We start from the raw sequence: 576,716 nt of genomic DNA on the forward strand, positions 1-576,716 counted from the left end.
TCAAGTCGGGGTGGGTGCAGCTCCTGGAGCACAGGTCCTCTCCATCTGTAGACCCACAAAAACGAGTTACATCCTGACATACAGGGATGGATCAGGCATAGGATAACCATCCTAAGACACTCCTGTTCACCAAGGGAGAACAGGGAAATGCAAAGGAATCTACATGCAGCCCACACTCAGACGGAGGGATTAGACGGGGGTCTACAGACCAGGAGGCGTCTCAGAGGCTACCTAACTCTACCTGACTACCACTCTAGTGGTAGAGGCTAGTCAGGTAGTAGAGGCTATTGGTAGAGGCCACCACTCTACCTGACTGACCCTAAAAATAAAGGACATGAAATTTTAGAGAAATATTTTATGAAGCTTGCAGTATAGCTGACTTTTCGATATATATTGTATCGCTGTGAGTTTGTATTACAATTATTTTCTTTGACTTAGGGTAAAAATTCTTTCAGATTTTTAAGAATTTTGGAGGAAATAGTTAAAACCATTCTCTCTCCCTCTATCATGACTATAGATCTGACCACTGACTCTTAGGTTGTTTAATTTTTCCAAACTTTTCAAGATGTTTTCCTAAAATTTAATGTAACATGTTATAGCTCCATTCTGACTATTCTAGCTATATTCTGCATTTCTTCTTCAATTTATCAATATATTTTGCATTTCAAGTTATATTCCTTGATATGACATGTCTTTGAGTATGAGAATTATTCTAGTTTCTTTCTGGCACTATTGACTGAAATAGAGAAGTAGTTTTTCCACTTCTTTATGCTATTTAAAATGAAAAAGTATGAAAGGGCAAGTTGCTCAGTTATGTACGACTTTTTGTGACCTCATGGACTATACAGTCCATGGAATTCTCCAGGCCAGAATACTGGAGTGGGTAGCCTTTCCCTTCTCCAGGGGATCTTCCCAACCCAGGGATTGAATCTAGGTTTCCCGCATTGCAAGCAGATTCCTTATCAGCTGAGCCACAAGGGAAGCCAGAAAATACTGGGGTGGGTAGTTTATCTCTTCTCCAGGGGATCTTCCTGACCCAGGAATCAAACCAGGGTCTCTTGCATTGCAGAAAGATTCTTTACCAACTGAGCTATCAGGGAAGTTACTATATATAAAGTCTATTTTTTTTCTTGATTACACATTTCCTCAGAATAACAGAAATGAAGAACAGTAATACAAACTAGCAATTGCAGGTAGAGCAGCTTCTACATCAATTACCCAATTACTGAATGATACAGTCTCAGATAAAGAACCTGAAAATTCTACAGAATGTGCAGTTTGAACACTTCTTTTGAATGAACAATCTGTATTGGATGCTTTGTGATACTTTGGAATCTAGCTTTATAAACATATGTAATTAATACTAAATAAAAATATCTATAAAAGTATATCCAAGAAAGAACATAGACTAGGATGTTTTAAAATTTCTGTATACTCTTAGAATGACGTCAAAATAACGAGAACAGAAACTTATTACAATCTACAGCAGTATCTATGAACTCACTGACAGAATTACCATAGTTTCAATAATGCTTCATATTTTTATTATTCTATAGTATTTCTATTCAAGAATCAATTCTTTTTTCCTTAAATAAGTAAATCTATGATTTTATGAATCATCAATCTCACTATGGAGAACAGGCCTTTCAGAGAGAACATATAAACTCAATACTAGTTTTTCTTTTTGTAAGATAACATTATATCAGTTTGTATCTTCAATGACACATGAAAGATCCAAAATCAAACTAGCAGTCTCCACAGCCACCTGCAGGCCACTAAGCTTCGCGGTAAAGCAGTCCAAGGTCAGGGTGCTGGCCGAGCCTGTGGCTTCATGGGAAAGGCAGGTTTGCGGTGGGAAGGGATGACGAGCGCTTCTTAGGAAGGACCAGCTGAGCTCCTCCTGGCTGCTGTAGAGTCCACAGCCACATCTGGAAAGCAGATCTGGCCAGTTCACAGCAGAAGGCAAATCGGCCTGAACTGACCAGAAGTGTCCATATTTGCTATCGGTAAGAATTTCACCTCCGTCGTGCTCTAAAGAGCCAGCGAGAGATTCAAGCGCAGTGCAGAATGCATCAGTGATCAGCTGGAGTTCTGTCTGAGAGCATCCCTCATCTTGAAGAACGCTTTCTGGCTCATTACGGGTCTAGAGAGTAACAAAACCATTGAAGATACAGAACAGAGCAATTAGGATGACAAAAATGTTTCTGAAAAATACTTGATCAAACGCTTAGTCATACAGTACTTGGGGTTTGGCACAAGGCTAATGGGCAGGGATGGGCCAGCTGGCCATGCTAATCCATTAACCTGGTTGTTACAGTAAAAGCACCCACTACTAGTCATTTTATCAGAATGAATGACTCAGAATTAACCCCGCCATCAATTTGTTCTGAAGGATTGCCAGTAGTGGCTTTGTACAACATGAAGGACAAGGCATAATAAGTGAATCACAGGTTTCTATACACCCAGAAGGAAGCTCGTGAAGACTAATGAAGTCACAAACCAAGAACTTATTTATACTCAGTAAATGTTTGAGATTTGTTTAAAATGCAAATACGTGTGTTATAACTAAGACAAAAACCATTTAGGGACATGTATCATTTTAACCTTAATGTTTAAAAAGTAACTATTCTTCTCTTTAATTAATGACAAGGTTATATAATTTTGAATTGCTTTTGTTCCACCGTTCTAAAAAGTCTACCCTAGAAATTTCATGATAGGAAAAGTAACACATTAACAAACTCATCACTGAATGATCATTAAAAATCCATATCCTAATTACTCAAAAACAATGACCATTTTTTCCTTTCGCCCAGGAGACTGGAACCAGATATCATCTCTACTGCACATTCCCTCCCCACATTTTCAGTGCTATATTGCTTCTTCAAAAATCCTACTCAAGATACTGTCCTTCTCCAAAAGACTTTTTCCAGTTTACTCAGTTCCATTTGCAGACTATAATATTGTCTCTTCAGCATCAATAGATTGGCAATGGTTTTGTTTTTCATAATGTGCATTCTGATAACTTTTCATGAAGAAGCTTTATATTCATACAGATTTTAAGTTATTTGGGGAAGCAAGGCAGGGCATGTCTATGGAAAACATTTACACACTCGTCAATCCCAGGCATCCCAGAGACTCTGCACTCCTGACTGACCAAAGAAACAACTGCAAGCACTTGGAAAACACACAAATACCTTTTTGTAGCTACTTTCAAAGAAAGTAGGTCAGTGTTAATGAAATAATTAATAAGAAATATGATGTGTGACACTTATCTACTATTAGGATATGGAGTCTCATAGATTAATAAAAACAATTCTATTTAATAGAATTAACATTTATCATAAATGAATACCATTTAAAATTATAACAGAATCTAATAATTAGATGCTTTAATAAATGAAACTTTTTTTTCTGGAATATCCAGAATGTACTGAAGTTTTTTTGTAGAATCTCAACACTGTCATCATGAACATCAATTATTACTGTATCTTAGCAGTGGAGATCTCTAGGATGACAACTCCCATCAACAGAATACTCATTTCAATACAAATAAACGTACTTAGAAAACAGAAACAGACTCATTGATTTTGAGAAAGAGCTTATAGTTGCTGGTGGTAGTGGTAGGAAGGGATAGTTAGGGAGTTTGAGATGGACATATACACACTGCTATATTTAAAATGGATAACCAACCACCAAGGACCTGCTGTATAGCACATCGAACTCTACTAAATGTTATGTGGCAGCCTGGACGGGAAAGGAGTCTGGGGGAGAGAATAGATACATGAATATTATGGCTGAGTCCCTTCGTTGTTCTCCTGAAACTATGTCAATGTTGTATGTTAATTGGCTATACCCCAATACAAAATTAAAAAAAAAAAAAAAAAACTAGGAAAAAACCCAGAATGCTCATTTCAACAGGCAGTATATTTAGACAGTCCTCAAAGAATATGATCATCTATCTGGATTAATAATCACTGTGATAAAGATATGAGCTTATATTTTCGAGTATTATTTTCCTGAAGTGTTTTTAAATACAATATTGATTTTTCAAGACTACTGAGCAATTAAGCATTAAAGGCTCCAGAGTATTATTATCTCATAAAATGCATGTTGCTGAGAATTCAGATAATTTAGGAGGGACTATCTAACCTACCTTGTGTCTGATATATGCCACCAAATGAGTTTCAGTACAGCCACCTCCCAACAAAACGTACGGGTCCTTGATTGTTAACTGCAAAGCATGCAGTGCTGTTTGGCACGTGAGCTAAAAGAGAAACAATCACCAGAATCTGATGTTGACATCAGAAACACAAAGAAATAGAGCCATGTTTTCAAGGCGACTTAGACAGGGGGCTCAAGGAGCCCAAAAGAACAAAACTAGTGTCACCGAGGCTGTCATGTGATGAACACGTTTTTGGAATAACAAAAATTAGAAATGAAAGAATACTTTGGCCAGATGTTTGTTTTCATGGACTGGATTAATATCCTCCTTCATATACATTTAGCTCTTCAAATTGAGATTCACAAACACAACTGGATCAGCAGAGTGCTAATATTTCTATTAAAAAAAAAAACTGTATCTAAGTAAATTAGCTGTATAAATGCTATATAGAATTTATTTCAAGTTGCTATGGAAATGATCCAACCCAGCAGCAATAAAAACACACAGACCTTGAATATTTACCAGGCTACAGCCTTGAGTATCTATTCTTCCAGTCTGTGACCAGTACCACTGGGTGTCACTTTCATTGTATGAAAACTGCATGTGTTATTGCTGTTTGTGAACATCTCTGTTAAGAAGTGGATGATGGGTATAACTGGGGAACCTGTTTCTAAGTGAATTACTCATACACATTAGCATCAAGTACACAATTCAAATTAATTTCTTAAGAAAATTTCCCATCAAGGGCTTTTACATTGCTTGTAAATTACTTGAAATAATAAGAGGCAGCATATGCCAAGTTTCTATATCACAGGAAAATAAATCAGCTTACTTATAACTGTAATTCTCATATTTTGGTTGTTTTTGCTTTCTACACCACCTAGGAAAATTGTGAAGGAAAAAAGCACAGCTGACTGATGTGAAAAAAATTATAGTACCTATCTGATTCTTTAATCCCTGCCCCAGTCCCTAGATAAGGAATTCAACATTTATTACCTACCTTCAGCTCATCCCAGGCTGTGTCATTTCTGTTGCAGAGAAGCAGGCTACAGATAGTTGTTTTGTTAGGAATAAGATGAAAAAAATGTTTGCAGCCAAACTTTGCAATGCACAAATCTTTTATACTTCCATAACTACTGGGAGAGATTGAGCCCAAGGAACCAATAGGCCAAGCTCCTATTTTTTAAAAAAGTTTAGAAAACACAAAATAGATGAATAAACATGGAGTTTGCAATCATTTAAAATTACAATATCCACTCCTAGTTAATATAAAAGTCTCAAAAGCATAGCATTTAAAATATGAAATATAGGATAAAGAAATAATAAGATGCATCTTCTTAAACCTATAAATAGTATATTCTATTATTCAAATGATGTGCAAATAAAGCAGCGGTTCTTTTGATTTACAGACTTCTTTGAACATTTGTTAGAAGCAATTCTGCACTCTCCAGAAAAAGGCATGCATAATTTTGCACACATTTTCAGGAAGTCCAGGAATCCTGGAAGCCCATTCAGGGATCAGAGACCCCAAATTAACAACCACACTAATCTGAAATAAGGATGAAATGAGGAGACAGGCTATTTTTAAAGGGTGTTATTATTTTTACCTTAAAACTCACAAACTAAGCTATGCAGATAGCTGTATGGCTGAATTCCTTTGGGGCTCCGTTTAGTGAACATACAGGAATTTTTTTCTTTGCCAAACAATTGTTTGTATGTAAACAACTACCTAAAGCATGCCAAAATAAAGTATGTGAACTTATTTCATTTTGTTATTCTTTGATTATATTTTGCCCTCCCTCTTGCATAGGTAAAATAATAAAATTTTATAAAACACAAATAAATAAAAATATGAATGAAGGAGAAGTCAGGATGACTTAAAGTTTTCTAAAATCTCTAAATGTAGTAAAGTTATATAAGAAATGGCAACAAGCTTTTAAGAAGTAACAGCACTGGTTTAAAGTCTTAAGATTAAAACTGTAATTCAGCAATGCACCTCCTTGGGCCAGTTTCTTCTCGAACAAATGGAATTAAAACAATGTCTAAATATTCTTGCACCTCATGAACAATTTCACTTCTTTGAATATCCTTTCTTCTTTACTTCTGAAGTCTCAAAGAACAAGGAATACTTGAGGGATCTAAAATTTAAGAAAAAGAAACAAACCCTACATCTTGTACAACTTCAAGGGTGGAACCAACAGAAAATTTGTAAGGAAAGGCTCAGCTTTCCTGCTGCCCAGCCTCTGATGTGGAGCAAAGCACTGAACTCTTCTCGGTGGGCTTCCCCACAGGACAGTAAAGTGGGGGTGATCATGTCTATTTCACAAATCAATCAAACCAAGTCAAAAGTTAAAAATGTTTTGTAAGCCATGACAAGCTTCATAGCCACCAGTCCACCAAGTACAATAACCCCATTACTTATCCTAAATTATCCAAAAAGAGGAGTTAGGTTTGAATCAGGAGGGAGAGGTAATTTCAACCTAGATAAAATGGATTAGGCCCAAACATACTTCACCTATTGTTTAATGGAGCCACAGGGGCCTGATAAGAGTTTTTCTCCCCCCTTTCTGTCTAGAAAAAGTTTCTGCCCCCAAGATTTAGGACTACAACTCCGGCTTTATGTAAAAGTGTTGGTTGCTCAGTCGTGTCCAAGTCTTTGCAACCCCATGGACTATAGCCTGTCAGGCTCCTCTGTCCATGGAATTCTCCAGGCAAGAATACTGGAGTCGGTAGCCATTCCCGACTCCAAGGAACCTTTCCAACTCAGGGATCAAACCTGAAATTATGTGGGGGAACAGAGCACACCATGTCTATAAAAGTTTGCACTCTCCCCAATCCCAGGTACCCACTGGTAGTGCTGTAGTCTCTTGACGACACTCCTAAGCAACCAACCAATCAGCAAATATCTGGAGAATGCTTAACTTTTTGTATCTATTTGCAAGTAAAATAGGTCAGCTCATGTTCTACCACCCTCTAGTTATCAGTGGAATAAAAATCAGTTGTGGGCTGGTATGGAAACCAAGTGCCCACTTACATTGTTTCTACAGAAAAATTCCTCAGTTTAAAAACTGACATCATAATATTTAATACTCAATATTCATTACTTGAAATCACCTGCTCATGAAAAGCCAGTAAATACTTAGGGATGTGGGTCTGACCCACAGCATCACTAATGAGTTCCAAAGAATGATTGCCATTATTTCTTAACAATTTCCAGGGGTTTGATACTGGCACTCACACTTCTTCTCTGATAACTTACAAAAATAGTTAACTTTAACAGTTTTACCAAAATTTATTAAACTCTTAAGTCTAACCACTTATAAACTGAAATTTATTCAAATGAAATGATTCTGATAGGTTATCAATGCAGTTAAGAGATATTGACAAGTGGCTCAAATCAGGAACTCTCTAACTTGTCATTTCTCTTTGACTCTATTAGGTGACTACCAACCTGTTTGCAATTTGCCAGGTTTGTAAAATACAGTGAAATTCTTGCCTGTTATAATTTTATATGTTAATAAATATATTATTGTTAATTCAACATTTTAGAACCCCTACTATGGACCAGGCTTGTTTTAAGCACTAAAAGTAAAAGGCAACCCTAGCTCTCAAGGAGACTAGCTGGAAATATCTGGGATATTTAATCACGTACTAGCTTTAAACAAACATACACCCTAATAATACACACATACTGTAATTAGAAACCACTGTTTAGGCAGAAGTACAGTTGATTGTTGGAGTTAGATAATACAAAGTGACTTAAGAGCTTTGTAAAACTCAAGTAGAAGAATTCTGTTTAAATTATGAGACTTTATATGACTGTAAGAATGTTAGCTTTCTCAATAATCTGTTGAATGTTTGAGGGTTAATAGCTGTAAATTATGACAGACTCTGCAGTACATTTGGGGCTGGAAAATAGCTACAAAATAGTCAACATCACTCAATTTTTAATGAGTGAACAATACAGGATCTTTTTCAGAAACAACCTTTGCTGCCAGAAATGATACTCACACACTGTGAGGTTGGCAGCTTTTCAAATTGTTCAATATGTTAACACAACGCACACCAAGAATATCTTTGCTCAAGGGAAGTGTGATTTATTAACCATAAAGGGCAAAAACTGAGAGTGCTTTTTACCTGTCACTTTACTCAGGGGTTCCATCAGAGACACTCCAATTCTGTCTACAGCAATAACATGATGAGTTCTGAGAAACTGTTTCAAAGATGGGTGTATAACTTTTTGACACAAGACAAGATCTACACGGTCACTAACTAGTTGTTTTCCTAGGTTAAACAACTGGTCTAGAGCTGCATTTTCAAGAGAAACTCCGTAACTGACCAACAGTGTTCCTTCTCCAGTATCAGAAAGGTCTCCGGATAAAGACACACCAAAGAGTGCCACCTTGAAGGAATCTGATTTTTTGATAGGTAGTATCTTCATCAATTGAACTTCTGATACTTCAATTAGTATTCCAGGTAACACAGCAGAATCTATAACCCTTTGCCCTTTTAAAGGCACAATTATACTCTTTCCTAAAATGATGTGCTCTTGGGCATTCTCTGGAATTGTAAGCAGAAAGGCTCTCAGAATCAGAGTACTGATATGGTCAACTTCCTTTGCGATGAGCATGCAGGCAGGTTTACTTGTTAATATGCTGCGTACCAAACTCAGGAGGATCTGGGTACTACTAAAGTCGACTGGGATTCGGCAAGCACAGACCTCAGATTTCAAGTAACTGGTGCAGAGGCTCAAAAGATGCTTATTTAACTTAATAACCGTGGTGGGTGTCAAGCCTAGTCTCTGAACATTTTCGACAAGGTTGCAGCAAAGAATGGCTGTGAATAAGCCGCCATCGCTGAAGCAGGCCACGTGATTGCGCACGGCGGCCGTCAGGACCTTTAACACGGGGTGGCTGACGGGCAGGCCGGCGAGGAGGGCGGCCGACTGGGACGTGGTGACCACGGAGCCGCCCCGGCCGTTGTGCAGCTGCTTCAGCCTGCCCGCCGGGCCGTAGCACGACGTGACGAGGCCCCTCAAGGCCGCCAGGCTGGCCCTGGTGCGCTCGCCTGTCAGGGGCTCACTTCTGCAGATCGAGGGCTTTTTAGCTTCTAAACGAGACATGTTACTGCAAGGTAATTTGTGAAGAAAGTTTTTATTTTGTTAACCAGAGTTTTCTATTCATTGTATTGTCGTGGGTTTTTAACATTTAACAAGATTATTTTTCAGGAATCAAGAGTTCGGATTTACAGCATTGTGGCTATAAAATTAAATACTGAGCTCCATGCTTATGAAGCTAATCGGCACATAATGATTGATATAATGACATTTTAGTAATTCCAAATATTTATTTTACTTCATTATTCAAATTCCTTTGTTTGCCTTCAGGCTGAGACTTTACAGACTGTTTTGCAGCCCTCTGTATGAAATACGTTCCAAGATGGACACCTAAGAAGGAAACCACAGCTACAAGAAGCCAGTTCTTTCTGATCCAACTGCTATTTTTCATCTCTTCTTTCTAGCTCAAGCTCTGACTCAGAGCTGCTTCTTTCTACAAGAAATAAAAATAAAAAATATTTTAGAGAAGTAACCTGCAAACATTTTATAATTGAAGCTTAGTAATTAAATTTAATTCTTTAATTTTTATTTTTACTTTATTTTACTTTACAATACTGTATTGGTTTTGCCATACATTGACATGAATCCACCTTAGTAATTAATTTTAATGCTCCGCTCCTTCTTCAGAAAAAGGAACTACCCACAGGTACAAATCTCCAGAAAATGAGAAACATAAATTAAGACTAAAAACATCCATTTCTTTATTCTTCAGTGAATCTCTACAAGGAAAAGTACTGGTATTTTAATAATTCTGGAATGCACAACAGTCAGGAAGCTTATAGTACACAGTTTTTTAATATGATATGCTTATAGAAAATGGTATATATATATATAGTAAAACTCATAGAATCTGGTCTCGAGGTCTCAAATGTTTTTATTCTCTTGCATCAAGATCTAGTGATATTTTTTTCTCTAACTTGGAAAATAACTCTAACTTTTCTCTTGCTTAGGTCTGAATATAACTGCATTTATATCAAATCCTGTTTGTAAATAATTACGAAAATGAGATAGCTATCAGGATTCCTAATATCAAATACAGTCTACATCTAGCTGGACAAATGTGTACAACAAATTTACCAAAGAAAAAACCATGTTTAAAATATCTGGCTAAAGTCAGAGCAATCTTCTGTAGTTTTACCCTATCAGTTAATGATACTCAGTGTTGATGTCTTACAGCTAATCCACTCCCAAACTATGGCTTATGTCAATAAATACAAAAGCCAGGGAATGTGCTGGATGAGACTGGATTGGCAATCTGGCCCCAGAGAGGGTAAATAATGTAAAATGCTGCCATTTACCAAGTGTGCCAGCACTCGTACTAGTTTCCTTAATGAGGCTGGAAGAAGTGAGTGGAGGCGTAAACTTCTGATACTATAATAATGTGTGGAGATCTGTTGAGGTTTGGTGCTTTGAAGGTAAAGGTTCAACCAATTATTGGTTATTTTCAGGAATATACTAACCATGCTAACCACACAGACCGTGTTTAGCATAAATAGAACTAACTGAACTACTCAGACTATAGTCCTGCCCAGAGTAGACTATGGCACAGTACAATGCAGACTAGGAAGGTGATCTGAAGACGTGCAAAGATGTGAAGAGAACAAAGGAATGTTATGCAAAGTGTTATTTTGGTTATCACACCTCCCAATTTAGTTACAGGGCTGTAACCATGGCAACTGGGCCCAAATAAAGTGAAAGCAAGGATAGCCAGCTTTCTCATTGCAATGATAAAGCTATAGTTATCTCTTTTTACAGCACAAGGAAAAAAGTTTCTGTTCATCTCATATGAGAAAGAACCAAATAACTTAAATATTATTTCAAAGCTTATTTTAGATGCAGCAAAATCTGTGAAATACATTTAAATGCAAGCTTAGTGAAGTGACTTCCATATGTAAATTTGCATATTACAACACCTACACAAACCACAAATCTTAACAGACTGTGACCAATAAAGTGATTTACCTGGTTACTTTTCAATATATAATAGTGACATGCAACTTTTCAAAAGGGGCTAAATTGGCCCCTCTAAAAGTCTTGTGGTAGTTAGAGCAGTAACCACATCTTTTGGCTAGTATCTTTATGAGAAAGGAACAAAGTGATGGTGACTGCCAGATCATTTTCAGGATGTCAAAACTGCTAACTCATGGTCCTATGGCTTTCTCTAGACAAAATAAGGTTCAACTGAGAAAACAGGGGACATTAACACATGGCTGGCTTATAGAATAGGTTTGGAAGTGCCAATTCAGCTATTTCTTTCTTCCTAACAATGTGACCCATTATTCCTAAAGTTAACATCACATGAATGGCCCTGACTATTCCTGGACGCACTGGCCTGGCAGATGGTCTTTTTGCAGTGATGGATAACAATTAAATATTAATAATACTAACACTTCCATGACTATATTCTCAATTCAGAGCTATAAAATATGATCTAAAGAAATATAAACAGGTAAAATTTTTTCCTAAAAGGAATCAGGGTTCTTTGGAGAAATGGCTGAGGCAAGAAATAAATGAGACGAGCTAGAGACTTTTCCTGTAAAAAAGTAATAGTCATTAAAAAATGACACAGTAAACAAGTGACAAAGGATTAATCCCCAAAATATACAACAGCTCATGCAGCTCAACACCAGAAAAACAAACAACCCAATCAAAAGGTGGGCAGAAGACCAAAACAGACATTTCTCCAAAGAGGACATAAAGATGGCCGACAAACAATGAAGAGATGAACACTGCTCAATACTAGAGAAATGCAAATCCAAGCTATACAGGGTATCACCTCACATTGGTCAGAATACAAACAATAAATGCTGGAGAGAATGTGGAGCAAAGGGACCCCTCTTGCACTGTTGGAGGGAATGTAACTTGACACAGCCACTACGGAGATCAGTATGGAGATGTCTTAAAAAACTAGGAATTGTAACTGGAAGAGATATGTGTACCCCATGTCCGTTGCAGCACTTTTTACAACAGCTAGGACATGGAAGCAGCTTAGGTGTCCATTGACAGATGAATGGATAAAGAAGTTATGGTGCATATACACAATGGGATATTACTCAGCTATAAAACATAACACATTTGAGTTAGTCTTAATGAGGTGGATGAACCTAGAGCCTGTTGTACTGAGTGAAGTTAGCTGGAAAGAGAAAGACAAATATTGTACATTAATGCATGTGTAGGGAATCTAGAAAGATGGTATTAACGAACCTATTTACAGCACAGCAATGGAGATGGACACATAGAGAACAGACTTTGGACACAGCAGGGGAAGGAGAGGGCGCAACAAATTGAGAGAAGAGCATGGAAACATATACATCACCATATATAAAACAGATAGCCAGGGGCAATTGGAAGGGAATCTAAGATGGGACAATTTAAGCATTAAAAAGAATACTGATGACAATGACTCTGATAATTCAAATTTATGCAAACTTCTGAATTCATCAAGAACAAAAACTCTCATTGCTACTAGAGCGTTAACTTGTTATTATAAAAACTGATGAAGGGAAATGGCTTCCCTGGTGGCTCAGTGGTAAAGAATCAGCCTGCAACGCAGGAGATGCAGGTTTGATCTTTGGGTTGGGAAGATCCCCTGGAGAAGGAAATGGCAATCCACTCCAGTATTCTTGCATGGAAAATTCCATGGTCAGAGGAGCCTAGTGGGCAACAGCCCATGGAGGGTTGCAAAGAGTTAGACACGACTTAGCTGCTAAACAACAACAAAGGAAAACAAAGCATATATTTGGCTTTTCCTATATAAATGCATTTTGAGGGGGTAAATCAAACTCACCTGAAATTTGCCAGCCTGCTACTTCCCTGGGAGGTGGTTCTTCTTAGGACTTGTAAGAGCCAGACTGCCTGGTTCAGAGAGGTTGTCCTTACTAGGAATTTGGAAAACAGGGCTGCTTTTGATCCTGTGCCACCCCAAATGTATGAACCCAATCAGAGGTACCATAACAACCAGAACTTTGTAGTCTTTCCAGAAGTTCTGAAAGCTCATAGTACTTCAGCGTCAGTGTACCTAAGAAAAGGTCGACAGTTAAAAACAAAACAAAACAAATCCCTCTAAAATTATACCTCTAAAGCACAAACAGAATACTGCCCTCTAATAAAAGCTGCCTGTTAAAAAGTTTCTAGGTACAATACATTGCAATGTTATTTAACAAAAAGAGGTAAGTTGCAGACTTACAGGGATGGCAGAAGATCAGGCTTGGAAACATACAGGGTAACACTAAAAGTTTAGTCAGCAATTATGAATGAGCAACATCACCTGCTGGGAAAGCTGCTGGAAACTTTGGGAATACTCATGCATCAATATCATTGTCTTTATATAATTAATTTCTCTGAACCACAACAAAGTTAAATTATTCTTTAAAAAAATCTACTTGGTCACAATTTTAACAGAAGAACCAAATGGCAATCATTAAACATGCAGTGAGAATTCAGATTCTGCATTCTGATAGGATGTGAGTGATGATGTTTTCACTGAAATGTTGTCAAGCATTGGTCCCAACTATAGCAGAAGAGTTTTGGTTTGAACTCTGAATGCCATCTCCACATTTCTGTGCTGAGCTTCTGCATTTAGAGTGTTTACCCTTATCACTAATTAACTATACCCTGTAAGGGTTATTTCTGCTTTATTGACTATGCCAAAGCCTTTGACTGTGTGGATCACAACAAACTGTGGAAAATTCTTAAAGAGATGGGAATACCAGACCACCTGACCTGCCTCTTGAGAAATCTGTATGCAGGTCAGGAAGTAATGGTTAGAGCTGGACATGGAACAACAGACTGGCTCCAAATCGGGAAAGGAGTACGTCAAGGCTGTTTATTGTTACTCTGCTTATTTAACTTACATGCAGAGTACTTCATGAGAAATGCTGGGCTGAATGAAACACAAGCTGGAATCAAGATTGCCAGGAGAAATATCAATAATCTCAGATATGCAGATGACACCACCCTTATGGCAGAAAGTGAAGAACTAAAGAGCCTCTTGATGAAAGTGAAAGAGGAGAGTGAAAAAGTTGGCTTAAAACTCAATATTCAGAAAACAAAGATCATAGCATCTGGTCCCATCACTTCATGGCAAATAGACGGGGAAACAGTGGAAACAGTGGCTGACATTATTTTGGGGGGCTCCAAAATCTCTGCAGATGGTGACTGCAGCCATAAAATTAAAAGACGCTTACTCCTTAGAAGAAAAGTTATGACCGAATTAGACAGCATATTAAAAAGCAGAGACATTACTTTGCCAACAAAGGTCCGTCTAGTCAAAGCTATGGTTTTTCCAGTAGTCATGTATGGATGTGAGAGTTGGACTATAAAGAAAGCTGAGTGCTGAAGAATGGATGCTTTTGAACTGTGGTGTTGGAGAAGACTCTTGAGAGTCCCTCCCAAAGGAAACCAGTCCTGAATATTCATTGGAAGGACTGATGTTGAAGCTGAAACTCCAATACTTCGGCCACCTGATGCGAAGACTGACTCACTGGAAAAGACCCTGGGGCTGGGAAAGATTGAAGGCAGGAGAAGGGGACGACAGAGGATGAGATGGTTGGATGGCATAACCAACTCACTGAACATGAGTTTGAGTAAACTCCGGGAGATGGACAGGGAGGTCTGGCGTGCTGCAGTCCATGGGGTCACAAAGGGTCAGACACGCCTGAGTGACTGAACTGAACTGAACTGATAAGGGTTATTGTCAACAAAGTTTACTTGAAGAAACTAGGGCTAGGAACTTGCCTGCAGTTTCAAAGCTCGACAGTATTAAGAACAGTTTTTTGCTCTGTCTGATTTGGAAAGCATGGAGTATGGCCCACAAGTCTGTTTCTGATGATCTGTTGGGTTTGGGGTTTTAAGTCTAGATGACCTGTAAAGACTTCTTACACTTTTTTACTCAAGGGAGTTCACTAGGCTTCAGTGATGAGCTTATACACTCATAATGCTCTGAATGGACCTGCTCTCCAAGCTCCCCTCTGGGCAATGAAGGACAATAAGGACTGTTAAGAATTAGGTTCAGTGGCATATATGTGAGTTCCATTATGAAATCGCTTATGGTAATTTTGTGTGAATGTGTTTAGAAAAATGTCTGAACATAATTTTTACTTATACCTTCCCTTTTAAGGCAAGATTAAAATATAGGACTAATGAGCTACATATCTGAACTGTGTTCTGTATGTACATATTGAAAATAAATAAGGCTTAGAGTTATGCCTATGTACATATATTATTCCCAGCATTAGAAACGATTTCTCCACAGGGTACAAATTCACATTTCGTAAGGACTTTTTTCCTAACTTAAACAAACTGCTAGGGAAATCATGGCCTGCTTTGTAACTGCGAGCATTTTTGGCCCTCTCCCTGCCCTCAAGGGCTTTGGCATTCCATATGCTTTTTTGCAACCTTTAGGGCCATGCCTTTTACTGTCATACTCATGTTCTAATCTTTGGAGAAAGTAAATCACAAATAAACTGTATCATGATTACATTTCCTTGTGGAGCCCACTGTCCCAAAGCCTTTGGGGCATTTGAGATTTGAGGAACAATAACACCTCTGAGGGAGGCCCTGGGTGACCAGGAATAATGAGGGAAGAGCTTGAATAAGACTTACTTCTGAGATGGAAGGAGGGACTTGAGGCTGTGCCAAAGTCAATGGTCTGTGTTGACAGCTGGCATTTTTATTCACAAAATACCTTGAATTAAAAGGATCAGGATATACTGTCCTTTCACATCCAGTCTCAATACTTAAGGTGACTTTAAGCATCTCCAACTCTGTCCCTTCTGACATGAGCTTGTCAAGTCACAGCTCTTTTCGTAGACAGCACCTCTGCCCCTGTTTACTTCTCAGGATCATTAACATATCATCATATTTGTCACTTTTTCCTGAGTTTTGAACTTTTAGGAAAACAGCTTATAGAAAAGACTCATTTGGAACGGTGGTGGTGGTGGTTTAGTTGCTAAGTCATGTCTGACTCTTGCAACCCCATGAACTGTAGCCCACCAGGCTCCTTTGTCCATGGGATTTTCCAGGCAAAAATACTGGAGTGGGCTGCCATTCCCTTCTCCATGTTTGGAATGAAAGAATATAACAAAAAAGCTGAGATGAATAACTCAATAACCAAAATTCAGAATAAATCAAGGTCCAAACTATAACAGCAATGTATGTGGACTGTGGTTCTATTCCCTCCATGTACAATAGATCACAGTATGAAATGTGATGTGCTAGGAACCCTCCTCAGATTAGGATCAAGGTGGCTCCCTGTACTCAACGTCTCTTTGGGTCTTCCCTGGGTTAGGGACAAGGTGCCCCATTCTGTTTATATTGCGTTTAACAGGCGAGTATCCTCTTCCACTAGAATCAGTGCATCTTTTTCTAGATTTAGGTTTAGTTCAGCCTTGGAATTAGTATCTATTTTGGCTGAAATATCATTATTTGCCAAATGATCACTGAGGCCCAGTAACAGCACTTCCTGATTTAATAATTAATGCTTTAATATTTGCTCAACACCTACATGCAGCCATTTCCTCATATTCTCTGCGTCTCATATATTGGTTTGGCTAATGGAGGTGAAAAAGCAGGTAACTGACTTCCAGTGATTATTCTGTTGTCCTTTGTGAGGCTTGGGAGATGATAAGGATCAGAATGACAGGGCATTTTACTTTACAAAGTACTTTTAGAGTCTTCACATTTAATCCACATAAACATGCTGAGTATCACACCATCTCCAGCAAGTAAGATAGACTCACAATGGCACAGCAATCTTCACCTACTTCATTTCTTTTACTTAGCATCTTTCCAGCATTTTATATATATTGTTGCTTGAATAAATCACATACCAGGGCAGACACGTTAGACTTTACTAAATAAGGTTGCTTGCTAGTTGTAAGAAAAAGACAACAAAGTAGTTACTGAAGTAATGTGTCCCTTATTGTTCTCATATCTTCTTGTGGGGCTTTTATTTATTTATTTTTTGCTTGTCTTTTTTTATTTTACTTTACAATACTGTTGTTTCTTTCTTTTTTTTTTATTTACTTATTTTTAGTTTTTTATTTTTTAAATTTGTGGGGCTTTTAAATACAATCAAATATACTAGGAGTATACAATTTTGATTTAATCCATTTTTTTCTTCTAAAGTCTTTTTATGGAATATTTTCAAAATGAAACTTAGTATCACTGCCCTTTTCTAAAAACTATAACACAGGCTTACTTTTTAAAGTTAGAAAATGCAGTAATAAGAAAGCTAAAAAAATCTGTCATCTTTTTGGTTTTAACAAAAATGTGATTGCAATATACACTCTTTTTGTAATCTCTTCTCCCTGCAATAATATAAATCTTCATTATGATTTTTAGTAGTTATATAGCTTTTATGGCGATATCCTAATTTAACAGATCACTGATTGATAGAAATCTGAGATTTTTTTCAGTGTTTTATTGCTAAACATGCTAAGTACCCTTGTAAATCCTCCAGAGTCCATGCTATAGCCTCTCTATGCTGCTTCTCAGGATAATACAAAGTCTTACTAGAATTCCTAACAATTAACTCATTTTTCAAATGAATTTAACAAGAAGGTTTTTAAAACTTTCACTTTGGTTCACAGTGCTGAGCAGCAGGGAGACAGGGAGTTCCAACTTGGGGATGGAAAATGAAGCTGGATACAGCTTTTCTTGAGATGGCCCTTCCCTCAAAACATTTGGCAACGAGTTATTCCAAGTGGTGTGGAACTATTTTATGGACAGAAGAGATTCCTAAGTCTGAAGCAAGATTTTCTCAAGAATATGCTCAAAATGATCACATTTGCTGGGCAAAAACAGGCTGGCTTCTAAAATGAGTTAGTACGTCTTCATTCACAGAGTGTTTCAAGTCTGCCTGGATTAAAGCAGCGACACAAACCACAGCAAGAAGACGTCTTCCCTCTCCTTACCCTCCTCCAGTCTACCTGCCACTGCCCGTATCTTTCCTGGGTCCTCTCTAAACACGCTCCTAAGAAAAACAAATGAAAACAGAAGGTGTGGGGCTAGTTTACAAAGATGGAGGAAACGAAGAAAAGGAAAAGAGATTAGTAAATTTTACATGAGTAAACAGAAAGTAGATATTTATGGTTTTATCCATTGAAATGCCTCTCTTAAGTACAGAAAATGTTTATAGGCCATTGACACAGATGCTTTCTTATATCCTTCTTTCCAAAACAAATACTTTTCATTATTCAAAGTTTCCTGTTTTTTCTTTTTGTTTCCATAGCAATTTTATGAGACCAGTTTATATATGAGGAAACACTAAATGATTCTAAAATTATTGGCAGTTAATTGTGGCACTCATCTTGCAGTTTGGAGTCCTAAAGTCTAGGCTGGTATTCTTAATGGCAATTTTCGAAAGTTGAGTATTAGTATCTCAGCTTTGGCAAGAGTCAATCAGAATTGCCAGTGCATAATGATGTGTGCCGAGAACATTCTGGGTGCATGCTGCATAGTTGTGTGGGTGGCTGAGGTCAGGCTCCCCAGTGCATTACACCTGGCATGTCTTTATTCTCACGGCAGGGTACACTATAGGCTAACAGGTCTTGTGCCACTCGGTCCAAAAGGAGAGGGCAAACAAGCCCATATCCTCCAAACACACACCCATGATCTACTAATGCATGAGTGGAGCTAATTTTAGCTCCTTTTTTTTTTTTAAGCTCAGTTCTTAGTGCAGAATAAATAGAGATTAATGAGCAGAATGCAGAAAAGCTGGTTACATCTCTGCCCCACTAAAATATCATAATCTTTTTTACTGCATAGAACTGATCAGTAAGGGCAAAAAAAGCACTTAATCCTAAACAACCTGGCTCTGGCTATCAGATTACTCTTTGTATGCACGCAGTTAAAACCACAGTGCTTCGCTATCCATTAGGCCTACAATAACCCGGATGCAGGCAATGCGGGGAAGGCTCTCAATCTGCCCACTGGGCTTGCGGGGTGCCATCTGCTGGCCTCTTGAACACAGTGTAAGATAGATTTTTAACGTCTTCATCTGGCTCCATTTAAAGTATTTGGAAAAAAAAAAAAAACGTTTAAAACATTTTAAAAAATTACTGAATGTAATTTAAACATGAATAGAACACTAAATGGAAAGTTGAACAATTAATTAACCCAACTCTTGTGGCTGTGATATTTCATTAAATTTACTGGAATTGTATAATGCCTTTTCTTCTGGCGTGACAAATGTTGATTTTAAGTATCTGTGAATTCCTCATTCCTGAAATCTAATTACTGACCCTGAAAGTAGTTCTTTTTATCCTCAATTTTAATACAACAGTTCACATTTTGGCAATTTTGTGTACACGTTAGAAAGGACTGCATGGTGTCTTCAGGCCTATTGAACTGACTGACTGGTATGCCAAACAGAACAAGAGTTTCTTTTTTTCCCCCCTTTTCTAACTACATCACCTAAAATAACAGTTTTGCTGAACTTTTCCAGTCTTGTCAAAACACAGACAACAAAAAAATTACTGTCAATTCTTGATTAACTGAGTGGACCATGTGTGTTAGTCACTTGGTCCTGTCCTGACTATTTGTGACCCCATGGATTGTAGCCCGCCAGGGTCTTCTGTCCATGGAATTCTCCAGGCAAGAACAGAGGAGTGGGTTGCCATTCCCTTCTCCAGGGGATCTTCTCAACCTGACCCAGGGATCAAACCCAAGTCTCCTTCATTGCAGGCAGATTCTTTACTGTCTGAGCCACCAGGAAGCTTACAAAAAAATAATGGAATGCTTCATGAATTTGCCTATCATCCTTGCACAGGGGCCATGCTAATCTTCTCTGTATCGTTCCAATTTTAGTATATGTACTGCCGAACCTGAGCTCTAAGTTTCCTTTCTGCAAAATCTTACCCCTACTTTGACCAGCAGGCAGTAACTGGGCAGAATCAGCTGACCAGCACAGCCTGGTCTGGAGCGGGTCACGAGCAGGCACAGAGCGTGGTGAAGGCGTAAGCATTTTACAATCTCTGATATCCTCTACTCCATTACTGTGAATTCAGTGTCTTTATAAATAAGTAGTATTCTGGAAGCCTCGCAAGTTTTATATGGGAGCTTTAACTGTCCACAAACTAAAATTTGAACAGCAAGTGAATAATTAGCAACTAACAAGGAAAAGCCGATCAGCTCTCTGGCAGGCCATGGCTTATCAAAAAGGTGTGGAGAGCCGTTATAAAATTTAGAGTTGTCTGAGAATCTTTCCAGCCCCTTTCCCATCTTTACACCTGCCATTTGACATGGAAGCTGGTGGGGAGTTACTGAAGACAGTGGACTGGGCTCTTAGTGCTGCAGCAATGCCTTTATGTTCCCCTGGCCAGCTCTGAATCTCAAAAGGGTTGGTTTCTGTCCTCACCATTTCTGAGATTTCTATTTCACTCTCCACCTTGGTTTCTGCAGATAAACTACTGGCCAGAGGACACTGTGGCTACTGGGTCTGAGCCCCTCTGCTTCCCGCTCCCATGTGGTAAAACGTCCGTCTCAGCTCCCATTTTCACGTCCTTCCTCTCTGAGGACCAGACACTTCTGGTCAGTCAGTCCCACCTGCCACGTGTCTTCAGGGTCCCAACTCCATCACCCCCCCACCCCAACTTTTACTTTCCATCTCCCACTTGGAATTGGTCTTCCTCCTTGGCAAAACTGTTTTTCTCCACTGAAAAAAACCAAAAGCAAATTCCCTAAAGCCACTGCCCTTTACCGGCCCTTCCTTCCAGTTACTAGACACTGATTCCTTTCAAATAACACATTTCTAGACCCAATCTCCACTTCCACCTTCACACCCAAGTAATTTGCTTTTGTTCCACTCTCCATGGAAACCATCTGACTATAAAGATCACGAATCTCTCCCTATAATCTCTCTGCAGCACTTTTGATGAGTTCTTGAAACTCTTTACCTGAGGCTCATCTGATCCTTCTCGGTCTCCTTTAATGGTCCCTTGGTTTCCATCCACCTGTTCACTCTTCTCAAAGCTCTGTCCTTGGCTGTCTTCTCCCTCTGTTCATTTCCTGGGTGTCCTCATTCACACCCAAAGCTTCTACTTTAGCACATCCATCAGTGACTCCCATGCCTTCATTTCCAGCTTAGTCCCACATATCTCATGCTGCTGTTCCCCACAAGTGTCTAAACTCATCTCATATAAAAATGAATCCTCTTTCCTTCCCAAATTGCTGTTTCTCCTCTACCACACTGTTCGATTAAAAAATCTGAATACAGTGGATTCTGCTGTTTCTTAAACTCCCCATCAAGTCAGTCACCCAATTCTCCATTTGACCTGACATTTCTTTTGCAATTTCTCCCCACTGCCATAGTCCAGACCCTCATTACCTCACTTGCTTCTAGTCCAATGGTTCTCACTGTGGTTCCTTCGCCACTGGCAGTAGCATTACCTGGGAATTTATCAGCAATGTAAACTCTTGGGCTGCCCCGGACCTACTGAATCAGAACTCTACACTGGGATCCAGTAATCTGTGTTTCAACAAATTCCTTAGGTAATTCTGAAGCTTAAGTCTGAAAACCACTATTCCATTCTCTAACCTCTTAACACTGCCATCGTGGTGAAAACAACAACAGATACAGTTCTGTTGCTCAGAAGCCTTCAATGACATTTTTGACTAAAAGGTGTAGGTTTCACCTTTGTACTGCACAAAAGATGGGATCTAGTTCCTGCCTATCAGTTTCCAGAAGGTAAAGTATAACACATCATCTTAGTAAGAATGCACTGTTGTATAGTGACTAAGTGGACAAGTTGTGGAATCCTACTGCCTGGGCTTTCCTCTGCCTTATTACAGTACAGCTGTCTGTGACCCTGGATGATTCCTTAACCTCACAATGCTTCAGGGACATCATCCATAAAATGAGAATAACACTGACAGCCATATCACAGGGTGGTTGTGCAGTTATCACATACCTGGCACTCAGGCTGGACTGTTACTAGATTCCAGGATGTTACAGAAAAGGTTAACAGGCTCCAAAAGTGAGGGCCAGGAAAGTTCATCATGAAGGAAACTCAAGGACGAAGCAAAACAGCAAAGACAGGGTGATACATTCATATTTGTTTCTCTGACAACAATTAATGAAGTTAATGGTGCTAAGTGATTAAATATGAGGGTCCCAATATAATGATGCTTTGAGTAATGATGGAAATAAAATTCTAACCTCCCCAACTAGGTATGATCTTAGGCAAAAAGACTTTATTTCTTGCCTCAGTTTCATAGTCTGTAACATGGTGCTATATGAGAATTCCTATGTATTTACCTATGTAAATATTTACTGTTTATCCAGTATCTGATATGTGAGCATTCAATACAGGGCAGCAATTATTCTTATTGTATGTACAATATCTTCAATATAAATCAGATATAAAAACAGGCACTTCTGGAGACTCCTGTTTGATCCAAGCTCCTGGGAGTGTGGAGACAGATCTAAGTCTCAGGACTGACTGGGGGAAGAGTTGAAGTTATGCCCTTTTTCGGGAACAGTGGTTATCCAGTGACTGATCACTGCAGGGATATAGTCTTGACCCTTCCCTCCAACTTGGGACAACTCTCAGAGTTACGGTGAGACTTGGCAGACACTCTCCTTGGGACCATTCTGCAGCTCAACTTTTTCTACCCACCATTCTACCTCCTTTCTTCCTTGGTAAGATCCAAAAAGTACTAATAAATGTCCTGGTCATAAATCTCCTTAGGTCTACTTCCCAGGGAACCCCATCAAGGACAATCTGGAAACATCTTGTTCGTTTATCAATTTACTTGTTGACTGTTGCCCCTCCCATCATTAAATAGTCAATGTGGTCAGGGCCATGCTCGTTTTGGCCACTTCTGTATCTGCTAACTAGGCAGTGTGACAAATACGAATATGAACTGCCGGTGTTAATGAATGCATCAATGAAACTGAGGGTATAGCAAGCCTCTGAAACACCAACAGGATGTGAGCCTGATCTGACCTCAGGAGGCCTCCATCTCAATAGGGTTTCTCCATGCCCAGAATGTCCAAAGCGCCAAGTCCTGCTTCTGCCGTCCAAGCTGGTACTGCCACATGGTGTGTAGTGCTCCCATCAGAGGGCGGCTCTCCAGGCAGACACAGGTCTCAGAGCCAGGGCATTCGGAGCCTTCCCTCGGGCGCCTTCTCCGTCTACGTTCTGGTGCAGCCGCTTGGATCCGAGGGAGGATAGTGCATGTTATACTCTGAGCCCATATCTCCAAACCGACCGAGAGAACAAGTCCACCACAGTAATGCAAAGGCAAGAAGGGAGTTTATTTCTAGCGCGCTAGGGCCCAAGTCTCAACCAGCACAGTGGAATCCAACAAGAGCCCTGAACAAAGGATTATGGCGGCTTATATACAGGCAGCTCTTTGTCTCAGTTACAGGGGTAGCTGGTGTTACACGATCGCCTAGGCAGGATGAGCACACGCCCTGTCTCTTTCTGGTTGGTGTGTGTAGGAAGTCTTCCTAATTTGGTCAAGGAATGTTGTTAAGGAAACGTAAGTCAGGTCCTGGGCTTAGTGTACCTCACTGAGCTTGTCATAGCCAGGGTTTGGCCCCTAACATTCCCCCGTCCTTACATCATATAGAGGAATCTTCCTCTTGGTTTTGAGACACAGCTTGATATTGTTGCCGAAGCACAAATAGCTGTACTGTGTTTATACGTTCTTTTACAAAGGCTATAAGTCTATTGATAATACAGGGACCAAAAGCAAGCATCAGTAGAAGCACTAGCAGGGGCCCCAGCAACGTGGAGATTAGAGTGGTCAACCAAGGGGACTGCTGAAACCAGGACTCGAACCACCCCTGTTGGGCCTCACGTTCTCGTTTGCGTTGGGCTAGTACCTCTCTCACTTTGGCCATAGATTCTCTGACTATTCCTGTGTGATCAGCATAGAAACAACATTCTTCTCCTAGGGCAGCACAGAGTCCCCCTTGTTGTAGAAAAAGCAGATCTAATCCTCTTCTATTTTGCAGAACTACTTCAGATAGGGAAGTCAAAGACGATTCTAAATGACTGATGGATTGCTCTATACGGGTGATGTCCTCATCTATGGCCGCTCTCAGGGAGTTAAATCCCTGGCTTTGCAGGGACAGGGCTGTTATTCCTGTTCCAGCCCTGGCTATTTCAAGACCGAACATAGTTGCTATAGTTATGGTAGTAATAGGTTCTCTCTTAACTCTGTAAGTTCTTTCTTGAGAACTTAAGGTCAACCTTTGGGCCCAGTAATCATATATTGTTTCTTTTGGTCGGTACAGAATTTTTGGCACGACTGCTACCATAACACAGAATTCTTCTTTGGGGTCAAAGATTGAGCTGTGTACGCATGGAGTCAGCCCCGTGTGTGAACAGACCCACCATCCTCCCATCTGTGGTATTAGCCACCTGGCTATGGGCAAGTCCGTAGGCTCAACGACATGCGCACACAGTGGAGACCTCCCTGATATCATCTTGCCCATACATAACCCTTTTCCCCATACCTCTCTCATTGTAAGGCCTACTTTTCGTTCTCCCCATCGACATTGGGGAGGATCGGTGCCGTTGGCCAGGTCGTAAGAGGCATTGAGGCCTATTGCCTCATAATAAGGGGGAATTAAGTTGTAACATAACCAACAGGATTTAGTTGCCTCAGGATGGGTCTGATTTAAGGTAGCATAAGCTGCCTTTACCAATTTCCATAGTGGATCTGTATGTCTGAGTTTAACAAGGAGGCCTGCCTCTGGGTCTTCTGTTGGTCTCTGTGATATAGGTAGGGAGGTTGTCAGGTAGGGAGTTACATCAATTTTTTCCATTGGGTTGGGACCTATACTGTGTATCTGCGTTGGCTCTAGAATCTGGCTTATAACTATAATTCCCCCGTAAATGTATGCGCCTCCCACCGTTCTTGTCTGTATTCCCCAGGAGAGGCCAGAAATCCAAGCCCCCTCTTTTTTTGCTTTTTCCTGATTGAACCTTATCTTAACCTGTGCATAGTTACAACTCTCTTCACATTCAAAAGTTGGGTCCCCAAGGGCTTTGGGGGTGGGCTTTGCGAACGAGAAGTTAAGTAGGTCCTGATTTCTTACCTCCCAGCGCCGAGGCCCATCATTAGAAGTAACACAATCCCATGATTTACAAAAATAATCTTGCGCCCCCCCACAAGTCTGCCAGTTGGTCCTCTGGTGGCCCGGGCATGCCCAGAACCCCTGTATCCGGAGGAAACCCCTAGCCCAAGGCACATTTACCACTGGCTTTAAGTCAAAATATAGGTCTGGCCACCAGGTGTTCGGAGGATGTACTTCTGTAGTTAAGTTGAGCACCTCTCGTGTTTGTCCGTCTTGAAGCTTCCAGGTGATTTTGGCCAGCTGGTGCGGGTTGCTATGGGTGGCTCCAGGGCCGAGGAGGATGGTCACTAACAGGACAGTCAGGATGACTTGTCTGGATCCCGTCAGCGGATGAGCTTCATCTTGAAGAGGTTTGAAGGGTGCGGCGTTACTTCCCATTCTTTTTGGGCCCTTTCTTGCTCCTCTGGAGTGGCTTGGTGTACGTGGTTGCAGTGCACCCACGGCCCAATACCGTCGACCTTTAGGGCAGTTGGGGTGGTAAGAACAACAACATAAGGACCCTTCCATCTGGGTTCTAGTGCCTTGGTTTGGTGCCTTTTGACCCATACCCAATCTCCAGGGCCAATGTTATGCGAGGGGACAGTTCCCTTATTCTGACCTACATGTAGTTCCCGGAGCAGTTTCCAAACACGGGAATGCACCTTACTTAAGGCCATCAAGGCCTCTTGGAATTGTCCCAACGTGGGAGGTGGTAGTTTCTTCCTTTCAAAGATTGGACATACAGGGGGAGGTCTCCCATATAGAATTTCGAATGGGGTCAGATTAAGTTGATAAGGAGTATTACGCTCATGGAAGAGGGCGAAGGGAAGGAGGGTCACCCAGTCCCCGCCAGTCTCTATAGCCAATTTAGTTACAGTTTCTTTTAGGGTCCGATTCATTCTTTCAACTTGCCCTGAGCTCTGTGGACTGTATTCACAATGTAATTTCCATTTCGTCCCCAGGGCTAGGGCAAGGCTCTGAACTATTTGACTCACGAAAGCAGGTCCATTATCAGAGCCAATGGTCACCGGCAGGCCAAACCTGGGAACTATTTCTTCTAAAATCTTTTTCGCCACTATCATCGCGGTTTCTCCCTTTGTAGGAAAAGCCTCTACCCACCCTGAGAAGGTATCTACCAAGACTAACAAGTACCGGTAACCATACTTGCCTGGCCTTACCTCAGTGAAATCTATTTCCCAGTGTTGCCCTGGTCCTTCTCCCTGATACCTCAGTCCTGCGTGTTGTCCTTTCCCTGGTCTCATTTGTTGATATGCCTTACAAGCATGTACTATGTTCCTCATAGTTGTTTGGTGCCGGGGGAATCGCAGGTGCGCAGTTTGAAAGAGCATCAGAGTCTTTTTTTCTCCCAGATGAGTAGTCAAGTGTAAATGTTCACATAGTTGCCGTCCCAACTGAGTGGGGAGTATCAAGTAGTCATCTGAGTCTCGGTACCATCCATCTTCACCTTTTTGGAGGTTGGTGTTTTCTTGAATCCAAGTAAGGTCTGAGGATGAATACTCAGGGGTCGGGGGCAAAGTTCCCATACCTGGAGGTGGAAGTTCGATAGTCAACACAGGGGTGATGTAATCTTCATCAGCTACCCTTCGAGCTGCCAGGTCTGCGGCCTGATTCCCTCGTGCCGTGGGGCTGTCACCCTTCTGGTGTCCAGGTACGTGTACTATTGACACAGCCCGAGGCATCTGCACAGCCTCCAAAAGTCTACGGATTTCAGGCAAATTTTTAATTTCTTTCCCTTCAGCTGTCAAAAACCCCTGTTCCCGATATATTGGGCCCTGGATGTGTACCATGCCAAAGGCATAGCGACTGTCAGTGAGAATGGTTATTCTCTTTCCTTCGGCTCTCTCTAGTGCTTGAATTAAGGCAATTAATTCTGCCTTTTGTGCAGAGGTATCTGGGGGAAGGGCCTCAGCCCATATGGTCTGTCCAGAGTCATCTACTACTGTGGCTCCCGCCCGTCTCTGTCCATCTTTTACATAACTGCTTCCATCTGTAAACCATATTAGCTCACTGTTATCCAGTGGCGTATCTGTTAAGTCTTTTCATATTGCTGTTACCCCGGCCAGTATTTCATCACAATTGTGGAGGGGGCTATCTCCCTCCGGATTGGGCAAAAGAGTAGCCGGATTAAGAGCACAGGGCGTTTGGAAATGTATCCGTGGGGTGTCAAGCAGCACAGCCTGATAGTGCATCAGGCAGGCATTAGAAATCCATTTACCTGGGGGTTGCTTTAAAACTTTATGGCATGAGGAGTGTAGACCAAGAGTCTCTGTCCATAAGTCAGTTTATCACCATTGCAGACTAAGAGAGCAGTGGCCACGATGATACGGAGGCAAGGTGGCCATCCGGCTGCCACTGGGTCCAGCCTCTTGGAAAGGTAAGCTACAGGTCGCTTCCATGGTCCCCATTTCTGTGTTAGTACCCCTTTCCCTATCCCCCGCTTTTCATCTGCAAATAATTGGAAAGGCTTAGATGGATCAGGGAGGGCAAGGGCAGGAGCTTCCAGTAAGGCTCGCCTGAGCTCTTGGAAGGCCTTCTTCATTGGCTCAGTCCATTTCCAATCCTTGTTTTCTTTGCTCCCTTCATATAGGGGCCTAGCCTTTTCTGCAAACCCCAAGACCCACAACCGGCAATATCCCACAGTTCCAAGAAATTCTCTCACTTGCCTAGGGTTAGCTGGCTCAGGGATCTGGAGGATGGTTTCTTTCATGGCCTGTGTTAGCCACCTCTGGCCCTGTTTTACCTTATAACCGAGGTATGTAACCTCTTGCTTGGCAATCTGGGCCTTTTTGGCACTGGCCCTGTAACCCAAAGTCCCCAAAGTTTTGAGATCACCACCTGTTGCCTCTTGGCAATCTTTCTCTGTAGCCGCTGCCAGCATGAGGTCATCAACATACTGTAATAAAACAATGGTAGGGTGCTCAACCCGATACTCATGGAGGTCTTCGTCCAGAGCCTCATTAAATAACGTGGGCGAATTTTTGAAACCCTGTGGTAAGCGAGTCCATGTCAGCTGTACAGGGGTCTGGCCACCGTCTTCTTGCCATTCGAAGGCAAAGATCTCTTGGCTCGTGGGGGCAAGAGGCAAACTGAAAAAGGCATCTTTTAAATCTAAAACAGTATACCAAATGTAGTTTGGAGGCAAGTTGCTTAGCAGAGTATAAGGGTTAGGAACCGAAGGATGAATGTCACTCAGCCGTTTGTTGACTTCTTGTAGATCTTGAACCGGTCTAAAATCACTCCCCCTAGGCTTTTTCACAGGCAACAGAGGAGTGTTCCATGGGGACTGGCGCCTTTTTAGGACCCCTGCTTCTATGAGGCGTTGTATATGAGGTGTGATTCCTTGTTGAGCCTCTTGACTCATGGGATACTGCCGTACCCTCACCAGGAAAGCATTGGCCTTTAGTTCCACAACGATAGGGGGCCTCTGTTTGGCTAGTCCCATTCCTGCCGTTTCAGCCCAGGCCTGAGGGTATCTTTGAACCCATGGTTGTACTTCGGGGCTTATTGTCACTGGGGCCTCTGGCAAATATAGCTTGTATTCATCTTTCAATGCCAGAGACAGGACCTGAAGAGGATGTCCGGTCCCATCTAAGACCGACACTTGTCCGTGGTTGAAATGAATTTGGGCATTCACTTTAGACAGTAAATCTCTTCCTAGCAAGGGTGCAGGACACTCGGGTATCACCAAAAAAGAGTGGGTTACCTGGTGGGCCCCCAAGTTCACATGCCGTTTTGTAGTCCATCCATATCGTTTAATCCCGGTTGCTCCCTGTACCCAGCTACTTTTTTTAGACATAGGTCCATCGTTTTGGTTTAAGACTGAGTATTGGGCTCCCGTGTCTACCATGAAGCCAACAGGTTTCCCCTCCACATTTATGGTTACCCAGGACTCGGGGAGGGGCGTCGAGCCCTGACCCCCCCTAGTCACTATCCTCTCCCGCGTAGAGGATATGACTTTCTGGAGAAGGGGTCTCGTTCTTGGGGGTTCTGGGCCTCTCTTTCAGATTTTTCTTGGGGCATTTATGTTTCCAATGTCCAAACTCTTTACAAAATGCACATTGGTTTTTCTCAAGCTTACGCCTTGTTGTTTTTTCTTCAATTTTTGAGTCCATCTTTTTTCCTTTTTGGAACCTGTTTTTGTTTTCAATCCCAGCAAAAAATATCTGGGCCAGTTCCTTTTGATTTTTACAGTTTTCTTCAGCTCTAAATTCTCTTTCTTCTCATCTAATACGGTCTTCTCTCTCCTCTGGGGTCTCTTTATGATTAAAAATTCTCTCAGCTGCCCTCACTAGATCCTGCAGGGATTGTTCACTTAACCTCTTCATCTTTTGCAACTTTCTTCTAATATCGGGGACTGCTTGATTTACAAACACTAACATAACTGCTGCTCATGACTCATCTGCCTGTGGGTCCATAGGGGTATACTGTCTAAAAGCTTCCATTATCCTTTCAAGGAAGGCTGCTGGACTCTCATTTGGCTCCTGCCTCACTGAATTTTGGCCAAATTTGTTGGCTTCCTGGTGGCCGCTCTAAGGCCAGCCATGAGTCTGGCGGTACACCTGGAGACACTCCCTACCTTCAGCGCGTTCAAAGTCCCAGCTGGGTTGCACCAAAGGGAACCCTTCCTCAATAAGGTTAGGCTGTATTGTGGGCCTCCCATCCACCCCTGGCACATTCTTCCAAGCTTCTGACAGGACCCGTTCGCGTTCCTCCGTAGTAAAAAGCACCTATAACAGTTGCTGACAATCATCCCAAGTGGGATTGTGAGTGAAAAGGATAGACTCTAAAAGATCAATAAGACCCTGCAGTTGGGTTTTCCAACTGTACAGATCACTAGTGGAGAAGGGCCAATACTGATGTGTCTGCTCTCCACCCTCTCTGGCTGGCCCTGCCCAGACTGGAAACGCATGAACTTCTGGGGAGGAGGGAACTTCTGGGTCTTCTTCCTCCGCCACGCTGGCCATTCCCCTTGTCCTTCCCCGAGTTCCCCAGGCAGGGCCTCCTTGTCGGGGAGGAGCTGAAGGCTCGGTTCCCCCCAGGCTTCTCCCGATGAAACCTGTGGAACCTGTGGAAGCAAGGGCGGATGTGGATCCGCATACGGAGGTGGGGACAATTCGGTCTTCAGGTCTATCAGATTAGGATACAGAGAAGATTACTGGAATACCAGTTTCGGTCGATTCTCGTCCTTTTTTCCTTCCTTCTCTTTGGAAGCCTTCATGACTAGCACCTGTGGGCTTGGCGAGGTTAGAGTTGGGGAAGAGGGACGGGGAGGTTTAGGAGGAGCGAGAACAAACGGTTTAAGCCATTCTGGCGGGTTTCTCAGTAGATCCTGCCAGGCCAGAATATAGGGAGTCTGGTCTGGGTGCCCAGCATGGACCAGGAGAGAGCACCCTCTCTTTAACTGCCTGGATAATTTGTGGATTGAAGGTTCCCTCTCGTGGCCACCCGACATCAAAGGTAGGCCACTTGGCGGAACAGAAAATCACCAGTTGGCTCTTCTTCACCAGTAACGATAGAGTCTGAGCTCTAGACTTGAAATCAGAGAAGTGGTCAGTCATCAGAGACAACGGAGTAGAAGTAGTTTGCCCCATAGGTACAAAGAACACGAATAACAATGAGACTCATGACAACAGTGCCGGCACACAGAGACACAGGAATGACACAATAGGTACCAAATCTCCGTACGCTTTTGGTCCTCTTTATACCGCTAGAAACCCCTTTCTACTTGCAAGTGTCTTACCGTCAGGACGTCCTCAGTGCCAGCTGCCCTCCCGGTACTACCGGGGACTCAGCCTCACACTGGACTTGCCTCTGCACCTATACCCAGATGCCTCCCCAGTACGATACTGGGCCCCGGACTTAGTCTGGGCCTTTACAGCGTTAACACCGGTGCTCAAAGCTCATACCTCCTAACGAGGTTACCCCCTTCTACCAGGAGAGTTGTTCTCCCCAGCTGGAAGGAGATCCCCAACGAGCCCCCAAATGTTATACTCCGAGCCTGGATCTCCGAACCCACCAAGAGAACAAGTCCACCACAGTAATGCAAAGGCAAGAAGGGAATTTATTTCTAGCGCGCTACAGCCCAAGTCTCATCCAGCACAATGGAATCCGACAAGAGCCCCAAACAAAGGATTATGGCGGCTTATATACAGGCAGCTCTTTGTCTCAGTTACAGGGGTAGCTGGCGTTACATGATCGGCTAGGCAGGATGAGCGCACGTCCTGTCTCTTTCTGGTTGGTGTGTGTAGGAAGTCTTCCTAATTTGATCAAGGAATGTTTTGTTACGGAAACATAACTCAGGTCCTGGGCTTAGTGTACCTCACTAAGCTTGTCGTAGCCAGGGTTTGGCCCCTAACACTGCACACTCGGCGCTGTGCGCACAGCTACAGAGCACCCCGGCTCCTCCGCGTCCCTCCCGGCAGCCAAGAACCCAGCGCCGAGGCTGCAGGTTAAACGCAGTCTCTAAGGAGCCGGCCCCCCAGCCCCGCCCCCGGTCTCCTTCAGTGACCTTTCCGAGCGAGGACGAGGCACCGACGAGCCCCGGCCCCCATGCAGCCGGGCAGAGAGCCGGCTCCCCGCGGCGGCTCTGGCCTTCTCACCTGTCCGTCGGCCGCCGCCTGCAGCCCCCAAGGCCGCACCTCGCGCCGCCGCAGCTCCAGGAGATAGGCCCGCGCTGGGGACCGAGCATGCGCAGCCCGCGGCTTCTCCGTGCGTTGGTGACGCTCTAGGCCGGCGAAGCGGTGGCGGCGACCGGAAGACCGGGAGGCCCGCTGGGGACCGAGCATGCGCAGCCCGCGGCTTCTCCGGGCGTTGGTGACGCTCTCGGCCGGGGACGCGGTGGCGGCGACCGGAAGACCGGGGGCGGGCCTCGTCTGGTGTCAGTCTAGGCACGCGATCGGAAGTGGAAACGTTAAATGACGGGTCACACGGACTTGCTGAAGCACAGTGTCTGCCTTTCTGCCGGCGCTTAAGAGGCGCTCGTGGAATGGAAACGTGAGCAACCGCTCTCGGCGGGTGCCGGGCCTTCCGGCCTTGACCGATGGCGACGCGCCGGATCCCGCGGCCGCTCACCAGCCCCGGTCTCCCGGAGCGACCGCCCAGAAGACCCGGAGAGGAGGCGCCGCTGCGGCCGCTCCTGTGGAGCGGGGCGCGCGGGAGGCCCTCAGCGGCGCGGCGTCCGCCCCCTGTCCCCGCGGGGCCTTACGGGGTCGGAGGCCCCTGAGTGCGCTCGCCGGCCAGCTTATGTCCGTGCCGTCTCCCCTCCCGCTGATGCGTTCGAGGGCCAAGACGGCATTCTTCCTTTCAAAGAACTGTGAGAGAAGTTATGCTCATGGATGACGGTCTCGCAATGCACCCGCCATTGAGAAAGCCACCTTCATCTGCCAGCCCGTGTTTTCTATACTCGTTCCCCATCAAACACTCAGGAGACTTTTCCCCTTTTTGTGCTAGTAATTTTTAAGAAACATTCTGTGCCACAGAAATGCTGCGTTTTATTTTTCCCTCTCGATCGCCCTTCTCCCTAGCACAGCGGGAAACTGGCTTGTCACCGGCCAATCGAGCTCGCTGTGTTCGCGGTGTAGATAGAGGCCCTTCGCCGCCATGATTGTTTGGGCCCTCGTTGGAAGCCGCGAGACCTTGCACGGAGGACATTTTTGTTTTTGGAAGATCCCGCGCGCTCTTCCGGCCGTTAGCTGAGAGTTCGCCGCCATCTTAAGTCCTGGTTGTGGCTTCAAGCGGGCAGCGAAGCAACCCAGGCCATCTTGTGTTTGGGCGGCAGCAGGGATTCTCTGCGCGCCCGGGAAGCGGGAAGGAGGTCGGCACCCGAACACCCGAGCTTCCAAAGGCTGGCTTGTGAGCCTCTGGCCGCCTTTCTAGTCTGAGTTTGCACAGCCAGGTACCCTGGACAGTAACTAAACAAAAGCCCGACCCTAAACCCTGCCACCATCGTAGGTAAGAACTTGGAAATGCTGGGAACCTAAAGATGTTCCTTTCCTTGAACTCAGCTGTGAGCCTAGCTGTTTTCCCGCTTCGGTTATTTCCTTTGATTAGTGAACCTTTGTTAAATCCTTATGCCTGTGCTTCCTCCTCTCTGTTGTTTTAAACAGAAGGGTGCCGAAGCCTGGGCTTGACAGTGGAAGTTTTGGTCTGGGAAATTGTGATTATTTGGACGAAATGGAGTACATTGAATGGGCCAGCTGTTTATATCAAACATCTACATGTATGGAGAAGCCGATGGCACCCTACTCCAGTACTGTTGCCTGGAAAATCCCATGGATGGAGGAGCCTGGTGGGCTGCAGTCCATGGGGTCACGAAGAGTCGGACACGACTGAGCGTCTTCACTTTCACTTTTCACTTTCATGCATTGGAGAAGGCAGTGGCAACCCACTCCAGTGTTCTTGCCTGGAGAATCCCAGGGACGGAGGAGACTGGTGGTCTGCCGTCTATGGGGTCTCACAGAGTCGGACACGACTGAAGCGACTTAACAGCAGCAGCAGCAGATTCCCCTTCCCAGTTTTTGGTTTGTGACATAAATATACATTGTGTTTGTATATATATTCATTCATTTATTCAGTACATTTGTTGAGTACCTGGTACATTTGTTGAGTACTAGGTTGTAAGGATTCTGTTGTAAATGAAGACCACTATTTCATGGAGTTTCCATTCTGTCACTTTGAGAGCTACTAGGTTGGGCAAGTAACAGTGTTTTCTGGTTTTTAGACCTGCTATAATATACAAACAAGTATTCATTTGCTCCTTCGCCTATCTTCCCCCGCTCCTTTTTCCTCCTGGCCTAGGAATAAATCATACTGACACTTTATTTCTTGGACCCTGGATTTGTAGACGAACTGGTTAATTTTACAACCAATATTCAAGGTAATTAAGGCCTTGCTGCTCCAGTTGTGAACTGTGTATCAGCCGCTTGAGCATCACCTGGGAGCTTGTTGGAAACGCCGTTGACTCCACCCACAGGCCACTGAGTCAGAATCTGCCCTGAGAAGCTCACCTTAAGTTCATACAGCACTAACTGAGGGCCCGGACTAAAGACAAAGACTTTCTCTTTACAACTTGTGCTTCTGAAACAATATATGGTCAGTATAGTCCACGCTTTAAATGCAGTGGACATGTGGTTTTATATCCATCAGTTTAATGTCAAGATGCCAATTTAGCATTCTAAAAAGTTGAGAATTTGTCAGCCCCATATATTGCTACGTAACATTTGCTATGCAACACCTTTTGTCCTATGTGCATATTTTATTTTTAATTTGTTTGAAGTTGAACTGAAAATTCTGTATGTTTTCAGTAGTTCAATATCTACTTGGAAAACCTTGGAGCATAGTTTACCTTTTTTTGGCACCTTGCATTCTGTCATTTTAAAATAACAAATCTAAATCTAATGTATTCAGGGGTTCTCAGCTTTGGCTGTTTATGAAAAAAATCACTTGGGGTGGTTAAAAGTAAACAACAACCCAGATCAGTATCAGTAGAGTCTTGAGATCCTGTGGATGGAATTTAAGGAAGTTAAGGTATTTGAGAAATAACAAATGAGTTTTATATTTTTTGTGTTGCTGTTTGTTAGATTTTTCTCCTTCGTAGATTTACGTAAAATAATGATGAAGAGAGTTGGACTGGAAATGTGGTGAACTAGCTGCTTAGTAACCCATCAGCTTGCTGTTTATTGTGTGTCCTAAGCAAGTTATCCAGTCTTTCTGTTTTCCCTCCGTCCATCTAAATATTGATTGGGAAAAGAATGAAGGTCTTGCTATGTTCTATTCAGTCCCTTGTATGTGCTCCCAAATGCAGCGGATATTTATATTCCGTGCCTGTGAGGAAGAGAAGTATTTTGCAAGTGCGGCATTCACTGCTTCTGATCTTCCTACGCTGTATCTTGTGTAAGCTGGCAAGCAGAATGGGTCTGGAAATGAACTCCAGAGCCAGACTCTCTGGGTTCAAATCCCAGCTCCTCCGCTGCCAGCTTAAACTGATTACTTAACCCTTTCGTGCTTCAGTCTGTTGTTTAGGCGCTAAGGGGTGTCTGGCTCTTGCTTACCACATGGACGGTAGCCTGCAAGGTTGTCCATGGGGTTTCCCAGCAAGAATACTGGAGCAGGTTGCCATTTCCTTCTTTAGGGGATCTTCCCGACTCAGGGATCAAACCTGAGTCTCCTAAATTGGCAAGCAGATTCTTTACCACTGTGCCACTTGGGAAGCCCTATACCTTAGTTGCTTCATCTCAAAAATAGGGTTACTAGGAGGGTCAGATAAGTTAATACAAGAAAAGTGCTGAAAACAGTGCTTGGCACATGGTCATAGCTATGTAAATGTTAATTAGGTATTATTCAAATCTTAGGATTATTAAAGTTTTGTTCACACATTCAAATTACTAACGGGGAAAGGTATTGTAGTTTCATGACTTTTTAGGCCACATATCCATTTGGGAAAGAGGGTGACTTATTTTTTTATTTTTTTTTCTTATTGATTTTATTTTTTTTATTTTTTAAATTTTTATTTTTACTTTATTTTACTTTACAATACTGTATTGGTTTTGCCATACATTGACATGAATCCACCACGGGTGTACATGCGCTCCCAAACACGAACCCCCCTCCCACCTCCCTCCCCACAACATCTCTCCAGGTCATCCCCGTACACCAGCCCCAAGCATGCTGCATCCTGCATCAGACATAGACTGGCGATTCATTTCTTACATGTTAGTATACATGTTTCAATGCCATTCTCCCAAATCATCCCACCCTCTCCCTCTCCCTCTGAGTCCAAAAGTCCGCTCTACACAATTGGCTCCAGCCTCATCCATCTCATTAGAACTGATTCAAATGCATTCTTTTTAATGGCTGAGTAATACTCCATTGTGTATATGTACCACAGCTTATTCATTCGTCTGATGATGGACATCTAGGTTGTTTCCATGTCCTGGCTATTATAAACAGTGCTGCGATGAACACTGGGGTACATGTGTCTCTTTCAATTCTGGTTTCCTTGCTGTGTATGCCCAGCAGTGGGATTGCTGGGTCATAAGGCAGTTCTATTTGCAATTTTTTAAGGAATCTCCACACTGTTCTCCATAGTGGCTGTACTAATTTGCATAAGAGGGTGATTTAAATACAATATGCCGAGCCAGGAAGATGTGTGAGTGAGAGGTTTTTTTAATGATCTTTTTCTTTTCTCTGAATAGCTTTATGGAGGTATGATTGTCCTACAGTAAACAGCACAAACTTCAAGTATACTGTTTGATGGTGACTTACATGCATAGACCAATGAAATCAACACTTGAGTCAAGATAGTGAATGTACTCATCACCTCCCGAAAGTTTTCTCTTGTCCTTTTGTAAACCCTCTGGGCTTCTAGACAACTGCTGATCTGTTTTCTGTCACTCTTGCATTTCCCAGGATTCTATCTAAATGGAATCTCCATGTATGTGCTGTCTTGGGGGGTGGGGTAGCCTGGTTTTTTTTCACTCACTGTAATTGAGAGCCATCCTTGGCGCAAGTATCAGTGCTTCATTCCTTTGTGATTGCTATATTCAGCAACTGGTTAGGCTAATTTGTTTGCACATTTGCTAACTGAAGGGCATTTGGGTGGTTTTTATTTTCATAGTGGTCATTTTCACATTAGAAAAAAAAAAAAAAGTAATTATTTGGTGGGCAGGCCTTCCACATACAGAGAACCTAGGAGGTGCCAGTGGTAGACTGCGTTTGTTTGGGACTTTGTCTTTGACATTGTTTAGTTTATGCATTCACGTTTTCTGAATGAAACGTTATAGTTTTTTAAATGCCAAACATGTCACATATATCTCTTTTATTGAGATATAATTTATATATAACATAATAAATAGTTTCATATGTACAACACAATTGTTTGATATACGTATATATAGTTAAACAACTCAGGGGGTTAGGGGTGCTGACCCTCTGTGCTGTTGAAAACCTGCATACAACTTTACAGTGACAAGCGCCCAACTCAGCCCCCATCTGAGATTCCACATCTTTGAATTCAACCAACTGTGGATCATGTGATACTGTAGTATGTATTTATTGAGAGAAATCCAAGTGAAGTGGATTCTCATAGTTCAGACCTTGTTGTTCAAGGGTTATCTGTGTAATACAGTTTTATTAACTGGTCACCATGTGGTACATTCCCAGGGCTTACTTATTTCATAACTGGAAGCTTGTACCTTTTGACTCCCTTTACCCATTTCACCATCCCCTACCATCCCTTCCTCAACACCCCGCCCCCCGCCCCTGCCCCACCAATGACCACCACTATTTTCTCTGTGTCTGAGTTTGGTGTTTGTTTTGTTTTAGATTTCACAGAAAAGTGGATCATATTATATTTGTCTTTCACTGTCTTATTAGAAGAATGCCCATTCATGTTGTCGCAAAGAGCAGGATTTCCTTTCTTCATGACTGAATAGCATTCCATTATATAATGCACACACCGTAATTTCTTTCTCTATTCATCTATCATGGACACTTAGGATGTCTCCCCTGTCTCAACTATTGTGGTTAATGCTTCAGTGAACATGGAGGTGCAGGTTACCTTTTCAAGTTTGTGTTTTTCTTTTCTTCACATGAATATTGTGAAGTGGAATTGCCACATCACATGGTAGTTATATTTTTAATTATTTGAGGAACCTCCATACTGTTTTCTATGGTGGCTAACCAATTTAAATCCCCATCTACAGGACATAAGGGCTCCCCTTTTTTCACATCCTCACCAATACTCCAGTTCAGGTGCTCAGTCGTGTACGACTCTGCGACCCCTTTGACTGCAGCACACCAGGCTTCCCTGTCTGTCACCAACTCCCGGAGCTTGCTCAAACTCATGTCCATCGAGTCAGTGTGTTGTCCCCTTCTCTTCCTGCCTTCAGTCTTTCCCAGCATCAGGGTCTTTTCCAGTGAGTCAGTTCTTCACATCAGGTGGCCATCACCAACACTTATTTATTGTCTTTTTGATGATAGCTATTCTGACAAGTGTGAGATGACATCTCATTGTGATTTTGAGTTGCTTTTCTCTGGAGATTTGGAGGTGCTGAGTAGGCTGTCTGCGGTCATGTAAAAAGGTAGGATTTGAACGCATGTCAGTTTTACTAGAACTCGAGACCATGACTGCCTTGTGGGTCAGTGCCTGTTTCTGACAAAGTATTAAATAAAAATTAGATGCTGTTTTTTAGTGAAGCAACCACACAGGGCCAGGTGGGGTTTTCTGTGGGCCCCACAGGAAAGGGAGGCCCAGAACTTGGGTTAGATGACCACGTTAAGGGTATAGAGTGAACTGTGGACTTAATCTTGGTGGGCGATTTCAGTATATGACCTACATTTAAAGAAAAAGAAAAGGAAAAAAAAATTTTTTTTTTTGGTCACGTGCTTTATTTTCCTGTTGTTTCCGTTTGTTTTTTGTTTTTGTTTTCAAGTTCACGTTGGCATTCAGAATTATCATATGAATAATAGGAAAAGCTGGTTCACTACTTTTTTACATTGTAGTTACCTTTTCAAATTTTATCAAAGTTGTTGTCAGCAAGATCTTTACTCATCATTTTTCCTTGGTATTTTGTTAAAGTTTGTGATTCCTTCTTCATATTGTCCTTTTATGTGTGTGTGATAAAATGAGATTGGGGGAGTAGGGGCAACAGGTTACGAAATGATTTCTCATTCCTGAATTACAGTTGCTCCTTCATAAATTCTAGGGCCTTTGTTACTTTAAGACAATAGGAGAGAGCTTATTCTTGGTAGAGTTTGAATTCTGGAGATTAGAAGCCTAAAGCTAATTTCTGGTCTTTTAAATCTGGAGTAGGTGCTTTGGCTTGTGATGCAGACCAGCAATGCTCGATGGAAGACAAATGTGAATTTCAGAGTGCCTTGGATTTTCCCACAGAATAATCTAGAAGGTCACAAACTTTATTAGAGTTTATCTCTGCTTTGTATTTAAATGACAGGACAATTGTGATATTGTTTCATCTACTTCCATTCCCTCCCCAAATTAATTTTCTTAAGGATTTTAGGATCTTTCCCTCTCCACTAAAAACGCAGATGTTTACATATTTTTGGTGAGGTCAGATGCTATTGAAGACTTTTTGTGAAAGAATGCCTGTTTTCAGGTCAGAGAAAATGGGCTCAAGAATGCAGGGTAGAGGATGAGATGCTGTTTGTAAGACATATACTTTAACTTCTCAGTATGTTTATAAAAATTATATGCTTTGAGGTATTTGGAAAATTGATCTTTTTGGAGCTTGTTCTGAACTTCTTAAAAACAGCATGTAAAGGAAAAATTCCACTGTATGTAGACTCGAATGGGCAGCTCTGATAAAGCTTTTTAACATTTATGCTTTAAGCCCCAGGCCCTGAGCTTGCTGTTCCCTCCTGAAAGTAATGCTAGGAGCCTAGGAAGTAATTTTTTAAGGTGCGTGTTTGCTTTTTAACTGTGTGTGTGCACATTTATCTTTTAATGATCAGTAAAACAAGTCCAGAAAAACCTAAAGATATTTGCGGATTAATTAATGTAGAGGCTAATAATACCTTTTTCATTCAGATGAATGCAAGGATGTCAGTATTTTAAGGACAAAAACAGAAGTCACTGAAAACCTCACATTTATGACCTAAACTTCAACCAGGTATCTCCCTTAATGTTCAATACAAAACACTTCCATCTTTTCTTTACATTTATACGCATCTCAGCTCTCTCAACTTTGGCTGCATGATATATGTAACTTACGTGTTATTTGTGTATTGAGATAGGGCCAGAGTACCTTGACCTCGTGTTTAGAGGGTTTAATATGGAATTTGGGATTTGGAGACAGTAAAGATGTATTAGATTAATAGGTATAAATCTGAAACAGTAACACAGTCTTGTAGCCACTGATCTCAGTAACATCAGCAGACTCCAGTTAGCAGGCTTGACGCTTACCTTTGCCCTGCTCCAGGTTATCAGAGGGAATAAGAATGGCCCCTGTCCTCAGGAAGCTCTGGTCACCGGGAGGGGAGGGACTGAGGAGTGCCGGGGTCCAGCCCCGGTGGATCCAGGGAATTCGAAGGGTGGACGGCGTCAGCGTGGAAAGACTTGTTTATTTATTAAAGTAAGATTAGATTAAGAAACTATAGTGTAGTAAGAAGATTAAGTGGAGGAAGAGGGCTGAATAGCTTGGTTTACACGGAAGGCCAATAAAATTCCAGACAAGGAATTTGCACCATCTACGTTGGGCCACCGGCGCCCGCTTGAATATCTAAGGGTGCCTCGCCTTAAGCTCCCTTTCTCGCGGGTCTTAACAGCCGGGGCAAGTAAGTAGACCTGGCGAGCCTCCGCGCTCCAGGTGGAGATTCAGCCTGAAGTTAAAGAGCAGAGAGAGGGAAAGAGAGAGAAGAAGAAAGAGAGAGAGAGACACGGGGGGGAGCCAGAGCCCCAAGAAACCAGGCCGGGAGACTAGTTACAGTAGCTGGTCCAAGAAGCTGGCCCCATCCTTTATTGTTCAGAAGGCCTTTTATACTTTTTGATAAAACAGAGATCAATGGGAAACACAAGATTATGTAGCGTTGGCAGCTCAGGCTCTTTCTATACATCATTTTGTATACAAAAGGTCTCAGGTGATTCACATTATCTTCTGGCCAAGAGGCTTGTTAACACTTTTTGGCTCTTTTCCTTAATGAATGTTAATCTTGTTTCCCCTGAAGTGTTTTTCTTTAATCTACATCTCCTTAAAGCATTAACATTAAAGTTACATCTCTATAGAACAAAGGTGCAGTGGGATATAACAAAGAAGGTACTTAACTCAAAGATCTAATGTTGCTAACACAAGGTCTACTACTTGTTTTTCTAACTATATCTACAACTAAAGGATGTGAAAATTTGGCAGCAAATATTGACTCAACAAATGAAACCTTTAATCAGTCCTATTCTAAAGATTTTGACTCCTCGGAAGCTCCTACATTCCTAGGATGTTTTAAGCTTCCTGTGCCTCCTGCAGTCAGGAGGCCTCAAACAATCACATGCGCAGCTGTAGGAGTCCTGCAGGCAGGCTAGAAAGCCATCAGAGGGTTTTTTGGATTGAAACACTCTTTCAAATGCAGAAGACTAAAGCCCTGAATTGACTTTTTCCAGAAAATGTCAGAAGAGTGGAAAAGCAGAGCACAAAAGCCGGCAGATTTTTGTTGGGGTACATGCTTAGGAATTTCCAGAGAGGTCCCTGAAGTCTGAGCACGCCTTGCGTATGTCAGCTTCCTTCCTCATGACCTTGTCACGGGCGGGATTCCTCACACTGGCTTCCGGCAGAGGAGCAGAGTTAAGTGAGTGGAGGGGGTGTGGAAGGGGGAGCCCTAAAGGGCTCCCGGGGAGCAGGCGGCAGCTCCGTTGGGTTTCCGAGGATAACGCGATCTTAGGAAGAGAGGACCTTCTCTAGTGTGACAGGCATATGCACGTATATGTGCCGCCGGGATGTGCAGGCCCTGCGTGTTCAAGGTCACATGCCCGAGTTGGCTGTGGAGGCCTCGGAGCTGTGCGGGGGTGGTGGGGCTCATACCTGCTCCGGTTCCTGGCGTGACGGTTTCGAGGCTGGAGAGTGCCAGGATGGAGACCGGAGCTTCTTGGAGGGAGACCGGAGCTTCTTGGAGAGGCCCCGGCCCTTCAGGACGACCAGCTCTTCGGGGTCTGAGACCGCCTGGCATCCCGCCTGTGGTTTTCCCTCCCTGGGGAGGCAGACGGCCGTCTGCGGTGTCCTCGGTCCTGTCCCGGAAGACAGGCGCCGAGAGGAGAGAGCCCTGGCAAATGGCCTTTCTGTGTTTAGACTTCAGCCTCCTGGGGTTTCATAAAAGGGCAGTGACGGCCTTGCCCCGCACCGCCCCAGGGTGGTTGTCGAGGCAGCAGTAACGCCAGGGGTCAGTCAGAGACGCCCACCGGCGCCGCCACCCCGCCCGACTCGGGGAGGCTCGGCGGGGAGGCCGCTGGGCGCCCGGGCGCCTGCGTGTGGGCCTGCGCCTGCACCGGGACGAGTAGGCCGCCCTTGCTTTCTGCGCGTCTGACACACCCCTTCTCTGTTTGTGGTTCCACCACGCCCCCCTCCCCAACTGAAGTTTAATTTTTTCAACCTTTTTGTTTTGAACTAATTATAGATTTGCCCAAAATTGGCATAAAAGTACACGGAGTCCCCCGTACCCATCACCCAGCTTCCTTCAGTGGTGACATCTTTTGTGACTAGAGTGCAGCTGTTAAAACCAGAAAGCTGACATTGGTACAACCTCCAGAGCTTATGAGATGGAACCAGTTTAGATGCATTGTGTAGTTGTTTTTTCACGCGGTTCTGTTCCTATAACCAGCACCGCCAGCACGGTGTAGAAGTCCATTGCCAGAGCTTCCTTCTGCTACTTCCCCGTTCCTGACCCCAAGGGTGGCCTTCACGTCTATAATTTTGTTGTCTGAAGAATGTTATATGAGTGGGATCATGCATTCTATAACCTTTTCAGATTGTCTTTTTTCCCGCTGAGGATCATCCCCCTGAGATGATCCAGCCAAGCTGTGGCATGTGTCAGCGCTTCAGTTACGGTTGCTGAGTGATGTCCCATGGCACAGATAGGCAGGGTCTGTTTAACCACTCACCCACTGAAGGTCACCTGGGCTGTTTCCAGTTTTTGGCTGTTATGAATAAAGTCACTATGAACATTTGGCTACAAATTTTTATGTGAGCCTAGGTTTTCATTTTTCTGGGGTGAATTACCAGGAGTGCAAAGTTTAGATTATGTGGTAAGTACATGGTTAGTGTTGTAAGAAGCCGTCACCAATCTCTTTTCTAGAGTGGCTCTATGATCTTTACAGTCCTACCAGTGGTGTAGGAGAGATGCCTGTTCTCGGCATCTCCACCAGCATTTGGTATTATCTATTTTTTTTAAAAAATTTATGTTATCTCTTTTTTATTAGCCATTCTGGTAGGTATGTAGTGATGGCTCATGAAGTTGAGTGTCTTTTTTTTTTTTTATTGAAATATAGTCAGTGTATATGTATAGTCACTGTTATGTATAGTCAAGCCAACAAAGGTCTGTATAGTCAAGGCTACGGTCTTGCCAGTGGTCATGTACAGTTGTGAGAGCTGGACGATAAAAAAGGCAAGGTGCCAAAGAATTGATGCCTTCAAACTGTGGTGCTGGAGAAGACTCCTGAAAGTCCGTTGGACAGCAAGGAGATCAAACCAGTCAATCTTAAGGGAAATCAACCCTGAATCCATGTTGGAAGGACTGATGCTGAAGCTCCAGTACAGTTGGCACATTGGAAAAGTCCCTGATGCTGGGAAAGATTGAAGGCAAAGGAGAAGAGGGTGTCAGAGGATGAGATGGCTGGATGGCACAATGGATGTGAACTTGGGCAAATTTCAGGAGATGGTGAAGGACAGGGAGGCCTGGCGTGCTGAAGTCCATGGGGTCGGAAAGAGTTGGACACGACTGGATGACTGAACAACTGCTTTGTTAGTTTCAGGTGTACTATATAAACGATTCCTCATTTGCATACAGCATGAACTGATTCGAGCATCTTCCATGCTTGTTTACCATGTCTGTCCTCTACTGAGAGTTCTTTATATGTTCTAGTTTATAAGTTGTTTACTGGTTATGTGGATTGCAAATATTTTATTCCAGTCTGTAGAGAAGTTTTAATCTTAATACTGCCAAATCTAGCATTCTTTTTCTTTTTGGGTTATACTTCTTGTGTCTAGTTTAAAAATACCCTCCTTTCTCAGAGCTCATGAAAAACATTTTCTGAAAGCTGCGAACTTTTCACATTTGAGTTTGTAGCTCATCTGTAGTTGATTTTTATGTACTGTGTGAAGTAATGGTCCAGCTTTCTTTTTTTCCAAGTAGACAAACAGTTGTTGGACCACAGTTTGTCAAATGAATAGTCTCCTTATCTCCCACTGATGTGCAGCACTGCTGCCATCACCCTTTCCCTGAGCCCAGGGCTTGTTTCTGGTCTGTGGAATCTGTTCCTTCAGCCTTTCCCCTTTGCTTTCCCCTTTGATTGTTTCCCCTTTGCCAGCACATTATTTGATTTACTCTGGCACTGTGGTGGTTTTGCAGTATCTGGTAAGACCGACTCCCTTCATTGTTTTTCTTTTTTTTTTTGTTTTCCTTCTCTCATGTATCTTAGTCCTTTTTGTTCTTCTTCAGATTCCCTGTTCAGGATTGTGGCTAGGTGCATTAAGTTTGAAAAACAATGTGATGAGGTCTGGCACATGTCTTATTAAATTCATCTCTAGATATTTTAAATCTGTGGAATTCTAGTATGATGATATTTTCAGAAATCTACATCTTCTGCTTGTTTCAAAGAAATTGCTTTTAAGATTCATCAGTAAGCATGTTTGCTCCTTTTTTTTTTTGTAGGTGCTTTTCTTAACTTGTTTCTGTTCTGAGATTTCTAGTGTTTTCCTTTTTTTTTTCTTCTATTAAAATGATCATGTGCTTTTATTCTGCTTTAGTTTTTAAGTATAGTAATTGTTCTAGTATTAAACTGACCTTGCACTCCTTGGATAAACCTCACTTGATTCTGAAGTATTTTTTTTAATATATTGCTTCTGTTTGTTTAGGATTTTCGCGTCTAAGTTCAGGCATAGAACTGGCTGTGATTTTCCCTTTCATAGCCTGCCCTTGCCCAGTTTCACTCTCCGGGCTTCATAGGGTGAGTTGCATGGTGGGAGGGACTCCCTTTCACCCTCTTCTCTGGAATCATATGTACATTTTGGCAGTATTTGTTCCTGGAAGAGCTGCTGGATTTTGGATCACAGAGGTTTAGAGAAGGAAGAGACCTTAGAGGTCAGCCTGTCCAACAGCATTGTTCTCCTGAAGCAGAAAGAATTAAATGCTGAGGCTCTAGCCCAGAAGGCCTGGTCCACTGTCTCAGGACTCAGCAGCCTCCTCATTGTAGAAGCCCTAATCCTGACGTAAAGGTAACAGCCATTTTATTACCTGAGACGGAGGGCACAAAGCCTTCACATCAGAGTCCACACAAATTCATAGGGGAACTTGAGAATCATCCCATCACTATGGCAAACTGGTCCCCTAGGTTTCTAGCATCATCGGATTAAGTCAAAGAACCGAGAGGGGAAAGGGAGCCTTGGGCAGCACTCGTGGAGAGCTGTGGGGAACAGGCAGAGGCTTCCCTGGCTCCACTGTGAGCAGCTCTGTAGGAACAACTCAGCAGCCCTTTGTGATGACAGGTGATAATTTTCACCTGGAATAGCAAAGAAATATTCACTGTATGGTGCTTTTTATGGAAGTCAATGAAGATTCAGTGTATTTGGGGGAAATTTCCCAGAAACAGCAAACATAAAATATTGTCAGCTCCTGTTTCAGGAATATTTCTTCCTCCAGCAGACTTTGTTGAGCACCTTCTAACTTTGATAACCTGCTCTTTCCAGGATGGGTAAGTGTGCTTTCATCCATGTTTGAAGTTAGCACATTGGTTGGGTTCGATTCATGCCTCAGCTGCTCCTGTAGTTCATTTCTAGCCCCTCTGCATAGTGCTGTGGTGAGGCAGAGGATGTGTGCCTTATCTAAAGGACCTCAGCAGGTGTGCAGGCTCAAGGTCTACACAGCTGCTGTCCAGATGCGTTATGCGCTTTATCTTGGTGCCCTGTCACATACCATGATGGTAATTAAATCGATTCAGACAACATTTGCCTTAGCTATGCAGTCCTTTCCTCCCTTCCCCGCACCCCCCACCTCTTCTGTCTCTTACCTTTCCCTCTATTTCTCTTTCTTTGATGAGCAGGAGAGAACCACCCTCCTGCAGCCTTGTTTGAAGCTGTGCTCTGTGTTGGGAACGTCTGCCTTGGCCACGGGAGCGAGGACACACTTGCCTTGGCAGCCCACTTAGCCTTTGACCTCGCAGTTCTGCAGGGGGCAGATGATGCTCGATAGCTCTCAGTGAGATGACCTGACTCTTCTGCCCTTGATCTTCAGCTGTGAGACCCTGGCCTGATCCCCCAAGTTCTTGTTCAGGGAATAGATGTCAGGCGTGGGAATAGATGGTCTGTAAGGGTGTCTTGTAGTCCTAAAATTGTTAGTTTTTTGAGATTGCAAACACCGTAGGAACAAGTGAAAAAAAAAATTGCATTGAGAGGCAGAATGCCACATGGTATTAAAAATGGGTTAAAAATAAAATTAAATTATACAGTTGCTTTTTATTTATTTATTTTTTTGCATGCAGTCTGTTTTATACTAGGGATCATATTATTTCATATAAAAATATGCTTTTCAGCTCTGGATTCAGAGTCAGCTGGAACCTTATTGTGAATTGAAAATATAACCTTCACTGTAATATGGCTCTTAATCTATCTAACAGCAGATATATGGTCTAAAGCCTTGTAGTAGTCTTCTGTGTGGGCCACCTGTCCTTCTGGAAAAGGAAGACATACTGGAAAACCAGTGTGTAATTAAAAATAATTAGGTCGCACGTGCTTCAGATTTGGTTGGATACTTGTTGGCAGTACTGTTTTCCCTGTTCCTCTGTCTAGCTGAACTACTGGTATCCTCTAAATATCCCCAGAGAGGGACTCCCTAAATTCTTAGCAGAAGTTACTCAAACCTGATTTAATATATTTAAAGGAGCTGACTGTGTGTTTATCTGGCTCAGATAATACAATGTAATTTTAAAGATTTAACTTGTTTTCAGAATAACCATTATGAATGTTGTTTTCAAGCAGATGTTCTTGACTTTCTAAAAAGTTATTTTTTCCGTTTATACCTCTGTAGAAATGGGCTTGCTAAGATGAACATCATTAAAAAACATTCTAAAGCATATGCATTGCATTGTTCAGGGAACAGAAGTGAATAGATTAAAATGAAATTAAAATGATTTAGGTTTGGATAAAGAAAGATGTTTTTGTCTATTAAAAAATAGAATCAAAGGTTATCAGATATTTTAAAAAATTTCCCATCCAACCAGTCCGTTCTAAAGGAGATCAGCCCTGGGTATTCTTTGGAAGGAATGATGCTAAAGCTGAAACTCCAGTACTTTGGCCACCTCACACGAAGAGTTGACTCATTGGAAAAGACTCTGATGCTGGGAGGGGTTGGGGGCAGGAGGAGAAGGGGACGACAGAGGATGAGATGGCTGGACGGCATCACTGAGTAAATGGACGTGAGTCTGAGTGAACTCCGGGAGTTGGTGATGGACAGGGAGGCCTGGCGTGCTGCGATTCATGGGGTCACAAAGAGTTGGACACGACTGAGTGACTGAACTGAACTGAAGGAAAAATAACTGTTAACACTCATCCGGGGCCTACTGTTTATAAATGATGAGACTGTTTTCATGTACTTAAGTCTTTTCAGTAATTTTAAGTTAGGTATTGCTACCCCTATTTTATAAATCAGGAATCTGGGCTTCAGAAATAAGTGCTTTTCTTCTTTCCCACTGTGATTTACTGCAGGGTATTGACTGTAGTTCTCTGCTGCGCAGTATCATCTTGGTGTTTCTCCACTCCAGGTGTGCTGGTTCGCACCTGCTAATCGCAGAGTCCGAGTCGGCCCCTCCCCAGCCCGTCCTCCCCCTTGGCAGCCCCCACTCTGCCCCCTGTCTGAGCGTCCGTTTCTGTTTTGTGGATAAGCTCACTCGTGTTGCATAGTAGATTCCCCACGGAAGTGTTTGTCTTTCTCCTTCTGACGTCCTTCACTTCGTGTGATAACCTCGAGGTCCTCACTTCGTATGATAATGTCTAGGTCCATCCAAGTTTTGGAGAAGGCATTATTTCTGTCTTTCTCACGGCTGAGTAGTAGTCTGTTGGTTTGTGTGTACCGCGTCTTTATTCACTCATCTGTCAGCGATCATCTAGGTTGCTTCCATGTCTTGGCTGTTGTAAATAGTGTTGCTGTGAACATAGAGGTGTGTGTCTGTTTGAATTATAGGTTTGTCTGGATATATGTATCCAAAAATGGGATTGCTGAATCATGTGGTAGTTCTATTTTTAAAGTTTTTAAGGAACCTCAGTACTGTTTTCCGTAGTGGCTGCACCTGTTTACCTTCCTACCAGTAGTGTAGGAGGGCCCCCTTTTCTCCACACACTCTCCAGCATTTGTTATATGACTTTTTAATGATAGCCATTTTGACAGGTGTGAGGTGGTACCTCATGGTAGTTTTGATTTGCATTTCTCTAATAATTGGCGATATTTAGCATCTTTTCATGTGCATATTGGCCATCTGTATGTTTTCTTTGGAGAAATATCTGTTTAGGTTTTCTGCCTATTTTTTGATTTTTTCTTTAAAAAATATTGAGCCACATGAGCTGTTTGTAAAATAAGTGCTTTTCTTATAATAAAACCAAAATCCCTTAAACTGTACTCTCCATTATGGTCACCACTAACTGCAAGAACCTGTTGAGCCCTTGGCACGTAGCCAGTCCAAATTGAGGTTCTGGTAAACAAAATACATACCTGATTTGAAAGCTTAGTTAAAACACCAGGAATGTAAACATTTTTATATTGATTATATGCTGAAGTGATAATGGGATGGGTTTATTGGGTTAAATAAGACACATCATTAAAATTAATTTAACCATTTCTGTTTAACTTTTTATTAAATGTAGCTGTTAGGAATTTTAAGATTATATCTGTGCCTTGCATTATATTTCTTTTGGACAGTGCTGCTCCAAAAGTATCTGTGCAGATGATCTAAAGTGAAGTGAAGTGAAGTCAGTCAGTCGTGTCTGACTCTTTGCGACCCCGTGGACTGTAGCCCACCAGGCTGCTTGCTCCATGGGATTCTCCAGGCAAGAATACCAGAGTGGGTTGCCATTTCCTTCCCCAGGGGATCTTCCCCACCCAGGGATCGAACCCAGGTCTCCCGCATTGCAGGCAGACACTTTAACCTCTGAGCCACCTGATCTAAACAGTCAGATAATTCCACGCAAAAGACTCATGAGTTAATGCATCCTTCCCACCCCATCCCTTCCTCCATAGCAGCTCTCTCCAGCTTGCTGTGCAGGTTGGAGCATATTTAGCATTTAAGAATTAGATCCGTATCCATAGAGAAGGTGGGTAGGGATGGGGAAGGAATGAAGGTGGGCTTTGGGGTTACCATATGCAAACTGTATATATAAAATAGGTAAATAACAAGGTCCTGCTCTGTAGCGCAGAGACCTATATTCAGTATTCTGTGCTAAGCCGTAATGGAAAAGCATATAAAAAAGAATGTATATATATGTATAAATGAATCCCTGTGCTGTACAGCAGAAACTGATCCAACATTGTAAATCAACTATATACTTAGAAAAGAAATTGAGTCCTTATCACTGAATTCCATGCTGTGTTGCTGCTTTATGATTCCTGTTGTGGCTGTGTGGATTGTTGTTATTATTGGTTTTAGGCTTTGTTTCTAAAACATTCCATTAAGATTAAAGGGAGATCCCTTCAGCCTCTGTGTCGCTACCACGTACATACACAGACGTTTCCCCTCCTTTAAACATTGTTGATTCACTGTTTATTATCACGATTATAGATGCTGGTCGTACCTGAACTGTGTGTGTGTGAAGTACTCTGCTTTTTATTTTCTGCATGCTTTTTGTTTATCCTGGGATCAGCAGTCGCTTTGTGTTACTCAGTTGCTTTGCTTTCCACATACCTGTCCTAATTCAGTCTCGTGTTCTGTACTGGTTGTCTGACATTCATCTGCATGTGCCCAGACGCTTCCTGAAGAGGCCTCTCCTGCACTGTGGCTCTCTGCTTGTCTAGCCCGTGGGTCCCCGGCAGGAATCTGCTTTCACCAGATCCAGGGATTTCCTCTGCCTTTTGCCTATCTCAGCCTTCCTTTTTCCTGTGTCTTCCCTTTTTTGGGGTCAATTTCCTCATTTTGGTGAAACACATCTTCAGTAGCTTACTGAGAAAGGATGCACAGAATATACATTTTTTAAGACCTTGCACATCTAAAAATGTTTTCAGCCACACCCCCTTGTGTTTAAATGTAGTTGGAGTTTGAATACAATTTTCTTCAGATTTTGGGGGATAGTTTTCCATTACCTTAGCTTCCAGAGTTGCTTTGGGTAATTTGGAGCCAAATATTCTCTTCCCATCCCCCTCCTCCCAACTCACCCACTCCCTCAACTCACCCTCCTGTACAGTTCAGTTCAGTTCAGTTCAGTTGCTCAGTCGTGTCTGACTTTTTGCGACCCCATGAATCGCAGCGCACCAAGCTTCCCTGTCCATCACCAACTCCCGGAGTTCACTCAGACTCACGTCCATCAAGTCGGTGATGCCATCCAGCCATCTCATCCTCTGTCACCCCCTTTTCCTCCTGCCCCAATCCCTCCCAGCATCAGAGTCTCTTCCAATGAGTGAACTCTTCGCATGAGGTGGCCAAAGTACTGCAGTTTCAGCTTCAGCATCAGTCCTTCCAAAGAACACTCAGGACTGATCTCCTTTAGGATGGACTGGTTGGATCTCCTTGCAGTCCAGGGGACTCTCAAGTCTTCTCCAACACCACAGTTCAAAAGCATCAATTCTTCGGCACTCACCTTTCTTTATAGTCCAACTCTCACATCCATACATGACCACTGGAAAAACCATAGCCTTGACTAGACAGACCTCAGTCAGCAAAGTAATGTCTCTGGTTTTTAATATGCTATCTAGGTTGGTCATGACTTTCCTTCCAAGGAGTAAGCGTCTTTTAATTTCATGGCTGCAATCACCATCTGCAGTGATTGTGGAGCCCAGAAAAATAAAGTCTGACACTGTTTCCACTGTTCACCATGTATTTGCCATGAAGTGATGGGACCAGATGCCATGATCTTCATTTTCTGAATGTTGAGCTTTAAGCCAACTTTTTCACTTTCCTCTTTCACTTTCATGAAGAGGCTTTTTAGTTCCTCTTCACTTTCTGCCATAAGGGTGGTGTCATCTGCATATCTGAGGTTATTGATATTTCTCCCGGCAATCTTGATTCCAGCTTGTATTTCTTCCAGTCCAGCGTTTCTCATGATGTATTCTGCATGTAAGTTAAATAAGCAGGGTGACAATATACAGCCTTGACATACTCCTTTTCCTGTGTGGAACCAGTCTGTTGTTCCATGTCCAGTTCTAACTGTTGCTTCCTGACCTGCATATAGGTTTCTCAAGAGGCAAGTGTACCCTCTTGTACACATACTTTAAAATCCTTTTTTCAACAATGTCTGAAATTTTCCTATGATATATGCGCTGATATGTGTCTGTTTCAATCCTAATTTTTACAGGTTGGTACTTCTATACTAATCCTTTTATTTTTTCATTTATCCTCTCTTATTTTTCATCTTTATTATTTCTGAAGTTCCTGAATCACTTAGTCAACTTGATCCTTTGGACCTTCTATTAAGTTTTTAAATTTTATTTATCATAGTTTTAGTTGCTTTCCAGAAGCTCCTTTTTATTTATTTATTTATGTTTTTAATTTATTTTTTTATTGAAGGATAATTGCTTTACGGAATTTTGTTGTTCTCTGTCAAACCTCAACATGAATCAGACATAGGTATACACATATCCCCTCCCTTTTGAACCTTCCTCCCATCTCCCTCCCCATCCCACCCCTCTAGGTTGATACAGGGCCCCTGCTTGAGTTTCTTAAGCCATACAGCAAATTCCTGTTGGCTATCTATTTTACATATTGTAATGTAAGTTTCCATGTTACTGTTTCCATACATCTCGCCCTCTCCTTCCCTTTCCCCATGTCCATAAGTCTGTTCTCTGTGTCTGTTTCTTCATTGCTGCCCTGTAAATTAATTATTCAGTGCCGTTTTTCTAGATTCCATTTATATGCATTAGTATATGATACTCATCCTTCTCAGAAGTTCCTTTAAAAAATATTTATTGATGTAATATCTTCTATCCTGCTGATATCAGTGAAAGTGTCTTTCTCCTTGCATAGTCTGTGTTTCAGCTAAGTAGTTTTTTTTCTGTTTTACTTTCTTTCATAATAGAGTTTTTCTTTACATGGTAGACGATTGTCGTTGTTTATGTGTGTGTATTTGGGTGTGGGACCCTAGGAGATGGAAGTTAGTTCTGCACACAGATGTGGGTTTGTGGGTGCGGCCTTCACTTTAGAGCCATCTGTCTTGGCTGTTTGCTTGGGGAACCCCTGATGTCAGTACTTTTAGATCCAGTTTCCTGAGAGAGAGGCTTCGGTCTTCTGCTTGGAGACTAAGGCAGGATAGGGGGGTGTGTTAATCAAGCTTCTCCAGAATGAATAGAAGATATAAATGCACACACACATGTATGTATATATACATGTGTTTATTAAAGGAGTTGCCTCATGGAATTTTGGAGGCTGAGAAGTCCTAAATACACTGTTTATAAGCGGGAGACCCAGAAAAACCAGTGGTATGATTCAGTCCAAGTCCAAAGGCTCAAGAACCAGGAGTGCTAATGTCCAAGGGCAGAAGATGCATGTCCCAAATTAGATCTTGAATTCATTTTTTCCTCTACCTTTTCATTCTGTTTTGACCTTCAGTGGATTGAATGATGCCCACCCACATGGGGGAGGGTCATCTGCTTTACTCAGTTCATAAATTCACATGCTGATCTCTTCCAGAAGCACCCTCACAGACAACGTCTGTCAGTTATCTGGGCATCCCTTAGCCCAAACTGGTTGATAGTTAACTATCACAAGGGGCATGTAAACTGCCCATGAATTTCTCTTTTTTCAGTAGGATACTCCCCACTATATGCTGCACCTGGTATTTTTCAGACCAGAGATCCTCTGTCTTACTTTCTCCAGAAAATAATTCTCTAGGCTTCTGCGGGGGTGAAAAGAGCAGTTGCCTGGCTGTAAAAGGTATAAGAATTTGATTCCTTTTTATAGCCAAATAATATTCCATTGTATGTATATATCATATTTTGTTAAGCATATAGCGATATAAGCTTACCTTAAAAAACAAGAAAGATCTCAATTATTCCGTTATGTTTACCCATTCATCATTTGATGGGCATTTGGGTTCTTTCCACTTTCTTGGTTATTATGAATAATGCTGCTATGAACATTCCTATATAAGTGTTTGTGTGGACATATGTTTTTATTTCCTATGCACATATATAGGAGTGGAAGTGCTGAATCATGTGACAACTCCATGTTTACCTTTTTGAAGAACTGCCAAATGATTTTCCAAAGTGGCTCTAACATCTTATATTTCTCACCAACTATGTATGAGAGTTCCAGTCAATCCATATCTTTGTCAGCACTGGTCTGTTTTTTGTATTTTAGCCATCTTAGTGGGTGAAAAGTGGTGTATCATTATGGTTTTGATTTGTATTTCCTCAACAACTAGTAATTTTGAGCTTATTATTTGCGCTTATAAGGCCATTTGTATATCTTCTTTGGAGAAATGTCTGTTCAGATATTTGGTCCGTTTAAAAATCAGGTTATTCATCTTTTTTGTGTTGTTCTAAGTGTTCTTCGTGTTTTCTGGACGTGAGTCCCTTACTGGAGATGTGGCTTGCAAATATTCTCTCCCACTCTGTGAGTTGTCTTCTCAAGTTCTGGATAGGGTCCTTTAAAGCACTCAAGTTTTAAATTTTCATGAACTCTGATTTAACTTTTTTTTTTTTCTTTCATGACTTGTGCCTTTGGTGTGTATCTAAAAAAATTACTGCCTTATGCAAGACCAGTGATGCAGTGGTAAAGAGCCTGCCTGGCAATGCAGGAGGTGCAGGAGACAGCGGTTTAATCCTGGGTTGGGAAAGCCCCATGGAGGAGGAAATGGCAGCTCACTCCAGTATTCTTTCCTATGAAATTCCATGGACAGAGGGGCCTGGCAGGCTGTAGTCCATAGAGTCACAAAGAGTTGGACGCGACTGAGAATGCACATATGTAAGGTCATAAAAACTTATGCCTATGCTTTCTTCTAAGAGTTTATAGTTTTAACTCTTCCATTTAGCCCTTTTATCCCTTTAGAGTCCATTCTTTATATAGTAGAACATAGGGGTCCAACCTTATTCTTTTGCATGTGGATACTCAGTTGTGGCAGAACCATTTGTAGTAAGGACTGTTTCCCCATTAAATTGTCATGGTAAAAATCAACTCAAGATAAATGTAAGGATCTGTTTTTGAACTTTCAGTTTTAGTCCATTGATTTATGTGAGTTTTATGCCAGTACAGTACCACACTATTTCAATTACTTTGTAGTAAGTTTTCAAATGGGAAAGTATAAATTCTTCAGTTTTGTTCTTTTTAAAGATTATTTTGCCTACTGCAGAGGTCTTATATTTTTTATGAATTTTACGATGAGATAATCATTTTCTATAAAGATCAGCTGAGATTTTGATGGAAATTATGTTATAGATTGATTTTTGGGGTGTATGGCCATGTTAACAAAATTATTAAATGTTCCAATCTATGAATATAGGATATCTGTCCATTTATGTAAGTTTTAAATTTCTTTCAATAATATTTTATGGGTTTTGTTGTATAAATTTTATTGTTTTTTTTTGTTAAACTTTTTGTAAGTATGCTGTCTGACATTATTTTAAACATACTTCTTTTCTTAATTTCCTTTCAGGATTATTCATTGCCAGAATATAGAAATGTAGTTAATTGTTTAATATATTTACATCTTATAACCTTAGTTCATATGCTTTGTAATCTAGTAATTAAAAAAAAAATCTTTAGGATTTTCTACATATAAGAACATGTTATTTGTGATCAGAGATAGTTTTATCTCTTCCTTCCCAGTCTGGATGACTTTTATTTCTTTTTCCTGCCTAATTGCCCTGGCTGCTGCTGCTGCTGCTAAGTCACGTCAGTCGTGTCCGACTCTGTGCGACCCCATAGACGGCAGCCCACCAGGCTTCTCGATCCCTGGGATTCTCCAGGCAAGAACACTGGAGTGGGTAGCCATTTCCTTCTCCAATGCATGAAAACACTGGAGTGGGTTGCCATTTCCTTCTCCAATGCATGAAAGTGAAAAGTGAACGTGAAGTCACTCGGTCGTGTCTGACTCTTAGCGACCCCGTGGAGTGCAGGCAGGAGCACTGGAGTGGGGTGCCACTGCCTTCTCCAGTCGCCCTGGCTAGCACCTCTGATGCAGTGCGGTGTGGAAGTAGCAGGAGCAGACATCACTGCTTCTCCTCCGAAAGGGGAAAGCATTCAGTTGTTCATGGTTTAGTAGGGCTTTAACCGTGGGTTTTTAGTGATGGATTTTCTTTTTTTTCTTTTGGATGCACTGCATGGCTTGCAGGATTGGAGCTCCTTGACCAGTGATTGAATCCCAGCCCTCGGCAGTGAAAGCAGAGTGTTCTAACTACTGGGCCTTCAGGGAGTTCCCTAGGTGTGAGTTTTTTATAGATGTTCTTTACAGGTTGATAACACTTCTTTCTATATTCCTAGTGTGTTGGATTTTTTTGACTAAAAACTGTTGGGTTTTGTTATTTATTTCTAAATTTGAGATAATGGTATGCTTTTTCTTTTATTCTATTAATATAGTAAAGGTTGCTTGCTCTTCCTTCAGATTTATATATAGTAAAGAATGTAACCATTTGGGGTTCCTGGGTGGCGCAGTGGTAAAGAATCCACCTGCAATGCAAGATAAGGGTTCCATCCCTGCGTTGGGGAGATCCTCTGGAGTAGGAAATGGCAACTCACTCTGGTATTCTTGCCTGGAAAATTCCATGGACAGAAGAGCCTGGTGGGATATAGTCCATAGGGTTGCAAAGAGTCGCACACGACTGCACACCATGACGATGATAGCATATTATACAGGTTAGTTTTCAGATGTTAGACCAATCTTATATTCCTGAGATAAATGTATTGTGGTCATGATATTTAACCCTTTTTTTTCCTTTTTTTTTGGAATTTATTTTATTTTATTTTATTTATTTTATTTATTATTTATTTATTTATTTATTTATTTAGTTAGTTTTTTATTTTTTAAATTTTAAAATCTTTAATTCTTACATGCGTTGCCAAACATGTACCCCCCTCCCACCTCCCTCCCCATAACATCTCTCTGGGTCATCCCCATGCACCAGCCCCAAGCATGCTGCATCCTGCATCAGACATAGACTGGCGATTCAATTCTTACATGATAGTATACATGTTAGAATGTCATTCTCCCAAATCATCCCACCCTCTCCCTCTCCCTCTGAGTCCAAAAGTCCGTTATACACATCTGTGTCTCTTTCCCTGTCTTGCATACAGGGTCGTCATTGCCATCTTCCTAAATTTCATATATATGTGTTAGTATACTGTATTGGTGTTTTTCTTTCTGGCTTACTTCACTCTGTATAATCGGCTCCAGTTTCATCCATCTCATCAGAACTCATTCAAATGAATTCTTTTTAACGGCTGAGTAATACTCCATTGTGTATATGTACCACAGCTTTCTTATCCATTCATCTGCTGATGGACATCTAGGTTGTTTCCATGTCCTGGCTATTATAAACAGTGCTGCAATGAACATTGGGGTACATGTGTCTCTTTCAATTCTGGTTTTCTCAGTGTGTATGCCCAGAAGTGGGATTGCTGGGTCATAAGGCAGTTCTATTTGCAATTTTTTAAGGAATCTCCACACTGTTCTCCATAGTGGCTGTACTAGTTTGCATTCCCACCAACAGTGTAGGAGGGTTCCCTTTTCTCCACACCCTCTCCAGCATTTATTGCTTGCAGATTTTTGGATCGCAGCCATTCTGACTGGTGTGAAGTGGTACCTCATTGTGGTTTTGATTTGCATTTCTCTAATAATGAGTGATGTTGAGCATCTTTTCATGTGTTTGTTAGCCATCCGTATGTCTTCTTTGGAGAAATGTCTATTTAGTTCTTTGGCCCATTTTTTGATTGGGTCATTTATTTTTCTGGAATTGAGCTGTATAAGTTGCTTGTATATTTTTGAGATTAGTTGTTTGTCAGTTGCTTCATTTGCTATTATTTTCTCCCACTCAGAAGGCTGTCTTTTCACCTTGCTTATAGTTTCCTTTGTTGTGCAGAAGCTTTTAATTTTAATTAGATGCCATTTGTTTATTTTTGCTTTTATTTCCAGAATTCTGGGAGGTGGATCATAGAGGATCCTGCTGTGATTTATGTCTGAGAGTGTTTATATGTTGCTGGCTTTGGTTTGTAGTATTTTGTTGAATACTGGTGTGTAGTTTTCCTTTCTTCTGATACTTCTTTTTGGTATTGGTGCGTGTGTGCATGCCAAGTCGCTTCAGTCGTGTCTGACACTCTACAACCCCATGGACTGTAGCCCTCCAGGCTCCTCTGTCCATGGGATTCTCCAGGCAAGAATACTGGAGTGGGTTGCCATGCCTTCCTCCAGGGAATCTTGCTGACCCAGGGATTGAACCCACATCTCCTACATTGGCAGATGGATTCTTTACCACTGAGCCACCTGGGAAGCCCCTTGGTATTGGTATCAGGATGTAACTGGCCTCTTAGAATAATTTGAGAATTTTTCTTATTCTTCTTTTAAAGGGTCTTTGAAGGACTGATATTAATTCTTTAAACATTTGGTACAATACATCTGGGCCTCTGCCTTTCTTTGTCAGCAGATTTTAAACTGCTAATTCAATATAATATTTTTGTTAAGACCAGTTATAAGTGAGCATTCATCTTGTAAAAATACATATTGATATTTGATTCTTTAGCCAACCTTTCTCTGATATAATATCCAAATAGAAATTTTAATATACCTACTTATAGCTTTCTTTTTTCTTTTATTACAGGTCTGTAATTATTCTGGAATCAGTAAACCATGGCATCAAAGAAATTTGCTGTTAAAGTAAGTGTTGCTTAATAGCTTTCTTTAGAATGATTAATCACTTTCTAAAATAACCAAGCCCTGTATTAATTGAAGATAGAAGCCCTGAACTTTCCTTCTGCTTTTTAAATTTGAGAGACTGCTGAAAACTTGAAGTTGGTGATTGAAAATTGAAACTGAGAAAATGAATAGTTCATATGGTCGTGGCAGTTTCTTGATTAAAGTCTTTTATAAATGCCTTTGGGGCTAACTTGGTCCTTAAGGTTAAAAACTATGGTTCACATTGCATGTCCATGACATGATTTTTGATTATGACAGAGCAGGCAAAAGAAAAGAGGCAGGCAGCCCGTGCTGCACCCGAGTGAACAGCCGGAGCTAGTTCTCCAGCCTCATGGCCTGCCTTTGTTTTTCCCTCATAAGCATCTCTTCTTTATCTGTTGATGACTGGGTCTGACCTTTGCCTGTGAGGGAAGGGTCACCTGAGAGGGGAAAGAGAGGAGAAGAATTGATAAATAGTGACTATGATTGACCCTGCAGGTTGTGCAGCCAGGGGTCCTGCCTCCCAGCAACTATAGATTCAGTCTCCCGAGAGGGACCACTGCATGAAGGATGCTTTCACGTATGCGTGCTCTTTAGGGCATGTTCTCTTTGCTAGTGTTTCGTTAAGCAGAAATTGAAAACATCAAATCACACGAATTCAAGTGGTTGTTAACCAGATCAGATACTATATAATATTGTAGTCGTGTCTTACCTTTATGAAGTCAGTGTTCATTAGATTTACAACCTATTTATAAATTCCATCACTTAGAATTATTTCTAGTATTTGTATATTCTGCATGTAGTGTTTCTTTCTGTGAGAGATTATAAGGTGAACTTTCACTATTTGTCTGTCTAGAAATGTATTTGGTTTTCCTCTAGAGAGTAAAGTTTGTTTAGAATTTCAGGTTACACATCATTTCTCCTTAGCACTTTAAGGTATCTTCCCTTGTCTTCTGAAATCTCTTACTGCAACTGAGAAATGTTTCAATTATCAATAGATAGTAAAAAAACACATTAAAATATAGTGACTTGAAACACAAGCCGTTTTATTCTCAGGATTCTGGAGGTCGCCAGAAAAAAAACGGGTTGGTTTTCCCGTTTGTGGTTGACTGGGGCTGCAGTCATCGGGGGCCTCAGGGCAGCTGGCGCGTCGAAGCTGACGGTTCTAATGGCTGACTGTGCTGCAGTCTCACCCGGGGCTGTTAGTGCGGCCCTTCAGTTCCCATTCAGGTGGCTGCTCAGTACTGCTTGGGCTTCTCCTAGCTTGGTGGCTGAGTTTTGAGGGATGGGCTCTGAGGGCAAGAGTTGCTGGAAGAAGGAAGTGTGTAATTCGTCCAACCCTTGAAGACCTGGGCTCAGAAGTCTCAGATGCATTTCCTCCACATTCAGTTGGTCAGAGCACTCAGAGGTCAACTCCAGGGAAGAGGCAGCTCTTGATGTGAAAAGCAGCTTGTGCTCACAAGGAGGGGAGCCTCTGAGGGTACATCTATGGAGTCCAGTCAGCTCAGAAATCTACTTGTGATTCCTTTCTCTGTTACCTTGCTTACCAAGCTATCTTGGTTCTCTTTGGTTACTTTTAAGGTTTTATCTTTGTCTTTGATAATCTACAGTTTCCCTGTGAAATCTTGAGATATAGACTTATTTTTATTTATCTGGCTCAGGATGCAATGTACATCTTCCTTTGGAAAAGTCAAGTCTTTCATCAGTTTTGGGAAATTTTGGCTTTTTTCTCTTCAAGTACTGCTCGTCTCTGTTCTCTCTGTTTCATTCTAAAAAAACCAAGATCATGGCATCTGGTCCCATCACTTCATGGCAAATAGATGGGGGAAACAATGCAAATAGTGACAGACTTTATTTATACAAAATCACCGTGAATGGTGACTGCAGCCTTGAAATTAAAAGACATTTGCTCCTTGGAAGAAAAGCTATGACATACCTAGACAGTGTATTAAAAAGCAGAGACATTTCTTTTCCGATAAAGGACCGTCTAGTCAAAGCTATGGTTTTTCCAGTAGTCATGTATGGATGTGAGAGCTGGACCATAAAGAAGGCTGAGTGCCAAAGAATTGATCGTTTTGAACTGTGGTGTTGGAGAAGACTCTTGAGAGTCCCTTGGACAACAAGGAGATCAAACAAGTCAATCCTAAAGGAAATCAACTGTGAATATTTATTGGAAGGACTGATGCTGAAGCTGAAGCTCCAATACTTTGGCCAACTGATGCGAAGAGCTGACTCATTAGAAAAGACCCTGATGCTGGGAAAGATTGAAGGCAGGAGAAGGGGACGACAGAGGATGAGATGGCTGGATGGCATCATCAACTCAATGCACATGAATTTGCGCACACTCCTGGAGATGGTGAAGGACAGGGAATCCTGGTGTGCTGCAGTCCTTGCAAAGAATCAGACATGACTGAACCTCTGAAAGACAGCAATTCTTCTGGAACTCGTAAAACTTGTTGGATAGTCCTGTATAATTGTTTCTTATGTGCTGGAGGGTGGTATTAACTCATCCAAGACTGAGCCCTTGCAGGCTTTCTACTCAGAAAAGGACGGGGCCTCTTGCAAAGCTTTGCCCAAACTGATTGTGATCCATTTGGGCAGACAGTCTTCATCAGGTGCAAAGCTTGGGCCCCAGGCACCTGATTATGTCAGAGTTGGTCTATTGATTTCCAAAGCATACACACTGCTGTGACAAATTCTGCTACCAGATTGCTCAACCCCACAGCTGCACCAGGTGGCGCTAGTGGTAAAGAACTGGCCTGCTTGATCTGGGTGGGGAGGATCCTCTGCAGAAGGAAATGGCTACCCACTCCAGTATTCTTGCCTGGGAAATCCCATGGACAGAGGAGCCTGGCGGGCTGCAGTCCATGGGGTCGCAGAGAGTCACAACTTAGAGACTGAACAACAGCAACAACAAAATATTTTCAGAATCTTAAAAAAAACAAAAACAAAAACATAGAGACATAGACGTATTTCCACTGTTCCTTAATGTTTGAAATACATGGTAGGAAGACCTACAAGCCCGGTCCTGCAGAGCTGTGGAGCGGTTTCAAGTTTACTTCTGCTGGAGCCATTGGCACTTTGGTGGTTTTGGACCAGGTTTATGTCCATTTCAGGGCTTGGGATTCCACCCGCTGTGGGCAGTCTGACTTTGTAGCCCACAACCAAGTGAGGCACAAGCTTCGTGCTTCCAGTCTTTTCCACCCTTGTTCTCGCTCTTCTCCTTCCCCATCCCCTTTCTCAGAACTCTGGGGTCGGGGCAGGCTTCTAAGCTGCCTCCTTTGGTCTGGGAGCAGAGAGGTTTTTGCATTTTCATGAAGGCCACAGTTTCTCAAGAGAAAGAAGGAAAAGCTCTCTTAAATAGCTTTTATTCCAAGAAATTGTGGACACACTTATCCACATGAACCAGAGTATCTTATATGAGATATCTCCAAATTGAGTATTTATTTCTATATTTCTGTTTCAAGCTTTGTATTATGTCTTAGGCTGTTATGAAGAGCTGAAAGTTTTCTCCACGACTCCTGACTTAACTGGAATCAGTTTATTCCCAACTCCTCTCTCTCCTTTTCCTACCCTCTTTGGGCATTAGGATGCCAGCTCTCAGCTATCCTGGCTTTCAGATACTCTGACAACCAGGCTTGAACCTTTCAAAGGCATGATTGTTTTTTGTTTTGTTTTGTTTTTTCCAGCTTGATTGCATTATTGACATAAAACCCTGTGTAAGTTTAAGGTGTGTTGGTTTGAGAAACATATAAATTGCAAAATGTTTATTTACCATAATGTTTAGTTAGCAAACATACCTTCACTTAATTACTGTTTTCTTATTATGGTGACAACATTAGAGCTTTACTCTCAAGTATACGGTACAGTGTTGTTAACTATAGTCACCAGGTTGTGTATTAGATCCTGGAACTTTGTTGTTTTTGAGTCACTAAGTCATGTCCTAGTCTATTGCGACCCCATGCACTGTAGGCTGCCAGGCTTCTCTGCATGGGATTTCCCAGGCAAGCTTATCTTATAACTGAAAGTTTATACCCTTAACCCAGTATCACCTCATTTACCCCACCCCCTCAATCCCTTGCAACCACCGCTCGACTCTGTTTCTGTGAATTCAAAGTTTAAAGATGCCACATATAAGTGAAATCATATAGTATTTCTCTTTCTCTAAGTTACTGCACTTGGCATAATGTCCTCAGAGTCTCTGTTGTTGCAAATGGCAGAATTTTCTTCTTTGCTGTGGCCGAATGATATTCCACTGTATGCATATACATTTTCTTCTTTCGTTCCTCCGTGAATGGACATGTAGGCTGCTTCCATGTCTCCCCTGTTGTGAATAATGCTGCAGTGAACACAGGAGGGCGAATATCTCTTCAAGACAGTGATTTCACCAACACTGTTAATAGGCGATACCCCAACACAAAATAAAAAGTTAAAAGTAGCAGTGATTAAAAAAAAAAGATAGCAATTCCATATTTCATATCCTTCAGATATAATCCCAGGAGTGGGATTGCTGGATCATGTGGTAGTTGTATTTTAAAATTTTTGAGGAACCTCTATTTTCTGTAGTTGTGTCACCAATTCACATTCCCACCACCCATTCCCGCCAGGGCTCCCTTTTCTCAACATTCTCACCAGCATTTGTCTTTTCTCATGGTAGCTACAATAGCTTGTGTGGTTATAATTCATTGTGGTTTTTAGTTGCCTTTCCAAAGGAAGGATATCAACTAATACTGTTAGGGATTTATTAATTTTATTATTCTTTTCGGAGAACCAACCTTTGGCTTTGATTTTTTTTTTTCCTGTAGGGTACTTGTTTTCTGTTTTATTGATTATTATTTTCTTCCTTCTATATTCATTAAGTAAATTTGTCCTTTTTCTAGCTTCTTAAGTTGGAAGTTTAAACCATTGATTTTGAACATTTTTTTTTCTGATATATACACTTAAAACTATAAATTCCTAAGCATCTACTTCATTTCAGTGGTTCAGTCTTGTCCAACTCTTTGCGACCCATGGACTGCAGCATGCCAGGCTTCCCTGTCTATCACCAACTCCCAGAGCTTGCTTAAACTCGTGTCCATCGAGTCAGTGATGCCATCGAACCATCTCATCCTCTGTTGTCCCCTTCTCCTCCCACCTTCAATCTTTCCCAGCATCAGGGTCTTTTCCAATGAGTCAGTTCTTTGCATCAGGTGGCCAAAATATTGCCGTTTCAGCTTCAGCATCCGTCTTTCCAATGAATATTCAGAACTGATTTCCTTGAGGGTGGACTGGTTAGATCTCCTTGCAGTCCAAAGGACTCTCAAGAGTCTTCCTCAACACCACAGTTCAAAAGCATCAATTCTTTGGTGCTCACCTTTCTTTATAGTCCAACTCTCACATCCATACATGACTACTGGAAAAACCATAGCTTTAACTAGATGGACCTTTGTCAGCAAAGTAGTGTCTCTGCTTTTTAATATGCTGTGTAGGTTGGTCATAGCTTTTCTTCCAAGGAGCAAGCGTCCTTTAATTTCACAGCTACAGTCACCATCTGTAGTGATTTAAGAGCTTCCCCAAATAAAGTCTGTCACTGTTTCCATTCTTTTCCCATCTATTTGCCATGAAGTGATGAGATCAGATGCCATGATCTTTGTTTTTTGAATGTTGAATTTTAAGCCAACTTTTGCACTCTCCTCTTTCACTTTCATCAAGAGGCTCTTTAGCTCTTAAACTTTGCCTTCTGCTATAAGGGTGGTGTCATCTGCCTATCGAGGTTATTGATATTTCTCCCAGCAATCTGGATTCCAGCTTGTGCTTGATCCAGCCCAGCATTTGGCATTATGTACTCTGCATATAAGTTGAATAAGCAGGGTGACAATATACAGCCTTGACATAACTCTTTTCCCGATTTGGAACCAGTCTGTTGTTCCTGTCCAGTTTATTAACTGTTGCGCCTTGACCTGCATACAGATTTCTCAGAGGGCAGGTCACGTGGTTTGGTATTCCCATCTCTTTCAGAATTTTCCACAGTTCATTGTGATCCACACAGTCAGAGGCTTTGGCATAGCCAATAAAGCAGAAATAGATGTTTTTCTGGAAGTCTCTTGGTTTTTCGACGATCCAGCAGATGTTGGCCTTCTGATCTCTGGTTCCTCTGTTTTTTCTAAATCCAGCTTGCACATCTGGAAGTTCATGGTTCATGTACTATTGAAGCCTGGCTTGGAGAATTTTGAGCATTAGGTTACTAGCCTGTGAGATGAGTACAGTACTGTGGTATTTAGAACATTCTTTGGTACTGCCTTTCTTTGGGATTGGAATGAAAACTGACCTTTTCCAGTCCTGTGGCCACTGCTGAGTTTTACAGATTTGCTGGCATATTGAGTGCAGTACTTTCACAGCATCATTAGGATTTGAAATAGCTCAACTGGAATTCCATCACCTCCACTAGCTTTGTTCGTAGTGATGGTTCCTAACGCCCGCTTGACTTCGCACTTCAGGATGTCTGGCTCTAGCTGATTGATCACACCTTTGTGATCTGGGTCATGAAGATCTTTTTTGTACAGTTCTGTGTGTTCTTGCCACCTCTTCTTAATATCTCCTGCTTCTGTTAGTTCCATACCATTTCTGTTCTTTATTGTGCTCATCTTTGCATGAAATGTTCCCTTGGTATTTGTAATTTTCTTGAAGAGATCTCTAGTCTCTTCCATTCTATTGTTTTCCTCTATTTCTTTGTATTGATCACTGAGGAAGACTTTCTTTCTCTCCTTGCTGTTCTTTGGAACTCTGCATTCAAATGGGTATATCTTTCCTTTTCTCCTTTGCCTTTCGCTTCTTTTCTTTTCTCAGCTATTTGTAAGGCCTCCTCAGAAAACTGTTTTGCCTTTTTTCATTTCTTTTTCTTGGGGTGGTCTTCATCCCTGCCTCCTGTACAATGTCATGAAGCTCTGTCCATAGTTTTCAGGGACTCAGTCTGTCAGGTCTAACCCCTTAAATCTGTTTGACACTTCCATTTGTTAAGCACCTGCTTCCATCTGTTTGTCAAGCATGTACTTATTTGTATCCTTTTGCTTTCATAAAGATGTAGTTCAAGTAGTAATTTTGCTTTGATTCATATAAAAATATTTTCTAATTTTCATATTGTTTCATTTTTGATTACTGGGTTATTCATGTGTTTACCTTCTAAGTATTTGGAAATTTTTCAAAAATCATTTTGTTATAGGTGTTTTGTATAATTCCTCTATTTTGGTTAATATTTTATAAACACTTGAATAATCTGATGGTTGTTATGTACATTAAACTATGTATCTGACTCATGTCAAGTTTGTTAAATGTGTTGGATAAATTTGCTATGTTTACTATATTTTGTCTACTTGTTTAATCAGTTGAGAGTGCTGTGTTAAAATTTCCAATTATGATTTTAGATTTGTATGTTTGTCCTTTTGTTGATATTTGCTTTGTATATCTTGAGGGCTTCCCTAGTGACTCAGTGGTAAAGAATCCACCTGCCAGTGTAGGAGATGAGGGTTTGATCCCTGGGTGAGGAATATCCCCTGGAGAAGGGAATGGCAACCCACTCCAGTATTCTTGCCTGGAGAATCCCATGGACAGAGGAGCCTGGTGGGTTGCAGTCCAGGGGGCCACAAAGAGTGAGACACAACTTAGCAACTAAACAACAACATTATCTTGAGGCTGTGTTAATAGATATATACAACTTTATCATTGCTTTTTCTGTTGAATAGAATCTTTAATCAATATGAAATATCTCTTTTTTATTTCCAGTCATAGTTACCCGAAAGTCTACTTGTCTGATAGTAGGGCCTGCATTTGGCATTCTCCAACCAAATAGAAGGGACCCCAATGGATTCCTGAAGTAGTCATTGAGTGCCAACCATGTAAGGAAAGTTTTTAATCAGCATTTCCTTGTCTGTTCTTAATTACGAATGGACAAAAGATACCACCATAGATGTAAGGATGACTTGATAAACAGAGTTCCAAAGAATAGCAAGGAGAGATAAGAAAGCCGTCCTCAGCGATCAGTGCAAAGAAATAGACAAAAACAATAGAACGGGAAACACTAGAGATCTTGTCAAGAAAATTACAAATACCAAGGGAACATTTCATTCAAAGATGGGCTCAATAAAGGACAGAAATGGTATGGACCTAACAGAAGCAGAAGATATTAAGAAGAGGTGGCAAGAATATACAGAAGAACTGAACAAAAAAGATCTTCACGACCCAGATAATCACGAAGGTGTGATCACTCACACTCACCTAGAGCCAGACATCCTAGAATGTGAAGTCAGGTGGGCCTTAGGAAGTATCACCACGAACAAAGCTAGTGGAGGTGATGGAATTCCAGTTGAGCACTTTCAAATCCTAAAAGATGATGCTGTGAAAGTGCTGCACTCGCTATGTCAGCAAATTTGGAAAACTCAGCAGTGGCCACAGGATGGGAAAAGGTCAGTTTTCATTCCAATCCCAAAGAAAAGGCAATCCCAAAGAATGCTCAAACTACCGCACAATTGCAGTCATCTCACATGCTAGTAAAGTAATGCTCAAAATTCTCCAAGCCAGGCTTCAGCAATACGTGAACCATGAACTTCCAGATGTTCAAGCTGCTTTAGAAAAGGCAGAAGAACCAGAGAACAAGTTGCCAACATCTGCTGGATTGTCAAAAAAGCAAGAGAGTTCCAGAAAAACATCTATTTCTGCTTTATTGACTATGCCAAAGCCTTTGATTGTGTGGATCACAATAAGCTGTGGAAAATTCTGAAAGAGATGGGAATACCAGACCACCTGACCTGTCTCTCAAGAAACCTATATGCAGCTCAGGAAGCAACAGTTAAAACTGGACATGGAACAACAGACTGGTTCCAAATAGAGAAAGGAGTATGTCAAGGCCGTATATTGTCACCCTGTTTATTTAACTTCTATGCAGGGTACATCATGAGAAATGCAGGACTGGATGAAGCACAAGCTGGAATCAAGATTTCCGGGAGAAATATCAATAACCTCAGATATGCAGGTGACACCACCCTTATGGCAGAAAGTGAAGAAGAACTAAAGAGCCTCTTGATGTGAAAGAGGAGAGTGCAAAAGTTTTCTTACAGTTCAACATTCAGAAAACTAAGATCATGGCATCCGGTCCCATCACTTCATGGCAAATAGATGGGGAAACAGTTGAAACAGTGGCTGACTATTTTTCTGGGCTCCAAAATGAATGCAGATGGTGATTGCAGCCATGAAACTAAAAGACACTCCTTGGAAGGCAAGTTATGACCAACCTAGATAGCATATTCAAAAGCAGGGACATGACTTTGCCAACAAAGGTCCGTCTAGTCAAGGCTATGGTTTTTCCAGTAGTCATGTACGGATGTGAAAGTTGGACTATAAAGAAAGCTGAGTGCTGAAGTATTGATGCTTTTGAACTGTGGTGTTGGAGAAGGCTCTTGAGAGTCCCTTGGACTGCAAGGAGCTCCAACCAGTCCATTCTGAAGGAGATCAGCCCTGGATATTCATTGGAGGGACTGATGTTGAAGCTGAAACTCCAATACTTTGGCCTCCTGATATGAAGAGCTGACTCATTGAAAAGACCCTGATGCTGGGAAAGATTGAGGGCAGGAGGAGAAGGTGGCAAGAGAGGATGAGATGGTTGGATGGCATCACCGACTCAATGGACATGAGTTTGGGTAAACTCCAGGAGTTGGTGATGGACAGGGAGGCCTGGTGTGCTGTGGCTATGGGGTCGCAAAGATGATTGAGTGACTAAACTTAACTGAACTGAGAAACAAAACTGATAAAGAGGGGAAAAAAGCAAATCAACCAACTTGGAGGGGAAGGGTGATTCTAGTGAGTAAGAAAAGACTTTGAAAAACTTTGATATTAGTATCTTCCTAGCAAAAAAAGAGACTGTTATAACTACCTAACAAGTTCTAACAATAAGCATGTTATGAATAAGGGAAATTCGCCAGAAAATGTAAGAGCTCCTGTAAATTAAAAATATAATAGAAATAAAAATTTAATAGCATACAGGATAGTAGATAAATATCTGCCCAAATAGTAGAACAGAAAGATAATAGATAAAAATTAGGAATATACCATGCGGACTTTTTTGGTGGTCCAGAAGAAACTGAAGTTAAACGGTTTTATGAAGACCTACAAGACCTTTTAGAACTAACACCACAAAAAGATGTCCTTCTCATTATAGGGGACTGGAATACAAAAGTAGGAAGTGAAGTAAAACTCTCACTGTTTGCAGATGACATGATCCTCTACATGGAAAACCCTAAAGACTCCACCAGAAAATTACTAGAGCTAATCAGTGAATATAGTAAAGTTGCAGGATATAAAATCAACACACAGAAATCCCTTGCATTCCTATACACGAATAATGAGAAAGTAGAAAAAGAAATTAAGGAAACAATTCCATTCACCATTGCAACGAAAAGAATAAAATACTTAGGAATATATCTACCTAAAGAAACTAAAGACCTATATATAGAAAACTATAAAACACTGATGAAAGAAATCAAAGAGGACACTAATAGATGGAGAAATATACCATGTTCATGGATTGGAAGAATCAATATAGTGAAAATGAGTATACTACCCAAAGCAATTTACAAATTCAATGCAATCCCTATCAAGCTACCAGCCACATTTTTCACAGAACTAGAACAAATAATTTCAAGATTTGTATGGAAATACAAAAAACCTCGAATAGCCAAAGCAATCTTGAGAAAGAAGAATGGAACTGGAGGAATCAACTTGCCTGACTTCAGGCTCTACTACAAAGCCACAGTCATCAAGACAGTATGGTACTGGCACAAAGACAGACATATAGATCAATGGAACAAAATAGAAAGCCCAGAGATAAATCCACACACATATGGACACCTTATCTTTGACAAAGGAGGCAAGAATATACAATGGAGTAAAGACAATCTCTTTAACAAGTGGTGCTGGGAAAACTGGTCAACCACTTGTAAAAGAATGAAACTAGATCACTTTCTAACACCGCACACAAAAATAAACTCAAAATGGATTAAAGATCTAAATGTAAGATCAGAAACTATAAAACTCCTAGAGGAGAACATAGGCAAAACACTCTCAGACATAAATCACAGCAGGATCCTCTATGATCCACCTCCCAGAATTCTGGAAATAAAAGCAAAAATAAACAAATGGCATCTAATTAAAATTAAAAGCTTCTGCACAACAAAGGAAACTATAAGCAAGGTGAAAAGACAGCCTTCTGAATGGGAGAAAATAATAGCAAATGAAGCAACTGACAAACAACTAATCTCAAAAATATACAAGCAGCTTATGCAGCTCAACTCCAGAAAAATAAACGACCCAATCAAAAAATGGGCCAAAGAACTAAATAGACATTTCTCCAAAGAAGACATACGGATGGCTAACAAACACATGAAAAGATGCTCAACATCACTCATTATTAGAGAAATGCAAATCAAAACCACAATGAGGTACCACTTCACACCAGTCAGAATGGCTGCGATCCAAAAATCTGCAAGCAATAAATGCTGGAGAGGGTGTGGAGAAAAGGGAACCCTCCTACACTGTTGGTGGGAATGCAAACTAGTATAGCCACTATGGAGAACAGTGTGGAGATTCCTTAAAAAATTGCAAATAGAACTACCTTATGACCCAGCAATCCCTCTGCTGGGCATACACACCGAGGAAACCAGAATTGAAAGAGACACATGCACCCCAATGTTCATCGCAGCACTGTTTATAATAGCCAGGACATGGAAACAACCTAGATGTCCATCAGCAGATGAATGGATAAGAAAGCTGTGGTACATACACACAATGGAGTATTACTCAGCCATTAAAAAGAATTCATTTGAATGAGTTCTGATGAGATGGATGAAACTGGAGCCGATTATACAGAGTGAAGTAAGCCAGAAAGAAAAACACCAATACAGTATACTAACACATATATATGGAATTTAGGAAGAAGGCAATGACGACCCTGTATGCAAGACAGGGAAAGAGACACAGATGTGTATAACAGACTTTTGGACTCAGAGGGAGAGGGAGAGGGTGGGATGATTTGGGAGAATGGCATTCTAACATGTATACTATCATGTTAAGAATCGAATCGCCAGTCTATGTCTGACGCAGGATGCAGCATGCTTGGGGCTGGTGCATGGGGATGACCCAGAAAGATGTTATGGGGAGGGAGGTGGGAGGGGGGTTCATGTTTGGGAATGCATGTAAGAATTAAAGATTTTAAAATTTAAAAAATAAAAAACTAAAAAAATAAAAAATAAATAAAAAAAAAAAAAAAGAAAGAAATACCTGGAGTAACAGGCAAATTTGGCCTTGGAATGCGCAATGAAGCAGGGCAAAGACTAATAGAGTTTTGCCAAGAAAATGCACTGGTCATAGCAAACACCCTCTTCCAACAACACAAGAGAAGACTCTGCACATGGACATCACCAGATGGTCAACACTGAAATCAGATTGATTATATTCTTTGCAGCCAAAGATGGGGAAGCTCTATACAGTCAACAAAAACAAGACCAGGAGCTGACTGTGGCTCAGGTCATGAACACCTTATTACCAAATTCAGACTCAAATTGAAGAAAGTAGGGAAAACCGCTAGACCATTCAGGTATGACCTCAATCAAATCCCTTATGATTATACAGTGGAAGTGAGAAATAGATTTAAGGGCCTAGATCTGATAGATAGAGTGCCTGATGAACTATGGATGGAGGTTCGTGACATTGTACAGGAGACAGGGATCAGGACCATCCCCATGGAAAAGAAATGCAAAAAAGCAAAATGGCTGTCTGGGAAGGCCTTGCAAATAGCTGTGCAAAGAAGAGAGGTGAAAAGCAAAGGAGAAAAGGAAAGATATAAGCATCTGAATGCAGAGTTCCAAAGAATAGCAAGAAGAGATAAGAAAGCCTTCTTCAGTGATCAATGCAAAGAAATAGACGAAAACAACAGAATGGAAAATACTAGAGATCTCTTTAAGAAAATTAGAGATACCAAGGGAACATTTCATGCAAAGATGAGCTCGATAAAGGACAGAAATGGTATGGACCTAACAAGCAGAAGATATTAAGAAGAGGTGGCAAGAATACACGGAAGGACTGTACAAAAAAGATCTTCATGACCCAGATAATCATGATGGTGTGATCACTCATCTAGAGCAAGACATCTTGGAATGTGAAGTCAAGTGGGCCTTAGAAAGCATCACTACAAACAAAGCTAGTGGAGGTGATGGAATTCCAGTTGAGCTCTTTCAAATCCTGAAAGATGATGCTGTGAAAGTGCTGCACTCAATATGCCAGCAAATTTGGAAAACTCAGCAGTGGCCACAGGACTGGAAAAGATCAGTTTTCATTTCAATTCCAAAGAAAGGCAATGCCAAAGAATGCTCAAACTACCGCACAATTGCACTCATCTCAAATGCTAGTAAAGTAATGCTCAAAATTCTCCAAGCCAGGCTTCAGCAATACGTGAACTGTGAACTCCGTGATGTTCAAGCTGGTTTTAGAAAAGGCAGAGGAACCAGAGATCAGATGCCCAACATCTGCTGGATTGTCAAAAAAGCAAGAGAGAGTTCCAGAAAAACATCTATTTCTGCTTTATTGACTATGCCAAAGCCTTTGACTGTTTGGATCACAATAAACTGTGGACAATTCTGAAAGAGATGGGAATACCAGACCACCTGACCTGCCTCTTGAGAAATCGGTATGCAGGTTAGAAAGCAACAGTTAGACCTGGACATGGAACAACAGACTGTTTCCAAATAGGAAAAGGAGTACGTCAAGGCTGTATATTGTCACCCTGCTTATTTAACTTCTATGCAGAGTACATCATGAGAAATGCTGGGCTGGAAGAAGCACAAGCTGGAATCAAGATTGCCGGGAGAAATATCAATAACCTCAGGTATGCAGATGAAAAGCCTCTTGATGAAAGTGAAAGAGGAGAGTGAAAAAGTTGGCTTAAAGCTCAACATTCAGAAAACGAAGTTCATGGCATCCGGTCCCATCACTTCATGGGAAATAGATGGGGAATCAGTGGAAACAGTGTCAGACTTTATTTTTCTGGGCTCCAAAATCACTGCAGATGGTGACTGCAGCCATGAAATTAAAAGACACTTACTCCTTGGAAGAAAAGTTATGACCAACCTAGATAGCATATTCAAAAGCAGAGACATTACTTGCCGACTAAGGTCCGTCTAGTCAAGGCTATGGTTTTTCCATTGGTCATGTATGGATGTGAGAGTTGGATTGTGAAGAAGGCTGATCACCGAAGAATTGATGCTTTTGAACTGTGGTGTTGGAAAAGACTCTTGAGAGTCCCTTGGAGTGCAAGGAGATCCAACCAGTCCATTCTGAAGGAGATCAGCCCTGGGTGTTCTTTGGAAGGAATGATGCTGAAGCTGAAACTCCAGTACTTTGGCCACCTCATGTGAAGAGTTGACTCATTGGAAAAGACTCTGATGCTGGGAGGGATTGGGGGCAGGAGAAGAAGGGGATGACCGAGGATGAGATGGCTGGATGACATCACGGACTCGATGGACGTGAGTCTGAGTGAACTCTGGGAGATGGTGATGGACAGGGAGGCCTGGCATGCTGCGATTCATGGGGTCGCAACGGGTCGGACACGACTGAGCGACTGAACTGAACTGAACTGAGTGATTAAAACTCTGAGTTTCCACTGCATGGAGCATGGTTCGATTCTTGGTCAGGAAACTAAGATCCCACATGCCATGTGGAAAAAAAAAAAAAAAGGATGGGGAGGATAGCACAAAAACATTAAAAATTAGAATGAGGTACAGACTTAGAATGAAAAATTGGCATTCTGGAAAGGAAGACAAAAATGATGGAGAAGAAAATTATGAAGAAATAATAAAATTACTAGAAATGATAGCACAAAGTTACTATTTGAAAATTTCTGTGAGTGGATACCTAAAAAAGGCAATGAAAACAAGTAGTACTTAGGCATATTTTGCCAAGATTTCCTAACACTGGGAACTCAGAGGAGATCCTGAAAGAAAAATAGGTCACATGCCAAAGATCGGATTCAGAGCAGCCGCCTCAGCAGCTAGAGCTGGACAGGGGAGCAGGGGCTTTGATATTCTAAAGATGACGGATCCCAACCCTGAATTCTTCCCTCAGCCCAGCTTTAGATCACATGGTCAGCTGGAATAGAAGTTTCTTCAGACTTGCAAAGACTGAAAAAAAGTTGTTCTAATGCACTCTGTTTCAGGAAGGATGTGATTTTTCCCAAATGCACATGTGAACAGAGAAAGGGTAAAATACGGGATTTAGGAAATTGGGAGTCTAACAGGTGGGGTCTCAGCAAATCCTATGATGATCAGCTGTGTCTTATGCTTGGAAAGTAATGTTTGGAACAGGACAGATGGTTCCATGGACAATATCCCCAACAAAAAATGAAATGAATAAATTACCACATGTATTTAAATGTATCGAGAGGAGTTTTTGTAGGCCTGTCAGAGAGTGTGGGAATGGTTTAGTGCTAGAAATACGGGAAACTAAACAGAAAGTGACGTAAGCCTTCATTCTAAGCAAGCGAAAGACTATGCAAGATGGAAAAGTAAGCATGGTATACTGCACTCCTCAGCTTTGAACATTTCCTATGTGTGGTCTCCAAATTTTGGAAGGCTGGCAAAGGGGATGTGTGAGAGGGTGAGTTGTAAGCATTGTATTTTCATTTTCCACAGATAGTGTTTACATTTGAAATAGTAAAAGGTTATAGTATAAACAAAATATCGAGAACTGTTTAGTAAATACCAGGTGAAATGTCTAGAAGTTTTCAGTGTGTTTGCTCCTAGTGAGTGAGAGTTGGGGTGGGGGTGGAGGCAGGATGGGGCAGAAGAGGCCTGTTTTTTATATTTCATTTTAATCTGTGTATATAAATTGCTATGATAAAAAATCAAATGAATAAATGTAAGTTAAAAAGAATTAACCTATGCAGATTTTCATATTGATGCATTTACTTTTGACCCTTAGGTTGAAAAATACCTGGATAGAACATTATTTCCAAAGTAACAGAAAACCAGATGAACCACCAGTTTGCCGCTTGCACCTCAGGTGTTTATTCTTACTCCAAATAGTATTAATTATCCATGCAGACAGATTATTCTTATTCAAATGAAGAAAGGTCTTCTGACTTTGCTTTGAGGAAGAGGACTTTTTTTTTTAAACTGCTGTGACCCTGGCCTTGAGCTTTCTTATGACTGCTACCTAGGCTAGAATTCCAGGAAATGGCAGCAGTGTATGAGATGAAAAAGTCCTTGGAAGCCCAGCTTTCAGGGTCTCAGGGCAGGAAGACGTCCGGGCTACAGCGAAGGCCTTCTGAGCTGAGAGCGGTAGTAGTGTCAGCAGACGCATGTCTTCCTGGGGCTCGTCAGTGATCCTAATTCTAGCCCTGCAGCCTCCCCATTGATTTAGAACTTCCATAATTGTGAGTTCTTTAGAGAACCAGGGGTCAGCAGATTACATCTGACACAGAAGAGCTGCCTGTTTTTGTAAATAAAGTTTTACTGAAACACGGACACTCCCATAAAAGCACCCTTGCTGATTTTATACTATAATGGCAGAATTGAATAATTGCAACAAGAGCCTTATTGGTGCAGAGTCTGAAACCTTTATGTATTACGTAAGCTGTTTTAAGTGTATAAATGTATCTCTCAAAGCACGTCTCAGTTCCTGCCAGCCAGGTTTTAGAAGCTCAGTATTCACACATGGATAGTAGTAGCAGCTGAGTTGGACCACGCGGATCTGAATCAGTGCTTCCTTCTGTACTCCTGCTTTCTTGTATCTTGTCAGAGTAGGCTTTCAGTGAAGATACCTTGGGTTAAACTGGCTGCAAGGGCTGGGTAAGTTAGGAAGTCAGGGCAACGCCATTTCCTTTGCAAGTGGAAGCAAAAAATAGACATGGACATATAACGTATTCAGAGTTTATTAAGAAAATAAATTTAAATAATAAATTGCCATTGAAAGTGTCAAATCAGAATTCATGGTATCTGCCTCTGAAAAGTTTATGGATCCATTCCCTCCAGGTGTTTAAAAAAACTATGTGGTGTCATCAGGTCTAATTCCCATGCAGTTATAATTACAATCTTATTTAAAGTTTTCATCTTTGGTTCCAGCAGAGCAGTACTGTGAAAGGTTCCTACTTCATTGTCTGTCTCTGTTTGTAGATCATTTCCTCTGCTTCCTGCATCTGTTTTCTTGGATTAGCTAGGTATTACACCAAAGTCTAGAATTCTTTGGCTACAAAGCTTGCTCTGCTGTTTCCCCTCCCCACAGCCCACTTTATTGTGGGTGGGAAAATTTTTGTTGGGAGGGTTTGATTAATTAGAAGGGATTCCTGGCTTCCCTAGCATCGGCAGCCTGGGAAGATTAGAGCCTGGCTTAGTGACAGGCCAATCTGTATTTAAGGAAAAACTCAGACCAGCCAGATTTCCCTGGAATGTGGATCTGGCTTTGTCTTCTTCCACATGGAGTGTGTAATGACCGCCTCCTCCTCCTTCCCACCCACTCCAGGAGACCTGACGCTTTTACTTTTGTTGATAGTTGTCTACTTTTTATTTGGCGGAGGGGATTGGGGAGAGCAGGGGTGTGGTATGTTAGACTTACGGTTTAGGAAGGCTGAGTTATTTTCTAAATCTAAAATAACAGATTTAAGATTTTATTAATGTTAGCGTGGAGAGGAGAGATTTTTTACATTAAAAAAAATCTCCTTGCATCTTTACTATCAATGTTTTTCTTTCCACTCCTTTGTAGCAATTATAGTTTTATATTCCCCTCTAAATTTCAATTAACCTTAATCTCTGCATTCCTAAGAAAAACTACCAAAAGAGAAATATGTCCAAGAATTGACAGTAGTTTTCCCTTTATAGTTAAAGTGAAGAGCAACTCTTTGAACTTCCAAAGAGAGAAAGTTTATGAATAGCAAATCGCAAATGGGCTTTTGTCTTGCTGGTTTGCCTCAATGAATAACTTAAATTCTGTGTCCTAGGTTTTTCAGTTACCTAAAGGGGAGTGCAGTACTTTGTCATCAGTACTCAATTTAGAAAAAGTTATACTGATTTTATGCCTTGAAAAAAGATTTATGCAAATATTTTCATACTGCTTGAGTTCTAGTTAATGACTGTTAAGTTTTAAGAAAGAATAAAACTGATGTGTTGTAACAAAATAAATCACAGACGTTTTCAATGGTTACTTTTTTTCCCCCCAGTATTTATTTATCTATTTGACTGGACTAGATCTTAGTTGTATTGTGTGGGATCTAATTCCCTGACTAGGGATCGAACCTGGGCCCCCTGCAGTGAGAGCTGAATCTTAGCCACTGGACCTTTAGATGGTTCCGTGTGTGTGTGCTCAGTCACTCAGTCATATCCGGCTCTTTGTGGCCCCATGCACTGTAGTCTACCAGGCTCCATGTAATTTTCCAGGCAAGAATACTGGACTGATTTGGAGTTGCCATTTCCTACTCCACAGGATCTTCCCTACCCAGGGATCCAACCCACATCTTGCATTGCAGGCGGATTCTTTACTACTGTGCCACTTGGGAAGCCCAAATGGTTACATTCTTTACTAGAAATAAGTCTGAAGGAAGAGAATGCAATCTTTATCCTTGAGAATGTTTTTCCAAAGGGATTTGTCTTTATGAAACTTTTCAAGGTGAAAGAAGTACGTCTGTACTTCTCCCAGTACTTAAACTCTTCATCTTCCAGTTCCTTCTTAATTCTGCCTATTCTTTGGGCAAGCTTGAAGTTTTAAAGACATGCAAGATCCCTATGAGTTTGCCTGGTGGAGGATGACACACACACCAAGTTGGCTGCTCTTCCTTCCCCACCGCACAGTAACTTGTTCTGTTTCATTGCTCCTGGTGGGAACTCATTGTGTGCTGAGTACTTGATAGATCTGGAATAAAATTCATAGACGTTTACCAGCTATCACCCAGTTAAATTCTGCCTCAGGCTTAAAGCTTTCAGGGACCATCACATTCCAGTGAGAGCCTTTGTTCTGCGTGTTGATGACTTTGAAACCAAGTTCTTGTTGGATCTGAAATGAAACTTCCAAGTGTTATCTCTGCCTCTGGCCAGACACCCAGTTTTCTGGGCTTTATTTCCCCCATTCCTTTCCACGTGTGTCAGCGCATCTTTTTTTTTGGGCGGGGGTGGGGGGCGGTGATTAGAAAGTGTTTAAATACAATCCTGGCTTCTCAAACCCTCTTTTCAGTTTCAACTTTCCACCTGCCTGCTGAAGTCTATGCCTAAATTGATCCCTGAAACTGCACACTAAAAATTCAGTTTATCCTGTTTTCTTCTAAATTGGCTTTTGCTTTGGATGTCCCTGGACTTACCAGCCTGTGCTGTCTCCTTGTCCTTCCCTCACCGTTGTGTGTAATGCATCCATCCTCAACAAAGTGTCCTGGACTTGCTGCTTCTCTCTCCTTTTCTTATAATTCAGCCTTTGTCATCCTTGCTGTTTCTATTTCTGCACTGGTCTCAGCATGACCTCCATGCCTTTCTTGTGCTGCCATTCCAGTGCCTCTAGAGAAGTGCCAGGGTAATGTTTTCTTAACACCATTTTTACCATGTTATTTCCTTGCCTAAGCGATCAGAAGTAATTCTGTTAAATGAGATCTAATCTAAACTTGCCAGCTGACTTCAAGGCACTCTGATAACCCTTTTCCCCTTCCTCTTTAACTCTGACCTATATTTTCATCTTGAAACTTGGGAACGTGTCCACCTGTTTCTATGAAACTGATGAATTTGCATTTCCTGCAGAGATCTGGCCTGTGGTTTTCTCTCTTCCTGTGCCCTCTCACCTTTTCTTGCATAGTCTGTACGCATCAACTTTTCCCAGGCTTGACCAAAGGCTTGCTTTTATTTTCACACAAGATCTAAACTTTTCCTGCATTGATTACCCTCTCACGTTGTTCCTTTGACTGTGCGCAGGTACACACTGCCGTGTGTTATATACACACCCTCTCACAGCATATTGCTCTTAGCAACATTTCCCAAGATGAAGGACCTGTGCTGTGCTTCTTGTGTATCTGCCTTGAGTAATTTGGAACCTTTCTGAGGCGCCCAGTATCCCTCATTTTCCTTATTACAAAAATGAGAAATTTCTTTCCTCATGTCTTACGGAGAACAGGGAAGTCACTCAAGCTTAGAGTTATTTCATACTGGTCTTTTTTTCAGTCCCAGACAGGAAATGTTATAATCTCCAATTTGTGGTTTATTTCTTTTCTTTCAAAAAAAATTCATCTCAACCTGTTTCTCCTTTTAGGAGTTCCACTTTGAAAATATTTTAAGTGATTCTTTTGAAAATAGTCTTTGTTAATAGCCAAAATGACGTTGTATAGAATTTGCTTCTATGAGGCCTTTAGGAAAGTAAATTGTTTCAGTATAGTGATGTTAATTCTTTGGACATCATTTTGTTTTATTTTAATTAGGACCTTACTGTTAGACTGTGTAGACTATGGTACTTGAATTTTTTTCCAACATGCATACAAACAAATGTATATTATTAACTTATGCTAGTGTAAAAAAAAAATCTTAGTAGAAAAGCAGATTCAGGATCTCTCACAGATACAAGAGCTCATTCTGTCCCTTGAATTCTCCCTGAGGGCTGTAGAGGGCATCATTGTTCCACGAGCAGCTCAGCAGACATGGCGATCCAAGAAAGCACAGCAGCCCAAGTGCTTCTAAAATTGCTGGCCCGTTCCTACAGGATCGTGACATCCTAAATGCCGATGTTTGTTAGCCTGGGAGTTGTGTGTTTACCCCCACCGATAGCCTGCTAGCCCGTGGATGTGTAGATCGCTGTCTCATAGACCTCCTGACCAGGAAACACAACCGTTAACCACAGCAGTAGGAAGCAGTCGATCCAAACTATCCCCAGAGGCCGCGGAGAAAGCCTTCTCAGTGACGCAAGACTGCCTCTGGCGTGCCGCCCTTCCAGGTTCTGGAAGCGGAGCGAGGGGCTGAGGGTGAGCGTCCCTTTGGTCCTTGGAAGGCTTTGGGACCCCAGCCCAGCCCTGGTCCTGGCAGTAAAGACGGGAAGGATTCGGCTGGGACAAAGTCCTTGGAGTCACAGTGTTATTATAGTACTGTACTCCCTACTCACCTTTCCTTATTGTTATTGTAGCTGTGAACTTTGGAGAGGCGAAGTTGAAGAAGTGAGCTGAGGGGTGGGGACTCACAGAGGGTCGTTGCATTCCAGAACCCCTGGGAATGGAGATGACACTTCCCTGAATGGCCCACGTGTGCAGCAGTCCAGTCATTAGCCAAATGATGTAAAGATACACAGTGTCCATCTATTTTTAGTGTCCTTTTCAGGGCTACTCTGGTTGTGACCTCTTGGAATACCCATGATTAGGTAATATAGGAAACTAGGCCACTGGATACGTCCCTTTTTTGCATGTGAGCAGCATGTGACAATAACATTCTGATTTTCGGACTACGAGAAACACCAAAGAAAGAATGAGTTTGTAATAGTCACTCTACACAGCAATAGGCACATGCTGTGTTTTGCGAGTGTGATCTGAGGTAAGGCAGAGTGTTACGCCATTTGTTTCACAGAGATTTGGTGTCATAGAGGTTCTGGCAAGGCCTGTGCCGAGTAGGACATCCTAGTTATCATGACCTGAAAAAGGCACTGTCTCTTATGGGTCAGTATTGAGATCGTGTCTTATAAATTTCTGTGATTCTTTGTATCCTTTTCATGTGACTCTAGGTTCTTTTACAGTACTTCTTGAAATTTAGATCCTCAGATTTTTGAGGAAGGTATCCTAGAAGATGAAATTAGCCTCAGACTTTTGATCAGGGTTCCTGCTATCATGTCATGACCTCACTTGTGAAACATGGATGACTGGCTGAATTGTGTTTACCCCTCTGAGCATCCATTTCTTCAGCTGTGTGATAGTGCTGTTATTCCTGTCTGTTTAACAGAGTTTCTTATGGGTATCAAAGTAATAATTAAAGACAGTGCTGTCAGAGTGTTTGGGAAAAGAACACTTTAGGCGGTGATTATTTTACAGTGACATTCTGTACAGTGTTAGAGGGACTTGGCCTGGGTGTCTTACTTGTTCTTGCTCTCATAATTCTTTGCAGTGAGGACTAGTCTAATTCTTTTCATATGTGAGGTGTCAGTTAGCAGATCTTCCTTTATCCCTAGTGTGCAAGGCCCTGGGTTAGGCACTAGAGACACAGACAAGGGTGATGATTGCCTGCTCCACTCCTCAAGGTGGTTTGTCATGAGAAAACGTGTCCCAGTTTAAACAGCAGCAGGTTAGGTAACGCAGACTCCGCCCTGCAGAGCTGAGCTGTGAGTGAATGAGTGCGGTGATTTTGTTCCGGTCTCTCTCTTTATGGGATATTGTGGCAAAACCACAGGTCACTCAGGTTTTGGGGTGCGTCTTTGTGTGTCAGTTTCCCTGGTGGTGGGTAGCCAGGGCCAGAAACCAGAGGGCTTAGATTTAAATCCTTGTTGTTGGTTCTTGACTATGGGCAAGTCAGTTAACCTTTTGTTTCAGTTAGCCACAGCTGTGTAACCAAGCAGCCCCGAACTTTTCATAATTCCATGCGTCAGAAAATCTAGGTAGGCAGTCTCTCTGCTTTACATGGCATTGACTAGGTCACTCATTTGGAATGCATTCAGATACCCACTAGGCTGGAAACCTCAAGAGGACTTCACGCCCGTGTTAGTTCCTTCTCCCCAGTGCCTTTCTCTTCCCAAGGTGTCTCGTCATTCAGTTGTTTAGCGTGAACTCTCTTACAGCAAGGTGCTGGCCCTCCAGAGGCCATGACGCTGGCAGCTGCTCGGCTTCCTAAGGGCTGCGCTGGAGCTGGCAGACTCTTCCTTCTGCCATTCTCTAGCCATATGCATGCGTGCGCAGTCAGATCCAACTTTCTGCAACCGCATAGACTGTATAAATAGCACTGTTCATGGAATTTTCCAGGCAAGAATACTGAGGTGGGTTGTCTTGCCCTCCTCCAGAGGATCTTGCCAACCCAGGGCTCAAACCTGTATTTCTTGCATCTCCTGCATTGGCAGGCAGATTCTTTATCACTGGCACCACCATATTCTGTTGGTCAGCAAATCACTGGGTCTAGAGAGAAAAAATAGCCTCGTCCTCTTGGTGGGATGAACAGCGTGCTTGTGCAAAGGGGGGAGGATTGTTGGTGGCCATCTTTGGAGACCGTTTACCTTGTTTCCTCGTGTCTCTTGGACCTTATCTGTTCGGTGAGGTATTGAATTACTGAGTCTCCAAGGCCCTGTCTGGCCTTATATTCTTATAATTCCATAAATTCTTACTGGAGGAATATTTTGTGTATGATGCAGTGGAAAGAATTTGGGCTTTGGCTGCAGGAAGGCCTGGGTTTGAACCTGGGCCTCACCACTGACCTGCTCTTTGGAAAGTGATTTAAGTCTTTGTTCCCATCTGTTAAAAAGGGTTAATTAAATAGTGTTAATATAAACTCCCTTCTGGGTTAATTGTCCGTCTCAGCACAGAGTCATCACTTAGAAATAGTTAGCGTTGTTTCACCTTTCACTTCCTCCTTACCTGATAGGGGCCTTTTCAAAGCCAATGTTAGTTGAAGACTTTAATTGCCATTCATTTTGCTTAATTTTGATATAAAGATGATTAAGTATTTAATCTTGTTTTGCTAGTACAAGGGAATTTTTCTAGTTCAAATAAGACTGTTCAGTTTATCTGTGGCGGTTTTATATATTATTCCTAGAACACTGTTGCTCCTTAGAAAGCACATTTAAAAATAGGTATTTTGAAAACTCTGGTCTGTGAACAGCTGACTTACTTGGCATTTCTAGTCTCTTTTGTCTAGAAGAAACATAAAGCCGTGTGCAGTGGCCGGCATTCAGCCTGGCTCTTCGGACCGTTGCGGTGCCTGGCCTATGGGCCGGCACTGGTGTGTGAGGCTGGGACGTGCAGTCCTGTCATCCTGCCTGGGCCCAAAATGAAGCTCAGAGACAAAGGACAAGAAGAGAGAAGACAGAGTCTGGTTTTCAAAATATGTTCCTTGGGCCCAGCATGAGCATTTCTAGTGCTGATTGCACTATTTTTATATCAGTGTTATTGTGAGGGTTAAATGAACTGATGTGTATTAAGTGTTTAGCAGAGGTAACCATATTAATAAAAGTTAGGCACTATTCAGTAGTAATCATCATCATAACAAAAAATATGCGTTACTGTGATTAACTTTTTTCTTCCAGAGTGTTTCATGAAGCAGCTTGCTGGGTTTTCTTTTGCCCACTCCAGTACTCTTGCCTGGAAAATCCCATGGACGGAGGAGCCTGGTAGGCTGCAGTCCATGGGGTCGCTGAGAGTTGGACATGACTCATGGCTTCACTTTCACTTTTCACTTTCATGCATTGGAGAAGGAAATGGCAACCCACTCCAGTGTTCTTGCCTGGAGAATCCCAGGGATGGGGGAGCCTGGTGGGCTGCCGTCTGTGGCGTCGCACAGAGGTGGACATGACTGGAGCAACTTAGCAAAGTTCTTATTTATCATTAAAAAATTTTTTTATATAAATTTATTTATTTTAATTGGAGGCCAATTACAATATTGTATTGGTTTTTTGCAGCTGATCTCAGTCTAAGAACATTTCATGTTGTCAAGTAAATAAAGTCTTCTTTAAGCAATGTCTGAAGGTACTTAATAATTCTGAAGATAGTCTTCCATTTAAAGTGATGTTGAGAGATCATATAACATACCTATGCAAATATATTCAAAACCTTAATGTTTGTGTGAGTAATTAATGCTATTGAATGAGTCCTCAGGCAGTGTCTGAACTCTGGTTGTTGTTTTCTTTTTTAAAAAAGCTGTTCTTTCTCTAGACCTCCTTTCTTCATTTAGATAATCTGTATCCTTAAACAAAAGTCCACGTGGAGTTGTTTTCCTTTCCTTTCCTTCCTTTTCTCTTCCTTTCTCTCTTTCTCTCTCTTGCTTCTTTGATTTGTGGTCAAGTAAGGATCATGGTTAACCCCAGAAGGAAGGCCAATGGGGCCGGGGGACCTGGACCCAGCAGGACCTGGGCCTGGGGGCCCGGAGCCGCTGTGCTCATCAGCCTGCTCCCTCGGTCGCTTCCTCTTTCTCTCGCCCGTAACCACTGTGTGTAAGCCAAATCCCCAAATGAAAGCAGTGTGCTGGTCTTTGCGGCCTGGTGATTCAGAGGCATGGGTGCTCTCAGGGTGTCAGTGTCTGACCGCGGAGCTGTCGCTGTAACTTACCTTGGCCCCCTCTGGCGCCCCCGCCCAGCGGGCGCTCTCATGGAGGGAGCCTTGGGCTCAGGGCAGCCGTGGCAGCCGTCTCGCCTGCGCTTCCTTGGCTCTGCTTGAGGCTGGCCTCATCCTCTCGTCTGTCTCCTCTGGGCCAGCATGTGGAGAGGTGAATGGAAAGCTGCTCTTCCCTTGGCAGGTGGGATTCTGGACAGAGCCAAGCGCCCCCGAGAGTGCTCCGCTCTGGCGTTTGTACACTGCTCTCGGGAGCGTGGCCTTCCAGGGGACTGAGCCAGGCCCTTGCCCCAGCCCCATCCGAGTGGCTCAGCAGCCCTGGCTTTGCTCATTGGGCCAGGCACAGAATTTAACTGGGAGCGGGGCCAGGGAGGGAGAGACGACATAGAACACACTGAAAAGCATGATGTAGTCCAGCTCCTTCACAGACAAGGTGAGCATCCTCGTGGGGCAGAAGATGAGGCTCTGGAAACTTACTCAGGAGAACTTCAGTTCAGTTCAGTCGCTCAGTCGTGTCGGACTCTGCGACCCCATGAATCACAGCACGCCAGGCCTCCCTGTCCATCACCAACTCCCGGAGTTCACTCAAACTCACGTCCATCGAGTCAGTGATGCTATCCAGCCATCTCACCCTCTGTCGTCCCCTTCTTCTCCTGCCCCCAATCCCTCCCAGCATCAGAGTCTTTTCCAATGAGTCACCTCTTCACATGAGGTGGCCAAAGTATTGGAGTTTCAGCTTTAGCATCATTCCTTCCAAAGAACACCCAGGGCTGATCTCCTTTAGAATGGACTGGTTGGATTTCCTTGCAGTCCAAGGGACTCTCAAGAGTCTACTCCAACACCACAGTTTAAAAGCATCAGTTCTTCAGTGCTCAACTTTCTTCACAGTCCAACTCTCACATCCATACATGACCACAGGAAAAACCATAGCCTTGATTAGATGGACCTTTGTTGGCAAAGTAATGTCTCTGCTTTTTAATATGCTATCTAGGTTGTCCTTCCAAGGAGTAAGCGTCTTTTAATTTCATGGCTGCAATCACCATCTGCAGTGATTGTGGAGCCCAGAAAAATAAAGTCTGACACTGTTTCCACTGTTCACCATGTATTTGCCATGAAGTGATGGGACCAGATGCCATGATCTTCGTTTTCTGAATGTTGAGCTTTAAGCCAGCTTTTTCACTCTCCTCTTTCACTTTTATCAAGAGGCTTTTTAGTTCCTCTTCACTTTCTGCCATAATGGTGGTGTCATCTGCATATCTGAGGTTATTGATATTTCTCCTGGCAATCTTGATTCCAGCTTGTGCTTCTTCCAGCCCAGTGTTTCTCATGATGTACTCTGCATATAAGTTAAATAAGCAGGGTGACAATATACAGCCTTGACGTACTCCTTTTCCTGTGTGGAACCAGTCTGTTGTTCTGTGTCCAGTTTTAACTGTTGCTTCCTGACCTGCATATAGGTTTCTCAAGAGGCAGGTTGGGTGGTCTGGTATTCCCATCTCTTTCAGAATTGTCCACAGTTTATTGTGATCCACACAGTCAAAAGCTTTGGCATAGTTAATAAAGCAGAAATAGATGTTTTCCTGGAACTCTCTTGCTTTTTCCACGATCCAGCAGATGTTGACAATTTGATCTCTGGTTCCTCTGCACTTTCTAAAAGCAGCTTGAACATCTGGAAATTCATGGTTCACCTATTGCTGAAGCCTGGCTTAGAGAATTTTGAGCATTACTTCACTAGTGTGTGAGATGAATGCAATTGTGCGCCTTATTTAAAGGGTAAGGACCGTATATGTTAGTCACTCAGTTGTGGCTCACTCTGTGACCCTTTGGACTGCAGCCCGCCAGGCTCCTCTGTCCTTGGGATTCTCCGGGCAGGAATACTGGAGTGGGTTGCCGTGCCCTCCTCCAGGGGGTCTTCCCAGCCCAGGGGTTGAGCCCGCACCTCTGACATCTCCTGCATCGGCAGGTGGATTCTTCACCACTAGTGCCACCTGGGAAGCCCCTAAGGGCCACATAGGGCTGGTGCTAATCAAGGCTTTCGGAGGAAGAAACAAGCGTGCAAACTACCGGAACTGGAAAGGGTGCTTTATGATAGGGAGGTGGAATGTCTCAGAACCCCGGCCCGGGCTCTCTGGTTGAGCCCGGGAAGGTGTGAAGACAGCCTCAGGCTGCCCGTGGCAGCTCCCTGTGGGCCTCTCTTTGAGGAGTGGAGCCCTGTTCTCTGTCTCTGCTTGTTACCCACGCTTTGCTCTCCTCTGCATGCTGTGCACCATCGTGATGGTGCCTCACCTCCCCAGGGATGTCTTTTATAAGCCTGCAGTGCATTCCAGCCCAGCGCAGCCTTCTGGAGGTGAATTTGGGGAGGCGTCCGCCTTTACTCCAGTGCCTGTGGCACAGGGGCAGGGCCACTTGGTGCGCCATGACTGTCCGTGCCCCCACTGCCCTTGGGCCTGGCAGTTGTCGGGATTAAAGGCACAGATGACCCTGAAAGTTACACAGCAATATTTTACAGTTTAGAGACTTCACTATAAAATTCCCCTTGGCAGTTCCATAGAAGGCCTTCTTACAGAACATAACAAGTACTTCAAGTATGTAGTGAGGCCTCTGGGGCATCCAAGAGGTAACTGGAATAATCTGACCCTTGAGAAATTTCTCTTGGTTACTGAGGATGAGGACGACCATAATTACTGCATTGGCTCAGACAATAAAGACAATAAAGTATTGTCAGCAATACTAGAGACCTGGGTTTGATCTTTGAGTCGAGAAGATCCCCTGGAGAAGGAAATGGTTACCCACTCCAGTATAACTGCCTGGAGAGTTCTGTGGACAGAGGAGCCTGGCTGGCTGCAGTTCATAGGGTTGCAGAGAGGCAGTCGTGACTGAGTGACTAAGGATATTCACACTTTGCAACTTGCTTCATTGTTGATGTGCCTGTTGAAGCATTTTATGATCTTCACATCCTCAGTGTGTATATGTTATGACAGTTAAAATATTGCAATAATCAATCAAGTACCAAAGAGGGTGTCATTCTACCAAAATTTTTGAGTATCTGCTCTGTGGTTGTCATTCTGAATCAGGACCCTCAGTAGGATGCATCTGGCCTTAAATCTTGAGTTCTGAAGCACTGAGTGCATTCCAACAAACCCCTAGTCAGCCATGAGTCTGCATATTTGTCTCTGACTCAGCATTCGATTGTACTTCCCCCTGAGTGCAAAACTATAGAAACTGCATTGTTTCTTCATTTTTAATTGTCATCAAGCAGTGCCGCATGCCTCTGTGCAGGCTCCCCAACAGCTGATGAAGTGCTTACTCTTTTAAAGATGGCCCGATGGAATCAGATGGCGCCGCGTCATTTCCGATGCTGCTGCGGTCTGTTTCACTTCCTACAATGACTGATCCTCCATCTGCCATGACAGGGCATTCCTGGGCTGCTGCCCCTCACTGGGTTGGTGGCTGGACTGTTTATTTTCAGGAAAAGTTAAAATTGTCCAGAGAAGGATGTCTTCTGTAAAATTTACATGAATCAGCCTCTCCCTGCAGGGATCTTGGGAGGGGTGTGTATGTGTATAGACTAAAAAAAACATTTTCTGGAAAATTTTAAAACTATTAAAGGGGAAGGAGTATAGTGAACATAGAACCCATCTTCAAAATTGTGGACAGTTTTAAGTAATATTTAAGCTAAAGGCTGGTTTAAGAATAGCAAGTGCTACCATGTGACTCCAACACTCGTGTGTTTAAGCTGAGTTTTCCAAATTTCAGCACTGTTTGTAATTCTTCTCTACAAAACCAGAAGAGCCTTAGTTCTACCTCCAGTCTTTGGTTTAAACAGTATGAGAAGCATGAGATCTTACTGGGGCATTGGTGTGAGTTTTCTCATGACAAAAGCAGCCACCCAAACATTTTGGTGACCTTGGTTCTGAAGATGCTAATATTCCTTAGATTTCTGAGTTTACTGTGAAGGGAATTCTTGTTGAGATATCAGTGCATGGTGGTTAGGTGGGCTCACCTCTTTTCCCACCTATGGGATCCTGATTCCTCCTCTCCAGGGTTGGGATGGCTTACCCCATGGCTCAGCAGGTAAAGAATCTGCCTGTAGTGCAGGAGACACTGGAGACACGGGTTTGATCCCTGGGTTGGGAAGATCCCTGGAGGAGAAAATGGCACCCCGCTCCAGTATTCTTGCTTGAAAAATCCCATGGGTGGAGGAGCCTGGCAGGCTGCAGTCCATGGGGTCACACAGAGTCAGACATGACTGAGGGACTAAGCACACAGGGTGGGGATAATAAGTGCCAACCTTCACACTGTTGTTACGTAGAAAGTGTCTAATCCGGTGCCTGGCATTTGTTAACATTCACTGAATTGAGCTCTTAGCAATCAAGTTAAAGATACCAGCTGGGAGAGATTCTTACATTGTCTCGTATCTTGGGATCCGTTGCCTATTCCAGTTCTTAAGTTGTCTTCCTCAAGGATGTATCTTCCTATTAAGTAATTTTTATTTGCTTTCCATGTTTATTAGGTTTTCTCTAATTGTTTTAATTTCCTTGTTTCTTATATTTTTCATTCTGAAAACTGAGTATAAAAACCATACCACAGTAAACAACATGGTCCTAATGTACAGCACAGGGAACTATATTCAGTATCTTGTAATAAACTATAATGGGAAAGAATATACACACATATACAGTTAACTGAACACTTTGCTGTACGCTAACACAACATTGTAAATTAACTATACTTAAAAAAAAATTCACCGTGACTATTGAAACCTTTTTACTGTCAGTTCATCGATATTCAGGGTTGTCAATTTCTTGACTGTCTTATCTTCACTTCTTTATTAATTCTGTAATAATACTGATTTTGATCCTCAATTTGTTTCCGTGTTTTCCCCCTTGATAGTAACCTGCTATTCTTTACCGGATTACCCCAAAATTTAGACTTTAAGACAACAAACACTTGCTGACCCAGTTAGGTAACTTTTCTTCAGTATCTCTCACAAGGATGCAGTCAAGATGTCAACTGGGGCAGCGGTTATTATCAAGGCTTGATTGGTGGAGCCTTATCAGTACTTCCAGGCTCCCTCATGTGATACTGACAGGAGATCTCAGGTACTTACTTGCTGTTGACTGGAGACGTCTATACATGGGCGTCTCCATGATGCAGCTCACAACCTGACAGCTGACTTTCCTCAGAGAGAGCAAGAGAGGGTGCCCAAGAGGGAAGCCGCCGTCATTTCGTGAGCTTCCGTCAGAGTGACATCACACCATCACCCCTGCCGTGTTGTTTGCTAGAAGCAGATTGTTGAGCCTGGTCCACACTGAAGAGAAGGGGATCATACAGTGTGCGCCTGGCCCACACTGAAGGAGAGTGTGAAAACCGAGAGATGAGGACGACTGGAGGCCGCCTGAGAGGCTGCCTACCACACCCTCTTTCTCATGTTGTTGTGTTGTGTCTGTCTTTGGGCTCTTGAGTTAGTGAGTTTAGCTCCTAACTGCTATTTCTCACATTGTGCTTTCTTTTATTTTTTAAATTTTTACTGGTGTGTAATTGATTTACAGAAGGCAATGGCAACCCACTCCAATACTCTTGCCTGGAAAATCCCATGGATGGAGGAGCCTGGTAGGCTTCAGTCCATGGGGTTGCTAGGAGTCAGGTATGAGTAAGCGACTTCACTTTCCCTTTTCACTTTCATGTGCTGAAGAAGGAAATGGCAACCCACTCCACTGTTCTTGCCTGGAGAATCCCAGGGACGGCGGAGCCTGGTGGGCTGCCGTGTATGGAGTTGCACAGAGTCAGACATGACTGAAGCGACTTAGCAGCAGCAGCAATTGATTTACAGTGTTGTGTTAGCTTCAGGCGTGTAGCAAAGTGATTCAGCGATACATATCCAATATCCAGTTATACGTATGCATTCTTTTTTAGATTCTGTTCCCACATAGGTCATTACATAGTACTGAAGAGTTTCCCATGCTATACCATAGATCCTTATTATCTATTTTGTGTGTAGTAGTTTGTGTATGTCAATCCCAATCTCCCAGTTTATCTCTCCCTCCATTTTCCGCCTGGTAACCGTAAGATTGTTTTCTACATCTGTGACTCTATTTCTGTTTTGTAGGTAAGTTCATTTGAACCATTTTTTTATATTCCACTTATAAGTGGTATCATATGAGATTTATCATTCTCTAGGGACAAATAAGTGACAAGTGAGTGACTTACTTCACTTAGTATGACAACCGCTAGGTCCACCCATGTTGCTGAAATCACACCGTGTTGCCTTTTAGGTTGGCCTTGTGCCTTTTGTTCTCCTCTCGTGTTATGTTTTTGATGGAAACGCACTTAAAACCGTGCCATTTATTCCAGTCTTGGTCTCTGGTGGTCCTACTCAGACATTCTCTTTGCTTTGGTGTAGTATGAGTGACTGTTTTATATTTTTCCCTTTGTATCTAAAGCCAGTTTCATTTCCTTTCAAGCTGTAGTTTGACAACTAGGTATTTTGGCCAGCCTACTTTTATGTAGCTCTTAAGGATGGCCTCTAGAGGAAGGAAACAGTTGAGGTGAGGAGGTTAAACACCAGAATACCTGGATTCCTCCTCTCTTCTGAGGCCTTGTTAGCCACCCTGTGTTAGAGTTCACCTCTAGTCGGGGAGGGCTTGGGTAGCGCTGGATCCTCTTCCGTTGGGACATCCTGTTGTTAACTCTGCCTCCCAAATGCTCATTTACCATACTTCAGAGCAGGAAGTTCAGCTCAGTGCAGTCACTTAGTCGTGTCTGACTGTTCGTGACCCCATGGACTGCACCATGCCAAGCTTCCCTGTCCATCACCAACTCCTGTCCATTGAGTTGGTGATGCCACCCAACCCTCTCATCCTCTGTCATCCCCTTCTCTTCCTGCCTTCAATCTTTCCCAGCATCAGGGTCTTTTCTAATGAGTCAGTTCTTCACATCAGGTGGCCAAAGTATTGGAGTTTCAGCTTCAGCATCAGTGCTTCCAATGAATATTCAGGACTGATTTCCTTTAGGATTGACTGGTTGGATATCCTTGCAGTCCAAGGGACTCTCAAGAGTCTTCTCCAACACCACAGTTCAAAAGCCTCTGTACTTTGGCGCTCAACTTTGTTTATAGTCCAACTTTCACATCCATACATGACTACTGGAAAAACCATAGCTTTGACTAGATGGAACTTGGCTGGTAAAGTAATGTCTCTGCTTTTTAATATGCTGTGTAGGTTGGTCATAGCTTTTCTTTCAAGGAGCAAGTGTCTTTTAATTTCATGACTGCAGTCACCATCTGCAGTGATTTTGGAGCCCGCCAAAATAAAGTCTTGTCACTGCTTCCATTGTTTCCTCATCTATTTACCATGAAGTGATGGAACTGGATGCCATGATCTTAGTTTTCTGAATGTAGACAGGCTTATTTCCTGGAGTAGGTAAGTGGGCTGGGGAACTTTGGGGGTAATGATAGAATTACTCTAAAACTGAATTATGATGACAATAGAACAAATCTGCAAATTTACTGAAACTCATCAAAGGGGGAACTTAAAACAGATGGTTTGCTACTACTGATTGGAAGATATGTGAATGAGAAAGTCCTACCTAAAAATGCAAATTAGATTTTAATTACTTTCTAACTATAAAAGAAACCAGTAGGAAAAAGGTGGGGAAAATGAAAGTAATGCCTTCCTAAAAGTATTCTGTGATGAGATAGCCTTTTATTTATTTTATCCTAATAGTAAAACATGGAGTCTAGTAGAGTCAAATCTTGATGGGCTTTAGATAACAAAAATAGAAATAGTGTGGCTGTAGGAATTAAAAAATAACCCCCACTTTCTTTAGCAGCAGCTTCATTAATATAGCTAAGGAATATTTATTAGAGGCTTGTTACTCTGGTGATCAATTAGAAAGATACACAAAGAAATATGGCAAGCTTCCCATCAGCCAGCCTTCCAGTAAACAGATGGGCAAAGACTTCTGTGTGCTTCTTGCTGTGTGCAGCACCATGGGATGTACAGAAATTGGGAGGTCCTTAGGGGGAGGGCTGTAGCTTATGAATTCCTTCTTTCTTCCTGCTGCACCCCATGGCATGTGGGATATGAATTCATTTCTATGGCTGTGACTCTTCATATATAACAGGTGCTCCATGGATAATTAGTGCATAAGTAAATGAAAGAATAAGTAAGATAGAGTCCTTATCCTCTGGAAAAGTGTGTTCTGCTTAGCAGACTAAGCCCTGCAAGGGGGAACGGCCCCATGTCAACCCCAAGTGCTCACGTTGTCCACACTGGGTCTGAGGAGGAGGAGCTGGCGGCCAGGACTGCTCAGCAGAGCTTGTGCAGTGAGTGGTACCCAAGTGGGTCCACCTGAATCCCTGACAGAGAATATATTTGACTGCTGCGCACGCACAGGCTACAGGGTAGAAAAGAAGCTGGCTTGCGGGACACTTTGAAGAAGAAGTGCTGACTCTGGTTGTAGAGGGAAGAACTGGAAATTGAGTTGAGTGGCGAGAGGCTGCAGACTGCCTAGTGCCCAGGATTTGAAACCCAAAATGAGATTGGGTTTGTTTCATGGGGCATAAGGGAATTGGTGGTTCTTGAGCCAAAAAGAGATTAGATTAAAAATTAGAAACTTGCTGTTAAAGTTATTGATGGACCAAGTGGGCAGTTTGGCTAATTTCATATCTCTTTTACCCAAGATGCTTATGTATTTAGGAAAGTTTGCATATTTGTTATGGCATGTTCTTTTTTTTTTTTTCCCCTGGCAGCTTAAGCAAAATAATAATCAATGCTTCACTGTAGTTTCTTTAATTTTGCTAGATTGAAATTCTGACACTGTCTTGTAAGAACAAAAATGTTTTATCTGAAACATTCAAGCAGAAATTCATTTAGGGCATGTCGTATATAGGAAACCAAGTGCTGCCTGGAGGGTTAAAATGGAACTATGGCACACACAGGTGGAGCAGACAGTTAGAAAAGTAGCTATGTGGTGTCACTAGGGTTGAGAGGAAGGAGGAGCCGGGAAGGAGAGGTTTGCCCCATGTGTATGCAAGACACTTTCCCATGTCTTGTTTTAATCCTCATAACGTCTCAGTAACATTTTTAATTCCTACATAACAGAGAAGAAATGAGGGCCACTGTTTATGGACATGAGCATTTCAGGTATCAGGTATATGCTTGGGTGAATTTTCTGATAGAATTATTTTTTTTCTTTTTTAAAATGAATTTTTATTGGGTATAGCAGCTTTGGGCTTCCCAGGTGGCACAGCGGTATAGAATCCACCTGCCAAGCAGGAGACATGGGTTCAATCCGTAGGTTGGGAAGATCCCTGGAGAAGGAAATAGCGTCCCACTCCAGTATTCTTACCTGGGAAATCCCATGGACAGAGGAGCCTGGCGGGCTACAGGCCATGGGGTCGCACAGAGTAGGACATAACTTAGTGACCAAATGGCGGCAGCAGTTGCTTTCCAGTGTTGTGATAGTTTCTACTGTACAGCAAAGCGAATCAGCTATGCATATATATCCACACATACACACATACATGCGTATACGTCCCCTGTGTTTCGGGTTTCCTTCCAGGTTAGGCCACCGCAGAGCACTGGGTAGAGCCCCCTGTCTTACACAGTAGCTGCTCATTCGTCATCTGTCCCATACGCGTATCAATGGCGTGTGCGTCAGTCCCGCCTCCCAGTCCCTTCCCCCTCGCCCCTTCCCTTGGTGTACATACATGTGTTCTCTACATCTGTCTCTCTACTTCTGCTTTGCAAATGAAGTCATCTATACCATTTCTATAGATTCCACATTTATGTGTTAATATATGGCTGATAGAATTTGGGTAGGAAGGGCAGTCCGGTCTTTGAGTCATGTAAGTCAGCATTGTTACATCTTTCCTGGGGTGGATGATCAGGCAGACAGTATAACCAGGGCAGCTGTATGTCCCTGTTTACAAAATGTTAGACTCTCAGATAATAGTCCTTCAAATGTTGCTTAGCATCGAATTCGTTGCACTAAACATTCAACCCTAGCATTTTTGGAAGGTTTAAAGATTGAACACTTTGAAAAGATTTTAGTCTGAAAAAAATTTCTCCTGTTGGGACAAACTAATGCTTGAATTTCAGCATTCAAACTTGGTTTCTTTTGAATCATCAAATGAAGGGTACAATTAAGTGTTAATTTAGTTCGCTTGATCACTGACTTTGATCCACTTAGCGTGGGCCTTAGTTCCTACTCGTAAACAGAGTTTTTGGATTAGAGCAGCCCTCACACCCTTGCAGCTCTGAACTTTCTGTCCTGTACTGTAGAAAACTATTTATTCCTTAAGATAGTAGCTCTTTGAGGGTTAAAAACGAAAACAACAACAAGGAAAGCCACATCCAGTCTAATCCTGCTCTGCTCTTATTTACTCAGACATTTTTGGGAACTGTAATAACTTGTTAGATCTTGTGCAGTAAAACATGATTCCAAATTTTCCAAGCCCAGCTGTAGATCAGGATTCTAAAGGCCTAAATGGAAAAGGGCGGGTGTGTGTTTGTCAAGAGTCCACTTAGGGAAATCAGTTCCATGTACTTTTTAATACAGTTCTTTGGATAGACTTTTTTATGACTCAGTGTTACAGATGTCATTAATTTATAATGGAAAATAGTGAGACAATATGAAAATTATCTTCAGTCTCAAGAACACTTAGGCAGCAGGGTGAGTGATGGTTGAGCAGTTTGAACAGAGGTTGCTATGAAATACCACTGCTAGGCACCAGGCTGAAGGGTCAGCCTGGTTTCTGGCCTCTGACCCTGCTGGGTTGGCAGCCAGTCCCTGGGTAGCTAGGGCAGCAGAAAGAACAGTCCTGTTGGAAATGCAAGGCTCTCAAGGTTTCTTCTCACCAGAGGAGATTCTACATGCATTTCTGCTCTGGGCAAGCTGAGAAAGGTAGTCTCAGATAAAATAGGAGAGTGGGTTTAATTTGTCTTCCTTCAAAGGCTTGTTTCCACACACTCACCTCCTCTGAGCAGTAGACACTTTAGAGATGAGTACTGCAGAAATATTTCAGGCATCTTTGTGAGGGAGGAAATTAAACTATCTTGGTGAACATCGATCAAAGGGTAAGATGTGTTCCTTTCCTGGTTTTGAAGGTTTCATTGGCTTTTGCAAAATATCAACATATTGTGGGTGACTTCGTAAGTAGGGACTCCATAGCCTGAGCTAGAAACAGAGAGGATCTTGTGAACAAGAAAGGCTGCTGGTGTGAAATTGTGAGACCTGGGTGCAGCTCATATCACGATCAGCGTTCCTCCTGCTTAGTCCTTGTTCTGGGTTGAATTGCGTCTGCTCCCCACCCACCAGAAGATTTGTTGAAGTTCTAAGCTCTGGTGCCCCAGAAGGTGACCTTATTTAGAAACAGTGTCAGTAAAGAGGTAATCAAGTTTTAGTGATGTCATTAGGGTGGGCCCTAATCCAGTAATACCGGTGCCCTTATAAAAAAGGGAAATTTGGATACAGTCACAGGCAGAAAGAAGGCCATCTTGCAAGCCCAGGAAGGACTGAGGCCACCAGAAACCCGGGTGAGGCCTGGAACAGCTTCTCATCACAGCCTTTGGGAAGAAACCACCCTGTGACAACCACCTTTGCAGACTCCCAGGCCAGAAACTGTGAGACAATATATTCCTATTGTTTTAAGCCACCCAGGTTTTGGTACTTTGCTACGGCAGCTCCAGGAAATGAATACAGTTCTGATCCCCTAAAAGGCACAGAACTGTGAGCGAGAATCTCAGTGTCCTGGGCGTCAGCTTCCCTATTTGTAAAGTAGCAGACTGAGAGTGGATGATGTCAGGACCTTTGTGCTCTGACACTTGGTGATTAATTCTTCAAAAAGTACACTCGATTTCCAGCAAAGTCACTGCTGTTGTATTTCCTAATGTAGCTTTAAATACGCAACAAATACATGGGTTTGTTTTTTTTTTTCAGTTCCCACTTTTGTTCACTCAGGAGTCATTGATGATACTTCCCTTAAGCTAGATATTGGGCAAGGCTGTCCTTCCAAGTTAACCCACTAGACAAATGACAGCATGTCTAGTCTGTATAGAATGTGTAACCAAGAAATCTCTCACTTAAAAGCATTTACCATCGACTGCCTGGAGGTGAGAGTATTTTGAATGTCAGTTCTTTTAACTTTTCATCCCTAGATTTGTGGCTTGATTTCTTGTAGACATCCACAGACATATTCTAGGTTTCCCAGAGGAGCCTGCCACATAGATACAGGACACTTCTCAGCTCCGTAATCAGTAGTGTAGGCAGCGTAAAGATAGTAAAATAAAGGGAAAATAGTGTTACCTTTGAACCTTCTTTTTTCCTTTTCTTTTCCTTAATCCCTGTATTACTGTGGGTAATTTTTTAAAATGTGCCTTAAACTTTCTAAGGAGAGATAAGTAATATAAAATTTTCTTCTCATTCTAAAAGCCATCATTGTGTGTTAGGGTCAGAGTACAGAAAGGACGGATCATGCAATGACGGATACCACTTGCCCTCCTGAGGTTCTCTCATGGTTCCTGTTTCCCTCAGAACCTTTTAGAGCTTCTTCCTCTGGAATATTCGCTGCCCTCAGTCTGCCAGGACTGAGAGACCGAGGGGTCAGGGGAGGCCTAGGGAGGGAATTCTAAACGGGGAGAGAAAGGGCCTTGGTGGGCTGCGGCTGGATGGGCCTTGGCGGCCCTGTTCTCTCTGCGCCCCTCAGTGAGAGGGGTAGGAAATGGCTCCTGAGGACAGTTTCACTGTTTTCAGCCAAATTGAAGGTAATGATTTTATTCCCATGGTTAATGACACCTGTCTGGTTCTTCAAGAATTGCTATGCCAGCTTCCGAAGTGTTTTATTTAACACATGCCTTGTTTTCATGCCTTATGTCTCCCTCCAGTCTGACTTAAATTTTCTTCTTCATATAATTCTACTCCACGCCAAAGATAAATAATCTTTCATAGGTTAAAACGCCGGGAAGGGCCTAACACTAAGGTCCTTCGTGTTAGTGTCTATTCTAACGAGGCTCCAGTGAATCACCTGTATGGGTTATAAAGAATGACACTCCTTAGAAAAATATTGTCACCATGAGAGGCCTCAAGAAACAACTTTGCCACCTGAACCTAAAGACTTGTGTTTTAAAAGGAGATATTTTTAATATTTAAAGTAATGAAACTCTGTTTTTTAAAAGATTACAACAATCTTTGTTAAAGTTCTATGCACAGATTATTTATGACTGTTTTTAATTTCATTTTGTGCCTGAACAAATTATAATAATTAAAATATTCCCCTTCCGGCTGTCTCTTCATGTGGTTCTAAGCCTCTGCCCTGGGCTGGCTTTAGCAGGTCAGTGGAAACAAAGGAGTTGTTCAGCTAAATTGTGCATGTGGTTTCCTGCAACATTTTCTTCTTATGGTGTTAAGTGTATATTAAAGATAAACAAATCTCCCCTTTTTAGATTAAGATTCATGGTATCATAGATTCTTCTGACATCGCATTGTTGGGTCTAGTCATTCATTAAAATTTTGTGAATTTTACCAGCTCTTTGATTCCAGTGCCCTTTTTTTTTTCCTGGAGAATAGTGTTTTGGCATATTATTTCTTCTTCTGTGCCTTTTCTGAAAGACTCAGTGAAATAAAGGATGGATTTGAGACTCAACCAATCTTTGTTGCTACTAGTTAATAGAAGCTGAAAAGATGTAATGGGTTTTCTGCAGCTTAACGTTACTAACCAAAATAGTGAGTTAGATTTTTTTTTTTTCATTGATGTTTGGTCATTTATCTTAGAGTCTCTGTCAATTTCCCTTCTCCCTCTGAACATCGCTTCTCCTGGTAAGAGTCCAGTTTGCATTCATTATTTGATTTGAATGCTCTGATTCAGTGGGTCCCAGCTTGTTGCTTTCTGCTGCCACACAGATGGCTTTCACGTGCCTCACACACTCACAGGGGTGTATCCAGGGCTGTGCAGAATGCCAAGCCAGCTCCTTGTGATTCCGCCCCCTCTTTCCCATTCAGGATGGCACAGAAGGAAGCAAGTGGAAAAGAGCTGCTTTGTCACATAGCCGTCAGTTGTTCCACTTTTTAATAAAGCAAATTATTATAAATTCTGGTGCTTGGGATTACTGTCTTGCCTTATTCATTTGTAGGTTCAATGGTTTCTTAAAAATAGTTCTATTTGAAATACCAAATAAAGTGAATAACAACAGAAGGAAGCACCTCTGTACTCATTCGCCAGGTTGAACATTTCATGACACTTTCCCAAACATAGTATCTGCCACTTTGTTTTTTAGATAAGAAAGGAATTAATCCTTTTTCATTCCCGCTCCTTCTCCCTTGGGTTCCCTGTTTTTATGTTATTTTCTTTCTTTTTAATTTATATTTTTATTGAAGAGTAATTGCTTTACAGAATTTTGTTTTTTTCTGTCAAACCTCAACATGCATCAGCCATAAGTATACATATGTCCCCTCCCTTTTGAACCTCCTCCCATCTTCCTTCCTATCCCTCCCATCTAGGTTGATTCAGAGGCCCGTCAAGTTTCCTGAGGCATACAGCAAATTCCTGTTGGCTATCTATTTTACATATGGTAATGAAAGTTTCCCTGTTACTCTCTCCATACATCTCACCCTCTCCTCCCCTCTCCCCATGTCCATAAGTCTATTCTCTATGTCTGTTTCTCCATTGCTGCCCTGTAGATAAATTCTTCAGTACCATTTTTCTAGATTCCGTATATATGCATTAGAATGCAATATTTATCTTTCTCTTTCTGACTCACTTCACTCTGTATAATAGGTTCTAAGCTGATCCACCTCATCGGAACTGACTCAAACGCGTTCCTTTTTATGGCTGAGTAATTTCCCCTTGTGTACATGCACCACAGCTTCTTTATCCATCTGTCAGTGGACATCTAGGTTGCTCCCATGTTCTGGCGTTCTTTCCTCGGCAATTTTTTGAAAGAGTTTTAGAAGGATAGGCATTAGCTCTTCTCTGAATGTTTGATGGAATTCTTCTGTGAAGCCATCTGGTCCTGGGCTTTTGTTTTTGGGGGGAGATTTTTGATCACAGCTTTAATTTCAGTGCTTGTAATTAGGTTGTTCATAATTTTTATTTCTTCCTGGTTCAGTCTTGGAAGATTGAACTTCTCTAACAATGTGTCCATTTTTTCTAGGTTATCCATTGTATTGCTGTGTAGTTGTTCATAATAGTCTTTTACGATCCTTGGTATTTCGGCATTGTCTGTTTTAACCTCTCCTTTGTCATTTCTAATTTTGTTGATTTGATTCTTCTCTCTCTGTCTTTTTTTTTTTTTTCCTTGATGAATCTGGCTAAAGGTTTGTCAATTTTTTTTTATTTTCCAAAGAACCAGCTTTTAGTTTTATTTTTCTCTACTATTATTTCTTTCATTTCTTTTTCATTTCTTTCTGCTCAGATCTTTATGATTTCTTTCCTTGTACTAATTTTGGGGGATTTTTTTGTTCTTTTTCCAGTTGTTTCAGGTTTAAAGTTAGGTCATCTATTTGATTTTTTTTTTTTTCTTGTTTCTTGAGGTAGGATTGTATTGCTATAAATTTCCCTCTTAGAACTGCTTTTGCTGCATCCCATAGGCTTTGAGTTGTTGGGTTTTCATTGTCATTTGTTTCTAGAAATTTTTTGATTTCCCTTTTGATTTCTTTAGCAATTTGTTTGTTATTTAGAAACATGTTGTTTAATCTCCATGTGTTTGTGTTTCTTACAGTCTTTTTCTTGTAATTGATATGTAGTCTCATAGCATTGTGGTCAGAGAAGATGCTTGATATTATTTCAATTTTCTTAAATTTACCGAGGTTTGATTTGTGACCCAAGACATGGTCTAACCTGGAGAATGTTCCATATGCACTTGAGAAGAAGGTGTATTCTTCTGCATTTGGATGGAATGTCCTGAAGATATCAATGAAATCCATCTCATCTAATATAACATTTAAGACTTGTGTTTCATTATTAATTTTCTGTTTTGATGATCTGTCCATTGGTGTGAGTGGGGTGTTAAAGTCTCCTACTATTATTGTGTTATGTCAGTTTCTCCTTTTAAGTCTGTTAGTGTTTGTTTTATGTATTGAGGTCTTCTGTGTTGGGTGCATGGATATTTACAATTGTTTTGTCTTCCTCTTGGATTGATCCCTTGATCATTATGTAGTGTCCTTCCTTATCTCTTGTAATCTTCTTTATTTTAAGGTCTATTTTGTCTGATATGAGGATTGCTACTCCAGCTTTCTTTTGCTTTCCCTTTGCATGCAATATATTTTCCCATCCTCTCTCTTTCAGTTTTTATGTGTCTTGAGGTCTGAAGTGGGTTTCTTGTAGACAGCATATATATGGATCTTGTTTTTACATCCATTCAGCCAGTCTGTGTCTTTTGGTTGGAGCATTTAATCCATTCACATTTAAAGTAATTATTGATATATATGTTCCTATTGCCATTTTCTTAATTGTTTGGGGTTGATTTTGTAGATCTTTATTCTTCTCTTGTATTTCCATATAAGTCCCTTTAGCATTTGTTATAAAGCTGGTTTGGTGGTACTGAATTCTCTTAACTTTTGCTTGTCTGAAAAGCTTTTTATTTCTCCATCGATTTTGAATGAGATCCTTGCCAGGTACAATGATCTTGGTTGTAGATTTTTCCCTTCCATTGCCTTTAATATTTCCTGCCATTCCCTCCTGGCCTGCAGAGTTTCTGCTGAAAGATCAGCTGTTAATCTTATGAGGTTTCCCTTGTATGTTACTTGTTGCTTCTCCCTGGCTACTTTTACTGTTCTTTCTTTGTGTTTAGTCTTAGTTCATTTCATTAGTGTGTGTCTTGGCATGTTTCTCCTTGGGTTTATCCTGTGTGGGACTCTTTGTTCCTCTTGGACTTGATTGACTATTCCCTTTTCCATGTTGAGGGAATTTTCAAGTATAATCTCTTCAAAAGTTTTCTCATACCCTTTCTTTTTCTCTTCTTCTAGGACCCCTATAATTTGAATGTTGGTGTGTTTGATATTGTCCCAGAGGTCTCTGAGACTATCCTCAGTTCTCCTCGTTCTTTTTACTTTATTCTGCTCTTCAGAAGTTATTTCCACCATTTTATCTTCCAGCTCACTTATTCATTCTTCTGCTTCAGATATTCTGCTATTGATTCCTTCTAGAGTATTTTTAACTTCAGTAACTGTGTTGTTTGTCTCTGCATGTTTATTCTTTAATTCTTCTAGGTCTTTTAAAATTGATTGTTGCATTTATTCCCTTTTGTTTTCAGGGTTTTTGATCATCTTTACTATCATTATTCTGAATTCTTTTTCAGTTAGTTTGCCTATTTCCTCTTCATTTATTTGGACTTCTGTGTTTCTAGTTTGTTCCTTCATTTGTGCAATATTTCTCTGCCTTTTCATTATTATTTTTTTTAACTTAACTGTGTTTGAGGTCTCCTTTTCCCAGGCTTCAAGGTTGAATTCTTTCTTTTGGTTTCTGCCCTCCTAAGATTGGCCCAGGGGTTTGTGTAAGCTTTGTATAGTGTGAGATGAGTTTTTGTTTGTTTGTTTTTCCTCTGATGGGCAAGGCTGAGTGAGGTGGTCTGCTGTTTGCTGATGATTGGGTTTGTCTTTTTGTTTTGTTTGTTGTTTAGATGAGGCATCCTGCACAGGGTGCTACTGGTGGTTGGGTGATGCTGGGGTCTTGTATTCAAGTGGTTTCCTTTGTGTGAGTTCTCACTGTCTGATACTCCCTAGGGTTAGTTCTCTGGTGGTCTAGGGTCGTGGAGTCAGTGCTCCCAAGTGGTTTGTTATGGCATTAAGTGAGATTAAAACAAATATCCTACAACGAGAAACCAAAGATGAACCACAGACAAATGGCAGTTACAGAATCAGGCAAATAATAATTAAAACAATGGAACATACACATACTCTCAAGAGCAAAGTCAAAACAGTCCAACAAAAATAAAGTAGAATAGATTGACCTGGCAAAAAAGGAAATCAGAAATTGTATTTACCAGTTAAGAACAAAACTAACTAAAGCACAAACTGGAAAACAAAACTAAAGCAAGGTGCCAAGTGGGAAATCAAGCAATGAAAACAAAGCTAACAAGTATATTGAGAGGACAGGAAAGAAAGAAAACAAATAAAGAATAGATGTACAAAGTTACATAGAGGTAGATGAAGAAGATTTATGTACATTAAGGATTAACTGCAAGGGGAAAAGACCAGTAGGAAAGGCAAACAAAGGTATAAATGTAGAAAAAATATAATAGAGTTTTAAAAATTAAAATTGCAAAAAAGAGGAGAGAGAGAGAAACAAAAAAGGAAGATGAAAGAAAAAGGGAAAACTCCCCAGCACTGCAAAAGCCCAGTGTAGACGCAGAGGTTTATAACAACAATAAAAGTGTGACTGAATATACTCATATATACCCATAAGCAAAACTGAACAGTCCAACAAAAATAAAGTACAATAGACTGACCCAGTGAACAAGAGAAACCAATAATAATGTCTACCAGAACAAAACTAACTAAAGCATGAACTGGAAAACAAAACTGAAGCAAGGTGCCAACTGAGGAATGAAGCAATGAAAATAGCAGATATGTTGAGAGGAAAGAAAGAAAGAATGGATATGCAAAGTTAAATAGAGGTAGATAAAGAAGATTTATACACATTAAAGATTAACTGCAAGGGGAAAAGACCAGTAGGAAAAGCAAAGGAATAAATGTAGAAAAATAATAATAGGTTTTAAGAACTAAAATTTTAAAAAGAGAAAAAGAAAAAGAAAAAAAAGGAAAACTCTCCAGAACTGCAAAAGCCCAGTGTAGAGGCAGAGGTTTATAACAACAGTAAAAAATGTGACTGGGAAATATAAGAAGAAAAAAACAGCTCAAAAGCTTAATTAGATTTCATCAGTTCAGTTCAGTTCAGTTCAGTCGCTCAGTCGTGTCCGACTCTGCGACCCCATGAATCACAGCACGCCAGGCCTCCCTGTCCATCACCAACTCTCGGAGTTCACTCAGACTCAAGTCCATTGAGTCAGTGATGCCATCTAGCCATCTCATCCTCTGTCGTCCCCTTCTCCTCCTGTCCCCAATCCCTCCCAGCATAAGAGTCTTTTCCAGTGAGTCAGCTCTTCACATGAGGTGGCCAAAGTATTGGAATTTCAGCTTTAGCATCAGTCCTTCCAAAGAAATCCCAGGGTTGATCTCCTTCAGAATGGACTGGTTGGAGATCCTTGCAGTCCAAGGGACTCTCAAGAGTCTTCTCCAACACCACAATTTAAAAGCATCAATTCTTTGGTGCTCAGCTTTCTTCACAGTCCAATTCTCACATCCATACATGACCACTGGAAAAACCATAGCCTTGTCTAGACGGACCTTTGTTGGCAAAGTAATGTCTCTGCTTTTGAATATACTATCTAGCTTGGTCATAACTTTTCTTCCAAGGAGTAAGCGTCTTTTAATTTCACGACTGCAGTCACCATCTGCAGTGATTTTGGAGCCCAGAAAAATAAAGTCTGACACTGATTCCCCGTCTATTTCCCATGAAGTGATGGGACCAGATGCCATGATCTTCGTTTTTTGAATGTTGAGCTTTAAGCCAACCTTTTCACTCTCCACTTTCACTTTCATCAAGAGGCTTTTTAGTTCCTCTTCACTTTCTGCCCTAAGGGTGGTGTGATCTGCCTATCTGAGGTTATTGATATTTCTCCTGGCAATCTTGATTCCAGCTTGTGCTTCTTCCAGCCCAGCATTTCTCATGATGTATTCTGCATATAAGTTAAATAAGCAGGTTGACAATATACAGCCTTGACATACTCCTTTTCCTATCTGGAACCAGCCTGTTGTTCCCTGACCTGTATATAGGTTTCTCAAGAGGCAGGTCAGGTGGTCTGGTATGCCCATTAGATTTCATAGTGCCTATAAAATTGACAAGTACAACTGAGCGGGTGGGGGGAAGAAAAAACATCGAAAGGAATCTACAGAACAAGTCAAAACATAAGAATAATAAATGTTTTTCTTGAGTCACTGCTGTCGGAGTCCTTTCCCTTGCTGGAAGTCACAGTCCACCTCACCTCCCTAGGATGCCCTCCAACACTGTGCTGATCTCTGGACCTGCTCTGAGGGCAGCTCAGATTCTAATCTGGTCCTACTCCTCTCTGTTCTTGCCTCCAATGTCCACAGCTATCAGAACTAGTGAGTTTTCTTTTGTGGGAGCTCTCAGTGGCTTTTATGTATTCCATAGACACAGAGTCTGCCTAGTTGATCATGTGGATTTAATCTGCAGCTTGTGCAGCTGGTGGTGAGGTTTTAGGTCTTCTTCCTTAGCCACACTGCCCCCAGGTTAAAGTTGTGGTTTTATTTCCACCTCTGCCTGTGGGTCATCCACTGGGGTTCGCTCCCGAGGCTGCCCTGGAGGACTTGGGTTGCCCCTGTGAGGGTCAGGTGTGGAGGTGGTGCGGCTGCTTGGGTCACAGGGGTTCTGGCAGCACCAGATATTCAGGGGAGTTGGTGGCTAGGGCAGCAGGAAATACAGTGCTCTAGAAGGGTATGGCAACCAGTATTGGCCAATACACTCCAGTATTCTTGCCTGGAGAACCCCCACCCTGACAGAGAATCCTGACAGGCCACAGTCTACAGGGTAGCAAAGAGTCAGATACGACTGAGGCGACCCTGTGCGCATAGATGCAAGACATTTTTCGCCTGTGGCAGCTCTGCCCCAGTGAGGGTTGAGTGTGAAGGTGGCGCAGCTGCTGGGTTTGTGGGGACCCTGGCGGCACCAAGTGTGCAAGGACACGGACTGCCTCAACCCCAGGAGTTGTGGCCCTATCAGAGTCTGTTTTGGAGCCTCTCGTAGCTGGCAATCAGAAGGCCTCTTTGGCCAGTCTTTCTCCATAGCTCTGCCAGTTCAGACACTTAGAGGCCTTGCCTGGGGTCCATCTCTGTTGTTCAGTGCATCAGGCATATAGAGGCCTGCCCCCTGGCTGGGGTCCTACTCTGTAGATTGGCACGTCAGGCACTTAGAGGGGCACCCTGAGTGGGGTCCTGCTCTGTGGTTCAGTGCCTCAGGCGTTTGATGGGCCAGCCCCTCTGTTGTTCAGCTCCTGACGCTGGTGTGTGGGGAGAGAGCGAGAGGCTATGGTGATGGCTCCACCCCTGCATGTGACTCAGCAGTATCGCCTTGCTTCCATGGCTGCCTGGCTTTCCTCCACAGGCATTTCCCACCACAGTCTCCTCCCTCACATCCCCTTGATCCGTCTCTCCACAGTCAACAGCAGCCCTCGCCCTGAGACTGCTCCACAATCCCCAAACTCCAGCTCCCAGCCGCTGTGCCTTCTAGGGGACCAGCGTCCTATCTGGGGTATGTAGGGCTGCAGCAAGGTCTGTCTGATTCTCATTCCGTTTAGGCTGCCACAGATCAGCTGTTTGCCCCAGCGTGGGGATAGGACCCCTGCTTCAGTTCCCCCGCCCGCCAAGGGAAGTCCAGTCCTACCAACACTCCTGTTTTTCCCCCTGGTTCCGTTGTCCTACTGAGTTTTGCGTGGGTCTATATATTCTTTTCTGCTGGTCAGGTCCTCCCGTCTGCTCTCAACTGGTGTTCTGCATACACTTCTGTGTCTGAAGGTGTGTTCCTGATGTATCCGTGGAGATGCACTCCACGTCCTCCTCCTCCTCCACCATCTTGTTCCTACATTATTTTATGCAACTAGATTTTTTATGTTTATTCTCTGTAATCCTTTTTATGACATTGTTTGCTCTTGTTTCTTTGTGTAAATGGGTTTCATGTTTCCCTCTAGGCCCTTCTCCCTCTCTGCTTACCTCTCAATGGGCTGGGGTTCTTCGAATTAGGGAATCTTCAAGAAGGGCTCCTGGATATTATCTTCTCTGTGGTTTTTGTGTTTTATTCCTTCTTGACATATGTCTTCTTGTTGGGTATGTTGGGACCAGTGACTTGGATGGATGGATGTTCTTGGGTTTAACTTTCTTTTCTTCAGAGCTCTTAGACTTTGTACCATTGTCTTTTCCAGTAAATGATGTGGAGAAACCCTTATGACTGGATTTTCTGTGTGTACAGCTGACAAATTCCTGAGGCTATAATATAAACAGCTTTTTAGTGATTATGCTCTACCAGTTTTCCCCAAAACTTGATATCTCTTTTAGATAACAATAGTTTTTTTTTTCCTTAACTTCATATATAGGTGGTTTCTTCTATTACATCTGTAAACTTTTGTATTATGTGATAATGTGATACACACAAAAAAAGAATACAGGGATACCTTGTTTTATTACAGTTTGCAGATACTGCTTTTTTTTTTTTTTTAACAAATTAAAGGTTTGTGGCAATTCTGTGTTGAACAAGTCCATAGATGACATTTTTCCAACAGCATTTGGTTACTTTGTGTCTCTGTTTCACATTTTGGTAATTCGTAGACTATTTCAAACTTTTCATTATTATTATTTTTCTTATGGTGATCAGCTATCTGTGATGCTACTATTGCAAAAAATTACAACTCACTGAAGAGTCATGATGGTTAATATTTTAGCAATAGAATATTTTAAATTAAGGTATGTACATTGTTTTTTATACACAATGGTATTGCACACTTAATAAACTACAGTATAGTCTAAACATACCTTTCACATACTCTGAGAAACCAAAAAATTCATGTGACACCTCTTATTGCAGTGGTTAGAACCGAAGCCCCAGTGTCTTCAAGGTCTGACTGTGTGTGTAAACGATGAAGCACTAACTTAACAAAACCCCATGAACTCGTGATCCAGCAAAATAGCTAGTATAGTGCCAGTGTCTTTGGGTTAAAAAATCATCTAGACGCATTTGAATCCCCATGTGTACTTCTCACTCACCCAGAAATAATGTTCCCAAATTGGTATTTATTTCTCTGTATGTTTTTATACCTTTTTGTTTTTTTTTTACAAGTGATTATGTCCATAAATGATGTATAGAATTGATCTGCGTGTTTTCGAACTTAATATGAATGGTCTCCTGCCATGAGTAGTTTCATATAGTTGGTTCTACCGTTCTGTCTCCTGTGGGTAATCCAGCTGCACTGGGACATGGGCTCTAGGGATGGATCTACTCTGCCCTTTTCTCTTTCTTATCCGTTTACTTACTGATTTCTCTGTTGAACGTTTCAGTGTTTTCTCAGTTCTGTGCTATTCCTAAGAGCTTGTGATGAACATCCTTGTGGGTTGGTGGGGTTGGGGGTTGTACACATGTGCTGGTGGCTCTGAGGAATGTGCCTGGTGATGGGAAGGGGAGAATTGCTGGGCTTCAGAGAACCAGTCAGACTCAACCACACTGCAAATATCTCTCCACACCCAAGGGCCAGTTTCCCTTCCCACCAGCAGTAGGGTTCTTGGTATTGCCTGTATTACTTTTCCCAATCTTATGGGCATTAAATTTCTTAGAGCTCGTTTTTATTTCTTCTGCAGATAGCTAGTTTGTATCCTTTACTCATGCTTCTGTAGAATTGTTTGTATTGATCGTTTGATCTGATTCTTATCCTCTATACTGATCTTGGCTGGTTTGTGTGTGTGACGGATACTAATCTGTGCCTTGTCCTTTTTGTCTCTTGTCTTTTGTTGAACAGGCGTTTTTAATTCTAACTCAGTCAGGTTTACCAGTCTTTTTATGTTTTGCATGGTTTTTTAAACAGCTTTTTTTTCCACCCCGGGTGATTTCTTAAAGCAAGATCTTTTTTCCAACTGTTGGGCTGCACCCCACAGGCCTGCAGGACCTGTCCTCACCCAGCTTCAAGACCAAAGAAAGAGGCAGGGGCAGCAGCAGAGACATCAGTGGTCTAATGGATGGGGGGAGCTTACAGGTCTCAAGCAGGGTCCTGGAGTGGCCTCTCACTGTGTGTGGCAGCTGGTGGGTAGGACATGGTGGCAGTCTTCACTGCCTATACACATATACAGATGAAGAGGTGAAGGGGTGGTTACCAGGGAAACCAGCAGAGGGGCACTACTCTCAACTCCCCTTTGATAAGAACAGTCACTGGCCGGGGCCTTGGGCAAGTATGTGGGAAGATCAGTCTGCTGAGCAGAGTGTAAGTGAAGCAGGCGCTCACTGGGGGAGCAGGGGGTTACTGAGAGCGAGAGAATAGCACCTGGAGAGGATGGGCAGCACCTGGACCATGCCCCATCCAAAATGTGGTTTTCCAAAATTTCAGAGTTTTGGTTTCTGTGCTTACATCTTTAATCACCTGATATTTAATGGCATCAGGTAAGTATCGACTTTTATTTTATCCTTTCCAAATGGGTAACCAGTTGTCCAAGACCAGCTTATCTTTTCCTCACAAATCTGTAATGCTCATTTGGAGAAGGAAATAAATGGCAACCCACTCCAGTATTCTTGCCTGGAGAATCCTGTGGACAGAGGAACCCGATGGGCTGCTGTCCATGGAGTCACACAGAGTTGGACACGACTGAAGTGACTTAGCATGCATGCATGCATTGGACAAGGAAATGGCAACCCACTCCTGGATTCTTGCCTGGAGAATCCCAGGGACAGAGGAGCCTGGTGGGCTGCTGTCTATGGGGTCACACAGAGTCGGAGACGACTGAAGCGACTCAGCAGCATTTGTCGTATATTATGAAACTTCTCTGGTGGCACAGTATTAAAGAATCCTTGTGCAATGCAGGAGACCCAGGAAGATCCCCTGGAGAAGTAAATGGCCACTCATTCCAGTATTCTTGTCTGGGAAATCCTATGAGCAGAGTGGCCTGGTGGACTGTGGGCTACAGTCTGTGGGGTCACAAAAGAGTTGGATAAGGCTGATTGACAAACGTAACAACAATGTGATTCCAAATATTCACAGATGTATTTTTGACCCAGATGTTATCTTTCTCTTTTCCGTCTCGTGCTGTGCGGTGCCAGTTGTTCTGATTACTGTAGTGCTCTAAGTCTTGCGTCTGACAGAGGAGACCCTGCCACCTCTTTCATTTTCGAAGCTCTCTTGGCTGCTTTGGGTCTTCTGATCTTCCTTAAAATTTTGAGATTTTCATTCAAGTGAGATTGAGTTTATACATCGGTGGGAGAACGTTGTTATCTTTATGCTTCTGAGTCTTCGAAGGCCTTAAGCAGGATTTGTTGTTAAGTTGAGTTGTAGACATTTTGTTTTTCTTGCTTCTGTAAATAGGATCTTTAATTCTCTTATGTTTTGAAATAGATTATCACAGGGTTTAGGAGAAACCACCAACCTTAACTAAACTCCTTATTTTAATAGTTTATTTTAAATAGTTTTATATTTAATAGTTTCCGTAAGATGCTCTTGATTTTTCTAAATGTATTCAGTCATTATCCACAAATAACATCAATTTTGTCTCTTGTATTCACTTCTTATATTTCCCCTTTCTATTTCTTGAGTCATTGCATTGGGTAGGGCCCCTAAATCAGCAGGAATGTAGTGAATGCTTGTCTTATGCCTAATTTTAATGGAAAGAATCTTTAGGTCTCACTGTTAAGAACAGTTCTTGCTTTAGGCTTCGATAGGTACCGCTTTTCAGATCAAAAAAGTTCCCTAACTGATCTGGTTTTTGACCAATTGTGTCATGAATCAATGTTATATTTTATTGAAGATTTTAAAAAAATTTTATTGAACTGATTATATTTTTCCTTTAATCTCTTGTTATGGTACATTCCATTAGTATATGTATATGGGTATATAGTGTATGTATATAGTGTAATATGTGTTCTGCTTTTGTCAATAATAAATGAGCTTTATCTTTAATTTTCTTTCTTTTTTTGGACTTTTTTACTGATCTTACTAAGTGAATTGAGTAGCCCACTTTAAAAAAAATTTTTGTAGTTTAAATAAGATTGAGGTTATCTATTTCTTGAAGACTTGGTAAAACTCTTCTGAAACTGCCTGGGTCTGAGTTTTTGGGGTGGAGGATATTGATTTTTTTATTATTGGTTCATTTTCTTTAACACTTATTGATTTGTACATATTTTAGTATTTATTTTAGGTTTGCTTTAGTGATTAATATTTGTTAGAGAAGCAGGCATTTCATCCATGTTTTCAAAAATATTGATACATTGAATTGAGTTATAGTTTTCTGTTTTTATTGTTTTAAAAACATTACTCTTAAGATTATGTCATCCTTTTCATATAGGATTATTTACTTGTACAAGAGGTTTACCTGCTTAATTTGTTTTTCTAGTAAACCAGAATTAGGTTTTGTTAATGTTTGCTATTTTTTAATTTTCTATTTAATTTCTACTGTATTGTTTTCTAACTTTCTCTTTCTACTGCTCTCCCACCACCATCCCACCATTTAATTCTGTCTGTCCCTTTCTTTGATTTATTTTTTTTTAAACTGAATTTATTTTAATTCCTTCTTGTGTTTTAGAAAATCCAAAAAATGCTGTAAAATTGCATCCAAGTATCACCTTCACTTTAACTGCATGTTATACATTTAGATGTTAATTTCTAAATATTTTGTGATTTTCATGTTTGTTTTTTAATTGGTTTTTATTTAGGATTACATCTTAGATTTTGCAAATAAGTACTTAAAAGAACATTTTGTGTACTCTGAAGGAGAGCAACTGTTGGAAATTTGAGACTTCCTTTTAGACCTCCGTCAGCTTCTGTAAATGTTCCACGTATAATTGAAAAGAGTTGGCATTCTTCATTTATTAAATACAGGATTCTATTTAAATAGCAGATCAGGCTTACTAATTTTATTTCTCAAATATTCTACCTGATTTCTCAGTTTCTGATACTATCTCTCACTGTTGTTAATGGATTTATTATTTTCTCCTTATAATTTTGTTAATTTTTGTTTTATATATTTTCAAACTGGTGCTACTAAGCACAAACAAATGTATGATTTTCTATTATCCTTACATATTTTTCTATTTTATTATTAAATATTAATCTTTAGTCATATTAATGGTTTTTTTGCTGAAATAATATTTTGTTTGGTATCAATATTTTTTTAACCAGTTTATATTTTGGTTGAACATGAGACCTTTGTTTTTCCAGCTCTTTGCAGCTTCTTTTTTGTAAGCATCAAATAGCAGACTTTTGTTTGGTTTGTTTGCCCAGTATTATAATCTATACCTCTGTGTCAGTTACATTTATTGCAAATATTGTGATATATTTAGATGTATTTCAACTGCAGTCTATTTTGCTTACCATTTATTTTCTTTAGATCTTTCCCTTTCCTGCCTTCTGCCAAATTAATCAAAACCTTTTCTCCTTCCTGCCCATGTGAAGTCACTCTTGTGGTTTGAAATACATATATAGTAATTCTTTTCTTATAGAACTTTATCTAGGTAAAATAATGTCCACTGCAGGTAGCAGAAACCACATAGAGAAGCACAGACGAGTAGATGTTATTCTTCTTGCACATCACAGAAGCTGGAGGTGGACCTGCCATCAGGGGCCTGGCTCTGGTCCACATCCATGACTCTGGTCCATCATCATCAGCCCTTCCCCTGTAAGGGTTTTCCCTTGGTTCTGCTGCTTCATGGCTGTGAGCTGGTTGGTGCACTTCGGGCATCAGTTTCCTGCGTGCCATGAGCCTCCCATAACCGGAAGGAGGCTGAAGAGAAATTGAGAATGGGGTTTGAGGTCAGACCACCTGCAGTGTCTCCCACATATATTTCATTCTAAAATTTTCTAATCAATTCTGTGGTTGTTCAATATTTTTATCCTTTTTGCATATTTCACTATAACTTAGTGTATTTTATTAAAACAATTGAGCAGCTTCCACAGTGTTTTCTTAATACAAAATAAATTGGTTATTGACTTTTTTTTCAATCATAAGTTTACGTGTAAATGTATGTGTGTGTCTCTTTAAAAATTAGTATCTAGACTGATTATTGCTTCCTTTATACCTTGCTTTTCCTTCAAGACTCCTTAAGTGAGAGATTGTGGGGGTCTGTGGGGGATAGACTGTGTTAGTTGTTTGATGTCAGATATGTTTCTGCAGAATCTCGGATGGTAGTTTACATGGATACAGATTTTTAGGTCAACAGTGGTTTTCCCTGAGCAGTTTAAAGGTATTACTGTTCCACTGCCTGCTAATTAGAAGTATTCTATAAGATTTTATGATAACTTTTAAGCTTCACAACTTTCTTTTAATCTCTGGTATTTGTGGTTTCGCTCTAGTGTATCTAGGTGTGGATTTGTTTTATGCTTTGTACCCAAAAGCGTTTTTATCTGAGGAATCATTTCCTCAATTTTAGAACATTTTTCACTATACTCTCCTGAAATATTGTTTTCCACCATTATGTCCAATTTCCTTTCCTGAACCCTTATTCTGGAGAAGGCAATGGCACCCCACTCCAGTACTCTTGCCTGGAAAATCCCATGGATGGAGGAGCCTGGTGGGCTGCCGTCCATGGGGTCTCTAAGAGTCGGACGCGACTGAGCGACTTCACTTTCGCTTTTCGCTTTCATGCATTGGAGAGGGCAGTGGCAACCCACTCCAGTGTTCTTGCCTGGAGAATCCCAGGGACAGGAGAGCCTGGCGGGCTGCCGTCTATGGGGTCGCACAGAGTCGGACACGACTGAGGCGACTTAGCAGCAGCACCCTTATTCGAGCTTTATTGCAGCCTTTCACTTGTCTTCTGTGATATATGTGTTCTCTCATATGCATGTATTCCTCTGTTTGTTTTTTTCTCTATTCTGTTTGGGGAAGTTCCCCAGTAGTATCTGCCAGCTTACTAAAATTTTTTTCTCAGTCAACTTACTTTAGTCTAGACCTTATGCTGTTTAAATTTTTTTCAAAATATGTTCTAAGATTTCTTATTTTTTCTTTTACTATTTTTCTTATCAGTTATTTTGTCTCTCTTATAATTTCTTTATATTTTAAATGAAAACTGTTTTCATGTATCTCTTTAAAGTTCTCAAATATATTTATTTATAAGTCTACTAGAATTTTCCAAAAAATTAATTTTTTTCTTTTTTCTTTTTCTGGGTGGATGGATGTGCCTTGCAACACGCAGGATCTTAGTTCCTTGACCACCAGTGTTTGAACCACATGCTCTCTGCAGTAGAAGTGCAGAGTCTTAACCACTGGGCTGCCACGGAAGTCCCTAATTATTTCTGTAATTGGTTTTATTGCCTGCCTTTCTATCCATTAGAATTCTGTATATATTTTGGAATTTGGTGTTTATAGGCTCATTTTGAGTAGGTGGTGGTAATGGCTGTTGCTACTGCTGTTTCTTCTCTTCCTCTTCCTCCCCCTTCTCTTTCTTTATTGTTATGTCTTCCTCTATTGCTCTCTGTATGAAACCCTTATCTCTAATTTGCATTTTCTATAAAGCTGTCTCTTCTCACTGAGAGCCAGTTCTCTCTTCTCTTGGCTTCTCCAGCATGAGTTCTAGAACCAAGTCTTAGAGTGTATTTAATTAGTTCCCAAGTTCACGTTCTCATGCTTTAAGGTCTTTTAGATTGGGACGTGTCTGTAATTCATGATCAGTCATGGCTTAGTTGGTGGTTTGTGTTCCTTGGTTACATGTAAAATGGCATTATGCCTTACAGTTGATGACATTATAGAGCTGATGAAGTATCAGTAGCTAATGTAGTTTCGGATCATCTGTCCTGCAGTCTAATGGGTGTCGTCCAGCTGAGCTGGTGAGCAGCTCTGTTTAGCTGTCAAGGCTGTTTTGCATTCTCTTGCCGTCCTGTGACCGCAGCATTCTTTCATGTTCTGTCTTAGGTCATCTGTTACCAGTTTTCTCCTGGGTAGTCCTTCCCCAGGCCATCCGTCCAGCCTCAGGGTTCTCTTTCCAGTTGTTCTGCAGGAGACTCCCCTGCTTCTGCCTCAGGTCCTGGCTTCTACCCTGCCCCTAGCTTATCTCACAGTCATTTCTTTTAATTAATTTTTTAAATTGAAGTGAGTTGATTTACAATGTTGTGTTAGTTTCAGGGGTCCATCATGTATATATGTATAGATTCTTTCTCAGAGTCTTTTCCCATATAGGTTATTACAAAATATTGAGTGTAGTTCCATGTGCCACACAGTAGGTCCTTGTTTATCTATTTTATATACAGTGACCTGTTCATGTTAATCCCAAATGCCTAATTTATCCCTCCCTGTCTTCAAACGTGATAACCATAAGTTTATCGTCTGTTCTGTGAGTCTGTGTCTGTTTTGTGAATATGTTCATTTGTATCTTTTTTTTTAAGATTACAAATATTTGTGTTGTTGTTATTTAGTCGCTAAGTTGTGTCTGACTCTTTGAGACCCTATGGACTATAGCCCACCAGGCTCCTCTCTCCATGGATTTCCCTGGCAAGAATACTGGAGTGGGTTGGCCATTCCCTTCCCCAGGTGATCTTCCTGACCCAGGGATCAAGCTTTGCCTCTCCTATGTTAGCAGGTGGATTCGTTACCACTGAGCCACCAGGGAAGCCCAGATTCCATATATAGGTGATATCATATGGAATTTTGTCTTTGTCTTTGTCTGTCTGATTTACTTCATTTTGCATGGCCATTTGTAGGTCTATCCATGTCTCTGGCATTATTTCATTCTTTTTTTATGCAGAAATATATATATTATATATATGGATCAATTTATCAGTATATCACATCATCTTTACCCGTTCATCTTCATGGTCATTTCTCATCCATATCTGAATTTTGAACTCCGCTTTCTCAATCATTTTGATAGTTTGTGGATGGTTTAAAAAATTTATCCTTGCCACAGGGATGCTACAAGATGAGAACTTAATGAATTATAACGAGGACTATTCTTATTGACCTCTTTTCCTCTAAGTAGAGAAAGTAACTTAAAGTAATTGGACTGTGTGTTCTTTGTTGAGGGTTTAACTGAATCTCACAGGAAATAGACCTAATTGTGATGATGACTGCTGTCCAAGATGCAAATGAGCTCAATAATTGAATCCAAGGAAATGGTGCATGTGAAAGATGAAAAAAGAAAAGCTGTAGTTATTGTTCAATTCTTAGGTGATTAATTTAAGAAGCATGCACCCCTTGTTCAGGAGACCAGAAGATTCTTTTTAAATCCTATTCCTTTATTAGATATTGCTGTCCGAGCTCTGGGGATAGGAGAGGGCTTTGCATTTATGATATTCTGTGTCAAGATTCTGCATGTGTTTTTTTTTTTTTTCACATGAGGGAAAAATGGACTTTCTTAAGAGTCTGTTAGTATATTCTTTGCCCCTACCTATGCACTGGGTACTCATTTTGGGATTCTGTTTTGTAGCCAACTTTGTTTTATGTGGTCATGTTCTCAAAACAGATGCTTTCAAACTGCATCAGAAGCAGCATATGTGGTGTGAGCACGTTAAAGCCGTGTCTGCAGGGGGACCGTGCATCAGAGCACTCTACAACAGTCTTTTCCTGAGTTTATTTGACCTGATCATCCTTCTCCACTGGCCTGATGAAGTTTGATTAGATCAGTTTGTTGTTTTCTTTACATGAGTTATGTCTGTATAAATCTGGAATGTTCCTATAGGAAGCACTAATTTAGCCATATGTATCAATACTTACCTTGATTGTGGTTAACATAGGTGGAGCTATTGCAGTTACTATTTAGCAGAAACCCTAGTGCCTTGGTGGCAGGGATAACGGTGATGGTAACTAGCGTGTAAGTATGTGTGAGCCCCTTCAGTCAGCGCGCTGATCAGCGCTTCGCACGGAGCATCTCATGTAAGAGCCACAGCGCCAGCTGTCTTGCGACCATTCACTTTCTTTTCAAATGAGAATCTGAGTGTGGTAGCTCACTCTTTGTGTCATCTTGGCTAGGCCATACTGCCCAGTTTCTGGTCAAACACCCGTCTAGATGTTGCTGTGAAGGTATTCTTTAGATGAGGTATACATGTCAATCTATAGACTGTGAGTAATGCAGGTTATCTTCCATAATGTGGCTTTACTGCGTCCAGTCAGTTGAAGGCTGTAGAGAAAAAACTGAACCTCCAGACTGCCTTGTAGATTCAAGCTTGCCACCCTAACTCCTCCCTGGGTGTCCATGCTCCCAGGCCCACCAGGCACTAGCCAGTTTGTAAAAATACATCTATTTGTCCCTCCATGTCTGTCTGTCTTCTTCTCCCACCATCTGTACAGTTCTGTTTACACACACACACATACACATGCCCCCTATGGGCTCTCTTCCTGTGAACAACCCTGATGAACACACTGAGACATCCCAAGCTGTCTAGCTCCAGAAGCTGTGCCCTAAGGCAGTACCGAAAAATTTCTGCCACACAGATAATTCAGTTTAAATTTGAATTTTATTTGTTTTCCCTCCCCTGTCACTTATCCACTCAAAAAAAAAGATGCTAATAAGTAGGAGGAATTCAAGCTTAAAAGAAGAGTCTTCATCTTTAGAGTCACCGCCTTCACTGAAGAGTTACGGTGGCTGGAGTTGCCGGAGAGCTGGTGGGCACCCCTGGGGTCCTGGAGATGCAGTGTTCCTGTAGCACAGCAGACACTCTCCCTTCAGGGTGTTCATGAAAGACACTCTGTCTCCACAGCAGGTGCCTCGCTTTATCACCTCTTCACTGTCGCCACTCCGCTCAGCACTGGAGTCTGGTTGCCAAAGACCCTCCCCCGTCAGAAAGCTCTTAACTTATTGAGTGGCTGCAAAGATGATGGTCATGCTAGATGGCAGGTTATACCTGCTTCTGCTTAACCAGGCAAGCAGACTCTAAAAGGTCTGATGGTAAAATGAGAATTTTGGTCTCCATCAAGAAAAGTTGATGTCTCAATGTTTTCATTTCTTCACATTTTCTTCTGACACACAGACTAAAAAACTTTAATGCTTCATTATTTTTGAAAATGTGTTTCTACTTTGTAATGTTCTAACTACCCACATAAACATGTAATGTGTACAAGCGTTCTTAGAGTCACGATGACTAGGGTAGATCATTTCTCCTTAAGTAAATGTAGACGTGATCTCTGGTTTGTGTGCAGTTTCACTTAGCAAAGAATGAACATATTTTCCATTGGGTGGAGCTGAGAGGACAGTTTATTATTTTTTCTTTAGGATAAGTACTCAGAAGGTGTCCCCACACGTCCCCCCTGCTTCCGCTGACGAACACCTTTATTCCCTGAAGGCTCCAACCTGCATCTCATGCTCACGCCCTTTGCTCTCTACCCCTCTGCCCACAATGCCCTTCCCCCAGATAACCCCTTCTCTTTGAGGTCTTTCTTTATCGCCCCATTAGAGGAGAATGTAAAAGCTGCCTTAAAACTCAGCATTCAAAACATTAAGATCATGGCATCAAGTCCCGCCACTTCATGGCAAATAGATGCGGAAAAAGTGGGAACAGTGACAGATCTTATTCTCTTGGGCTCCAGACTCACTGAGGACAGTGACTGCAGCCATGAAGTTAAAAGATACTTTCTCCTCAGAAGAAAAGCAAGGACAGACCTGGACAGCATGCTAGAAAGTAGAGATAGCACTTTACCAACAAGGTCCACAGAGCCAAAGCTATGCTTTTTCCATTCATCATGTACAAATGTTGAGAGTTGGACCATATAGAAGGCTGAGTGCCGAAGAACTGATGCTTTCAAATTGTGGTGTTGGAGAAGATTCTTGAGAGTCCCTTGGACTGCAAGGAAATCCAACCAGTCCCTCCTAAAGGAAATCAGTCCTGAATATTCATTGGAAGGACTGATGCTGAAGCTGAAACGCCAGTACTTTGGCCACCTGATGTGACGAGCTGACTCACTGGGAATGACCCTGATGCTGGGAAAGATTGAGGGCAGGAGGAGAAGGGGTGACAGAGATGAGATGGTTAGATAGCATCAGCGACTCAATGGATCTGAGTTTGAACAAACTCCAGTTGATAGTGAGGGACAGGGAAGCCAGGCATGCTGCAATTTGTGGAGTCGCAAAGAGCAGGACATGACTTAGCCACTGAACAACAACAATCTGATAACTACCTGCACTCCCACTTTTTCTGTTGCTTCATCCTTCTCTGCTACTCAAACACTACTTTTTTTGTGGGGGTGGGGTTGTCTGTCTTCATTATAGGGATTTTTACCTGATGTATTCTCTGCTAAGTTCTTAACACGTGAAATAAGTTTGGGTCTACAGTAGGTACTCAGTAGATATCCAGTGAGTTTGTAGTCCTGATACAGCCCTTCAGAATGTGTCTCTAGATCTTTAGACTTGATGGTTAGTAGTGCCTTTCCTGCTCTTTGACCTTGGCATTAGTGGCCACAAGCCTGGTTCCCCCTCAAGTCATAGTGCCTTGGGTGGCCGTAGGCACCCCTCCAGCCTTGGTACAACTGTGGCCCACCAGTGTTAGAGCCGTCTGTGATTGCTGTCTTTTCCCCATATTCCCTTAACTCGTTCGTTCAGCCCACATCCGTTTAATCCATTCCCTCTGGGTGTGAATGCAGGCCTCTTGGGAGCTCCTAGGTCTGCAGGGCCCACTGTCCTCAGAGCTCCACAGAGTGAAGTAGCTGCTGCATGTCCTGAACAGCTGCCCATTGACTGGTGGGCAGATTTAAGTACAGGTGGCCTAGAGGCATGGCTGGGTTGGATGGACCATGGAGACAACCAGGGAAGTATGGCGGTGCTGAGCTGCCCCTGACGAGTAGCCACGTGGGCAGTTTGTGTGACACTGCTCTTCAGGCCACCTTGCTGCCAGCGTGCATACAGGAGGGCTGGTGTGTGTGCCCTGGGCTTTCACGTGCTGCATGCTTGCATCTGAAGGACGCTGGCGTTCACAAATGCCAGATTTCTTAGCTCACTACAGAAATCGTCTCTTTGTATTGGTTTCCTGGGCTGCTGTAACAAAGCACCACAAACTGGGTGGCTTAAGAACGAAAACCGGGGAACTTCCTGGTGGTCCGGTGGCCAGGGCTCCACTATTCTAGTGCAGGGGGCTGGCTCTGATTCCTGGTCAGGGCTTCCCTGGTGGTGCTAGTGGTAAAGAACCCTCCTGCCAACGCAGGGGACACAGGAGATGGAGGTTTGATTCCTGGGTTGGGAAGATCCCCTGAAGAGGGAAACGGCAACCCACGCCAGTATTCTTGCCTGGAGAATCTCACAGACAGAGGAGCCTGGCAAACTGTAATATATAGGGTTGCAAAGAGTCGGACACGACTGACGCGACTTAGCATGCACGCATACAGGGAATTCGATCCCACATGCCACAACTAAGAGTTGGCATGCTGCAAATAGGTCCTGCATGCTGCAGCTAAAAGCTCTGTCTGTGTCCGCAGTGGAGATCAAAGATCTGACTGCTGTAACTAAGACCTTCCACAGCCAAATAAAAATTAAATACTTAAAAAAACAAAAATCAAGTATTTTTTGTCTCATAGTTCTGAGGGCTAGAGGCCAAAAATCAAGGTGTTGGCAGGGCCTGCCTTCTCTCTGCAGGCTCTCGGGAGAACCCTCTCACCGCTTCTAGTCCCTGCTGTTTCAGTCTTGCCCCTCATCATCATCATCACACTGCGGCCTTCTCTCTCTCTCTCTGCCTTTTCCTCTTCTTATAAGGACCTCCTAACCTCAACTTGGTTACATCTGCACAGTCCCTATTTCCAAATAAGGTCACATTCACAAGTTCAGGGAATTAGGACTTTAATATCAGTATATCTTTTTTTAGTGGGAGGTGGGGTGGGAATACAGTTCAGCCAGCAGCACTCTTTTTGAGGCAGAAGCAGTAACCAAGGAGAAAGCTGAGACATTTTCTAAGGATAGAGAGCAGAGTTGCTTCTTTTGGACAGCTTCAAGTTTCCCTCAATGCTTTTGTCTTTATTGAGTGGCTTGTCCTAGGACTGAAATCTTTCCTCTCCAGACCCTAGAGTGCAGTTTACTTAGTTAAGTAATCCTGTGTACCTTCTCTCTCTGGGGTCTGGGAACCCTGGTAGAATAGACAGGTGAGCTGTGAATGGAGAGTTCCCTAAAAATGCAGGAAGAAGCATCCTGCTGCAGGTGGAGGCCAGTCCCATGGCGGGGGTGGGACCTCAGCCCTCCAGTGGGGCAGTTGTGGACGGCTGCAGCAGGATGGGTGGTAGAAAGGCGGTTGGAGACTTTGATGTCAAGGGCTTCCCTCCAAAGGTGTCCTTAGGGCTTTGCGCTCTTTGCTTTGTGGCAGTGTGTGGCAGGGGGGGCGGCACTGCAGACGCTTGGTGGACTGGGGAGGCATCGTCACCTGTTCTCCTCCTCGTGGCCCTGCATTTGGAGAGGCAGAACTCTGGGCCCCTGTTCGCCCCCTTGTAGTGCAGGAGCCCAGTTACCGGGTCTGAGCAGGAGCCCCAGCAGCTGGAGAGAGGCCTCCGAGAGGCTGGAGGGATTTTCCTGTCTGGAAAGAAGGTGGCCACCGTGGAGGAAGGCCAGCTCCATGGCCATGACCCACTGTCTGCAGGGAAGAGTGTGCAACACACACCCAGCAGTGCTTAGGCGGCCGGAAACGTGGCGACTCCATACCCCCAAAGTGATCTTTAAAGTGGACTTATTTACACTGTTGTCATAGCAACAGGAAAACTCTTCTGACCTATAAGCAGTGGAAGACTCTGTAAAAGAAACTGTAGGTGGGAAAAAAACAAAAAAGCCAGGGAAAAAAAAAAAACCTGTAACAAAGTACCATTCTTTCACTTATTCAGTCAATTAAGAATAACAGTTTGTACATTTGGCAGTCAAATGGGAAATGGCCTTGCATGTTACAACATGAACCTGATTACATGAAGTGATTTATTTTCTTGTTTAGACACAGTGTACCAAGAACCTTCTTCAAGTGGAAAGCTGTTAAAAATGTGAGAACCAGCAGTGCTCACTAACTTACAGGAATGATAAATGCAAACAGCCCAGAATCCAGAAACTGTCCTGAGAATAACAGTTTATACTGTCTTTTCTTTGAGCATCTAAACCCTAGACTCTGGGAGTGAGTATGCATCTTTACTCCGTCAGATGTAGGTCATTTTTCTTTCTGTGAGGTCTCTTTCACTTATATCTTGTCTGGACAGGGTGGAGTCCCTGCTTAAATTCTATTTCTAGCGTGCAGAAAGAGTGAATTATCGTAGACCAAAGCCAGTGCTACTTGGAAAATGGGAAAGGCGAAGGAGGCAGGACATGTCTTCCTGTCTGGCCCAACCGTGAACTTGGCTGGGACCCCATCTCTGGTGGGTGCTCCTGGGAGGTTGCACAGGCCTGGGTCAAGCTTCTGGGCCGGGCCTGTTAATGCCTCTCATCTCGTGTGAAGGCCGGTCCTTGGGGACTCTTTCCTGGCTCTTTCTGCCGCTTGACTCTGTGGTCAGCATATTTGTATGTGACCTTGACTAGAAATCTTTAGACCAGAGACCTGGTGTGCTGCTCCTGTCCTCTTTCTCAACCGTTTTCTCTTTTTCTATCATATATATATATATATATATATATACACACACACACACATATATATATATATAAATAATTCTTTACTGTATATATGCACATATAATTCAGTTATATCAAACTATACTTTCTCTTTAACAACATGCTGCAGTGAGACTTCCTGAAGCCCTCCCACCCTCCCTGCCCCCTTTAACCCGCCCGTCTGTCCCTTCGTCCCCGCAGGCCACATCTCAGTTTCCACTCCGGCTGCAGAGCTGCATCCACTGGGCCGTTGCATGCGGCTCCTCTCTGCATGCATGGCTGTGATGCTGAAATATGATTCAGGACCACACACAGATAGCAAAGTCTCTGGCCACTTAAGCATGTAAACAGTCTAGCTTTTTATAAAGTGGAAAAATATTTCTTGTGCACTATTTTAACATGATCAGCATGTTGAAACTTGGTGAGCAACTGTGTCAACATTTCTTTGGCTGGAAAGAGCCAACCTGGAGAGCCTCGTGGTAACATATAAAAAGCGAAGCTGCTTTGTTTACTACTGGGATTTGGGCAGCAATTACAGCCTGCAGTTGACTTGCAGACTTGAGACATAAGTGAATAAGTGAAATCATTATTTTTTGCATCATGATTAGGCTAGTTGAAATAATGATTCCTTGTCAGATAGCTAAGATTCCTTCAGAGAATCAGAGGAAAATGGATAGCTGAGTTCCCATGAAGTCCTTTTATAGAAAAACTCACATCGTACCTGGCCTGCCAGTGTCTTCTTTTGTTTCAAATATTTACTGAACACCTCAAACATGTCAGATTCTTTTTTACATGCTGGGCGTGCAGATTAAGTGGGATAGACGGGCTATTGGCTCATGGTGCTTGCTGTGGCTGTCTCAGGGGAAACAGTAAATAAGAAATCAGGTACACAAAAAAGACAGTATTTGTGATTGCTCTGAGATGGGTTTGCTCAATGTCAGATATTTACAGAGGGCACTTTTGAGTCTCTTAGGGTAGCTCAGAGTCTCCAAACTAACACATTTCTTCTCCTACATGTCTCCCGTTCTAGCACAGGAGGCAGACAGTAAGCAGTAACCAAAATCAGTACTTACATTAGGACCTTCCTGGTGGCTCGGTGGTAAAGAATCCACCTGCCGGTGCAGGAGACACGGGTTCAATCCCTGGTCTGGGAAGATCCCACACACAGCCAAGTAACTAAGCCTGTGCGCCACAGCTGGTGAGCCTGTGCTCTACAGCCTGAGAACCGCAAACTCCGAAGCCTGTGCACTCTGGAGCCCATTTCCCACTGGAGAGGCTACCACAGTGAGAAACCCAAGCACCCCAACTAGCGAGTAGCCCCCACTCGCCACAGCTAGAGAAGAGCCCACGGAGCAACAGCCGAAAAGAAGACCCAGCATGGCCAAGGGCAGATAAGCAATATTAAAGATAGAAAACAACATGCATTAGATAGTGTGTTCGTCGGTGCTAAGGCCTATCCAGCAGCAGAAAGTAGAACAAGGTGAAAGGTTACCAGGAGTGAGATCGGAAGTGGACAGGCTGCAGTTTTAAATCGATGATCCTCGGAAAGCCAGCCCGAGAAGGCTGGGCGAGCTTGACAGGTCAGGTCAGAGGTGTCTGGGGAAGGAAGGTCCTAGGCCTGTGGAGATGCCTGTGTTTGAGGACAGCCAAGGGGTACGCGTGGCTGGAGCGGAAGGAGTGGAGAAGGGCAAAGAGGACACCCAGGTAACCGAGGGTGTCGGTGTGGGAGCGGCGCCGCGGCTGACAGAGCCTTGAGGTTGCTGTTTGGTTTTTTAAAATTTTAATATCACTTACTGATCTCTTTCTGACTGTGCTGGCTCTCCTTGCTTGTGCAGGCTCTCTGGGTGTGGCGACCCGGGGCTGCGCCCTGGTTCTGTGTACAGACTTCTCACTGAGGGCTGCTCGCTCGTTGCGGAGAACAGGCTCCAGGGCATGTGGGCTCAGCCGCTGTGGCACAAGGGCTCAGCTACCCTGTGCGTGTGGGCTCTTCTCCGACCAGGGATCAAACCTGTGTCCCTTGCATTGGCAGCCGGATTCTTAACCACTGGACCGCCAGGCACGTCCTATTGCTTTGTTAATTTTTAAAACATGTGTTTATTTGGCTGTGCCAGGTCTGAGTTGCAGCATGCAGGATCTAGTTCCTGGACAGGAATGAACCTGGACACCCTGCACTGGGAGCGTGAAGTCTAAGCCGCTGGCCCACCAGGGAGGTCCAGGGGCCAATCTTTGGGGCGCAGGATGTCAGGGAAGGCTCTGGATGAGGTTGTGAGGCTTGAACTGAGACCTGAAGGGTTTGATGAGCCTGTCATGTGTGGAAGAGGTAGGCAAGCCTGGTTCAGGCCTGGGAAATGGAGGAACAGCAGGGACCAAAGGCCCAGGCTAGGAAAGAGCACCTCCCCGTCCCCCATGCTGCTGTGTGAAAGCGGGGCGGGGAGAGCTGGAGCGGGGAGACGGCTCAGTGCGCACTGTGTGGTCGGGGCGAGGTGTGCAGGTTTCCCTTGGAGTGAACGAGAGAGGTAGAGGCATGTGGTGATGCCCACCTTTCTACTGCCTTCTAAGCTTTGAGAGCGGAAGGAGAAGGCAGCCTAAGCCACATCTGGAGGGAAAGCTGCATGCGGGCTGGGGCTTGATGCCCTTCCTCCGTCACTGGCCCCTGAAGCTCAGCCCGAGTCTGCTGATGAAGGAGGCACAGAGGCAGGAGGCATTGGCGTGGACGGACGCATGGGCCAGTGACCCACTGACATACCTCCCAGGTGGACAGAAGCCTGTTATCTTTTATTCTTTGAGTTATTTGGGAAACACGGACAGAAGATTCCAAGAATAATATACCAGCCATCCAGAATTTATAGCACTTAATATTTTGGCGTATTTGCTTCCAGCCTTTGTAAAATTGACTTCTCTGAGACCTGAGTTTGATCCCTGGGTTGGGAAGATCCTCTGGAGAAGGGACTGGCTACCCACTCCAGTATTCTTGCCCGGAGAATTCCATGGACAGAGGAGGAGTCTCGTGGGCTATATAGTCCACAGGGTCGCAAAGTGTCAGAGACGACTGAGCAACTAACACTAAGACTTCGTAAAATTAGCATGTGTGTGTGTGTGTGTGTGTGTGTGTGTGTTTCAATTCCATCCTCAGTTGCTTTCCCAACTCTAGAGGCAGCCATGTTGAGTTGGCCGAATTGGCTTTTAGCAGATCTTCTGTTTCTGGCTTGCATCTGGGGATAAGGAAGGCAGAGAGGAGAGCTGGCATTTCCCAAGGCTGGTGGCAGGCGTGGGGACCCAGCTCTCCCCTGGCTGGAGTCAGGCGGTGTCTGTGCACGGACCTCGCCCTGGAGCGTCAGGCCTGCTCCTCGAGCCTCCCACAGTGCTGGGCCCCAGGCCCACTGGACAGAGCCTGTGACAGCCTCACCCTGAAAGCCCCTCCCATGTCGCTCACTGGCATCTCTTTAGCATGATGTGTCCTGGATCAGCATGTCCTGGGTCCTGACATCATCAGGATGTGGGACAACTTTTCCAGATAACCAAAGTGTATCCCTTTTTTATTTGAAACACTTTTGGTGGACATTATCCTCAGATGTCTTGCAGATTTACACTTTCTGAGTGTCTTGGATAAGATCTGTTCATCTTCAGTGTGGCCTGACCAGGGTCATTCCTTTGCGCATCAGCAGCTGTGTCCATTGATGTTCCGGGGACCGTGCACAGCTTCCTCCAGCACATGACCTAAGGCTGCTTTGCTGAAGCTCTGCTACCAGCGTTCACGGACTTGCAGCCCTCTCTCTCCATCAGCCAGCAGCTCTTCCCTCTCTCTGTTGTCAGTAGACTTGCCTCTGACTCTCCCTCAGTTCCACTTCTCACTCCTTACCTAGGAGTCCCCCTCTGCTTTGGCCTGAGAAACAGGTAATCAAATGAAGAACATGCTGGGTAAAGTCACAGGAGGCTCCGAGTGGGTGCTCTCCACTGAGGGCTCTCTAAGTGAGGATGTCTGTTGGACAGGCCGGCAGACATGGTTGGACGTGTGGTCTCTTCCAGATGGCTGGTGCTGAGACTAGCACCATCAGCTGAGGCCCAGTGGCTGCATCTCTCCCCTCCTCACTCACTTCTCCTTCCTTGAGATTCTTCCCACCTTCCCTGGACGAGAGCTTGGGGTGCAGGGCCTCTTAGGAGCTGCTGTGGTGGCTGCCCTCAAGTTATAATTCAGCGTTAGAGAAATACGACTGTCAGATTGTTGAGGAAAGTCATTACTAGGTCTGTAAAGCTTCTTTTTTCTAGAACCAGCTGTTTAGTTTTAAAGGCAGGAGGGACCATTGAGAGGATCTCATTCTAGCACCTAGTTTACAGCTGAAGAAAGCAAAGCCCCAAATGAAGACTGACGGAGTTTGCCAAGTCTGTAGTTGCTGAGTGAACAGCCCTCTCGTCGTGGGGCTGTCTGGCCTTCGTGGTCAGAGGTGCCTGCTGTTCACTGTCATGACCTAGCACACAGGCTGGGAAGCGCCGTGGGAGCGGGGAAAGTAGGTGCTCTCTCTTCTGTGCCTTGCTTCCTGAGCTTGGTGGGATGTCATCTCAGCATAGACTAGACTTTTTACTGGTTAATAAAAGTGATTGAGAATGTATTCACTGTATGGGCAAAGGTTTATCCAGAAAGATGTTCATTGCAGCATTATTTACAGCAGTGAAAAATTGGAGATAGCTGGTCCACCATTGGGCTGATGAATAAATTTTGAAATAGCTGTGAAATTGAATATTGCACTGTCATTAAAGCTGCATGTACAGAGTGATTAATAATAAAGGTATGACAAAGTCACTGGTTATGTTTGAGTGCAGTTAATAAGTCAAGTAGGCAAAAGTAGGAAGTAAGGAAAATAGTATTGAAATTATGTGCCATATCACCTTAACTATATAAAAACTTTAAAGAGAGGAAAGACTGGCAAGGGAATATCCAAAATGAGAGTTTTTTTGGTGAAAGGCTTTTTTTTTTTTTAATTATTTTTTCCTATACTTTACAGAGTTTCTTGAACGTCTGTCCACTATTTTTATAAGCTAAAAAGTATTCTTTGATGCTGCATTGTGGGGAGGGGAGTGCAGAAACAGCTCTGGACAGGGAGACAAGTTGAGAAACCGTATTTCAGCCTGCGCAGAAGGAAGGCCCGTACGAGCAGCCCTGCCGAGTGTGGTGCCGCCAGACAGGCCAGCCTTCCCCTGCAACTGTGGCTGTCCACTCAGTCGTGTCTGCCTCTGAGACGCCATGGGCTGCAGCTTCCCTGTCCTTCCCCCAGAGTTTGCTGAGAGTTTGCTCACACTGTCTGCTTTCTTACCCCTAGATGTAACTGTCTGGTACTTAACCAGAGAAAGAGGGATTTGCTCCAGCGCTGGAGGGAAGACAGGACAAATTGGCCACATTGGATTGATTTATACAGTCAGTGTATAAACCACACAGTTTTATTTCTTTTTGCGTTTAAAATGTTTTCAGGAGTGACTTTTAATACAGGTGTCTCTTGGTGTGTTTGGAACCCAGTTGTCATGTGAGCTCTGAGTCTGCTGTCTGTGCCCAGTGACAGAGGTCCTTGTTGGTGGCGCTCCTGTGAGCCTGTGTGTGAGGCCCTGCCCTCGGCCTTGGCCCTTGCGGGTTTTGTTGATCAGCTTCTTAAACGGAGCCTGAGAGGGAAGGAGGACAGGCGGGACGGGGCGCAGAGGCGGGGAGGAGAGGAGCCCACTGCCCCAGCACTCTCTGAGCACAGTGGGGAAATAGAGCTCATTTTGCTCGCGTGCTGCTCTGTGGTAGACAGTAGGCGGGAAGGGCCAGATTCTAGCAGATGCAATCTTACTGAATCTTCACTGCAATCTTCTGAGATAAGAATCCTCACCCCCTTGTTTCAGATAAGGTAACTGAGACTCAGCTAGCACTTGGTAGAGTTGGAGTACCTAGCCAGGTCTGCAGAGCTCCAAGCTCAGGTGCCTCCTACACTGAGGGCAGCTTACACTCCAGGGAAGTCAGGAGAGAGCCCCTGGCCAAGGACCCTGGCGGGCTGGCCTGTATCACCATGACAGACATCACTGGGGTAGTAGGGGAGCCGCAGGGTTCACCGTGCCCCCAGCACGCTGGCTGCGCTGCCCATGTGGTCTGCCTGGGAAGGCTGACGTGGAGCTGGGCTCCAACAAAGTTCCAACAGAAGTACAAACCCCGATCTTCTCCTCCTGCAGTTTTATGGAAATTTCTGCAAGGCACAAGGCAAAGGGTCTCTGAGGGCTCAGGCCCACTCTCCCAGTTGGCTGGTGGGGGTGGGTGGATACAGACGTGGAGAGGACATAGCTGCTGCTTCAGCAGCTTTATTAGGGTTGAGGTTCCTCCCCTTTCCGCCAAGTCAGAGACTGAACAAATCGCCATCTCCTCTGAGGCGGCGGGGGCTGAGCCTGCGCCTGGGTCATCCGCACGAGCCCCGATGCCGGGTCCTCCTGGACCTCCCCCCACCCCATCCCCTTTCCTTCTGCTGAGGCTTGTTGGCCCCAGGCCATTCTCACCGTATCTCCTGCCACTGCTCCTCTGTGGGCTCTGGCACCGCATCCTGGAGCTGGTGAGGGCCGCCTCCTGGTCCAGACGTGTCTGTCCTGCCCTGAGGCCTCCACACCTGCTCTCAGGCCACCTGGAGGTGGGGGTAGTACTGGGCGCTGGTCCTCATGTGATCTTACGCTTCACCTCTCTGGGTTCAGTTGCCACATTGATGAAAATCATACACACCCAACAGGGTGGGCGTGGGGACAGCGGGAGGAGGTGATGGGTGAGGAGGGATCTCGCCGCCTCCTTCCCTCTGTCCCCACTTCCTCCTCCTCCACTCAGCCTGATCATCCTTGCTCCAAAAACCTGTCTCACTGATAAAAAGCTTTAGATTGGTGGACTGGACTCTTCTTAACTGTGGGATTTGGCCAGGTTACTTACCTCTTTTGAACCGGTTTCTTCATCTGCAAGGATGAACGTAGAACCGCCCACCATACTACTTTCTGTATGTGATTTGTTTTATAAACTGTAAAGCACCACGTGCAGGAGGAGCGTTTATTGGGCATCCTGTGTCCGTCTGGCCTGAGAGAGCTTGAGGCGAAGGTGCTGAAGATTCAGTAGCCTTATGAAAAGGCATTCCGTGCGAAAAGCAGACGGACTGTGTGGATCCCAGTAGTATGCTCACCTTCATCCGTTTATCCACTGCCCTTATGTTCAGGGTTTCAGCTGTAAGTCCCTATAGCACACCCATGCTTTCTCCTTCTGCTCTTTAAAAGCCCTTGATTTGCGTTCAGTGACGCCTCGTCCCTCAGGCACTGAGGAGCACCTTGGGTCGCACTTGGTGGCCGCACTTGCGTGCTGTGCGTCTGCAGCAGGAGCCACGGGCCTCTAACGCCATCGGCTCACCTCGCCCTGCCATGGTGAGCGGGTCAGGGCTGCTCCACTGTAGACCAGGCCGCCGCAGCAGCAAGACGGGGCCTGAGCTTAGCCCCTGGCAGATGATCAGTGGGTCTTGGTTGAATGGACCCAGCATGAATTGGGCACAGTGTGACTCTGCAGAATCCTGCCAGCCAGAACCACTGGGTCTGTTGTTTGGGACCAGCCACTTCCTGGATTAATCCATCAGCCACGTTGGTCTGTTGGTGCCCTGGTCTTGCCCCTCCATTCACCTTTCTGGCAAAACAGAGTTTCTGGCGAAACAGAGTTGTTTTCTTACTGTTTTGCGTTGCTAGTGGTCCTTTAAAACTTAAAGTTTGCGAGACACTGTTCTCATGATCTGGCGACGTCTATTTAACCTTTGATGTGTCATACTTGCCTATCAAGAAGATGATACGCACTCATTTTTCAGGGACACATAAAACTTTCTCTATCATAATCACAGTGGGAAGAAAGAAAAACCCCACTGAAGTCGTTTAACAAATTGCCACCCTTCGGCAGTTCCCTTTCCCGGTTCATGCTGCCTCCTGGGGCAGCGTGCTGGGCGTGTTGAACCCTGAGAATGTGTGTTTATCCAATCGTCCACAGGCAGTAAGTGAGCTGTAATCTGCCTACCTAAAACCCACCTTGGTGGTTTTAATTTTGTCAACAGAATATGTTTGCCAGTCCTTCAACAATAATAACAATAATATACATGATTAATTTAATAAAAGCAGCAACAGCAGTGGCTCTTCTGATCTGATTTGCTGCTCACCATCTGCCTGTGGGGAAGGTACTGTCACTGTGTGTGCTCACAGATGAGGCTCAGAGAAGGCAAGGACCCCAGGTAGGACCCCACTCAGGAGCAAGGTGCTTACTCCCTCCATGCCTGGGTGCCAAGACTGGCGCCTGTCCTTCCCACCCCAAATCTTTTCTTCTTCCATGCTATGTGGTTCATGCTATTGGGCATCCCACATAGAATGATGTTCTCCGTCCTGACACCCAGATAGTCCTACTTCTTTGTATCCTTTCTAGTTTGACAAAACCCTCTGAAAATTTGGTGCCCATCAGGAAGCTGTGTTTTGATAAATTTTAGTTTCGTTTGAAATATAGAGTTGCTACATAGTAGAAATCCATGTTTAAGAGAAGTGATTTGCTCTTATATTCTTGTTAGAGAATAGCACACAGATGTGACTGTGGGCTCAGATGAGAGTCTGCCAGTTTCGATAAGCCTAGAACAACGGCTCACAGATTTTTTCGGTAAAAAGCCAGATGCTAGATATTATGGACTTGGTGGACCGTACAGTCTCTGTGGCGTGGACTTGACTCTACCAGCACTGATGGAAGCAGAGGTAGTGTGTAAACAAAGGAGCGCGGCTGCATTCTGGTAAAGCTTGATTTACAGAAACGGGCAACAGCTGGGTTTGGATCTTGGCTCAGTTTGCATTAACAGGATTGTCCTTGATGGTGAGAAAAGGTTTACAAGTAGGAAAGTCCTAGTTATTTTGCAATAAATATTAATAACATCCCCTTTCAGTTTCAAAAGTGCCTTGGTCAAGAAACTAATATGTTGTCACCCTATGTGTTCCATCATTTAAGGTTTTATTTTTAAAAGCACATCATTTGGCTGCTCTCGGCCCTCGTCGTGGTGTGCAGGGCCTTCTGGCTGCAGCGTGTGGGCTCTGGGCTTCCCAGGCGGGGCAGGGGCAAAGAAGTCGCTGCAGTGCAGGAGATGGCGGGCTCCATCCCTGGGTCGGGAAGATCCCCTGGAGGAGGGCATGGCAACCCACTCCAGTACCCTTGCCTGGAAATCCCATGGACAGAGGAGCCTGTTGCGCTGCAGTCCATGGGGTGGTGAGCACAGACACGTAAACACACATGTGTGATCTAGTTCCCGCCAGGGATCAGGGCCCCCTGCACTGGGTGTGCAGAGTCTTAGCCACTGGACCACCAGGGAAGTCCCACCTCAAGATCATTCAATGAGACCACGATGAAATGGGAACCGTTCTTATTTCTGTTTTGTGACCTTTCCATAGATTTCTATGCTTTTCTAGTCTGAGAGGAGGGCCTGGCGTGGAAGGGAGCGCTCAGAGGTGGGAATGCAGAGACTTTCCAGGGGAGTGGTTACAGCTCAGCTTTGTGCAGAGCTTCCTCTGTGCAGGGTGTGATATAAAGGGCTTCACACAAACCATCTCCAGAAATATACACTAATCCCATGTGTGAAATAGGATTATTATTCCTGTTTTACTGATGAGGAAACAAGCACAGAGGGTTAGGAAATTTGCTCAGGGTTACAGAGCTTATGGTTGGATTTGGATTTGAACTGGATGATCTGACCTCAAATCTTCATGACCTGGATAATCACGATGGTGTATGATCACTCACCTAGAGCCAGACATCCTGAACTGCGAAGTCAAGTGGGCCTTAGGAGGCATCACTATGAACAAAGCTAGTGGAGGTGATGGAATTCCAGTGGAGCTATCTCAAATCGTAAAAGATGATGCTGTGAAAGTGCTACACTCAACTTGCCAGAGAATTTGGAACACTCAGCAGTGGCCACAGGACTGGAAATGGTCAGTTTTTATTCCAATCCCAAAGAAAGGCAAGGCCAAAGAATGCTCAAACTACCACACGATTGCACTCATCTCACACGCTAGTAAAGTATGCTCAAAATTCTCCAAGCCAGGCTTCAACAGTATATGAACCATGAACTTCCTGATGTTCAAGCTGGTTTTAGAAGAGGAGAGGAACCAGAAATCAAATTGCCATCATCCGTTGGATCATGGAAAAAGCAAGAGGGTTCCAGAAAAACATATATTTCTGCTTTATTGACTATGCCAAAGCCTTTGACTATGTGAATCACAATAAACTGTGGAAAATTCTGAAAGAGATGGGAATACCAGACCACCTGACCTGCCTCTTGAGAAACTTATATGCAGGTCAGGAAGCAACAGTTAGAACTGGGCATAGAACAGCAGACTGGTTCCAAATAGGAAAAGGAGTACATCAAGGCTGTATATTGTCACCCTGCTTATTTAACTTCTATGCAGAGTACATCATGAGAAACGCTGGGCTGGAAGAAGCACAAGCTGGAATCAAGATTGCTGGGAGAAATATCTAACCTCAGCTATGCAGACGATACTACGCTTATGGCAGAAAGCAAAGAAAAACTAAAGAGCCTCTTGATGAAAGTGAAAGAGGAGAGTGAAAAAGTTGGCTTAAAGCTCAACGTTTAGAAAACTAAGATCATGGCATCTGGTCCCATCACTTCATGGGAAATAGATGGAGAAACAGTGGAAACAGTGTCAGACTTTATTTTCTTGGGCTCCAAAATCACTGCAGATGGTAATTGCAGCCATGAAATTAAAAGACGCTTGCTCCTTGGAAGAAAAGTTATGACCAACCTAGAGAGCATATTAAAAAGCAGAGACATTACTTTGCCAACAAAGGTCCATCTAGTCAAGGCTATGGTTTTTCTAGTGGTCGTGTGTGGGTGTGAGAGTTGGACCATGAAGACAGCTGAGTGCCAAAGAATTGATGCTTTTGAATTGTGGTATTGGAGAAGACTCTTGGGAGTCCCTTGGACTGCAAGGAGGTCCACCCAGTTCATCCTGAAGGAAATCAGTCCTGAATATTCATTGGAAGGACTGATGCTGAAGCTGAAACTCCGATACTTTGGCTACCTGATGTGAAGAGCTGACTTGTTGAAAAAGACCTGATGCTGGGAAAGATTGAGGGCAGGAGGAGAAGGGGATGACAGAGGATGAGATGGTTGGATGGCATCACTGACTCAATGGACATGAGTTTGAGCAAGCTCCGGGAGTTGGTGATGGACAGGGAAGCCTGGCATGCTGTAGTCCCTGGGGATGTAGAGTCCGACACGACTGAGTGATTGAACTGATCTAACCTCAGAACCCCAACTCCAAGGCTGATCAAGTGTGGTATAATTAAATAAACTGATCGAGCCAAATAGAAACAGGGTAAGAGTGGGATGAGGTGGGACCCTGCTCTTTCTCCAGGTAGAAGAGCTGACCAACATCACCTCCACCTTTCCATCTTAGGTATAAATATCAGAGGTCGACCAGGCGTATTGGGTGGGACCGTTCAAGGGGTGTACAGAATCCTTAGGCTTTCTGGTTGGAAGAAGCCTCAAAGGCACGGGGGGGGATCTGAGGCCAGAAGCTGCCTGATGGGCCCTGAGCATCCCTGGGCTTTGAGTGATGCAGGGATTGAGGAGTCCTAAGGAGTGCTTTTTACATCAGAGCTGCCTCTGGCCTGCTCATGGCTCTTGTCTGGCTGGGCCACATGGTGAGAGGAATGGGGGGGTCCTGACCATGCCTCCTGCTGTCCCCGTCTTCTGAACAGAGTGGCACGTCCACGTCCAACAGCGGCGTCTGTCTGGGACACGTGTGACTTCTAGTGGGACAGAGGAGTGAGAGTGGCTCCTCTCATTTCTGGACTCTAAGAGGCTAGGTTCCATGTTTCTAGCTCAGTGACTTAAAGAGAACACCAAGTTGCATATAATTTCCAAAGGGAATTGCCTTTTTCCGATAAACTAGAGCCAAAAGCAAATCTTTAAAAATAATTCCCATCAATTTGTATTATTCTGGGTGGTATTTTTTTGTATAGTTTCCAAAGCAGTGACCCTAACCACAGTGAGGACAGTCCTTTGGAGGTTTGGCAACCTACTCAGTCAGAGAAAAGCACAAAGGAGGGGGCCTGTCAGTTTGGTTAGAAGCCTCCTCCAGGGGGTGGGAGGTGAGAGGAGAACCAGGGCTCTGGCCCCTGGCCCTGCCTTTCAGCATGTGTTCATCGAGGTGCAGTACACGCGGTGTGCTTTCCCAGACTTTCAGTGTTGCCCCAGGACAGCTGTCTTAAGTTCATTTTGGCATCAGAACAAATGAGAGGATGGTTCCCGTTTGCTCGACTCTTGCCGCAACTTCTTTCTCTGTTCTGTTAAGCTCTTGGCTAAGTTCTTTCCTCTTGTCCGCATTTTAACTGGTGTTAAGGCACCAAGCACAAAAATCTGCAAACAGTTAGCTTTCATCTTTGAGCATTCTGGTCGGAACGTTCCACAGTTGAAGTTCACATAGCACGGAAAGCCCCCCCCCCCCCCGTATAATGCATTAAACATTTAATAACTGTACAGTAATCCTGGATAGTTTTAATGGGTCACATGGGAGCCTTAATGTGGTAAAAATGTACTTCTTCACTGTCGAGTTAACTTGTGGCAAATTGAGAGAAATTCTTGGAAGCAACTTTGAGGGGTTGGACGTTTATAAGCCTAGAAACAAATAGTGTATTCTGAAAGTAGTATTTATGTAAAAAGAGATAATTGAAATAGAGTATCAACCCGGAGCTTGGTGAGTTTCTTTGCGGTGCGTCCTTTTTAGGTTGGAGAGCTGTGTCCCTCCATAACGATGCAGAGAGGTTGTGAGTAGGCCAGAATGGAACACAGGTCCGTCTGGCCCCAAGATCATGCTCTTTGATTCAGAATATGTAGTGTTTGAATTTGACCCCTCTTGATGTAAAATCCTGCACTTTTGGAAAAGAACAATCAGAAGTCAATGTGTATTATTAATTAATTGAATTCATAGTTATAAGTGGAAGCATTTCTTAAGAAATTGTTCTCTGGTGAGACAGGTGTGCATTTATACCGATGCAGTTATTTCCAAAAGCTCAGAAAGGACCAACTGAAACAAGGACCAAGTCCAATATTGTAATTACCGGTTTTCCTTTATTTTGGCGTATTTAAAATAGTCTTGACTCCTTACTCCAAAGGAAATCCAGTCAAAACACTTCCAGTTGTAATGTGCATAAATTAAGGATTTAGGAAACTGATATTTCTCAAGTATTTAGGAAGGAAATGATGTCTTCTGGATTAGCTTCATGGCGTAAGCCTGGCTCATTTCACTTGCCCTAGTACTGTATCTGAATGATATATATACATATATATATATATGTTTTTTTTAATCTGAAACGTTTGTTGTTGTTTAGTTGAAAATGTCGAGATTGGCGTATGCTCCTATCATTTTAGGTCTGTTTACATAGTTGGTATCAGAATATCAAGTAATTTGTTCTTAAAGCCAAAATTATTATAGGAGCAATAATGTCTTTACCTCTGACTTTGTTGCATAGTCACTTGCAATCTCTCACTTGCTTCTAGAGACTGTTTTTATCTATACCACGGTACCTGGCCTACTGCCTTCCTGTCCATGGTTAGTACACACATACACACACACACACACACACACACACACAATCTAGATCCTGGCAAGCCCTTACTGTGTGAGGTGAGACTTTGACTTTCGATTCAGAGAAAATGGCAGTCACAATCTACAGACTCTGGTAGACTGTGACTCTGACTGTGGTGGTTATTGAGTGACACTGAGCTATGGCTCTGGGGTCTGTTTCAGGAGAAAACTTCCCCACGTTGGCAGCACTCAGGAATGAAGGTTGTGCTTCTCAGACATGTGTTTGCACGTCAATCCTGGGATGTTTTGCAGTAAGTCAGATTCTTGCTTAATGGCCCTTCACCATCAGGATGGGTCTGACAAGGAGAAGCTCCCAAGCTCACCCCGCTGAAGGCATTCATGAAGCGAACATCAAGTAATAAGTGGACTGCCGTGTTTTTAGGCAAGAATTTGCTGGCATTAGCAAAGAAAAGCCCCAGCATGGCTCAGGTTGTCTCCATTGACTTCTAATCATCTTTCCCTTTAACAGAGTGAAAAATGTCTGTTTTTCACTCTGTTACAGCTTTGTTCTAAAGTGGCCCATAATTTTGTCTATGTTTTACATCCCAGTGGATTCCCAAGACCAAATATGGTATCGTTTCTCAGAGAGGTCTCCTTTTCTTTCCCTTCAATCTATACAATATTTAATAGATTTATTTTGAGGTCATGATTATCTTTTAGGTCAGCCTGCAACTTAAAACCTGGTAGACTGATGTGGTGAGCGCGATAGTAGCTTAGAGGGGCTGTGGGGTGAACTGTCCATGTCTGTTCTGATCACTTTAAATTAAAAGCCATCACGTTTGAGAAAGCATTTGTAAGAACATGCAATTGTTTAAAGCAGTCTTTTCTCTCAACTCCATGCCGTCATTTCTCACTGGCTCCGTGTTTCCATATAGACCACATACAGAAAGGCTGTGCTTCTGCTACAGCCACCCTCTCGTGGCTGGGCCGTGCTGGGTGTCGTTGCACTGCTGAAGATCAGGTACTGCCATTCCCCTGGGTCCGGCCTGACGAGGGGCACATCAGCGAGCAGGGGGGGGGGAGCGACTGGGTTTGAGACAAAAGACAGACATGGGCCGGAGCTCCCGATGAGGTACGGTAAAACAGTGTTCTAACAGAAGTGAGGTCAGTGAGCATCTCCCCATGTATAGGAAATGTACAGTGTTGACGTTTATCGAAAGAAATGAGCACGTAGAAGGTGCACTGTTAGGGTAGTAGGCGTCTCTCACTTAGAAGTTCAGTTTCTGGAGACGCAGCAGCCAGCGTGAGGCGCCAGCTCTTTTCTTTCAGCTCATGGACTGTGGGCTGTGGACTCAGGGCTTGCTGACTGATTTCTCATCAGTAAACCGGGGAGTGGGCGTGGGTCCCCGCTTCTTCGGGTCAGTCTGAGGAGTGAGTGGAGGGCACTCCCTGTGCTGGGGGTGCCTGGTGCTCGCACCCCGCCTGCTGTGTGTGCTGACATGGGACAGCAGTCCCTGGGGTGCGGGGCTGGGACCCTGCCGGACCCATTCACGAGGGCGCTGGGTGCAGCGTGTCAGCTCCCGTCCCTGCGATCCTGAGCAAGGCTGTTAGCTTCTCTAGGCCTCAGTCCATGGACAGTTCTGTCAAATAAGAGCTTTGCTCTCCAAGATCCTTCCAGAATGAAAAAAAAATTTTTTTTAATTGAGAATAAATAGTACTTTAATACAGAGTTCTGTTCAGAAAAACGAAGAGTTCTGATAGGAAGACACTTGCTAACTTCGGGAAAATGTTGATTAAACCGACATTGTTGCTTTCCTTTTGGAAATTGAGTCTGACCAGCATGTTAGCCCTTTCTGAGGAAGGCAGAGGACATCTGCCTAGCACCAATGATTAATGCTGTCCACAGAAAGGTGGTAATGAGTTTGGTATTTTTTTTTCCTGCTTTGTGTTCTGGAAGTAATATTTCTATAAATTCACTGTAGTAAAACTGTTGCATTAGATACATTTTTAAAAATTTTCATTTGGCTCTGCCGGGTCTTAGCTGTGGCATGCAGAATCTTCAGTTGAAGGATGCAAACTCTTTAGGTGCTGAATACGGGATCTATCTAGTTCCCTGACCAGGGATCAAAAAATAAATCCAGGCCCCCTGCGTTGGGAGTGCAGAGGCTTAGTCATTGGACCATTAGGGAAGTCCCTACATACACTTTTAAAAGTCCGCTTTATTGAGTATGACTTACATGCAGTAACATGCACCCATTTGTGGGTAGAGTTGAGCGAGTTGGGACCAGTGTCTGCACACGTGTGGAGTGACCACGGCCTTGCTGCTGTTCGGTTGCTCAGTCGTGCTCCACTCTCTGCCAGCCCGGGGACTGTGGCCTGCTGGGCTCCGCTGTCCATGGCATTCTCAAGGCAGGAATACTGGACCGGGTTGTCCTTTCCTTCTGCAGGGGATCTTCCCAACCCAGGGGTAGAACCTGGGTCTTTTGGTTGGCAGGCAGCTTCTGTATTACTGAGCCACCTGAGAAACCCAACCACTGCCTTAGAGATGTTTAAAAACAACTTTATTGAGATATAACTCACATACCATAAAATTCCCTCATGAAAATGATACTCCAGTAAGTTTTAGCATATTTGCAGGGTTGTGCAACCTTATCGCATAGTAAGTTTAGAGCATTGTCTTCACCCTAAAAAGAAACCCCAGGCCCATTAGCAGTCACTCCCCATTCCTCCTCCATTCCGTCCCCCAACTCCTAGCCCTAGGCAGCCATCATTCTACTTTCTATCTTTATAAATTTGCCTATTCTGGACATTTCATGTAAGTAGAACTACCCCACTCCAGTACTCTTGCCTGGAAAATCCCATGGACGGAGGAGCCTGGTGGGCTGCAGTCCATGGGGTCGCGACTGAGCGACTTCACTTTCACGCATTGGAGAAGGAAATGGCAACCCACTCCAGTGTTCTTGCCTGGAGAATCCCAGGGACGGCACAACCTGGTGGGCTGCCGTCTATGGGGTCACACAGAGTTGGACACGACTGAAGTGACTTAGCAGCAGCATATATACAGTATGCAGTGTTTTGTGACTGGCTTTTTTCACTTTGCAATTTTTTTTCAGGGTTCATTGATATTGTGGCATATATCAGCACTCCATTCCTTTTCCTGTTTGAATAATACTCCATTGTATGGATATACTATCTTTTGTTTATCAGTTAATGAACATATTGGTTGTTCCCACTTTGGGGGTATTATGGATAATGCTTTCATAAACATTTGTGTAAAAGTTTTTGTGTACGCTTGCTAGGAGTGGAATTGCTAAATTGTATGGTAAGTGTATGTTTAACTTTCTGAGAAATTGTTTTCCAAAGTGGTTCTATCATTTTACATTCTCACTAGCAATGCATAGGAGAAGGAATTGGCAACCCACTCCAGTGTTCTTGCCTGGAGAATCCCAGGGACGGGGGAGCCTGGTGGGCTGCCGTCTATGGGGTCGCACAGAGTCAGACACGACTGACGTGACTTAGCAGCAGCAGCTATGTAGGAGGGATCCAACTTCCCCCACAATCCTCATCAACACTTATTGTTGTCTGCCTTCGTGATTATAGCCATCCTAGTGGTGTGAAGTGGCTTCTTATTGTGATTTTAATTTGCATTTTCTTGATGGCTAAAGATGTTGAGCATCTTTTCACATGCTTGCTGGCCGTTTGTTTATCTTTTTTGCTGAAATGTCTATTGAGATCCTGTGCATTTTTAAATTTGGTCATTGTCTTTTTTCTATTGTTGTAAGAATTCTGTGTATATTCTAATCAGATACATGATTTGCAAATATTATCTCCCATTTTGTGAATCGTCTCTGCTTTCTTGATGGTGTACTTTGAAGCTCAAAAGTTTTAATTTTGGTTAAGACTACCTAATTTTTTTCTTTTGTCACTGTGTTTTTTGGTATCATAACTAAGAAATCTTTGCCTAACCAAGGTCATAGAGGTTTGTTTTCTTCCAAGAGTTTCAGAGTTTCACATTTGGGTCTGTAATCCATTTTGAGTTAATTTCTGTATATGGTTTCACGAACAGATCCAACTTCATTCTTTTGCATGTGGTATCCAATTGTCTCAGCAGCATCTGTGTTACATGTGTGAACATGTATTTTTTTTTTTTTTTGGCTTTCCTTTTTTAATTCTTTCCCCCATCTAAATTGTCTTGGCATCACATTATAGACTTTGAAAGAAAAGCAGTAGTTCCCCTATTCAACCCTCTCTCTCCCCAGAAGTGATCACTCTAAACCTGCTTAGCTGTTTTTTCTGATTTTTACCTCTATATTTCTAAATACCATGCTTATATAGCAATTTCTTGAGTATTATGATGAAACTCTCAATATATTTGAATTTGAACCATTTTAATGTGTATCCATATTGTGTTTCACTATTACAACGATGTTTTATATTATTATGACATTGTTTACTGCTAAGCTAAGTAGTAGTATATGCTGAGTACATTTCTTTTTCTTCCTTTATCATTTTTGTTTTCCTTTGCATTAACCCCGTTCCTCCCCCATCTTGTTTCCGTTGCTTGCTGTCTTCCACAGTCTGGCCTGTCTGGCCCCAGCCCTGCCCGCCCACAGCAGGTCTTTAAAGTTCCTGCAGTGCAGGTCTCCACATGACCAGACCCCACGGGTTATCTTTCTATGCCGTCGTCCCCTGTGTCTTTCCGAGTTCTTTGCTCTGGGGGGTCATCCTTCCTGCAGCTGTCTTGCTTTGTTCATTCCAGGCTGGGTTGCTGTCTTCCAGAGGCACCTCCTGCTCTTCTTTTTGCTTCTCCTCTCTACTCTTCCTGAGATCCCCGCTTCCTGGATTAGCCAGAGATCCTTACATACATCTGAAATCTGAAGCTCCTTTTTAATATCCTTGACTCTTGATTCTTTTAATATTCATTGATATCTGAGCCACCAGGGAAGCCCTTTAATAGATACTATTAATAGATATTAATATCTATTAGGATAGCCTATCCTATCCTTCTCATAGCTACCAAAAATGATTTGAAAGCAGTTAGGAACCCTGAGTCAAGAACACCTTCCTTTCCCAGAACGAAAGTCTCAGCCGTCAGAACCACAATTCTAGGAACCAGGAAGTTCTCTGGAGTCCACAAGTGGTTCTGTGTCCCCAGTCATGGCTGTTGAAGTCGGACACTTTCCTCCCCATAGGCCTGTCTTCACTGAATCTGCGTCTCTTTTGCATACAGTCCTGGGTTGCTTGACTTCTGGGGCACATCAGAGAAGTTGGAAACATTTTCAATTAGGAGTGGAGGGAATGCTGAAAACAGGCACCCAGTGAACCGGAAGTGCCAGTTAGCCAAGGGACAGAAGGCAGGATGCTTGTTCAAGTCAGCTCATAGTTGATAGACCTGAATTGCACAGCATTTAGTACCTAGTTTAATGTCACCACAGAAAGTTCTGCACGAGCTAGGCTCACAGAGACATCGCTTCATCGTGGCGCTTCTGGCGGCTGCCCGCCTCCTCTCCCCCTGCCCCCCTCCAGCTGTCTATCGCAGAAGCTCTGTGTGAGGCGTTGTGCAAGGTGTTCTTCATAGGCACCAAATTGTTTAAAGGAGTCAGTTTGAATTCTGGAAAGTAATTTTATGTAGAACAACCCTTTTGTCACAGTTGCAAATAAAAGAAATATTACCTTACATCCTTATGAGAATAGAGTACCTGGAGGCCTGACTTAACCCCGTTTCTCTGCTTTTGAAAGAGGAGCCTGGGGACGTCCCTAGTGGTCCAGCGGTTACGAATCTGCCTCCCAATGCGGGGGCCACGGGTTTGATCCCGGTCTGGGAACTAAGGTGCTGCGTGCCACGGAGCAGCTAGGCCTGTGTGCCACCAACTACTGAAGCCCATGCACCCGAGGGCCTGTGCCTCTGCAACAGAGAGCTGCACTGAAGACCCAGCACAGCCAAACATCGGTTAATCAGCGTGAGAGCAGCTCTTAAAGAAGTGTGGCTGATTTCTCCAAAAATTGAGAGAATGAAAGCACAGCCTAATGACTGTCCTTATAAGTGGCATTTCTGTCACAAACTATTTGTTTAATAAGTGTAAAAAAGTGTGTATGCTCATATATACGTCTATATTGGTAATTTAAAAAATCTCCTGACCTCTCTCTTCCTCCCGTCTCCTTATCTCCTTGTGTCTTATTGCTGTGACATCATCTTACTTAACCAGGAAATCTGTGATTAGAACATGTCAAGGTTCTCGAAAGGCCAGTTTTACACAGTATGTTGAAATAAAAACATACTGAATGTGTTCTTTGGGATACTATCTTTAAATCTGGCCACTTCTTAGAACAGAAAATCTGGAAGTGGTTTTAGCCAGTATCAGGCCTGGCCCCTTCAGATTGTCCAAAGGAGGAGATTGAGGTTAAGATTTTTCTAGCGAACGCAGGACGGAAGTGGAACCAGAGCATCTCTGGCTGCCTGCCTCTCACTTTGACATCAGGAGGGAGGAGCCTCCAGTTCTCGGGCCTGATAGAGTCCCTGCACCATCAATGGAGCTAATCAGTGCTTGCATTCAGCACGTTCTCCAAGCCAGAGCAGCCACCGTGGCAAGTGACAGAGGAGGCCGAGTGAGTGGCAGGCTGGGGGCAGGTGGCTCAGAGAAGGGGGGTAGGCGTCTGACTGAGCGTGTGGTGATGCGCAAGCCTTAGGAATGATTACTAGTCAGAAAAAAACGGGAAAATGTCTGTTTTGATCTTTCACTGTCAACAGAAAATGCAGGTTGTGTTACAGTTAATGGGAAGGGATTATTAATTTTTCCCTAGTGTTGCCTTTTTCTTGGGATCTTAGATCCTTTTGTAAAAAATTAAAGCCCCACCCCCACCCCGCAAAGCTCGATGATCCAAACGTGTTTTCCGTACCTCTCCTTTATGCCCGCCCCCAGGAGAGTGGAGGTGCCCTTTGCTGGGAGCTTGTCTCCTCTTTGCCCCATTGCCCCAGGCAGCTCCACATGGAGCAGAGAGGGTGTGAGGGGGAGGCGCCCGGCTCCGGCCTCGGGAGCCTGTGGGAGGAACTAAAACCTGGGTTTTGCCAATCTGTCGGTCCTCACCTGGTGCCTCCCCACAGTAATGTGTCCTCCCCCACCCGCCTGCTGGGTGTTCCAGAGAAGGCGGGTCGTTTCCTTTGTGCTGTCGCCTAGGCAGCTGTTACTGCCTTCCCCACAGAGCACCCTCTCCTTTCTGTTTGCAGCCGCTGATCCAGGGCTGTGTTAATCATGCAGCCGTTAATCCACGCGTGCTCCCCGACCCAGGTGCACAGTGAAGACGGGGGTCTCTCCCTCCTGGTGCAGCCTGCCGGTGGGGAGCAGGCCACACTGCAGGGTTGCCTGAGTCCGTTCTGAACAGAGTTTGCTAGGATGGCAGGTCGTCATCATCAGAGTGAGCACAGAACCTGCCTCCCTTCAATTTGAGGCTGCACTGGGTCTTTGCTGGTTTGCTCAGGTTGCTTCCTCCAGTTGTGAGTTGTCGGGCACAGGCTGCTCATTGCGGTGGCTTCTCTTATGCAGCACAGCCTCTGGGGTGTGCGGGCTTCAGAGGTTGCAGCACGTAGCTCAGTAGTTGTGGCTCCTGGACTCTAGGGAAGTCGGAGACCACGACCGCTTATTCTCTCATCCTCCCCAGCACCTGGCAGGATGCCTGGCACCAAGGACCCAGTACTGCCTGAGTGAATGAGTGAACAGTGTATTGCAGGAGACGCTGCATGCGAGCTGGAGGATGTATTTTGTGAGAAGCTCATGTGAAGCTTTAAAATCATGAGCAGATTAAGTAAGTGAAGTACTTTTTAAAACGTGAATGAGCAGAGGTGGGTGTAATGTTGGGCAGTTTTCCTCTGTTCCTGCCTAACACAGGCCCAGGAGGGCGGGCGGGCTGATCTCACACAGAGCCCACAGCAGCTCCTGGGGCTGGGAGGCAGGGCCCCGTGAGGGCAGAGAGCTGCGGACTTGATGGAGTCGTAAAGTGGACAGGCCGTGTCCCCTTGGCACTGACCGCGCAGTTACAGGGCTACTTCACAGAGCTCCGGGCGGGTGCCGGCGGCCTTCTGCAGCGTCACCTTGGTTCTTCCCAGACTCTGGTGCGGCCTCAGCGGTTTCTGAGTTTACATATTACACGTTACAGGCGTGGCCGTGGTGGGAGACATCTGGACCACGTGCCTTGCCCGAGTCCCACATTGCTGAGCGATATGAAATGATCGTTCTGTCCTTTATGGCCAGGCCAGCGGATGAAGTCAGGTGACATAGGGCTCCCAGGGGCCACTCAGGGTGACGACGAGTCAGTAGTCCTAGGGAAGAGATTTAACTGGGAATGCAGCTCAGTGTATACATACGAATGTCTTTGACGTCTAAAATAAATAATTTTTCAAATTGCTTTCAAGTTTTCCTTTGACCTATGAGGGTGCCGGATGGTAGTGGAGCTATAAAAGTATTAGGCATGTACATATGTACATTGAGAAGACAATGAAACACAGTGTCAAGAAGGAGAAGTGGGATCCAGTTACTCACTATTTGATCTTATCTTTTCAAAGCCTTAGTTTACAGCTCTCTAAAATGGGGATCGTGATTTGTGCTTCTCTGTATTGTAAGATTTTCTGTTGATGGGTGGGGCTGTGTTCTCTCCCTGTTATTTACCTGAGGAAATCAGTCCTGAATATTCATTGGAAGGACTGATGCTGAAGCTGAAACTCCAATACCTTGGCCACCTGATGCGAAGAACTGACTCATTGGAAAAACCCTGATGCTGGGCAAGATTGAGGGCAGGAGGAGAAGGGGACGACAGAGGATGAGATGGTTGGATGGCATCACTGACTCAACAGACATGAGTTTGGGTGTACTCTGGGAGTTGGTGTTGGACAGGGAAGCCTGGTGTGCTGCAGTCCATGGGGTCGCAAAAAGTCAGACATGACTGAGCAACTGAACTGAACTGATGACCTCAAGTGCATCAAGCCTAAATTTCAGTGAAGCCTCTCCATCAGACATCTGCAGCTCAGTGTGTCCAGAAATCTCATCTCCTACCCTGTTGCACTTGCTTGTCTCTTGGACATTTTTCCCTTCCTCTCTCTCTGCTTCTGCCGCTGTCATCCTGGTTCAGGCCACTGTCTGCTGTTGCTGGACTCTTGTAGCCACTTACCTAGTTTCATGCCTTTGGTTTCTCCCTTTGGCACTGATCCTCTCGTCCAGAGCCAGGGTGATCTTTTTTATTTATCTGTGTGTGTATGTTTCTTGTGTATAAGACACATGTTTATCATGTATGATATAAAGTCCATAGTACATCCTCTGAAATAAAAGGAAAGAAAGAGAACAGGCGAGTCTTATCCACTCTGCTTTGTTTTTGTGTCTTTGTTCTGTCTTTTCGGGGCGGCGGGGTGGGGAGGGCTGCACTGTATGGCCCAGGGGACTCTCAGTTTCCTGACCAGCGGTCTTACCTGGGCCCGTGGCACTGAGACAGTGAAGTCCTAGTGACTGGACTGCCAGGGAATTCCCGTCTCCCTCGTTCTTTTGTTTTAGATGTGGTTTTCTTTATAGTTTATGTAGTTTCAAATATCAAATAGCAGTGCTCCAGGATTTTAATGGAAAGTAGCAGACCCTGCCCCTCCACTTCCCCTTATCCCTAAATCTTGTGCCTCAGAAGGTACTTCTTTTTGACTATTTATATTGTATAATTTCTTGCTTTTCCAGACTTTGACATTATCTCTTCGCTTCTGTAGATGGGAATTAGCACTGCTATGCCTCTTGCTTCTCATTTGCCCACAAGGAAACGTCCCCTCCTGGTGTCCTCCAGAGTTATATCACAGTGTTTAGTTAAGACTGTCTTTAATGTTTATATTATTATAACTCTACACGTATTTTCATTGCTGTGCCAGACTGTGTTCCATGAATATTTCCTTATTTTCATGTTGTGTTTTCCCTGAAGGTTAGCGCTGCTTCTTTGTTGTTATAGTTTTCTTTGTTTCTGTCACTGTTTATCTCCGCAGTCATGCAAATGAGCTATAAAGTCCTTCCAAAGTGTATTTCCGCACAGCCCACTCCATCGGGTGACGTATCCGAGCACTGCTTTGTCTGGTCCTGCAGCTGCCACCCTGCTGCTCTCTCTGGACCGGTGGCTCGTAAGGCTCAACATGCAGGCGTCACCCTCAATGTACTTTCACCCCTGTCCTGTGTTAGGTCCTCTCTTCCTCACAGTACCCTTTCCGCTCTCTCGACCACTGTCGCTTGGTGCGTCACGTCTGTAAGGACCCCCTGAGGAGGGGCTGTGGACGTGGGGTGAGGGCTCAGGGGCCCCGTGGCACATGTTCCGCTGCCTGCGCTCCGGCGCTGAGCGTCTGAAGGACCGCACCGTTGGCAGACGTCCCCTCCTCACCTCCTTGCCAGGCCTGCTGACTGGTCCTGTCTGCCCTCGCCTGCATTAGAGGCAAGAGCATCACCTTTCCCACCACACCTTCCCGTGTGCTTTGACATCGCCGCATACTTCCACGCCTTTGCATTTGTTGGTGCTATTCCCTTAGTCTGGAGGACTCTTCTCCAATTTTCTACCTGGTAAGAAACTCTAGTCATCAGCCCCGATGCCTATCAGGTAATAAGATTGTAGCTGAGAAGGAATGTTCCTACTTTTGTTTAGCAATGTGTGAAATGACAGTTTTTTAAGCAGGAGTATGGCAGTTGTTAGATTTAGGTTTGTCAACTGCCTTGATCCATTTTGGAAGAACTAGGGTGTAATTCACTAACAAATCTAGTTAATACTATTTCCTCAAATAAGTCAGTTTCAGCACAGCGGACTTCAGAGATGGTAAGCAAGCTAACCAATGCCGACTGCTGGTCAGAGATAGATCTTCAGGGTTGTCATTCAGTGGTTGTTTCCGTCAAATTATTTTTGACTTTCTGAGATATTTTTAGTAGACCTCTGTTTGTTCTCTCTCACTGGTGAAAGCTGAAGTCTGAAATAAAGTCTGAAGTTGGTGGGGTCTTGCTCCCACAGGAGGCTTTTGGGGAGAACCCATCCTTGGCCTCCACCAGCTTCTGGGGCAGGTGGCCGGCTGCCTTGTCTTGTGGCCATGTCCTTCTCTTTGTCTGCAGGTCACCTTCTCACCTGTATGCCCATGTTCACGTCTGTGTTTCTTTTATGATTGGACTAGGGCCCATCTGATAAACCAGAAATGATCTTGTCATTTCATAATCCTCAAAAACATCTGCAAGGACCCCTTTTCTAAACAAGGTAACATTCACATGTTCTGACAATTAGCCACCATGAGGGCTGCCATTCAACCCGTGGGAGCCTCTAAGGTAAGGTGCCTTTTGAGATATGTGGTCTCTGCTGCTAATCAAGCATACATTGTTCTTTGGTCGTAGTGACCACATCACTCAGTATGTTGCAGGTTCATTCAGTCATTTTAACAGATAAACCTGCCACGAACCAGGCCCCGTGCCAGGTCCTAGCTTTATAAACACTAACACAGACAAAATTCCGCTCTTCAGAAGGCCACAGTGTTGCAGGAGGGATCAGCTTTCCCCAAGCATCCTCATCTATTATTTGAATACATAATTTTATTTTAAATAACTGGAGAAATACGGAGTTAGAAATACAAAGAGAAACTCTGGCCAGTGTTTTAGCTATGTGGAGAAGGTACGGAGGGGACTAGTCAAAGGACTATTAATATTTAATAACTTACCAACCAGCAGTGTCTTGAGCAGACTTTTAATGTACAAAGTGACTTGATGATAGAAACCCAAACTCTCTGGTAAACCCAGACAATGAACTCTACAAAATCCTCTCAGTTTATTTCACATGAGACCCTTGACTTCTTGCCCTAAAAGTTTACTCCAGTCTGTTCCCAAAGAAGGTGTTTTCATAAGGTGCAAAGCAAATGGAGGTTAGTCCTCAACCTTTGAAAATGCTTTATTGCTTTCATTTGTTTTTTTAGGGCTTTATTGCACTGAAAACATGTTTTTTTCAATTATTCTTATAAGGTTCTCTTGGACTTAGGTAATAAGGAAGAATAACTTACAATCCAGAATTATCACCTCTAGAAGATGTTCTAATCCAAAGTTTCTTCACAGTGCAGTGTGTTCTAGACAAGCTGTTATCATGAATGAAGGACCTAAGTTTGTCAGTGATTTCTTTACTGGGGGAAACAAAGATTGATACACGTTTAAGATTATCCATTAATGTAATTACTGCTTTTCATTTGCATTCCATCCTGCATTTTCATCTGGGAAGGACGAGGGTGCAGGGACAGCTGGTGCCTCTGTAATTGCTCACAACCCCCAGCCCGCCTGTCTGCACTCCCGGGAGTGTGGGTCACAAGTGTCACCGTCTGTCGTGCATATTCCAATAAAACGAAAAGGCTGACACACCTGGTTTTTCTTCCACACCTTCCCCAGGTAATTGTTCATTATGGGTGCTGCGTAGCCATTTATCAGGTAAGAATAGAATTGATTTTATGTTTACTTTTTGAAGCTAGAAAATAGTGTTAAGCTCTTAGATAATTTAGGAAATTTCCAACTTTGTACTATTCTCCCAACTTTTCTAAAGTTTGAAATGATATCAAAACAAAACAGCATTAAAGCAACTTGTAAAATCCTTGCAAACATGACAAGAACTGGAACCTTCCTGGGAACATGCCGTTAGTTTCAAACATCATCCTTGTTGAAATGTAGTTAGTTCTCATGGTGAGAGTGATTCGTTCAGTGGGGCTTGTGCTTCCCGTTGTCATTCGTCTGCACCCTTCCTCTTGCCTCTGCTTCATCTGACGCTCGCAAGTGATAATGAAAGCACCAACTGACAATGGCAAAGCGGAACACAATTTTACTAGGTCACCCAGGAGGGTCTAGAGGACAGAGCTTCACTGGCCGCTGCTCTGTTCGTGGATTGTTTTCCTTTCTCTCTTTTTTTTAAACCCCTGGGAACTTGCATTATTATGCCAGACTAGGTCTTCAGAATAAGCCCTGGACTTGCCTCCCTGCATCTCAGGACAAGCAAGGAGGGCCTTGACTCCTCAACCTCAGTCTGAGAACGCTTGAATCCAGGTGAAGAGCCCCCCTGACTATAGTGCTGGCCAGGATTTGTCCCTCCAGTGCTGTTGCCCTGGCCTGGACATGTTTGCCTGGTCATGTTAGGTGTTCTTGCAATTTGGGATTTTCCTTCCAGACGTAGATGTAAACATCTTGCCACCCTTAAACTATGTGTCCAAATGCAATCCAGCTCAAAGTTGAGGCTATTGAAGATGTCTGGAGTTTTCCATGCCTCATCAACATGGGAGCTATTTATTATTTCACTTTGAGCTGTGCATGGAAAATACCTGGTGATATATTCATGATTGCTTGGATGGATTTCTGAGTCTCTTTGCTTTGAAGTAATAAGTTTAGTATGGTGTCTGACCAAAAGTAGATTTCAGATTTTGCTCATAGCTTTAACTTTATTAAAGGTCCATCTTGAGGAGGAGTAGGTTAATGTAATTTCTCTGTCATGCTAATAAGATATATGTGATTTTTATGTTTAGATAGTATGTGTTTTGCTTTTGCAGCTTGTGGAAGAAGAAGATAAAATAAATGCCTCGTTGGTGAAAAGTGATCCTGACCACTCACATTTTTGTTTTAATCCCCAGTTCAGTTCAGTTCAGTTCAGTCTCTCAGTTGTGTCTGACTCTTTGCGACCCCATGAATCACAGCACGCCAGGCCTCCCTGTCCATCACCATCTCCCGGAGTTCACTCAAACTCATATCCATTGAGTCAGTGATGCCATCCAGCCATCTCATCCTCTGTCATCCCCTTCTCCTCCTGCCCCCAATCCCTCCCAGCATCAGAGTCTTTACCAGTGAGTCAACTCTTCGCATGAGGTGGCCAAAGTACTGGAGTTTCAGCTTTAGCATCATTCCTTCCAAAGAACACCCAGGGCTGATCTCCTTTAGAATGGACTGGTTGGATCTCCTTGCAGTCCAAGGGACTCTCAAGAGTCTTCTCCAACACCACAATTCAAAAGCATCAATTCTTCAGCACTCAGCTTTCTTCACAGTCCAACTCTCACATCCATACGTGACCACTGGAAAAACCATAGCCTTGACTAGACAGACCTTTATTGGCAAAGTAATGTCTTTGCTGTCTAGGTTGGTCATAACTTTTCTTCCGAGGAGTAAAAATTCCATATCACTGTGAAAGGAGGATCCAAAGTCTTTGAAAATCTGAAGACCCTTTCCCACAATTGCTGTCATGTAAAATGTTCTTTTCAATTCTAGTCCACTGGGATATAAATTAGCTTAAGCCAAAATTAACAATACTCTTGATGCCAGGACAATTTCATGAGTTCAGGAAGCTTTTTTGAGCTTTTGCCCTCTTTTGGCAGTTGTTTTATTTTGCCACTAATGGAATGTCCAAGACCACGTGAAGTCCCAGAGCTTTCACTTAAGGCCGGGCCTCAGGAGTCCACCAGCAGGGCTGGCATGGGGAGGTTTTTGTTCTTGCTGTCAGGGTATGGCGGCCTAGCCAGGGCTGAGCCCATAGAGCGTGGTGCTTCTTGGAAGTTTTGGGAATTCGTACTGGGGAGCCAGTTCTGAACAACTTGCTACGCTGTCACTTAATATTTAAGTGAAGCTTATTTGTAAAGACACACACACAAAAAGTCAAAAAGTATTTCAGGGGGAGTAAAGACTGTTTTTGGGAACAGTAATGGCATAGGAAGACTTTCCTCTGTTACCTGCCTCAGAGCAAGGCAGTGAACACAGTCGCGGAGGTTCAGCTTTGGAGATCTGAAGCACAATACTAGGCTGATTTGTACTTCCCTTTATCATGTCTGTCTGTTTCTGGTATAAGTTTGTGTGTTTAGATGGTTCTGTGAATCTTTGAGCTTGTTTCTTTGTGAGGTCTGTTTATACATTTGGAAACATTGGTGAGCATGGTACCCCTGGTGTTTTGTGGCTTTGAGCTTTTGATCCTTTTCTGAGGCTGCCGCCATGACGTTAACCTTCGATGGAGTCAGGAGCATCAGAGGGGCGAAGAAAATGATTACCAGTGGTTAATAGCATCCCAGAGCTTTAGGAGTTTGGGAAGAGTGCCATTTCCATGAAGGAGTCTGAGAGCTCACATGGTGAGAAGCTCCCTGACCACATGTAAATTGAGAAATAGGTTTCAAAATCGGTTTTGATTAAAATGGGAATTTGAGCCTGCCGCTGAAAACCAACCCTCTTGCTATAAATTATTTATGGCATGAGCACAAGGGTTTGGTATAGAGGCTGTAAGCCTTTTTTTTAATCTCACTTCAGATACCGGTTTAATTATAAAAAGAAAATAATTAATTTTGGTATTGAAACAAATTTTTTAAAGGGAGGTTCTGTTCCTACAGTGACTCTAAGGTAGAAAAAAACAGCCACTGATGCTTTTCAAAAGAGCCAACGTTGCACCTGAGTTCAACATAAAAGTATAAGTGGCAGGTCTCAACTAACACAGTTTATCACATTAGACGCTTGACAAGATAGTCCTTAGAGTGGGTGCGTCTGTGGCCTACGGAGCAAACACTTGTGGAGTCTTGAGCAGAAAGTGAAAGAGGAGAGTGAAAAAGTTGGCTTAAAGCTCAACATACAGAAAACGAAGATCATGGCATCTGGTCCCATCACTTCATGGCAAATAGATGGGGAAACAGTGGAAACAGTGTCAGACTTTATTTTGGGGGGCTCCAAAATCACTGCAGATGGTGACTGCAGCCGTGAAATTAAAAGGCGCTTACTCTTTGGAAGAAAATTTATGACCAACCTAGATAGCATATTGAAAAGCAGAGACATTACTTTGCCAACAAGGGTCCATGTAGTCAAGGCTATAGTTTTTCTAGTGGTCATGTATGGATGTGAGAGTTAGACAGTGAAGAAAACTGAGCGCCGAAGAATTGATGCTTTTGAACTGTGGTGTTGGAGAAGACTCTTGAGAGTCCCTTGGACTGCAAGGAGATCCAACCGGTCCATTCTGAAGGAGATCAGCCCTGGAATTTCTTTGGAAGGAAGGATGCTAAAGCTGAAGCTCCAGTACTTTGGCCACCTCATGCGAAGAGTTGACTCATTGGAAAAGACTCTGATGCTGGGAGGGATTGGGGGCAGGAGGAGAAGGGGACGATAGAGGATGAGATGGCTGGATGGCACCACGGACTCAATGGACGTGAGTCTGAGTGAACTCCGGGAGATGGTGATAAACAGGGAGGCCTGGCATGCTGCGATTCATGGGGTCGCAAAGAGGCGGACACGACTGAGCGACTGAAGTGAACTGAACTGAGCTTTAAACACATAGTTAGGTTGATTTCTGGCTAACTAGGTTGTGGCATGTCTGTCTCATGGACAGACTGCTGAGCGATAGGACATTAGTGTGGAGGTGCCTAGTAGATGGGTATTGGGCAGCAGCCCAGCCTGTGGCATTGCCTCCCTTTCTGAGATCAGAACCCCCACCTCTGGCTGCTGTGGGATCAGACCCTCACCCTTACCTCCTGCCTGCAGGGAAGTTCAGATAGTGAGGGGAAAGTGGAATTTTAGACACAGATATGGAGACTGGTCGGAGAAGGCAATGGCACCACACTCCAGCACTCTTGCCTGGAGAATCCCATGGACAGAGGAGCCTGGTGGGCTGCAGTCCATGGGGTCGCCAAGAGTCAGACTAGACCGGGCGACTTCACTTTCACTTTTCAGTTTCATGCATTGGATAAGGAAATGGCAACCCACTCCAGTGTTCTTGCCTGGAGAATCCCAGGGACAGGGGAGCCTGGTGGGCTGCCGTCTGTGGGATCGCACAGAGTCGGACACGACTGAAGCAACTTAGCAGCAGCAGCAGCACGGAGACTGGTGTAGTCTTCGCAAAGATGGTGTAGTCTCTCTTTTCATTGTATAGGGTTTGAGAAAGATATGTCTATATCTCAGACGTATCTATCTATATTTCAGATCAGCGTTATGTTTCTATGTCCTTTTGGTCCTATTTATGTTTGCCTCTGTGTTCTAACATAGACTGAAAGAAGTGGATTCAGTCTCCTAAAACTCCGGTGTTTCTCTTGTTCTTAAACATTTTATTTATTCATTGAATATTTATTGCTTGTATCCCATGTATCAGGAATGGTTCTCGGTGTTGGGAACACAGTTTTGAGTGAGATTGACAAGGTCCCTGGTCTCACAGAGGTAACACTGTGCTGGGGGAAGACAGATGCTGCCAAGGGGAAAAACAAGATGATTTCAGATGCCAGTGAGAGGAAGAAAGGGAGCGAAAGACAGGAGGTGGATAAAAAGGGACTGTGGGTGGCTCCAGTTGAAACAGGCTGGTCAGAGAGCCTCTCCTGGGGCGGGGAAGGTAGCGTCCGTAGAAGTCCAAGTAGAGAGAGGGAGGCGCGCGCCGGGATCTGGTGGAAGCAAGCTGTGGCAGAGGGAACAGAGGGGCTGAGGCAGAAGTGACCGTGGCGTCTTGGAAGAGCAGGTGCAAGGGGTTTCTGCCTGTCTCTGTCAGTGATGCTGGGTTCTCGGGAGAGCTCTCATTTCCTTGCAGCTTTTGTCCTCTGTCACTGTGAGTGTCCTCCCCCAGCTCGTTTCCTCCTCCCGCTGAGATTGATCGGTTGTGTGTCAGCGGAGTTGTTGGCTTTGCCCCTGCTGGCGGGGCTGTGCCTGTACTGAGTCCTGGGCTCCTCTGAGTCGCCCAGGAGTTTCTCCAGTTGACCAGAGTGGTCTCCAGAGTTATGTGTGCACGTGCCCCGGTGGGACTCGGAGGGAGGGAGATCATCCACCTTGCTCTGGGGAGAATATTAGAACTCGTATCTGAATTTAGCATAATAAAAGATTAATCAGAAGACTGCCCCCAGCGCCCTCGGCTGGGGCTTCTCTTTCTAGACAGGTGGTCCACGGGAGGAAGGGGGCCTCTGTGGGGGGCGCACCCGTGGGGCCCTCACCTGCTGTCACTCTCCAGGCTGGACATAGTGGGGAACAGGCTTTGCGGGATAAAGCACAGCCAGGCTCCAGTCCCCACCTCACCCCAGCTCCCTTAGTGGGATATTGTGGTGAAAACTGCCAGGGTCTTGAATAGAGTTTCACCCTCTAAGTGACAACCGCACCCCAAGGTAGGTGGGTGGGCCCCTGCTGAAGTTTGGACTCGGTGATGGCTTGCACGTGGCTGCTGAGAAAAGAGTAGTGTCAGGGTCTTGGAACTGAGCAGGTATTGGTGTCTCTGGCTGAGCCACAGCAGGGAGGAGAAGCAGTCTGGGGAGACGGTGTCAGTCTGGGCAGGTGGAGAAGTCATGGTATGAGCTTGAAGCTTTGTCTTTAGACTCATGAATTCCCCAATGGCGAGAGAATAACCCAACTCCACACATGTTGCTGGACTCATGCCCTAGCCCCCCACCCATCCGCCGCTTGCTGCTGCATAACTTTTTTATTAACCAAAAGCAAATTATTTGCTTTATAAAATGCAAACAATAAATAAGCCTGCACAACAGAGTGAATGGTTTGTCAAAGGAGGTTGAAGAGTGCTTTGTTTAGAAAAGATCAAAGACGCTGAGCTGGAGAAGCACCGTTTGGCAAGATGAACTTGGAAACATAGGGAGCTGATTCTGGCAAAGGGGTCTGAGAAGTCAGGGACCCAAGTGAATTGATGATCTGCCCGCCAGTGCAGAAGATGCTGGAGACATGTGTTTGATCTCTCGGTCGGGAAGATCCCCTGGAGGAGGAAATGGTGGCCTACCCCAGTATTCTTGCCTGGAGAATCCCATGGACAGAGGAGCCTGGTGGGCTACGGCCCATGGGGTCTCAGGGTCAGACACAGCGACTGACCAACTGAGCACACACACACCAGCCCACACAGACACACACACAGTCGCTCTAAATTGCAGCCTGTTGATTTACTATTTGCATAAATTCTTCTGCATTCAGAGATCTTTAAAGCAACATCTTGTTTTTGGAATGTGAAGAGTTTTATGGCTAGTAGGACCAGGGAGAGATGGTGACTTTGAAATGTGTTGGTTGGGTTGCAATGAACTGTACTTCTGCATCATTCATTGGAAATATTGGAAAGGTAAGTATTTCAGCTGCCTGTTACTTCATCCCAGGAAAGGTAAGGAAGGCAGCAAGCCCGGGTCTTTGCAGGCGTGCTCCTTAGGAGCCTGCACTTGTGTTTCCTGAGGTCTGAGTGCTTTGGCAGGTTGTTACCCTGACTGCAGGTGAGGCCTGGCCTCCGCTGCCTGCCAGCCAGGCCGCCGTTGCCCTCTTCTGGTAAGGGGCTCACGCTGCAAATGTCCCGAGTTTTACAGGGAGGGGAAACTCCAGCTCATCTTTCACTGTTGGTCAACTACACTGCCAGCTGGCAGAAATTCCTATAGTGAAGTGAATGTTTGGTTTAAGATGTTGTGACATATACTCAGACCATGGAACCATGTGAGGGTCTAACCTTACTTACAGTTTTGGCTCTTGGGGGCTACCTTCAATATCCATATCATTTTCCACAGTCAGGCCACTTTCTCTTTGTCGAAAAAGATTTCCTTCAACCTTTTCTCTGCCTAGAAAACCCTGTCTGACTGCTTCGTTAGCTCACTCATGTGTGAGTTTGCATCCCTGATAATGGCAGCAAATGCAGGGAATATGGTTTTAATAAAATTTTCGTATCTAATATCTCTGAAGCATTAGGGCCCAGAACACTATAGGCCTGGGGTAAACAATTTATATCCCATAGGAGCATTTTAGCCTTGCTTGGTGACATACTTACACAGTTTTTAATTTAGAGATGAGTTTATGTTACATGGGAAAACTTAAGAATATATTAAAATAACTAACTGTTGGAAAGGGGACGTGATGATATGGGGTTCCCATACTTGGTGGCTGATGCTGTAGCCAAAAGCCAGTTCTTATTCTGCTGCTTCTTGTTCTTTTCTGATGCGTCCCTGACTGGCAGCTTGTCTTTCCCTCCCCGCCTGGGAGGGAGGTAAGCCCTCAAGTGAACTGTGTGGGCTTTGCTGTTTCAAGGACCATTGTCGTGAATACCTGGAGTGGAAATACTGTTTTGTGAGGCATTTAAGCACTTCCTTAGTACACCACCATTTAATAGATTTTTAAATGACCCATTAAGTAGCTATTTGGCACTTAAAACCTTGAGAGTGTCCCCAGTCCAAGCTAGCTACCCTACTTGTTTTGGTTACTAAGGATCTAAACACATAACGTTGATCTTTTTAAGCTGGATCAGTTTGATGTTTGCAGTTCATTGATCAGTCTAATTTTTCTAGGAAGTTAATAATGACAAAACATACATCAAATAGTCATGATCTCAGTATGATACTAATGAAGCATGAGACGGCTCTTCAGGTTACCCCATCCACCCTGTGCTGAGACCCCCCGCAGACTGCCCCGAATAAAAATGGTCAGAAAACTGTCTCTCCCAAGGATGGGCAGTCACCATTTAGATTTTTACAAAAGTAGTGATATAGTCGATTTCTAAAAATGTTATCTGTTCAGAATTCCTGCGTTTATTTTTTCATTCATTCACTCCTTGGTTTAGGCCTTTTTCGAGGTTAGTAGTAACACGCAAATGCTTTATAGAGTGGAGGTAATCTGTCAGTTGGCCTTCTGATGAATCATGGGACAGAACAGTTTGTTAGCAAATTAAATCTTCAGACTCATGGGGAAAACCCTCATTGATAACATCCATCAGGGTCCTGGCTGAGAGGACCCTTTCTGTGTTTTCCAGGCAGTAGGGCAGGAGGAGCAGGAGCCCTGGCGCCCTCCTCCAGCTGGGCATTTGGTGGGGCATCTTCCGCTCCAGACTCTCTGCCCTTCTCTGTCTTCCGCCCCCGCTGGGCTGGCCCTGGATCCCAGCCGGTCCTCCAGTGCCTGAGAAGCCCGCTGACTTCACATGGGAGTTTCTGGAGCAGGACCTCTCTCCTTAGGCACTAATGACAGCATGAACCAGATGATCCTTTGTTGTGGGCCATCCTGTGTATTGTGGAACAGTTAGCAGCTTTTCTGGACTCCACCCTCCGGATGCCATTCAAGACAGCCCTAAATGCTTCCAGACGTTGCACACTGGGGAGTGCAGGGGGTGATGGGGGTGATTTTTGCCTCAAAACCGCAGTTCTAGACTATGAATGGTATGTTCCTTCTTTAGCCGCATTACTTGGAGGTAAATTGCACTGTCACACTCTCTCAGTAGGTGCTGATATATGGCACATGATGTATTTTAGCCTGAAGATTCATTAATTTGAGGAATTCTGGGTGAGGAATAGATTTTCTGTTGAAGGCTAATGCTCAAGGGAGAGTTAATCAGGGGGTGCATACCAAAAACAATTCAATTTAGCTTCTTTTTTCTCACCAAGAAAAATATTTAGTTCCCTAGTTTGTTTAAATTAGGAACAGGCATCATAAAACTTTATTTCATAGGAATAACTAACTGTAAACTTCATCCTTGCCATGTTGAGGCAGAGATGAGGAGGGGAGGATAGAAGCAGGCAAATGATGTGTGGAGAGAAGGAAGAGTAAAATCTAAAATGGAAAGAAGGGACAGGAATTTGAGAACAGAAAGACTGGAGGGAGAAAGACGTGACATGATAGTGAATGTCTTGAAAATTGCTGCCTGCTGCTCATCTAGCCGTGGAGTTCTCTTTTCAAAATTTGTTACTTTTTACCTACTCTGTTTTCAAATGATTAGTAAATTTATCAGTGTTCATTAATCTTCAGTTGCTCTCATTAGTAAATCTTCAGAGAATTCTTGGAAAGACTGGGAAGGAGGGGAGAGAGGGAGTGTGTGCAGGGGATAGAGGTTTGCTGGTACAAAGGATCATTATATTTTGGTTTGTAGGGGAAAAAATGACCAGTGAAATATCACTTCCAAGGGTAGGTAGAATCAAGCAGATACCAGGATCTGCTTCCCTGTCTCTAGTTTATAAGGGCATATGCAGACTTCAGATTGAAGTCATTTGAAGATGACCTTTTCCACAGTGGTTCTCAACCCAGGCAGCAGGCTACAATCAGGTAGGGAGATTTTAAACAATACTGGTGTCCAGGCCCAATTTTGCTCTCTCCCAGTCTGATTATGTTGGTCTTGGGCGGGATTTGAACACAGGCTTTCAGTATTCCCCAGGGTATCCTGATGCGCTGTCAAGGGTGCACAGCCCTCTTCTTAGGCCGATGGGCCTCAAAATGTGGTCTCCAGCAGGAGCAGCATCACCTGGCAGTGTTAGAAATCCATGTTCTCTGTCCCACCTCCAGCTGTGAAGTAAGAAACCCTGGGCATGAGCCTTGGCAATCCGGGTCTGTAACCTGCTCTCCTGATGAATCTGATAAATGGTCAAGTTTGAGAAACACTAGTTCAGGCAGTGGGTAGCGGTGCTTGGAAGACGGTGAATCTCAAGTCAAGAAAACGGAGTAGCAGCTGGTAGAAATATCACCTGCAGCCGCTGAGACTGTCTTCAGAGTTCAGTCGCCTCGGGAGACTCCTCACTTATGCAAGGAGAGCGCCTGGGAGCTGTAACTTTCCACCGAGAGCCTTCATGAGGCTTAATTGCTGACGTGTAGGTAGCAGCTGATACCAAGCTGTCTCTCCCACTGGTTTCTGTGAAGCTTTCAACCTTGCTCTCAATATTCTTAATTAATGATCTTCAGCTTCTGAAGCCATTTCATCAGTGGTCTCCTGTCCCAGCACGTTTCCCTTTGAGCTGTCCTTGAAGGTGGTGTTATTCCCAGCAGTCAATTAGAAAAGGAAAGTGGAAGCGGCTCTGTGCAAGTCCTGTGACCAATTAACCGCCTCCCTTCTCTCCCCTTTCCCACTCTGTAAAGAGGGCTTCGGAAGAAAGCCTTCCACTCCCCCAGCAGGCCCCGCCCCTGTTCCTCTAAAGTCCTTCTGTCATCCCATTTGCTATTTCAATTTCCTGCCTTAGCCACGAACTGGATGAAAATTCCCTTTGAACTCGTTTGCATTTTGCAGAAACCCGATGAAGCAGTGATGAAAGTCGTTAAGAGGCCTGAGATGCAGGGCAGGGCTGGAAGGGAAATTCAAGCACCAAATTTTAAGGCTCATTCCCGGGGAAAGCCAAGGGATTAGGAGCGATTATGGTGGCTGCAATAATAATTTTAAGAATTCTCCTTGAATTTTGTTTTCTAATTTGATAAGGCAGGGTCACAGTGAAAGGGGTGAAAGGTGAAGGGAAACTTAAACTGCTTAATCCTCTAATTGTCAGTAACAGCTTTTATGGCTTCGCTTTCTCTTTACAAGGAAAACACCTTGAACTAAAACAGTTCTGTTGGATCAGCACCGACTGTGGTAAAGTTCAGAGAAATTTCCCAGGTTAGTCCCTATCATCCCCTCACAGGCCATCCTGAGGAGTCTTCTGGAATTCCCTGCAGGATGGGAATCCCCTTGCATCGCCAGGCACTTCCTATTACAGGGTTCCTGATGTTATTTTCTCTTTTGGTTTTAGTCTCATTCAAATAACAGGACCAGGGTTTCTGAACCGGGAGTCATTTTAGGGAAGTATCTCTGGCATTCAGGAGAGTAACCACCAAGTAGAGTAGCCATAAGTTCATTAATAAATTAATTGCTAATAAATATGCTAGAAAACTCAGCAGTGGCCACAGCACTGAAAAAGGTCAATTTTCATCCCAATCCCAAAAAAAGGCAATGCCAAAGAATGTTTAAACTACCACACAATTGCACTCATCTCACACACTAGTAAAGTAATGCTCAAAATTCTCCAAGCCAGGCTTCAACAGTACGTGAACTGTGAACTTCTGGATGCTCAAGCTGCTTTCAGAAAAGGCAGAGGAACCAGAGATCAAATTGCCAACATCCGCTGGATCATGGAAAAAGCAAGAGAGTTCCAGAAAAACATTTATTTCTGCTTTATTGACTATGCCAAAGCCTTTGACTGTGTAGATCACAATAAACTGTGGAAAATTCTGAAAGATGGGAATACCAGACCACCTGACCTGCCTCGTGAGAAACCTCTATGCAGGTCAGGAAGCAACAGTTAGAACTGGACATGGAACAACAGACTGGTTCCAAATCAGGAAAGGAGTACATCGAGGCTCTATATTGTCACCCTGCTTATTTAACTTATGTGCAGAGTACATCCATCATGAGAAACGCTGGGCTGGAAGAAGCACAAGCTGGAATTAAGATTACCAAGAGAAATATCAATAATCTCAGATATGCAGATGACACCACCCTTACGACAGAAAGTGAAGAGGAACTAAAAAGCCTCTTGATGAAAGTGAAAGAGGAGAGTGAAAAAGCTGGCTTAAAGCTCAACATCCAGAAAATGAAGATCATGGCATCCGGTCCCATCACTTCATGGCAAATAGATGGGGAAACTGGAAACAGTGTCAGACTTTATTTTCTTGGGCTCCAAAATCACTGCAGATGGTGATTTCAGCTATGAAATTAAAAGACACTTACTCCTTGGAAGGAAAGTTATGACCAACCTAGATAGCATATTGAAAAGCAGAGACAGTACTTTGCCAACAAATATCCGTCTAGTCAAGGCTGTGGTTTTTCCAGTGGTCATGTATGGATGTTAGAGTTGGACAGTGAAGAAAACTGAGCACCGAAGAATTGATGCTTTTCAACTGTGGTGTTGGAGAAGACTCTTGAGAGTCCCTAGGACTGCAAGGAGATCCAACCAGTCCATTCTGAAGGAGATCAACCCTGGGATTTCTTTGGAAGGAATGATGCTGAAGCTGAAACTCCAATACTTTGGCCACTTCATGCGAAGAGTTGACTCACTGGAAAAAAACTCTGATTCTGGGAGGGATTGGGGGCAGGAGGAGAAGGGGACGACAGAGAATGAGATGGCAGGATGGCATCACCGACCCGATGGACGTGAGTCTGAGTGACCTCCTGGAGTTGGTAATGGACAGGGAGGCCTGGTGCGCTGCGATTCATGGGGTCTCAAAGAGTCGGACACGACTGAGCGACTGAACTGAACTGATTCCCCAATTTATTAGTTAGCTACTCTTTTTAACTGCTACTCTGTTTTTTTTTTTTTCTCTTTGAGTTTAATCCTAAGGATATCTCTGTGAGAGCTTTTATAGATAAGGGGATGAGGTTCAGAGAGCCTGAGAAACTGGCTCCAGGCTCTATGGCCAGTAAAAGCTACAGCCGGTGGTGGGATACACGCCTGCTTGAATCTAAAACCCCATGCTTTGTATGCGAAATTGTTTCCGAAGGTAGCTTCTCAGATTCTTGAGATTGGTAAGCCCACATCCTTAGGGGGTACACGAATCGAAAACGAAACACTCACCAGAGTTGCGCTGGGTGCTCGCAGTGGCCGTCAGTCGAGCGCAGCACATCAGCAGCATGCCGTTCCCTGTGCCGTTTTCCTGGCTGCTCCCGACTAGCCCAGAGCCCTGTGGGAACAAGGCGCTGTTTGTCCGGTTGTCTGTTTTCACGTGCTCTATGTCAGCACAGTGTGGTCTCCCAGCTTGTCTGCTGAGCATACCCCCTCCCATGGCAGATCATTTCCTGGCTGGCAAGCCTGCCGGCCAGAAAGTCTTCCTTATGTGAAGCTGACGCCTGTCTCCTTGGGATTTCTCTGCTCTTAACTGGTTTTGTATCCCTAAGGCCCTAAAGCACTGAAAAGGATCATTCTTCCGCCTTTAAAAGTCCTGGTAATATTATTTTATCCTGATTGTTTTCTTTTTTAGGTTCATCATTTCACTTGGTTCAGCTGATCCTCATAACATGATTTTCAGTGTTGCTCTTATCCTGGTCTCTCCTATGGTTTGTCTCTATTTGAATGTTGATGCTAATTGAGCGTTAAATGTGTAAACCATAGCCATTGCAATGCTTATTCTGGCCAGTACTGCGAAGGCAAACTAAAAGGACCTTGCCATCACCAACCGCAGCGCTATGCTGTCCGCTCACAGAGCTGCGCCTAGACTAGGATGACCTCTGTGCTCGGGCTGTTAGTTTTTTTGAATCGAATGTTGACCTTTGTGCTTGCTTAGTCGCTGAGTCGTGTCCGACTCCATTGCCTATAGCCCACCAGGCTCCTCCGTCCATGGGGATTCTCCAGGCAAGGATACTGGAGTGGGTTGCCATGCCCTCTTCCAGGGGATCTTCCCAACCCAGGGATCAAACCCAGGTTTCCTGCACTGCAGGCTGGTTCTTTACCATCTGAGCCACCTACATATATTCTTGTTAAATCCCATCTAGTTAAGTTGAGGGCTTCCCAGGTGGCACTAATGGTAAAGAACACGCCTGCCGATGCTGGAAACATAAGAGACTGCAGGTTTGATCCCTGAGTTGGGAAGATCCCCTGGAGAAGGGCATGGCTACCCCTTCCAGTATTCTTGGTGGGAAAATCCCATGCACAGAGGAGCCTGGTTGATCTCATCTTTCTGAGTTGCAGAGATCTAGGGTTTTTTGTTTGTTTCTTGTTTTTGTGCCAGATTCAGTTTTTGCTGTGCAGCCGCATGCACTGACTTCGTGGCATGTTCACTATGTCTTCATGTCACTGCTGGCAGTGTGGACCAGGACCAGGGTCACGGGAGAAGCTCTTCACCGTCTCCCTCCACTCTGTGGTTTAGCCATTAATGACTTCTGTGGTTATCATTGTTGAACTAGTTATGAATCCATCTAAGTGTCATTTCATCCATGATGAAATTTTTCTGTTTTTTCTTTGCCAAGATTCATTTGTTCATTCACAGATTCATTCCGTCAATATTTGCTGGGACCAGGCAGGCGCTCTTGCAGGGAGAACTGTTCAGGTTTGTTAACAGATGGGTTGCAGAATATGAGAGACGCAGAGGCATCCGGGATGACTCCAAGGTTTTGACCTGAATGGCTAGCAGAGTGGAGTTGTCATTTCCCAAGTCAAATCAGGTAAACCTGGGGGGAGCAGATTTGAGGGTAACGTGTTAGTAGTTCGGGTTTGAACTTGTGAAGTTGTAAATTTCTATTTGGAGATGGAGACTGTCTGACTGGATATGTGCTTCTCCAGCTGGGGTAAGGTCTGGGTTGGAACAGAAACATTGGGCATGACTGATATGTGAAGCCTTGAGACTAATGGGAGTGTAGGTAGAGACAAAGAGGTCAAAGGACTGAGCTCTGTTTAGATGTCGGTGCAGTGGGGACAAGCGTGCAAAGGAGGCTGAGCAGCGACCAGTGAGGAGGGAGAACCAGGAAAAGCACGGTGGCCTGGAAGTGAGGGTTTCAAGGATCAAGTGAGTGAACCACTTTGTTACGACGGCACCGAGGGCTTCCCTGGTGACTCAGTGGTAAAGAACCTGCCTGCCAGTGCAGGAGACACGGGTTCGATCCCTGATCCAGGACGATCCCACACGTACACATCCCACCATACAACTGAACCCGTATGCCACAACCTTTGAGTCTGTGCTTTAGAGCCTGGGAGATGCAACTACTGAAGCCCGTGTACCCTAGAGCCCATGTTCAGCAACAAGAAAAGTCACCGCAGTGAGAAGCCTACACACCACACTAGAGAAAGCCTGGGCAGCAGTGAAGAGCCGGCACCGCGAAAAATAAATAAATAAAACTTTCTAAAAGGGGGCGCCGAGAGTCACTCACTGTGAGGACTGAGAACTGTTTACTGACTTGGCTGTGTGAAACGTCATAGGTAACCTTGACAAAAGCTGCTTTGGTTCTGTGGTTCAGGTAAAACGTTGCGGGAAACTGCCTGCTTCCTGGCTGAGGCTCACGCTGTCTTTGTCAGTCGGATTTCACCAGTTGTCACAGACTAGGCGCCGTGGCAGAGGGTACTGAGGTTAGTTGTCGTAACTTGGCTTCTTCTGGACCCTCTCTAAAAGTCTCTTAGGGTTTAGGTTTACAGCCACAAAGCTGCCTTCCTCCCCCTGCTGCAAAGCGCAGTGCCCTCTGCCCCTCTCCAGGATCTCGTGGCGACTCCAGCGCGTCTCATTACCCCAGGGGCCAAGCCGTGTGCAGGGCTCATCCTCTTTGTGCTTCCGGGTATGTTTCCCTGAACTCAGTGGTCTGGACTCATTTAACGGACTTAAGTGCAGTGTGTGACCTTCCTGTCTGTTTTGGGTTTACAGCTTCCTTCCTTTCCATTTCTGGGCTTTACTTTCCATTTCTTCCTAAGACCCTACCTTGGTCCATCTGGTAGGTTTCCTTTTCCCTTTGGATTTCCGTCACCATCATCCTCATCCAGAGGGCAGTTTTTAAGATGCTCAAAGAAGCATTATTGTATCTGTGGTTCTCAACCCTGGCTGTACATCACATTTATCTTTGAAGAGTGTCTGGTTTTTCTTTTTAAGGAAAATCATACTTTGAGTTTCTTAGAATTCTAACACAATTATCTTATCGTTATGATAAAATTGTGGTGTACTTTCCTCGTGGGTTTTAGAATTATATTCTGATGAGCTGTTGCCATCTGTTGTATTACATTGTGAAACCCAGTCAGATTTTTTTTCCCCTTCCTCTCTAATGTAACCTCCAGAAAATGTCCTGTATTGTATGAAGCATGCCAGAGTAGTCCTTAATGAGGTATAGTAGCCTACAGCAGAAGTTCTTAGAGTTGAACCTGCACCAGAATCATCTGGAGGGCTTGTTAAAACGCAGGCTGCTGCACTCCGCACCTGTAACTTTTGGTGGAGCAGGTCTGAATTTGCACATCAGCCAAGCCCCGGAAAATACTGATGCTGCTGATGCTGTGAGCACTAGACCTCCAGACTCTAGGGGACAAATATCCTTAAGGCTGTATGCACAGAGAGCTTTCCTAAACCGCCAGAACCAGGGTGGCTGGGCGCAGAGGGGCCTGGCGCTTGACGGGGCTGGGCCTCCGAGACGTCAGTCGCCCTGGGCCCTGCAGCAGTGGAAACTCCTCATGTGCCGGAGGCCTCGAGTCCTCCCTCTGAGCTGGGCTTTGGCTGCACCATGCGCCTGGCTCCCCGCTGACTTCCTCTGACGGTTACAGTAGCCTTGTCTCGGGCCTGTCAGAGTCGGCTTGGAAAACCCTTAGCCCTGCCCAGGTTAGAAGAGTAAAAAGAGCCCCTTTTGTCACCGGAACCTACACAAAATAATGACAGCTGGATTGAATAGAGGTGCCTGTCACAGCTCTACTGGACAAATCCTTTGTTATATTTGAAAATAGAGCAGATTCCAGAGGAAAAGTACTAATGTGAAGGACTCCTTAAGATATTTTGCATTAACCAGATAAACAGAATTCCTCTAAGGTATCCAGAGTCGCCTGAGTGCTCATCAGAGATGCTCTGGTTCCCCCACCCCCACCCCAAGAGGCAGGAAACCTGTGCCACCGTCTTGGATCTCCCTTCCTCTTTCAAGAAACCTCCCTCCAGGACTGACCACCCTGTAGAATAGTCCACACATTCTAAGCATTGATTACTAGGGGAATATTTGCAGGATTTTTGTTTTCATTTTTGTGTGATTCATTTATATTCTGTAAATGATAGGCTATACCGCTTTCCATTTGTTCTTAACGTTGAAGAATGCCATAATTCTTTGGGAATATAAAAGAAACGTTTTTAACATGTTAATTTTTAAGGCTCACATTGAAATTCATATTCCAAAGCTTTTTTAAAAAATTTATTTTTTTAATTGAAGGATAATTGCTTTACAGAATTTTGTTGTTTTCTGTCAAACCTCAACAGGATCCAAAGCTTCTTGATGACACAGACTGGGTAAAGCTATAAGAAGAATTTGAGGCTCCAGCACCCCGGTGTTCACCACTTTTGGTTTTCAGCTGACTAGGTGGTTGGCCATAAGTAGTCCTGAGCAAGCTTCTCACCAGCTGAAATGCTGCTAAAACTGAACGGTGCTTGTTTTTCTAGCCACTTAAGACCCTCTCAAGATAAGTTCCCTAAAGCAAGTACAGAATGATTTCTGTCACAATATCTTTTCATTTCATGCTCTCCATTGCAGAAATACGTGAGAAGAGGGTTCAGTGTAACCTGGTGTGATTACGAGCAATCTGTTCTTCTGAGAAGCAGCGTGTGGTCAGTTTATAAAGGGATTATGAGGCATTTATTAGCTTTTAATAGGAATAGATGGAAACCTTGCCCAGGCTGTTTGTAACTCTTTTGAAACTGACAATTAAGACTTCATTTAAAATACTCTGGAGTTGGAAGCAGATTCTACCTTTGGAGAGAAACAAAACAAAATAACCCATATTTCTTGAGCCCTTTGGATGGCTAGCACTGTGCTGAAGTCTTGTGCCGGGATGCTCTCATTTAGTCCTCAGCACAGCCCTGTAAAGCATCTTCCGTTACTGTCCTGCTGTGCCCTGAGGGCCTTTCCCCGGGGTCTGAGGTGCAGGCAGGGGCCTGTGCCAGGCCCATGCTGCCCCTCATCACCCTGTTGCTCACTGCTTATAGGCTCTGTACGCGGTGCAGGCTGGTTTCCTAGGAATGGTGGCCTCAGGGTTACACTGAAAATGAAAAATCGTTGAGGTTGGTGTTTAAAGAAATGAAGTCAGTTCTTACCTTTCCAAGGGAGCGGCTGAGGGTGTGTTTCTCGCTGCACTCTTCATACAGTGATGGATTGTAGAGGCTGTGATTCGGCCTCAGATGCTCCGTAAAGGTTCCAGAGCATCTGTGAAACTTAAGCCAGGCTTCGTCACAACACTTTGTTGGCTGCTTTCTTCTGAGCAGCACTTTGCTCCCCTTCTCAGATCTTGTCCACGGAGACTGTGAAGCACTGTGTGAGCACTTTAGGTAAGGCCCCCAAACCCTTTCTCTGGAGGAGACCAGAGACGACCTCCCGAAGGACACCAGCCCCTGGCTCTGTTTCCTCCTCCTTTTTGAAGCTGCCGTCGCAGACCTTAGCTCTGTTCTTCTGCCGTCTTCTTTCCTCACTCCTGTGTGATTTGCTCCCTGCCCATGTGCAGCCTCTTCCCCACCATGGCAATAAATCTGTTAAGAAAAACAAACCTGTGACTGGGAAGGCCTACATCCCTGACCGGTAGTCAGATGCCCTGCAGCAGAAACCAAACAGGAGAGACACTCTCGCTCCCCTGCTGATCCCTTTCCATGTCAGACAAGTGACACCCTGCCCTGCATCCCTCTCCACCAGGAAAAACTTCAAGGGACCAGCCATCCATTCACAACCGAGGAAGCCCTGGGTGCATTCCCTCTAATGGGTCTGAATTCGTGTAGTCGACCCAGGGTTTCATCAGAAGGTGGAACCCTGATCTTCTGGCGTGGAGTGGTGGGCACGTCTACCTGTTTTCTAGGGTGACAGCTTTCTGTTCACGTAGGAGGCACCCTGAGTTATAAACACAACTTGATGCTGTTCTTGGGACGGGATGTAGGTGAGAGGTGGTAGTTCCTCCTAGCAAGAGAGCAAGGCAGACACTTAAGTGCTTTTCATCACTGATGTAGTTTTTAAATTTATTGAGCAAACACTCTTCCCTGCCATCTGGGTGCTAGACTTGGTACTAGGCATTGACAACCCAAAGGTAACGGGAGGGCGCTGCTCCCGAGTCAGCCCCGGGAGCGGGGAGGCAGGCGGTCCTGCGTGGACAGCCTGTGACGAGTCCCACGACAGAAGCACAAGTAACATACTGTGGCAGCAGAGAAGAGCCCGTTCTCGCCTAAATCTGGCCAGACAGCGCTCGGGGGGCAAGAGCTCCTGGGTTGCTGCTGTTTTTGTCTCAGCTGACTCCACTGAGCTGCTCCGTGTCCTGTGGTTTTTACCGTGATGTCTAGCCACAAGACTCATTGCCAAGACGAAGTGGATCCCACGCTCTCCTGTTGTCTGTTCCAGAGCGGCAAGGGGTTTGCCTGCTGTGCTTGGGGGACCTGCGAGAACCAGCGGAGACAGCATCAGGTGCCAGACCTAGGGTGGCTCTTTGGGAAGCCTTTACGGGAGCAGGCACAGTGTGGGCCAGCAGGGTCCAAACAGGTTGTAAACCCAAATACCAGCAGGAGATGGGACCTGAGAGTATATGGCACCTTGAAGGAGACCCAGTTATGTCCTTTTATAAAGGGGGAAACTGACACCCAGAGAGAGGGGAGCTGGGGCAGCCCTCCTAAACCAGGCTGTGGTCGGAGGAGCTGGCGGTCTTGGAGTCCCGGTGCCGGCCATCCTCTTGTTTGTCAGCAGAGGCCTCTCTCCAGGCTGTCTCTGTGTGCTGGGCCCCTGACTTCACCCTGGCTAATTCTGTGCCTAAGATTCTAGAATGTTCCTCGCGCCTGGCCTGGCAAGTACTGCCCGGTTGGCCAGGCCCCATACCAAACAAAACTCAGCCCTGATCACCAGGGATCTTTGGAAAGAGAGCGAGCTCTCAGGCTCCTTGGTGTCTCCAGAACGCTGAGTGGCGATGTCTGTGCCTCTCCCGCGTGTCACAGTTAATGCAGGGCTGCACCACGGGGCTGGACCCGGGACCTGGCACCCCACAGGTGCTCGGCAAATCGAGGCTGCTGTGGTTGCCGGCTTGTTTCCCCCCCAGGAAGTGTCTGCTCCGGGAGACGGTCTCCTCCGTCGCCCCCTAAACTGCCTCGCCGAGACCCCTGGTATACACCCTCCTAAAGGGGTGCTGGTTTCTCCTCTTAAATGTAAACTCCAAGCTGGGGCTTCCAGAGTGCGTGAGTGAATAAGGATCAGGCCCAGGGGGTTAAATGGCCAAAATACTTGCCTTGGCTTTTCTTCACCTTGAGCTCTCTGGCGGGGCTGTCAGCGTCCTGCCTGCCACCCCACCCATCTTGGGCTCAGGGTGTCATGGTGCCCTCTCCACCCCCTTTGCCCCGGCCCCGCTTGCTCCAGGCCCTCCGTGGCAGGGCCGTAGCCTCCAAGCTGCCCCCTCGTCCGACAGGATGCCTGCTCCCCAGCCGCAGGAGCCGAACTCTGAGCCTGCCTCCAGCCCAGGAGAGAGCTGCATGGTCCCATTCAGAGCCTTCAGATACCCTGCCAAGTGCGGCCCGGCTGGGTGTTACAGGTCAGCTCGGCACTCGAGGAAAAGGGGGCCAGTATAATGGAGGAGGTTCCAGGCCAGGTGACTCTAAAGGGGCCCCCGCAAAGGGGTCGAGAAGTGAGTCCCAAGGGGCCTTCACCAGGGGGGATTCCTTCAAAGCAGCGAATGCGGGGGACTCTGGAATCCGGCGCCTCTGGATCTGACCCCTGGGGCTGTGACTTCACGCCTGTTTGATCTTAGACTTCACTTTTGCCTTCCCCGACTCCACTTCATTACCTCGAAAAGTGTGAGCGACAGTCCCGTTCCTTCACTGCTCAGAGGCGAGCTTTACATAGAATACTGTGAATTAAAGGGAGAGTTTTAGACTGCTTTTTCTTGAGAAGTCATGGACTTTTTAGTTTTGTGCTCTATGTGGTTTGTCTTGATATGAATGTATGTAATATTTTGTTGAAGTCTTGTAATAAAGTTGATGCTCTGGGAAGACAATTCCCGTGTGCTTTTATGAAGGCCTTTAGGAGAAACGTCTTTCTGGATTGCGTATCAGGATGGATTGGGTTAACCTCAGTACCGAAGCTGTCTTACAGCTTCTGATGGGCCTCTTATTTCTCATGTTGGTAACTGGTGCAGAGAGAGCAGAGTTGTTCAGACCTATCACACCTGTCGCTGGCTTCATTTTATGTCTTGACCTTTGACATAAAATGTTTAAATCTTTGCCTTGGTAAGCCAAGCTGCCTCAGATCCTTCATTCCAGGTGGGTGTATGATGCCAGTGACATGGGACACAGCTCATGTAGGAGGTGCCCCAGGGGAATGGCTGGACCTGCCTACACGCCCACCCTTGCCCTCCCTCCCCGTACCCAGCTGCAGCTCCTGACTGTCTTCCGAGTGTCCTCACGCCACCCCTCCTCTCCCAGGGCTGCCTTCTGCTGACTTTCATTAGGGTTTTGTATATATATAGTATGTATGTGTGTATATATATATATATATATATATATATATGTATATATGTATATATGTGTGTGTGTGGACTGTTTGGGTTTTTTTTTTTCCTTTTTTATAAATTTTTAACTTTTAATTAAATTGTGTTACAGTACTGTGTTAATCTCTGCCACATAGCAACATGAATCCGCCATGGGTACACACACAGCCCCTGCCTCTTGAGCCTCCCCATCAGCTCCCACCTCCCACTCATTAGGGTTTTGTGGTGGCTTTGAAACTGGAAGCCTGGCCCTGGGCACTTCTGCCTCCAGCCTTGCGTCTCCTTGCCCCTCAGGGCACGTCTGCGGCTCCTCCGTGTGCTGAGCCCTCCTGCCCTGTGGCCTCAACTGCTGACCTGCCCTGTGTCCACATAATGAGACTCGAGTGTCCCCAGAGCACCCCAGGCTCTCTGGGGCTTTCTCCACCACGCGGCTGTGATGCCTCCCCTCCACCCTGGCCTCCCTCGGGCAGAGTTGAGAACTCGCTCTGGTCCAGGGGTGTGCGCTGTGGTCCCATCTCCTGCAGAGCTTACGCTGGGGTGTGCGCTGTGGTAACACCTCCTGCAGGGCTTACCCTGAACCCCCCACCCCAGGCGGGAATGAATAATGAATGAATGAATGAGAGAACGTGGGGAGCCTTCCACGCATCTCAGAATTCTGAACCTGTATCTGAGATACCAGCATGAATGAGAAATGTTAGCATCCTCACTTTCATTTTACACTTCATTGTAAAATTAGAGGATAAGATTTCTCTGATCCGGAGGAGGAAGCCTTGGTACTCATTAAGTTTCGGCTCTGAAATTCTTAGGCAAGAGATAGGAAAAATCACCAACATACTTGGTTGGCAGTGAGTTTGGGGTGAGGTAATCTGAGGATCCTTGAATTCCCTTTTTCCAAAAGATGGAAAATGAGCGGTTGTCGCTGGTGATGACATAGTTTTCACCACTCCAGAATAAGGAGGGAGAAAGTGATTCTCTGACACATCAGTGTCTGGGGCTGTCTGAATGACCCTGGCCTTGGAGTGGGGAGTCCCCAGTTAGCACATGAGGCTGTGCTTTGCCCTAAACTCAGAGCTCGGGTGCCCTTCTCCCTCCATCTCCCTCTCCCTCCCTCTCCCTCTCTCCCTCCCTCCCTGCCTCTACACAGTAAGCATTCACTCTGAGCCAGCACTGTGCTGACCCCAGGGGTTGCAGAGGGACAGAGGTGTGGTCACTGTCTCCACCCAGGAGCTGCCAGTCTGGCACCGGAGGCCCCTTGGTGGAGCAGCCACTTCATGCAGAAATAAGCAGGAAACATCACTGATCCAGAGGAGGAAGGGGTGAACCCTTCAGAAAAGTTCCAAAGGGGTGGACACACTCCTTCAGGGACGTGCAGGGGCCCACTGAGCACAGGAGCACCACTGCTTTGGAAGCAAAGAGCACGTGCCCAGGAGCCGCGGGAGACGGTGAGGATGGGGCCTTAGCAGAGCTCGGGCCTCTGCATGGCGGGTGTGGCTCTGCTGGCGGCTGAGTCTCTGAGAAGTGGGCCTGATGCTCCAAGTGGGAGATGACGTGAGCGAGGAGCCGGGGGTGGGGGGGTGGGGGCAGTATTTAACTCTTGAAGAAGCAGAACCAGCCAGGCGTGGTGGCCGATGTTGCAGGCTGAGGGGAAGGAAGGAGTGAGGGGTGACTCCCAGGGTTTTGGCCGAAACCTCTGGGCGGAGGAGAGAGGAAGCTGGACCGGCCCTGGGCTGGCTGACTCCCAGCCCAAGCCAGGATGCAGCGCTTCCTCTCTCTACAGCCACTGGGCTGAGAGAGAGAGTGGCCTGTGTGGAGGACTCTGAGAGCCACTGGTGCTCCACGCAGAAGAGCTGGTGAGAGGAGAAGCAGGCGCTAAGCATGGAGGGGAGGGCTGGAGGCCTCGCTGCTGGCTGCCGTCAGAGCTGGCTTTCCTGATTTTTTCCCCTTTTCACTGCTGTTTACTCATGGGAGAAAAGAAGCAAAGCTTTGAGAGCAGGGACTTCATAAAGGCAGAATACCTGTGATTAGTGTGGGGACTGCAGAGAGTTCTCACTGGAGAACTCAGAAGGCTGGCTGCACCCCTCTGTGGGAGCAGGGAGGCGGGGTCTGGCAGAAAGCTCAGGAAGGTTTAAGTACCAAACTGAGAGTCAGTGATTTTTTTTTTTTAAGACATTCTGGTCAGGCTGCTTATAAGCAAACAGACTAGCTTATTTTTTATTTTTGTTTTATATTGGAGTGTGGTTAGCACTCCAGCATTAACAATGTTTTGTTAGTTTCAGACGTACAGCAAAGTGATCCAGTTATACAACTATGTATCTGTTCATTTTCAAATTCTTTTCCCAATTAGGTTATCACAGGATATTGAGCGGAGTTCCCTGTGCTCTGCAGTAGGTCCTTGTTGGTTATCTGTTTTAAATACAGCAGTGTATGTGTCTGTATAGCAGTGTGTATGTACACATAGCTTATTTGTGATCAGAGCTACAAATGATGAAATGAAAAATGAAAGTGAAAGTCACTCAGTCATGTCCAGCTGTTTTCGACCCCATGGACTGTATAGTCCTTGGAATTCTCCAGGCCAGAATACTGGAGTGGGTAGCCTTTCCCTTCTCCAAGGGATCTTCCCAACCCAGGGATCGAACTGGGGGCACCTGTATTGCAGGTGGATTCTTTACCAACTGAGCTATCAGGGAAGCCTTCACAAATGATGAAAAAAATACCAAATTGGACCTTTATATTCAGCTCTTTTTAGAAAGATACTACATAGTATCAGATCAGGTTGTTGAAACATCACTTTTTTTTTAATGTTTTATTTTGTATTGGGGTATACTCAATTAAGAATGTTGTGATAATTTCAGGTGAGCAGCAAAGAGACTCAGCCAGACATATACATATCTTCATTCTCCCCCAAACGCCTCTCCATCCAGGCTGCCACATAACATTGAGCAAAGTTCTGTGTGCTATACAGTGGGTCCTTGTTAGTTAGCCATTCTAAATATCACAGTGTGCACATGTCTGTCCCAAACTCCCTGACTATCCCTCACCCCCATCCCCTGGTACCCTTAAGATCCTTCTCTAAGACTGTGCGTCTCTGTTTTGTGAGCTTATTTGCATCATTTCTTTTTAGATTCCGCATATAAAGGATCTCATGATAGTCCTCCTTCCCTGTCTGACTCACTTCACTCGGCATGGCACTCTCCAGGTCCATCCATGTTGCTGCAGATGGCATTATCTCATTCTTTTTAATGGCTGTGTAATATTCCAGTGTATAAAACCATCGCTTTTTTTTTTTTTTTTTTTTGGAAAATCATCCTTGCTGATGACAAAGGGATAGCAGAGAACTTAGCTTGATGGAGCAGTCGGGCGGAACGCTCACAGGAGACCGGGTAGAATGTGTGAGGCACGTCTGCCCTCTTTGGAGGGGCTCTTGTTCTGGGGTCTCTGGAGCCCCGGCAGCCCATGAGAGGATTCAGAGGGCACTGAGCTTCCATGGGAGAAAAGTTACATCCTTATTTTGACTGAGTTCTAATAAATTTTGTTTTTATTATGAATGAAGTTTTCAGAAGACGGTAGTATTAGTGGTATCTGTTACCATTAGGAATCACAGCTCTTCCCATATTATATTATAATTGTGGCAGATATCTGAAAATATCATGTGTTCGTCACTGCTTTGGATTTATAGATTGTTACTGTTCAGTCGCTAGGTTGTGTCCGACTCTTTGCGACCCCATGGACTGCAGCACGCCAGGCCTCCCCGTCCTTCACCAACTCCCAGAGTTTACTCAGACCTAAGTCCATTGAGTCGGTGATGCCATCCAACCGTCTCATCCTCTGTCGTCCCCTTCTCCTCCTGCCCCCAATCTTTCCCAGCATCAGGGTGTTTTTCCCATGAGTCGGCTCTGTGTCAGGTGACCAAAGTATAGTAATAGCCAGTGCTTTATTGAGCAAGTATATCCATTGCTGTATCACAAATTTTCAAAACGTGAATAACTGTACTTCAGTGTAATTGGTTTTCTGTTTAGTTATGTGCACTGTGTCTCCAAGCATTAAAAACATTCTTCTGGGCAGGTTTCATCAGCTTTGCCGCGACCCAGGAGGTCTACGTCGCGTGAAGGTTAATAGCCCCCAGCTGAGATCCTGCGGTTGTGGCATGCTACCTCCACCGGGTGGCAGCATATTCCTTAAAGGTTAGATTGATAACAGAGAAGAAACATTTAAAAGAACATATTTGGATATGGTTTTCAAACCTTTTTGACCACAGCCCACAGTAAAAATTAGGCTTTATATCATAACTCAGTACACTCATACTTAAGTTTCACAAAACAAGACTTAACTTTACCATGTGACACACTGATAGCTTTTATCCCATTTCTGTTTCCTTAAAATGCTGATTGCAAGCCATTAAACTGTAATTCTGTGGGTAACACTGTGCTGTTTGACATTGCGGGAGACCATCTTTTATCTTACTTCACGATTTATGACCCAGACCAAAGTTCACTTATTCCCACACATTTTCAGGGACATAATATTTGCATTTAAAGTAACTGTCAACAAACTTGAATGTATCTTTACACAGTATTTTTAAAATGGTGTATTATTGATGTGTGCAGTGAAATGAACTGATTTTACTTGTGTCACAAGACAGAACAATCCCATCCCCACCACACCAGTCAGTCTCTGCCCAGGCAGTCACTGTGCTGATTATTTTGACCATGGATTTAAACTTGTTTTCCTAGGACTTCATATAAATGGAGCCATACAGTTCTCATTTTAGCCTCACTTTGCTCAGCGCTGTGTTACTGAGATCATTCCATGTTGAGCCGGTCAGTGCTTTGAAATATATCACAATTTGTATTAATATATTCTCCTGGTGAGAGACTTCTGGGTTGTCTTCCATTTCGACTCTCGAAATTAAAACTTTCATGCACATTTGTATACATGCCTCCGTGTGCACATTTTCATGTCTTGCAGATGAATACCTGACGTAAAATTGCTGGCTCAGATGGTAAATAAATTTGTTTAACTATAGGGAGCAGACAAACATTTGCCAAGGTGGTTGATCCATTTTCCGTTTCCACTAGCAAGCAGTGTGTGAGTGTGGGTCGCTCCCATCCTAACCTACGTGTGACACGCGCCAGTCTTTATCCCTGCTGGCACTGTGTTAGGAATGTAGTTGTGCCACTTGGTAGTGAGTGTTAATTTGCATTTACTTGATGAATGATAATGTTGGACACTTTTCCATGTGCTTATTCACCAGTTGTTTATCTTTGTCATGAAGTATCTGTTCAAACTTGAGTTGTTTTTTTAACATCAATTTGTAGGAGTAGTTTTTACATATTTTGGGCACCAGTCCTTTATCTCATTCATATGCATTTATGAATATTTTCTCCCAGTCTGTGACATACATATCTATTTTATTAATGATGTCATTTGATGAACCAAAGTTTTTAGGTAGTGATTTTTTTATATATATTTAATACTTTCTGAGTCTTGTCTAAGAAATCTTTTCCTACCCCAAGGTTGGGAAGATAGATGGTATTTTTTTTTTTTTTAATGTTTAGGTCTGTGATTCATCTCAAATCAGTTTCTTTTTATGGTGTGAGGTAGGTGTCATGTTGCGGGGTTTTTTTTTTCCATATTTTGTCTCATATTCTCACTATTTGCTGTAAATATTTTTTTCCACCATTGAATTATAGCACAGAATTTAAAAAGAAAAAAAAAAAACTTTTGCCAAAGGGCTACAAAATTGAATTTCCCTGCTGGCCATAAACCAACCAACAATACTTTTCTAAGTTAGTTTAGTTCATCCATTTATCTTGAGATTCTCAAGTTACTTTATTCACATAGTGTGAGGTTTTATGAAGCTACATCTTTTTATAGGGTCTGTAGCCATGCCGCAGAGCTACTGGTTCTGTGGCTTTTTAAATTAGATTGAAATTAGGTAAAATTAAAAATTCAGCTTCTCAGTCAACAGAAGCCACATTTCAAACTCTCAGTAACACATGAGGCTATTTTCTTCCCTATTTACCAGTGCAGATAGAGATGTTTTCATTTCTTCCACAGTACTAGATAGCACTAGCCTATAGAAAAATAAAGGCTGATTTTATACAGTTTCAAGACATATTTTAATGAAACTTAGTTTTGATACTGTCATTCAGCATCTGCCTTGCCCATTTTCATCCGTCCATGCTTCTATTTCTATTCCAAGATGTACAGTCCCAGCCAATCCTTTTGTTGGTCTGAAAATGCAGTTACTTCTGTCTGCTCTGTCCCACCTGGAAGAAAGAATTTCCCTGTATGTGTCTACCAGACTCCTTTTCTGGAGCCTACCTAGCACTGACCTTTTTTAAATCTTCTCAGTGTTAACTGCTGAATTTCTGGGCATCCTCTGTCAACTTATAGTGCAGAGATAGGTTTTTTCTCTTTCCTGTCCTGATTAAAATTAAATTTCTCCCCATTTCTATAATAAATACTAAAATTGCAAAAAGCAACAAGTTATGAGTTTTACCATACCCTGTATTAACGTTTTTGTCCAGCAGTGAACTTTGTTGCTATTTCATCATGAGCAACCACATAGGAATTTGTGAGCTTTTCTCTCATTGTTCACTGGGTGTGAGCTAAGTCTTTCATTAATGTCTTTCAGTGTGGGAACTTTGCTGTCCTGGTGGATCTTCATGTATTGCCGCAAGGTTCAAGCAAAGATACTAGCTGGTTTTCTGAACAGAAGAAAGAGGTACCAGGAAACTTTTCACTATTTTTTTAAATTGAAATGTCGTTGATTTACCATGTTTCAGGTGTACAAGAAGTGATTCAGTTGTACACACACACACAGAGACGTATATTCTTTTCAGATTCTTTTCCGTTGTAGATTATTACTTGATATTGAATATAGTTAGTTCGCTGTGCTATACAGTAGGTCCTTAAAACTTTTCACTATTTTAAATACAGGAGCTGCTCTTAAAAGGAACATTAGCTTTTTTTCCAGCTTTCATTTTTATTAATGGACAGTAAATCTTGAGTGCTATTTAATCCTTGAAGAAAAGTTGTCTTTCCCACAACAGACATACACCTGCCTTTTCTGTTGTTGTTCCTTCAGAAACTGACACATCCATCTATTTCATATATTTCATTTGCCACTCTAGTATTTAAGCCAGAAATTCCCCACCTCTTTGTTTGAGGGAAAGGGTTCTTTGTATTAAAAAAAAAAAAAACGATGACGAAGAAGAAGAAGAAGTTAAAGTGACTTTTCCAGGTAAGCAGGGATTGTAATCCTCACTGGTCGTAATGGATGGACCGAGCCCCTGGAGCAGGTGTGGGGTTGACACAGGCTGGCTTGGTCAGCTGTCTGAAATCTTCTCCTATGCCACATGATCCTTAGGAAAAGTATAGGGATGGGTGACAGCAGCCCTCCTCTTACAGTGGCCAGTTGCTAAGCAGGTGGTCAGTCAGTAAAACGATTGTATGACAGGATTGTGGTGTTGGACCTGCTCGAACCTCAGCCGCCTCCTCTGTGGCTGAGGGGTTCTCCCAGACCCTGGCTGAGTCCCTCCTAGCTCTCATTTCTGAGGTCCCACCAAGCGCTGCTGTGGCAAAGGCAGAAGGGGCCTCCAGCTCTCATCTCACGCTTGGCTTCCTTCTCCAGACCCCTCCTTACGAGCGAGCAGCATCGTGAGCCTGTGGCTTTTACGTAACTTTACAAATGTAACAGCCTTCGGAATCTTCCATGATATTTGTTGGTCACAGTGGCTTTTTAGAGCTGGAAATAAATTTTATTACAAGGTGGTATATGGAGAAAAAACGAGTGATGGTGGTACTTTTGGGTACCACTTTTTTACCCCTTAACTGTGATAACTGTTTTCAGTCAGCTTTTGGAGATAACTAGAAATCTCCCGAAAGAAAATTTATAAGTAATATATTTTCAGTCAAAGGATAATATTATTAGTACGTTGTTAATCTCTGTTCATTTCCAAGGCCAACCATTCAATATCATGGTAATCCAAGTCTATGCCCCAACCAGTAACACTGAAAAAGCTGAAGTTGAACAGTTCTATGAAGACCTAGAAGACCTTCTAGAACTAATACCCCAAAAGGATGTCCTTTTCATTATAGGGGACTGGAATGCAAAAGTACGAAGTCAAGAAACACCTGGAGTAACAGGCAAATTAGGCAAATTTGGCGTTGGAGTACAGAATAAAGCAGCGCAAAGGCTAATAGAGTTTTGCCAAGAGAACGCACTGGTCATAGGAAACACCCTCTTCCAACAACACAAGAGAAGATTCTACACATGGACATCACCGGATGGTCAACACCGAAATCAGACTGATTATATCCTTTGCAGCCAAACATGGAGAAGCTCTATACAGTCAACAAAAACAAGACTGGGAGCGGACTGTGGCTCAGATCATGAACTCCTTGTTGCCAAATTCAGACTTAAATTTAAGAAAGTGGGGAAAACCACTAGACCATTCAGGTATGACCTAATCAAATCCCTTATGACTATACAGTGGAAATGAGAAATAGATTTAAGGGACTAGATCTGATAGACAGAGTGCCTGATGAACTATGGACGGAGGTTCATAATATTGTACAGGAGACAGGGATCAAGACCATCCCCAAGAAAAAGAAATGCAAAAAAGCAAAATGGCTGTCTAAGGAGACCTTACAAATAGCTGTGAAAAGGAGAGAGGTGAAAAGCAAAGGAGAAAAGGAAAGATATAAGCATCTGAATGCAGAGTTCCAAAGAATAGCAATGAGAGATAAGAAAGCCTTCCTCAGCGATCAGTGCAAAGAAATAGAAGAAAACAATAGAATGGGAAAGACTAGAGATCTCTTCAAGAAAATTAGAGATACCAAGGGAACATTTCATGCAAAGATGGGCTCAATAAAGGACAGAAATGGTATGGACCTAACAGAAGCAGAAGATATTAAGAAGAGGTGGAAAGAATACACAGAAGAACTATACAAAACAGATCTTCATGACACAGATAATCACGAAGGTGTGATCACTCACACTCACCTAGAGCCATACATTCTGGAATGCGAAGTCAAGTAGGCCTTAGGATGCATCACTATGAACAAAGCTAGTGGAGGTGATGGAATTCCAGCTGAGCTCTTTCAAATCCTAAAAGATGATGCTGTGTAAGTGTTGCGCTCAATATGCCAGCAAATTTGGAAAACTCAGCCTTGGCCACAGGACGAGAAAAGGTCAGTTTTCATTCCAATCTCAAAGAAAGGTAATGCCGAAGAATGCTCAAACTGCCACACAACTGCACTCATCTCACACGCTAGTAAAGTAATGCTCAAAATTCTCCAAGCCAGGCTTTAGCAATACGTGAACCGTGAACTTCCAGATGTTCAAGCTGGTTTTAGAAAAGGCAGAGGAACCAGAGATCAAATTGCCAACATCCACTGGATCATGGAAAAAGCAAGAGAGTTCCAGAAAAACATCTATTTCTGCTTTATTGACTATGCCAAAGCCTTTGGCTATGTGGATCACAATAAACTGTGGACAATTCTGAAAGAGATGGGAATACCAGACCACCTGACCTGCCCCTTGAGAAACCTCTATGCAGGTCAGGAAGCAACATTGGAACTGGAAATGGAACAACAGACTGGTTCCAGATAGGAAAAGGAGTACGTCAAGGCTGTATATTGTCACCCTGCTTATTTAACTTATATGCAGAGTACATCATGAGAAATGCTGGGCTGGAGGAAGCAGAAGCTGAAATCAAGGTTGCCAGGAGAAATATCAATAACCTCAGATATGCAGATGACACCACCCTTATGGCAGAAAGTGAAGAAGAACTAAAGAGCCTCTTGATGAAAGTGAAAGAGGAGAGTGAAAAAGTTGGCTTAAAGCTCAACATTCAGAAAACGAAGATCATGGCATCTGGTCCCATCACTTCATGGGAAATAGATGGGGAAACAGTGGAAATAGTGTCAGAGTCTATTTTGGGGGGCTCCAAAATCACTGCAGATGGTGATTGCAGCCATGAAATTAAAAGACGCTTACTCCTTGGAAGGAAAGTTATGACCAAGCTAGATAGCATATTGAAGAACAGAGACATTACTTTGCCAACAAAGGTCCATCTAGTCAACGCTATGGTTTTTCCAATGGTCATGTATAGATGTGAGAGTTGGACTACAAAGAAAGCTGAGTGCTGAAGAATTGATGCTTTTAAACCGTGGTGTTGGAGAAAACTCTTGAGAGTCCCTTGGACTGCAAGGAGATCCAACCAGTCCATCCTAAAGGAGATCAGTCCTAGGTGTTCATTGAAAGGCCTGATGCTAAAGCTGAAACTCCAGTACTTTGGCCACCTGGTGCGGAGAGCTGACTCATTTGAAAAGACCCTGATGCTGGAAAGATTGAGGGCAGGAGAAGGGAACGACAGAGGATCGGGTGGTTGGATGGCATCACCGACTCAATGGACATGGGTTTGGGTGGACTCCAGGAGTTGGTGATGGACAGGGAGGCCTGGCGTGCTGCGGGTCATGGGGTCACAAAGAGTCAGACATGACTGAGCGATGGAACTGTTGTCCTAACTTTGCTAAGGATACCCAGCGACCTCAAACTGGGAGCAAAAAGGCCCAGGGTTCTGTGTGATGGGATTTATCACACTGGTGGCCTGAGACGTTGACATCATCATTCAGGTGAATAGCGCTGGGCCATGCTCTGCAGGACTCCGTGTTTAATAGGCCATCGCCTGCTCCTCCAGTCTGCCTTCATGTCATTCCAACCTTTGGCTTCTCAACACATGTCCCCATGATTCAAAACAGTTAATTCATCCTCCTAAAGTGACCAGTATGCACCCAAGACGGCCTCACCCAAAAAGTGTGACTTACGTTGGCAGCATCCTAGAATCCACCATTCCAGGCCCAGATTTTCCTCCATTCTCTCCCAACTCTGCCTCCTCGGCTTTAGACCTTTTGTGTTGACATGCTGTCAGTTTTGCCAAGAGTCAGTTGATTTGGAAGGCTTTACAATAAATCTGTGAGTAGGTGACTCACTTCCCAGCCAAAGCATGAGGCCAGAATTTTCCAGGGTGCCACAGGCAGCTGCACTGCCCTACCTGTGCTGGTGTTGGGGCCACAGGGCGTGCCTTCGTGAAGGGACTCAGAGCGCAATGGGGCCTCCACTGCAGGCCGTGAGCGGGCTCTCCGCGAAAAGCCAAGGAGACGCTCTGTGGCTTCTACTTCACGCTGTTTCTTCAAAATATGCCCGCTGACATTAAAATGGATCTGGGATAATGTGTGTGTGTTTAAGAGAAGAGAAAAGCTAGTTGAGGATATGACTTTAGCCTATGTTCAGTGTCCCAGGCCTTTTATGTTTTTTAAATTATTAGATCATCTCAAGATTGGGATTTCATGAGCAGTCAGTTTGATTGCATTTTAACAGTCACTTTGAGTAGTGAAAGTCTTAAGAATATCCTGTTCCTTTTCAGAAAAGGATCTCATCACATGTATTAAACACATGTTTGAGTCCAGCCTGAGTAGTCTTTGTAACCCAAACAGTTGAACTCAGGCTGTTCCCCTTGTAAACCTGGGAAGCACAAAGGAACCCCTGGTAGCCTGGAGATGTTGGGTACACCTCTCTCTTGCTCACTGATTGGTCTTCCTGCTGCCCCTCGAGTTTAGATGGGAATTTGTCTTTCCTTGTCTTGCCCTGGTTCTGAAGAGAACAGTGCTTTGCCAAGTGTGCTGTGGTCAGTTACTAGGGTACCTCGACACAGCACACACGATCCACCTTCCCATTTGTCAAACCTGACTCGTGGAAGGAAAGCCCCATAACTACAGGGAGAGAGTTTGTGTATATGGGCCTTGGCTTTGTTTTTGTCCTCCTATTTTTAGTTCTAGCCTTATAGGGCATTTATGGCCAAATTTTAACAATCCTTGTTTCCATGTATGTCTTTCACATATTTTCTAGCTCAGTCATCGTTGAACCCTGCATGTGAAGCAAAATTCTTTAATTGTTAAAACAACAGTATGAGCAAGGCTGCCTTTCTGTTGCACGAACAATGCCAAAACCTTCAACTGTAAATGAATACCTCTGTATTCCACAAGGCATTGCATCTTTGGGCTGCAAAATGAGATCAGGAAGAAGACCAGAGTTTGTATTTTATCGAGAAACTCTGTTTGTGAATTAAGTCAGGTGTTTTCTATACTGTTTGAGGAGTACGTGTATTTGCAACAAAAGAAAAGCTTGTCTCTCGTTGCCCTTCAAAGCAGCTTACAGCTCTGTCCTCGTTTTAATTTATGAGGATTCTAAGAGATCAACCTGAGATGGCATCATGAGAAACCAGTGAAACAGGTTTGAAGTGACCTGGAAACTCTGAACCTTCTGCAGAGTCCTTGGGAACTGAACCAGAATTGTCCGTCCTTACACACCAGTTCTTAATCTGCATTAAGAAATTTAGATTTGGGAGCAATTTTATTTTCCCTTTCCCTACATCAGATTACATTTTTCTGATAGTATAGCTAATGTGAGCAGGGTCATCCCATTATACAGTTAGGCTTTAAGTTTTATTTTTCTCTTTTATAAATAACACTGATATGTTCAAAACAGTAGCTCCAGAAATTTGGGATATTGACATTCAATTAAAACCATGTTTTTCTGTTGCCTAATAAAAATTTACTTTTGTGCAATATAAGAAGTTAAATTATTTTTTACTGTGAATAGGTGAATAGAGAGCAGTTTTCACAGAAGCTTATACGATATCATCAACAAGCCTATGGAAGAAAATCAGACTCTTGATTTCCAGTTCTCTGTTCAACTTACCATCCGTGCTGTTGCTTTTCAGTAGATTTGTAAACCCCAGAAACTAATCAGTTATAGTGGTTAGATATTAAAGTTTTTTTGAACCAAGTTTTAAAAGTAGGAAATTTTTGTGTAAAAATCACTGTCTCTAGTTCCTCTTAAATCAGAAAATCTGGTGGCGCTGTGCCATGGGTCCCAGCACGAAACCTCAGGGCACTGCCCCTCCTGACTGGCTGGGGCTCCCTCTGACTGTGCCCTGGCTCTTTGACTCCTCCCAGTCTGCAGTCCTTGCCCAGTGGGCCCATCTCTGGGGCTCCCACTCGTAGCCAAAGTTGGCTCTGTTCTGTCGTATACTTGTCATAATCCCATTGGTTGATATTTACATGAAAACAGCCTTTCCCTCTCTGATTTTCTCACCTCCTTGCCCTGATTTTTACATTGATGTTTTTACCTTCCTTTTGGAAATATGAAACTGAGGCAGAGAGAAATGAAGAGGGGCAAAATATATTTCTTAGGTCACAGAGTAAGCCAGCATCATGGTTTCAAGCAAAGCTTAGTGGCAGATTTAAGTCTGCAGCGTTATCCATGAACATATGTAAATGTCTTTATTCATAGCTAAACTAAAAAGCAAACAGAATGAAGTGTTCAGTTTTGGCTTTTTCATATGCATACTGACTTTTTTTGCACTGCATTAAATTAGAAAGTTATATGTAATTTTTTAAATTTACTTTAGGAAGTCTGTTTACTGTTAAAAGAAACCATCGATTCAAGAGTGAAGGAGTACTTACAAGTTCGTAAACAGCACAGGCCATCAGATACAGAATTCACAAGATCCAATCCCTTGTCCTTAAAAGGTAGGCACGAACTACTTTGATTTCGGGTAAAATTTCTGCTTTGTAGAGATGGCAATTATGTTTGACTGTGACTGTCAGAGTCAGAGTTGTGTTGCTGTATAGTGATACATTTTAAAAATATAGCCTAATGAAGATGCTTTGTTTGGGTAAAGAAAATTAATCAAGAAGCCCTAAAGGGCTTTTAATGGTAGGCAAAGTATATAAAAATAGAAAACACAACATTCCTAAGGAAACTATAAATTCTTTAAAGGATTTTTTTTGACAAGTAGTCTTGCAAATAGATTTGCAGTAATACTTGATTTGGGGCTTCATGCTTTTCTAAATGCTTTCATATATGTCACCATCTCAGAGGTTCTCAGCTGGGGGTGGTTCTGCCTCAGGGGACATTTGGTAATGTCCGTCACAGTCTGGATTGTCATAACTGGGGTGGGAGCCATGATAGATAGCTGTTGGCCCCTGGTGAGTAGGGGCCAGGAATGCCACTAAATATCCTACAGTATACAGGGCAGTGCCCCCCCCAACCAGGCAGTGCCCCCCCAAATGCCAAGGGCACTGAAGCTGGAATATCCTAACCCCTTACCCTAACACCCTGTTACCCTGAGAATGGTAATATCTTTGAGTTATGGGTGAAGAAGCAGAGGGTTGTGAGATTAAGGGGGTTGCCTGAATAAAATGTCATCTTCTTGAGGACCAAGATCATCTCCTGTATCTGGCATCTTCCCCTCCCTTCTCCCCACCCCTGACACTTAGGCCATGCCTGATGCAGAGATTTGGGGATATGTTCAATGAAGGACTACCCTGGTGGCTCAGACAGTGACGTGTCTGCCTATAGTGTGGGAGACCCAGGTTCAGTCCCTGGGTCCGGAAGATCTCCTGGAGAAGGAAATGGCAACCCACTCCAGTATTCTTCCCTGGGAAATCCCATGGATGGAGGAGTCTGGCAGGCTACAGTCCATGGGGTCGCAAAAAGTTGGACAGACTGAGTGACTTCACGTTCACCTTTTCACTTTCAGTGGAGGAGGACTGGGGTGACAAGTGCAGAGCCTGACCCCTCAGCCCGGTGTTCTGTCCACTCCGTTATCGCTGTGTTCTGTAAACTTTTTAAGTTAGCGCATGGCACTCTGTCGCGCAAATACAGTCAACCCGAGTTAATCCTCCGAGGTCAGGGCTGCGTTGCTGTGCTAGATTATGCTAATGCAATAGCTCTTTAGGGAAAGAACGGTGAACATCCTCCCCTTTAAACTCAGACTCAGTCTGCATCGTGTACTTGGGCACAACTGGTAAGGAGACAGATGAAGTTTATTCAACAGAAAGCCTCAAACAAATAGAATTTTCAGTCCGAACAATATTGTATTAGATGACGCTTTGTGGCATTTTGCTTGGGAATAGTTGAAGTCTTGAGAAAAGCTGCAGCAGACATGGTGAGTGGCCTTTCGTGACTGAGACAGAAGGAGAAGGAGCAGAGAGAGTTCCGAGAGCCCAGCCCCACCGCGGTCGTGGCTTGCTCAGCACCGACTCTCAGGCGGTCCCTGCCCTGGTCTCTCCTCCTCAGGGAAGCGCTAACTGCTCGCTCTCCCAGCCTCTCTCCCAGGCGGGGAGCTCACGGTGTTCTCACCTCAGGATGAAACCCAGAGCCTTTCTTGGGCTCATGTGGGCAAGAAGTTTGCTAAAAACAGAAAAGTAATCTTACTCTACACACAATTTTGTAATTTGTTTTTCCCATCTAACATAATGTAAAAGTCCTTGATTCATTTTTGGCTGGGCTGAGCCCCGGGTGTCATGCGGGCTTTCCCCTGGTGGCCGGTGGGCTCCCCTCTGGAGCACTGCACAGGCCTCATTGTGGAGTCTTTCCTGCTGCAGAGCCTCGGCTCCGGGCACGTGAGCTCAGTAGCTGCGGTCCCCCGGCTCCAGCACACACGCGGGCTTGGTAGTTGTGGCGTACTGGGTGTGGTTGCTCTGTGACACGTGGGATCCTCCTGGACCAGGGGTTGAACCCGTGTCTCTTGCACTGGCGGGCGGATGCTTTATCACTGAGCCACCAGAGAAGCCCCTATAGAAGTCCTTTAAAACACGTGTCACCATTTTCAAAATTTAATAGATGAGAAGCGATGTCACATTCTGGCTTTGGTTTGCATTTCTTTATTTTATTTTATTTTTATTTTTATTTTTACTTTATTTTACTTTACAATACTGTATTGGTTCTGCCACACATTGACACGAATCCACCATGGGTGTACATGCGTTCCCAAACATGAACCCCCCCCCCCCCACCTCCCTCCCCACAGCATCTCTCTGGGTCATCCCTGTGTACGAGCCCCAAGCATGCTGCATCCTGCATCGGACACAGACTTGCGATTCGTTTCCCACATGATAGTATACATGTTTCAGTGCCATGCATTTCTTTAATAATTAGTCATACTGACCTTCCTTACATGTGTATATTAACTATTTGTGTATCTTTGGAGAATTGTCTGTTGGCCCAGTATTTAATTAGGTTGTTATAGGAATTCTTTATATTTTCTGGATATTAATCTCTTATCAGATATGATTTGCAAATATTTTCTCCCATACCGAGAGAAATGGAGAATACAAAGCCTTTTCATCATCTTTATAATGTCCTTTGACACAAAAGCATTTTTAATTTTAACGTAACCCGGTCATGTCACATCCATGAAATCATTGCTAGATTCAATGTCACGGAGATTTTCCCTGTTTTTTTCTTCTAAGAGTTTTGTGGACTGCTCTTACATTAGGCCTTTGATTCATTTTGAGTTAATCTTTTATGTGGTTTAAGTTCAGGGTCTGACTTTGTTCTTTCACTATCCAGTTTTCCCAGTGCCATTTGCTGAAAAACCTGTCCTTTGCCCCAGCGGGTGGCCTTTGCATCACTATTGAAAATGATTTGACCACAGTTACAAGAGCTTATTTCCGGGCTCTCTCTTCTATTCCACTGGGGTGTATGTCTGTCTTTATGCCAGTACCACACTGCTTTGATTACCATAGCTTTGTAGTAAGTTTTGAAATTGAAAAATGTGACTCTTCCAACTTTGTTACCATTTTTCAAGGCTTGTTTTGGCCACTTGAGGTCCATGTTACTATTTTTAATAACTACATAGAAGTCCATCAAGTGTCCACAGTCTAATTTATCACTGGGACATTTAGGTTGAATCTAGTACTTTCGCTGTTGTAAACAGTGGTACAGTGGGCATCCTGATGGTCTAGACATTTGCACACTTCAATTTCTTTATAATATTTCTGTCTGTCTGTCTGTCTGTTTAGTTGGCTGTGTCAGGGCTCAGCTGCAGCGTGAAGGGTCGCCGCTGCATCACGTGCAGTTTCCCTCGTGGTGCACAGACCTGAGCTGTGGCGTGTGGGCTCAGCAGTTGGACCTAGTTGCTCCTTGGCATGTGGGATCTTAGTTCCCCAGCCAGGGCTCAAGCCCACGTCCCCTGCACCACCAGGGAAATCCTAATATTTCTGTTTCATGTTCATACTTTTATTGGTTTGTAAGAACTCATTAATTAAGGATATTCATACTTTGTGTGATATATATATTGCAAGTAATTTGCCTCTGGCTTGGTTTATTTAACATACAACTACAAACGCGAAGCCTTTTTGCCTTCTGGAACCTCTGAGGCACATTTGTGGGATGAATGCCAGGCTTCCCTGTCGGGGATTAGTCGTGTGGTTGATGGCTGGAGGGAGGCAGGGGCTGCTGATGCAACAGTGTGCTGCTCACTCTGGGGTGGAAAAGCTGTGCGAAGTATCCCTCTTGGAAAGTCACCTCAGCGTGACAGCCCATCTTCCTTCTTTCTGCTTCTGGGGACAGATGACCTCTGAGCTTGCCTTCTGCAGCCCCCACCTTATCTGGTCCCCTTTCTGCTGCCTCCAGCCGGTCCTCGACCCCACCTTGCTGGACACTGGACGCCGCCAGCGGCCCCCTTGCTGGTGCCCCTGCGTCCACGCCGGCTGATGCACCCCCTGCGGTCAGCACCCGAGTTAGGGTAAGGCCTTCTCTTCACGTTACAGCCTCATCTTGCGAACAAAGCCCTTCAGGCTTGCCCCTGGGCTCCAGGGTGAAGGCTGGTACTCTGAGGTGACCACCTCACTAGCCTCATCTTGTGCCGACCGCTCCTTCTTCCGTGCTGCAGCGCAGCGACCTTGATCCCTCTCTGGCACTCACCCCGGGGGCCTGTGCCGGCGCGGGCCCTCCCTGTCCCTCTGCCTCCTTGCACTCTCCACTCCAGGTCCTCCTGTAGGGAAGCGTATGCTTGTCCACAGTCCCCAGGTTCCAGGCCCGCCAGCACCCTGAGCTTTGGTTCACACCATTTGATTCATGTTCATCTCTGCAAATGGGTCAGTCGCCTGAAAACAGGTTCTGCCTCTTTAATAATCCATAGCACATTTTCTGGTTCTTAAGAGCTGTTTGTCCAGGTGACAAGTTACATGCATGGATGTAGCTCTCCTCTTCCCAGGAAGGCCAAGCCTGCTGCAGCTCACCTCTCCTGCCCTGTCTCCTCCCACAGCTCCCTTTTCTATTTCCTGCAAACCTGCGTTCTTGACACCTCTGTGCCTTTACATTTTCAGGTTTCTCTTTTGTCCGGAAAGCTTCTGTTACCCAGCTTTTAAGACCTAGCTCAAACATTTCTCCAAAGTCTCCCTCAGTTTCCCATCTTCCTTGCTCACAGCGCTTTATAACCTTGGCCACTGTATTATGACTGTAATGTAATCATTTTACCTGTGATTTCATTTCTCCCTCTCTTTGGTGGTAAAGATTGAGGGATTGTCACCCCACAGCCTCTTTTTTTTTTTTTCCTTCAAATTTCCATGCTGCTTAACTCAAGAGTAGAAACAGATAACTCTGCTTCACCTCATTGCAAACTGCTCATTTCTAAAGGTCAGAGCGCTGTCCACCCATCTCCCCAAGACTGCCTTCCACAGGGGGCCAAGGCTTATCATCTCCTGAGCCAGGTACGCCTGCCAGGATGAAGTGGGCACACACGGTGATGCGCCCATGCAGACTGTTTATTATCAGCATCACTCGGCTGCTCCCTAGTCTTACTTTAAATGCCTTTTTCCAAAAGCACTTTCAGAGCCCCGAGCCGGAAGGAAAGCCTTGCCTGTTTCCTCCTCAGTGTTCCGTTCGGTGCCTCATGTGCCCTGAAAACAGAGTTGCTCTTACTGTCTTGGTGGCTTGGGTGAAAGTTGTGTGGTTTTCACTTTTGTGTAAACTGGCTGTCTTCTCTCATGCGCGTGACTTTCTTACCTTTCTTATTTCCAGATCTGAGTAATGATATTGTGCTTCATCCTGGGGTAGACACTTAATATGTGATACTGGGTGGACTGAAGTCAGCAGGCGTTTCATGCTCTAAGTTATCCTTATTAAAAACTAACATAAATTACTTTGAGGCCATTTCCTTAATCATAAAATACTGAGGAATACAGAGACTGCTGACAAAAACTCAGTCAGCAAAGAGCATAGCGTAGACATTTGCCAACAGCGTCATCCTTCTTAAGTCACCTGGAATAACTTCAATTGATTTAGTAAAATTAATGTTGGAAGAAAGTTTTTTTTTTTTTTTTAAGACTTAACTGTCAATTTCTGTCAACTCTACCTCATTAATATTTTTCCTCTTGGCCTTGCCAATATTGGGTGTTACCAGTATTTTTAATTTTTGCCAGTCTGACAGGCCAAAAATAAAAGTACAAAAATGTCTTGCTCTTGCCCTTTGATTTTTATCTTTCTGTCTTTATGTGTTCGCTGACTGAGCTGTGTGTTTGCAGCCAGTGCTTACCTTTGTACTGGGTCATTCACCTTTTTCAAATTTCTCACTTGTTCTCAGTGTCATTCCGGGTCAAGGCCCTACTTAATCCGCTCTTGAATCTCTACCACAGCCTCCTGATTCCCCTTTCAGCCTATCCACATCTCGCTTCCAAAGTGCTTCTAAAGTGACCTTTTGAAAACACAAGTGTGATCATCTTCAGCTTAGAGACTTTTGTGCTCAGGAACCTCAGTTGCCTTGTGAAAAGAAAAGTGAAACTGAAGTCGCTCTGTCGTGTCTGACTCTGCAACCCCATGGACTGTGGCCTGCCAGGCTCTTCTGTCCATGAGATTCTCCAGGCAAGAGTGCTGGAGTGTGTTGCCATTCCCAACCCAGGGATCGAACCCGGGTCTCCCACATTGCAGGCAGGTGCTTTACCTTCTGAGCCACCAGGGATAGGCTTTATTTAATTTCATTTCTCCTTGAGACTAGCTGGCACTAGTCTGGCTCTTCAGTGGAAAAGCTGTTGGGTAAAGACATTATAGGTGGTTCACAGGATCTGCCTGTGGGAGAGCCAGGCGGCCTGGCTCTGAAGCTGCACAAGGCAGCACAGCCTCAGCCTCGGGATGCGGGGTGGAGCTTCCCCGGTGGTTCCAGTGGCTAAGAATCCACCCATCAGCGCAGGCCACAGGTTCCATCCCTTGCTGGGCAACGAAGATCCCACATCCCACAGGGCAACTGAAGCCCGCAAGCCACAGCTGGAGAGAATCCTGCAGGCCACAGTGAGAGACCCCGAGGGCTGCAGCTAAGACCCAAGCAACACAGCCAAATATAAAAAATAAGGAAAGAAAGGATCTTATTTTTTAAAAAGATGGCGGAGGATGGCCTTGGCACATGAGCCCTTTCAGCTGCCATCTGTGAAGCTCAGGACTGAGCCTGCAGGAGCATGGCAGCCTGGCCCGTGGCCATGGCACTGTCCTCCTCGGAGCTCACCAAAGGGCCCATGGCTGCATCCCGGTCACCGGCGAACCAGGGAGCCTGGGGTGCTTCTGTGTTTTTACCTTGGAAAAGTGGGACTTAACAAAGTGTGGGAAGTTACCAAAGCCCAGGGAAGATGGTCAGAAGTTTTGGGAGGGTGGAAACGAGTTAGCGAGGTCCACTGAAGGTTTCCTGTTGGCTTCCTTCTTCCATAAACTTCCGAGCAATGACAAGCTTTTGCAAGAACACAGCTCTCCCAACTACAGGTGAAATATGCTCAGTACCTCCTCCAAGAAAGAGAAGCCACGTCTCACATCCGAGCTCCACACCCGAGATTTCTGTGTGATGTTTATTCCTCTTTCCCATCATTCAGAACCCATATTGGTTTATTTATTGGCTAAATGATGAAGCTAACTATTGCCAACATACCTTGAATAAAAACCCAAAAAACTTACTTAATATGTAAATATATACGTGGTGTAGCAAGGAAGACAGTTTAGGAAGATGCTACCGTTCTAACATCTGTGGTCAGTTACATGAAATAAATGGTTGGTGTTATATCTTCCTTCTTGTAATTTTATTTCATATTCCCTTTGTCTTTTGCCCATAATTCAGCTGATCAGGACTCTTTACTTGGCAAGGTGACTGACACCTTCCTTCCTAAGGGGTTTGAGCCCTCAGTGGTCCAGCCTTTCTGAGGTTGCCGTTCATTATTTTTCAGTCACTCAGTCATGTCTGACTCTTTGCGACCCCATGGATTGCAGCACGCCAGGCTTCCCTGTCCTTCACCATCTCCCAAAGCTTGCTCAAACTCACATCCATTGAGTCTGTGATGCCGTCCAACCATCTCATCCTCTGTCATCCCCTTCTTCTGCCTTCAATCTTTCCCAGCATCAGGGTCTATTCTAATGAGGCAGCTCTTCGCATCAGGTGGCCAAAGTATTGGAGCTTTAGCATCAGTCCTTCCAATGAATATTCAGGACTGATTTCCTTTAGACTTGATTGGTTGGATCTCCTTGCAGTCCAAGGGACTCTCAAGAGTCTTCTCCAACACCACAGGGCAAAAGTAGCAATTCTTTGGCCCTCAGCCTTCTTTATGGTCCAACTCTCACATCCATACATGATTGCTGGAAAAACCATAGCTTTGACTAGATGGACCTTTGTTGGCAAAATATTGTCTCTGCTTTTTAATATGCTGTCTGGATTGGTCATAGCTTTTCTTTGAGGAACACGCATCTTTTAATTTCATGGCTGCAGTCAGCATTTGCAGTGATTTTGGAGCCCAAGAAAATAAAGTCTCTCACTGTTTCCGTTGTTTCCCCATCTATTTGCCATGAAGTGGTGGGACCAGATGCCATGATCTTAGTTTTTTAAATGTTGTGTTTTAAGCCAACTTTTTCATTCTCCTCTTTCACTTTCATCAAGAGGCTCTTTAGTTCCTCTTCACTTTCTGCCCTAAGGGTGGTGTCATCTGCATATCTGAGGTTATTGATGTTTCTCCTTGCAATCTTGATTCCAGCTTGTGCTTCATCTAGCCCAGCATTTGTCATGATATACTCTGCATATAAGTTAAATAACCAAAGTAACAATATACAGCCTTGACGTACTCCTTTCCCAACCTGGAAGCAGTCCACTGTTCCATGTCCAGTTCTAACTGTTGTTTCTTGATGCCCATAGAGGTTTCTCAGGAGGCAGGTAAGGTGGTCTGGTATTCCTATCTCTTGAATAATTTTCCAGTTTGTTGTGATCCACACAGTCAAAGGCTTTAGCATAGTCAATGAAGCAGAAGAAGATGTTTAGTTTTTGTTAACTTTTAGCACTGGATGCACTCTGCTTGGTCAAACCCATTGTATTCCTTGTATGTTACCTGTATACCTGGTTGCTCCTCTTGTACACCATGGGCCAGCATTTCAACCCCACTTTGGTCTGTTTGTCTAACGTGATGAAAGAAGTCTAATGTAATTCGCCCTCCATGGCTGGCTGTCTCCTGCCATGTGAGAGTTGGTGGGGAGTCTCAGATTAATTGCATTTGGCAGGGCTCAGCCTCAGCACAGTTAAGTCTGTGTTGTTGAACCCAAGTGTGATATTCATCCTTGCCACTGTGGCCACCTCCCTTATGAATCCTTGAGCAGCTACTTTGGCCCCTGTGAGAAGAGGCTGGCCAGCGCCCTTGGGGGAGGCCATCTGGTCCAGCTTATTATGAGACCCTCTTACTGGGGCCTTTCAGAGGACGTTCACATCAGATCCAGATATTCTCACACACTGGCTAACTTTTCCCCAGGTGTCCCTGTCCCAGCGTTTCTGTCCATCGCAGAGTAAATCTTTTCCAGTCTTATACTCAACAGCCAAGAAGACATTTTCACAGAGCTGCCCGGCCCTTTGTGAGATGACCTGAATGAAGCCAGTTTCTCTTATCCCCTTCGAATGGGTTGCAGTGGCAATCAGAAACCCCAGGACTTAGCGCTGTCTCAGAGCAAGTGTCGAGTCATCCTCAAGAGCCCTGGTATTTCCCTTTTACCACTGTTGTTGGTGGTTAGTTGCTCAGTCATGTCCGAGCGGACTCTGCATCCTCCTGGACCATAGCCTGCCAGGCTTCACTGTCCATGGGATTTCCCAGGCAAGAATACTGGAGTGGGGTGCCATTTCCTTCTCCAGGGGATCTTCCTGACCCAGAGATCGAACCTGTGTCTCCTGCATGGGCAGGTAGATTCTTCACCACTGAGCCTCCCGGGAAGGTTTTCTCACTGTGCCGGGGCCCTGGTAAACGGTTGCAGACCCGGAGGGGGACATTATAGAACGGACTTGCAATATTGAGGATTCCGTATCAGCTTGGCACTGTAGCCTGACTGCCTGACAGGCCCCAGAACGTCACACCATCTCCCCCTGGCCTTGGCGTGCGGTGTCTCCTCCCCGGACACCCTCCTCCTCACCCGCCCCTGGGCCAGCTCTGTGTCGGCCAGCAGGCTTGTTCTCCCACGCCGTTTCCCTTGGGGAGCCTTCTCTGGCTCCGGGCGTCTTCTCTCTCAGGGAGCTTATCCCGCTTCTTTCGGCAGCCTGGCCGGTGGCATGCTCATCACTCCCTCCTGCTGGGGCGGGGGTTCTGCCGCCAGTCACTCGGCAGGAACACACCTGGCGGAGGCAGCGAGGGAGTAAGCAGAGGCTGCGCTCAGCGGCGTCTGTTGGCCCTGGCCTCGTGCTCGGCTTCCGTCACGGCATCTGTTGCCCCTTCATTGGAAGGCAGGTGAAAGCCTGGGGCTTACAAACTGTTAGTGTTCCTCAGCTGCTCTTAAGAAAGTCAAAACCACATCCTATACCATCCTAAGAGGAGCCACGGTATTTTCGGTATTTTCTGCCCCTTCTGAGAAAGGCTGCCTCCAGCCCTGCCTATCCCAGGTGATCTCCAGCATCACTGCTCATCCTAGTTACTGTTTCTGAGCATCAGCCTGCTGGGCGCCAGTACTGTGCTGGGACTCCCGTGTACCCACGGCGGATCCTCAGGGCTCCCCTTTCTAGCAGCATCCTTACCCTCTGGTTCTGAGAACCAGACTCAGCGTTCAAGCAACTTGCCCGAGCTCCAATAACTGGAAAGGGTCAGGGGCATTGTGAAAACATGGCTGTCCGGGTACCAGCTTCTGTTCACTACTTTAGCATCTCTTTTGGGGTGGCGGGACTGTGTGTGTCTGTTTTCTCTTTTAATACACTTTCCCTCTAATCATGAAAACAAATCTGTGTTGAACCATGTGGAAGCCAGGAATAGCATTCTACTTGACCTACTATGTGGGAATCTTTGTTTTAGAATTTTTCCCCCTCCTCTCTTGTTTACAATGTAGAAGAGGAGAAAGCAACTCCAAAAGAGGGCTCACCTTCCAGCTCCAAGCACTTACTTCAATGCATTGTCTAACTGTTCAGTACACTTTTGTGTTTGTAGAGCAGTTTTGTTTTTTTTTATTGCCATTGTTCCATTCTGTGTAACCTTTTTCTTGCAGTTAACATCTAAGAAACCCAGTCCTTTGGAAAATGCCATAAAATAAATTAAATTTTCCTGGGCACTGTGGTTTCTGTCTGCCTTGGCTTTTGATTTGGCTTTTCTTCTAAGCTGAATGCTCCTCTAAAAATCTTAGCTTGAATCTCCAGCCAAAGTGTGTAGCTTGCTCTCCTGTGGCATCCGAGGCATCTTCCTCGAATGTTCAGGGGTGGGTGGCCAGGCCCCCTCCCTTCGTCCACACCCACGCAGCATCCCTGGGGGGTGCTTGGAGGAGGGCACTTTACCACCATGTTAGGAAATCAGCGGGTGTTCGTACAACAGGAGGAGCGCAAGAAAAAGACGAGAATTGCCAAAACAAGCAAGTTCTTCCTATTCTTCCCTCCGTCTGAGAAACGCTCCCCTCCTTTCCCCAACGACCAAGGTGCCGTCCCCGCCAAAGAAAGCTTTCTCCCTGCTCCCCCGACACAGGCCTCATTGTGAGCCACGCTCCCCATGTCCCCAGGAGCACGCATTCATCTTTGTGCTGTTTGTTTGGGTTTGTATTTATTTTCCCAGCCCATTGAAAAACAGCACCTTTCCCTATTTAAAAGAAATTTTGGAAGCAAAACCCTTTTCCCTTTGAGCCCAGCCCTTCCTCCATATAAACCATCAGACATTTTTAATCGCTCAGTCATGTTCTACTCTTTGGGACCCCGTGGACTGTAGCCCGCCAGGCTCCTCTGTCCATGGGATTCTCCAGGCAAAATACTGGGATGGGCTGCCATTCTGTCTCCAGGGGGTCTTCCCAGCCCAGGGATTGAACCTGGATCTCCTACACTACAGGCAGATTCTTTTCCGTCGGAGCCACCAGGGAAGGCCTTCAGCGAGGACAGTGAAGGCTTGCTGTCTGAGTCACCTTCCTCACACACTCACGTTGCGATCCTTTCCTTACACATTAGGGACATGAACGTGACTGTCTCTCCGATAGCTCTTAGCCCTGGTGAAGCACAGACCCTGGGCGGAGAGCCCACCTTAGACGTCACCTCGGCCTGTGTTACCACCCGCCCCTGCCTGTCAGCCACGGCCTGGGGCTGTGGGCGCGTCAGTGCTGCGCTGGAAGGGTGCCTCTGACTTGGAGGGAGGAACCGGGCGCCTGTGTGGTTTTACAGACAGTAAAACAGCACCACAGAGTTTCAGAGATCTGTCGTTCTGCTAAATATCCTTAATATTGAGACATTGTTTTTTCTTTTCCTATTCACAGATCTTTACAATAGAAGTGGATTCCCTAGATGTGTCCTAGGGCACCGTGGCAACATGTGTTTTCTCTTTACACATGTGTTTAAATAGCTTTGGTTATTATTTACATTTCTTCCCATAATGTACTCCATCAAAACATTTGCTCGGCTTTCATCCACATGTGAGAAGCTCACCAGGACAATAATGGAAGCCAGTGCCCCTAAGGCCTCTGGGGAATGTGCCACAATTCCAGCAGAAATGACTTTTTCCTGGAATTGGAAATTTGTAAAACTTGGTTTTACACTTTTTACCAAGAGTGTGCTGAAGCTGCCCTGCCAGCACGAGCGGTTCTGCGTCCTCAGAAGCTGGGGAGCCTGGGCCGCCATTTTTGCAGTAAATGGAAAGAAAGGCAGAATCTGTGAACTTCTACACATTATGTTTCTACTTGTTATAGTTACCTGTTGTGGACATTGCTTAAGTTGCAGTAACTTTTCTTTTATTTTTTAATTTTATAAGAAATTAAAACACACAGAAAAACTAATATGCAAAGCTTCCAAAAACTTAGGATTCTTTTCACCACATCAAGAGGTTGTCGAGTACCAGTTTGAACTACCTAGAAGACCTTTCCGTTGTTAGTAGAAACTTGGTTAAATGGACCCTGCTGGCTGGTGTGTCAGCTGCTTCCCCCACACACCCTGGCCTTCTTTCAGAAGCCCCTGCCGCCACATAGGATGTATGGGGATTTCTCGCTCATTCAGCAGAGTCTGAGTTGCCATTAGAAGATGTGCTCAGTCACTCCGTAGTGTCTGACTCTCTGTGACGCCGTGGGCTGAGCCCATCCGTCTCTTCTGTCCATGGGCTTCTCCAGGCAAGAATACCGGAGTGGGTTGCCATTGTCTCAATGGGCTCTTCCCGGCCCAGGGACTGAACCCATGTCTCCTGTGTCTCCTGCCTTTGCAAGGAGATTCTTTACCACTGAGCCACCTGAGCTGCCATTGCTGAGGTTCAAATTACTATGCCACTTCCATTGGGGCTTTTCTGGTGATGCCTGGCTCAGTGGTAAATAATCTGCCTGCCAAGGCAGGAGACTCAGGTTCAATCCCTGGGTCGGGAAGATCCCCTGGCGAAGGGAATGGCAACCCACTGCAGTATTCTTGCCTGGAAATCCCATGGACAGAGGATCCTGTAGGACCACAGTGCATGGAGTTGCAAAGAGTCAGAAATGACTGAGCCACTTAACAGCAACAGCAAACCCCATTTTTACTTCTGAGTTTGCTTGGGCTGGTTTACTTTCTGCTTCCAAATTTCTTCATATTCAGAAACTGGGAAGTGCAAAACAACTTTACCAAATCCCCTGGGACTCTTATGATTCTAGAATGCTCTTTGTCATCAGATGGTGGTTGCAAGACTTTTTTAAGGAGTTCTCAACTGGCTGAGAGCCCAGCTCGTTTATCAGCTTTATGAAGACTGACCATGTATTACTAGAGCTTCCAAAGATGCGTCCTCCTTGGTGGCAGGTGGGACTGGCTGGCTTCCTGCCCTGTTGGGAGAGCCACCTGCCACTGATGAGAGGAGTGAGATTGCACCATTCTGTGAGTGAGCTGTTTTGCCACAGTATTTCTAATGGTGACAGCTGGATGGGGGGGCCTAAAGTTCTCATGGTTTACCCAGGGAAAACTATGCTTTTCCCTTGCATGTTGCAAATATGGCCCTTGGGACACTTGCCTTGTATTATTCAAATGGTTTGGCTGTCACATAGTGTGTGCGTGTGTGTGTGTGTGTGTGTGTGTGTGTGTGTGTGTTCGGGTGACAGTTGGGGGTCAGAGGAGATAGTGAGACCCACCCCTAATAAAAAAGCTGAATTTTCCTTTGGCAAATCCCAAATAAAATCTTAAAGAGTGACAGCCTCTCCTGTGTTTGACAGATACTAGTGAGGAAAGTTCTCCTCCCCTACCCCCCACCTCTCTCCACCCGCCCCCCGCTCAGAAGGCAGTGGCCATTTCTCACAGAGGTTGCATATAATTTGTTAATGTGTGGGATGACAAGGTATAGTGGAAACTGTTTACCTTGGCATGTACTGTGCATTTCTTGGGAGTTTTATGTCCGTTGCCCTGTAGCAATAGCCTTCCTATGTCTGGGAAGCACTTACGGCATTTACCAGCTTGTCTGTTCCCTTCAAATTCTTTTCCTTTGGCCGGGACTTCTGATCACAATGCCAAGATTTTACAACTTGTCGCGATTGAGTTTCACATCACTAATATTAATAGCCACTGGGAAGCTCCAGAGAGAAAACAGATAGTAGTTATCTAACTGACTAAATGTCTGTAAGAATCCTTTGACTTTGAAGGACACAGAGGGCACATGAAGAGGCTGTGTCTAGTGGAGGGGAGCACGCGGGGCTTTTGTACTTTGGGACTGGGAGCTGATAATTAGTTATCTTGGGAATTTGGGGGACGGTAACCCAAGTGATGATTAAAAGCTGGAGTGCTTTCATGCTCAAATTCCCTAACACGACACCCTTTTATTCAGAATAAAGATGGAGAATCTAAAATGATGGTTGCTGCAGTGGTTGTTTTCAGCTTACTACTGCAATTGTTTGAAATGAAGACAATTTTATATTCCCTGAAATGTATAATATTTATATAATATATAAACTGGGCAGAGTGTACCTGCTCCCTTTGGTACAGGAGACATTTATATCACCTCTAAATGAATCCACCGCAGGTTTCTGAGGGAGGTGGATGTTCATGAAGCATTGCAAACCCCTGGGCTATTCCCAGGGAGTTGAGGAGAGGCACATTTAATACCTGCTCAGCCGCACTTAATTGTGGAGCTGGTTTATATTTGTTGTCACAGTGCAGTGCTGTTATTACTTAGAGCCTAAGCTCCAATCAGCTTCAAATGGATCTCAGCTATTTGATCAGAAACTATTTCACTAATGGGAAACTTGGCTTAACCTATTGTGTGGAATGTCTTGAGAAAGTCATCCATGTCTACATTAAGCAAAACCCAGACTAGCTCCACACGACCTCATACCTAAAAAATGAATCCCTGGGAAGAGATGCTAGTTTTAACTTTGAGGCCAAGTTCTGGGGTCATAGGTTGGTGTGTATGTACTCATAACAGTGTATGTCTGTGTGGTTCCATGTGTCTTTAATGCATAATATAGATATGTATAAACCCACAAATATAAGCTGCTGCTGGAGAAAATAAAAAGTTACAAGGCCTGAAAGGAGACACCAAAAATATGATTTCCGTCCAAATATTTGTAGGAATTTTACTTAATTGCAACCAGAAGTCTGACCTGGAAGTGTAGTGTTTTGACCTCCTAGCTGTCTGGTTTCCTATTTGCAGTGTTTCGCTCTCCCCCAGCTGTGAGAAAATATATTCTACACAGTTTTAACCCTGTGTATTCTTAGAAACACTGAAGTAGGCATTATTCTCCTGGGGGAAGAGAAATTCTCATTATTTACAAGAATGACTTGTAAAGGTTTCTTTTAAATAGAAAACATTTTTGAAACCCTTAGCAAATCTTTCTCTGTAAGATATGTTTGAAAATAAAACAGCTTCTGGATTTCCTTTCAAGGTAATGTGAACTTCTGGGAGACTATAAGATTGTTGCGATGCGCCAGTTCATCCTCGTTTTAGTAAAATACTATTTAATAACAAAAGTGTACACTTTACAAATAGTTCTCTCGTGAAGAGGCTTTTTTCCAGTTCTAACTTATTAAATCTTTTGTTCCTAGCCTTTTAGAAAAGTGAAAATTGGGCTGAATAAACTTTGGGAGGCTGTAGTAGTGTTTGGTATTCTAATGGGCCAAAAGACAACACTGCCTTGTAGTTAGGGTAACTTAGGTCTAGGAGGCCTACTGTTGAAAAACTGTGGACTTGACACATACGATGCTCATAAAGGCATCTGCTGAGTAGAGAAAGATGATGGAGAATATTGTTTCTGTGTAGCCTTATAGAGTTTGCCTCAGACATTTCCAGAGGAAAGCATCATCCTCCCTCTCCAATTCATGGATTTAAGAGTGAGAAACACTGACAGTTCCCATCCATTTAGCTCAAGAACATTTCATCCCTCGCTCCTTTTTTGTTTTTTTTAGTAATAGCGTTCTTGAGATATAATTCACATACCAGGTGATTCACTCATTGGACATAAGCGATCCCGTGGTTTTTGTATATTCACAAAGCTGTGCAACCATAACCTGAAAACATTTGAGAACATTTTCATCACCCAGTGAAGCCGTTACCCCCCGTCTCACCCAACACCCGTCTTGCCGTCAGCAATTGCTGTTTCTGTGGCTTTGCCTAGTCTGGACCTTTCGTATAAGCTGAATCATACAATATGTTGTTTTTGTTAACTGGCTTTTAAAATGTAGCATAATGTTTTCCAGGTTCGTCCATGTTGTAGCATTTACCAGTAGTATTTCATTTCTTTTTACTGTCAAAATAGTCTATTGTATGGATATATCACTTTCATTTATTTGTTCATTGGTTGACGGACATTTCGGTTGTTTCAGCTATTTGACTATTAGGAATAATGCTGGTATGAACATTTGTATAGGTTTTTGAGTGGATATTTATTTTAAATTCTTTTGAGTCTATACCTAAGAATGGAGTTTCTGGGTTATTTTATACCTCTGTATTTAGTGTACTGAGCTTTCAGCTTGTTTTCCAAAGTGGCTGTACCATTTTATATTCCCACCAGAAGTGCAAGAGGGTTCCATTTCCTCCGCATCCTGTCAGCACTTGTGATTATCTGTCATTCTGATTATAGCCATCCGAGTGGATGTGAATGGAATAGGAAATGGCAACCGACTCCAGTACTCGTGCCTGGGAAATCCTGTGGACAGAGAAGCCTGGCGGGCTGCAGTCCTCGGGGTCCCAAAGGCTTGGACACGACCGAGTGACTAGACGACAACAAACCAACGTGAAGTAGTATCTCGTGGTTTTGGTTTCCATTTTCCTGATGGTTAATGATGTTTTCCATCTGTTCAGATACTTGTTGGCCATGTGGATATTTTCTTTGACGAGATATCTATTCAGATCCTTTGCCTACTTTTTAAAACAAGTTGCCTTTGTATTAGTGAATTTTTATGAGTTCTTTACATATTTGAGATACAGATCCTTTTTCAGATACATGATTTGCAAAATTTTTCTCTTTGTCTAAGGATCGTCCATTCACTTTCTTGATGGTATCCTTTGAAACACTTGAAGTTTTAAATTTTGATGTTGTCCAATTTATCTGTTTTTTTTTTCTTTTCATTGCTTGTCCCTTTGATAGCATATCTAAGAAGCAATTACATGAAGTCTGTTAACATTTACAAGTATCTATTTTTTAAGACTTAATAGTTTTGCCTCTTACATTTAGCTGATTAATCCATTTTGGATTAATTTTGTATACAACCTGATGTATGGGTTCAACTTCATTTCTTTTACATGTGGATATCTAGTTGTCCCAATACCATTTATTGAAAAGATTATTCTACCTTCATTTGATTGTCTTGGCAGCCTTGTCAAAAATCAGTTGACAGTAAATAAGAGGGTTCGTTTCTGGACTCTCGATTCTATTTCTATTCATTTGTCTTTATGCCAGTGTTGCACTATTTTAATTACAGTAGCTTTGTAGTAAATTTTAAACCATCCTCCCATTCTTTCAAAGAACTATTTTCTTGTCTTCCCAGCAAGGTTAGAGCTGACATTTACTGGTCAGGATCAGTTTTAACCTAGTCAGTGCAAACACCATTTTAAATTACTGTAAGCAATTGTTTTGACAATTGTTATAAAACAGTTGTTTTAACAATCATTATAAAACAGTTGTTTTAAGAATCATTATAAAACCTGACTTTAAATGAATTAATTAAATATTATTGATTCTGCCAGGGTTTTAGATGAAACTCTTTCACAAATATATCAACTCCAGTTACTCCATTTTAGTCAAATCAATGAAGAGAAAAGTGATTCTTGTTACAGTCAAGATCTTTGTACTAATGAGAAAGCCATTCAGTGTTCGTAAGGTATGACTGGGGACATGCATGAGTCTCAGTCACTCTCATTAAAATCCTTTACTTTAGGTTGTGAAGTTGAATGTGACGTAAAGTCTGGTCTCCTTTGCTTATCTGTCCAGCCTCATCCTTCATCCCTTTCCTTCTGTGCATTTTGAACCCTGCCCACCAGCATCCCCAAGGAGCCACCAGGAGTGGCCTGTGGTTTTACACAGACGTGGGTGCAATGCCCCCCACCCATCCTCAGTCCTCCTAGCGGAATCCACCTGACGCTTCCGCACTCAGCCTGGATGTCCTTGGGGGAAGTTCCTTGGGGATCTCCCTCCTCCCAGATGGGTCCGTCTGTCCTACCCCCCGTTTCATTAGACACACCCTTCCTTGGCACCCGCAGTTCCCACAGCGTCTGTTGTTGCCCTTCATGGTCCTTCTCCTCTGTCTCTTCTCTGGGGTAGATGCAGGAGCAGGTAGATGCAGGGCTTGGATGCCTCTGGTTTGAGTATTACTGTTAGAGGAACAGCTGTTGACAGAACAGCATATATATATACACACACACACATGTCTCCTATTGATGGTAGTCCCTGTGACTCCTCTTCTGCAGTCGTTCTCAGTAGAATGCCTGGAGACTGTGGGGAAACTCGAGTGTGCTGCCAGCCTGCACCTGCCTGACAGCTCCTCAGTGTGATGTGTACTGTCATGTTCAGCTTCTGTTACATGACTAACAGAATTTCTGGGCAAAGATGAGCATCCCAAGCTTGTTTAACCCTGATGGCGTTACTGCCATTTCCAAGGAATCTCTGATTTTTACTAAGTTCAGTAGTTTTTGTTGGTTGGTTTGTTAGAAAAACTGTATTTTGAGAAGGGAGCTGAGAAAAAGTTGACCCTTGCTCCAGTGCCTTGAGAAGGGATTTTAATGGCGGGAATGAGCCGAGTGGATTGGCAGACACAGGTGGATGGGAAAGAAGTGGGCCTCAGAGCTTGGGACCTCAGGGCGAGTCCAGGGCCCGGGGCTGGGGGTGATGACAGCAAGTGTGGGCAGGGCTGGCATGTCAGGGGACTCTGAGAAGTACTAGAGCTTCTTGTAGAAGCTGGGCATGGCAGGCTTGGCGGGAGGCAAGTGCCCCTGAGAAAGGGTGAAGGCAAATGCAGTAACCCAGCAAGTAGCGCAAAGCCAGGGAGGAGCACAGGAGGGACAGGGCAGGGCTGGAGGCTGGAGGAAACGCACGAGCTCCTGCCCTTGTGTGGGTGGCCTCAGCTTTGAGGCTCACAGCAGTTCCAGGACCCCACTGAGAGCCCCAGGACTCCCCGTGGGCCACTCCAGGTCCTACAGAGGGCCAAGCATCTTCAGATAGCAAGTGGAGAGGCTCGCATCATGTGGCCCTTCTCATCAAAAGCAACTAAGCGAAGAGAGAAAGTTCCTGTGAAAAGAACAGGGACCTGTGTCTCAGACCGCAGTCAAGTGAGTTTAAGCGTGATCTTGAAAATGTAAGGGGAGAGAGAAAGAACAGGGGAAGGAAAGTGGTTCTGTGGGAGGCACCGCCAGGAAGCTGGGAGGTTTGGGATAATGAAACGTTCTGGGAGGCTTTGTGGAGCCTCAGGGGATGGTGAGTTCTCAGCATTCAGCAAAAGAAAAATACACAAGTCAAGTGGGAATGGGGTTTTCATGGAAGGATGGAGCAGCGCCTCCTCCCAGGGCTGGGCGGCCGCACGGGGTATGGCCAGGGGACAGCTCAGTCCTCACCCGGGTGCATCTGGCCCTCTCCACGGGCCTGAGAGGGTCTGCTCCCGGCGGTTCTATCTGGCCCTCTCCATTCCTCCTATTTCCTGGACACCTCCCTTTCTTTCAGTCTTAGCCATGTATTTAAACCTACTCTTTCTTTTACCTGGATTCTGTGTTTTTAGTGGGAACGTCTCCTTGAGCTCAGTCTGTCAGATTCCTCAGATTCTGTTTTTAGCAGTATGCTCATTTTACTGCAAGGCTGTATTTTTTAAAGAATGGTGGACTTTTTAATTCCATACTTAATTTTGGTGTTGTGGCTTGGGTCTGCAAAATATATATAATCTGTATCTATACCTATCCATATAACTATATCTGTAATCAAGTTATATTTTCAGCTTGGGCTGCTAATAGTTAAAGAATCTCAGAGTGCGGTTACGATTCCTGTTGTAAGTACAGCAGTGTGTTTACTGAGGCTTCATAAAGATAGAGCTTTACAGTTACCTGTTGGGCTATTTCTGCTTCGGTTGCCTTTTAATCTCAGAAAAGATGATTCTAAAGATTACTGCTGATTTTCACAACATATAGAGAGTGCTTTTGCATTCTTTATAAAATATTATTTCCAAAATGAGCAAATTACCTCGAAAAGCAAGCTTTAATCAAGATTTATGTTCTGAGACTTTGAAAGAAGGCTGTTGTTAACACAAAATATTTAAAAGAAAAATATGCATCTTTTTAAGGTTCGTGAATATTTTCATCCACTGATGGTGTTTCTTTTTTTAAAAAAATAAGCTTATTCAAAAGAATCTTCACTCTTATTTTATAACTTAGAAATTTCAAATACATACAACAATAGAGTCATACAGTGAACCCCCACTTCCATTGTCCAGCATCACATCTTTAACATGTGACCAGTGTTATTTCATTTGTGCTTTTTCCTGTCCCTCCCCCCAATTATTTTAAAGTAAATGCTGGATATCATATTATTTTACACAAAAACGATTCCATATGTATAGCTCTAAAAGATGAGGTTTTTTTTTTTTAATGATCAGAGTGCCACCCAAGAAAAGAAATATATTGATGTCATCAGATATATAGTCTGTTTTCAGAGTTCTGTGAGTATCTCTTCAATTCTTTTATAATTGGTTTGTTCAAATCAGGGTCCAAACAAAGTTGATCTACACACTGATTGCATTCCGCTGATTCTCTTTACCTAAGATAAATATCTCTTTGAACCATGAGAACACTCCTCCCAGCTTTTTTTCCATGTTATTTACTTGTTGAAGAAACTGGGTCAAGTGTCCTCTGGAATTTCCCACATTTGGGGTTTGGCTCCATCTACATGGTGATGTTCACATGCTCTTCCAGCCCTGCGTTTCCCGAAGCCTGGCAGTGAGCGCTTTGATGAAGTCAGGGCCCTGTGGTTCCTCGTGCAGGAGCCCTTTGTGGTAGTTGGGCTACACTTACCACAGCCTCTCACTGGGCAGCATGTGATGCTTGGTGGTATCTCTTTTACTCTCATATTAACAATGTATATGTGGCGATAATGGAGTTTCTTTTTTATTATCTTTTTATCAGTCAGTATTTTCCATTGGTTCTTTTGATATTTCTACTATAGTACGTCAAGGCTGTATATCGTCACCATGCTTATTTAACTTATATGCAGAATACATCATGAGAAACTCTGGGCTGGAGGAAGCACAAGCTGGAATCAAGATTGCTAGGAGAAATATCAATAACCTCAGATATGCAGATGATACCACCCTTATGGCAGAAAGTGAAGAACTAAAGAGCCTCTTGATGAAAGTGAAAGAGGAGAGTGAAAAAGTTGGCTTAAAGCTCAACATTCAGAAAATGAAGATCATGGCATCTGGTCCCATCACTTCATGGCAAATAGATGGGGAAACAGTGGAAACAGTGTCAGACTTTATTTTTCTGGGCTACAAAATCACTGCACATGGTGATTGCAGCCATGAAATCAAAAGACACTTACTCCTTGGAAGGAAAGTTATGACCAACCTAGACAGCATATTGAAAAGCAGAGACATTACTTTGCCAACAAAGGTCCGTCTAGTCAAGGCTATGGTTTTTCTAGTGGTCATGTATGGATGTGAGAGTTGGACTATAAAGAAAGCTGAGTGCAGAAGAATTGATGCTTTTGAACTGTGGTATTGGAGAGGGCTCTTGAGAGTCCCTTGGACTGCAAGGAGATCCAACCAATCCATCCTGTTCATTGGTAGGACTGATGTTGAAGCTGAAACTCCAATACTTTGGCCACCTGATACGAAGAGCTGACTCATTTGAAAAGACTCTGATGCTGGGAAAGATTGAGGGCAGGAGGAGAAGGGGACAACAGAGGATGAGATGGTTGGATGGCAAAATCAACTCGATGGACATGGGTTTGGGTGGACTCCGGCAGTTGGTGATGGACAGGGAGGCCTGGTGTGCTGCAGTTCATGGGGTCGCAAAGAGTTGGACACGACTGAGCAACTAAACTAAACTGAACTGAACTATAGTAAACATAAGCAAAACAAAGTTTGAAAGACCGCATTATATATTCTTCTAAACTTTGCCTGTAGCATCCATAGTTGGTTCCTTTTTTAACCAGAGCCTCTATGAGATCTGATTTAGCATTTTAATTAAGATCATAAGTCATTATATATCTATTGCTTGAATTTTTTTATATCAAAATGATGTACATTTTGTGTGAACTCTAAGGACTTATGGAAGACTTAAAAAAAAGGAAAAGCAGGTGGTGAGGTTTTTGGTTTTTTTTTCCATATGAAAAACTTGATCAGCGGGCAGTTAAGAAAGAGAAAAGAAAACAAAGAAGGCATGAGAGGTGTTCTTTGAAATCTTCCAGAGGTGCGATAATAATTGAGCTGATATGCATTGGCTTCTCATAAATTGTCTTGGTAGTCTGGGCATTGAGTGCCTTAGAAATTAGTTTTCTCTCCATGCCTCTTCACTGTTGCTATAGTATTCTTGCTAAAGGCCTATTTGTTTGTGTTTAAGGAACCAGGGCAGTTTCTCTCTTATATTCACTTACAGAACTTGGATTTTGTTTTTGTCTTCCAAGAACTTTGTAAAGTACCACCATTACTCTAGCAAGCCTCTTGCTACTAATTTCATTATAACAGACCAGTAAATCAGCAAAATAAGATTTAGAGCAGTGACTTCCAACCCTAAACTGTGCATCAGAATCCCCTGGAGCTTTCTAAAAGCAATCCAGTTCTCTGGCACCTCCCCAGCTCTACATAGATTATCAGATATGAGGGTTGCAGGAATCCTATGCATGTGTCAAAGACCCTAGCTTTGGAGATTCAGATTCCCCAAGTGATTTAGATATGGGCAGAGAGCTCATGCTTGGGAGTTAGAAAAACTTGAGACCCATAGATGGTTGCTTGAACTTCACAGTGGTTTATTTAATAACTAGAAGAGACAGTAGGATTGATGATAAATGTTGGACATATTTGGTGTTTTTATCCATGGTTGGATGAGTGCATCAAAAATGGCAAAAAGACCTAGTGCCTTGTAAAGGAGATACAAATCCCAAATGACTGACAATCCTGAGAGGAACGCTCGTTGCAGACATAGGCTGAGTAGCGGATAGAGAACAGAAAACAGCCTACTTTCCACCCGGAGGAGAAAGCAGTGACCGCCTGTGTGAAGGCCGGAACCACAGTGAGGGCCTCAGTGACTGAGAGGCGGGCCTGCTGAGAGGGCCAGCAGAGCCTGGGCAGCGAAACGGGGGTGCGTGATGCGCTGCCTTCACTTCTGCAGTTTCCCCTGGAGCGCCTCATCTTTGCAGAGTGCCTGGAATAGACGCTTGTCCTTTTGTGCCCTCTTTATCAGCCTCATTCATCCTTTTGCTGTGGAGTTAGCTGAGAAGTGCTCTCAGCCACCTCTTGTTTGTCAGCTCCTAGTGTTTCAGTGTTTGCCTGCCTTTGCTAATGCATTTGATCTTGAAACTCTTTTCCCTTACCTTCTAAGACCTCTCTGCCCTGGTTGCCCCTCTCCTGTCCAGCCATGTCTCCTTGTCCTCTTCACGTCTCTTTTGACATGCTCCACGGTGGACATTTTTGCCCTTTGGCCAGAGTTGACTCAGCATCTGTCTCCGGTCTTGACGTCCCTCTGAAGTCCATGCCTCATTTCTGTGTCCTTCCCAGACAGCTATGTTCACTGTCTGAAGCTTGGGTCATGGTCTTACCGATCTCCACCACCACCAGCCCCCAACCCCGTTCCCTTACAGGCCTCCACTCACCCCATCAACAAAGCCAGGACCCCCCTCTGCCCTCGTTGGTTGTCGACCACCAAACCTGTTTCTGCTTCCGTCCCTGAAATGTCCCTTAAACATGTCCCTTTCTATTAGTCCTGTGACGACCCACGATCCTCATCTCGCCCCGCTTGGCTTGCGAGAACTTCTACCAGTTTCTGCCGCTCTGTGCCATCATGGAAATGCAGGACCATGTGCTACATATTCTGACTTTTCAAGCAGAGCTGGAAGTCCATATTTTCATGTAAACTTTCTGAATCCTTAAAATGCTTGTAACTGATTTAGAAACTTTGATAACACCATGTGCACCTTCGTAGGCCACTAGTTTGTAATGTTTTACTTAAACATAAGGTAAAAATATCATAAGAAAATGATAATGTAAGTGATTTTGTTGTCTTTTTGGCATGAGAAAAAGCTTTATATCAGAATTTCAAAACAAGACATGTATTTGACTAAATAAAATTGGAAAATACTTTGGCCAAATAAAAATACTATAAACAATTAAAATATAAGTGATACTATGGGAAGAAAAAATTTTCAGGTAAAGGTCAATGTAGTTCTTATAAAATTATGCTTATAAATCAGTGTAAAAGATAACTTCAGAAAAGCTCTGTTCCCTAATAGAAATAAACAGAGGACGTGTACAAATACAAATGAATCTGAAATAAAGCTTGTCCTTACTTGCAGTCAAAGAAATAGAGATTAAAAAGCCGTGAGCAGTGGTGAAGCCAGGTGCACCTGTTCTGTATTTGAAGGTCCAGTATTGGTGCAAATGTGGGGAAATGGGCATGATGGTATACTCCTGGTAGGAATTTGAATTGGGCTTCCCTGGTGGCTTAGATAGTAAAGAATCCACCTGCCATACGGGAGACCTGGATTCGATCCCTGGGTTTGAAAGATCCCTGAAGAAGGAAATGGCAACCCACTGTGGTATTCTTGCCTGGAGAAGTCCATAGACAAAGAAGCATGGTGGGCTACAGTCCATGGGGTCACAAAGAGTGGGACACGACTGAGTGACTAGCACTTTCACACTTGCTTTCACTTTCACACTTTTCTGGAATGGAATGTGGCAGTTTCCCATTAGTCAAAATCTTAGCAGGATTCTGGAAACTAGGAAAAGAGAAAACAAATTTTTCATTAAAAAAAAAATCAAAGTTCCAGCAAACAGTGAAAAAGACACTAGGCGGCAAGAATTGAAGTAGAAAAGACTAATAACTTTCTAAAAGCAGTGAAGAATATGTTCATATGTTCTCTGGTTTAAGAAATCTCAGCATCCCAGCAGGATAAATTTTTCAAAAGACCCTAGATATATTGTAGTAAATTCCAGAACACCCAAGACTTAAAGTGTTAGTCAGTGTTAGACAGGCTTCTCTGTCCCTGGAATTCTCCAGGCAAAACAAAAACTGGAATGGGTAGGGGAATCTTTTTCTCAATCCAGTGACTGAATCCGGGTCTCTCGCATTGCAGGCAGATTCTTCACTGTCTGAGCCACCAGGGAAACCCCTGATGCCCCAAAGTGGGGCCAAAAAAAGAATAAATAGAAAACCTTAATAACCCCTGTTAAAGAATTTAGACCACTATTTCAGAAATACCAGATCTGAACATTTTACCAGGGAATTCCCTCAAAATTTAAGAAATAGATAATTCCAGTTTTGTATAATAGAATAGTAGCTAACATTTCCAACTAATTTTAGCATAACTTGACACTAAAACCAGATAAGGACAATACAAGAGAGGAAAATTTCAAGTCAGTCTACTCAAACAATAAAAATAGAAATCCTAAACTAAATGCTAGCAACCTAAATTTGACGATGTGAAAGAAGAATCATCACATGATGCCAAGTTGGTTCATAATTAGAAAGCCTATTAGTATTTACAACATTAATATGTTATAGGAGAACAATGCATATGGTAACTAGATTGAAAAAAAACTAGCTATCATTCATGATAAAAATTCTTGGAAAGATTAGGATCATGTCTACAAAAGTCTATAGCAAATGTTGTTCTCATTAAACATTAAAAGCAGTCCTTTTGTAACTGTGAGGACCACAAAGGTGGTTACTACAATATTCAACAATTACTGGAGGTTCCAGCCCAAACAGTAAGACAGGGAAAATAAAACAGGTGAAATATTGGAAATAAAGAACAAAATTTTAGGGGGTAAATGTATACATAGAAAAGTCTAAAGGAAATATACAGACTAATTATTAGAATTAAGATTTAATATGTTTTTCAGCTGTAGGTCCCCATATAGAAATCACTTTATTATAGCAGACAGTTGGAAAATGTAATTTTTAGGAGCTGGTATGTATAGCAGTAGCAATAAAAAAAATAGGAAGTTCCTCATAATAAACTTAATAAAGTATGCAATAAATTTATGTAGAAAATTTTTAAACTTTATCAAAAGACATTTTAAAAATCCTTAAAAATAACTGGGAGACTTACCATGTTAAATGCATACGAAATCTCATTATCATAAAGATCTTATATTCCCCAAATTAATCTATAGATTGAAGGCCTTTCTAACCACAGCTCCCAACAGAGTTTTTTTCATGAAGTTCGACAAGCTAATACTAAAAGCTGTATGACAGTACGAAGGACCAAGAGTAGTAACTCCAAGTAACTTTATGAAGAGCGGAAACTGTGTTGAGGGTCAGGAGAGGAACTTGCGCGACTGGATATTGCGATTTATAAATAAAGCTCAGGTAATTATCAGTGTGCACCGACTCTTAGTCAGTGGAATCAAATAACTCAGAAAGACCAGCTTATATATGACAGAGCTGGCATTTCAGATCATTGGGGACCTGCTATTAGACTGTTCAATAGAGAACTGGGGAAAGAAAGTGGACTCCTAATGGACACCATACACAAAGTCAATGCACATAACTTTGAGACTTGTTAAAACATCAGATTACAAAGCAGCATTTCTAACCTGTCTCCATTTGTGTAAACAGAGAGAAGAATATGTGTGTGATTATATATATCTTGAGAAAAGATCTGGAGAATATTGAAGTTAAGGTGACTGTCTCTGGGTGGTTGGATTTTTGCTGATTTAACCATCTCTTTATGCCTCTTTTTTGTTTCTGTTTAGTTTTGCTTTTGTTTTTTAATACATTAAGTGTATATTACTTTTAATTAGTTTTTTTTTCATTTTTAATTTTCCCCGTATTTTGTATCTATTTTATTTTCAGTCTTCTTTGAGATAATCTTTTCAAATTCTTCTCGGCAACTTCCAAACTGCCTCCTCCTTTCACACACAGAAATAGCATTTTCATCGGGATTTTGATTGGAATTGTCTGGTGCATAATAGTCAGTATATGTTTGTGAAATAAATAAATATAGGGACAATTCACATCTTAACACTGGTTAAGCCTTCCAACCAAGAATATGATATGTTACTCAGATCTTTTCAAGTCCTTTTTTTCCTAAATGTGAGCTTTTCTGTTTTTTAAAAATACAGATCTCACAGCTTCATGCAATTATTGTTTTCTAATATGGTATAATCTTTTTGTTTTCCCCCACATTTGAGTTAGACCGTTAACTGTGTAGCTTTACCATCAGGACTTAGAAGTGTCAGAAAGATGATTAAATATAGATAAACACATCCTGTGTAGTGAGGTCAAGGACCTGAGTTTATTTAGCTTAGAGTAAATGACTGCATTGAAACTGAATACCTGTCTCCAAGCACGTGATAGTGGCCAGCTTTCCTTCAACTCTGCTGAAGACAAGACACAGGAAAATGAACTTCAGCTAGAGTGTGAGTGACTCAGATTAAAGATTGCAAACTGACAGTGTGACGCCAAAGCAGCTTTTCTTTGGACTGTAGAGTATATTTTAAAATTTTGAATTCATTGCTAATTTGAAATTTGGGAGGTCTCACATGAAAATTTAGATTTCCAGCTTTTCTGGCAAGGCTTAAAATCTAGTATCCTGTGCCGGACTTTCAGTGGCAACTGATGGCTGGAATTCCGAAGCAACTGCCCCTCTTTAAACCAGCTGTGTGCTTTCTCCAGTTCTCCATGTCAGAACCCAGCCCTTCCTGTTATCTGCCTTGCCCCTTAAGCATTTTAGTCTGCAACTTCAGCTCCAGTGATAAAGGAAGAACTGAGTTGCCCACACACAGGCATGGCATTTTTCATTTTCAGGATTGTTTTTAAACTGTGGTTTAAATATGGTCTGACTACTAAGCAAGAAGTGGACCAGACGACTTCTCAAAGATCTTTCCTGTCCTGTGAGTCTGTGATCCTGTTGGAAGAGTGCCATGGTTCAAGAACTCAATGCATATGGTTTTCGAAGCTGCAGTGCGCCCACTGCAAGACACAGAGCCCACAGAGCTCCTGGTTCAGCTGGTATTTCCTCATGTCGGGCATGGGAAGTTTGACAGATTTTGCAGAGGACCTGTTTCAAGAGCCAAGAGTACAAACAACTAGCTGCTTCATTCAGAAGACTTGTTAAAAGTCTGTTTCTTTTGTACATAGTTATATAAATGTGAGTAAAGGACTTTGTTGGTAACTTTGAGTTTTATAAATATCCAGTATTGCATCACTCCCATCATGACTGTGGGGAACCATTGTTTTGAATATCATTTCATCTGTGCTTGAATATTATCTAAGCACAGTTTTCATATTTAATGGTAAGGATATATATACTCTTATAAACAAAAAAAAAAATAGGAAAGCAGTATGGGGAAAAAATCTGAAGTGATAATGTCTCAGTCTGTGGAAAATTCTTAAAGAGATGGGAATACCAGACCACTTGACCTACCTCTTGAGAAATCCATATGCAGGTCAGGAAACAACAGTTAGAATTGAACATGGAACAACAAACGGGTTCCAGATAGGAAAAGGGGTACGTCAAAGCTGTTTATTGTCACCCTGCTTATTTAACTTATACGCAGAGTACATCATGAGAAACGTTGGGCTGGAGGAAGCACAAGCTGGAATCAAGATTGCCGGGAGAAATATCAATAACTTCAGATACACAGATGACACCACCCTTATGGCAGAAAGCAAAGAAGAACCAAAGAGCTTCTTGATGAAAGTGAAAGAGGAGAGTGTAAAAGTTGGCTTAAAACTCAACTTTCAAAAAACTAAGATCATGGCATCTGGTCCCATCACTTCATGGCAAATAGATGGGGAAACAATGGAAACAGTGAGAGACTTAATTTTTGGCAGCTCCAAAATCACTGCAGATGGTGACTGCAGCCATGAAATTGAAAGATGCTTGCTCCTTGGAAGAAAAGCTGTGACCAACCTGAATAGCATATTAAAAAGCAGAGACGTTACCAACAAAGGTCCGTCTAGTCAAAGCTATGGTTTTTCCAGTAGTCATGTATGGATGCGAGAGTTGAACCATAAAGAAAGCTGAGCACAGAAGAATCAATGCTTTTGAACTGTGGTGCTGGAGAAGACTCTTGAGTCCCTTGGACTGCAGGGAGATCCAACCAGTCCACCCTAAAGGAAATCAGTCCTGGGTGTTTATTGGAAGAACTGATGCTGAAGCTGAAACTCCAATACTTTGGCCACCTGAGGGGAAGAACCAACTCATTTGAAAAACCCTGATGTTGGGAAAGACTGAAGGCAAGAGGAGAAGGGGATGACAGAGGCTGAGATGGTTGGGTGGCATCACCGACTCAATGGACATGAGTTTGAGCAAGCTTGGAGAGCTGGTGTTGGACAGGGAAGCCTGGCGTGCTGCAGTGCATGGGGTCGCAAAGAGTCGGACACGACTGAGTAACTGAACTGAACAGAACTGAACTGATGGGTCTTGTAAATAATAATAGCATGTGGCCAGTGGTATTACATAGAGTCTGTCAGGTTATGGGTAGTGAGGCAACAGGTAGAAAATTTGTTTTGTTTTTTTCCTGACTAAATTTGGCCACAAGTAATTATTTTGCTCACAAGTTTTTTTTTTTTTTTTCTTTTTAATGGATCTAACCAGTTTGCCCATTTGTTTTGGCATCAAATAGACATAGCTTTATTGTGACTCAGAGTCCAGTACTGTCCTTATTTAAAGACATGAAATGTTATCTCAAGGGAAATTTTTTGGAGTCTCTAAATGTCTTGGGTAATAAGTGAAATTTTTAACCCAGGACCAAATATTCCATTTACCCACCCAAATTGTTTCCCAGTTGTGGTCTTAGACTAGGCTCCTGTGTGTATTCTTAAACTTATGAAGGACTCTTGTTTTTGGTTCCCACAGAACAATTTCTTTCTGCATCCACACCCACATCAGCAGTGATGAAGGTCACAGTGAGACCCACAAAATGTTTCAGAGGGCTCCATAAAGTCTTTTCCCAAGGCCCCGCGTCATACTTAGTTTGTCCTTTAAGTTCTAACAGATGGGATCAAACTCATGACTTTTCTAGCCTTGACCATCTGATAAGGACAGGTATCACTTTCCAAATAGGCACAGTTCCCGAAGTCATGACTTACGACATCATTTCTCCAGAACGAAATAGCTTTTAAAAAGATGCAATCTCCATCTTTTAGGTATGTTCTGTGTTCCTGGAGTAGTCCGGCACCAAGATAGTGTCCGTACTTGATAGGTAGCAGCCCCTTCCTTCATGCTGTCCTATTAAATCTTACTCAAGTCTTCACCTGGTGAATGAGCCCTGACTCAGGACCTCAGCCTGAAACAGTCGCAAGTCTGAACTGGCTCACAGGAGGGAGCTGCTGCTAGTTCAGCCAGGAGGCATCTGATTGCCACCAAGTGCCCTTTCTTATAGCAAAGTAGACCAATATGAGACCCACTCTCCCACCTGCTTAGGTAAGTTTACCTTAGCTAAAAGTTGAAGTATTTATAAATTTAAGGTTTGGTTTCTTTGAAATCAACCTTAGGACTAAATCTTCAAATCATCTCTGTTCTAGACTTCAAATTGTGATCACAGCTTTAGTTTAAATTTAAAATTTCCTGCAACAGCTAAGTGAGTGAGCGAAGTCACTCAGTTGTGTCCGACTCTTTGCGACCCCATAGACTGTAGCCTACCAGGCTCCTAAAGAAGCCATCAAAATTAATAAGTGGCTGGCATTCTAAAATAGTGGATAAAAGGGAGAGAGAGATTATTCTAGGTGAAAGAGACAAAACCAGATGCAGTGCCTGACCTTCGGTTGGATTCTAATTCAGGAGGAGTGTCAGTGATTTGGGGGACAGTTTGAGAATTTCATTGTGGACTATTTAAGCAGGAATGTCCTGTCAGTCACGATCATGGGATTTTGTGATGTAGGAGAATGTCACTGTCTAGGAGTCTGTATTACATATTGTGGAGTTATCCATCATGGTGTCTATTCTGAAATGGTATATAGCAAGTATTATGTGAAATATGATGCCGTATTAACCATTATTGAGTCTAGAAGGTGGGCTTTGGTTGCTCCTGGCACTCTTTCTCCACTTTTCTGGGTGTTTGAAATTTTTCCTGCTTGTTGAGTAATGATTCAAAGGAAGGGGTTGTCCCAGGGAGAGAAGTGCTGTGGGCCACAGCAGGTCTTGCTGAGGGCTTCCTGTGGTTTGAGAGAAGGCTTTGCTGGAGGGGATTCACCCAGTCGTGGATGGAGCGTACTGTGAGTGGTGCTTTCCTGCCCAGGCCCCAGGCTAGCCGTCCAGGGGCTCAGCAGGTGAGCCCAAGGCGGTTTCCCAGGCTCCTGTGAATTGCTTTCCTAATCACAGTGGGAAAGGGCTTCCCACCACAAGCTGGACCACAGCTTCCCCTTGGCAGTCTTGCCGAAGCTCAGGTCACATTAGCCAGGAATCCCCTGGAAAACAAGCGAAGCTGGATGGCTTTACAGTAAAAACTCCATGTTGGAGATTTGCTCTTAGTATCTTGGGACTATGAAATATTAATATAATGACCCAAATCAATGACCACTCCCTTCAAAAGTACTATTACTCATTGGAGCACAGTACTACTTAAGACTAGCCTGCTGCCTCGCTAAGTCAGGATGGAACTTGTTCAACTCATATTTGATTTTTTTTGTTTGTTTTTTCCTTTCTATTTCATAAAGTCTCTAAATTTCTAATAAAGCCATTTGAAGCAGTTTATTTTAGACAGAAAGCAAAATGAAATAGTAGCAGAAGTCTGTCCTTAAAGCAGAGACCACCCTTTCTTTATCTCACAAATATGACCCCATCTCCTTTTCTCGGATACTTGATGTTCTTTGGAGAAGAATAGAAGGAAGGCAACAGGTTGTCATCTAGAACGTCATTGAGGGGTTGGGAGGTTGTCTGTTGGAAGGCGGTGGGGAGTCCAGCAGCTCCTTATAAAGCATGGAGCTTGGGAGGCGCAAGGGTGGGAGACTTCGGGGGCTGCTGGGGAGACGATGGTCGCTGGCTGGGACTGGACATCTCGTGCATTAAGCAGTGCAGTGTGTGTCTGTTAGTCTGTCAGTCGTGTCTGGCTCTTTGTGACCCCATACACTAAGCCCTGCCAGGCTTCTCTGTCTTTGGAATTCTCCAGACAAGAATACTAAATTGGGTTGCTGTTCCCTTCTCCAGGGTATCTTCCCAGCCCAGGGATTGAACCTGGGTCTCCTGCATTGCAGGCAGATTCTTTACTGTCTGAGCTACCATGGTAAACCAGTTATTTCTTGAAATAGACCTACCTGAAGACTACTGGTGGAAAGATGCATCCACAACAAAGCAGTTCTCTCTCTAATCCCAGTCTCTATTTGTAGCCAAAGATAGATTTATTTCAGGCTAAGGAGGACCACAGAAGCTCTCAAGAAAATAGGCCTCCTTAATTGTGATTTACAAATGCCTCTAGATTTTGGAATACCATGGCCATGTAATTTTCAGATGAAAAGGTTATCACTTTATGGTTTCCATTTTGTTTCTTCCTCCCAGCCCTGACCCCAGTTCTGGGCTTTTAGAGCATCAGTATTGCAAGCCTGGAGCTGGTGCCTGAGAAGGGGAAGCAGAGGGTCCCCTGGATTCTTTGCCAAGCTGCCATTTAGCTTTTGAGCATAGTGGAGCTTTGTTTGAGCCCCAGATTAGTACACAGTCTCAGAGGCCTGCTCAACTCTGTGAAATTGATGTCATTAAAGAGCAAAGATAATGCAGTCTTTATCACTGCCTGTTATCTGTGGATAAATGAAATACAGCTCCCTAAGTATGTCAGTTCAGTGTATTTCAACAGCTGTGAGTTTCTTTACTTACATATCAGAGTTAGGTTGCTGTAAGAACAGACACAAACACTTTTTGTGTTTTCTTTCTCTTCTGCTTTCTCTTTAAACAGTAAGGTTTCCCGCAGCCAGTATAATTTGGACTAAGCAAGTACAAATCTCTTTTACGTGGTAAACTTACCATTTCTCTTATAGGTGTGTTCAGCAGGGTTTTCCACTAAAACCATAAGAAGACAGCAGTTTAGGAAGGATTCCCTTTAAGACAATCCTGTCCTAGGGGCGGTAAGGGGAGTGGGACAGAGGAGGAAAGATTTCAGTAACCTCTACTCTCCTAGTAATGTCAGTAGTAAAACAGTCAGAGTTTGACTTATGCTGCTTTATTTTCCTAGAGGGGAAGGTGGTATATTGAGACAGCTGACCAAGCAGGATTTAGTTACCGCTCAAGCGGTATCTCCAGATACCAGGCTTCCTGAACTCATACTGGAACTTTCCTAGTCAACTTCAGATTCAGCCCCTTCCTCCCAATAACACTTTATTCCTGGAGATTTTGTACAGCGAAAAGAGTTTTGAGAATTGGAGCATGTTCTCTGACCCCTAATCACGTGGAGCTATAAGCGTTAAAGTGTGATCCGCAGCAAAGGCAGAGTACTTTGATAACGCATTTTTGTTGTTGTTCAGTCCTTTGCAAAACTCACATAATAAATCATTACTTTGAAAATCACTTCTCTTTGTGTGTTTCTATGCCCCTGACTGTTAAGTCTCCTACCATCCCCCTCCCCCAGCTGCAAGACAAATAAACAGATGTGGATGTCACTTCCACTCTCGCGGTGACCTAAGGGCCGAAGCATTTGTTTTAGAGCGCTCAGAATAATGCCAGTGGTGTGCATATTTCGTTTGACATTTTAAGCAGAAGAAAGCCACATGACCAAAATGCGATCCACTGCAAGTGTGTTAGGAAACAACATATTTCATCTCCGTAAACCTGGAGATTATCCTGTCATAGATGTCACTGTCGTGGTGAAATCCCCATGGCTAAAGCAATTGTGCTGTCACAGCTTGTGTGGAAGATCAGGTCTGTGGTCACTGATGTTCTGGATCTTTCTACAAGGGTGACAGAAGGATGCTTGGATGTAAAACTGGAAACTTCTTTAATTGTATTCTTTATATATAAATTATTTCAAAACAATGATTGTATTGGTCTTTGGAGAGTCCAGTGGACCTGGAGACCACCTCTTTTAACTCCTGGACCTTCCAGTTTCATGACTAAAATCCTGACTCTGAGGATAAGCGATTTGCTGAAGCTGTTTGGGGACCTAGGAACCCTCACCCTTCTTCGGTGGGCCTTTCCTTTCTGATTCTTCCACCAGGTTCCTGACTGTGTTAACCAGACATTTTTACTTGATCATTTCGGGAGGCTCATTGACAGAGTGCTTTATACTCGGAACAGGGCAGGAAGGGAGGAAAGAAGGGAGGGATGGAGAGAGGAGGGAACTGTGCTGGCATTTCCCGTGACTACGGGAGTTTCGTTGCTGCAGAATTTGATGATTGTAAGAGGAATGGTAATATCTCAACCGTTACAGATGGTGCAGTGCACTCCTTCAGACCAGGTTTCTTTCGCTTAACTTTATATTTGTGAGATTTAGTCCTGATATGGTCTCTAGCTGAAGTTCATTTACTTTTAGGGGCAGAGTAGGATTTGCACTGTGTGACTGTTACCTCCCCCACACCCCACTTTGTTTTCAATGAAAAATTCTACTTTTGATGGATATTTGCATCAGTTCTGGTTTGGGCCTTCTGTGAAAAGTGCTCTTCATGCACCCAGTGTTTATGCTTGGGTTCAGCTTTAGATGCTGAAAGCAGCTGTCAGTGCATGAGAATTCCTGTGAGCCCGCATTCTTGCCAACAGTTGGTGTTCATGGCCTTTTCCAGTTTGGCCGTTCTGGTGGTTGGAGAGTTTTTTCTGCCTCTTTTTTTGGGGGAGGCAGGGGGACTTATGTCATATTCCGTTTCATCACATCCTATATAAATACTTTACTTGAATTAGAATAACTTATAGGCAAAACACATTCCTCTTCAAATAGTTTAAACTCTTCATTATGTGAGCTGATAAGCAGCGAGCATCAGAAAGTGGCCAATGATACAACCGCTCGGCCTGAATTAAGCACCCTACCTGAGGGCCTGATTGTTAGGCCTGTTTGGTCCGACCTCCTCAGTTAGGCCATTTTCCAGATAGAGTAACTGAGCTGCTTCAGGGATTGGAGGCCGTTCCAGGTGCCGTGGCCAGGCCTCCTAGGAGTTACTCTTCCCCTGGAAGAGGCCCCTACAGGTCCTCCTACTCTGACTCACTAGGCAATTGCTGAGTGCTCACTGGGCGGCAGGCACTGGGCTGGGCCTGTGGGGTTCCTTCTCAGAGATGTGTTTAGTTTGATGCTGACCTTGTTCACTTTACCGTGTTTTCATTCTACTTTATTGCAGTATAGTTGATTTTCACTGTTATGTTGGTTTCAGGTGTACAGCAGAGTCATTCAGTTATGCGTGTATATATGCATTCTTTTTCATACTCTTTTCCATTATGGTTTATCAGAGGATACTGAGTGTAGTTCTCTGTGCTGTACACTAGGTCCTTGTGGATTATCTCTTTATATGTGCTGCTGCTGCTGCCAAGTCGCCTCAGTCGTGTCCGACTCTGTGCGACCCCATAGACGGCAGCCTGCCAGGCTCCCCCGTCCCTGGGATTCTCCAAGCAAGAACACTGGAGTGGGTTGCCATTTCCTTCTCCAATGCATGAAAGTGAAAAGTGAAAGTGAAGTCGCTCAGTCGTGTCCGACTCTTAGCGACCCCATGGACTGCAGCCCACCAGGCTCTCCATCCATGGGATTCTCCAGGCAAGAGTACTGGAGTGGGGTGCCATTGCCTTCTCCCTTTTTATATGTAGTAGTGTGTGTATGTTAATCCCAAGCTCCTAATAGATCCCCCTTCACATTTCCCCTTCGGTAACCATAGGTTTGTTTTCAAAATCTGTGAATCTGTTTCTGTTCATAAGTAAGTTCATTTGTATCATTGTTAAAGTTTGATCTCACACATGAGTGATGTATGATACTCACTTTTCAGGTTACGGCTTTCACATCACAGCCTATTTCCTCAAAAGAGGAATACGTCTCCACTGCCTGAGGGGCTCACCAAGGACAGGTAAGAAGCCAATTTCTTGGGTCATTCTGCACAATGAGTGTGTCCTTAGAGAAGGAATGAAAATTAAGGAATCACGATTCCTAGTGGCCACATAGCCTTCATGAAACTGAAGTACTAATTAAGAGTGTTTGCAAGCGCTTGAGATTATTTTTTTCCATCTTGCTCTGTTCACTGCCTGCCTCAGCCCAGTGAGTGGGGCCACGCTCCGCCTTCCTTTCCTGCTGCCTCTCGGCACTTGAGCATCCAGAGTCACTTCAGGCAGTTAGACCACTGTCTGTGCACACTGAGGCCCTGGAGTACAGAGCGAGCGTGAGTATGAAAACGGTGCATTCCCGGCCCTGAGCCGCCAGGGCCTCTCCGTAGGTGTGTGGTGGGGCCCTCTGCCCCCACGACTTCCCGAGTCAAGATGTTCACTGAGGAGATGAGGTCAAGTGTGTCCAGCCAACAACAACAGAGTCAGATGCTAACAACTGCTCTCCAAGTCCATCTGAGCTTTGGAAAGAAAATTTAACTCAGCTTCCTTTGCTGATTTTAGTAAATAAGATATGAAACAGGGACATTAAAAATGAACTGTGCAGCAACTATACTCCAGTAAAAACTTAGGAAAAAATAAAAGCAGTAGTACTTCCAAGTAAAATACAGTATTCTAAACAAAGCAACAACAACAAATGAACTGTATAAAGGTTTGGTCTTGGAGTCTGTGCAATTATCTGCCCTTTCTTAACTTTAAGTGTCACTTGTCTATACTACTGTCACGGTGGGGCCTTCCACTCTATTCAATCCTCTTAGTAAAATAAATCAGTTAACTTTGTATCTGTTAAAATACAGCCTAGCTACCCTTCATGGTAGGGACTGCCATTGCCTAAATTTTTATTCAAATGTTCATGCAAATCTCAATTACAACCTAAGCAGAGTGAAGGGCTTTCTGTTGATAAAATACCTAGCACCAAATTGTTTAAAATCTGCTATTCTAGCATTCTTATTTTCCGAGGAATCATTTGATAGAACTGATAATTTTGAATTCTAGTTCTTTTAAAAAAAATACTTTATTTATTTATTTAGCTGTGCTGGGCCTTAGTTGTGGCATGTGGGATCTAGTTTCCTGATCAGGGACTGAACCTGGGCCCCCTGCTTTGGGAGGGTTAGGGAAGTCTCTTAAATTCTGATTCTGATTCACTGATGAGCTACTGTATTTCAAGATTGTCCTGTTGGGAGAGGGAGTACAAGTAATGAATTCTGTGGCTCTATTTCCCTTTCTAGAAAGTCGGAAACAGACTGGTTATCACTTATCTCAATAAGATGTTCTAAGAATTAGTGAAGAAATGTTAACTGCTTTGTTAACTGTGTTTTTCTGCCTTTTCAGAGTCCCATCTATAGTTACCTAGCCAGATAAAGCATCCGTGTAGTGAAAGTGAAAGTCACTCAGTCGTGTCCAACTCTTTGCGACTCCATGAACTATACAGTCCATGGAATTCTCCAGGCCAGAATACTGGAGTGGGTAACCTTTTCCTTGTCCAGGGGATCTTCCCAACCCAGGGATGGAATCCAGGTCTCCAGCATTGCAGGCAGATTCTTTGCCAGCTGAGCCCCAAGGGAAGCCCAGAGCATCCATGTGGGGTCAGAGGTTAAACACACCCAAGCCCCCTGCAATGGGGGTTTCTGCCCGAGGACCAGAAGGGAGAAACAGAACAGCATGTCAGGCCCTGGTTGCAGAGCCTGAGCCGCTGCACGTCTCGTGGTGAGCAGTGAAGCACCAGGGCGGGGTTCTGAGCAGGGTAAGCGGAGCTGTTGTGGAAACTGCTAACCCACTTGCCCCAAGTAGAATGAGTTGGAGGAGAGAAGGCAACCCCCAGGGAGACAGCAGGTGAGGAGAGAGTGGATCCCAGAACATCGTTTGGGTGTAATGCAGCCTCTCCACGTGGCTGAGGCACTGGCTGCGGGAGTCACGTGTCTGCGTAACCGACACTTTCACGCCTGCTCTCTGTCGCTGTCTCAGGGCCCTCCCACTGTCGTTTCTTGTGGGCAGTGTGCATTGTATGTAAAAGGCTTCACTTTCATGACTCAGAATAATAAAAATCGGTCACATCTAAAAGGAAGGCTTCCCCTTTTAGAAAAAATTAGCTTTATTTCCGTTGTAAATACGATACATGTGTATTATACAAATACTGAGGCAGTTGTTTAGTCGCTGAGTCATGTCTGACTCTTCTGCGACCCCATGGACTGTAGTCTGCCAGGCTCCTCTGTCCATGGGATTTCCCAGGCAAGAATACTGGAGTGTGTTGCCATTTCCTTCTCCAGTTCAGCCAGTACAACCAAGTAAAAAACAGGGGAAGAGAAGACCCTCCCACTCCCCATCCTCCACCCCAGAATATTCACTGTTAACGTGGGCTAAACGTCACTCCAGACATCACCCCAGAGGTCAATGGGGGCTGTGTGGATGAATGGAGAGATGGACAGACAGATGGAGAAGGAGGCACATTTACTATTCAATCATCCTTTCACTGAATGTTGAGGAGTCTGGTTCTGTGATTCATTTAACCTTCCCCACCCGGAAGTCAGTGGTTTTGCTTTAAGAAATTGTAATCATAGGTCACTGCGGCTGTGGTATAGTTGGACCAGCTTTCCTATTGCACATCTTTTAAAATTTATTGTATTGTTTCTGGCTGCGCTGGGTCTTTGCTGTGCGCAGTCTTTCTCTAGTTGGGCAAGGGGAGCTGCTCCCTAGCCGCAGTGTGCCAGGCTCCTCATCGCAGTGGCTGCTTTTGTTGCAGGGCGCAGGCTCAGGGCAGGCTTCAGGAGTTCAGGCTCATGGACTCCTGAGCACGGGCTCAGTAGTTGCAGTGCACATGCTGAGTTGCCACACCACATGTTCAGTCTTCCTGGACCAGGCATTGAACCCACATCTCCTGCACTGGCAGGCAGATTCTTAACCACAAGACCCCCAGGGAGGTCCTCCTATTGCACATTTAACCATTTCCTTAAGAATGATCGTTAATTCCTAATCTCCGACACTGCTCTTTTCATAGCCTGGTTCAGACTGGGAATTTGCCTTGCAGCCTAGGGAACCTCTCCAAAGCCAGGTGACTGAAGAGGGGAGAGGGAAACTAGCAAAAACACTGGCAAGGTGTGTTTTCAGATTTCTTCCCTCTTCCAGTGTATGTCTGAACACTCAGTAGTAAATGTTGGTCCTGTCTCCCAAATGTGAGTCTGAACAGAAAATAGCAAACTGACCCAGGAGGAAAGCTGTGATGGCCCTGGGCGCCTGGGGATTTCTAGGGATACCATGGTCCAGGGGCTCAGGTAGATCCATCTGCAGCCTCCTCCTCTGCCCCTGGAGCTTTGTGCTTGCCCTGCGCTGCTGATGGCAAACCCTGGAAGGAGGGGAGGGGAGAAGACACCTGTCTGATACATACATGCTTATCGTTGTAAGGCAGAATTCTTGGACCAAGCATTTCTGTGTTCAAAGTCTTTTGACACCTCGAGTGATGTGATTTCTTTCCTTTTGTACAGAACTCCAAGTGTTTCCCGACAGGTTTGTGGTCTGCGTAAGTCAGCTTGCGTTCAGTCGTGATCTTTCGGCAAGTCAGAGTGAAGATTTGGTATGTATGAAAAGCTCTATAAGTAAATCTGCTTGAATGAAAAGTTACTGTAATAAATAGAAGAACTGTTGAGCCCTCAGTGCATGTTTTAAGGGACCAAAAATGTCCTATCTATTTTGCGTGATACTATTGATTAATTGATATGCTCTTTTTTTTCCTGAAGACTTCTTGAGAATTTAGCGTGATCAGTAGTATAGCAACATAAAATGAGAAAGCACATACTACAAAAACCATGAAAATGCTTCTGATAGTATTCAAATGAAATATAAAGCATTCTTTAAATGAAGTGAGGCAAAATCTACATGTTTCCACTGGAAGCTTTCATTGGGGTCAGTGGCTTTTGAATTTTATTCCATGGTGAATCACTGACATTTTCATGAAAACCAGTACTTTACCCCAGTATGCTCTTTCTTAACTGATAGAATTTGTTTTCTCTCTCTTTTCTTGGGCTCAATTTTGAGCTCCGTCAGTCTTATTTCTGTTTCAGCGGAGCTCTTTATGCAGACAAACAGATTCTGAAAATTCACTCCTAATGTTATAGCTTACAGCCTTGTCTTTTAAACTTAGCATATACATTTGAGAGTCGCTGTGGGAGGGTGTGTGTGTGTGGAGGGTGTGTGCGTGTGTCTTGCTGCAGTCATAGCCCAATCTGTTTGAGCTTACCTCTGTACCAATTTTTGTTCTTCATATTTTTGGACTTGGACTTGTGACTTGAAACTTTAACAAAAAGGAAAAAGCGTCTAGCAGATCTTAAACCTAGACATGATATATGTCATGATTGTTATGCTTCTAAAATAATTTGTGGGGATATTAGATTACTCCTTATGTTTGTTATCTTTTAATCCATTTGAAATTTGGCCCTCATGGTCCAAAACCAGCTTCTTATCTCATCTTAAATAAATACATAAGAAAAGTGTTTTAGAGACTAGAAGGCTGAACAGAGACCCAAGAAGAGTCTTCTGAGGATTCGTATTTAAATTTAGATACCTTTGTCCAGAACAGGTGAGCCCTTCAGAAAATCCAGTGAGACACTTATTCCATCTAGCAGCTAAACTCTTAATATACCTATTAAGTGCAATAAATGAAGCACATCTAGTGACAAGTGTTAAAAGTTTATTTCAGAAGCATTTCTAGAATGTTGAATTATCTTAGTAAATTAACAAATACTAAAGTAATAATGCTGCTGCCAAACAACTGTAATGCAATATAGCTTAACTGATTCTCAGACCAATGAAAACACTGATTTGTGGTTCGAGAAGACAATTAATTGTACCACAAAGTATTACTGTTTGCAGATAGAATACAGAAAAAATTAGATCTTGTATGACATGTAATATTAATACTTAATATTTTTAATTATTAAGGATGAGTTACAACATCTCCATACAAATGAAATGTTGTCCTCCTTAGGGGTACTGGTATTTGTACAGATGTAAGCTTTCTATAGCTGCTGTCATATATATCTTATAATCTGGAGGACTTCCTAAACGTGAAGAATTTTCATTATGAAAAGTTGACTGGTCTGAGCCTTTTGCACGAGCCAGTTCCGTTTTATCTTCGAAATGTTCTGATATCCAGGGATAACACTGGGAGTTCACCAAGTCAGCTTATGAGAAAAATGCCATTTCCATCTTGAGGCTCTTTCACTGTTTTGCGTGCTTCCCTTTAGCTGTGGTCAGCCTTGAGCTGCCCTTGTCCCCACCTCTGACCATCCTTCACATGCACGCTTCCCTTGGTCAGCTAACGCCCGGCCCTAAGGGGGCGGCTTCAATCCCTGGCACCTCCGAGCCCCACTCTGTGTGGCCAGCCCACCTGTGCAGCCTCTCCTCATGGGCCTGTCCCCTACTTCCTTGAGAGCCTGCTCCAGGAATAATAGCACACCCAGGTCAAGCAGGGGGCCCTGGCACCCACAAATGCCCCGTCCAGCCAAGACCCCAGTCCTTCCGTCCCAGGCACCTCCGAGTCAATCCTCGCTGACGCTTGGCCTCTGCAGAGCCCTCCCGTCCCGACTACATGAGGATCAAGGAACATCGTTCCCTGCCAGGACGGCCTCCTGCTGGGAGTAGCCCATGAGGTCTGGCCCTCTGACTAGCCCTTGAACTTCCTTATGTCCCTTAAAGCTTCAGATCATTTTATCCGTTCACACGGACACTAGCCCCGGGGCAGGATCCATCTCATTTCTCGCTGTAGTTACTCTCCAGGAACTGGGGGAGGCCTGGGAGCGGGCTTCCTGAGCGGCGTATTGGAGACGTCTTTGGGAAGAACGGCAATCATTTGTCCGGAAACTGGTGGCTTCGCTCCCTCTTCCCCAGCTTCCCCCTTTCCCAGCCGCAGAAGCGGCGGGGGAGAGTGGGCACCGGGCAGAGCCTGGCCGCCTTACTCGTGCTGTGGCCCCAAGTAAAGGTTGCCTCCTCCTTCCCCTTTCCACATTTCCAATCGGATCTTCAGTGTTGAAGTGACAGCCGCTGGGAAACCCGGGAACATCTATTCAGAGCTGCTCCGCCTGGATGCAGGGCAGCCCACGAAAGCAGCCGTGCCAGACAAAGGAGTGCCCAGGGAGCCCCCCCTCTTCAAGGGCAGAGCAAGTGCAACCACGCCGCTGCAGGCACTGGGAAGGTCTGTCTCCCACCCTGCACGAGGGCCCCAGGCGGGGAGGCGCTCCGTGTTGCAAGAGCTCTGTCCCCCAGTGCCCACATGCCAGGGATGTGGGAATCGTGCTGTGTACTTTGGGAAGAAAGGGCATGATTACGGGATGAGTCACTGTATTTTTCTTACTATAGTTTCTCATAAGAAATCTCGGAGCCCTGATAGTCTCAGTTTTGGATCTATTGCTAGAAGTGGGTCCTTTTGCAGTTTTTACCTTTAGTTTCAGAGTTTTATTTTTCCCCCACCTTCTTTTCCTTAAAAATATGAACAGCAGGAAGCTCAGCATGCCCCGTTCCGGCAGTGCTGTCTTGCGTATTTACAAACCCCAGTCCCTGTGACTGCTTTCTCTGATGCAAAGCCTGGGAACCTTTGGGAACGTCAAAATTAGTTCTCATTTTTATTATTCCTTTATTAAGGGAAATAACCAATAATAACTGAAGCCATAATTTTACTTTCCAAAGTAGTAAGTTTATTGTGTAAATAATCGCAGACCCATCTGGATCTGGGACATTTCAGAGTTAGCACAAAGCTGCTGTCTCACAGAGCGCTGGTTACAGCCACTCCTAGTCTCTCGTGGCCCTTCCCATCTGTTCTTACCATCACGTTCTACCATAATTTGCTGAGTGCTGACTCTGTGCCAGGAACTCTGGCAGGCACTGGGGAAACAAAGAAAAAGAAAAAAATCATTCTTGCCCTCAAGGAGCTTCCAGTCTGGCAGATCAAGGGCTGTGAAGGTGACCTGGCGACCCAAAAATTTTAATTTAGAGAGAGCCTCCCTTTTTTTTAAGGCATATCCATTCTGTACCTTAATGGTTCATTTGGCCCCTCTCTACAATTCAGAAGGAAAGTTCAAAAGATTTATTTTCTTTTAAACCTAAGCTGTAAAAACCTGTGATTCCTTGGGAAATTTAAAAATGGTGTTTAGTACTAGTGCTTCATAAAAGTGGATGTGGGCGCTAAGATGTTTGGACTGTCTTCCTCACCTTCCTTTGAGCTGTGACCAAGCTATGAAAGCATCTGTCAAGAGTCTTCAGAAAGCACTGCTCTGCACCAGAGCATCCTCTCAGTGGAAGGGTTGCTGTCATGCCCAACAGGAGACAATAGTTAAGCACTAAACTGAGCATTTCTTTTTAAGTTGAACTATCGTTCAACCTTAGAGAACACTCCTTCTAGTTTATGAGTATAAAATTGAAGTGAAAATGAGTCTAAAGAAGCAGTAAACTGCCCTTGCCTGGGTTATTTTTAGCCTGGCTGTCCTATTTCTCAGTTGTGAGTAACTGAACCTCAGTGGGCCTTAGCCCTCCTCTCAGTCAAGCGAGAGAGTATCAGAGTATATAAAAAATCCTTTCTCACACTGTTTCTACCAGACAAAGTGGATGAAAATACAGCTAAATAAAAATCACAAAATAATTTTACACAAAAAAGCACTTGATTGTAGCTTTAAAAATTTGAGATTGGAAAAAAAACTCAAGGGAGGATTATATTTTAATCTTAGGAAAGATAAATAGAAATTAAAAGGAAACATTTTAGTCCTGAATTTTTTGTTGTTGGTGTTCAATCGCTAAGTCATGTCCAACTCTTTGTGACCCCATAGACTGCAGCATGCCAGGCTTCCCTGTCCTTCACTATCTCCTGGAATTTGCTCAAACTCATGTCCATCGAGTCAGTGATGCCATCCAACTGTCTCAGCCTCTGTCGTCCCCTTCTGCCTTCAATCTTTCCCAGCATCAGGGTCTTTTCCAATGAATCAACTTTTCGCATCAGGTGGCCAAAGTATTGGAGCTTCAGCTTCAGCATCAGTCCTCCCAAATAAATGTTCAGGATTGATTTCCTTTAGGATGGACTGGTTTGATCTCCTTATAGAAGAAATAAAAAGAATTTGTGTACTAACTTCATAACCAAACAACAGAATTATTTAACTTTCATGAGCAAACTTCGATATAAGGTTAAAACAGATCATTCAAGAAAAGAACTCTTGTTTTAATACCAAAAATATTAAGTAAGTAGTGGATGATTTTTCTAGGTTTTTCTTACTGTATCATAGACTTTAAGAATCCATTCTTCTTGTTGTATTTCCTAAACAGTGCTAGTGGTAAATTATATGGAAGCCATTAACAAGAGATTCTTGTAGCACCAGGAAAATTTCCTTGAGTGGGAAGAGGTAATTTCCATATTTCACATTTCCCACAGTGTTTTGAAGTTGGTTTTTTACTTAATAACAGCTTACCAAAATTGTACATGTTCACTGTACAAAAAATTTCAGAATCAAAACATATACAAAGAAAGTAAAAATTACCCATAACTCCCAACCCAAAGATAGCTTCTGTTAATGACCTAGTCTGTACTCCCCTATACTTCATACTTGATAACTGAGGTTGGTCTGTATTTAGTTAACAGGACCCATTCATTTGTGAATTGTGTGTTTATGTCCATTTTTCTATTGGTATTTTTGTATTTCACAAACTTCTTACTATATAAAAACTTCTTACATAGTAAGGAAAATAACTTTCAGTGAATTTATCATTTTTCTTTTCAATCACATGTCATTTTTGCTGCCTGGTAGATGTCTGTGTCCTCGACAGGGCCTGTGGATGGGCTGGATAAGGATGGGAACTATAGCAGCATCCATCACACGCCTGTCCTGCCCTTCTGTGGCTTGGCAGGGGGATGATCCTAATGGAAATGCTGTGTGTGGGGGGATGAAGATGCTCTTGGTTGGTCTGGTCTGTCTACAATAGTTTTTTTAGACAGTGACAGAGACCATAAGAAAGCTTTTTCTCATGGAATATCTTTTTTTTTTTTAAGATGAGCTATCCTTTGCTTGTATGTTCCAGTAGCCTGAGCTTTTGTTCTCCTTTCCTAATAATAAAATTCTCCCAAAGAGTTAGCCAGCAGTGTGTGTTAATAAGTTGTCTCCTGTCCCCCGTCTCCAGCCCTCCAAAGGAGCCTGCCCTTGGCCGAGTTAGAACAGAAAGCGTAGATAACTCAGCAATGAGACTGGCTCGCTTAGAATAGTTAGAGAGGGTTGATAGAATGGGGAAGATGGAAAGGGTAGTTAGTGCAGGCTGTGTCTGTGCCCCCTGGTCCTTCGGGCCTTTTCCCCGTCATGTATCTTTCCTTCTGAGAGACCTGGTGTCTCCCTTTGATGACCACTTAGGTGATTGATTGACTTAGGGAAAACATGACAGGGAATAAAACAAGTGAAATGGGGACCAAACATGAAATTACAGGACCTGACTTTGACCACTGCCTCTGCCCTCACTCGCTTGATGACGTTGGACAAATCATTTGGCTTCTTGGGATTTGTTAAGCAAAAGTAAAAAGTGATGCCCAGGACTTCCCTGGTCCAGTGTTAGAATCCTCCTTCCAGTGCAGGGGACTCAGGTTCCATCCCTGGTCAGGGAACTGAAATCCCACATGCCTCACGGCAACTAGGACTGTGCCCTGCAACTACTGAGCCCTAGTGGCTCAGCTAAAGAAGCCTGCGTGCTGCAACGAAGACCCAGCACAGTCAAAAAAAAAAAAAGAAGTAAAAGTGATGCCTGCCATGCAAGTGAAACAACAAATATAAAAATGTCTTATAAATTCTAAAGTCCTGATGCAGTATTAATTATCGTCATCACCATCATCATTCTCATCATTCCCGTTCACCATTCTTCCTGTTCTTAACCTGAAGAAGAGCTCATTTAAATGCCATTAATGCTAGATGAAATTAAAAGACGCTTACTCCTTGAAGAAAAGCTATGACAAACCTAGAGAGCGTATTAAAAGGCAGAGACATCAATTTACCAACAAAAGTCTGTATAGTCAAAGGTATGGTTTTTCTAGTAGTCACGTATGGATGTGATAGTTGGGCCATAAAGAAGGCTGAGCACCCAAAAGTTGATGCTCTCAAACTGTGGTATTGGAAAGGATTCTTGAGAGCCCCTTGGACATCAAGGAGATCAAATCAGTTAATCCTAAAGGAAATCAACCCTGAATATTCATTGGAAGGACTAATGATGAAACAAGCTCCAATACTTTGGCCACCTGACGCAAAGAGCTGACTCAGTGGGAAAGACCCTGATGCTGGGAAAGATTGAGGGCAGGAGAAGGGGACGACAGAGGATGAGATGGTTGGAAGGCATCATCAACTCAATGGACATGAGTTTGTGCAAGTTCTGGGAGACAGTGAAGGACTGGGAAGCCTAGCATGCTGTAGTCAGTCCATGGGGTCGCAAAGAATCAGACATGACTTAGCGACTGAACAACAATACCAGATTAGCAAAGAGCTAAACACCTGACCCTCTGTGCTAGTGAGCTTCTGAAGAAGCTCCGTTCTTATTTTTCGTCTCTCATTTGCCAACCCAGCTTCATTTTCCAGCTATAAAAACTGAAGTACCAAAGAGTTAAGTGACACATCCTCGTTTAGCCAGCAAGTCAGTGATGGACAGAGGGACACAGCAAAAGCATAAACTCGTGACCTCCTGTGGGAGATCTGCTCACCACCATCCACAGGGGGAGGAGGGAGAGACCACCCAGTTAAAATGCCTTTCTTTCCAGTAGCTGCCAGTAGACTCCCAGTGAGACACTGTTTTGGAGGAAGGACCCAGCCACTGCTCTAAGGTGCAGAGGATTTGGGAAACAGCAGATTTTTCAGGCTGGGTGCCTAAAAGTGCACACAGGCTCTATCTAGAACACCCACCGTGAGAGAGCGCAGACCGAGACGAAGTGCAAGGGGATCCTGTCGGGAACGTTCATTAGTAAACAGATGATTTAGAATTCGGTGCTTCCTTTCCCAAGCTAGCAAGGCCGTATGTGGGGCGAGGTTCCCAGACTCGTCCACAGAAGCTGTTGCTATCATGAGATTGGAGACTTGGAAAGGGGGTCTCACTGTCTGTGTTCGAGGGAGATGGGAAGAGCTGTTCCTTCTGTATCCCTGGGCAGAGGGCCAGCTCCGAGCAGAATTGTGAAATGAGACAGTCATCTAATGGCTTTGCTCAGGCTCTCACGCCTCTTTCCCACCAACAGCCAGGCTCGTAGTGGTCCTCGCTGGCCAGGCCTGCCACCCCCCAGCTGTCCCGCGCGTTTCCTCACCTCTCTCCTCTCCCATCCTGTCCAGACTCACCTGCTCGGCCGCAGGAGGCGCTGGGGTAGAGATAACCACCACCAGTGAAGGGCTGGCGACCTTCCTGCAGGTGCTGGCAGTTTCCAGCCCCAGGCTTCTGCGCAGGAAGTTATTTTTGAATAAGAGGTAGGGTAGTTCTGCCGGGGTGATTGCCATTAAGTTTCTATTTTTCACAGCTGTTTCCCTTCAACTTTTAAACTGGGCATTAAACCTCTGATTCATGAATCATCTGAATTTTTTTTTAAAGGGGGATGTGAATTTTTATGTTTTTCTGGCGAAACTATAACAGCTCTCCTTTAGTTTTCAGAGTGCTCGATGAGCACCTTCCCTTCTTTAGAAGCACTGGTTGCAAACCTACATATTCTCTCGAGCATCCAAATTCTGTCACACTTGTGCAGCACCAGAGACTCAACTCTGAGGCCCCAGGTTGTTTAGGATTTATCGTTAGGCTCTCGAGGGTTAGATAAGTGTAAACTGGAAAATCCCTGTGAAATGTGTACTGCCTGCAAGATCTCTTCCTTGATTTTTTTTTCACTAATTTCATTTTCAGGCTAGCATTCTTCGCAGCTATTTTACTGGTACTCCCAAAGGTCTGTACAAGGTAGCTTCATAGTCGTCAATTGAGAAGACATGAAAACTTTTTAAAAGTATTTTAAATTTTTTTTAAAAAACACGCTAGGGGGTCTGCTGTTAACCCAAGTAGCAGTAGCAGCAGCAAACATGTGCTCCTCTTCGCCTTAGAGATGTGTCCTTTCATGTGAGGGTAGGGAAGCAGAGGGACCAGGGGCCAGAGGAGCCTGCTGAAGCAGAAAGGGTTCCCGCTCACAGTGGGAACTGGGCAGATGACAAGGCCTCATGGTCGTCAGTGTCCTCATCTCTGAGATGGAGGAGGGCGTGTCTGCCAGGGGAGCATCCCAGGAGGACTGGTCCCTCTCCAAGTGCTTCTCTCTGTAGTGTCTCAGGACAGCTGTCCTCCACCATTATCACAAGTAGAGAAAGCATCTGCTGGCCGCAGTGGGATCCATGAGACAACAGTTTCCTCTTCATTCCCCTGTTTGCTGTGGTTCCAGTGAGTCAATGCACACATGTCTATTCCTGTATTTCTTTTCATTGTTCGTGACTGCTCCATCCCACCTGATTTTTCCTTTTCACTGCCTTCACTTAATTAAATACCAAATAATGTAAGAAAATCTTAGAAGTGAAATTTGGGAAAGAGAGACCTCTTCCTCATTTTAGGACCGTGGCCTCTGCATGGCCACGTTGCAGCAATAGTCCAAGACTGTAGTCATTGTCATAGTTCACGCTCTATTTGGGCTACTTGGGCTACTTGGAATTCATCAGGCATCACACAAGAATAACTTTTCTTTGTGCTTTTATTATTGTAAGGTCATGAAAAATTGAAAGTAGTTTCAGTTTATTACTTTAATATTAGTATTTGCCCCCCAAATAAGCTAGTAAGATATAACTTTTGCTTTGATTTTTAAAAGAAATTTTTAAAATTTATTTTTGGCTGTGTTGGGTCTTAATGGCTATGCACAGGCTTTCTCTTGTTGCAGTGAGTGGAGGCTTGCCTCTCGTTGCAGTCCATGAGCGTCTCATTGCAGTGTCTACTCTTGTTGCAGAGCATGGGCTCTAGGCATGCAGGCTAAGTAACTGTAGCAAACGGGCTTAGTTACCCCTTCGCATGTGGAATCTTCCTGTACTAGGGATCCAGCCCCTGTCCCCTGCATTGGCAGGTGGATTCTTGACCTCTGGACCAACAGGGAAGTCCCTGCTCTGCTTTTAATTGTTTGCAAAGGACTTTCATTATTTGTGAAGGGCTGTTGCATACAATAGCTTGTTCCGTGCAGCAAACCCAAGAAGAGATGATATCAGCCTTAAACCTTTTAGTTTTCAAGGAACAGGAAAGCTAACTAAATGGCTTAGGAAAAAAAAGGAAGGTTTTTGGCTCATGTGCCTCAAAAGCCCACACTGTGGGTATGTTGATCAGAGGCACAGACTTTCATCAGGACTGTATCTCACAGTCCATTGGCTCTGCCTTCCACGCTGTTTGACTTCATGCTCAGCCTGTGTGTGGTAGTGGTCCTGGTCACTCCAGGCCCCAGCAGTCCATGCGTCTTTGTGAGGCTCACAAATTCTGGACTTGACTGGCCTGGCCTGGGTCACAGGCCCACTTCTGGAGTCAGGCTTGTACACGAGGCCTCCTGAAATGCCTGGACATTGGAAGGACCTTGGGGACATGATTCCCTAAGAGAGAAATCCGTTTCCAGGAGATGGTGAGTGCCCACTGTGTAACCATCATTATCCCCCCACTTTAAAAAAGAGTAGATGAGGAAACTGATGCTCAGAGAAGACAAAGGGCCTGTCCAGACGCCACAGTGACATAGTGCCAGGACAGCAGATGACCCCGGGCACGATGGGGAGGGTGCTGTAGGGGACCAGGCCTTCTTCCTCAGTCCTGGCCCAGCTAGATGTGTGGCCCGAGACACTTAGCCGCCTGGGTCTTGTGGCATCAAACAGGGACACAACCTGTCTGTCAGATACTCAGTGAGGCCCCAGTGAGGGGTTGGAAAAGGACTTTAATCACCTAAGCTTCCCATAGATACAAAGCATCCTTCACCTTCTTATAAACCCAGATGGTCTGTGCAGGCATCAGATTTTCTTTCACAACAATGTCAAGAAAACATGTTCAGCCCTTTCCAGTTTCCAAAGTGTGCTTCATACACCTCGCTGCAGTTAAATTCCCTGCACCATCATGAACCAACTCTAAGGGGCTTCAGGAAGTGGCTCTGGGACCAGCCATCAAGGGGTCCGTTCCTTGACTTCTGCCCCCTTTGCCTCTGTGCTCCACCCCGCATCCCAGGAGCATGGAGCCCGTTTGATCGGTTCTGAGTGTTCCATTCTCAGCAGATGTGATCATGAGAAATTCAGAGACAGCCACGTTATGACTGTGACTTAGGCTGCATATTCTGCTAGTCCATGGATTACCTACTTTTAAAATGTCCTGGTTGAGTTGTTAATTATTTTCATTTGGGAGTAAACAAAATAGAATCCTGCTAAAGCTGAAACTCCAATACTTTGGCCACCTCATGTGAAGAGTTGACTCATTGGAAGACTCTGATGCTGGAAGGGATTGGGGGCAGGAGGAGAAGGGGACAACAGAGGATGGGATGGCTGGATGGCATCACGGACTCGATGGACATGAGTCTGAGTGAACTCTGGGAGTTGGTGATGGACAGGGAGGCCTGGTGTGCTGCCATTCATGGGGTCGCAAAGAGTCGGACACGACTGAGCGACTGAACTGAACTGAAAACAGAATCTGAAGAAACTTGTGTATAAAACCATGAGAAAATGGATCCAACTCTGAAAAGATAAAGACTGCGAGTACCATACTGCTACATTAAGTGTTACTGTGAGAAAAATTCTTAACAACATTGAGGGTCTTTTCTTCCCCTTCTCCCTTTATTGCCTTCATACCCAACAGGATGTTTTCAGTCCTGGACACAAGCATTTGGTGGGACGGCTCTATCATACCATCTAACCGGGGCTGAGAGGGGGGGCCCGTGCTCCAGGCAGCAGGTGGGCGGCGTGGCTGGTGTGGGCTGTGACACTCGTGCCCACACAGTGCCTGACCTCACGGCCTCCAGGCTCTGTGCCCCTCGGCTGGCACTGATATCCTGGGGGTCTGCAGCATGACATTCCCAGCAGAAGCCACGCTCTCAGGTGAGCAGCGCTCGGTCATGCTGCTCATCCGCCAGTGGGACATGGTAATGACAAAACTCCTTGTCTCCCCAGGCGGTTTTGAAGGTGGCATTGGTGAATACACACAAAGCTTCTAAAGCAGTGCCTGGCACTCAGTTTCAGGTTCACACGTAGTGGCTGATCACTTCTGGCCAGATAGGCCTGCTCCAGAGTTATCCCTAACTGCATTACCCACCTGGCCCAGTCCAGCTACCACCCTGTGTCTCTGCTTCCCCTGTACTGCAGAACTCCTCAAAGGTGTCATCCGCACCTGTGCTGGCCAGTGCTGTGGCCACCAGCCACATCTGGCTGTTAAGCAGGTGAGAAAGTACTGGAAGTGTCTAATACACCCCAGATTTCAAAAGCAGTCCACAAAGGTAAACTCTCTCAGTAATCGTATATTGATCACTTGTTATGAAGATAATATACAGTTTCCTTGGTGGATCAGGGGTACAGAACCCGCCTGCCAATGCTGGAGACATGGGTTCAATCCCTGGGTTAGGAAGATCCCCTGGAGAAGGAAATGGCAATCAACTGCAGTGTTCTTGCCTGGAGAATCCCATGGACAGAGGAGCCTGGCAGGCTACGGTCCACGGGGTGACAAGAGTCAGACACGACTCAGTGACTAAACAACAGCAGTGTGTTACTGAAATCTGGTGTCGTCAATTTCCTGTTTTTTTCACTGGTCTCTGGAAGATTTAGTTGCCTGCACAGCTCAGGTTATATTTCTACCTGAGAGTCCTTGTCTCCACTGTGCCTCCGCTTCACTCTTGAACCCCTTCCAGGCACACTTAGGTCCCAGCACTTCACCAAAAATAACTTTTGTCAAATCACCGTCCTCTAATAACTTTTCAGTCCTAAATGTTCAGCAGGCTTAGACGTGGTTGTCACTGTTGATGAAGCCCTTTTCTCCTGTTGTCTCCAGGGACACCAGGTTACCTTGCCTCTTCCCTCTCCTCCCTGAAGATTCCCTCCTAGTCTCCTTTCTGAATCCTCCATGTCCTCTCAACCTGTTTTCTCACCCAAGGGCACTCCCCCGGAGCTCATCCACACAAAGCCTTTAAGTGCTTACCACCTCTGTGGACTTCCCAGTTTGGTGTCTGCAGACAGAACTCTCTGGAAGCTGTAGGTTAACCACCTGCTCAGCATCTCCATTTAGACGTCCAGGACAGCTCTTAAAGCCTACATACCTAAAACGGGCTTCTTGGTTTCATTTCCCCAAGCCTGCCCGCTGCCGCCCCCAGTACTTCCTATATTGGTAAAGGGTAACTTCCCTCATCCAGCTGTTTAAACCAGTACTTCTTGTATTGTTAAAGGGTAACTTCCTTCATCCACAGATCATGGAGTTATCCTCAACTTTTTTTCTCCCTCTCACTCTTTGTATCTAGTCCATCAGCTCATTCTGTTGGGTCTGCTTGATTTCCAGTCAAACCACTTTTCACCACCACCTGCCTCCTCCAAGACCTGCCATCCTCGGGTGGACCATTACAGTAGCCTCATCGCCGGCCTCCCTGCCTCCCCCTCTTCCCTCCATTATACCCAAGGTGATCCTTTCAAAATACCAAGTCTCTTTTCTTGGGATCTTCTAGTGGCCTTACCGTCATCATCAACACATACATACCTACACACAATATTTGTGCACCTCTCCCCTGCCCCTCTTCTTCATAAGTGGCCCATCCTCCACACAGATCTCTGGGAAAAGCTGTCCTTCATACCTACCACAGCCTTCCCTGACCACCCAGCAACCCCTTCGAGGTGCGTTTCTCCTCGTGACACTGTCATCAGCTGACACTGTCTGTGTGTTTGCTTGCTGTCCTCCCCACTGGGATGGGGACCCCATGAGAGGAAGAGCATGTTCTCTGGGTCCATGTACTTTCCAGGTCTAGGTCCTCAAGGACCTCTTGCAGTGCCGGGCCCCGAGTCCAGTGGTGCCAACTGGATGACTCTGCTCAGTTTTCAGTTTCACACCCTTGTAGGACAAGAATTTAGTAACTCTGCTGGGCATCAGGATCCCTGGGAAACTTACCTAAAATTCACATGCCCTCACCCCACCCCACTTTGGAGACCCAAAATGCAGTAGATTCTGGGGTCGACTCCTGCACATTTTTGAACAAGCTCCTCAGGTTATTTTGAGGCCTGACACACCTGGGCCACCCTCTGCCAGATGCCGCCGCGGCGAGCAACTCTACACTGTGTGCCTGTCACTCTGCTCTGAGGATGGCACTTCCATGTGTTATCAGCAGCCCTTGAGTCACCTGGGAACCTAAATGTAGCTCTCGTAGCCCCACCCCAGATCTTGTGAGTCAGAACTTCCAGGGACGGGTCTCAGGAATCTTTTCTTTTTTTTTTTTTTTTTTTGTAAGCCTCTGAGAGCAGCCAGTCTTCCCACTAGCCTTTGGGAGGCTCAGCTGCACTGTGTGCACTCCTGGAGGAGGATGTGAATGAAGAGTGAGTATTTTTAATGTCCCTTTAGGCCAGCTTCACTCCCCATCCCTCATTAACCCAACAGTATCCTATTCAAAAGTAGTCATACTCAAGTAAGTAAATCCTTGATTTGTCCACAATTTAAACTTGCTCTGTGATTTGAACATCCACCAGTGTTTCTAACTATTGGGTTGGCCCAAAAGTTTATTCAGGTTTTCGCTGAATGAACTTTTGGGCCAACCCAATATATTTCAACACAACTCATTCTGGTGGCTACTTTCTGTGTCATCTTTTGTATCTTAAGAATTTAAAATATGTCTCCCAGGTCAGACTGGACAGCACTGGAGGTAATGCCCACCCCACCATACTCAGATTAACCTACTCAGCCTTCGCATTGAACCCGTGCTGGAGCACGTGGCTTTGGCTGTCCTCAACTTCATATGCATACACTCTGGTCTCCAGAGCATCCCCAGGGATGGAGGCAGGCCTGACCGCTTGCTCTGGGCACCCACATGGGCTGCTGAAGCTGCTGAGGAGGGTATCTCCCTAATTAGACTTCTGGGTCCAATAGCCTTGCCCTACTGCTGTTTTGTTTTTTGTTTTTTTTTCCCTGAAACTGTATGTGTACAGCTTTATAAGCCAACCCAAATTCCATGGACAGATGAGCCTGGTGGGCTACAGTTCATGGGGTCACAAAGAGTCAGACATGACTGAGTGACTAACACTTTCACTTTCACGGGTGGAAATTTTTAAAACCACAATCCTCAAAGTACTACCAAAGATAAATAATTGAGAGAGGGGGCTGGCCATAGTTGCAGCATTGTATTCCTTAGCTGGACTCCGAGCTAGCATCCAAGTGGTGAGCGATCACTGGTGACCGATGAGGGCCCAAAGCAATCCTCTTGGCTTACCTGTCTCCTAAATCCTGAATCCCCGTGGGGTGCTCTCTCTGGACTTTGGACAGCCTGTGCTGTGCTGCGCTATGCTTGGTCGCCCAGTCGTGTCTGACTCTTTTCGACCCCATGGACTGAAGCCCGCCAGGCTCCTCTGTCCAGGGGATTCTCCAAGCAAGAACACTGGAGTGGGTTGTCATGCCTTCCTTCAGGTGATCTTCCCAACTCAGGGATTGAACCCAAGTCTCGGGGACAGCCTACCGGTAGCCTTTTGAAGTATGTTGTGTTTGTTTGTCTTCTTTGCAGATAGTGTCAGGGTCGTTAGTCACATAGAATCTGGAAAGAAGCAGTGTCACCCAGGTAAGCCCCGGAGGCACTTGATACCTTCACAGCCCTAAGAGTCTTGCCTCTGGATAAGCTACAGTTGCATTTTGATGCCAGATGTGAGACACCATTAGTAATCAGGATGAGTCCCATGGGATATCCTGTTCCCAGGTGAGAGCTGCTTCCCTAGAGTACTTGTTCAGGGCACCGGGAGGCTGCAGTGTGGTGACCAAGGGGTGTGAATAACCCTGGAGATGTGAGAATGAGAGATTTCTAATGAGCTCTGACAGTTCAAGGGCTGAAGGAGTCTAACCTCTTTTTTCCCCTGCCCACCCAGTCTTCATACAAATGTAAATATGCCTCCTTTGACAAATTGACAAATTGCCAGATGTGGTTTTAATCTGTAAGCAGGAGACCCTGCCTTGCCTTTTTCTTTCTTTCTTTGAAAATATGAAGTCACAGGCTTTGCACTTTTCGAGCTGGACATTTCCTTCTGTCACTCTTGCTGCTGCTGTTGTTGTTTTTCTCTTCCAAGGACATTTTCCTCCATTGTTAGAAGAATTCGGGATGAGAGTCCATTGTCCTGTTTTTTAGAGGTGTTTTTGAAGTTCCCATAGGAAATGCAGAGTGCTCTTTAAGGTTAAAAAATAAATAAATCGAGGCAGCGGTTGAATCCAGTGTGAGATGCGAAGAGTGTCTGTATCACGGCCTCATGTTTTGTGGTCTGTGCAGTATCCATTGTTGTTATTTATGACCCTGTCTCCCTCCGTTGTGGACTTCTTCCAGCCTTGGGGAATTTACATCATTCCTAATAGGAAAAGGCTTTCTGGTTCCCACAGAGTTGTTCAAAGCCTGACTCATGCTCCTTATGTTAATTGTGCAGCTCTGAAACTACAGCACTTTACAGGGTGTGGTTGTAAGGGGGAAATCTACTGTACTTACAAGGCATGTTTAGAAGCGTTTCACACATAAATCTCAATCTCTGTCTCTCCCTCTCTTCCTCTCTTTCTCTGTCATTTAACTTTTAAACTAACACTTTTGGGTCAACAAACCTAGACAGTGTATTAAAAAGCAAAGACATTACTCTGCCCATAAACGTCTGTATAGTCAAAGCTATGATTTTTTTTGATATTCTTGTACGGATGTGAGGGTTGGACCATAAAGAAGGCTGAGTGCCAAAGAATTGATGCCTTTGAATTGTGCTGGAGAAGACTCTTGAGAGTCCCTTGGACAGCAAGGATATCAAACCAGTCAGTCCTAAAGGAAATCAATCCTGAATATTCACTGGAAGGATTGATGCTGAAGCTGAAGCTCCAATACTGTGGTCACCTGATACAAAGAACTGACTCCTTGAGAAGATCCTGATGCTGGGAAAGATTGAAGGCAGGAGGAGAAGGGGATGACAGAGGATGAGAAGGTTGGATGGGCATCACTGACTCAATGGACATGAGTTTGAGCAAACTTCAGGAGATAGTGAAGGACAAGGAAGCCTGGCATACTGCAGTCCTTGGGGTTTGCAAAGAATGGAACACGACTTAGCGACTGAATAACAGGAAGTCTTAAGGGAAAGAAAAGGGACTAGCATTAAAATGCAGTGAAAGTGAAAGTCTCTCAGTTGTAAGTCTGACTCTTTGCGACCCCATGGACTATACAGTCTGTGGAATTCTCCAGGCCAGAATACTGGAGTGGGTAGCCTTTCCCTTCTCCGAGGGATCTTTCCAACCCAGGGATCGAACCTAGGTGTCCCACATTGCAGTTGGAGTCTTTACCAGCTGAGCCATACGGGAAGCCCCAAAATGCAGTATAATCCAATAAAACCAATTGTATTCTGTTTACTAACTCTTAAAACTGACTTGGGTTATAACTAGACCCTGAGTGACATTGGTCCAGGTCTAAAACGCCGGTGAGTTCATGAGAGCAAAAGGTTGGTGCTCAGTGGTGCAGGGCAGTGATTGGACGAAGCTCATGGCATCACTCTGTGGGACATGCAGATATGATTCCAGTGGCTGCAGCCTACCAGGCTCTCTGGGGTGTCAATCTTACTTCCAGTGTAGGTCTGCTGGTACCTTACCAATACCACTCCTTGTGGCAGCAACATTTTACTATAAAATTTGATGGAGAAGGGTACTGAGAAATGTACTAGCAATTGATAGAATTTAACACCTTGTCTGAATTATCTATGTGCTAACCAAAAGGAAACAACTTTCCAAAAGAAAGAAATTGGTCAATATTGATGAGGGTTGGGAGATTTTAACTTTTTATAGCTACTTCTTTATGAAGCTTCCATGTGTATGGATAGATAGATAACCTCAGAACTATCTAAAACCATGTTAGTGCTGTTATTTTAAGGGGAAAAAAACTCGGGAGTGTTTTAGTAACCAGGAATCTCAAAATCTGGTTTTCAAAATACCAGTATTGGTAGGCTGAACTCTTGACATTTTTTGCAAAGGCCATACTCTGTTTTTATAGATAGAGAAGATGTGAGAATTCTAAAGTTCATCGGAGTACAGACCCCTGTGGCCCCAGGTCTCTCTGGAAGGCCAGGCCCACGGCCACATGGTCGCCTGACTGGGGCATCCTCACATCCCAGGCCTCAGAGCTCTCGGTTCTGGCCGAGAGTTCCCGGATGGCTTGGAGTCACCATCTTGCCTGTTTGTGGCACACATTCACGAATGAAACGTGTACTTGGAATCCAAGTGAAGTGGTGGTGTTCAGTTGACAATTTGGGTCCGCCTCTGTGACCCCATGCACTGCAGCATGACAGGTGTCCCTGTCCTTCACCATCTCTCGAAGCTTGCTGAAACTCATACCCACTGCGTCGGTGATGCCATCCAAACACCTCATCCTCTGCCATTCCCTTCTCCTTCTGCCTTCCATCTTTCCCAGCATCAGGGTCTTTTCTAATGAGTTGGCTCTTCACATCAGGTGGCCAAAGCATTGGAGCTTCAGCTTCAGAATCCATCCTTCTATTGAATATTCAGTATTGATTTCCTTTCAGACTAGCTGGTTTGATCTCCTTATAGTCCAAGAGACTCATAAGAGCCTTCTCCAGCACCACAGTTTGAAAGCATCACTTCTTCAGTGCTAAGCCTTCTTTATAATCCAACTCTCAGATCCGTACATGACTGCTGGAATAACCATAGCTTTGACTATATGGACCTTTTTCGGCAAAGTGATGTCGTTTTTAATACACTGTCTAGGTTTGCCATAGAACATTCTAGACTGAAAAAAATTAAAATAACCTAACACTATGTAGTTTCATCCTGTCCTCACCAAACTAAATCCGTTCACTGGGGTATTTGGAGTGGAAATGTTTTCCACCTGTGCAGTTAACAGATTACTGGTTGACTTTGTTGTCTTTTGCAGCAGCCGGGACGAGCTCTCCACGGAGCGACAGGGGATCGTACTGGGTGTGTGGAACAACTACTTCCTCCCGGGGCAGAGCCCAAGAGAAATGTTCTGCAAGAAATGTAGGTCCCGTGGGTTTCCTCTTCTTCTCTCCAAACTGTCTATATAGATGGGGACACAACATGAGGGCTAGAATTCAGCAAGAGTGCCTAGACCCTAATCACAGAAGCCCTCAGACACTGATCCTGTCCAAAGTCACAGAGTTGGGACTTTTTCTACTTTCCAGACTTTTTCTCTTGCTTTCTGGACAGGGGGAAACAAGGCCTGGCTTCACAGGTATGTTGCAAGGAGTAATTAGTGGCAAGCACTTTGAAGATGAAAAGCACCTGTTGATGGTGTTTCGTGCACCTTTCCAAGCAGCCCCGGACAGATTGGGAACCATGCGCTGCCTTCCTCAGGGGCCTCTTCTGACCCTCGTGTCATTATAATAATCTTTGAGAGAACGATAGCTGTAGTAAGAATATGAATACATGTATTGGTTTCCAGATGAAAGCTGAACCTAAAGAAATATTTCAGCCTCAATATTTTGAGTTCAGTGGTCCAAGAAACTTCTTTCCATTCACAAGTCTACAAATATGTGCCAAAATCTCTGGTCTGTACAATCTCCCTGGCCAGCTTCTATCCTGCACCTCCAAGTGAATGTCACACAGTACAATCTGCTTTATCTGTTGTATGTGTGTTATAGAAAAGGGAACGTTTAAAAAGTTTCTGTGTGTTACAGAAGAGTGTGTATGTGCGTAAAAGAACATGCTTGTATGTACACAAACACACACAGAGGCTTTGCTTTGTGTATTTGCTTCTGGGGAAAAAATCAATATATCAAATATAGGTAATATTGATATTTAACATCTGAAATGAATGCCTCTCTGCCTTAGTTAAAATATGAACTCCATTAAAATGCCATTGCCAATGATCAATAAGTAAAGTGTGTCCCAGTGTGTAGGAAACTGTGACAGCTCTTGGTTGATCCAGTCTGCATATCAACAGACACTTGGGATTTTTTGTGAGATTGGCCAGTGGGGTGAGGAGAAGGGAGGTTAACACATGCCTCCTGCTTCAAGTGTAAGAAATATGACATGGGGACTCCGAGGGAAACCTGGCCATCACAGGTTTACAAATCAAAAAATTCTTTGTTTGTTTTAGTGTGAACAGAACTGAGACAAAAAGCAGCGCCGTGAGCGGATCTCGGAGCAACGGGCCCAGTGTGGGAGCATCCAGTGACTCCGTGGCTGCAGAGGGAGCGTGGAGGAGGGGGGGCCGGCCAGCCTCAGCCAGTCCCCCGGCCGTGGGACAGGCAGAGGATGACAGGAAGGCGTCTGAGACCCACCAGGGGCTTCCTGCTCTGAAGCTGGAGAAAGGTCATCAGGCCTGGCCAGGAGCAGCAGAAACCTCATCCCAGGGTGCGGTTGCAGACCGGGCTTCTAAGCAGGAGCCTTGTCTGTGGCTGTGAGTCAGCATTCCCCAGTCCAAAGCAGAGTCCACGAGGGGCCGGAGCACCGCAGAAACGCAGGAAGCGCAACCCTGCGGGAGACGCCGACCACCACAAGAGAGTTTCTCTTGGAAGTGATCGATTAGCCCCGAGGGAAATAATAGTGGGAAAAGGAAAGCTGCCAGGGTCCTGCCAACTTGAGAGCTGTCAGATCCGGGGTTGCTTTTGAAACAAGATTTGGCAGAAACTGCATCTAATGAAGAGTTGCATGTTTTGGAAAACTCTCTCCTCCAGACATCTTACGAAAAATAAGCCAGGGCAGGCACAACTCAGCCACAAACACTGAAAGCTTAGCTCTGACTCAGGGCAGCCCAACCAAGAAAAGAAAAGGGTGGAAGCAGCTACTTGCTCACAGAAGAGGATTGCAACCTCATCGTGGAGGATGTCGTGACCAGACCTGGGACAAATGAGCAGTGTGCCTAGAAGCCATGACTTACAGGAATTTAAATGATCATTTTCAGTAGAAGTTACGTACCTGTGTTGGACTTAACTTTCAAACCAGCAGCCTCCAGGAGCTTGTTCTGACAGCACTGTTCCTTTCTGGCTCACACTTTAACTTCAGAAACTTACTTTGGTGATAAAGAACCATTGGCTTTGTTGGCAGCGACAGCATCCATAAAGGAAGCGCAGGAAGAAACCAGTGGTGTGCCTCGCTGCATCCCTAGATGAAGCCCGCAGTGACCGTGGTGCTCTCTTTGCCGGCCAATCCTCCTGCCCTGCAGCCTGAATCAGGCAGCAGTGGAGCAGCAGGCTTGCGGGTCACCCCATCTGCTTGCGGGTCACCCCACTGCTTGCGGCCCCAGCGTCATATCTGAAAGTGTGTGAGAAAGGCAGAGCCTGGGCCCCACCCAGACCTACAGAATGAGAAACTGGGTGATTCTGAAACATGCTCAAGTTTGGCAACCCCCGGGCTAATTGCAGACCCCCTTGGACTGATTCCTGCAGCCTGACTGTCCTGGCCCCTAGCACATCAGCAGGGCCCACATGTGGACATGCAGCCGTCATGCCCCCTCGGACTTATGAAGCACCTGGCTCAGGGTGTGAAGTACTGGTCCCATTTAAGCATGGTGGCCACAGCGCCCTGGGAGCTGTGACTGCACTAAGAGTTGCAGGATATTTACATATAGTTTGGCCTGACATTAGGGGGAGACATCAGAGAGGCTTGTTCTTTCTTGTAGTTCAGGCATGTCCCTACCCCTTGCCCCTGCCCCCACCTTCAAGACTCTGGTGAAGTTCAGAACAGATCCAAGCCCGAGGGGAATTCAGTGGGCAGAGTTTGCAGTTCCCCACTTGGAAGGCAGCACGGGCAGCTTAGATTTCAAACCAGGAGCCTTCCATTTGCAGGATCACCCACTGTTGTCTCCAGTGGGCTTGCTGAAATGTCATGTAGTGAATCATAGCAATGACTTATTTTGGATGGACAACTACAGTAGGTTTTCTTAACCAAGTTTTATTCTGAAATAATGAAGGAAACTATATTCAAAGGCCACCCATCAAATGTGTCTTTTTTTCCTGCTCAACATTGGGTGGTCCTTTGAAGTAATACCTCCTCCCTAGTAACACGGAAAATCAAGATATTCCCCAAAGTGTAGGAGTTAGAAAAAAAAAAAAAAGACCAACAAAATAAAAGAATATGGAAATGGATACAGTGTAAGTTCATGCTTAAGATTAATTAGTGGTTTCTTTCTCCCAGCTCATTCTGTCCGTCCCCAACTCTCCTTTCCTTAGATTGTAGGGCAGGACTCCTGAAGAGGCAGCCGAATATCATGGCACCATTTTGAGTCATGAAGCTAAGTCTTCCTTGCCATGCCTGGCTGCAGATGCAGGCCCCTTTCTTTGATGCTCCAGACTCTTCTGGAGACTTCTTCCCTTCCTGGGACCCCAGCCTCAACATCCCCACCAGGAAGGCGGCCCTGCCTACTGACGTCTCTTCCTCTTCCCTCCTAGCTATTAATCCTGCCCCAGGTGACTCCGTTCACTGGGCTCCACAGTAGAAGAGGTAGCCCAGCAGAATACCAACCACAGTGCAGCTGAGTCCACTCCTCCAGGAAGTGCAGACTGCACAGGGCAGAACCCTCCTGCGGAGGTGATAGAACATGGTCCGTCCTGAGCCCCGTCTCAGAGTCACCCATTTCCTGGGTGCTTGTCACTGAAGATGGGCTCACAGTGTGTCGTTGAGTCTTAAACAGAAACAGTTGTTGCAGTAGTTTAGGCAGAGAGGGCACAAAATAACAACCCAGGCAATAGGCCAAGAAACTGAGCTCCCTGGAAGAGTCTGGAATCAGGAAGAGCCATCCCAATAGCTGCTGCCTGCCCCAGAACTAGGGGAAGCTGTTTGAACTGGAGGCACCAGAGAAAGTTTTTATCAGGTTTTTTATTTCATTAGTTAACCTGGGCCTGGTGGTTAAAGCCAGTACTTGTATGTTTAATGATTATCTTTCAAGAAAATTCTTGGCTTTAGAGTTTGGTGTATTTGTGGATACGATGATGACTGAGTTTGGGACTTCCCATCTCCCAGTGCAGGGCACACGGGTTCAGTCCCTGGTCGGGGAACTGAGATCCCACATGCCGAGGGGCAGCTAGAGAAGGCCATGTGCCGCAGCTAGAGAAAAGCCTGTGCAATGCAGTGAAAAGCCAGTGCGGCTGAAATTTAAAAACAGAAAAGTTGTTTAAAGGCTGTGTCATTGCACTTTTGGCTGTAGATCAGTAGGGTCTTTCTCACAGCCTTCATGTCCATGGGTTTTAACAGTATTAGCAAAGGGACCAACTTTCCGCTTCTGCACAGGGGCATGTGCTTGAGGAATTTCGCCTTTAAGCATTTTCCTTCCACATGTCTGAAACACCCCTGGTTCTCTTGTTTCTTGAGTGGTTGTTTGATTCTTTGGATATTTGGAAGTTCAGAAGGGAAAATGGCTGCCAGGTTTTTTTGTTGCTTATTAGGTGGGAAATGAAGACTTGGTTCCCTACTGCTGGAAGTGGGTGTGTTTTGATATTCTTGATAATCTTAGTAATTCATCTTCAAATCTGAGACTCTGTCAGTATTCTTGGTTAAAAAGAATAAGTTCTTCAGCCACTCACTTAATAACCCAAATTAAATGTATATTCAAGTGCCTGTAACTCTGATGCTTGGAAGAAATATGGACCCTATTGATTAATGTTATAACTTTGAACTCCCTAACTTTCTCAACGTCATGGCTTCTAATTCATCTCCATGTGCTTCCAAATGACTTTCTAATAGATTGGGGTTTTTTTTTTTAATATTCATAAATGTCTGAGAACAGTCAGTGTGACTTTTCTTCCACATTTTTCTTTTCTTTGCTTCTGGAGGTTACGTGTCATCCAGCCATGCATGTAAATTGTGAAATGCAAAGGAGCAAACTTTAGGGCAGAGAGGAACAAATGTTACAGCTTTTGTTCACTCATTTTAAATGAAAAAAGTGGGAAAATATATTTCATTTTATAAAAAGAAAGAGTCCCAAAAGCCCTCTGTAGTTTTATTTATGAAGAACATAGCTTCTCTCTAAAAAATGTTTCTCAGGATATATCTTGAAAACATCAGTGGGATCAGTGTGTTTGCTTTCAGTGTCTTATTTGGACTTTAACCTGAATTGTGCATGTTGGTGGCCTTTGACTTCAGGCCGAGCTGGGAGAGGGCAGCACACAGAAGGGAAGGGAACCATCACAGGAGAGTGCTGGGGTCACGGCGCCGCCGTCCCGTGGCCTCGAATTCACTCCGGGCAGGCCCCGCTGCAGTCTGACACAGTTCTGGTGACTGGTCTTCCCGTGGCTTTCCTGAGAGGCAGCACCGCTCTCCAGCATGCTGTGCTATGGCTTGCATATAGAAATCCTTTTCATTTCTTCTTTTCTTTCATGAGGAAATTTCCATGCATGGTTTGTCAGGACAGGAGAGTTCAAACCTTGTTATTGAAATACAGATCAATTGAAACGTGTTGGAACAAGTAGGGAAAGAAAGTTAAGCTGATTTCTGTTAAACAGTTTAAAGTCTTCTTCGGTACCAAATAAATTAAGCATTGTAAAGTGAAGTTAATTCAGATAATCACTCAGGGCAGAGGTCTAACCATATAGATCATGGGTATTACAATTTATGGTATAATTAGATCCTCAGAAATCTGCAGAACTCCCTTTCAGTTGGTTTCTGAGTTTACTTAACAAGACACGGAACAAATACATGTCAATGTGCAGCTGAACTGAGGGGACTGGAGTGGATGAAGTTACTGCCTTTAACTGTCAAGAACTACTCAGTTTCAGGGTTGGATTGAATCATGTAAGTTGTGTTATGCAGCATGATTGCTGTTACAGTAACTTATTAAAAATCTTGTTAATTAAACAAATCAGTAAAATGAGCACCCGACCAGGCAACTAAGGGTGTGTTTTTGTTTTCGTTTTTCTAATTGTGGCTGCTCTGGGCCTTCACGTCATGGCAGCGTGCAGGCTCTTCATTGCGGGGTGCAAGCTTTTCTGGTTGTGGCACACAGCCTTCCCTAGATGTGGCACTCAGGCTTAGTTGCCCCATAGCACATGGGATCGTAGTTCCCCAACCAGAGGTTGAACCCACGTGTGCTACCTCAGAAGGCAGATTCTGAACCACTGGACCAGCAGGGAAGTCCCCTAACGGTGTGGATTTGACAGAGCCCCGGAGTAGATGTTCTTCAGTCAAGGGAGACAGCCAGTCGCTGCCTTCATCACCAGGCGAGCTCTCTTCTCCCACTGACCTTACTCTCTTGTTTGGTTTCAGCTACTAAAATAGTTTCCCTGGTGGCTCAGGTGGTAAAGAGTCTGCCTGCAATGCAGGAGACCTGGGTTCAATCCCTGGGTCTGGAAGAGTCCCTGGAGAAGGGAACGGCTACTCACGCTGGTATTCTTGCCTGGAGAATCCCATGGGCAGAGGAGTCTGGCGGGCTACCATCCATGGGGTTGCAAGAGTTGGACACAACTGAGCGATTAACACGCACTAAAATAGTTTCAATGGTTGTGCATTCCTAAGGGATGAAATTTGTGTGTAGTTGTAAATGAACCTATTTCATGAATAAAAAATAAAATTGTTTTAGTGTGTATCACTTTCCTTTAAAGCAAGTGAATTAATTAACCCCAAAGAATATGCATTCAAAATACCCTTTTCTGAACACGCAATTTAAAATTATCTTTTATTCGTTGGAGACTTTTTCCTCCTTGGAGCAGTTCTGATGGTTTGACGACTGTTAAAATAATCAAAGGAGCTCCTCATTTGAACCATTGGCCCTAAAACTTTAGGCCTGGAACACCCTGTGCAGATGTTGTGATTAAATGTAAGATTAGGGGTGGTCTTTACAATGTAGCTATATTCCCACTTCTCCCATTTGTGAGCTGAGATAGACTCCTCTAGTGAGGGGTTAAAGTATGTGACCTTGACTTCTTTCCAGAGAATCTTGACATTTCCCAAGGGGATTCCTTTCCATTTTCGAAGTGCAGCACTGAGTGAAGTCCTGGGCCGCCTCTTTCTCTGCGCTGCCTCTTATGACAGATTTCGAGGCCTCTCTGGTTGCTTGCAAATATATTTGCCTTTGGATCCTATACATAATTTTTTAGAAGCATTTCAATATCAGATTGGGATGATACACCTGACTAGTTGTGCGGAAACGCTGAGAGCCACTGCACCCAAGCCATTTCTTGGTGTTTCGGTCACAGGCCCCAAGTGCCAGCCCAGGAAAGCCACTCTTCCCTGTCTGCTGCTGCTGCCAACCCTGGTACTTTGCCACCAATTGGTTCTTGTGGTTTGGAGACAAGTCACATAACCTCCCAGGTCTCGGTTTCTTCATCTGTCCAATAATCTTTAACAGTAAGTGCCACGCCTGGCTCCGTAGAACCCCAAGGTAAACATACCACTCTATGCGTTAAAACTCGTCTGTTTAAAAATGGGTTCAGAGTACGGACACTGGCCACACACTGGAAGGACCTTCTGGGTCATCGGCAGCTTCTAGTTAAGTCAGAATCCTTGAGATTTGGCCTAGGCATTGGCAGTTGTAAAAGCTCCTCAAATTCCCATGAGATGCCATAGTTCAGAACTGTTTAAAAGTAGGGGAGGCAGTTTTTGTGTGTCTCAATACTGGGTGCTAGAAGAGGCAGGGTCTACCAAGAGCTGAGTATCCTTGAGCAGAAGGGCTTTGTGCAGGTCGGAACTGGGCCTGACAGACAGCGGTGGGGCACTGCGTGGAGCACAGGCAGCTCAGCTCGGGCTCTGTGACGCCCTGGGGGTGGGGTGGGGGTGGGGATGCCCGGGGGAAAGGGGGCACGTGTGTACGTGCAGCTGACGCACTTTGCTGTACAGCAGAAACTACCACAACGTTGTGAAGCAGGGATACTCCAAAACAAACCGAAACGTCTCTACTTTGACATGCCTGGAAAAGGCCTCGGTGACAAGGTACCAGTAGGCCCACGTTTTACTCCTGCAGAGAGACCTGTTCTCTCTCCTGCAAGTCCCCCACATTAGTTAGCTCTGGAGCTTTACACTCGACACATCAGAGCCCAGCTTCCTCTTTGCTGGCACTGAGACGTTGTTACCCTCCTACAGAAGATGGGTTTTTAAAGCACCTAAGTAATTGTCTGGGCTTTGCCTTTGATCCATGATCATTAATATCATTAATAAGCTCTCAAAAGTGCGTGTGAATCTCAAGTTCACGCTTAGCAGGGCAGTGGAAGAAAGAACGCTTTTAAAATAATTTGGCTCAGAAAGCACATTTGAAATAACCCTGTGGGAAAAAGAGGAGAATTTCTCATCCTTGGAAGGATTACCTAGGACAGAGATGCTGACCTTGTGTTTTAAGTTCACTTACATTTCGTAAAGCCTCATTCATCCCCCAGCCTGATTTATTTTCGGAGGTGAAGCAGGCTGTGGGAGGGGAGTCATGCTATGCAGTTTTCGTGTTTGCCTTCTGTTTTGTTTTGTTTTTTCCACAGTTACCCAAAGATCATAACATGCATATATTTCTTTAAAAAAAAGAAAAAAGGCTGCTTCATGAGGTTTACTACAGCTTTTCTCTCAGAAATCAGCACCGATGAATTCTTTGCTCTGCAGGCTTCCACAGCGATCCAGTCCCAGAAGGCGAGGTGCCCAGGGCGAGCGGAGCAGTGACCTCTGGGGGGGAGAGGTCAGCTGAGCAGCGAGGCTCAAAAGGGAGGAAGAAAAAGCAGCTCCTCAGCGGGGAGTCTGACTTGCTTCGGGGCAGAAGAGCTTTTATAAATAAGGTCCCAGGCTCCCACGCCCTCTCGCCAGTCTTATGTTACCAGTCCGGTCTCTGCACTTAGACACATGCGCACACACTCATGGACACACACACACACGGACACACAGTCAGACATACAGACACATGGACACACTTAGACACAAACATTCTTGGACACACAGACACAGACCTGCAGACACACACATTCAGGGACACAACGTAGTGGATGCGCACACACACACAGACACACATTCAGACATAAAGACACAGGTACACACTTAGACACAAATGGACATACGTACATAGTCATGATCACAGACGCACACCCTCATGAACACAGACACGCACCCTCATGAACACAGACGCACACCTTCATGAACACAAGACATACAGACACACACTGACACAGTCATACACACAGATACACATACACATTCATGGACACACTTAGACACATTCATGGACACACACAGACATAATCACGAACACAGACACACTAGTGGACACACAGGCACACAGTAGTGGATGCACACATAAAGACATTACACATGGGCATACATACACACATCTACACAGTCACACACGGCACACGATGCACTGGTGGACACAGACACACTAGTGGATGCACACACTGATAGACACTCATGGACACATGCACACAGACACACTCATGGACACAGACACATTCATGAACTCAAACATGGACACATCTACACAGTCACACTCACGGACACAGACACGGACACAATCCTGGATACACATTTGTGGACACATACTCATCAACAGACAAACGAGTGGACATGTACACACAGACATGCTCACAGACACACCCGGGTGGACCCGGCCCCAGCTCTCACTTGCCCCGCATGCCTCTCTCCACCTGCCTTTGGATCTGCGGTTGGACAGACAGACAGATCCTTCTCCAGAGGAGCAGGTGATGGATTGGCTGGGGATTTTTCTAGGCCCAGTGGCTCCTATGGCCCTTTCAGTTCCTCCACAGGCTCAGCTGGTGAGAAGAATGTGGAGTGCTCGTTCCCAAACCCACCGTGGGTGCCTGGGAGGACTGAGACCAACCCATCCGTCTGTGCCTGCTGTCAGAGGGAGGAGGGGGATGGTCGATCAGGACGACCTCCAATCTCCATGGGACACACAGTGCCAGAGCTGGGAATGTGTTCTCGCAGGAGGGGCCTGGAAGACCTTCCCCAAATGATGCCGGTGTGGACAGGGGCTTGTGAAACCGCAGCTTTGCTTTGCTGTGTATATTCTCCTTCGCATGCTTGCCTGTGAGCCTCTTGCCGTGCCCTCTGCTCCGTGACCCTGCAGAGCAGGGTGGAGCCTGCCTGGGCGGAGCCGGGGGCATCTAGAAAAGCGTCCTCAGGCAGCTCCGCCATGGGAGGAATGACTCGGAGTCAGAGACATGGGTAACAGGTCTGCTGGTGGCTGGCCGGGGGCAGCGCTCAGCATCTTCTGGCTCTTCTCAGGACCTAATGCAGAAACCCCTTGTGCTGAATCCCTTTCCTATTTTGAATCTCTCTGACTTCTGTAACCAGCCAGAGAAAACTCCCTGCTTTTAAATCTCCACTTGGATAACCATTGCATTTTAAGATGAACTGATTTGGGAACTTTAATTATGTAAAAAAAAAAAAAAAAAAAAAACCCTTCACAGTAGGACCTAGATTAGTGTTTGGTCAAATAACTAGGGGCTAGGAGTCTCTAGGGACCGTCCACCACCAGTTCCAACAGCCCTTGGCTCTTCTCTAACACAGGTGCAGTTCAAAGGAGAGAATGAGGGGCTTCCTCGGTGGTCCAGTGCCACCAAGTGAGAAGAAGGCCATGCTGCCAAGGCAGGGGGCAAGGGTTTTGATCCCTGGTCTGGGAACTAAGATCCCACGCATTGTGCAGTATGGCCAAAAGATTTTTTTTAAGTGTGAATGGAGACAGTCATTGAAATCTAGCTGGACTTCACGTTTTAACGAATTCTGGTCTCATGTGACTTAGAAAAATACAGAGTGCGTTCTTTCTTGCTGCCGTCCCTTTCTGTGAATACTGACCAAGTGACACACATTTCTTATCATCATTTTGCAGATGGGGAAACTGAGGCACAGAGCATTTTGGAAACTTTCACGAGTTAGTAAGTGGCAGAACTGAGAATCCAGGCCTGTCTAAACCCCAAAGCCCAGTGACTGCTACTGAGCCACAGTGGTGTGAGCCTAACACTGCCCAGGCAGAAGATATTGGCGCCAGCACTCAAGGAAGAAAGTGCTGCAGGGGAATCAAGGGGGTGTGGCTCCGGAGTGCAGGCCCTGACTACTCAGGGCTCGGTTGCTGAGAAGGTGAAAGTGACAGGCGGCCAATCAGGCCGCAGTGGAGGCCTGTCTGTTTCAGTTTAACCACAGTTGACTTACTGTATTGTGTTATTTCAGGTGTATAGCTTCAGATGCTTTGCTTTACAGATAATCACAAGATACTGACTATAGTTCCCTTTGCTATACAGTAAACACTTGTTGTTTATTCTATATATAGCGGTATGTATCTTTTAATCCCATACTTCTATAATAATTTATCCCTTCCTCTCCCCTTTTGCCTTTGGTAACCACAAGATTTTTTTTCCTCTGGCTGTGAGTCTGTTTCTGTTTTACAAATAAGTTGGCTTGTATTATTGTTTTTTAGGTTCCCCATATAAGTGCTCTCATATGATATTTATCTTTGTCTGGCTTCACTTCGGTATGATAATCTCTAGACCCATCCATGTTGCTGCGAATGGCAATATTTCATTCTTTTTGTGGCTGAATAATATTCCATATCACATCTGCTTTATCCATTCATCTGTTGATGGACAGATGTCTTGGCTGTTCTGAATAGTGCTGCGATGAACATTGAAGGTGAAAGTGTTAGTCGCTCAGTCAGGTTGGACTCTGCGACCCCATGGACTGTAGCCCACCAGGCTCCTCTGTGCATGAAATTATCCAGGCAAGAATACTGGAGTGGGTTGCCATGCTCTTCTCCAGGGGATCTTTCCCACCCAGAGCTCAAACCCAGGTCTCTCACATTGCAGGCAGATTCTTTATTTACCATCTGAGCAACCAGGGAAGCCCCTCTATCAACACTGAGGTGCATGTATCTTTTTCAGTTCAGGTTTTCATCTTTTCCAGATATATGCTCAAGAGTAGGATTGCTGGATCATATGGTTAGCTCTGTTTTCAGTTGTTTAAGGAACCTCCAGACTGTTTTCCATAGTAACTGCATCAGTTTGCCTTCTGTTCAGGCTTTTTTACCGATGTTGGGTCAAGAACTCACAGTAAGCAAACGTAAAGATGCCAGCCACGGACGCAGCTGAGCGATGCGGGAGGCCTCGCTGAGCGCCCCACCCCCATACTCCTTTTCTTTTATGTCTTGGCCACTTCGTCCTTAGTTTTGTGCAAACCTGTTGCTGTTTCACATTTGTGCTCTTCCTTTCTGATTGGTGCTGCCTTGGATTCTCTCAAAAACACTTCCAGAAACCGTCCTGCCAAGCCAGAGAGGCCCCGAGGATATCTGACTGTCATCGTCCTGAACTTGGGGGTTGTACATTTCTGTCTCCAGGACGGAGTTTTCCTAAATGGGTCCTCGAGGGTGCCTTGGCGCATAGGAAACTTCAGCATAAAGCGCGTAATTCTGGGCTCCCCAGCATGAGCAACAGGTTGAAGACGTGGGATGCGCTCCTGCCCCTCCTCGGCGGGTGGGGAGACGTGGAGGAAACCAGTGGCCCACGGGCGGTTCCGGGAATCCCCGGATGTGTCTGTGCTGGCCCTGGCCATGGATGGCATCACGTTCAGCCGCCTGGGAGCTTAGTCCTTTAACTGCTCGGGTGCTGTTTGCTCTATAGCCTGCCCTGGAGGCAAGCATGGTGGAGGGGGTGTGAGAGCAGGCCTGCTGCAGTGGCAGTCACCTGACCCCGCCCGCCCCTCCCAGCTGCCACCGATAGACCCTCTTGAAAACCCGGTGAGGTGCGCCTGTGCGTGCAACGCTGAGGGCGGGGCAAGATGTAGGCGGCTGTCGCTTGCTTTCCTTTCTCACCCTCTTTTCCTGCGATTCATTTTCTAATTCCGTGAAGCAGAAACTCAAAAGGAAATCCTAAACTGGCCAAGAACAAGGGACTCGCCTCCAAAGGAGCGGGGCCAGGTCTGCCTTTGCTTTGGGGAATGTGCATTGTTCGTGGCGTCGTAAAGCTGTCCGTTTCTAGGCAGAGTCTGGAGCAGGCAAAGCTCGGATGGTCACACTGACTTTGTGGTGGCATCCTGTGCCTTCATTTTGGTTCCCTGCTCACTTCCCAAGTCTGCATCTTTGACAATCACATTAAGGGCAGATTCTGGAGATAAACCTGACAAATCCCCAGAAGACGCCGAAAACACAGCAACCCAGCTGGCAGGAGCCCCAGATTCTAGTCCTAATTCTTGCTGACTCGGTGTGACCTGGAACGGGTCCCTGATCCTCTCTAGGTCCCAGTTTTCCCACCTGGGAAAGTAAGGAAGGGCGGATCCTTTGCTTGGGAAGGTCTCCGATTGCGCTAATATCCAGTGAGTCTCCCATGAAGGCTTTTCAGCTGCACTTTTCTGAGAAAGGCTGAAGTAAAGCAGCTTTTCCCTCTTCAGGTGGAAAACAGAGCTGGGGCCAACCCGTCTGGGTGCGGATCTATCATTAGGAAGCCAGCTGCCAGCTCGTGTTCCCCTGGGATGGAGGAGGAGCCCCGCTGGCCCTGCCAGGAGAGGGTCCCTTTTAAAAAAAAAGCTGTTGCCGGCATCTGCTTTCGCCCTCTGGGTAATTCAGCTCCTGGGTGCCCTGATGTGGAGAGTGGCGGGGGAGGCGTGGAGGGTGGGGGGGCCCGGTAGGGCAGTGGGCAGGCCTCAATTCAAGGTTCTTATTGGACTTTAGAGCCTTTACTCGCCAAGTTAATTTCCCCAACTTGCCTATCACAGGTTACTACTGGACCTATGCATCATGATACATAATTTAAGGCTTGTAAAAGCTGCCCAGGACTTGAAAGAAACACAGTCTAAGCCAGGAGGCTGTGCCTGGCATGCAAGAGCAAGTAACACAGGTAGAATTTCTGTCCAAAGCGGGGGAGCCACACCCTTGTGACACCATCTCAAGAGGTTGCCACGCTGTGTGCAGGCCCTTCTGTGCCAGGCGGCGGCACCCGAGCCCTGCAACCATCACCCCCACTTGCCATTAACCACCACTGCAAGGCAGTTAGTTGTTCACAAGGGGAAGTGCTTTATTCTTAATAGACCCAGGAATATCTCATGGACATAAAGTGGCACAACATGATTGCCCTGATGGTTTCTGAACTCTGTTTTTAAGACTTCTGGGGCCAGAACCCCACAGCACTGCCCTGGGGCACCCTTCTACTTCTGATAACCAAGCTGTCTGTTGGCATAGTTGGAGCCTGACATAGCCTGAGTCGGGATGTTTAGCTGCTTGTGGGATGGAAAAAAAATGTTAAGAAAAATAATTGTTGTTTTTGCAAACTATCTATTTAAAAACAGAACCTCAGGAAGCAGATTTCTGTTTCAAGGCTCAGATGAATCAGAGCTTACAAAGTATAAATACACATTAGCAGGAGGAGGCTTCCCATAACCCAGCGCTGGTGTGTCTTCCCAGCGCCGGAACCTCTGACTCCTGCTCCTCATTCCCAGCAGAGGCAAGAAAGCAAGCCTCCATGGAAGCGGAAGTGCTAGAACCTCGCTCAGCCTGAGCTGCAAACCTCTGCAGGCCAATAGGAGTTTTGTATTTTTTCTTTAAAAGCAACTGGTTGTTCACCACACACACTTGCTCACTTTAGGGTCGACAGGTGTATGCTGTTCGGAAATGTGGCAAACCCACAGGCTTATTCCTTGGGCTCTTTGCCACCTAAGAAAGATTACCAAATAAGTTAACTTTGACTCACTGACCCCTCAGATCAGCCAATAAAATGAAGCGCTTACACCACAACTTGCTCAAGGGGTAGTGTAATTGATTTACTTAAAAATGATGTCAGGTGGCAATTGAGCAACAAACTGGCTTCCAGACTGCTTAATTCAGTTTAACAAGGAGGAAAAACCTTGTAATTAACGGAAGAGCTTGACTACTTTGGTGAAGCTGTTTTCAAAGTCTGCCATACCTAAGCTGAGGAGGTTGAGGGGGAGGAGGGGACAGCTTCTTGAAAACTATAGGTTCCCAGGCCCAGCTTGCAAGTCAGGGGCCAGGCCTGGGATTCTGCATTTAAGAGAAACACCTTTGCAAGTTCTGCTTCTCTGCTCATCATCCAGTCTCACCTGACTTTTAGTCAAGCTATATACTCCCTTTTCTGTTCTAAGTCTACACTGTGTATATACATCTAGAATCCTAGGACAGTTTCCCATCCTAAAGCAACCAGCTGTGAGCTGCTGTTTTCCTGGAGTTTCATGGTATATATGTACTAATGTTGGAATTCTAGTTCATCACGTTTTTGATTGGAAAATTCTTCATCTTCCAGGGCCTGATTATAGGAGGCACAGAGCTTTCCGGGAGCGGGGGGTGGGGAAAGGTTCTGGGGCTCTTCTCTTGCACTTTCCTGCCTCTAGGACAACCAGGACTCGAGTGCAGGATGCCTGCTGTCTGAAGAAAGGTGACAACCACCCTTAACCACCAAGGTCCTGGCTTCGAACTGTGTCCAGATGAGCCTGTCTCCTCCTTTCCGCCACCCAGCACGTCCTGCGTAGATGGCTCCTTGAAATAACAATCTCAAGATCACTGGTCTCTTAGAACAAAGGATCGCAAAGGTCATCAAACTTTTTTCTTGGCACACAAGCATCTGGCAACTACCCAGGGACTTTGGGGGTCCTGCAGAATCCAAGTTTACAAACCACCAGAGCAAGGTAGTGTTGGAATTCAGATTTGGTCCTGCTGGTCGGTCTGCTCCTCCCTCTGACCCCACCCCGCAAAGAGCCATGCCAGGACGGGGAGCCGTCACGGGGACCACCCCACCCCAGAGAGCCACACTGGGATGAGGAGCCATCAGGAACCAGGCTCGTCTCGGCGCTTGTCCTTGGTGCCGCCTCCCTGGTGAGCCAGAATTCTGTCCCCGCCCCCGACCATGCACAAAGAACAGGATGCCTCAACCTGCCATCCGTTCTTAACCACGACACCCGCTGGGACATAGCTCCTAACCTGGTAGAAAGAGAAGGGTCCCAAGAATGAAGCAAGATCAACATCCGCACGGCTTTTCCTCCCCTTAGCCTGGTGCGCCAGTTGGATGTGCACCACGAAGACTGGATGGGGTGCACAACCGGAGAGCCACGGCTGGGAGGAGGGCAAGCTGGGGCTTCCTGCGTAGAGGAGGGCGCTCCTGGCAGCTCCCTGAAGCTGCTGGAAGCTGTCCACAAGCCCGTCACTGGCGGCTCACCCTCCACGCAGAGGTGCCGGAAGCAAAGCCCCCCCACACACCCCGACACCACGTGGGCACGCCTGTTGCCCATGGCTCTCCTGCCCATCACCAGCGGGACAGCCCAGTGCCAGCTCCCAGGGCTGAGAGGGAAGCTGGTGCCGGCTCACCACCGGGAGCAAGGTGATGAGCGGTGAGATGGGCCCTCACCCCCAGGGCCTGGCATCACCCCCTCCTGGAAGCCAGCCTGGAGGCAGGAGCATGCACAGAAGCCTCGAGGGTGTGGTCCACAGGGACGCCAGGACAGTCCTATTCATCCAAGTAGCCAGAGAGGAAGAGAAAGCATCCTGCCTCCCTCCTAATCCCTCAGCACCGATTCCAAGCTATTTAAAACCCTCTGACTGAGGTGGGCATCGCCCCAAAGTTGCTCAAAACAATTCACATCCACACTGCAGGCCATTAATCCAGTGGTGTTTATTCAAGCAGTATTCACACTCGCTGTCGAATAACAAGGGCATCAAGACCCCGAAGATGGGGCTCTCACAGCTCCAGCTTCACAGCAGCCTCTCTGGGAGGGGTTTCAAGAACTTAAGATGAAGGTGATGGCTGAAAAGGCTTGCCATCCCTGCTCTGGGTCCCCGAGGAGTACAGCCTGCTTCTCGCATCCCGGTCACCAGACAGACCCAGGCCAGCGGCAGAGGCACAGCTGGGCAAAACTACGTAAGCTCAGAAGAGGCCACACTGGTCCATGTTTTCGTACAAAAAATTTAATAAATATGACTTTTCAAAATGTATTGCCAGGAACAACACAAAGATGCATGTTTATGTTCGTATAACACTAAGAGGACAATACAAAGGATCTTCATGGTCTCAATGGTGAACTAACAGAATCAGTTTTGAATAAGCCTTTTTGAACTTAAACTTCATCATAGCATTTTGATTTCCTCACTTAAGGCAGGCAGTGGACTCTATGGCAAATCTAAACAGTGATCTTACTGGACATTTTACGGTTCAAGTATTCAACTAGCTTATTAGAATACTCCCTAAATGCAGTAGATAAAAAAATCAAATCAGCCTTACATAACGAATGGTGAAAAGAAATCAGAATTTACAAAATAAGATTGGTGTGCTTCCAACTTCACACAATTAATTTGATATGTTTACTGATCTTCAACCACTCATGTTTTGGCTATGTTTAGTCATAGCTCACCTTGTTCCCTTAAACTGCTAGGCAGCAGATCATCTGCCTGTCTCTCTTCAAGTCTTTAAAAAAAAAAAACCAAAAAACACCTGTTCTAGACTAATTCTCAAACTGCCTCTCAGTCGGGGTTTTAAATATCTGACGTCGTACGAAAAAAAAAAATTCCACCAGTATTCCAGGCACAAAAGGCCACCCTATTGTCTTAAACTATTTTCAAACACCTTAATTTTGGCTTATAGGCAACACGTAATAAGAAAATAGGTTCAAAAAAATAAAGCCATACGCTTACAACGCTATCAAAAACCTTCAATTCTAAACACGTACATATAAATAAAAAGGAATGATGTCTTAAGGCTCTTGATTATTAAGTTAATAAATCAAATATACACAGTGATTAATAAAAAAAAGAATTATTTACATAACTATACAAAATTCTACTTTTGACACATTTTTCCTCTTTAAATTCTTCATTTTACCAGCAACTGCTGACATCAAAGTCCCCCCTCCCCCAACAACAACAAAATACAATAAAAAAAATAAATAATAAACTCATTTGTGATAGTTGCTGTGGTTCTGAGCTGCAAAGGCACTTTTCAAATACAGAACTACTTGGACGTCATCATAAAACCAATATACAAAAACAACTCAAGAGTCAATAAATATAAATAAAAACTATGATCCTAAGACTGCATCACCATCGGGACATCTGGCAGAAATGGAAGCTGGGCGTACTCCTGGGAGCCTGATCCGGAGGTGCGGGCAGGCAGGGGCGGGGGGCCCGGTGTTTGCATAGCTGCGCGGTGCAGTGCCACCCAGCCAACCACAGAAACTACCATTGCCAGTGTAAGCCAGCTTGTCAGAACTTAAATTAGCACGGGACTCTACATCCAGGACAGCGTGGGGCCGGAACACGACAGACAGGGCAGCCGCAGGAGCGGGAGCCCGGGAGCCCTCGGACGGCGCCCGCCCGTCTGCTATACGATGTACTCCATGCGGTTCAGGCTCTGCGCGCTCTCCAGGTCTCTGTTGTCCTGTTTGTTTGTCCAGTTGGGGTGTTTGGCCGGCGTGCCATGGGGGGGCTTCTCCTCTCGGTCGACCAGCGTGTACGTGGCCTGCTTGGCGAAGCGCGCCTTCTGCTGGTGTTTGTCCATGTCGTCCTCCTCCACCTCCGAGTTGTGTGTCCTTATTTTGGACATTTTGGAGTTCTTGCTCTCGTAGTCCTTGACGGGGACCGTGTTGGCCCCGTGCTTCTCGATGGGGTTCTTAATCTGGTTCAGCTGCTCGCGCACGTTGTTGGTGGTGTTATCCTCGGAAGCGGCCCGCGCGTGGCTGCCCGGCTTCCGGCGCTTGCGCACGCACCAGTAGAAGGCGGTCACCAGGCAGCAGACCCAGGCCACGGTCAGCACAGAGCTCAGCAGCGGCACCAGGAAATCTGCACGGCAGGGCGGCGGCGGGGAGCCCGGTGAACCACACCGCGGCCCCAGCCCCTTCCCCACCCGCATCGTCCCTCCGGGCGTCCTCAGAGACCCTGCCGGCCTCCCCGGAGAGACCAGGGAAAACGGCAGCCCGTACGCGTGCACACTTCTGTGTGGGGAGGGGCGTCTGGCTACTGAGACAGCTCATGAGATGAGTGGTTCTCAGAATCATCAGAAAGAAGGCCCTGGGACGCATGGCTCCAACGCCCCTGGGGGTCCCGTGCCAGCTATAGCACAGTGATGCTCCAGGGATCCCCGGGGCACTCCCGCTGCCCTGCAGGGCCACTGAGCCATTCATCAAAGCCGCTCTTAGGATGGACTGTTCCCCAACCCCGGAGCACAAGCAGGCTCCACGAAGATGCGTACTCAGGGTACGGCAACACTCTGCCCAGGCGGTGCCTGCAGCCAGAGGCAGCCCGCAGGCAAGGGACAAGTCAGGCCACCTCTGCCCACAGCCGTGGGATCCTGTCATGTCAGCCGGCCTCTGTCTTCTTGCTAGTTAAAAATGGGGATCCTTGAACAGGGAATCAGCAGCTAACTTCCCGCCTGGGGTTTCCCTGGATGCAGGTTGTGCTGGTCTTATGGATGAGCTGGACAGGACGGTCCTCTCAGAAAGGGACCCTGACCCCACCACCTACCTGTTTTGCTCTTCAGAGGACGCCTCTGAACTCTGACTTCCGAAACGGCAGCAATCAGCGAGCTGTTCCCATCTCGTTTACTGACGAGATTTATGATTTTGTCGGTGATCTCCTTGATAGGGTTTCCATCATCCCGGATGTCTTCAGCAGACTGAAAAAGGAAGCATCAGACACAGGGGTCAGGGATGCTCACCAGTCACTTTTACTCAAAATTATTTGACCATACATGTATGCCATTCCCTGGCGGCTCAGACAAGAAAGAATCTGTCTACAGTGGGGGAGGACCCAGCTGGGGATTTCTGGGCTGGGAAGATCTCCTGGAGAAGGGAATGGCCACCCACTCCATTATTCCTGCCTAGGGAATCCTATGGACAGAGGAGCCTGGCACGCTATGGTCCATGGGGTTGCAAAGAGTTGGACACAACTGAGCTCCTAATGCACATGTGCATCAAGCTCTCCTTCCACGTGTCTGCTCATCTGGATACTAGCTAAGTGAGCTCTCTGGGCCACTCCCAGTGAAACGACTAGGCGTGAAAGGGCTCATACTCACAATGGCTACATGCATTTCATTGTTGGCAGCAGGGGAAGGCTCGCAAGCTACGTAAAGCGAGTATTCGGCAGAGACGTTCTTCAAGATGTTCAAATTCCGCAGTTCACTGCAAATGTGCTCCGTGGTGAGACCCTAGAATGATATTTTAAAATCCACACGTGTGTAAGGGAGCGGAACGAAAAAAGACTGCTGTTTACTTGAAAGGGAGGCTGCGCGCAAGCTGAGCTTTGGTGAAGGACAAGAATCCAGGCTAAGGAAGAGATGGAGCTCGTGATGTCTCTGCTTTAGGGCAAGCGGACACACCCCACCTCTCCAGAGCCAGCCAGAAGTGTTCCATACCGGCGACATCATCTCCTTGTTGAAGGTGAGCGTGATGTTGGCACAGTTGTCCTGGTAGTAGGGGTCAGATTCGCACCTGGTCTTCACGGGCTGGAGGCTTGAGGACCGGCACTCACCCACCCCGGTGCAGGGGTGCACGAAGCACTGGGTGTCTAGGATGGGCACGCAGCTCTGCCCACTGGGGCACTCACTGTGCCCTCTGTGCAGTGAGCAAGGGCGGGGGCCACACCACACCTGCAGGGACAGACAGAGCGCAGCTCAGGAGGTGTCCGGCGGCGGTCTGCGCGGCCCCAGGATGAGGGCGGCCAGGCCGTGCCTACCTTGGAGCAGGCGACCCTCCCGTCCAGGCACTGGCAGGCATTGCAGTCAGCGTCCCACCTGGCCCCGTCGGGTATCACGCTCCCCATGGTGACGCACGACCTCCCTGAAACTGAGGTGGGGACCCGTGAGTGGCAGGAGCTGCCCTTTCTGTGGACCATCCTCCCGACTCTTCACTCCCTGCCCAGCGGGAGATGCTGAGGCCTGTCGCCCTTTGCCCTGTGACAGCGCAGCTGCTCTCAGCGGGCAAGCATTCTTCCCCCCTCAGCGGGCCCTGCACCTGGCCACGCGACCAGCTATGATCAGTGCAGCGTCCAGGGACAGAAGTGAGCGGAGTCTCCCCCTGGGAGTGAGCTTGGCCCCTTGAAAGCCCGCCGTCTGCCAGGAAAAGGACACGCCCTGGGTACAGTGCCGGTCCAAAAAGGGTGGGGTGGCACACAGAACAGAACTAGGTGCCCAGCGCGAGGCATCCATCACTCTGCTTGCCCTGTGTACCCACTAACATCACAACTGCCTGCTGTAGGCACAGAGGTTGGGGAGGGTTATTACAGAGCATAATGGTGACAAGAGCTGGCTAAAACGAACAGTGACTCTGCTTTCAAAGGACCTTCCGGTTTCCCGGTCCTGGGTGTCTCCAGCAGACGTGCCCTCTGTATTCTCTCCCTGAGCACAATGTCCACACATGAACAGTTGAAAAGGTGGCTGCAATGCCCACTCAGCCCAGGGGACCCACGGCAGCAGGACCTGGCCCACATACCTTCCTGGCATTTGGCACCACTGTGCCCTGGGGGGCAGATACAGCGGTAACCATTGATCTCATCCACACAGGTCGCCCCAAAAGCACAAGGTGAAGACTGGCATTCGTTGATGTCTAGGAGAAATGGAGTTCAAGTTTAGGCTCCAATGGGAGGCACCAATGCTCTTCTGATAAAACACACAGACAAGATCTGTAGGTCTAAGTATAGGCTGAGTACATTTTCATCATGTGACCAGCACCCAAATGAAGAAATGACCATCAGTACTGCCTAAGTGTCCGGTCATGGCCTCCCAAGGGTCACCACGAGCCTGACTTCTAACAGCTGAGAATTTCTCATTTGGGGAAAAAGCAATTTTTAATTAAATGTTCCTTTTCTGATAGTGTAATTTAGAGAACAGAGGCCAGCAAAGATCTTGATAAAGGGTCAGCCAGAAAGCATATCTTAGGCTTTGCAGGCCATGTGGTCTCTGTTACAACTGCTCAACTCTTGCAGTATGAAAACAACCCTTGACAGTACATAAACAAGACTGTGGCTGTGGGTCAATAAAACTTTATTTACAAAAACAGGCAGTGGGCCAGATTCGGCCCCCAGGCCATAATCTGCCAATCCTTGATTCAGAAACATGAAATAGACACAAAGCCCCCACCCAGTGGGGCCCCTGGTGGCTCAGACGGTAGAGTCTGCCTGCAGTGCTAGAGATGCAGGTTTGATTCCTGGGTCGGGAAGACCCCCTGGAGAAGGCAATGGCAACCCACTCCAGTATTTCTGCCTGGAGAATCCCATGGATGGAGGGGCCTGGTGGGCTACAGTCCATTGGGGTCACAAAGAGTTGGTCACAACTGAGTGACTTCACTTTCACTTTTTTTTCCCCCCCACCCAGTAGTTCTTGAAGATCCAGACTTGAGGACCTCAAGGAGGACCAGTTTAAAAGTTTAAATTATTATTGAGGGATAAGAACATACACAAAGAAGCATAACTGATCACTTTTTTTTTTGGCAAAAGAAAGGGCATGTAAAAAAGTAGGGAAAAGGCTCAGAATAAACTTTAAACTTCCTAAAAAAACTGGATTTCCTGACCTCATTTTGTTTGAATCATTTCAGTGGGGCCTGATCAAGCCTTGGAAACCACAGCCTCAGCCCTTCCCGTGGCTGAGGTCTGGGGCGATGCATCCTTGCCCATCGCTTCATGCTACCACAGGAGCAGCACACTTTCCTTAGAGCCTCAGAGTAAATTAACCATCAGATGCTGTGGCTGAGGCTCTCTCCCCAGGAGTGAGGGGGGCTGTGCGCCCCAGGGAAAGTCCAGGAGGCACGTGGGAGGGAGAATCCAGCCAGGGGCATCTTACTCCCAGCTGGAAGCAGGAGACTAATTGTCAAGGCTACTTAGAACCATGGCCATAACTGTTTTAGAGAGGAAAACTCTTAGACTAAGGGTTGGGGAGATACCAGTCAGAGGTGGTCCTTACTTATTCTGCAGTCGGGCCCAGCGAAGCCGGGGGCGCATTCACAGCGGTACCAGTTCTCACCATCCACGCATGTGCCACTGTTATAACTACGAAAACAAAGGCCACTTGGTTACCACCGCCCTGTCTGCCACTCCCCCCGCCAAGGGTGGCCCCACGCCCGTTATGATGGGCAGCTCTCAGCCCTGCCCACAGGCACCAGTGCCTGCGTCCCACCCCCAGAGTGTCCAATTGACAATTCCTGGTTGCAGGAGCTCCAGTTGCGTCCCAGGCACTAAACCCTCCCCAGTGATTCCTGTGTACAGCCAAGTCTGAGCATCACTGCTCTAAACGCAGATACCATCTGACTGAAGTGTGGCCCAGACTGGCACTGCCTGGGAGCTTGTCAGAAAGAAGGAATCTGCAGCAACCCCCAGCCCTCCTGAATCAGAAGCTGGATTTTACACAGGAGGCCCAGGAGAGGCCCACACCTGTCACAGCCAACAAGTGCCTGCATAACAAGGCTCTATGCTTACCAGGGATGAGGACTGCAGTCATTGGTGTCTGCAAAGCAAAAAAAAAAAAAAAATTCAAAAACTTAATAGCGAAGCCTTCTTAGCCCTAAGTGAAAGCACCCGTGATTTCCACAATACCCAAATGATAAGGCTGTCATTAACGCCAGCAGGAGGAGCTTAAGACCCCTGCTCAATTGGAACCAGGCCCACATCACACTTTGCTGCAGTCACCATGGGACACTCATACACAGGAAGAGGCCCCGGGAAGGGGGCTGTGAGAATGGCTCTTGGTCAGACCAGAGCCAGAAAGCAAGCCGCCATCTGTGTCCACTTATCTCGTGGGTGACTTTCTCATGCCCAGGGCAGGGCTGCCTCCCATCAAGGCCTTAGAACAGGCCCAGGTGCTGTGCACGGAGCCATCACACAGCTCTGCTTCTGGTTTCCATCGCCAGCCCCAGGGGTCAGGACGGGCCCTTGCAGAGCTCGGGGTCGGGGGGACACTTACTCTGCGTGCAGATGGGCCCCTCCCAGCCTTCCTTGCAGACACACGTGAAGGACTCGCCGTTGACCACACAGGTGCCCCCATTGTGGCAGGGGCTGGGCAGGCAACTGCTGTTCCGGGCTGTGAGACAAGAGCAGACAAGACCACGCTCCCTGAGGCTCCAGAGACCTCGGGAGGGACAAAACACAGGCCCTGGAGGGCGGTCCCAGGCACTCGGATGCCCTGCGCGCACCGCACCCGCGGGGGCGGAACATACCTATGTTGCAGGTCGTGCCTTCCCAGCCTCCCGGGCACATGCACTTGAAAGCGTCCCCTTCATCATAGCAGGTGCCACCGTTATTGCATGTGGCCTCATCACACTGGCTGTCACCTGCACGCGGAGATCGGCGTGAGTCCCGGCCGCCCTCCCTGCCCCCGACACAGGCCAGGGTCCCCGCCGGCCCCCACTTACGTGAGTGGCACGTCTTGCCTTTCCACCCGTTTTTACAGTCGCAGTAAAAGTCACTGACCAAGTCGCGACAGGAGCCTCCGTTGTGGCAGGGGTTCTGGCTGCAGTCGTTAATGTCTGCAGTGAGAGCAGACACCCAGCTGAAGACACTCCCAGGCCTTTCAACGCCCCACAACATGTAAGAGGCGTGTCTCTCCACCTTCATCCCATTTTCCACTCCCAGTTCAAACACCAGCACAGCCAAGCCGGGACTTAAGCAGGGGCAGCCTTTCCCAGGAATAAAGGAGCCCGGGACAAGTCATGGAAGTTAAACTCAGGATGGGCGGAAAAGATGACCCCTTTCTTTGTAAGCCAGGATGTCAAGCATGCTAATTCCAGGGGCTAATTCTCAAAGCATCTCCACAGAAGCTCCCTCCCGCGGGCGGGCATGAGCACCACCGAATGCTAACAGCACACAGGCTCTCCCGTCCCAGGGCAGGAGTTGCTGGGGCCTTGCTTCCAGACATTCTCACTAAAAGGAAAGGCCTGCTGGGCTGCCTCTGCCCCCCACCCCCAGCGCTGCCATCCCCAGGGAGCCCGACGCACTGGTCTCGCAGTGGGCGCCCTCCCAGCCGCCGCTGCAGATGCACGCGTAGGAGTTGACGCCATCGATGCAGGTGCCGCCGTTTCTACAGGGGTTGCTCTCACAGTCGTTAATGTCTGCGGAAGGAGGGGACATAGAACCCGGGTGAATGCAGGCCGAGCGATGCCACCACCAGCACTCTCCCAGGCGTTTCCAGCTCCTCCCGAGAAGAGCCACCCGGCACCACCACACTGAACTCCATCAGGACCGTCCTGGAACCTGACAGGCAGCTGGGGAAGCAGGGGCCTCCAAAGGGCAACCTGTCCATTCTATTGGACATCCTCACACGAAGCTCCTCAGTGAGAGTCAGGAGGAAACGGCTGGGGAAGGAGGACCACCCTACCTACGAAGGTTTCAGAACCTTCTGAAACAGATGTGCTAGACACCCCAGGGGCATCAGTGATCTCAGGTAAGCACCACCTCGGTCTTGGATCCTGGACGGCACCCCTGGGCTGGTCTCGCCTACAAGGATCCAGACCCCACCCCCACCCCCACGGCTAGGCCAGGCAGGGTGGGTGCTCGCCCCCGGCCCTGACGCCACGCGGTCTTACTTTCATGGCAGTACGTTCCGGTGAAGCCTTTGTTACAGTCACAGGTGAACTTGCCTCCCGACTGACTCTTGCACTTCCCGTGGGGGCCGCAGACATTGGAGGAAATGTAGCGCACCCCTTCCGGCGTGTCATTGGAGGCCATAGCCACGGTGCAGCTGTCAATCACTGCAAGACAGGCCCGGGCTCAGCGCCCCGCCAGGGACCCGCGTCCCCGAACCCAGGACCCAGGCCGCCTGCTCTCCCAGAGGCAAGTGCCACAAGGCACCTCGGGGGCCAAGATGGCCATGTGCTGCATACGCTGTGACAGGTAAAGCCAACACTCCACGCACAGGAGAGTAGTTTTTTTCTTTTTGAGGCATTTTCTCCCTGTGGAGCCGAGCAGCTCATGCATGCAGGCCCTGTCCACCCTTCCTGCTACATCCGCCAGCTCTGCTGGAAGCTGACTGACGAGGAGGAACGGCTTTCCCCTCCACTCAGGGGCACGCACGGCTGCAGGACGGACTTACAGAACCTATGGGCTGAGCCACCTCACACAGCCACAGGCGCTAGATACATGTAAGTGAATTAAGGTTAGGTAAATCAGGGTTTCTACTTGCCCCGATCGCTCTCTAAATGCCCTGAACCACACGTGGCCTGAGGCTTTGGTATGTGCTGGTACAGAGACCACCAAGGCAGAAGGCTTTGCTGAAGTGGGTGCCCCAGGGAAAGTCTCTGCTTGCAGACCAGCCCGTCCCAGGATGGGATGCTAAATGAATTTCCTTCTCTCCCCAGGCTACTTGCAGGCATGGCCCCTCCACTGGCGGCCTGGGTAGATTGTTTCCACGTGTTCTGGCTTCCCTCCAAAGGGGCTATCAATCTACACCCGCCTCGAGTGTCCCAGGGCAGTGACAAATGGCCAGAGAGGAGGAGGAGCTTCGCAGAGGAGCCAGCGTTCAGCGGGGCGGGCGCTACCTTCGCAGGGGGTGGTGCGGCAGTGGTCTTTAAGGTGGGAGCAGTTCTTGCCTTCATAGTCCTCAGGACACTTGCAGAAATAGTCACTGGCACGGTTGTAGCACTGGGCGCCGTTTTGGCAGGGATTGGGCTCACAATAGTCGATGTCCAGCTGTGGGACCAGGGATCAGGCAGGGAACAAAGTAAAACAAAGGTGTTGATTATGACTCCTCTGGGGCAGCAGCCCCCAGAATGTGACCCTTTCAACTGCTTCCGTCAGGAGGACACGCAGCAGTATTCATAGCTGTGTCCTAGACACTGTCCAGGTAAGCATTTGAAAAAGCAGGGCAGAGTGGGAGAGCGCTGGGTCTGGGATGAAACTGACAAAAAGAAACTGACAGGCTGGTGGGGGGCCGGGAGGGAGGTTCACGAGGGAGAGGACACGTGTGCTTATGGCTGATTCACGCTGTTGCACGGAAGACACAACATCGCACAGCAATTATCCTCCAGTGAAAAATAAAGAAATCAACAGACACCCGGAAGACAATCACTCATCAGTCTCCTTTCACGGCTTATCTCGCAGAGATCCTAGTCAAGAGGAGACTCCAGACAGTCGGAAGATGGAGGCAGAGGAGGAGACATCTGTGAAAACCTGGCCATTCGCGCTCCAGCCTAGCTCACCTGACAGAGGTTTCCAGAGAAACCAGTGGGACACAGACACTGGAATCTGTTGATTTCATTCTGACAGTGACCCCCGTTGAGACAGGGGTTGCTGGCACACTCATCGATGTCTGTCTCACAGTGATCACCTGCATAGCCAGGTGGACAGATACAGCGATAACCGTTAACCAAATCCTGGAGGAGGAGAAGGAGGGGGAGAAACACATGCATTTTTTTCTAGGTGCTGCACAAACACAGGGCTTCGGTGGTTCAGCGTGACTGTTTTTGTTCAGCTGATTCACTGAGAGAGAGGCCACGCCTCTCCAAACGTGAGAGAGGACTTTCTATGTGCATGTCGTCAAGATGATTCCCGGGAGGGAGGCTGGGGTAACATGAGCCCGGGTGAAGCATCCAGAGCCTCACTTTTCATCTGCAGTTTAAAATCCCCCAGGGACAGAGCTTTCCAGGGGTCCCATCAATCTTTAGGCTTGTTGTCAATCAGTAAGGTTTTGACTGAAGCAAAGGTTTACATACCCGACAGGAGGCATCATTCTGACACTGGCCAACGCAGTCATTAATATCTAAAAAATAAACAAGCCATCACGTCAGAGGGGCAATTTACATTGAAACTGGGCTTAATTGAAAAGCCTTCTCCTCTCAGGACAGATTAAAAACCTCCAATCAGATTTCCTGTGTGCTTCCCATGAGATAAGGTTATTACTGGGTGGGAACACTCCCTAATTCTTCCAGACTGAGCTACTGTAACTTCACATCATTGTTTTAACCACCTTATCAGTGTACGGCCGTTTTACCCGCTAATGAGCCTGATAACAAGTATGTTTTCACCGATCACTCCCTCTCCAAAAACATTCCTTTTATAAGGTTTTCCTTCTGCTCCTCAAGTCTTAAACCTGGAGCCTAACTATAGGTAGCTGGCCAACAGCGTCAACACCCTGGCGTCATGAAAGTCCAAGTGCTGAGAACATCACTCACTTATGTCACAGTTTTGACCCATCCAGCCTGGGAGGCAATCGCAGTAGTAGCTGGCAATCAGATTCTTGCAGGATCTGGCATTTACACAAGGTTTGGCCTCGCATTCATTTGCATCTGAAAGAAAGAGGATGAACAGTGAGAAATGGGGTTCTACCCCCAACCCCAACCCTCCCACACCCACAAAAGAAGCCACCAATAGGTTGTCTGAAGTGAGACATTTCAATAAGCTTGATAAATAAGAGATACTATCTGGAACATCTGAATCCTCCTAGCCATGATCCAATAAGGCATGCTGACTGATCACTTCCCAGCTGCTGTGAACAGCCAGCCCCCAACCACAGGGCACAAAGCACCAGGCACTTCTGTGCAGAACCCAGCGCAGCCTAGTTGCTGGGATTTAAAAGTGGCAGAAAGAATGCAGACAGCTCATTCCTCATGAGATCATCCCCGTTTGGAACCCAGCTGAACACTTCTCGGACAGACGATTGACATGGTTCGAGGAATCCCACGACTTTCCCACAGGGCCTCCAAAAGCCAGGCTATTTGCATACGAGTGATTTCTCCCAGGCTCGCTGGCGCGACCCTTGATAATAAATGACTTCTCGGGAGGGACGGCGCGTGAACTGGCAGCGCCGGTCACATGCATCTTCCCTAACAGCTTGGAGGACTCACGCTAACCCTGGTGCGGGAGTTCTCTTACCTAACTGGCACGTTTTGCCAGTCCACTGGGGCGGGCACACGCACTTAAATCCGTTAACCAAGTCCTGGCAGGTGCCCCCGTGGGAACAGTTATTTGGAGAACAGTCATCAATGTCTGTTCGACAGAGAGAGGAGAGGGTTGGCAACGTAATCTCAGTCCACTTGACAATCAGGTAGTTTACCGCCCCTCACATGAGGGACCTTCACTTAAGAGCCAGGCACCTGAAGCCACAGCCACAATGACGGTAAGGCCCGATTTTAGCTTTAAATCCCCCACTGGCCCAGTTCATCTAATCCCCGACCTAAGCAGGCGGAGAGCCAGCTGGATTCCTGGGCGTCAGCCCTTGGTAATTTGGGACAGCATCTCTGCCCACCTTTATTTCTAAAGAAAAGTTTCATCGCAGCTCAGAGGTAGCTAAGGAGTGGTAAGGATAAATAACTTTCTTCACTGGTAAAAAAGATCACATTCTTATCTGCTCACAAAGTTCTCCCAAAATAACATGCCTGGGGTACCCAACCTCCCACTTCTGCACTGGACTCCAGGGCCTTTGGAGGGGTGTGTCCTTAACTGTGTCGCCTTCTGCTCTCAGGAGTAGATGACAGAGGACTTCAGGCCTGGCGACACCCCAGGAATCCAGGGGCTTGTTAAGGACTACAGACTCCCCACCTCCAAGGCAAACGGTAGGACCCACACATCTGTAGCTTGGTAGCCCTGGTCCCTCTTGGAAAATGTTTGTCCCCATGATGAACTTCAGTAGTGACAACCTCCCCCACAGGTGGCGTCTGCAGGGCTTTGAGGAGAAGCACTGCCCCCAGGATCCAACCCAGAGGAGGCGGGGCTCCAGGGGGCACCTGCAAAGGGAGCAACAACTTTCCCAGGGAGCCTCTTGCCGTCAGAGCTGCACATGCTGACTTAAGGGGCTGCCTCAGACAGGTGAGCCTGGGGACTTCCCCGGGCAGGGCCGGAAGCTCAGCTCAGACCTTGGAGCACATCTGCCCCCTCCCACGGAGACAGACCTGGCACTGAGATGACACGGAGCCTCGACAGTCTGCATCTCGACACCGTGATCCGCGGCCCGCACCACACACCCACCCCCACACTGAGAAAGGACACGGGTCAAAGCCCGGACTTACTCGTGGAGCATGTGGGGCCAGTCCAGCCCGGAGAACACTCACACTCGAACCCCAGGGAGGTCTCCTTGCAGCTTCCTCTGTTGTGGCAGGGATCAGAGAGGCAGGCATGCTCCGCTGCGGACACCAGAGGGCCATCAGCATGGGACGCCCACCAAGAGGCTACTGGACACGAGCCCCCCACCCACCCCACCCAAAGCCCACCCCCAGGCCACCAGCTTGAGCTTGTTCAAGAAATGATGCATATACACTAACGTGTAAACAGACAGCCAACAGGAATTTGCTGAATGACTCAGAGGGATCAGGCTGGGGCTCTGTAATAACCTAGAGGGGTGGAAATGGGTGGGAGGGAGATTCAAGAGGCAGAGGACATATGCACACCTGTGTTAACATATGTGAAAGAAAAGTGAAAGTGAAGTCGCTCAGCCGTGCCCGACTCTGCGAACCCACGGACTGCAGCCCACCAGGCTCCTCCGTCCATGGGATTCTCCAGGCAAGAATACTGGAGTGGGTTGCCATTTCCTTCTCCAGGGGATCTTCCTGACCCAGGGATCGAACCCAGGTCTCCCGCATTGCAGGCAGACGCTTTACTGTCTGAGCCACCAGGGAATCCCATGTACAGCATATTAATTCATGTTGATGTATGATCAACAAATCAAACCAATGTTGTAAACCAATCATCAATTTAAAATAAATAAATACTTAAAAAAATAGAAATGAAAGCAAGCGTGGGACCCAACCTCGCTGTGTCTGGGGAAAAAGGAAGTCATCTTTCTCGCTAAGCTCTGGTCACCTTTCTCCCAGCTTCCGACTGGGAGATGGGTCACTGCCCTGCACACACCACCCCAATGCAATCAGCCACACCCAAAACACTTGAGCAACTGGAGGGAGGTTTCAGAGAGCCACGGAGCTGCTGGGAGCACAGGTCTTAACACCGGAGGAGAGTTTCACCTTTTCCAAGTCTCTAAGTGTATTTGAGTTGAGCAGACAAAAAGTAGAAAAGGGGCTCTCTTTGTGCCTAGACCACTTACCGATTTCACAGTTGGGCCCGGAGTACCCTTCGGGGCAGGAACACTGGTATTTGTCAGGCCCTGTGTTGCTACAAGTTCCCCCATTGAGACACGGCTGGTGGGTCCCGCAGTAGTTGAGATCTGCCAAAAAGACCCCAAAGAAGTCTCTCAAAGATCAGAGAGACTGCCCACCTGCTGCGTTCCAAGACCCATTCCTCTTTACAAACTAAAACCAAGAGAAAACCCAAACTCACAGCGTTAAAGGCAAGTTCAAGCAGATTCGGAATAAGCGGAAACCCAGCCCCTGCGTGGACGCACCTTTGTCGCAGAGCTGGCCGCCCCAGTTGGTCTCACAGAGGCACTGCCAGGGCTCGTTACACGTGCCGTGGACGCAGCCGGGGTGCGGGATGCACTTGTCGCAGTACAGGCCCTGCCAGCCATATTGGCACCTGGGGACACACAGCACGCCAGCCCTTACCCTCCAGAGCTGGCGGGGAGAGCCCAGCCGGGAAACACAAGCGCTCGAAGCCCAGGCTCGCTAGTTCTGGTGACCGCCTGGTGGACGCTCAAGGTTCGTCCAGCGGTTCCCTCTAAACAAACATTTTCACAGTGGGACCGAGGGCCCCTCCCAGGCCCAGGTGACTCCCGACAAAAGGCAGGCTGTCTAGGGAGAGGCCCGTGCCAGGGCCTTCCTGCACAAAGCCCCTCTCTCTTCTCGGTTCCCACAGGAGCCCAGAGTGGGGAATCAATCAAGCCCTGGGGGCGGGGGAGAGGGCTCACCCTCCAGTGACAGCAGCCACGCACAAGTCCTGCAAAGGTGGCGAGTTTTACACCGCAGCTCCACTGGAGTCCCTCCCAGGGCAAGTCATGACCCCAGCACACAACAAGGCATCAAGATGTCAAGGGTGGCAGGAAACTGCCTCCCAAGGAGGCGTCCTGAGACGGGACACGGAGGGAGGGGGCACCCTTCCTCGCAGAGATGGGGTTGGATCTCTGGACACATGTCTGCAGGGACAGCGAGGAAAGCGGACAGTGCTCAGAGCCAGCTCTGTGAGTGACCTATGACCCATCATCGTGGCTGCTTATGCTCTTTATTCTATAGCAGTTATTTCTCACTTTGCAAAAACCAAGTCAACTCAGTTTATCCAGTATTGGGGAATGGAGGTGCATTTCCTTTGTAAATAAGCGCATCACTAATCGGACTCTTTGGAGGCCATAGAGTGCCTTTGATCCTCAAACAAAACCAGAAGCACACACCTTCACCTGGGGCAGGGCTCAGCTACTCTTCCCTCAGGTTTCAAGCCCTCTGCAACTGTGTCTTCTCAGAAATCCAGCTTCAGCAAACAGGTTGGAGCAGAGGGGAGGGGGCCCCCATGGCAGAGTGAAGGGGGGGGTGAGCAAGGGAGAGTGACAGGCAAGCATTTCCACGGTGGGCCCACGAAAGCCGTGTCAGAACTGTCTCCCCCTTCCCACTCAGCTGAACTTGGGAAAACAAGCACCCCAAGATGCAAAGGCTTTCTGCTTCCAGAGAGCTGAAGGCAAGCTAAAAACCTTCGTCATGGGAAAATTATAGGGATCCAGCTAATAGCTAATCACCCATGGCCGCGAGTCAACTTAGCCCCTGAGAATTCTGACTAACCACTTCCTAACTTCTAAGAGCAAGCCATCCACGCCCCAGTACAGAGAACCACCAGGATGTGTGGTTTAAAAATCAGACACAGGATTCCGGTTGATTTGAAATGAAACTTCAGTCTAAATGACAAATGACTATTTAATGGAGTAAAATAAGAACAAAGTCAATGCTTTGGTAGCAATTTCTTTAAAAGTGGACCCTCAAGTTGGTGGGAGCTCAGGGTGATGCTTTTGATACTCTTAGCCTAGAAGGTAGATATTAAGAGGGAGTTGATTTGGAAATAGCATTCTTGTCACTGTCTTTCCCCAATTCCCTCCCAAATGAGGGTTTGCTACACCTCTTCAATTTGCTTAACAAAATGCAAGAAGAGACAGCTGAGGACCTGCCCTCAGCTCTTAATTAATGAGAGACTGGATCCCCAAGCATAAAAAAGGAACCACAAGAGGCCACGGATGACTTCAAAAGAAAACAAATAAAAATACTGACCCTAAAACAGGCATCCACAAAGTTATCCCAGTTTAATAATATATGATTAAGGTTCTCATGAGAAATTGAAGCGACTTTCCTCACAGGATGATTCACAATTAAGTTTGATATTATTGGCAGGCTCGCAATGAAGCAAGACCGTGCGTCCAGGAAAAGGAACCCAGGTCGCCTGGGGAGCAAGAGAGGCAGGCAGGTTCTCTCATGTGGAGGAAACAGAGCAAAAACACACCCTTCTCGGCCACCATCCAGAGGGCCACTTACAGGTCGCGGGCCATCCAGCTACGTGAGCAGCAGGGCCGACCAGAACTTCCTCAGGCCTCGAGAAGGTTCTGTTTTCATTTTTCTTTCAAGGGAAAGGGAAGGAGCTGGGTGGGAGGCTATGCAAATACCGTGTGGGAAAGTCACACCTTCAGTCAGAAAGGGCCTGCGTGTCCAGGCAGGAGTGGGAGGGAGACTTTGAGAGAGGAAGGGCTCAGCTCTGGAGACAAAGCCTGTTGTTCTGGCTGGGAGGGCCTCCCCGGCAGTGGCGTGTTTATTCTGATGACGGGAGCAGAAATCAGCCCCTGGCTGATAGTCATCTGAGTCCAACGCAGGCCTGGCGGGTGCCCGAGAGCTCGGCTGCTCTGAACCCATGAGCACCCTTCAGGAGCAGGGCCTGCTCCCCTGACGGTGCCAGCTGCCCCCACTGGTAGGGTCCGCCCCAAACCCCCTCGGCCTCCCGGAGCATAACCGCCTCTCTGGAGTGCAAGGACAGACATATCTCAGAGCAGCCTCCTCCATTTGACCTCAGTGGCCCTGAGCTCTACACTTCAGCCTCAAGCCTCAGAGCTCAGTCCTCCCAGTGGCGAGCAGAGGCAGCAGGGAGCACCCCGAGGTTCAGGCAACCACAGAGGTCCTCTAGACTTTCTGAGCAGCAAAACCATGTGGCTGAGGTGGGCCGGTCAAAATGCAGATCTCTGGGCCCAGCCGAGGAAGTGGGATCATCTGGGTGCAGCGTGGCACCCCGGAACCTGCATTTCCACACACCCCCGGTTAATTAGAGGGATGACACTGAGCACAGAGGTTTGTCCCTCCAGCAACAGCGGCATCACTGGAGGCTTGCTGCAACTGCTGAGACTCATGGCCACCTCCCCGCCTCCCCTACCCGACCCCCACCACCGCCTCAGAATCGAGACCTCACAAGAGCCCCAGGGAGCGCAGTTTGAGAGGCGCTGCTCTAGACTATGGGTTCGTGAGCTGCCCTTGGCTCAAACTGGAGTGGCTCTGGGGGCGAAAACAACAGGTCCGGAGGACCCATGCAATGTCACGTTAAATGTGCTAAGCCTTCAGGTTTGGGAGGGGAGTAAAGCGGGTGCTCCTGCCAAAATGCCACAGACACCCACAGCACTTCCTGAGACAAGTCTTTCCCAGATGGGCGCGATGCACATTTCAAGAAGTTCCAAAAGCTGTAAGCGGGAAGCGGCGGGGGGGAGGACTAGGTTTGGCTCCTTGCATTGTCCCGGGCCATAAAAGAACAGACTTCAAAGGTCGGCAGCAAAAGTCTACATTCATCAGGCTCAACTGACAAGATTCCAGCCCAGCCATTAACCTCTCAGCACCGGCCGGCTCCCGCCTGCGAAGGGGCCAGGAGCTCGTGCTAATCCCATTCTAAAGAATGCTCCACTTTCCCTACTGATGGGAAAAGTGGGGGAGGGCCGGGAGACCGAACACCGCGGCGGTGGGGGAGGAGAGAGCCCCCAGCACCAACCCAGTCCTGGACAGTCCATTAGCACTTGAAGGAGAAGATTATAACAACGTGTTATCAATTTACAGAACCGTTAATACATGAAGTCACTCGCTATGCCCAGAAGTTTTTTTTTTCCCCAAGAGAGAAGCATGTACATTCCAGTGGACAGCTGGTATAATTTAATAAGCTTCGGATGTGCTTATTTGAATTTTTTTTGGGTCAAGTTTTCTTGTCCTCCAATGAAAGATAGGCATATTCACAGTAGAGTCAGTCCTCTTTTTGCATTAAAGGGATAATTATTAGGGGGAAAAAAAGTCAAGTTGTTTACCTGCAATCGCCTGGGAGTTTGCAAGACCCATGCTTGGGGCTACAGCCCTGTCGGCAAATAGCTGTAAAAAAGATAAAAAAGGAAAACAAAGAAGGATGCGTCAGCACTGCCCGTCTCTCACACGGCCACAGTCACGGGAATGGCCTCGACCGACAAAATCCACTGTTTTAAGAGATCGCATTTCAAGCACACTATAAGGAGAGGAAGATGGGAGGTGCCCCAAGAACGAATCCAGCTTTAAACTTCAAGGCCACGCGAGCAGATCCTCAAACGCGACGCTATTTGCGGACAAAAAGCAGGCAAGTGGGTAGGGGAAGGGGTGCCTCTGAAGGATACCTGCCCTGCTCCCATCCTCACCGAAACAAACAGAAAGCCTAATCCTCCCCCGGTCATCTTCCTTCCTCCATCCTCCAGCCTTCCTAGAACCCTCCATCCTCCAGCCTTCCTAGAACCCTCCGACCAAACACCTGGGTCTCAGAAACCCCACGGGACTCACAAAGCCGACCAGGCCGACCTTGCTTGGCAGGCTAATCCACCAGCCGGATCTAGTGGTACTTTTTCTTTTTTTTGCATAGTATTCCTACAAAGCAATTCTGCTTCCTTTACAGACAAAAATTTTTGAACAGACATTAAAAAACAGTGGGCAGATTGTTTTAAGTAACTGTTACTGATTTCTAGGACACCAACTATTTAAAATATGTTTATCAGTCCTTTCATTTGGATCCCAGAAAGGCTACCTTTTCAAATTCCTGTCTCTATTTAAGAAAGCATTTTTGCCCGAGAGACCAGCAAATTCTTCTTTGCCCTGCCCTTCAGCCACAGTTCAAAAATTCATTTTTTAAATTGAGTTTATCTTAAAGGAATTTACCAAATTATATGAACCAAGCAAAGCGCGTTAATGTTCGTAAGAGCCTATTACATGGTTAACTAGAATTACCCACCAATTTGCTCTGAATGAGAACCTTTGTAAAGGAGAAGCCCACAGACAACTCTGTGCACATCTGTGAACTGGTACTAACTCCCTGAATTCTAGCAGTCGGGGCTGACAGTCGATGGGACGTCTAGAGGTGTATCCCACTGTGGGGACATTCACTTCACCGCTCACTCCCCCAAGGCCATGCCCCCAGAGATGCCCAGTGAAGGCTGCCGGGAGGCCACCTTGAGCCCAGGGTGTCGTTTCTCACAGGCTCTCAGACACTGGCTGGGTAACCCCGTCTCAACCAGCATCTGTGTGAGGTCAGGGGCCTTAAGCACGGACCCTGAGAAGTGGGGTCGGGCAGAGAGAAGGCGCTGAGGGCAGCAAGCAGAGGAGAAGAGGCTGAGCCGGAACTGGAATGAGCCGGAGCCTGGCCTTGGTCCAATCCCAGGAGCAGCTCTGGAGTGCGGACTGCAGCCCTGAATCAAGGCTGCGGGGGTGTGGCCTGCACACACCCGTGTCAGCCATTCACAGGCTGAGCCGGAGGGTCTGGGCGTCAGGTGGCATCCGCCTAGCCCAGGACAGTGCTCCAGAGGTGGAGCCGCTGTGTGGGGTTAGCGGGCAAGGCTCACTGCGGGAGGGGGTCCCGACAGCAGCTTTGTGTTTGGGGCCTAGAAAGCAGCCCCCATCTCCCAGCCCGAGATGCCAGCTGACTGGAGGCGGGTGAGAGCGTGGCCCTCACAGCGACAGCCGTCGAGCATACTCACACACCTTTGTTGCACTCTGGGCCCATCCAGCCTTCCATGCACGTTTTGTTCCCATTCTGGTCGCAGGCATAGTGTCCAAAGAAGTCGTCTCTGGGTCGGCAGAACTTATTGCAGCCGAAGCCGTAGTAATAGTCATCGCAGGTTACTCGGATCTGATACTCAAAGTGGGCAACCCCTGTGTTCTGCTTCAGCGTCTGCCACTGCCGGCCAGGGTTAATCATGCCTGAGTAGGAAGCCTTTTCAATGAGGCTGTCAGGTTCTAGAGGGGGGAAAAAAGGATTAATCCCAGTGACCTTCACATCGGAGATTCCTCCCCCAACCATTCTGATGATTTTTCATAACATGCACCTGGTAAAAAATTCAAACCGTACAAAAGGGCAGAAAATGAGCCATTCACCTCCCTCTCCAGAGGCAACCACCATGCCTTTACCTTCTTACTTCCAGTATTTCAATAAAGTGAAATTATTTACCTCGCTTCTGACATGTGCATTGAGGTTGTTTTTGGCCTTTTGTTAATAAGTAAGGCCACAAGGAACAGCCTTGAACATATATGCCTGCATGTGGTTCTAAAAGAAAGAAATATCCCAGAAACGGAAGTACTAGGTCAAAGACACACACATAAACAACCCACTTCCACCCAGAAAACTCCAACCACCAGAAACGAAGCCCTGTCCTGCTCTCCCACCAGCAGAGGAAACTTTCCCAACAGCAATGCCAACACTGTGTTACTGGACCTTCTCACTTAACGGGTATTTAAGTGATGGTGAGGACCCTTTTGACAAAACCATGTGTATCTGTTCCCCTGAACTGCAAGCCTGTTTCTCTCCTTCACCAAATCTTCTATTGCTGTTGGTAATACTGGTTTGCAAAAGCTCTTTATATGTAATAGAAAGAGGCCCCTCTCTTACAGGTTACTCTCCAAGAAATTTCCTTATCCCAGGTCAAGGTTAACAACCTTTCTTTTCTGGTTTTAGAGTTGTGTATTTTGCTTTAGAAAAGCTGTGTCTACTCCCAAACTCTCCACTGGAAACCAAAGAGTAATTCTGGGTGTTTTTTTAAGTTGAAAACTTTGTTGCCTCTTAAGCTGGTGTTTAAACAGCAATACCACGAACTTGATGTATTTGAACTTTCACCTTTGCCCAGACGACAGATGGGAAAATCATTCACCCCAGTTTACAGACAGATGGACTGAGGGTTTTTTTCCAACCAAGTCAAGTTCCTTAAAGAGTGCCTAGACTCACCCGGGGCCGAAAGAGCCCCAGAAAGAGGCAGTGGTCCCTGCCCTGAGGTCACTCATCATCTAGTCAGAGACAAATACAAAAACAGCTCCAAACTCAGGTGTCCAGAGCTCAGGGCAGGGCTGCGAGAAGGAAGCCAGGCCCCAAGTCAGCACCCAGCCCGGTCCTGTGTTTATTTTCTTAAACCTGCTGGCACCAACCCTGGACACCTTGTCAAATCCAAGGCCGCCTTGGAGCGACCGGTAGAGCCTGCGTGCAGTATCTTTGTGATTCTTACCCACCCACAACCCCTGTTTTCCTAGGCCCATGGCCTGTGCTCATTTGCAAGGCTGGGCAAACGCCACAGGTGACCAGGACACGGGCCTCCTGGGTGGCCTCGGCCACCCTCCACCTCAAACAGCGCCTAGTCCGCACCCTCTGGGCGCTTACCTTTGGGCAGGACAAGCCTTGGACAAGCCCGCATACCTGCAGACCTACACCCCAGCACGCATGAGGCACTTGTAGAGAACGCTCTCCTAACCTGAGTTTTGCAAATAAATGTGGGCCAAAGAATGACAAAAATGTCCCTCTATTAACTGTGTGTTTACTCTGCTGGTTCAATTAAAAAGTGGAGTGAGCCATTACCATGCGACGATGAGATCTTAATAAAGGAATTACTTAAACACACTGGCCCTGGCTCCAAGGCCTCCCCTCCACTCAGGCAGGTAACAACAAACAGTTCAGACGGGAGCCCAGGGTAATCCGAAAGGCACGGGGCTGCCGTGGCATCAGTCAGTGCTCTGGTATGCTTTCTGTTTCCGGGAGATGTTGTGGGGCATCACGTCGGAATCCTCAATGGGGCGGACAGGGCTGTACAGCTGCCCTCACACCTGCATGACAGATTCTCCCTAAGGGCTGAGAGGGAGCCTAGTGTGTCTGTGACACACTCCCTGGATCCGGCTTAGAGAGAGCATGTCTGCTGACTGCTGCTTCTAAGCTCCTGCCGCCTGAATCACTCTTCCTATCAGCTCGGGGCACTACCGGTGTTTCTGGGAGAGTTCAGTCAGCAGTCGAGTATTAAGACTGGAAGGGGGACTTCCCTGGCAGTCCAGTGGCTAAGAATCCACATTCTAATGAAGGGGACGCTGGTTCGATTTCTGGTCTGGGAACTAAGATCCCACAGGCTTTGCAGCACAGCCAAAGATAACAATGATAATAAATAGTAATAAAGAGAGTAGAAGGGGATATCAGCAGGTCTTCCTGCAATCGTGAACTGCGTGAAGATGGAAGGCAAAGCACCCGCAACAGTTCTGCAGGCCAAGGAGGAGGGTATGAGAGGCAAGTATGAGCAGAACCCTGGAACCACGCCAACCACAAATCTAGACGGTAACCTTGGCCAAGAAGGCTAAGTAAGATATAAGGAAAATCTGGTCTAAGGATGCCAACTCGTGTTTACATACCTATTGATCAGAGTGATAAAAAGAAATCATTTGCTCTGGGAAAGAGTAAAATCTACATCCTTAGACAGTGCAGTCCTGAGAGGTAACAGCAATCACCTTGAGGGCAGATGACAGCAAGGTCAGCCTCAGACAATACTTTCTAACACATGTGTATCTCCTGGGCTTCGTGTAGCCCAGGCTCTGCTCCTCAGGGTTCACTGCAGAGCTGCTGTGAGAAGGAATTCTCAGTGCCAAAGCTCAGGGCTCTGCCTCTAAATCTGAAGCCTTGTTTGGTCCTTAAAGAGCAGCCAACTCCACTTGGGTTACTACACATCTTCAGGTTCTGCCCTCATGGAGGACAGTCCCCTTGGGAGGCATAGAGCGTGAAGGGAGTAAAAAGCGAAATACTCTAGGGAGAGGAACAGCATGTGCAAAGGCCTTGAGGCAGGAGAGAATGTGATGCATTTGAGAACAGAAAGGTGACTGGTGGGGTATGATCATACGGCCGTGACAGCTGACAGCGTGGCATGTGAGATGGAGCAGGCAGGGAGACAAAGCCGGGCTGCGTGAGTGGCTTTGGTGCCACACAGATACTTGTCCCAAGGACAACAGGAAGCTGCCAAATGGCTCTCAGAAAGGTGACACTCAAATGTTACACTTTGAAAAGATGAAGATGGCAGGAGCATGCAGAGAGCACCAGAAGCAACCAGGGCAGACAGAGGTCATTAATTCAGCCGTTACTGCAGGCGTGCAGGCAGGAGCAGCCGGTGGCGCAGACCAGGACTCCAGCGGGACGCCAGTGAGGTGCTGGACACAAGACTTTCAGGACTCGGAGGTGGATTAGACGCCGACGCGGAGAGAGGGCGGTACATAGCAGTGCTGCCCAGACTCCTGGATTATGGTCCTGGGCGTTCAAACACTGCTGCCAGTCACCCATTGAGGGCCCTAGGCAAGCTCTGCTTTGGGAAGGGAAGATGACACATCGGGTTCTGAACATGCTATAATTCAGGATACCTTGGAAGCACTGCCAAAGGGAAGCTGAAACAGCAAGTGGGTAAGCCACTCCCAGCAAACTCCAGCCCCTCCTCGTCGGGTTCACAACGTGAGCCTCAGTGCCCTGCAGGGTACACCCCGTGACTTGAAGGCAACCCTTCACTGCAGGAGTAAAGGTCTGAAAGCCCTTTATCCCCACCCCAACGTTTCGGTGCACTTCCATGGTTTCACCTCCCAGCAAGGGACGAGAGGCTCCAGAACCCCTAAATGGAGCAGACAACCCCAGGCAGCTCTGGGCGGGCCCCCGCTTCCGGGGAAGAGCCCCCTGGCCTGTGGGTTGATGAGAGGCCTCGGAAGGGCCCTGCAGATGCTCAGGGCTCTCTGCAGACCCTGGCAGGTATCCTGATCCGGCTCTCACTAGGAGCCGGTGGGAACCTCAAGGATGTTTGCTCCACCAACCCGTGTCAACATGGACACCAGGAGAGCTGAGGAGCCTATTCCCGCCCCACCCCCATCACCCCAATGCTTAGTGACCACTGCAACCAGGTCCCTGTGACATAATGCTCACCCAGCCCCCAACGCATGGCAGGGGAGGGGGCAGAACCAACAGGAGCCCACAACCCTGACTGGCACCAGCTGCAACCCAGGCTGGGCACAGACTCCCTGCCCACCCCCCCAACAGCGGGACAGGGCATCGCTCGGGGACGACAGATCTCGACTCAGATGCCAAAGGGAGGGGGTGACCCAAACAGCCTGCAGCCCCTGGTAATGGGCTCAGCAGCAACCAGGTGGGCCCAGGCGGCCCAGTGAGACAGGGCAGGCCCGACGGTGCCCTTTCTGGTATTCACCGATCCCAGAGTCAGGAAGAAAGAGTAAGGCGAGAAGAGAGGGAAATGTTACCAGCAGCAACACTCCAAGGTCGGGGTCAGAGGATGAGCCCCGCAGAGGGAGAGGCCAGGGACAGCGGGCTGACGGGCCCCTCCTTTTGAGCAGGCAGACTCGGATTTCAGCGTGAACCAAGATTCCCCATGACAACCACCCCGGTCCTGCTGGCAAAGGGGAACTGACAGAATCAGCCAGGGAGGGGAGGCGTAGTGCGAAGGTGCAATTCCAGAGCAGAGGCCCTGTGCTAGCCAGCTGGCTGCCATGCCCACTCGCGTCCTCCAGGGCTCCCCCAGCCCCTGCGCCGCCCCACCCCCGCCCGCCCACCCCAGAGGGCCCCGTGCTGAGAACAGGGTCAGCTTTCAGAAGGGGACGAGGCCAGCGTGGTGGCCTTGAGGCACTGGAACCAGCTTCCACGAAAGGACTGTCATGCCCAGTGTGGGAAACAGACCGCTCAGGGCTCACCTGCCCACCGAGTGAAATTCAAGGTCGGTCTTTCGAGCCCAGAGCCACCTCTCTGGGGCTTTATCTTTCTGATGAGAGATTAAACGCTCACTTAAAATTTAAATGGACTTTTTAAAAGTCACGACTTTGATCCTTTCACAGTCTACAAGGTTTTAGAGTTGTAAAACCATTAAGATCTCTATCCTAAAGATAATCTAAGGCCTGTATTCAGGGGCTGAGTTAACTAGAAATCTGTTCTGGCTACTTAATATTCCAAGGGAACATTCTAGGGGAAGGGATGGAAAAAGGTTCCATGGAGAGGTTCAGGGTGGGGGGGGTGGGTGGGTACAGAAGAGCTCCGACAGGCCCAGGGACCCGCTGTGCGCTTCCAGACTCGCAGCCTGAGCCCGTGGCTCGATACTTACGGACAGTGTCATTGCTGGAATCCCACGCCTCCACAAGCAAAGTGTAGGACCTCTGAAACACAGATAAAGAACAGCTCAGTATTCAGAAACCGGGGTCAGCTCACAAAGGTCAGCTTTTCTCGGCCTGCCTGCACGCTCTGCCAAATAAAACCGTGCGCCAAGACAGGACCTATCTTTGCCGTGAAGCGAGGTCCTGGGTGTTCAGACCCAGACCAGCTCCCCATGCACCCCCAGCGCCCACCTCAAGTTGACAGAAGACACAGCGCTCCCAGTCGTCCGCAGGCAGGTAGCCCCAAGTTCCAAGCGGGAAATGCCACCTCCCAATTTGTGCATACTCGCGGGTGGTTTCCCCAAACTTCCCAGCCCCTGAGCCTGACGCCTGAGCAAGCTGCACAAAGACCTGACTCTCAGCTAAGCCGCCCAGGTATCCGGGCTGGGGAGTGGGGGTGCTCGTCCACTGAGGAGGGCTGCGGGCTGCTGTTTCTCTCCAGGCCTTGCTGGGGAGGCCCCTGGGGGGCCCCCTTTCCTTTCCAGAACCCCTTTGAAAGCCCTGTCTGTGTGAGACCATCTCAGCTCCCACAAGTATCAGGTGACTCTAGGAAGCAGGAGGGGTGGGTAGGTGCAAAGAGACTCTGAAGACAAAGGCAGTAACCTAACTTAGGGGTGCACATTGCTGGGGGTGGGGGTGCTGGTAGATGATAGGAAAGAAAGTATAAAAGGAAGAAAGAGCTGCACTCTATGGTTATATTTATTGATAAACTTATCTGTCAATACGATCTCACATTCCAGGAATAATCAGAGTCCACTAACCAAACAAATTCCCTGGACACTGGCGGGATGCCAGCCATTCTACTGAAGGCACCTTTTATCTTTCAGCTTATCTCAGAATTCCACCTCTCCCCCCAAAATCCAAGCCATTAGCAAATTCCCGCTTTTACTCAAATCTTCATTTGTAACTTAGGATGAGGTCAGTCTCACAAAACACCAGGCTTTCAAGAAAGCGTCTGCTGTCTTCGTGATGGGAAATATGTCCAGGAGTGGGTGGGATGGGGAGGAAGGGCACGTGAACGTTTCTATGCCCACCCCCTGCCTTTCACTATCCAACACCAGTATGCTGGGAAGAGCAGCGTATATCGATCAAACAGTACTGTGCCACAAGAAGGTAACTACAAGGTGAAGGCAAAAACTGAAGGGGGGAGGAAGAAATTTTTTTTAAAAAAGAAGCTTCATTCATAACTTAAGGCAAGCTTACTGCTCACACAGCGACCCAGCAGGTCTTTGAATATAAAAATATCTTGTGATAGACCCTGCCTTGGAATTCAGCCGAAATATGTTTCATACTCAAAGTAGAGTAGGATTCCATTTCGTTCACTGATAACTGTGGGAAAATGCTCTGAGAAGCAAGCAGAACCAGGCAAGTCGGGGCATATACCCAGCCCTCTCCTGCGACCGGCCAGAGGTCCAAATTCACTGCTGTCATTGTTGATATTTTATTAGCAAAAGTCACACCTTATTTACTGCCTCTACGTTTCCTACGATTCCCTAGAAATTACAGGACCCCTCCCTGAGAACAGCAAGAAGTAAAGTTTCTCTAGGGACTGAGATGCGAGCCCCGTCCAAACAAGGCCACATGTGGGGCTGATGCTGGATAGCGAAGCCCTTCACTTCCCAGTCACAACGAGACCCACCCACCACTTGCACATACCGCTGCAATTTATCCTCTGATTAAACGCACCAACACGCGGCGTTCTGACAGACTTGCACCAGCACTAAACACGTGATGCCCACGAGCCCCACGCAAGGAAGGGCCTCTGGGATCAGCTGGCGTGACAGCAGCGACTGCTTAATGCTCAAGGGAGGGGGTGGCATCGTTTTCACATTAGGTTCTAGGAGGCCAGGCTGCCTTCAGACTCATCCTCCCAGAACTAGGAGACCTCAGAAGCCGCTAGCCAACACGCCCCGCCTCGAAGGGAAGGAGGGCCCGCATCTGGGTCTTCCCACGAACCGCCTTCTAGGTGACAGAGGTGGGCTGGGGGCTGCAGCATTAGCCATCTTGGACCATCTCACTCCCAGGCTTCAGAGCAGGGACCACAGTTCTAGGACTCACCTCCTGGGGCAGGAGGACTCCTCCCCACCCAACCTTCAAGGCAAAGAATCCTTCGGAGGCCCCTATTAGGCATTCTCACCCCCCACTCCGTCCCCACACTATAGATCAGCAATCGAGATCATTTGGCAATGATTATTAGTTGCCAGAGAGCTTTAACTTTTCCCAGGCCCACGTTTAACCTCTGTGCATCCCAGAAGGTACATCCAAACTCCAGGGTCCAGACCATGCATGCGCACCTTATGCCGTCAAGGCCAGGTACCAGGTCCCAAATTGGCATTCTGCTACAATCATTCACACCCAAATGGCCGCTGCCAACCTAACCCCAAGGGAGGCAGAGTCCCAGGTCCCTCCTCACAGCGTGGCACGGGGGGCAGGTGAGATGACTGGCAGGTGTTCCAACTTACTGATAAGTTCATACAAACACCCCCACCCCCAAAGAAACACAAAAGAAAACTGCACACACCTGGATTTTTCTTGGTTTCAAGCTATGAGAACAGGATTCTTATATAAAGCTACCTGGCATTCATCTATTTTTCCTTTTTTTCCAGAAGAACAGCCAGGGGGCAAAGCAGGAGGGATGGGCAGGATCAGGCCTTCAGTTTGGGCTCACAGAGTGAGTGGCTCTGCCCCTCCCCAGCTCCAGGGAACCTGGCAACCTGGGAGGTGGGTCTCCATTCTGTGCAGCAGGAAGGCACAATGGTCAGCTTTCAGAAGGCCCTTTGGAGAGGATGTCCTGGGATTCTACTTCGAGGAGGGTCCTGGCCTCAAAGCGCTCCTGTGCCTGCCCCTGCCCCTGGCACCTGGGCTGCGGGAGGCCCGGGTTCCACACCCATCCCACCTGCGGGGGTCACCTTGGCACTGGGCAGAGTGGCAAGCACTTAACTGCCACATTAAGAAGGGGGGATGTGAGAAACAAGGGTGATTGTGCTGACAGCTGGGAGCTTCCTTTTCCTGGCAACAGTGGCAGCCAAACCAAGCTCTGAGAAGTGGCTGTTTCCCCTCCTGCCAAGCTGACGGACACAGAAAACCCACCCTGCAAATGGCATGCATGCAACGTCCAGAGGCCCCGGCGGGCGGCAGGGGTGCACCCTGGGAGTGCCCAGTGTGCCCGGGGGGCCATTGTATGCAGTCATCGCCCCGGTCAGGCTGGGGCCCTGGGCTCTGCTGACTCGACGGTCGCGTCCTGTGGCTGGCCCTGTATCTGCACTATTTGTGAGGCGGCAGCATTATTCCCTGTAATCCTCGTTTCAGTCAATCTGGCCACACTATTGTCCTGCCTGCGTCTGGGTGGCCAGAGTAGAATATATTCCAGGCACAAACATATTACATAAAGGCTCCAGAAATGCCATGTGTGGGTACACACGTGCTCACCCCGACAACTCACGTGTGTGGCGGGGTTTGGGCAAAGTGAGGCACACAGCAGGGACAGCCACCCCATGGCGTACAGCTGAAACCTCAGTCATAGAAAGCAATTTAGTCTGCAGGGCTTGACATTTCAATAGAGTCTGATCTGGTTACAAAGGGTGATTTTCTCATGAAACCCCACCTCAAAGACTCAGCAAGCGGGGCCCCAAAGCTCGGATCCAGATTGAAGACTCTCAATGAGATGCCCCCACCCCCTTTCCCATCGTTACCCCTACCTGTCTGAAAAGCATCCCACTGATAATTAAATGCACCAGTTACAAAAGGGTGGCGAGGTTAATAGATAGAATACCGAGAAGCCAGCCAAGCACAACCGTCCGGTTCACACAGAGCAAGCCTGAACAAGATGCCTTTCTACTCATTTACCAAAAGTGCAGAGAGGCTGGGCTGAGCTGGTAGAGGACCCTGGACGTTTGACTATTTATGTACCACTTTTAACCACTGGGACCCACGCTGCGGAACTGCCTCCCTGCACACACACTGCACCAGAGACAAATGTCTTTGGTGCCATAAAATCAAGGGCCACGGGGGAGGGATCAGAGACCAGCATGGGAGTCACAACACAGGCACTTAGCGGCCCCCCCCACCAAACCACCCCCCAGCAACTCCCCATCCCCCGCCACCAGATAGAAGCAGGACATTTCGGAACCCAGAGGCCTACTCCTCCTCCCCTAGAAAACCCAAGAATCATCACTTTCCATGTGCACTATTAAAAACATCTTCCTAAAGTTGAAAACTAGGTTAGCTGTGTTTGGGTCTAACATTTTTTTTTTTTTAACGTATTTAGACTGGAGCAGCTTGGCACCTCACCTCGGCAGAGAGGGTAGAAACGTGTCTCTAGAAGTTTACCAAGGGGAATTCTCAGGAATATTTGCCTTTACAGATTACCATGCTAATTGTATGCATGTCCAGAGATTATGTATTCTTACACGGTAACTACTCTTGAACTCTTGGCACTAGAACCAGGTTCTGGCCCTCCTACAATGGGCCAGCGGCTGCTCCAAATCTAGCCCAGGCCTCTGTATTCCTGTTTTCAGATCAGGACATGAAGACTCTTTGTTGCCTTGGCTTCGTTTTTTCATGAATAACATTTTCCCTCCATGCTAAACTTTTCACATGCCTTCCATCCAAAGGTCCGTTACAACCGTTTGCTGTACAGATTTTAGGCAGTGTTCAGATGGCTGGCTTTCTCGGAGGCTGCGTGCTTTGTAAGGGGCTGCTGCCCCTCCTCCTCACCCACCCAACTTCCCTAAGTGCCTGCATGCCAAAAGCTCTACCAGTCTTGAGAAATGTTTGAAGTCCCTGTAGAATGATGGGTGTGGAATTGGTGGGTTGCAAACTCATGTACATACTGGAGATTTGAATAAGTTGCTAAGAAACAAGACAACAAGGAGAAGAACACACCGAGGCTACACCTGGCAGAGGAAAAAACTATGAGAAACCTAGTACCTTGCACAGGAGTCCACGTGGGGGGCAGCCACTCTGCAGACCCACAGCACCAAGTGAGCACAGCTCCATTTTCTCCCCAGCCAGGTTTTGCAATGCAGACATATCATTTCATCGCTTTAGTATGAGGGAGGTGTTTTAGGGCAAAGGGTGTTTTCCCCACACACAGAAAGTCCCTTGCTATGAGCATGTACGCACGTGAGCTGTCTGTGTGCACACACGCTGATCACCTGGGTGGCACATTCTGACTGCAGAAAGGGGCCAGGTCCAGTGAGAACCCCATCCCTCCACTGGCTACCCAGGGACTGGGAAAGTGAGAGTCATTCAGTCATGCCTGACTCTATGAGACCCCATGGACGATACAGTCCATGGAATTCTCTAGGCCAGAATACTAGAGTGGGTAGCCTTTCCCTTCGCCAGGGGATCTTCCCGACCCAGGGATCGAACCCAGGTCTCCTGAATTGCAGGCAGATTCTTTACCAGGGAATTTACAAGTGAAGTCCCAGGGACCCGGAAGGACAGCATAAAAGGCAAAGGCATGTCGGTTGCAGTCTGTAACTAACCTTATAGCATCTGAATTACCCAGTGTTAATGGCATTTAAATAAGAGGCTGAGAGGTTGAGGTGCCTGAACTACTTCTGACAAAGTTTCTCCGGATTCACTTCACTCTAAGGCCAGCAAAGCATCAGGAGAGCGAACTGGGGTTCCTAAAAAGCTTTTCAGGCTGGATAGTGCTAATTACACTAATGTATTTTTAATGAGCAGGCACTCCTGGGATTTAGTACTAATTTTGGAAAGTGCAACTTACCCATTTCAGTGATTTCTAAATGGTTATTCCCCAATCTTTTCCCGTTGAGCCCAATTACCTTTGATAATGTATGGTCTTATCACTGGGTCCCCTGATTGGAGGATCATAAATCAGCCTCAGTGCTTCAAGTCAAGCCCCTTCCAGCAGCACTGCTAGGGTAATTAGAAGCCACGGAAGAAAACCACCACCAGGCTGGGGCAGTGGACCCAAGTGGGACATAATCAGATACTGTCTAGAGGGCAGACCCACACCACAGACCTTCTCACAAGGGCACTGTGGATTCTATTTCACATCTGACCGAATCATTTCCTCTTCTCCCATTCCAGACCATGAGCAGTTGTTTGATTTGGGTCATAATTCCAAACAAAAGACGTGAATTATACCACCTTCTAAAGTGACCTTCTTCTCTGCACTCTGAACCACCTCTCTACCACTTTCAGCAAACCTGGGAGGACCCATGCAGATGGTAACTGCGGCTGCCTAAGGGTTAGAAGCTTTGCGGCCTGGAAGTTCAAGGTGTTTGTTTGTTTTAAAAAACCATATCCTCCTTGAATTCTGTACCCAATTCAGCTATCACCTATTCAAGATAGCCCCTTTAAATAGACACACTCATTAATATTTAATTGGCAAGCTGAAATGAAGCTGTGCAATCTACTTCGATATTTATCCAGCTACCTAAGTGCTTTCACTTCAGTTAACACTCATTCTTGCACATTACAGACGTTAGGGTTTCTCCAGCCACACTGCAGCAAACAACATGACACACCCCAAGTCCACACTCCCGTGGGAAGTCAGGCTTACACGGCACAGCAGCCCTTCTGGGGGTGATGGGGTGGGGACGTGTTTATGAGGGACACAGGCATTTGGCCCAGCTTCAAAAGAACCACACTCGCACTGCAGCCCCAGCTGTCTTCCCCATTCGAGAAAAGCCAAGAGTCTATTTCATGGTTGGTGACCCGTGGGGCCTGGAAACCACAGAAGAGCACCAGCGAATCAATCGGCTCCCTGCCCTCATACACCACTTCCGCTCGTTCCCATCTAGGGCTCACTGCCAAATGTCAAAAGGAGACAGACACACCTTCTGGGTCAGCCTCCCCAGCCAGCCTGGGGAGCAAGCCTCCCCGTGCTCATCCCAGCTGGTTCTCTGACCCTGCTCCCCACGAGGAGCCTCAGCCAGCCCTGCAGCTTTCCCACATCACTAATAGGATTCCTTTTATGGTCTTGTGAAAAGCGAGGGGCTCCACACGGATCCTGCCGGCGGTGGAGCCACCTGCGGGCCCCTTCCCCCTAACTCCAAACACACGGTCAAGGGCGAGGGCCATCAGTCCTCACAGTAAACTTGGGTCCAGCCAGATTAAAACGTGGCCAACCTCTTTAGCTTAGAGTTCTCCCTAATAGGGGATTAACAAACAAGATAAACACTCTTTGTAAAACTGAAATCCCGCAACAGGCCCAGTCCTCCGTTCTCACAGAATCCCACAAACCACAGGGGTTTATAAGCCCCCTTTAATGGCACGTTTCTGATAACTGTCTTATCTCAGACAGGCAGAGGGCACTTTGTAGTGCCAGCTCCAGTCAGCGCGGGCCTCGAGAGCCGCCGGGGCTTCCCACACACTCCGAGGCCAGCTCCCTCCCTCCTCCCACAGTCAGGATCCCAGCCCCAGCCCGCGGTAGGAGGCGGCAGAGCGCGCCCCGTCCGAGCACGTGGCTAAGAGGACCCAGCGGGTTACCGAGAGCCCCCTCTCACCGCCCGCCCGCCCAGCGCAGGGCCGGCGAGCCCCAGTCCTGGCACAGAGTCACGCCTCCCGGGCGGCGGGAGTGGGCCAGAGGGCACACACACGTCCCCCTCCCCTTTCTGCTGCGACCGCGCTCGTCTCCTTCCTCCCATCTCGGGATTCTGCCGGAGCCCCGCAGCAGGGTCTGCCTGCCGGGCTCGGGCCTGGAGCGGCTCTGGAGCCGGGGGTCTGTGTATTTGCTCCCGCAGGGCCTGCCTCAGGCGGGCCGCCCGTTCTAGGCTTCTGCGCGCCCCCCAAATGTTCACGGGGGCCGCGCGCCTGCCGGACGAGGGCGCACCCCCGCCCTTCCCGGGGAAGTTTGCAAACACAGCTGTTCCAGAGCCCGGGAACCGCTGGAAGTGAGGCCACCAGAGCTACGCCGCGCGGGGGCGAGGGCAGGAAGGGAACAGCAGGGGGCGGAGGCTCCCGGGCCCGCGGCGCGGGCGAGAGCCCGGCCAGCCCGCGGCGCCGGCCCCCCCGGGCCCTAACCCGGTCCGGAGCGCGCCCCCGCACGCACCGAAATCTCCCGGGGAGCAGCGGGAAGCGGGCTCCCCACACCCTCCAGGAAGGACACGCCCGCCCTCCGGGCTGCTCACGGGAAACGGGAGGGTGCCAATTGGACGGCGTTCGGAGGCCAGAATTGTGCCCAGCCGCCCTCCACAGCGCATCAGGTTTAATTGGTTGAGCAAAGATCATCCATAATGACCCCTGGCTCGGGCGGTTACTCTGGGGCCTCCAAGTTGCAAGTTTCAACCGGCCCTCCCGGGAGCCTTGCCCGACAATACCCTCTCGAGCCCCACTTTCCACTTTTTTTTTTTTTTTTTTTAATGCACGGAGCAAAAAGCGTCCGGGCTGGGGCCTGCCAAGATCTAACACAGAGCCCCGGCTCCCTGACCACCACTATCCCCATCGACGTCCCGGGCCTGCGCCGAGTTTCCAGCCAAGGCCCTTTAAATCCCTCTCCTCTCGCAAGAGAAAGCAGAGCTCGGCCCGCGGGTCCGACCCCCGGCCCGGCCGCCACTCACCGGCCAGGCGAAACTGAAAGGCAGCACGATGCGGTTGCGTCCGTTGCCGCGACTGGCTTTGAGGTCGAAGGTGTTGCCCCCGATGACAGGCGTGGACCCCGAGCCGAAGCTGCATGGCCCCCCGGCCGTGACGCGCGACTGGTACTCCTTGAGGCACACTTTGAAGTACGTGTCACACTCGTCGCGGGAGCACTTGCGGTCCCCCGGGTTCCGGGAGCCGCCGCAGCAGTTCCCGTTCTGAAGCTCCCCGTTCACGTTCTCCATAGATAGGATCTCCAGCTCGAACTGCCCGGAGGCCCCGCACACCTGCCGGCGAGGGAGGGAGAGAGGTCAGCGCAGGGGAAAGTTGTTTTCTTCGAGGGTGGAAGCGGCTACTCCCTCCCCGCCCTCCCCGACGAGCCCTTGGCGCCAAGTGAAACTCATTTTGCAAAACTGGGTGCAAGGACTCAACGCGATTCCCGGGCTTAAGAGGCTCGAGTGTGGGAACAATCCGACACGACGGTCCCCTGGGAACAGGAGCAGCGCGAACGCGCGTTCTACCTAGCCTGGAGGGTACATTAGGGAGCCCGGGGGTCCCCCTGGTCCAGGGGCAGCCTACCGGGCGTAGGGGCCCAGGCGGGAGCCGGAGCCCCGGGCTCCGAAGCCCGCTCCAGACGCTCAACCGCAGGCGTCCAGGACAGCCGCGAGGGGAAGGAGAGGGCGGGCCGGGGAGGGAGGCCCGGCGGGCTCCTACCTTGGCTCGCAGGGCGCAGAGCAGGGCGAGCAGGAGGCTCAGGGGGCGCCCGGGCCGGCCGCGCGTCCGTGGGGACCGCATCGCTGCGCTGCGCGCCGCGGGCACTCGGGACGCCGCCGCCGCTGCTGCTCGCGCTGGTGCTGCCGCCGGTGCTGCCGTCGCCGCTGCCCCTGCGGCCGCCGCGTCCCGGCTCTAATATACTCCGCCGATTGGAGCATGCACGACTGGAAAACAACACCACTTTTCAAAAGCCCTTTCAAGAGCGGCCCGTTCCAGAAGGCAAAGAGCCCGGCCTCCTTTTATTATTCTGACGGCTTCTTTGAGGCGCTCCCCCTCCTCTTCCACCTCCTGGCTTTCTTTCCTTCTCTCGAGCTCCTCTTCTTTTATTATTATGATTATGCGCAGCCTTTTATTCCCTTTCGGATCAGCTGCTTGAAGAGGAGGGAGGGAGGGGAGGAAGAAAAAAAAAAAGCCAGAGCCCAGCTCGCGGACCAGCCGCAGGTAGCACAATGACGCGTGCCCGCCCGCCCGCCCGGCTCTCGGAGAGGGACTCAGGGAGCCGGTCTGGGAGCCGCGGCCCGGGCTAGCCACCTCTACCCAGCGCGCGGGGCCGGCGCATGCGCCCGTTCATATTCATGAGGGGCGTGCCCACCAGCGCCACGCCCCCGGCGCTGGGGGGAACGGGGAAGGGCCCGGGGGCTCCGCGACGCGCGGGGCGGCGCGGGTGCTTGGTGCCGGTGGAGACCCCCCCCAACCTGCGGGCGTTCGGGCCTGGCGGGAGCGGGCGGAGCGCTAGGGGACGTGAAGGCTCTGTTGTTCGGGGGCGCGCGGGCCCCGCGCAGACCGCCCCCTCGGGCGCTCTGGGCAGTGAGCCGCGGGCTGCACGTCGGGGTGTAGGCGCCGCGGCGCTGCGGAGCGGTCGGAGCGGGGCGGCTTCCGCCTTCCGAGCCGCCTGCGTCAGCTGCGGCTTCGCCCCAGGCGCCGGGCCCGCTCCCCGAGAGCGAGCGAGCGCGTCGCCCGGAGCGCGCGGCTGGCGGCGGCGGGGCTGGCGCGCGGGCCGCCGGCTGCTCGCCCCGCGGAGGCGACCTGGGCCGGCGCTGCTGGGAACTTGGGAAAACTTTCCCGGAGCCGGGCTGGCCGCAGAGGCGAGGGGAAGCCTCGGCCGCGCCCCGCTGCCGCCCAAATCCGAGTCTGCGGAGCCCGGGAGGGCCCCCGGCTTCCTTCTCCAACCTCGCCGAGGCGGAGGCGGGGAGGTCGGCGGGGTAGGGGGGCGAGGACCCCGCGCAGGCTCGGCGAGCGGCCGGCGGCGAGGCCGGAGCCCTGGGGCTCGCGCCTACCCGCCCCGCCGCCCGGGACGCAGTGCCGGGATTGCACCTGTAGGCGGCCTCGGAGCCGCTCTGGGTGGCCCGAGCCCAGCCTGGGAGACACTGTCTCCCCGCCGTCGCCCAGCAGCACAACTGGGCTTCTCTGGGGTATCAGTGGAAACAGCGATACTCGAGGTCACAACCAAGGTCAAAGGAAACCTGCCCAACGCCTCTACCAGCCCCTTTCTGGGGGGACCTGCTGCTGTGTTGGAGGGGATCTCTTTAGGGAAAAGATCGATTTCCCCTGAAAGGTGCACCAAGTTTTGACCCCTATGTGGGGTACGTTCTACGGGAAAGCGTGACTATTTAGGAGTCAGATCGTGGCTCAAACCCTCAGAAGCTGTTGGCCACGATGGGCTGCAAGGGTCAAGGGAAAATATTTTCCAAGCTCCTGTGTTAAAAGAGAATAAAAGGATAGTTAATTGTGGTTATTTGTGGGTGGGTCGATACGGACAGTATTTTCACTACTTGCTCTCATCAGGCTAGAAAATAAAACAAGGCAGCTAACTGACCTCTTTACACTGGTTCAGAATCACCAAGAACGGTTTAGGAATACTGGCATTTTAACAGCTTTTTAATGATAATGTGTCCCATCTTGATGGTCATTGGTGAGAGAACTAGTCCATATTTTGGAAAGGACATTTCCAAGAGCAGAATCATAAGCAGTAGCACCCAGGGTGTTTTGTCTTAATGTACCCCAGTCTCAGCTCCCCCCCAGTTATCCTAAATACAAGACATCCAGCTTTCATAGGTAATCACATCTAGGCTTTTCTCACCAACATGTCCATACAAACCAATCTCTCCCACCTCCTATCTGCCCCCTTCTCACCTCTGCCCCCAAATTTTCCATAATTGAAGTGCTAAGTAATGGTTTAAAAGCAAAAGGTTGGTATTGGGGGAAAAATTCACAAAGGCTAGTAAGGTCTTAAAATGCTCATTCCTTGGTGTTCCCCATGTCTGAACCTGTTTTGTTTCTGTGCCTGTTACCTGTTCCGCACACCCCTCAGGAAGGAGTCAAGCCGTTCACTGAAGAGTTTAGACCCAGCCACCCGACTTAACTCGAGAGGACTGCCTGAGATGCCAGATGCCTTCAGGTGGGAATATGATGTTCACGTAAGCTGAGGTCAGCTCCAGGCCACAGGTGAGTTTAGCCCCTTGAATAATAAGAACATCGATTTCTGAGGGATAGAAACTGTTTGATTAACCCTACCCAAAATGAGTGATTAAACTGAACTGAAATGTCAAATCACGAATAAACACGAAATTCTCAGGTGAAGAGTATGGTGCCGCTCACCCTTCCTGAGCTTGGGAACCCACTTTTAGAGAAGACAGCTGTGGGCTCGAGGGGATTCTTTGGAAAATTTTCAGTTGAGCCTCTTGCAGCTACTTGGTACTCCCCCAAAAAGCCAGTCACGTTTTCCACAACCAACATCAAGGAGACGCTCTGCCCTCTACTTCCTCCCAGCCCGGTTCTCAGCCTCCCTCCCTGGAGAACGGGGAACTACTGCAGAAAAAACTCCAATATGCAAACTCGCCCTTGGCCAGAAGTCCTCAGCTTTTTTGACAGCAGGGACTGGTTTTGTAGAAGACAGTGTTTCCAGGGACCAGAGATGGGGAGGGATGGTTTCGGGATGATTCGAGCGCATTACATTGGTTGTGCGCTTTACTTCTTTATTACATCAGCTCCACTTCAGATCACCAGGCATTAGATCCCAGGGGCTGGAGATCCCTGCCCTTGGCCACTTGCATCCTGACTTTGGGTGTAGCCTATAGTAAGTGACCATTACAGAAAAATGTTCCTGTGAATACCATCACACCTGTAAGAAGGGGAGAGGCTGGTGGCCAGTTCCTGTCTAGCTAGTCTTGTGCGCAAATCATAACTGTCTTTGAGTATATTTTATTTTAATTTTAAAAAGATGATGCATTGTTTTTCTACCAAACTTCTCTACCTTTGCTGAATCATCAACAAACAGTAATACTGAACCCCCTCCCCCCAACACACACACAGCAAAGGCTTACTTAAAGACATTCAAGCTATAATAACTATTTAAATACATTTAGTTGGCTTAAGTCCTTGGTTAATTGACACTGTGATGAAAATCAGCAAGTCAATATTTATTGAGAACTTCATGACATGCAAACAACATGGGTGATCTCAGAAATATGAAGCTGAGTGAAAGAAGCCAGACACAAAAGACTGCATCCTATCCAAATCCATTTCTATGACATTCTAGAACAGACAAGACTAATCTATGGTCAAAAAAAAAAAATTGAAAGAGTGGGGAGATAGGAAGGTGGAGAGGAGCTGGGAATGGCCTGAGGCCTCTTTTGAGGGATGGAGAAAGGGATAAGGATCTGTCTGTTGATAAGGCTTTGGATTACACAAGTGTACACACTTGTCAGAATTCTATTAAATAGTACACTTAAGATTGGGGCATTTCATTGCGTGTTCAAAAACAAAAATTAGTAATACTCATATTGAGTTAGTTACATGAGTGCTGAAGTATTCAGAGGAAGAGAAATGCTATTTGCAACTTGAAAATGCATAAAAAATTAGAGGGACGGATGGGTGAAGAAGGCTGGATCACTTGATAAGTGCAAGAACAAAATATTGAAGTGTTAGTGATAGGATCTAGGTGGTGGGCACACTGGTGTTCATGTAAAATTCTTTCACACTTTTCTGTGTTGAAAATTTTTCACTATAAAATGTTGAGGAAAACAGCTACTGATGTGTCAGGTATTGTTTAGGTGCCAGTAATACAGTGGATAACACAGAATAATGGGCTAAATAAACTAGAGGGCATGCTTGTAAGGGATGATGACAGTTCTTTTTTCCTTTTTGTAGTTCAAACATTGTTGTTGTTGCTTATCAACCAGATGATGAGTTTAGATTGTGGTAGTGAACACACGGGGCTTCCCAGGTGGCTGTGGTAAACAATCCGCCTGCCAGTGCGGGAGACGTGGCTTTTGTCTCTGGGTCGGGAAGATCTCCTGGAGAAGGAAATGGCAACCCACTCCAGTATTCTTGCCTGGAGAATGCCATGGACAGAGGAGGCTGGCGGGCTACAGAATCGGACACGACTGAGCTCACACACAGTGAGCACGAGGAAGGCAGTTTCGTTCCCCCACCCTTTTTCTCCTAATCCTTTCTCTCCAATAAGTAAGAGTGAGAGTGTCCGACTCTTTGCCATCACATGGACTGTAGCCCACCAGGCTTCTCTGTCCATGGGATTTTCCAGGCAAGAGTACCGGAGTGGGTTGCCATTTCCTTCTCCAGGGGATCTTCCCAACCCAGGGATTGAACCCAGGTCTCCCGCATTGCAGGCAGATGCTTTACCCTCTGAGCCACCAGAGAAGCCCAATAAGTAAGAGAAACAGGTCCAAATACAGACAAAGGACGGGTGAAATATCTTTCAGTATCTTCCTTTTTCTTTGAGAATGAAGTTTGTGCAAGTTCACGAGCCCCCTTCCATGGAAAAGTAGTTGTGATATGTTTATGTCCCTTTTCAGCAGGAGCAAAGAACACATCCGTGTCCTCCAAGCTCTCTACCATACGACCGTCTCAGAATATGTAAGCCTTTGTAAACTCTGTGTAACCAGCTCCCCAGAGAAGCATATCGTCTGATTACATAGCCACCTCCGTGGATTATTCTTATTCTTTCACATCACAAGGAGTCCTGGATCAGAAAAAAAAAAAAAAAAACCACCTATGGGCAATAAATTAAACATTATCAGGATAAAGTTATACCTCCCACCACCATCATAACCAGGTCGCAATTTATACACCCAAGCACAAACTGAGTAGATCTAACCATTTTTAACCCCCAAAGCTTCATCTTACATACACAAGAGATCTGAATTCATTTTCTTGAAAACTAGAACGATGAATTTCTTGAATTGTCAACAGTAATTTTGTATGAGCTTTGCTTTAAACATTGTTTTGGTTTTGCCTTGAGCTCAGGTATTTATAATTTTTCCTGTCTTGCCCCAACCCTGTTTCACATTCATTATCTGGAAATCTATCAGGCCAAATAGTTACATGTCCATGTCCTCCTTAATAAGCCAATCACAGAAAGTCGGAAAAACCCCAAGATAGAGAATTTGGGAACCCTGGGACTAATTTCCTCATTTCACTCCTTGAATTAAAACCAAAAGTTTTTAAAATGACCTTTCATAAATTTATATCTGCCTGCATGCAATGCAGGAGAGCCAGGTTTGATCCCTGGGTCAGGAAGATCCCCTGGAGAAGGAAATGGCAACTCACTCCAGTGTTCTTACCTGGAGAATCCCATGGACTGAGAAGCCTGGCAGGCTACAGGCCAGGCTACAGGCCAGGTCGCAAAGAGTCGGACACGACTTAGTGACTAAACCACCATGGTTTCATCATTTAATGGAGCAGGGAGAGTACTTATAAAATGTCCTGTTTTTTGTTTTTTATAGTGGAGAGTCTTCTTTGAAAATCTCGTGTGTAAATTGCTGTAAAATTGGCATTCTCAAAACCATAAAAGATTCACCCACCTTCCTTTTTCTGGTGATAACGTACTGAGTTTTCTGTTCTGTGAGTGACACCTGAATGACTTGGCCCATGGATGTTCTGGGGTAATATTTTTGAAACTAAATTACCATTTGTACAGTTGACTGATCTGAATGAAACTACCAATTTTCTATAATTTGAAAGTGTGACTGAACTCTTATAAATCTTTTCATCTCCTAAAAGGCTCTGAAAATTACACTTCCAGAAGCAGGTGAAGTGAAGTGAGTGAAAGTCACTCAGTCGTGTCCGACTCTTTGCTACCCCATAGATGATACAGTCCATGGAATTCGCCAGGCCAGAACACTGGAGTGGGTAGCCTTTCCCTTCTCCAGGGGATCTTCCCAACCCAGGGATCGAACCCAGATCTCCCTCATTGCAGGCGGATTCTTTACCAGCTGAGCCACAAGGGAGGCCCTAAAGCAGGTAGCATTTGGAAAATGTTAATACCAGAATACAATTCACTTTTCAGCACTTTTTCATCTTGTTTGCGCTCAACTTTCTAAACCTGCGCAAACCCAAATCTGCCTCCAGAACTCAAAAAAAAAAAAAAAAATCAAAGTGGTTGTTGGAACTAGAGAAAAGGAGAGCTAAATATATCCAGTTATCTGAGAAAGTTTCAAAACATGCATAAATGTGAGAGTCAAAGAAAGGTAGTTACACGAAAGCCACAGGGCTTCGAATCCCAGTATTTCACGTTTGGGTTAATGGTTCTCAATAAATAACAAGATTGTGTCTGTATTTGACACTTTTGTTCTCAAGCCAGTGATTACTGATGGCTTTCTCTCAGAAGTTATTAAGGACATAAAATGTGAATGATTGCAATGCTTAAGGTTATTTTTTCATTTGGAAGGTAAATAGCTGTTTTTATTATTGTTTTGATGCCAAGAGCACTCAAGGATGGCTAAAGAAACACTAGCTTGAGCACAGAAATATTGGCACAAGGAGTACTTGTAAGTTTCAGATCTGTAGTTACAGGTCGTAACAGGTTATTGATACACAGATTTTCACAGACATCATTCAGAAATAATTTAGGAACACATCAAAGGTTCTTTTTTGGAAACTAAGGCATAGAAAACTTTGAATGATTATAAAGAAAGTTTCAATTCTAAAAGATAGGATGACCCAGAGAGAAGGTATGGGGAGGGAGGCGGGAGGGGGGTTCAGGATTGGGAACACGTGTACACCCGTGGTAGATTCATGTTGATGTATGGCAAAACCAATACAGTATCGTAAAGTAAAATAAAGTAAATAAATAAAAGATTTCAGTGAACTGGTAATTTTTTTCAAAGGCAGGTAAACACTAGAGAAGCCAATTACATTGTTTTAGGATAATTTGGCAATAATTCATGTGAGGAGGTGGGGGTTTTAATAGACCACACCTGTGACATGCCTTAATTGTGTAATCAGGCTACTAAGAAGGGGGGTAGGGCCACCATATGAGGTTGAATTACTAGAAACGCAGAGGGTTAGCAATCATGGAAAAATAGCCCCAGCATACTCTGCACTAGCCTTAACACCAGCTCTCAGCATTATTTTTTAACAGTTGTGGTAAAATACACATAAGATAAAATTTGCCAACCTAACCATTTTTAAGTGTACAGTTCAAAAGTGTTAATTAAATCCACATTGTTGTGAAAACAATCCTCAGAACATTTTCATCTTCTGAAACTCTGTACTCATTAGACAATTCTCCATTTCTCCTCTCTCTCGACCCCTGTCAATCACCATTCTACTTTTGGCCCACAGATGTGACTAGGTAGCTCACATAAGTGGAGTTATACAGCATTTGTCTTTTTGTGGCTGTCTTATTTAGCTAATGTCCCCAAAGTTCATCCATGTTGTTGCATACGTCGGAGTTTCCTTCCTCGTAAGGCTGAATAATAACCCATTCGTACGCATATGCTACATTTTGTTTATCCATTCTTCCGTTGATGGACACTGGGCTGTTGTGAATAATGCTACGAACATGGGTCTACAAATTACCTCTTCAGGATCCTGCTTTCAGTTCTGTTGGGTATATGCTGGGCACCGTTTTAAGAGGCATATCGACCAACTGAGTCATACTCAGGAGGTGGTGAAAGGTCAAAAACTGGAGACCTTTAAGGAAAGCGTTTGAAGGACTTAGGAGGGTCTCGTTGGGAGAAGAGGGGAAGAGGTGTAGCAGCTGTCTGCGATATTGGAAAGGCTGCCTTCAGTTGGGGGAACAGACTTGGGAAGCTGTAAGTGGCAGACTCAGCTTAACAGGTGGAGGTTATAAGGAAGTTGATTTTGATTCAGCAGAAAGACAGACTATTTCCATAAAAGCTATTCATCAATGTAACAGGCTGCCTTGGAGGTAGTGAGTCCCTACTCCTGAAGGTAATCAAACAGGCTGCTGGGACCACTTGTCAGCAGCAGGAGAGAGGGAGGTTCCTCATCCTGGGTGGGATGTTGAACTCGGTGGTTTCCTAGGAACCTCATCTCTATGAGGCAATGGCGAAGTAAATGGGTAGGGTGGGAATTCAGATCTCTACCCACAGAGATAATCTAGGAGCTATTTTTAGACAAACATGATGCTGCCCCGGTTGACGGGATCAGCAGAGTCTGGTGTGCGTGGGTGAGAATGGCATGGACTCGCCTGCTTTCCTGAGCTGACTTGTTGAAACTGTCACACTCAAGCTCACCTAATGGCTGCAGCAAATAAACCAAGTATAAATGTCGCAGAGTTGGCCATCTTAGCCCTGGCCTATTACCTTCATCTCTCCCTTGCTCCTCTGCATACCGTCAGGTCAGCAGCATTGGCTCCCCCTGGAAGCTGGAGAGAAAGGCAAAATCTGTGGCCCTCTCCCCAGACCATCCGATCAGAATCTGCAATTTCACAAGATCCCCAGGTGATTCATATGCACGCTAAGGTCTCATCCACACTGAAGACAGAAACAGTCTATGCATTAGGTAAGCAGAAGTTATCAGAGGTTCTTTCCACTGACTGTTGCCCATATTGTGTCACTGGGTTGGTTACTCAAATCTTCATTTTGGGGGTCCCATCATGAGCTCTGTGTCATCATGGGAATTTCTTACATTTATTTTCCCAACTATATATTTATACACCAGCCTAGTCTTTAAAAAAATTTTTCAAGTGACTTTCAGGTAAAATATATGAACAAATAAATATCAGGACCAGGGAAAATGGAGCTTGAAGGTAGATCTTAACCAGGGAGGAAAAATAGTAAGTGAAGACAGGTCAAGCACAACTACCTGACTGGAGAATTGGATGATGAGCTTGCCAGTGGCCAAAGTGATCAAGAAAACAGTCAGCTGCAAGAGGATCTGCAGAGCGCCAACAAGCTGGTCCCTCAGATGGAGCAAAGCTTTCCCTGGTATTTTGTGATGCAAGATACCCACTTTATGAAGGTGCATGATTATGAAAATATAGAGGGGCTTGGGTCTTATATTTATGTAACTCTGTTTCTCAGAATGAAGCACCTGGAGTTGAGGCCTGACACCAAGCACTGCTCTGAGAAAGTGGTGCAGGGGTGGACAGGAGAGGAAGATAAGTTGGTCCCAAGGGTACGTCTTTCTGAGAGTTATGCTTAATCCAAAGATGATCCCCAACTGTCTAGTGCGGTGGCTTTTTTTGTTTCTTGTTTTTTTAATACTGCTCAGCAACTATTACTGAATCACTGAATAAATTCTCATGTGTGGGAAATGATTACAGATTAAAATCCTAGCAATTTAATTGTTCTTGTTCAAAAAACGTTTCACAAATTGACCTGCCCAAAGATTGACCCAGTGGAAGTTCTAACAATACAGTCTGAGATCTCTGATCTTCTAGTTTACATGGTTGTAATTACCTAGGTCAGTAACAGAGTGAATTTCTTTCTTTTTTTTCAATTGAGTTTTCCTCTTGTGTAAACTTATTGATTTTGATGAACTCAGTAAACTTTTTCTGGGGAGTAAAACTAATGAGATATAAGTACCTTAATTGTGAGAGAGGGTACTTATAAAAAGCTTTTTTAGATAAGTACTGAAATAAGCCATTTAACTTTCTCAAAAACGTGAGTTTTATGAGAAAAAAAATGGTATTTTGGCTAATCTTCAATCAAAAGATACTAGACTTCATTTTTTTTTAATCTTGATTTTTTCCAGACCTCCACTCCACAGATAATAGTAATAAGGTTATAAGCTTAGAGCCAGGGAGTTTAAATTTACTTCTCAAGCTTTCTTCATCTAGCCTTTCCTGCTTTCAAAATTGCATTAATACTTCACCTGGCACAAACCCAACATTATATATTATGTCCAGTTCTGTTTTATTTTAATCCTCTTCATTTTAGCTCATGGTTAAAGCAGCTCTCTTGTGGTAGCAACATGAGAATAAACTGGACATCAAAATTATATGAATAACACCTAGCATAAGGTCATCATATAAACAGTACAGTATATTCTTAAGCAAACATTTGATACATATTCATTAAAATACTCTATGTAGACCCATCATAAAGGCATTGCATAAGAAAAGTACTCAATTAGCTCTAAGATAATTTTTTTAAATTACAAATTAATCTATGACTGGTGAATTTCAGAAAATCACCCCGACAGTTTGCCACCACCCCCTGCCCCAGCCCCATGTCTGTACTGGCCTCATGACTTGCTTTGGCCACAAATCAGTGCAGAAGGGGTGGTGCACCAGCTCAGGGCACAGGCCCAGAGAACTTGCTTCCCTTTCGCCTCAAGACTCTGCCATGAGGACTTCCCTGCTGGTCCAGTGGCTGACTCTGCACTCCCAATACAGGGGCCCAGGTTCGATCCCTGGTCATGGAACTAGATCCCACCTGCCACAACGAAGAATCCTGTGTGCTGCAACCAAGATCAAGGCTCCCACATGCCACAACTAAGATGAGGTACAGCCAAACAGATAAATAAATATGTTTTTTTTTTCTTTTTTTTTTCCTAAATTTTTAAAATCTTTAATTCTTACATGTGTTCCCAAACATGAACCCCCCTCCCACCTCCCTCCCCATAACATCTCTGTGGGTCATCCCCATGCACCAGCCCCAAACATGCTGTATCCTGCATCAGACATAGATTGGCAATTCAATTCTTACATGATAGTATACATGTTAGAATGCCATTCTCCCAAATCATCCCACCCTCTCCCTCTCCCTCTGAGTCCAAAAGTCCATTATACACAGCTGTGTCTTTTTTCCTATCTTGCATACAGGGTCATCATTGCCATCTTTCTAAATTCCATATATATGTGTTAGTATACTGTATTGGTGTTTTTCTTTCTGGCTTACTTCACTCTGTATAATCGGCTCCAGTTTCATCCATCTCATCAGAACTGATTCAAATGAATTCTTTTTAACGGCTGAGTAATACTCCATTGTGTATATGTACCACAGCTTTCTTATCCATTCATCTGCTGATGGACATCTAGGTTGTTTCCATGTCCTGGCTATTATAAACAGTGCTGCGATGAACATTGGGGTACATGTGTCTCTTTCCATTCTGGTTTCCTCGGTGTGTATGCCCAGCAGTGGGATTGCTGGGTCATAAGGTAGTTCTATTTGCAATTTTTTAAGGAATCTCCACATCAATGAATATAGTAAAGTTGCAGGATATAAAATCAACACACAGAAATCCCTTGCATTCCTATACACTAATAATGAGAAAGTAGAAAAAGAAATTAAGGAAACAATTCCATTCACCATTGCAACGAAAAGAATAAAATACTTAGGAATATATCTACCTAAAGAAACTAAAGACCTATATATAGAAAGCTATAAAACACTGATGAAAGAAATCAAAGAGAACACTAATAGATGGAGAAATTTACCATGTTCATGGATCGGAAGAATCAATATAGTGAAAATGAGTATACTACCCAAAGCAATTTACAAATTCAATGCAATCCCTATCAAGCTACCAGCCATATTTTTCACAGAACTAGAACAAATAATTTCAAGATTTGTCTGGAAATACAAAAAACCTCGAATTGCCAAAGCAATCTTGAGTAATAAGAATGGAACTGGAGGAATCAACTTGCCTGACTTCAGGCTCTACTACAAAGCCACAGTCATCAAAACAGTATGGTACTGGCACAAAGACAGACATATAGATCAATGGAACAAAATAGAAAGCCCAGAGATAAATCCACACACATATGGACACCTTATCTTTGATAAATATGTTTTAAAAACATAACAACTCTGCAACAGTCATGGGGTAAGCTGCGCTAACTGGCAAGAGGGTGAGAGATTGTGAGCAGGAGAACTGAGTGACCCCAGACCAGATTTTTCTTGACCAGTCTCATCTGACCCACCAGTTGACTCCAGACAAACCAGGAAGCCCAGCCTCCCAGGTGACTCACAGACTTGTGAGAAATAACTGTTCTGTTTTAAGTCAATAGGTTTGGAGCTGGTTTGTTATACAGCACTATTGTAGCAGCAGATAACAGTATGGTCTCCATGGGTGAAATTTTTGAAAAGTTTTCATGCAGTTTATTTAAATGAAACTCCCCCAAACAGACCACTCACTTCTTACATCCAACACACCCATCCTCTTGCAACTGCCAAATCCGTTCTCTATATCTAACAGCTTTTAAAAGTTGCCCCATATAAGAGAGGTCATATGGTATGTCTTTGACTTATTTTATGTAATACCCTCGACGTCCACCCATATTGCTGCACGTGGTAAGGTTTCTTCTTTTTATGGCTGAATAATATTCTAGTATACATAAATATCATAATTTCTTTAGCCTTCCATCAACCCATGGCATGTAGGTTGTTTTCTTATCTTGGCTGTTGTTAAGTAATGCTGCTATGATCCTGGGGTGGGGGGAGTGAAAATGTCTTTTTAAATTATTGTTTCTGTTTTCTTTGGATAAATACCCAGAAGTAGAATTGCTTGATCATATGGTTTCATTCCAATCCCCAAAAAAGGCAATGCCAAAGAATGATCAAACTGTCACACAATTATATTCACTTCACTTGCTAGCAAGGTAATACTCAAAATCCTTCAAGCCAGGCTTCAACATTACATGAACTGAGAACATACAGACATAAAAGCTGGGTTTAGAAAAGGCAGAGGAACCAGAGATCAAATTGCCAACATCCCTTGGATCATAGAAAAAGCGAGGAAATTCCAGGAAAGCATCTACTTCTTCTTCATTGACTATGCTAAACCTTTGACTGTGTGGATCACAACAAGCTGGGAAAATTCTTAAAGAGAATGGAATACCAGACCACCTGACATGCCTCCTGAGAAATCTGATGCAGGTCAAGAAGCACCAGTTAGAACCAGATATGGGACAACAGACTGGTCCCAAATTGGAAAAGGAGTACGTCAAGGCTATATATTGTCATCCTGCTTATTTAACTTATATGCAGAGTACATCATGAGAAACACTGGGCTGGATGAAGCACAAGCTGGAATCAAGATTTCTGGGAGAAATATTAATAACCTCAGATATGCAGATGACACCACCCTTATGGCAGAAAGTGAAGAGGAACTAAAGAGCCTCTTGATGAAAGTGAAAGAGGAGAGTGAAAAAGCTGGCTTAAAACTCAACATTCAGAAAACGAAGATCATGGCATCTGGTCCCATCACTTCATGGCAAATAGACAGGGAAAAGTGGAAGCAGTGACAGACTTTATTTTCTTGGGCTCTAGAATCACTGTGGATGGTGACTGCAGCCATTAAATTAAAAGATGATTGATCTTTGGAAGAAAAGATTTGACAAATTTAGTGTATTAAAAAGCAGAGACGGCACTTTGCCAACAAAGGTCCATATAGTCAAAGCTATGTTTTTTTTCTCATAGTCAGAAATGGATGTGAGAGCTGGACCATAAAGAAGACTGAGTGCCAAAGAACTGATGCTTTCAAATTGTGGTGCTGGAGAAGACTTTTGAGAGTCCCTTGGACTGCAAGAAGATCAAACCAGTCAATCCTAAAGAAAATCATCACCAAATATTCATTGGAAGGACTGATGCTGAAGCTGAAGCTCCAATATTTTGGCCACCTGATGTGAAGAGCTGACTCATTGGAAAATACCCTGATGCTGGGAAAGATTGAAGCCAGGAGGAGAAGGGGGTGACAGAGGATGAGATAGTTGGCTGGCATCATCAATTCAATGGACAGGAGTTGAGCAAACTCTGGGAGATAGTGAAGGATAGGAAGCCTGGTGTGCTGCAGTCCATGGGGTCACAAAGAGTTGGACATGAGTTAGCGACTGAACAACAACAATGGGCGTTGTATTTTTAGTTTTTTGAGGAACCTCCATACTGTTCTCCATAGTGGCTGCACCAATTTACATTCCCACCAACATCACACAATTGTTCCTTTTTCCACATCCTTGCTGACTCTTGTTATTTCTTTTTGATGTCTCTTTGATGAATAGTCATTCTGACAAGTGTGAGTTGATATCTCTTTGTGACTTTGATTTGCATTTCCCTGATGATTAGTGATGTTGAGCACCTTTTGTGTACCTGTTGGCCATCTGTACGTCTTCTATAGAAAAATGTTTATTCAGAGCTTCAGACCATTTTTTAATTGGATTTTTTTTTTTTTTTTTTTGGTGATTGAGTTCTTTTGGATATTAGCCTATTATGAAATACGTGATTTGCAATTATTTTCTCCCATTCAGTTGATTGCCCTTTCATTTTGTTGATTGTTTGCTTTCTTGGGCAGAAGCGTTTGTTTGATGTGGTCTTGTTTATTTTTGCTTTTGTTGCCATGGGTAAAATTTTAAAGAAAACAGAACCACAAAAATTACTTGTAAGCATACAATGAGTAGTAATTGCCACTAGTAAACTTCTGTGATTATCTGGGTCGTGAAGATCTTTTTTTTGTACAGTTATTCTGTGTATTCTTGCCACCTCTTCTTAATATCTTCTGCTTCAGTTAGGTCCACACCATTTCTGTCCTTTATCAAGCCCATCTTTGCATGAAATGTTCCCTTGGTATCTCTAATTTTCTTGAAGAGATCTCTAGTCTTTCCCATTCTGATGTTTTCCTCTGTTTCTTTGCATTGATTGCTGACGAAGCCTTTCTTATCTCTTCTTGCTGTTCTTTGGAATTTGCATTCAGATGCTTATATCTTTCCTTTTCTCCTTTGCTTTTCACTTCTCTTCTTTTCACAGCTATTTGTAAGTCCTCCCTAGACAGCCGTTTTGCTTTTTTGCATTTCTTTTCCATGGGGATGGTCTTGATCCCTGTCTCCTGGACAATGTCACGAACCCCAGTCCATAGTTCATCAGGCACTCTTATCTATCAGATCTAGTCCCTTAAATCCATTTCTCACTTCCACTGTATAATCATAAGGAATTTGATTTAGGTCATATCTGAATGGTCTAGTGGTTTTCCCTACTTTCTTCAATTTATATCTGAATTTGGCAATAAGGAGTTCATGATCTGAGCCATAGTCAGCTCCTGGTCTTGTTTTTGTTGACTGTATAGAGCTTCTCCATCTTTGGCTGCAAAGAATATAATCAATCTGATTTCGGTGTTGACCATCTGGTGATGTCCATGTGTAGAGTTTTCTCTTATGTTGTTGGAAGGCCTCTTGTTTGCTGTGATGATGGTGTGATCACTCACCTAGAGCCAGATATCCTGGAATGTGAAGTCAAGTGGGCCTTAGAAAGCATCACTATGAACAAAGCTAGTGGAGGTGATCGAATTCCAGTTGAGCTATTTCAAATCCTAAAAGATGATGCTGTGAAAGTGCTGCACTCAATATGCCAACAAATTTGGAAAACTCGGCAGTAGCCACAGGACTGGAAAAGGTCAGTTTTCATTCCAATCCCAAAGAAAGGCAATGCCAAAGAATGCTCAAACTACCGCACAATTGTACTCATCTCACACTCTAGTAAAGTAATGCTCAAAATTCTCCAAGCCAGGCTTCAGCAGTATGTGAATCATGAACTTCCAGATGTTCAAGCTGATTTTAGAAAAGGCAGAGAAACAGAGATCAAATTGCCAACTTCCGCTGGATCATGGAAAAAGCAAGAGAGTTCCAGAAAAACATTTATTTCTGCTTTATTGACTATGCCAAAGCCTTTTACTGTGTGGATCACAGTAAACTGTGGAAATTCTGAAAGAAATGGAAATACCAGACCACCTGACTGGCCTCTTGAGAAATCTGTATGCAGATCAGGAAGCAACAGTTAGAACTGGACATGGAACAACAGACTGGTTCCAAATAGGAAAAGGAGTACGTCAAGGCTATATATCGTCACCCTGCTTATTTAACTTATATGCAGAGTACATCATGAGAAACACTGGGCTAGAAGAAGCACAAGCTGGAATCAAGTTTGCCAGGAGAAATATCAGTAACCTCAGATATGCAGATGACACCACCCTTATAGCAGAAAGTGAAGAGGAACTAAAAAGGCTCTTGATGAAAGTGAAAGTGGAGAGTGAAAAAGTTGGCTTAAAGTTGGCTCAACATTCAGAAAACAAAGATCATGGCATCTGGTCCCATCACTTCATGGGAAATAGATGGGGAAACAGTGGAAAGAGTGTCAGACTTTATTTTCTTGGGCTCCAAAATCACTGCAGATGGTGACTACAGCCATGAAATTAAAAGACACTTACTCCTTGGAAGAAAAGTTATGACCAACCTCGATAGCATATTGAAAAGCAGAGACATTACTTTTCAAACAAAGGTCCGTCTAGTCAAGGCTATGGTTTTTCCAGTGATAATGTATGGATGTGAGAGTTGGACTGTGAAGAAAGCTGAGCGCCGAAGAATTGATGCTTTTGAACTGTGGTGTTGGAGAAGACTCTTGGGAGTCCCTTGGACTGCAAGGAGATCCAACCAGTCCATTCTGAAGGAGATCAGCCCTGGGATTTCTTTGGAAGGAATGATGCTGAAGCTGAAACTCCAGTACTTTGGCCACCGCATGCGAAGAGTTGACTCATTGGAAAAGACTCTGATGCTGGGAGGGACTGGGGGCAGGAGGAGAAGGGGAGGACAGAGGATGAGATGGCTGGATGGCATCACTGACTCGATGGACGTGAGTTTGAGTGAACTCCGGGAGTTGGTGATGGACAGGGAGGCCTGGTGTGCTGCGATTCACGGGGTCGCAAAGAGTCAGACACGACTGAGCGACTGAACTGAACTGAAACTTCTGTGAGTTAAGCATAGCCTGGGGTAACCAACCTTAACTCAATGGCCTCCACTTCAGAAAGGGAGCTGAAATGTGAGCTCAGGTGGCAGTTTTATACAAATAACCTTGAGCCTGCTCAAATTATCTTAAAAATATGTCATTTGCAGGATTCCCTTAAAAAGTCAAGATAGAGGCTCTTGTAAACATCCTTTGCTTAGCCTAGTCATCGATTTGAACTATGTCCTTCATTCCTTCTTTAATAAATATTAACTGTAACCCACAGCATAGAGTATTCTGGCAGCTAATAGACTAATTTCTGTTCCAAAGAGAGGGGTAAGATGTTATATTTTCCAATAGTCAGTTTGGATGAGCTCCCAAAACTGTATATGCCAGTTGTACTTGTTATTGTAATTACATCATTTAATTCACTATTATATAAACCGATGAAATATGAGTGCTAGAGGAAAGATGTTGCTCCTGTGCAAATTAAATTGAATATAGCTTGATGAGAATAAGTGTGAATTGCTAAAAATAAACTCTTAATGAGTGAATATGAGCAACACAACTTTAAAAGGGAGTGGGAATCCTCAAACATCTTGTGAAAAGGGAGCTCCTTATTATCGGTCTGGGGCAAGCCTGGGAGTGTGCATTTCTCATGAGTTCCCAGGTAAGGCCAATGGAGCTGGTCCCAGAATGCACTTGGAGGAGTGATGCTCTCAAGGCCATTAGCACTGGTGCAGAGGCCAGGATGTCCCTTGGCAGGAAGCAGAGGTCCCCAAACAGTCCTTCAATCATGTTATCCAAACAGTATAATTTGCCTTTCATTTTGTCAATGAAGAATTTGAAGAGGGAACAAAAAGGGAAGCTGTATTAAAAGGATGAGTGCAAGGAAGGATGCCAAGGCCATGCATTCTTCGTGAGAGAAAGGAGGAAGCCCCAAGGGGAAGGAGTTGGGACCATCCGAGTAAGAAAACCCACCGCTTGTGTCTGAATGTGATCTTCTCTGGGAAGCAAATGGAATATAGTCACTTGGTCACCAACTGCAGGAAATGTGATGGGATCTAGAACGCTCATTGGTTACCACCATCGGGAAGAGGGAGGGTGTGGTTATGGTGGAAGCTGCGCGAGGGCAGAGAGTTTCAAAACTTCTCTTCACACCATTCATGCCATAACTGTGTTCCCTGCACATGGTCATCTGATCACCACCGTCACACTCAAGATCTGGATATCTCCCCACCCCCTCGTGGCTGCCCCTTTGGGCTCAACCCCCTCTCCCCAGCCCTGTGGCTTTGCCTTTTCTAGAATGCCATATGGATGGAGCCACACAGCATGCAGCCTCTGAGTCTGGTTCTTTCACTTCACGTAATGCATTTGGGACTCTCCATGTTGGTTGGCGTATCAACAATTCAGTCCTTTTTCATTGCCTAGTGATGGTTCATTGCTGGGATGTACCACAGTGTGTTTATCCATCCCCAGCTGGGAGACCTTTGAATTGTTTGGGTTCCTCATGATTACGAGTAGCTGCTATAAATATTTGAGTGCAAATTTTTGTGAGAACATAAGGTACCATTTCTCTTAGGTAAATAAATACCAAAGAGTGAGATTGCTGGGTTCCCATGGTAAGTGTATGTTTGTAAAAAACCTGCCAATGTTTCCAGAGTGGCTGGCACTGTCTTTGCCCTGCCTTAGGTGATAGCTGAGTGGTCTTTCTGAGCTGCGTTCCAGGGACTGCCCCCAGGCCCTTGGCACACACAGAACAGTCAGTTTTCACGTCAGAGTCTCAGGGAGGTAGCTGCCAGGAGCAAGGAACCACCAAAGAGAAGCTGTGGTCAGAGGCTCTGGAAAAGTCAGGGAGGCTGGGCTTACCTCCCCCAGCCACTGTCAGCTTCTAGACCCATCTGCTGAAGCTCTGTGCCTCCTCTCTGAGGGAGCTTGGAGCCCACCTCTCTCCCCAGCAAATGTGCAACCTCCCAAACCCCACCCTTCTGGGTAAGGCTTTGTTGCCAGATAATGCGACTTTGTAAAGAAGCCCTTCTCCTCCCCCCAAAAAGAAGGCTAAGAAAGGCTCTCAGATCAATCCTCAGCAGATACACGGAGTCACAAAGCTCCAGCAAATCCTTTATTCTCCCTTTGGAGCAGCTGCTGCAGCACCCCCACCCCGCAGAGCCGGCCCCCAGTGGAAACCTGAAAACTATTCATATCATTTAATCCTGTTGAAAATCCTCTCTGCTCTTTCACTGAGGTGCGGTCGCCCGAGGTAAACCTGGGCTTAATTCATATGTTGGAAGGGAGATGAAAGGTGTCATCACATGATCTGACATCCTATCCAGGAGGCTGACTCTCCCCTAATGTAGAGGAGTCATAACCCCTGACTGAGAGGAGCTAAAGTCAAGTCCTCAAGGAAAAGTCCCATTTGGACTTTCTTTTACTCTGCACTCACTTTAGAAGACGGCAAAACTGCAGAAGCAAAGTAGGTGGTGTGAGGGGATTTGAGTAGCCTTTCACTATGGCTCATTCATGTTAAGAATCTACCAGATTTTTTACACTTCATACCAGACACGGTAAAAGAAGACTCTTCAGACCACTTTTACCCTATTGCCAATCACAGCCATGCGGCTTGGATCTCTCCCCTGGCACCAAAAAGTTTGAGATCTTAGAACCAAGTTCTTTAAGAGATTGATCCTAAGTTACTGATATATCCAGAATGATCATCAGACCTACTCTTTTTTCTTCTAGAACTCATTGATACTTACCAGTACCAACAGGCCCCAGACCTTCTCTTTTCTTTCCAGGCTGGGAGAAGACTTCTTATGCGTTCCATGGGTCATACAGTTAGGGAGAAAGCAAAAGAACATAGGAAACTGTATGCATAATTTCAAAGAATACATTCTTTCTGGCTTGTTTTGAGACCCAAGTAGGATTTGGAGAATAAGTGGTCCTAGGTGGCTAATTTAGGGTGACTTCCCTATGAGGAAAACTATTATAAGGCCCCCTTGAAAATCCCAGTCTCCTGGCAGATGACATTTATTTGCCTTCCACTATGTGAGGGATGGCCCAGGAAGCAGGCTGGAGAAACACAGATGGAAGGGCCATCCTGGAGAGTTTGTCATCCTATGGTTCTTGAAATATGAGGACAGCAGCAGGCAGATGAAACCTGTGATCAGTGTTCCCCATCTCTGTTACCTGTTGGGATCACCTGGGGAACTTTGAAGAGTATAGAGGCCTAGGTCCCACCCCCAGAGACCCTAGTTTAATGGGTCAGGGTTGTAGGCTGGGCACTGAGACTCTTTAAATCTTCCAGTGAGTAGCCATGGTTGAAACACGCCTCTGGACAAACTATGTCCCAAGTGGGCGGATAAATGCATGACATAACCAGAGCCTTCTCTCCCCTGGAGGGCCCATCAGGCGTGTGTCTCATGGAGCGATGGGCCGGGGAAGTTAGGTGAGAGGAAGCTGTAGGATACATAACAATTGGGACCTGCAGTGGTCATGAGAGAGAAACTGGGAAAATGCCATATTAGCATTTGTCAAATGGGGAATGGGACTGGGTGCCAGAGAACTAGGAAAGCGTGGAAGAGCCCTGACTACCGTGTGTTTCTTCTGGATCATGCTTGCTTTGTGATCAAAGTTCAGATTATTTTCATATGTGTTTTCTCATGCCTCTAGAGGCAATAAAGCATAAGGAATAAAAGATAAGACTTGGGTTAGAACCCCAGCTATGCTTTGATTAGTACTGTCATTTGGGCAAGTGAACCCCTCTAAGCCTCAGTTTTCCTATCTGTAGAATGGAAATAATACTTTCCTCATAGGGTGAAATAATTATGTAAAATAGTTAGCTCGATGCTTGGCATGTGGGAAACTTATCATGTGTTTTAGCTTCATTTACAGTTACCATCATGCACAGGGTGTGGGGTGGAGACCAAAGTCCAGGGGTAGGAGGGGGTGAGACATGAGTGAAGGTTTTCTGATGGGACAGAATGGGAACTAAAAAATATTAAAAACTTCAGAAGCCAAGACTGATGGAGCTCTTCAAGAGAGACAACCTGGGGCTTCCCTGGTGGTCCAGTGGTTAAGAATTTTCCTGACAATGCAGAGGACACAGTGTTCGATCCCTGGTCCAGAAAGCTCCCACCTGCCTCAGAGCACATAACCTCTGGAGCCCCGGAGCTGCAGCCTCTGAAGCCTCGTGACGGGCCTGCGCTCCGCAACAGAAGCCCCCACGGCGGGCAGCCCTCACCCTGCGGGGAAGAGGGACCCGGCTCCCGGCCACAGAGGAAGCCACGTGCAGCAAGGAGGACCCAGTGCAGTCAAAGGGAAACGAAAATAGATGAATAAATACACACTTTTTTAAAAAAGAAAGACACCGTGACGAGTACCTTGGAGCTCTGAGCAGCTTCTCTCTGAGGAGGTCTGTGTTGGTCGCGCTTTCAGAGAAGAGGCTAGAATGTAACCAGGGCTAGAGGCTGGGGGTGATGAAGTAATTGTGCCATGAAGAACTTGTCGGGTTGGTTTGAGCTGAAAGTGGAGCGTCTAGAGGAGCAGTAACACCGGCCTGTGGACAGAGCCTGACTCTATAGGCGGCAGAGCAGAGTGGGCGGGGGGCTCGGCCCATCGCGACAGGGGCGCGTCCTGGGCCTGAGTGAGCGCACCCCGGGGAGGAGGGCGAGGGGGAGACACTGGCTGTGTGACGGCCATTGGGAGGCATGTGTGTGTGTGTGAGTGTGTATATGTATGTCTGTGTGTGTAAGTGTGTGTGACTGTGTGTGTGTGAGTGTGTGTGTGTGTATGCATGAGTGTGTGTATGAGTGTGACTGTGAATATGTGTGTATGTGTGTGACTGAGTGTGTGTGTGACTATGTGAGTGTATGTGTGTGTGACAGTTTGTGTGTGAGTGTATGTGAGTGTATGTGTGAGTTTGTGTGTGAGAGTATGTGTCAAGAGAGGCCCAATTTGAGGCCAATCAAGAGCCCACTCTCACGAGAGAGGGCTTGTCAAGGTTTCTGGCCTTGAACCTGCACTTCTTTTGTGTGGCCACCGGAAATGTGAGAAGGCTGGCAGGAAGGGTCCCGAGTTCACTAGAGATGGAACTGAACACCTCCCTGTTGGATGGACAAGGCTGCAGCCACTTCACACACGCTGCTGGGTGGGTGAAGTTCCTCATCCTAAGGAGCTGTGGCTGACTCAGAAGCTCCTTTTCCTGCAGCGGGGTGGATGCTCCCAGTCCCCTCTGGGAGGCTCTGCTCCCTGCCCCCTGCTGAGCCCTTACTGCATTTATAAAGTCCTGCAGGGCTGACCTGTTAGCTGCCAAACAGCTCCCGAAGATCTCCCAAGGGGTGTGCTTTTCATAGTCAAATGTACAGAAGAATTGCTTTGAAAAAGTGTTAAATAAGGACTTCCCTGGTTGCCCAGTGGCTAAGACTTTGTCCTTCCAGGGACCTGGGTTCCATCTCTGGTCCGGGAACTAGATCCTGCGCATTGCAACTAAGACTCAGTGCAGCCAATAAATAAATAAAATTGTTAAACAGATTCGTTCCTCTCACCCACAGCAATGCAGATGTAACACAGCAGGGGTGGGGCCTGAGAAGCTGCTTTTTAACAAGCTTCTAGATGCTCCTGCTGCTGGAAGGTCCACACTTTGCACGGCCTGCTCCAGCCCCTCTGGGAGTTTTGAGTATGTGCCTTTGCTTACCGGCTGGGGTGGGGGTGGAGGGGACAAGTGGATATTAGTTAGTTCTCCAGGCGCTGTGGGTTGGGATTCTGGCCTCATGTAGGGATTCTCAGGGCAAGCTTATTAATAGGACTCAAATGTTGACCCTTTTAGTGGAGAATTTTCGTAAACCAGAGTGTGTGATGTCAAGTTCTTTCAAGAAGAGCCACCATTTCTTACTGGGTCCCGTTCTGGCACGCAAGACATGAAGGATAAGATGAGGATGAGACATTTTGTACATCTAGAATCTGTATGCCGGTGATGGTTTGGTGTAATATACTTCTTTTTTAACACCTGGGGGATGCTGAGAAGGAGGCAGTCTTCTCCTCTTATTGAATGTCTAGACAATTTTGTCCGCTTTACTGAGTTTCCTTTGCAGTTTCAATCTCAAAACCGAAATTTTCCGCAGGGGATCTTTTTGTTTCTTCTGGGTCTGCCAGAGTGAAACCCTCAATTCATTCAACCCACCCCACTTTTCTTTCTGGACCTCACAAATAACACTTAAAATGTGAGCAGAATCTCTTTTTTGAAGGAGCAAAGTCTAATCTCAATGTTCTGTTTCAAACAAAGACATCTGAATTGACAGTCCTGGTTTTTTCAAACACGTGGACTTCTGAGCTTCGGTAACTGAAGGAGGGTGTAAGTTTCTGCTGCCTCTCGGAGCCTCAAAGGTTCCCCTATGATGGCGGAGCTAAGAAATCAGAACAGTCCAGAGTTTGGTGTAAACAAGTCCTCTTAATTCCTATTTGGGGTTTGTCACTGCCTGAATAGCTGAGCAGTCTCTATGTGGAGTCATTTTACTTAACCATTCTTATTTTGTAGACTCACCACCCATCCCAAGGTGGCCTTAATGGAGTGAGGCCCAGTGTCTCCACGAAAGGAGGTGATTCTTAGGCAACAACTGGAGTTTATTTTGATCTCTGTCTTTTGAAGCCAGAAACTGTTCATGTGTAACTTTAAAGAAAACTGTGATTTTTTTTCCTAGAGCAAAGCTGTAATTTGAAGTCAGGATTCTATTAAAAACAGACAAATAATTCCCATTCCTTCCTGGTCCTGCCTATTGTTTTCTTAAGTTTGTTTGGATTCTGAGATTGAATCCTGCTGGCTAACCTTCCAAAGAGAGGGTCCCGGCTGCTGCCATCCAGCGAGGTGACTGTCTCCTAAGCTCTTTGGGGAACACATCCTGTTTCCCCATCAAAGAGGTGTTTGGAGGATGTGGGAGACTGTCTCTTGTCTTCCCTGTTCAGACAGCCTTTATTTCCTCCCCGTGTTTTGTCTATAGACTGCTTCAGTCTTCCGAAGAACTGTCCCTAGGAAGCAATGTTGGTCGAGAGCCAATCTCATTTATAGGTCATAAGCAGTAAACCATGGGATTGGTTGAAGGAACCCATGTCCTGCCTCCAGCAAGTGGTCCCCCTCCACCATCCCGCGCACACACACATCAAAGACAAAGATCTGATACTCACATGGTACCTCTAGATGCCTTCACTGATGATGCTCTAAGTGTGCCACATCCTTCCACGCCAGGGAAGGCATCCCTAATCCTGTGACTGTGGCTTCTTTCTCTCGAGGGGGCCTAAGGTGACCAAGATGTTTCGTGTAGCCAGTGTTCACTAATCAGAGCCTGGGTGTGAGTTGCAGCCTAGTAGCCATACATGAGTCAGGTGTTGACTTTTCTTTTGAAAGGAAATTATTCTGGAGACGGTGACACAGAGATATCATCACTTTTCTGTGACTTTGACTTTCTCTTTTCCTGGGTCCACATGGCCATGCTGGCCTACATCAGGAGAGCAATGCCACCCTGCCCTGGATTTTCTTGCTCTGAGGATGGTGTAGGTTTTTACCCGGGCTTGCTGAGAAAATTCCTAGTTGAGCAATAATGAGAGAGGAAACTTTTTTCCCCCTCAGTCTAAACCTGAAAGATCCACTACTGATTAAATATATCTGGTCAAGAATCACTTCTCTTAAGCTCTAAACTGAAACCTCTAAACCCTGAATATTCTTTCCCAGAATATTCCAGAGACAACCGGGCAAGCTGTATGATTTCCAAGTTGCTTTTTTCCTTAGGGAGAATGAGTGATGTTTGAGCTGGGCAGACACGGAGCTCTGCGCATCCTGATAAAGATAGGGACTTTAGGCTAGCAGAAAAAAAAATTCCAAATAAACAGATTTTCAAACAAACCAGCTTTCCTTTTGGTAGCTGAAAAGGAAACCCCACATCCAGGAGGAATGCAGATCAAAGCAGAGTCTACAAGTGATGCAGAAACACATAAAATAACAAACAAGCCTGGTGGGAAGAGGGACCTTTTTGTAAAAGAATAGGCCTCTTCAAATTACACTGAAATTGAATGCAAGATTGCAGGCAAAGATACATGAATTGGGAATACAAAGCTATAGTTTCTTTCCCCTTTTTTGGAGCCGAGGGTATACCTTTGATAGGTCAGATTGAAAGCCACTAAAAGCAACGGACAAAAGATAGGCCCCTTGTTGGAAACCTTGCTGAGCCTACCTTTTGCTGTGCCTTGGTCTCCCTCTTTTCTTGGTATAAAGTGGACGGAATAATGAATCCGTTCTGGTTGTAAAGGTGGAACCCGAATCGTAGTGGTCTCTGAGCATTCCATGTCAAAAACTGGGCCTTTTCACTCTGGCAAACCTGGTTCTAGTTAAAAGTTTTCCCAGGTGAGTTGCAGATTTAAAACTGTTGACCTGATGACATCCTCATTCAGAGGCTATCCTTTTCCCTGGTGTTAAAATTTATTTGGGTCAAAGTCTCAATTGGATCATAGGTGGCAAGCTGCAAAACCAGTCTTAGGACACTTGATCTCTGGGAATTAAGCTCCTTTAAAATACTATGTGTGTTCTGATAGTGAGGTGCTGAATGGCTACCGAAGACACAGGCTTCTATTGGTTGAAGTAATTGTCAGTGTTAAGCATCTGCTTTTTGAAAACCGCTGGAATAAGTGCTCCTGCTATGTGTGTAGCTCAGTCGGTAAAGTGTCTGCCTGCAGTGCACGAGATCTGGGTTCAATCCCTGGGTCAGGAAGATCCCCAGGAGAAGGCAATGGCAACCCACTCCAGTATCCTTGCCTGGAGAATTCTGTGGACACAGGAGCTGGTGGGCTGTAGTCCATGGGGTCGCAAAGAGTTGGGCACGACTGAGCGATTAACACTTACTTAATACGTACTAAGTCACTTCAGTCATGTCCAACTCTTTGTGACCCCATGGACTGTAACCCATCAGGCTCCTCTGTCCATGGAATTCTCCAGGCAAGAATACTGGAGTGGGTTGCTATTTGCTTCTCCAGGGGATCTTTCTGACCCAGGGAACGAAACTGTGTCTCTTATGTCTCCTGCATTGGCAGGTGGGTTCTTTACCACTAGCGCCACCTGGAAAGTCCCGGAATAAATGGTTGGTGGAGTTTGAATCCTCTTTAAAGGACCTTGAGGTGTTAACTGTATGTTTAGTTGAGCTACTAGCTCATTTCCTACCTCCGTTTGGAAAAGGGGAATGAAGCAGTATTAGCTTCACCTGGGAGCATCGCCTGAGGTCTATTCCTCAGAGTGGAATTTTGAGTCCCTACATGTTTATAGTATCTTCCAACGCACTGGCTGGTGCCAAGTTGCTCTCCAGGGTGGTTGCCTCTGTTCCAACCCTGCCACTGTGTAATAATAATTTTGTGTCCTATTGTTTCATACTTTCCCTAACACTGATATCATACTTATTCTTTTTTTTTAACCAAATTTTGATGACTGGAAAACTGTACTTTGTTTCAATTTGCACTTTCCTCACTACTTGTGAAACTGATTCCCTTTCTAGATGATGATTGGACATCTGAGTTTCCTCCTCAGTAAACGCATCTTTTGCCCATTTTCTCCCCTTTTGAGTTGTTGGTCTTTCTCTAGCCTGTTTGTGAGAGTGAGGTCCCTCTTCCAGACAGTGACTCTTTATCATGCATGACAAGCAGTGCAGTTACGCTCTTCCAGTATGTGGCTTGAGTTTATTTTTTTAACGGTGTCTTATATATGTGTATAATTCTATTTATCTGTTTTGTTTTGGGCTGCGCTGGGTTTTCATTGCTGTGTGGCCTTTTCTCTGGCTGCAGCGAGCAGGCTGCTCTCTGGCTATAGTGTGAGGGTTCCTTGCGGTGGCTTCTCTTGTTGGGCAGCCCAGGCTCTAGGGCGCACAGGCGTCCGTGTTTGCAGTGGTGGGCTCAGTTAGCTGCGGTTTCGAGGCTCCAGAGCGCTGGCTTAGTGGTTGTGGTACACAGGCTTTGTTGCTCCACAGCGTGTGGAATCCTCCCAGACCAGAGATTGAACTCGTGTCTCCTATGTTGGCAGGCAGATTCTTTGCCACTGAACCAACAGGGAAGCCTTGGTGTTCTTTAATAAACAGAAATGTTAACTTTTAATGTTGTTGAATTTATTCATCTATATTTTTGTGATTGGTGGGTTTGGTTTTTTTTTTTGGTATATTGTTGAGAACTTTACCTTCAAATCATAACAGATTCTCCTGTATTGTCCCCATTAAGCCTTTAGACCACTCGAATAGACTTTTGTGTGTGGTGTAGAGCAGGGACCTAATTTTGTGTGTGATGAGCTGTCCCACCTGCAACATAAATACATAGTCCATTGTTTGCTCAATAACCTATGGTTCCTCGTCTGTTACCTGTCACCTTTTCATGTATGAATGGGACTGTTTCAAGAGTCTGTATTCTGTTCTATTTATATTTATCTTTGGGCCAATACTATACTATATTCATCACCATCACTGTACTTATTGATCCAAATATTGAATATCTGGGAAATGAGTTTCTCCCTCCATTCATCCTCATTCTCTTTAAAAACTGACCTGGCTGTAATTGGGCTTTTGCTCCTCTGTGTAGGTTTTATAATCTGATTATTAAGAGTCATAAAAAACCATATAGACATTTTTACTGAAGTTACATTAAAATTATATTTTAATTTGCTGATTAACATTTTTATGATTTTGGCTTTCCATCGATGAACATGGTATAATACTTTGAGTATTAAATTTATTGATTAATGCCCTTCAATAATTCATTTGTCTATGAAATATTTGCATGTTTTTTGTTAGTTTCTTAGGTACCTTATATATATTTTTGGCAGTTTCTATTGTTTGCCACCGAGAACTCTGGCATATGCGTTCACATTATGCTCCCAGTTGAAAATGTCTTAGGTGTTCGGTGAAAGGGGAAGTCGCTCAGTTGTGTCTGACTCTTTGCAACCCCATGGACTATAGAGTCCATGGCATTCCCCAGGCCAGAATCCTGGAGCGGGTAGCTTTTCCCTCCTCCAGGGGATCTTCTCAACCCAGGAATGGAACTGGAGTCTCCTGCAGGGGACTGTGTAATACATGGCTCTTGCCTTTGCATCTCACATTTTCACGAGAGCAAGTTGGTGCTGAGTAGTACAGAAGAGGGAAGAGGCTGCAGATGAAGTGCTTAGTTGGAGAGGGTCTCATAAAACAAGTGCAGCTGGGAGGTTGAGTTAGATTTTGATAAAGAGATGAAATGTATAAGTTGGAAGAAAATCTGTGAACATAAATTTAAGCCTATGAATATCAACATGTGTTTGTTTAGGCAACAGAAATTTGGGGTTAGTGGGAGACAAGGGTGTGGCCAGACTCTTGATGGCCTTGAGTGCCAGGATAAAGCACTTGAGCTTCATTTTGTCCGTAGCGAGGCTTCGGAAGCTGGATGATACATCGAATTGTAATAGTTTGATTGTTTCCTTTCTACAAAGAGGCATGAGAAGTCGGCTTTCCTTGTGATAAATCCTTTAAATTTATTTTGGTTCAGAGCTGGTGTGAGTGGAGGCACAGCAGTTGCTCTGCATGGAATCAGTGCATTAAGGATAGGTTTTAGAGTGGTTTTAGACAGGTTTTAATGTTTAGATCTCAAACATTAGGAAAAGCTGTCGTTCTAGGAACCGCCAAGGAAGTGTGGCCCAAGTACAGTGAACAATGTATCTTCTTTTTACCTTCATTTTCTTCCTGTAAAAAGCATCTTATTACCAGCATTTCCCAAGGTACTGTCTTGGGGTTTCCTGAGAAATGGTCGAAGCTGGGCTAGAGCTTCCTGAGAAATACAAAGGGATCTCCAGCTATCCATGCCCCTCATGAAATAGTTCTCATGACTTTCCACTGCCCAACAGGTGATTTATTTCCTTCTCCCTCAAAATGTGTTCTCAATTTCACTGAAAGATTGCATGTTCTTTCTTCACTGAGCATCATGCCGTCTTTCCTGAAAGAGCCAGAGACCTGTCTCAGCTGCTGTGGCAGGGCTGCCTGACAGTGGTGGGGGACTGAGAGGACCGGTGCAGTAGGGGCTGCGGTTGGGGCTGCCAGCATCAGAGGAGGCCTTCGGGACGGGCCACCTTCTCTTAAAGCCCAGGAGACAGCTCTCTGAAAGAGCCGCAGAGCATGCCTGCTGGGCCTATGCTAGCACTTGGAATTCCAAGGAGGTATCATTCATCAGCGATGTTGAAGTTCCAGAAAGACAGTAGCAGACAACGCTGCTGTACATGTCATTCTCAGAAGAATCAGAAGGCTCTGAGTCCACAGTACCCTTCAGTTCTTTCCCCTCACCCGGAATCTCTGCTCTTTCAGCTGCCCCATTCCATTCTTCCTTCTCTAGCCTTCATCCCCTACAGTGGGGAAAAGCATTCCTGGCCATTTTGCAATGAAAGGCCAACAAAAATGCACCCTGTCATTTCTGAACACCCCCCCAACCCTTGCCAACACACACATGTATGTCAGTGAGTCACCACCCAGCACTCAGTGTACAGTGGGCATCAGGTTTCTAGGCAATGGGCAGCCTGTCCCAAGTGAGATGTGTGTCCTGAGACCACATAAGACTCCTTGGAAACAATGACTCCAAATAAACTTGACAGTTGTTAGGCTATTCTCTCTCAGCTCTCCCTGTATACTCTGTAATTCTGGAGGGCTGCTGCTGCTAAGTCGCTTCAGTCGTGTCCGACTCTGTGCCACCCCATCAGGGTAGCCCACCAGGCTCCCCCATCCCTGGGATTCTCCAGGCAAGAGTACTGGAGTGGGTTGCCATTGCCTTCTCCAATGCATGAAAGTGAAAAGTAAAAGTGAAGTCGCTCAGTTGTGCCCGACTCTTAGCAACCCCATGGACTGCAGCCTACCAGGCTCCTCCATCCATGGGATTCTCCAGGCAAGAGTACTGGAGTGGGGTGCCATTGCCTTCTCCATTCTGGAGCTCAGACCCTGTTAATTCCTGGTTTAGCTTTGCCAGCTGCTGCCCATAGCGGGTGCTAGATTGAGACGACAAGGTTGGAGGAGGCAGTCCGAGCTTTCTGTTTGAATGGGCATCACCGGAGTATCCTTTATTCTCTGGCAGCAGGAGTTAATTGCAGTTTGTGGTTTATTTCCCATTCACAGCATCAGCTTGCTCGCACCCCCTCGGGCGCTCAGTACCAGTCACCAGGGTCCCTCCTGAGAAGCCTGGGCCTCGCCCTCTGGAGTGGCCGAGTCCTGATCCTTTTCAGAGGCCCCTTCTCAGTCCCGCAGGGCCCCTCCTCTCCTCCATCTAAATTTTAATAATTCCAATCCCTTTCCTTGGTTTCCCCAGCCCTGGGAGGGCAGCCTGCTTCCTTCAGCTGCTGTCTCCTTAAGACTCTGGCCTTCTGGTTTTGGCTCTTCAGTTACTAGCTGGAACTTTATACCTGCTTAACAATTCCTTCCATTACATTCTCTCCAGTCCGGTGTGATTTCTGACTGGACCTGAGCAGACCAGTGGTTCTCAAGTTTTAAAGTGCATCAGAAACACCTCATGAAAACACAGATTTCTGGGCCCGTTGCTAGAGTTTCCAATCCAGTAGTTCTGGGTGGGTCCAGGGATTCGCATTTCTAGCAAGTTCTCATGTGATGCTGACCCTGCTGGTCCAGCAGTCACACTTGGAGAACCCCTGCACTGGACAAGGCCGCCTGCCCTACGTAAACCCCATCGGTTAATGAGTCAATGATTTTTTTTTAAAATTTATTTTTCTGTTCTTGGCTGTGCTGGCTCTTCATTGCTGTGTGTGGGCTTTCTCTAGTTGCTGCGAGTGGAGGCTGCTCTCTAGTTGTGTGAGGGTATCTCATTGCGGCGGCTCCTCTTGTTGCAGAGCATGGGCTCTCGGCATGTAGGTTTCAGTTCTGGGCATGTGGGGTTATTTGTTGTAGCACACAGGCTTGGTTGCTCCATGACACGTAGAATCTTCCCAGACCAGGGATGGGACCCACGTCCCCTGCACTGGCATGTAGATTCTTAACCACTGGACTACCAAGAAAGTCCCTTAATGATGTTTTAAAAATGAAGTGATATGAGGTCCAGGCTGCTACCACTTGCCAAAATAATAAGAAAGGACCCACATCTCACCAGCTTCGCTGCAGAGTGATGGATCAGGAGGTGTCACTCCAGAACGATGTGTGAGACATGCTTCTGGCACTTTAGAACCCACAGGTCTTGGATCGGGATGGATTCAAGGAGGAATGGCATCTCAGTGGTTCTGCACAGTAGTATATTTGAACAAATACAGACTTTCCCCTATATATTTTGTCATGCCAACAAATGGATATAAAAACTCCATATCCTACACCTGGCCAAGCTGAATGGCTTCATCTTTGTTCTTCACACTCTTTACTTAAAGTCTACATGGTGGTCTTATTTTTATTTCCCACCCTGCATGTTATGGGAGGGCAGTGAGGATCCTAAAACCTCCTCAAAGGAATAGAAACCATGTAATAAGGAGACACTGCTCTTCTGCAACACCTTAGCGCCATGGTTGGCTTGGTTGGCAGTGAGGTGAGGAGACCAGACAAGGGAATTGAAGTATGAAGGTCATCAGAAATCCAGATGAGGGACGAGTCCAGTGAGGGACAGGATGGGAATGCTGAAGCTCACTGAAACCAGTTATTATGACTATGCAACAGATTCCCCACAAACGAATGACTCAAACCAGCAGAAGCAAAAATATTCATTAATAACAATACTTATTTTGCTTGTAAATCAGTAATTCGGACAGGGTTTGGGGGGAATAGCTCACCTCTACTCGATTCAGGGTTCTCTGGAGCAGCTTGCAGGCTGGACTGGAGGTCCTGTGACCATGCCTGTGGTGGATGCTAGTTGTGGGACCTTAGGTGGGACTGTTGGTGGGAGCGTCAACATCCGACATTTCAGTAGGACCTGGGTTTCCTCATAGCCTGTTTGGCTAGGTTCCCAAGTGTGAATAGGGAGAGAAGGAGACAGAGAGAGATGGAGAGAGCCGTGAGCACCAGGCAGAAACGGCACCTTTTACATGACCTAGCAGCCTTGGAATTTCCATCGCACCGCTGCCGCCATTTTCTATTGATTGCTCAGAGCAGCTCCAGCCTTGGTTCAAGAGAAGGGAATCAGACCCCCACTTCTCAAACTGAAGAGTGTCAAGGCTCTCAAGAGTACAGAGGACTGGCGGTCTGGGGAAGAAAACAGTCTGCCATCCCATTTATTTCCATCGGAAGCCCTGGCCATCTTTACAGAGACAGACCCATTCTTCCCAGTCTCTGGGGACTGGAGCAGAGTGAGACACGTGACGTGGGAATGGGGCCAATTGGATTCTGCCCTGGCTGAGGCTGTAAGTAACTCAGAGAGTGAGATGTCCTATCCCTGGATCTACTCCTGGAGCCATCATGGCCTGTGGGCTGGATAGCTGGGGTAGCAAAGGAGGGAAAAAGGAAACAGGAGATGGAGTCTGTTCCTAATGGCTCCCCAACTTCTGCAAAGTGCCCCGCCTGTTTTTGCCATCTTGAGGCGCTCTTGTGTGGTAAAAAACAATGCCCTTTTTACTGAGCTAGTTTGCATAGATTTCTCTAGTCTGAGTGGATTGCCAGGCAGGGGAAGATGGATTGATTCCTCTCTTTTTTCCGCACTAGGTTGTCCCTGGATCTGTTTTCCATGGTTCCTGCCCTTTGATTTTATGCTCCTTATCAAGGATGGCCCCACCTACCACACCCATAATTCCTCAACATATATTAAAGGCTCAAGCAAATGTCTCATGGAAAGAGGCCAGGGTAAGTAAGTGAGCATTTATTTACAAATTAGCTAGGTTTATTTTAAGTTTTATTTACACGAAAGGCCGCATGGGGAGATGTTTCGTGAACGCATTTTTTTTTTTTTTTTGTGAACACATTTTATTGATAAAATAGGTGGAACACTGTCTCACGGTTTCCATCAGGCTACTCCCCACATTCCTGGACCCCCTACTGGCTGACGGTGTCATGCCTCGGCCTCTGTGTGCTTTGATGCCAGCAGTGGGAACTGCTGACCTTCTTCAGAGGATCACCCTTGGGCTACTGGTGCTGCTTCGCCCATCCTGCAAACAGGGCTCCAGAAGTACCTGGGAGCTTGTGTCTGCTGGTGCAGCCTGGAGCCGGTGGCTGACAGTTTGGGCGTTTGGAAGCCCCGCTCACTTGCTTCCAGGTGGGACAGAGCGTGTGCCATTGTTCATGCCACAGGAGCCCATAGAATCAGACTGGGGCTGGGACTGGATCTGAAATTGCCACTTCCCGGGACTCATTTCTCCTGTCCTACTTCACCATCCTCCTATTTCTCTGGGAGTTCTTCCTGAGTAAAAGAAGAGCTTGACCGATGTAAGCGCAGGAGATCTTGTCTTAGGTTCTGCTTCTTGAGCACCCGCCTAAGACATGGACATTCTCTAAAATGGAGTGTGATATCATGGTAAGAAAAAAGTCTTTCAAATGATGGAATTTGGACTCCAATCCTTGCCTACAGAATTGATCTAATATATATCCATGGACTCCTGCCCAGTTCACTTTCCTAATTTTGTCTCCAAACCTAAAAATTGGAGGTAACAATCACTACCTTGTGACTACAATCTTGTAAACATACCTATTTTATGTCTATAAATCTTTAATTATATCTTAAACAGTATTTGAAAGCTATAGGTCAACACTGTCCAATGGGCCTTTCTGTGATGACGGAAATGTTCTCTGTACAATTCAATACAATGGTCCCTAGGCATATATGGCTATTGAGCCTTTTAAATGTGGCTCATGTGACCAAGGAACTGAATGCTTCATCTTAATTAACTTAAATTTAAGTATAAATAGTCACATGTCGCTAATGGCTGGCCATATTGGACAGTTTGAGATTGATCAGGTGATAGAATTGTAAAGTTAATTTCCTAATTTTTAATAATTGTAGGGTTGATTATGTAAGCCTTGATTTTGGAAATCCACACCAAAATATTTAAGGGTAAAGAAGCATCATGTCTATTTTAACTTATTTTCAAATTTAGAGGAAATATATACTATCACTGTTTTTTATGCATATATATTTATAAAATATATGTATAAATATATATGCTTCTATCATATTCTCTATGGTAGAAATCAAGAATATCATATATATATTCATATATCATGATTCTTGAACAATACAGTATGGGAATTGGGGCACTCAGCTTTGGCACAGTCAAAAATGCACATAGAATTTGCAGTCAGCCCTCTGTATCTTTGGTTCCTCTGTGTCCATGGTTCCAAATCTGCAGATTCAACTGTGGATCATATAATACTGAGTGGTTATTGTTGTTTAGTCACTAAGGTGTGTTCGACTCTTTTGTGACCCCGTGGACTGTAGTCCACCAGGCTCCTCTGTCCATGGGATTTCCCAGGCAAGAATACTGAAGTGGGTTGCCACTCCCTTCTTCAGGGTATCTTCCTAACCCCAGCTTCCTGCATTGCAGACAGATTGTCTACCACAACCCACAGAGTTCAATCACATGTTCTTCAAGGGTCAATATATATATATATATATATATATATATATATATATATATATATATATATATATATGTATGTATATTTATGTATACATTTTATGTCAGTTTTGTTAACTGTTAACATTTAAAGAATCTGAGTGAAAGGCGTACAAACTTTTTGAGGTGAAGAAAGGGAAAGGGACGTTTCTGGCTGTCCAGTGCTTAAGATTCCATGCTTTCACTGTAGGGAGCATGGGTCTGATCCCTGATTAGGGAACTAAAATCTTACCTGCTGCTTGGTGCAACCAAAAAAAATTAAAAAAAGGGTGGGGGGATAAAAAAGATAAGCTCTTAATTATTATAATAATAAATAAGAAAGTCATATTTGAAACTGGTTACTTCAGAGGTAGCCATACGCATGTATTATGTAGAAATATGGAAGTAAATACTAGAATGAAACTATTCAATTACTTGAATTATTAAAAATATCCATCAGTTCTTTCCATTCCATTCTGCATGCCCCTTGCAGTATAATTTGGAAGGTCTCTTCATCATTTTTGAAACTGGAGTTAGCTTGTGATTTGCTTCGGGAGGTGGAATAGTAGTAAATATGATACAAGCAGAGGATTAAAAAGTACTTGTGCTTTGGTACTTGCCTTTCTTAATGCTCTCAGGCTCTTGGAAACTGTAACTATCACCATGGAAACAAGCCTTGACTGGCCTGCTAGAGGAGGAGGGGCCCTGTGGAGGGAGGCCCTGCCACGTTGGTCATCCTGGCTATCCCATCTAAGGTCCCAGATATGAGTGTGAGGCCATCTAACTCATCTAGCTACCAGCTAACTTGACAGCTGACCTCATACATGAGTGGGCCCGGCCAAGACCAGAAGAAGAACTGTGCTGTTGAGCCCAGCCCAAATTTGCCACCCCACGGTATCAGGGGCTAAAGGAGTGATAGTTGTTTTAAGCCACCATGTTTTGTGTGTTTTGTTTCCCAAGAAAAGGTAACTGACACGAAAATGCTCCTCTAGAGAGAAGGATAAGATTGCAACATGCAAATATAACATGGCTTTAGGAATGTGGATTTTTGAGCTAGACCCTACCTTCCATCTCCTAGCTGTGTGATCTTTAAAAATTTCATTAACCGATTGCTTTTTCATATCTGAAAAATAGAAATGATAATACAACTTCTCATATTTATTCTGAGATTAAAATTTTTTTAATGCAAGTAAAAGACTCAGATAGTACTTGGCACATAATAAATGTTCCATAAATTGCTGGATATGTGTGTGGGGTGGAGAAGGGCAAAATAACACTGGGGTTGCAATCAGAGGTGGAAGATAATGTTAAGTATACTGTATTAGTAAGAAAAAAGGAGAGTTTGATTCTTCTCTCTAATGTCTTCTGGCTGTGTCATTTTTAGGCAAGTCATTTTTGTTTTCTAGACCTTGGTTACCTTGGAAAAAATTTTTTACTGGTGGACTAAACTGCCTCAGTGGATTTTTTCAGATTCCAAAGACTGTGATTATATTTATTTTAATTCTGATGTTTGTAAGAATCCCTTACTTTTCCAAAAAGAAGGTCATAGAGATCAGAGTCAGAATTACTAGGGTATAAGATGAAGATTTAAGGACCAGGCAAATTCAGACACAAACATAGCTGCACAAATTAATGTTGTTAGAAAAAGCTAATTACTAAGGAGTTCCAGGAAGGAAGCATATCTTTTGAAGTTCATGATGGGTAGATTTCTATAAGAAATGGTCCCTTTCAGAGAGATTAATAATGGCTGAATCAATGTAAGGTGAGACATTAAATCATGTCACAGACTTCCTAGGAAGTTCGAAGGCAGGTGTGCTGAGGTCATGTTAGCTGCTGTAACAAAAGAACTCAAAATGCATAATCACTCAAACATGATAAAACTAGTTTCATTCCTTGCAGGTGGATCTGCCAACCTGACATCTTTCTGTTTTTAACACATGGCTTGATTGCATCAAGTGGAGAAGAGAGCATGGATGAGCACCTGTGAGAGATTTTATAGCAGTCACCATAATGTGACCCCTTACATTCCATTGGTGGGACCACACCTAGCTGCAAGGGAGGATGGGAGATAAAGTCTTGTGTGTTCAGAAAGAAGAGGAATCATGTTTTGTGAACTGCTCTCTAGTTTCTGCTTCGGCAGGTACACACTGAATACAAGTAATATTGGGGGCACAACAGTGAGGGGTGATAGGGAGTATTAAAGGGAAATATTGCCTCCATGTCTAAATGGTGCCAGGTAGAAATGCAAACCATGGACAGCCAGACCTCCCAGTCTCTAAGGAGCACTGAGGCTTCTCAATTGATGTGTAAAATCTCTTGATTGTAAAATGTTGGTGATGAATTTATTTAAAAAAACAACAATATGTAGAATGTAGGGACTTCCCTGGTTAAGATTCCAAGCATCCACTGGAAGGACCTGGGTTTGATTCCTGGTTGGGAAAATCAGATCCTACGTGTTACAGGGTGGCAAAACAGAACAAAACAAAAAAACAGTGTAGAGTATAAAGAAAATGCCTATGCAGGTCCAGTGTTCCCTACATATTTCAGGCTACCAACATGTAGTACCTATGTTGTGCTACATGGGAAAGTCCTAGAATATCAGATAAGAGCCTAGGAGGCAGATGACCTACAGGTGACAATCAGCCTGGACTGCCCTAGGCAAAAGGATGAAGGGGAGAAAGCAGCCCGAGTTCTTGTTAGGCCTCCCTCCCAGGGCCTAGGAGAAGCTCCAAGGGAACGGGGAAAAGCCCTTTGATTAGGCATTTCCAAACCCTTTTCAAAGAAGAACCGGTCTTGTCTTCTGTTGCCATGCAGGACATGGTAAGAAAGCAGCCATCTACAACCCAGAAAGAGAGCTCTCTCTAGGAACCCAACTGACTTTCACCTTGACCTCTGTCTTTTCAGCCTTTAGAAATGCTCAAAGGATCAAACATTGCGGAGACCACCGAGTGATATAAGACGCCCACTGTCACCTTAACTCATTGTTAAGGTGACAAGTTCGGCGTTCCAAGCTGCCTAAAAGCCTTTCAAATTGGGTCTAAACTTCTATGCGTGACCCTGAGGAGAAATTCTTACATCTGTTTTTAAAGGAAAATAAATAATACTTTTTATAGGGTGGGGGGGGGGAGCAAGGACTGGTGGCAAAGCTGAGGATGGTGACTAGAAAGAAGGGAACAGTAAAATGGCTGAGAAAGGAAGACCCATGTCTACCTGTCTTCAACTGTGTCCTGCCCACTTGTGACACCCAGGGAAGGTGGGAAGGGAGCAGGGCATGGTCTCGGGAAAGGGGTGATTTCACACTTAGTCACAGAGGCAGTGGGTACTTACCGGTCCAAGACAGAGGTCCAGTCTGCGTAGACACACATTTCCTGTAACCCTGTGACTAGCTGTCGGGTTCAGGCTTTATGCAAAACTGTGGCTGTGTCCTTGTCATACCTTTGGTGATTTAGAAAGACTGCAAACACTGGAACTAAATGCCTATTGTTTTCTTCTGTTCTTGGTGATTTGGTAATGACCTCAAAGGTAAGCCATGAATGCATATTTATATTGTATAGCAGTGTGGCAAATTCTGTCTCTCTGGTGTTTTAACCTCCATCCTAATGGTCAGTGACATGCTAGGAAATGCCATTTTGTGCTGGGCACTGAGAGAAATTGGTTGATTATGTACCCCTCCATCCTGCTGGAGGGTTTTATGATCCAGGGAAAGAGGCAAGAAATATACAGTGTTGAAAAAAGCAAACCAGTGTTCAATACAGGCAGGGCCTATAATTGAGAAATGAATGGTGGAAATGGAGGAGCTTGAGGCATAGATGGGGAAGGGAGATGGACTGGTGTAGAGTTAGGAGTAGACCCACTGTCCTGTCTTACACAACAGTCATTCTTAAAGATGTGTCAAATATTATTGTGCTTGATTTTCTTATGCATAGATTGATGGTGCTCTCAGTTCAGTTCAATTGCTCAGTCATGTCCAACTCTTTGTGACCCCGGGGACTGTGGCACGCCAGGCTTCCCTGTCCATCACCAAGTCCTGGAGCTTACTCAAACTCATGTCCATCACGTCAGTGATGCCGTCCAACCATCTCATCCTCTGTTGTCCCCTTCTCCTCCCACCTTCAATCTTTCCCAGCCCCAGGGTCTTTTCCAATGACTCAGTTCTTCGCATTGGGTGGCCAAGATATTGGAGTTTCAGCTTCAGCATCAGTCCTTCCAATGAATATTCAGGACTGATTTCCTTTAGGATGGGCTGGTTGGATCTGCTTACTGTCCAAGGGACTCTCAAGAGTCTTCTCCAACACCACAGTTCAAAGGCATCAGTTCTTCGGCGCTCAGCCTTCTTTATGGTTCAACTCTCACATCCATACAGGACTACTGGAAAAACCATAGCTTTGACTAGATGGACCTTTGCTGGTAAAGTAATGTCTCTGCTTTTTAATATGCTGTCTAGGTTGGTCATTGCTTTTCTTCCAAGGAGGAAGCGTCTTTTAATTTCATGCCGGTAGTCACCATCTTCAGTGATTTTGGAGCCACCCAAAATAAAGTCTGTCACTGTTTCCACTGTTTCCCCACCTAATTGCCATGAAGTGATGGGACCAGATGCCATGATCTTCATTTTTCTGAGTGTTGAGTTTTAAGCCAACTTTTTCACTCTCCACTTTCACTTTCATCAAGAAGCTCTTAAGTTCTTTGCTTTCTGCCATAAGGATGGTGTCATCTGCATATCTGAGGTGATTGATATTTCTCCCAGCAATCTTGATTCCAGCTTGTGTTTCATCCAGCCCAGCATTTCTCATGATGTACTCTGCATATAAATTAAATAAGCAGGGTGACAATATACAGCCTTAACATACTCCTTTCCCAATTTGGAACCAGTCTGTTGTTCCATGTCCAGTCCTAACTGTTGCTTCTTGGTACTTTAGTCCCTTTTTAAAAAGTAAAAAGAAGTGAAGGCATTTTAAGCAGAAATTTGGAATATTTTGTTGAATTTGAAGCTTATTTTATCACAGTAACTTCGGTTTTGCCAGATGTGATGGTCACAAGTATGGTGCATGGTTATAGGCTATGTTGATGAAGAGACCGTGGCTTCCCAATGAAGGACTGACCTCCTGGATTGGAAACTTAGAAATGCCCTTTCCTCTGAAAAGTTCTCCACCAAGAAATCAGCAAAGCTCCCAGAAGCCTCTGCTGAGAAGGGTTGAATAAAAGTCCTTCTATGGTTTTGCTCATTATTTATGTCAAAATGAAAAATACGTTCTTTACCCATGATTAGAAGTATCTTTTTCATGGCGATAGCACCAGCACTTGAGATGATGTCCTCCATTTGGCAGTGAGATAAGTGGAGAAGGGAATATCCTGCCAACTTTGGACAACATATGATTGTGTATTTTTAGTTATGATCCAAAGTCACTATTTGGCCTGTGAAGCTGGTTCTATCTCTTCGCCAAGTTGGGCAAGGAATCTTGGCTGAAAGATGCTTTTTAAAGACCTGGAGTATTGGACTAGATGTCAAGACATTTGTATTTGGACTTCTTTGGTGCCACTGTTTGAAAAAGCAAAGGTGTCCTGGCTTTGCTGTTTCTTTCCATTTTAGTGTACCAGGAATGATCCTGGAGCCCTCTTACAGAACATTGTATGGCTAAACCAGAACTTCATTTAGAAATATTTAGAATCGTCTAAGTTGGAGTGTCTGGAGTAATTATTGTTTAATAATGCCATGTCTACTATTATTATTGCTGCTGTGTTATTACAGTTTTGGTCATGGTTATAGTACCAATGTCTCTGTTTATTATAAAGCGAGATGATGAGTGGTGTTCTTTCCAGACAGCCCCAAACTATCCCAGAGAAATTAAAAGTGAAAATAATTTATGTCACAGTGCTGAGGAAATGAAATACCCAGTGGTCAAGAAATAAATATGTCAAAGCTTCTAGCAAAATATAAAGTGGGAATGTTGCTTCAGACTGTGTGGACCTACTCACTGCCTTTCACTGTGGAACAAGCTTTAATATTTTTGACCTCACTGTATGGCATGTGGAATCTTACTTCCCTGACCAGAGATCGAACAAGTGCCCACTACACTGGAAACACTGAGTCTCAACCACTGGACCACCAGGCAAGTCCCCAGAACCACCTTTAGATCTCAATATTCTGATTTGTATTAACCTTCTTCAGACCTACCTAACTTATAAATCTGGAGAAGGCAATGGCACCCCACTCTAGTACTCCTGCCTGGAAAATCTCATGGACGGAGGAGCCTAGTGCACTGCAGTCCATGGGGTCGCTAAGAGTCGGACACGACCGAGCGACTTCACTTTCACTTTTCACTTTCATGTATTGGAGAAGGAAATGGCAACCCACTCCAGTGTTCTTGCCTGGAGAATCCCAGGGACGGCGGAGCCTGGTGGGCTGCACAGTCCAGTCTATGGGGTCACATAGAGTCGGACACGACTGAAGCGACTTAGCAGCAGCAGCAACTTATAAATCAACATCTTAGTTTATAGTAACCCTGTTTAGACCTATCTGAAGTTATACACAAAAGTAGGATTTTGACTTTGCAGTTATATTGTGATGGGTGAGAATGCTCTCCCAAGTCACAGATTTGGAGACAAATAGATCATTTTAGCACCAACATCTTCTTCCCTGACTACTTGAACACTTCTATATTGTCAGTCTCTTTGGATAAAAGTTATTTTTAAATTTATGGAAAAAAACCATCCAGGACCCAGAAACAAGCTGGGCTTCAGAGTGTATCATCCAGGAAGTCATGCACAGGAGACTGCAGGTGGCAAACGAGTGTGAAGTCCACGGTCAGAATGAGAAGTAGCCGACAGCAGCCTCGGCTGGGAACCGGGGACCGGTGCAGTAATGTGATTATGATAATACTCCACACTCTTTGTGTGCTGCCTGTGCTCCCTGTTATTCACTTTTGGGAATCGCACAGTCTCTGTCCCTGGGCTCATCAGCTGGCCCGGCCTTTGTGTTCCTAGCCTGTCATTCCTCCCGGTCCGGGAACCTCTGAGTGCCTTGCTAAATGAATTCATTGTGGGAACAAAGATGGGGTGGTCGCACAGAGATGGCTATCTTTTGTTGTCAGACATTCAATCCCATAGAGCAATCCAATTACTTAAGCTGTTTCTCTCAGTCTTATTAGGGCTGGCCACGGAGGCCGGCTTGGATGCTGATTGCTGCGTCTCAGAAGAATGTGGTGGAACAGATTAGCGCTTTAATGAGAGACCTTCTGAAGGCCAGATCGTTTCCATTGTATATGTATCGAGATCTAGGAATCATTTTTAGGCAAAAGCCCGGAGTCACTGTTACAATGACTGATCAAAGGATGGCTGGAAATCTGTACAACTGCTTGAAGAAATTTTATGGGTTATAAAATATTGGCATGGCTTCTGTCTGTTATGGGCTATCTGCTAAAAATCTTTGGTAGGCTGGGAAAAGGAAATTGCTTATTGGCATTTATTCTGTGGGATGGATATCTTTGGAGTTTGCATTTGAACTCTTTCCTCACTGTGTTACAGGTCAAATTCTATGCTCAGCGCTAACATTCCAGGAATGTGGACTGCACAAAATCAACACAAGCCTTACTCTATATTCTGCTGCTCAGAAAAACAGACCGTGAGAGGGTGGCTCAGACAAGGGTGAATGGACGATTGCTAGGAACAGATAGCAAGGGTGGGGTAAGATTGCCGTGGTTAATGTGTAAGGTTGAAACTTGATGTTAGAATGAAAGTTAGGAATTAAGTTTGAGAAGCAGCTTAGGACACTCTTGCTCTGGCTGTTGAGAAAAGATGATATTGGGGTTTTGTTTTGGCAATTAGTTTTCATGTTGAAAGAAACAATATCCAGGCCTTATAGGTCATGCCTATGGCTCTGGGAATATTTCTGAAATATCAGATGCAAAGAGCTTTTATTTTAAAAGAAGGGCAGCTACTCCCATTTGGAAGGTTTTAAATAAATAGAAAAACTTTTTTTTTCATATAAATATCTTATTATTTCAAACAGACATAAAAGTACTCATTACTCAGCTTCAGTAGTTAATTGTAGCTAATCTTTCACTTACACTTTCTAACGTTTCTGGAAAACTCTCACCTTGTATAATTTCACCCATGACTACTATACTCTAAAAACAGGAACTCTTTAGCAAAGCTTCAACTGCAATAGCATTATTGTGCCTTAAAAATATTAACAATAGCTTTTTTTAAAACAATAATTTATTAACAGCCAGGAATTTTTACTTAATTAACTTTTTTATAAGCATAAGATACTAAGATATTTGGCCAATTTTTTGAAAGTATTTTTGGCATGGCATGTTTTAGATAATTTTAGATAATAAATGCATCTTTTTCCCAGGAGGCTATTGCTCATCTCCTTCTATGCAGACTTATTCCAGATTCCATAAAGATGTTAGAATAAGAATAAACTCTGTTTGTATGAGATTTTGTAGTTTTCAAAATACTTTTATTTGTGTAGATATTTTGGTTGTTACATTAGACTCTGCTGCTACTGCTGCTAAGTCGCTTCAGTCGTGTCCAACTCTGTGCGACCCCATAGATGGCAGCCCACCAGGCTCCCCCATCCCTTTGATTCTCTAGGCAAGAATACTGGAGTGGGTTGCCATTGCCTTCTCCAATGCATGAAAGTGAAAAGTGAAAGTGAAGTCGCTCAGTCGTGTCCGACTCTTAGCGACCCCATGGACTGCAGCCCACCAGGCTCCTCTGTCCATGGGATTTTCCAGGCAAGAGTACTGGAGTGGGGTGCCACTGCCTTCCCCATATATTAGCCTCTACAAAACAGCTGATTAGAGATAAAGAAACAAACATAACTGGTATTTGAATTTAACTCTTGAATGTCAGCGAAATGTTCTTTCTCCTTTACTGTTGATTTTCACTCTCTTTCAATACAATGTGCTAAGTTGTGTCCAATTCTTTGTGACCTCATGGACTGTAACCCACCAGGCTCCTCTGTCCATGGGATTCTCCAGGCAAGAATACTGGAGTGTGTTGCCATGCCCTTCTCCAGGGGATCTTTCTGACCCGGGGATCAAACCTGCATCTCTTATGTCTCCTGCTTTGGCAGGCAGGCTTTTTACCAGTAGTGCCAATGATTTCTATCAAAAAGTAAAATTCCATGGGCTTTGTCTTAGACTGAATTTCAGATACTGATTATACTCAGTTATATATGATCTTAGGTGAATGATTAACCAAGTGGAAGCCCAGTTTCCTCATCTGTAAACTGGTGAGTATAATACTGTAACTTCCTGGCTTCTAGCAGAATAAAGTGAGCATGAATAAAGGGTAGCAGAAGATGCCTAGTTGCTTGTATCTTTGCTTCTCAGGTAATGGCCTGGATGCAACCCCACCTTTCACAGTGTGACTTTACTTCCTCACATCTTGAATCTGAGCTGGACTTGTGACTTGCTTTGGCAAGTAGAATCAACAGAAGTACTGTCTTGCCATTTCCTAGGTCAGGCCTGAAGATGCTTGATGTACTTATCTGTTTTCTGGGATGCCTGCCACGACCATACAAGCCTTGGCTAGGCTGCTGGGTGGTGAGAAATGACCTGGAGAGCCCAGTTGTCACAGTGGAGACCATCCAAATCAGTCTGTAGTCAGTGACCTTCACAATATGTGAGAAAGCTTAGCTAACATCAACAGAGGTCCCTCTCTACCCAGCCTGGTGCTGACCACACACATGAGTCCTGCCAAGACCAGAAGAACAACCCAGCAGACCCAGACAGTTATGAATGGTAATACATGCTTATTGTTTTAAGCAAGTAAATCTAGGGGTGGCTTGTTATACAGCAATTGCTAACTGTTACACAGTAATTAGAGAGACAACATTAACATTTATTAAGTTCGAGAGGAATTAGTAATGCTTCCATCCTCTTACCCTCATTCAATCCGTCTGCTTTGTAAATGTTAGATAGATCACCTCAATAAAGTGATTTTTGCATCTTTCTTTCTACTGTTTACAACTTTGCAGCTCTTCATTCCTGTAGGAAGTAGCTCAAAGTCTTCAGCAGATGACTCAGCAAAATCTGACTCCAATTACCTTTCTGTTATTTTCTTCCAGTACTTTCCTCTGCTGATTTTTTCTAATGAACTTCTTTTTATGAACATCTAACTTTAAGTGACTCTTTTGTGCTTTTGCTCTGTCTCTAAGTCTCTACCTAAAATGATCTTCATTCTGGCTACATGCTATTCAAGGGAGCTCCTGACTTCCCGAAAGCTTTTCCAAATGCCTTTAGTCACAGTATTGGCAGCATGTCTTTATGTCACTGGCTTAGCAATGAGCCATTTTTGTATTCTGACAATTTATGTTGCATCTGCTCTTACTGTATGATTTTCTAATTGTATCCTTCTTGGTGATAAGAATCAGTTCTCATGTTTTGGTATCTAAGACAGTTATTAACACAAAGAATTCAATAAGTATTTGGTCACCGTTGATGAAGGTTAAAGGGTATGATGGTACATATCCATAGAGAGAAAGGGGAGATCATTGTGGCATAAATAAATTAAGAAGGCCTCTTAGAGAAAGAGAACTTGTGCTGGATCCAGAAGCCTGAGCAGAACTTCAAAAAATAGGAGGAAGTAGAGAGAGGGCGTACGTATAGTAAAAATGCTTGGAGGCAGGAACCAGTACAGGGGGTATTTTAGTTAGGATGGGCTAGCTGATGATAGAGCAACAACCATCCCCCCAATCTCAGTGACAGAAGCAGTGGAGTATCACATACCAGTAGGAGGAATCTGCTGAAATTCATCTTCACTTAGGGATCCAGGGCAATGGAGTTGCTACCATCTGGAGTTAATCGATCTTTGTGGCAAAGAGGAGAAGAGATGAGAAAAATGAATTGCTTCTTAAATACTTTCACCCAGAGGTTGTATATGTCACTTCTGTCTGTGTAGAATTCATTGGCCAGAGGTGATCACATGGCCACACCTAACTTCATGAGTGCCTGGCTGGAGAGGTTTAAAAGATATTAGTAAACAGTTTTTTAAATTTTATTTTTATTTTTACTTTATTTTACTTTATAATACTGTATTGGTTTTGCCATACATTGACATGAATGCGCCATGGGTGTACATGAATTCCCAATCATGAACCCCCCTCCTACCTCCCACCCTATATCATCTCTCTGGATCATCCCCGTGCACCAGCCCCAAGCATCTTGTATCCTGTATTGAACATAGACTGGCGATTCGCTTCTTACATGATAGTATACATGTTTCTTTCTTTTTTTTTTTTAAATTTGTATTTTTACTTTATTTTACTTTACAATACTGTATTGGTTTTGCCATACATTGACATGACTCCATCACGGGTGTACAAGTACACATGTTTCAACGTCATTCTCCCACATCATCCCACCCTCTCCCTCTCCCTCCGAGTCCAAAAGTCCATTCTACACACCTGTGTCTCTTTTGCTGTCTTGCATACAGGGTCATCATTGCCATCTTTCTAAATTCCATATATATGCATTGGTATACTGTATTGGTGTTTTTCTTTCTGGCTTACTTCACTCTGTATAATCGGCTCCAGTTTCATCCATCTCATTAGAACTGGTTCAAATGTATTCTTTTTAATGGCTGAGTAATACTCCATTGTGTATATGTACCACAGCTTTCTTATCCATTCATCTGCTGATGGGCATCTAGGTTGTTTCCATGTCCTGGCTATTATAAACAGTGCTGCAATGAACATTGGGGTAAAAATAGTTTTAATCCTCTTAGGTAGTGGGAGGTGGTAGCCTGGGACAAACTAGCCTAATTAGATAAAGGTTACACAGTGGAGAAAAAGGTAAGAAATTAGATGGATTGGATAAAATGGGACAAAATTATGGAAAGTCTTTTGGCCCAGGAGGAATTTGTTGTTGATATTAGGCAGTAGGCAGCCATTGTAGATTTTTGAACAGTGAAAGGGCATGATGACAGCTGTGTTCGAGTAAGACTAACTGTCACCTTGTAAATAGAATGAAGAGGAGACTGATAGGGAGCCGTTCCATAACCTTTAAGGCTTGGAGTGCTGAGCACTGGTGGTGACTGAGCGAAGGGGGATGTCTGTGTATGTGTGTGTGAGAGAGAGATGCAAGATACTTCAAAGTGAGATGCCACAGGATTTGGTGATCGATTGAAGCGGTAGACTGAGATCTGGAGGACTGATGTCTTTAGCATATGCAGTCCCTTTCCTCAAGTAGGAAGAGGAGGAGCAGGAGGATGAGGTTCAAGCTAACTCATACACTAAGCTAGTTTCAGACCTTCTGAATCTGTGTGGTCTTCATAAGATAGTGATTGAAACAAAAAAGAGGATTTCATTCAAGTCACAAGTATGGTGTGTGTGTGTGTGTGTGTGTGTGTGTGTGTCTGCCTGTGTGTGTGTACAAAGAAAAGTAGACTTCCTTAGATCACTTCAGTGCCCTGCTCATTTCTTTATAAAGCTGTAAGAACCAACAAATGCAGAATTCTGATTTTGTTTTCTACTGAGACATGCAAAGTCACTGGTGCCTGCTTTCTTTGGTTTAAGAAAAAGAGAGTTGGAAAGGTCATCCAAGATAGGAATAAATAGAGGCAGAGGCGAATCAATGTTTAACTTGGAAATATTTTTCAGTTAATCATTTCTGACCGCTCACACTAAGAGGGCAGTCCCAGAGTGCTGGCACGCTTGTACTGCAAGCCACCAAGCTTCTAGTAAAAGAACCAAATGTCAGGATCCATACAAAGACTGTCTACTATAGGTTTAACCTAAAATGGGGAGGAAATCTTCCACAAATGTATATCTAGGGCTATTTTGACTTATAGATTTTTGCTTCCAAGTCAGAAGTCATGAAGCCATAAGATTTTCCTTGTTTGAGGGATTATCATTTAAAAGTTGGGACTTTTACCTGGTAGGAAATTTGTTGAAATGTGTGGGAAATCATTTTGAAATCTATTTTCTGGCTTTCTTTTCCTGTTTTTACTGACAGTATATGTAATTTTACAGAATACTACATAATATGGTTTCTTAGTTGGGGGCTGTTTTGATTACTTTTTTGGTTATTTTATCAAAGGAAGCCAATCAATAAGAAAAGTTTGGAAACTTTATGGGGCCCATGGGACTAATATTTGGTCTTATAAAAATAGATTTTTAAAGTTTTTCTCCATTTTAGTATGTTTGCAGATGGTCAGTGATGAAGAAATGCAATGATTTTGACAAGCTGTGTTCATTCTCTCTTCTGTAGGAGGTGAAATAATGATCTATCAGACAAAAGAGGTAACTTATCTGGCCTTTGAATATAATGTTGCCATTACATTCATGTAAAGCTCAGTTTGTAAAAAGAATTCTTAATCCAAGCATCACCCTTGACTTAAGGCCATTGTGCTTGTGAACCTCAGAGCATATGGTGTGTTCTTTTGCAACCCAGCACTCCAGAGTTTCCTATACCACAGACATTGCTTTCCAAGCAGAGAGTAATGCAACCAGTGCCAAAATAATAAATACTCTAAGAGCGCAAAGATATATTTCTCTTAAGAGACCTGGTCTTTCTAGCATTCTCATTCTAGATAGGTGAAACAGCTTGTAATAATTCAATAGCAGGGAAATTCAGTGAAGCTGTGTTTGAATTAAGGGATGTCTTAATTTTGGTTTTGCCTTTGTGTGTGTGTGTGTGTGTGTGTGTGAGTTGCTCAGTCGTGTCCGACTCTGTGGCCCCCATGGACTGTAATCACCAGGCTTCTCTGTCCACGGAATTCTCCAGACAAGAATACTGGAGTGGGTTGCCATTTCCTTCTCCAGGAGATCTTCCCAACCCAGGGATTGAATGCAGGTCTCCCACATGGCAGGCAGAGTCTTTACCATTTGAGTCATCAGGGAAGCCCTGGTTTTGCCTTTGGGAAGCTTTAAAAAAATCTGGTTTTGAATGCTTTTGAGGAATTCACATAGATTCTATGGATTTTACAGGAAATAAAAAATACTATCTTACATGTGTCTCATATTCAAAAGTACAAATTCTATATCTTTTATGTTCTTTTAGGGTGAATGGATAGCAACATACTGATGGAATTCTAAAAAAAAGTCTTTTATTATGGATTGGATCTTTAATCTTGTAATGTCTTTAAATGATGTCACTTTAGATTTTTATTGTTAACAATCCCATTTTTTGGGAATGGGCTTCCCAGATGGCTCAGCAGTGAAGAATCTGCCTGCAATGCAGGAGACACAGGAGACATGGGTTCAGTCCTTGGGTTGGGAAGATTCCCCTGGAGGAGGGCAAGGCAACCCAGTCTAGCATTCTTGCCAGAGAATCCCATGGACAGAGAAGCCTGACGGGCTACAGTCCATGAGGTCACAAAGAGTCAGACATGACTGCAGTGACTTAGCATGCATGCATTCCATTGTTTGGGACCTGGGTTTCAGATTTCTTATTTTGTACTATATCCTTGGTCATCACCTTGGTCCACCAGTAAAGTTTGGCCATGAATTTATTATTTATTTATTTAGGTCAAAATAAGAGGTGTGTTTCCTTCCTGTTGTAGGATTCAGTCTCCTTCAGATTTTCCTGAGCAGAGGGCAGATGATGACTTGCCTGCGCATCAGTTAGCTATTGTTGCATAACAAGCTACTCCAAACTCTGTCCTAAAAGAGTACAATTATGGCTCTTGGGTTAGATGGACAGCTCTTATGCTCTTGGTAAGGTTCGCCTCCTGTCTCCTACCAACAGTGGGCCAGGTAGGAAGCTCTGCATTTCTAGGCTGACTATGGGCTGGTCTGAGGTCACCTTGAATGGGACAGGTGGTGTCTTCTTTGTGAAGGCTCTCATCATCCAGCAGACTTGTCTGGAGCTGTTCACATGGTGGTGATAAGGATCTGACAGAGAGTGTCTTTTCAAGATGGCACACTGATATTTCCATTGCAAGTTGACCAGCAAGCCACCAGGCCAGTCTAGACACAAAAGGTAAGGAAGTAGACTTCCTCTTGCTGGGAGGAGCTGTAGAGTCTCTTGGAGAGAGTGTAGACACAGGGAGGCCGTTGCTTGGAGTCATCAGTGCAACCAACTGATTGCATCATAATGGGAAGTAATCATCAACAAGGCTAATGATCTCTGCCCCAGGTGAAAGGTCCATGACTTATAGCTAATTGCTTGAGCCATATTTCAACAAGTGCAGTCTGTAGGTGCCGTACCTCCCACATCAGAGTCACTGTAGGGCTTGAGGTGCCCTAAACCTACCACATTATATTTTGGGATGAGTCCTACAAATTTGCATATTAATCAGTATTCCCAACCCTACCCCACAACACATTCAAATTTCAGAATCTCTGCTTTAGAGTCTCTTACTCAATATGATGAAAACATGTAGAATCAAGTAAGAGTATGTTTTTTCAGATACATAAAATTTATTTTGAATTTAATTACAAAAAATATACCCAGACTTTTCCAATGTATTGCTTTAGACAAATTCCTACCTTTTCTCAGATTATGATAAATATAATATGCCAAAATTATATTAATTAGTAAACTCATACTGGTAGGATAATCACTACTTTAGCTCCTTTGATTTTGTACCTGCAAAGGATCCCTAAAACCTGATGCACTGAAAATTGGGCCATTTCCCCTTCCTCAGTGATAATGTCCAAGTCAACATTCCTTTGGTTTCTTTCATAAGAAGACTCAGAAACCTACCAAGATGTTACCCCCTCTAGGAGCCTGTGGTGTAGCAAAGTTGAAATATTCATGAATTTATATTTCAGGAGAAAAGGACATAGATATATGGGAGTCATAGCTTTTATCCAGTGCCTCCTAGCATATGAGTAGGGACAGAAGATACTGTTATATGTTTGAAATCTATCTTTATCTTCCACTCAGAAGTCTTCAGTGGGAGTCATTCAGATGCCCTTCAGGTAGAGACCAACTCTGCATATGTGTGTGTGTACGGTGAGTGTGTACGTGTGTGTGGTGTATGTGTGTGGTATGTGTATATGAGTGGTATGTATATGTGTGTGTGGTATATGTGTGTGTGTATGTGTGTGGCATGTATGTGCCTTTGTATGTGTGGCGTATGCATGTATGTAGATATATGTGAGTGGTGTGTCTATGTGAATATGTGGTAAGTATGTGTGGTATGTGTGTATGGTGTGTGTGTGTATATGTGAATAGTGGTGTGTGTATGTGTGTGTGTGGTGTGTGTACACAGTGTGTGAATGTGTGTGTGTGTGGTGTGTGTGTGTGGTGTGTGTGCACAGTGTGTGAATGTGTGTGTGTGTGTGGTGTCTGTGTATGTATGTGCCTGTGTGTCTATAAGTGAAAGCAGTTCTGTCATTTCACTGGAAACTGCCTTTGAGCCATAGACTGAAAATTTAAGATATTCTGGAAGAAACTTTTGGGATCAACAATGTATTTTAATGAACACTCAAAGGAAATAAACCTGAAAGAAGCAAAAAGAGCTTTAGAAAAGACCAGTTCTCGAGTTAAACTAGTCTCCTTGATTCCAGTCTTTACTGGAACAAATTTAGCCTGTGCAGAGAGCAGATGAGTCGTCTGGAAGCAGCCTTGGCCCCTCACTCTCCCCCTTTGCTTGCAAACCCTTCACAGCACCTCCCTGGGTTGCCAAGTGCAAATACCTCAGAGGTGGGGAAAGCACAGATGGTGAGTGAGGCTGTGGGGTTCTGAGTAATAGCAGTGGGGGGCCTGTGGGAAACTGGAAACTGGAAGTCTCATTGAAAAGTACTCAAAATCGTATTTTTAGAAGAAAAATTGGACCTAACCAAAAGAATACACGTGTGGGTCAATTCATGTCTTAAACCACCTGTGTGCTACCTCTGGGCTGGCTCAAGTTCAAGCATGATAATCTGGCATTTAAGATTCTCTATGGCCTGGCTTCCATGGTGGCTCAGATGGTAAAGAGTCGGCCTGCAGTGTGGGAGACCTGGGTTTAATCCCTGGGTTGGGAAGACCCATTGGAGAAGGGAACGACTACCCACTCAGTATTCTTGCCTGGAGAATTCTATGGACAGAAGGGCCTGGAGGCGGGGGCGTCGCAAAGAGGCAGACACGACTGAGCGACTTACTTTCACAGAGTGGCCTAACACAGTGCTGTGAATAGAGTAAGGTTTTTCCTGCTCACTTTTTTAAAAGATGTGTTTGAATAGAGTAAGGTTTTTCCTGCTCACTTTTTTAAAAGGTGTGTTTGATGTGGGCCATTTTAAAGTCTTTATTGAATTTGTTGCAATATTGCTTCTGTCTGTAGCTTTGGTTTTTGGCCACTGGGCAAATGAGATCTTAGTTCTCTGACCAAGGATCAGACCTGCTCCCCCTGCAGCGGAAGTGCATAGTCTTAATCACTGGACAGTCGATGAAGTCTCTTCACGCTCATTTTGAATTCAGCGAGGTGTAGGGAAAGATCACTGGGCTTCAGAATTCTTGGGGCTGAATTCTGATTCCACTACTCACTGGTCCCTACAGCCTCAGATGAGTCGTGTGCGTTTTTCATATGTGCAGTGTGGTTTGTGATGCCTGCCCTGCCATGCTCATTTTTTCCCTAGGAACGTACAATCGTTCCATTCAGAGCTGTGCTGCTGGTAGGGCAGCCACTGGCCTCATGGGGCCACTGAGCACTTGGCATAGTGTTAGTGCCACAGAGAAACTTGATTTTTTAGTTGCCTCCAGGTTTAATTCATTTAAACTGAAATTGAAAACCTGCTTGATTTAGTTTTCAGAAAACTTTTTAAGAATGACTGGAATAGCTGAAATTATCAATCTAGTTTTTTTAGCTGTAATTTTTTCTGAAATATAAATGCAGATCAAACATTTCTCATGAAAATTCAGCATCTGAATTGAGAGATCTAAATGGTACTAAAGTACACAGTGGCTTTTGAAAATTTAAAACAATAAAAAATATAAAACAGCTCATTAATAACTTTTTATGTTGACTACATGTTAAATTATATTTTGGACAAACTGGGTTATATTAAGTACAGTTTTTTTTTCCTTTCCACCCCCTACACCAACCCCCCTCCCTCAGCTTAAGTATATTGTTACATTGATTTCACCTCTTCACATTAAAAAAAAAATGTAAAATATCGCACGTGGCTCACATTACATTTCTATTGAGCATTGCTGGTCTACATGAAAACTTTTAATAAACTATGATGTTTTTGTCAGCAATAAATACTGTACAAGGAGGGTACAATATTTGTGAGAGTAGTGATTGCATCTGTCCTATTCCCCATCTTATAACTGGGGCCTGGCTTGTTCCCTGCACAAAGCAAAGGTGGTAAAGATTCTTCAAACAAATAAATATTTAAATAAGTTTACATATTTATGATATGATCACATATTCAAATGGTGTCTGTGTTGTACTGCCTATAAAATGCGGGAACTGTAAAATGATATTGAAGTGGCTTCCAGCTCTAAGACAGTGAAACTGATTGACAAGGTAGAGACTGTACAGTCCAGTGCAGCATGCTCCCACTCTATGTGTAGATGTACGGTCTTTTCACTTGGCTGCCCTGTTGGGATTTTGATAGAGTATCTTTAAATACAACACATCCCAATGCAAGAAAGACAAGCAACTCTTCATTGGATGACAAGAAGTACCTCGTGTTGCCAGACGGGGCTTAGCAGTGAGGGAAGCAAGCCTGGCCCAGGCCAGCATCTGTATTTTGGACCTGGTCATGTTGTCTTTGCTAGTTTTGCTTTTCAGTCAAACTACAGTCTTATTGGAAAAATCACTTTCGTAGACTTTCTGGCCTGCAGATCGGAAAGTGTTTTGTGTATCTGAATATTCTACACCTTGAAGTGCGAATTTGCTCTTGGAAAGTCACATGCTTGCTTGGAGAATGAATTGTCACCTCCCATGTTCCATCTGTCCTCCAGGAAATGTTTATTTTTAGTGAGCAAGATAAACCCTAGAGGGGTAAGTGTAGACTCCCCCACTTTCTTTCATTTTGTATGGAGTGTAGGATTCTCTTGACAGTTAGCACATCAGGTTTCTGAGGTCCCTGGAGCTCTTCTTGCAAGGAAGAGTGTATATGGTTGTAAATTCTATGTTTAATATATGTATATGTGTTTCTGTTTCCATGGGAGATGTTACAGTATGATTTATTGCCATATATGAAATTTCGCATTTGAAAGACCAGCTTTTTCTTTTGGAGCATAGTTGCTTTACAATGTTGTGTTGGTTTCTACTGTATAGCAAAGTGAAGCAGCCATAGGGACACATATAGTCCATCTTTGTTGGATTTCCTCTCCATTTAGGGGAAAGACCAACTTTCATTCCATGGGATTAAAGGTGAGAAGCTATACTGGGTTGTGGCATTTCTTTGGAAATGAATGGGAGCTTGGCATTTTCCTCTGCTTCTTACTCATGGAAGTTGTGAGGATTCAAGTGTCTTCCCCTGAGAGATTATCTTCCTTTGGCTGCCATCCTAAGTTTTGAGATGTTTATTCTAGAAGCAATTTAAACAAAAGGGAGGAAATGCCCTGGACTAGTGGCTGCATGTAATCATCATGAAAAATGCTTGATATTGAATGAAAGGAGTGGAAGATGTTATTGATTCTATACACTCTTTTCTCTCGGGATGGGACTCTTTTGGAGAAATGAGGATTAAAGAAAAGTATGTTGGGGCAAAACTGGCCCATTCATAGTGCATGTATTTCCCTCTGTCCATCTTTTCATTGTCACCCTGTGAATGAAGAAACCTGCTGAGTTGTGTGCTAATACACTCTAAGGGTTTATCTTCAGAAAAGGGTTTCTACAAAACCCTTTCTCACTGATGGTGTTCAGTGAGTTAAGTTTCTACAGTGTTACTTAAATAAAAAAGAAAACTCATGAGCATTATAATGAAAATGGATTCAGGCAGGAGTTCTCAATGGATAGGAGAACAGAATACTTACATAATCTCAAGGTATCTTAAAGTCCAGAAGGGAAAAGTTAACTATGCAGTAAAGACATGGGACAGCACTGTCATCAGATGATAGAAATTAGCATCACCACAAAGGGGCAAATGGTATTACAGGCCCAGAGATGGGACAGTTTGGGAAGAACACATCCTGATGTAGTATTCCAGCCCCAAAGGTAATCCATGAACTGGATCCCTCATCCCCCAAATAATTGTTACAATGGTCATTATTGGGGACACATAATGAAATTTGTCTGTCGCCAGTAGATTAGATGAAAAGGTATTATGCCATTGTTAAATTTCTCAAATTTGATAGCGGTACTCTGATTATGTAAGACTATTCTCAGGAAATACACATAGATATATTACAGAGTAAGGCATCAAACATGGAGCCTATTGTCACATGGTTCAAAACTAATTATATCTATATTTGTGTGTGTGTACACCTATATACACACACAGAAAGAAAGGGCCGCATTAAGCAAACATAGCAAAATATTAAAGTTTGTTAAATGGGTGGAAAGGGAGTTTAGCCTTTGCAACTTTAAATGTGAAATCATTTCAAATGAAAAAGTTTTTAAAAAATGGAACCAACCTCCCCACCACACACACATATACATGTATCTGTTGGGGTAAAGGTTTTCTGGGAGAAGAATTTAGAATACAAACAGCCTGAACATTAGAGGAAAAATGTGAGGATGAACCATGGAAGCACCTTCTCATAAATATTCTTGGAAGCAGTCCTTTTACGATGACAGACTCCAGGATTTCTGGGTCCATCAAGGTAATCCCGTTAAAGAAATTTCAGATGCCTGCAAAGCCCCGAGAGTCCAGGGTGTAGGGTGATGAAGCCCTGGTTGGAGGGTTGATTTATTGGCTGGCTTAACCAGCTCGTTACTGGGAACTTGCAGAGCAGTGGTCTGGGTCAAGGCTGCGTGCCCTGTGCTGTGCCTCCGGAGGCAAGGAGCGCATGCGCTCTCCTGTAAATTGCATTGTAGGGGCGGAGATTAGCCAGCCACCTTCTGTTAGTGCCTGGGCATGTCTGCGGTGGCTCCACCATCGCTTGTGAAGCATGTGGAGGAAAAGTTGGTTCTTCATGCAAGCTCTGGCATCCGGATAGCAGTCATCAGTGACTCACGAGGTTTTAATTGTGCAAGCTTGCCCTTCCTGTAGACTCAAGGCTGAGACAGTGCACCCATGGACGCTGTTAACCGAGCCTTCTAGAAAGGGGAGCGCTTGCTAACCAGCCCATTAGCATGAGACAGAATGAAGCTGTGGTTTAATCAGTCCTGAGAAAAATCTCAGTGGGATCTCCTTTAACAAACACCTGTAATCTGGGGTTGCACCACCACACAGTTAATTCTTTACACAGACCTTTGTCGTGCTTTTGGAAGCATCCTGTGGGGGTTACATAGAAAGAAAAATTCAGCTTTTTATTACTTAATCACATCACTCAGTGTTAGAGGTTTTCATTGTCTCATAAAATGCTTTCCAGGGGTAAGGAAAGGGGGTTTGGAAGAAAGTTTGTTATTGACTTGCCTCATTTCCAATTTTGTGAGCTTTCAAACAAAAATTCTTGTGTTCTCTTTTTATTTGTTGATTTAAAAAAATATGACTTTTGGGCAGGCAGGATTGGTTCATTTCCATGGTCATTTTGTCCTGATATCAGTATGCTTTAAGAATTCTTTTTCTTAAGTGTAAATGGCATAGAGAGCTATGAATTATCCACATGTATTTGACTATGACAGTAATTATTTTTGAGTGTCACAGATCAAAAACACAGCAGAGGATGGAGCCAGTGTGAGTCTAGCAAGCTTTCAAAGGTATTTGCTTTAAAAGAAAAATGAAGTCCTAAAATGAAGGCTTCTACTTTTCAACGTGCTGTGCAGAATTTCAACCTCATGATCTCTTATCAGCTCTGAAAGGGGACACGGTTGTTGTCTTTGCTTAGCAACAGTTTTAAAAGTTTCCATTTTTAGTTTCATGGGTAGGGCTGTGATTGTTTTTTTTAACATGATTTGAATTGTTTTACAGGGGGCTCTCTGTTCAAGTCGGGGACTACAAAACTCTACTTTTTCACTTAGCACCTAGAAAAGAAGTCAAAGAACAAAAGAAAAGGATTTTATTTTTTCAACAAAGACTAGACTAGAGACACACCTAAGCACAGCGTGAAGCTTTCTAGCAGGGAGTTCATTTTCCACGTATATGACTTATTTGGCAGAGTAATATGGTCCCAAGGCTTCTGATTTAACTCTCTTAAAAAATTCCATGGCTTAGCATGCAAAATGGGTGTGGGATTTCTAAGGCATAATTGCAGTGGAGGCAAAAGCTCTTTGGAAGCCTGGTGATTAAGGTGGATGACTGAGATCTCTTTCTGAACAGAGAGATGCTGGTGTCTCTCTGGGAAATGCTGGTCTGGAGAGGAAGCAGGAGGGTTATTTTCAGTGCCTGGTAAACTGGGGCAACTGTCTGGAGTCCTTGAGATGGTGCTGCCTTTCGCTGGGTATTTCTTACCTGGATTGTGCCTTTCTTGTAAGAAAAAAGAATGATTTCTTGGACTATTGGTCTTCTTTAGCTGGTGGGGTGTTTTGAGGTGTGTGCGTGTGTATCTATGTATATGTGCACATATATACATTTTTTTCAGTTGGATAATTTCTCAATTTATTCTTCATTCTTAAGAGCCTGTGGTATCATGAATGCCTCTCTCGTGAGGCAGGAGCAAGTCTCAACCGAGACTTGAGAAGTCTCAGTCAAGTGAGAAGTAAACAAAAGGCTTTCTCTTTGCAGACCTTCCCACAGGATCCATTTCTTCTCATCACTGTTCACAGCAGTGACAGAAAAGGAGATAATTTTCCTTCTCTTTCTCCTTCATGTTCTGGCAACTGGACAACTTTCTCTTGGGACCGAAAGCATTAAGGCTGACCCTGGGTTTCCTCAGTGTGGCAGATTGACTTTGCTTAAAGAACCCAGTGAAACTCCTCTGGGAATACCAGGGCCACCAACTCTCTTTCCAAAACACTGACTATCTACAAGGTTTATCCATGCATGGTGCTTTTTTCCCACCAGTTCTTTTAATGGCACCGAGCGCTGGCTGTATTGTAAACTATGTCTACTCATTTACTGCATTAAGAAAGAAGCAGGTATTTATTCCATTTCGTGAGGTGCTGATTGGTTGTAAAATGTCCTTGTAAAATCTATTCTTGCTGTTAGCCTCATTTGTACAAAGAAAAAGTATTTGGAATTTTCCAGAACTGCTGAGCAGTCACAGAGCAGTCACTCTGACAGCCTCGTGTTTGTTGAATTATTAGAAAATCCTGAGCCTGTGAGAACCCCAGGAAGTCTTCTAGTGTGCTCCTCTGGCTCTGGGTGAATCAGCCACTCGAAATGGTCATGCGTGTTACTGGGGCTTTCCTGTCTCACATCCAAGCATCTCCTGGGAACAAGATTACAAGACTTCCCTTTGTAATCTAATATGATACGTATCAACTTATGCACGAAGAATTCATCCTAAAAACTAAGCTGACATCTTTCTGGATTGACTTAAAGCCAATTTTTGGTTGTTTTCTCCTCGGTGATAGGGGACTTTGATTTAATAACACTCCGTATGTTACTCAGCCACCCTGAGGGGCCAATCTCGGTTCCTTTAACCATTTCTCTCCTCTGCTCTTTTCCAAATCTATAACCAGTTTAGTTTTTGTCTTCTTTAAACAATATATCCGTTAGATGTCTATGACTCATTTGTTTTGTTTTAAGGTTTTATTGTTTGTTTGTTTTAAATTGAAGTATAGCTAATTTGCTTTCCTGATGCCTCAGCAGTAAAGAATCCACCTGCAAGGAAGGAGACAAAGGAGATGTGAGTTCTATCCCTGGGATTGGAAAGATCCCCCGGAGGAGAAATGGCAACCCACTCCAGTGTTCTTGCCTGAAAAATTCTTGGACAGAGGAGCCCGGTGGGCTACAGTCCATGGGGTCGCAAAGAGTTGAACACGACTGAGCAAGTGAGATAACTAATTGTAAGTGTGTTAGTTTCAAGTGTACAGCAAAGTGATTCAGTTATAAATATATATTTATATGTTCTTTTTCAGATTCTTTTCATGTATAGGTTGTTACAATATTTTTTTTAACATATTCAGAATTTTGTGCTACTTCTGTTCATGTTCTCACTGTTTCCTTCTTAACCCACATGCCAGCTGTGCCTCATTTAGCCAGGCCAAGAACATGCATGTTATCCTGTGGTGTCACAGCCCTGTGTCAGAGGTGCCTGCAAAAGATGCATGCAAAGAGAACGGGAAAAAGGATCAGGCATAGCAACCTGTGTTTTTGTCTAGAACACAGACTACAGAGGACGTATGTATTTAATAAATGAATTCTGCATAAATAAAATTTCATTCTTGTTATTTTCCTTGCCACTGTACCACCTTTGCTATTAATCTAAAAAGTTTCCTATTAAGATATTTTGAAATTTAAAAGCTACTCCTCTTTTTTTTTTATAACCTTAGGATAATGGAATGTGTTATATTGGAGATTTTTGCATTAATTAGACCACTTTCTTGGGGTACAGAATTAGTAGTTTGGTTGATCTTTCAGTGACTGGTATTACCAGAAGCTGTTGTGTTCCCCAGACTAACACTGATAAAAAGGGACTTCTCCCAGAATGCCATGGGCCTTTCCAGTTAAAACTAGGATGGGTGTAACTTCTTTACTTCCTGAAGCTATATCAGTTACAAATATGTGGAAACAGAGAAGATTAAGCTATTGTGGTGAATTTGTTTCTGAATAATTCATATCATTTTTCCCATGTAGAACTGTTCATTCTCCCTGTCGCCTAGATATAAACTAATTATTGAAGGCTCGTTACATTTCTTCTGAATATCAGCATTCTAACCATGATGCTCGGTTTGGGAACACAGTGAGTTTTTAGTGTCCCAGTGAACAGGATGCAGTAAAAGTTTTTTAACGAGTCAACTCTTTGCCATGTACTTTGACCATTATGTTTCACTAATAGTGTTTTTCTGTCTTTCAATGATTGAGGAAAAGCAGTTTACAATTTAGCTTTATGCATGGCCCTAGAGTAAATCAGGGCTTCCCTGATGGCTCAGCTACTGGTAAAGAACCTGCCTGCCAATGCAGGAGATGCAAGAAACATGGATTCAATCCTCACATCAGGAAGATCCCCTGGAGAAGGAAATGGCAAACTGCTCCAGTATTCTTGCCCGGAGAGTTCCATGGGGAGAGGAGCCTGGCAGGCTAGAGTGTATGGGGTTGCAAAGAGTTGGACGCGACTGAGTGTACACACACACTGAGCTAAAAATCAAGATCGTCCTCCAAATCATGTTTTAGTAAAAATCATCCTACCCTCAATCTTAAATCAATGAAAGTTAAGGTTTTGTCATCTTACTGATAAATGTCTTCCCTTCTGGAAGCGTTGCTAGCAGACTGACTTTCTGCATGATTTGGTTTTCCGTCACTCTTGTTAAATGCAGTGCCCTCTTACTTAGTAGGAAACGAGCCGTTTGAACACCAGTGGCTAAGGAGCTGATGTTGTTCCAGTCTGTCTGGTACAGGGCACCCCTGGGCTATTTACACATGCTTGGCCATTTGACTTGTCGATCTCCCTTGTCAAGTCACTCATCTAGCATCCTGGGTATTTCTTCTCATGTCATTTTCCTGGAAATGGCAAAGAACTGTGTTTTCTTGACTATATCATATAAAGACTTAATCCTGGGCATAGAACAGATAATTCTATTAAATGCCTACCACTTTATACTCATGTCCTCCCTTTCAACAGATATAAGAATCCCTGGCTTTTCCTGGCAAAACATCCACAACCCTAATCTCTTCCTTCTCTCCATCTCCTTCATCTTTAAAAAAAAAAACAGCCTCAGATAGACTGATAATTTTTTGAAGTACCATGCTATACATTCTGAATGCCTTAGTGGAGGGAGGATTAAGAGGGCATATTTTAATTACTCAAGTATTTGTTAGGCCCTACTAGATGCCACCTCCTGAGGTCAACTGAGGTAGAAATTTTACATTTCTCATCTCCAAAATGTCAGTGGTTGAGGACAAGAGGGAGCAAAGGTGTTCTGACCTTGAGTGCAAATGTTATTTGAGATGACTTCACAATGGTGAATTGGAACAGGGCACTTGGGACCTAGGCTACAGGAAAGCTGGCAAACAACTGTGCCCTTCAGCGAGGTGTGGGGGACTCTTCCCAGGCTGTCTTTGAGGAATAGAATGGAAGTGTCTACTGGCCAAGGGAGGGATTTACCTGGTTGAATAGGCTTCTTACTATAGACAAAACCACAACATTCAAGAAGACTGTGGTCTATTGCCGAGGTGATGAGACAGATGGGGCATAAATACTCTTTTTTACCTCTGTTGCCTAAAACGCTAAAGCTCTGGAAGAAGAAGTAAGAGCTAGCACACATGGGGTGTTTCCCATGTGGCAGGAATCTATTTTCATCCTTTTATATACTATCTAATTAGATGTCATAGTAAACTTTTAAGCTAGGCACTATTACTATGATTTTTTTCAGATGGGGAAACTGAGATACAAAAAGCATGAGTACCTCGCCCAAATCCATGTAGCTGGTGGACGATGGAGCCAGGCAGTCAGGTTCCATAGAGCTCGTAACCAGAAAACGGGGCTCCTCCCTGTGTATGATGCTTCCTGTGCTAAAACTTGGAAGAAAGAAACACATCTTTCTTTTTTTTTTTTCAAGATTTTTTTTTATGTGGACCATTTTAAAAGTCTTTATTGAATTTACAGATTCAATGAGATTCAATATTACAGTTTCAATATTGCTTCTGTTTGATTTTATTTATTTTTGCCATCTTAGCTCACTGACAAGGGATCAAAATCCGCACCCCTTGCATTGGAAGGCAACGTCTTAACCCCTGGACAGTCAGGGAAGTTCCCTTTCTTTCTTAAAAGTTAGTTTCCTAGAGAATTAGAGTGGTTTTTGTCTACTTGAACATAGGCATCCAATCATATAATGTGGGAGGAAGCATATGATTGTTTTTAATGAGCATAGACATTTCCAGGGAATTAATTCAGAATGTGGAAACTTTTCTGCCTATGAAACTCTTGGAGGTGGTTTTGCTCTTCCAGAAAAACACATACTCTAAAGTTTGCACAGAAGAGCCCTGGAGCTCCCCTGGGAGAGTGGGAAGAAGTTTCTTCTTAAGCTGATTGATGGAAGCCCCAGCAAAGTGGCGTTTGATGGAAGAGGCTCGATCAAAGCCAGTAAAGCTGAGTGTAATTCCTTAAATGTATCTTTATGTAAACAGGGAGGACTCCATACAATTTAAAAATAACAGTCAAGTAACTAAAACAATTGGAGATATGCATCTGATTCAAATCGAATTCAGCCACTGCCACAAAATTATCTGATGAGGGAGATTTTGTGCCACATGTTCAAAGCCGGCTTTAAGTCCTTAAGAGGTATCAAAATAATCAAAGTGTTTTCTTTGCTCTTAGCTGGCTTGTGGAAGAATCATAAATGGTTAAAAGGTTTATGTTGATCAGAAACCACAGTTGGAAAATGGAAAGAAAGTGTTTCTGTGCATGGAGAAAGCAGGGAGAGAGACGACTCCCACCCTTATTGCAGCCTTTCTCTTAGGACTGTAAAGATCTCTGCCCCAAATCCCCGCTCCAAGCTATCAGATGCTCCTTAGAGGGGAGTATGTCTTTTTTTTTTGGGGGGGGGGGTACAGCTGCTTTCTACTGTCCAGCAAGGTGAATCAGCTATGCAAATACATATATACCCTCTCTTTTTGGATTTCCTTCCCATGCTGCACAGTAGGTTCTCATTCTTTATCTACTATAGCCATGAAATTAAGACGCTTGCTTCTTGGAAGAGAAACTACCCTACACAATAAAAAGCAGAGATGAGAGACATCACTTTGCTGACAAAGGTCCGTATAGTCAAGGCTATGGTTTTTCCAGTAGTCAAGTATGGATGTAAGAAGTGGATGTAAAGAAGGCTGAGCGCGGAAGAACTGATGTTTTGAATTGTGGTGTTGCAGAAGACTTTTGAGAGTCCCTTGAACTGCAAGGAGGACAAACCAGTCAATCCTAAAGGAAATCAACTTTGAATATTCATTGGAAAGACTGATGCTGAAACCAAAGCTCTAATACTTTGGCCACCTGATGTGAAGAGCTGACTCATTGGAAATGACCCTGCTGCTGGCAAAGACTGAAGGCAGGAGAAGAAGGGGGCAACAGAGGATGAGATGGTTGGATGGCATCACCAATTCAATGGAAATCAATTTGAACAAACTCCAGGAGATGGTGAAGGACAGGGAAGCCTGGCGTGCTGAAATCCATGGGGTCACAAAGAGTCGGACACGACAGAGTGACTGAACAACAACAACATAGTATCAATAGTGGTATATACGTCAATCCCCAACTCCCAGCTAATCCCACCCCTCCCCCCATGGTGTCCATACATTTGTTCTCTCATCTGGGTCTTTGTTTCTGTGTCACCAATAAGATCATCTATACCATTTTTCTAGATTCCTCATATGTGCATTAATGTACAATATTTGCTTTTCTCTTTCTGACGGGAGTGTATCTTTTATGTGAAGAGAATCAGAATTGGAAAAGGGATTTCCAAACTTGACTGATTATTGTAACTGCCTGGAATACTCTTTTGAAGGTAGAAAGTTTCAGGCTCCTCCCCAGGAAGGATTTAGCAGGTCCAGATGGGAATCTAGGAAAAGGAATTGTAACAAATCTCCCTAGATGTGAATCTTATAATCAGCCAGGACTGGGGACCACAATCTAATGCACACATTTTACAGATAAATAGAGTGACGTTTGGCAAGGGTAATTAACACGCTCAATTCCTATTCTAGAGGTGAGCTGAAGCTAGAATTTCTTTTCTCCCCCACTGTTTTTCTTTTCCTTTTTCCCTCCCCTCTCCTCTGCCTCCTCCTCCTTCTTCTTCCTCCAGCTTCAAAGCTTTTCCCCCAGTCTCTGAGTACATATGCATTGGCAGTTAGGGATGAGAGTGTGCTTGTGTGTGTGCGTGCCTCAGGAAGAGGCCCTGTCAGTGGAAGATGCTAAATGTTGGCCTGTTAATTTCAAGTGTCGTCAGATGGGTAAAAATCTCTGACTCTGGGAACTAAAATGTTTGTCCTGTGAAAGTATAATTATTTAGTGCACAGTCTCCTGGGAGAAGTAAAAGGCACACACATGCACACACATACAAGAAATAAGATACATTTTTCAAAGAGTTTTTCAAGAGAATATTTAATTTACTTTGTCCAAGGCTTGCAATCATGTAGAAGAGTCAGGCCTTACATCCTAGAAAAGATAATTAGACAAGATAGTGCAAAAGCATCCTTTTTCTACTGGCATTTCACCTCCCCAAACCATTTTCTCCTCCAGTGAATTTTGTACTTTTTGAGGTCAGGGACTGTATCTTACTCCTACATAGATCTCCAAATGCCTACCCCATTGTCTAACATATAACAGTGATGATTATAATGATGATTTATTGAGCATTTATTGAATCATCAAGACTATCCTATGATCTAGGTACTCTTAGAACCCAATATCCCATATGGGAAAATATCTATGCAAACACCATCTGGTTTTTTAGTGAGCGTAGCGGAAGCACCACTTCTGTCCTCGAATGGATGAGAAGAGGTTCAGGAAAAGATGGGACTTTTGCCAAGGCGTGGGGGTGGGGATAAGTCAGATGAAGAAAGAACTGGGGCAGGATGATGCCTGGCAGAAGCAAGGATTGGCAGTCTGCTTGAGAGGTTGGGAAGCCATCGAGGTGGGCAAGCTTGAGAGCACAGACAGGATGTCTTCTTGAGAAGGTTTGAGCAGAGAGGCAGTAGGAACCACGATGGAAAAGGGAACTTGGGTTGGACCCAGGGTGGCCTTGAAACCTTGGTTGAGAAGCTTATATTTTATTCTGTCCACATCAAGGAGCTGGAAGACTTTGAGCAGGGGTACAAATATGCTAGGAAGTGCTATTTTAGAATGACTGTGTCCTGAGTGTGGGGAGCTATGAGGCACCACAACCTGAAGTCCCTGTTCAAAGAAATAGGGAGATTTGGAGGAAGGACCAGTTAAAGGGGAGAGAAGAGGCTGAACTTCTCTGTGCCTCGATTGGACTAGAATGTCCAGGTCAGGTGCCATCTCTAGCAGGTATTTGGACCTATAGGGTTGGAGACAAAGATATGGAAGGTGGATTTTTTGACAGTAAAATTTTGTTGATAGTAAATGAGATCTCTGAGCTGGAGAACAAGGAACAGGAAGAAAGAGCATCCAGGAACAAAATCTTGTATACCTGACATATTTGGAAAGCAAATAGTTAGAGTTTAGCATGTAATAAATGAAATACCCTCTTGTTTTCTACATCGTTGTCTCTATTCCTGCCCTGCAAATAGGTTCATCTGTACCATTTTTAAGATTTCACATATATGCATTAATATACAGCACTTGTTTTCTTCCTTCTGACTCACTTCACTCGGCATGACAGACTCTGGGTCCATTCCACATCTCTACAAATGACCCAGTTTGGTTCTTTCTTAAGACTGAGTAATACTCCATTGCATATATGCACCGCATCTCCATCCATTCATCTGTTGATGGACATCTAGGTTGTTTCCATGTCCTAGTTATTGTAAATAGTGCCACGATGAACACTGGGGTGCACATGTCCTTTTAAATTATGGTTTTCTCAGGGTGTGCACCCAGGAGTGGTATTACTGGGTCGTACAGTGGGGAATGGATGCGTGGACACAGTGGGGGAAGGGGAGTTTGGGATGAATTAGGAGATTAGCGTGTGCGAGATGGATAGCTGTGGGAAACTGCTGTATAGCACAGTGTATCAGCTAGGCACTCTGAGCCGACCTAGAGGAGTGGGATCAGTGGGGTGGGAGGGAGGCTCCAGAGGGAGGGGGTATGTAACTGATTCACTTTATTGTTCAGCAGAAACTAACGCAACATCGTAGAGCAATTATACTCCAACAAAAGAATCATACCGCTCAAAAATTTCGCTCTGAATATTATCTGATATAAAACTTGATTTCAAATAAAAATGCTCTCCTGTACATGATTACCATATGCTCATCTCACGTGTGTGTTTATTCAGAGAGATTTTTTTCCCTCAACTGTTTGCAAGACATTTCCATCAAGCTGTTTGCCCTCTGGAAATCTTTCCAGAACCTCAAACTTAACACTATTTCCCTAACTTGGCTTTTCAGTTCCCAGACTTGACTTGTGTTTGATGTCCTCTATTTCTGTGACAGCCTCCTATCTTCCAGGCTCAAAACCCTGGATTCTCCTTCATATTCTACTCGCTTCCAAGGCCCAGAATGTTGACTTCTTTGTCCTGCTGTTAAGTGGCCAGTCTCCTCTCCTCTTCCACATTGCTGGGCTTGGTTTTAGGTCCCCAGTACCTCTGCCTGGGTATGATGCAATAACCTCTTAGTCCATCTTCCCATGTTGACACTCCCCTTGTTGAATCCATCATATATGCTACTACTACCAGATTCATCTTTTAGCAACTAATCTTCTGACTCACCCAACCCGCTTAAGATGCTTGCGCAGATGGAATCTACTGACTGTAGTGGTTTTCCATGTGGTTTCCTAATCTTGTCTAGAAACTCTAGTAGGTCAACTGGATAAAAGCTGTCTGTTCTCGTCACACCAGGAGAGTGTCCTCAACCATTGCCCATTCTGTCTTCATGACACCCAGGACTCAGTGGAAGAGATGTGAATAAATGCCAGTTTCCTGAGCCTCATCGTCATGGCCCTCCGAAGTCTCCTGTCCATGTATTTTTTCAATCTTACTTCTCATTTGTCCCCACTTAGTCGTGAAGAGTTGAGTCAAAGAGAACTGTCATTTCCACGCACACTGTCTGCTCTCCCCATTTGTATCACTTGCTCATATGAATAGAATTCCCTTCTGTTTAGTTTATGCGCCCTCCCTCTGCGTATGTCTTTCAGCATCCACACAGGGAGCTCTCTGTAACGACCTACACGGGAGCAGAACCTAAAAACGAGTGGGCCTGTGTATAGCTGGTTCACTTTGCTCTGCACCTGAAACCGGCACAGCTCTGTAAATCACTATATTTCAATAAAAGTGAATTTTAGAAATGACCTGCTCAAAATCTTCCTCAACCCACCCTCCCTTACTTCTAAGTAATTTCCATTCTCCTTAATGCCTTGTTGTCCATTATCTGGGTCTCTCCTAGGAATGTGTCACTTTCTGCTGTATTTATTAGAAGTATTTAACACCAGTTTTCTCTCTCTTGGTGGACTGTGAGTGCAGTCCTGCAAATCAGGGTAATTGATGGATTTGCCCTCATATTCTTTCTCAGGGACACACCTTAATCTTGGTGCTGGCAGTTATTTGCTGAACAAGTACCTGATTTGTGAGCATCTTGAAGGAAGAGATGAGGGCTTTGTTATGACTGTGCATTTCACATCATGCATCGTGCAGGGCTGGGTTTACAGCAGGCCTCAGATTGAGTATATAAAATCAGCAGGCGCTTTCCTTTGCAGCTGTGATATGCTTCTCTCCCTTTTCAGACATCTTCTGGAAGCCACAGATGGCAGACCCTCTGGAGAGCCACAAAAGAGGTATTTGTTAATCCAGTATAGAGGTAATGGGAACAATATTAGTATCACCATTGTGTTCATGGCATTCGTGGGCTAAAAGGGGTAAAATGCACTTCAGACAGATTTTAAATGCCTCCCTTGTTTTGTCTCTTCCGTCCTAGATCATCTTTCCAGCAAGCATTCTGCGGCATGTTCCCTTTGAGGTAATTTACTGCATGTCACTGTCTTTAGGGCAGACCTTCTGAAAGGATCTGGAAAGAATCTAAACTAATGGTTTGGAACTTTTATAGTTACACATTTCTAGCGAGGTGTATAAAGGGTTTGAGTTGAAAGAGCCCGGAGGACTGTGGCAATAAGCTTCTGGTAAGGACACAGAGAAGTCTGAAGCAGTAAATTAAAGTACTAGATGCCCTTTATACTACTCAACTTCTCAGCATGAGTCAGGCTCAATTTCCCAGCCTGGGTTACAAGTTTATCTTCTCTAAGGGTTGTGAAGGCAGCTGCAGAGGCAGGGGATGAGGGATGGAGTTGTTCTGAGGAAGGGTGTGCTTGGAAGATCTGTTGGGGTCTTGAAATTCTCCAGGAAGGTTCAAGAACTTCTTGTGGTCTAAATTCAGTAAAATGAAAAAAAAAAAAAGGTTGACATAAATCATTTGACTTAATTGTATACATTTAATATCATATAGGAAAGCTTGATTGCTTGTGTGAAGTAACAATGGGAAAGATTTTTGTGATCTCTAGTTTTTAAAAGTAAAAAGAAAACACAAAATCAAATATTTCAATTAAAATTTTGATTAAATACAAGTTACCATTCCTCGCATAGATGGTATTCTCTTAAAGATGTCAATCTCTTAAAGCTAACAGGCTTGGAGATATGCCTGTTCTAACCAGTTCCTCATCTCTTTTGCCATTGGAATTGCCCTGAATTTTCCATTGCTAAGAAAATCAGGTATTTTTCTTTGGTATAGATGATCTTATTTATAAAACAGAAATAGAGACAGAAGCAGAGAACAAATGTTTGGGTACCAAGGGGGAAAGGCATGAACGGGGTGAATTGGGAGATCGAGTTGGGCGCATGTGTGTTACTGATGCTGTGTACAGTAGATGACTGATGAGAGCCTGCTGTGCCGCACAGGGAACTCCACTCAGTGCTCTGTAGTGACCTAGATGGGAAGGAGATCCAGAAAAGGGGGTGTTTGTATACCTATAGCTGATTTACTTTGCTGATTCATAGTAGAAACTAACAGTTTAAAGCAACAATGTGCCCCTTCAGTTGTGTTCCACTCTTTGTGATCCTATGGACTGTCAAGCTCCTCTGTCTGTGAGGCTTCTCCAGTCAAGAATACTGGAGTGGGTTGTCATGCCCTCCTCCAGGGGATCTTCCCAACTCGGGAATTGAAACTGCGTCTCCATGTCTCCTGCACTGGCAGGCCAGTATTTTTTGTTTGTTTGTTTACCACTAGCATCACTTGGGAAGACTTAGAGCAACTATACGCCAATAAAAATTAAGAGAAGAAAAAGGAAATCGGTTATTTTTCAATAATAGCTCACTATCTCATGAAAATGGAAATAAAGTGCATAAATTATGGACCAATGATTGGGCATTTTAGTGTCATTTTTTGGTTGCAATATTCACAGCAATCGTATGTTAAATGTTGGCCCATTCACAGATCTTACCATTTTTTGTTGTTGAGTCACTTAGTCGTGTCTGACTCTTTGCAACCCCATGGACTTCAGCACACCAGGCTTCCCTGTCCTTCACTATCTCCTGGAGTTTGCTCAAATTCAAGTCCATTGAGTCAGTGAAGCTATATAACCATCTCATCCTATGCCACTCTCTTCTCCTCCTGCCCTCAATCTTTCCCAGCATCAAGGTCTTTCCAGTGAATCAGCTTGTTGCATCAGGTGGCCAAAGTATTGGAGCTTCAGCTTCAACTTCAGTCCTTCCAATGAATATTCAGGGTTGATTTCCTTTGGGATTGACTGGCTTAATCTCCTCGCAATCAAAGAGACTCTAAAGAGTCTTCTCTAGCACCAAAATTCAAAAGCATCAGTTCTTTGGTGCCCAGCTTTCTTTATGGTCCAACTTTTACATCTACACATGACCACTGGAAAAGCCATAGCTTTGACTGTATGGACATTTTGCCTATGGAATGTATAGCAAAGTGATGTCTCTGTTTAAAAATGATTAAAGACCTAGGATAGCTCCGTTGGTAAAGAATCCGCCTGCAGTTCAGGAGACTCTGGTTCGAATCCTGGGTCAGGAAAATCCCTTGGAGAAAGGATAGGCTACCCACTCCAGTATTCTTGGGTTTCCCTTGTGGCTCAGCTGGTAAAGAATCCACCTGCAAAGTGGGAGACCTGGGCTCAATCCCTGAGTTGGGAAGATCCTCTGGAGAAGGGAGCTCCAGTATTCTGGTCTGGAGAATTCCATGGACTGTATAGCCCATGAGGTCACAAAGACTTGGAAATAACTGAGCAACTTTCACTTCACTTCACTTTCAAAGACCTAGGAAATAAAATAACCACAACTTGGTTGGAGTTGGAATTCAAGGATCTGTTAACATTTCTTGTAGAATGATATCACAATATTTCTTTCTTTCTAACGTTGAATATGCCTTATAAAGCAGGGGATAATGATGCTATTTTGTTTATTTATTTGCTTTTTATTTTATTTTTTAATGTAAATTTATTTATTTTAATTGGAGGTTAATTACTTTACAATATTGTATTGCTGCTTTAGAGTTTCATTGTTTGGTTTAAATTTTATCTTCTCTAATAATTTATCTGTGTGACCCTGGTCAAGTCACTTAACTTTCTGTATCTGAATTTCTTTATCTGAAAATAAGAACAGGCCATGTCTATATTAGTGAGCTTTTACTACAATAGTGCTGTGTGACAAACATCTCCTTCTCCAACCTCGGTGACTTATGACCATAAATATTGTTTTCCTTCTCAAGAGTCTGTAGGTCAACTGGGAAGCTGTGTTCTAGGCTGAAAGGTAGACTCAGTTTTACACCATAGGTATCAGGCTGAACGGGAAGTGGTTCTGTGAAGGGGATGTTAGGAGCACAGGAGAGTGAGCCAAACCACTGAACAGTCCCAGTCAGAACTTCCATTTTATAAATTCGTGTTTCATTGCTCAAAAAGGTCATAAAGCCAAGTTCAGCATCGAAAGGCAGGGCAATTATGCTTTTCCCATGGAATGAGGAAGGCAGCATGAGTACTTGTTCACCAATAACATCTACCTTACTAACCTAGGGTTGTTTGAGTGATAATTGTACAATAGCTTATAACTCTTAGAATAGTTACTTGTCACATCGTAAAAGACAACTAGCATTCCTTACTATTACTTCTTGTAAAAAGATGGTTCCATAAACTGAAAGAGAGAAACAAAGGAATCTCTGGAAACCCAGTCAGACCTTAATGAGATTCATGTGAGCGCTTGTCCAGAGGCTCTTTCTTGTGCCCGACTTCTTCCACTCCTGCTGCAGAATGTAAAGACTGTTGGCAGCATGAGAGCAGAGGAGAGGTGCTTCTTTTTCTCTCCCCCTCATCCCAGATGGTGCTCGCTTGGCCACTGATTACATAATGGTTGAAAAATGCCACAAACGTGAACTTCTCAGAATCCACGTAATGAGTTGTGTATCCCAGGAAGTACTTAGCTGCCATTAATTTCCTCTCCTCTTTCCTTATTTCCTTTCTTCTTTCCTTCTTTTCTCCTTTGCTCCCTCCCCTCTTCCCTTCTATCCCTCCTTCTTTTCCTCCTTCCTTCCTCTGCCTTTTCTCTCATTTCTTCTTTTTAAAAGTAAAATGAGACTTTTAGCAGATGAGTAGACTGGATCTCAGTACTTACTGTAACCACTGATTCTTATGAATGAATATTTCTTAGGGTCTTCGAAGCAGACATTGGTACAGTGCTTGGGATGCAAGGTATTTATTAGGGTTTGGGAAAAAGAAGAAGTCTAAAACAGTGATAAAGCCTTGGCCAACCAGGCATGGGCTCTGGAACTAGAATTGTCTTCTAGATCTTTCCTGAGTTGGATCAAGATAATCCCACCTTTACATTTCTTTCTAGACTAGCCATTTGATATGGACTGTCCAACAAGCGGCACGGCTTGGGCTTGGGAACCCTGTGACTGAGGCAGACCCTGAAGGAGCTGGCAGCTGGAGGCAGGTTGCAGAATGCATCCCTGCAGCTAGACAGCAAACCTTTACTAAAGAGGGGTCTGTGTGATGCATCTCCATATCAACCACAGTACTGAGCCCAATGTAGTTGTTTGCTTGCTCAGTCATGTCCGACTCTTTGCAACCCCATGGACTGCAGCACGCCAGGCTTCCCTGTTCTTCAACATCTCCTGGAGTTTGCTCAGACTCATGTCCATTGAATTGGTGATGCCATCCAACCATCCATCCTTTTTCTCCCCCTTCTCCTCCTGCCTTCAATCTTTCTCAGCATCAGGGTCTTTTCTAATGAATCAGCTGTTTCCATAAAGTGGCGAAAGTATTAGAGCTTCAGCATCAGCCCTTCCAATGAATATTCAGCATTCATTTCCTTTAGGATGGACTGGTTGGATCTCCTTGCAGTCCAAGGGACTCTGAAGTTCAGTTCAGTTCAGTCGCTCAGTCGTCTCCGAGTCTTTGTGATCCCATGAATCGCAGCACGCCAGGCCTCCCTGTCCATTACCAACTCCCGAAGTTCACTCACACTCACATCCATCAATGCAGTGATGCCATCCAGCCATCTCATCTTCTGTTGTCCCTTTCTCCTCCTGCCCCCAATCCCTCCCAGTAGCAAAGTCTTTTCCAATGAGTCAACTCTTCGCATGAGGTGGCCAAAGTACTGGAGTTTCAGCTTTAGCATCATTCCTTCCAAAGAAATCCCAGGGCTGATCTCCTTCAGAATGGACTGGTTGGGTCTCCTTGCAGTGCAAGGGACTCTCAAGAGTCTTCTCCAACACCACAGTTCAAAAGCATCAATTCTTCGGCGCTCAGCTTTCTTCACAGTCCAATTCTCACATGCATACATCACGACTGGAAAAACCATAGCTTTGACTAGACAGACCTTAGTTGGCAAAGTAATATCTGTGCTTTTTAATATGCTATCTAGGTTGGTCATAACTTTTCTTCCAAGGAGTAAGCGTCTTTTAATTTCATGGCTGCAGTCACCATCTGCAGTGATTTTGGAGTCCAAAGAAATAAAGTCTGACACTGTTTCCACTATTTCCCCATCTATTCCCCATGAAGTGATGGGACTGGATGCCATGATCTTCATTTTCTGAATGTTGAGCTTTGAGCCAACTTTTTCACTCTCCTCTTTCACTTTCATCAAGAGGCGTTTTAGTTCCTCTTCATTTTCTGCCATAAGGATGGTGTCATCTGCATATCTGAGGTTATTGATATTTCTCCCAGCAATCTTGATTCCAGCTTGTGTTTCTTCCAGTCCAGTGTTTCTCATGATGTACTCTGCATATAAGTTAAATAAGCAGGGTGACAATATACAGCCTTGACGTACTCCTTTTCCTATCTGGAACCAGTCTGTTGCTCATGTCCAGTTCTAACTGTTGCTTCCTGACCTGCATGCAGATTTCTCAAGAGGCATGTCAGGTGGTCTGGTATTCCCATCTCTTTCAGAATGTTCCACAGTTTATTGTGATCCACACAGTCAAAGGCTTTGGTGTAGTCAATAAAGCAGAAATAGATGTTTTTCTGGAATTCTCTTGCTTTTTTCATGATCTAGTGGATGTTGGCAATTTGATCTCTGGTTCCTCTGCCTTTTCTAAAACCAGCTTGAACATCAGGAAGTTCACAGTTCACGTATTGCTGAGGCCTGGCTTGGAGAATTTTGAGTATTACTTTACTGGCATGTGAGATGAGTGCAATCGTGTGACAGTTTGAGCATTCTTTGGCATTACCTTTCTTTGGGATTGAATGAAAACTGACCTTTTCCAGTCCTGTGTCCACTGCTGAGTTTTCCAAATTTGCTGTCATATTGAGTGCAGCACTTTCACAGCATCATCTTGCAGGGTTTGAAAGAGCTCAACTGGAATTCCATCACCTCCACTAGCTTTGTTTGTAGTGTTGCTTTCTAAGGCCCACTTGACTTCGCATTCCAGGATGTCTGGCTCTAGATGAGTGATCACACCATCATGATTATCTGGGTTGTGAAAATCTTTTTTGTACAGTTCTTCTGTGTATTCTTGCCACCTCTTCTTAATATCTTCTGCTTCGGTTAGGTCCATACCATTTCTGTCCTTTATTGAGCCCATCTTTCATGAAGTGTTCCCTTGGTATCTCTAATTTTCTTGAAGAGATCTTTAGTCTTTCCCATTCTGTTCTTTTCCTCTATTTCTTTGCATTAATCGCTGAAGAAGGCTTCCTTATCTCTTCTTGTTATTCTTTGGAACTCTGCATTCAGATGCTTATATCTTTTCTTTTCTCCTTTGCTTTTCACCTCTCTTCTTTTCACAGCTATTTGTAAGGTCTCCCCAGACAGCCATTTTGCTTTTTTGCATTTCTTTTCCATGGGGATGGTCTTGATCCCTGTCTCCTGTACAATGTCACGAACCTCCGCCCATAGTTCCTCAGGCACTCTATCTATCAGATCTATACCCTTAAATCTACTTCTCATTTCCACTGTATAATCATAAGGGATTTGATTTAGGTCATACCTGAATGGTCTAGCGGTTTTCCCTACTTTCTTCAATTTAAGTCTGAATTTGGTAATAAGGAGTTCATGATCTGAGCCACAGTCAGCTCCTGGTCTTGTTTTTGCTGACTGTATAGAGCTTCTCCATCTTTGACTGCATAGAATATAATAAATCTGATTTTGGTGTTGACCATCTGGTGATGTCCATGTGCAGAGTCTTCTCGTGTGTTGTTGGAAGAAGGTGTTTGCTATGACCAGTGCATTTTCTTGGCAAAACTCTATTAGTCTTTGCCCTGCTTCATTCCACATTCCAAGGCCAAATTTGCCTGTTTTTCCAAGTGTTTCTTGACTTCCTACTTTTGCATTCCAGTCCCCTATAATGAGAAGGACATCTTGCGTTAGTTCTAAAAGGTCTTGTAGGTCTTCATAGAACCATTCAACTTCAGCTTCTTCAGCGTTACTGTTTGGGGCATAGACTTGGATTACCATGATATTGAATGGTTTGCCTTGGAGACAAACAGAGATCATTCTGTCGTTTTTGAGACTGCATCCAAGTACTGCATTTCGGACTCTTTTGTTGACCATGATGGCTACTCCATTTCTTCTGAGGGATTCCTGCCCACAGTAGTAGATATAATGGTCTTCTGAGTTAAATTCACCCATTCCAGTCCATTTTAGTTTGCTGATTCCTAGAATGTCGACGTTCACCCTCGCCATCTCTTGTTTGACCACTTCCAATTTGCCCTGATTCATGGACCTGACATTCCAAGTTCCTATGCAATATTGCTCTTTACAGCATCAGACCTTGCTTCTATCACCAGTCACATCCACAGGTGGGTATTGTTTTTGCCCTCGTCCAAGGTAAGGAGCAGCGGCTGCGCTTTGCTGGAGCAGCCGTCAAGAGATATCCCATGCCCAAGGTAAGAAAAACCCAAGTAAGATGGTAGGTTTTTTAAGAGGGCATCAGAAGGCAGACACATTGAAACCAAACACAGAAAACTAGCCAATCTAATCACACTAGGACCACAGCCTTGTCTAACTCAATGAAACTAAGCCATGCCTGTAGGGCAACCCAGGGTGCACGGGTCATGGTGGAGAGGTCTGACAGAATGTAGTCCACTGGAGAAGGGAATGGCAAACCACTTCAGTATTCTTGCCTTGAGAACCCCATGAACAGTATGAAAAGGGACTCTGAAGAGTCTTCTCCAAACCACAGTTTGAAAGCATCAGTTCTTCGGCGCCCAGCCTTCTTTATGGTTCAACTCTCACATCCATACAGGACTACTGGAAAAACCATAGCTTTGACTAGATGGACCTTTGTTGGCAAAGTGATGTCTCTGCTTTTTAATGTGGTGTCTAGGTTTATCATAGCTTTTCTTCCAAGGAACAGATGTCTTTTAATTTCATGGCTGCAATCACCATCCGCAGTGATTTTGGATCCCAGGAAAATAAAGTCTGTCACTGTTTCCACTGTTTCCCCATCTATTTGCTATGATGTGATGGGACCAGATGCCATGACCTTAGTTTTCTGAATGCTGAGTTTTAAGCCAGCCTTTTCACTATCCTCTTTTACCTTCATCAAAAGGCTCTTTAGTTCTTTGCTCTGCCGTAAGGGTGGTGTCATCTGCATATCTGAGGCAGTTGATGTTTCTCCAGGCAATCTTGATTCTGCCTTGTGCTTCATCTAGCCCAGCATTTCACATGGTGTACTCTGCATATAAGTTAAATAAGCAGGGTGACGTACTCTGCTTTGACATACATATATAGTTTTGAAGTACTCCATTCCCAATTTGGAATCAGTCTGTTGTTCCATGTGTGGTTCTAACTGTTGCTTCTTGACCTGCATACAGATTTCTCAGGAGGCAGGCTAGGGTATGGTATTACTATCTCTTGAAGAATTTTCCACAGTTTGTTGTGATCCACACAGTCAAAGGCTTTAGCATAGTCAATGAAGCATAAGTAGATGTTTTTCTGTAATTATCTTGCTTTTCCTATGATCCAACAGATGTTGACAATTTGATCTCTGGTTCCTCTGCCTTTTCTAAAACCGGCTTGAACATCTGGAAATTCTTGATTCATGTACTGTTGAAGCCTTGATTGGAGAATTTTGAGCATTACTTTGCTAGCGTGTGAGATGAGTGCAGTAGCATAAACATTCTTTGGCATTGTCTTTCTTTGGAGTTGGAATGAAAACTGACATTTTCTAGTCCTGTGGACACTGCTGAGTTTTCCAAATTTGCTGGCATACTAAGTGCAGCACTTTAAGAGCATCATCTTATAGGATTTGAAATAGCTCAGTTGGAAATCTGTTCATAGTGATGCTTCCTAAGGCCCACTTGACTTGGCACTTCAGGATGTCTGGCTCTAGGTGAGTGATCACACCATCGTGATTATCTGTGTCATTAAGATCTCTTTTGTTTAGTTCTTCTGTGTATTCTTGCCGCCTCTTCTTTATATCTTCTGCTTCTGTTAGGTCCATACAGTTTTTGTCCTTTATTGTGCCCATCTTTGGATGAAATGTTCCTTTGATATCTCTAATTTTCTTGAAGAGATCTCTAGGCTTTCCCATTCTATTGTTTTCCTCTATTTCTTGGCATTGATCACAGAGGAAGGGTTTCTTATCGCTACTTGCTATTCTTTGGAACTCTGCATTCAAATGGGTATATCTTTCCTTTGCCTTTCACTTCTCTTTTTGAGTTTCCCTTGTGGCTAAGCTGGTAAAGAATCAGCCTGCAATGCAGGAGACCTGCGTTCAATCCCTGGGTTGGGAAGATCCTCTTGAGAAGGGAAAGACTACCCGCTCCAGTATTCTGGCCTGGAGAATTCCATGGACTGTATAGTCCATGGGGTCACAAAGAGTTGGACACAACTGAGCGACTTTCATTTCACTTCACTTCTCTCTTCTCAGCTATTCATAAGCCCTCCTCAGACAACCATTTTCCATTTTTGCATTTCTTTTTCTTGGGGATGGTTTTGATCACCGCCTCCTGTACAGTGTTACAAGCCCATTATACACATTCAATAAATGCTGCTTGTGGTTGTTATTGCTGGCTATCTTTGATATTTAGATTTATGTACTGTTTTGCTGTCTCAGCTCTCTTCTCACCCACCTCCACCACTGCCCCCAAACAGCCTATTCCCTACCTTCCTTGGGATGAGCTCCAAGGGTCTATTTTCTATTCCAAGGGCCACGATGATAGCAAGTCCCATCAGGACTCTTTTTCTTTGAGCCCTTGAGAATACTCTTGCTCCTTCATTGCCTTGGGTTTCCAACCTCAGCTCATGTAACTTCAAGTACTAGGGCAGAAAATATTTCTAGACTCAAGTGCTCTTACAGTCTAAGGTATACATGAATCTCTTAAGAACCTTGTTAAAATGAAGATTCTAATCCAGTAGGGCTGAGACTCTTCCAGCAAGCTCCGAGCTGTATTGATGCTGTAGGTCTAGGGAACAACTCTTTGAGTAGCAAAGTCTAGAATGTTGCTCACAAAAAAAGTTTCTATAGTGATGGAAATGTTCCATATCTACATTGTCCAATACACTAGTCACTAACCATATGGGGCTACTCAGTATTTGAAACATGGCTAGTGAAGCAGAGAAAATAAATTTAAATTTAATTCAGTTTAATTTTGTTAAATGTGGCTAGTGGTGAATGTGCGGGTTTAGAGAACAGGATCCATAGCCTATTTAGCTCTGAATTCCTAGGACATAGCACAGGATATGGAGGCTCTCAATACATGTTTGTTGTAAGCAAGGAGCTTGTTGCCTGAGGCAGGGGGCTAGGGTGCCATGGGAGACACATTCACATCTGTTCCACTTTATTTTTCCTAGAAACTGTATTTTGGGTGGTATGGTATAGCAAGTGGATAAGACTGCAGAGTCCAGAGCTCATTTGTCTGCGTTTGAATATGGACTCTACTATTTATTAAGCTTGCCTGCTTGATTCCACTGTCATCATCTGTAAAATGGGGACACAGGACTACTTCATCTTATTGTGCTTCATTTTAATGTACTTGGCAGATACTGTCTTTTTTTGCAAATTGGGTGTTTGTGGAAACCCTGTGTTGAGCAAGTCTACTGGTGCCAACAGCATTTGCTCACTTCATGTCTTTGGGTCACATTTGGGTAATTCTTGTAATATTTCAAAGTAGCTGATTATCATTCTATTTGTCATGGTAACCTGTGATCAGTGATCTTTGATGTTGCTACTGTGACACACCAAAGGCTCAGAGGATGTTTAGCATAAAGTATATCTTGGTCATATAAAGAGCAGTATATATTTGATGTATACAACTGGGAGAGTATGGAGATCATTTTATACCCATTGAATCACCTTCACCACGTATGCCGTAAACATATACATCACCTCTGAAAGTTTCCTCCTGTCCTATTGGTATTATAATGATGTGCGTGTGGTGGCGCTAGTCTTAAAGAACCCACCTGCCAATGCGGGAGACAGAAGACATACAGGTTTGGTCCCTGGGTTGGAAAGATCCCCTGGAGAAGGAAATGGCTGCCCACTGTAGTATTCCTGCCTGGAGAATCCTATGGACAGAGGAGCCTGGTGGGCTACAGTCCACAGGGCTATAAAAAGTCAGACACGACTGAAGCGACAGCCTGCAGACACGCATGTGACAATCATAATCATGTTCTTCTTGCCTTTTGATTGGCAGCTCCATGTCATTATTTCAAGGAAGGTATGTCCTATGTCCATTTTCTTAGACATGGTGCTGTTTTACACTTAATAGAGATAGTGTAGTATAAAATTAACTTTTATCTGCCCTGAAGAACCAAAAGATTTGTGTAACTCACTTTGTGATATTTGCCTTATTGTGCTGGTCTGGATCTGAGCTCAAGTTGTGATTGTAAAATAGTGTGTCTTATAGGCTTATGGGGGCTTCCCTGGTAGCTCAGCTGGTAAAGAATCTGTGTGCAATGCAGGAGACCCTGGTTTGATTCCTGGGTAGGGATGATCCTCTGGAGAAAGGATAGCTTACCTGCTCTAATATTCTTGGGCTTACCTATTGGCACAGACAGTAAAGAATCCACTCACAATGCAAGAGACCTGGGTTCGATCCCTGGGTTGGGAAGATCCCCTGGAAGAGGGCATGTCAACCCACTCCAGTATTCTTGCCTGGAGAATCCCCATAGACAGGGGAGCCTGGTGGGCTACAGTCCATGGGGTCGCAAAGAGTCGAACACAACTGAGTGATTAAGCACAGCACAGCACATAGCTTTATGGGTGTGCCTGGAAGGATTTAATCTGTGTGTAGTTCTTAGAAGAGCTCCTGGAACATGCCAACTTCCCCCGTGTACACATGGTCTTACCAAGCTGACTCCTCCTGGGTTAAGCCCTCATGCATCTTGGCCTTCTTTCCACATTTCAGAAAAGTTGAGCAACACCTTGAGCTCCATGTCCTTGGATAGAAGGGCTTCTTTCATGTTGCTGATGCTAATTTCGACAACTCAGTCTGGTTGTGTTGTTAGCCCTGAAACATTTAACCTAAACCTCCATCCATGCGTGGAGCCAGTTAACCAAAGTGTCTGGTGGGAGGAGCGAGCTTCAAAACAATGAGGTCAACGCTCCGAACCAAACAGGGTAATGCTAGCTGGCCCCACAGAAGACACGACGGCTAGGAAATCCTGCACCCCTGTGTATACAAAACAAGCAGGAAATGTTTGCCAGTGGGATAAATAAAGGAGCCTTCTGGTTACATAATGTTTTGTTGTGCCTCAGTTTGAGGCTGCTTTGGAATCGTTGCTTGGTCTAAGGTTTAAAGTTTGGAGCTCAGGGTGTCTGTCTCCTTTTTTGTTGCTTTGTTCTTGATACTTGAAATGTCATTCTACTCCAGGTCCTCAGGACATAAGTTAAAGCTGGACCTGAATGTGACTTCACTGCTTTGCTTTAGACAGCTCTCATGATCTACTTTGTTTCTGCACCTCTGACGTGGGGATAGATTTGGAATGGGCAGGGAATGATGGGATGGGAGTGCTGGGGCTCAGAGGCAGTGATCCCAAGTGCCTGGAAAAAGGGGAAGCTCTACTTACTTGTTGAGATCTAACTATATGCCAAGCATTCTGCTAGGCTGGTCTCAGGCCACCATAACCTTGCAGTGTAAGCAGTTATGATCCAGAGATGGAGAGTGGTCTTTAAGCACCTCAGAAGTTAGGCTGAGTTAGCCCCTGCATCTCTGCTTTTTCCCTTCTGTTACATCACCTTTCCTGAACTAGAAATTAAAGCAGACATTTCAACTCGGTTTCAAAAGTTTCCCCGTGTAACCCAGGAAAACAAAGTTTATTCTCACCTGGAAGAAAAAACATCTGGTTGTAAAATATCAAAGAAAATCCTCATGAGTCAACATAATTTAATTTGTCTAGAGCACGTATGTTTATTACAGTGAGATTTGAATGTCTCACTACCCTGAAAAGGAGATACCTTTCGCTGCCCCACCAGTACGTATTTCATAAAGGCATTTACTGAGTGCCTGCTGGATGCAATGTCTGCCTGTAAGTTGGAGGGGGCAAGTAGAGCAAGGTGCAAAGTCCTAACTCAGTCTGATGGATTGGGGACTTGGTGACACTCACCTTACTATCTTGAGCTTCACTGTGCTTAAGTATAAAAGGTAAAGCCCCTTGAAGCTCTAGCGTGTGGTGACCCTGGCTGAACACTTAGGCACTTAGAGAGAAAACCCTACTCTCTGGTCTATTATCTCCTGGGGAAGCTCCTATCGTTCATTCAGAAGTTCAAGAAAATATGCATGACTGTTGCCCAAGTGCCCCTTAGGATCAAGAGGGCTGAAGGAAAAGTAGAAAAAGAGGCAGAAATGGGAGCTGTGATGGTAGCTGACATTTCCTGGGCATTTGCTACGACTCCAGCACTGTTGTAACTGTGTTACTTGGACTATCTTTACTCATTAAGTCACTTAGTCCAGTGATTTACAACAGTGTATGGGGCTTACCTGATAGTTCAGCTGGTAAAGAATCCACCTGCAATGCAGGAGACCTCGGTATGATTCCTGGTATGATTCCTTCGCTGGAGAAGGGATAAGCTACCCTCTCCAGTATTCTTGGGCTTGTGAGTGAATCTAGAAAGCTGAGAAGACGGACAAGTATTTGCAAGTGTATGGGGAAGGTGGCTGGGTCCGAGTGACTGACTGACTAAGTGATTTGAGGTTCACACTGGTGGCCCCTGAATTTCTGAGCAGGAGAGTCAGGGACCTGCAAATCAGTTGGAAAAGGGTCTGTGGAACTTGTCTTGAAGCTTCATTTGCTTGGCATACACATTAGTTTTGCTTCAGTTCAGTTCAGTCACTCAGTCATGTCCAACTCTTTGTGACCCCATGGACTGCAGCACACCAAGCTTCCCTGTCCATCACCAACTCCCAGAGCTTGCTTAAACTCAGGTCCATCAAGTCGATGATGTCATCCAACCATCTTATTCTCCGTCGTCCCCTTCTCCTCCTGCCTTCAATCTTTCCCAGCATCAGAGTCTTTTCCAATGAGTCACTTCTTCACACCAGGTGGCCAAAGTGTTGGAGTTTCAGCCTCAGCATCAGTCCTTTCGATGAATATTCAGGACTGATCTCCTTTAGGATGGACTGGTTGGATCTCCTTGCAGTCCAAGGGACTCTGAAGAGTCTTCTCCAACACCCATAGTTCAAAAGCATCAATTCTTTGGCACTCAGCTTTCTTTATAGTCTCATATCCATACATGATGACTGTAAAAACCATAGCTTTGACTAGATGGACCTTTGTTGGCAAAGTAATATAGTTTTGCTTAGTTTGTATGTTTATTGGTTGCGGGAGGTCTGTTGGTAGAGACTGGAGTCTGATCCCCCTTGCAAAGTTGTTCCTTGGTGCTGTCATTTGGTCCCGTGCAGATCCTCTTGATACTGGGATCCAAGGTCTGAAGCTGCACCACTGAAAACTCATTCATTAGCATCCTGACTTTTCCCTGAAGGTTTGCCTTTTCTAAGTTTATTTTTTCTTGAGGATTAACTTACATTCAGTGAAATGCACAGATCTTAAGTAAGTATTAAAATATGGTTTGAGTTTTGAGAAATGAATAGGTATTCCCATGGATTCACCACCACTCAAGATTTAGAATATTTTTTTCTCTCCAGAAAGTCCTTTTTTTCCCCTTTCTAGTTGATTTCTGCCTCTCTTGTCACAACACCTGACAACTATTCTGATTTTTATCCCTATAGATTAGTTTTACCTGTTGTAGAACTTTGCCTGGGCTGTGCTTGCTAAGTTGCTCAGTCATGTCTTTGTGACCCTACAGACTGTAGCTCCTCTGTCCATAGGATTCTCCAGGCAAGAATACTGGAGTGGGTTGCCATGCCCTCCTCCAGGGTTCTTCCTGACCCAGGGATTGAACCTGTGACTCTTATGTCTCCTACATTGGCAAGTGGGTTCTTTACCACTAGCACCACCTAGGAAGCCTGAACTTGTCTACTTGAAACCAAATGGTATGTATCTTTTGAGTCTGCTTTTTTTCACTTGATGTAATGGTCTTGAGGTTTTTTTCACATTATGATGTGTACCAGGAGTTTCTTCCTTCTTGTTGCTGAGAAGTATTCCATTATATGAATACACCACTGCTTTTAGAATCCCTTCTCAGAGATGGACTTTTAGGTTGTCTCTCATTTTCAGCATGATACACAAAGCCAGTAGGAAGGCTCATGTGCAAGATTTGTTGGCACATGCACTTATTTCCCTTGTGTAGATACGCAGAAGGGAATTGTTGGGTCAGAGGGCAGTTTCCCAAAGCAGTTGTGCCATTTTATACTCTTACTCAAGATTTTCTCTTAAAAGATCAGCAGTGCTGGAAGAGGGAACTTTGTACTACTTGCTCCTTGATCGTCCATCTTCCTCTCTTCCTATCAAACAGGGTCATCTAGCCAAATCTAAACACAGGGCAGGAGTCATTCAGATATTCTCATTTCTGATTACTTAAGCTTTTTATTCTCCAATTCATTCTGTTCAAAAATCATTGTTTCAAAATGTATAAATAAGTGAAAATGTGAAGGACTTTAAAAGTCTAAGAAAAAAAAGCAACAGCTAACATCATACTTAATGGTGACTATTGCGTGTTTTCCCCTGGTGATCATGAAAAAGATGAGGATAGCCACTCTTACCACTTCCACTGACATTGTACTACAGGTTACACCAGTCCAGTAAAAGAAGAAAAAGAAGCATAAGGATCAAAAGGGAGAATATGACTTTACAAAAGTTATTTTTATCTATGTAGACAATCCTAAGGATTCTGTAAAAATCTGTTGGAACTAGTATTAAGTTCAGCAAGGTTTTAGTATTCAAAGTTGATACTAAGGCAAAATAGACTGTATTTGTAAATCAAACAGCAACCATTTGAAAAATGAAAAATGTTTAAAAAGCATCAAAAATCATAACAGACCAAAATTTATTTCTAGCAAAAATGTGCAAGATGCATATGAAAAAAATACAAAACATTTCAGGGAGAGATGACCTAAAGAAATGGAGAAATATACCATATTCATGGATTGGAAAACTCACTATTATTAGGATCAGATTGATCTCTAGAAGGGGTTGGCAAATATTTTCTGAAAGGGCCACAAACTAAGTTTTGTAGGTCATGTGATCTTAATTGGATGGTACTCAATTTTGCCTATATAATACGAAAGTGTAGACAATATATACAGAAAAGTGTGGCCAGGTTCCAATAAAACTTTATTTACAAAAACAGACTGTGGGTCAGATTTGTCCCTCTTTTATTACTCATCAGCTGAAAAATGAGAAGTAAGATCAAATGGTCTCTAGAGTTCCTTCCAGCTTTCACTTGGAAAAAAATGAAAGGTTCTCTTCTCTGATCATGCCAGATAAAGACAGCATATAATAACTTATATTAGTTTATTTGACTACTAATTCTCTTGCCAACCTCCCCTTCATATATAAAGTGGTGATAATGATGCCTACTTGATAGTGTTGATGAGAATGTTTAGTGAAATAATATAAAGACATAGATATCTGGATAAGCTCATTCAAAGAAATTCATATCCTTCACTCCCAAACCCTGTTCCAGTTTTTTCCCATTTGTTTTCAGGATTTAGCTTTAGAGGTCAACATGTCCAGTACTGTTTCCAGTCCATTAACTGAAGCTTCAGATCACAGGCTTGTGTATATCTGAGGAACCTAGTGTTAGGTGTTCAAAACACACGCAGACTGGCCCAGCTGCCATATCACGACTTTGCAGAGTGAGGTGCTGGGGTTTGATCCCCAGTAATTAATACTGTAGACTTCCAGGTTCATAGTTCTGAAGGACTCAGCTTTATTTCAGGGGTTACAGGGAAGAAACAGTTCAGGAAGCCCTGGGGCGGTAGCCCAGAAACAACAGGCACTTAAGCTCCTATTGCCTTTTTAAGAAGACATGCTTCTTTTTGTAAATATTATGCTCCAACCTCCCAGCATAATCCCAAATAATGTCATCTCTGGGAAAAGTTGACAAGTGGAGAGAATTTAAGGCCTTCCATCTGTTGGGAACGAAAGCTGGGAGATGTGCAGGGGTTTCTTTCCACCTTATACTGTTGGGTCGTCCCTTCATTGACTTTTCTGGTCTTGAGTTGGCTAAAGATGAGGGGTGATATGCTGCTCGCTTCAGCCCTGCCCTGTATGGCATCTGTCTTGAAACTTTCCCATGCTTGTTTCAACAGGGAAAAAAAAATCAAAGAGATTGACATATAGCTGCCCCGAGGCTAGATTGTCACTGAAATAGACTTCTTCAAATAAAAATAAGGGCCATTTTTGCTTGCATGGCTTTGCAATGAAACACAGTTAATAAAAACTGCATGGGAAACTCACATTGCAGCTATAAAAAAATTAGAAAATAGAATTCTTAGCTAAAGTCAGCAGTGATTGTTGGCTCAGGGTAGGAATTAGGGAGGAAAACATTCTGAAAGTCATTGAAAGTGAAGAGAGAAGATTTATTACCCTTTATCCATCTGTTTAACCCTTCAGAAGGAAAGTTAGAGTCACATTTGCTTAGAAAGTGATTGAGTCCTGGGTTTTAAGATGAGGATAGACCATTTTCTCCTTGTGGATAAACTGTTAAATAGAAAATAGGGCTACTTAGCTTGAAAACGAAAACAAGCAAAAGTCCAAAACCGCTCCAAAACAAAGACTGGATAAAATCATGGATGACAAGCTTTCCCATTTATTTTTCCTCCTCTGTCAGCCACCATCTTTGTGTGGGTGTATCAAATGTCTCTGAGGTTAGATTGTGTATCTTTCCAGGTGGGAGGGCGGGGACACCTCTCATCACTCTCCAGTCCTTATCCCAACATCATCATCTGGAATATCTCTTGAAACCCTGGAGAGATGGTTTGTTTCTAGAGTACCCCACTGGGCAGGGGCTGTGCCTTCTAGAATGGAATATCCAGGATCCTTCCAGGTTTTTCCATCAGGAAATGGTGATTGATTATCTGAGAAATTTCACCATCTTTCTGCATTCACCAAAGCCATTACTCTAAGGGGAAGCTGAAGTCTTGACCAATTCCCACTTAAGGCGACAAACATGAAAAACCACAGCATCTATACAAGTGTGCTTGGTTTAGTCCCTGATTGCTATGGGAGAGTTTATAAGACTATTTAGAAGTGACTCAGGGTCCTTTCTTTCTCTCTCCTTAAAACCTATAAACTCTAGTCATTTTCACAGGTTTTTGCTAATTAATGCCACCATTGTGGAAATGGGACTGCTCTGCAAGCAAGCTGCAACAAATGGGATTTTTATTGCTGGTGGAAAAACCTGGGGAATAATTAGCAGATCCATGGAGATCCCTTGACTCTAGGCATGTGCATGGTAATGGCCAACCCTGGAGATCACTGAGGGAAATGGGGTCAGAGTTTCTACCTTAGGGCACGTTTATATTGTCAGCTACAGCCTTCAAACTGCAGTTGGACAAATGTGGGAAAATGCTCTGTGAAATGCTAGACAAATGAATCTGATGTGGACCAACCTCAACTAGGAAAACTGGCTCTGCTTTGCTAAGTGCTGTACAGCTGCCAAGACTTGCAAATGAAATATTTTGATATCTCGTTAAACTTGAGTCCCCAGAGAGGCTCACACACATATGCACATACACACACGGTTGATGAGGGTCCCCCTCAAGGTGATTGGCCGGAGGAGATTACAGAAATGACAGACTCATCGGGCCAGAAGAGGACCTGGGGGTCATCTGGTCCAGAGGTTCATAACTGAGGATCCTTCGGGGAAAATAATTATAATTTTTGTTTTTACTAATCTCTAATTGAAATTTATCATTTCTTCCCATTTCAAATGTGGGCACAAAACCACAGGGACATCACTTGTGCCTGTGATTTTGACACAATAAAAGTCAAAGATGTCTTTGTATCATATTTCAGTGTTGTACATTATCTCGAGATATTGTTCATGCCCATCATGTCTTTGAAATTATGGGATTTAAGAGATAGACTGTTAGATATTATTATTTGCGTTACTAAAGAATATACATATGTTATTATATCACACATTTAAAATTATTTTTAGCACTGTGTTTTATATGATCAATTGTTTTGTAATTGTATGTATTTTCTGTTATCCATTTAAAATATTATTGTGAAAGAGGTCATAAGCTTCATCAGACTGCTCAAGAGGTCCATAATACAAGGTTTAAGAATGCTTCCAGGGATTTTCCTGGTGGTCCAGTGGCTGAGACTCTGAGTTCCCAGTGTAGGGAGCCCAGGTTCCATCCCTGGTCAGAAAACTAGATTCCAGGGAGCTAGATTCCACAAGCCACAACTAAGACCTGGCACAGCCAAAATGAATAAATAAATATTTTAAAAAAGAGCATTTCCTTGACCAATTTCCTCTATTTGTAGCTGAGGAAATTGAGGCAGCATGGTGAGTGGCAGAGAGAGAGCCAGAACCGCACAGTGCTGTCTTTGTTCTGTTCCCACCATTATGGGACTCTGCAGAAGAAGCGTGTACCCTTGGGAAAAACAACATACAACACCTCCAGCAATGAATGTTTTTAAGCTGAGGATTCAGGGACGATAAGAAATTCCTGAGGCTAATATTAGCAAATTTGTTTCCAAATTCAAATGTACTTTTCTGCCTTCATTTTTAGAGAGTGGACATTGCCAAGTAAAGTACATGTCATTATTAAAAAAAAAAAAATCAACTCAGAGGCACAACGATGCAGGTTATCTTTAAACTGACCCACAGAATACATTATTTGCTATTTTCTGCACCCCTAGCAGAAGTTTTATCTCCTGCATATTTGAGGGGAATTGAAATGAAAATTTCAATCTGCGAACATTCCGACTGTGAATGGCAGGAAGCTGGGTGTCAGGGCAGTCTAGGCTGGAATGAGGATGGATTATTTGGATTATTTGGATTACCAGCTTCATGTTATTTTCTAGAATAAGATGCATTATTGATACATGTATGCTCAGTTGTGTCCAATTCTTTGCAACCCTATGAACTGTAGCCCACCCGGCTCCTCTGTCCATGGGATTTCCTAGGCAAGATTACAGGATTGGGTTGCCATTTCCTCCTCCAGGGGATCTTCCCGAGGATCAAACCTGAGTCCCCTGCAATTTCTGCACTGCAGGCCCATTCTTTACCACTGATCCACCTGGGGGCCCATGTTAATGATGGACATATGTGTATACGTCTCCACTAGTGGAAAAGACAAGGAGCGGACTTATTTCAGTATCTCTTATGAAAGTGTCAGGTGATGTGAATCTGTTACATTACCTGTTACCTGGTGTGAACATTAAGATGTAAGAAGTTCAAATAAATTCTCACTCTCTCAGGGTGCAGTTGGAGGCAGATTTTCTTAAAGCAATTGATCTTGAAACATTCTGATTTTCTAAGTTTGATAATTCATGTAATTGTAAAACCTTAGCATGTAATCTAATCCAGTAGGTCTCAAACTTTTTTCTTTTTTCCTTAGCAATTTATCAGTGTGGCATGTATATATATTTATTTATATTTTTTGGCTGTATTTTTGTGTGTTTTAACTTTTCATTTTGAACTACTTTCAGATTTATGAAAAAGTTATAGATATAATTTCTTAGTATGCTCATATCAAGACTCTCCAAAAGTTAATATTTTTTATAATCACTGTACAATGATCAAAATCAATAAATTAACACTGATACTACTCTATTGTCTAAACTGTCGAGCTTATTTAAGCTTTACCAGTCATCACACTAATGTTCTTTTTTGGGTCTAGAATCTGACCTATGATTAAATTATGTTACATTTAGCTTTTATCCCTGCTTTTCTCCTTTAATCAGAAACATTTCCTCAGTCTTTCTGTCCTTTGTGACCTTGAACTTTAAAGAGTTTGGACCTGTTATTTTGTAAAAGTTTCTTCACCTTGGGTTGGACTGATGTTTCCTTGTGATTCTTTTCAAGCTACACACTTTTAGCAGGAAAATCACAGAAGTGATCTTGTGTCCTTCTCCTTACACCATATCAGGAGGCATTTGATGTTGATATTGCATTACTGATGTTGTTAACTTAGATCTCTTGGTCAAGGTGGTATCTGCTAGATATCTCCACTATCCATTCAGTTCAGTCACTCAGTCATGTCCAACTCTTTGCGACCCCATGGACTGCAGCATGCTAGACTTCTCTGTGCATCATCAACTCCTGGAGCTTGCTCAAACTCATGTCTATCAAGTTGGTGATGCCATCCAATCATCTCATCCTCTGTCATCCCCTTCTCCTCCTGCCTTCAATCTTTCCCAGCATCAGGGTCTTTTCTAACGAATCAGTTCTTCACATCAGGTGGCCAAAGTATTAGAGCTTCAGCTTCAGCATTGGTCCTTCCAACAAACATTTAGGACTGGTATCCTCTAGGATTGACTGGTTTGATCTCCTTGCAGTCCAAAAGACTTCACTATAATTAATAAGTATTCTCCACTATAATTAATAAGTATTCTGTGGGGAGATACTGTTAGACTTTGTAAAAATCCTGTTTCTCACCTTACTGTACCCTACTAATTTTAACTGATAATTCTTCCCTTAAACAACTACAGAAATACTTTGTTTTTTTGCACTTCATATTATTGCACTTTGTAGATACTCTGTTTTTTACAATTTGAAGTTTTGTGGCCACCCTATGTTAAACAAGTCTATTGGTGCCATTTTCCCAATAGCATTTGCTCACTGTGTGTCTTTGTATCACATTTTGGTTATTCTTGGAAAGTTTCAAAGTTTTTGGTATTATATTTCTTAAGGTGATTTGTGATCAGTGATCTTTGATGTTACTATTATGACTTGCTGAAGGCTCAGTTGATGTTTAGCATTTCTTAGCAGTGAAATATTTTTAAACTAAGGCATACCCATCACCCTAAGGGCAGAAAGTGAAGAGGAACTAAAGAGCTTCTTGATTAAGGTGAAAGAGGAGAGTGAAAAAGCTGACTTAAAACTCAATTTTCAAAAAACTAAGATCATGGCTTCTGGTTCCATCAGTTCATGGCAAATAGATGGGGAAAAAATAGAAACAGTGACAGATTTTATTTTCTGGGGTCACAAAATCACTGCAGAGGGTGACTGCAGACATGAAATTAAAAGATGTTTGCTCCTTGGAAGGAAAGCTATGACAAACCTAGATAGCATATTAAAAAGCAGAGACATCACTTTGCTGACAAAGGTTTATACAGACAAAGCTGTCACTTTTCCAGTAATCATGTATGGATGTGAGAGTTGGACCATAAAGAAGGCTGAGTGCTGAAGAATTGATGCTTTCAAACTGTGAAGTTGAAGAAGACTCTTGAGAGTCCCTGGACTGCAAGGAGATCAAACCAGTCAATCCCAAAGGAAATTAACCCTGAATATTCTTTGGAAGAACTGATGCTGAAGCTAAAGCTCCAAAACTTTGGCCACCTGATGCAAAGAGCCTTCTCATTGGAAAAGACCCTGGTGCTGGGAAAGACAGAAGGCAGGCGGGAAGTGGGAGACAGAATGAAATGTTGGATGACATCACTGACTCAATGGATATGAATTTGAGCAAACTCTGGGAGATAGTTCAGGAGACGGAAGCCTGGTGTGCTACAGTCCATGGGGTCACAAAGAATCAGACACCACTGAGCTACTGAACCACAAAAACAAAACCCCTGGTGGTGGTGTGGAAAAGAATCCACCTGCCAATGCAGGAGATGCAAGAGACATGGATTTGATCCCTGGGTTGGGAAGATGCCCTGCAGTAGAAAGTGGCAACCCACTCCAATATTCTTGCCAAGAAAATTCCATGGACAGAGGAGCCTGGTGGGCGACAGTGCATGGAGCCGCAAAGAGTGGGACACAACTGAGCACACACATGCTTATTTAGTCACGATGCCAGTGCACACTTAATAGACTGTGGTATAGTGTAGACACTAGTTTTATATGCACTGGGAAACCAAACAATTTGTGCGACTTGTTTCATTGTGATATTCATTCTACTGTGGAAGTTTGAAACTGAACTCCCATTGTCCCACTAGGTTTGTATGAGAAAGAAGCAATTTTACTCTAGAGAAGATTCAATATTTAACATGAAATCCAAAATTTCCTTTTCTTGAGCTTTAGATTGTTGTTCATAATTACTCATTCATTGCCTCACTGAATTCCTTTCTCTCACTGTTTACCCAAAGTTATAAATGCCACGATCATGTGACAGTTAACAATGTGCACATATAGTAAATGTACTTGAAAGACAAGCGTGGCAATTCCTGAGGGTTCTTACTGGATTTCAAGTACTTAAAAACATAGAAAAAGGTGCTAAGTGGATTCTTTTGTGCATAAATGTATTTCAATTACTCCTAGGAGTAGAGAAGAGCATAATCATTTATATCCTCAAGGTCAAAACACCTAATACGTGTACACCATACTGAAATAAACCTTCTGGGTTACACACATGTCAAAAACAAAAGCTTCATGCCACATTCTAATACCCATCAAAGTGAGCTGGACTCTCAGGGAGAGAGAGGACAGTTGTGATGAGGGATTTCTGGTGTTAACATTTGACCACCTACTTTAATTATTTTTGTAGTGCAATTCTAGGTATATGGGAGTAACCAGATAAGTAAAACTGCCTCAGAATTTCACTCATTACTTTAGAATGGGCTGTAAGACACCTGGGCGTCCACCAAAGAAAGATCTTATATATTGGTCCTTGGAAAGACTGGGGCCAGGTGGTGAAAAGACTGCCCCCCCTCAAGTAATCCCCCAAAATGTGAATGAGAATTGACTTCTCACAAGACTAGTATTTTTCAGGGCTGACTCCTTTAAAGGTATGAAAGGGAAGTTGTTAGTCACTCAGTTGTGTCTGAGTCTTTGTGACCCCATGGTCTGTAGCCCACCAGGCCTCTCTGTCCATGGAATTCTCCAGGCAAGAATACTGGAGTGGGTATTCATTTACTTCTCCGGGGGCTCTTCCTGACCCAGGGATCCAACCCAGGTCTCCTGCATTGCAGGCGAATTCTTTACTGTCTAATGTTGGTATAGGAGGGTTCACTTTTCATTTCCAAGATAACAAGTCAACTTCCTAAGCCTAACAAGTTTCTTAATTTCACCTTCACTTCTGGAAGCCATCCTTGGTTATAAAAGTTCCTCCTCCTTAGAGAACTCGAGTGCTTGAAGTCTAATACCTCCATCACCTCTCACTAGTTTCCACTGTCAAAGTTCTTTCCTGATGTCTGTTCGAAGATCTGCTTCCGTAAAAACTCAATCTTTTAAAATCGAGCCATAATAGTAGACACCAAAGCATGTTTCTTGACCTGCCCTTTCCAATACTGTAATAAGAACTTGGGATGAATTTTTAGAGCACGTTTATTAAGTGTATTGTGGACACAAGGCTGAAAGAGAGAGCACAATTTCCAGATGACAGACTTAGGCTGATCGTAAGATCGTATTAAAACCCAAAAGGTCGTGACTGCCGAGTCTGGGCCAAATGTAACAAGCTGAAATTAAAAGGGCTATGTGTGAGATTGCTAGTTTGAGTCAGAATATCTACTGGCATAAATACAGATCAAACAAGAAGCAAATGGGCAAAAACAAAATGAAACAAAACCAAACTTGATAGAGAGTTTTCACTGCAGATAAACCCACACTAGCAATGCGGAGTGGCTGGAAACGTAACTTTCCAATCCATTCCTGTGGAGTCCTTGAATGCAGAATCTAGTGGCCTGGTAACGAAGACCTTGACCAAAATGTTGGAGGCCCTTAGGTCCAGTGCTAGTGACCTTATGTGGAGGATGGTAGCTTCTGAATTCTTGAGCAAACCCACTGGGCAGATGTTTTCTCAGTCAGAAGAGCTGTGTGATTTTCCATTAAGTTTGACTTTATACTAAGCTTCAAACCCTGTTGCCTATTTTTTCCTTATGACAGTCTTTTAGAAACAAATGGATTTTAAAAATAAAACATTGGCAACAATTCTCCCCAAAAGAGGGGAGGAGAAAATGTCAACGAAAATTCTGAAGACAAGCAATCAATTTGGCATAAAGAACAATAGTTTATGCATATGGAAATTAAGGTTGTGTTATGGAAAAACATCACAAATGTTTTGAGTATAAGAAATGTGATTGGATGGCACTGAAGTAGAGAGGAGGTGGATGCAGTCCTTTTCATCAATTTAACATTTGTAAATGTTCTTTAGCTTTGTCATCCCCTGCGATCCGCTACCAGCTCAGCGCCAAAGAAACAATACTTATTTTGGAGAAAAACAGAGCTGAATATAAAGTAGATCTGTGGGCTATTTTTTTTTTTTTTTGCTTGTTTGGTTTTTCATTTTGCCTACCTTTTACTCTTGGCCCAGTTGCATAAAATGTTCAACTATGAGAACAAAGAATGAGAAAGAAATAAAAGAAATGTGAGTTTCAGACATAGAAAACAAACTTATGGTTATCAAAGGGGGAAAGGGGGAGAGGGATAAATTGGTAGTTGGAATTAACAGATACATACAACTGTATGTAAAATAGATAACAAATAAGGACCTACCATACAGCACAGGGAACTATATTCAGTATCTTGTAAAAACCTTTAATGGAAGAGATTCTGAAAAAAAAAACATATATTCAGTTATTATATATATTTATGTATAAACTCAGTTTGATATATTTGTATATATTCAGTTATATATAGATGTGTGTGTATACACAGATGAATCATTTTGCTGAACACCTGAAACTATAATACAACATTGTAATTCAACTATCCTTCAATTTTAAAAATCAATAAAAAAGAAGCAGGTGTATAAATTAAAAAAGAAGAAAAGAAATGTGAGTGGATAGACTACTCGGAGAGTTTCCTGTAGAACATGAAGGGAGTCCGTTTCCTGGATCCTGAGCCCAGTTCTCTCTGACTTTGTCTTTTGGTCTGTACCCTACCTTTCAGTGAGGCCGTCTAAGGTGGCCCATGCAAGCTTGGAAAAGCAGATCAGGTCTGAAGATAAACTGACACAATAGGTAACAGAGGAGGAGCTCTTAAGAAGGACGCTTCCAGTGAGCAAGCAGATACAGACGTCTGCCAGTGAGGTGTTTAAACAGACGGAGGTTGCCTATTTTCTAGTGATTTTTGATTCTGGTCTGAAGGGTTAATTTGGTGCCAGAGCTTTAGCTTTGCTCTGTCCCAGTCTCTGCAAGAAGTGAAGCTGTGAAGTCACTTAGAACCAGCACATGTAACTGCTTCTAAATGATCAGAAACCTCTGGAGTTCTCCGCTCCAGTTCACTGGATGCCTTTAAGCAACAGAGATTGAAAAGTCCTAAGATTATAGGACCATAAAAATACACATTTACATGTGGTCACATGCAAGGTTTAAGACTGGGAGTGAACCACAAAGGGAATGCTTTATACAAGCACCAAAATTCAGTTCAATTAATGACACAGCAGCTCTAAGAGGAACAGGAGGAAAACACCTGAACTGGGGGCTCTTCTGAGCCCTGGGCCTGTGTTCTGGCCCTGCAAGTCCGCACAGTTGTTACTCCCTGCTCTCCTCCTTCTGGGGCCTTCTGCAGCCACATGAAATGCAGCTAGTAAAACAGGTTTCCGTGGGAGGGAGACTTGGGAGTGTCCGAATTTCCTTCTTCTTCTTCTTTTTTTTTTTGCTAAACAATTAAGCAACGAAAACAGTCTGGGAAAATAGAAGACATTTCAGAGCTGGCCATGCATTCTGCCCATGCCAAGATTTCTGTAGCTTTTTGACTCCTAATCCTGTATTTACTTGTTGGCTAAGTTGAATTAATTTATTTAGTCTTAGAGACTGTGGGCTTTCTTTTCATCCATGACATGTCTCTTCTCTCTCCTCACCTCGAAGGATGGCAGGCTTACCTCAGATGGTAGCTTGGGCATCTCCTGTTACTGGGTTGGAAGAAATGATCTTAGTTTAATGAGCACATTATTCAGTGATTTCAGAATGGAAAGATAGTTCAGTGCTCACTGTGGGCCAGGCCTCATGTAGGATACCTAAGAGGGAAAGACACATGAAGGGACAATCATGGAAAGCCTGGAAAATGGACATGGGGTTAATGTAAGGGAGGCCATTGAGAGGACTGGGGTCTTATCTGTATCCGGGGACTTGACAAAGATTTCTTGCTGAAATATAAACTGAAGCTCATGGAGTAAGAGGGAGTCCATGAAGCAACAAGGGGAAGGAAGCGCTTTCCAGGAAAAGGGACAGTCTGACTTGGGCTGAGTGCGCGTGTGTACAAACGAATGAAAGTATTGACCATTGCTGCTGCTGTCAGGCGTTTGGGATCTCACTGCCAAGAGCAAGAGAGTGAGGTATTTCCCCCACACTGGGAAGTACTGGGGCTGGGTAATGGGGCACTTCTGCTTCCCCTGATGTCAGCAATTAGCAGGCATCCCCATCAGACCCCAGGAGGCTGCATGAACCCGTTATGCCTCATTCGACCATGCTTTATCCAGGTCTTCTGAAGTATCTGTTTTGTTTCTTTACATTATGGGACTTGCGTGGCAGTCCAGTGGTTAAGACTCCACACTTCCACTGCAGGGGGTGCAGGTTCAATCCCTGACTGGGGAACTAGAATCCTGCATGCCACATGGTGGGGCCAAAAAATGAAGAAAAACTGGTACCCACTTGGGGGTTAATATATCGTTGGATAAAATAAACTTAGATCCAAGTAGAGAAGGAAAGGGGGCTCATTTGTTCTGTTATGTTGGGATTGGGGGAATAATTGGTATCTACCTAATGTTTGCCTTCTAAGCTAGTCCGAGAGAGTTGCTGCCAAGGAAATCTATGAACATATTCATAGATGAGGACATACTAAGGGGCAGAGAAAAACATCCAGCAATTCATGTTCCTTGACCTCTCAGAAGCCCATTATGTAGGCCTTTAGGTTATAAAGGGTCATTTTCCTTCTCAACACATTTCCCTTAAGGCATAAATGTTTGGTAATGTGCTCATTAAACATTAACGCCTCAAACAAGCACAAACACCCTTTTTGGTACAGGGAAGAAGTTAGAATTGTGGAATCTAAAGCATTAGCAAGCAGGGGTACATTCTGGAGAGGGGAGGAGAGAGGTCCAAATAGAAGGAACACCCAACATTGAGGGAGCAGAGCAGGATTCATGCAGGACCTTGTCAATTACATGCTGTGTGACTCTGAACTTTCTGGATTTGAAATAGCTCAACTGGAATTCCATCACCTCCACTAGTTTTGTTCATAGTGATGCTTCCTAAGGCCCGCTTGACTTCACGTTCCAGGAAGTCTGGCTCTGGGTGAGTGATCACACCATCATGATTATCTGGGTCGTGAAGATCTTTTTTGTACAGTTTTTCTGTGTATTCTTGCCACCTCTTCTTAATATCTTCTGCTTCTGTTAGGTCCATACCATTTCTGTCCTTTATTGAGCCCATCTTTGCATGAAATGTTCCCTTGGTATCTCTAATTTTCTTGAAGAGATCTCCAGTCTTTCTCATTCTATTGTTTTCCTCTATTTCTTTGCATTGATTATGGAGGAAGGCTTTCTTACCTTTCATGGCTATTCTTTGGAACTCTGCATTCAAATGTATGTCTTTCCTTTTCTCCTTTGCTTTTCACTTCTCTTCTTTTCACAGTTGTCTGTAAGGCCTCCCCAGACAGCCATTTTGCTTTTTTGCATTTCTTTTCCACGGGGATGGTCTTGCTCCCTGTCTCCTGTACAATGTTATGAACCTCAGTCCATAGTTCATCAGGCACTCTGTCTATCAGATCTAGTCCCTTAAATCTATTTCTCACTTCCACTGTATAATCATAAGGGATTTGATTTAGGTCATACCTGAATGGTCTAGTGGTTTTCCCTACTTTCTTCAATTTAAGTCTTGAGTTTTGCAATAAGCTGTTCATGATCTGAGTTACAGTCAGCTCCTGGTCTTGTTTTGCTGACTGTATAGATCTTCTCCATCTTTGGCTGCAAAGAATATAATCACTCTGATTCCGGTGTTGACCATCTGGTGATGTCCATGTGTAGAGTCTTCTCTTGTGTTGTTGGAAGAGGGTGTTTGCTGTGCCCAGTGTGTTCTCTTGGCAAAACTCTATTAATAGCCTTTTCCCTGCTTCAATCTGTACTCCAAGGTCAAATTTGCCTGTTACTCCAGGTGTTTCTTGACTTTGTATTTTTGCATTCCAGTCCCCTCTAATGAAAAGGACATCTTTTTTGGGTGTTAGTTCTAAAAGGTCTTGTAGGTCTTCATAGAGCTGTTCAACTTCAGCTTCTTCAGCATTATTGGTTGGGGCACAGGCTTGGATTACTGTGATATTGAATGATTTGCCTTGGAAACGAACACAGATCCTTCTGTCGTTTTTTAGATTGCATCCAAGTACTGCATTTCATACTCTTCGGTTTACTATGATGGCTACTCCATTTCTTCTAAGGGATTCCTGCCCACAGTAGTAGATATAATGGTCATCTGAGTTAAATTCACCCATTCCAATCCATTTTAGTTTGCTGATTCCTAAAATGTCGATGTTCACTCTTGCCATCTCCTTCCAATTTGCCTAGATTTATGGACCTAATATTCCAGGTTCCTATGCAATATTGCTCTTTACAGTATCGGACTTTGCTTCCATCACCAGTCACATCCACAACTGGGTGTTGCTTTTGCTTTGGCTCCATCCCTTCATTCTTTCTGGAGTTATCTCCCCACTGATCTCCCCACTAGCATGTTGGGCACCTACCAGCCTGGGGAGTTCCTCGTTCAGTGCCCTATTTTTTGCCTTTTCATACCGTTCATTGGGTTCTCAAGGCAACAATGCTGAAGTGGTTTGCCGTTCCCTTCTCCAGTGGGCCACATTTTGTCAAATTTGGAAAACTCAGCAGTGGTCACAGGACTGAAAAAGGTCAATTTTCATTTCCAATCCCGAAGAAAAGCAATGCCAAAGAATGCTTAAACTACCACACAGTTGCACTCATCTCACACACTAGTAAAGTAATGCCCCAAATTCTCCAAGCCAGACTTAAATACATGAACTATGAAATTCCAGATGTTCCAACTGGTTTTAGAAAAGGAAGAGGAACCAGAGATCAAACTGCCAACATCCACTGGATCATCAAAAAAGCAAGAGAGTTCTAGAAAAATATCTATTTCTGCTTTATTGACTATGCCAAAGACTTTGACTGTATGGATCACAATAAACTGGAAAATTCTGAAAGAGATTAATGCCAGACCACCTGATCTGCCTCTTGAGAAACCTCTATGCAGGTCAGGAAGCAAAAGTTAGAGCTGGACATAGAACAACAGACTGGTTCCAAATCAGTAAAAGAGTACGTCAAGGCTGTATATTGTCACCCTGCTTGTTTAACTTATATGCAGAGTACATCATGAGAAATGCTGGGCTGGAGGAAGCACAAGCTGGAATCAAGATTGCCGGGAGAAAACCTCAGATATGCAGATGACACCACCCTTATGGCAGAAAATGAAGAACTAAAGAGACTCTTGATGAAAGTGAAAGTGGAGAGTGCAAAAGTTGGCTTAAAACTCAACATTCAGAAAACTAAGATTATGGCATATGGTCCCATCACTTCATGGCAAATAGATGGTGAAACAGTGGAAACAGTAGCTGACTTTATTTTTCTGGGCTCCAAAATCACTGCAGATGGTGATTGCAGCCATGAAATTAAAAGATGCTTACTCCTTGGAAGGAAAAGTTATGACCTACCTAGACAGCATATTGAAAAGCAGAGACATTACTTTGCTAAGTAACAAACGTCCATCTAGTCAAGGCTATGGTTTTTCCAGTAGTCATGTATGAATGTGAGAGTTGGACTATTAAAGAAAGCTGAGCACTGAAGAATTGATACTTTTGAACTGTGGGTGTTGGAGAAGACTCTTGAGAGTCCCTTGGAGTGCAAGGAAATCCAACCAGTCCCATCAGTCCATCCTAAAGGAGATCAGTCTGGGTGTTCATTGGAAGGACTGATGCTAAAGCTGAAACTCCAATACTTTGGTCACCTGATGTGAAGAACTGACTCATTGGAAAAGACCTTGATGGTGGGAAAGATTGAAGGCAGGAGGAGAAGGGGATGACAGAGGATGAGATGGTTGGATGGCATCACTAACTCAATAGACATGAGTCTGAGTGAACTCCGGGAGTTGGTGATGGACAGGGAGGCCTGGCGTGCTGCAGTCCCCAACCTCTTTGGGGTTGCAAAGAGTCGGACATGACTGAGCGACTGAACTGAACTGAACTGAGCTTTCTGGGGATCAAGTCAAATCAAAACAAATAATGAGTGTAATGTGTTTAGCACAATGTTGGGCAGGTAAAGGGGACTCAGTAAGTGTGGACTGTTATTGTGAACTATGGAGTACCTATTGTTTGCTTAGGACATTGAGTGGAAAAACTGCAATTGCTTTGGGTTGCTGTTGGGGGTAGGGAGTATATTGTACTGAAGATGTCATGGGGGAAGACGGAAGTCCATTTCCCTCTTGTCTCCAAGGTCAGATGGCATGATAGAGAACACAGGGACCAGAGGAGTGATAACTCCAGTAATTCTTGTTATGGATGTCAGTCCATAATGACTTAGGGGCAGCCCTGACCTGAGTACTGTAGAGACTTCTGGTGTGAAGCTAGCTAAGCAACAACACTTCTGCTTGTTGCTGTCACAGGACTTGTTTCTTTCCAGGTGTTCCATGGAATGCTCTAGAACATTTATGAATTGAAAAGGCTGTGCAGAATCATACTCAGAGACTTAGAGAATGAGCTTATGGTTACCAGGGAGGAAGGGTAGGGGGAGGGATAGTTAGGCAGTTTGGGATGGATGTGCGTGTGTGTGTGTTAGTCGCTCAGTCATATCTGACTCTTTGTGACCCCATGGACTGTAGCCCACCAGGGTCCTCTGTCCATGGAATTCTCCAGGGAAGAATAATGGAGTGGTTAGCCATTCCCTTCTCCAGGGGATCTCCCGAACCAAGAAGTCAAACCTGAGTCTCCCACATTGCAGGCAGATTCGTTAACATCTGAGCCACCAGGGAAGCTCATGGCCATGTACACACTCCTATATTTAAAAGGGATAACCATCAAAATCCTACTGAATAGCACAGAGCCCTCTGCTCAATGTTTTATGGCAGCCTGGATGGGAGGGGGGCTTGTGGAGAGTGGATACGTGTATATGTATTTCTGAACCCCTTCACTGTTCACCTGAAACTATCACAATATTGTTAATTGGCTATACTCCAATATAAAATAAAAGTGAAAAAAAGTTAAAATATGAAAAAAAGGCTGTACACATGGATGGTATTCTTATTACCATGTATTAACTGGTGAAGTGGTCCCACTTAGGGGACTACTTATAGACAGGACATACTGGGCACAACCCAAACTCCCCATCCCTTTTCCTTCCCATTTTGAAGCATATATTTATGCTTATTCACTGTTACTGGATCTGGAGCACAGACTTCTAGCTCTCCTATCTCTTCTTTGCTGATATCCAAAATTTCATGAAGGCTATCCTGGGATACCTAAGCAGTTGTGGGAAGAAAATGTAAGTCAGAAGTCAAAATGGGGGATGAAGGAAAATTAGGATTTGTTACAGAAATTTAAATTAAGCGTGCCACAGAGCAGGAAGCTGAATCACAGAGCATGGAAGTGAAACCCACATGCATCTGATAATGCGGACACTGTCCAGTGACTAATTACGTGTCCATGGTCCTCATGTTTTCTATGGGGTCTGTGATGCTCCCTCAAACTCACACTCCTTGTATTCACTTTTTGGCTTGTATTCTTGTGGCTGAATATTTTGTGTATGTGGAATGGGGATAATTATCTGAAGAAGCATCACCAGATGGTGAAAATGAAGACAATGGAAGATTCTGACTGTTGGTAGGCATGTGGGGTGCTGCTGGTGGGAGTCGAAATTGACACAATCCTTGGAAAAATGCTTGGAATTCTTACTAATGCCGAATATAAACCTCTCCAGGGCTCAGTAAGTCTAATTTTTGCTATGTACTCAACAGAAATGCATAAACTAGTTAGTAAAAGACGTGTAGTAGAATGTTCAAATATGCTCAAACTGGAATTACCCAAATGTCTATCAGCAGTACAACAGATTGATAAATTGTGCCATGTTCCTAGAATGGGGTGCTCTGCAGTACTGAGTATGAGAGATCTAATCTCAATTTACATCCATCAATTATAGCTAAACCAAACCAAAAATTAGAGGTAAATGCTGAACAAAAGAAGCCGGTTACAAAAAAGAACACATTGTATGATTTTAGTTATATGAAGTATTAAAGACAGGCACCGCTAATCTGTGCTGTTTAGAAGTCAGGATGGTGGTCACCTTGGAAGACTAGCGACCAGAGGAACGCACAACCAGAGGCTTCTCGTGTGGGTGACTCGTGTTCTCTTTCTTAGTCTGGGTGTTGGTTGGTTGCAAAAGTGTGTTCAGTTTGTGAAAATTCACTGAATTGTAGGCTGAAGTGTATTTTTCAGTATATTTCCAATGTTACGTTTCAATATGTTATTAAAATGTTGGCAAGAATAAGTTCATTATTTCTACTGTATTTACCTTGCCATTCTAGAGAGAATTAGCAATTTTTGTGTCACCAAGCTGGCCAGCTAAGTCAACCAGCTACAGACAATTCCTGCAGTCCTTAAATTTATACAACATTTCAAACAGAATAGAAAATTTTCATGTCATTATTTCAGGATGATAGAATCAATGTCTTCATCTAAAAGCTGAAGCTATGGGAGGGAGCTTTTTTTAATTTTAAAATGCTAATCCAATGCAGCGATAGATGGGATTTCATAAAGTAGCAAAAACTCGAAATTATTAGAGTGATACTGTAAGAAAAACATATCTACAAAGCAAATGTGCATTTTTCAAATAATTTTGAACCCAAAATTTCATGTGGATCTCTTAATAAAGAGCAGGGAAAATTGACAACATAAATCTTCAAAATCTGAGGCTAGAAATATTACCCTCATAGGGCTATTGCAAGTATTAAAGAAGATCTTGCATATAGTAAGTTTCCTGACAGTGGCAGGCACTCAGAGCACCGGCAGTCCGAAGCCCCTGATTGAACTTGAAATCAGGGAAAGGAGGAAAAATAAACAATTACTAAGCAAGCATTATGTGTCAAGTGTTACTCATAAATTCATAAGCAGCTGTGTAAGTCATCTTACTTAATCTGCTATCCACCCTGTGGGATAAAAGTGGCTTTCCCCATTGTCCACGTAAGGTCAATGTGGTTCAGAGAGCCAGGTAGGTGACATCACAGAACCATAGGAAACACAGTGATATTTGAAGCCAAGCTTGCTTCCTTCCAAAGCTCATTCTGCAAGAGCTTTCCACCTCCCAATTAGGTAGGAAACTAACCAAGTTGTAGTGTAATTTTCCTAAACATAGCGGTTTCCTCCTGAGGTAGGAATCATCTGCTCAGCTGGTTTCCATAGTACCATTTTCCTTGTTGAGTTGACTTAGCAGTAAAATACTTTTTGAATAAAGTGGGCAGAGGGTTCCAGAGGACAGCAGGGAAGTCTCAAAGGACCTTGTGATTGGGGCTTGCACTGTTGGAGTTGTTATGCTTTGCAGTAATTGCATATTGAATAAATAATTCCAATTTCCACAGAGTGGGATGTCTGGACCCTCTGACTTTTACTACTTATTGACTTATTTTATCAGGTTTATCAGTTTAACAACTAAAACACACTTTCCTCTGGTCAAGAGTTTCCCAGGAGTATATTAGAAAAAGTGGTAGATACAAATTTGTTAATATCCACTTTCACCTCTGCTCAAAGAAAAATAATAAGTCCAGGTATGGGCCAAAAATAACTTTTACTGAAATAGGTCTGGAAGCTCAACTCTGGTCCTTGCAACCAAGATGTAGTGTGGACTGTTTTCTTTGCAAATTAGAACTTTGCCAATGTCTGCTGGCCTGATGCCTCTGACAGCTACACAGAGAAAGGCGTGGGAAGATGACATGGCAGAGGGACCCATACCTGTGATTCCAAGCACCATTTTGTTGTTATTTAGTTGCTCAGTCATGTCTGACTTCTTGAACCCCTATGGATTGTAGCCCACTAGGCTCCTCTATCTATGGGATCCTCCAGACAAAAATACTGGAGTGGGTTGCCATGCCCTTCTCCAGGTGATCTTCCCTACTCAGGGATCGAACCTGTGTCTCCTGCCTTGGCAGTCTGATTCTTTACCACTGAGCCAACTGGGAAGCCCAATCTTCATTTTAGACCCCTGTAATATACCTGCTCTTTTAATTTAGAAAGAGAAAATCAACATCATGGAGGTCAAGAAACATCCTTACTGCTGCATAAATATTAAATGATAGAATCAGAATGTCAGTCTATCTTATGGACTGGCAACTTTACTCTGTAAAGGGCCAGTTAGTAAATGTTTCAGCTTTGTGGGGCATACAGTCTCTGTTACAACAACTCAATTCTTCTGTTGTGGTCAGGGCAGTCGCTGACAGTCTATGAGGAACTAGATGTGCCTATATTCCAATACAGTTTTATTTATGGACATTCAAATTTGAATCTCATAAATTTCTTGTGTGTCTCCAACTCATATATGTTCTTGAATTTTTTTAATTATTTAAAAATGTAGAGACCATTTTCAGCTTGCAGGTATACACAAACAGGTGTGGAGCCAGATTTGGCTCACATGCCATAGTTTATTGACTGCTGTTTTTTTTTTTTTTTTTTTCTGATCCCAAAGCTCAGGCAAGCTATTTTGACTTAGCAACTGGTTTTATCTTACGTTCCTTGGAATCAGAACCTCCCTGTGAAGCAAGACTTGGCTTTATATTCAATATACTTTGACTTTTGAAAGGAGACCTTTGGCACACAGTAGAGGATGATGAGGCTTCCCTCATGGCTCAGACAATAAAGACCCTGCCTGCAATGCAGGAGACCCAGGTTTGATCCCTGGGTTAAGAGGATCCCTTGGAGAAGGAAATGGCAAGCCACTCCAGTTTTCTTGCCTAGAGAAGCCCATGGATAGAGAAGCCTGGTGGGCTACAGTCCATGAGGTCTCAAAGAGTCAGACATGACTGAGCAACTAATAAACACAGGTATAGGTATGAAAGAATGGTGAGTATGTGTGTGTGTGTGAGAGAGAGAGAGACAGAGAGAGATGGAGAGAGAGAGAGGGAGAGGAAGGAAGCACAAAGAACAGACAGCAACAAGAAACCATTTTTTCCCTCATATCAACTGACAGATATAGACACTCCCTTTTTTAAAATCTAGAATGTCTTGCTACCTGTTTTCTAAAATAGGAGGGAATTAAAGTATTGTCAGCATGAAGATTGATTTTATTATAATGAATAGGCAGAACTGTTTGTTTCTGGTGGGTGCAATTCAATGGATGTCTCACTTGGAATTTGTAAATCTTATCACTGGGTCATGAAAGGTCATGGGGCTTTGCAGGTGTTGTCTAACTGAGTCTTATGGATGGTATCTGCTGGGGTCCTCTGTGTTATCTACTGCTTCATTAGGTTCTGGGGACGTCAATTCATGGGTCCGGAAGGCATAGCTGTGTTCATGACTGAACCAAGAGGAATCTTGGCACAGGTTCACCCAGGACAGGCAGATACCATTGGAGGACTGTGCATGAAGTGAGGGCAGAAATAATTGGCATTGTGAAATGTTAAACTGGTAGGAATCCTTGGGCAAACCCACCTTGTGAGAAAATGGACATCTAGATGTTAGCCAATTCGTGCTAAAGCCAAGGCTGATATTTGCACAGATATTGATTTTTTTTTCTCTATTTAGAATTGAGGTTAGTTTAAGATGTTCAAAAGGCCTTAAGCTTGGTTTCCCCATAGAGATTTCAAAATAACAATATCAAGTCATGCAATAAGGGAAGGAAGCCCCAAAGAGTTCTAATTTCCCCCACTATGACTATTTGTGATGCTTTATAAAATGACAAAAATCAAATTCAAAGGGAGAATTGTTTTTTCCTACTTTGTAGTACTTTAGCAATCAATGGTTGGTTGAGCCCTTCCCCAAAGCCTCTTGATTCATTTTTGGTGACATTCCTAGGGAACTCCCACAATATCTTGTGGGTCTATGGAAACCATGTGTAAGCCTCCAGTGTATCATGTACATCAGAGACCTATCACATGGAAACGTCCTGTTCCAAGAGTTCCTTGGAACTTTGGAAGCATTTTTCTTATAAAGCCATGTTCCAAAGAATGGTTATCTCCCTAGGTCATCAGAAAACTTCCTGAAACCCCTTGTGGCTGAACTGCAATGAGAGAGCTCAGAGGCTGCTGAGGCCCCAACTGCTAAGCCTTGGTGAGGCAGCTCCTTGGTTTGGGAAACTCTAGGGACTCGGCTACATCCTGTCCTCCTCCTTTTGGGAGCACTTGGCAGCCACTGAGTGGCGAGAGGAGGAGGGCCTGTGGGAGGGGGGGCTGAGAGCAGAGAGCTGAGGCCTCCTTTGGAAACAGTCTAGGAAGGCTCCATGTTAAAGGGGAAAGGAGGAGACAGGAAACCTCCATTAAATTGTTTATAAGTTGAATTGTTTCTAAGGCCGGAACTGACAACTGTTTTTACAAAGTAAAAAAGGAGGCAATGAGCTCCACCCCCTTCATTTAGGCATCTCCAGTGCTTAAGAAGATCAGAGTACAGTTTTCTTTGGACAGATGGGTTTCAAAAATTTGAATGTTGGGCAGTGTATGTGAAGTCGCTCAGTTGTGTCCAACTCTTTGCGACCCCATGCACTGTAGCCTACCAGGCTCCTTAGTTCGTGGCATTTTCCAGCCTAGAGTACTGAAGTGGGTTGCCATCCTTCTCCAGGGGGGATCTTCCCAATCCAGGGTTCGAACCGGAGTTTCCCGCACTGTGGGCAGACACTTTACCATCTGAGCCACCAGGAGGCCTCTCTTCTAATCTGAAGATTTTGGAGGTTACTGCTGATGCTGTTTGAATAGGACTGTGATATTCACGGACTGTGGAGTGGTTCAGATTGCTGCCTAAGCAAACAATTATTTTGTTTTTGCTTCTCCGGTTGACAAGGGAATGTGTTTTGCATTCTATCAGCTGGCCTTTTATTGTTTTTCATGTTGGGACAGATGTTCTTTGAGAGGTGGGGTCTTGTTTGAGGAAATGTCAGGCTGTCCAGCTTAGATTTATTGGTGACTGTGGCAGGTGCCAAATGTTTCAAGAAGTTGGTGTATGCATTTATTTTCCTCTCCTTTGGAAGATTTTTCTGGAACCAGGATATGTTCTCTTCAGGCAGAAAGCAAATATATTATACTTAAACCAGTGTATGATAGAAAAACCTAAAGAAGGCTTGTAGTGGATGCATTTACATCATCTGAAAGGCATTTTATGCACCAAGCTCCAAAGCCAGGAAAGGCAGCTAAACAAGGAACAGTCTTTTCAGGCATAGGCTTGCGGTGTATGATGTCTGGGTGGGCCAATGAGGCATGATTTACGCGGGTATCGTAAGTCTGGCTGGTTCTGAAATATTTGTCCTCTGATGTCCAGAAATTCCCATCTTTGGCACAGTCCCCAGAGAAGCACTGACTTAGCCCAGCTTTCTCACCATGACCCCCATGAGCAGGTCAAATTCAATGTGAACCTTTTGGTGGGGAATGCTTTGGAGGCTTATGTTTTATCCTAAAAATTGCTAGGAATTTCCATCCTTTCCATAACATGTTTTACCTACTCTTAAATCTTTGACTAAAGCTGATGTTCCAGGAAGATGGGCCACATTCATCCCGCAGCCCTGAACACTCCCAGGAATACTGTCTTGTCTCCTCCAGAGCAGGGAGATCTTGTTTTGAGAAACGAGAATTTCAAGCATTATCCAATTGGTGGTCCAGCCGTTGTCCTTTGAAATGTACAAATCCTCCCTTGGAACAATCATGTGTGAGTTCCTTTTTACATGAGGAGGAGAAAATTTGTCACAGGAGTTAATTGCCATTTTGGAAAACAGCACTCCGGCCTCTGAGGGCTTGGAAACTAGAAAACCTTCGGTGATGATAAAGGGGGAGGCTTGAAAATAGAAGGGTAAACTTGGGTGGAGATGTGGGGAATCTGGTCGAAGGAGGAGGTGCGGGGTGGGGCTGAGGGAGAAACAGGAACCAAAAAAAAAAAAAAGGGTGTCGGTGTAAGGGGCAAATTTTGCCTGAGGTTTTATTTAAAAATGGCTTTTCATTCTTCCGAATCAGTCTCCAACCTCAATTCCGTTCTTTAGCTTTGACTCCAATGCCTGAATTCCAATGGCAGCATGTCCACCTGGAGACCCAGGTCAGCAGAGCCTCGATGTTAACTCACCTGTGTGCGGCCCTGCCCACCCTCTCCTCTGCTGCTTCTCTGCTTGGTGGTTCCTAGGCAACTCTTTGGCTTCATTTCTGACACCACCGACTATGTGTTGCAGACTGGAGCCTGGGAGTCTGCATTTTTTCCTTCTCCCAACCTCTCAGGCACACATCCAATTGATCATGAAATCTAACCAAGGAACCTCAGAAACAATCTTTAGTTTTCTGTAGAAACTAGGGTTCCTGCAGGAATCGCTCAAAGGGCTGCGTGGCAGAGAGATTTATGAAGAGCCCGCTCACAGAGCAGGGATGAGGAAGCTGAGAGTGAACAACTGAAGACCCAGGGACAACCGTGGGATGCTATTAACACTCTGGGGGAGAAGGGGCAAGGGCAGCTGGGGAATTCTTACAGGTCCCTTATGTGTGAGCTTGAGGGTCTGGAAGAAGGGCCCCAGAGCCCCAGTTCGAGTTCCCTGAGTCACACAGCAAATTCCCACTGGTGATCTATTTTACACGTTACATACTAGGCATGACTAGTCTTGTGTGCAAATCATAACTGTCTTTGGGTATCTTTCTAGTTTTAAAAGATGATGCATGGTTTTTCTTTTTCTACAAAACTTCCCCATCTTTGCTCAAGGCTGGCTTTAAAGGAACCTAGCCTGAGACATTTTAGTGTGCTCTTTCAGCACTGACTTGCCTTTGAATATGCTGTTATTTGTGTTTGGGTTCCCCTTTCTTTTTATAAATATTTGAAATGATAAAGGGAAAAAGAAAGAATAAAATGTTAAAGCCTCCTTCATTACCAATGCCTGCCACATACCTACATAGGCCATTTCACATGACTGAAATCACATACATATTGTAGTGTGACTTGCTTCTTGTTTTAATAATATACCTTTATATTCCAGGATATATTTTGGATATACTATAATTATTTAAACATTTGTGTTATTGATGAATGATTAAGGTGCTGATACTTTTTCCTCTCTCATAGAAAATGCTACAATAACTGTGTACATGTCTTCGTACACGTGTTAGTCATCTTGCGGATAAGAGTTTCTGCTCGGATTTTTTTAGTTGTAAGAGAAAACACCCTAACCAGTTTAAGCAGAAAGCAAACCTAAGGGTGGAGATGGTGGATCTGGCCTTAGAATCAGCTGCTGGGGCTCAAGAGGTCCCATCCACTCACCCCCAACTGCTGTTGTCCTCTGTGGTGCTCTGTTCCCAAGGCCTTTTCAGCGGCGAAGCGGCAGCCAGGGATTCTACGCTGTGCCGCTCAACACTCTAAGCCCATTGGAAAACAGAGGGCAATTTTCTTTCAGTAGTCTTAGGAAATGTCCCCAGATTGTGTCACTTTGATTCACACACCCATCCCCAAACCAATTCCTGTGTCAGGAGGCATGCAATGCTTTTGTTGGCCAGGCCTAGGAACACACCCCCTAGTAACCTGAATTGAAGATGGGGCAGGGGGAGATTCCCCAGCATTACTCTTGCTCTTATTTCTAGAAGGGGGAAGGAACACTGCCTCTCAGGAGAGGGAACCATCATGGGCCCTTGCAAATTGAAATATAGGGTTAGAGTATGCATTACAAACTTTTGATAGCTGCTGCCAGATAGCTCTCTTGAAATTGTACCTCAATTTATATTCCCAGCACCAGTAGGATCCACAGTCCCTTTATCTACAGTCTTAAGACACTGAATGTTATCAGTATTTTAAATTTTAACTGAACAGAGGGCTAAAAATGCTATATCACTTTTTAAATTTGATTCCTCTGATGCCCAGTGATAGTAAGTACCCTTTCATAGGTTGAGCCAATCTTTCCATTTCTTTTTCTGTGAAATCCCTGTGTATATTTTTTGGTCAACATTTTATTAGGTTTCTTTTTTTTCTTACTGTTTGTATCAGCTCTTTATATATTAAGGACTTTAGGAGTGTGAGCTTCTTGAAGGTGGAGACTAAAAAATGAGTGAATGAATGATTGAGAGAATGAGTGAATAAATGAGTGAGTTAATAGTTTCCTTTTTCCTGTTTGGTAGTAGGACCTGAGGGATAGTGAAATATCCCTTTTCCAGTAGATTTTTCTGGAAATTTCCCTATAGAGTTTCTCAGTAAGCTTTTTTGTAGGCTGTGAGGAACAACTGAATCAAGTTAATATGGGGAACATCATTCTGCATTCCTTTTCAGAAGTTTCCCTCATATTCTCTTGCCCTCACACATCCCATGGATAACTGCACATGACCTACTGTGTGTGGTTCAGTCTCACACACACATCCACCCGCTCTGAAGCAAAGGCCCTAGAGCTCTGTTGAGACCCGTGCCTGCCACGGGAGTCAGCGAGTACGTTGCCTGGTTAAACATCCATCCAGGATTTCAGAGGGACTTGAAAATGATTGTTTTGGCTAGAATCCTGGGTTTGAGGTTTCTTCATGTAGGACTCTGAAAAAAGGTTTTGGAAACATCTCTAATCCCAAAGTATGTATTTGGGAGGCTGCCTTCGCCATTACCCACCTAATAATTTCGGCTCCCAGGGCCGTCTCACCCAAGGGCATTCACTGCTTTGGCCGAGTCAAAAGGAACTGATGCGGGGAACGGAGGACCTGGGTTCCAATGCCGTTCTCAGTGGGCGTTATTCACCACCTGAAGCCCCGTTTTCCTTATCTTAAAATATGATGGTTGAAATGGACGACGTCTATGTCCCTGCCCCACTGCAATATTCTGAGTGCGATTCCGAATTCTGCTCTGCCACCAACCGTGTGCCTCGGAGCTTTGCCCATTACTCATGAGAATGTCAACATCTGGGTAAATAGATATTTTGGGGTCAGCTCTAAAAAACCCCAAAGTACGTACTGCATGTTGATTTTGGCATGTGGACAAGCCTGAGCAGGACCGTGTCAAGCATTTCACCACGATAGCTGCTGAAGGGAAGGCCCAGGGCAGCGGTCTGGGTAGCTGTTGGGGTGATGAGACCAGTGGGGTCCTGTGGCACAGATGACTCTGCAGGAGAGGAGGCAGTGAAAGGCCTGGGAGTAAATCTACGAATCATAAAAAAATCATTAGACCCATGTTGGGAACTGCTTATGACACTGTCTCAAAGCCACATTCTCAGGCAACAGGGAAAGCTGTAAATAGATCCACAGTTATCCAAGCATAGCAGAATAAAACTACAGGACGCCAAGTCAAACAGGCTCAGCCAACGTTTTGGGTGAAATCGTTGAATATTGCTCAGGCTTTCAGAGTGGGAGGGTCTGTTCAGAAGACTCTTGACTGCGGGTCCCTAGGAGACAGCTCCAGGCAGCTCGGCTGGCTCTGCCCTCCCACCAGGAGCCAGCTCAGTGCAGAAAAACCAGAGGCAAAGACACTTTCTAAGGGGTGGCCTCATCCCTGGAGGACTTGTAGCATCGCTCTGTTGTTACTCAAGTGAAAAAAATGTAAAAAGCATGGGAGGCTCCCAAGCCTCCATGACTGAGAATTAGAGTAACATGGTGGCATCTCAAAAAACTTTTAACGTAATTTCAAACTCCTAGAAAATTTGCAGCTGTACTGTACACCCTTTACATCAGTGTTTGACCAATTCTCCCTCCCATCCTTTCTCTCCCTCTTTCTCTCTTTTTCTTCTTTCTTTTCCTTCTGTCTTTCTCTTTCCTTCTTTCTTTCCCTCTTGCTTTTTTTTGTGGTATTGCTTTCTCTTTCCTTTCTTATATACATATATATTCCTCCAGGAAGGTTTGCAGATAACTTGTATAATTAATGACTCTTTAAATATTTTAGTGCATATTTCCATATTTCCTGAAAATGAGGACGCTCTCTTATATAATCATTGTGCCATTATCAAAATTAAGAGTTAACACTGACACGGGACTACTATCTAGATGTCACTCAGATCCCCAATTGTCCTAATAATATTCTTTACAGTAACAGAAAATCCAGGATCCCATATTGCCTTTAGTCTGTTTTCATCTGGAAGAGCTTCTTAGTCTTTCTTTGTCTTTTGTGATATTTTTGATGAATACAGGCCAGTTATTTTGTGGAATGTCCCTCAATTTGGGTCTGTCTGATGCTGTGGAATTTCCTTTCTGCTTCGTGCACTGCCTCCTGAAGTGCAAATGCCTGGTTGGGATGTGACTGGCTGCAGGAAACTGCTTCCCCAGTCCAGCAGTCTAGAGCTCATGCAAACTCCCCTTTGCCCTGTCTTGGGGGTTTCCTCTCCATTCTCCTCAACCACTGTTTCTTCTCCTGCAAGCATTGTGGAAAAGTCAGATAATTTGCTTGCTGGAATTTGGGCTCACCATATAGTTGCCCATAGACACAGTGCTGAATATGGCAGATGATTCTTTGGTTCTATCAGAATTATACAGAAGAGCATTAAATACCCAGTAAAAGGCTGTGGAACAGATTCAAGATGTGTAACTTAGGTTCTTTGGGAAAATAAACTTTGAGTTCTAAACAAATCTATGCACAAATTAACTTCTGGAGCTTATAATGGACTCTGCAGGGGGTTTCTATTTGTTTTATGATTCAATTTTCTGTCATACAATTCCATCTTGGCCTCTGCTTGAATGGATTTCATTACTGAGGCCCCCACATAGCTTTCCTCTAAAGCAGTTTTCCCCTACAAGTTGATCCCATGTCATGAAATCTGGAAATGAAAATGATACAAGCTTCCAGTGAATCTATACATGATTTATCAGCTCACTGACCCTGACATTTCACTAACAAATGAAGGAGGTTGGAAGAATATGGGAAGAGGTGGGATGAGAGACCTCTCTCACCAAGTGTTTCGTCTGTGACTTGACACACAATTGAGAGTGTTCTCAAGGACTAGGACTTTTCACGGCAAACCTGCCAGTCAGCTGAGGAATTTTCTTGATGTGAACCACAGTCAGATTCTTAGCAGTGCAGTGATTGTTACAAATTGCAATTGAATCTGGGAATGGTTTCCAGTGTCACCCCTGAAAAGGACCTTGGCAAGTTCATCTGGTAGGAGGGACATCTCCAGTTTTAACCAGAAAACAGAAGCCAACATATATAAATACTTGAATGAATAACTTAATTCTTAGGACACAGATCAGAATTAAATCAGTTCTTGAAACACAGTTCCAGTGATCAGGTCTTTGGAATCATGCAAGACTTGCAGAGTTCCATTTCTGCGTCATGTGAAGAACAAGCTCATGTTTTACAAGCCATTGGTGACTGTGGATAGACCTCCTTTTCAATCAATCAGTCAATTATTATTTTAGGGACAGTGTAAAGAATATCTGTTCTAGAAACCAGAAGGATGATATCCTAATTGTTAATCACTTGCTGGGAACTAGGTACTAAGACACTACAGAGCCCCAGGGTTAGAAATAGAAATGAAAAATAATCCTTATTCACAATGAACAGTGACTGTAGGAGAAGAAAAGATAAACTAAAACAGAGATAATTCCTCTTTGAAGCGCAGCATGAAGAAGTAAGTGGCTTCTGGTGCTAGTGGCAAAATAAAATCCACCTGCCAGTGCAGGAGATGTGAGAGTCATGGGTTTGATCCCAGTCATGGGTTTGATCCCTGGAGGAGGGCATGGCAACCCGCTCCAGTGTTCTTGCCTGGAGAATCCCCTGGACAGAGGAGCCTGGTGGGCTACAGTACATAGGGTTGCAAAGAGTCAGACATGATTGAAGTGACTTGCATGCACGCACGCATGAAGCATTAAAAATGAAAGAAGAATAGAGGGTTAGGTAGAGATGAACAGTAGCTAACTCAGCTAAAATTGGTGTAAGGAAAACTATGGTGAGAACGCCCAAAGGAGGTTATGACTAAGCTGAGTTTGCAGAATGGAGAGAAGCCAGGCAGGTGGATGGGGAAGGGAAGGGAGCCACAGGCAGAGGTCATAGCATGTTTAGCACTTAATGGGGCTGATGGCTGGGACTTTGGGGGACTGTAAGCTGTTCCAGCTGGGTGGAGGTGGGGGAGAAGCAGGAACTGAAGCTGAAAGAATCGGAAAGGGAAGATCAGGGAGACCTTGTAAATCATGGAAGACACTCGAAATGTCATCTCAAGGTTACTCAGAGTCGTCAAAAGGACTTCAGAAAAAGGTAGAGGTTGCTGAATGGCAGGCGTTGGAGGGGTCAGAGATATAGAGGCAGGCAAAGCAGCTAGGACACTGTTGTAATAGAATATGGAGCAATAATAATGACCTAAATTAAGATAATGGCTCTGAGAATAAAGGAAATAGTATAGATTAGAAGGGTGTTTCAGAGATGGAGGCATTAAGACTTGGTGACTGATGGGATATGAAGTTTATGAAGAAGCATCAATTAAGGATGACACTAAGATTTCAGCCTTTGGTGACTAGAAAAGGGGTGATATTACTGTTCTCTACAATAGAGAAACTACTAGCTGCTTTGCAGGAGAAAAAAGATGTTGCCTTCAGATTTTTGTGCATATGGAGTTTGATGTGCCGGAGGGACATCCAAGTGATGATACAAGAAGTTGGAGGTTGGGTTCCAGATCACTGTAAGAACTAATGTTGAAGAAAAGACATTTGGATGCTGTTGGTACAGAGGTGGTAATACAATGAATAGGAACAGATGAGCCCAGGAAAATGTCTACAGTGAGACAAGAGGGATTCAGTGAACAAGCACTTCAAGGGTGGGATTAGGAAGAGGATTTTGACAAGGAGAGACTGAAAGGAAGCAGTAAGAGAAGTAGGCGGAAAAGCAAGAGACAGGGCGTTCATTGAAGATGGCCAAGGAGCAAGTAGGAAGGGCATCGTGGAGGCATGGATGTCTTATGACAAAGTGAAAAATGGCTTTATTGTAAGGTTTGCCCATCACAGGTCATAGGTGCCCTTAAGGAGAGAGCTTTCTGTGGATTGGTGGGGGCAGAAGAGGCTGGTTGAGGAAGAGGGGAGAGTTAGTGTAGGTGAAACTGTCCAGCAGCTTGTTGGAGAGAAGGCATAAAAGATAGTAAGAGGGTACAGGTTCTAGATGAGGGGGTAGTGAGGGAAATCTGACTTATATGCTGGAGTAAAACATCCAATGGATAAAGATTAAGGAGAAATTTGAGGAGGGAAAGAGCCAAAGATGCTGCATCTAATGCAGTTATAGGACCCTGGACAAGAACCTTCACCTCCCTAAACTGCAATCTTTTTTGGTTTTTCCTTTACTTCACTAGTACATTTTGGTGGTGTGCTCTGTGTTGGTACCGGTAGATTGCTTAATTCTTCTTACTGATTGCATATTATTCCATTGTATGAATTACCTGTAATTTATTTAGCTGGCTCCTTAACGATGAGTCAGATGGATTACATGGTTTCCAATATTTTGCTGTTATAGGCAATTCTATTATATCTCATTTATCACATGTGCAGTATATCTATAGAATACATATTTAGAAATGCTATTGCTAGGTCAAAGGGCATGTGAAATTTTAATGTGGAGAAATTTGAACAAGTTTGAAAATGTGCAGAAGGAAGGGCAATGGGTTTGGGCCTAATGCATCTCCTGATTATTCACCAGGAGGTGAATAATAAAGTAAGAGGGACAGGAAGATGAAAGCAGATAGTGGCACAGCTTAGTGGACCTTTAGTCCAGTGAAAAGGTGTCTCAGGACACAATTAGGCGTGAACATCACTCTTCTGTAACCGAATGGCCATAGTGCGGCCAGTGCTCCTAACGATCCCTAGCCTATGATGATCCCTAGGTCCATGATGTTGCACCTGAACTTTGTACAGCAGAGGCCCAACTCCAAGGCAAAGGTCAGTATCTTCCTATTAGAGGAGAAGCTCTCTCAACTCTTACTTTAGAAGCTTGTAATCCCAGGCAACTGACCTCTCTGAAGCCAGGTCCTGGATTAAGCTATAAAATAGAAACTTCAGGGTGGAAGGAGCAAGTTGTGAGACTAGTTAAGGAACATATCAAAGCCAGAACAGTAGCAGAGAAACCAATCTCCATTCAGATAAAAGTCTGGTATCTCTGCAGCTCCAACCTCCAACCCCCGTCCCCTAACAGGAAAGAGATGAGATAGACAATGCAAGAAGTGGGTATCATGAAAGCAAGAAGGTGTCCAATCCCTTGCAATCAACTCCCTTTGGAGCTCCAAACTTTAACTACATTTCCAGGGCCAGAGTCTCCCAATACTGGATGATGTTTCTACAAGGAATTAGGTGTTTGTTTCAATAAGGAAAAATAATCTAAGAAACCATGTCTGGTAGCAGGGCACCCCCTTCTTTTATCTCCTACACTTTAATCTATGAGGCATTTCCCATGCATTAGCAGGTGAAGTTAAGGGAGGAAATGGGGCCAGAGGGGAACGTTTGCATTACCCTGGAAGACAAGATAGTAGAGTGAAGAAAGAGCTATGGGCACCCATTCACCCTATTCCTTTATCAAAGAGCACTGGAGGCGGATGTCTCTTTTCCTAATTTAATGTTTCTGGGGTTCAGGAAGTACTGTGTGCAGCACTAGAGAGCCGTGGGGCCTGGACCTACTCCTCCATTCTCTGGTTGAGTGACCATAGGATTAACCCAAGGAGGCTTAGAATCTGCATTTATAAAACAGGAGTAATAACAGTACACGCATCTCAAAGATAACATGAGTAGAAACTTTACATACTGCCTGGCACATATTGGCTAGTTAATACATATTAGCTACTATCATTACCAAGAATCCCACTGCGCCAGCTGTGTTGCAAGTTGGTTGGTACCAAAGCCAGTGTTACAGTACCCATTATTACAAACCTTCAGACATCATCATCTCTGTGGATTCTCCTCCCTGCAACATGTATAGATTCTGTCTGTGCAGACATGGCCCAGAAAATTATGCAGCAGGAAGATAGAATGCAACTGTATAGCCAGAAGTTAGGCTAGTGGTTTTTTTTTTTAATTTTATTTTTTTAAATTTTTTATTTATTTTTTCTACTTCGATTTATTTTTTATTTATTTAGTTTTTTATTTTTTAAATTTTAAAATCTTTAATTCTTACATGCGTTCCCAAACTAAAGTGTATTCCTTGAACCAGCAGAATCAACATCACATGGGAACTTGTTAGGAGCGACAACAGACCTTCCCAATCAAAATCTCCAGGTCCCCTACCCTATCCCTCAAAGCCCCAGGAGATATTGAGATTATACTAAAGCTGGAGAAGACTCTTGAGAGTCCCTTGGACAGCGAGGAGATCAAGCCAGTCAATTCTAAAGGAAATCAACCCTGAATATTCATTGAAATGACTGATGCTGAAGCTGAAGCTCTAATACTTTGACCACCGGATAGAAAGGGCTGACTCATTAGAGAAGAGCCTGATTCTGGGAAAGATTGAGGGTAAAAGGAGAAGAGGGCAAGGACGAGATAGTTGGATGGAATCATCAGCTCAACAGACATGAGTATAAGCAAGCCCTGGGAGACAGTGAAGGACAGGGAAGCCTGGCATGCTGCAGTCCATGGGGTCACAAAGAGTCAGACAGACCTGTGTGACTAAACAATGACAACAAAGTGTGAAAGCCACTGAGTTAAACTCTGGGATGCCATTCCCTACTTCACACAGAAAGAGCAGAGTGGACAGAGAAATCCAAGATGGCGGGCCTGAAGCTCACAGCCACGTTTGGATGAATGACTTAACAACCTTGCCTATTCCTGAACACTCTCTGCTATGGCTGGGAACGGCCTGTCAAACTGCAGATTTTTCCTTTTCTCTTTCTCTCCACACTTCTCTCCCACAAGACACAAGATAGTTCCTGCCCAGGCATCTCAGATTACCATTTTTTTTCCTCAAAGCCAATTAAAGGTCTCTAATCCCTCCTGTGTTTACCTAAAGGATGAATTTGATCGGAAGAGATGAACAGGAAGGGCAAAATCCTAGAAGGGCTTGGGAAAGGAAGTTTCTGCTCCAGTGGTGGGAACACACCCTTTCTCACTAAGCTACTTACGAACTGGGGAATTTTTTGAATTACAATTCTCTATCCAGCCTGACTTTCATCTCAAGCCCACAATCGTGCTTTCAAAGGCAGTGCCTGACTTTATTCTTAGTATTAATACTTAGGAGATCTTTTTCCCCAAGAACATCTCAGGAATCCCCAAAATGAGAGTTCAAATCATTTGAATTATTCCTTTTCATAGGTTGAAAGGAGGTGAATATCAGCAATTTTTTATGATTAAATGTAATATATGGACCCAAGAATGTTTATATGGGACCCACAATTCTGTGTTACTCAGGTTATTTTTTGAAGACTTCTGGGCATAGATTTTCTCCTTTATGGGATTACCTATAGAGTTTACCATTTCTGGGCCTGGCTGGAGTCCTTGTGTAAGTAATTTGACCTCCCAGACTCACTTTCCTTGTCTGTAAAGTGGGAGTGCTATTACCTTCCTTACAGGTAGATGTACGATTGAGCGGGAAATTGTACCTGCAGCGTCTGGTGTGGCATTGTTATACCTGGCATTATACGCTTTAGTGGCCTTCTTCAGTGAAGCTGGATTAACACTTGAAACTCCTATCTCCACCTCTTCTGCTAGCTCTAGGCTCTGTTCTACATGTGTGCAGGTGGTGGTCCTCCAGGTCACAAGTGTTCCTCATCTAGAAATAAGGGATCAGGGCATCTTTTTAAGGCCCTTAAACAGGATGCATTTTTATGAGATGCTAAAGTACTTTGGCCACCTCATGCGAAGAGTTGACTCATTGGAAAAGACTCTGATGCTGGGAGGGATTGGGGACAGGAGGAGAAGGGGACGACAGAGGATGAGATGGCTGGATGGCATCACTGACTCGATGGATGTGAGTTTGAGTGAACTCTGGGAGTTGCTGATGGACAGGGAGGCCTGGCGTGCTGCGATTCATGGGGTCGCAAAGAGTCGGACATGACTGAGAGACTGAACTGAACTGAACTGAAGAAAGTGAAATATTTTTTCTCCCTTAAGTAAACATTATTATTCTTCATTTCAGAGAAGTATCAGATGAATTTATTTCTATGTTTCAGAATCTCTGTAGGAGAAGAGAAAGCAGCCCAGCAAATGAAGGCAGAAAGTTCCAGCTGCATCGTTGATTCAATAGCGCAACCTCTGAGCACTGCCCTAACCTCTGTCTCTGGTTTCCTGTCTTGCACATGAGGATTACATGCATGCCTCACCATACCTCAGTGAGGACAAAGATGATCGAATGAGCTAGTGCTTCATGAAAGTACTTTGAGCTTTGGAAGCAGAGATTTTACATAGATACAAGGTATTGTTACATTATACAAGGATGATCAATTTTCTTTGGTAATAGTCATGACACCACGAAAACTTATCTATTACAGTTCAAAAGCAGAATGAGAAAGAATAAAGTTGTTTTTTTTTCCCCCCCAGTAGAACCATCATCAGCCCAGAGATGTTTTGGAGGGTGTTATAGAAATATTCTCAATGGTCTTCAAGAGCAAGGTTAAGAGCTCCCTGCACTTGGTTCTTCCTCCCCTACATAGAGGTAAGAGTCCTGACAGATTGTCTTTAATTATTAGATGTTAAAAAGGTAAGTGGGAATCTGATACACTGTATGTTGGGCTGTTGACAAGAGACCTTTTGAATTCTCAAAGGTGGGTATTGATCAGAAATTTGCATGTGTTCCCATCCAGTTTGTTTAGAGATGTCCTATTCTTGGAAGTAAACAAGGAGAAGCAATTCAACATTTCCATTAATAAAATGGCTTTACTTCTGCTGGTAAAATGTTCTGTGGCTTATTTTAAACTGAGAGTTGAATAATGATGGGTGTACAGGGCCAGGCACAAGCAAAGAACTGGGAAGCTTCACTTTTCTTAATGTGAGGCTGTTTGTGTTTGTAAAGAATGAGGTTAGTGATGTTTAAATGAGGAAACTGGAATCTGGGGTCTCGTGTTTTTTTGTTTGTTTTGTTAAGTTCAAGTGCTTCTAGTTTTTTGTTTATATCAAACTCTGAAGATGAAACTCATGCACATAAGGAGAATCCTGTAGAACTGCCAACAAAAAATATCGAATGACTTAGGTTCTTCGGCAATGTTTGCCACCCGCCATGAGACGATCAGCAGACTGCTGAGTAGAGAGATGTGTATTTTGAATACCTTCCTCCCCTAAAAACATTCCACTCACTACCACTGATGCCTGCTCACGGGGCAGTCGACCTGCAGACATGTGTTGTTTTTTTGCTCTCTCCTCTCTCCCCTGCCCCTTCTTTAAATTAAAATACAGTTGACAAACAATTTTATTAGTCTCAGGTATACTACATAATGATTTGAAATTTGTGTACACTACAAAATGGTCACCATGATAAATTAAGTGACCACCTGTCTCCATATAAAGTTAGTACAATATTTTTGACCATATTCCTTAAACTGTATATCATATACTCACATGAAGATTTATTATATAGCTTGTGGCTTGGACCTCTTAGTCCTCTTCATTTATTTCATCCATCCCTACCTTTTCCCTCTGTTCTTCCTTAAAAACTTGTAAGGATGGCTTCATCTTTCTCATTCTCTTTTTTCTTGTCTGTTCATTACTGATTTCCTATTTACATCCAGAGCCCTACCTGTTGTTTTTAAGTAGTTACACACAAGCATAAGCAGATCTGAAGGAAACCCTCAACCAAATCTATGCTTGTTCTGGCCACGTTCTTTCATCTCCTCTGTAGAAGATGGGCAATCAGGATAACTAATGGCTGCCTTGGAAGTGACTAGTTAACCAAATGAAAAGTGAATTAACTAGCTAACCCCAAGGCAGGTCAAGACAGAAAAATTCCATAGTTATATCATTTGGTGTCCATGAGATGGTAATTAAAAAATTTTCTTACATTTTTAATTTGATAAATACCAGTTTTCTTGTGTGAGTCTAAACAGATTGTGGTTTCCACAGAAACAATTGGGCTTAACATATATATATATATATATATATATATATATATATATATATATATATATATCTGCTGCTAACATATATAAGTCGCTTCAGTTGTGTCTGACTCTGTGCGACCCCATAGACAGCAGGCCACCAGGCTCCTCCATCCTGGGGATTCTCCAGGGAAGAACACTGGACTGGGTTGCCATTTCCTTCTCCAATGCATGAAAGTGAAAAGTGAAAGTGAAGTCTCTCAGTCGTGCCTTCACAACCTACCAGGCTCCTCCATCCATGGGATTTTCCAGGCAAGAAGTGGGGTGCCATTGCCTTCTCTGATATATATATCTATATATACATCTATCTATGTCTATATATAGACAACCCACTCCAGTAATCTTGCCTGGAGAATTCCATGGACAGTGGAGCCTGCAGGCTACAGTCCATGGATTGCAAAGAGTCAGGCATGACTGAGGAACTATCACTCTCTACATCCGAGCCACCAGGGAGGCCTGATATATATACATATACACATATATATATGTGTATATGTATATGTATATACATATGTATATATTTAAGGTAGGATTGGGTGTTTCCCTTCGTTAGAGATATAGAAACTGCATGAACTTGGCTATAGAACTGCCTCTCTTTTTAGAGCTCTTCAAAACACCCCATGTGGCCAGAGCACAAAGCATGAGTTGTTACAACTATTTCAGATGTCACCGGAGGAGTTAAGCTAGGAGCTGTTGTTTTCACTGTTAACATCTAGCTTCAGATGCCCTGGTAACCAGGTTGATGTCACTGCTGACTCTCCAGGTTTCCTAAATGCATCTAAGACGGAACTAGTTATGTAGCCTTTAGAATCCTGGCAATTTATAGGTGGTGACACTGCCCAATTCTGCTTTCCTCCTCTCCTTGCTGATTTGAGCTGTTGATCCTTCAGTTCAGTGTTTCTTTTATATTCAGAGACAGTAAAGCTGTAATTCAAGGGTTGGGGGAAGGGGTTCTGTTAGTTAGCAAAATTGTAATGTGAGAGGAGGTAACTTGACATGGGAATGAAGGATCTGTTCTTGGCTAGAGACTCAGTTCCCCAGTTCTGTCATCCTTGGAAGCTGAGCATCCTTGGGCAATGTCCTTTGCTTCCATTTCCTCACCTGTTAAATGGGCTAATGATAATAGAACAGGTGTGAAAGTTGAGCTGATGTACAGAACTATTAAGCTTTCCATAATCATTAGCTCGTATTACTGTTGATTCTGAGAAGTTGAATCCGAGTAACGTATTCAAATTGGCTTCTCAGATGACTCAGTGGGAAAGAATCTGCCTGCCAATGCAGAAGATATGAAATCCATCCCTGGGTCAGGAAGATCCCTTGAAGGAGGAAATGACAACCTATTCCAGTACTCTTGCCTGGAAAATTCCATGGACAGAGGAGCTGGGTGGGCTACAGTCCACAGGGTCGCAAAGAGTCGGACATGACTGAGCACACACACACGTATTTATGCCAACCGCAACTATCTGAATGGGAGAAACAAAGCTTAGGAAGATGAATTGGGAAGAAAAAATGTTGCCCAATATGAGAAGAAACCACGTTATTTTCTTTTTTCCTTACTCCTTGGCATTATTGAAAACCACTTCAATTTGGGGAGAATGTTTCAGAGTAAACCAGTCCAAACATCACCATTTTCTATACAAGTCACAGCTTCACTCTACATTAAAACACTGAGATGCGCGGGGAGGTGGGGAGCTGGGAGAGGAGAAGGAGATGTGGTCAAAGAGTAGAGGAGAGGCCGGAGGGGAAGGGAGAGGGGGAGGGAGGCTCCCCTCAGGGGAGGATAGGGCTCCACGGACTTTCTCCAAGAGAACGCTGATTTTGAAGTTAGCGCATCACCAAAGGCTTACCAAGGAAGACTATGACTTTTCTGTGCGGAAAGATTTGGGTGAGATGAACGGAAATTGTCAGTAATTGCTGTAGTTGCTGCTCAGCCCCTAGGTCATGTCCGACTCTTTGTGAGCCCATGGACAACAGCACGCCAGCTCCTCTGGCCTCCACCATCTCCGGGAGTTTGCTCAGATTCACGTTCCCTGAGTTGGTGATGCTAGAATAGCCTGTCAGGAATGGCTGCTGTTAAACTGCCATTCTCTTCTGTCTGGTTTGGGTTCCCCTCAAAGCAGACAATGAATAGGCGGTTCATTTGAAAGATGATCCCTGAGAGCACAGTGAGAGAGTGGAAACGGACAGAAAGGAGGAAGGCAATCCAGGCTGTGTTGATGGGCCAGTTATGGCAGCAGGCGGTGGTGCCCACTCCTGCTGGGGAACTTTCTTGGAGTCATGTGGAATGCACCTCCCCAGGGAGATCTGAGGGATTGCCATATAAGCATTTTATTCAATGTCAAGTCTTTGAGTATCATAAAGATGCAATGGGAAAAAATGGAGCAGAGACTCTACTCGTTTCTAAAAACTTTTTATACTCGCTTTGCCTGTAATGACGAACCTTGTCTCTGTTCCCTAAGTTAATCCTAGTACTTAGAATAGTTCCTGGCACTTAAAAAATGCTCAGTTAATACTTCTTGAGTAAACCATGAATGACTTTTCTGTGACTCACAGGGAATGTAGTCCTGATGGCTATGAAGTCTACATTCTACATTTGAAATCATAAGTATTGTTCTAGGACCTGAGTGAGAGTGAAAGTCGTCAGTCGTGTCTGACTCTTTTCAACCCCATGGACTATACAGCCCATGGGATTCTCCAGGCCAGAATACTGGAGGGGGTAGCCTTTCCCTTCTCCAGGGGATCTTCCCAACCTGGGGATCAAACCCAGGTCTCCCATATTGCAGGTGGATTCTTTACCAGCTGAGCCACAAGGGAAGCCTAAGAATATTGGAGTGAGTAGCCTATCTCTTCTCCAGTGGATCTTCCAACCCAGGAATCGAAATGCGGTTTCCTGCATTGCAGGCAGATTCTTAACCAACTGAGCTATCAGGGAATGATGATGAATTCTAACTTTTTCTATTATGATGTGTATTCATGCCCACTCATCCCTCACCCTGCTACATATACTCATGAACTTAAATGTTCTTAAACTTAAACGTGCTTAGACCATCAGGCATGCCCCTTACCTGATCATCTGGAAAGCATCCCCATCATCTGGGTAAAGTAGGGACATTTGGATGTCTTCAGATGTGTATCTCGGTAGGACACTGGTGTTGATATCCAAAAGGTATTTGTTGAATAATTACATTAAAGTTTCAATTTTTATTTCTAGAGCTCAAAACAAGCAAAATGTTTTATGTGGCATGACTTATAAGAGATCCAAGGACTGTACAAAACCATCTTTAGCAAACATCTAGATTCTGTGAAATATCTGTGCCCATATTAAATTTAATACAGAGTTTATTAAAAGACTTAGGTCTTTATTGCTTCTTAATATTCTGAATGGATTCCAAAATGGTTTTAAAGCATTCTTTGAGTTGCCTATAAATACTTCCTAGTTCATATTAACACAAAACTTTTTCCTTCTGGATGTTTTACTTACAAACATCAATTTCATTTATTTTCTTAGGATTCTGGTTTATTTATTACTGGGCTGGTCATTTCCATAGCAAACATTTCACTGGTTAACCTGCGGCTCATCAGCTATATAGCTTAATAGACAGTTAACCCAGATTTGATTCACTTTGTTAATTTAAAAAGAATTAGAAGACAATAGAGTTTAATAAATTTTTCAAAGCCCATTGAACATCATTTGCTCTTTTCTGCGTGGTACAAAAGGGACCCCAGCACCTTGTCGTGTCTCGTGTTATCACTAATGCAATAATTGTCACCGTGTTGCAGAGGGTGACCATGCCAGCTCATGACATGCCACACACATTGATGTCCATGTGCGGAATATCCAGCAAGCTCAATCTGTGATTCTAATCAGAAGAGCTGTTTCCTATTCATATCTCATTATCTTAATTGCCACTGCTTCCCACTGTGCCACACAGGCAGATAAGAAAACCATTAGTTAAAAATTGTCAACTCCACAATGTAACACAGATCACAGGCATTTTGTCACGTGCTTTACTGAAGTGTGGGAAATGCATTTGCTAATCTTTTGTGTTAGGAATCCAAAGACGTTTCAAGGAAGGAGTGCCAAATTCCAGCAACCTGAGTTGTGGAACTTGTGCCTTCTTCTTGTGTAGATATTCCATTGCTAATAAGGCAACTTTTAGGCTTCGGGTTGCTGCTGTCTTTGACTTTCAAGTGATGGCTTTTGGTCTAACTCCAGTGGGTGCTCCATTTTCTGGCCTTGATCTATTGAAGAGGGAAGTTACCTTTCCCCATGAGCCCCTTCAGAAATCAGCAGTCCAGTTTAATAGATCAGCTGCCTCATTTGGGCAGTGGCAGAATTCAGACACATCTGTAGCCATCTCATGTCAGCCCCAAAGCTGATAGACTCATTACAAACAAGTCTCTTGGTTTTAGTCAAAATAATTCAATTTCCTTTCTGGGAAAAAAAAAGCTTTCCTTAAGTTACTTTGTTTTTTTCTTCTTTTCTTTCCCTCCCATCAGTAGATCAAAACGTTGGGCCCTTCTTAACTCTAATTCAAACATCACTTTAGAAGTTAACACATTTGAGTTCCAAAAGCAATGCTTTTAACTCCTGTCTTGTGGTCAACAAGGGGACTAAGTCAACGTATAAACAGTGTCAGATGGCGTCTCACACATGGCACTTAAGAAACCTTACCCTGATACTGCCTTGACCTCGGGGCCTCCGATCAGGCCAGCTTGGTGACACTGAACAGGGAGGTTTCAAAGAAAAGGCCTGTGCGGTCCTGGGACCTTGACAGCAGGGCCTTGGGGATAGGCAAGATCTGGGCCTGCTGTAGCCACTGAGCATTTTAGCTCGGCTCCTGACTTGACTGCAGAGGCAGGTTTGAGGCTCATTTTTCTTCTACTGGTTCCATTTCTCATCCCACCTGCTTCTCGGTTGATGGAGTTGCATTGGGCCCTGATGGATCCAGGGGTGCCTTTCAGGGAAGCCCAAACAAGGCAAGCTCAGCACTCAGGAGGCTTAGAGAAGTCTCTGAGGATAGGGAGGTGACAGTCTGCTGAACAGGGCAGTGTTTCGCTGTAGTAAAAGTTCTGCAGACAGTGTCTACAGCAGACATGACTGGTTTCCTGAAGGCCCCTGGCAGGTGGTTTTGGGGAATCCCTAGAGCTTCCGGGTGTCCTATAACCTCCAGGGTATGTGTGGCCTGTTTACAGGGCAAATGCCCTGAGGAAGGGGATTAGTAAATTGGCACCCTGCTTTTCACCCCTCAGTGCGTGATTCTGAGGTGCATCCCGCAGCGCCCTTCCGGGGGCCGGAGACTGTGCCCTCAGTTTCCCACAGCAATCCCCTAACAGACACACTGTGTACCGGCTCCACTTCCCTTCCTGTTCTCCCTGCTCCCCTCTCGCACTTCCACGTCCTGGGACACTTCCCAAATAACATGCCTGCACCCAAGTATTTTCCTCGGGAACCCAAACTACACCCGAGTCAGATAAAAATTTAGTTGCCACAGCAAAAAGAATGCAAGGGATCCCCTGAAAGCTCCATCTCCTTCAGGCTGATACACCTGAGTGTCTTGGTTTGGATTCTCCGGAAGCAAACACTAAGATCACGACTTCATCACAGATAGTTTATTTGGAAGAAGATTCCAGGAAATGCTGGTAGGAGGGTAGGGAAGTGAGACAGGGAAGGGATGGAGGAGATAAAGTGGGTGTTATTAAGCCACTTACCCCTGTGGGCAGCTGGAGCCGGAGCTGCAGAGGTACTCTGCTTCTGGAGCACCGAGAGTGTGCCTCCAAATCAATAATTTCAACCCCATGGGCTGCAGCACGCCTGGCTTCTGTGCCCTTCACCATCTCCCAGAACTTGGTCAAAATCACATCCATTGAACGTGATGCCATCCAACCATCTCATCCTCTGTCGTTCCCTTCTCCTCCTGCCTTCAATCTTTTCCAGAATCAGGGTTTTTTTCTAACGAATTGGCTCTTTGCATCAGGTGGCTATAGTATTGGAGCTTCAGCTTCAGCATCAATCCTTCCAGTGAATATTCATGAGACTCTAAATGCTTACAAATATGTCTCTGAGAGAAGAGAAAATGCAGAGGAGTCACACATTCTCTCATTCAGTAAATGCTTGTAAAGCTCTCTCCATGTGCAGAGGAAGGTGGCTTTTCTGGGATGTGAAGACTTCTCTCCTGTAAGCAGTTCCACAGTAGCCCGCACAGAGGGGCAATTGACTTTTAATCCCAACGAGACCTCTTGAGTTCGTGGGCTGTTATATAGATCATAGACCCGAGAATTAGGAAATGTGTGTTCTCATCCCCACTCTACCCTTGACCAACCTTGCTCCCAAGACCTGTTTCCTCTTGTGCTAAATGAAGAAGTTGGCATAAGATGTTCTGTGGGCCCTTCCTGCCTGGAATGTGGTTTCCAAGAAACCATGTGCAGAAATGGGTGTGGTTGTGAGGACCATTTGCTGTGTGTAGCCTCTGGTCTGGAGGCATTTCAGGTTAAGGGTCATCTGAGCTGGAAGAAAAGTTGGAGCTAGAAACTTGTTTTTATAATTAATAGCAGTGATGCTTAAAGAAACACCGTGTTCTGTGCAAGCTCACTCAGCTAATTGCTGTTGTTGTTCACTCTCTAAGCTGTGTCCGACTTTTTGCGATCTCATGGACTGCAGCACACAAGGCTCTTCTGCCCTCCACTGTCTCCTGGAGTTTGCTCAAATTCATGTTCACTGAGTTGGTGATGTCATCTAACTGTCCCATCCTCTGCCACCCCTTTCTCCATTTGCCTTCAATCTTTCCCAGCATCAGTCTTTTCCAGTGAGTTAGCTCTTCACATCAGGTGGCCAAAGCATTGGAGCTTCAGCTTTAGCATCAGTCCTTGCAATGAATATTCAGGGTTGATTTCCTTTAGGATTGACTGGTTTGATCTTCTTGCAGTCCAGGGGACTCTCAAGAGTCTTCTCCAACACCACAGTTCGAAAGCATCAATTCATCAATTCTTTGGCGCTCAATCTTCTTTATGGTCCAACTCTCACATCTGTACATGGACTACTGGACAAGCCATAGGTCTGACTATACAGACATTTGTTGGCAAAGTGATGCCTCTGCTTTTTAATACACTGTCTAGGTAATTTGGAGGTAGAATTGGAGCCGGAACCTACTTTCCTATTACTCGATTGATGGATCTTTCTATTAATCCATGAACCTGTGTCAAGATATAAGGAATAAGCCTTCCTACTTAGTGGATTAACAGCTAAAACACACACTTGATCCAAGCACCGTGATCATGAAATTGAAAGACATCTTCATTTAAGGGCTTAATGCAAATCTCAGGCTATAGGCCTCTTAGGAAAGCTCTCCTACAGAATTGGTTCTATATACTACCCATAGAACTTCCAATCCCACCTATAGAGATTGCTGTCAAGTGGAAAGGTGGACCAAACAAGTGGATTAAAAAGATCCAACCTTACCATGAGTGCTTAGGTCAGTAGATATCACCTGTGTTATTTAGCCTTAGTTGATCTCTACTGGGGCTTCCCAAGTGACTCAGTGGGTAAAGAATCTTCCTGCATTGCAGGAGACGTGGTTTAGATTCCTAGGTCAGGAAGATCCCCTGGAAGAAGGCATGGCAACCCACTTCAGTATTCTTGCCTGGAGAATTCCATGGGCAGAGGAGCCTGGTGGACTATAGTCCATGGGTGGCAAAGAGTCGGACAGGATTGAAGCAACTGAGCAGGCTTATAAGATCTATATTCAAGATGTAATAAAAAATAAAGTAAAAATAATACATATATATTCAAGATGGAAAGTTGGTAATAGTGACAGACAAGGAGAGGGAAGTGAACTGTGGAAAGAAGTAGGGGAATCCAGACTCCTTAGACTGAAAGGAATTTAGATGTGAATTGAGAACGTAAAGACACACCAGCACTGCTGCTTCCCGTGTGAACACATGTGCCTTGATTTCATTCACTGAATGACCAGCTAGAAAATGGTAACACCTTTGGCACCACATAGGGCTGAGTTTAGGCTGGTGATCACAGGGTGAATTATAGGTATTATGCAAACCACTTTCTATTTTCTGGTCTGATCTTCATTCATGTGCTCCATCATATGCCATCTAAGTAAAATTTTAAGCACTGGAAAATCCAACACGGTAAAAGTCCACTCTAGACTCTTGCGTGGTCCATGGACCAGTGTCATCAACATTACTTTGGGAGCTTGTTAGAAATGCAAGATATCAGTCCTGACCCCAGGCCTTTTGCATCAGAATATCTGCATTTTAACAAGATCTCCAGAGGATAATATAAAATTTTAGAAGCACTTATCAGAGACCTGAAGTGCTGTTCAAAACAAGCAAATGCTTCCTTGAGTGGAACCACTGAAAAAAAATCTCAGCCAAAAACAGACTTCTTATGGAGACCTTGCAAACAAGTGGAAAAACTGAATGTAATTCAAATAATCAATACAATGACTTCACATTTACTGTTGCTGTAAGCTTAATGTTGAAACAATGTTAAATCAGACACAGAGCTTTTAAGAAAAGCCTGCTTTAGTTTTTTCATGTGTGAAGGTACAGGAGGATGTTACAGTTACACCTTAGTTCATTCTACAAAGGACAGGCATGCTGATACTAGGCATAACAATAATTAATGTAAAGGAAAACTCCAGGAGCTGTTGTGACAAACTGTCTTCATTCTCATACCAGACACGAAATATAAGGTCTCAAGACCGTCAGATTCCCACCTTGTCTTTGAACTAACAGAGGTAATTGTTAATCTTAGTTCTGAAACAACCGCAGCCTTTTTTAGTAGGGAATCTGAGACTTTTGTAAAGAATGGAGGTTAAAGTTGGCTTTTTCTTTTTCAAAGACCATGAAAGGAATCATTTACAAAACAAACCTTGACTAAATATATTTTGTTGGGAGAAGTGGTGAAATTTTTAAAGGGAACAAACTTTTAAAAGCAACTTGAAAGATCTGAGAGGCATCCTTTCACTGGCAGAGTTCAACAGATTAATTACAAACCATTTTATATAACCATGTGAAGGCATGCAATTGCCTCTTGACTGCTAGGCTTGGAGAGGCACACGGTCACTTCTGCTGTGTTTCATTTGCCAAACCAAGTTCTGTGGCCAATCTTAGATTAAGGGATGGAAAATAAGACTCCAACACTTGATGGAAGAAACTGCTAAATTACATTGCATGGAAGGGAAATAATTGGGAGAAAATTTGCAATCCATTTACAACATCAGTGCAAGATGATTGCCATAGCAAATAACCCCCAAATCTCAGGATTTTGACACAATAAAGATTTATTCCTTGCCTTTATTACAGTCAAGTAAGGATGGGCAGGGGAGTGGGGGTGGGAGGACTCTGATCCACACAGTCACTCAGGAACCTAAGTTCTTTCTGTCTAGCTGCAGTGTCATTCAAGGTCATGTAGCCTTCCACCATGTCTTCTGTTTCCAGCCAGTAGATGAGGGAAGACAGTAAATCTGTAGAAGGAACATCTCCTAATCATCTCAACCTGGAAGTGTCATACAAATCACTTTTCCCCCTTTGGGAAACCCAGAACTGGGTCATGTGGCAAAATACAACTACAAGGGAGGCTGGGAGGTGGTTTAGCTGTGTTAGGAGGAAAAGGGAAGACGTTGGTTGAACTCCTGGCCAGACTCTGCTGCAGTTACAGACTCTGTGACTGAGGAGCACGTTCCAGGAGAAGGGGTGCCTGGACACATTTCAAAATGTTGACTAGTGACCCGGTGCAGCGGAAAGAGTTTAGAAAGACAAGGTCATAATTAGGAAGGGGAGACAGACCCAGGTCTCCGTGTAAATCCCTAGGAGATGCGGCAGAAGTCTGGGGAGGGGTTTGGAGAAACTTTGGACGAAGTAGGCGTTTTGGAGGCAGTGGAACTTTAAAGGAGGAAGCGGGAGTAAAGGGCATAAGAAGAGCTTGAGCCACGTGGGGAGACTGGGTCTGTGTGCTTGTTTGACATTGTTGCCTCTGCTGGGCCCTAAAGTTGCTGCCTTAATGTGGGACGGCTCTGTTAGTGCTGGTCAGAATAATGTACCCCTTTAGGGCTACATTAAAAAGTTATGCTTGGAGCCTCATTTGCACCTTCAAAATATGCACATGCATGCGCAGGGCAGAAAAGGCTACACTCAGAACATGCGTTCTTAAGTGAACTGCAGGTAATTGCACAAGCAAACAGGAAGTTGCGTAGGTATGCAGGCAGTCTCCCTCTGGAGAGCTGGGTGTTGGCGTGAGCAGGCGTGTGCCTTGTCCATTTGCAAAGGTTTTTAAAGGATTCTGTGGAGGGGAGGGAGCGAAAGCAAGCCTCCAGGCATCTGCTTCTCCAGCTACAGCTGTCCTTGGTCCTTCTCAAGGTTTTCTTTCTGGGCAGGGCCAAGTTCAGGGCATGTTGTTTGTGGCTGTAGAAAAACAATGCCTTTTCAAGGTCTTATAGGCGCACTCATGCAGGGGGTTTGGTCTGAAAATTTGTCCCCAGCCCTAACCTCGACACTCATGTGTTGGGATCTTCAAGCCCAGTGTGATGGTGTTTGAAGGTGGGGCCTTTGGGAGGTACTCGGGTCCTGAGGGTGGAGCCCTCCTGAATGGAATCAGGGCTCTTATAAAAGAGGCCCCAAAGAGCTTCCCAGGCCCCTTCCACAAGTGAGGACACAGGAGCAGCTGGTGACCCAAAGGAGGGCCCTCCCCTGACCATGCTGGCTCCCTGATTTCAGACACGCAGCTTCTGGAACTGTGAGCAGTAAATTTCTGTTTTCATAAGCCGCATTGTCTGTGCTGTTTTGTTACCGGAGCTGGACAGGCTAAGACATAGGGTTTGCAGGTGGCTGTGTGGACCTGTGTTCATCCTGTGCTGGGAGTCTGTGGTTGTCTCTTTTGCTGACAGCTGCTGTTGAGTAAACCCTTCCTCTGAAATTCTCTTTGCTGGGTTCTCTGCGTCCTGGTTCTCCTCCTGACTCTGCTGGTCATTCCCCTTTGTCTTTCTTCATTGTCCTCTTCATTTGTCCCTCAGATAGTTCCCTGTGAGTCTGTCCTCAACCATCCTCTAGATTTCTGGGCCAGCACTGTCCAGTAGAACTTTCCACTGTGATGGCAACGTCCTCTATCTGTGCTGCCCTGAACCACTGAGCACTTGATGCATAGCTAGTGGGCTGGAGGAGCTGAATTTTACATTTGGTTTAACTTAGCCATAGGTGGTTGCTGGCTACTGTATTGCAGGCATACTGGGTTTGTGTGCTTGTTTGACATCTAGAGCATACACTCTAGACCATTCTTTATGGAAAATAATGTCTCCAACACTATCCATCCATTACTGCTGATCTGAATCTCTTGCCCTACATGCTTTCTGGATGCATTTTTGGAACATCTTGACCTGGGTGGTCTGTGACCCCCTCAAATGCAGTGTCCCTAATGTTCAACTCTTTATCTCTACTCACAACACACATCTTCTCCTGGTCTTCCTCCTATCACTTTGCCCTTGCTCATTTTTTAGAAACTAGTTCTGATCATACCATGTCATTCATATATTATCATCAAGGTAGATGCAGGTTTTGGGGAACCTAAACTTCTACAAATATGGAACTTATACAAATATGCTCCTTATGAAAAAGAATACAAAAGTGTGAATGGAAAAGTAGATTCAGAGTGTTACAGGGGTCTTGGCAAGTGAGAGAGGTGTCCCTGAAACTTAGGCTTTATTCACTGTACTATAAACTGGCCCCAGTTTGTCATTACAATATTTTATAGTTTCTGGGTTTGGATCTCAATTTGACCTTCCCCTTGCTGTATGAACTTGGGCATAATACTCAACCATTCTGAGATTCAGTGGGCTTACTGGAGTTAAAAGTAATAATGCCTATTCAACTGAGTTATCACAAAATTAAATATTATATAAAAGACTAATACATCTAGAAGGTATTCCCTGAAAATAATTTTATTCCCTTGTTCTCATACAGAGGGAAGAGTACAAGCAATGATACTAATAATGTATCAGATGTTATGTTCCCCACCTTACACAGAGTATCTCACTTACTCTTACAAGGTAGGTACTTTTCTGTCCTCATTTTACAGATGGGAAACTGAGGCCCCAAAAAGGTAAGCAGTGTGTGCAAGTTCTCACAGGCTAGTTAGGAGGGGAGCTGGGATTCAAACCCAGATTCACAAAGAGTCAGACATGACTGAGCAACTTTCACTGTTACAGATGGAAGATGGAGATGCCGTCCATGGAAGGTCATCACTCACCCTGTGTTCTTAGCCTCAGGCCGTGAGCAGGGCAAGCGGGACTCCTCACAACCCCTTTGCAGGAGCTTGCTCAGTTCCAGCTGCCCGAGTTGGTGCTCTCGCAGCCAGGCCGCTAAACGTTTCACGAGTGGCGTGCTCTGTGTCTCCCCTAATAACTGTTTCTCTTCCTTGGAGTGCCCTTCCCTCTGCCTCAATTTTCTATGTGCTGCTGTGTGTTTCTCTGTGCTGTATTTACATCTTAATGGAACACCCTTCACTGCTCTCACTGTAAAGGAGTTACTGAAAGGGTTTTATTTTCCTCCCCAAACAGCGCAGTGTCCTATCCTTCATAGGAGCTTCAGAAATGCTCGTCTCCTGAGCAACAACTGGTCTGCTGTTACCTCACAGGGGAGCTTCGAAAAATATAGAAGCTTGGGCCCTCCACCCCCAGGCCACATACATCAGGCTGGGCTTGGGTTCAGATTCACTGACCTAAAGGATTATGTTTTTCCCTCTTTGAGCTGAAGAACCAAGTCCTAGCTCAGCTCTGCAAGGATACAGAACCTCGGGCTTCATTTCATCTCTTCCCTTGATTTTCCCTTCATCCTTTATTTTAAATCATAAGTCAGTTTACTTTTTGGCTTGCATTTTTGTGAGTGAGAATGTTAGTCGCTCAATCTTATCTGACTCTTTGTGACCCCATGGACTGTAGCCCGCCAGGCTCCCCTGTCCATGGAATTTTCCAGGCAAGAATACTGGAGTGGGTTGTCACTTCCTTCTGTAGGGTATCTTCCTGACCCAGGGATTGAACCTGAGTCTCCTGCATTGCAGGCAGACTATTTACCATTTGAGCCACCAGGGAAGCCTTTTTGTAGCTCACCTAGTTTAATTTGGCAATCCTTAGAGTACAAATATAAATGGTGATGATGCTCCTGATGATAACACATTCACCCTGGGATGACAGGAAACTTTCTTGACAGCTGCCTATTGGCAGACAGGTAGAAACAGATGGATAGAAAACACAAGGTAAAATAAAATTGAAAATTTGAAGAAAAAATTCTGTTTAAATCCAGGGATACCAGTCACTCCAGAAAGAGTCCAAGGCCATGGCTGTGCAGCCCTCATATGGCCACCGGGCTGTAACTTCGTCTTTCTTGGACCCTTCTTTGATTTAAGCTTTATTGAGGAGATGAAAAAAAAAATCCGTCTGTTAAGAAAGGTGTATTAAGTGAAATCTTGTAAAATAAATTGCCTTGTTTATTTGAAACTACTGACATAGATACATATGCAGTGTCTAACTCCACTCCTCAATTCTTGTTATTTGGGGGACTGGACTTCCCTGGTGGCTCAGCGGTAAAGAATCTGCCTGCAATGCAGGAGCCACAGCAGACTTGGGTTTGATCCCTGGGTTGGAAAGATCCCTTGGAGGAGGAAATAGCAGTCCACTGCAGTATTCTTGCCGGGCCATGGACAGAGGAGCCTGGGGTCACAAAGAGTTGGACAGGGCTGAACTGACTTAGCACGCATGCAGGCAGTGCTCAGGTGTCCCGATGTATCAGGTGACGTCTGAGTGTACTGAGCGTGGGCACCGGGCACAGCTGTGGGATTTCTCCATCTGCTGGCCTCCACCCTGACTCATCTGAAAGCCAGTGTAGGGCTGTGCCTGTCCTCACAAAATGGCTTTTGTCCTCACATTTTAGGTGCTCTGAGGGCCCCAAATGGCAAAATGGAGAGGAGTAGCCAGGGAAGAGGGCCTGGTCAGGCTCCCTTAGTCTCCAGCAGGTCTTCTGCCCAGGTGAGGCCCACAGGTGGAGGCAGCTGGGGGCAGGCCTCACAGGTGGGGGCCCCAGTCCTGGCAGTCCCTGTGCCCAGCACCTCCTTAAAAGCCAATTATCCCAGCTCGGTGCTGTGAGCTGGCCCACTACCATTTCATCATGTTGGGGCAATGCCTGCTTTGCGCTGTGAACACTGACTCCAGGCTCTCTTTTCTAGCTGAGAGCCACGCTGCTTGCCCAGCTCCAGCCGGCCTGGCAGCCACTTGAACAGTCTCCAGGTAAAGCTGTTCGCCTGAGCATTTAGGGACAACAGAGACAGTCACAGGCCGCCACAGTGATTAAAAAAAATTTTTTTTAAATATAAATTTATTTATTTTAACTGGAGGTTAATTACTTTACAATATCATATTGGTTTTGCCATATATCAACATGAATCCACCACAGGTATACACATGTTCCCCATCGTGAACCCCCCTCCCTCCTCCCTCCCCATACCATCGCTCTGGGTCATTCCAGTGCACCAGCCCCAAGTATCCTGTATCATGCATCCAACCTGGACTGGCGATTCGTTTCATATATGATATTATACATGTTTCAATGCCATTCTCCCAAATCATCCCACCCTCTCCCTCTCCCACAGAGCCCAAAAGACTGTTCTATACATCTGTGTCTCTTTTGCTGTCTCGCATACAGGGTTATCATTACAATCTTTCTAAATTCCATATATATGCATTAGTATACTGTATTGGTGTTTTTCTTTCTGGCTTACTTCACTCTGTATAATAGGCTTCAGTTTCATCCACCTCATTAGAACTGATTCAAATGTACTCTTTTTAATGGCTAATACTCCATTGTGTATATGTACCACAGCTTTCTTATCCATTTATCTGCTGATGGGCATCTAGGTTGCTTCCATGTCCTGGCTATTATAAACAGTGCTGTGATGAACACTGGGGTACACGTGTCTCTTTCAATTCTGGTTTCCTCGGTGTGTATGCCCAGCAGTGGGATTGCTGGGTCATAAGGCAGTTCTATTTCCAGTTTTTGAAGGAATCTCCACACTGTTCTCCATAGTGGCTGTACTAGTTTGCATTCCCAACAACAGTGTAAGAGGATTCCCTTTTCTCCACACCCTCTCCAGCATTTATTGCTTGTAGACTTTTGGATCGCAGCCATTCTGACTGGTGTGAAATGGTACCTCATTGTGGTCTTGATTGGCATTTCTCTGATAATGAGTGGTGTTGAGCATCTTTTCATGTGTTTGTTAGCCATCTGAATGTCTTCTTTGGGGAAATGTCTATTTAGTTCTTTGGCCCAGTTTTTGATTGGGTCGTTTATTTTTTTGGAATTGATCTGCAGGAGTTGCTTGTATATTTTTGAGATTAATTGTTTGTCAGTTGCTTCATTTGCTATTATTTTGTCCCATTCCGAAGGCTGTCTTTTCACCGTGCTTATAGTTTCCTTTGTTGTGTAGAAGCTTTTAAGTTTAATTAGGTCCCATTTGTTTATTTTTGCTTTTATTTCCAATATTCTGGGAGGTGGGTCATAGAGGATCCTGCTGTGATTTATGTCGGAGAGTGTTTTGCCTATGTTCTCCTCTAGGAGTTTTATAGTTTCTGGTCTTATGTTTAGCTCTTTAATCCATTTTGAGTTTATTTTTGTGTATGGTGTTAGAAAGTGTTCTAGTTTAATTCTTTTACAAGTGGTTGACCAGTTTTCCCAGCACCACTTGTTAAAGAGATTGTCTTTTCTGCATTGTATATTCTTGCCTCCTTTGTCAAAGATAAGGTGTCCATATGTGTGTGGATTTATCTCTGGGCTTTCTATTTTGTTCCATTGATCTATATTTCTGTCTTTGTGCCAGTACCATACTGTCTTGATGACTGTGGCTTTGTAGTAGAGCCTGAAGTCAGGCAGGTTGATTCCTCCAGTTCCATTCTTCTTTCTCAAGATTGCTTTGGCTATTCGAGGTTTTTTTGTATTTCCATACAAATTGTGAAATTATTTGAACTAGCTCTGAAAAATACCATTGGTAGTTTGATAGGGATTGCATTGAATCTATAGATTGTTTGGGTAGTATATTCATTTTCACTATATTGATTCTTCCGATCCACGAACATGGTATATTTCTCCATGTATTAGTGTCCTCTTTGATTTCTTTCACCAGTGTTTTATAGTTTTCTATATATAGGTTTTTAGTTTCTTTAGGTAGATATATTCCTAAGTATTTTATTCTTTTCGTTGCAATGGTGAATGAAATTGTTTCCTTAATTTCTCTTTCTATTTTCCCATTATTAGTGTGTAGAAATGCAAGGGATTACTGTGTGTTGATTTTATATCCTGCAACTTTACTATATTCATTGATTAGCTCTAGTAATTTTTTGGTAGAGTCTTTAGGGTTTTCTATGTAGAGGATCATGTCATTGGCAAACAGTGAGAGTTTTACTACTTCTTTTCCAATTTGGATTCCTTTTATTTCTTTTTCTGCTCTGATTATTGTGGCCAAAACTATGTTGAATAGAAGTGGTGAAAGTGGGCACCCTTGTCTTGTTCCTGACTTTAGGGGAAATGCTTTCAATTTTTCACCATTGAGGATAATGTTTGCTGTGGGTTTGTCATATTTTATTATGTTGAGGTATGTTCCTTCTATTCCTGCTTTCTGGAGAGTTTTTATCATAAATGGATGTTGAGTTTTGTCAAAGGCTTTCTCTGCATCCATTGAGATAATCATATGGCTTTTATTTTTCAATTTGTTAATGTGGTGTATTACATTGATTGATTTGTGGATATTGAAGAATCCTGGCAACCCTGGGATAAAGCCCACTTGGTCATGGTGTATGATCTTTTTCATGTGTTGTTGGATTCTGATTGCTAGAATTTTGTTAAGGATTTTTGCATCTATGTTCATCAGTGATATCGGCCTGTAGTTTTCTTTTTTGGGGCATCTTTGTCAGTTTTTGGTATTAGGGTGATGGTGGCCTTATAGAATGAGTTTGGAACTTTACCTTCCTCTTCAGTTTTCTGAAAGAATTTGAGTAGGATAGGTATTAGCTCTTCTCTAAATTATTGGTAGAATTCAGCTGTGAAGCCATCTGGACCTAGGCTTTTGTTTGCTGTAAGGTTTCTAATTACAGTTTCAATTTCTGTGCTTTGATGGGTCTGTTAAGATTTTCTATTTCTTCCTGGTTCAGTTTTGGAAAGTTGTACTTTTCTAAGAACTTGTCCATTTCTTCCATGTTGTCCATTTTATTGGCATATAATTGCTGATAGTAGTCTCTTATGATCCTTTGTCTTTCTGTGTTGTCTGTTGTGATCTCTCCATTTTCATTTCTAATTTTATTGATTTGATTTTTCTCCCTTTGTTTCTTGATGAGTCTGGCTAATGGTTTGTCAATTTTATTTATCCTTTCAAAGAACCAGCTTTTGGCTTTGTTGATTTTTGCTATGGTCTCTTTTGTTTCTTTTGCATTTATTTCTGCCCTAATTTTTAAGCTTTCTTTCCTTCTACTAACCCTGGGATTCTCCATTTCTTCCTTTTCTAGTTGCTTTAGGTGTAGAGTTAGGTTATTTATTTGACTTTTTTCTTGTTTCTTGAGGTATGCCTGTATTGCTATGAACTTTCCCTTTAGCACTGCTTTTACAGTGTCCTACAGGTTTTGGGTTGTTGTGTTTTCAGTTTCATTCATTTCTATGCATATTTTGATTTCTTTTTTGATTTCTTCTGTCATTTGTTGGTTATTCAGCAGCATGTTGTTCAGCCTCCATACGTTGGAATTTTTAATAGTTTTTCTCCTGTAATTGAGATCTAATCTTACTGCATTTTGGTCAGAAAAGATGCTTGGAATGATTTCATTTTTTTTGAATTTACCAAGGCTAGATTTATGGCCCAGGATGTGATCTATCCTGGGGAAGGTTCCGTGTGTGCTTGAGAAAAAGGTGAATTCCATTGTTTTGGGGTGAAATGTCCTATAGATATCAATTAGCTCTAACTGGTCTATTGTATCATTTAAAGTTTGTGTTTGCTTGTTAATTTTCTGTTTAGTCGATCTATCCCTAGGTGTGAGTGGGGTATTAAAGTCTCACACTATTATTGTGTTATTGTTAATTTCCCCTTTCATACATGTTAGCATTTGTCTTACATATTGTGGTGCTCCTATGTTGGGTGCATATATATTTATAATTGTTATATCTTCTTCTTGGATTGATCCTTTGATCATTATGTAGTGGCCTTCTTTGTCTCTTTTCACAGCCTTTGTTTTAAAGTCTATTTTGTCTGATATTAGTATTGCTACTCCTGCTTTCTTTTGGTCTCTATTTGCATGGAATATCTTTTTCCAGCCCTTCACTTTCAGTCTGTATGTGTCCCCTGTTTTGAGGTGGGTCTCTTGTAGACAACATATATAGGGGTCTTGTTTTTGTATCCATTCAGCCAGTCTTTGTCTTTTGGTTGGGACATTCAACCCATTTACGATTAAGGTAATTATTGATAAGTATGATCCCATTGCCATTTACTTTATTGTTTTGGGTTCTGGTTTATACACCCTTTTTGTGTTTCCTGTCTAGAGAATATCCTTTAGCATTTGTTGGAGAGCTGGTTTGGTGGTGCTGAATTCTCTCAGCTTTTGCTTCTCTGTAAAGCTTTTGATTTCCCCTTCATATCTGAATGAGATCCTTGCTGGGTACAGTAATCTGGGATGTAGGTTATCTTCTTTCATCACTTTAAGTGTGTCTTGCCATTCCCTCCTGGCCTGAAGAGTTTCTATTGGAAGATCAGCTGTTATCCTTACGGGAATCCCCTTGTGTGTTATTTGTTGTTTTTCCCTTGCTGCTTTTAATATTTGTTCTTTGTGTTTGATCTTTGTTAATTTGATTAGAATGTATCTAGGGGTGTTTCATCTTGGATTTATCCTGTTTGTGACTCTTTGTGTTTCTTGGACTTGGGTGATTGTTTCCTTCCCCATTTTAGGGAAGTTTTCAACTATTATTTCCTAAAGTATTTTCTTTTTGGTCTTTCTTTTTGTCTTCTTCTTCTGGGACTCCTATAATTTGAATGTTGGAGCATTTCATATTGTCCTGGAGGTCTCTGAGATTGTCCTCATTTCTTTTAATTAGTTTTTCTTTTTTCCTCTCTGATTCATTTATTCCTACCATTCTATCTTCTACTTCACTAATCCTATCTTCTGCCTGTTATTCTACTGTTTGTTGCCTTCAGAGTGTCTTTGATTTCATTTATTGTATTATTCATTATATATTGACACTTTTTTATTTCTTCTAGGTCCTTGTTAAACCTTTCTTGCATCTTCTCAATCCTTGTCTCCAGGCTACTTATCTGTGATTCCATTTTGATTACAAGATTTTGGATCATTTTCACTATCATTATTCAGAATTCTTTATCAGGTAGATTCCCTATCTTTTCCTCTTTTGTTTGGTTTGGTGGGCACTTATCCTGTTTCTTTACCTGCTGGGTATTCCTCCATCTCTTCATCTTGTTTATATTGCTGAGTTTGGCCTTTCTGTATTCTGGCAGTTTGTGGAGTTCTCTTTATTGTGGAGTTTCCTCGCTGTGGGTGGGGTTGTATCTGTGGCTTGTCAAGGTTTCTTGGTGGTCTGGTGGGTGGAGCTGGATTTCTTCTCTCTGGAATGCGATGAAGTGTCCAGTAATGAGTTATGAGATGTCAATGGTTTTGGAGTAACTTTGGGCAGCCTGTATATTGGAGCTCAGGGCTGTGTTCCTGTGTTGCTGGAGAATTTGCGTGGTGTGTCTTGCTCTGGAACTTGTTGGCCCTTGGGTGGGGCTTGGTTTCAGTGTAGGTATGGAGGTGTTTGATGAGCTCCTGTCAGTTAATGTTCCCTGGAGTCAGGAGTTCTCTGGTGTTCTCAGGATTTGGACTTAAGCCTCCTGCTTCTGGTTTTCAGTCTTATTTTTACAGAAGTCTCAAGACTTCTCCTTCTATACAGCACTGATGATACAACATCTAGGTTAAAGATGAAAAGTTTCTCCACAGTGAGGGACACCCAGAGAGGTTCACAGAGTTACATGGAGAAGAGAAGAGGGAGGAGGGAGTTAGAGGTGACCCGAATGAGATGAGGTGGAATCAGAAGAGGAGAGAGCAAGCTGGCCAGTAATCACTTCCTTATGTACACTCCACAATTGGACCACTCAGAGATGTTCACAGAGTTATACAGAGAAGAGAAGAGGGAGGAAGGAGACAGAAGTGGCCAGGAGGATAAAAGGGGGGAATCAAAAGGAGAGAGACAGATCCAGCCAGTAATCAGTTCCCTAAGTGTTCTCCACTGTCTGGAACACACAGAGATTCACAGAGTTGGGTAGAGAAGAGAGAGGGTAGGGAGGAGACAGAGGCAACCTGGTGGAGAAAAAGGAGAGTCCAAAGGGGGAGAGAGCAGTCAAGCCAGTAATCTCACTCCCAAGTAAAAATAGGTACTGAAGATTGGGTTCTTAAAGGTACAAAATTGATAACAAATACCAAAAAGCAAAGATTAAAAATCTATAGTAGAGTTTGGAATATCAAAAATACAATATTAAAGAAAAGAAGAAAAAAAAGAAAGAAAAAAAAAACAAAGTCACAAAAATTAAAAAAATATTTATATATGAAGTTTGCTTTAAAAAATAGTTGTTTCTTTTTTTTTTTTTGCAAAGTAATAGTAGGTTATAAAAGTGAAAATTAAAGGATTAATAGAGGACCTAAAAGTAAAAAAAAAAGAATGATCATAAAAATAGTAAAAATATTTCTAGGACTTTCTCTGGTATTGTTGTGGGTATTGTGGAGTCAGTTCATTTTCGGATAGTTCCTTGGTCCGGCTTATATTTCTCAAGATCTATAGGCCCCTTCCTATGTAGTCGGTACTAATGACAGGGTTTTGATCTATTGCACCTGTCACTTCCAAGGCGGTTCTCTCTGTTTTAGCTTCTTCTGTTTGCTGGTCTCTTCAGTGTCTGATTTCCACCCTGACACAAAGGGGGTGGTGGTGGACACTTTTTTTAGGCTCACTTGTTCAGTTGAGCTGTGGGGAGGGAGGGACGCTGCAAACAAATAACACTGGCATGTGCTTGCAGTGCCTCAGCCACGCTGGGCCTGCCCCCACTCACCGCGCATGTGCTCTCCCTGCCCACACAGCTCAGGCTCTAGGGTTGCTCCGCCGGGAACTGTCCGAGGCCCGCCCTGGGCTGTATGCATCTCCCAGGTCTAAGCCACTCAGGTTCAGGCACTCGGGTAGTCCTCAGAGGCACAGACTCGGTTGGGCCTGCGTTTTGTGCCCTTCCCAGGTCCGAGCAGCTCCGATGATGAGGTGTTTGGCGAGCACAGTCGCTGCGACTTATCACATCCCTGCCACTCGGTTTTCTGGGTGTACAACCGGCACACCTTCTCAGGCGGATGTTGACTGTCCAGAACACCAAGAAGTGTTAGTTAGCAAAGAAGCCTGCTTGCAGTTTGGTAGATAATGTCTCTCTGGGGCTGCGATTGCCCCCTTCTGCCTCTGGCTGCCTGTCACAGGAGGGGGATGGTCTGCAGCCAGCTAGTTCTGTTCAGTCCTTTGTTCTGTGTGCAGTCCTGGTGGTGTCTTAGGTTAGGGCTTTTCGTGTGGTAGCTATCCCACAGTCTGGTTTGCTAGCCCAAGTTAGTTCACTCAGATTTCCCTTGCTGCATTCAGGCCAGATCCTTACTCTAAACAATGCAGCCCGTGCCTCCCTGCCCAGCCCCTATTTGCTAGTGGTGGGTGCAGGCGGATGCAGGCATCTGCACTGCTTCTCCACTAGGGGAGTTACCATTGGGCTCATAATCTGTGGGTTTTAATTATTTATTTATTTTTCCTCCCTGTTATGTTGCCCTCTGTGTTTCCAAGGCTCGCCACAGACTCAGCAGTGAGAGTGTTTCCTGGTGTTTGGAAACCTCTCTCTTTTTAAGACTCCCTTCCCAGGACAGAGCTCCATCCCTACCTCTTTTGTCTCTTTTTTTTTGTCTTTTATATTTTTTCCTACCTCCTTTCGAAGACAATGGGCTGCTTCTCTGGGTGCCTGATGTCCTCTGCCAGCATTCAGAAGTTGTTTTGTGGAATTTACTCAGCGTCTAAATGTTCTTTTGATGAATTTGTAGGGGAAAAAGTGGTCTCCCCATCCTATTCCTCCACCATCTTAGGACTCCTCCCCCATCACAGCGATTTATCAAAAGACAGGAAAAGCAGAAAGAAGACCCTGAGGTCTTGTCCCAGCCGCCTGCTCACCTTGCTTGCTTGCTTTCTCTGTCTCTCGTCTACCCTGCTCTCTCTTTTCTCTCCTCCTCTTTTCCCTTTTATCCTCTTCCTCTCCCTCACTCCCTGCTTCTCTCACCCTCTCTCTCTCTGCTCTCATTTTGAAAGGAAAGAGGGGCAAAGGCCACTATGTTTGAAGGCAATACTTGAGGGACCTCGGGCCTCTTTTCTACACCTAAACACAGCACCGCAGTGAAGGGAGCAGGTCCCTAGTGTGATTATCTGTGATGCACGGGGCCTGGGCGCTCACAAACCCATGCACATGTGCCTGTGTGCAGGAATCAGCACACAAGCCCCTGTGCACTCACACCCACGGCAAATGGCGTGAGGCTGTCCTGGAACGAGGAACCTCTCCTTGGGGAGGTGAGACAGGTGGTCCTCTCCTTGTCGCGTCACAGTGGTCCTGACCTTGAGCCCCTCCCCTGATGCAGCACCGGCTCCCACCGAGACTACTTGGTGCAGTAGGCCCGGGCTGCCTGGCTTCTGCGGGCTGGTCCTTCTCTGGCCTGCTCAGCCCCACCGAGCTCCTCTTGCCTTGGGATGCCTGACAGATGCAGATGCAGCTGCTGGGAGGGCAAAGCTTCCAGGGTAAAATCCAAGAAATTGCTTTGGATGATCATTTCTGTGAGCTGACCCACCTTGGGATCATTGGGCTGGCTGCATCGGGGGGCCCTGGGATGCCAGTTGGTGACCCTGGGATGCAGGCCACTCCTGGGCCATCAGAGCTGTTTAAGCCACAAGGATTTGTTTTCAGTCTATCTCTGAGGTGCTAGAACATGGGCTTCTCCTTCGTGGCTTCCAAAAGTTTCCCACACATGCTTGTTCTTGGAATCAACATCCAGTCCCCCTGCTTTGCTCTGGAGCTGATTTCTGAGCCCCCTCTCCACCCCGCCCAGCTGGCTGTTTGCTCAGGACACTCTGTGGCCCCCTCCCCGCACTGTCCCCAAATGCCTTGGCTCTCTTATCTTCCACCATGAGGCTCTAATTAGCCTCCTCTCAACCCCATAAATCAGCTGCCCCATCGCCTCCGGTTTGCTTCCTTGGCGGAGGCTGCAGGCTCACCTTTCCCTCCCAGATGACAAATCAGCCATTAATCTTGGGTTGAAAAAGGTTTATTGGCCAACTTCCTTCAGTGGCTTCTGAACTGTTTGCAAATAAAGAGGGGGGATCTGAGGTGACCTCAGTAGAGATAGGAACTCACAGGTGGATTTATTCTCAGGTTTGATTTTGGTTGTTGTTGTTCTTTTTTCAGGAAAGGGGTAAATATAAAACTCTGCCTCTCAGTGTTTGTGATTTCTTAGTTTTGAAAAGTTTCCAGATCTTCTGTTGGACTGAAGTGTGGTTTGTTTGTATCAGTGATGAGCCTGGTTGGTTGCTATGTTTGCATGGAGACAGGGTTACCTGCGGGAGTAAAGACAGGGGTGGTTTAACTAGGTGCTCAGTGACTCTGAACAGTCCAAACAGGTCGCCACCACGACATTTCCTGGTCAACAGACAATGACGGTAGAAGAGGATCTAAACCTTTAGCAACCAAGGTCTTTTGAACCTCTTCATCAGCCTGGTGGTTTCCCTTGTTTGATCCCTGGGTGTTGAAGGGACCCTCCTCCCTTCTTGGGCTCCAGGAGGTTGGCTCATCTTATAGTCTAGACTCAGCTGCTAGGAGGAGGGATGGATTTATCAGATGAAATGCCCTCTAAGGATTTAGGAAATTAAGGTGGAAAGTTCAGGGGAGGATAGGAAGGACATTTCTTGAGGGAGAATTTATCTGCAAAAGGGAAACATGGGTTAGATATGTGTGGGCTGTGAGTAAAATGTCAGTATTGGGTCCTTAAGAGTCCCATCTCTGCACTAGCCCTAAGGAATCTGTGATGTCAGCATTTTGGGTGTTGGGCCAGGGCAGAGGGGTAGATATTTTCATCTACTCTTAAACCCTATGCAGTTTGTGCCTTTCAGAGATTAATGGGACTCCATGACCTCAAGGAAATGGATAGTCTTAAAACCTGAAGCCCTTGGGACACGATCTGTGAAGCGGTCCACACCAAGATGGGGTTGTTGGAGTTTATAATCTTGGTGTTCATTGTCTGGTAATAGCACATTTGCCTCCTGATCCACCCCCATCCTAACAGTCACTTTAGAATGAGTATCACCCATTCAACTGATTAAAAAACTACTTTTTTAGTTACCAGGGCTTTTAAATAAGAGGTCCCATGCATACTATAAAATGTGTTCGGCAACTCTGTCTTTTCCTCCTTACACTCTTTGACCTTGTCAAAGAGACAGTATCTCCCTTGTCATTGGCAAGTCCTTGAATATTGTCATTTTCATCTCCCATGTTACCATCTGCCTCTCCAGGAGGGACTGTCCATTCTTTTTCACATGTATTTTAGTTGATGTATAAATTACTCGTCAGTGAAATGCACAGATATTTGATGTGAGTTCAGTCATTTTGGACACATTCATACCCACATGTAACTCACAGAACATTTCTATTTCTCCAAACAATTCCTTTGGGCTCCTATGAGACAGTCCTCTTCCCCTTGCCAAAAACCAACTGTTTTGATATCTATCACTGTAGATTCGTTTTGCCTGGTTTAGAACTTCCTACAGTTGGAATCATACAGTATAATTATTTTGTGTCCTTTACTCAACAGACTGTTTTGAGATTGAGCCACCCATTGATGATTGCCATGTTTGGGGAGATGGTTGGGGAGATGACTGATCCACAGAATTTTTCTCCATGTAGAAACCATCATTGCCACTAGGGTCTAGAGTGTAATCTTTTTACCCTGCATAACTAAACTACCAGTGCTGATTTTGAAATCAGCTGCCTACCTAATATGTGTGTGCTGAGGTGGGGGTGGGGTGCACTCTTTTCTTCTGAGTGCTTGGAAGCACTTTTGCATATAACTTTCGGTCTCATTGAAATAATTCTTTGACTGTTTGGAAGGATGGGGTTCTTTGCTGAGATTTCTGTGAGCTGGCTAAGACACTTATCTTTTGTGCAGAATATAGCCCCTGTATGACTTGCGAATGAACCCAGCCTGTTGAAAATGAAGGGATGCCTTGACCCAGGTATTCTTTGTTTTGTTGATGGCCCTGGGATGCAAGTCCTGACCTTGGAGAATTTTCTAGACACGTGGTGTATACATGTGTCCTCCCTTCTGTAATCCCAGGCAGTTTAGGTGTGCCTGGCCTTGGTCGTCCATCCCGCTAATTCTTAGGGTGGGAGTTGTACCAGTCTCACTGCTTAGGGCTGCATCTTGGGCACGGGCCAGAAAGTCACCTTAGTACTTACTTAATTTAGCTCTTTTGCCAGTGGTTCAGTGTTAATGATTAATGTCTTGTCCTTCATAATTGAAGGTAATCATACTGCCCTGAGGTTTTAAGTTTATAGTTCTCTCTAGCAATCCTTACTGACTTGTACTGTTATCGTCTCTCAGTTAGTACTTAGATGTCACAGAATTTTAGAGCACTGAGTGCTTTGGGGGTCATTTTTAATAAAAGAAATGAAAATACACATAAGAGAGCTTCACGGATTCCTGAAATCTATTCCATTAATTAGTGCCAGTGGCTGCATGGCTGAGGTTGAAGACCCCTGCCTTCCACAATGGCATATGTGTGAGCACGCACCAAGTTGCTTCAGTTGTGTTCGACTCTTTGCGACCCCATGGACTGTAGCCCGCCAGGCTCCTCTGTCCATGGAATTCTCCAGGCAAAAATACTGGAGTGGGTTGCCATGGCCTCCTCCAGGGGATCTTCCTGACTCAGGGATCAAACCTGTGGCTTCTGAACTGCAGGTGGGTTCTTTACCACTGAGCCACTGGCAAAGCCCTATACACATACACACACACACAACGTATATATAATATCTTTGTGCAAATATTGAAGCCAAGAGGCTATACTCTACAGTAATTGGATTACTAAGTTCCACTGATAATATGTGGCCACTACATTCTTTATTAATGGGTGTTTTGAAGCCTTGGTAAGGAGATAGTTTAACATGTCTCCAATTAGTTATACTGCTTGATGTTAATAAAGTTTCTGGTGTCAAGAAATTTTGGAATCATCTGTAGTTCAGTTTGAATGTGCTCTTTCTTGCTTTTGATCTCCTATATTGGATAAACCTGAATTTGGACTCCTTACCATTTCGTTTTTAGGTAAAAGAGTAGGGAGGTAACCCCCATCCAGCCAAAGGGTCTCAGAAGCCCCCCTGTTGATGCCTGTGAGAGCTGAACATGTGTGTGTGAGGCTCCAGAGGATGTGGCCTTCAGGGTTATGGATCTGTTGGCTATAGGAGAAGTCGACCTTGACTGTGAAATAGTGGGTTTAAAAAGCAACTTTACCCAAGAGCCCACAGCTAATGATTCCAAAGTGTTGACTAAAGTATTAGAGTAAACAATAGCAGGCTTTCCCAGTGTTTACTTAGCTCTGTGACTTACAAAGGAATTGCATGGGCTTCTATCCACCCCACTTTGCTGGTGTATTGCCGCCGTCCATTTTGAAGCAACTTAAGTGATTTTGACCTTTTGTTTAGGTTGTGGGTCAGCATAGAAAGGAAGTTTTCTATAAACCACTGTGATGTTTGCTTCAAATCAGAATGGGTGTGTCTTTGGTTAGTATTCCTTTCATGTCTAAGAATGGCATCATCAGGGTGGATGAGAGTGTCATATAGGAGGGCATGTGCCTTGAACTTCTCAGTTGTTCACTTCTTATTATGTTTAGTCAAAAGCATGGTAGATGATATGAGATGTTTAATTATAGTTTCAATCACTCAAGCAAAGCATATCCTGTAGACGTGTGCCCCTTCTATTGAACTTTCACAAGCAGCATTAGATGTGCTGGTCTTATACCCCAAGGTTGCTCTGGGATTTCTCAAATGGATAAATTTTCTCAAACTGTATCAAGGAAGGTAATTTTGAACACTCAACTGCACATGGTACCTTTTTCAAAGAAGCTGGTATTATGTTCAAGAAAAATCAGGCATACAGACTCTGCTCAGAACTAATACATGAATGCTTGTGGTAAAGAACCTGCTTGCCAAGTGCAGGAGATGCAAGAGATGGATTGAACCCCTGGGTGGGGAAGATCCCCTTGAGGAGGAAATGGCAGCACGTTCCAGTACTCTTGCCTGGAAAATTCCACAGACAGAGGAGCTGGTGGGCTACAGTTCATGGGACCATAAAGAGTTGGATGTGACTGTGCCCAGTACATGAAACTGATATAAAATTAGTATTCTGCATATGCTAGATATTATTATTACTATTCATTCCTTTGCTCCACATTCTTTTTGAGATGTGAGAAGGAAAATGTACCTACATTTTATCAACCCAAATTTAAAACGTAGACCCTGAAGTTCAACAGTTCAAACAATGTAGGTAACGTCACCCAGAGCCTCTTGATGAAAGTGAAAGAGGAGAGTGAAAAAGTTAGCTTAAAACTCAACATTCAGAAAACTAAGATCATGGCATCTGGTCCCATCACTTCATGGCAAATAGATGAGGAAACAATGGAAACAGTGACACACTTTATTTTCTTGGGCTCCCAAATCACTGCAGATGGTGACTGCTGCCATGAAATTAAAAGATGCTTGCTCCTTGGATGAAAAGCTATGACAAACCTAGACAGCATATTAAAAAGCAGAGACATTACTTTGCCAACAAAGATCCATCTTGTCAAAGCTATGGTTTTTCCAGTAGTCATGTATGAATGTGAGAGTTGGACTATAAAAGCTGAGCACCGAAGAATTGATGCTTTGGAACTGTGGTGCTGGAGAAGACTCTTGAGTTCCTTCGACTGCAAGGAGATCCAACCAGTCCGTTCTAAAGAGAATCAGTCCTGAATATTCATTGGAAGGACTGATGTTGAGGCTGAAACTCCAATACTTTGGCCACCTGATGTGAAGAGCTGACTCATTTGAAAAGACCCTGATGCTGGGAAAGATTCAAGGTGGGAGGAGAAGGGGATGACAGAGGATGAGGTGATTGGATGGCATCACTGACTCAATGGACATGAGTGTGAGTTAGCTTCAGGAGCTGGTGATGGACAGGGAGGCCTGACATGCTGCAGTCCATGGGGTTACAAAGAGTCGGACACAACTGAGCGACTGAACTGAACTGAACTGAATGTCACCCAGTAACAAGCCTGGAGCTAAGTCCTGAGGGTCCCAATTCTTGTTCCTGATCAGTGGTCAGTTGGCCACATGGCTCAGGATGCCATACCAGCCTCTAATGGACTGTCAATTCTGTTTACTTTAAGCCAAATGGCAACTCTTCTCTGAGCCCCTCCACTGCCTTTGAGTCTTGTCACCACCTAATCGTATCAGTGCATGTGAACCCAATAGATGCCAAGTACTGCCTTTATGACATTTCTCCTGCAGTTCTTTTGACTTGTCACAGTGCCATATATGTCTGAGCCCTTGCTGGAGAGCAGAGACCTTTCTTTCATGCCTTGGGTCAAAGCAAGCCCATAGACTTCATCATAAAACACCAAGACCATCTGATATGGGTAGTTGGTTCTGAATAGTGAATGAATGAAAGAATAATTCAAGTCCAATGTGTTTATTCTGAAGGGGTAAATTAGGACCCAGAGAACTGGTATAGTCAGAGATCCTAGCAGTAGAGCAGAGACCGAAGCCAGATCTTTCAGAGGCCACACTGACATCCTTCAGGGTCAGTTCAGGTCCTGTTTGTGCTAGGAAACCTTCCAAAGAAACTTCACTCTCTCTTTTTCAGTCTGCTGCTGCCTTTTGACCCATTCCTCCCTGTACATGTCTCAGCACTTGATTCCACTGAGCACAGCACTTTTTAATGTTCCGTTGTACTTTATTCTCATCCAAGCTCCATGCAAAAATACACTCAGTGAAATAAAAGTGTCTTCCCATCTTCAGTACACATTCCTGAACAAGGAGGTATACACCTGCCTTCTATTTTTGTTGTTTGTATTTACACAAGTCACAGATGTGCCACAGGCACATAGTAGGTGTTCAGGAAAGATTTCTTGAAGGTAATTAAATTTCCTGGTAGCTGAACAACTAGACAGACTGGTGGATAGATATAAATTAGCACAGCAGATTTAAACCATGTGTTGATCATTGAAAAGTCGTTTCATTTTTAGCCAAGATAAATGCTTTTTTAATGTGTAAAGAAATCTATAATTTTTCGTACTTTGAATTAAAGCTTCTACTTCCCAGGTTTCCTGCCTGCTTCTGGCTGCTCTTAATGAGCTAATTTACCCCACCGAGGTGAGAGGTTTCCTCTTGGGAAGGGCTTAGATGTGCCTGTCTCATATCCAGGGCCCCAGAGCGTTTCCTTACAGGGCTTTAAACACTCTGAACATATTTAAGAGAGAAGCCAAGAAACAAATCTGTTGTTTTAGTTTTATTCCTCGAGGCTCAGCGGCTCAGCTTTCCTCCCCCTTTGATCACACTCACTGGAGTGGCAGGACTGGAGACTGTGGAGAAGGGCTGGGTCTCTTTAGGAAGCCCAGTTCAGGGGGACCCACCCAGCTTTACACAATGAAAATAAAGTTGTCAAGCCTTTGAGGTGGCTGTGAAGATTTATTCTTCCTGGGCAAATTGGTGAGACATTTGTATTTTTAAAAAACGCTTTGATGAACTTGATAAGGAAGCCCTGATTTGAATGTGGAAAAACATTCTAGAGCTTTTTCCACCACTGGACTGGGTTCTCGACATTCACTGTGAAGCTTGGCCTGTGGAAATGAATTTTCCCTTTAAATTAATGATAAGACCATGAAGAGGACCGTGTGGGAATTCTGAAACATGCTTACACTCTCTTGGCACATAAGCCTCCACAAGGCAGGAGGGCTTAGAACATTCTGCACATCTTGACCTGTTCTCCCCATCTTCCAGGCCTCAGTTGCCCACCTCTCTAATGATTCTTCATTGTTTTAATTTTTAGTTATGTTACTAATTATGGTTCTGTCACTTCGGTAATGTTTATGGGCTAAAGCAATGGAAGATGCAGTCTTTTATTATGCATATAATGGAAGTAGTTTTGTCTTTCCTAAGATCAAGTATTGTTTGCTGTGGAAGAAGCGTCACACACTGTTCCCAGTATGTCTTCGTCACATTCAGATCTCAAGGGATCTAGGAAAGGAAACGGAAACTGATGTGAAATATCTTACCCTTATATTCCAGAAAGCCTTTTTAGCCAGGAACATCTGCCAACATCCCTGAGATGGTCCTCTTAACATCTTTTAGTTAGGCAGACTGTTATGAATGGCTTTTAAAAGGCTGTGAGCTTCAGCCCCAGAAAAGCGTGAGCATTTATCAACTGGTAATGGCAGAAATTCTACCATCATTGGGGAGTTTTCTTGGGAAAATCAGAGAACTGTCCTTCTGTTATTACAGCAGCCTTGTCCTGGGTTGCAGCTGACAGTGTGGCTCAGTGGAGAGCCCGTGGACTTTTGACAGATGGAACCAGGTTTGAATTCATTGGTGGGGACTTATTTTTGTACCAGCTTGGATATATTCTTAATTCTTTGTGCTCAGTTAGTTCAACTGTAAAATCAGGGAGAAACTTGTGGTTTGCTGTTAGAGCCATTTAGGTTGTAAGGATCAAAGGCAGGGTCAGGTGATTCTGCAGATCAGAGATTTTGCTACAAGAGACACAGGCACGGAAGGAAATATACCAAGTGGTCACCACACAGGCAGAAAGCAGTCCCCTCATGAGAAGCCCTGCCGTGTTCATGGCATGATTTATTCTTGTCTCTCTTATCTCTCTGTGTGTCTGTCTCCACTCGGCCTTCATGGCTTTTTGTTGTTTCTACTCTACCATTCTCCGTCCTTGACCTTGCATCACATTCAGACGTCACCAATAGCATCTCATTGATTCAGGAGGTAACCATCAAATAAGGAGTGCTCTTGGTCAGAGTTCTTATGCCAGGCTTCCTCAGAGCTGGCTCAGCATACGAACGGTTGTCTTTGGCTCAGGATCCAATCCCTGAAACCATCTTCAGTAGCCCGGCCAACAGGGACCCATGACATCAAACATGGCTACGTTGTTCAGTGGGGGATGATCCTCTATAATCTCCATTTGCTCCTCCAGAGCATTCTCCATTCTTCTTCACCCTCCTATGTGCCCTGGGGACTGACATCTATAAACTATATTGTCTGTACTCCACTGATGTCAGGGTTCCTATTAGGTTAAACTAATGGAGAGCATTGGCAGGAGATCAGACAGTGGAAGAGAAAAAATTTGGGGTACTTATTCATCTCCACTCCCTGCCACCTGACTGTAGTTTTGACAGTGCCCAGCCTCTGTCCATTAGCACCTGTATCACGACTGCCGCTCTCTCTTGCATTTTAGTAACAGTCCTTTTCTCCAGGCCTTCAGAGTAACGGCTTCCAACTTTTGCTGGATCCTGGGTACTTCACCATCGCTGGTTTTTTCCCTTAACTGTGACCTCTGTTTTGTAAATAGTCCCTTCGTTCAGCTGAAGGGAACTGAACAGTGAACTGATCAGTGAACACTTGGGGTGGCCCAGCTCTTTCTTGATGGGACCTAGACTGGTTCAGAGATTGCATGTGTGATGGATCTAAACGTATCACATGTTGTCCACGACAAACTCTCGACTTCAGGGGTAGTTGTAAGAACTAAGTGGGTCTATGTTCCTAAGGATCAAGTGCATCGGGCAACTCAACAACTTGAAACTCCTATCAATATCACTTCTACCATGTTTGTGTGGAAAAAGCTAACATTACATGCTTAGGAGATGAAGTCTCTGCACATGTCCCATATAGCTTCTTCAATAACCTAAAAGTGGTCCTTCTGAGATAATCGGAATGATGTTCATAGACCCACCAGTGCCTTTATGCTGAATTTTCTGAAGCAAATTCAGAGAGATGGGGATGTAACAAAATTTTGTGGGATATTATCATTTTTTGCTAATTAAAATTTTTTATCAAAATATAGTTGATTTACAATGTTGTATTAGTTCAGTTGCTAAGTCGTGACTCACTCTTTGTGACCCTGTGGACTGCAGCATGCGAGGCTTCCCTGTCCTTCACTATCTCCCAGAGTTTGCTCAAACTCATGTCCATTGATTGAATTGGTCATGCCATCCAACCATCTCATCCTCTGTCTCCCCCTTCTATTCCTGCCCTCAATCTTTCCCAGCATCAAGGTCTTTTCCAATGAACTGGCTCTTTGCACCTGGTGGCCAAAGCATTGGAGCTTCAGTGTCAGTCCATGCAATGAATATTCAGGGTTGATTTCCTTTAGGATGGACTGGTTGGATCTCCTTACAGTCCAAGGGACTCTCAAGAATCTTTTCCAACACCAAAGTTCAAAACCATCAATTCTTTGGCCCTCAGCCATCTTTATCATCCAGCTCTCATATCTATACATGACCACTGGAAAAACTGTAGCTTTGACTAGACGGACCTTTGTTCACAATGTAATGTCTCTGCTTTATGTATATATTTTACATATAATTTCATAGTCTTTCTGTTATGGTTTATTACAGGTTATTGAATATAGTTCCCTATGCTATTGGTAGTTACTTGTCTTTTATATACAGCAGTATGTATCTGCTAATCCCAAACCCCTCATTTACGCCCTTTTGGTAACCATTAAGTTTGTTGTCTATGTCTGTGAGTCCTGTTTTGTAAGTAAGCCCACTTGTGTCGTATGTTAGATTCCATATGTAAGTGATATCACATGATATTTGTCTTTCTCTTTCTGACTTACTTTACTTAGTATGATAATCTCTAGTTGTCTTCTAGGTGACAGAAAAGTCAACAGAAGCCTAGGTCAGGAGGACAGATGTATGATGCATGCATGCTTCTCCCTCTCCCGTGTCCTGGATGGTCTAGGAAGGCACTGCCTAGAAACCCATCTGCCCTGGATGTTATCTGTCACTCTCAGACACAAGGGTTAGTGATTATAGCTCTTGGTAACGATAGAGAAGAACTGTTTTGGTTTTGCCTTTTGAATCTGAGTTTTCAAGTTTCATAGTTATACAGATTAGCTGAAATAGAGCCTTTTCACGAGATGTGTAACTCATAGTAGGCTGCAGCAGCAGGCATGCGAAGGGAGGGGCTTGGAGGCCAATATGTATGTACAGCATTTGTCATCCAGTCTGACAGTTACCCAGACCCATGATTTCTTTCTTTTTCTTCTTTTTGCTACCTTCCTTTGGTCTATTTACCCATTGATTTAGATCACCTCCATGAGGCCAGTTAGAAGAAACCCAAATCAGTCCTTTTCTTCTTGTTTGGCTAAAGTGTTTGGTTGGCTCACAGTTTTTAGGGGATCTGCTACCAGTATAGATTATTCATTGTCACTTATCTCTCATTCTGGTCAAAGAGCACTGGTTTTAGCAAACAACGCTGCCTGTTTACTCACGTTACAGATCATTCAGCCATTTGAAAGGACCATGAAGATTTATGAAAGACATCTCTTTAGGTTTTAAAAAATTTTTTGCTCTCAGTAACCTATGGGGTTGTGCCATGTGAGCGTGCTGATATTCATCTGTTTTTAAACTACAAAAATGGCAGTTTCATTTGGTCCAATCTAAAACTTATCAGTGATACCTTTGCATTTTTGTAGAAAAACCCTTGAAAATATAAGTCTGTAAGTGGTATATATTAATAGTAAACAAGAGTATTTTTTTTTTGTCTGAGAGCAATTATGTGACACACAGTAATGATCAAAGATATCTGCTGTCACTGATCCAGAGAAGGCAGCCCTACCAAGCTCAGCACTTGCTTCATGCTACTTGAAGATGTAAGACCCAGGCAGAGCAGATGTGCCAAACAACTTTCACGTTCCCCTTGCCAGTTAATGTGTGTGATACTCATGGAACCAGGAGATTACCCTCTCTCTTCTGTAATTTACTACCCTATAGAGTGAATATTGGAAATATGGGCCCCAAAGACTTAAACATTTAACCTAAGTGGATGCTGACCAGATTTCTCTATGGAGTGTCTGATATTCATGAGAAAAAGAAGAGAGATTCAGGAGTCTCAATTTTTCTGCTTGTGGACTACCTAAGCCTTGTGTAGGCATTCTGTTTGCAATTTTATTTCACTCAGTTGTCTAAAACCTGTCAGGTGTATGTATTCCCATGATGTGCTCAGACTCCATGAAGATGGTTGTCATCTGGCTCTTAATTTAGACGTTTCATAGACAGCGCTAGTATGGTACTTAGGAACTTGGGTTCTGGCTTCTGGAGTTATAGGAATGGGATTCTCAGCTCAGCTTTACTGCCTCTGGGAGTATGTAAGCAGTTTCCTTTATCCTTCGTAGCCTCAGTTTCCCCAACTGTATGATGGTGACAGTAACCGAACATACTTTGTAAGTTGTTGGCTAAGACATGTAAAGTGCTTCGTGAGAGATATCTGATCCTCAAAAATGTTAAGAATTATTGGTTGCTATAGTAATAGCTGCTATGGTTATGATATTTCCCCAACACCGATTGCAAAGTCAGGTGCCATCATGTCATGCCTACATCCCCTTTGCCTGCTTGGTGCCTCTAAGCCATCTCTTGTCAACAGCTTGAACCTCTGACTGTCAGAAGGTTGCCTCTGGACACTCAGAGCTGCTTCACCCACACCAAGAGACACGAGGGCCTGGGAGTTTACATTCCCCAACAGCCCCAGCCTGACTGTCTGTAGCCAAGACTGACCAGGAGTGGGACTAGGGAAGTCGGCTCTGTCGTCTTAATGCATGGCAGACTGTGAGTGGTAAGTAGCTCCGGAGCTTCTTATAGGACCAGACAGAGGTTGGGGATTTGAGGGAAATTCCTTGCTCTGCTTCTTTCCCTTTCCTGCCCCGCCACCCACACCCTGGTTTCTTTTGATGGCACTCCTTTAAATAGACCACCTGTACAGAATTCTTGCTTCAGTCAACTTCAGAGACTACTGTGTTTCATCTACACAGACCTTCAATGCAGGCATCCCATTTTACAGATGTGGAAATGAGGGCTCAGAGAGGCCACATGCCTTACTGCAGGTCACTTGCTGTTGGGTGACTCCACCTCCAGATGGTCTGTCCTTTCGGGTGCACCTGCTTCCAAGTCACCTTTCTCCATTTCCCCCAGTTATTCTTAAGAATAAGAGAAAGGCTAGAGTAAATACACAATTTCCAGGGCCATGACTTGACTCTTCCCTTGACATCTATTTCTACCCATCCCAGTGGAGCAGAGGGGCCAGCCATCTTCAAATCAACATAAGCATTGTCTCTTCATGAGTGTACGTGGGGCAGGGTTTGCAGACAATGCTGTGAACACCATAATGGAAATGAAAACTGCTCTGGTCATTGGATCTAAGTACAACAGCTGTTCATATTTCTGTGTTTTTCCTGATACCTGATCACATGTAGGTATATTTTTATATGGTTTTTGTCTTCACCATACAAATACAATTTTAAACCAATAATCTGTTTTTTGAAATAAGTAATAAAATTACATAAGAGAAAGCTAGAGTGAATGATCTCAGGAGGCTTTTGGGATTGAGATGGCAAAGAAAAACTTGAACTAAGTTAAGGAAGTGTCATGAGTCTTATCAACAAAGACTAGATCCTGTTGCTTTTGAAACCACATGGTGAGAGAGATTCTCTGATAGCAGCAAGAAGGGCCTGGGAGGGGCCCTGAGGACTACTGTGTTTCTATGAGCTGGGTACCCTACAGCCTGCTTGATGCTGGCTTCGGCTGGCTTCAGGCTCAAACTGCTTATTAAAGTCTAGACGCAACATAAAAGCACACAAATTGGTTCCAGCCATCTCTAGTAAAAACTTCAGCTGGAGCTGGGAAGTGACTGGAGCATCTTTCAGTGTAATTAAAATTGACTCTTAAAGTTTCTTTAGCTTAATTGGTCACACTTTCTTTGGAAGTTGGTGAAAGCCTCTTGCTGGGAAGGTTAAATGCATTTCTGTGTATAAGATCAGAATTCAAATATAGTTTTATGGACACATTTACAGTTATATTCTACCCGGGTGGTCTTTTATTTCCTGTATCTTTTCTATTTAAGATTTATGCTGTCATTCACCACAGTCTAAATGTGTTTTGATAAAAAGGAAAAAAATGAACCGTTGCTGATGCATTTCAAACAGAGTTGGTAATATTTTGAAGCTTTCAGTAAATGAAATGGCAGTTTGGCTTAGTCCGAGCTCCTTCTTTCCCTCAAGCCCTTCACTTTGGAGTCAATGCTTGAACTTTGTTATCCAGAAATTGAAAGTAACTACTACTGGGTCCAAAGGTAGGAAACCACCCTTTCTAAGATGGTCATGTCCTTGCTGTGGTCGAATGCAATTGACCCCATCATCTGAGACCATGTATGTTTATACATGTGAACGTGTTTATATGCACGGAGACTTTCTGCCCCTCAGTTCTGCTTCTTGAGGGATCTACCAGAATAATAGGTTCTGATAGTCAAGAAGCTCATGTTTTAACATTTTTGGAGTGAATTACGGATGAAGCTCCCTGAATAATCCCCTGAATCATCCTTAATTCAGACTTGGGGGAAGACCTGCTTGGTTTTATATTTGTGAGTATTTACTCCACACTATTTCCAGGGCCATGACTTGATTCTTCCCTTGACATCTATTTCTACCCATCCCGGTGGAGCAGAGGGGCCAGCCATCTTCAAATCAACATAAGCATTGTCTCTTCATGAGTGTACGTGGGGCAGGGTTTGCAGACAATGCTGTGAAAACCATAATGGAAATGAAAACTGCTCTGGTCATTGGATCTAAGTGCAACAGCTGTTCATATTCTGTGTTTTTCCTGATACTTGATCACATGTAGGTATATTTTTATATGTTTTTTGTTTTTCCATACAGATACAATTTTAAACCAAAAATCTGTTTTCTGATAAGTAATAAAAGTAACATTTTCCCATTAGGTATATAATTGTAGAACATTTTAAAATATAGAAAAGTTGATACCATTATTCAAAGACAATGCCTGTTAACATTTTGGTGTTCATTTCTTCAAACTTTTGTACATGCATTGCTATTCTTCCTACATATATATATTATATTGCATACATAATTTTGTTTTTAAATCTATTTCATATGATGTTAAGCATCTATATTATTGTAAATCTTTGAATATCATTTAAATTGTTACATAATATAGAAAGCAGGCTATAATTTGCATTAGCATTCTTTTATTAAAACATAGTGTTCCTTATTTTTTTGCTATTATAATGCTGCAAATGGGCATGATAATTATAAATTCAGATGTTTTTCTGTGTCGAGGATTATCTTCTGAATGTAGATTCCCAAAGATGAAATTGTGTATTCAAAATTAATAAAAGGGTTTTAGGCTCTTGATAATGTTGTCAGTGGCTTTCCAAATAGCATTCAATTTATAGTCTCATGACAGTAAAGAATCTGCCTGCAAAGTGAGAGATGCAGATTCAGTCTCTAGGTTGGGAATGGCTATCTAGTCCAGTATTCTTGCCTGGAGAATCCCATGGATAGAGAAGCCTTTGCAGGGGGGTTGCAAAGAGTCAGACGCAGCTGACTGAATAAACACACACAGTGACACAGAGGCTGCCAGTCTTGGTTATGATTGCGTGCATGCTAAGTCTCTAGAGCTGTGTCCAACTCTTTGTGATCCTCTGGACTGTAGCCTGCCAGGCTCCTCTGTCTGTGGCATTCTCCAGGCAAGAGTACTAGAGTGGGTTGCCATACCCTTCTCCAGGGGATCTTCCTGACCCAGGGATTGAACTTGTGTCTCTTACATCTCCTGCATTGGCAGGTGGGTTCTTTACCACTAGCTCCACCTGGGATGTCCCTGGTTATGATTATTTTGCTATAAAAATGGCATCTTATTAAACCTGCATATCTTTGATTAACGTGGTTGTCTAGTTTCCCCTTTGTTATCCAGTTCTGACTCCTCTCAAGTAGTTCATCTGTTTTCATCCTTTGCTTACATAGCTGTGGAATCTTTGTGGTTTAAAAACACGTTATATATGTTATGGATGTTAAAATATCTTGATTTTTGTACTTCTGCAGTTTTGGAAAAGTAGCATTTGCTTTGTGGGTTGGTTAGGTGATGTGTGTGCAGATACCATTTCTGCTTATTTTGTGGCATCTCTGGGTTTTCTGGAAGTGCATTGTGGTGTCTTGAGCTGACGTTATCTCTTCTCACCAGGGAGACAGCCATGCTCCCCAGTGTGGCTCCCCATTCCAGGTGTCAGCCCAGGGGGTCCCCACATCACTTCTTTGCATATGAAAATCCTGTTTGCCCTTTAAGGCCCAAGTCATGAACAACCTTCTCTTCCCATTTCCTGGTCTTCCATTGCTGCTTCCTTTTAATAACCTTGATCCTTTGTGCTTGATTAGAGAGGGAACACTTCTCAGAAGGTAGAGAATTTTGGTGGTAGGGGGAGTTTTCAAGTAGGTTTTATTCTCTTAGAGAAACACATAGCAAAATTATTTAGGTCCATTTGAAGGTGGGCAGAAAAGTTTGTTTATATTCTTGGGCTCCAAAATCACTGCAGATGGTGACTGCAGCCAGAAATTAAAAGACACTTGCTCCTTGGAAGAAAAGCTATGACAAACCTAGACAGCATTTTAAAAAGCAAAGACATGACTTTGCCAACAAAGGTCTGTTTAGTCAAAGCTATGGTTTTTCCAGTAGTCATGTACAGATGTAAAAGTTGGACCATAAAGAAAGCTGAGCGCCAAAGAATTGATGCTTTTGAACTGTGGTGTTGGAGAAGACTCTTGAGAGTCTCTTTGACTGCAAGATCAAACCAGTCAATCATAAAGGAAATCAGTCCTGAATATTCATTGGAAGGAATGATGCTGAAGCTGAAGCTCCAATACTTTGGCCACCTGATGCAAAAAAATGACTCATTGGAAAAGACCCTGGGGCTGGGAAAGATTGAAGGCGGGAGGAGAAGGGGACAACAGAAGATGAGATGGTTGGATGGCACCACCAACTCTATGGACGTGAGTTTGAGCAAGCTCTGGGAGTTGGTGATAGGGAAGCCTGACAAGCTGCAGTCCATGAAGTCTCAAAGAGTGGGACACAACTAAGTGACTGAACTGAACAGAGAAAAGTTTGTGGATTGGACAAAGGATTTGAAGCTCAAGGAAAAGTGAAAGGCAAAGTTTGTTGTGTTGTCTTAGCCTCCTGCAGATGGTTGTGTGTGTGTGTGTATACATGCATTAGCCTAGATTCTGTTGGAAAGCAAAGCCTGAGGCAAGGATTTGTGTACAGGTAGGTAATTTTAGGCAATGGTCCGGGGGAGCAGAAATGGAAGACTGGGGAGAGTGACACAAGGAAGGAAAGAAAGCCAGTGTCAGGCCACATTGTTGAGCTGGTGTTTGCTGTGGGCATGGGGCTCAGTCCAGACCCACCAGAAGCCACATAAGATTGTCTTTTGAGAAGAAAAGAGTGTTTAACCACTGGTTTCCATTGCTCATTGTCATTCCATGCCTCATGGATGGTTAATTCCGTTATATTTCCAAGCTTGCACTTGTGGTCAGAATGGCTGGTTGGGTTCCTGCTGATATCCGTTGGGGCTGTGCCAGAGAAAGCCCCAGAATTGAAAGTGAGAGTAGGCAATGCAGTTGAGGTGAGGGATCAGGTGCTATCATGCGCATGCGGTTGCTGCAGAAATGCTGTAGTGGAAAGGTGGAGAGACCGCAGGTAAGGCACAGGCGGGTCACATACAGTGTGTATTCATAAGACTTTTTTTCTTATTTAGTCTGGTTGACCTGGCTTCTGAGTAGAGGCAGCATCTATTTACTCTAATCCTGATTTTTTCTTTTTAACCCCACACCCTCACTTTCTTTCATCTGCGTTATCCCCTGTTCCCTTCTCCCACCTCCTGTATTCTCTAGACCTGACTGAATATGACATTGCATTTCCCCTACCAAAGTGACTGGCTCAGGGGTGGGTATGTGACATCTTCAGAGTCACAGAGATCTAGTCAAGGCTTTTCTGGGACTGTTGAGGAGTGATACCTTCTCCTTTCTGCTGGAAACAGGTAAGACTGTACCACTTAGAGCTCAAGAAAGAAGCAAACAGTGGAAAGCAGGGCCAAGATCCAAGGAGAAATCAGGTCCTTATGGTATGCCCTTGTTTGAATTCTTAGATTCAGCACCCATGAAATATTTCCATTACATTAACCAGTTAAATACCTGCCTTTGCTGAAGGCAGTTTGACTTGGGTTTTCTGTAACTTGCAACCAAAAGAGACCAATAGATACTTTGACCAACAGATATTCCTGTTTAAGGTGAATCCTACCTTTTTACCTTATCAATTTATTTACTCATTCAAGTAATATTTGTTGAGTGTCTGTTCTGTCTGGTACTTTGAAAAAGTTCAGCTTCCAGTTGTATGGAGAATAAACAGAATAAAATAATGCTCAAAGCTACCGTAACCCTTGGAATAGTGGATATACTATCGTTGGGTAGGTGTGATTTAGTGTGACGGCTGAATTGCCAGAAAACACAATGGAAAGTTTTTGATTCTTAACAGAGCTCAAGAGGTGGGAGAGAATCAGGCCCAAGGGAAATTGTGTGTGCCTGTGTGAAGGGGCATATCTTTTTATTGAAGCTTTATAATGATGGTAATATTTGTAATCTAGAAACTTTCGTCTAATATTATTTTTATTACTTGTATCAGTTATCCATTGCCACAACAGTGCAGCATAACAAGTAACCACAAAGCCTGAGATGCATATGACAATAAACACTTTTGTTCCTGAATCTGTGCTTTTGCTGGGGATTCTGCTCTTCTGAGCTGAGCTTTGTCAGGCTTTCTCCTGTGCCTGTTACCAGTCTCCATTTGCCTGGGTAGCTTTGCTGGCCTTGACTGGACTCCCTCACATGTCTGAGACCTTGACGGAGACAGGTGGGATCTGCTCCACATGTCTGTCTAGCCAGGGAGTGCTCACCTGTGAGACAGGAGCCAGAGACGAAGTGGAAACCATGCAACGATATTTCAAGCCTTTTCTCCCATAATGTCTGCTGGTATTTAATTGATCAGAAAACCACATGACCAAGTCCAAAGATTAGAGGTGGGCACTGCGCTATTATACCGTCAAGAGCAGAGATTCAGGGAAAGGTAAAGAATTGAGGTCATTTTTGCAACCTGTCTACTACATGTTGTTGACTTGTATATAAAAATCATTAAAGTACATATTAGTGTAGTTAGTTTGGTTTGTTGGAGGGTAGACCACTGAGTCCCTGAGGTCCATGAAGAATGAAGGTCTTCAGAGAAGAGTCTAGGTCAAGTCACCTCTCCTTCAAACCCATGGGATTTGTCCCTTTGCTCCACAGAAAGAACACACTATTCTGAGTCATTTTTTTAATAGAAAAGAAAATTGCCTCTTGGACTTAAAATATTCTGCCTTCTTTTATGGAGCTTAAATTTCCTAAATTGGGATCTATATATGTCTTTTTAAATTTTTTTAAACCAAGGTTGGCCCTATGCCTATGATTTCTGTTGTCTTCTTGGAAAGAAACAGAAACAAAATTCCTAGGCACTACACCATGTCCTTCCTCCATATTTTATGTAGATTTTTATTTTATTTATTTATTTATTTTTTTTAATGTTTAGTTTTTTATTTTTTAAATTTTAAAATCTTTAATTCTTACATGCATTCCCAAACATGACCCCCCCTCCCACCTCCCTCCCCAGAACATCTTTCTGGGTCATCCCCATGCACCAGCCCCAAGCATGCTGCAGCCTGCGTCAGACATAGACTGGCGATTCAATTCACATGATAGTATACATGTTAGAATGTCATTCTCCCAAATCATCCCACCCTCTCCCTCTCCCTCTGAGTCCAAAAGTCCATTATACACATCTGTGTCTCTTTCCCTGTCTTGCATACAGGGTCGTCATTGCCATCTTCCTAAATTCCATATATATGTGTTAGTATACTGTATTGGTGTTTTTCTTTCTGGCTTACTTCACTCTGTATAATCGGCTCCAGTTTCATCCATCTCATCAGAACTGATTCAAATGAATTCTTTTTAACCGCTGAGTAATACTCCATTGTGTATATGTACCACAGCTTTCTTATCCATTCATCTGCTGATGGACATCTAGGTTGTTTCCATGTCCTGGCTATTATAAACAGTGCTGCGATGAACATTGGGGTACATGTGTCTCTTTCAATTCTGGTTTCCTCGGTGTGTATGCCCAGAAGTGGGATTGCTGGGTCATAAGGTAGTTCTATTTGCAATTTTTTAAGGAATCTCCACACTGTTCTCCATAGTGGCTGTACTAGTTTGCATTCCCACCAACAGTGTAGGAGGGTTCCCTTTTCTCCACACCCTCTCCAGCATTTATTGCTTGCAGATTTTTGGATCGCAGCCATTCTGACTGGTGTGAAGTGGTACCTCATTGTGGTTTTGATTTGCATTTCTCTAATAATGAGTGATGTTGAGCATCTTTTCATGTGTTTGTTAGCCATCCGTGTGTCTTCTTTGGAGAAATGTCTATTTAGTTCTTTGGCCCATTTTTTGATTGGGTCGTTTATTTTTCTGGAGTTGAGCTGCAGAAGTTGCTTGTATATTTTTGAGATTAGTTGTTTGTCAGTTGCTTCATTTGCTATTATTTTCTCCCATTCAGATGGCTGTCTTTTCACCTTGCTTATATTTTCCTTTGTTGTGCAGAAGCTTTTAATTTTAATTAGATCCCATTTGTTTATTTTTGCTTTTATTTCCAGCATTCTGGGAGGTGGATCATAGAGGATCCTGCTGTGATTTATGTCTGAGAGTGTTTTGCCTATGTTCTCCTCTAGGAGTTTTATAGTTTCTGATCTTACATTTAGATCTTTAATCCATTTTGAGTTTATTTTTGTGTGCGGTGTTAGAAAGTGATCTAGTTTCATTCTTTTACAAGTGGTTGACCAGTTTTCCCAGCACCACTTGTTAAAGAGATTGTCTTTACTCCATTGTATATTCTTGCCTCCTTTGTCAAAGATAAGGTGTCCATATGTGTGTGGATTTATCTCTGGGCTTTCTATTTTGTTCCATTGATCTATATGTCTGTCTTTGTGCCAGTACCATACTGTCTTGATGACTGTGGCTTTGTAGTAGAGCCTGAAGTCAGGCAAGTTGATTCCTCCAGCTCCATTCTTCTTTCTCAGGATTGCTTTGGCTATTCGAGGTTTTTTGTATTTCCATAAATTGCAGAGGAAGGTAAACTTCCAAACTCATTCTATGAGGCCACCATCACCCTAATACCAAAACCTGACAAAGATGTCACAAAAAAAGAAAACTACAGGCCAATATCTCTGATGAACATAGATGCAAAAATCCTCAACAAAATTCTAGCAATCAGAATCCAACAACACATTAAAAAGATCATACACCATGACCAAGTGGGCTTTATCCCAGGGATGCAAGGATTCTTCAATATCCGCAAATCAATCAATGTAATTCACCACATTAACAAATTGAAAAATAAAAACCATATGATTATCTCAATAGATGCAGAGAAGGCCTTTGACAAAATTCAACATCCATTTATGATAAAAACTCTCCAGAAAGCAGGAATAGAAGGAACATATCTCAACATAATAAAAGCTATCTATGACAAACCCACAGCAAACATTATCCTCAATGGTGAAAAATTGAAAGCATTTCCCCTAAAGTCAGGAACAAGACAAGGGTGTCCACTTTCACCGCTACTATTCAACATAGTTCTGGAAGTTTTGGCCACAGCAATCAGAGCAGAAAAAGAAATAAAAGGAATCCAAATTGGAAAAGAAGAAGTAAAACTCTCACTGTTTGCAGATGACATGATCCTCTACATGGAAAACCCTAAAGACTCCACCAGAAAATTACTAGAGCTCATCAATGAATATAGTAAAGTTGCAGGATATAAAATCAACACACAGAAATCCCTTGCATTCCTATACACGAATAATGAGAAAGTAGAAAAAGAAATTAAGGAAACAATTCCATTCACCATTGCAACGAAAAGAATAAAATACTTAGGAATATATCTACCTAAAGAAACTAAAGACCTATATATAGAAAACTATAAAACACTGATGAAAGAAATCAAAGAGGACACTAATAGATGGAGAAATATACCATGTTCATGGATTGGAAGAATCAATATAGTGAAAATGAGTATACTACCCAAAGCAATTTACAAATTCAATGCAATCCCTATCAAGCTACCAGCCACATTTTTCACAGAACTAGAACAAATAATTTTATGTAGATTTTTAAATGGCTGGTAGCTTTGGGCATGAGTGGGCCAGAATTATTACTACATTGGCTTTTATTTTAACTTTTCTCTTTTTTAAAAAGAAAATATTTATTTTTAATCGAAGGATAATTGCTTTACAGAATTCTGTTGTTTTCTGCCAAACCTCAGCATGAATCAGCCACAAGTATACATATGTCCCCTCCCTCTTGAACCTCCCTTCTGTCTCCCTCCCCACCCCATCCCTCTAGGTGGATACAGAGCCCCTGTGTGAGTTTCCTGAGCCACACAGCAAATTCCCATTGGCCATCTATTTTACATACGGTAATGTAAGTTTCTATGTTACTCTCTCCATACATCTCACCTCCTCCTCCCCTCTCCCCGTGTCCATAAGAATGTTCTCTATGTCTGTTTCTCCACTGCTGCCTTGCAAGTAAATTCATTGGTACCATCTTTCTAGGTTCCATATATATATGTGTTAGTATATGATATTTATCTTTCTCTTTCTGACTTACTTCACTCTGTATTATAGGCTCTAGGTTGATCCACCTCATTAGAATTGACTCAAATGTGTTCCTTTTTATGGCCGAGTAATATTCCACTGTGTATATGTCCCACAACCTCTTTATCCATTCATCTGTCGATGGATATCTAGATTGTTTCCACATTCTAGCTGTTGTAAATAGTGCTACAGTGAACATTGGGGTACATGTGTCTTATTCAATTTTGGTTTCCTCAGGGTATATGCCTAGCCAGGGAGGGGATTGCTGGGTCATATGGTGGTTTTATTCGTAGGTTTTAAAGGAATCTCCGTAGTGTCTTCCATAGTGGCTATATCAACTTACATTCCAACCAACAGTGCAAGAGGGTTTGCTTTTCTCCATATCCTCTCCAGCATTTGTTGTTTGCAGACTTCTTGATGATGGCCATTCTAACCAGTGTGAGGTGGTATCTCATTGTAGTTTTGATTTGCATTTCTCTAATAATGAGCATCTTTTCATGTGTGTGTTAGCCATCTGTATGTCTTCTTTGGATAAATGTCTGTGTAGGTCTTATTCCCACTTTTTGATCGGGTTGTTTTTCTGGTATTGAGTTGTATGAGCTGCTTGTATATTTTGGAAATTAATCCTTTGTCAGTTGTTTCATTTGCTATTATTTTCTCCATTTCTCCATTCTGAGGGTTATCTTTTTACCTTGTTTATAGTTTCCTTTGCTGTGCAAATGCTTTTAAGTTTAATTAGGTCCCACTTGTTTACTTTTGTTTTTATTTCCATTAGTCTAGGAGGTGGGTCATAGAGGATCTTGCTTTGATTTATGTCATCAAGTATTCTGTCTGTGTTTTTCTCTAAGAGTTTTATAGTTTCTGCTCTTAAATTTAGGTCTTTAATCAATTTTGAGTTTATCTTTGTGTATGGTGGTAGGAAGTGTTCTAATTTCATTCTTTTACATGTAGCTGTTCAGTTTTCCCAGAACCACCTATTGACATGGCTGTCTTTGTCCCAGTGTATATTCTTGCCTCCTTTGTCAAATATAAGGTACCCATAGGTGCATGGGTTTATTTCTGGGCACTCTCTCTTATTCCATTGGTCTATATTTCTGTTTTTGTGCCAGTTCCATACTATCTTGATGACTGTAGCTTTGTAGTATAATCTGAAGTCAGGAAAGTTGATTCCTCCAGCTCCATTCTTCTTTCTCAAAACTGCTTTGGCTATTCAGGGTCTTTTGTGTTTCCATAGGAATTGTGAAATTTTCTATTCTAGTTCTGTGAAAAATGCCATTGGTAATATGCTAGAGATAACACTGAATCTGTAGAATCTGACAAATGCTGGGCTGCATGAAGCATAAGCTGGAATCAAGATTGCTGGGAAAAATATCAATAACCTCAGATATGCAGATGATACCACCCTTATTACAGAAAGCGAAGAACTAAAGAGCCTCTTGATGAACGTGAAAGAAGAGAGTGAAAAAGTTGGCTTAAAACTCAACTTTCAGAAAACTAAGATCATGGCATCTTGTCCTATCACTTCATGGCAAATAGATGGGGAAACTGGAAACTGTGACAGACTTTATCTTCTTGGGCTCCAAAATCACTGCAGATGGACTGCAGCCATGAAATTAAAAGACGCTTGCTTCTTGAAAGAAAAGTTATGACCAACCTAGACAGCATATTAAAAAGTGGAGACATTACTTTACCAACAAAGGTCCATCTAGTCAAAGCTATGGCTTTTGCTGTAGTCATGTATGGATGTGAGAGTTGTATTATAAAGAAAGCTGAGCACTGAGGAATTGACGGTTTTGAACTGTGGTGTTAGAAAAGACTCTTGAGAGTCCCTTGGACTGCAAGGAGATCCAACCAGTCCATCCTAAAGGAAATCAGTCCTGAATGTTCATGGGAAGGACTGGTGCTGAAACTCCAATATTTTGGCCACCTGATGTGAAGAACTGAATTATTTGAAAAAAACCCTGATGCTGGGGAAGATTGAAGGTGGAAGGAAAAGGGGACAACAGAGGATGAGATGGTTGGATGGCATCACCAACTCAATGGACATGAGTTTGAGTAGACTCCGGGAGTTGGTGATGGACAGGCCTGGTGTGCTGCAGTCCATGGGGTTGCAAAGAGTCGGACACGACTGAGCAACCAAAGTAAACTGAACTGACATTGAATCTGTAGATTGCATTTGGTACTATAGTCATTTTCACAATATTGAATCTTCCTACCCAAGAATATGGCATATCTCTCTACCTGTTTATGCCACATTGATTTCTTTCATCAATGCCTTATACTTTTCTGTATACAGTTCTTTTGTCTCCTTACATAGGTTTATTCCTAGATATTTTGTTCTTTTTGTTGCAATGGTGAATTGGATTGATTCCTTAATTTCTTTTTTTGATTTTTCATTGTTAGTATATTGGAATGCAAGTGATTTCTCTGTATTGATTTTGTATCCTGTGACTTTGCTGAATTCACTAATTAGCTCTAGTAATTTTCTGATAGCATCTTTAAAGTTTTCTATGTATAGTATTATGTCATCTGCAAATAGTGAAAATTGTTGTTCTTCTCTGAACTGGATTCCTTTTATTTCTTTTTCTTCTCTGCTGTAGCTAGGACTTCTAAAACTATTTTGAATAATAGTGTTGAGAGGGGACACCCTTGTCTTTCTTGTTCCTGATCTTAGGGGGAATGCTTTCAGGTTTTCACCATTGAGAATAATGTTTGCTGTGTGCGTATTATATATGGCCTTTATTATGTTGAGGTAGGTTCCTTCTACGCCCATTTTTTGAAGAGTTTTAATCATAAATGGGTGCTGAATTTTGTCAAAGTCTTTTGCTTCATCTATTGAGATGATCATATGGTTTTTATCTTTCAATTTGTTAATGTGGTGTATCACATTGATGTGTGTATATTGAGAATCCTTGTATCCCTGGAAGAAACTCAGTTTGATCATGGTGTGTGAACTTTATAATGTGTTGTTGAATTCTGTTTGCTAGAATTTTGTTGAGGATTTTTGCATCTATATTCATCAGTAATATTGGCCTATAGGTTTCTTTTTTGTGTGTTGTCTTTGTCTGGTTTTGCTATCATGGTGATGGTTGCCTCGAGGAGTGAGTTTGAAGCATTCCTTCCTCTGCAATTTTTGAAAGACTTTTAGAAGGATAGGCACTAGTTCTTCTCTAATTGATAGAAGTCCGCTGTGAGGCCATCTGGTCCTGGACTTTTGTTTTTTGGGAAATTTTTCATCATAGTTTCAATTTCAGTATTTGTAATTGAGTTGTTCATAATTTCTATTTTTTCCTGGCTCCGTCTTCAAAGATTGAACTTTTCTAAGAATCTTTTGATTTCTTCCAGGTTATCTATTCTATTGCCATATAGTTGCTCATAATAGTCTCTTATAATCCTTTGTATTTTTGCATTGTCTGTTGTGGTCTTTCCTTTTTCATTTCTAATTTTGTTGATTTGATTGTTGACTCTTTTTTTCTTCATGAGTCTGGCTAAAGGTTTGTCAATTTTGTTTATCTTCTCAAAGAACCAGCTTTTAGTTTTATTAACCTTTGCTATTGTTTCTTTCATTTCTTTTTCATTTGTTTCTGCTCTGTTATTTATGATTTCTTTCCTTCTACTAATTTTTTTTTGTTCTTCTCTTTTCAGTTGTTTTAGGTGTAAAGTGAGGTTATCTATTCGTTGTTTTTCTTGTTTCTTGAGATTGGATTGTGTTGCTATAAACCTCTCTTAGAACTGCTTTTGCTTCATCCCATAGGTTTTGAGTTGTTGTTTTTTCATTGTCATTTGTTTCTAGGAATTTTTTGATTTCTCTTTGGATTTCTTTAGCAATCTGTTCATTATGTAGAAATATATTGTTTAATCTCCATGTATTTGTGTTTTTTACTGTTTTTTCTTGTAACTGGTATTTGGTCTCACAGCACTGTGGTCAGAAAAGATGCTTGATATGATTTCAATTCTCTTAAATTTACTGAGGTTTGATTTGTGACCCAAGATGTGGTCTATCCTGGATAATGTTCCATGCACACTTGAGAAGAAGGTGTGTTCTTCTGCGTTTGGATGGAATGTCCTGAAGATATCCATGAGATCCATCGCGTCTAATGTAACATTTAAGACTTGTATTTCCTCACTAATTTTCTGTTTTGATCTGTCCATTGGTGTGAGTCGGGTGTTAAAGTCTCCTATTGTTATGTTACTGTCAGTTTCTCCTTTTATGTCTGCTGGTGTTTGTCTTGTGTATTGAGATGCTCCTATGTTGGCTGCCTAGAAACTGACAATTGTTATGTCTTTCTCTTGAATGGGTCCCTTGATTATGGAGTGTCCTTTCTTATCTCTTGTAATATTCTTTATTTTAAGGTCTATTTTGTCCAATATGAGGATTGCTAGTCCAGCTTTTTTTTGATTTCCATTTTCATTAATATATTTTTCTGTCCTCTCACTTTCAGTCTATATGTGTCTTTAGACCTGAAATGGGTTTCTTGTAGACAGCATATATATGGGTCTTGTTTTTGTATCCATTCAGTCAGTCTGTATCTTTTGCTTGGAGTATTTAATCCATTTACATTTAAAGTAATTATTGATATCTATTGACATTTTCTAATTGTTTAGAGTTTATTTTTGTAGATTTTTCCTTCTCTTGTATTTCCTGACTATATAATTTTTATTAGTATGTGTCTTGGCATGTTTCTCCTTGGGTTTATCTTGTATGGGACTCTTTGTGCTTCTTGGACTTGATTGATTATTTCCTCTTCCATGTTGGGGAAATTTTCAACTATAATATCTTCAAAAATTTTCTCATGCCCTTTGCTTTTCTCTTCTTCTTCTGGGACCCCTATAATTTAAATGTTAGTGTGTTTAATGTTGTCCCAGAGGTCTCTGAGACTATTCTCAGTTCTTTTCATTGTTTTTACTTTTTTCTTCTGTTGGGCAGTTATTTCCACCAGTTTATCTTCCAGCTCACTGATCTGTTCTTCTGCTTCAGAGATTCTGCTATTGATTCCTTCTAGAGTAGTTTTAACTTCAGTAATTGTGTTGTTTGTTTCTGTATGTTTAACTCTAGGTCTTTGTTAATTGATTCTTGCATTTCTCTATTCTACTTTTGAGGTTTTGGATCATCTTTACTATCATAATTCTGAATTCTTTTTCAGGTAGTTTGTCTATTTCCTCTTCATTTATTTGGACTTATGTTTCTAGTTTTTCTTACATTTGTGCAGTATTTCTCTGCCTTTCATTATATATATTTTTAACTTATTATGTTTGAGGTCTCCTTTTCCCAGGCTTCAAGGTTGAATTCTTTCTTCCTTTTGATTTCTTCCCTCATAAGGTTGGTCCATCGGTTTGTGTAACCTTTGTGTAGGGTGTGACCTACAATTGGCTTTTTAAGGACTCTGTTATAATTTTGCTTTTGCTTTTCTGATGTTATGGATTTTTACTGTATTTGGCCTTTGCAATCTCAGAGAGTTTTATCTAAAACAAGTCTTAAACTTTTTGCTCTCATCCTTTGTTGGATTCCAACTCTGAAGGGTGACTAGGGTCAAGACACTGCATAGGCCCCTCCATTTAGCCACCATTTTTGGTTAACTGCAAGGGCTTTGAAAGTGGGTAGTCTGGATTTGAAACCAGGCTATAGTACTTATTTGTGGATGGCTGAGGGAGATTATTTCATTGTTTTCAGTCTCAGTTTTTCTTGCTGTAAAATGGATGTCACAATATGTACTTCACAGTATTGTCATAAGGGTTAAATGAGTTAATGCAAGCAAAGCCCTTTGGCCAATGCTTAGGAGATAGTAAGCACTCAGTTAGTGGGGGTTATTCTTATCTTACCTTGTAAACTTGTCTTTCATTCACTGTTGTCCATGATTACCTTGAGCACCAGTTTCCCATCCAAAGAACCCCCTTATACTGGTGATGGAGCTCAGAAACAAGTTCTAGGGTTGTCATGATTCCAGGAATGACCCACCATCTGAGCCAGGGCGGGAGGAAGAGTGTGGAGGCAGAGCCTTGTCCTGGCTTCCACAGGGGTTCATGTGTCTGCTACCATCAATATCCAGCTGCTCTTCTTCTGTCTCAGACCTCTTCTGTGCCTGCCCCCACATCCTTTCAGGGGGCTGTCACTCTCCAACAAAATCCTGTGAAGATCCAAATACAGTATAAATTTGAATGTATAGTATTGAGAATTGCTTAGGAAACCTTAGAAAGCACTGATGCCTGGGCCCGACCCTAAAGATTTTGCTTTACTTCACCTGGAGTGGGGCTCAGGCTTCTGCATTTTTAAAAAATTCACCATGTGATGCCAATGCGTATCTAGGCTGAGAAGCACTGGGACAACATATCTCCGGATTTCTGTGTAAGATTTCCAGTTCATTCTGCTTTTATTGTGGACCTACTGTTTGTCATTTGGTTGCTTCAGCCTGTAAACATTTCATCATTCTCTTGTGAACAAGCTAATGGCTTTATCATGGTGTTCTGGGAGCTGACAATGCCTTACAATATGATTAGACTTGTCGGCTGATTGGGGAATTTTTATTTGTGGATCCCAAATGTCCTTCTGAAAAGCAATAACCCAAATGTGTGCAACAGGAATGATTCAACCTTACATTTAGGCCATGATTTACACTCTTCTACAAGCTTTCACATTTGATGTGAGAGGTATTCCAGCACAGTGAAGGGTCCCAGGGTAGGACCTGGAAAGTGTGGGCTGGAATTTGTCTTATGCCACTATTTTGTTATTGGGACTCTGGCCATAGCTCTTAAATTCCCCAAGACTTTGTTTTCTTACTCGCCCTTTCTAGATAATTCCAGTGTGAGGTATAGACTAGACATTACCATATCTTTGTCCCATTCAGCAGATGAGGAAACTGTGGCATAGAGCAGACAGGTGAGTCACCAAGCTTTTTGCAAAAGCTTGGGGCTCATCAAAGTCAGGCCCCATGGCTCAGGTGCTCAGTGCAGGTACCCCTGCGTAGGTACTCCTGCTCTACACTAGCCACGTGTCCAAAAGGCTGAAAGATATGTTGTTTCAGCTGCATGCAGGTACACCAGGTCCTTTCTCCTCCCCATTCCTCTTCTTCTGCACTCTCCCTCCCTCCCTTCTTGGCCAGTGGGGAAGTCTGTGAACAATGGATTCCCTTTCATGGTGTGAGTGAGTGGTCGTGAAAGCTCAGAACGAAGTCTCCTCTACTGTGTTGGCACTGGCATGTCTATTCTTGTGGTCTTCTCTAAGCAGAGTCAGAGAGCAGTGGTAGAGACTGCCTAGATAGTCCTCAAATGTGCTTCTTCCTGACATAACTGAACTATATTTCCCAGCCTCCCTTGCAATTTAGTTTGGCTATTGACCGAATTCTGGCCAATAGGATATGGGTGGGAGCAATGCCTGCTCCTTTCAGGCCCTGAAAACCTCACTGGGACCTCCACCTTGGGCTTTCCATCTCTTTTGTTTATACCGTGGAGACTGTGTGTTTGAAGACTCTGGTGAAACAACACAATGGAACCTAGGTTCCTGGATCAGGGCTCAAAGAAGAGCTTCCTGATGAGGAAAACTTGCATTGATCACTTATATGAGCAAAACAAAAACTAAACTGCTATTTTGTTTAGCTTTTGAGATATTGAGGTTCAATTACTTTATTACCTTAAGTGACTTTGGAAGAATAAAAAGAGGTGGTGGTTGGGTGGGGTGATGGTTCTGACACCCAGAGTTCTCCATGGGATCAGCTGATCCTGCATCCTTCTGGAGCTCCTTCCTCTGCCCTGTGCTGTGTCCATCACTGTCTTACAAGTTTCATCTGAGGGTTTACCCTTGTAAATCACATGCTCAAGAATCCCCATCTCAGATTCTGCTCCATGGGGTCCTAATGTCTCAACTAGAATGTAAGAGCAGGAATGTACTCAAGTTCCACTGAATTTTTAGTTACCTAATAAATGAATGTTTCAGTGCCTTATGTGTGTTAAGTCACTAGCCATTGTGAATAAATACAAAGAAATATAAGTTATGAGTTTGGCTGTGTTTTCTCAAGTCTTAACTGAGGTTTCAGTTGTTGTTGTTGTTGTTGCTCAGTTGCCAAGTTGTGTCCAGCTCTTTGCAATCCCATGGACTACAGTATACCAGACTTGCCTGTCTCTCACTTTCTCTTGGAATTTGCTGAAACTCACGTCCATTGAGTCAGTGATGCTATCTAATTATCTTTTCTTCTGCTGCTGCCTTCTCCTTTTGGCTTCAATTGTTCCCAGCATCAGGGTATTTTTCAGTGCATCAGCTCTTTGCATCAGGTGGCCAAAGTACTGCAGCTTCAGTTTCAACATCAGTCCTTCCAGTGAATATTCAGGATTGATTTCCTTTAGGATTGACAGGTTTGATCTCCTTGCAATCCAAGGGACTCTCAAGAGTTTTCTCCAGCACCACAGTTCCAAAGCATCAATTCTTTGGTGCTCAGCCTTCTTTCTGGACCATCTCTCACATCCTTACATGACTACTGGAAAAACTGTAGCTTTGATCATACCTTTCACTAGTCCCCCCACCCCTTATCTGTGACTTCACTTTCCCAGGTTTCTGTAACCCATGGTCAGTAACAGTCCAAAATATGACATAGAAATTTCCAGAAATAAACAATTTATAAGTTTTAACTTGCTCTCAGTGCTAAGAGTCCTGATAAATTATCATTCCACCTGGCTTTGTCCTGCCTGGGATCCTCACCCATGGACATCGTCTGCTCCTGATACCCAGCCACTTGCACCACGGCCCTATGGTCCAGAATCATCAGAAGCAGATGACCTTCTTCTGACATATTGTCAGTAGGTCAGTAGTAGCCTAATGCTAGGTCACAATACGTACGTCATTCACCCGTCTTTATCTCATCATGGAGACATTTTGTCATTTCACATCATCACAAGAAATGTGACTATAGTACGGTAAGATATTTTGAGAGAGAGAGAGGGACAACATTCACACAACTATTATTAACAGCATATTATAATTGTTTTATTTTATTATTTTTGTTGTTAATCTCTTACTCTGCCTAATTTAGAAGTTAGATTTTATCATAGGAATGTATATATAGGAAAAAATATAGTTTGTATAGGGGGTCAGGAATCCACTGGGAGGCTTGGGGAATATCCACATGGATAAGGGGGAACAACTGTCCTCTTTTCTATGAATCTTGAAAGAATGTAGATAATATCACATATTTATGCTCCCTTTTTTTAATGAGCAGCAATAAAGAGAATCCTACCATTTTATTTAATGCCCTTATTTTTTAATCCAAGTGAGATTTAATTGTGGAAGTGATTTTTAAGACAGTTTGCTTTTCCTTGATCAGTTCTTTATATGCTTTTCTTTTCCTTGAAAACTGGGCATCTGAGAGAATTACTTTTTTTTTTTCATAAAACTTTGGAAGAATTTCATATTAATTATAAAAGTTTGCCTGGCTGTGTAGGCAAAGAACATATCCATTTTAGAGCCCTTTTAAATCCACGCATAATTCCTTTAAAGAACACTATAACAGACAATGTGGCCTTTGGTTTGCAATGCCTGCTTTTGGCACAAGAGACGTGGGGGATTTTCCGTCTAGCAGTGGGAGAGAAATGGTGAAGAGCATGCAAAAAGCGATTGCTTTAAGCGTATTGGCTTTTCCTTTCATATCTGCAACATGATCCTATTATTTTGAAGCAATGAGGTCATTTAAGTGTGCCTGGCTGGAGATTTGCTATTTTCCTCTATTCTTTCCTTTAAGTCTTTTTGTCAACCATGTTCTCCTTGACTAGCAGAGCAGCTGTCTGGGTAGTTATAATCCCATTAAAAAGGCCTCTATTATGTCAATAATATATTTATAGAGAAATTAGTCACCTGGGGTTGTTGGGTGATTCTTCTGTTTAGACATATTGTACCTCAGAAAAGCAAGATTGTCCCCTTCTTGTTAGGTAGGCCCGCTGCCCTGTCACGGTGCCACATTGGCTGAAACTGATTAGCAATTAACATGGAATATGCCTTCCTCTGTTTGCAAAGCCCCCTTAATCTTTGCCACTGATCATATTCCTCTCAAGCTTTGCTGATAAAGCTAAGATTGTAGATGTGTCTGGGTGTACAGGGCTTATAGAGTTTAGGAAAATATGACAGGCATTTAATGACCATCTTGTGGGAAAGGTGGGGAATCTAACCACAGAAACTTCCTAAAGCTGCTAAAGTGCATTTGAGCAGTGTCTTAAAATTAGTAGTGCATCTTCCTGCACAGGTTCCATTCTTTTTTCCAAAGAGATTTTACATTCTTGCCATATGAATTCAGGTCTAATGACAATCTACGAGAAAGTGGAAAGGCATGGGATGGACTGAATTCCTGAAGTGGAATACCTGAGATTATTAAACTATCACCGTTAGTAGGTAGAGATTTATTTGTTGAAAACTCATGTTTTTGCAAACCATAAAAATAGGGCACTTTTTAACAGACTTTATAATAAAGGAGGGTAACATTGAAGTCAATCCCTGTACTACAGCATGTCCTTTGTACTGATTTTTCTTCACTTTTTCAAAACATGAAGGATTGATTTTTGAGACACAAAAAGGATTCTCTTCACGGATGGCCTCATGGGGTCTCACTGTAATTCCTCAATAGTTTAGGAAATGCTGAGGCAGAGTCATCTATTGGCTAGGTGGTGCTTGGTCTTGGAATGTTGGGGAAAGTTGTAAATAGAAGTGCAAAGAAAAGCAGCCTTCTGAGTTTCAATTGTTATCAGCTTTCAGTGCCAGGTAGGCTTTCAGAACCCTCATCAAATTGGCAGAGCAGGCTATAAGATTTAAATAATGAAGTATAAAACAGATGAGTTAAGAACAGCAGTGTTTATAAAGCACAGCTAAAATTTCCTCAGCTGTTTAGAATTATTTAAAACATGAAATTTAAAGAAACAAGAGGGGTTGGCCAGGTCTGTAGTTCTACAGGTCAGATGTTCTTTGCCCTCAGGCTAGTCCCACTCCTTACCTAGAGAAAGTTTCTCACTGGTCTTTCCTATGTTGTGCACCTCACCTGCTCCCACCTCCCCTCCCCACACCCCATGTAGCATTGCTACAGAAAATGTATACTTTTCTACCTTGGATATATATAGTTGACTTTTGAGAAAATTGAGAATAAGGGTAGAGGACTATTAAGGCATCAAATTGTATAGGTTCAGGAAAGCTGGCTGCCTTTTGCAGCTTATTTTAGGGCACTAGCAGACTCACGTGATTCTCATTAGAGAAACTGCTTATGATGTTTCTACAGCCCCCACACGCTCGTGTTTACTTTTGAGGCCCCTTGGACTCAAGATGCTAATTTCCCACTTAGCTGATAAACACCCTTATGACAGTACATCCTACCTTGATCTTAATTACTTCTTCTTTCTTCAGGTTTATTTCTCGTTGTGACTGTGGAATGCTCCTGAGCAGTGCCATCCAGGTAGAGCTTTCAGTGATGATAAGGGTGTCCCCTGCATTGTCCTGGTCAGTAGACTCTAGCTGCCTGGGACTGTTGAGCCCTTGAACTTTGGCTCATGTGACTGAGGGACTAAACCTTTACTTACAGTAAATTTTAATTAACTTAAATCTAAATAGTCTCATGGGGCCAGTCTTTTGGACAACTCTAATGAGGTAGGAGCTGGTCCAGTAGCCAAGATGGGGAACCATGGTATGAATCACTTGTCTTGAGACACATTGCAATGTAATATCTGAGAAAGTTGACTCTGGAGCCAGACTAGATGGATTCAAACCGCATCTCTGCTTTTTTGAGCCATGAAATCATGGTGGTTGCTTACCGCTGTCTGTGTCTCAATTTCCTCATCTATAAATTTAGCATGCGTGCTAAGTCACTTCAGTTGTATCCAGTGCCTTGCGACCCTATGAACTGTAGCTCAGCAGGTCCCTCTGTCCATGGGACTCTCCATGCAAGAATACTGGAGCATGTTCCCAATTCCTTCTCCAAGGTTATAAATTGGGAGATAGTGATAAAACCAGTCTCTACCTTATAGTGTTTGTGTAACAATTTATTGACTGATCCATCGAAATCCCTTAGAATAGTCCCTGGCATACAGAAAGCCAGAGTTAAAAGAAGACAATACCAATGGTCCAGTAGTCCCAAGACTCTGCTTCTGGAACCAATGAAATATATTAGGAGGATTAAATAGAACATTGAACTCTTCATAGATGCTCAGTCATGAGTTTTCATTCTTCCTTTTCTTTCCTTTCAGCACTGGTAGTTAATTAATTTATATATTCATCTAATAAATAAGACTTCTCTGTACCAGTTTTGTCCTGGGGGCTGGAAAAATACCAGTGAACAGACCGTATTACTGGTTCTTAAGTTCATAGTCAGGTGGGGGAGACCATGAAGACTGAACATAAATATAGCCCCACTTCTTCACTTCTCTCTGTACCAGACTCTTTTTTCCTATGATGTTGCAGAAGCTCTTATCAAGAGGAGTCTGCTTCCTCACTCTTAAATCTGGGCTAGCCATGTGACTTGATTTGACCAACATCCTACACTGTGCTTAGTTGCCCTGTCATGTCTGACTCTTTATGACCCCATGGACTGTAGCCCGCCAGGCTCCTCTGTCCATGGGGATTCTCCAGGAAAGAATACTAATTTGACAAATAGAATGTGGCAAGAGTGACCTCGTTCCAGTTCTCAGCCTAGACCTCAAGAGGCCTTGTCTCTCCCTGCCCACTTTTTCTCTCAGATCCTGGCCTGGCTGCTTTGTGAACAAGTTCAAGCTAGCCTGCTGGAGGATGGAGACCACACACATGGCTCAGAGCCAAGTCAGCCCAGTTAAGATCATCCTGGAGCAGTTAGTGCCCACAGAGCTGACCACAGATGCATATGCAAGCGTTACTGGGCATAGCTCAGGAACTCATGTGTGAAGCCACTGAGTTTTAGGGGGTATTTGATACAGCAATAGTCCAATCACTGTGGCAGCAATTACCATATAGTCATAAAGATAGGAAGGAGGGAAAATAGAAGAAATGCCTATTTTCTTTTTTGGGGGCTCCAAAATTGCTGCAGATGGTGACTGCAGCCAACGAAATTAGAAGATGCTTGCTTCTTGGAGGGAAAGCTATGACAAACCTAGACAGCATATTAAAAAGCAAAGACATCACTTTGCTGACAAAGCTCCATATAGTCAAAGGTATGGTTCTTCCAGTGGTCATGTATGGATATGAGGGTTGGACCATAGAAAAGGCTGAGCACCAAAGAATTGATGCTTTCAAATTGTGGTCCTAGAGAAGACTCTTGAGAGTCCCTTGAACTTCAAGGAGCTCAAACTAGTCAATCTTAAAGGAAATCAATATCTGAAGGAAATCAACCCTGAATATTCATTGGAAGGACTGATGCTAAAGCTGAAGCTCCAGGCCATCTGATGTGAAGAGCCAACTCATTGAAGAAGAGGAAGCAGAGGAAGAGACGGTTAGATGGTTTGATGGTGGCAGAGGAAGAGATGTTTAGATGGTTCAATGGACTTGAACTTGGGCAGACTCAAGGAGGTGGTGGTGGACAGGGAGGCCTGCCATGGTGCAGTCCATGGGGTTGCAAAGAGTCAGACACAACTTAGCAAGTGAATAACAACCATACAGTGATAAATACATGGTCTCCTAATGGAACATATCCCTCAGCTGAGGCCTGAGAGATAAAGATGAGTGTAGGAGATGTTTCAGACAGAGGAAACATCATTAGAAAGCTACAGCAGAGAAAGGAAAACAAGATTTTTTTTCCTATCTGCTGCTAGGAGCATAGGAATATAAATATCCTTTTACTCAAAGAACTTCTTATATAGTTGTGATGTCGAGATACACACACATAAAAAGAAGTCTTCTACAGAGTGAGCTATATTAACTGCTGAATTTGTTCAGACCCTGGTCCAAAAAGTGGGGAGAACACAGAGAAAGATCAGTGAGGACTGAAATAAAGAGCCAGGAAGACTTCTTAGAAGATAAGCTAACTAATGGAACTCAAGGAGTTCTAGGACATGGCTGGGAGTGTGGGACAGAGGGAAATATTCCTGGAACCATTTGGAGAATTTTGTAGGAAGGCCCATTGAACACCTACTGTGTGCTAAGCCCTGTGGGAGGAATCACAGGAGATGAGAACAAAGCAGGAAACACAACGCTGTCTTCGTGAAATTGAGAGTTCTGCTTGCCTTTGGGCTGCCGAGCGCCTCTTAAGTTATGTCTTGGCTCTGGCACGTCATAAGCTTAGCCTGCATTCATTTCCATCTGCGTTGTTGAGGATGCTGCTTTGTGTCAGGGCACAAGGAGGACCATGAAATTGTAGATCAGTGAGTGCACTTTTAGCTGTTCTTCATAGCAGCTAGGGGTTTGGTTGCCAGTTTTGCCAGAAGATGTCTCATGACCACTTTCCAGAGACACTGAGAGTTCCACTTTTTAGTCCCCTGAAGTGTAGATTTCATGCTGAGCTGAAGATCTGAGCCCCGGGACATCGGTGCCTGTTGAGAGCTTTATCTTCTTTTCTTAAAACTTCTACTGAGCCTCCTCAGGATTTAGAGGCTTATATGGTGTTTTCTTAGCCAAAAGTCTTTGTAAAATTTGATTGTCAGAAATAAAACAAGAGCAACCCCCACCTCCTGAAAACAGTGCTTAAGAAAACCTTAGTTTGGAAGGAGTAGCAGCCTGCGGAGCACTGGCATTAGCTCGAGCTGGCAAGCCTGGGCTGAAGCAGGGGCTTACTTCTTTCTGAGAGACATAGGGAAGGCTGTCATCAAAACTAAGCCCAGATATCCAGGGGCCTGTGTGGAGACGATGCACGCTGTCTCCTTTTCCAGTTTGCAGAGGTCTTTGAGATGAGAGTGTTGGGGGATGGGGTAGGCAGTGTTTGTAAAGACTCCTGTGATCCCCGCCCCTGCCACCTTGGCTAGTGGAGTCACAGTCTCTAACCCTGTCTGCCCTTATCTAGGATTTCCTAGACCTAGAAAGGGCTCTTGAAGACCTTTGAAAATAAACAAGTGAGAAAGTTTCCCAAGACCATCCTAGCAATCCACTCTGACACTCCGGAGACAGTGGGCCATAGCTGGTCCCTCTGTCTCCTTTCATGGTCTAGCATTCTGAGATTCTTTTCCTTATTAGTTCAGAAGTGAGCTTCTACACATGAATGTCAAGTTCTCTGGTCAAGAGCGTTTGCTCTAGTCACGAGTTTAGAGAACTATTGTTTGAATGGAAACAAACACTTATTATTATCAGTGGCTTCTGAAAACTCATTTCAAATGTGTTTAAGTATAGGGGGTAGTTCCTTGCTAAGAAAACTCCTGTGGACAATTGGTTAACTTATAATAGCCATTTGGAAAAAAATTGCTGTTTATATCAGATAAAGGGGACTTTCTATAATATACAAAGAGTGCTTACATATCAGTAAGGATAGGCCAAATACTCATAGAAAAATGAATTAAAGTTTTCAGATAGTTCTCTAAGAAACACATTAATTAAATCTATCCTGCATTTATAAATAACCCCTCAGCCTTATAATAACAAAGATGTATATTAGGTATACATATTGTAATAATAAAGGTACATATTAAACTATAAAATAGTTTTCATATCCCAGATTAGCAAACATCTAAATGAGCGACTGAACTGAACTGAAATGTTTGATTATTTACTTCTTTGAAAAGGTGTGAAGAAAACGGAACTCTCATAAATCATTAATGACCATAATACATTGGTACTTTGGGGGCACACTTTGGTACTAGCTACTAAAATGGCAAGTTGTTTGACCTAGAATTCTACTTCTTGAAATTTAGCCTACAGAAATACCCACCTATGAATAAATTGTTAAATGCACAAAGTTATTTGTTGTGGCAGTGTTTGTAAGTTCAAAAGGTTGGAAATTATTCTAGATGCCCATCAATAAGGGACTAGTATATTATATATATTAGTTATGCTAATCCAAGTAGCAAATATATTATGCTACATCACAAGGTATTATGCAGTAGTTTAACAGGATGAGGTAGATATTTATGCACTGCTATGGAATATATCCAAGATATATTGCTGTGAAAAGAAATTCAGGGTGCAGAAAAGTTTGTATTATGAGCTATCATCAGTGTAAAAAAAGGAAATAATGTATTTGTTTGTATATGCATAAAATACCTTTGAATATACACACACAGAATGAAAGTAGCCTTTTCTTCTAGAAGGGGGGACCTGGGTGCTTAGAAGACAAAAATGGGAGTGAGAGGTATATTTTACTGTACATTCTTTTGTACCTTTAGAATTTTGTACCACATATATGAATATATTACCCATTAAACTCTAAGCCCTAATCAGAATTCTCAGATGAAGGTTTATTTTCTTTCAATTTCCATTCATCTGAAAATTTGGAATTACTTTCCCTCAAGCCTATGTGAGACACTTCTTCACAAAACCGCAGCTGATCACTGTCTTCTTCCCTTTGCCTCATCTAGTGCCTGGCCGAGAGCAGGGACTCAAAAATATTTCTTAGAAATACAAAGGAAAGCAAACGATACATGAGATGACTTCATATAGAGGCTTGCCACTCCCTCTGTGGATACATGGGGCTGATCATGTCCATGTGATTTCCAGGGGAATCATTTTGCACTGAAATTGATTACTTTCCTTTTTAAAGAAAAACTGAAGAAAAGAAATGGATGCAATTGAGAATGTGGTATTAGAAACCTGTCACTATTTCGGCCACACAGTAATCACATGTCCTTGGATACTGATTACGTCTTTCTGAGAGGATGGAGAATGAGCAGAGAAATCTGTGTGCTTTGTCTTGAGCGTGATATACTGGTAGTTTAATACCTGGCTTATTGTGTGAAAAAAACACACCTCAGTTTGTAGTGTTTGCCAGTTTCCATGGTGTGAATTCTCTTATCATAGACACAATGTGATGTCTATGAATGTGAACTTGGGAGGATATGATGACAGTTGGCTCTCGTGTCCTAGTAGGAGCCAAGTTCAGCACATCCCAGGTTATGACCAGGCCAAGTTTCCCTTCAGTAGTTAATGGCAGAGGCTTCAGAATGTAAGTGAACTCTTTGAAGGGTTGGGTTCTTAGAAATGTTTTGTAATTCTTCTAAGCTGGGTGGTTCTCAAAGAGTGATCCATGCCCATTCTTGGGCCATTCCCCCAAACCTATGGAATTAGAGCCTCTGGGGATGGGGCCCAGCAATCTAGATTTTAAAGAGCCCTTCACGTGATTCTGGTGCATGCCAGAATTTGGGGCCCACTGCTCTAAGCCTCTCTTTTCCCTGGAAAGGGCCAGGAGTATATATATATATATATTTTAATACAGGGATATAGTAAGGATTAAACAGAATAATGATTATAAAACATAGGCATGGTAATGAAGGTGATTTTTCTGTGGCTCAACTGAGTTTGAAGTATGCCTATTCCTTTTCTCATGTCTAAGGGCAAGAGATAGTCCAAGAAGACACAACTGTAGCTTTCTATACAGTTAGACCACGTGTAATTATCTTTTTAAAAAGATTGAAGTATAGTTGATTTATAATGTTGTGTTTCTGGTGTACAGCAACCTGATTCAGTTTTAGACATATATATGTGTATATATATATACGAAGTGAAGTGACGACGCTCAGTCGTGCCCGACTCTTTGCGACCCCGTGCACTGTAGTTTACAAGGTTCCTCTGTCCATGGAATTTTCCAGGCAAGAGTACTGGAGTGGGTTGCCATTTCCTTCTCCAGGGGATCTTCCTGACCCAGGGATTGAACCCAGGTATATATATATACACATATATTCCATTTCTGATTCTTTTCCATTATCGGTTATTAATTGAGTACAGTTCCCTGTGCTATACAGTTGGACCTTTTTGCTTCTTTATAAGTAGTAGTATGTATCTGTTAATTGCAGGCTTCTAATTAATCCCTCTGACCTTTCTCCTTTGGTAACTGTAAATTTATTTTTAATGTCTGTGAGTTTGTTTCTGTTTTGTAATTAAGTTCATTTGTATCATTTAAAAAAGATTCTACATATGAGTGATCTCATAGGATATTTGTCTTTCTCTGTGTGACTTACTTCACTCAGTATGATAGGTCCATCCATGTTGCCGCAACCATGTATAATTCTCTTAGTTCTCATAGCATCATTTGGGAGAGGTGAATACCAGCATTATTTCCCTGTAGCATGCTTATGTAGAGCATGATGCCTCAAATTAAGGCCAGGGAGGTGACTCTTCTTCAATATCCAGCTCCTTGGCAGGCCCCAGCCTTTTTTAATTGGTTAAAGCAACTTGTATGTGCCAAAAACCAGTCTCTATGACAAGAAGATGGGGAATGGGAGATGTAAGGAACATGTTTGGAGTTTTAGTACTTGAACCTCAGGAAAGGCTTGGAGCTGGATAACAACATTTGTGATTTGGAGAATATTAGCTATATTTATTGAGCATCTATTACTTATTAGGGCTTCAGTTCAGTTCAGTCAGTCAGTCGTGTCCAACTCTTTGCGACCCCATGAATCGCAGCAGGCCAGGCCTCCCTGTCCATTACCAACTCCCGGAGTTCACTCAGACTCGCGTCCATCGAGTCAGTATAACTTTTCACCATAGGCATTATCTGTCCATTTTATAGATGAGGAAACTGAGATGGAGAGCTCAAGTAAAGTGTTCAAGGTCTCGATAGACAGTTGGATCCTTGTTTACAAGAAAGGAACAGAGTCAGTCTTTAACTTCATTGTCTCTTTCCTTTTATGCCTGTTTTTTCCTCTTTTGCTTGTCAGTGATATGAATCGTGGTGAATAGAAGGACCACTAACCCTGTTCCATGTTTTAAAAAATATTTTTGCCTTTGGGCATATTTCAGAAGCTCTCATACCAGAAATATCAATGAGGTCTTCCCTGGAGGTGCAAAGATGACCTTCCAAAGGAGTCGGTGCAGTGTGGGGGTGGGGGCACCAGGGTCCTGCCATCCAGTGGGTGGGTTCTGACTGTACCTCTCATTAACTCTCTGATCTTAAGTCCATGGGTTTTCCTTGCTAAGTGTCTTAGGTTGAATTCCTTAGAGGCAGAAACTCAGATGGAGATTTTTGTACAAATGATTTATTAAGGAAGGACTCCCAAGAGAACTCTGAAATAGAATGAAGAAGCAGGGAAGGGAAGAGGAGGATACTGAGTGTAGAATCCGACTTAACTGGAATCTAGCCTGACCCCATGGGGAGCTCTGACATGTAAATTGTACAAGAGACTTGGTCCCAAGGAGGTCACCTTTCGTACCCTTGTGTCAGTCAGTTTTTGTCCTGGGGGCTTCCATGGAGTGGAAGCAGCCTCCCCATCAGGTGTTTCTGTCACAAGAAGGCAGTTTTCAAGAGAAGGCAGCTCTGAGCATCAACAGCCATTTTCGTCTAAATGGGATCTGGACAGGGTAGCAATCTCCTCCTATGGTCACCCTCAGCTTTATCATTTTAAAATATAGATGCTAAATGATATAATCCATTCCGAGGGTTAAGCACAGTGCCAGGGACAAAGAACACACAAAATCAATGAAAATGTCATTTCTCTTCCTATTTAGTTTAAGGAGAGTGACTTCATTTCTTTGGTTGAGGTTGAAGGAATTTTCTCAAATAACCTTCAGGTTAGAAGAAGAAAATATTATAGATGCTTATTCACTTTTTTATTCAAAAATATTTCCTTCAGCACCCATTGTGTGCAGTTGTAATAAGATATGAGATCTCTGCTCTATGGGGGCTATCATTCTACTGTGGTTTAGTTCAGTTCAGTTGCTCAGTCATCTTTGCGACCCCATGGGCCACAGCACGCCGAGGCCTCCGTGTCCATTACCAGCTCGGGAGTTTACCCAAACTCATGTCCATTGAGTTGGTGATGCCATCCAACCATCTCATCCTCTGTCGTCCCCTTTTCCTCCTGCCTTCAATCTTTACCAGCATCGGGGTCTTTTCCAATGAGTCAGTTCTTTACATCAGGTGGCCAAAGTATGGGAGTTTCAGCTTCAACATCAGTCCTTCCAATGAACACCCAGGACTGATCTCCTTTAGGATGTACTGGTTGGATCTCCTTGCAGTCCAAGGGACTCCCAAGAGTCTTCTCCAACACCACAGTTCAAAAGCACCAATTTTTTGATGCTCAGTTTTCTTTATAGTCCAACTTTCACATTTATACATGACCACAGGAAAAACCATAGCCTTGACTAGATGGACCTTTGTTGGCAAAGTAATGTCTCTGCTTTTTAATATGCTGTCTCAGTTAAGTTCAGTCGCACAGTCGTGTCCGACTCTTTGCGACCCCATGAATCGCAGCATGCCAGGCCTCCCTGTCCATCACCAAATCCCGGAGATCACTCAGATTCACGTCCATTGAGTCAGTGATGCCATCCAGCCATCTCATCCTCTGTCGTCCCCTTCTCCTCCTGCCCCCAATTCCTCCCAGCATCACAGTCTTTTCCAATGAGTCAACTCTTCGCATGAGGTGGCTGAAATACTGGAGTTTCAGCATTAGCATCATTCCTTCCAAAGAAATCCCAGGATTGATCTCCTTCAGAATGGACTGGTTGGATCTCCTTGTATTCCAAAGGACTCTCAAGAGTCTTCTCCAACACCACAGTCTCAAAGCATCAATTCTTCAGCGCTCAGCCTTCTTCACAGTCCAACTCTCACATCCATACATGACCACAGGAAAAACCATAGCCTTGACTAGACAGACCTTAGTTGGCAAAGTAATGTCTCTGCTTTTGAATATACTGTCTAAGTTGGTCATAACTTTTCTTCCAAGGAGTAAGCGTCTTTTAATTTCATGACTGCAGTCACCATCCACAGTGATTTTGGAGCACAAAAATTAAAGTCTGACACTGTTTCCACTGTTTCTCCATCTATTTCCCATGACGTGATGGGACCAGATGCCATGATCTTCATTTTCTGAATGCTGAGCTTTAAGCCAACTTTTTCACTCTCCTCTTTCACTTTTATAAAGAGGCTTTTTAGCTCCTCTTCACTTTCTGCCATAAGGGTGGTGTCATCTGCATATCTGAGGTTATCAATATTTCTCCCAGCACTCTTGATTCCAGCTTGTGTTTCTTCCAGTCCAGTGTTTCTCATGATGTACTCTGCATAGAAGTTAAATAAGCAGGGTGACAATATACAGCCTTGACATACTCCTTTTCCTCTTTGGAACCAGTCTGTTCCATGTCCAGTTCTAACTGTTGCTTCCTGACCTGCATACAGATTTCTCAAGAGGCAGGTCAGGTGGTCTGGTATTCCCATCGCTCTCAGAATTTTCCACAGTTTATTGTGATCCACACAGTCAAAGGCTTTGGCATAGTCAATAAAGCAGAAATAGATGTTTTTCTGAAACTCTCTTGCTTTTTCCATGATCCAGCAGATGTTGGCAATTTGACCTCTGGTTCCTCTGCCTTTTCTAAAACCAGCTTGAACATCAGGAAGTTCACAGTTCGCGTATTGCTGAAGCCTGACTTGGAGAATTTTGAGCATTACTTTGCTAGCATGTGAGATGAGTGCAATTGTGCAGTAGTTTGAGCATTCTTTGGCATTGCCTTTCTTAGGGATTGTAATGAAAATTAACATTTTCCAGTCCTGTGGCCACTGCCGAGTTTTCTAAATTTGCTGGCATATTGAGTGCAGCACTTTGACAGCATCATCTTTCAGGATTTGAAAGAGCTCAACTGGAATTCCATCACCTCCACTAGCTTTGTTCATAGTGATGCTTTCTAAGGCCCACTTGACTTCACATTCCAGGATGTCTGAGTGATCACATCATCATGATTATCTTGGTCATGAAGATCTTTTTTGTACAGTTCTTCTGTGTATTCTTGCCACCTCTTCTTAATATCTTCTGCTTCTGTTAGGTCCATACCATTTCTGTCCTTTATCGAGCCCATCTTTGCATGAAATGTTCCCCTGGTATCTCCAATTTTCTTGAAGAGATCTTTAGTCTTTCCCATTCTGTTCTTTTCCTCTATTTCTTTGCATTGATCTCTGAAGAAGGCTTTCTGATCTCTTCTTGCTATTCTTTGGAACTCTGCATTCAGATGCTTGTATCTTTACTTTTCCCCTTTGCTTTTTGCTTCTCTTCTTTTCACAGCTATTTGTAAGGCCTCCCCAGACAGCCATTTTGCTTTTTTGCATTTCTTTTCCATGGGGATAGTGTTGATCCCTGTCTCCTGTACAATGTCACGAACCTCATTCCATAGTTCATCAGGCACTCTATCTGTCAGATCTAGGCCCTTAAATCTATTTCTCGCTTCCACTGTATAATCATAAGGGATTTGATTTAGGTCATACCTGAATGATCTAGCAGTTTTTCCAACTTTCTTCAATTTAACTCTGAATTTGGCAGTAAGGAGTTCATGATCTGAGCCACAGTCAGGTCCTGATCTTGTTTTGCTGACTGTATAGAGCTTCTCCATCTTTGGCTGCAAAGAATATAATCAATCTGATTTTTGTGTTGACCATCTGGTGATGTCCATGTGTAGAGTCTTCTCTTGTGTTGTTGGAAGTGGGTGTTTGCTATGACCAGTGCATTTTCTTGGCAAAACTCCATTTGTCTTTGCCCTGCTTCATTCTGCATTCCAAGGCCACATCCACCTGTTACTCCAGGTGTTTCTTGACTTCCTACTTTTGCATTCCAGACCCCTATAATGAAAGGACATCTTTTTTGGGTGTTAGTTCTAAAAGGTCTTGTAGGTCTTCATAGAACCGTTCAACTTCAGCTTCTTCAGCGTTACTGGTTGAGGCATAGACTTAGATTACTGTGATATTGAATGGTTTGCCTTGGAGACGAACAGAGATCATTCTGTCATTTTTGAGATTGCATCCAAGTACTGCATTTCAGACTCTTTTGTTGACCATGATGGCTACTCCATTTCTTCTGAGGGATCCCTGCCTGCAGTAGTAGATATAATGGTCATCTGAGTTAAATTCACCCGTTCCAGTCCATTTTAGTTCACTGATTCCTAGAATGTTGACGTTCACCCTTGCCATCTCTTGTTTGACCACTTCCAATTTGCCTTGATTCATGGACCTGACATTCCAGGTTCCTATGCAATATTGCTCTTTACAGCATCGGACCTTGCTTCTATCACCAGTCACATCCATAGCTGGGTATTGTTTTTTCTTTGGCTCCATCGCTTCATTCTTTCTAGAGTTATTTCTCCACTGATCTCCAGTAGCATATTGGGCACCTACTGACCTGGGGAGTTCTGTCTAGGTTGGTCATAACTTCCCTTCCAAGGAGCAAGAGTCTTTTAATTTCATGGCTGCAATCACCACCTGCAGTGTTTTGGAGCCCAAGAAAATAAAGTCTGTTACTGTTTCCACTGTTTTCCCATCTATTTCCCATGAAGTGATGGGACCAGATGCCATGATCTTCATTTTTTGAATGTTGAGTTTTAAGCCAACTTTTTCACTCTCCTCTTTCACTTTCATTAAGAGGCTCTTTAGTTTCTCTTCACTTTCTGCCATAATGGTGGTGTCATCTGCATATCTGAGGTTATTCATATTTCTCCAGGAAAACTTGATTCCAGCTTGTGCTTCTTCCAGCCCGGTTTCTCTCATGATGTACTCTGCATATAAGTTAAATAAACAGGATGACAATATACAGCCTTGATGTACTCCTTTTCCTACTTGGAACCAGTCTGTTATTCCATGCCAGTTCTAAGTGTTGCTTCCTGAGCTGCCTCCCGGTTTCTCAAGAGGCAGATCAGGTGGTATTCCCATCTCTTTCAGAATTTTCCATAGTTTATTGTGATCCACACAGTCAAAGGCTTTGGCATAGTCAATAAAGCAGAAATAGATGTTTTCCTGGAACCCTCTTGTTTTTTTTTTTTTTTTGGTCATCCAGCAGATGTTACCAATTTGATCTCTGGTTCCTCTGCCTTTTCTAAAATCAGCTTGAACAACTGGAATTTCAAGGTTCACGTATTGCTGAAGCCTGGCTTGGAGAATTTAGCACATTACTTTACTAGAATGTGAGTTGAGTGCAATTGTGCGTAGTTTGAGCATTCTTTGGCATTGCCTTTCTTTGGGATTGGAATGAAAAGTGACCTTTTCCAGTCCTGTGGAGGAGCAGACAGTAAGCTATGAAATATATCTAGCAAATATTAGCTTGTGATAAGTACTACACAAACTATATGTTGCAGGGTTGGAATCCAGAAGGACTGGAGAGCTACATTAGATGGTGTGGTCTGACACTGACTTGAGGGGCAGTAATGAGTTGATTGTTCAGAGTGGTGGGAGAAGATGGTTTCAGGCAGAGAGAACATCTAGTGCAGATGTGCTGAGGCAAGAAGAAAGCTGGGAAATTCAGCATGCAGACAAGAAGCCGGTACTGGCATTAGAGCAACATGGACAGTGACAGGAAAGGAGTGCAGAAATAAAGGTGGGAAGGTGGGTACAGGCTAGACTCTTCAAAGCCTCGGCAAACTGTTCTAAGAAATTTAGATTTCATGATGTGTCTCAAGAGAAGCCAGTGGTGAGTTTATACAGGGGAGTGAAATGAATTTCTATATACTGAAAAAGATCATTCCAACTGCTTTTGAAGAATGGATGGTAGAAGAACGAAAGTGGAAGCAGAGTGACCAATTAAGGAGGTCATTTTAAAGATAATGTTGTCTTGGAACCAGGTGGTGGAACAGAAGAAACAGATGTAAACACATTCAGAAAGAGATGTAATGGATTCAGGAAATGTTTCGGAGGCAAACTCAGCAGGCCATGTTGACCGATTGGATGCTGGCCATGAGTGGACAGGAGAAATCAAAGATGGGTCCTGTATTTATGACTTGAGCCTCTGGGCAGATGGTTTAGCTATTTACTGAGTCAGGAAAGACCAAGGGATATTGTGTATCCCCAAAAAAGGGAAGCAAATGAAAGACAAGGTATAAGGAGTGAAAAGAAAGAAAAGGAACATGCCACATGTAATGTAGAAAATGTAAAATTAGAATACAATGGAGTAAACAAGAGTTTAATTGGCTTGGAAATTGGATGCATAATAAAGAGTTATATTGGAGATTGAAAGGCCCATTGAAAGGAATTTGGTGTGGTGATCAGCATTTCTCAGAGAATGGCAAGTGTAAATTTATTCTTCTTCTAAGAGGAAGTTGTGTCTGGGGGTATTTAGGTTCTGGAATCTTGGAAGGATGGAGGGTTTACTTACTTTACAATTATAAGTGTTTTTTCCCCCTTCAAATCTAGTCATCAGAGCCATAAGTACTAGGAGTAAAGTTCTTTTCAAATGGGAATATTTTCTGAGTGATATACTTTGAAAGTCTCAATAGATGGGTAGAAAAAAAAAAGCAAAATCTCAGCTTTTTCCATTGGCCCAACTTCTTTTGGGGCCATAAGAGGCAGGGGCTAGCATTCTGTTTCCATCATACTCAATAGTAAAAACTCATGAAGCAAATGTAGCATTACTTCTTCAAAGATTTAAAATTAAGAAAAATATTTTGGGGTTGGAAACTTGGGAGCAATGTGCTGTGCTGATCTGTCTGTCCAAGACCAAAAATTCCAGTGAGCTTAGAAGAAAACACAGCAGAAACCTCCTGTAGCTTTGTTCTTGGTTAACTGTTCTTCCTTCAAGGCAGACTTTATTCTTCCCAATTAAGCCTCCTCCTATTTTACAGTTTTTAAAACGAATCTCAAAGTTTAAGGAAGAAAGACAGTATAGAGGCAGTTAAGATGTTGAGTTTTTTTCATAGCCTTGCTGTTATGCTCCTGAGAGCAGCTCTCTGGGAGCCAAGGGAAGGAGTGGGGATTCTCAGAGGCATCTGAGATCATTTAGTGGCCATCCAGTTGAAATCAGGACCTTCCAGTCAGGACTCTCTCTTCCTTTTACTTGTCTAGTGGCAAAAAGGACAACATCTTGGTGCAGACGAAGGGAGGTTATGGGTCCTAGTTGAGTGTTTTGATTGTGCTAACATTTCTAGCCACCTGTGGACTTATCTGGGTGAGTATTAGTTAGAAACTGCAATGGAATCAGCCAGTCTCTAGCATCAGGAAATTATGCCCAATTTCAATACAATTGAGATGATTAGAGGGAAAAGCATTCTTTCTTTCTTTGAAAAGTTAATTAATTAAATTTTGAGTGTGCTGGGTCTTCACTGCTGCATTCGGACTTTCTCTTTTTGTGGTGAGTGGGGGCATCTCTTGCTGTGGAACTCGGGCTCTAGGTTCTCTGACTTCAGAATTTGCAGCTCACAGGCTCTGGAGCTCAGGTTCAGTAGTTGCGGCCTGTGGGCTTAGTTGTCCCACAGCATAGGACCTTCCTGGACAAGGATTGAACCCATGTCCCCTGCTTTGGTGGACAGATGCTTAACCACTGGACCACTGGGGAAGTCCAAGCATTATTTCTTGATATCTACTATGTTCCCTACACTGGACATGTTATATATATACTGGAATTATTCTTCACTTTAGCACCTGAATATTATAGTTTCCATTTCAGTTCCATGGGAGAGCAGTCCTGCCTAGCTGGATCTGAGGTATGGATACATCAGGCAGGAGAAGTTGGGTGGCATCTCTTTCTCTAGCTTACTATGTGTACTGATTTTCAAGAGATTCTAGAAATTTCCTATAAGAGGAAAATAACTTGAAATGGACTTGGCAAGGGAAGGGTTACGACCGAATCTAAGATTCAGGGAGGACTCTGAGATCCCCGTGAGAATTCCTTTCAGTTATAGGAGACAGCATAGTGGTGCCGAGTCTACAATAAAGTCACATTAATGTTCATCCTGGGTTTAGTACCAAGGCTGGCACATGACATTCTGATAGCGGTGTGAGCCCTTGGAAGAAAATGGGTGACATTTTCAAACTAGAACTCTAGCTGACTGTCCAATAGAATTTTGTGATGATAAAAATGTTTTAGGTGTGTTCTGTCCAATAGTATTCTCTGGTCCCATGGGGCTATTGAGCATTTGAAAGGAGGCTAATGTGCTGAGAAACTGAAGTTTAAAGGGTCACTTGTGTCTAGTGCTCAGAACAGTTGACTTTAGTATCTACAGTGTTATAGAATCCCTACAATTAAGCATAGCTTCGTAAAGCCAGGTTAGAGACAGGGAAGGTGGCGGTGGGGACAAAGGGTGGTGAGTATGGAGTGATAGCAGAGGATACAGTCCGAATCAGTTCAGAGCCTGATAAGAATCAGCTTATGTACTGAACTTCTTGTATAAGCAGGGGGAGTTTTAGACCTGGCCAAATCTTTGCATAAATGACCACATTTGGACCCACGTGGCAGTGAGCTTTAGGTTATAGTCAGAAGGGACGATTGAACTCTTTGCAAGGTGTTCAGCACCTGTTGTAGTCCTTAGCACATTGCATGTATTCAGTACATATTTGTTTTGAATGAATAAAAGGATACATGGGATATAAACTCACCTGAGATCCTTGTCTCGGTTAGCTAGTGCTATAGTAATGCTGCATAACAAACTGCGCACAAAACTCGACGACTTAAAACAGGGTTCATGTGTTCTTGCTCGGAGGTCAGGAGATTGGCTGCAACGGCCAGTGCCATGTGAATTCATCTAGGGGCACAGGAAATCTCTCTTCATGAAGACGGCAACAGCACATGACCTCTTTAGGTGAGTGTTCAGAACTATATGTAGTCACTTCCATCCACATTCCCTTGGCCAAAGCATGTCTCCTCACTAAGCCCGAAATTCAAGGCTGGGGAGAGCCATGAAGTTACATAGCAAAAAGCATGGCACCAGGCGGGGTAAAACATTGAGACTCCAAGTCTGATCTGCCATAGTCATGTGAGGAGCCAAGGAGTTCATGCCCACTTTTGTGCAGTTCCGTAGTCTGCGTTTCTTCCCCTGCTCCAGATGCTTCATGTACAGTCAAAGACAGTTCTACCGTCCATGTGACTCCTAATCTTCAGGCTGGATATTATATTTCCATCCTTTAAAAATCCGATATTCTGCTTTTAAAAATTTTGTTATTTATCTCATTGAATGATTGTCATTTTTGTGGTACTGGACTGCAATCAATCCACATGATTTGGCTCTGTCATAGAGTTGGAGGTGTAGTCTCGTGGAGGTTCAAAGAATCTGTTAGTCTGCACATATTTTTGCTTTAATCATGGACTGTCTCAGTTTCTGAGGGCCCAGAATGCTGCTGCCAATGGCTGAGGCACAGGAGGGTGGAATTTTCAGTCCCGGTACTCTGGGTTTGGTTTTCAACTCTGACTGAGGTTCTGTGCTGCTGTTAGAATCTACCATTGCCTTTAAAAAATTTCATTTACTTAAAAAATGCATGCAGCAAAATTCTCTCTTTCTGGTGTATAATTCTATGAATTTGACAAATGTACACAGTCATGTACCTTCCCTGGGGGCTTCCCTGGTGGCTCAGTTGGTAAAGAATCCACCTGCAATGCAGGAGACCTGAGTTTGATTCCTGGGTTGGGAAGATCCAAGGAGAGCATGGCAATCCACTCCTGTATTCTTGTGTGGAGAATCCCCATGGACAGAGGAACCTGGTGGGCTGCAAGTCCATGGGGCCACAAAGAGTTGGACACAAGTGAGTGACTAAGCCCAGCACAGCACACAGTCATGTAACTACCAATGTAATCAAAATACTTCCATCAGCAGTAAAATTCCCTTGTGCTGCCCCACACTTACAGTCTTTTCTAGAATGTCATGTAAATGGAATCGTATCATGTGGCCTTTTGAGTCTGGCTTCTTTGACTTAGCATGATGCATTTACGTCTCGCCTACACTGTTACGCATATCCTAGTTCCTTCCTTTCTGTTTCTGAGTAGGATTCCATTGCGTGAATGTCTGGCACTTTGTTTATTCATTCTGTGATTGAGGGACATTTGACAGTTTGTTTCTGGTTTTTGATAGTTATGAAAAAGCTGTTATAAATATTGGCATATAGGTTCTGGTATGACTGTAAGTATTCATTTCTCTCGGATAAATACTTAGGGAGTAGAATTGCTGGATTGTATATTAAGAGTATGTTTTAGTATTCCAACTCCTCATTGGAATATTGAAGCCCAGACCAACTTTATGAAATAGTCAAATTGTTTTCCAAAGTGGCTGCACCATCTTAGATTCCTAGCAACAGTATATAAGAATTCCTATTGTGACTTTTTAATTTCTCTATTTTCTCTTATTCATTATATGAATGTGTAAGCTCAGACACCAACTCTTTCCTTATATTGAGTTTTTCACCTTCCCTAGATTTTAAAAGAGACAATTGCCTAGATCAAACCTGTTTTGGAATAAAGTATATAACCACTCACCACACGGTACACTAGATGAGAATATTAGGGTTCAAAAGCGTGAAATTAGAATATAATTTGCTGTTAGTGCCCTGAGCATCCCAGGGTCATTTTCTTCTTGACCCTTGATGACTTCAATACAAACTTAAGGTGCTGATCTAGAAAATATGTACAGTTTCTATAAAGCCAAGTCAATGATTTCTGGTTTTTTAGCCTTAGCTGCTTATAAAATTTTGAGCCATAAACCTACCATCATATTTGATATTTATCAAGCTGAATTCCTGACTTTGGCCTGTACCATTTCAACATATGCTGGCCTAACTTTCAGCAACCAGTGCTACCTTTATTTCGTTTAAGAACATGCTCCTGCCATCGAAGGTCACTCTGTTCATTCACATGGCAGGTTGGAGGACCATGGAATGAACACCACCAGGAGTAGTTGTCAGTCACTGAGGGACAGAGAAGTGGAATGAATCTGTATAAACACTCCATTTCCCTTACCCTCTCGGATGGGATAACTCTGTGGTCTGTGGCTGTATCCAGGCTCCAGGGGTTCCCTAGTAGGCTTAAGTTCCAGATGCCCACAGTAGAGATTTTCTTAGAATACAAACTTTGTTGGCTGCCTTCCTTCCCTGTTCGGCTTCCCCACGCTCTTGTTGGTATACCTCTGCTTTCTAAATCAACCACTCGAAATCAGCCCTTGACCTTGTGTCTCTTTTGGGGGAAAGCCACATCAAGACTGGCCTGTTCCTGATTCCTGTCCTCCACTCCTGTGTTCCTGACCTCCCTGTGTTCTATTCTCTATTGACAAACTTCTATCTATTCTCTATGCAAACTTCTATCTAGTTCTCCAGGTCCTGATATATTCTAAGTATCTCTGCTGTCCTACAGCCCATGAACTTGATGTAGCGTTTGCTGTGGTGGAAGGGTTATAGCTGCAGGAGACACATCTGTGTAAAGTTGGATGAGTGACTTAAACTTCTTCAAATATTAGTTATGATGCCTGTAAAATCAGTTTACTGGATCACATCATGAAGATGATTTAGAACCTTAGTGTTCCTTTGGGTAATTAGTGAATGATATAGGTCAGCAGCATAAGTTAGTTCTCTTGTTTCTCATTATCTAATCACATAGTGATCAAGTCATTTCTTTCATGGCTGACCACTTTTCAAGAGCACACATCAAGGATTCTGATTTTTATCTATGGCATTTTGTTTTTCACTGATATGGTGATGTTATATGATATATTTGTGCCACAGTTCTTGTCTTAGTAGATTATTTCAGTAAAAGAAATAAGTTCTTTCAGTGTTTCAAATTAGGAATGTAGGCAAAAATTACAGTTTCGTAAGTGAATACTGAGGTTGAGTGAAAAGAAAGTGTGATAGAGAAACAATTGCCTTATCTTTGCTTTGAATCCCAAGCATAATGAAAAAGACTCAGAGCAAAAAAGAATCTTAGAATTAGAAACAGCACGAAGAATCACCTGTTAGTAATAATAATAATAGCTAATGTTTATTGAAAACTGGGCATGTGTGCCTTGTAGTGTCCCAATCGCTTCTTAGATGCTCCCTCCACAACCTTCTGAGGTCATTATTATCATCATCATGACCATTTTACAGATAGGAAAGTAAGGCCAGAGAAGTTAATTAACTTTCTCAAGTTCACCTTGCCAGTAAGGAGTGAGACAGGAGTCAGTCTCCCGAAGTGAAACACCATAGTCCTCACTGTTAACATCTGTGCCGTGCTGACTCTCACCCCTGCAGCCTGAGTAACCCTGTCATGGAGAATCAGTGATTTTCAACACATTTTGTTTCATGTTGAATAATCTTAGTTTTTTATCTTGAGTGTAAATCAGCTTTCAAGTCTCTTAAACTTTTTGATCCTAGTTCTAACTTTCAGAAAAGATTATTTCTACCTTGAAGGACTTTTGTGGCTTAATCCAACACCCTTTGGGTTTCTTTCCTGCAGTAAAAATAGGCCCTAAAAATTTCTTTTGCCGATCGCTTGTGTAGTGTGTGTATTAACGATCACAGGAAGGCTGCGGCACATCCCTGCTTGTCATTACTGGGGCTAGTTCTTCGCCTAGGCATCAGTTTGCATTAGCTTTCTATCATGCTTAACTTTAGGCTTATTTTCAAGGAAGAAAAGTTCAAAAGGTCCAGATGGAAGCAGAAGTCCAATATTCTGCAGGGAGAAATGAAGAACTCCAAAAACAATAAGTATGTGGGTAAACATACAATTTACTTTTTCTATTTTTTAAAATGGTAATTGATCCTAAAAATACAATTGTCTATTTCAAGCAAAATAAGCAATATATTTTGGGGCTTACAACATATATAATAACAACAATATGAAGATGGGTTTCCAATAGCCAAGACATGGAACACCATATATAATAACAACAATATGAAGATGGGTTTCCAATAGCCAAGACATGGAAGCCACTTAAATGTCTATCACCAGAGGAATGGATAAAGGTGTGGTACATATATACAATGGGATACTACTCAGCCCTTAAAAAGAATGAGATGATGCCATTTGCAGCAACATGGATGGACCCAGAGATTGTCATGCTGAGTGAAGTAAGTCAGAACAGAAGAAATGTCTTTTGACATTCCTTATATATAAAACCTAAAAAGAAATGATGCAAATAAACTTAGTTACAAAACAAAACAGATTCACAGATTTATAGAACAAGCTATGTTTGCCAGGGACAGGAACAGGGGGAAGAGAGTTAAGGAGTTTGGTACTGACACGTACACATTGCTATATTTAAAATGTGCCATGATCTACTATTATTGCGCTAGCCCGTCAGTCATGTCCACTCTTTGTGACGCCATGGACTGTAGCTCCCCAGTCTGTGGAATTCTCCAGGCAGGAATATCGGAGTGGGTTGCCATGCCCTTCTCCAGGAGATCTTTCCCACCCAGGGATTGAACCTGCATCTCTTGTGTCTCCTGCATTTGGCAGGCAGGCTGTTTACCAGCTGAGCCACCATTAATTCCTGGTAATTGTGTTGAGAATGCATATTATGATCTTTAGAATAACCACTAATAAAAACAACCAAAGAGGCATAGTTTAAAAGATTTTAGAGCAGATAAAAATAATACTGAAAGATAATTGATCAATTCAAATGAAGAGAGGAAGGTAGAATCAAAGGAACAACAACAAAAAAGTGGAACAAGCAGAAAACAAATCGTGAGTGTAGAGTTAACTCCAGCTATGTCAATAATTGCATTAAATGTTAGTGGACTAAACACTCAGATTAAGAGGCAGAGATTGTCCAACTGGGTGAAAAATAAAATTCACCTATGTTTTACTTAGATGCAGGATACATTTTCAATATAAAGGCACAGAAAATTTAAAAGTAGTAGATTGTTGTTATTCAGTGGCTCAGTCTTGTACAACTCTTTGTGACCCCATGGACTATAGCACACCAGGCTTCCCTGTCCTTCACCATCTCCCAGAGCTTGCTCAGACTCATGTTCTTTGAGTCGGTGATGCCATCCAACCATCTTGTCCTCTGTCATCCCCTTCTCCTGCCTTCAATCTTTCCCAGCATCATGGTCTTTTCCAATGAATTGGCTCTTCAAGTCAGGTGGCCAAAGTATTGGAGCTTCATCTTTAGCATCAGTCCTTCCAATTCATATTCACAGTTGATTTCCTTTAGGATCAACTTGTTTGATCTCCTTGCAGTTATATAATAAGAACAAGGGACCCTCAGGAGTTTTCTTCAACGCCACAATTCAAAAACATCAATTCTTTGGCACTCAGCCTTCCTTATGGTCCAATTCTTACATCCCTACATGACTACTAGAAAAACCATTGTTTTGACTATATGGAAAAGCAACTGATGGGAGAAGACATACCAGGGACTGAACCATATAAATTGAGGAACTCTGCATTACGTGAAACAGACACCATAGGGAATCTACGTAGATGTCCAAACCCTTAACAGAGAAGGAGGCAACACAAGAAGGATGACTTCTTGGTGCAAGGAAGTGCCAACCGATGATGGATGCTGAAAATATTTCCTTAGAGATCTGACAAGTTGAGCAAACAAAGAATGTTTTTTTTCCTTTCTGCTTTGTAGAAATTGACAATATAAAGCCACATTTAGTGGTGCAAAAATTGTGATTTCTCTGCCACCTCCTCCAGGATAGCTCTTCAGTATCACCCAGAAACTGAGCTGTGGTCACCTGATTTGGGTACCCACTTCCTTTACTGGCTGGAGTTTGGTGATGGGGTTAGCTGGATGCCATCTTTTTTCCTAGTTCAGTATGGCTTCTTTTCCTGTTGGCCCCTTGGCAGTGACTGTTGCCAAGCAAAAAACGACAGAATGTAAGAAAGAGAAATGAAGTGCTGGCATGTTGATTGCTTCAGTTTTGATGGTGGACCAGAGGGTGTAAAAATGAAAGAGATGCTGCTGTGGTTTTGTCTCCTCTCCATTGCTGTGAGGCTGTTATTTGACAAAAAGTAAGCTTTCTAAGTGATGAGTTCCTACTCAGGCAGCAATGTGCAGTACATGTCTGGCTCTCTGTGCAAGAAAAAAGCCTGGAACATTCCCTCTCTCTTTGTGACCTCCTGCTAAGACTCTTGCTTAACATCCTTCCAAAAGGTCCTTTAGCTGGGCAATCTCAGAGATGTAATTTCATTGACAAAATTCATGGTTTCAGTCCTTTGTGTGAAATAAATTTCAGGTAAACTGGAGTTTGTCTAAAATTTTGATACAAAGTTAGACTTGGCGAGGGAGAAACTCTCTGGGGTGGGTGGTTGTTTTTCTGGGAGTGACTTTAATTAACCTGTCTACTGTATGCTTGCACATTGGAAAGGCCCTTGAAGGTGGCGTTTTCCTCCTGCTGTTCAAAGGGAATGAAAGTGACAGTTGAGTTTATTCTCAGCATTGTTAATTTGGTTGATATTGGGGCCTTTCCAAAGAAACCACTAAAGCTATCAGAAGATGAAGGGCAACACATTTGCGAAGCATTCTGGAACATTTGGTTCTTGTGGTGGCCTGCGGGGGGGAAAAAAAAAAAGGGAAAAAGAAAAGGATGAATTCATTATCTCCAAATAGTGGAAAATATTATAAATGGCAGTAAATGAAGTAAATGGGAGTTTCCACTGTAATGTACAATTCTTTAAGCTAGCCACCCAGAAAGAACACAGCTTGGTTTGCTGGGTGGGGAGTCTGAGTTAAAATACAGGAGACTGTTCTTGGGCTCCAAGTGCCATTTGGGAGTAAGGCTTTTCCCCTGCTGCTGTGGATCCTCTGGTTTATTGCCAATCTGGACTGTGTGGGTCTTGCAGCCTGCTGAATTGAACCCAAATGGAGCTCTCACCTCTTCAAATTAGATTTGACCTTAGGGTGTTGCTTTCCTGCCTGACTCAGTCTCTAGAGGAAAAGCAAATAAGACACTAACTTCTTTCTGTGTATGAGGAAATGGTCTCTCTTTGCTTTTGGATGGCTCTCCTGCTCTGGCTGCCTTTGCTGGCCCATGGAACAAAAGCCGTGGCTGTGTCTCCTTGTCAGGAGGATGCTTTGTTGAGCGCATCTGCTCAGGCCTGGGTGATGATGCTCCCCTATGGAACCCCCTCCTATCCTGGGAGCTGAACCCATGGGTTGACAGCTTTCCCACAGAGAACCAGGACACTTCCGTCCCTGCCACCACCACTACCTCCCTTTCCTGCTGCCAGGATCTATGAAGGGAATCCCCACCTTCACCTAAATGAATGAGTCAACACTGGACCTGTGTGGAGATGAGGTCCATCTGATGGTGTCTCTTCTGTTCTGGCTAACAAAGCAAGTCATCCACAGCATAACCTCTTCTCAATCTTTTCTTAACTAATTTTCATGATTTGGGGGAAATTCTGAAATATATATAGGAAATTATTAGACTCTTGTTACCTGATACTTGCTATGGAATCCAGAAAATGAAATAACTATGTCTCTATAAACTCTAAAATAAACTCATCTCTAGGGTCTTATTTTCTACTTTTTATCCTGACTACAAACTATCTTGTACTAAGCAAAAAAAATCTCTGAAGTTTGGTCTATGAAAATTTGCTGGCCTGTGGAAATTGAGGGGTGCTGGTGCCAAATTCAGTTCTGCAAGTATTGTTGAGAACTCACTATTTGCGAATCCAAAAGAAATATGAGTCATAGCTTCAGACCTTAATATGCATAAAATCTACATGAAAAGACAGAAAAGCAAAAATGGTACACCTGATCTGTATTTCATCCCATTTGTTGTGTGTGGATGTATCAGTTCATACACACATAGCCACACACACACACACACAAATACACATATATGCATGCATTCATACAATACTTATATACATGTACTTACAGATACATATATACCCACAACATACATAGAGACACAGAATATAAATGCTATCTTAGATACACATATACATACACTTATATTTACCTAGCACTAGTGTGTAGTCACTCAGTCATGTCCAACTCTTTGTGACCCAGGAAAGTAGCCCGCCAGGCTTCTCTGTCCGTGGAATTTTTCAGGCAGAATACTGGAGTGGTTGCTGTTACTGTCTCCAGGGGAATCTTCCCGACCCAGGGATTGAATCCATGTCCGCTGTGTCTCCTGCATTACAGACAGATTCTTTGCTGTCTAAACCACTAGGGAAGCCCCAGATTGTAACCCAGTGTTATTTGCTCAGTTGTATCCGACTCTTTGCGACCCCAGGGGCTGTAGCCCCCCAGGCTCCTCTGTCCACGGAATTCTCAAGGCAAGAAGCTGAAGTGGGTAGCCATTTCCTTCTCCAGGAGCTCTTCCCCAGGGATCGAACCCAGGTCTCTTGCTTTGCAGGTGGTTTTTTTACTGTCTGAGCCACCAGGGAAGGCCTGTATACACCTAAATGAAAACAAATATACTCTCTCACACACATTCTCATGTGCACTTGTTCTCTCACATATACATACATACGTACATACATACATACATATTTTCACATGCATATACCCACCTCACACATATACACACATTCATACACATATACACATGTACATATGCACTTACGCACAGTCACAATCGCACAGATACATGTTTACACACTCATTTATTGGCTCTGCCAAAGCCTTTGACTGTGTGGATCACAATAAACTGGAAAATTCTGAAAGAGAAGGGATACCAGACCACCTGACCTGCCTCTTGAGAAACCTGTATGCAGGTCAGGAAGCAACAGTTAGAACTGGACATGGAACATCAGACTAGTTCCAAATAGGAAAAGGAGTACGTCAAGGCTGTATATTGTCACCCTGCTTATTTAACTTCTGTGCAGAGTACATCATGAGAAACGCTGGACTGGAAGAAACACAAGCTGGAATCAAGATTGCCGGGAGAAATATCAATAAACTCAGATATGCAGATGACACCACCCTTATGGCAGAAAGTGAAGAGGAACTAAAAAGCTTCATGATGAAAGTGAAAGTGGAGAGTGAAAAAGTTGGCTTAAAGCTCAACATTCAGAAAATGAAGATCATGGCATCTGGTCCCATCACTTCATGGGAAATAGATGGGGAAACAGTGGGAAAAGTGTCAGACTTTATTTTTCTGGGCTCCAAAATCACTGCAGATGGTGATCGCAGCCATGAAATTAAAAGAGTCTTGCTCCTTGGAAGAAAAGTTATGACCAACCTAGATAGCATATTAAAAAGCAGAGATATTACTTTGCCAATAAAGGTCCATCTAGTCAAGGCTATGGTTTTTCCTGTGGTCATGTATGGATGTGAGAGTTGGACTGTGAAGAAAGCTTAGCATCAAAGAATTGATGCTTTTGAACTGTGGTGTTGGAGAAGACTCTTGAGAGTCCCTTGGACTGCAAGCAGATCCAACCAGTTCAACCTAAAGGAGACCAGTCCTGGGTGTTCATTGGAAGGACTGATGCTGAGGCTGAAGCTCCAATACTTTGGCCATCTCATGCTAAGTGTTGACTCATTGGAAAAGACCCTGATGCTGGGAGGGATTGGGGGCAGGAGGAAAAGGGGATGACAGAGGATGAGATGGCTGGATGGCATCACTGACTCGATGCACATGAGTTTGGGTGAACTCTGGGAGTTGGTGATGGACAGGGATTCCTAGCGTGCTGCAGTTCATGGGGTCGCAAAGAGTCAGGCATGAATGGGTGACTGAACGAACTGAATTGAACTGATACACACAAACACACTCGTAAATTTTGGTCAGTTAATTAGTTAGAACCTTAAGCCTGTATTAATTGTCATGCGTCCTCATTTTAGAAAGTAATTTTGATGTAGATACTACTAGCATTAAAAGGGTGTTGACTTTTGAAGAAATATATATATATTAATACATATATAATCATATTAAGGGACTTTGTGTTCTTACTTTGCCAAGGGATTTTTTTCTAAGAAATATGATAACTACCCAAAAGTACAATGAATAATAACACAATGAATATATCCACCAGTCGGCACTGAAGATTGGAGATGTCTTCCTCTCTTTGCAGCATCCTAATTTAAATGAAAGAAATAAAGCACCCAGAGAAGGCTGGTGTTTTCTTTGTCCTCCATCTGTAGTTTGTCCCTTGTATCCCACAACCAGAAGAAAATGTAGACTGAACACATATATTTTCTGCTCCATTTTAATATACTTATATATACACATATGTTTCAATGAATAATATATAATGTTCATTTTTGTGTTTGGAAATAGGGCATAAATGTCAAAGTGTGTATCATCTGAAAGTTGGATTTTTCCACTCAGCATTTTGTATGTAGCTCTAGTTATATGGCTGAATAGGGAGAACTATATTATTTTAATAGTTACATAGTATTCTAGTGTATAAATATACTGAATGTGAGTTATTTGTTCTCCTATTGAAGTAATTTAGAGTTCCAACTTATTTAAAAGAGGCCTTGCAATGGAGTAATCAGAAATGTCTGTATAGAAACCTGTGAAAAAATCTCTCTAGAATATATTCTATATATTCTCAAGAATATATAGAGTTTTTCAGTCATAGCACATAGATTTTCAATTTTATTAGATATTGCCAAATTGTTTTTCTTTAAAATGATTTGACCAATTTAAACTCCCACAGGAGTGTATGAAAAGTTCTATTTCTCACCCTCTTTGCCATATTTTTTATAGTTGCAAATGTTTAAACATTAGCCTATATGGGTATGTGAGGTGGTATTGTATTGTTCAGTTTTCAGGTTCTAGGGAGTTTTTGAAAAGTGGAAATAAATGCTTCTGTTCAGTGCCTTTTCTGACTATATTGAGGTTTTCTTGTTATCCATTTGGATTTTAAATTAATGTTAGTTAACTGACTTTTTATAATTGAATTATTGTGTGATTCCCATGGATCATTTTTTATTATTTATTTAATGCATTGCCAAATTGCATATGTTAATATTTAATTTATGAGTTTTATATCAATATTTATATATAAATTTGTAGTATAATTTTTTCTTAGGCTATTTTTCTGACTTGGTATCAGTTTTATTTTTTCTTCATTAAAAAATTAGGAAATATACTTTCTTTAGATTCTAGAACATACTACATGGCATAGGAAAAAATCTTGTTTTTAAAACATTTTTTGAAAAAAATTCACCCTTGAAACCAGTCAATCCTGGTGACTTTTGGGATTTTAGGAAAGCGTAGGTTGGGAGGGGCTTATGGAAGATATGGAGATAACTTTATAAATGTTTAAAATTTTTAATTTAAAACATTTAAAATTTCTTCCTTGGCTATTCATATTGGACTTTAACATCTCAAAGTGTTTTAGGTTTGATACTTTTTTTCCTAGAAAGTCGGCTAGTTTTCCCAGGTTTCAAACTAATTCACTCATAATGAAAATCAGATATCTTAGTGATTTTCTAGAATATATAAAGAATATTACAACTCAACAATAAAAGACAATTAAAGAATGAGCAAAGGATCTGAATAAACTTTTCTCCAAAGAAGATACATAAATGTCCAACAAACATGTGGAAAAATACTTAAAATTATTAGTTCAGTTCAGTTGCTCAGACTCTTTGCAACCCCATGGACTGCAGCATGCCAGGCTTCCCTGTCCGTCACTAACTCCCAGAGCTTTCTCAAATTTATTTCCATTGAGTCAGTGATGGCTTCCAACCATCTTATCCTCTCTGGAAATGCAAATCAAAACCACAAAGAGATATGACTTCACACCCAGTAGAATGGCTATAATTAAAAAGATAATAATAACTGTTGGTTAAGATATGGAAAGGAACTGTCATATGTTACTAGTAGGATTGTAAAATGGTGCAGCTGCTTTGAGAAATAGTCTGACAGTTCCTTAAAGAGTTAAAAATTGAATTACCATATGACTCAGCAATTTTACTTCTAGGTATATACCCAGGAGAATTGAAAACATGAGTGAGTAAGTGAGTGAAAGTCGCTCAGTCATGTCTGACTCTTTGCGACCCGTGGACTATACAGTCCATGGAATTCTCCAGGCTAGAATACTGAAGTGGGTAGCCTTTGTCCAAACAAAAACTTGTACACAAGTGTTTAAAGCAACATTTTTCATAATAGTAAAAATTTGCAGCAATCTAATTGTCCACTAACAAATGAAAAAAAAACAGGATATGGCATATTATTTGAATATGACAGTAAATGAAGTACTGTTTCATACTACATGGAGGACACTTGGAAGTCTTATGTCAGGTGAAAGAAGTCAAAAAAGCCACATATTGTATAATTCCATTCATGTCAGATGTCCAGAATAGGCAGATCCAGAGGCAAAAAAAATAGATGAGTGGCTACCAGGGCCCAAGGGAAGAGGAACTGGGAGTGACTGCTAATGAGTATGGAGGCTTCCCTGATGGCTCAGTGGTAAAGAATTTGCCTGCAATGCAGGAGATGCAGGAGACACAGATTTGATCCCTGGGTCTGGAAGATCCCCTGGAGGAAGAAACGGCAACCCCACTCCAGTATTCTTGTCTGAAAAATCACATGGACAGAGGAGCCTGGTGGGCTACTGTCCAAAGAGTCAAACACAACTGAGCAACTGAGCATGAGCACATTAATAAGTATGTAGTTTTTTTGTTTGGAGTGATGGAATGTCCTGGAATTGGATAATGATGATGATTGCACACTTCTGCAAATATAAATAATTAAACTGTGCGCTTTAAAGTAGTGAATGTTGGGGTGTGTAAATTATATCTCAATGAAAATATATTAGTGAATTAAGACTACAAAACCTTAGAGTTGGAAGGGATTTTGGAGGTCATCAATTTCAAATTCAATCTAATATTGATAGTGCAGAGTCTTTGGTTGAGCCGACAGGGCAGCTCCTGACTGCTTTGGTTAACTCACGACCTTGCAGGGGGCTGCTGGAGGCTCTTGTCCCATCTTCACTCCATGGCCTTGAACATGGAACTCTGACTCCTCTCTATCCCTCAGTGCTACAACAGCTCCTGGGCACATACTGGCCTGTCTCATATTTGCCCAGGTCTGTTACAAGTGCTTTGTGTTCTCAGCCAGTGCTCGAAGTTAGTCATCATTTGTTCCTTTGCTCATTCATTCATATGGGAAGTCTTTATTGAAAGCCTACCACAGGTTGCATTCTGCAGCAGATGGACACAAACAGATGTTGGCTCTGCCCTTACTGAGATATGATGGTCTACGGCAACGAAGGTGGTACTAATTTTTCAGCATCAAGGGTTATTCCCAAGGACTTCTCTAGGGGTCCAGTGGTTAAGAATCTGCCTGCTAATGCAGGGGATACAGGTTCAATTCCTTATCCAGGAAGATCCCACCTGCCACAGGGCAACTCAGCTCATGCACCGCAACTATGGAAGCCCCAGTGCCTAAAGCCTGTGCTCCACAAGAGAAGCCATGGCAATGAGAAGCCCTCACACTGCATGGAGAGTAGCCCCTGCTCACTGCAGCTAAAGAATACTCTGCACACAGCAGCAAACACCCAGCACAGCCAAAGATAAATAATTTTTTTTAAAAAAAGAATCATTCCCAGAATTTCCCCAGTGTAATCTGATGAAAAAAAGGCATTTAGGCAATTCTATAAAAGAAAGCGGTTGAGGCTGCAGGGGAGTGGGGAACGAAAGATGATGTTTAATTTTGGATGTGCTACTTTGAGGTACTTGTGAAAGACCCAAGGGGAGATGTGGCTACATGGTTCTAGAGTCATGCTGTCCAACGTAAATGTAATGCAAGCCACGTATGTAATTGTAAGTGTTTTAGTAGCCACATGAAACTGTCAAAACAAACAGGTGAAATTAATTTTAATACTTTTTTGCTTAATCAAATATATACAAAATGGTATCATTTCAGCAGGTAGGAAATCCCACCATCTACACCAACAGGGATGGGACTTGAGGGCATTGTGCTTAATGAAATGAGCCAGACAGAGAAAGACCAGTACTGCACAGTGTCACTCAAATATGGAATCTAGAACAAAAGGTCAAACTCATAGAAACAGAGAAAGCAGAGAAGTGGTTGCCAGGGATTGGGGGGTAGGGAAATAGATAAAAGATACAATTGATGCTTTTGAACTGTGGTGTTGGAGAAGAGTCTTGAGAGTCCCGTGGACTGCAAGGAGATCCAACCAGTCCATTCTGAAGGAGATCAACCCTGGGATTTATTTGGAAGGAATGATGCTAAAGCTGGAACTCCAATAGTTTGGCTACCTCATGCGAAGAGTTGACTCATTGGAAAAGACTCTGATGCTGGGAGGGATTGGGGGCAGGAGGAGAAGGGGACGACAGAAGATGAGATGGCTGGATGGCATCACTGACTCGATGGACACAACTCTGAGTGAACTCCGGGAGATGGTGATGGACAGGGAGGCCTGGAGTGCTGCAATTCATGGGGCTGCAAAGAATCAGACACGACTGAACGACTGAACTGAACTGAACAAATGTTCAGCTATAAGGTGAGCAAGGTCTTGAAGATTCAGTGTAAAACATGGTGATTATAAGTGATAACATCCTGTAATTGAAATTTGTTAAGACAGTAAAATTTAAATATTTGTATCCATAAAAAAGAACTATGTGAAGTGATGAATATTTTAACTAACAGGATGGTAGAATTCTTTAACATGTACACATGTATCACATCATGACGATATACATTTTCATAGTGTTATTTGTTAACTCTACCTGAATAAATCTAAGAAAAATTAATGAAAATGTGACACTTTTTTGTACTAAATCTTCTAAATCAAAAACATATTTTACATTTACAGCACATGTCAACTTGGATACTAAATTTCTATTTGAGTTGAAATGTTTGTGGTTGAAAAAGTATATTCACATATTTAAATTGTTCCAAACATAGTTAAGTTAAAAGCATTCTAATAACTGAATTGAGTATCACTTTAAAAATCTAAATAAATTAAAGGTAAACTAAGTTTAAAATTTGGTTTCTCAATGGTCCTAGCTGCCTTTCAAGCATTTAATAGCCATTTAGTTATTATCTACTGCTGGGACAGTGGGGTTCCAGAGCTTAAGTGGGAGAACTGGCCTGCAGATTTGTCAGACTCCAGATGGGATTTGACACTAAGAGAATGAGTGAGATCACCCAGGAAGAGTATGTGGAGGGAGAGGAGGTGCTGGGCGACCTCTCTGGGCCCCTGTGGGCCTGCCACTTCTGAGACTTTAGCCACTGCTTATAATGGCTCATCATCTGGGCTTTGGGCATGGGGTGAAGGTCCTAGGCCACATCTGAAAATGGGACCACTGAGATTGTCATTGAGATGTGGATATCTGTTGCCTGAGTAGAAGAGCATGTAGATGTTTGCTAAGCCTCCTTATTTGCTGAGTCCTCTCAATCCTTTGGAGGGTTGGGTTAACTTAGTTCAAACCCTATCTCATGGCCTACAAAGGCAGGTGCTCTCCTGAGATTCCTTCAGCTTCACCATCTCCTCTAACCTACAGGACGAGTTTAGTCTCTTTATCACTTCAAGTTGTCTGGTTGGAAAGCCTGCACTCTACTGCTTTCTACAAAACCTTTTCTCACCACTGAATTGGGAGCCTTACTGATGGTTGGAGTCAGTAACAAAGTGGAGCTGTTAATGGCTTCCTTCTGAATCCTCACCCTCTTTCCTTTAGCGTGGCTCTCTTCCTCCTCCCTCAGGGACCAACACATTGTCTGGCTTCCCCATAACGGTTCTGTAGCTTAAACTGGTTCTTGGTGTTTTCCCACAAATCCTCAACGTCTTATCAGACTTTTTCACCCAAGCAAATACAATAGCTTCCTTAAAAAGTTTAGATGAATGAAGTGACCCCTCCTTCTCCAACATGACAACTGCTTTCTGACCTGCGTCTTTCATTCTTTATCTCATCCTGTGTCATAGCTCATCCTTAGTTTCCCTATAGTGCTTGCTCACAGAAAGAGGTCAGGTTATATTTGTTTAATGACTGTCCTGTTTCCTACTTCCCATAAAACCTCCCTTTCAGTGGAGAGTTGGACTAATTGCTCCTTTGCCCATTTCATCCAGGCCACAGACAAAACCACAGCTCATTTGGTGGCTGAGGCTTACTGAAAACTTCCTTTCCTCTAGATGCAGCCAGTTTATTTAATCACATGGCAGGGTTGGCCTGAGGGTAACAATGGGCCAGGGTTGTTGGAACAGTGACTGCTGATGGCTGTGGGGTGAGGGCTTTGCCTTTCAAAATTCAGCTTGCTGTGGCCCAGGAAATTAACCTTTAAGTCTACAAACCTGCAGTAAGTGTGGTCAAGATGAGAATATTGACTTGTTTTGAGCATCATCAAGAAACAAGACATAATCTAGGTACTTTGGATGCCTAATGATGGCTGAGAAAGAGAATAAGAATTTGGGTAGCCTTTAAGGGAAAAAATCAGAGCAATGCCAATGGCGTTTGAGGCATATTATAGCAAAACAAAGTGGCAGCTTGAATTGCAAAAAAAATATTTTGTTCATTCATTCATTCATTCATTCACCAGGCTAACATTTATTTAGTGATTAATGTATATCAGATACTGTTTTGATACTTGCCTCAATTCATTTAATCTTACCAATAACCTGGTAATCTAGCACTATAAGAGGGTAACTTGCTCAAGCTTATACAGCCAGTAAATGGTGGAGTCAGAAACTGAACCAAGATGTATGACTTCAGAATCTTTTGACTTAACTACCAAGTATGTGACCAGACAGTTTTCTGGCTCTCATGGATTTTATATTCTAGTAGGTGAGACAGTCAATATACATAAATAAATATTAAATGGGAAATATTATTTCAGATAATGAAAAAAGAATATTGCAGAGTAATGATATTGATGAACTGGGAAACCAGTGTGGCTCCTTTAGCTGGATGGCCAGGCGTGGCCACTCAGAAAAGATGATATTTGAACTGGAATGCTCTCACTTGATGATGAGAAGCTAGAGACGTGAAGATCTGAAAGGAGGGTGTTTCTGGCAGAAGGAATAATTTAAACAAGTCCCTAAGATGGGTTTAGTAAAACCGGTGACGCTCTGCCTCGATTCCCTTCCCAGGCCCAGGCACCTGTTCCCTAGCTGTGAATGCTGGCTGCTGTCTGCTCACAACTGTAGTTGCCCTCAGCTGGAAGAGAATGCCTGCGATCATGTCCTCCCTAGGGGGCGGGCCGCAGCCGGTGCCTGATGGACAGAGTGGTACAAGATGCTGGCCTTGCTGTAGGTGGGGCTTTGGGGTCACTTGGCTGCACCATCTCCAGTGAGACCCCAGTTCGCTTGTGTCCTTCTCATTTTCTCTTCAGCTTTCCTCTCTCTCTTTTAGTTTTGTCTTGAGATCCTTCTCTCAATAAACCACATGCACCAGAATCTCCATCACAGGCTCTCCTATGAGGAAATCCAATCCAAAACAATGTGAAAGAGCCTGGTGTCATGGAGGATGGCAAAGAAGGCCACTGTGGCGGAGGCACAGAGAGCAAGGGAGAGGGTGTTAGGGGGTGAGAGTGCGGATGGGGAAGGGGATGGCTGATTGGATAAAAGCTTAGATTTCATCAAAGAACAGTGGGAAGCCTTTAGGAAGTAAGGGAAGTCTTCAAACACTCTCCTCAGTTGTGGTGCAGAGAATGAAATATGTGGATGGATGAGGCAGAGAGCCTTGCTGACCATCAGTTGCAATATTCCCTCCAAGGAATCATCATGTCTTGAATTGAAAAAGGTAATAGTGAAGAAAGTGTTGGAGAAGACTCCTGAGAGTCACTTGGACTGCAAGGAGATCCAACCAGTCCATCCTAAAGGAAATCAGTCCTGAGTGTTCATTGGAAGGACTGATATTGAAGCTGAAACTCTAATACTTCGGCCACCTGATGCAAAGAGCTGACTCATTTGAAAAGACCCAGATGCTGGGAAAGATTGAAGGCAGGAGGAGAAGGGGACAACAGAGGATGAGATGGTTGGATGGCATCACCGACTCTATGAACATGAGTTTGAGTGAACTCCAGGAGTTGGTGATGGACAGGGAGGCCTGGCATGTTGCAGCCCATGGGGTCACAAAGAGTTGGACATGACTGAGCGACTGAACTGAATTGACTGACTAAAGAAAGTGAGCAGGGGCTGGATTTAGGGGATATTCTAGAAGTCAAGGTAGGATTTCCTATTAGATTGCAGCTGGCACTTAAGACATCTAGATTTATTTAGCAGTCATGCAAATAACTAGGTTTGGTGGGAACAGTACTTGCTTTATCATTAGCCCTGGAAACTCCTCAAATGGGTTGTCTTCTCTTAATTGTAGCTCCTTCATTGGTCCATGAACCTAAAAATGAACACGGTTTTGAATTAATGCAAAATGGTACTCAGGGGGAGAAGTCATGGCATTATCCAGTTGTGATTTTCTCCATGAAGTCTATGAACTAGAGCTGTTCATACCTAAGGGCGTTTGCTCTTCTTCCTCTTTCTGTGTCTTTAATAGTTACAGTGTGGCTTTGATCAGATGCTCCTTTCAGGCTGGCAGTTGCATAGCTCCCTGCTTTCTTCTGGGCAGGCGGCTTTGTCCATGGCTTCCTGCCACGGCAGCGGCCTTGATTAAGCAAAGGCCAAGGAGCCCCGCAGCATCAGGGAGGCCAGTCCCTTCTCGCTCTCAGTTCCAAGCGGATGTGAGTGGGAAAGAAAGAAAGAGTGTGGAGTGACCGGGTGAGAATCATTGCCTTGCCCTCCAGAGAGCCTCCTGGAATATGGAATAGATTAGGACGCCCGGAAGCTGTGAACACCACAGGTCATGCCGAGTGGAGCGGTGAGTGTCCCAAGGGCCCGGGCCTCCCTGATTTCAGGGTGAGGCCTGGAATTAGCGGGAGGCCCTGCCTGGGAAGTCCAGGCTCTTGGTGGAGGAAGGGAGCTTTCCTTCACTCTTTTTTGTTCAAAACAGAGACTTGTTTTTTTTCCCTTCTAGTGGGAGGTAGGACACATGTATTAGCCAAAAAATTATTAACTCTTCTTAACTTTCCTAAATCAGGGAAGAAAATGTTAGTTAGCCTCAGTGTCTTCCAGGAGCATATCACTCACACAGCTCCTTGGGGACCGGGGATGCGGTGATTGGAAAAGCAGATTCACTAACAAGAAAAGTGAGTCTTGATCACAGAGAGATGCTTAACAGACCCACAACTAATTGGAGGGATGGAGCCCACACGGATCTTTTAATTGATGGAAGTAAAGTGTTTGCAGTGTGAACAATAAGTGGAAAAGAGGTCACAGCTTTTCTTGATCCACTGTGCCCAAGCCAGACGCCCTCATCGCTTCCTGCTTCATACAGTGCCATTGTGCCTTGACTTGCAGCCAAAATAAGTACTTAACTTTCTATCTCTATATGAACAAGAAATATTTGTCTAATTTTTGGTGATGTCTTGATGTGTTATCAGTATCTTGCACAGTGTAAATTTTAAGAGACCATGAGGCAACATTTGGTGCCAAACACAGAAGTAGTTGCAAATTTGCTGCTTTGGGTCAGGATCTGGCCTTGTTTTATATCTCATACTCTTCCCTGAGCCAGGTAAAGTCATCTTTTGCTTCTACCTTTAGGCCTGTTGAGCCTCATTCTGATACCAGTTTCTAGCCTCAGTCTGATACCAGTTTCTACCCCCAGCAAAAGTCATATAAGAAGCTTCCTGAAAATTATAAAATGGCTCCATACCAGTGTTTGGCTTTAGTTAACTAGAGCTGAAGGAGTCAATGGGCCATGCCTAGCAGGACGTCAGGCAGGCAGCTAGGAGTGATGAGCAGCTGCTATGGATGTAATATGGGATTTATTAGTGAGTCCAGAAGTAGGAACATACTTTTGGGAAACACACAGTGAGGATGGGAGCCAATGAGATTCATCATGAGTTAAAGATGGACAGTGCAGTGAGTAGAGAACAGACTGAGGTTGGCATTTGGGGGGAATGATCTCCACTAATGGGCAAATAATAGGGAGAAAAACACTGAAGGATACTTCAAATGAGCAGTACACCAAGTCAGAGGGAAACCAACATCACAGAAAACCTAGGAAGAGAATGGTTCGTCTTGAGAAGTGAGAATGCTGCTGGGAATAAAACCAGGATGGGCAGCAAACCAAAGCCTTTAATTTCATTTGAACTTTAAGATCATTTCAAGGCCAGAAGAGAGGGAGAGCCAAGTGTATGAGAAGGGGGAACAGGCTCCGCATTTATTGGTGCCTTCTCAATTTTCTGCTGGATGGACAACATCTTGTTTTATGAGAAGAGACCATCCCCAAGAAAAAGAAATTCAAAAAGGCAAAATGGTTGTCTGAGGAGGACTTACAAATAGCTGAGAAAAGAAGAGAAGCTAAAGGCAAAGGAGAAAAGGAAAGATATACCCATTTGAATGCAGAGTTCCAAAGAATAGCAAGGAGAGATAAGAAAGCCTTCCTCAGTGATCAAGGCAAAGAAATAGGAAAACAATAGAATGGGAAAGACTAGAGATCTCTTCAAGAAAATAAGTGGTACCAAGGGAATCTCTCATGCAAAAATGGGATCAATAAAGGACAGAAATGGTATGGACCTAACAGAAGCAGAAGAGATTAAGAAGAGGTGGCAAGAATACACAGAAGAACTATATAAAAAATATCTTCATGACCCAGAAAACCATGATGGTGTGATCACTCACCTAGAGCCAAACATCCTGGAATGTGAAGTCAAGTGGTCCTTAGGAAGCATCACTCGAACAAAGCTAGTGGAGGTGATGGAATTCCATTTGAGCTATTTGAAATCCTAAAAGAGAGTGCTGTGAAAGTGCTGTACTCAATATGCCAGCAAATTTGGAAAACTCAGCAGTGGCCACAGGACTGGAAAAGGTCAGTTTGCATTCCAATCCCAAAGAAAGGCAACGCCAAAGAATGTTCAAGCTGCCACACAATTGTACTCATTTCACTTGCTAGCAAAGTAATGCTCAAAATCCTCCAAGCCAGGCTTCAACAGTATGTGAAATTTTCAGATATTCAAGCTGGATTTAGAAAAGGCAAAGAAACTAGAGATCAAATTGCCAACATCCACTGGATCATCCAAAAAGCAAGAGAGTTCCAGAAAAACATCTAGTTCTGCTTCATTGACTACGCCAAAGCCTTTGACTGTGTGGACCACAACAAACAGTGGAAAATTCTTCAAGAGATGGGAATACCAGACCACTTGACCTGCCTTCTGAGAAATCTGTATGCAGGTCAAGAAGCAACACTTAGAACTGGACATGGAACAACAGACAGGTTCCAAATAGGGAAAGGAGTACGTCAAGGCTGTATATTGTCACCCTGCTTATTTAACTTCTATGCAGAGTACATCATGAGAAAAATTGAGCTGGATGAAGCACAAGCTGGAATCAAGATTGCCGGGAGAAATATCAATAAATTCAGATATGCAGATGACACCACCCTTATGGCAGAAAGTGAAGAGGAACAAAAGAGCCTCTTAATGAAAGTTAAAGAGGAGAGTGAAAAAGTTGGCTTAAAACTCAACATTCAGAAAACAAAGATCATGGCATCTGGTCCCATCACTTCATGGCAAATAGATGGGGAAACAGTGGAAATAGTGTCAGAGTCTATTTTGGGGGGCTCCAAAATCACTGCAGATGGTGATTGCAGCCATGAAATTAAAAGAGTCTTGCTCCTTGGAAGGGAAGTTATGACCAACCTAGACAACATATTCAAAAGCAGAGACATTACTTTGCCAACAAAGGTCCATCTAGTCAAAGCTATGGTTTTTCCGGTAGTCATGTATAGATGTGAGAGTTGGACTAGAAAGAAAGCTGAGCGCCAAAGAATTGATGCTTTTGAACTGTGGTGTTGGAAAAGACTCTTGAGAGTCCCTTCGACTGCAAGGAGATCCAACCAGTCAATCCTAAAGGAAATCAGTCCTAAATATTCATTGAAAGGACTGATGCTGAATACTTTGGCCACCTGATGCAAAGAACTGATTCATCAGAAAAGACCCTGATGCTGGAAAAGATTGAAGGCAGGAGGAGAAGGGGATGACAGAGAATGAGATGGTTGGATGGCATCAGTGACTCGATGGACATGAGTTTGAGTAAACTCCGGGAGTTGGTGATGGACAGGGAGGCCTGGCTTGCTGCAGTCCATGGGGTTGCAAAGAGTCAGACAGGGCTAAGCAACTGAACTGAAGTGAAGAGAGAAGAGGGAGTAGAGTCTGGGAGAGAGACTGGTAGAGAAAGCACAGCTCGAAATTGGAGAGTGAGAGTTGCTTGTGTGTTCATTTCCTTTTGATGAGAAGATCTGAGCACAACTTGAGGATTCGAACAAGTAACCAGTGGAGAAGGAAAACAGAGACCGTGGTCATGGTAGGAGGCAGGAATAAGGGGTTAACCGGTCCATGTGGCAGGGAAAGTTTCTTCCAGATGGGCGGGAAGGACGAACGTTTGGGTGATGATCCAAAGAAAACTTAAGAAGTTTGGGAGGAAACTTGTGGGAGTTCTCATCAGATGTTCTCAATTTTCCCAGGGAAGTAGGTGGGGAGGTGATCTTTGAGAGTGAAAAGGCAGGGGATGCAGTGGACCTGGAGAACTGAAGGTGAGGAGGAAGTCTGCAGGGGTGAATTCTATGACCGGGAGGATGCAGTGGGTGATAAACAGGGTTACAGCCAGGCACCGAGCCTGGACACCAAGGTCCCCCTTCTCTGTTTACCCTGCCCTGGCACCCTTTGGTTCCATTGCTGACACGGGCCTTTACACCCTCAGAGATTTAATGAAAGGATGGGAAATAGTTAGGGGAAAGACTCAGAATTGCTTTCAAATTGTGAGGGAAGACTTTAATGAAGAGGAGAGAATTTAGAAGAAGCCTGATCTAAAAACACAGAGAAAGTTTGAGGAATAGTAAGGGATCAGATGGGCCTCATTGGGAATATATCCCTTAGTATTGAGGGGAAACACACAGAGATTATTATTCGGTAGATTGCCTGGGTTCCTCTTTTTGCTTCATTGTACTACTGCCAGAAATTCACTTGTAATGCAGTTCAGCCAATCTTACCACTTTTTAACCTCTGATAAACAATGGATCAGGGCTATTTCAGGTTACGTGTGTTTTTCAACCATCAGTGTCATGCCCAGTAGAATGTTTTCATAGCAATATGTATACATTGAGTGCCAGAGCATTAAACCAAGTGTGGGGCCCTTCTAAGCGTGGCTCCCTTTGCAACTGCTCAAGATATTGGTCCTGGAAATAATCCAAGGGCAGTGACAGAAGTTGCAGAAACCTCACCAACTTTCTCCATTTCTTACCTCTCATGACTAAGCTTTAGTTTTTGTGCATGGTCTAAGCCCTGAGCCACATTCTCCTTTAACTCCTCTTGTTAAAAAAAAAAAAAAAAAAGAATCAACCCAATGGACCACTGTTATGATCTGTTTCCCTGTGACTACCCTGGAAACCTGAACAGGGAGCTGGGAAGGGAATGGTATGATGGGCAGAGGCAGATATGGGTCAACCTGGGAGCTATGTCCTGGGATGGATCATGTGTTGGTTCCTAACTAATTTTTAATTCTTGCCCAGAAGTGACTTCTTATAGAACTTTTTATGAGGTATCATCTTTTAGGTTCTTTGAAAAAAAGAAAAAAAACCAGCAAACTGGCAGCTAAAGCAAGTTAATAGGACAAAGCAGTGAAGAAGGGAGAGAGAGAGGAGCCTGCTTTGCCATTGGGCACATTTCCAACAGAAAGTATGTGCCCACCTTATGATGATATTTACAGTAGAAACTCTTTTCTCTGCTTTCTGATAGACAGTATTCTAAGCCCTGACTATAACTTTTGAATTTCAATGATTAAGTTAGATAAATCTCATCTAACTTAAAAGATCTGTGGTGGAGAAAGAGTTGTCCATCCTTGAAGGAGTTTTTGTAACTGCCCTGGGGAATGTATCAGGATATCCCATCAGAGTGACATTGAAGTGGCATGGACTTGAGACTCAAACAAGACCATGGCTTAGGAATGCTGAAGCCTGCTATAAATGAGATGCAAACAGCTGTGCAAGTTCAGAGTCAGTAGGTCAGAAGCTGAAGAGAAGAAGGAGGCTTGGTGGGGAGGGGCAGCCCAACTCCTGGAGGGCATAACAGGTGATAGAAGATTCAGGAAAGCAGCATCTGGTGAGAACTCAGAGAAAGGCAGAGCAGGGAGAGAGAGCCAGAGTCAGCTATATAAAAGCTTGGGTTACCAAGGCAACTTGTTCAGCATTTTCTCCTATTTCTTCTAAGGTATGTGGAGTCTAGTTGCCGAGCAGAGGTGGTGACTGTTGGCTGAAGTGGTAGGAAGCAGAGCAGGAGGAGGCTCTGCAGAAAAGAGTGTAAAAACGTATAATGTATAAAACATAAAAGAGTGTAGAAACTCATACCTGTGCAGTCCTTGACATTCAGTTGTTATAAAGAGGAAATGTCTGCATTTTCTATTTTTGTGCTTATAAATAAGCTCTTAAAGGGCAAAGACCACTTACTCTATTCTTGTCCTTCTCTTCTAGAGGACACCATTATCATGCCCTCATTCTCTACCCCTTGCATACATGCTAAGTTGCTTCAGTCGTACCCGACTCTGTGCAACCCTGTGGACCACAGGGCTCCAGGCTCTTCTGTCCATGAGATTCTCCAGGCCAGGAAACCGGAGTGTGCTGCCATGCCCTCCTCCAAGGGATCTTCCCAACCCAGGGATTGAACCTGAGCCTCCTACATCTCTGGAATTGGCAGGTTTTTTTTTTTTTTTTTTTTTTTTTACCACTAGCACTATCTGGGAAGCCCCTTCTACCCCTTACTTAAAATTTTAATTGGGATATAGTTGCTTTACAATGTTGTGTTTCTGCTGTATGATGAAGTGAAACAGGTATATGTGTACGTATATCCAGTCTCTCTTAGACCTCCCTCCCAGCCCAACCCCCATTAACCCATCAAGGTCACCACAGAGCACTGAGCTGAGCCCCCTGTGCTATACAACACGTTTGAGGCATAGTTTGGATACAGTAAAACACACAAATTTGAAGTCTATAGTTTGTTGAATTTCTGTGTCTCTAGATACCTGTGTAACCACCACTTGGATCAAGATGGAGAACACTTCTGTTCCTCCATAAAGTTCATTTGGATCCTGTTCCCAGTTACTATTTACCCCTCTTAAACCAGGAGAAACCAGTATTCTGAATTTTACACGTAGGCAGTGGTTCTGCCTTTCCTTGAACTTCATGCATGTTATTTTTATCCTGTCTGTGCTCATCCCAGTGATGTGAATGCTGAATTTGTGGGCTTGATTGACTCACAGAAAAAAAACCCCAGCATCTTAATCAAAAGAGCTGTGGAAGCCTGGTGATGTTACTAAAAGGACGGATTTTTAACAGTTATGCATCACATAATCTAGAACAAGTGGCTTTCCGAGTCTCAGATTCTTCATCTGTAAGGAGAGGGTCATAATTCTTTGTCTCTGAAAGGTAAATTCAGCATGAATCAAATATTTAAGGCAGACTATTTGGCATTTGGGGATATGGTATTTTTTGGAGAGCATTAATTTAGATGTTACATAAACACATATATAAACTGTAAGATGCATTAGAAAATGTGATATTAAAGGTATTAAGGTGTTGAGTAATTGCAGTCCTGGACATTTCTATCTGTGGATGCCTCTGTGTAAACGGGTTTCTCCTCAGTCATTCCAATGGTGTATGTCTGAGTGCAATGTGGTTATTACATGAAGTCTCCACTCTTCTGGAACCTTCTCTTACATGCCTCTGGTCTTTACAAAGTGATCATTAACTTCCAGGTGGCCTCCCATTCTGACTCCGGCAATGGGCCAATTTCTTGATTCTATCTCACAATGTAACTTCCAAAGTAAATGTCTATTAAGCCTTTGTGTAAACATTCCAGGCCTGTAGCAAAATCAACTGAACATAAATCACCCAACGAAAAGGGTTTAGGAAAATGTGTAAGTTTGAAAAATGAAACAGTACAGTGCAGTTTCCTTGCGGATCTCTGGCCTCAGTTACCTCAACCAAGATTTCTCTGGTCTACATCACAGTTCATCCTCAGAGGTGGTGGTTTTCAGTTACTCCAATGGGCTTTGCCCAAATATAGAGAAAACAAGCCCTCTGCATATAAAGCCACCAAGATGCCTATTTGGAAATGGGCTTAACCGACTTTCTAAATAAAAGCCAGAGTGTACCATTTCCTCATCACTGACTGTGTCTTTTGCACATTTAGAAGGTTTGGCTAGAAAACAGCGTGGTTGCAATATGTTTAATTGTTTTGCTTTGGTATTCCTTCTTTATTTAGAAATGGATGATGGATGAAACTTTTTGCTTTCATATTGAATACATTGATTTTGGAGTTTTTTCCTTTGGAACTTTTTTTTTCCCCCTTTGGAAAGAAGGATAATAAGATGAAATGAAAGCCCTGCCTGAAGGGATGAGGAGCAAAGGAAGGGTATTTGATGAAGGAACTTGGCTTGAGTGGTGCCCTGGGGGGCTCAGGTGTGCCTTATATCTTTCAAGAGTAAACTTGTCAACTTGATAAGACTTCATTTCAGTTCAGTTCAGTAGCTCAGTCGTGTCCGACTCTTTGTGACCCCATGATCACAGCACCCCAGGCCTCCCTGTCCATCATCAACTCCCGGAGTTCACTCAAACTCATGTCCATCGAGTCAGTGATGCCATCCAGCCATCTCATCCTCTGTCGTCCCCTTCTCCTCCTGCCCCCAATTCCTCCCAGCATCACAGTCTTTTCCAATGAGTCCACTTATCACATGGGGTGGCCAAAGTACTGGAGTTTCAGCTTTAGCATCATTCCTTCCAAAGAAATCCCAGGGCTGATCTCCTTCAGAATGGACTGGTTGGATCTCCTCGCAGTCCAAAGGACTCTCAAGAGTCTTCTCCAACACCACAGTTCAAAAGCATCAGTTCTTCAGCGCTCAGCCTTCTTCACAGTCCAACTCTCACATCCATACATGACCACTGGAAAAACCATAGCCTTGACTAGATGGACCTTAGTCATCAAAGTAATGTCTCTGCTTTTTAATATGTTATCTAGGTTGGTCATAACTTTTCTTCCAAGGAGTAAGCATCTTTTAATTTCCTGGCTGCAGTCACCATCTGCAGTGATTTTGGAGCCCAGAAAAATAAAGTCTGACACTTTTCCCACTGTTTCCCCATCTATTTCCCATGAAGTGATGGGACCGGATGCCATGATCTTTGTTTTCTGAATGTTGAGCTTTAAGCCAACTTTTTCGCTCTCCACTTTCACTTTCATCAAGAGGCTTTTTAGCTCCTCTTCACTTTCTGCCATAAGGGTGGTGTCATCTGCATATCTGAAGTTATTGATATTTTACCCGGCAATCTTAATTCTACCTTGTGTTTCTTCCAGCCCAGCGTTTCTCATGATGTACTCTGCATATAAGTTAAATAAGCAGGGTGACAATATACAGCCTTGACGTACTCCTTTTCCTATTTGGAACCAGTCTGTTGTTCCATGTCCAGTTCTAACTGTTGTTTCCTGACCTGCATACAGGTTTCTCAAGAGGCAGGTCAGGTGGTCTGGTATTCCCATCTCTTTCAGAATTTTCCACAGTTTATTGTGATCCACACAGTCAAAGGCTTTGGCATAGTCAATAAAGCAGAAATAGATTTTTTTCTGGAACTCTCTTGCTTTTTCGATGATCCAGCAGATGTTGGCAATTTGATCTCTGGTTCCTCTGCCTTTTCTAAAACCAGCTTGAACATCTGGAAGTTCATGGTTCACATATTGCTGAAGCCTCCAAACTATACTTTTTCTAAAAATATGATCCCCAAAAATATTTGTGGAGCTATTCCTGTGCTATTTGAAGACAGTAATTTTCAAATAGGTTATCACATTTTCAGAGAAGAGCATTTCAGCTCAGAGAACGTTTTCTTTTCCACATACCTAGCAGGCTCTAAAGCAATATCATGACTTTGAACAAGCTCCAGGAGATAGCGAAGGGCAGGGAAGCCTGGCATGCTTCAGTTCATGGGGTCGCAAAGAGTCAGACATGACTTAGTGATTGAAAAACAACAACAAAATAGATTGTCAACCTTTCCTGTTGAAAACAAGTGCAGAAGGAAATACTCACCAAAAAGGATTTTGATATTATGTAGGGGATGTTGTAAAGTTTGATAACCTTGGGACAAGGAATCATCATCTGTATTCTTCTTCAGAAGATAATCTGGGAGATGTTTTTGGTGGAGCACATTTGACTTTGGTTCTGTCTGGTGCACAAGTCAAATCACTCTGAGACACGCATTCTCTCCTGTAGTCACTGATGTCACTGCCTGACTCACAGTCCTTTGGCCATGCTGGGAGGTCACTTGCAGATGGCTCTAGTCTATGCCAAAACTTCCTGCATCTCTAAGCCCACTGCATCTGGTCCTGCAGGGCTGCTCTTCCCAGGCACGGGACTTCACTGAAGTCTTCAGTGCAGGGTCACAGCCCTAGAATCGCCATTGACAATGAGGGAAGGAGTTGGTGGGTAAACTCCCCAGCTACGTCCTGCCTCGGGGGTAATTCTGAGGTGCGTTGTGTGTTCTGCAAAGTCACTCACAGGAATCCCGGCAGCATCAGGCCTGGTTGACCATGGTGGTAACCTACTCACAGCAAACCCTTCATTGCTTCCTTCCCTTTCCTGCCTCTGCTGGTTCTCCTCCTCCCGTGTATCTGCATGGAAATGTTTTGCATGGTCTGTTTCTGAGGGAGCCCCAACTAAGACGATATCTGATCTCCTTTAAGAAATGCTTAGGCCAGACATAGAATCCACCAGAGTTTTTTATTATATTAGCTCTAGTATTCAAATGGAGAAGGCAATGGCACCCCACTCCAGTACTCTTGCCTGGAAAATCCCATGGATAGAGGAGCCTGGTAGGCTGCAGTCCATGGGGTCGCTAAGAGTCAGACACGATTGAGTGACTTCACTTTCACTTTTCATTTTCATGCATTGGAGAAGGAAATGGCAACCCACTCCAGGATTCTTGCCTAGAGAATCCCAGGGATGGGAGAGCCTGGTGGGCTGCTGTCTATGGGGTCGCACAGAGTCGGACACAACTGAAGCAACTTAGCAGCAGCAGTAGCAGTGTTCAAATATGAAAATAATATATCTAGCACTCACTCTGTGCCAGGCATGGTTCCACCTGCATATATAAATATACGTATGTATATACATATAAAATTTTAACTCTCTGAGGTGTGTATGATGACCATCCATATTTTGCAGATAAGAAAGTAGAAGCATGGTGATTTGTGCAGTATCACAAAGCTACTTATTTTCCAGCCAGTATTCAAACTCAGGCATCTGCAGCCAGCATGCCTAACTACTAAGCTATCTAGCCTACTCCTTTGAAAATCAAATAAAATAATGGACATGAAAGTTACTTAAAAAGTTCTATGCAAATGATAGGGATACTTATAACTAAAACCTTCCCAACCATACTTTCACCACTCTCGTGTGTGGAGAGGATTTTAGCGAAAATAGAGGCTGGCTCCAGGTCCACCCCACTCACTAAAAGCTGCTTACAGATGAGTTGAACTCAGTGTAAAAGGATATTAGATTCCATTTCCTAATTACTGTTTGTTTGTTGGAGTGATTGTAAAGACATGCACTGTCAAGATTAGGGAGGTTTCATTGCAGTGGCTCACAGGAGGCACTGAGGCAGTTTAATACATTGGGGTGCATTAAAAATTATATCACCACCAAAGGATAACCTTGCTGCAGATGAGATTGCTTTGGGTGTGTGTTCCAGGGTAGGTGCCAAAAATGCTAAGACTTGGAGACAGGCGAGGAGAAAGTAGAGCTACTTCCTCTGTGTGCTTTGCTGCTTGGAAGAGATACAGAAAAACAGCAGGAAATGCTCGTTTCTTCTCCTGGGATCTTTCAGGGACCTCCCACCTGATCAGGACGGTTGAATTTTACTTGGATAAGGGATGACTTGATGGAAGATAAAAAGTCCCAGTACAGTCCTTCTCTGTGCTCCTGAGCAGCTGCTAGGCACAGCGTAGTGGAAAAAGGTGTTGAAAAAAAAGGCATGGGAGGGGTGGGGCTCCAGTCTCGAGGCTGAAAGTGTCCTTGCAGGGAAGCTCCACCAGACCTGCTGGGAGTCAGAACCCTGAACAAAACAGAAGCAAAGAAGCATTCAGCTTTTTCTTGACTATCTTCAATGAGGCTGTTTTTAGAGGAGCCTCAAGATGGTCATGATTTCACAGGCAAATTGGAAGGGACCTAATCTCCATGAGGCCTGGGAAAAACTACCTAGATGTTACAAAGGCACAGAGGTAAGGAAAAAGAAATTCAGGATCCTCAACCTTTCCGTGGACTTCAAAGTATAAGTGGTGGGAACAGTCGACAGTGGCGTTGACCTCTGTTCCCTTGGTGCTTCAGTGAACTGTCTCAGGACTTGGCACACTGCCACCCTTCCAATCAGATGGGGGAAATAAACACCATTAGCACATTGATAAGTGTTTGTTTTCCTTTGGCATTAGGGCTAAGAAAAATAAAGTGGGGAGGGTATCAGTTCCTGAAGTAAGCCTTTAAAAGGTTTCCCTTTTTGATTTTTTAATGATTGTCTATTTATAATAGCAACAAACACAACAGAGAGAAAAAAAACACTTTAATTAGCCCAGGACACATTTTTCCAAAATTACATTTAAGTACTTTTTATTTATGAGTGGGCTGCATTATTATTTATGATGTCTTTAAACCGGTGAGGGGAAGTTGTGGGTATAAACCAAGGTGTGCTGTGGCCTGTTGGTCTTTAGTTTGAATCCCTGGAAAGGATCACCAAGAAGAATGCTGCGGATAACTCCGTCTGCCAGGCAGTTTGCGTGAGAAGAAAGAGGACTTTCTGAAGTCCGTTAAAAATGATTTTTTACTATTGATCATACACATATTTGTGTTTTATTGCTTAAACACATAAAGCATACAGTGGCAACTAATTGTATCTACCACATTATCTGAGGCCCTGGGAAGACTGGAGAGGTACAGGATGTGATTATTATTCCTAAGGAAAGTCCAGGTTAATTCAGGGGACAAGACGACCACGTGTGTATGATAGAGACAACACAAAGGAGTATGATTAAGTAACGGGTTGTGAATTATAGGCTGCAAGTGCTGTAACTCTCTTAGCTGTAACACAAAAGGCATCATGGAAGCAGCAAAGCTCGACACAGATCTTGAAGGACTCAGGCTGTGGAACACGGGGTGGTGGTGCAGAGAGGCCCTTCTGGGTTAGGAGAATGGCATACACAGCAGCATGGAAAATGCACGTGTATGTCTATGACATCTCAAGCAGAGCAGCCCGCCCAATTGGAGGTTTGGGCAAATGAAGAGTGAGCAGTAAGATGAAAGAGAATCCGGCCAGGGAGGGGAGACAGGACTTAACCTGTTCTGAAATCGCGCATTCACCGTCCTCTCAATTCAGTTACAAATCCATGTTAGATTATTCTGTTTTGTACACTTGCTTTACTGTCATTTTTTAAAAAGGTATAACCTGTGTAAGTAGAAGCAGTCCCCAACCTTCTTGGCACCAGGGACTGGTTTTGGGGAGGACAGTTTTTCCATGGCATGGGGTGGAGGAATGGCTTAGGCAGTAATGCAAGTGATAAGGAGTGATAAGCTTGTTGTTTCACTCACTGGCCTGTTGCTCACCTGCTGTGTGGCCTGGTTCTTGGATGGTACTGGTCCATGGCCCAGGGGCTGGGGACCCCTGTTATATAAGCCCGTACTGGTATACATGATCTATCTTAGTTTGGATTTCCCCAGAGATAGACCCTGATACAAGGAGTCCAGGACAAGTCATTTATTTGGGAAGTGATCCTAGGAAACTCTGGAAGCGGGGAGAAAAGTAAGACAGGAAGGCAAAAATAAGGCCAGAAGAGGTACATTATCTAGATATTTATCAGTGTGGGCACCTGGGCCTTAATTCCACTGAATAGCAACGGAACTCAGTATGGAATGTACCTCAGAATGCTCCTGCTTGAGGGGGAGGGAATTGGGGTATTTATTTACCAGTTCCCTTAAGTCACTGGTCAAGGGTTGCTTTGAGGGCATTAGCTCCCTAACACTTCTGCCCTAGGAAAAGCCCACAAGCAGAAGTTGTAGGTGTTTGCAGTAGGCTATCTTGGTGCTAATATGTCAGTATTTCTAGCCTGGCAGCCGGAGATCATGCATTTTGGTCATCTTGGGTTGCTACAACAAAATGCTGCAAACTGGGTAGCCTGAAGAAACAGATCGTTACTCCTCCTGCTCTGGTGGAAGGATGCCTGAGATCAGGGTACAGCTGGTCAGGTTCTGAAAACCCTCTGCCAGGTTACGGGCTGCTCACCCTTTGTCGTCCTTTCAGGGTGGGAAGAGGGTGAGAGAGCTCTCTGCTGCCCCTTTGATGTGGACACTAACCCTGTTCCTGAGGGCTCTATCCTCAGGACTTAGTTACCTCCCAGAAGCCTCACCTCCCAATACTATGACATTGGGCTCAAGGTTTCAACATGTGAATTTCGGGAGGTCACAGGTGTTCAGTCCATTGCCTCGTGCTCCACATTCTCTAATGAAGGTCAAGTCATCCTGAGACAGAAGTACTTGACTAGTTGTTACTTACCTTCTCCTTTTTCTTTCCGTGTTTTACTGTGGTCTGCTCTGATAAAGAGTAAACTTTGAAGGGACAGCTGTACAGTTTGGGATGTGGAAGCATGAGAGAGAGGTTTAATTATAATAAGACTCCACCTGGGCTGATTTGCTTCTAGTCCAAGGAATTTCCAACACAGACGTAAGCGAGATCAGTCAATATAATGGCTCAAATTTAAAGGAGCTAGAGCAATGATTCTGTGTTGGCCTCTTGGTTTTCAGTCAGTGAACTGAACTAACATTTTAGTTTTCATGGAAAAACTAAGATGGCCTGATTAAAAATCCGGAAACAAAATATCCGTCTACCATCTACTCTCCCCCACTGACATCCCTTCCCCTGCCATCCCTTCCCCTGCCCTCCATGACTCATAGCATTTCCACAAGCTACTTAGGAAATATAAATGCATTCAGGGGCTTAGCCCAGTAATTTTTTTCTCTCCACTTGCAGCGACATTTTATGCCAGTTGTGTTATGATCCAGTGGGGCTGAGATCAGGTAAAGGGAAACCACTGTAGAGAAAGAATTTGAGAACCACACTCTTCCTTACTAAACTTTGATTTTTAACATTTGCTTTGGGAGAAGGCAATGGCACCCCACTCCAGTACTCTTGCCTAGAAAATTGCATGGATGGAGGAACCTGGAAGGCTGCAGTCCACGGGGTCGCCGAGGGTCGGACACGACTGAGCGACTTCACTTTCACTTTTCACTTTCATGCATTGGAGAAGGAAATGGCAGCCCACTGCAGTGTTGTTGCCTGGAGAATCCCAGGGATGGGGGAGCCTGGTGGGCTGCTGTCTACAGGGTCGCACAGAGTCAGACACAACTGAAGTGACTCAGCAGCAGCAGCAGTGTTCAGTTAATAAAGAGAAGAAAAGGATTAAGAAAGGGAAACCAAAAGACATTTTGTTTTTCCATATGCCTTTGTGGAATCTTGGAATTGAAAGCAATCTTGAAAGGCCGTTTTGATGTTCTTTACTTTCATCAATATTTGTTGAAAGTTGAATGAGAGCTGTACTTCATGAGGCATAGGAGACTTGCAGAGAGATTAAAGCTCCCTCCATAAACTGGTCCATCTGTCCAGCCTCCCATCCATGCCTCTTCTTGCCTTTAGAAAACTCTTTTAGGCCAAGGGCTGCAATGCCAATGCTTTTTCAGTATATGAAAAGAAAAAAACAAATCTCTATTACAAGTGTGAGTGTGAGCTGGATTGATTACAGTTTCTCTCTCTGATAAACGTTCATGTCTGGGTGTCTCAGGCTACCTTTTCTCTCCCTGGATAATTTTCACTCCCTTTTGTAATCTAACTGGTACTTTTACTATGTATAAGGTCAGAGTTGTTTTATTTTTTTTCAATATTTTGATATAAATGAACAGTTTTGAGAGCGGATATGAATGATATGCAAAATGTAAAAGATGACTTTAAAATGGAAAGACATGCTCATAGATAAGAAGAGGATATAATAAGGTTACCAATCCTTCTTTACTTTATAAATTCCATATAATCCCAATGACAAGATTATTTTTAAAAGTAGGCATATGATTCTAAAACTTGTTTAGGAAGGCCAACAGTAGCTTCTGAAAAATAATGAGGGGTGACAATTGAATTTTATAAAAAATGGAGACAGTATGGTACCTGTGTACAAATAAGAAGACGTCATTGGGACGATACAGCACCTCCAGAGCAGACCCTGAAAGATGAATGCTGTCTGTAATCAGTGAAGAGAGACTGTTCAGCGGGTTATGTTAGGCCAACTAAATAGCACATCATACCTTACAGTATGATAAGTTCCGGTGAATCAGATAGTTATGTGTTAATGAAAGCAACCATAAAAGTGAAAATGTAAAAATTAAAATTACGGAAAAGGAAAGTCTTTCTACCAATGACGTATAAGAAATAAAATCAAAGACTGATTAAAAACAAAATATTTGTACCCAGTAAAACCCACCAAATCAAAGTTAAAGAGAAATGACAAATTGGGAAAAATATTGCAATTTTTTCGAAGTGTTAGTTTCTCTATTCTATAAAGGAGGCTCACAGACCAACAAGAAAATGACTAATGACAATTAAATAATGAACAAAGAACAGAACAATTTACACAAAAGGAAACTGATAAGAAAAAATCATTTGCTTTGTTTAAAAAAGAGAAACACAAAATAAAGCTAAATTAAGGTGATTTTATCTGTCAGGCTGGCAAGACTTGAAAGTTTGGGCATGCCTGGTGTTAACAATGCTGTGGGAGCATTCAGACTTTCAAGTATAGAGACGGTTATGGTAAGTGGAGGGAGTCGGTACACTACAGACTGTGAGTGAAATCCAGCCCGAGGCCTATTTTTGTACTACCTATGAACTAAGAACAGATTTCACATTTTAAATAGTTGAAAAAAATCAAAAGAAAGAATAAAATTGTAAAAGAATAATATTGTATGATATGTAAAGATTATAGGAAATTCAAATTCCATGTCCTTAAATATAATCTTATTAGAACAAAGTCATGCTGATTTCTTCAGCTGATCTATAGTTGCTTTTGTGCTTCAGTGGCAGATCTGTGTAGCTGGAAGAGACAATCTGCACTGTACGCCTGAAAATACTATAGTGTATTACGCTTGCCTAAGTGTAAAAAGACACATGTCCAGGATACCTCCTTACAACATTGGGTGGCAAAAGATTGGAAGTGAACTAAATGCCTATCAGTAAAGGCCTGGCTGTGGAATTATGGTGCAACCACATAGTGAAATTCTGTGCAGCTATGAAAAAGAATCTACAGGCCAAGATGGAATTTCTAAAATACAGTAGAACTTTTGACTATGTATTTAGGTTTATATAATAAAAACGAAGATCATGGCATCTGGTCCCATCACTTCATGGCAGGTCGATGAGGAAACAGTGGAAACAGTGTCAGACTTTATTTTGGGGGGCTCCAAAATCACTGCAGATGGTCACTGCAGCCGTGAAATTAAAAGACACTTACTCCTTGGAAGAAAAGTTATGACCAACCTAGATAGCATATTAAAAAGCAGAGACAGACTTTGCCAACAAAGGTCTGTCTAGTCAAGGCTATGGTTTTTCCAGTGGTCATGCATGGATGTGAGAGTTGGACTGTGAAGAAGGCTGAGCACCAAATAATTGATGCTTTTGAACTGTGGTGTTGGAGAAGACTCTTGAGAGTCCCTTGGACTGCAAGGAGATCCAACCAGTCCATTCTGAAGGAGATCAGCCCTGGGATTTCTTTGGAAGGAATGATGCTAAAGCTGAAACTCCAGTACTTTGGCCACCTCATGCGAAGAGTTGACTCATTGGAAAAGACTGATGCTGGGAGGGATTGGGGGCAGGAGGAGAAGGGGACAACAGAGGATGAGATGGCTGGATGGCATCACCAACTCGATGGACATGAGTCTGAGTGAACTCCAGGAGTTGGTGATGGACAGGGAGGCCTGGCGTGCTGCAATTCATGGGGTCGCAAAGAGTCAGACACGACTGAGCGACTGAACTGAACTGAACTGAATCTATTAAAAAAAAAAAGATTTTGAAAAATTTCCCTTCCCTTCTCTCATTCAGTTATTTTCTATCTGAATACCTGGTAATATTTTCTTCCTACCATATGTCTCCATCTGAAATTTTTGTTACTGTTTACTTCTCTACTAGTTTTCCAAGACTCTAGAGTCTTTAAGATTGGTGACCTTGTCTATATTGCTGATTCAGTGATGACACTGGAGCCATATGGAATGAAGCACCAGCTCCCCATCACTTAAGAGGCAAGGATGTTGGGGGGGAGCATGGATGGAATGGACGTGGGCAAGGGGCTTCCTTAGGAAAGATGGACCCCACTCAGAGCCCATGCAGGATTCTGACAGTGGTAATCTTAATTCCAGAATCTTCCATAACCATCCAATAAATCCTGTCTTCTGCTGCTACTGTTATTATAACTGGAGACCAAAGATGCAGTGAGAGGAAAACCGACAATCAGCAAATGAAATAAACCAAAGGCCTTGCTGTTTCATGTGTAGCTCCTGGTGTTGGATATTCTAATGTGCAGCATAGCTTGTAACAGAGAAAAATCAGAAATAATCCAAATGTCCATTGACAGATACATGGTTGGGAAAATGTTGGGAGTACCACACCGATATTATTAATGAAGAAGGATGGTCACTATAAATTGACTTGAAGGGATGACCGAGAGATATGAAGTCAAGAAAGCAAGTTATAAAATAGTTTGTGTGATATGATCCTGCTTTTTAGAAAGTTATGCTTAAGATAAATTAAAAGCAGTGGGAGAAGGGCACTCTGTGGGCCATGGTGATTTCTGGGGGCCTGTGAGAAGAGCAAATTTGACTTTTTATATTGCATATTTATGTAACGTTTGAATGTTATTACTGTTGATACATTTCTTATAGAATTAGAAAGAAAGAATGCATCTATATTTGTATTTAGCTCTGTGAATAAATGTCTGAATTCCTGACATGGGAACCTTATAGTAAAGAATACACATAATTTATCTAGAGTGCCTGTCAAAGGATAAATGACAGGAAACTGAGGTCTGGAATCTGGAAAGGAAGGGTACCCATCAGGACTCATGACATCTGACTCTTGGGAACTAGAAGAGCATATTCTTTTGACATTGGTTCCCTAAAAAGAAATTGTACAGGGCTGGAGATGTGGGAAAGAAGGATGGTTGTCAGGACATAAGGGCCCTAATGTTGAAATAATAATCTGAGGACTAAGTGACTCCACGATGGAGTGAAGGAGCCACATCCATGTCCCACCCTCTATAAACACCTGCTGTCTTTGTTATTACGTCCTGCTCTTGTTTTCTTCATTTTTCCTGATGCAGCTGAGACAACAAGGCAGGGTGGTCCAGGAGCTGGGAGTGGAGACACCTGGATTCCAGTCCTTCCTCTCTCCTGGACTTGCCCTAGGGTTGTCCACAGCCTTCCTCCCTTCCTCGTCCTTCCTCCTTCCTCACTGCCTCACATCCCCCTTCACTTCAGTTTGCCATCCCAGCAAGGGACTGGCCACATCCTCATGGTCTCATATGATAGTGTGTGTATCATGGGATGTGGATTTTTCTTAGACAAATGTTTCCTATAAAAGTGTGTTTTGATTTAATCTTCATTTTTCCCCCTGACATCCTGTCTAGAACTTTCTATTGTATTTCCCCTTTGCATCTTCACTTTGAAGGTCATCATGCAATGGTAGGGCTGGAGGAAGATATAGACCATCTGGTCCAAGTCCATCTGTTTCCAAATGAAGCCCAGAGAAAGCAGGATGACTTGGTCTTGACAGTTTTCCACCGGCTTGAACCTGCACAGGAATCACCTGGAGATCTTGTTAAAATGCAGATCCTGAGGCCGTAGGTGAAGGGTGGTTCTGACATTCTGTATTTCTAACCGGCTCCTGGGGGACACTGATACTGCTGTTTCCCAGCCTGAACTCGGTGAACCAAAAGTATGGGATACAGAGCAGAGGATGATTTTGGCCTGAATTCCCCTCCCGCCTCACTGTCTAGTGCTCTTTACTACAGGGGACATAATTATTAATCCATTTGTTGCAAGAACTAAAGCTATCATCTACATAGAAAACTTGTGTCTGAATCCCTTGGGAGAACTTTAACAGTTGGGGGCATCTGGGCCTCCCAGAGCTGTTTGGTTAATACAGGCTGAAATTTGAGACTTAGTATTTTTATAAGACCCCTTGATTATTTTGATTTATTCAGCTCATGACCAACTTTTGGAAACCTCTGTCAAGTCATTTAGGAATATTATATCTGGTATGATATGAGTTTTAAAATTTATTTTAACTTGTTATTTTGTTAATGTGTATGATTCCCTGTATATTTTTTATCACTTCCTTAACCACTGAGAAGAGTAAGGTACACGAAAGAAAGAGTATATTAACTTCCATGGAACTAGAAGGATAAAAATGATAGAGGAGAGTGCAAAAATCCTGAATAAGAGACCCTTGATCTTATACAAATAATCATAAAAAATATATATAGTAAGCTAAGTAAAGGAAATGGCAACCCACTCCAGTGTTCTTGCCTGGAGAACCCCAGGGACGGGGGAGCCTGGTGGGGGGCCGTCTATGGGGTTGCACAGAGTCGGACACGACTGAAGTGACTTAGCAGCAGCAAGTATGCATACAACTGTTAAATACAACCAAATGAAACAATTTGGAATTCACTATCTATAAGTAAAGATGACAATATTATGACTAACTTATATATACAGTGGAACACATCATATTCACATTTAACTTATATAAAGTGCCTCTACAGGCTTAATAGAAAGGAGAGAGAGGAAAAGGATTGTGAAGTACGGACAATTCTGCTCACTATTCCATTAAAGAAGCAAAGAATGACCCACTTCCTGTGTACCCCTCATAGTGTAAGCAGCTTGTAATGCTGAGTCTGGTTGTTGAATCTGAAGGTAAACTTGAGCCGGTTTCTTCAATGATCTGTTTGTATAATAAAGGAAAACTAACTATACAAACAACAATAAAAAAAATTCTCTTTGACTAATCAAGTGAAAAAAAGAGAAACCTCACGTGCATTGATGACTGCCAGTACAGAGACACACACAGCCATGCTTGCCAACACACATCTCACACACATCCTGAGAATGGGGGTGAGTTTCTAGAGAAGATGCATTTTAGACTTCAGAGACCCTTGGAAACCTTTTCTTAAGTAAATGAGTTTACTACCACCTCCTTTCTCCTGGCATTTTTGGATTAACAAAATAAATATCATCTTATAGTAAAGAACACCTAGACTTTATTGCAAAAACCTCTGTTCCAAAGATTTCTGAGTGTTTACTAATGTTAACTCTGGGTAGCTTCTCTCCTGTTTGTCTTTTCTAATGCTGCGTATGAGAAGCCGTCTTTAAATGCTTATTTATTCATGGTGGTGCTGGATCTCCATTGCTGCTTGGGCTTTCCCCAGCTGCAGAGTGTGGGCTCCCCTTTAGTTGCGGTGCACAGGCTTCTCACCGCGGTGGCTTCTCCGGTAGCGGAGCACGCGCTCTAGAGCCCAGGCTGAACACCTGTGGGCCACGGGCTTAGTTGTTCTGCAGGGTGTGAGATCTTCCCAGATAAGGGGTTGAATCCATGTCCCCTGCACTGGCAGCTGGATTCTTCACCACTGAGCCATCAGGGAAGCCCTTGTCTTGTTTTTTAACTCTTGCGACAGCCAAGCAACAGTGGGATTTGCTCTCTCCCCATCACCCTCCCCATCACATTCTGGTTGGAGAAATCATTCAAGAGCCGCCATTTGCTGGAGAAGCCGCGTGAGCTAGGGAGGTTGCCCTTCAAAAAGGTATGCTAACGTTTTGGGGTTTCTCTTGGTCCTCTATGGCTCTATACTCTTGCTTCCTCCAAGATGCCCCCAACAAGGATGGGTGAATCTGTCTTCACACAAGCAGAGCTCAGAGGCATGCCTTTCCCCAGCTGTACTTTGTTCTAGCTAGCACCTGACCTCCAGCAACAAGATACTCTTTCGTATTTTATCAGCAATTAATTGTAATCACTTCTGTTCTATGATCTGATAAAGGCCTTATCCCCCGATTTGGTCATTGTTTCCTGCTCTTTCCACCTTCCTGGAAAGCGGGGCTCAGTGACTACCTTCCCTTCCAATGTTTAGATAAGTCTTCCAGCCTGCAGCTGGGTGAGGCAGTGGCTGAATCATGTGAGTTGAGTTTTGACATTTAATAACAGGCGTTAGCTTTGAACAATGTATCCCTGCCACTGGCCTACAGTAGGCAACTGAGAACATGCTTTGCCTGCATAATGACGTCTCAGTAATGGAAAGAAAGAATGATTATTCAGAAGCATTGGCATCTAGGGGAAAATCTCAAAAGCATCAGGTCTCAGCCTGTTGTCACTTTTATTCTATCCCACTGAGAACCCATCATTTGCCAGATGATGGGAGGTTGATGGTGTGGAAAGTAAAAGATGAGGCACCAGGGTAAGAGATGGTGGCCTCGTTCTCTTCAGCTAACAGTGGACTCTCCTTTATATCTGTCAGATAAAATGATTTGGTGGCACTCAAAGTGCAAATAAAAACATTCAAAACTCAGATGAAATGAGTTTGGATGCTGAAGTCAGCTCCAATAACTGCCTTAAGGAAATGGAACTGTCAGCATCTTTAAGAATTGAATTTATTGTTCTGGCAAGAAATAGAAGCGATGATCCTAGACTCCCAGGATTCTCAGTGTCTTCTAGAGCATTTCCACAGTTCTTATTTATTTCATGCATATTCACCTTATCTACCAGACAGACTCTGTATTTCCCAGAGATAAAGAGCAGGTCTTTACACTTTGTTTCTCTTCTCTATAGTTTATACACAGCATGGAAGAAAAGTTCCCAGCATATGAGAGAAGGTGAATAAATCTTTGCCGTTGCTACCAGTTGAGGCTAGGAGCCTCAACTATGCCAGTTATTAATCTGTGTGTGTTACATAATAGTTCATTTATTCTCATCATGATCTCTGAGATGGATATATTTCTTTTGAAACCATGGGAGAGATGTTAATACTTGCATTATGGCAAGGGTCCCAAGGTTATGGGTTTTAACCTTTACATTACACCATGTTATATAGATTGTACCTTGCTCTGGGTCTGAGATGTGTCTTCTTCAAGCAGACCCTGGCCATCAGAATCTGGTCTCAGATCCTTCTTGACTCAGTAGGTGGATGACATTATACTGAGAAATATTTAGTGGAAGCTTGGTGTGAGCAAAGAGAGGTTGTATTCTGCAGTGATGCTCTTAAATTATTTTTGCATTTTTGATCATTTCTCTTGGGTTTTGGATTTGGTGTGAGCCCCATGTATTTTTCTTTGGATTAACCAGGATAAAATCCAAGAGCTGATCAAAGCCCTGCTGTATTTACCTTTCTCAAAAATAGCCCAGCTAGAAGATGTGAGAAAGAAGTACTGGGGGAGAGGTCCAGGAGATGAGGGTCAGCTTACCCCGTGAGTTGAACCAAATAGTGGGAATTGGTCACCGCCCACCTCTATTTCATCTCAGTGTAAATTAGGATAAAGGCATCACTTCATCAAGGTTTATCTCCATTAGCTGGAAAATCATTGCAGTTTATTGATTTTTATTAGAACTGCCTGAGGCTTAATATTCTATTTCAGCATAGCACTCCTGGCAGCCTCTACTAACCACTGGAGTTGGCACTTCTGATTAAAAACTATCTGTGATCCCTGATTTAGAGGTTTTTGGTTTTTTTTTCTTCCTATGTGTCTCTCTTTTCTAGTTGCAAAGCAAAATACCAGGAAAAGATGTGCTTCTATTTTGGCTGAAGCCACAGGTCTTCCCTTGGGATTATCCTTAGTTGTTGGGTTAGTCTCTTACCAAATCTAGCTGGAAACTGGATGTTTTCTATTTGCCTCAGAATTTGCCTCTTTTCAACCAGGAAGTGATAATCATGGGTAGAGAGAGGGGAGATAGATTTAGTGCTCTCTTGCTGTTATTTAGAATGAGATCCCAAAGACTTTTGGTGGAATTAGATGATCATTTGTCTTACTTGGGTAAGTTGAATATTTTGTATGCCATTTAAAATTCCAGTAGCACTTTTCTTGAAATTTTCTGAAAGTTACACAAAGGGAACCCAAATGTCTTAACGAGTAGACTAGATATGTGAGGGAGATATACTTTGGGGGGAAAACATGCAACTTAAATGATCTGCAGTATTCCACGATATTTATGGCAGATTGATTGCAACGATGTCTCCAATTTTTTGTCACTTTGCGTATATATACCATTGACCATGTGGTCTTGCAGCTCACCTCATCAATAGGTGGATTCTTTCCCCTCTCCTTTTGAATCTGGGCAAGCCTTGTGACTGCTTTGGCCAACAAAATGGCATCTAAGGGATGATCTACCTTCTAATTCTAGGCCTCAGAGGTCTTGTGTGCTCCTGCTTGCTCTCGTCTCATCTCCCCTTCTGTGTGAAAAGGCCTGGAATAGCCTTTTGCAGGATGTAGAAGAGAAATGAGCCATCTGAGGTGAGGGCATGCTCAACCAGCCAGTCCCCAGCCAATCCAGGAACATGGGTGAACTCAGCCGAAATCAGCTAAACCTGGCACGAATCCACAGAGCCACCCAGCTACTCATCAGCAACAATGAGTTGGGTTTCACACCACTAAGTTTTAGGTTACTTTGTTATGCAGCAAATGCTAACTGATACATATTCTGATTCTAAAGATGATTCTGATGGATAATTTACATAGCATGCATAGAGCCACTGGCTGTAGCATCTAGCAGATAGTTAATAAATATTAATTCTTGTCTTCCTTTCCTTCTTTAAAGAGATGTACTCCCAGACTGGAATCTGCAGGTTTCAGCCAGAAGATAGAATAGCAACTTGAAAGTCACATCAAATAGATTTACGTGAGTTTCCATATCTCATAACTGTCTCTAGAGACAGGGAGTAGTTTTTTTCCTAGGCCAGACTGGCCGATATTCTTTACTGCCTTAGAAAGAGACTTCAAAGATTTAAAAACACACCCCTTAACTACTGGCAAGTAAATGATACTGTTTCTGGTTTATGTAATATTTTTTTTGGCAAAACTGTCAAAATGTGGAAAATACTGTTAGTAAAACTGAGAGTCCTGGGTCTGTGTGACCGTATGTAAGTCACCAGCTTTTTCTCTGCCTCAGTATCCTCATCTCTAAATTGGGAAAGTTGGTCTCTCCGACATGACCCCTAGCTCCAACCATCCACGACTCCTTTGGCAGCAACATGGTGAAATCAGGAAAATAAGATCCACAGCCAGATTACTCCCTCTGAAACCCGGCCCTGATGCTTTCTAGTTATTTGCCCTTGGGCATATTGGTGCCTCAGTTTCTTTATCTGAAAATGGGGCTGCCACATGTGTGGCCATGTGGGTTACATGATGGAGTCCATCTAACTGCTGAGAAGAGTGCCTGGCACACATACAGTGCTTAACAAATGTAAGCCATTATTTCACTTGGCATAGGGTCATGCCTTATGCAACTGCACTTTCATGGGATTTAAATGATGAAAGTTCAAACGTCGAACATCAACCCAGTAGATAAAACTGCCACGGTTTTTGAAACTCACCCCCACACAAATGAATCGTAACTGTGCTGAAGCTTTTATACTCATTGTTCAAAAGTTTTTCTCTCACCTAGTTGGGTGTGGCATCTTACATAAGTGAAATTGACTGCTTTAGCTCTGAGCTTATTGTTGTCTCTCTGTTGCTGCTACCCTGTGGCAACAAGCAAGAGGCAGTTTAATGCAGAGTTAAGAGGGTGGGCCCTAACTCTAGCTCTGCTGCTTATTAACTTGCTTAGTTCTTTAATTACTCTGTCTCTCCATATTCTCATAAGGAAGATGTCCGTAATAATAGTGCCCACCTCTTGGGTTTATTCTGAACAAGATACATTTAGAGAGGTGTCTGACACATGGTAGGCTCTTAATAAACACTGTGGGTTGGTATATTATTATATTCTATTCCACTTAAATTGTTTTGAAGCAAGACTTAGGGGTCCGAACTTTTTCCAGAGGAATCAGGATGGCAAGTCTAGAGAGGCTATTGCTGACCCACCCAGATCTCCCACGTGCTATGAGCATCAGCTGTTAATGGCTCACAGCTGCCTCTTTCTCTAGAGAATTACCATTGGTCAAATGGGAGTTGCCTAGCCTGGAACTGCCTGGGAAGTTAAGCAACTCTTCTGCCTTTAGGTGTGGCCCACAGCCAATTCCTGGCTGATGCAGGGGCACGAAAGGATCCTTTGCCTCTAAAGGGCAGGGGGCAACTCTGTGGAGCAATCTAGGCTCTGAGCTCCCAGTGGAATAAGACTGAGCCAGACTCCAGCGAAGCCACACCTTACTTGGCCTCCCTTCCCCTGTCCTGTGTCCCTTACTCTCTTTTTTCTTGCTCAATAAATTACTTCCATGTGAATCTTCATGTTAGGCTCAGAAGGAAGAAAGAACTAAAGCATGAGCATTGCAGAGATTCTGAGACATTCCAGTTGGACTTCCTGGGAAGGCAAACACCCTAAGTAGGTGTAGTTTTGATTCTTTCTAAGTCTTTTTTTAGGAGAAGAGGCTGGAGGGACTTCATAGAAGTGGGGATAGCAATAGGATGTCAGGTAATGGATATAATGGTCTCTGTGTTACTGAGGTCTGTGCACAGCTTTGAAGGATACATATGAACCTGAAAGTGTTGGTTGCTCAGTCATATCTGACTCTTTGCAACCCTGTAGACTAGCCCACCAGGCTCTTCTGTTCATGGGATTCTCCAGGCATGAATGCTGGAGTGGGTTGCCATTTCCTTCTTCAGAGGATCTTCTCAACCCAGGGATTGAACCCATGTCTCCTGCATTGCAGGTGGATTCTTTACCATCTGAGCCACCAGGGAAGTTCAAAGTATGAACCTAGACATAGATTTTATTAGACCATGTTATTACTACAGTGATTAATACCAAGCATATCTAGAGTCTTCAAGTACTCAAGATAACCTCTGTCCTAAATTCCATGCTGACTTCTTTTGACTACATGGAAACCCCCTTTTGTGCCATGATAATAGCCTTTCTTCCATACTTACCAGACAAGATTGTCCAAAGGACTTTAGGGATGAATTAAGATGGTAAGTATGAAGTTGTCCACTATTGAAATGCTGGATAAAGTGCTATAAAACCCAACTGCAGGCTTGCCTTGACAGGACCATCATAGTTTGTCCCAGAAATAGGAGATAAAATTACCTGCAGATTTAGTCTTGGTTTTGGAAAAAGCAAGAGAGTTCCAGAAAAAAACATCTATTTCTGCTTTATTGACTATGCCAAAGCCTTTGACTGTGTGGATCACAATAAACTGTGGAAAATTCTGAGAGAGATGGGAATACCAGACCACCTGACCTACCTCTTGAGAAACCTGGATGCAGCTCAGGAAGCAACAGTTAGAACTGGACGTGAAACAACAGACTGTTTCCAAATAGGAAAAGGAGTACGTCAAGGCTGTATATTGTCACCCTGCTTATTTAACTTCTATGCAGAGTACATCATGAGAAACGCTGGGCTGGAAGAAACACAAGCTGGAATCAAGATTGTCGGGAGAAATATCAATAACCTCAGATATGCAGATGACACCACCCTTATGGCAGAAAGTGAAGAGGAACTAAAAAGCCTCTTGATGAAAGTGAAAGAGGAGAGTGAAAAAGTTGGCTTAAAGTTGGCTCAACATTCAGAAAACAAAGATCATGGCATCTGGTCCCATCACTTCATGGGAAATAGATGGGGAAACAGTGGAAACAGTATCAGACTTTATTTTTTTTGGGCTCCAAAATCACTGCAGATAGTGACTGCAGCCATGAAATTAAAAGACGCTTATTCCTTGGAAGAAAAGTTATGACCAACCTAGATAGCATGTTGAAGAGCAGAGACATTACTGTGCCAACAAAGGTCCATCTAGTCAAAGCTATGTTTTTTCCAGTAGTCATGTATGGATGTGAGAGTTGGACTGTGAAGAAAGCTGAACACCGAAGAATTGATGCTTTTGAACTGTGGTGTTGGAGAAGACTCTTGAGAGTCCCTTGGACTGCAAGGAGATCCAACCAGTCCATCCTAAAGGAGATCAGTCCTGGGTGTTCTATGGAAGGAATGATTCTAAAGCTGAAACTCCAGTACTTTGGCCACCTCATGCAAAGAGTTGACTCATTGGAAAAGACTCTGATGCTGGGAGGGATCGGGGGCAGGAGGAGAAGGGGACGACAGAGGATGAGATGGCTGGATGGCATCACTGACTTGATGGGTGTGAGTCTGAGTGAACTCTGGGAGTTGGTGATGGACAGGGAGGCCTGGCGTGCTGCGATTCATGGGGTCACAAAGAGTTGGACACGACTGAGCAACTGAACTGAACTGAACTTGGATACATTGAAGAACCAACCACTTACTTGAATTCAAAGTTCTATTACATCCTAATGTTTCAACAGAGGAATGAAATACAGAATATTCCATAATTATCTTCTCTTTTTTTTTCTGTCAAGAAGGGAGCAAGGGATCATCTCTCATTTTCCTTTAATGCATTTGTTTGTTCTCTTTCTCTGCCCCTTGTATCTTTTCTTTTTCTCCAGTCTGTATGTGACATAAGCATGTCTCTGTAAACTCAGTTCAACAAAATAACATTGATTAACATGTTATGTCCCCTTTTCAAAGGATCTTATAAAATGTGTCCATTGCTTCTCATGGAAGATTATCTGCAGAATAGAACCTGATGCAGGTTCCTGGAACATTGCCCAATTTGTCACTAGTTTTATACTGAAAGAGGGCACAGATAATGTATAATAGAATATAAGTAGCATTAATACATGACCTTTCAAGATAAACATAAGGTTTCACAGAAAAAAGTTGCAATGAGGTTGGACTATGCTGAGTTTAGCCTTCAGATCTCTGGTGTAGTACAATATTCTCTGATGCTAAAAGGGTGACTTTGGTGGAAGTGTCTGAGAAGCACTTCCAGATATAACTTCAACGAGTTCAAAATATGATGTAGGCATGGCTTCACGTAACTGTGTAATAGAAGGATGAAAAAATGGGAAAACTTCCAGGACCATTTTCATCCCAGGACTGGAAATGCAAATAATATTCCAAGTTTAGATGAGTAACTCAAGACATGGCTTGAAAACATAATTCTCTGCATTCGCTGGAAAAATTAAGAGTTTAGCTCATGGAGATACAGTTTTGATATGGTATATGTCTTGAGGGGACAGTCATTGACCCCACCGTAGTGGATGAGATGCATGGCCAATCAAAGCTTACTTCTCAGAAGCAATTAAGTGGCTGCCTAGCAAATGAATAGGGGCCATTATGACTCTTTGGCTAGAAAAAAAGAAAAGTGTTTCATTTCATGAGTAAATTGACAGCTGTTAAGTTCTAGGAATTTTGTGGGCTTAACCTGGCCTGAGAGAAGCCTTCCTTCTCATGGATTCTGAATCACTATTATGTTACTGTGGTGTTCTGTGCTTAGGTGCTCAGTAATGTCTGTCTCTTTGCAACCCTATGGACTGTAGACCGCCAGGCTCCTCTGTTCATGGGGATTCTCCAGTCAAGAATACTGGAGTGGGATGCCATGCCCTCCTCCAGGAGATCTTCCCAACCCAGGGATCAAACCCAGGTCTCCCACGTTGTGGATGGATTCTTTACTGCCTGAGCCACCAGGGAAGCCCAAGAATACTAGAGTGGGTAGCCTAGCCCTTCTGCAGGGATTATGTAGCTACTACTCTGGAACTGGCAGCATGTAACTTGAGTTAGATTCACGAATTATCCCAGGTCAGTGGGAAAGGCTGTATTTCCTCATATAAGAAATTGACAGTGCTTTTGTGTAGCAGGTGTGGGAGCCTCTTGAGGCTGAGTGATGCTTTGCACAGGTTTTTCTCATTCAGTAAGGACAGGTGGAGAAGCTTCCCTTGGACCAAAGTCACTAGGTTTTTTTCTGGGTAGAATTGATTCTGACGTACTGGCTTTTCAGAAAAGAGCCATTCAGCAAACTCAAAGAGATGAAGTTTGAAATTGGTTTTGGGCCTTATCAGTTGCCTTTTCATAAGGTGGCTTCCCAGGTGACTGAGATGGTAAAGAATCCATCTACAGTGCAGGAGATTTGGGTTGATCCTGGGGTCAGGATGATCCCCTGGAGAAGGGAATGGCTACCCACTCCATTATTCTTGCCTGGAGAATTTCATGGACAGAGGAAGCTGGCAGGCTACAGTCCATGGGATTGCAAACAGTTGGACACGATGGAGCGACTAACACTTTCAGTTGCCTTTTCATAAAGTGGCAAGCATAAAACAGAGTTCAAGAAATATACAAAGAGAGACCTTCTCATATAAAATCTACAAAATAGTACAACGATATTGATTTCAAAGATAAACGTTGAGAAGAGAATATGCCATAAGAAAAAGTTGGAATACCAAATCCAATTGTCTGACCAGAAAATCTTTGCTCAGTTTTTGGTTCTACTCTTAGAGAGGCTGTGCTTAAGTTTCTACCTCTTTTTTTGGTCTGTTTTGCTTATTTTATTGGAGTATAATTGCTTTACAATATTACCTTAGTGTCTGTTGTATAACAAATGACATCAGCTATCTTCCTCCTATGCTGTGCTCAGTTGTGTTCAACTCTTTTGTTACCCCATGGACTGTAACCCACCTCTGTCCATGGAATTTTCCAGGCAAAAATACCAGAAGGGGTTGCCATTTTATACTCCAAGGTATCTTCCTGACTCAGTGATCAAACCCCCATCTCTTGCATCTCCTGCATCTCCTGCATTGGCAGGTGGATTCTTTACCACTGTGCCACCTGAGAAGCCTTTGCATCAACTATATGTATACACATATCCCCTCCTCTTGAGAAGTCTCTACCTCGTTTTCCTCAGGGAAGCCTGGGTCCAGTCTCCCAGGGTGTGAAGCAGGATGAAGTGGGGTGCACACGGGTCTAGATTATGATTTCACTTCCAGCTGTGTGGAGAGATTTCATGCTTCCTTCTTGCTCTTTCCCATGAAGCATACAGTTGAATGGGTGACTGGCAATATCTGCTGGCAAGCATAATAGAGGGGACCCTAATGATAGCAAGTTGTATGTATTCCACCATGTGGCTTCTCGGCAGTGGCATCTGTGTAGTCCTGCCCCAGCACCTGTGGAAGATTTTACGGTGCTGTCTGAGCTGGGTTGCCTACCTGAGCTCCCCATGCAACTGCTTCTTCCAGAGTTCCTCATTTCCAAGAAAAGGAATCACTCTTTCTCCTGACGAACATGCAGACAGAGGAGGGAATTAAGGAGACAAGGGAAAACCACCCAGCAAGAGGACTTGAAGAGCATGTGGGGAGTGGGGGGAGAGGAGGAAAGGAAAAATGTGTCAAACAATGGCATGTCAGCTCTATAACTTTCCACTGATCCATATGTGGATTTGTATCAGCACTTATGTCTTACAATCAAGACAAGAGCCAGACAAAAAGGCTTGGCCTTAATAAGTCCAGGAGAGAGGTTTGTTTATTAAGGTTTCTCATTGTTTGAAAACTCAACATCTGTCAAAGACTTGGAGGGCTTTGCCCCACACACTTGGGGCAGGTGCTTCTGGTCTTATGACACTGGTGAGTGGATTTTAAAGAAACATTCAGTGGGAAAACCCAAGGTCTTCTCTGTCCAATGCCACCGCCTTTTCTTCCCATCAGGATTCCTCGCCTCTTATCCTGTCTTGGGCTTCCGAGCAGGTCTCCTTGCCTCCTACCACATCCACACTCACCTTGGTCCACCACATAATGTTACTCTTTCCAAAGTCTACTTAAAGAACTTAAAAACTCATTAAAACTGTCCAAGCATCTTAGTAGGGATCTTCAAATTCTGGATCTTTTTGTTTCTTTCAGTCTAATTTTATTGCCACTATTCTCCCTCAGGTGATTTTTCTTATATTTTTAAATGTAAATAGTTTTATGGAAGTATTATATAAGTGCAAAAAAAAAGTTACTTGATGAATTTTTATAAAATTTTCATGCCCAACTAGATCATGAAACGGAATATAGCCAGCACCCAAAAGCTCCTCAAGGTCCTTCCCAGTCACTATCCCTCCAGGGGTAACCATTGTCCTGACATGTAATCCCATATATTAGTTTTGCCTTTTTTGTGAACTTTGCAAAGACATAGTCATAGAGTGTATATTTTACCATGTCACTTAACATTATGTTTGTTTCTTCCATATGTACATGTGGTTGAAGTTGATTCATATTTATCACTATATAATGGAATCAATGAAAGGATATTTTTAAACCTTTTTTATTTGGGGTTTAAAAAACATTAATTAATTAATTACTTGGAGGATAGTTACTTTTCAGTGTTGTGATGGTTTTTGCCATACATAGACATGAATCAGCCACAGGTGCACGTGTGTCCCCCATTCTGAATCCCCTTTCCACCTCTTTACCCCATCCCTCTGGGTGTCCCAGAGCACTGGCTTTGAGTGCCCTGCTTCATGCATCAAACTGGCACTGGTCATCTATTTTACATATGGTAATATACAGGTTTCAGTGCTATTCTCTCAAATCATCCCACTCTCACCTTCTCCCACATAGTCCAAAAGTCTGTTCTTTATGTCTGTGTCTCTTTTGCGGCCTTGCATATAGGATCGTCATTGCCATCTTTTTAAATTCCATATATATGAGTTAATATGCCGTATTGGTGTTTCTCTTTCTGACTTACTTGACTCTGTATAACAGGCTGCAGTTTCATCTACCTCATTAGAACTGATTAAATTTGTTCCTTTTTACACTTGAGTAATAGTCCATTGGTTTGCCTTGGAACGGATAAAGATCATTCTGTCGTTTTCGAGATTGCATCCAAGTACTGCATTTCAGACTCTTTTGTTGACCATGATGGCTATTCCATTTCTTCTAAGGGATTCCTGCCTGCAGTAGTAGATGTAATGGTCATCTGAGTTAAATTCACCCATTCCAGTCCATTTTAGTTTACTGATTCCTAGAATGTCAACATTCACTCTTGCCATCTCCTGTTTGACCACTTGCAATTTGCCTTGATTCATGGACCTAACATTCCAGGTTCCTATGCAATATTGCTCTTTACAGCATTGGACGTTGCTTCTATCATCAGTCACATCTACAACTGGGTATTGTTTTTGCTTTTGCTCCATCTCTTCATTCTTTCTGGAGTTATTTCTCCACTGACTTCCAGTAGCATATTGGGCACCTACTGACATGGGGAGTTCCTCTTTCAGTATCCTATCATTTGCCTTTTCATACTGTTCATGGGGTTCTCCAGGCAAGAATACTGAAGTGGCTTGCCATTCCCTTCTCCAGTGGACCACATTCTTCAGACACAGTAATCCAAGTCTATGCCCCAAGCAGTAATGCTGAAGAAGCTGAAGTTGAACCATTATATGAAAACCTATAAGACCTTTTAGTACTAACACCCCCAAAAGATGTCCTTTTCATTATAGGGGACAGGAATGCAAAAGTAGGAAGTCAAGAAACACCTGGAGTAACAGGCAAATTTGACCTTGGAATACGGAATGAAGCAGGGCAAATGCTAATAGAATTTTGCCAAGAGAACACACTGGTCATAGCAAACACCCTCTTCCAACAACACAAGAGAAGACTTTACACATGGACATCACCAGATGGTCAACACCAAAATCAGACTGATTATATTCTTTGCAGCCAAGATGGAGAAGCTCTATACAGACAGCAAAAGCAAGACCAGGACCTGACTGTGGCTCAGATCATGAACTCCTTACTGCCAAATTCAGACTGAAATTGAAGAAAGTAGGGAAAACCACTAGACCATTCAGGTATGACCTAAATAAAATCCCTTATGATTATACAGTAGAAGTGAGAAATAGATTTAAGGGCCTATATCTGATAGATAGAGTGCCTCATGAACTATGGAATGAGGTTCATGATACTGTACAGGAGACAGGGATCAAGACTATCCCCATGGAAAAGAAATGCAAAAAAGCAAAATGGCTGTCTGGAAAGGCCTTACAAATAGCCGTGAAAAGAAGAGAAGTGAAAAGCAAAGGAGAAAAGGAAAGATATAGCATCTGAATGCAGAGTTCCAAAGAATAACAAGAAGAGATAAGAAAGCCTTCCTCAGCGATCAATGCAAAGAAATAGAGGAAAAGAACAGAATAGGAATGACTAGAGATTTCTTCAAGACAATTAGAGATACCAAGGGAACATTTCATGCAAAGATGGACTCGTTAAAGGACAAAAATGGTATGGACCTAACAAAAGCAGAAGATAATAAGAAGAGGTGGCAAGAATACACAGAAGAACTGTACAAGAAAGATCTTCACCACCCAGATAATCACGATGGTGTGATCACTCACCTACAGCCAGACATCCTGGAATGTGAAGTCAGGTGGGCCTTGGAAAGTATCACTATGAACAAAGCTAGTGGAGGTGATGGAATTCCAGTGGAGCTATTTCAAATCCCGAAAGATGATGCTGTGAAAGTGCTGCACTCAATATACCAGCAAATTTAGAAAACTCAGCAGTGGCCACAGGACTGGAAAAGGTCAGTTTTCATTCAAATCCCAAAGAAAGGCAATGCCAAAGAATGCTCAAATTACTGCACAAATGCACTCATCTCACATGCTAGCAAAGTAATGCTCAAAATTCTCCAAGCCAGGCTTCAGCAATACATGAACCGTGAACTTCCAGATGTTCAAGCTGGTTTTAGGAAAGGCAGAGGAACCAGAGATCAAATTGCCAACATCTGCTGGATCATGGAAAAAGCAAGAGAGTTCCAGAAAAAAATCTATTTCTGCTTTCTTGACCATGCCAAAGCCTTTGACTGTGTGGATCACAATAAACTGTGGAAAATACCAGACCACCTGACCTGCCTCTTGAGAAACCTGGATGCAGGTCAGGAAGCAACAGTTAGAACTGGACATGGAACAACAGACTGTTTCCAAATAGGAAAAGGAGTACGTCAAGGCTGTATATTGTCACCCTGCTTATTTAACTTCTATGCAGAGTACATCATGAGAAACGCTGGACTGGAAGAAACACAAGCTGGAATCAAGATTGCCGGGAGAAATATCAATAACTTCAGATATGCAGATGACACCACCCTTATGGCAGAAAGTGAAAAGGAACTAAAAAGCCTTTTGATGAAAGTGAAAGAGGAGAGTGAAAAAGTTGGCTTAAAGCTCAACATTCAGAAAACTAAGATCATGGCATCTGGTCCCATCGCTTCATGGGAAATAGATGGGGAAACAGTGGAAACAGTGTCAGACCTTATTTTGGGGGGCTCCAAAATCACTGCAGATGGTGATTGCAGCCATGAAATTAAGAGTCTTGCTCCTTGGAAGAAAAGTTATGACCAACCTAGATAGCATATTCAAAAAGCAGAAACATTACTTTGCCAACAAAGGTCCATCTAATCAAGGCTATGTTTTTTCCAGTAGTCATGTATGGATGTGAGAGTTGGACCGTGAAGAAAGCTGAGCACTGAAGAATTGATGCTTTTGAATGGTGGTGTTGAAGAAGACTCTTGAGAGTCCCTTGGTCTGCAAGGAGATCCAACCAGTCCATCCTAAAGGAGATCAGTCCTGGGTGCCCATTGGAAGGACTGATGCTGAGGCTGAAACTCCAATACTTTGGCCACCTCATGCAAAGAGTTGACTCATTGGAAAAGACCCTGATGCTCGGAGGGACTGAGGGCAGGAGAAGAAGGGGACGACAGAAGATGAGATGGCTGGATGGCATCACTGACTCGATGAACAATGAGTTTTGGTCAACTCCAGGAGTTGGTGATGGACAGGAAGGCCTGGCATGCTAAGATTCACGAGGTTGCAAAGAGTCGGACGTGACTGAGCAACTGAACTGAACTGAACTTTCCCCTCAAACGTCCAGATGGAACCTTGCACCAGTGAAGTATATGTACTGACAAAGTCTTCCTTTGTTGAACATGGGCGTGTTTATTAGCCAATACAAAGCTTACTGCATAGGGAAAAATGCTGGCCTATTTCCCAAATCATACTCATCTTTAATGTATAGTGTCATCTTTAATGAATATCATCACCACAAGCTTGTGGACACAGACCTAGCGCTCTATAGATTGAATTGCATGTTAAGATACATATTAATAATAGGTCTGAAAAACAGCATTGCCCTCCACAAAGGTAACTGAAGTAAGTGACTGGAGTCCTGTTATAGGTCAAGAGCATTAATTCCACACCTACAGGAGCTCAACAATGGTATCAATCTGCTTTTAATATTAAGTACTCCATGGTATAGCGATGAGAGGGAGAAGAGAAGTTTTTGCCCTTGTGTGATGACCCAGCCAATATTTCTGACTACACAAATTTTCTTTAGTCATCTTTATTTCCTAGGACTTCTCTTTTTCACCTGCTCATGCTTTTATATGGATCTAACCTCCCCAACCCCTGTGTTTCATGCCCCCAGCTAGCTTGTTTCCAGCCTCATTAAATTTCTTCAATACTAGTTTTATTCTCTCACTGTTATTTTTATTTTAACCAGATGATAAGAAAAAGGTTTTGCACTCTCTCTTTCTCTTTCTTTTATTTTTTAAATTTTTATAATTATATTTATTGGGCTGTGTAGGGTCTTAATTGTGGCATAGGGGATCTTCACCACATCATGCAAGATCTTCCTTTGATGCATTGACTCTCTAGTTGTGGCACACAGGCTCCATAGCGTGCAGGCTAAGTAGCTGCAGTGCATGAGTTTAGTTGCTCTGCAGCACGTGGCGGAGGGGGGGGGGGGGTCCTAGTTGCCTGATCAGGGATTGAACCTGTGTCCCCGCATTGCAATGCAGATTCTTGTCCACTGGACCATGAAGGAAGTCACCCCCCCTCTCTTTTTAGGAGGGAAGAGTTCTTATTTATGAAACTTTGTATCCCTGGATAGCTAAGTTTAGTGCCTTATACATGGGGTATTCTCAGTAAATATCTTTTGAATCAATGGCTTGGCAATTTCTTATTAAAGTGGGCAGAGTTGCTGACCCTCCAGATTCAGGCTTAAATTGAAGACAGTAGGGAAAACCACTAGACCATTAAGGTATGACCTAAATCAAATCCCTTATTTGATACAGTGAAGGTGACAAACAGATTCAAGGGATTAGATCTGGTGGACAAAGTCGATGAAGAACTATGGACAGAGGTTCTTAACATTGTACAAGAGGTGGTGAACAAAATCAAAGCAAATGCAAGAAGACAAAGTGGTTGTCAGAGGAGGCCTCGCAAATAGCTGGGAAAAGAAGAGAAGCAAAAGGCAAAGGTGAAAGGGAACGGTATACTCAAATGAATGCAGACTTCCAGAGAATAGCAAGGAGAGAGAAGTAGGCATTCTTAGATGAGCAATACAAAGAATTAGAGGAAATCAATAGAATGGGAAAGACTAGAAATCTCTTCAGAAAATTGGATATGCCAAGGGAATATTTCATGCAAAGATGGGCACAACAATGGACAGAAATTTCTAACAGAAGCAGAAGAGATTAAGAAGAGGTGGCAAGAATACACAGAACTATAGAAAAGGTTTTAATGACACAGATAACCAAGATGGTGTGTTACTCACCTAGAGCCAGACATCCTGGAACGTGAAGTCAAGTGGGCTTTAGGAAGCATTACTATGAATAAAGTTGGAGGTGATGAAATTCCAGCCGAGCTATTCTAAATCCTAAAATTGATGCTGTTAAAGTGCTGCACTCAATATGCCAGCAAGTTTGGAAAACTCATCAGTGTCCACAGGACTGGAAAAGGTCAGTTTTCATTCCAATCCCAAAGAAGGGCAATGCCAAAGAATGTTCACACTACTGTACTATTGCCCTCATTTTGCATGCTAGCAAGATAATAATGCTCAAAATCCTTCAGGCTAGGTTCAACAGTATGTGAACAGAGAGCTTCCAGATGTTCAAGCTGGAGTTAGAAAAGGCAGAGGAACCAGATATCAAATTGCCAACATTAGTTGGAGCATAGAGAAAGCAAGGGGATTTCAGAAAAATCTACCTTTGCTTCATCGGCTATGCTAAAGCCTTTGATTGTGTGGATCATAACAAACTGTGGAAAATTCTTAAAGAGATGGGAATACCAGACCACCTTACCTGCCTCCTGAGAAACCTGTATGAAGAAATAAAAACAAAACAGCAGGTAGAGCTCAACATGGAATAATGGACTGGTTCCAAATTGGGAAAGGAGTATGTCAAGGCTGTATATTGTCACCCTGCTTATTTAACTTGTGTGCAGAGTTGTTTTTGTTGTTTTTCAGTCACTCAGTTGTGTCTGACTCTTTGCAACCCCATGGACTGCAGCATGCTAGGCCTCCCTGTCCTTCATCATCTCCTGGAGTTTGCTCAAACTCATGTCCAGTGAGTTAGTGATGCCATCCAAGCATCTTGTCCTCTGTCATCCCCTTCTCCTCCTGCCCTCAGTCTTTCCCAGCATCAGGGTCTTTTCTAATGGGTTAGCTCTTTGCATCAAGTGGCCAAAGTACTGGAGCTTCAGCTTCAACATCAGTCCTTCCAATGAATATTCAGGATTGATTTCCTTTAGGTTTGACTGGTTTGATTTCCTTGCAGTCCAAGGGACTTTCAAGAGTCTTCTCCAACACCACAGTTCCAAAGCATCATTTCTTCAGTGCTCACCTTCTTTGTGGTCTATTTGTCACATTCATTCATGACTACTGGAAAAATCATAGCTTGGACTTTATGGACCTTTGTTGGCAAAGTAATATCTCTGCTTTTAAATATGCTGTCTAGGATGGTGATAGCTTTTCTTCCAAGGAACAAATCTTCTAATTTCATAGCTGAGTCACCACGTGTAGTGATTTTGGAGCCCAAGAAAATAAAACATGTCACTGTTTTCATTGTTTCCCCATCTATCTGACATGAAGTGACGGGACCGGATGCCATGATCTTAGTTTTTTGAATATTGAGTTTTAAGCCAGCTTTTTCACTCTCCTCTTTTACTTTCCTCAAGAGGCTCTTTAGTTCTTCTTTACTTTCTGCCATAAGGGTAGTGTCATCTGTGTGTCTGAGATCATTGATATTTCTCCAAGCAGTCTTGATTCCAGCTTATGCTTCATCCAGTCCAACATTTCTCATGATGTACTCTGCATATAAGTTAAATAAGCAGGATGACAGTATATTGCCTTGACATACTCCTTTCCCAATTTGGAGCCAGTTCCATGTCTAGTTCTAACTGTTGCTTCTTGACCTGCATATAGGTTTCTCAAAAGGAAGGTAAGGTGGTCTAATATTTCCATCTCTTTAAGAATTTTCCATAGTTTGCTGTGATCCAGAGTCAAAGGCTTTATATGCAGAGTACGTTATGCAAAATGCCAGGCTGTATGACTCACAAGCTGGAATCAAGATTGCAGGGAGAAATATCAACAACCTCAGATATGCAGATGATACCATTTTAATGGAGAAGGAGAATGAAAGAAGCAGGATGTGCATATGTCTGATAAGTCGTTTCAGTTGTGTCTGACTCTTTGCAACCCTATGGACTCTGTCTAGCCCTCCAGGCTCCTCTGTCCATGGGATTCTCCCGGTAAAAATACTAGAGTGGTTTTCCATACCCCCTCCAGGGTATTTTCCCAGCCCAAGATGGAATCCCTATCTCCTGTGACTTCTGCATTTCAGGTGGATTCTTTACCACTGAATATCGGGGAAGCCCCGAGAAGCAGGATAGGAGATGGGAAAAAGCAAAGACAAGATTTTAGGTTAAGTCTAGCTTCAGTCTGAACCAGCAAGGAGGTCTGAAGTGTGAATGGCACCACTGAGCGTTTGTTCTATGTAAGAGCTGGGCTTTTGCCCTCACACACAGTCAGTCATTGTTTATGGGATGCCTCAGGGGGACCGTAAACTCCCTATAGGTGAGAAGTTCCAGATGCCCAAGGGCAGTCCTCCAGGGAAGATGCAGGCATGAGCCCTCAGCAGCATGAGCCACACGGTGGCTGGGGCTGAGCAGAGCTGGTAGAGAGGTCCAGATAGGACACTAATGGCAGTCTTCCATGGCTCATTCATTTGTTCATTCATCCATTCATTTAACAAATATGTATTGAGTGCCTATTCTGGACAAGTTCCTGTCCTAAGTGCTAAGGGTGAAGTAGTGAACAAGCCAGATAAGGTCCTCTCTTTCATGAAGCCCACAGCATGTAGGGGAGACAGAAATAAACTAGTAGATAAATGTAGCAATGAGATAACTTCTGAGAGTGATAATTTTCTAAGAGCAAAAATAAACAGTTAACTAGATTGTGGAATGACTGGGACGAGGAGTGGGCACTTGAACAGAGATGGGAATGGTGAGAAGAGTGAGCCGTGCAAAGATGTGAGGGCCTGATGTTTAGGCAGAGGAAATGGCCTTGGTCAAGGTCTAAGATAAACAGCTCATGTGCATGTGTGTGTGTGTGATTAATGTTTTAATTGAAGTATAGTTGATTTACATTGTATTAGTTTCAGATTATAGCAAAGTGATTCAGTTTTATGTATATTTATATCCATTATTTTCAGATTCTTTTCCTTTATAGGTTTCTGTGCTATACAGTAGAACTTTGTTGGTTATCTATTTTATATAAGTAGTGTGTATCTGTTAATCTCAAACTCCTAATTCATCCCTTTCTTCCCTTTCCCCTTTGGTAATCATAAGTTTGTTTTCTATGTCTGCGAGTTTCTTTCTGTTTTGTGCATAAGTTCATTTGTGTCAGTTTTTTTTTTTTTTTTAGATTCCACATATAAGTGACATCATATTTGTCTTCATTTGGCTTACTTATTATGATAATTTCGAGGTCCATCCTCATTGTTGCAAATGGCATTATTTCATTATCTTTTATGGCTGAGTAGCTCACGTGTTTTAAGAACAGGAAGGAGGCCATTGGGCCTGTGGTGGAGTTGAGAAAGTTGTAAGAAAAGGGTAGAGAAGTGGGCATAATGGATAGGGTAGAGGGTGGGGGAAGCTGTTGTAAGGAATGTAGTGACTTTGCATTCGAGTTGTAGAAATGAGTTCCTTTGCCTGCATTAAAATGGTAAAAATGGCAATTTGTCTGACGTTGACATTGATTTGCCTTAACGTTATTTGTTAGAAGAGTTTGCTAAGCAGATTCATGGAATAAATAAGGAAAAAGTTGACATTAAAGGACAATTCATTCTTCCAATTCCAGGAGCATAGCAGGCATTGAATTCAGACATCTCATACAGTAATTATGAGAAAATTTTCTCTCCTTGTTAAAACATTCCCCAAATTTTAAAAGCTATATAGTTGGACTCAACATTCCTTTGTCCTTGGCAGTGTGACAAACCAACATTTTTAGAAAAGAATGTAAGTTGGTCTTGACCTTGGCTATATGCAAGGAAAGTTATCAAGGTCACTTTTTTGTTTGTTTGTTTTTACTGTAATTGCTATTAAAATGAATCAAGAAGTAAGTAGAAACCATCTCTTTTTGCTCAATATTCTGCTCCATGCTGAGACCATGAGTCTTACGTGTAGATCTATTTCCCAATTGCCAGTATGCATTTTTCTTCATTTTTCCAGAGTCCACTGGGGAAGGTACCTCAGTTAGAAAATACCAGTGGATCATGATTATGGAAAATGCTTCCTGTACTTTGTTTCTGGAGAAACATAATAGTTATAGAACACTCACCACCAAAGCTGTTGAGTGGGACCCAATAACATTGTGTAAAAGAAGCCCGGGAAAACAATGCTTTCTGTCTGATCTACTAGGTCATTGTTGAAGACCAAGGTCAAGGAACAGCTCTCCAAACTGAAATAAACAACATTTCAAATTAAGAGGAATTAAGTATAAGTAGTGTTTTTATTCTTTCTAAAAATGGATTTTTCAAATGGTTTTGATTTAACAAAGATGTGAAATCTTTTTGTCATGCTCTTCCCTTCACCAGCCCCTGCTCTCACCCGGTTCATGTGTGAAACCCATGTTTAATTCAGGGGGAACTTAACCCATATGTTTCTGATTCATTTGCACAATGTTCTTTAGTAACAGCTAGCTGATGTCCAAAGAGTCTTCTGGGAATTTTTATAAGTCTTTAAATTTTTTTCTTCAAGCCAGAAAATCATATTTTCCAGCTCAAAGTGCCCCTCCAAATCAGAAATCCTCTGAGCCTATTGGAAACAGTACTTTGAGGAGGCCTTAAAATCAGGCAAAACACCACTCCCGTTGTGAGCCTTGCAACCAGATCTACTTGAACAGCCCCTGAGAGATTGGAGAAGCAAGGGAGAAGGGACAGAAAAGGGACCTGAATAGCACAGGGACTCTTGGACCTGCTGTGTTTTTCCATTTCTAGGAGCAACCACTGAAGTCCCACAATATATAAAGTCAGACTCAATTTATGGTGCGCAACTGGAGCCAGATAATTTTCAGTTGGCTTTGTGTAACATCTTTGAGCAAGGGTGGAGAATTCTAGAACTGCTTTCAGATTCATAAATATAACAAGACTTCATTTGTGAGCACACTTAGCATTTGCTCAGCAATTCAGCAGCTAGGCTTCATTTTCTGGAAAGCCCGACAAAGTCTAAAGATGAGAATGGTTCTCTATAGAATTAAATTGGTTCTGCCAGGAATAGAAAGATGGTGGGCCTGTTAGGGGCAAGTGAACAACTAACTGTTGGAGAGTAGTCTAAGAAATTGTTGCTAGAATCTAAGAATCATTTCATTTACTGTGCTAAAACCCATTTTTTTTAACCACTCTTTAAGGGTATCTGATATCTCTGGGGGAAAAGGTGATCCATAAATTAGCTTTATTTAACCCAATACTTGGCAATGAATGCATACTCATCGGAAAATAGTTGTTTTACTGCCAAGGGCTTGGATTCATCCTGACTCATGTGTCAATTTTCTACTGGGCTATAAATGTGCGTCTACACCATCATAACCCCAATTTTGACTATTTTGCCAAAGTGAGTTGCTGTTCAATCCTTCTAAGAAGTTTTCCAATCACTCAGCACCCCCCGTCCCCCCACCGCCTGCCGTTGGCCCATACAGCAGTAAGCTAATTTAGACAGCCAGGATGGTGATAAAGCTCTCCATCTCAACAAATGCCATGGCCATCTTTGTAATTCCCTCAGAAAGAGGAAATAAAGCAGAAATAATTTTTTATTCCTTTCATGCCTTCCAAATGCAATCTATCAAGTTGTATAGCTTCTTACTTCTCAACTGTGGTCTTCAGATCAGCAACGTTAGTATTACCTGAAATCTGTTAAAAATTTAGAGCCACAGCCTTCCCACTCCACCCTCAGGCTTGCAGAATGGGAGCTGGCTCATTCAGCAAGTTCCTGGTGATTCAAGGGCATGTTCAAATTTGAGAAGCACTGCTAGACCATACCTCTTAAACGGCTCTTCATTCACCGTCTACCTCTTGCCTGAATGACTGTGATTGTTTCCCAGCTTCTCCCGCACATCCTCCAGCATATTTTCAATTCAACCACCAGAGTGATCTTCAAAAGAAAGTTATTCCTGTCAAAGTGTTTTCCCAAACACTTCTTAACAAATGTAAAGTAAAATACGAACTCCTTGCCATCACGAAGAGTCCTATGTGAAGTGGCCTCTGCATATCCTCCCCTCTCAGCTGTCCTTTCTGGTCACTGTCTCCTCCAGCCACAGCCTCTCTTTCCCACACAGCCAGCAGCAGCTTCCCCTCCACCTGAAGGTTCTTTAGCAGAGCTGCTCACCATTCAGGACTCATCACAGATGTCACCTTGTGATGAACTCTGGCTACCAAAATTAAATCTACCTCCTAGGCACTTTTTACCACATTGCCCTGTTTTATTTTTTATTGCTTTCTGAACCACCAGCAATGATCTTGCTTATTTATGCATTTATTTCTTGCTTTATGTGTTTATTGACAGTTTTCCAAAATGGAGACTTTCCCCATCTTACCTCAGCTGTATCCTCAACACCTAGAATGGTACCTGGGACATTGCTGAATTCATTCACTGCTGAATGAATTATGGCATACATTTTAATCTATACAATATGGACAAAAGTCTGTGTCTTGTCAATGTTTCTTCCGCTTTTCCTCCCTCCTTTTTTTTTTTTTTTGACAAATATTTAATTTGAGCAGTTAACCTATGCCAGGTACAAGGCTAATAGGAGGAACAGGAAACAGACCCAGTTTCTGCCCATATGAAGCAGAGAGGCAAGTGCAAGGTGGATATTAACCAATTAACCAAAATAAGAATGATACCATCCCATGGAGCATATAAAAGTTAGCTCAGGGGGACTACTGGGAACTGAGGGTTGAAGGATGAGTATACTAACCAGGAAAGGATGGTGAGAGGAATAGGAAAAGGGGAGTATTTTGTGTAGAAACAATAACATAGCCAAAGGCAGAAGAGAATGTTGAAGGAATAGAAAGAACCCCCTTTAAGAGGGGGTCCAGAGAATGAATGCGGGACTGTGTGTGGTGAGGCTGGCAAGGGCAGGCAATGGCCAGACCAGTGGGCCCTATAGGTACAGTGACTATAAGTCCTGGTTTGCCTGGAAAGTTCTGGCTTTTATCTGCCCCCTGGCACAGTTATGCATAGACTTGTTAGTCACTCTTATAAGCCACAGCGTAGCCTTTCATCTTCAGAAGCACTTCTCAAGGCCCAGTAGTTAACAATAGGAACCCTAGACCCAGATATTCTGGATTCTAGTAAGTGGTTTGTTGTTATTTGCACTGTGCACCCTTAAGCAAATTGCTAGACATCTCTGAACCTTGGCTTCCTCATCAGTCAAATGGAGATTCAATAATTGTAGTATTCAAATCATATGGTTTTAATAAGAGTTAAATGAGTTCATATACATCAGTGTTGTAGGATAGCATATGGTACACATAGTAGATAGGTAACCACTAAGTGTTAGCTATATTATTCTTATTATTTTTAATATGCAGATAATAATGGGAACCTGTGAAAGGCACTAGAAAGAGGTGACATGGTCAGAGTTGCGTTTTTCAAAAGTTATTTACAATTTTATGAGTAGTAATATTTAGGGGAAGGATTAAAAGAGAAAACACATATAGAGTTTTTCTAAAATGAGGTATAATATGTTTAATAAACAAAGTAAGCGATTGTCATGATCATTTTGTACTGAGAATATAAGAGTCCAGAAATAACATAGTTCTTAACTATTTCCTGCAAATTTCCATTTGATAGTGTTTGGGGACAAAGCAGCTATTTGGAATTTGATAATATTGTCCTTGAATCAGTGAGAGAAACAGCAAAGGTCGGAGTTGGAAGGACCAACCAGTTTTCTCTTATAAGTCAAATTCTATATTCCTACAAATCTACACAATTAGTGTCTCTGGCTTACACAAAGGACTTCCGTATAGATGTCCTATTTGGTTTTCAATGACTTCCAGTGGGGGTAGGGTGGGGGTGGTGGTGATGGAATCAGCAACAGCAAGATGGAAGGTTTCAGTAAATTCCTCCCAGTGGGCCTTGACTTGAACTTTCCAGGCCTGGAATATCTCCCTCACAGCTCCCTGACACTCCTGTTACCCTAAGGGTGAGAGGAAGCTACGTGAGTGAAAAGGGGCCCCATTTCCCTGGGGTTAGCATGGGACACACCTCACAGTCACTTGTCACTTTGAAATTCCCCTCTCCCAGGAGTGCATAGGAGGATTCTAGAAACCTGGCAGATAATTAACGTTTCCCGGTGTGAACCGAAGGGATTTGTCACACACTGGCTTGAGCATCATGACTTTCTCACTAAACCAGGGGGAAAGTAGATACACATTTCCAGGACAATTCCATTGACTGATGGCTGAGGAATGGGAACATGGTAGTAAATTGTTAACCATTTGATTAACCAGGACTCATATTACTCAGACTGGATTTCCCAGTGTAAAGATTTAGAGTATACTGAGGTGATTTTAGCAAACTAAGTTCTCTGACCTTTCCCAAGGCCTTTATAAGCTGTTGGGAAGCCCAGATAATGGAGTAGAGCCAATGAGAGGAAATTTAGCGTTTCAAATTCTCTGGTAACTTGGTTTTGAATGAAAGATTCTATTGTATCGAATTAGACATTGACGGTGAAAAGCCTCTAGAACTCTAGCAGATAGGAAAAAGAAGGTAACCACCTTTATATGTAAGGCAGTATTTCACTGCTAATTCACCAATAAGCAGATTCTGCTTATTTGTAGTTGACAGAGCACAAGTCCTTTTATATTTTAGGTTTCCAAGGATTAAAAAAGAAACTTGAAGCCATGTTGATTGTCATGAAATTACTTTAAGGAAATAGATCTTAAGGTTGGTTTAGACAGAAGAAGAAATGAGAGCAAAAACTGGGACAGACATTCCAAGTGGGAGGAACAGAGGAGAGAGATGAAGAGATGTACCATTTTTCCTGTATGACAGGTGGAGGTATCAGTAACAAGGAGGAGGATATTATTAACATTCAATCTGTCCTCTCCTGTGTCTCATTTAATTCTTAACATTATTAGGGAATTTATCTTATTCTCATTTTACAGATGAAAAAATGGAAGATTAGGGAATTTAAGTATCAGGCCAACTGTAAAGCAACTTGAGTGCCAAGCTAAGCAGTTTATGACTATGTCCTGTATGATTGACGATTTTGTTCAGTTTAGTGGAATATTCTATTCTGAGCTTTTGAAAGAGTGTTATCAAGTTTTAAGTGCCTTCCTTATAGGCATTTTTGGGCAGAACTCAAATTAATATGAGTATTTTGTTAGGAAGGTACCATCTAATTTGTAAGTAGATAAGATAATATTTTAAAGAATGTGATGTACAAGGGAAGAAGAGAAAATCTACTTCAAAAATCTCTTTTGTTGCTCCATATAAATATGTGAAGTTCTGCAAGTGAAGATGCTTTTCTTGGAGTCCAGGAATTTTTGAAATTTTCTGGAATCTTTCTTCTTATCTTTCCTCACTCTGTCTTTTTCTTTCTTTCTCAAGTACTTACTGAGCTCCTGCTTAGTATATGGTATTTTGCTCCCAGTTGAGAATAATGAAAAAGCATGTTTTCCCTAGTGGGGAGACAATGAGGACAGCGAGTCACTGCTGCCTAACGCATTGGGGCTGACCACAGAGAAAAAATGCCCAGAAGGAGACTAGGACTATCAGAAAAACTTGGGTGGAGGGATGAGTAATCTAGAAGAAATCTGAAGGGTAGATAAAATAGGGGACTGGCATTCCAGGCAATGGGGATAAGATTTTCAAAGGTCTGGTGGCATGAAATGAAACCACTGTGCGAGGATGTTCACTATTTTTAGGACATGGATCAGGGTAGGAGGGGGATTGATAGATAAAGGATGCATGTGGTCAGTTAAAGGCCATATTTTTTTCTTCAAAGGAGTTTAGACTTTATCTGGCAGCTGATGAGTAACATTAGTGAAAGTGAAAGTGAAGTCACTCAGTCGTGTCCGACTCTTTGTGACCCCGTGGACTGTAGCCTACCAAGCTCCTCTGTCCATGGGATTCTCCAGGCAAGAATACTGGAGTGGGTTGCCATTTCTTTCTCCAGGGGATCTTCCTGACCCAGGGATCAAATCTGGGTTAGTGATCAGTATTCTTTCCGCTAAAAGTAATTGCAAGGTAGTTGACAAGCACCAGGGAATCCTAGGGTTGTATCTGACCTCAGGCACAGCTATGTCCAGTTGTTTTTCAACTTTGTTTCTTGTGGGTCAGCTTCATTCTTAGTCAAAGATGGTGCCTAAAAGTCCAGGCTTGCACCTAGCAGTGCCTGCAAAAAGAGGGTAATATTTTCATTATATTTCCACTAAAACTCCCAGAGAAAAATCTCAGTGCTCTGTTTGGGTCATGTTGCTTTGACTCAGTCACTAGAGACAAGAGAGTTCTGAAACCTGGGAGTGGGATCTACCTAACCTCCCCAGGTCATGTTGCTTTGACTCAATCAATCACTAGAGACAAGAGTACTCTGAAACCTGGAAGTGGAATCTACCTACCCTCCCCAGGCATTTCCATTGAACAGATGCTGGACAGACTGCAAATATTTCCACTAGAAGAGACTGTAAAAATCTGATGATATATATGACATGGTTAGTGGTATTGAAAACCTCGTTTTATCTTTAAAATATGTATCCTTTGGCCCTAACATAAAGAAAAAGTTTAATATTTTTTTGTCAACAAGAAAAAATAACAAACATTGAGCGCCACTCCTTGTCTCGGAAGATGTTCCGTGCTTATACGATGGCCACATGTATTGTAGCAGGTCCTATAGTCGGCCCAGCCAGATGCCCTTCCCTGGGCTGGTTGGCTACTTCAGGTGCGGCCCCCTGTCCAACAGGCTTGACCAGCTGCATCGTGCCATCATTCTCTAGAGCTGAGGCTAGACTTTTGAAAACACATCTTTGTCTGACTCCCCCCACCCCATGAACCATCTTGCTCTCCTTGCTTCCTCACAGGTTTCTTCTGAGTCCTCCCTCCATGTATCACTTGCATAAGAACCCTCATCTGAGGCTCTGCTTCTCTTAGAAGAGAGACCTTTTCTAGGGCCTGAGAGTAGGCTTTTGTCTAACACTTGAGACTGTCCAAGGAGATACGCACGCTGACAAAGCAGGAAGGGGTGCCCGAGTGGAGAACAGCAGAATAAGGGAGCCCAGGAGAACTGCTCTGTGCCGTGGCTCGCAGTCTTGGGTTTTATGGTGGTGGGATTCACATATGGATTGTCTCTGCCCAGTCACTGTGACTCAGGGTCCTTCCTGGTGGCGTGTGCATTGCGCAGTTAAGGTAGATTCTAGCGAGAAGGATTCTGAGAGGACGTAAGTACTGGCATCTCCTGTCTGCTTTTGACCTTTCCCAAATTCTTCCAGTTGGTGGTGGCTTGTTAGTTCCGTGTTCCTTACCAGGAAATCCTGTTGTAAAATAGCTCATGCAGATGGTTATCATGGTGCCTGGCTAGGGTGGGCTGTTTCAGTCAGCGTTTCCCCTAACACTTCCAGGGAACTGATGACCAAAGGCACCCACAGGAATATTTCTGTGCAGCTCAAGGGCACTGAGCCATTCTCGCCTAAGACCTTTGAAGAGAGTCTGTGAGCACTAAAAATTGCTTTCTAGGAATGGAAGCTGATGGAAAGTGTGGGCAGTAAAAGAAGAGAAACTCTATGTTACTTCACTGCTCTGGGGCCAGGTCTGTTGAGTCAGGGCCTGAGGGCCTGAGGGCCTGAGGGCCTGTCTCAAATTCTGTTGCTTATTCTTTGCTGAGTAAACATCTATCTCTATGTGCATTTTTGAGTTTGCTTGGGAAACTCAAGGTTTTTGGTTTACTTTTTTCAACTCTTTGTAACCCCACCCTTCTAGAGCCTGGGGGTGCCAAGTAGAAGCACCCACAGCTCTGCTCTAACACCAACATTCTCCTTAAATGTAAAAAAAAAGAATTCTGACACTCTTAATATGCCAACACTTGGTTATATTGTAGGTCATCCTGAGGCTAGCCATGTAAGTCTCAGAGATTTTTAGATTTTACTCCTCTTTGCTTCTGTTTCCATTACAGAGATTAATTGAATGGAATCATTTGGCTCTGCAAGGGTTTGGGATTTAAGTAATGGTTGTCCTTGGATCCTGCAAAAATTATTTATTTTAAAGAGCAGCTGCACAGGTTATTGTAGAAAGTACTGAATGATGAGCAGCTAGAACTGCTGATTTTCTACAAGTTCATGAGTTAGAAATATTCAAGTTTCTTTTCCGTCACCCCAACTATTTGGAATCTTTTGATTTGGTCTGAGAATTCTCTTTCAACCTCTGGAAGAGGCATCACTTGGAGAAAGTTCACTGAGAACAGGGTGTTGGTTTTACATCTGACCTTTGTTTGGGAGTTTCAACAAAGTTTCATGGTCCGGTGCCCAGTTTCCCTATCAAAATAATTACTGAAAAGAATATTTATTTTGTCTTAATTTCCATTGCAGGGCAGGTGTCAAGAGCTGAAAGTTATTGGCTAAGTTTGTAAACTGCTATTTCAACCACAGTCAGGCTTCTAAGTCCACAGAAACTGAAAAGGCCTGCATCTTAACCTGGTACCATGTTGACTGCTGAGAAGGGCGTGGGTCGTGGGAGAAATTCCTGGGGTTTTACAAAACAATGAGATCTACATATCCTCAAGTCTGGTAAAAAGACTTCACTTTATTTCAGGGCTCCACCTAACTTTGTCCATCTGCCATATGTGGTTCCACCCTCAAGCAATTTTCCTAGTGCCCTGTTCCCTGTGGTACCACATTTTTTTCTCTTTTGACAATTATTTTTTCTTATTGAAACTTTATTTTTCTCCACCCAGCCCGAGGATGAGTTTCCTACGTACCTAGAATTTTATGCTAATTCCCATACGAGGCAGCTATATTTCCACACCACGTGAGCATTTTATCTCTTGGATGCTGTCTTTTTATTACCTACATTTTTCCTTTTCTCCAGTATTTATCTGGCCATGTAAGCTTTCAGGAAGCAAAAAAGAGAACTGAACTAAATGTGTAACTATTTCCTTTTTGAAGCCCTCTAGATACTTTTACAGAAAAAAAAAAAAAAGATTCTTAAACCTCAGTTCTGCATTGTTTTCCTAGATTTAGCATGAATGAATCAGTTACCCTTCTTAACTGAACTGGAGAAAATGCAACAATATCAGAGATTGTTGGGTAACTTATATGAGTTTATGACAGTGGCCCAAGAATGATTTTGAAAGTTTTTGCAAGACAAATTACAGAGAGAAAAACTTTGCAATGAAAACTGCAGCTTAGCAAAATGCAATTATCCTCCAAATGTTGTCATAAATCTAAAAATAAAAACAGTGTACTAGTAGACAATGAAATGGTAGTATCCAAGAAAAAATTAATGAAACTTTCTTAGAAATGACATAAAAGGAGAGCAGTTGGGCATGGTTGAAGTAGAGATAAAAGTGACCACAGAATTGGAAACATATATACAGAGAGATTAGTGTATTTAATAGATCTGATCATATTTAATAGAGCATGTATAATTCAGAACTTGGAACTTTTCTCAGTCACCCACACACGGCTCTGTACACAATGCTTTCACTTTGGTGCATTGCCCTAAGGATTTCACCATAACTTCAGGAAAGTGATGCTCCAGTTCTTGTTTTTCCATGACAGTGTCAGCCAAAGAAGCATTTCCAAGTCTCTTGTTCTGTGCTCATCCACAAAATGAGTTATTTTCGGATCTTAGAGGTACTTGATTTCTTAGATTTTTATTTTGACCTTGAGGTTCTGTTTGTCATTGAAATGGGCCTCTGCTCTGCTGGTTGAAAAGCTAGTGCATTCATCCTTAGACGATGAAATCATCATTGACCCCTCTCATGGACATCTTCGTGAGATCATGCCGAGTGCTAAGTCCAACTTAAATGAATTTTGACATATCATCTAGGAATATGATTATGGGATTACATGACCACATATACTCCCAAGGTAGTGAGTGGTGTTAGTGGGAGAAAGCCAAGCAAACATGTTGGAAACATAGACAGACAGAGGCTGAGCGAGAGAGAGAGAGAGAGAGAAATGCGGTTCAGATATCCAAGGAAGATGGAGGAGACCTTGTAAAGTAGAAAGAACTGCAAAAATTCATCTCCAGGGAGCTAAAACTTGGGGTAACTCATTTAGTAAAAGCTTTTTCTTTCTGCCTTATTTCTGCTTTTATATTAATCCCTACACTGCTCTTCCCCCAAGATAGAAATGTTTCCATTTGGCTTGAAACACATGTCTGTAGTACATCCTAAGCTATTTCCTTTGTAAGGAATATTTTTGAAAAACTTTTTTGTAACAATTTCCAAGTAGAGAACAATGAATATTTCACTGTAATTACCATCAGAGATTCACAGTGGACTGTCTTTCTCTCTTCTTTAATCATATAATGCCCTCTCTTTGTGCTTCATATATGTTTTAGAAAGATCTTTAAATTCAAGGGTCTGACAATAAGCAGTCTTTAATTGGCATCCCAAGATGCTCCATACAAAATGTAAATACTGCCTCTTGAATTTTTTCAAAGCCTATCTTTTTAAGAAGGAAGAACTTTCATGTCACCGTCAACTTTGCAAGTACAACTAATAGTGACTTAGAATATTCTTTTTGCTCTTTCACTAGTGGACAAACTGATTAGTTTATGCCTATTATAATTCTTGATGAATATTTAAAGAACAAAGCAGTAACGTGAATAATATAAAGTTGATGGGTAATTAAGTTTAGGGAAGATATCTGCTCCTACTGCTGGCAGTCTGATTGTGTCTGAAGATCTGAAGGTTGTAAAAAGCATTTTTATATCAAATTAGATTTTCACGTTCTTATGGATAAAGTGTCTGCATAAGAAACCTGATGCAGCCCAGGTTTGGTACTTGCCCTTTGTCCTCTTAGGATCTAAAAAGGAAATGACATTTAAGTAGAAAGAATATTTGATGATGTCATGTGTGTGTATGCATGGGTTTGTTGGATAAATTAGAGTCAGATAGTATCTAAAATCTTATTGTCACTAAAAGTTTATGGACCAAATGAGTTTTGAGGTGCTTAAATCATCTGAGGAATTTGTTTTCTATTAGAATCTATGAAAAATATTTTTCTAAGAGTACATAGAATTATATAAAATTTTAAAATTTTCATTACTTCAATTGTAATTAAAAAAAAAAAAGGCAGTGACAACAGCAGCAATAGAGGACATTGACCATAAATTTCATTTTATAAATTGGGATATGTTTTAAAGTGAAAGCAGGTTCTTTTTTTAAAATTAATTAATTAATTTTAATTGGAGGCTAATTGCCTTACTATGTTGTAGTGGTTTTGCCATACATTGACATGGATCAGCCATGGGTGTACATGTGTTCCCCATCCTGAACCCCCCTCCCACCTCTCTCCCCATTCCATCTCTCAGGGTCAACCCAGTGCACCAGCCCTGAGCACCCTGTCTCATGCATCGAACCTGGACTGGCGATCTATTTCACATATAGTAATATACATGTTTCTATGCTATTCTCTCAAATCATCCCACCCTTGCCTTCTCCCACAGAGTCCAAAAGTTTGTTCTTTATGTCTGTGTCTCTTTTGCTGTCTCGCATATAGGTTCAGCATTACCATCTTTCTAAATTCCATAAAAATGTGTTAATATACTGTATTGGTGTTTTTCTTTCTGGCTTACTTCACTCTGTATGATAGGCTCCAGTTTCATCCACCTCATTAGAACTGATTCAAATGTGTTCTTTTTAATGGCTGAGTAACATTCCATTGTGTATATGTACCACAGCTTTCTTATCCATTTGTCTGCCAATGGACATCTAGGTTGCTTCCATGTCCTGGAGATTGTAAACAATGCTGTGATGAACATTGGGGTACATGTGTCTCTTTCAGTTCTGATTGCCTCAGTATGTACGCCCAGCAGTGGGATTGCTGGGTCGTATGGCAGTTCTATTTCCAGTTTTTCAAGGAATCTCCATACTGTTCTCCATAGTGGCTGTACTAGTTTGCATTCCCACCAACAGTGTAAGAGGGTTCCCTTTTCTCCACACCCTCTCCAGCTTTTATTGTTTCTAGAGTTTTTGATGACAGCCATTCTGACTGGTGTGAAATGGTACCTCATTGTGGTTTTGATTTGCATTTCTCTGATAATGAGTGATGTTCAGCATCTTCTCATGTGTTTGTTAGCCATCTGAATGCCTCCTTTGGAGAAATGTCTGTATAGTTCTTTGGCCCATTTTTTTGATTGGGTTGTTTAGTTTTCTGGTATTGAGCTGCATGAGCTGCTTGTATATTTTGGAGATTAATTCTTTGTCATCAGTTGCTTCATTTGCTATTATTTACTCCCATTCTGAAGACTGTCTTTTCACCTTTTAATAGTTTCCTTTGTTGTGCAAAAGCTTTTAAGTTTAGTTAGGTCCCATTTGTTTATTTTTGCTTTTATTTCCAATATTCTGGGATGAGGGTCATAGAGGATCCTGCTGTGATTTATGTCAGAAAGTGTTTTGCCTATGTTTTCCTCTAAGAGTTTTATAGTTTCTGGTCTTACATTTAGATCTTTAATCCATTTTGAGTTTATTTTTGTGTATGGTATTAGAAAGTGTTCTAGTTTCATTCTTTTACAGGTGGTTGATCAGTTTTCCCAGCACCACTTGTTAAAGAGATTGTCTTTCCTCCATTGTATATTCTTGCCTCCTTTGTCAAAGATAAGGTGTCCATAGGTGCATGGATTTATCTCTGGGCTTTCTATTTTGTTTCATTGATCTATATTTCTGTCTTTGTGCCCATACCATACTATCTTGATGACTGTAGCTTTGTAGTAGAGCCTGAAGTCAGGCAAGTTGATTCCTCCAGTTCCATTCTTATTTCTCAAGATTGCTTTGGCTATTCGAGGTTTTTTGAATTTCCATACAAATTGTGAAATTATTTGTTCTAGCTCTGAAAAATACCATTGGTAGCTTGATAGGGATTGCATTGAATCTATAGATGGCTTTGGGTAGTGTACTCATTTTCACTATATTGATTCTTCCAATCCATGAACATGGTATATTTCTCCATCTATTTGTGTCATTTTTTACTTCTGTCATCAGTTTTTATAGTTTTCTCTATATATAGGTCTTTTGTTGCTTTAGATAGATTTATTCCTAAGAATTTTATTCTTTTCATTGCAATGGGAAATGGAATTGTTTCTTTAATTTCTCTTTCTGTTTTCTCATTGTTAATGTATAGGAATGTGAGGGATTTCTGTGTGTTAATTTTATATCCTGCAACTTTACTATATTCATTGATTAACTCTAGTAATTTTCTGGTGGTGTCTTTAAGGTTTTCTATGTAGAAGATCATGTCATCTGCAAACAGTGAGTTTTACATCTTCTTTTCCAATCTGGATTCCTTTTATTTCTTTTTATTCTCTGATTGCTGTGGTTAAAACTTCCAAAACTGTTGAATAGTAGTGGTGAGACTGGGCACCCTTGTCTTGTTCCTGACTTTATGGGAAACAGAAAGCAGGTTCTTAATTAAGGGCAGGACAGCCAGTTGAAAAAAGAGCATATAATAACACTCAGAGAATAGTAGTGATAGAAAAAGTAGTAATAATGTATAATTCAGTAACTTGAGTGGTCCTGTCTAATCAAGATAATAGTTAAGCACACACACACACACAAAACACATCCCCCCAACATACCCAGACAGTTCAGCATCCCCCTCAAAATTTAGAAATAGTCAAGTCCTTTTTTGATACTGTGAATAACATAAGAACATACCATAAAACAATAAATTCATATCTCCCTATTAGTTCAGTTCAGTCACTCAGTCACGTCCAACTCTTTGCAACCCCATGGACTGCGTGCGGCATGACAAACCTCCCTGTCCATCACCAACTCCTGGAGTTTACTCAAACTCATGTCCATTGAGTCGGTGATGCCATCCAACAATCTCATCCTCTGTCATTCCCTTCTCCTCCTGCCTTCAATCTTTCCCAGCATCAGGTTCTTTTCAAATGAGTCAGCTCTTTGCATCAGGTGGCCAAAGTATTGGAGTTTCAGCTTCAACATTAGTCCTTCCAATGAACACCCAGGACTGATCTCCTTTAGAATGGACTGGTTGGATCTTCCTGCAGTCCAAGGGACTCTCAAGAGCCTTCTCCAACACCACAGTTCAAAGCATCTCCTTGCATACCACAGCCTTGCCTTTCTCCTCAGGGCCTCTCATTTAATCTCTTGAACATATCTTGGCCTGCATCCTTTTTGTTTTTCCTTTGCTCTGGTCTGACAAAGCTGGGCTCTTCTGGGAGGACCAAAGAAAGCAATTAAGCAGGCAAAGTGTAGTTTTCTTTAGCAGGCAGGGAATGGGCAAAGCTGTTCATAATTGCCTATTAATAGTCTTGATCCTGTGCCAATAACTTATATTAATAGAGAAATCTCTATATGCCTGGTGCTATGAAACAATTATAAACCTCATCTAAATCTCACCCTTGATGCAGTTGCTTTTGACATTCCCATTTTGCAGAGGAGAAAACTGAGGTTTTCCAAGAGCAGGTAAATTGCTCGAGTAGCAGAGCCAGCACCCAAACTTTGAAATTTGACTAAAGAGTTGATATTCCTAGCCAGCAAGTCCAAGGCAGGATTCAACTTATTATCATTGGGATTGCTTAAAGGTGGGAAAAACCCTCACAAGTTTTAGTAAAAATTTGCTATAGTAAAACATGTTGATATAAAGACATGGTAGTCTTAGCAAGTATTTCTTTCTCACTCTGAAAATCATTCTAGTGTGAATGAGGTATCTCAAGCTCTAATAAATGAACAAAATATGAAAATAAATGCATATAAGCACAGGTTATTTGGAATACTTGTGCAAAAGTGAGCAGATCACACAGTGAGAGTGGGCTATTTTTCATCCAGTTGGAAATGGCCATCATTGACTGAGTTTAGTTGATATTGCCAGGAAGACATCAACCACTTTTAATGCTCAGACTATTTTTTTATAACTGTCTAAAGGATATCAGATGAGCCGTCTGTTGTAAATCAATAATAATTTGCTTTAGATTAATGAGGAAATAAAACTGTTTCTAATAAATCTCTAAATGCTTAACATATTTTGAAAACCATTCATTTTATGAGAATTAGATTTTTCCTCTGTCCTTAAGAAAGAGCTAGGGGGCTTGGGGTTGAGGCAAAGGAAAAAAAGGTGGCCAAACATTTTGGAAACAGAGAAATGTGAAAACAGTGAATGAGAGTGTATGCATTCCAGGGCTTTGTTTAGTAATCTCAGCTGTTTGGAGGCATACTCTGTGGCTCAAAGCATGGCCACTTAAGATGCCACAGTGCCCTTTGTGCAGATTCTTCAGAAAAGCCCATTGGCTGCTTAATGGCTGGTTGGAGTCTTCAGTATCCACTCAGTAACTGGAATATATTGAAAACTGTTGGATTCTAGTCCAAAGCATGGGCTGTGCATCCTGGCAACCCTCTGCAGTGATTGGGTAACTGGAGCGTGTCTTGGAATGTAGATGGATGGGTCTCGCCTTCTGTCTAGTCTTTTTTTGGTATTTAGAAGGCATCATGGGAAAAGAAGAATGTAGGCTCAGCTCATCTATTAATTTGATACTTTTTGTGGATCTATTTTTCCTGAGGACTTTCTTATGAAATTGGAAGGGAAAAAGAAATCTGCTGGGGAGGTGAGGAGCAGAGAAATTTTTTTTTCCCTTAATTGTATCTGAGTGATCTAATGTGATGCCAAAATTTTAAGAGTAATTCAGTGGTTGGTAAACTGCTAAATGTACGACTGATTAAACAAAGGAAAGCAAATGATTACTTGTAAAATTCATGCCCCTAGTCCCAGGATTCTTTTTTGGAAGAAATGGAAAGAGTAGAGAATATTATGGCAGAGTAATAGTGTGTTCTGAACAAGGTTTCCTATCTTTAGCAGAGCTTTTGCTCAGCAAGCTGCAGTGAATGTAAGAATTTCAGATTCTGAGTACTCAGTTGCATGAGCAACATTTTAAATTCTTTTTTTAATTGAAGAATAAATAGAAAATGGATTTCTTCTTTTATTGGTCACTTTTTGAAATGGAATGCTTTTTTAAGGCTTAATCGTAACGATGTGATTCTCTATAAAATCAGCTAAGAGTCTGTGGCACAGATCCGCCACTATCTGTGCTCTTACATAGTCCTTGGGACACAGCTGGACCACATTTCCTTTACAGCGTGATGTGGTCACGTGCCTGGGCTCTGTCCTGTGGCATATGAGGAAGATGGCAGGTGCTGCTTCCAGGCCTGGCTCATAAAACCCTCTCAAGGACCTTTTTCTTTAAATTTTTCCTTCCCATGTTCTGGCTGAGTATTGAGAATCCTAGGACTTAGAGAAGTGGAACCACAATCTAGAAGGAGTTTGAGTTCATGAATAAGCCATTAAAACCTTGCCTGTGAGAGGCATGACATTGAAAACACTGTGTGAAGCCTTTGCAGCAGCTAGTCTTTCTACTTTGCTGATACAGGGTTGGTTCATGTCATGACTAGGGCCTTGTATGATCATGATGGCCTATTGTCTATGTTATGTTATCTAAATTGTTCCCAAGAGTAGATGCATGATTTGGGGTAGATAACTAGATTTCCTCTCTGGTCTTATTTTTTCAGCAGCCAAGTGAAGAGTTTGGACAAAAGCTTTAAGATAAGTTAGAGATTTGGGGATTGACAGGAACTCTGACAAATGTAAGCCAAAGGAGCTTGTCATAAGGATACAGGTAGCTCATGATATCAATGATGATGTTAGAGAATTAGGCTCAGAAAGAGCAAGAATCAGAGAAGATCTAGGGAGCTAGCCTGCAAGAGGTAGTTAAAAATCTCTGCATGGGCCCTCTCGGGGATTTACCATGGGTCTTTTCCATCCTCATGTATTGGCTAGGTTTTACTGTGTAACAAACCACGCCAAAGTTTTATGACTTAAAACAACATGTGTGTAATTCATGATTTTGTAGGTTGACGGTTTGGGCTGGATTCTGCTGAACTTCTCTGTAGAGATGGATCAGGCCCAGCTGATCTTAGCCTGGGTCACTTATACAGTCACATCTTCCTTTCACTCTGTTGTTGGTTAAGGGCTGGTCCCTCCAATACAGCTTATTTATGCTTAATATGGGCTCTTATCCTCCATCAGGATGGCAAGAGTGAGTTAGTTCACAATTGAGTGAGAATGCAAGGGTGGAGTAGATGTATTCAAGGTCTCTGAAGGCACATGCTCAGAATTTTCAGTGTCATTTCTGCCACACTCTGTTTGCGAAAGCAAGTCTCAAGGCCAGTCCAGATTCAATGCATGGAGAAAACAATTCCAGCTCTTGATGACAGCAGCTGCAAAATTCATACAGCATAATAGTATGGATACAAGGGAGGTCATGGGAAACAGTTATGACCATTTTTACAATTCACCAAACCTTGCTTAGATCATGTGTCTGCTCCTTGGGTAGGGGAGGGCTGGTCAATTTCATACTCCTCTTAGGAGGGAAGAGTGTGTGATAAGTTAGTTCCCATAAGAAAGTTAGGTTGAAGGGGAGATGAGCTGAGCTTCACCAACCTGGTTTTGAACTCACTACCATAATAAGCTAAATATGTGACCTCAGTAAAGCAGAGAATCTCTTGGAAACTACTTTCTCTTTGACAAAGTAGGTTTAGTAATTCTTACTTACAAGTTCTTACAAGTGAGAATTAGAGATGATAAAAGTAAGGCATGGGTAGCAGGTTTACATGTAGTAGGCACCCATGTACTTAAGGAGATATGCCTTGGCATGCTCATTGCAGCATCTTTTATATATATATATAAACATATAAACATATAAAATATATATATGTTCCAGAGAAGGCAATGGCACCCCACTCCAGTACTCTTGCCTGGAAAATCCCATGGATGGAGGAGCCTGCTAGGCTGCAGTCCATGGGGTTGCTAAGAGTCGGACATGACTGAGCGACTTCACTTTCACTTTTCACTTTCCTGCATTGGAGAAGGAAATGGCAACCCACTCCAGTGTTCTTGCCTGGAGAATCCCAGGGATGGGGGAGCCTGGTGGGCTGCCGTCTATGGGGTCGCACAGAGTCGGACACGACTGAAGCGACTTAGCAGCAGCAGGCACCCAGTAACTTCTCTAGTTTTCACCTCATATGACACAATGAAATGAAAGTAGATACACATATTTTAGAATTTTTTCCCTAAGCTCTTCAGAAAGTAACATAAGATAATTTTTCATACTGCTGCTTTTACACACCATTTAGAAGCATTTGTCATTGAAATGAATGTCTTTGCGATTCTCAGAAATTAAGGCTGCTTCAGGGCTGTCTTCAGCTAGTAAATAGAGAGCGGCTGTGTTGTATTCTTTGGCTTCACCCTTTCTTATTGGTTGAGTGGAGGTGTTGTCTTAGTCTGCGCTGACAGCTAAAACAAAAATACCATGGCCTGAGTGGCTTGAATTGCAAACATTTATTTCTCACAATTCTGGAAGATGGACTTGCCGACTAAGGTGCTTGCAGATTCAGTGTCTGCTGAGGACCAGCTTCACTGTTCATAGACTGCTGTCTTCTCACTGTGTTGTCACATGCTAGAAGGAGGGAGGGAGCTTGTGGAGCCTCTTTGTCACTAATTCCTTTCATGAGGGCTCCATCCTCATGACCTGATCACCTATCAAAAGCTCCACCTCCTGATACCATCATGTTAGGGATTAGGTTTCAGTGTTAGAATTTGAGGGGACACAAATATTCAGTCTATAGAAGGGTGTCACCCTGATTGGCTGCTGCCCATGTTCTACCATTGTTAAACATCATGAATATCCATTTGGTGACATCCAAAAACATCCCACAGCCTTAATTGGGTTCTCTTCTGGAAAATATTGTGGCTAATACAGAACCTGAGGTGACATTTGTCTCCTAAGGTATTTGACAAACAAGTGTTGAATGAATATTTGAGTGAATAGATATGCAAATTAGTGATTTGGTGAAATCTTTTTTCCTGGTAACAGCTTTGATAATAAGGAATATCTTAATTCAGTGCAGATTATTACTTAGCTGTGAAGGCTGTTAGAAGAGGGAACTTAGGGAGAAAACTGTAGCTGGAAGCTACAACAAATTGCATGCTTGCTTTTTCTTGAAACTGTTTCTCTCTTCACTCTAAACTAGCTCTTGAAATAGACACCAGGATTTGTTCTCTGGAATAGAAAGATAACTTTCATTAATTTGTCCCAAAGCTAGCTGATCTGAGCTTTTAGAATTGTGTGAAACAATTGTATCTCCTAATTTTGGTGAACAAGTGGCTTTGCCCACTCCAGAATTCCAAAGTGCAAGTGGAATATAGGTAGGGATTAAAACTATGTGCCTGCCCTCATGGCTACCCTATACCCTCAGGCTTCACGAGTGTTAACAGCGCATGTGTTACCCCTCACTGACTCATTTTTCCAAACTAGGAGACTCTAGAGGGTTTTAGGCTATTTTTGTGTTTTCGTCTCTCTCTTGGCATTTTGGGGGAAACCGACCTAGAAAAGAGGGCAGTGAAGGGTCCTTTCTGAGGCCAGAGTATTGAGATTTCATGACACAGTGAATTCCTGTCTGCTAAGCAGATCCCATTTGGAGGACCTGAAAGATGGATGGATACATGACTTATCTTCATGGAGATTCTTCTCTGAGGAATTTATAACTGTGAAGGAGCACAAAAATGTGACTGTATGTTCCAACTGTAGTGGTTTGCTGGGACATTCCTGGTTGATACTTGTTGTTCTGTCATCCATTGAGGTTAGCATATGTCCCTGAGTATTTTTTAAGCAAAAGATTATTGTCAATGTTTGAATTAAAATAATCTGAAATAGACTCAGAAGACCTCCACATTATACTTTGACTTCTCCCATGCTTTCCTAACCCTGTGTGAGATGCATGTGGAGTCAACAGGGTTCTCACTTCAATAGGCAGCCCAATCTAAAAGGCACAGAGGACATGTTTTTTTTCCCCTAACTTTTCCCAGATGCGTCAAAATCAGTATCTCCCTTAGTAGGACAGCATGCGCTATGCATTCAGGCAGGAATGACTACAGTGGACTCACTTGCCCTGGATTTGGTGGAGGGAGAAGAACTCAAGGCTCTGATGCTGTTGGACGCTCGGTATCCCAGCCAGCTGTTCCCTGGCCCAGGGGGCAGCTTGCGTGATAGGACACTAGTGAAGGTGGTTCTATTAATGGTTTGTTTGTTTCTTTTCTCACCCAGTTCACATAGTTGAAGTCAAGATTTTGCAGGTTCATTCCAGTGAAAGTAAACTACCTTTTGTAAATGAATTTGCTCATTTTGTTTGTGTCTTTTTCCAAACCAATTGGAAATCTTTAAATCAAATGATTCAATGAATGGAGTGTCGAGAAAATTACAATGGTTGAAGCTTTCAAACCTGAAGTTATTGACAACAAAGCTTGCAGAAAAGAAAACATTCACATTTATTCCTACTCATTATACATTAAAGAAGGCAAACTCAAATGGTATACAAGATTTCCATTTGAAACTATAACTTACGCTATGGAAAAACTCTTGTGGGAAGAAGCTATTGGTAGACTTCCTATTTTTGACTGGTAAATCAAATTGTATTCTATATACTGGAATAAAATGAAATCGAGAAGGTCTATGATTCCATAGCATCTAAGTTTGCCAAAACATTCAAAAAGATCACACATAAAATTATGTTTCTTTGAATAGTTTTGTTTGTCAAAAACATTTGCCTAAGAAAAGTACTCTGAAGACAGATAAAAAGTCAATAAATTATTTCTGGGGTTGAAATATTTATAAATTTCAATAAGAAGTAGCATTGACAATGGTCTTTAGTAGTAACCTTTTCCCATCCTCTCTGCCCTCAGTTTGTGTGTTGGGCGGTATTCTCCAATGTGACTGCATTTGGAGACAGGGCCTATATTAAGGTTAAATGAGATTGTAAAGTTAGGACCCTGATCCAATAATATTAAAGTCCTAAGAGGAGGTGACACCAGAGAGCTGTCTCTCTCTGTCTCCCTCTACTCTAGTCCTGCAAGTCAGCTAAACAACTCTCATCAGAAATGGCAAAATCAGCTGGTACCTTGATCTTGTATTTCCCAGAGATAAATAAATTTCTGTTGTCTGTGTTGTTTTGGTATTGTAGCCTAAGTAAACTAAGACAGCTTTTATTTAACAGAATTTACTCTGAGCTTGGCAGACAGCACAGTGAATGTGAAGAGGTTGTCTCCTTAAACAATTACAAAGTTTCACATATTTTAATCATGCAATTTGGAAAATAGATCTCAGATATTTTATGAAAACAAGGAAAATTATGAGAGAATGTTGAAAAACATTATAGTATAAAGAGACCTAATGCATATAAATAAGTACCTAGGAAGTTTGTTTTCTTGTTGTTTTTTAACATTCAGATTATTAGAAATGTTAAAAATTTAATATATATGGATTTATCCTATGTTCATTTTTTAAATGCCATTAAAAAAATAGTTTTGGCCAGAACAACTTTATAGTTCTACTAGTAAATTAAGATCATTATGTTGGTTAATTTAAAAATATTTTAAATTATTATTTTATTTTACTTTACCACCTTTTATCACTCTAACAATTTTCCCAGATTGGGCCACAAATCATATGATCATCCTTTGAGAGAATAAAATATTCAGCCTGAATAAGGCATTGTCGTGGCAGTTTGTAGCTGTTGTCCCTTAATTAGCTTATTTTATTCTATTTTTTTAGTCTTTTCAAATTTATTTTTAATTAGAAGATAATTGCTTTACAATATTGCGTTTGCTTCTGGACAAACATTGTGTTGGCTTCTGACATACAACAATATGAATCAGCCACAAGTATACACATTCCACTCCCCCTCCACCGAACCTACCCCCATCCACCCTCACCCCATCCTACCCCTCTAGGTCATCACAGAGCACCAGGTTAAATATCTCCTAGCAGCTTGATCTGAGATATAAGTAGATATTTATAAGTTTCTTAGACATGTAATTTAATTGAAAACTCCTGAAAGGTTTTATTGGATATCATTAGAGTATCTCATTTGGGGAAATTAAAATATTTTATTTTAATGACTTTATAACATTTTATCATTTTGACTAGAAGATTGTGTGGAAAATTTTAATAAGTCAACTTGGCTACACAAGGGTATCTCAATTTTAGACAAACATCAGTCTAGATGTTACTGTGAAGGTAATTTTTAGAAGTGTTTAACATTTAAATCAGAAGATTTAAAGTAAAGCAGATTGCCAACTACAGTGTAGGTGGGCCTTGTTCAGTTCTTTGAAGGCCTTAATAGGAAAGACAGGTACCCTGAGGAACAAAGAATTCAGCCTCCAGATCAATTTCAGAATCAAGACAGAAACATCAACTCTTCCCTCACTCTCCCATCTTCTGGTCTGTGCTACAGGGTTTGAACTTGCCAGCCCTTACAGTAGCATGCACCAATTACTTAAAATAAAGCTCTTTTTTCTTTCTATATACATGTTCTATTGGTTCTGTTTCTCTGAAGATCCTTGACTAATACAAAGACCAAGACAAAATCTTTCGAACTCAATAAAACTTCTGTGAGTGCACGCGCAGGCTCAGTCATGTCTGACTCTTTGCAAGCCGATGGACTTTAGCCCACCAGCTTCCTCTGTCCATCGAATTTTCCAGGCAAGAATATTGGAGTGGGTTGCCATTTCCTTCTCCAGGGTATCTTCCCTACTCAGGGATCAAACCCACATTTCTAGTGTCTCCCGCATTGGGAAATGGATTCTTCACTAGCTGAGCCACCAAGCATATTTCTTAAAAAAATGCCAAATGTACCATAAGGCTTACTGAACATATTATTGAAGTATATACTTGTAAATGAAAATCATTCTTTTAGTCCATGTTCAAAATCCTTCTTTTAGTCCATGTTCAATCATTTTCAGCTTTAAATAATGAAGTTGTTGTTTTTGTTGTTGTTTAGTCACTAAGTCATACCTGACTTTTGTGACCCATGGACTATAGCCCACCAGGCTCCTCTATCCTGGTATTTCTGTCTTGATTTTCCTGGTAAGACTACTGGAGTGAGTTGCCATTTCCTTCTGAAAGAGATCTTCCCTACCCAGTGCAGCTTAGTCAAGTAAAGGGTAATCATGCTGCTGCTGCTGCTAAGTCGCTTCAGTCGTGTTTGACTCTGTGCGACCTCATAGACGGAAGCTCACCAGGCTCCCCCATCGCTGGGATTCTCCAGGCAATAGTACTGGAGTGGGTTTCCATTGCCTTCTCCAAGAGTAATCATAGCTTAGTTTAAATTAGATTGATAGATGATGATAAAGTGAGTTCCTCATACCTACCTGAGGCAAATCTCTGGACACCCAGAAGACAGTTCTTGGTATCTCTTGAAGTGAGTGAGTGAGAAAATGTTGCTCAGTGGTATCCAAGTCTTTGCAAAGTAGATGGCAACAGTAACTGAATTCTAGCCAGGGGAATACAGGCAGAAGTGACATATTCCATATCAGGACAGGCTTCTAAAATATCTTGCATCATACCGCAATATCCTTTCTTTCTTATTCTTCTGGATGAATGGGAATAATTTGATGGAGGACTTGAAGTCTCTAAAGGATGGTAAAGCCAGCTGACAGGAGGACCCAGCCCATGAATGATTGGAGGCAGACTGTCCCTGTGGACTTGCGTTGAACTATGACAGGAGCAGTGAGGAACCATATTTGTGTTAAGCCATTATAATGGCTTCAGAATTCAGTTCAGTCACTCAGTCGTGTCCGATTCTTTGCGACCTATTGATTGCAGCATGCCAGGCCTCCCTGTCCATCACCATCTCCCGGAGTTCACTGAAACTCACAACCATCGAGTCAGTGATGCCATCCAGCCATCTCATCGTCTGTCGTCCCCTTCTCCTCCTGCCCCCAATCCCTCCCAGCATCAGAGTCTTTTCCAGTGAGTCAACTCTTCTCATGAGGTGGCCAAAGTACTGGAGTTCCAGCTTTAGCATCAGTCCTTCCAAAGAACACCCAGGACTGATCTTCTTTAGGATGGACTGGCTGAATCTCCTTGCAGTCCATGTGACTCTAGGAGTTATCTCCAACACCACAGTTCAAATGCATCAATACTCTGGCACTCAGCTTTCTTCACAGTCCAACTCTCATATCCATAAATGACCACTGGAAAAAACATAGCCTTGACTAGACGGACCTTTGTTGGCAAAGTCTGTCTCTGCTTTTGAATATGCTGTCTAGGTAGGTCATAACTTTCCTTCCAAAGAGTAAGCATCTTTTAATGTCATGGCTGCAATCACCATGTGCAGTGATTTTGGAGCCCCCCAAAATAGTCTGACACTGTTTCCACTGTTTCCCCATCTATTTCCCATGAAGTGATGGGACCCGATGCCATGATCTTAGTTTTCTAAATGTTGAGCTTTAAGCCAACTTGTTCAGTCTTCTCTTTTACTTTCATCAAGAGGCTTTTTAGTTCCTCTTCACTTTCTACCATAAGGAGTGTCATCTGCCTATCTGAGGTTATTGATATTTCTCCTGGCAATCTTGATTCCTGCTTGTGTTTCTTCCAGTCCAGCGTTTCTCATGATGTACTCTGCATAGAAGTTACATAAGCAGGGTGACAATATATAGTCTTGATGTACTCCTTTTCCTACTTGGAACCAGTCTGTTCCATGTCCAGTTCTAACTGTTGCTTCAGTTCAGTTCGGTTTAGTCGCTCAGTCGTGTCCAACTCTTTGCGACCCCGTGAATCAGAGCACGCCAGGCCTCCCTGTTCATCACCAACTCTGGGAGTTCACTCAGACTCAAGTCCATCGAGTCCATGATACCTTCCAGCCATCTCATCCTTGGTCGTCCCCTTCTCCTGCCCCCAATCCCTCCCAGCATAAGAGTCTTTTCCAATGAGTCAACTCTTCTCATGAGTTGGCCAAAGTACTGGAGTTCCAGCTTTAGCATCAGTCCTTCCAAAGAAATCCCAGGGTTGATCTCCTTCAGAATGGACTGGTTGGATCTCCTTGCAGTCCAAAGGACTCTCAAGAGTCTTCTCCAACACCACAGCTCAAAAGCATCCATTCTTCAGCACTCAGCCTTCTTCACAGTCCAATTCTCACATCTATACATGACCACAGGAAAAACCATAGCCTTGACTAGACAGACCTTAGTCGGCAAAGTAATGTCTCTGCTTTTGAATATGCTATCTAGGTTGGTCATAACTTTTCTTCCAAGGAGTAAGCGTCTTTTAATTTCATGGCTGCAGTCACCATCTACAGTGATTTTGGAGCCCAAAAAAATAAAGTCTGACACTGTTTCCACTGTTTCCCCATCTATTTCCCATGAAGTGATGGGACCGGATGCCATGATCTTCGTTTTCTGAATGTTGAGCTTTAGGCCAACTTTTTTGCTCTCCTCTTGCACTTTCATCAAGAGGCTTTTTAGTTCCTCTTCACTTTCTGCCATAAGGGTGATGTCATCTGCATATCTGATGTTATTAATATTTCTCCCAGCAATCTTGATTCCAGCTTGTGCTTACTGACCTGCATATAGGTTTCTCAAGAGGCAGGTCAGGTGGTCTGGTATTCTCATCTCTTTCAGAATTTTTCACAGTTTATTGTGATCCACACAGTCAAAGGCTTTGACATAGTCAAGAAAGCAGAAACAGATATTTTTCTGGAACTCTCTTGCTTTTTCCATGATCCAGCAGAAGTTGGCAATTTGATCTCTGGTTCCTCTGCCTTTTCTAAAACCAGCTTGAACATCTGGAAGTTCACGGTTAACTTATTGCTGAAGCCTGGCTTGGAGAATTTTGAGCATTACTTTACTAGCATGTGAGATGAGTGCAATTGTGTGGTAGTTTGAGCATTCTTTGGCATGGCCTTTCTTTGGGATTGGAATGAAAACTGACCTTTTCCAGTCCTGTGGCCACTGCTGAGTTTTCCAAATTTGCTGGCATATTGAGTGCAGCACTTTCACAGCATCGTCTTTCAGGATTTGAAACAGCTCCACTGGAATTCCATCACCTCCACTAGCTTTGTTCATAGTGATGCTTTCTAAGGCCCATTTGACTTCACATTCCAGGATGTCTGGCTCTAGGTGAGTGATAACACCATCGTGATTATCTGTGTGGTGAAGATCTTTTTTGTACAGTTCTTCTGTGTATTCTTGCCACCTCTTCTTAATATCTTCTGCTTCTGTTAGGTCCATACCATTTCTGTCCTTTGTGCATGATATTTTCCCTTGGTATCTCCAGTTTTCTTGAAGAGATCTCTAGTCGTTCTCATTCTGTTGTTTTCCTCTATTTCTTTGCATTGATCACTGAGGAAGGCTTTCTTATCTCTTCTTGCTATTCTTTGGAACTCTGCATTCAGATGCTTATATCTTTCCTTTTCTCCTTTGCTTTTCGCCTCTCTTCTTCTCACAGCTATTTGTAAGGCGTCCCCAGACAGCCATTTTGCTTTTTCCATTTCTTTTCCATGGGAATGGTCTTGATCCCTGTCTCCTGTACAATGTCACGAACCTCTGTCCGTAGTTCATCAGGCACTCTATCTATCAGATCTAGGCCCTTAAATCTATATCTCACTTCCACTGTATAATCATACGAGATTTGATTTAGGTCATACCTGAATGGTCTAATGGTTTTCCCTACTTTCTTCAATTTCAGTCTGAATTTGTCAATAAGGAGTTCATGATCTGAGCCACAGTCAGCTCTCAGTCTTGTTTTTGCTGACTGTATAGAACTTCTCCATCTTTGGCTGCAAAGAATATTATCAATCTGATTTTGGTGTTGACCATTTGGTAATGTCCATGTGTAGAGTCTTCTCTTGTGTTGTTGGAAGAGGGTGTTTGCTATGACCAGCGTGTTCTGTTGGCAAAACTCTATTAGCTTTTGCCCTGCTTCATTCCGTATTCCAAGGCCAAATTTGCCTGTTACTCCAGGTGTTTCTTGACTGCCTACTTTTGCATTCCAGTCCCCTATAAAGAAAAGGGCATCTTTTTAGGGTGTTAGTTCTAAAAGGTCTCGTAGATCTTCATAGAACTGTTCAACTTCAGCTTCCTCAGCATTGGGGCATAGATTTGGATTACTGTGATATTGAATGGTTTGCCTGGGAAATGAACAGAGATCATTCTGTTGTTTTTGAGATTGTATCCAAGTACTGCATTTCGGACTCATAGGGATTCCTGCCCGCAGTAGTAGATATAATGGTCATCTGAATTAAATTCACCCATTCCAGTTCATTTTAGTTCGCTGATTCCTAGAATGTCAACTTTCACTCTTGCCACCTCCTGTTTGGCCACTTCCAGTTTGACTTGATTCGTGGACCTAGCATTCCAGGTTCCCATGCGATATTGGTCTTTACACCATCACTAAGGTTCCATCCAACTTCCTCCCACTAAAACTGACCTCAGGATCGGTTCCTCTAGCTGTTTGGCTCCCATCCTGCTTGGCTTCTACATCACATGGAAGCACCTTGGTTTGAAAGATATCCTAGGACTGAAGAATATCCTCACCAATAAATCAATTGACTGAAAATAATCTATATCTTTAAAGTATATGTAAGAGTAGATATAAATTTTTCCTTTGGGGTAATCCTGTATTATGTTCTTATAATAAAAGTATATTAAACAGGCAAGTAATATTAATAATATCTACCATGTACTGAGGGCTTTCCAGGTGGCACTAGTGATAAGGAATCTGCATGCCAGTACAGGAGATGTAAGAGATGTGGGTTCGATCTCTGGGTTGGGAAGATCCTCTGAAGGACGATACAACAGACCACTTCAGTATTCTTGCCTAGAGAATCTCATGGACAAAGGAGCCTGGTAGTCTACAGTCCATAGGGTCCAACAGAGTCTGATGTGACTAAAACAACTTAGCACCAAATACTGAAGCTTCTCAGGTGGCTCAGTGGTAAAGAATCTGCCTGCCAATGCTGGAGACTCAGGTTTGATCCCTGGGTTGGGAAGATTCCCCTGGAGAAGGAAATAGCAACCCACTCCGGTATTCTTGCCTGGGAAATCCCAAGGACAGGGGAGTCTGGTGGGCTACAGTCCGTGGGGTTGCAAAAGAGTTGGACACAACTTAGTGACTAAACAGCAACCAACCATCTACTGATATATAAAGCATATGTTGATAGGGAAAACTGCTAACTACATATATAAGTAAAATCTTTGAAGCAATCACTTAAGAGGGATAACTTATTATCCCCATTTTGCAGATGGAGACACTGAGGCCTAAAGAACTTAGATAACTTGCTGAAGGTCACGTATGTGGAAATGGTGAAGTGGGGATTTGCAGGTAGGTGTGTTCAACTCTAAAACCTGGGCTCTTAATCATTAGATTAACTATAGTGGAGACATTCACTATTAGTTCTTTGACCTCTTAACTCTCACTGTGATTCATGCTTCATCATGATGATATGATTAACATTTCTGCACACTCACCTCTTGTCAGACTCTGCAGTCTGTGCTTTATGTCTGATAGTTTATGACGTCTTCATAGCCATCAAACGAGACAGACATCCATGGTGTATCTTGTAACCACAGTAACACTCAATAAATAGAGATCAATCTCTTTTACAGAAAACCGAAGTTGAGAGACTAAATGAACAGCCACAGCACCTCATGAAACCTTATTTCAAATAAAGTGCCTTGGGCACACGAAGCCTACTCTGCTTCAGTTTGTTCAGATTGCAACCCTTCTCTTTAAAAAAAAAAAAAAAAGAAAAGAAAAAAGAAGGAAAGAAAGAAAATTGGGAAGAGGGAAATAAATTGTGTGGAACCCTGTGACCTGTAAGTCAAAGCAATCCCCAAATTAAAAAGGCATGAGAACATTTACTTTTCCTAAGTGGGATGTTTCCATTACTTTAAGAAAGAGGGGTTTTATCCCTACCCTGCCCCCAGCCCTACCACCTCCCACCACCACTACACACATACATACCACTTTGCACTGCTTTTGTAAATCAACAACAGAGAGAAAAATTCCATTGAAATCAAGGTGGCAGGGTTTGGCTTCATGGGACTGATCACAGTGAGTCTTCAATTGACTCTGAGCCAGAAGGGAAAAAGCAGCAGACATGAGGATCAAGAGACTGTAGCTATATAGTCTGGCTTCGCTACCAAAAATGATGGAAAAAAAAAAAAAAGAAGAAGCAGAAAAACAAAACCCGAGACAGAAGGTAGGAGGAGACAAGGGGCAGTTCCAGCTTTCAGCGAGCCGGCTGGGTTCTACTTCCTTTTGATTGTCCAGGAAAGCTAAGAAAAGTAAAAACAGGGCTGGGAGTGCGTGAAAGCAGCCCCGTGGAAATGGCATGTGAAACAATCGGCCTGTGGGTCAATTGTGAAGGGCGTTAATGTGCGAGACCCCGATAAAGAGCTTTGCACAAATGGTCACAAAGCATTTCATATTTAAATACGGATCCCAGTTTGTTCTGCACAACAGTATAAATATAACTAAGGTAGGGTGGAGAATGAGATTTGGAAATCAGCCGATTTTAAGGAAGCCAACACAAACACTCCAACGAATGCAGAGTTTTGCACAGGCTTTGTGCTTATTACTAGTGTTGGCATAAACTCATAAAAACAGAAAAGGCCATGAGACATAGTGGTTGAGATATTGTGTGCCCGGGTGGTAATCAAGTACATTGTTTATCTGAAAACAGCCTTATTGTTATGTATGTGGCCTTTCTTGGAAGGTGATGGTCATGTTTGATTTTGTTTCAGGGTAGTCATGACAACTTAGAAAAGTATATAACATCTCAAGAGGTTTTCTATCTCTTTTCAGTGACTATATCCTTATGAGATAGGTCTGGGGGTAAAAGTTCCCTTGCAGGCTCTTTCAGTTGGGGTTTTAATAGAAGGGAATATATTTTAGCTTATTTAGCAAATTTGTACTGCATGAAAGGATATTTTGTAATAGGCTAAGCAGGCCATATAAAATTAAGTAAAGCTGGATCTGGTGCCTAAAAATATTTGGCAGAAATCCCTGGTAAGCCACATTTGAACATTTTTAATATATATTATGAGGCAGAAAAGAGTAATTATCTTCTATTGAAGTTCCCAAGTGAGAGAAATGCATTTGTAGAACCCTTTCAAAGAAAACTGTCTGTATTGCAAAATTGTTATACTTGAGATGATGTCCACTCTCCTCCAGTTTATGGCTTGTGGCTTGTGGAAAAGAAGCAGGCACAACCCAGACATTACTCCACTATATTGTGAGACTGCTACCTTGAGCAAGGTGTTTTGCCAAGGACCTCGAAACACTTGACTAAGAAGTTTCCAGAACAAAGACTCTTTAGCCCTAAGGACAGGATACCATGGAGGGTTTGGGAACAAAAACTACCGTGAGTGACTATCTCTCTGCTTTATTTCTACTCTCGGTCCTTGATTTGGAATCAGTTGGTCTCTCCTTCCTCTATTTCTTTCTCCAGAGAGGGTTGCCTTTCATTGGAAGCACTCATACATGTCCAGAGCATTGCATTTCTGAGATCATCCTCTGTTTTAGTTGAGATTGCTCAAACACAGACCATCAAAAAAGAATTTTGGTCTAAGTAGATTATTTGGGAGTGGATCCCAGAAAGCACACAGAGGGAGCCCGGAAAGTGAGAGAGGAAAGGGAAGAAAGCCAATAAAGGATGTGAAGAACAGAACACCTCTGTAGGGCCCCATCCTGCTGGGGACCCTCTGGATTGCTGTGGAAAACACAACTGAAAATTGTCCCTTGAAGGATGTAGCATCTGGGGCATGTATCCACCAATTCTGGCTCCTCTTGTGTTGAGGGTTGATCCTGAGTCGTTACCTTCCTTCTGAGAATTTCTAGCTTAGGTTGATAAAGTCAGAGAATGGCCTTGGAGAGAGAGACGAGGAGAACTGAGCCCTTCTGTATGGGAACTCTTTGCAGGCTCTCTTGGGGGTGAGCCAGGAGAATTTAGTGGAAACCTGAGAGCATCACTCTAGCCACCAACTCTGCCAATTAGGCAGGCTTCTTGCAAGGAGAACACTCTTTGCTTTGTTGAGTGCCCCATTGTGCTTTTTCCCCCCTTAGTGTATGTAAATCTTCCTAGTCTTTTGCTGTAAATGGGCATCTATGGCTTTTAATATCCTTCAGTTCAGTTCAGTCAATCAGTCGTGTCCGATTCTTTGCAACCCAATGGACTGCAGCACTCCAGGCCTCCCTGTCCATCACCAACTCCTGGAGTTTACTCAAGCTCATGTCCATTGAGTTGGTGATGCCATCCAACTATCTCATTCTCTGATGTCCCCTTCTCCTCCTGCCTTCAATCTTTCCCAGCATCAGGCTCTTTTCCAATGAGCCAGTTCTTCACATCAGGTGGCCAAAGTATTGGAGTTTCAGCTTCAGCATCAGTCCTTCCAATGAATATTCAGGACTAATTTCCTTTAGGAGGGACTGGTTGGGTCTCTTTGCAATCCAAGGGGCTCTCAAGTGTCTTCTCTAACACCACAGTTCAAAAGCATCAATTGTTCGGCGCTCAGTTTCTTCACCGTCCAACTCTCATATCCATACATGACTACTGGAAAAACCATAGCCTTGACTAGAAGGACCTTTGTTGGCAAAGTAATGTCTCTGCTTTTTAATATGCTATCTAGGTTGGTCTAGCTTTTCTTCCAAGGAGCAAGTGCCTTTTACTTTCATGGCTGCAGTCACCATCTACAGTCATTTTGGAGCCCAGAAAAATAAACTCTGCCACTGTTGCCACTGTTTCCACTTTTTCCCCATCTATTTGCCATGAAGTGATGGGACCAGATGCCATGATCTTCGTTTTCTGAATGTTGAGCTTTAAGCCAACTTTTTCACTCTTTAGTTCTTCTTCGCTTTCTGCCATAAGGGTGGTGTCATCTGCATATCTGAGGTTATTGATATTTCTCCCGGCAATCTTGATTCCAGTTTGTGCTTCATCCAGCCCAGCATTTCTTATGATGTACTTTGCATATAAGTTAAATAAGCAGGGTGACAATATACAGCCTTGACGTACTCCTTTCCCTATTTGGAACCAGTGTGTTGTTCCATGTCCAGCTCTAACTGTTGCTTCCTGACCTGCATACAGATTTCTCAAGAGGCAGGACAGGTGGTCTGGTAGTCCCATCTTTTAAAGAATTTTCCAGTTTGTTGTGGTCCACACAGTCAAAGACTTTGGCATAGTCAGTAAAGCAGAAATAGATTTTTTCTGGAACTCTCTTGCTTTTTTGATGATCCAACACATGTTGGCAATCTGATCTCTGATTCCTCTGCCTTTTCTAAATCTAGCTTGAACATCTGGAAGTTCACAGTTCATGTATTGTTGAAGTCTGGCTTGGAGAATTTTGAGCATTACTTTCCTAGCGTGTGAGATGAGTACAATTGTACAGTAGTTTGAGCATTCTTTGGCATTGCCTTTCTTTGGGATCGGAATGAAAACTGACCTTTTCCAGTCCTGTGGCCACTGCTGAGTTTTCCAAATTTGCTGGAATATTGAGTGCAGCACTTTCACAGCATCATCTTTAGGATTTGAAATAGCTCAACTGCAAATAGCATTTAATATCCTTAAAATTATCAAAAAGTATTTAATATCAAATAATGTTTGATATAGCTATTAATACCAAATAGCATTTAATATCCTTAAATGCTTAAAGTAATAATTCTAGAATTTATCATTTATTGAATGTCTCCTCTATGTCAAATCCATTGACTTATTAAATTCAGTCCTTATTTCATGACATATACAAAAATTAACTCAAATTAGGATCTAGACCTAAACATAATAGCTAAAAATTTAAAACTTCTAGAAGAAATGGAAGACAATCCCATGACCTTGGGATAAACAAGTGTTTCTTAGATACGACCCAAAAGCATTACTTTTAAAAGGAAAAAAAAAAAAAAAGATTAAATGTATGTGATAAAATTTAAAACTACTCCTCTAGAAAAGATATCATTAAGAAAATGCTTGCTGCTGCTGCTGCTAAGTCACTTCACTCGTGTCCAACTCTGTGCGACACCATAGACGACAGCCCACCAGGCTCCGCTGTCCCTGGGATTCTCCAGGCGAGAACACTGGAGTGGGTTGCCATTTCCTTCTCCAATGCAGGAAAGTGAAAAGTGAAAGGGAAGTCGCTCAGTTGTGTCTGACTCTTAGCGACCCCATGGACTGCAGCCTACCAGGCTCCTCCGCCTGTGGGATTTTCCAGGCAAGAGTACTGGAGTGGGTTGCCATTGCCTTCTCCGAAGAAAATGCTTAGGCTGAGTTTATTCCTAGGTATTTTATTCTTTTTGAAGCTATTTTAAACAGGACTGTTTTCTTGCTTTCCCTTTCTTACTGTTCATTATTAGCGTAGAGAGGAACAACAGATTTATGTGTATAAGCTTGTATCCTGCAGGCTTACTTAATTCATTTATCAGTTTTAATAGCTTTTTGATGGAGATTTTAGAGTTTTCTGTATCATGTCATTTGCAAATAGTGACAGTTTCACTCCTTCCTTTCCAATTTGGATGCCTTTAATTTCTTTTTCTTGTCTGAATGCTATTGCTAGGACTTTCAATACTATGTTAAAACAAAGAGATGAAAGGTCTATACTCTGAACACTGTAAAACATTGACAAAGGATGTTGAAGATAATACAAAGAAATGGAAAGATATCCCATGTTCATTAATTTAAAGAGTATTGTTAAAATGTCCATACTACCCAAAGCAATCTACTGGTTTAATGCAATCAAAATACCCATGACATCCTTCACAGAACTAGAACAAATAATTCTAAAATTTCTATGGAACCACAAAAGACTGTGAACAGCTAAAGTGATCTTGATGGGGAAAGAACAATGCTGATATTGTTGATAAAGCATAAAGATATTATGCTTCCTGATTTCAGCCTATAATATAGAGCTACAGTAATCTAAACAGTATGGTACTGACACAAAAACAGACATAGAGATCATTGGAACACAATAGAAACTCAGAAATAGACCCATATACATAGAGTTAGTTGATCTGTGAACAGAA

General features: G+C 43.6%; 5 protein-coding genes, 1 long non-coding RNA gene and 1 other non-coding gene across 13 annotated transcripts; 2 read left to right on the plus strand and 5 right to left on the minus strand.

Annotated features, from left to right (window-relative positions):
- Positions 1–1,521: 1,521 nt before the first annotated feature.
- MKKS (MKKS centrosomal shuttling protein) lies at positions 1,522–9,437 on the minus strand. The gene is made up of 4 exons (XM_069547080.1): positions 8,300–9,437; positions 5,163–5,338; positions 4,154–4,264; positions 1,522–2,143 (listed from the first exon to the last, which is right to left on the minus strand). The coding sequence occupies exons 1-4, from the start codon at positions 9,282–9,284 to the stop codon at positions 1,703–1,705; spliced, it is 1,713 nt and encodes a 570-aa protein (XP_069403181.1). The 5' UTR covers positions 9,285–9,437; the 3' UTR covers positions 1,522–1,702.
- Positions 9,297–9,669, minus strand: LOC138417280 (uncharacterized). The gene has a single exon (XM_069547090.1). The coding sequence runs from the start codon at positions 9,667–9,669 to the stop codon at positions 9,508–9,510; it is 162 nt and encodes a 53-aa protein (XP_069403191.1). The 3' UTR covers positions 9,297–9,507.
- A 3,396-nt stretch (positions 9,670–13,065) lies between these two features.
- LOC138417279 (uncharacterized) lies at positions 13,066–13,275 on the minus strand. Its single transcript, XM_069547089.1, has one exon. The coding sequence runs from the start codon at positions 13,273–13,275 to the stop codon at positions 13,084–13,086; it is 192 nt and encodes a 63-aa protein (XP_069403190.1). The 3' UTR covers positions 13,066–13,083.
- Positions 13,276–20,004: 6,729 nt separating this feature from the next.
- On the minus strand, positions 20,005–20,112 carry LOC138417959 (U6 spliceosomal RNA). The gene has a single exon (XR_011248370.1). It is a non-coding gene; the product is annotated as a U6 spliceosomal RNA (small nuclear RNA).
- Positions 20,113–32,251: 12,139 nt separating this feature from the next.
- Positions 32,252–243,170, plus strand: SLX4IP (SLX4 interacting protein). 7 transcript variants are annotated; one of them, XM_069547081.1, is made up of 9 exons: positions 32,275–33,321; positions 55,548–55,639; positions 58,027–58,082; positions 174,703–174,792; positions 181,547–181,667; positions 217,833–217,910; positions 221,421–221,509; positions 240,011–240,114; positions 241,196–243,170. In XM_069547081.1, exons 3-9 carry the CDS (start codon positions 58,056–58,058, stop codon positions 241,500–241,502), a joined length of 816 nt encoding a protein of 271 aa, XP_069403182.1. In that variant the 5' UTR covers positions 32,275–33,321; positions 55,548–55,639; positions 58,027–58,055; the 3' UTR covers positions 241,503–243,170. The 7 variants fall into 7 exon arrangements, with proteins under 7 accessions (XP_069403183.1, XP_069403185.1, XP_069403187.1 ...); XM_069547083.1 differs by having other exon boundaries at positions 240,014–240,114; XM_069547082.1 differs by lacking the exon at positions 55,548–55,639 and having other exon boundaries at positions 32,252–33,321.
- A 13,426-nt stretch (positions 243,171–256,596) lies between these two features.
- On the minus strand, positions 256,597–292,112 carry JAG1 (jagged canonical Notch ligand 1). The gene is made up of 26 exons (XM_069547091.1): positions 291,496–292,112; positions 290,763–291,068; positions 282,180–282,231; positions 276,784–277,038; positions 275,097–275,157; positions 271,242–271,372; positions 270,945–271,064; positions 269,917–270,030; positions 268,784–268,897; positions 268,084–268,197; positions 267,625–267,671; positions 267,112–267,285; positions 266,452–266,602; positions 265,501–265,665; positions 264,913–265,026; positions 264,331–264,444; positions 264,136–264,249; positions 263,883–263,999; positions 263,399–263,426; positions 262,887–262,972; positions 261,421–261,534; positions 260,666–260,775; positions 260,346–260,579; positions 260,007–260,138; positions 259,457–259,607; positions 256,597–258,775 (listed from the first exon to the last, which is right to left on the minus strand). The coding sequence occupies exons 1-26, from the start codon at positions 291,574–291,576 to the stop codon at positions 258,318–258,320; spliced, it is 3,657 nt and encodes a 1,218-aa protein (XP_069403192.1). The 5' UTR covers positions 291,577–292,112; the 3' UTR covers positions 256,597–258,317.
- Positions 292,113–386,593: 94,481 nt separating this feature from the next.
- Positions 386,594–571,557, plus strand: LOC138417282 (uncharacterized). The gene is made up of 5 exons (XR_011248052.1): positions 386,594–386,844; positions 408,777–409,018; positions 409,144–409,258; positions 570,943–571,022; positions 571,307–571,557. It is a non-coding gene; the product is annotated as an uncharacterized lncRNA (long non-coding RNA).
- Positions 571,558–576,716: the final 5,159 nt, after the last annotated feature.

The sequence above is a fragment of the Ovis canadensis genome, chromosome 13 (genome assembly GCF_042477335.2).
Source record: "Ovis canadensis isolate MfBH-ARS-UI-01 breed Bighorn chromosome 13, ARS-UI_OviCan_v2, whole genome shotgun sequence".
Classification (NCBI taxonomy): Eukaryota; Metazoa; Chordata; class Mammalia; order Artiodactyla; family Bovidae; genus Ovis; species Ovis canadensis.

Coding starts and splice junctions, on each gene's coding strand:
- MKKS (XM_069547080.1), bottom strand. CDS start 9,284: ATGTCTCGTTTAGAAGCTAAAAAGCCCTCGATCTGCAGAAGTGAGCCC. Junction 5,339..8,299: donor ACCCCTGAGTAAAGTGACAG/GTAAAAAGCACT, acceptor TTTAAAAAATAG/GAGCTTGGCCTATTGGTTCC. Junction 2,144..4,153: donor TGGCATATATCAGACACAAG/GTAGGTTAGATA, acceptor GTTACTCTCTAG/ACCCGTAATGAGCCAGAAAG.
- LOC138417280 (XM_069547090.1), bottom strand. CDS start 9,669: ATGAAAAATAGCAGTTGGATCAGAAAGAACTGGCTTCTTGTAGCTGTG.
- LOC138417279 (XM_069547089.1), bottom strand. CDS start 13,275: ATGAGCTTTCAGAACTTCTGGAAAGACTACAAAGTTCTGGTTGTTATG.
- SLX4IP (XM_069547082.1), top strand. CDS start 58,056: ATGGCATCAAAGAAATTTGCTGTTAAA. Junction 58,083..174,702: donor CAAAGAAATTTGCTGTTAAA/GTAAGTGTTGCT, acceptor AATGTCTTTCAG/TGTGGGAACTTTGCTGTCCT. Junction 181,668..217,832: donor CAATCCCTTGTCCTTAAAAG/GTAGGCACGAAC, acceptor CTCACTTTTCAG/GTTACGGCTTTCACATCACA.
- JAG1 (XM_069547091.1), bottom strand. CDS start 291,576: ATGCGGTCCCCACGGACGCGCGGCCGGCCCGGGCGCCCCCTGAGCCTC. Junction 270,031..270,944: donor CGGGCCCAACTGTGAAATCG/GTAAGTGGTCTA, acceptor TGGTGTCCGCAG/CGGAGCATGCCTGCCTCTCT. Junction 266,603..267,111: donor TCTCTGGAAACCTCTGTCAG/GTGAGCTAGGCT, acceptor CTGGTCCCACAG/CTGGACATCGACTATTGTGA.